This window comes from Rhinatrema bivittatum, chromosome 12 (genome assembly GCF_901001135.1).
Source record: "Rhinatrema bivittatum chromosome 12, aRhiBiv1.1, whole genome shotgun sequence".
NCBI classification, from domain to species: Eukaryota; Metazoa; Chordata; class Amphibia; order Gymnophiona; family Rhinatrematidae; genus Rhinatrema; species Rhinatrema bivittatum.
Window position 1 is genome coordinate 4,787,736 of NC_042626.1, and position 542,693 is coordinate 5,330,428.

The 542,693-nt window shown below is 49.8% G+C and overlaps 12 protein-coding genes and 1 long non-coding RNA gene across 22 annotated transcripts; 6 read left to right on the forward strand and 7 right to left on the reverse strand.

Moving 5' to 3' along the window:
• Window positions 1–618: 618 nt before the first annotated feature.
• LOC115073935 (N-fatty-acyl-amino acid synthase/hydrolase PM20D1-like) lies at window positions 619–25,744 on the reverse strand. Its single transcript, XM_029572926.1, has 13 exons — window positions 25,524–25,744; window positions 12,222–12,308; window positions 11,848–12,080; window positions 11,646–11,732; window positions 6,496–6,629; window positions 5,952–6,071; window positions 5,803–5,878; window positions 5,330–5,391; window positions 5,143–5,221; window positions 3,699–3,770; window positions 1,638–1,806; window positions 1,419–1,518; window positions 619–1,327 (listed from the first exon to the last, which is right to left on the reverse strand). The coding sequence occupies exons 1-13, from the start codon at window positions 25,702–25,704 to the stop codon at window positions 1,198–1,200; spliced, it is 1,530 nt and encodes a 509-aa protein (XP_029428786.1). The 5' UTR covers window positions 25,705–25,744; the 3' UTR covers window positions 619–1,197.
• A 1,018-nt stretch (window positions 25,745–26,762) lies between these two features.
• On the reverse strand, window positions 26,763–66,613 carry LOC115073934 (solute carrier family 26 member 9-like). The gene is made up of 21 exons (XM_029572925.1): window positions 66,463–66,613; window positions 51,779–51,922; window positions 50,869–51,008; window positions 47,477–47,587; window positions 46,820–46,995; window positions 40,917–41,081; window positions 40,473–40,625; window positions 37,325–37,407; window positions 36,804–36,951; window positions 36,364–36,477; window positions 35,802–35,879; window positions 35,556–35,651; window positions 34,216–34,322; window positions 33,833–33,902; window positions 33,328–33,420; window positions 32,738–32,848; window positions 30,995–31,264; window positions 30,841–30,895; window positions 30,428–30,573; window positions 30,169–30,228; window positions 26,763–29,453 (listed from the first exon to the last, which is right to left on the reverse strand). Exons 2-21 carry the CDS (start codon window positions 51,901–51,903, stop codon window positions 29,406–29,408), a joined length of 2,349 nt encoding a protein of 782 aa, XP_029428785.1. The 5' UTR covers window positions 51,904–51,922; window positions 66,463–66,613; the 3' UTR covers window positions 26,763–29,405.
• Window positions 66,614–97,602: 30,989 nt separating this feature from the next.
• On the reverse strand, window positions 97,603–113,069 carry LOC115074308 (ras-related protein Rab-7b-like). 3 transcript variants are annotated; one of them, XM_029573631.1, is made up of 6 exons: window positions 112,766–113,063; window positions 105,294–105,355; window positions 104,954–105,080; window positions 103,697–103,912; window positions 100,183–100,308; window positions 97,603–98,464 (listed from the first exon to the last, which is right to left on the reverse strand). In XM_029573631.1, the coding sequence occupies exons 2-6, from the start codon at window positions 105,344–105,346 to the stop codon at window positions 98,384–98,386; spliced, it is 603 nt and encodes a 200-aa protein (XP_029429491.1). In that variant the 5' UTR covers window positions 105,347–105,355; window positions 112,766–113,063; the 3' UTR covers window positions 97,603–98,383. The 3 variants fall into 3 exon arrangements, with proteins under 3 accessions (XP_029429491.1, XP_029429490.1, XP_029429492.1); XM_029573630.1 differs by having other exon boundaries at window positions 112,610–113,061; XM_029573632.1 differs by lacking the exon at window positions 97,603–98,464 and adding an exon at window positions 98,489–98,697 and having other exon boundaries at window positions 112,610–113,069.
• Window positions 113,070–119,968: 6,899 nt separating this feature from the next.
• On the reverse strand, window positions 119,969–135,952 carry LOC115074378 (cathepsin E-A-like). 2 transcript variants are annotated; one of them, XM_029573778.1, is made up of 9 exons: window positions 135,893–135,952; window positions 135,565–135,655; window positions 132,792–132,909; window positions 131,762–131,880; window positions 129,414–129,613; window positions 128,801–128,923; window positions 127,145–127,286; window positions 120,841–120,939; window positions 119,969–120,571 (listed from the first exon to the last, which is right to left on the reverse strand). In XM_029573778.1, the coding sequence occupies exons 1-9, from the start codon at window positions 135,946–135,948 to the stop codon at window positions 120,407–120,409; spliced, it is 1,113 nt and encodes a 370-aa protein (XP_029429638.1). In that variant the 5' UTR covers window positions 135,949–135,952; the 3' UTR covers window positions 119,969–120,406. The 2 variants fall into 2 exon arrangements, with proteins under 2 accessions (XP_029429638.1, XP_029429637.1); XM_029573777.1 differs by having other exon boundaries at window positions 135,499–135,655.
• A 14,545-nt stretch (window positions 135,953–150,497) lies between these two features.
• LOC115074550 lies at window positions 150,498–151,520 on the forward strand. The gene is made up of 3 exons (XR_003852270.1): window positions 150,498–150,546; window positions 150,643–150,764; window positions 150,845–151,520. It is a non-coding gene; the product is annotated as an uncharacterized LOC115074550 (long non-coding RNA).
• Window positions 151,521–162,298: 10,778 nt separating this feature from the next.
• On the reverse strand, window positions 162,299–164,349 carry LOC115074240 (vasopressin V1b receptor-like). The gene is made up of 2 exons (XM_029573536.1): window positions 163,467–164,349; window positions 162,299–162,662 (listed from the first exon to the last, which is right to left on the reverse strand). Exons 1-2 carry the CDS (start codon window positions 164,347–164,349, stop codon window positions 162,364–162,366), a joined length of 1,182 nt encoding a protein of 393 aa, XP_029429396.1. The 3' UTR covers window positions 162,299–162,363.
• Window positions 164,350–189,188: 24,839 nt separating this feature from the next.
• LOC115074418 (protein FAM72A-like) lies at window positions 189,189–196,092 on the reverse strand. The gene is made up of 5 exons (XM_029573840.1): window positions 196,008–196,092; window positions 193,980–194,176; window positions 192,437–192,514; window positions 192,044–192,168; window positions 189,189–190,427 (listed from the first exon to the last, which is right to left on the reverse strand). The coding sequence occupies exons 2-5, from the start codon at window positions 194,129–194,131 to the stop codon at window positions 190,333–190,335; spliced, it is 450 nt and encodes a 149-aa protein (XP_029429700.1). The 5' UTR covers window positions 194,132–194,176; window positions 196,008–196,092; the 3' UTR covers window positions 189,189–190,332.
• A 272-nt stretch (window positions 196,093–196,364) lies between these two features.
• On the forward strand, window positions 196,365–307,100 carry SRGAP2 (SLIT-ROBO Rho GTPase activating protein 2). Of its 3 annotated transcripts, none has more exons than XM_029573836.1 (23): window positions 196,365–196,519; window positions 197,136–197,243; window positions 242,675–242,867; window positions 246,382–246,544; window positions 255,061–255,123; window positions 258,970–259,185; window positions 259,534–259,662; window positions 263,349–263,570; window positions 264,257–264,358; window positions 264,892–265,089; window positions 276,710–276,794; window positions 277,836–277,863; window positions 278,456–278,480; window positions 286,974–287,034; window positions 288,441–288,518; window positions 289,019–289,153; window positions 292,335–292,440; window positions 293,325–293,549; window positions 295,393–295,472; window positions 295,588–295,768; window positions 296,015–296,167; window positions 296,652–296,940; window positions 304,236–307,100. In XM_029573836.1, the coding sequence occupies exons 2-23, from the start codon at window positions 197,177–197,179 to the stop codon at window positions 304,581–304,583; spliced, it is 3,147 nt and encodes a 1,048-aa protein (XP_029429696.1). In that variant the 5' UTR covers window positions 196,365–196,519; window positions 197,136–197,176; the 3' UTR covers window positions 304,584–307,100. The 3 variants fall into 3 exon arrangements, with proteins under 3 accessions (XP_029429696.1, XP_029429697.1, XP_029429699.1); XM_029573837.1 differs by having other exon boundaries at window positions 258,970–259,173; XM_029573839.1 differs by lacking the exons at window positions 196,365–196,519; window positions 197,136–197,243 and adding an exon at window positions 235,258–235,360.
• Window positions 307,101–322,212: 15,112 nt separating this feature from the next.
• IKBKE (inhibitor of nuclear factor kappa B kinase subunit epsilon) lies at window positions 322,213–346,180 on the forward strand. Of its 4 annotated transcripts, XM_029572431.1 has the most exons (23): window positions 322,214–322,332; window positions 322,501–322,749; window positions 323,866–323,916; window positions 324,895–325,013; window positions 325,436–325,576; window positions 326,337–326,466; window positions 327,124–327,305; window positions 327,899–328,059; window positions 330,307–330,417; window positions 330,948–331,127; window positions 332,409–332,605; window positions 333,515–333,579; window positions 334,093–334,184; window positions 336,590–336,664; window positions 337,292–337,355; window positions 337,788–337,900; window positions 338,274–338,350; window positions 338,729–338,768; window positions 340,629–340,730; window positions 342,912–343,008; window positions 343,479–343,570; window positions 343,844–343,915; window positions 344,097–346,180. In XM_029572431.1, exons 4-23 carry the CDS (start codon window positions 324,927–324,929, stop codon window positions 344,128–344,130), a joined length of 2,112 nt encoding a protein of 703 aa, XP_029428291.1. In that variant the 5' UTR covers window positions 322,214–322,332; window positions 322,501–322,749; window positions 323,866–323,916; window positions 324,895–324,926; the 3' UTR covers window positions 344,131–346,180. The 4 variants fall into 4 exon arrangements, with proteins under 4 accessions (XP_029428292.1, XP_029428291.1, XP_029428294.1 ...); XM_029572432.1 differs by lacking the exon at window positions 322,501–322,749 and having other exon boundaries at window positions 322,213–322,332; XM_029572434.1 differs by lacking the exon at window positions 330,948–331,127.
• A 4,839-nt stretch (window positions 346,181–351,019) lies between these two features.
• RASSF5 (Ras association domain family member 5) lies at window positions 351,020–410,864 on the forward strand. 2 transcript variants are annotated; one of them, XM_029572724.1, is made up of 6 exons: window positions 351,020–351,324; window positions 373,747–373,868; window positions 403,476–403,592; window positions 409,494–409,791; window positions 410,253–410,368; window positions 410,687–410,864. In XM_029572724.1, the coding sequence occupies exons 1-6, from the start codon at window positions 351,078–351,080 to the stop codon at window positions 410,837–410,839; spliced, it is 1,053 nt and encodes a 350-aa protein (XP_029428584.1). In that variant the 5' UTR covers window positions 351,020–351,077; the 3' UTR covers window positions 410,840–410,864. The 2 variants fall into 2 exon arrangements, with proteins under 2 accessions (XP_029428584.1, XP_029428585.1); XM_029572725.1 differs by lacking the exons at window positions 351,020–351,324; window positions 373,747–373,868 and adding an exon at window positions 391,887–392,078.
• Window positions 410,865–414,314: 3,450 nt separating this feature from the next.
• EIF2D (eukaryotic translation initiation factor 2D) lies at window positions 414,315–430,403 on the reverse strand. Its single transcript, XM_029572959.1, has 15 exons — window positions 430,154–430,403; window positions 429,220–429,410; window positions 427,675–427,758; window positions 427,017–427,107; window positions 426,270–426,377; window positions 424,738–425,033; window positions 423,966–424,083; window positions 423,623–423,668; window positions 423,441–423,544; window positions 422,702–422,860; window positions 422,444–422,533; window positions 422,151–422,246; window positions 421,238–421,358; window positions 420,977–421,151; window positions 414,315–414,500 (listed from the first exon to the last, which is right to left on the reverse strand). The coding sequence occupies exons 1-15, from the start codon at window positions 430,207–430,209 to the stop codon at window positions 414,430–414,432; spliced, it is 1,806 nt and encodes a 601-aa protein (XP_029428819.1). The 5' UTR covers window positions 430,210–430,403; the 3' UTR covers window positions 414,315–414,429.
• DYRK3 (dual specificity tyrosine phosphorylation regulated kinase 3) lies at window positions 430,365–449,998 on the forward strand. Its single transcript, XM_029572961.1, has 3 exons — window positions 430,365–430,736; window positions 431,149–431,258; window positions 448,415–449,998. Exons 1-3 carry the CDS (start codon window positions 430,694–430,696, stop codon window positions 449,996–449,998), a joined length of 1,737 nt encoding a protein of 578 aa, XP_029428821.1. The 5' UTR covers window positions 430,365–430,693.
• A 40,352-nt stretch (window positions 449,999–490,350) lies between these two features.
• MAPKAPK2 (MAPK activated protein kinase 2) lies at window positions 490,351–525,107 on the forward strand. The gene is made up of 10 exons (XM_029572962.1): window positions 490,351–490,754; window positions 510,338–510,477; window positions 510,601–510,665; window positions 511,193–511,272; window positions 517,960–518,086; window positions 518,180–518,255; window positions 518,364–518,488; window positions 521,061–521,146; window positions 521,397–521,477; window positions 521,965–525,107. Exons 1-10 carry the CDS (start codon window positions 490,590–490,592, stop codon window positions 522,103–522,105), a joined length of 1,086 nt encoding a protein of 361 aa, XP_029428822.1. The 5' UTR covers window positions 490,351–490,589; the 3' UTR covers window positions 522,106–525,107.
• The last annotated feature ends 17,586 nt before the right edge of the window (window positions 525,108–542,693 follow it).

Below are 542,693 nucleotides of genomic sequence, written 5' to 3' on the forward strand. Positions count from 1 at the left end.
CTCTGTGCTTATCCCAGGCTTTACCCCTCACTCCCTCACAGCTAAGGATCCTCTGTGCTTATCCCAGGCTTTACCCCTCACTCCCTCACAGCTAAGGATCCTCTGTGCTTATCCCAGGCTTTACCCCTCACTCCCCCACAGCTAAGGATCCTCTGTGCTTATCCCAGGCTTTACCCCTCACTCCCTCACAGCTAAGGATCCTCTGTGCTTATCCCAGGCTTTACCCCTCACTCCCCCACAGCTAAGGATCCTCTGTGCCCGTCCCAGGCTTTACCCCTCGCTCCCTCACCCAGGGATTCTGTGCCCGTCCCAGGCTTTACCCCTCACTCCCTCACCCAGGGATTCTGTGCCTGTCCCAGGCTTTACCCCTCACTGCTGAGGATCCTCTGTGCCCCTCTCAGGCTTTACCCCTCACTGCTGAGGATCCTCTGTGCCACTCTCAGGCATCCTTGATTTCTGGCTGTAACGCACAGTCAGACTATGACAAAACCTGAATTCAGGAAACAACCCAGTAAACATCCTGACAGTTCCCAAAGGTGGCTGAACCACCACCACACAGTGCCAGGCAGCTTCTTTCAGCAAAACGTCTTCTAAAATAAAGCACTCCAGAGCCAGGACTCAACCGTTCCCTGCCATGACTTTAATTAATCCTTCCCTGCAATTCATATTAACATTAAATCTTCTCTTTCCTGGCACTGTCCTCACAATCAATTGCTCTGCATATAAAGGAGCTGGAGGCACATCCAAACCCTGTGCCCCTTCAGCCTTGCAGGGGGGGCTTTGATGTTAAATACCTAACTACTTGGGTAGGTTGTTGCCCTGCCGGATGAGTGCTGTCCCCTCCCCTTGCCAAGGAAACCCTGCTGCCCTTCCCTAGTGGAGGAGCAGCAGCCACCTCCAGGAAAGGGTATGGTGACCCCTGACTAGCAGCCAGCGAGGAGGGGAGGGGGCAGTATTGGTCTTCCGGAAGCCCCTAGGGCAGGGCACAGCCCTGCACACAATCAGCAGCAGCTCATCCGGCGACAGAGTCTGAAAACTGAACAAAACAGATCAAAAGGCAAACTCCATCAGTGCCCTATCTGCGCTGTTTCTTTCTAAAGATCTCTTTCTGGTCCCGAGGGTGGGGGATAGGGCAGAGAGGGGGAACGTTTGCTCCAGGTTTGGCTCCAGGTTTCTTCTTCAGCAGAGCTCGCCCGGTTAGAGCTCGTGAGCGCTTTTGTGGGGCTTTGGCAGCTGGGCGATGTCGGAGTTTTCCATGAGGTGAAAGTAAAACTGCACCCCTCTCTCATACATCTCTAGCGAAATCCGTTCATTCAGGCCATGAATCCTGTTTGAAAAACCACAAATGCACACTTTTTATTTCTTTCACGCAACGCCTGGTGCCAGACATTTCAGCCCGCTGAGGGGAGCGCCATTACCTGCCCAGATCCTCGCGTTTCAGCCAGATTGGGGAAAAGCGATAGATGCTGTCAGTGAGATTGACAAAGTGCCGGCTGTCCGTGTTCCCGATGCAAACGCCTGGGAAGCAAGAAACAAAACGCAACAGTGTCCAAGATGCAGCGTGCACTGCAGCCAACGGTCTCTGCCCATGCCCAGCCCAGCCTGGCATCAAGGACCCGGTCAACGTCCTCTCTTACCGGGAGCCACCATGCTAACTTCGGAGAAAACCTCATGGATGGTGCGTCTGATGATCTGGAATCCGAAGGAGTCCTCATCGTAGGGGCTGACAGGGAGCGGGTCAAAGGCATCCTGCACGTTTAGCTTTACTCTCTCATCAGCAACAGTGGCTCTCACCAGCTCTAGGACCTGCAGGAGAAGAACAGGGAGAGAATTCAGAGCTGGAGAATCACACGGAGCCAGTCCAGAACCATTAATCCCCAGAGTAAGAGAATCACAGAGAGCCAGATCCAGAACCATTAATCCCCAGAGTAAGAGAATCACAGAGAGCCAGATCCAGAACCATTAATCCCCAGAGTAAGGGAATCACAGAGAGCCAAATCCAGAACCATTAATCCCCAGAGCAGGAGAATCACAGAGAGCCAGAACCAGAACCATTAATCCCCAGAGTAAGAGAATCACAGAGAGCCAGATCCAGAACCATTAATCCCCAGAGTAAGGGAATCACAGAGAGCCAAATCCAGAACCATTAATCCCCAGAGCAGGAGAATCACAGAGAGCCAGATCCAGAACCATTAATCTCCAGAGTAGGAGAATCACAGAGAGCCAGAACCAGAACCATTAATCCCCAGAGTAAGGGAATCACAGAGAGCCAGATCCAGAACCATTAATCCCCAGAGTAGGAGAATCACAGAGAGCCAGAACCAGAACCATTAATCCCCAGAGTAAGGGAATCACAGAGAGCCAGATCCAGAACCATTAATCCCCAGAGCAGGAGAATCACAGAGAGCCAGATCCAGAACCATTAATCCCCAGAGTAAGAGGATCACAGAGAGCCAGATCCAAAACCATTAATCCCCAGAGTAAGAGAATCACAGAGAGCCAGATCCAGAACCATTAATCCCCAGAGTAAGAGATTCACAGAGAGCCAGAACCAGAACCATTAATCCCCAGAGTAAGGGAATCACAGAGAGCCAGATCCAGAACCATTAATCCCCAGAGTAAGAGATTCACAGAGAGCCAGAACCAGAACCATTAATCCCCAGAGTAAGGGAATCACAGAGAGCCAGATCCAGAACCATTTATCCCCAGAGTAAGAGAATCACAGAGAGCCAGAACCAGAACCATTAATCCCCAGAGTAAGAGAATCACAGAGAGCCAGATCCAGAACCATTAATCCCCAGAGTAAGAGAATCACAGAGAGCCAGAACCAGAACCATTAATCCCCAGAGTAAGAGAATCACAGAGAGCCAGAACCATTAATCCCCAGAGCAGGAGAATCACAGAGAGCCAGAACCATTAATCCCCAGAGTAAGAGAATCACAGAGAGCCAGAACCATTAATCCCCAGAGCAGGAGAATCACAGAGAGCCAGATCCAGAACCATTAATCCCCAGAGTAAGAGAATAACAGAGAGCCAGATCCAGAACCATTAATCCCCAGAGCAGGAGAATCAAAGGGAGCCAGAACCAGAACAGTGAATCTCCATAGTAGTAGCATCATGGAGATCTAGAACCATTAAACCCTAGAGCAGGAGAATCACGTGGAACCAGAACTATTACATTTTTAGAGCAGAATAATTAAAGAGGGCAAAAGTGGTATTTCTAAAGCAAAACAAAATGCTGGCTGCTGTTTTTCCGGCATTTCAGCTCACCAATGAGCAAACTCACTCAGCTCTAACTCCTGGGAAGTAACTTCCTGTGCTGGGCTCTGCCCTACACCTTTTGACTCCTGTTGAAATATTCTCTTCTGGGGGCTCAGACTGTTCTCTATGTAATCCTCATCCTACCTTAAACAGTGGTATTAGGAAGCTAATCAAGGCTTTGTTATTCAGGCAGCCTTTACAAATGTTAAGTTATCGGTTTAATGCTTTTTGATTTGCTTTTACTGTTATGTACGTAAAAACTTGTAATGGGCACTGGCCGTGACTTTGGGGAATGTAAGCATGGAAAATAAATATCTGCCTGACTCAGGTCATTATCCCCAAGGAGGCAGTGCTCCTGGAAAGCCACCGGCCCCAGCCATGCCAAACTCATCAGAGACTAAATAAAGGTGACGTGGAGTAGGCAGATGCTATAGAACCTCTTCCACTGTCTGGGCCGGGTGGATCCGGAAGTTGACTGTTGCGTTTGCAAAAGGCGGGATGACATTAGCCTGCGAATGTAAGAGACAAAGAAAGAAAAGGACAAATAAAGAATCTATTGCCAGGAAAACTGAAATGTCAAAAATACAATGTGATAAAACAGGAGGTAGAGCAGTGCCCCTTGCCCTCAGTTACTGGGATTTCAGCAGCCCCTGTATAAACTGGCTCGGAGGCATTCTAGTTTGGACACGTCCTCGACAGCCATTCCCATCACTCTGAATCTAACTAAACCAGCAGTGCCACTGCACGCAGATGTCACACTCAGAACGTGAAACATGAACACAGGAAGGCTAAAGAGCGTTACACTCATATACATGAAGCACAAACACAGCACGGACAGCTGAAGAGTGAATCTATCAGAGCCACACACAGGCGTCACAATTTATACATATAAAACACGAACACAGCACGGACAGCTGAAGAGTGAATCTTTATCAGAGCCCCATGCAGACATCACAGTTTATACATATAAAACACGAACACAGCACGGACAGCTGAAGAGTGAATCTTTATCAGAGCCCCATGCAGACGTCACAGTTTATACATATAAAACACGAACACAGCACGGACAGCTGAAGAGTGAATCTTTATCAGAGCCACACACAGGCGTCACAATTTATACATATAAAGCATGAACACAGCACGGACAGCTGAAGAGTGAATCTTTATCAGAGCCCCATGCAGACATCACAATTTATACATATAAAACATGAACACAGCACGGACAGCTGAAGAGTGAATCTTTATCAGAGCCCCATGCAGGCGTCACAATTTATACATATAAAGCATGAACACAGCACGGACAGCTGAAGAGTGAATCTTTATCAGAGCCCCATGCAGACGTACAATGATACATATAAAGCACGAACACAGCACGGACAGCTGAAGAGTGAATCTTTATCAGAGCCCCATGCAGACGTACAATGATACATATAAAGCACGAACACAGCACGGACAGCTGAAGAGTGAATCTTTATCAGAGCCCCATGCAGACGTACAATGATACATATAAAGCATGAACACAGCACGGACAGCTGAAGATCTGGATTCAGGGAAGCTGGTTTTTAAAAATGGATGTGGCCCTGCTATATTGTACTGTACGGTTTTATTATTTTATATTTTGTGTGTTACTTTGTTGTGTGTATTTGTAACAATTGTATTTCTTTCTATCTCTGTTTTGATTTATTTGTTAAAGGTGTGACAGATAAGTAAGAGCAAATAAACTAAAACTGTACCAAAGGTTCCGCCCTTTGAGTAAAAAAATGTGTAGAAATCTAAGAGATACAAACTATTACGACAAAAAAAAGAACAGTAAGACGGGAATAAGCTGTAAAGATGAAGTGAGGGACAGAGGGAGGAGGGAAGCGGCACTTGCCCCAGTACCTTCACGCCTGCGTGAAACAGCGTCAGGGCGGTGGTGGTTCGCACCAGTGCGCTGGTGGACGGCTCGCGCTCCAGCACTCTGTGTAGAAACAGGGGAAACAGAAGGCTTGTTTAACCACCTGCAGGCAAGCCGGCCTAGGAAGGAGGGCTAGCGAGCACCTTGCGCACGACGCCGTGGGCCACTCACCTGCCAACCACGGGAGCAAACAGCCACAGGTTGCCCATGACGACATTCAGAGGGAAGGCGAACTGGGAGGAAAAAAACCAGAGGTCACCTGAAGCCTCTGCTTCTCCGTCTGGGCCCCTGGTTCCAGACCTCACCCCCGCCTGCGCCCACTCACTGCCAACCTGTAAAGGGGGCCCCGGCTACGCGAGTAGCACAGCCTTTTCAGGGGTGGGGGAGGAGAGGCGAGGGATCCTGCTTTCATATCCCCCCAGCCTTGTCTCATGAGGCTTTACTGTTCAGGTCTCATTCATAACTCACATTTCTTGCTTGCTGGAACTCTAGGTGGGATTTCACACGCAAGAGCAAGAAAGTCTTCTGTACTGCAACCGGCGAGAGCTTCTGTCCGGCTGACTTTATTCCCCGGTTAGCCACGTGGCGCTGACTTGCTATAACCACCCCATTCTGGCAGCCAAGTACCCCTGCTTCAGCTTTACCTGTGTGGCCAGCTGTTCAAAGGTCACCAGCTCCGGCCCTTTCCCAAATAAGCTGGGCATGGGGTTCTGCTCCAGCCTGCAATAAAAAGATGGCGTTAAACAGCTGGAAGGACTCTGCGCTGGGCAGTGCTGGTCTCTGGGGGACTCACCTGGACACAGCTGCGGCTAGGATCCCAATACTCGTCTCCTTGGGAGGGAAGGAGGAGTGGCCGGGCTCACTGTGCACTGTCAGGGTTAGCGTAATTGCGCCCTTCTCCGTGGTCCCCACCCTAGAGAGCAACAACCAGACTCCACATGTTATAGCTGGCATTTCCCCTCTACAGCATCTGCAGCTTTAACCTTTTACAAGAGAAGACTGGACACTGTCCGGCAGACCTTCCGGTCACTCTTTGAGCAGCCCTCGTTCTGCGACAGCAACACAAACAACGCGGCACAAAATGTCTGCAGCGACTGGTCCCCGAGGGACCTGCGAATCCACATCTGTGTCGCCCACATGGCAGGACGTGCGGAAGCACTGGAGAGTCCCTGCCCATGAAGGCCCAGGGCACTGCTTAATGAAGCAATTATGAATGCGATACCTCCCGGTGAGCGTCAGCCACACCAATAACTGCAGCCGCACAAAGCAGGGAACAGCTGGGCTCACGGGGCGAGAACACGGCAGAACCTCTTCATCCACACTCCCTTTGGACTTACAGGGCCACAGGTTCGCTGATGCCTTTCACCACTCCCTCCAGCACCGCCAGCCCCTCATCAGACACGAAGGAGAGTCTCACACCCGCTCGCTCCAGTTTCGCAGCAATTTTCCTTGCTCCGTCATTCCCAGACACCTACAGGATCCCCCCCCAAAAAAAAACAACACCCCGTTTAAATCCTCGGCAAATCTGTCTCTGGCATGAAACACAGAGGGTTAGTTTTCACTACCTTTTATACTCGATGGTAAAAAGAAGCACAGAAAAGAGCCTCAGTAAGAGAATAGAGGGGCGGCCTTTACTGGTAACAGCGCACCACACACACAAAGATTTTGGAACTGCATTCCTTTGATTTCTGAATATTATCTTCTTCCAATGAAAGTGAGACTGTGTTCCTCCTGTGTGATGAACGCTGAAATCTTTTTTCCCTGAGGGAGCTCTAATTAGCAAAGCATGTTGAGATGCTACGTGATTATGAGATGATGACAGGGAATGTGTTATATGCTGGGATGCTATGTGATTATGAGATGACGACAGGAGATGCGTTGTGTGTTATATGCTGGGATGCTATGTGATTATGAGATGACAGGGGATGCGTTATGTGTGTTATATGCTGGGATGCTACGTGATTATGAGATGACGACAGGAGATGCGTTATATGTGTTATATGCTGGGATGCTACGTGATTATGAGATGACGACAGGAGATGCGTTATATGTGTTATATGCTGGGATGCTACGTAATTATGAGATGACGACAGGAGATGCATTATGGGGTAGATTTTAAAAGAAGCGCGATCAGCCTACTTTTGCTTGCGCATCAGACTCAAGCAAAAGTACGCTGGATTTTAGTAGATACGCGCGGAGCCGCGCGTATCCACTAAAATCCTGGATCGGCGCGCGCAAGGCTATCGATTTTGTATAGCCTGCGCGCGCCGAGCCACGCTGCCTCCCCCCGTTCCCTCCAAGGCCGCTCCGAAATCGGAGCGGCCTCGGAGGGAACTTTCCTTTGCCCTCCCCTCACCTTACCCTCCCTTCCCCTACCTAACCCACCCACCCGGCGTACACCCCCCCCTTACCTTTGTCGGGGGATTTACGCCTCCCGGAGGGAGACGTAAATCCCCGCGCGCCAGCGGGCCTGCTGCGCGCCGGGCCGCGACCTGGGGGCGGGTACGGAGGGCGCGGCCGCGCCCCCGGACCGCCCCGGGCCGTAGCCACGCCCCCGTACCCGCCCCCAAAACGCTGCCGACACGCCCCCGAAACGCTGCGACGACCGGGCCCGCCCCCCGACACGCCCCCGACACGCCCCCCTCCGAAAACCCCGGGACGTACGCGAGTCCCGGGGTCTGCGCGCGCCGGTAGGCCTATGTAAAATAGGCTTACCGGCGCGCAGGGCCCTGCTCGCGTAAATCCGCCCGGTTTTGGGCGGATTTACGCGAGCAGGGCTCTGAAAATCCGCCCCTATATGTGTGATATGCTGGGATGCTACGTGATTATGAGATGACGACAGGAGATGCGTTATATGTGTTATATGCTGGGATGCTACGTGATTATGAGATGACGACAGGAGATGCGTTATGTGTGTTATATGCTGGGATGCTACGTGTTTATGAGATGACGACAGGGGATGCGTTATGTGTGTTATATGCTGGGATGCTACGTGATTATGAGATGACGACAGGGTATGCGTTATGTGTGTTATATGCTGGGATGCTACGTGATTATGAGATGACGACAGGGGATGCGTTGTGTGTTTTATATGCTGGGATGCTACGTGATTATGAGATGACGACAGGGGATGCGTTATGTGTGTTATATGCTGGGATGCTACGTGATTATGAGATGACGACAGGAGATGCGTTATATGTGTTATATGCTGGGATGCTACGTGATTATGAGATGACGACAGGAGATGCGTTATGTGTGTTATATGCTGGGATGCTACGTGTTTATGAGATGACGACAGGGGATGCGTTATGTGTGTTATATGCTGGGATGCTACGTGATTATGAGATGACGACAGGAGATGCGTTATATGCTGGGATGCTATGTGATTATGAGATGATGACAGGGAATGTGTTATATGCTGGGATGCTATGTGATTATGAGATGACGACAGGAGATGCGTTGTGTGTTATATGCTGGGATGCTACGTGATTATGAGATGACAGGGGATGCGTTATGTGTGTTATATGCTGGGATGCTACGTGATTATGAGATGACGACAGGAGATGCGTTATATGTGTTATATGCTGGGATGCTACGTAATTATGAGATGACGACAGGAGATGCGTTATATGTGTGATATGCTGGGATGCTACGTGATTATGAGATGACGACAGGAGATGCGTTATGTGTGTTATATGCTGGGATGCTACGTGATTATGAGATGACGACAGGAGATGCGTTAATATGTGTTATATGCTGGGATGCTACGTGATTATGAGATGACGACAGGGGATGCGTTGTGTGTGTTATATGCTGGGATGCTACGTGATTATGAGATGACGACAGGAGATGCATTATATGTGTTATATGCTGGGATGCTATGTGATTATGAGATGACGACAGGGGATGCGTTGTGTGTGTTATATGCTGGGATGCTATGTGATTATGAGATGACGACAGGGGATGCGTTATGTGTGTTATATGCTGGGATGCTACGTGATTATGAGATGACGACAGGGGATGCGTTATGTGTGTTATATGCTGGGATGCTACGTGATTATGAGATGACGACAGGGTATGCGTTATGTGTGTTATATGCTGGGATGCTACGTGATTATGAGATGACGACAGGAGATGCGTTATGTGTGTTATATGCTGGGATGCTACGTGATTATGAGATGACGACAGGGGATGCGTTGTGTGTGTTATATGCTGGGATGCTACGTGATTATGAGATGACGACAGGAGATGCGTTATATGTGTTATATGCTGGGATGCTATGTGATTATGAGATGACGACAGGAGATGCGTTGTGTGTGTTATATGCTGGGATGCTATGTGATTATGAGATGACGACAGGGGATGCGTTATGTGTGTTATATGCTGGGATGCTATGTGATTATGAGATGATGACAGGAGATGCGTTATATGTTGGGATGCTATGTGATTATAAGATGACGACAGGAGATGCATTGTGTGTGTTATATGCTGGGATGCTATGTGATTATAAGATGACGACAGGAGATGTGTTATGTGTGTTATATGTTGGGATGCTATGTGATTATGAGATGACGACAGGAGATGCGTTATGTGTGTTATATGCTGGGATGCTATGTGATTATAAGATGACAGGAGATGCGTTATATGTGTTATATGGAGGGGCTGCTATGTGATTATAAGATGACGACAGGAGATGTGTTATGTGTGTTATATGTTGGGATGCTACGTGATTATAAGATGACGACAGGAGATGTGTTATGTGTGTTATATGTTGGGATGCTACGTGATTATGAGATGACGACAGGAGATGCGTTATGTGTGTTATATGCTGGGATGCTATGTGATTATGAGATGACGACAGGAGATGCGTTATATGTGTTATATGCTGGTATGCTATGTGATTATGAGATGATAGGGGATGCATTATATGTCAGGATGATATGTGGGGATGCTTTAATTTGGGAGCACAGTTGTTTGATGTAATTTGGGTTTGCTTTTGTATATACTTTTTTTTTTACATTTATTAACATTTGTGAATCACCTAACACTTAAAAGGTCTAGGCGATGAACAAGAGTACAATCATAAAAAACATATACAATACAACCCCTGTTTTTTGTAATTTCTGCTCTTTAGTTCAATGTAAACCGATATGATGTCTGCTCTAATATTGGTATAGAAGACTCTTTAAATAAATAATTGTTCATCCGTAATTATATGAGGGGTGCCTATATGGGGTTTTGTATTGCTGTATTTTGTATTTTTTCATTAAAAACTGAAATACTGTATTTGTGATCTCTCATCAGTTGTACATTGGTATTTTTGGATGATATACAGTATCTGAGCATCATCAGAGTACAGAGGGAACAGACAGTACCAAAGAAGAGAAAAAAAAAGTTGTGGAACTGTAGATGCACATAATGAAAGGAGAAGCAGAGGAGGAGCACAGGCACATGCAGTGTAACAGCAGCACAGGCGCATGCAATAACAGCAGGAGAAGCACAGGCACATACAAAAATAGCAGGAGGAGCACAGGTGCATGCAATAACAGCAGGAGAAGCACAGGAGCGTATAGTGTAACAGGAGCACAGGCGAGTTCAATAGCATCAGAAAGAGAACACGCATGTACAGTGACAACAGAAGAAACACAGGCATATACAGTGTAGTCTGAGGTTCACAGCTCTTTAGTGACAGTGAGAGGAGAATGAGGCATGTTCGGTGACAGAATAGGAGCACAGGTATGTACAATGGCAGCAGAAAGAGCACAGTCATGTACAGTGACAACAGAATACAGGCACACACAGTGTAGCATGAGGTTCACATATATATATATATATATATATATATATAGTGACAGTGAGAGGAACATAAGGCATGTATGGTAACAGAACTGGAGCACAGGCATGCACAGTGACAACAGGAGGAGCACAGGTGCATACAGTGTAGCCTGAATTTCACAGGTATATAGTGACAGCAAGAGGAGCACAAATGCACACAGTGACAGGAGAAGGAACGAGCATGTATGGTGACAACAGGAGCACAGGTGCGTACAGTGACAGGAGAAGGAACGAGCATGTATGGTGACAACAGGAGCACAGGTGCGTACAGGGGAAGCAGAAAGAGCACAGGTGCGTACAGGGGAAGCAGGAAGAGCACAGGTGCGTACAGGGGAAGCAGAAAGAGCACAGGTACGTAGAGGGGTAGCAGGGAGAGCACAGGTGCGTACAGGGGAAGCAGAAAGAGCACAGGTACGTAGAGGGGTAGCAGGGAGAGCACAGGTGCGTACAGGGGAAGCAGGAACAGCACAGGTGCGTACAGGGGAAGCAGAAAGAGCACAGGTACGTAGAGGGGTAGCAGGAAGAGCACAGGTGCGTACAGGGGTAGCAGGAAGAGCAGAGGTACGTACAGGGGAAGCAGAAAGAGCACAGGTACGTACAGGGGAAGCAGGAAGAGCACAGGTGCATACGATAGCAGATGGCAGCTCCCTACCTCTTCATCATGCCCGATGCCGATGTAGAAAGACCGGACTGGCCTGTACTGTCTCTTCAGCAGGAACTCCAGAGCTTGAAGAATGCCCTGTTGTTGCGGGAGAGACGCATGTTACTGATGTCCTCAAAGCTCCCAGCACACGGCTGCCGGCTGCTGCACCCGTCATGCCCTTTCCTACCCGCTCTGCTTTCCCTGCACTTACAATTGCTGCGTTCTTGTCATCCAGAGTCCCCCGGCCGTAGAGGAATCCATCTCGCTCCTGAGCGGAGAAAGGCGGCACCTCCCAGCCCTCGTCGGAGGCTGGGACCACGTCCAGGTGAGCAAGCAGCACGTAAGGCTGGAGGTGGGGGTCGGAGCCCTGCACCGTGAAGAGGTGGCTGTACCCCCCAATCACCTCATGCTGAACGAAGCTGGAGGAGAAGACCCCAGGGAAGACTGCGGGGGAGAGAAGCAAATAAGGGAGACCACATCAGCAAAGGGGCCCCCATCCACTACTGCCTGCAAGCCCAGAGGTTCCCGTCACAGCGGGAAGAGGATGGGGCATGTCTCAGGCCCCGGGACAGGAGAGCACCGTACCTTTCCGAATGTAAGCACTGAATTCCTCCATTGCCGAGGTAGCCACTTTGCCGGGAGAGAAGGAGACAGTGGGGATCCTGATGGCACCTAACGAATGAAAGACAAGAAACCAGGAGGGGGTGAGACAGGACTGCCGGGCCTCAGCTAGGGTCACAGCTGGATAACCCCCCCCCCCCAACCCCCTCAGGGGGACCAAAGAGGGCCACCTCTTCCTCTCACAGGTTCACATTGACTTTTTCCCTGGAATTTCTCAGCTGACTGCATCCTTTCCTTCTGGTCATCCTAAAGGGGTCTGCACAGGGCCAGTGCTTCCTTTAGGCAAACTGGGCGGTCGCCTAGCGTGGCAAAAGTTTGGGGGGGGGGGGGCAGCAAAATCCCTCTGGCATGAGGCCCAGAAGGGCTACCTCAGAGCCAATACCAGCAAAGAAGAGGTGGGGGTGCCAGACTCTCCCGCGCCAGCCTTGGGTCTGCTTCTGCTTTCCTGGATAAAGCTCCCGAGGTCTCGCTTCCCTTCCCCTCCCTGTTCTCAGACTTTGAAAAAGGATTTCGCTGCTCTGCTCACAAACACTTCTGCTGCTGAACAGCACAGTATCAAGGCCTAATATTCAGATTTGTAATGTCCTCAATGGATAATCCGGAAAAGCATTAAAATATTCAACATTTAGCCTCAGGAATGGAATAGCAACTAGTAAAAAAAGGTTGTAGTAAAGTTATTCTTTGTTTTCTCTGCTGATATTATTTTAAGACGGGGGTTTTTTTTCCAGAGCTCATGCACGGTGCAGAAAGCGTCATCACTGCATCAATACAGAGCAACCCACAGTGATGGGGAAATCACCGCTGGCCAATCAGATCACTCCTTTTGTTCCCAGCATTCTCATCTCATAATCATTCTGGTTAATAATTAAGATGTTTCATAACGCTGACAGTTAATTTTCACTTATTTTCTGTGCCAGATGAGCGTATGTTACACTAAAACTCCTCCTGCAGCTCCGTCTGTGCTCAGCTGATGTAATTAATACCTCCATGCAGCTATAGCAAAACACAGAAACTCCTTGTAAGCAAAGATCCCAAGACTCATCCATTCTCTTGCCATTTTCCCTTCCTGTTACAGTTCAGAAGACCCTACTTCATCTCCATTTACACCCATCACTTCCGACAGCTAAGGATCCTCTGTGCTTATCCCAGGCTTTACCCCTCACTCCCCCACAGCTAAGGATCCTCTGTGCTTATCCCAGGCTTTACCCCTCACTCCCTCACAGCTAAGGATCCTCTGTGCTTATCCCAGGCTTTACCCCTCACTCCCTCACAGCTAAGGATCCTCTGTGCTTATCCCAGGCTTTACCCCTCACTCCCCCACAGCTAAGGATCCTCTGTGCTTATCCCAGGCTTTACCCCTCACTCCCCACAGCTAAGGATCCTCTGTGCTTATCCCAGGCTTTACCCCTCACTCCCCCCACAGCTAAGGATCCTCTGTGCTTATCCCAGGCTTTACCCCTCACTCCCCCACAGCTAAGGATCCTCTGTGCTTATCCCAGGCTTTACCCCTCACTCCCTCACAGCTAAGGATCCTCTGTGCTTATCCCAGGCTTTACCCCTCAATAAGAAAATTATTACTTACCTGCTAATTTTCGTTCCTGTAGTACCATGGATCAGTCCAGACCGTGGGTTATGTCCCCATTCCAGCAGATGGAGTCAGCAAAAACCTCGAGGGGGCGTCACCATAAGTACTACTACCCCCTCTGCAGGAGTTCAGTATCGAGTATATCAAAGCCCGAGTAGAAAAACAGAACCCCCGAATTGAATCAAGTTTATACAACACGGCCAACAATAGCCGTCAACCATAGCAACGAAAAACTGGAGCGTCCTAGCAACGTGTAGGAGGCTGCACAAACAGTAAGGCAACTTGTGAGGAGCTGTGAACACAGAGAACATGGAAAATGGTAAAGCTGTGCACACAGTGAACGGTGACAATGGTAAAGGACAGATACCAGTACAGTCCCGTCGCGGAAACGGAGCAGGCTGAGCACCCAGATGTGGTGGGCGTCTGGACTGATCCATGGTACTACAGGAACGAAAATTAGCAGGTAAGTAATAATTTTCTTTTCCCTGTACGTACCTGGATCAGTCCAGACCGTGGGATGTACCCAAGCGTCCCTAAATCGGGTGGGGTCCTGCGAGGCCTGCTCGGAGAACCTGCTCACCAAAATGTCCCGAGACGGGAGAGGCGAGATGCAAACGATAGTGCCTCGCGAAGGTGTGTAACGACTTCCAGGTGGCCGCTCTGCAGATCTCTTGAGAAGAGACCGAACGGACCTCCGCCCAGGAAGCCGCCTGAGAGCGTGTGGAATGCGCTACGATGCCGGGCGGGGGAGTCCGCCCCGCCCCGACGTAGGAAGCGGCAATCCCCGCTTTCAACCACCTAGCAATGGTAGTCTTGGAGGCCTGGGAACCCTTCTTAGGCCCGGACCAAAGGACAAACAGATGGTCAGACGTCCGGAACTCGTTTGTAACCTCCAGATAGATGCGCAGCGTGCGTTGAACGTCCAGGAGTCGGAGAGACCTCGGCTCGGAGGAAGCGAAGGACGGCAACTCCACCGTCTGGTTCACATGAAACGCAGAGACCACCTTCGGGAGGAAGGAAGGTACGGTGCGGATCGAAACTCCGGAATCGGAAAACCGAAGATAGGGTTCCCTGCACGACAGAGCCTGCAGCTCCGAATGCGACGAGCGGAACAGATGGCCACCAAAAAGACCGTCTTGAGGGTAAGGTCCTTAAGTGTCGAACTGCGCAGTGGCTCGAACGGAGGCCCCGACAGGGCGCGAAGCACCAGGTTGAGACTCCAGGATGGACAAGGATCCCGTAGCGGAGGCCGCAGATGCTTGACACCCTTGAGGAAACGAGCAATGTCCGGATGTTGTAGGAGGGAGCCCTCCGCCCGCAACAGCGACCCAAGGGCGGACACCTGAACCCTCAAAGAGTTATAGGCTAGCCCCTTCTCCACCCCGGCTTGTAAGAACTGGAGAATCTGAGAAATCGAAGCCGTAGTAGGACTCGTGTCCTGACTGGTACACCACAGCTCGAACACCTTCCAGACTCGGACGTAGGCTACCGAAGTGGACGTCTTACGCGCCCGTAGCAACGTGGACACTACCGCCTCCGGGTACCCTCGGCGCCGGAGGCGACGCCTCTCAAAAGCCAGGCCGCAAGACAGAAGAGTTCTGCCTGCTCGAAAAATACTGGGCCCTGATGCAAGAGGAGGGGGAGGTGTCCCAGCCGGACCGGTCCGTCGACTACCAGCTGTAGCAGGTCTGCAAACCAAGGTCGGCGTGGCCATTCCGGGGCGACGAAAATCACCGTCCCCTGGTGTCCTTCTATCCTGCGGATCATCCTGCCTACGAGGGGCCACGGGGGAAACGCGTAGAGCAGAAGATGGGTCGGCCATGGGAGCGCCAGCGCGTCCACCCCTTCCGCGCCGCGTTCCCTTCGCCGACTGAAGAAGCGGGGGGCCTTGGCGTTGAGCGCTGATGCCATCAGATCTAGGTGGGGAGCCCCCCACTGATGGACGAGGAGCTGCATCGCCTCTTCGGACAGGGACCACTCTCCTGGGTCCAGCAGTTGACGACTGAGGAAGTCCGCCTGCACATTGTCCACTCCGGCTATGTGAGACGCCGCTAGCCGCACGAGATGGCGCTCCGCCCATTGCATGGGCAGCGCCGCCTCTAGAGCGACCTGCGGGCTGCGCGTGCCTCCTTGGCGATTGATGTAGGCCACGGTGGTAGCGTTGTCCGAAAGTATCCTGACCTCCCGGTTCCGAAGAAGCGGGAGAAAATGTCGCAGAGCGAGCCTGACCGCTCTGGTCTCCAGACGATTGATGGACCATGTCGCCTCCACCGCGGACCATGTCCCTTGCGTGGCGCTGCGATCGCAGACCGCGCCCCAACCCACCAGACTGGCGTCGGTGGTGACCACCACCCAATCCGGTACGGCGAGGGACACCCCTCGAGCTAGGTTGGACGGCTCCAGCCACCAGCCCAGACTGTCCCTGGCCTTCTGAGGGAGCGGGAGGACCACCTGGTAATCCTGCGAGAGTGGCTTCCAACGGGAGAGGAGCGCCCACTGTAAGGGCCGGAGGCGCGCAAATGCCCAAGGGACCATGTCGATTGTGGATCCCATCACTCCCAGGAGTTGCAGGTAATCCCAGGAAGTGGGATCTGGCAACGCAGAGAATCGCAGTATGTGATCCCGCAAAGAGTGCGCCTTGTCCTGTCGCAGGAAGACCATGCCCAGTCGGGTGTCGAAGGTCGCCCCCAAGAAATCCAAGCGCTGAGAGGGCACGAGGGAGCTTTTGGAAAAATTCACTACCCAGCCCAGGGAATGCAGGAACCGTAGCACCCGGGACACCGCTGCTTGGCCGTGGGTGAAAGACTTCGCCCGTATGAGCCAATCGTCGAGATAGGGGTGGACTAGGATACCCTCCTTCCGAAGGGCCGCAGCCACGACTACCATGATCTTGGTGAAGGTGCGCGGTGCCGTTGCCAGCCCAAACGGGAGAGCGACGAACTGGAAGTGCTGGTCCAGAATCTTGAACCGGAGAAGATGATGATGATCCGGACGGATGGGAATATGTAAGTAAGCCTCCGTGAGGTCCAGGGAGGCGAGGAACTCCCCCGGATGGACCGCCGCAATCACCGACCGCAGCGTCTCCATGCGAAAGCGGACCACTTGGAGGGACTTGTTGACTTCCTTGAGGTCCAGGATGGGCCGAGACGATCCGTCCTTCTTTGGGACTACGAAGTAGATGGAATAGTGGCCCAAGCCCACCTCTCCGAAGGGCACGGGCGCAATAGCGCCTATCTCCTGAAGCCTGTCCAGCGTTGACTGCACCGCTCGTCTCTTGAGAGCCGAGCCACACGGGGAGAAAATGAAACGACCCTTTGGTGGGCGGACAAATTCCAATGCGTAGCCGTGCTTTACGGTGTCCAGAACCCACTGGTCTAAGGTAATCCGCGCCCACTCCTGGTAGAACAACGTCAGCCGTCCCCCGATCCTGGGTACGGCGGAGTGGGCGAGCCTGGCATCATTGCGAGGACTTGGGTGAGGGATTACCTGCCCCTGGAGAGGCGCGGGCGAAAGGAACGCGTCCAGGGCTGAGACCTGGGCGCGGCAGGCCGGGAGCCCCCCGGCCTGTAACTCCGGTAACGTTGCTGCGCCCTGGCCCTAGTCCGGGAAGAAGCAAACGCACGAGAAGGACGATATCTATCCTCCGGAAGGCGGTGAACCGCGTTCTCTCCCAGGGACTTGATGAGCTGGTCCAGATCTTCTCCAAAGAGGAACTTACCCCTGAAAGGCAGGGAGCCCAGACTTGACTTGGAGGACGTATCCGCTGCCCAGTTGCGGAGCCAAAGCAGGCGTCTGGCCACCACCACCGAAACCATGGACCTAGCTAGGACTCGGAACAGGTCATACGAGGCATCCGCCCCGTATGCTACCGCAGCTTCTAACCGATCCGCCTGGGCGGCCTCTGCAGCAGGCAGATCCTGGGAGGTGAGGAGTTGCTGTACCCACAGGAGGCTCGCACGCTGGGCGAGGGAACTGCACATCGCTGCCCTCATCCCCAGGGCGGAGACCTCGAAGACCCTCTTCAGGAAAATCTCCAACTTGCGATCTTGCGTGTCCCGCAAGGCCGCCCCTCCCGTCACCGGAATTGTCGTCCTCTTAGTGACCGCTGAAACTGCGGAGTCCACTCTCGGTACCTTGATGAGATCCAGGAAATCCTGTGGTAGTGGATACAGCCTTTCCATGGCGCGACCTACCTTTAGAGAAGCCTCAGGGGTATCCCATTCCCTCGTGAGAAGCTGCAGGAACGATTCGTGAATGGGAAATGCCCGGGCCCTCGGCCGCAGGGCAGCAAGGACCGGGTCCCCCTTCTTCGAAGATGTGACAACCGCAGGCGCTACTGGAGCGGGCGGCTCTGGCGGCGGGTCCAGATCCAATTCCTGAATAATTCGTGGGATGAGTTCCTCCAGTTCTTCCCTCTGGAAGAGCCGCAGCGTACGCGGATCGTCTCCTTCCGGCGTGGGGTCCCCTTGGCCCAAGTCTGGGAAATCGGGATCAAGGGCCCCTGGGTCTGGCCCCGCACCCACCGGTCCTGGAACCGTCCGGACGCGGGAGGGAGGACGGGGGGCCCCCACTCCCGCCGAGACGGGGGGGGCCGGAGCCGCGGGCGAGGTCCGACACAGTTTGGCAGGGGGGGGTCCCACCGGGTCATCCAATCCCTGCAGGTAAGCCGTGTGCATAAGGAGTATAAACTCCGGGGAAAACCCTGGTCTGGCCGAGGGGGCTCCGGTAGGTGGTGGCTCCGCGCTGGCTTGCCCCTGCGAGCCTTCCTCAGGCAGCAAGGCCGGGGGCGAATCCGCTGCCGAATCCCTGTCATCCGGCGTGTCCTGTGATCCCTCCGGACGCTGAGTGCTCAAAATGGCCGCCGTTCCCGCCAGGAATGGGGGAGGGGCCGGCCGACGGCGTCCAGGCAAAGGCGCAAGAAATGAAAAATCCGCGGCGGGCTGAGAGGTGCCTTCTCCCCCGGGAAGGCACCGTGCACAGATGCCCTCCTGGGAGATGCGGGACCCCGGTTCGCCGCAGGCCGCGCAGCGCGTTGGTCGCGGCATCAGTGTCGCGGCGAAAAACCCGCGAAAACTAAAGTAAAAAAAAAATAAAAAAAAAATCGAGGCCCGGGGTTCCGCGGGGAAGCGCGCCGCCGCCGCGGGGGGGCCCGATGGCCTGCACTGCCCGCCGGCGGAGAAGAGGACAAGTGTCGCGGGGGGGCCCTCCCGGCCGCACGGCCCGCCGAAGACGCAGAGACCTGCCTGCCTGCACCAGCAGCCCACGAGGAGCTGCAAAATGGCCGCTTTCAGGCTGGCCCGCGCGGAGAGGCCGGTACAAACAGCATCCACGAGGCAGGGCAGTTTGGGGAGCTGCAAGAAAATAACAGGAAAAAAAAAAACAACGCTACCACTTACCCCGTACGGTCCGAAGAAACGGAAAGGACACACAGGACAAGGGGTAAGCCACGCCTCCCCAAAAATTGAACCCTTTCAATTAACTTCTTTTTTTTTTTTTTTTTTTTTTTTAACAAGAAAACTTGATTCAATAGAAATAGGCAAAAGCCCAAGAGAAAGGAGCAGAGGTAAAAGTCAAAAACCTAGACCAAGTTGGGAGAAACCCAAGTACCCTACTCGCATCTGCTGGAGTCAGAAGATACTGAACTCCTGCAGAGGGGGTAGTAGTACTTATGGTGACGCCCCCTCGAGGTTTTTGCTGACTCCATCTGCTGGAATGGGGACATAACCCACGGTCTGGACTGATCCAGGTACGTACAGGGAACCCCCCACCTCTAAGGATCCTCTGTGCTTATCCCAGGCTTTACTCCTCACTCCCCCACAGCTAAGGATCCTCTGTGCTTATCCCAGGCTTTACCCCTCACTCCCCCACAGCTAAGGATCCTCTGTGTTTATCCCAGGCTTTACCCCTCACTCCCTCACAGCTAAGGATCCTCTGTGCTTATCCCAGGCTTTACCCCTCACTCCCCCACAGCTAAGGATACTCTGTGCTTATCCCAGGCTTTACCCCTCACTCCCCCACAGCTAAGGATCCTCTGTGCTTATCCCAGGGTTTACCTCTCACTCCCTCACAGCTAAGGATCCTCTGTGCTTATCCCAGGCTTTACCTCTCACTCCCTCACAGCTAAGGATCCTCTGTGCTTATCCCAGGCTTTACCCCTCACTCCCCCACAGCTAAGGATCCTCTGTGCTTATCCCAGGCTTTACCTCTCACTCCCTCACAGCTAAGGATCCTCTGTGCTTATCCCAGGCTTTACCTCTCACTCCCCCACAGCTAAGGATCCTCTGTGCTTATCCCAGGCTTTACCCCTCACTCCCCCACAGCTAAGGATCCTCTGTGCTTATCCCAGGCTTTACCCCTCACTCCCCCTACAGCTAAGGATCCTCTGTGTATGTCACAAGCATCCACCCTTTCTTTGAATCAAATGCATGAGGGGTGCAGAGCAGGGACAGCGCTGCTTATTTTAGTCAGTGCCTTTCTGTCATTGTTAATGGTGTGGGAGCAAAAGACAGTGCATCCTATATGAAATAGTATGAAAGAAGAACTGGAGGGCTCTGTGCTTTATATGCTCCCTGTCACTGCAGATGCCTGTTCTTCAGCATCCTAAGCAGCAGATGGCGCTGCACCCTAAGCCATGCATCTGTTTATCAAGGACTAGAAAAACCATTCCGTTTGCCCAAACTCACTAGCGGGCCGATTCAGTAAAGGCCGCGGGAGAGTGGGCAAACGCCCACTCACCTGTGCGCGTGATTCAGTATTTAAATTAGGTCCGGCGGTAGAAACGGGCAAAAGGAGGCGCTAGGGACACTCCTTTTGCCCCGGAGCGGCGGCTGTCAGCGGGTTTGACAGCCGATGCTCAATTTTGCCGGCGTCGGTTCTCGAGCCCACTGATAGCCATGGGCTCGGAAACCGGACGGCGGCAAAAATTGAGCGTCCGGTTTTCGACCCGACAGCCACCGGCCGACTTCAAAATTTTTTTTTTTACTTTTTTTACACTTCGGGACCTCCAACTTAATATCGTCATGATATTAAGTCAGAGGGTGCACAGAAAAGCAGTTTTTACTGCTTTTCTGAGCACTTTCCTGGTGCCTGGAGAAATTAGCGCCTGCCTTTGGATATGCACTAATTTCTGAAAGTAAAATGTGTGGCTTGGCTGCACATTTTACTTACTGAATCGCGAGGGGAATACCTAATAGGGTCATCAACATGCATTTGCATGTTGAGGGCGCTATTAGGTTTGGCGGGTTGGACGTGTGTTTTCCGCTCCTTACTGAATAAGGGGTAAGGGAAAATGCGCGTCCACTCGCGGGTTAACAGTGCACTCCGCCGGAGCGCACTGTACTGTATCGGCCTGTAGGGTAGATGGTCAGTGGCAGAAGGAAGATTTAAACTTATGTCCCTGGTCTTCCCTGATGCAAAATCCAGTATTCTGGCTATCAGGCCACACGCACCTTGATAATCCCTCCCAACTAATTGCTTTACAGTAAGATCAGGGAATTATATCAAGGATGAGCACTTGATGTGATTTATCTGGACATCAGCAAAGCTCTGTCCTGCATAGGAGTGTCATGAGTTAAATTAAACGCCTGGGAGTGGATCCCAAGGTAAAGGATTACAGAGTGGCTGACGGACAGACGACAGCGAGTGGTGGAAAATGGAACCTACTCTGAGGAGGGAAGAGTGATAAGGGGAGTGCCTCAGCAATTGGTTTAGGAGCCGGATCCATTCAATATCTTTGTGAGCGATTTAATGGAAGGATTAGAAGAAAAAGTTTGTCTTTTTGTGAATGACTAAGATCTGCAGCAGCATGGAAAACCTGAAGGAGAATGAAAAGTGAACTGAAAAAGCTTGAGCAGCGGCCGAAGAGATTCAAAGCCTAGAAGTGCAGAATTGTGCATTTGGGAAGCAAAAATTCAAAGATGCTGTACAGGATGGGGCACGGACTGGGGAGAAACGACCTGAAGGCAGTAAAGCAATGTAACAAGGCAATGCTAAGGCCAGAAGATCGCTGGGCTGCACTGAGAGAGAAATAACCAATAAGAAAAAGGAGGTGATGATGCCCCTGTACAGGTCCTCGGTGAGGCCTTACCTGGATTCAATATCCCAAAAAGGATAGGGATAGGATGAAGGCGGTCCAGAAAAGGGCGAGCAAACTTGTGGGGGAGTCTGTATCAGAAGATCTACGAGGAGAGATTGAAGGATCTAAATATGTACACCCTGGACGAGAGGAGGTGCAGGGGAGATACCTGAAAGGTTTTAATCAGGCATAAACATCTAACTTTTTCAAATGGAAAAGATGTTGAAGAACACGGAGGTCAAGCTATGAAACTGCAAAGGACGAGACTCAGGAATGTCAGAAAATATTCCTTCACATGGAATAACTCCTGAAAAAAGAGGTGAAGACAAGAACAGCGATGGAATTCAATAGGGCATGGGGATCCCCAGAGGATAGAGCACAGCTTTCCAAACTGTGTGTCGCCTGCAGAGTGAAGGTGTCACCCGGTCCACATAGCAGCAGGACCAGGGGAAGCAGGGAACTACAGCAGGAAGATTGGCGGGGTCCTGGTGGAGCTTTACCTCACCACGGCCCGAAGAAAAGGGTCACGTTCACTCCTCCTCCTTCCTGCATGCGCAGCCCCGGAAGAAAAACGTTGCTGGAGCCGCGTGGGCAGGAAGGAGGAGGAGCATCTGCCGTGTACAGAAGAAGAGCAGCATTAATGGGCCGCCGCGGATCCCACGTCGCGGTGATCCAAGAAGAGGAGGAAACCCGGTAGTAGGGCCACTGTGAGAATGAAAACCTGACTGTGTGTTTGAGGGAAGAAGACAGATGGAGAGATGATACAAAATTATTCAGAGTAGTTAAATCACAAATGGATTGTGATACATTACAGGAGGACCTTGCAAGACTGGAAGATTGGGCATCCAAATGGCAGATGAAATTTAATGTGGACAAGTGCAAGGTGATGCATATAGGGAAAAATAACCCTTGCTGTAGTTACATGATGTTAGGTTCCATATTAGGAGCTACCCCCCAGGAAAGAGATCTAGGCATCATAGTGGATAATACTTTAAAATTGTCGGCTCAGTGTGCTGCAGCAGTCAAAAAAGCAAACAGAATGTTGGGAATTATTAGGAAGGGAATGGTTAATACGGAAAATGTCATAATGCCTCTGTATCGCTCCATGGTGAGACCGCATCTTGAATACTGTGTACAATTCTGGTCGCCGCATCTCACAAAGAATATAGTTGCGATGGAGAAGGTACAGAGAAGGGCAACCAAAATGATAAAGGGGATGGAACAGCTCTACTATGAGGAAAGGCTGAAGAAGTTAGGGCTGTTCAGCTTGGAGAAGAGACGGCTGAGGGAGGATATGATAGAGGTGTTTAAAATTATGAGAGGTCTAGAATGGGTAAATGTGAATTAGTTATTTACACTTTTGAACAATAGAAGGACTAGGGGGCATTCCATGAAGTTAGCAAGTAGCACATTTAAAACTAATCAGAGAAAATTCTTTTTCACTCAACGCACAATAAAGCTCTGGAATTTGTTGCCAGAGGATGTGGTTAGTGCAGTTAGTGTAGCTGTGTTTAAAAAAGGTTTGGATAAGTTCTTGGAGGAGAAGTCCATTAACGGCTATTAATCAAGTTTACTTAGGGAATAGCCACTGCTATTAATTGCATCAGGAGCATGGGATCTTCTTAGTGTTTGGGTACTTGCCAGGTTCTTGTGGTCTGGTTTGGCCTCTGTTGGAAACAGGATGCTGGGCTTGTTGGACCCTTGGTCTGACCCAGCATGGCAATTTCTTATGTTCTTAAGACCCCGTAAAAGGAATTGGCAAAAAAACAAGAAAGGGAAGGTGGAAAAAAAAAGCCTGTGACCAGCTGATTAGAAAACTAAGATCAGACAGCAAAGGTAAAAAAAAATTACTTTTTAGTGCTTGGCATATGTTATCTTTGGGAATGTGCAAGAGTAGCACTTTCTCTCTGCTGATCTTGCAATGTACGAAATCGGCATGGAGGAAGTGGAAGCCTGCAAATATTTAATACTGCGGTGCCTGCACAGAGGAGGCACCAGAATGGGCTTCAGTGCCAGTAGCAGCAATCAGCACCTCCCCAAATATCCACATGGCATCAGTGACAGCAGCAGCAGAGGCCTTCAGTGTGTGCAAGTGTATGAATGGGAGTCTGCCTGGGGGTCAGTGTATGTGAATGTATGGGTGCCTGCCTGAGGCTGTATCTGTGTATGAGAATGAATGGGTGTCTTCCTGGGGTTTGTATGTGTGAGAATAGGTGCCTGCATGTGTGTGTGTGTGAATAAATTGGTGCCTGCCTGGGGGTCTGTGTGTGTGAGAATGAATGTGTGCATACCTGGGGGATGGGGAGGGAGCGGTGTGAGAATGAATGGGGAGCTGCCTGGGGGTCTGTGTGTGTGTTTGTGTGAGAATTAATGTGTGCATGCCTGGGCGGGGGAGGGAGCGGTGTGTGAATGTATGGGTGCCTGCCTGAGGCTGTATCTGTGTATGAGAATGAATGGGTGTCTTCCTGGGGCTGTCTGTGTGAGAACAGGTGCCTGCCTGTGTGTGGTGTATGTGAGTGTGTGAGAATAAATTGGTGCCTGCCTGGGGGTTTCTGTGTGTGTGTGAGAATGAATGTGTGCATGCCTGGGGGATGGGGAGGGAGCGGTGTGAGAATGAATGGGGAGCTGCCTGGGGGTCAGTGTGGGTATAACCTTATGTAATCCACAAAAATGTATGTATATATTTAAGGAAACGTACATAAATTGTTCAATACGTTTTGTTCGTTTAACCTTTAACCTCTGGTTTGCTAGTAGACTGAATTTCTGTGTCCAAAAGGATGGGCTTCACCTTAACCAGAGTGCAACCAAGCTGCTGGCACTAACTTTCAAAAAGGAGATAGAGCAGCTTTTAAACGAGAACAAGGGGGAAAGCCGACAGTCGCTCAGAGGTGCATGGGTAGGAGAAATGTATCCTTGAAGGATACTAATGAAACAGGAGAGTTAGGGCATCCCAACAATAAAAGCAAACATAGCCCATGTGCCTATATGTAAAAAATCACCGAAGCTAATGATTTCCGAATTATCCCTAACAACTGAAAAGCAGGTTGTTAAAACAAACAAAAACCACACTTTGTTATGTGGGTACTTAAGATGATGGGAAGTGAAGGGACTTGGCCAAGGTCATGAGTGTCAGTGGCAGAAACGAGGAAAGATCTGAACTCGAGCCTCCTGTGTCTATCTAGGATTTTGTATTAAATATCCTCACCTGGCCAGACAGATGACACAGTATTAGGGGGACCTATAATCTTAAGTCCATAAACCCCACTCAAGGACACAAGTGGAGTCCATGATGCTGAATTTTCTGTTCACATGTGAAGTTCTTTTTACAGCAGAAGGTTTCTTCGGTTTTAGACAGTTCAGGTAGCATTTAAACAAAAAGATTACATAAAGTGGGCAATTTCTGTTTTACTTCTGCGCGTTAAACACTGCCCTATTTTGTGTCCCACACTGACACAAGCAAAGCAGGAATACAGCGAAGAGGGGCCCCTAAAGGAAGCCGCACCCCCCTCCCCTTCATACGTGCGCAGTTTACAAACGGGGAAGGAGGACGCAGCAGCAGCAGCAGCAGGAAGGACGTGCGCCTGCGCCCGCGCCCCGGCTCGGTCACCTCGCAGCGCCTCGCGCAGCTGCTCCTTCTCCTGGGCGCTGAATCCCACCGGCCGGCGCCGGGCCCCCTCCGCCTGCGGCTCGGAAAAGCGGCAGCTCCTCAGCAGCAGCGGCACCGTGAACACGAACAAGGCGAGCCCGAGGCCGAAGCCGGCCAGCCCGGCCGCCCCACCGCGAGCCATCTGCACTGGCAGCGGGAGCGCCTTCCACCAATCCCTGGCCTCACCGCCCCGCAGCCAGCCAATCACCGCAGCACCCTCTGCGAACGGCCTGCTGGGGCTTGTAGTTTCTCGGACGTGTCGGTGCAGCGCAGAAAGGTGTCCTTGCCAATCTGAGCTGCGGGGTACAAGGTCCAGCCTGAGGACTGCTAGGCCTTGTTTGTTTTCCCAGTGCAATCTGCTCCTTCTCCCCATGACTGTATTGTACCGAAAAGGCAGAACAGGTGATGACTATGAATCTGAAAAGAATTTGGTATCAACACTACAGCTCTTTCCTGATGGCGTCCAGGCATCGGGTTCGTCCCCCACCTCTCACCCCGAATCTTGGCTTCGTTTGTAAGTAGGAACCCTCCTGTACGGTTTGTAGTTTATTTTCCCTAACAATGTATCGGGGTTTATTAAACCTGATCAAACGGCAGAAAATTAGTTGACAGATAAGGCTCCTTTTTTCTGCCAATGATTTTTCTTGGTTATAATAAAAACCGATAAATTATCGGGGAAAATAAAATAAAAACTGAAAAGGAAGCTCCCTATTTGCAAGCAGAGCTCCTGCCTTTGCAGAAAATTGCCATGCGTTTGTATCACACGTCTAGAGAACCTCCTTTTCAGATTCTATATTCCCCGCGAATTTATCAGTGTTTATAACCAAGAAAAACCGGAGAAAATCATTGGCAGAAAAAAGGAGCCTTATTTTTCAACTAATTTTCTGCCTTTTGGTCGCTTATAATAAAACCCAATACATTCTCAGGGAAAATTAATCTGAAAACTGAACTGGAAAGTGCCTACACATCACATGTGTTTAAACCCGGCTGTATATGTGCTGCCGGGCTGTGACTTTCATGCATTTCTGTAGGGAAGCAGGCACTTTGGTCTGTTGATACTTTCGGCTGGACTAGTGCTCCTAAGGTCCCACAGCCATCCTCTTGAAATCTGTATTTTATAAACTGAGTTCAGCAGCCCTGGCATTGTGTACCCCTAAACCTCTTGCTTCCTCTCTCACCCATGAAACAAAACAATGTTCATCTTGGATACATAATTTATTTCCAGCAGTTGCACAAAATATTACAATAAATAAATTACACAAATTCCAATTGATTGCATTTTCTGCAGTTGCAACATAGAACATTCAAACATGGCATGGTGATACCAGCACTGTGTGCGATTGACATACGCACATACTCGGTCTGGGCTTCTTTCCAGCTGTGCACTGAGAAGCAGACTGCGTGGACATGGAGTGCCAGAGATACCATGCTTCCTTTGCAATCTGTTCATAAGGTCAGAGAGCATTTCAAGGGTCAGTCCCAGGGCCTTCCTAGAGTCTCTCTTTGGGGGGGAGAAGTCCATCAAACAATGGTCGAGATATCCTATCCACCTTTGGAATATGGGGGACCGTAGTTGTCACTGATGGGCCGTTAAACTGGGATCCAAATGCATCACTGTGCTAAATTATTGGTGAACAAGGTGGTCTGGAAAGACTGTGTAACTCCTCAGCTCCAGATCATGCTTCCTTTCATCCAATTGGTATCACGGCCTGCAAGCAATGCTGTCCGCTTTCTCCAGCAGCAGTACAGCCACTAACATTTGGCACATCAAACGGTGTAATGCAATGTGTGCAAATAGGAGCTCAGCAGATACCCGCCTCACCCCAGTGTACTCGGAACATTAAAATGACAAAGCACCTCCCTGCGTCAGGGTACAAACTGCTCTCAGTTTCTGCTGCACTGAAGCCAGATCTGTGTTTCATCTGTCAGAAAGATTCAGCCCTGGTGACGGTGACTTTCATAGAAATCAAGTGCCAGAGTACGTGTGCTTTCCTCCTTATCTGAGGGTGGCAGCTGGGCATCACACCCGGGTCCTGCCCTGGGGCTTAATGCCTTAGTACTTCAGTGGGTGGCAGGTTCCGTTCACCTGCTACTCAACGGGGAAGGGGGACACAGGCTCTGTACATTTTCTTTCAGAGCGAAGAAAAAATAAACGCAGAAAGAGAGAGAACACAGGAAACTAAGAGGAAAAACCAAACAGGAGAAGGATCTAAAACAATAAATTCAAATTGTAAACTTTCTTATCTCACACTATAAGCATTTCTTTTCTTGTGATGTTTTATGCTACTTTGCTCTGAAATCTTTCTGCATGAAATAATCTCCCTTTAATATTTGGAACAACATGACATCTCTGTGTCCTGGTAACACCGGCAGCTCCCTTCTGTGACTAAAATATCTGTGCTGAGAGGGTGCAGGGCCAGGGAAGAGGAGCGGGGCCAGCAAGCCATGCACAAGCATTTCATGGTGAGTTCCCCATCTGTGCTTTATTTATGCTGAGGATGTTGTGCCTGCCAGCCCCTGAATTGTTTTAAAGGAAGCAATGCTGGGATTTAAAAAATTGCCCACTGGAAGACCAATTTATAGGACCAGCAAGAAAGCTGTTATAGTCCAGGAGCTTCCTGCTTCAGATGTCAAAAGGCAGCGAAATTCTCAAAACTGCGGTGGTTCTGGATTAAAGACCTCTGCATTTTTTCAAGGTGCCAGTAAAATCATGGAGCTGCTTCTCCCCATTAAATGTTCCTGATGCTGCCACCCTAACTCTGTGCCAGCAGTAAGTGATCTGCATTCAGTCCTGGTTTTCACAGACTCCAATATGGACTGCAGTTTTCTCTTTGCTGCAGTCATCTGGGAGTTAGACATGCAGGACTGGTGCAAAGTCCTATCATGACCCAGAGTTAGCCCAGTGGTGGTTGCTGGCTGCCCGGGGTGTCAAAAGGTACACAACAGAGCAAGCAAGGCTTGGACCAGAGGGAATGCACTCATAGCATCTGCTGCCTGCTACCAGCTTTCACCTTCTCAGCAGCACAGCAGGAGCTGAGCTCAGATTGTACAACAGGTGACCTGGGCATGTGTGTACAGAAGGAGGCAGCTTTGCAGATAAAGCAATCCGTACTCTGTGTTAAGCCATCACATGACTAATTATTATTATGGCAAGAGAGAAATGACTTTATTGCCCTGGTTGATGAAAGGAGCAGTCTGATTGGCTAAGGCTAATCACACTGGGGAATCACTTCTCCCTCTTTGTGATGCTGTGTCTGAAGATGTAGTATGGCACTGCTGTGGCAAATGAACTCTGCCGTCCCTGCTCTCCGAAGGAGCCGAACACTAGCAGTCTGAGGGCCTGCTGCCCCATCTCACAGCTTGGTCACTTTCTTGGACATTACCCCAGTGCTCTGACCTGGTTGCAGGGATGCTAAACTACCCCTGTGGTCTGTGCATGCTTTCACCCAGTACGGATTGTGAGGCAGTGGTCCAGGCGTGTGTGAAGGATGGGGGAGGTAAACAGGGCGCATTGTCAGGATTTACCCTCCCTCAGCCACTCAGTGTGAACCTGCACACTCCACACTACCCGGGCAGTTTCCCTTTCTGGACGATGCTACTCTATGGGCCACTCAAAACTGCTTCACCAAACTAACCCTCAGCCAATCACACTGCAGCTTTTTAGCAGCATCAGTCCTGGTTCCTGCAGGAGCCTCTCCTGGAGGTCCTTCAGCCGGCGAGGCATGCTTTACGCCTGGTGTGCTCCTTGGCTGGACATCGTGGGGTGCAAAGGTCGAGGTCTCTGTTCCAGCTACCCTAGCTCATGTGCACCTCCTCCCTGTGGATGCTGTGGGGTTCCTCAAGTCATAGAGCCGTCAGTGTTTCCGTCTGGAACATGCTTCCGAACATTGCCTAAGTAGAAGAAGAGATGGGAAGGATTAGTGCCACATCCTCCCCCGCAGCTGGACAGAGGGGACCAGAATGTGCTTGATCTCGGGATACTGCTGGGGCTCAGATTGTGGCCAGTAGAGAAGATACAGAGAAAACGGCTCAGGATCTGAGATTCACGGAGGAGCCTGGACAGGGCTTTAATGAATAAGGATTGGGAGAAAGCTTTTAAGGATACAGCAACAAGGAACAACAAAAAATTGTCAGCTGGAGGCCAGTGTACCAGGATGCCATAGGCATACGTTGTCTGCAGAGTTTGGGGAGAGTAGGAAGGTCATATTGGCAGTAGTGATGGTGGCGATTTAGGGGTTCCCCCTACCCCATGTTCTCCCCATCTACGCCAATGCATGGTGCAGTCATAGTTCTGGGGAGGGGAGGGAGCAAAAAATGAAGCACTGTAAGCAGGACCAGACAAGAAGCAGCTGAGCTGTGCGTGGAGCCCAGTGCAAGAGTCTCTGACAAGAGCCAGAGGTTACAGCTCAGGTGACAGAGCAGGCTGCAGCAGAGAGCCACATTTTCCACAGAAAACTCATTTAGGAAGCCTAACGCAATGCCTGAGGTTTCCTGTGATGTCTGGGTGACAGCAGGAAGGCAATGGAGAGAGTGCTGATATTCACTGGGTTGTCCTCACATTCCTTAGGACCTGCTAACGTTCTCATCACTTGCAGCTCTCTCTCACCTCTTCCAGGTTCTGATAGTCTCCGCTGTCTCCCTCCAGGGACTCCATATCTGCCAGGCCCTACAATCAAAAAGCAGGAGCTCATCAACAGCTGGATGAATGAATGTGGATCCAGCTGGCGCCAGTGTACTGGTTGGGGAGATGCCCTGTGTCTTCCATGGACCTCGCAGAGCAGAAAACCGTTTGGCCCGCTCAGAGGAGGACAGAGTGCATGTGTGGCTGTTGGTGAGCTCTGGCAGATGTGGGGTGGGACCCTTACCTTCTCCGCTCCAGACCACTGCATTGTCCTTTTGGCATTTCCCAATGCAAATAACACAGCATCATGGACAGTGAGGAAGAGGTCACTTCTATCTAGCCCTCCATCCGCAAAGACCCCTCCAGCCTCAATATCGTGGTAGACCTGAGCTGTGGGGGGAGAAGAAAGAAAAGAAGAGATAAGACTAAAACAGAACATCAGGCATCCCAGTAACATCCACATCCTCCTCCCACAGACTCTGATACAACCAGTGCGGGTTTTAATGGTTTATGTTTGATTGTGTTGTAGATTGCCTTGGGTATTTTATGATGTGCGGTTTAGAAAGGGTAGGATCAGCCCCGGTGCAATGTGTTGGAAGGAGCACCATTGCACCACAGGATTGTGCCAGTCACATGCTGAGCCCTGGCTCACCTTACCTTGTACATTGGCAAGGAAGAAATTCACCCCAATCTTCTGGTAACTGGAGCTCAGCTAGAGAAAGAGAGGAAAGCATTACCACTGATGCGTCCAGCTTAGGAGGAGGGATTCTGTAAAGTCCACATATGTGCAGATGGTGCTGTAGCTGCCTACCTTGCTCAGGGCTTTGATACCCATCAGATCCACAAAGCACACTCCACTCATGTCTAAGATAATACTGTGAACATCAATGAGAGGTGGAGCAGTAAGGATGGGGTCCATTGGCTCAGTAGTGACTGTGCTGGATGTGCCGTCCTGCCTGGGACTTCCAGTGGGTGGGCTCACCGTGATGTAGGACACGCTAGCAGGGCCAGTGGTATTATTGTTTGAGTCTGTCGCTGCTGCGCCTTCAAAATCCTGCTGCAGTTCTTGTAAGGACACAGTCTGCCAAACAAAGCACAGCACAAGATCAGCACTGCCGTGCATCTCACTCCTGCCCTGCAGCACCCCCTGCTATTCCACACTGAGACCCTCACACAGCTCTGCCAATGCACCTCACTCCTGCCCTGCAGCACCCGCTGCTATTCCACACTGAGACCCTCACACACAGCTCTGCCCATGCACCTCACTCCTGCCCTGCAGCACCTCCTGCTATTCCAGTACTGAGACCCTCACACACAGCTCTGCCAATGCACCTCCCTCCTGCCCTGCAGCACCTCCTGCTATTCCAGTACTGAGACCCTCACACACAGCTCTGCCCATGCACCTCACTCCTGCCCTGCAGCACCCCCTGCTATTCCACACTGAGACCCTCACACACAGCTCTGCCCATGCACCTCACTCCTGCCCTGCAGCACCTCCTGCTATTCCAGTACTGAGACCCTCACACACAGCTCTGCCAATGCACCTCACTCCTGCCCTGCAGCACCCTCTGCTATTCCAGTACTGAGACCCTCACACACAGCTCTGCCCATGCACCTCACTCCTGCCCTGCAGCACCCCCTGCTATTCCAGTACTGAGACCCTCACACACAGCTCTGCCAATGCTCCTCACTCCTGCCCTGCAGCACCTCCTGCTATTCCAGTACTGAGACCCTCACACACAGCTCTGCCCATGCACCTCACTCCTGCCCTGCAGCACCCCCTGCTATTCCAGTACTGAGACTCACACACAGCTCTGCCAATGCACCTCACTCCTGCAGCACCTCCTGCTATTCCAGTACTGAGACCCTCACACACAGCTCTGCCAATGCACCTCACTCCTGCCCTGCAGCACCCTCTGCTATTCCAGTACTGAGACCCTCACACACAGCTCTGCCCATGCACCTCACTCCTGCCCTGCAGCACCCCCTGCTATTCCAGTACTGAGACCCTCACACACAGCTCTGCCAATGCTCCTCACTCCTGCCCTGCAGCACCTCCTGCTATTCCAGTACTGAGACCCTCACACACAGCTCTGCCCATGCACCTCACTCCTGCCCTGCAGCACCCCCTGCTATTCCAGTACTGAGACCCACACACAGCTCTGCCAATGCACCTCACTCCTGCCCTGCAGCACCCCCTGCTATTCCAGTACTGAGACCCCCCATATACAGTTCTCCAATGCTCCTCATTTCTGCCTTGCAGCACTCCCTGTACTTAGAGCTTCACCCGCACAGCTTTGCCATTGCACCTCAGTTTTGGCTCTAAGAATAAGAAATGATACTACTACTTATCATATCTATAGCACTACTTTATGTATCCATCGCAGTACAAAAACATATACGAGACAGTCCCTGCTCAGTAGAGTCTTAATTAGGACAAACATACAGTAGAAAAGAGACTTTATGAATTTCATTTATTAAGGAAATAGTTAAAATCAGTAAGGCTGCCCCATCACACAGCTCTTGCATGAGTATGAAATCAGTTTCTTGTTACCTTGTTTTTCAGGAAGAGGGATCCCCGCTGCTTCTGGACAGGCTCGCCTTTATCCTGTTTCTTCAGGTACTTTCTTTTTGCTAAGTAGATTTTGCTGGGATCCAGTCCTGTCTGGGAAGGAGAGAGGAGGGAGGACTCGTGGGAGCATCCTCATAGCACCAGCTTTAAACTGTGCTTAGCACAGAGGATCTCTTCAGCCTGTAACCTTACAGGACTTATTACCATTCTGCAATCTTTCCTGTCTGTTTTCCCCTTTTATTTTAATCACTCTGTATGTTACTCAGGCAATGCATGTAAACTTGCCCTGGCAATGCACTTATCTGAATCTAAAGCTGATGGCAGAGCTGAGCACTTGGTGAGGATGGCAGACTAGACAGGACAACTGGTCTTTTTCTGCCATCTCGTTTCTATAGTTCTACTCCTGGTCCATCCTGGTGCTTCAGAATCATTCCAAAGTTGGAAGCAACACCATGGAAACCAGAGGTACCCTTCTTCCTGGAGCTCTGATCTCGTTCTTTGCACCTATGAGGGGATGAAGTGCAATGTGACTGGGCCTTGACTTCTCTCCTGCACTGAGGGCGAGGTTTTACCTTCTGAATGACCTTCTGGCAGAATATCTCCGAGTTGGCGAAGTAGAGAGGAGAGCAGTAAGTGACAATCTTTATACCCTCGATGTCTTGGGTCTGAAACAGACAAAAGGGATGTGGGGTAGACATGGGAGGTCACTAACTTGGAACAATGTAAGGGGAGATCAATGCCCTCCATCTCCGCCAAAACCGCTGCTGGAACCCAAACTGGCATCCTGTTCCTAGACACCAGAGCTCCTGGAGCAGTGCGGAAGTGCACACTTAAGCAGTGAGCAGGCTCTACGGCAGGGCTTCAAATCAGACAGACAGACAGATAGAAAGCTGGAAGAGAAGATCCGGATCACAGAACGTAGTACAGTAAAATAACTTAGAGGTGCATGGAAGAAACGAGTGAAGATTAGATTCAGACTATTGAGCACTGCATCGAGGAGTGAAGGAGAACGTGAAGCTCTAGTGCAAAGCCTGGTTTAGAGTATGAGGACCAGAGTCCACGGCACTGGGCACATACCTTGCTGTAGACTTTAGGATTCTTGTAAATGTCCGTGGAAGCGACCTGTGCCAGGGCAGAGCCATTCCGACTAAGAAACAAAAGGGAGACATTGGTATTTGAGTTAAGACATCCTGCTTTTCAGTTTGTAGTCGGGACAGTCCCGCTAAATTCCTCTCCAAAGCCAATGCTCTCTACCAATGACCTTACTGCAGATCCTGTCCTCATTTAAAAAGGAGCAGTTAAAGGTTCTTTTGCTATGGTCCTGCATTCTCTGTGGGACACGGATCAGCATCAGACACCTCACCTGAGAGCTTCTCACCTGGCGGGGGCAGGGAAGTGAAGGTAGAGGACCCTGTCTAGTAACATTCAGCACACAGAGGAACCAACTGCACTTTACTTACAACTGGGTATGGAAGACCACGACCAGGACGGAGAATCCCACGCCAACGGCCAGTCCGTAGGGCAGTCCCAGAATAAAGGCAGACAAGAAGCTTACCAGCCAGACACACTGCAAGGAAGGATCAGAGAGCACAGGATCAGAAGGGGCTGATGGCTGCCCCAGGTCTAACACCTGCTGGAGAGGATCAGACTGATACCACTGAAGTCTCTGGAGGCAAGTGATGATGTAGTCAGGAGGGAGACTGTCTCTGTCACCAGAGACAATAGCAGCACTGCCCCTTTTAAGTATTTTGCCCTTTGTCTGTCTCCAGGAAGAGGGCACAGGTTCCATCAGCGAGCATATTAACAGTAATCACTTTGCTGATTTACAAGTCCCAGCTAATAATGGGAGCTTTGAGATCCTGACACAAGGCAAAGGGTCAGGTGGTGGAGAATTACACTCAGACCCTGCCAGGTACGGCTTTCCTGCAGACACTGTGCTTCTCCCCCAGCACCCGTGTGCCTCAGGGCCCCAACGTGGGAGCACTTAGCCAAGAGGATCCACTTGGACTGCCATTAGCAGCCTCCTCGGGCATGCGGGAAAGGAGCAGGCCCTCTACCATCATCCTGAGGAAGGGCTGCAAGGGCAGTAAAGCCCCCTGCATGATGGGAGCAGAGAGATTACTTTCTATCAGGCCAAGCACACCGTTAGCCCCCGTTTGGACGCGCGTTTTTGATGCGCTATTATCACCCCTTATACAGTAATAGCGCGTGGAAAACGCGCGGCCAACCCCCCCGAAACTAACAGCGCTCATCACATGCAAATGCACGTTAATGAGCCTATTAGGTATTCACCCGCAATACAGAAAGCAAAATGTGCGGCAGGAGTTAATTTCAGACGGCACCGGGCTAGTGCACAGAAAAGCAGAAAAAACTGCTTTTCTGTGCAACCTCATAGCGATATTAAGTCAGAGGACCCAAAAATAAAAAGAATGAAAATCTTATTTAAAAAAAACACGGACGATCAATTTTGCCGGCGTCCGTGTTCCGAACCCGTGGCTGTCAGCGGGTTCGACAACCGACGTGGGTAAAATTAAGCGTCGGCTGTCAGACCTGCTGACAGTCACCGCTTCCGCCAATAAGGAGGCGCTAGGGACGCGCTAGTGTCCCTTGCGCCTCCTTATTAGCGTGGGCCCTCATTTAAATAGTGAATGGGGAGCTCCGGCCTCGGCGCGCCGCCTCTCCCGCGCAGTTTACTGTAGTGGCCTGTATGTGTGGTGCCATCGCTCTGAGACCTAACAGCGCTCCTATTGGCCATCAGGGCCACCTCTGTAGCCAATCAGACTGCAGCACTGGAACTCACACAGTCCAGCTTGCTTTTCCTCCACAAATAGAAGGGGTCCGAGAGCTGCTTCAGTGAATTCTTCAGGTTCACAGCAATCAGTGCCCCCAGGACTGACTACAACAGATACAAAGGGGAAACAATTAGGTAACGGTGCAGTGCGCGACCGCTGTGCACAGAGCTGAGCTGCTGCAGGTATGGCACTGTATGCAGTCTTCGTGAACTAATTGTGTCTTGTTTGAGGACTGCTTTATTAAAATAAGTTACCTTTGGGAGAGGATTGAGGTACGTTCCCAGCGCCAGCATAGTGACCATCACCACCATCATCACAAAGAAACTGGCAATCTGAAAAGGTAGAAGCTTCTAATTAATGCTCTTGCAGATCGAGCAGCACATAGGAGTGTGCTGTAGAGGCTCGGGTACTGGGAGACAAAGTGAAGACACCTAACGGGACAAACCGTCACCATGGACAAAAGTAGCTCATCATGGGCCTGGCCTTGCATCGGCCAGTAGCAGGCAGAATTAGCCAGAGCAGCTTGTTGAGCATTATTAATAAATACAGTTCTATTTTAATTTATCCGCCGGTCTGGTGCTCATCAGAGTCCCTTCATTGTAACTCATTCATGAGATGGCTCTGCAGACTCTCTCCATATTGAAATCCTTATTAACTGTGACCAGGATCAACACCAGAGACGCATCTGATGTTCAGTCTCCCTCATCTACTCTCTCTCCCTGAGCCAAATTTTCAGCAGGAATAGAAACAAGCGGTCAGGCTGGAGGACAAGGTGTCAGGATGCAAACAGGAGTTCCCCCAGGCCCCGTCACTCACCTGAGATTTCCCCCCGGCTCCGTCCACGGCCAGAGTGACAGACAGAGCACAGCAGATGACGTGGATGCAGAAGAAGGAACCAAAGAAATTACTGCAACCCAAGGCCAACATTTCCTGCAAGCAGAGAAAGAGCTTCAGCGAGAGCAAACCCTGCCCAGGTCAGCAACCAGGCTGGCAGTAAGGCCATTAGCCCTCCTTACTTACAAAAGGCACTGCTGCTCTGCCCAGCCCACCATGTTTCGCTCAAGGCAAGGCAACAAGACGCCAGGTGCCACGTTGCTAACTGTGTTCACTGAGTGCCCAAAGCAGTACCAGGGTGTTCTCCTGCCTTTTCTTTCTTAATGTGCACGGAGCTCTTGCAGCTCAATAGGGTCCCATGAACTCTGCTTTTGGGAAAGCTACCTGATACCTTTTTCCTGTCCATCCCAGGGATATATTACCTGGTTGGCATCCACATCGTAACCGTGTTTGGCCCCAAGAGTTCTGCCCATGGCGAGGTTGATCACATAGCCAACAATGGCCAGGGAAAAAGCAGTGCCCACCATGTGCGACCACTGGTTCACCTCTGGAAGAGTGGGAGCAGGAAAGCTGTAACCAAGAGACAGGCATGAGGAAGAAAAGCACAGATGGCCACTTCGCAAAGACCAGTCCCAACACTACTGAGAGAGCAGCCTCCCCTGGGGTGCAACAAGGCAGCAATTACTGCTGTGCCAGCTCTCAGCAGCACAGCGATGGTCGTGGCTTCCATACTGCTATCAGTGCCTCTAGAGTCAAGAGATAGGACCTGCATTCTGCACCTTAACCAGTCAACTGGGCACAGGTGAGCTGCAAGCCACCGATAAGTCTAACACAGTCAACCCTAGGAGGGTCTCATTTTCAGGACAAGTCCCTTCAACAAGGGACTTGTTGATTGATTTTGCACCCCTGCTATTCCTCTTACCCCAGTGCTGGGAGTACTTACCCCAGTGGAATCTGTCCCACAACATCCATATGGAAGCTTTCCGGCATGTTCAGACTACCAGAAATAGCTGTGGCAATAATGACCTGAAAGGAGAAAGCCCAGACCTAGTTCATTTGAGAAGCAAAACCCTCCATCCATGGCAGGTACTTTAGAATAGAGTGGAGGCTGACGTAGCCAGGATTTATTTATTTAATATCTTTTATATACCGACGAACGTTGGGAACATCTCGTCGGTTTACAGAGAACAGAGCAGTTCAGGATTTGAACTGCTCTAAGGTACCACTGCATAATGCTTCACCACACAAAAACCCCACAGCAGGGATAGATCAGCTCTGCCGGACGTTGGCAGGCTTCATGTGTCCACAGGGGTGGGAGGGCTGTTTCCCCTGTAAAAGCTGGACCAGCATGATGCTGCCTTGTAACTTACCATGAAAAATGGGCACAGTGACTCACTACGAGTGGTGGGCAGCCTAACTCATCTCAAGCGACTGGCACCCTGACTCACTATGAGCGATGGGCACCTTGATTCACTAGGATCGGTGAGCACCCTGACTCACTATGAGCGATGGGCACCTTGATTCACTAGGATCGGTGAGCACCCTGACTCACTATGAGCGATGGGCACCCAAACGCACTACAAGTGACTGGCACCCTGACTCACTATGAGCGATGGGCACCTTGATTCACTAGGATCGGTGAGCACCCTGACTCACTATGAGCGATGGGCACCCAAACGCACTACAAGTGACTGGCACCCTGACTCACTATGAGCGATGGGCACCTTGATTCACTAGGATCGGTGAGCACCCTGACTCACTATGAGCGATGGGCACCCAAACGCACTACAAGTGACTGGCACCCTGACTCACTAGGAGCACTGGGCACCCAAACGCACTACAAGCGACTGGCACCCTGACTCACCATGAGGGATGGGCACCTTGATTCACTAGGAGTGGTGAGCACCCTGACTCACTATGAGCGATGGGCACCCAAACGCACTACAAGTGACTGGCACCCTGACTCACTATGAGCGATGGGCACCTTGATTCACTAGGATTGGTGAGCACCCTGACTCACTAGGAGCACTGGGCACCCAAACGCACTACAAGCGACTGGCACCCTGACTCACTATGAGCGATGGGCACCTTGATTCACTAGGAGTGGTGAGCACCCTGACTCACTAGGAGCACTGGGCACCCAAACGCACTACAAGCGACTGGCACCCTGACTCACTATGAGCGATGGGCACCCTGACTCACTATGAGGGATGGGCACCGAAACGCACTACAAGTGACTGGCACCCTGACTCACTATGAGCGATGGGCACCTTGATTCACTAGGAGCGGTGAGCACCCTGACTCACTAGGAGCACTGGGCACCCAAACGCACTACAAGCGACTGGCACCCTGACTCACTATGAGCGATGGGCACCTTGATTCACTAGGAGTGGTGAGCACCCTGACTCACTAGGAGCACTGGGCACCCAAACGCACTACAAGCAACTGGCACCCTGACTCACTATGAGCGATGGGCACCTTGATTCACTAGGATCGGTGAGCACCCTGACTCACTAGGAGCACTGGGCACCCAAACGCACTACAAGTGACTGGCACCCTGACTCACTATGAGCGATGGGCACCTTGATTCACTAGGATCGGTGAGCACCCTGACTCACTAGGAGCACTGGGCACCCAAACGCACTACAAGCGACTGGCACCCTGACTCACTATGAGCGATGGGCACCTTGATTCACTAGGAGTGGTGAGCACCCTGACTCACTAGGAGCACTGGGCACCCAAACGCACTACAAGCGACTGGCACCCTGACTCACTATGAGCGATAGGCACCCTGACTCACTATGAGGGATGGGCACCGAAACGCACTACAAGTGACTGGCACCCTGACTCACTATGAGCGAAGGGGCACCTTGATTCACTAGGATCGGTGAGCACCCTGACTCACTAGGAGCACTGGGCACCCAAACGCACTACAAGCGACTGGCACCCTGACTCACTAGGAGCGATGGGCACCTTGATTCACTAGGAGTGGTGAGCACCCTGACTCACTAGGAGCACTGGGCACCCAAACGCACTACAAGCGACTGGCACCCTGACTCACTATGAGCGATGGGCACCTTGATTCACTAGGAGCGGTGAGCACCCTGACTCACTATGAGCGATGGGCACCCAAACGCACTACAAGCGACTGGCACCCTGACTCACTATAAGCGATGGGCACCCTGACTCACTATGAGCGATGGGCACCTTGATTCACTAGGAGCGGTGAGCACCCTGACTCACTATGAGCGATGGGCACCCAAATGCACTACAAGTGACTGGCACCCTGACTCACTATGAGCGATGGGCACCTTGATTCACTAGGATCGGTGAGCACCCTGACTCACTAGGAGCACTGGGCACCCAAATGCACTACAAGCGACTGGCACCCTGACTCACTAGGAGCGATGGGCACCTTGATTCACTAGGAGTGGTGAGCACCCTGACTCACTAGGAGCACTGGGCACCCAAACGCACTACAAGCGACTGGCACCCTGACTCACTATGAGCGATGGGCACCTTGATTCACTAGGATCGGTGAGCACCCTGACTCACTAGGAGCACTGGGCACCCAAACGCACTACAAGCGACTGGCACCCTGACTCACTAGGAGCGATGGGCACCTTGATTCACTAGGAGCGGTGAGCACCCTGACTCACTAGGAGCACTGGGCACCCAAACGCACTACAAGTGACTGGCACCCTGACTCACTATGAGCGATGGGCACCTTGATTCACTAGGAGTGGTGAGCACCCTGACTCACTAGGAGCACTGGGCACCCAAACGCACTACAAGTGACTGGCACCCTGACTCACTATGAGCGATGGGCACCTTGATTCACTAGGAGCGGTGAGCACCCTGACTCACTATGAGCGATGGGCACCCAAATGCACTACAAGCGACTGGCACCCTGACTCACTATGAGCGATGGGCACCTTGATTCACTAGGATCGGTGAGCACCCTGACTCACTAGGAGCACTGGGCACCCAAACGCACTACAAGTGACTGGCACCCTGACTCACTATGAGCGATGGGCACCTTGATTCACTAGGAGCAGAGGTCAGGCACCCCGACTGGAACCGGGACTTACTATGATGATCTCCATGGGGATCGGGAAGCGGATCTTGTGCATGTATCTTGCGTTGAGCTCCTTCACCACAATCAGCAGCACACAGCTGACCAGGGCATACACCAGAGAGGCAATGTTGGTCTTGGGAAGATTTTTACAGATGTCTATAAATGTCTGAAAACAAGAAGGAAGAGCAAAGCAGTGAACTGTCAGTGAGGGAGAATATTCTGAGTGTCGGTGATGTTGGTTGCACATGTGCCTGGATCTGCTGTTCCTCCACTGGAAACATTTGGAAATGATAACGGGACGGTCCCTATCTAGGTCACAGCTGCATGGCTGCCACCACAGTGTGGCTTGTCCATAATCTTCCATTTCTGGAGGAGATGTGCACATTGACCAGTGTCAGTGATGACACGGATAACGACAGGTACGTTACACGGCAGTCACTGTGTGATGCTCACTTACATAGATGATGGCCAGTGGCCCGCTGTAGGGTGGGATGGCCAGGCCAAAGATGTACTTCAGTACCGATATGAGGATCTGCAGCCCTGCCGCTGTCATAAAGCCACGGATAAAGGACTCCGATAGGTAAATGGCTACAAAGCCAAACTGCACAAATCCCAGTGCTATCTGGTGGTGGGAGAGAGCGAGAGAAAGAGAGAGAGAGAGAGAGAGAGAGAGAGTATTATTGCTCTTAATGTCTTTGTTCAGAAATTAAGGCGGGATAGACCCAGGAAATGAAGGTTTCTGAGCTCATGTAGGGTCCTTCCATCCCTACCCTGGCGAAAGCCCTAGGATCTGCTGCTACTGATATTACATCAGTTTCTCACTTCTGTAGGCTGTCTGTACACAGCACTGTACAAAGACACGCCAGAGAGAGCAGAACCATTGCCCTCGCAGAGTGTCCTTAATACCTTTACTGGCGGAGAGATCTGCAGGACCCAAAAGCTTGTCAAGCTGAGCTCCATATTCAGAAGCTTTTAGCCATATAACTCAGAAATTAGCCAGCTAAATTAATGTTTGCGCTCTTATCCAGCTAAATACCAAAATGTATCTTAACTAAGTAGGCGCTGTAGCAAAGTAAGTAATGACCCAAGGATAAATGATCTTCTCTTGGAACGATGGTATATAACATAACTAACTAGCTAAATCCTAGCCACATAACTCAGAAATTAGCCAGCTCAATTAATGTTTGGGAACTTATCCAGCTACAATGTGGCAGAATAAGTAAGGGGCATTCCAGGGGTGTAACTGCGAGGAGCTGAGCTAGCCAGATATGTATCCGGCTAGCTCCAGTTCTGCTAAATATATGCCCTGAAGTTATCCAGTTAACTGTAGAAGAGCTGGTATATTCAGCACCAAGCTGAGCTGCACAGTGGCTGAATATGGACCTCAAAACCTATTAACAATAAAAAAGTCTCATCTTACAAATTTTTTACTTTTTGGATTTTTTTTTTATTTGCTAACCTTTCTGTGCATTCAAGTGGATTAACAGGGTAGCCACAATATGTCATCCAGGATTGTCCAAGAAACCTGCATAAGATACAGGGGAGGACGCTGTATCCTGTGCTATGAGATCCAGCAGGAACTCCTAGAAACCTGCATTAGATATACAGGGGAGGACATGGTCTCCTGTGCTGTGAGATCCTGCAGGAACTCCCAGAAACCTGCATTAGATACAGGGGAGGATGTTGTCTCCTGTGCTGTGAGATCCTGCAGGAATCCCCCAGAAACCTGCATTAGATACAGGGAAGGATGCTGTCTCCTGCGCTGTGAGATCCTGCAGGAACTCCCAGAAACCTGCATTAGATACAGGGGAGGATGCTGTCTCCTGTGCTGTGAGATCCTGCAGGAACTCCCAGAAACCTGCATTAGATACAGGGGAGGATGCTGTCTCCTATTCTGTGAGATCCTGCAGGAACTCCCAGAAACCTGCATTAGATACAGGGGAGGATGCTGTCTCTTGTGCTGTGAGATCCTGCAGGAACTACCAGAAACCTGCATTAGATACAGGGGAGGATGCTGTCTCTTGTGCTGTGAGATCCTGCAGGAACTCCCAGAAACCTGCATTAGATACAGGGGAGGATGCTGTCTCTTGTGCTGTGAGATCCTGCAGGAACTCCCAGAAACCTGCATTAGATATGGGGGAGGATGCTGTCTCCTGTGCTATGAGATCCTGCAGGAACTCCCAGAAACCTGCATTAGATACGGGGGAGGATGCTGTCTCCTGTGCTGTGAGATCCTGCAGGAATCCCCCAGAAACCTGCATTAGATATGGGGGAGGATGCTGTCTCCTATTCTGTGAGATCCTGCAGGAATCCCCCAGAAACCTGCATTAGATACGGGGAGGATGCTGTCTCCTATTCTGTGAGATCCTGCAGGAACTCCCAGAAACCTGCATTAGATACAGGGGAGGATGCTGTCTCTTGTGCTGTGAGATCCTGCAGGAACTCCCAGAAACCTGCATTAGATACAGGGGAGGATGTTGTCTCTTGTGCTGTGAGATCCTGCAGGAACTCCCAGAAACCTGCATTAGATATGGGGGATGTTGTCTCCTGTGCTGTGAGATCCTGCAGGAATCCCCCAGAAACCTGCATTAGATACGGGGAGGATGCTGTCTCCTATTCTGTGAGATCCTGCAGGAACTCCCAGAAACCTGCATTAGATACAGGGGAGGATGCTGTCTCCTATTCTGTGAGATCCTGCAGGAACTCCCAGAAACCTGCATTAGATACAGGGGAGGATGCTGTCTCCTGTGCTGTGAGATCCTGCAGGAACTCCCAGAAACCTGCATTAGATACGGGGAGGATGCTGTCTCCTGTGCTATGAGATCCTGCAGGAACTCCCAGAAACCTGCATTAGATACGGGGGAGGATGCTGTCTCCTGTGCTATGAGATCCTGCAGGAACTCCCAGAAACCTGCATTAGATACGGGGAGGATGCTGTCTCCTGTGCTATGAGATCCTGCAGGAACTCCCAGAAACCTGCATTAGATACGGGGGAGGATGCTGTCTCCTGTGCTGTGAGATCCTGCAGGAATCCCCCAGAAACCTGCATTAGATATGGGGGAGGATGCTGTCTCCTATTCTGTGAGATCCTGCAGGAATCCCCCAGAAACCTGCATTAGATACGGGGAGGATGCTGTCTCCTATTCTGTGAGATCCTGCAGGAACTCCCAGAAACCTGCATTAGATACAGGGGAGGATGCTGTCTCTTGTGCTGTGAGATCCTGCAGGAACTCCCAGAAACCTGCATTAGATACAGGGGAGGATGTTGTCTCTTGTGCTGTGAGATCCTGCAGGAACTCCCAGAAACCTGCATTAGATATGGGGGATGTTGTCTCCTGTGCTGTGAGATCCTGCAGGAATCCCCCAGAAACCTGCATTAGATACGGGGAGGATGCTGTCTCCTATTCTGTGAGATCCTGCAGGAACTCCCAGAAACCTGCATTAGATACAGGGGAGGATGCTGTCTCCTATTCTGTGAGATCCTGCAGGAACTCCCAGAAACCTGCATTAGATACAGGGGAGGATGCTGTCTCCTGTGCTGTGAGATCCTGCAGGAACTCCCAGAAACCTGCATTAGATACGGGGAGGATGCTGTCTCCTGTGCTATGAGATCCTGCAGGAACTCCCAGAAACCTGCATTAGATACGGGGGAGGATGCTGTCTCCTGTGCTATGAGATCCTGCAGGAACTCCCAGAAACCTGCATTAGATACGGGGAGGATGCTGTCTCCTGTGCTATGAGATCCTGCAGGAACTCCCAGAAACCTGCATTAGATACGGGGGAGGATGCTGTCTCCTGTGCTGTGAGATCCTGCAGGAATCCCCCAGAAACCTGCATTAGATATGGGGGAGGATGCTGTCTCCTATTCTGTGAGATCCTGCAGGAATCCCCCAGAAACCTGCATTAGATACGGGGAGGATGCTGTCTCCTATTCTGTGAGATCCTGCAGGAATCCCCCAGAAACCTGCATTAGATACGGGGAGGATGCTGTCTCCTATTCTGTGAGATCCTGCAGGAATCCCCCAGAAACCTGCATTAGATACGGGGAGGATGCTGTCTCCTATTCTGTGAGATCCTGCAGGAATCCCCCCTGAAACCTGCATTAGATACGGGGAGGATGCTGTCTCCTATTCTGTGAGATCCTGCAGGAACTCCCAGAAACCTGCATTAGATACAGGGGAGGATGCTGTCTCTTATTCTGTGAGATCCTGCAGGAACTCCCAGAAACCTGCATTAGATACGGGGAGGATGCTGTCTCCTGTGCTATGAGATCCTGCAGGAACTCCCAGAAACCTGCATTAGATACGGGGGAGGATGCTGTCTCCTGTGCTATGAGATCCTGCAGGAACTCCCAGAAACCTGCATTAGATACGGGGAGGATGCTGTCTCCTATTCTGTGAGATCCTGCAGGAATCCCCCAGAAACCTGCATTAGATACGGGGAGGATGCTGTCTCCTATTCTGTGAGATCCTGCAGGAATCCCCCCTGAAACCTGCATTAGATACGGGGAGGATGCTGTCTCCTGTGCTATGAGATCCTGCAGGAACTCCCAGAAACCTGCATTAGATACGGGGGAGGATGCTGTCTCCTGTGCTATGAGATCCTGCAGGAACTCCCAGAAACCTGCATTAGATACGGGGGAGGATGCTGTCTCCTGTGCTATGAGATCCTGCAGGAACTCCCAGAAACCTGCATTAGATACGGGGAGGATGCTGTCTCCTATTCTGTGAGATCCTGCAGGAATCCCCCAGAAACCTGCATTAGATACGGGGAGGATGCTGTCTCCTATTCTGTGAGATCCTGCAGGAATCCCCCAGAAACCTGCATTAGATACGGGGAGGATGCTGTCTCCTATTCTGTGAGATCCTGCAGGAATCCCCCCTGAAACCTGCATTAGATACGGGGAGGATGCTGTCTCCTATTCTGTGAGATCCTGCAGGAACTCCCAGAAACCTGCATTAGATACAGGGGAGGATGCTGTCTCTTATTCTGTGAGATCCTGCAGGAACTCCCAGAAACCTGCATTAGATACGGGGAGGATGCTGTCTCCTGTGCTAAGAGATCCTGCAGGAACTCCCAGAAACCTGCATTAGATACGGGGGAGGATGCTGTCTCCTGTGCTATGAGATCCTGCAGGAACTCCCAGAAACCTGCATTAGATACGGGGAGGATGCTGTCTCCTATTCTGTGAGATCCTGCAGGAATCCCCCCAGAAACCTGCATTAGATACGGGGAGGATGCTGTCTCCTATTCTGTGAGATCCTGCAGGAATCCCCCAGAAACCTGCATTAGATACGGGGAGGATGCTGTCTCCTATTCTGTGAGATCCTGCAGGAATCCCCCCTGAAACTTGCATTAGATACGGGGAGGATGCTGTCTCCTGTGCTATGAGATCCTGCAGGAACTCCCAGAAACCTGCATTAGATACGGGGGAGGATGCTGTCTCCTGTGCTATGAGATCCTGCAGGAACTCCCAGAAACCTGCATTAGATACGGGGAAGGATGCTGTCTCCTGTGCTATGAGATCCTGCAGGAACTCCCAGAAACCTGCATTAGATACGGGGAGGATGCTGTCTCCTATTCTGTGAGATCCTGCAGGAATCCCCCAGAAACCTGCATTAGATACGGGGAGGATGCTGTCTCCTATTCTGTGAGATCCTGCAGGAATCCCCCCAGAAACCTGCATTAGATACGGGGAGGATGCTGTCTCCTATTCTGTGAGATCCTGCAGGAATCCCCCAGAAAGCTGCATTAGATACGGGGAGGATGCTGTCTCCTATTCTGTGAGATCCTGCAGGAATCCCCCCGAAACCTGCATTAGATACGGGGAGGATGCTGTCTCCTATTCTGTGAGATCCTGCAGGAATCCCCCAGAAACCTGCATTAGATACGGGGAGGATGCTGTCTCCTATTCTGTGAGATCCTGCAGGAACTCCCAGAAACCTGCATTAGATACGGGGAGGATGCTGTCTCCTATTCTGTGAGATCCTGCAGGAACTCCCAGAAACCTGCATTAGATACGGGGGAGGATGCTGTCTCCTGTGCTATGAGATCCTGCAGGAACTCCCAGAAACCTGCATTAGATACGGGGAGGATGCTGTCTCCTATTCTGTGAGATCCTGCAGGAATCCCCCAGAAACCTGCATTAGATACGGGGAGGATGCTGTCTCCTATTCTGTGAGATCCTGCAGGAATCCCCCAGAAACCTGCATTAGATACGGGGAGGATGCTGTCTCCTATTCTGTGAGATCCTGCAGGAATCCCCCCTGAAACCTGCATTAGATAGAAGGGTCAGTGTTAAAGAAGGACCCTCCTGTAGTTAGGGCCCAAGAGCATGCAAGGTGCGTGACTCTCCTTTACCTGTATGATGGCGGTGAGGCAGGCCAGCGTTGCCGAGACTTTCAGCCTGGCTAAGTTCATGGCTTCAGTGTTGGTGATTGTGGCATTGGTCGTATCATTTATTGTCTGAAATTTTACTTCTGGTTCCAGCTCCAGGCACACATTGCCAACAATAATACTGATGACGGCGAAGGTACCTTGCAAACACAAAGACATGCTCATGGTAAAGTCAGATGTAAACTGGCCACCGCCAGGCCTACTGGGACCATGTCCTACCTTGGGCAGGTGATTCAGAAATCGACAAACTCTTCCATTTATCCTCAAAATCTTCTTCCCTATGCTCTCCTCCCATATCTAAATCAAATATTTCTGTGTCTGGCTGTAGCCAAGACAACTAGATGCAAGTCTATCCATGTTACTCCCTATCTGACATTCTGGCTTTGCTCTGTCCAGAGGCTGTGAGTGGTCCCTGACTCCTGCGAAAAGCAGAAGCCCAGGCCAAGAAGAGAAGCTGATCTTTCCCCTCTCCTCAGAGCAGAAATGATTTCTGTAGGGAAGTGAGCATTCGGGATCCGAGAGCTCAGTCTGTTTAACAGACAAGGTGAAGAGCTTCATCATCCCCCAGGGATTCACTAATGACCTCCCATAGCCCCGAGCAGAAAACATAGGGGAACATACCTGGTACCATCTGGTGAATTCCACCAAGGAAGAAATAGGTCACCAGTGGGAAGAAGGAAGAGTAGAGCCCATTAACTGGGGGGAGGTTGGCCAGCAGGGCAAAAGCCATCCCTGCAAAAGACAAAGAGACGTGTTCAAGGCAGAAGAACTCACAGCAGCCTCTGGCTATGTGCCACGCTACAGGTTATTATCTCAGGACGTGTTCAAGGCAACCCGCACCTTCAGAAGAACTCACAGCAGCCTCTGGCTATGTGCCACGCTACAGGTTATTATCTCAGGACGTGTTCAAGGCAGAAGAACACACAGCAGCCTCTGGCTATGTGCCACGCTACAGGTTATTATCTCAGGACGTGTTCAAGGCAGAAGAACACACAGCAGCCTCTGGCTATATGCCACGCTACAGGTTATTATCTCAGGACGTGTTCAAGGCAGAAGAACACACAGCAGCCTCTGGCTATGTGCCACGCTACAGGTTATTATCTCAGGACATGTTCAAGGCAGAAGAACTCACAGCAGCCTCTGGCTATGTGCCACGCTACAGGTTATTATCTCAGGACGTGTTCAAGGCAGAAGAACTCACAGCAGCCTCTGGCTATGTGCCACGCTACAGGTTATTATCTCAGGACGTGTTCAAGGCAGAAGAACACACAGCAGCCTCTGGCTATGTGCCACGCTACAGGTTATTATCTCAGGACGTGTTCAAGGCAGAAGAACTCACAGCAGCCTCTGGCTATATGCCACGCTACAGGTTATTATCTCAGGACGTGTTCAAGGCAGAAGAACACACAGCAGCCTCTGGCTATATGCCACGCTACAGGTTATTATCTCAGGACGTGTTCAAGGCAGAAGAACACACAGCAGCCTCTGGCTATGTGCCACGCTACAGGTTATTATCTCAGGACGAGTTCAAGGCAACCCGCACCTTCAGAAGAACACACAGCAGCCTCTGGCTATGTGCCACGCTACAGGTTATTATCTCAGGACGTGTTCAAGGCAGAAGAACTCACAGCAGCCTCTGGCTATGTGCCACGCTACAGGTTATTATCTCAGGACGTGTTCAAGGCAGAAGAACACACAGCAGCCTCTGGCTATGTGCCACGCTACAGGTTATTATCTCAGGACGTGTTCAAGGCAGAAGAACACACAGCAGCCTCTGGCTATGTGCCACGCTACAGGTTATTATCTCAGGACGTGTTCAAGGCAACCCGCACCTTCAGAAGAACACACAGCAGCCTCTGGCTATGTGCCACGCTACAGGTTATTATCTCAGGACGTGTTCAAGGCAACCCGCACCTTCAGAAGAACACACAGCAGCCTCTGGCTATGTGCCACGCTACAGGTTATTATCTCAGGACGTGTTCAAGGCAGAAGAACTCACAGCAGCCTCTGGCTATGTGCCACGCTACAGGTTATTATCTCAGGATGTGTTCAAGGCAGAAGAACACACAGCATCCTCTGGCTATGTGCCACGCTACAGGTTATTATCTCAGGATGTGTTCAAGGCAACCCGCACCTTCAGAAGAACACACAGCAGCCTCTGGCTATGTGCCACGCTACAGGTTATTATCTCAGGACGTGTTCAAGGCAACCTGCACCTTCAGAAGAACTCACAGCAGCCTCTGGCTATGTGCCACGCTACAGGTTATTATCTCAGGACGTCTTCAAGGCAGAAGAACACACAGCAGCCTCTGGCTATGTGCCACGCTACAGGTTATTATCTCAGGACGTGTTCAAGGCAACCCGCACCTTCAGAAGAACACACAGCAGCCTCTGGCTATGTGCCACGCTACAGGTTATTATCTCAGGACGTGTTCAAGGCAGAAGAACACACAGCAGCCTCTGGCTATGTGCCACGCTACAGGTTATTATCTCAGGACGTGTTCAAGGCAACCCGCACCTTCAGAAGAACACACAGCAGCCTCTGGCTATGTGCCACGCTACAGGTTATTATCTCAGGACGTGTTCAAGGCAGAAGAACACACAGCAGCCTCTGGCTATGTGCCACGCTACCGGTTATTATCTCAGGACGTGTTCAAGGCAACCCGCACCTTCAGAACAACACACAGCAGCCTCTGGCTATGTGCCACGCTACAGGTTATTATCTCAGGACGTGTTAAAGGCAACCCGCACCTTCAGAAGAACACACAGCAGCCTCTGGCTATGTGCCACGCTACAGGTTATTATCTCAGGACGTGTTCAAGGCAACCCGCACCTTCAGAAGAACACACAGCAGCCTCTGGCTATGTGCCACGCTACAGGTTATTATCTCAGGACGTGTTCAAGGCAACCCGCACCTTCAGAAGAACTCACAGCAGCCTCTGGCTATGTGCCACGCTACAGGTTATTATCTCAGGACGTGTTCAAGGCAGAAGAACTCACAGCAGCCTCTGGCTATGTGCCACGCTACAGGTTATTATCTCAGGACGTGTTCAAGGCAGCCCGCACCTTCAGAAGGATTCACAGCAGCCTCTGGCTATGTGCCACGCTACAGGTTATTATCTCAGGACGTGTTCAAGGCAGCCCGCACCTTCAGAAGGATTCACAGCAGCCTCTGGCTATGTGCCACGCTACAGGTTATTATCTCAGGACGTGTTCAAGGCAGAAGAACACACAGCAGCCTCTGGCTATGTGCCACGCTACCGGTTATTATCTCAGGACGTGTTCAAGGCAACCCGCACCTTCAGAAGAACACACAGCAGCCTCTGGCTATGTGCCACGCTACAGGTTATTATCTCAGGACGTGTTCAAGGCAGCCCGCACCTTCAGAAGAACACACAGCAGCCTCTGGCTATGTGCCACGCTACAGGTTATTATCTCAGGACGTGTTCAAGGCAACCCGCACCTTCAGAAGAACACACAGCAGCCTCTGGCTATGTGCCACGCTACAGGTTATTATCTCAGGACGTGTTCAAGGCAACCCGCACCTTCAGAAGAACTCACAGCAGCCTCTGGCTATGTGCCACGCTACAGGTTATTATCTCAGGACGTGTTCAAGGCAGAAGAACTCACAGCAGCCTCTGGCTATGTGCCACGCTACAGGTTATTATCTCAGGACGTGTTCAAGGCAGCCCGCACCTTCAGAAGGATTCACAGCAGCCTCTGGCTATGTGCCACGCTACAGGTTATTATCTCAGGACGTGTTCAAGGCAGCCCGCACCTTTAGAAGGATTCACAGCAGCCTCTGGCTATGTGCCACGCTACAGGTTATTATCTCAGGACGTGTTCAAGGCAGAAGAACTCACAGCAGCCTCTGGCTATGTGCCACGCTACCGGTTATTATCTCAGGATCTGCTTAGGTCTTGGAGATGCAAATTTAGTGAAGTTAGCAGGGAGGGGTGTGCTCCAGATGTTGCAGCAGTTCTGTCACTGGGCACGGATGCAGGAAGGCTCACCTTGTGGCACCTGAATAGTGCCAGCGCTGATCCCGCCCAGCACATCTGGCAGGGCGTAGTCCTTCAGTTTATACTTTGGCAGCCAGGTGAGGATGGGGAAGAGTCCCAAGACCAGGGCTTTCAGCTTGGACGCTGAGCAACTGAAAGTGATAAAACCAAGAAAGAGGACATTTAGCAGGAGCAGGACTTAATCTACCACTTGTAAAAATACATTTATCCAGGTGTTATACCCCTTCTCTGATTCCACCAGACTGGATCAGCTGGTCAGGCAGAAGAAACATTGAGAACCAGTGAGAAGAGAGAGGGAAGAGTGGAGCCATCCGCTCTTCCTCTCTGCTTCTCTGTTACTTGGGGTAGATGAGCGAATATATTACATTCCCACACTCAAAGGAACAGCAGCAGCCCTCCCTCCCCCAACCTCTACCACTGCCTTCTGCCCACTATACCTCTCCCAAGCACCATTCAGTTCTGTTACAGTGCTGGTCTCTCCTGGTTCTTATAGGATTGATATGTAATCAAAACCCAAGTCTTCGTACAGACAGTGCAACTGTTGTCTTAAACGTCCAGTCCCAAAGAATGCCACCCTCTCATATAGCAGTGATCCCCAAACTCGGTCCTCAAGGGCTGCAACCCAGTTCAGTCGTCAGGATTTCCACTATGAATATGCATAAGATCATTTGTATGCATTGCCCCTATTGTATTCAAATATACTTCATGCATATTCATTGTGGAAATCCTACAAACCTACCCGTGTGGTGACCCCTGAGGGACCCCTAAATAATATATGGTGAACCACACCCAGAGTGTTTCCGAAGGCTCAGTCATTGGAAACAGTACCCCGAGCACTATGCCTGCAGCATCATTACTCGCTCAGAGCTGGGAGCGTTGACTGGAGAATGTTCTCTTTTACCTGAATACTTCTCTGGCTTTGCCGCCAACAGGATAACTCCGGGACTTCTTCTCATATTCCTCATCAAAGAGCCCAATAGAGTAGGCGGGACGGTCAATAACATATCGCGGCCTGGGCAGGTTCATTCTCCTTTCAAGCCTGGCTCTAAGTTAGAGGAGACAGTACTGAGAATTTGTGCTGGCACCGTGCGGTAGAAGAGCTCCTGGACAGGGTTATTAGCGCCAGGGAGAGATTCATGGAGGTTAGAGCACTGGGCTAACATTCAGGATATGTCTCTTTTTATTAATTTTAACTATCTCTTTTATGATATTATTGTATTTCTCTATTTTAATGTAATTGTAAACCGTTGTGATGGCATTGCCAATGTGAAAATAGAAAAACCAATAAACTAAATTAAACTTCTTAAGGATCCAGGCTCATCACTGTTGGAGACAGAAGGCCGGGCTCGCTGCACCTTTGCTTTGATCCAGCGTGGTAATTCTTATGTCCCTATCAGAGTTGGCCTGGGTGAGGTGGCAGTGCTATGGAAAACTAAAGCCCAGACTCAGCCCTCGACATGGAGTTTCCTTTCGGACTGAGGCTGCCACAGTAGGGAAGGAGGTCTGTGTTTGTTCTGCACTCAGACTGTGGAAAGCTTGCGGAGACTCTTATCTATCACCACTGAGATAAAGGAGCACACATCAAAAACAGCTCCTGCACCTCAACCCACTCATTCCTGCTGAAGACTAGCATCTGGTTCTGCATTTCTGTGTCCCCTCCCAGTGCATTCTGGTCCCTATAGTCCTGCTGTTCTGTGACCAGAATGTACTGGGAGGAGAAAAGCAAGATGGGACACTAATCTCGGTACTGTTCTGCCTGACCTAATCAGCACTTCTTAGAAAGCTTGGAAAAGGCCAGATAAATAAGCTCCATCCCACAGAAATATTTTACTAAAGTGTATCTGAACATGAGTGCTGCCAAAATATAATTTAAGAAACAAACAGCCAAATGAAAGAGGGAAATAAAAGTTCCTGTTAAACAAAGAGAGTGCATGGGACATCAGCCTCGGCGACCCAGCAGGGGGAGCCCTGGAGCTGGCGTAGTGAGCAGGACTGATTCTGGCGGTGTGAGAAGTCATGTGCGGGCACACAGGCTTGGTGACTTTGAGGAGCAGAGGAGTGGCCTAGTGATTAAAGCAGCAGGCTGCGACATAGGGTTCAAATCCTGCTGCCATTCCTTGTAACCTTGAGCAAACCACTTCATCCTCTGTTACCTCAGGTACAAACTTAGATGGTGAGCCCTCTGGGGACAGGGAAGTAGCTACAGTACCTGAATGTAATCTGCTTTGAAGTGGCTGAAAGGTGGAATATTAATCAACTAAATAAATAGATAAGGAAGATGACGGGAGCTGTGGGTAATGTAGGCTGTTTTCAAGGGTCGAAGGCAGCTAAAGCAATGCATTCCCAAACTTGGCTGGGATGAGATGGATGAAAGCCATAAGTGGCAGGACACAAACTCTAAGGTGATTCAAGTCCCCCTCTTGTCTAGAATCAGCGGCTGCCCAAATTACTCATGCACAGCCCGGTGGCCCCTTCGGCCTGCTGGTTATCCAGAGCAGAAGCCCATGCCCTAAGGTAAAGGGCTGAACTACACCTGGAGGGAGGCAAGGCATCTTCACTAGGGTTGGGGAACTCTTTGAGAGTGATTTTGAAGAATCTCCTTCCTGCAGCTGTTTGCCTCAGCAGGCCTGGCTCCTTCCCAGGTTCTACATGGAAGGCAAATCACAGTGCTAAAGCAGCAGAATCTGTCCTCCACAAAGCCTATCCCAGGTTGGGATGAGTAGGAGTGGCTTACGGGGTGGGGGGAGGGCAAGCAGAGAAGCTGCCTGAGGCCCCTGCACAACAGGGGAAGCCCTTGGCAAAGCTGAGTGAGCTGGGCTCCCTGGGTCTGGCTCTCAACGTGACGTGATGTCGCTCTTACCTGCCGAGTGCTGGCAGGGGGCTGGGGAGACTTTGCTTGGGCCCTGCTGTTTGTAATACCAGGCCATTTTGGGATTTGTGGAGCTGCTCTTCCCTGTCTATGTATGAATACAGAGCTCTGTGATGCTTTTATAAATCAGGCCTGCCTTCGAAGGCCACAGGTGTGCTGGGCAGTAAGAGCCCCATGTGGCTAGCTGTGGGGGTATTGGCTACAGGAGGTTCCTCGTGCTAATGGGATGTGGCAGGTAGTGTAAACATTTAATGAGTGTGACAGGAAGGTCTCTGTGGCCTCACTGCATGCGACTGCACTTCAAGCACTCGGCACAAACTGAGTGTAAATAGGGGAGGGATGGAGGGGTTAAGGCCTCTGAAACAAGTTCAGCCAAGCTGTCTAGCAGCAGCTGAACCCTTTGCAGCCTAGGGGACACCGAAAATCACTGATGTGTTAGAACTGAGGTGCTGAGAGATAGCTTCACCTCAAGAATCAGTGACAGGGCTGGGATTGGAACCTAGGTGGTAAGCATCAGATTGCAGGCTGTGGAAGGGCCCTGAGCTGCGAGCTGACCTTGCAGAGGACCAGCCCTGGAAGGAGGCTGAATGCTGGGATTTGTTTGCTAGTGCAAAGGAAGCCTTATCTCTGGCTCCTGCCTGAAGGCTATCTCTTCTGCCCAAAGTCACTTTGACTCTTTCAGGTGCCCTGATATCGCCTGATTGCCAGGGACGCCTTTCCTGTTTGTACTGTTTGAGCATGAAAGAAAATAGAAAAGCGTTCGCAGGTCCCAGGTACAGGGACTTCCATGGCGGGAAATGTCCAGAACACAACAATTCCAGTAGGATAATTGCTGGCCTGGTCACAGTGAAACCCCAAGGAAGCCCCAGAAGTGTCCAGATGCTGTTTCTCCTCCAAACGCCGATGTGAAATTACCCAGCGTGAGTCTTCTCCCTAGAACCTGACTATTGAGTCAGGGGGCCATGAGCACACTCACCTCCTCTGCTTACAAAGAGGGCCGGTCCGGCAGCAGTAAAATGGGGGTTAGGCTGGTCGGGGGTGATGTGTGCAGACAGTGTTTACAGCTCCTGGACACCCAGGGACCAGACTTATGGGCCACATTAGAAGGAGCCCTGGTGCATGACCCCAGCGAGGAATGTAACTGGAAGGACTGGGATAAAAGAACTGGGACGAGAGATTACCCTGCCCTGGTTCTGACTCAGCTGGCAGCCCAAAGAAGCAGAAGGAAAGTGCCGAGTTGATGAAGAGGTTTGGGTTTCTGCATTTACTGGTGATGGTCATGCAGACCCAGATCTGTTTCTGAAGGCTGTCTAACCTGCTGCAAGCTCAGGCCTCTGCGCTAGTCCAGGACCGACAGGTTATTGTCGTTAAACCAGAAAATTGTCTTACAACACCCCTTGTGCCCACCCTTGGGGATGGTGAATCTCCAGGACTCCCTCAGCCCTTGATCCTTCGCTCCATGCACAGCTAAGCTAAGGTTAAATTAAAAGGCGAAGGGTCAATGTAAGAAGGCAAACTCAGCCAAGGGCATAGTTTTATCTGCAGCTGGGTGCATATTTTATGTTCACCCGATGCAGCAACTTTTGCACACATAAAACGGTGCCTGCTCCATAGCGCCCTCGCATGGAGATCCCATGCAAATGATGGCATTAACAATTACCCCCAGCACCACCCCATGCAGAGAGGAGCGTTCCCTCAGAGGTGGAGACGTTTCCAGGGCTAGTGTCAGTCTGCAGACTGTAATAAGTAGCATCTCATCTAACACAGGAAGAGAGCCTTCTTTTATAATTAAAACATACAGTCTTGCCGAAACTTCCAGAAAGGTGTAACCGCCCACAAACACATGATACTGTTGTCATGATAACCTAGTATGCATAGGAAATGCTTGTGAGGACCTCCCTCAACTAAGAATTCTTCTAACCCTGTTCCTCCTCCCATGATAAAAGTTCCTTTATCAATGACTTTGCTGGCTTTGTTCTTCTGTTCTTCTCTTGATATTCTTTGTTGTATAAACAGGTAACAAGTCTGGTGTTTGAATAGAAGCTCAGCATGAAAGAAGCCGGACTTCCATGCCAGGGCTTGTGCAGAAATATGGTTTACGTGTACATAAATCATGTTTTGTACGGATAAAAGGCTTTTGTGCACACTAAACATGCAGTGTGCTTGTTTTAATTTTAAATTTGTGTGCATTGCAGAGACCTTTAGCGTAGGCTGCGTGCACTTTTTAACTCCCGTGGATTTGCACACCGTCAGCTTACTGCATCGGGAGTGCATTAATAAACCGTGCGCTGCATTTCAGCTCAGAGTCCTAAAGCTTCCTGAGGCAGGAGGAAGGCTCTTGGTGGCTGGGACAGAGCTGGCACCGAAGTCAGGGGGCTCCAGACAGGAGAGTGAGGTGGCATTAAAATGGGAAAAACTCAGCAAAATCAATCAACCTTTCTGATAAGTTTCTGAGAGTTTAGGGCAAAAAATGAAGGTAGAATGGAGATGTTTTGAGAATGAATTCCCAAAAGATGACAGCTCTGTCAGGAAGAGTTTTAAAAACATAGCAAAAATGCACACTTTAATAAAGAATTAAAAATAAAGCAAACTACATTAAAACAAGAAGAAAGAGGAGCTGTGAAGGAGCTGGACAGAGAGGTAAAGCAGCGGTGACACAGGGAAGCAAATGTCAAAGAATGCCGCCAGCGTTGCTGTGGTAAAAGCCAAGCAGCTCTGCACCTTTAATTCATTTCACACAGGCTTCAGCCACTCAGATGCCTTCCTGAGAGAAGGCCCTGGCGCTTTAGCAGTGAGTAATGTGAATTCTGTTAGCTTCCTTATCTACCCCTTAGAAGGAAGACCTTTTCAGTGAATCCTGGGGGGAGAGGGAGGGTCAGCAGGTCAGATTATTGGCCCCTGCTCCTGAGTTGACTCTGAAGGGGTCTGCAGGCAGCCACGTTGCACGGTGAATATGCACGAGAGAAGTTTGCATGCTCTGCTGCTCTGTTCATTTAGGTCAGCAGATATATGGCTGCTGAGCAGTTTAGGAGTGACCTTGGGGAGTGCTCCCAGCAATGCAATCCCCCTCAGTCTAGAACCCATAATCTCTCTAAAGGAGACTAATGATGCCTACAGCTGGTGGCAAAGTGTAATGGCGCTTTCTCAGCTTGCTTTCGCTTGGCTTAATATTCTGGTAATTGTTGTTAAGCCCTGATGTCATACACAGCCTGCTTCTTTCCTGCACAAGCAAAATATAGGTCTATGTATTTTAGGAAACCCAAAATATTCTAGGGACAAAAGTCATTAGGTTGTATCAAAGCAGCAGCCAGGCCCAGTGCCTGCCAAGCAAATGCATGGCCAGAGTTGGGGATCCTCTTCCCGTCTGCATGAACATGTACTGTCCCCCCTCCAAAGCAGCTAACAGCCTGCCCGAGTTCTGTCAGCCCCACCGAACAGGACCCGGGAGGAGAAACACCAGGGGTGCCTTGGATTTCTCCTCTTCCTCGCCACGGGTGCAAAGTGTTTAGCTTTTCCCCGGCCAGGCTGCCGGGGACGTCACACACACACACACACAGGCATCTGACTGGCCCAGTGCAGTGTAATGTCACTGGGGACTCTCTCAGCTGCTAAAGACAAAGGCCCAGGTGTCCTCAGAGACACCACAATGGCACTGCTTAATGCCCTGTTAGAGCCCTTGAGTATTCATTTCATTGGCAGCTCATTTTGAATGTGTACTTATGAAATATTTGTTCAAAAAGCCATTACAAGGGGGAGACTGGAAGCTGGGAAGATGCCAGCTTTTGATGGCCCATTTAGGAAGCCTTTCAGCAGAGAGTAAACACCAAGCCTGGAGTGTGAGCCCGCGCCGGGCCCCTGCCTGCCTGTTTTCTGTTCCCAGGCATGGCCCGATACAAGCAGGGCCGGTGGGCGCCAACCATTAGGGGGTGCGCGCGGCGCTGGCAAAGAGGCAAGGAAATTCGAATCTCCACTCCTCTTTGCCACCACCAATCACGGCCCAAAAAACCGAGAGGAAGGAGTCAGGGCCGTGAGCGGGGGGCGGGGGGCAGCGCAAGACAGAAGGTGCCTTGGACGCCTAATCCCCTTATACCGGCCCCAGATACAGGACAACATAGTAGGGGGTGGGAGGAGAAAGCGTTGCACATTTACTGTGTATAAACTGCAGGACATAAGAACATAAGAACCTGCCAGGCTGGGTCAGACCAAGGGTCCATCAAGCCCAGCATCCTGTGTCCAACAGAGGCCAAAACCAGGCCACAAGGACCTGGCAAGTACCCAAAAACTAAGTCTATTCCATGTAACCATTGCTAATGGCAGTGGCTATTCTCTAAGTGAACTTAATAGCAGGTAATGGACTTCTCCTCCAAGAACTTATCCAAACCTTTTTTGAACCCAGCTACACTAACTAGTTCTAGTTCTATTAGATCTCTCCGCAGCATTCGACACAGTAAATCACAAAACACTACTCAATAGACTGAAAGAAATAGGTCTCACTAATAAAACAATAAAATGGTTTGAGTCATACCTTAAAAACAGATGTTTCCAAGTACAAATTAAAAATACACTTTCGGAGAAAGTCACACTGCTAACCGGTGTCCCACAGGGATCGGCCCTGTCGGCCACACTCTTTAACATTTATCTCCTCCCGGTATGTCACCTACTAGCAGGACTCGGAATCATACACTACTTATACGCAGACGATATGCAGCTACTGCTACCAATTGTAAACACCATTGAAGAAACTATGAAACTTGCTAATATGTATCTTGAGATAATTAAACAGCTCTTAAATCAGATGGAACTGGTAATAAACATCGACAAAACGGAATTCCTACACCTTGAACGTAAAAACATACACCACATCCAACCAACACTCACAACTAAAAATAACCAAACCGCTGAGCTAGCAACTAAGGTACAAAATCTAAGAGTAATAATCGACCCTGAGCTAAACCTGAAACAACACATCTCCTTGAAAATAAAGGAAGGATATGCGAAACTAATGATCCTAAGACGACTTAAACCTCTACTAACACTAAACAATTTCCGCACAGTTTTGCAGGCAATGATATTCGCAAGTTAGACTACTGCAACTCCCTACTTTTAGGACTACCACAATCCACAATTCGGCCACTACAAATATTACAAAATTCAGCTGCTAGAATTTTGACTGGCAAAAAAAAAGAATGATCACATTACAGGAACGCTTGCCGATCTACACTGGCTCCCAATTGAACAAAGGATTCAATATAAGGCCTTATGAATAATACACAAACTAATCCATGATGAAAAAGCTGACTGGCTTAACACAGCACTGCGCGTACATGTCCCACAAAGAAACCTAAGATCTGCTAATAAGGCTCTACTAAGTGTTCCCTCTGTCAAAACAGCACGCCTCACGCAAGTAAGGGAGAGAGCACTGTCACTGGTTGGCCCCGTGCTATGGAACACCATGCCACTCGAAATAAGGCTGCAGAGAAACTTCAAAATATTCAAATCCAATCTGAAAACCTGGCTCTTTAAACAAGCTTTTTATAAAGATAAAGAGAAGGAGAAAAGCAGTTGACTGATAAGGACGCACCAAACTAGAAATTGTTATTTGTAACCTACAAATGCACATTAAAGTTAAATTCTTTCCGTCTACTATGCTCCCTACAGACAAACTTAATGTACTCACATATTTTATTGAAGTGAATTGTTACCTCACTATGATGGCACATGATTAATTGTAATCTATACCACTTACTTTATTCATTATCGTGCCTTGCTGTAAACCGTTGTGATGGTTATCTAACTTAACGACGGTATAGAAGAGCTTTTAAATAAAATAAATAAATAACTGCACTAACCACATCCTCTGGCAACAAATTCCAGAGTTTAATTGTGCGTTGAGTGAAAAAGAACTTTCTCCAATTAGTCTTAAATGTGCTACTTGCTAACTTCATGGAATGCCCCCTAGTCCTTGTATTATTCAAAAGAGTAAATAACTGATTCATATTTACCCGTTCTAGACCTCTCATAATTTTAAACACCTCTATCATATCCCCCCTCAGCCGTCTCTTCTCCAAGCTCAACAGCCCTAACCTCTTCAGCCTTTCCTCATAGGGAAGCTGTTCCATCCCCTTTATCATTTTGGTTGCCCTTCTCTGTACCTTCTCCATCGCAATTATATCTTTTTTGAGATGCGGTGACCAGAATTGTACACAGTATTCAAGGTGCGGTCTCACCATGGAGCGATATAGAGGCATTATGACATTTTCCGTTTTATTCACCATTCCCTTCCTAATAATTCCTAACATTCTGTTTGCTTTTTTGACTGCTGCAGCACACTGAGCCGACGGTTTTAAAGTATTATCCATTATGATGCCTAGATCTCTTTTCCTGGGTGGTAGCTCCTAAGATAGACCCTAACATCATGAAATTACAGCAAAGGGTTATTTTTCCCTACATGCATCACCTTGCACTTGTCCACAATAAATTTCATCTGCCATTTGGATGCCCAATCTTCCAGTCTTCCTGTAGTTACACAATGTTAGGTTCCATATTAGGAGCTACCACCCAGGAAAGATATCTAGGCATCATAGTGGATAATACTTTAAAATCGTCGACTCAGTGTGCTGCAGCAGTCAAAAAAGCAAACAGAATATGAGGAATTATTAGGAAGGGAATGGTTAATAAAACGGAAAATGTCATAATGCCTCTATATCACTCCATGGTGAGACCGCACCTTGAATACTGTGTACAATTCTGGTCGCAGCATCTCAAAAAAGATATAGTTGTGATGGAGAAGGTACAGAGAAGGGCAACCAAAATGATAAAGGGGATGGAACAGCTCCCATATGAGGAAAGGCTGAAGAGGTTAGGACTGTTCAGCTTGGAGAAGAGAGGGCTGAGGGGGGATATGATAGAGATGTTTAAAATTATGAGAGGTCTAGAACGGGTAGATGTGAATCGGTTATTTACTCTTTCGGATAATAGAAGGACTAGGGGGCACTCCATGAAGTTAGCATGGGGCACATTTAAAACTAATCATAGAAAGTTCTTTTTCACTCAACGCACAATTAAACTCTGGAATTTGTTGCCAGAGGATGTGGTTAGTGCAGTTAGTGTAGCTGGGTTTAAAAAAGTTTTGGATAAGTTCTTGGAGGATAAGTCCATTACCTGCTATTAATTAAGTTGACTTAGGGAATGGCCTCTGCTATTACTGGCATCAGTAGATTGGGATCTTATTGGTGTTTGGGTACTTGCCAGGTTCTTGTAGCCTGGTTTGGCCTCTGTTGGAAACAGGATGCTGGGCTTGATGGACCCTTGCTCTGACCCAGTATGGCAATGTCTTATGTTCTCCTATGGCTTTTGATGTAGACCCTGCCTTTCTCTGGACCATTCCAACCCTGTCTATGGCTTTCAGAAATGTTGAGATCTCTGCATTATCACCTCCTTTGCGGGTTCTGTCTCTTCCTGTGCAGTCCAGCATCCTTCTGTGTCTCGCCACTCCAGGGCTGTATTGGAGATTATAGCCCCCATAGGCAGAAGATTGGGGGTGGGGGTAGGGGTAGGGAAGTCCCGGGTTTTGGTGCCTCTGCCTAAATCCAGCCCTGGGATTCATCACCTGAGATCACCAGACAGGTTCACCCTACGTTTTTCTCCTGGTTGGTGCACATCACTCCCCACCTCTCATGCATTATTCCCTTCCATTTTCGTATGCCAAATGCAGGATTCCGCACTTGTTTGCACTGAATCTTCGATCTCTTCTTATCCTGTTCCTGCCTCAGAACTGTCATCTGGAAATAGGTAAACGTTTCCTTCTGACACGCGACTTTCCACCTGCCTGGATGCTCCCAGAAGTTGTGGGGGATTGCAGAGTATACAGCTTACAGCATTCAAGTAACGACTGCAGACGCAGTGCTTCAGTGGTGCCCGAGGCTGGCTCTTCCGGAGTCTGAGATGTGCATTCAGTGCAGGCACAGGTCACATCCACACCAGCAGTTAGAATGGACTTTTATAAGCAAACCTCTCCCTGTCTGGCAGGAAGATATGTTTCTTTCCTTGCTTCTGCACATGCAGTGAGATCTTCAGCAGATTAAACGTGACCTGCCAAAGCCCGACCAACGGGGATGTGGAGATGCTGGATCCGTCCTCATTCACTGGGGGACCCTCAGCAAACTACACTTGGATAGCAAACTCTCTGGACCAGGGAAAGTCTAAGCGGGTGTGCATGTGGATGGCTTGTTTTTAATAAGAACAGGCAGTGCAGCTCTAATAATCGTATTTAAGCTGCGGAAACGGTGAGAGACATAAACAGGAAACCTTTGTGATCTGGAAAGATTTTCTCATGCACCCTACAAATATCCCAATAACAATTCTTGAAAAGCAAATGTCATTGTGATCCCTAATTTGAAAGAAAAGTGAATCATGTTTAGAAATCAATGAGTTTGCAGTTCCCTGATTGGAAACAAGGATTTTGCATTAATTTTCATTTGATTTGGCCAGTTCCACGAGTTCTCTATAAACAGAACCTCCTAATGATGGGATTCAGTTTGAAAGAGTCAAAGTGCAGACAGAGGATGCACTGAGACCCCATGCAAAGCACAGGGTTGGCTGCCACCTCTGCCCCATCCCCATTCTGTTACAGGTGAGGCACAGTCCAGTTCTATCTTAAAAAAAACCCTCCTTGGATGACCCTTACAAGAGGTGTGCAGATTCTTTCAAATACCAATACTTAGAGAGCTGAGGAAGAATGTGGAATAAGACCTAAAGTAGACATTCTACACAAACACACACACACACACCCCTCTATACAGACCTACAGATATAACTATTATACACACACACCCCTCTATACAGACTTACAGATATAACTATTATACACACATACACCCCTCTATACAGACCTACAGACATAATTATTATACACACACCCCCCCCTCTATACAGACCTACAGACATAACTATTATACACACACACACCCCTCTAACAGACCTACAGACATAATTATTATACACACACACACCCCTCTATACAGACTTACAGACATAACTATTATACACACACACACACCCCTCTATACAGACTTACAGACATAACTGTTATACACACACACACCCCTCTATACAGACTTACAGACATAACTATTATACACACACACCCCTCTATACAGACTTACAGACATAACTGTTATACACACACACACCCCTCTATACAGACTTACAGACATAACTATTATACACACACACCCCTCTATACAGACTTACAGACATAACTATTATACACACACACCCCTCTATACAGACTTACAGATATAACTATTATACACACATACACCCCTCTATACAGACTTACAGGCATAACTATTATACACATACACACCCCTCTATACAGACCTACAGATATAACTAATATACACAAACACCCCTCTATACAGACTTACAGATATAACTATTATACACACACACCCCTCTATACAGACTTACAGGCATAACTATTATACACACACACCCCTCTATACAGACTTACAGATATAACTATTATACACACATACACCCCTCTATACAGACTTACAGACATTATACACACATACACCCCTCTATACAGACTTACAGGCATAACTATTATACACATACACACCCCTCTATACAGACCTACAGATATAACTAATATACACAAACACCCCTCTATACAGACTTACAGATATAACTATTATACACACACACCCCTCTATACAGACTTACAGGCATAACTATTATACACACATACACCCCTCTATACAGACTTACAGGCATAACTATTATACACACACACCCCTCTATACAGACCTACAGACATAACTATTATACACACACACACCCCTCTATACAGACCTACAGACATAATTATTATACACACACCCCCCCCCTCTATACAGACCTACAGACATAACTATTATACACATACACACCCCTCTATACAGACCTACAGACATAACTATTATACACATACACACCCCTCTATACAGACCTACAGACATAACTATTATACACACACACACCCCTCTATACAGACCTACAGACATAACTATTATACACACACACACCCCTCTATACAGACCTACAGACATAATTATTATACACACACACACCCCTCTATACAGACTTACAGACATAACTATTATACACACACACACCCCTCTATACAGACTTACAGACATAACTATTATACACACACACACCCCTCTATACAGACTTACACACACACACCCCTCTATACAGACTTACAGATATAACTATTATACACAAATACACCCCTCTATACAGACTTACAGGCATAACTATTATACACACACACCCCTCTATACAGACTTACAGACATAATTATTATACACACATACACCCCTCTATACAGACTTACAGACATAACTATTATACACACACACACCCCTCTATACAGACTTACACACACACACCCCTCTATACAGACTTACAGATATAACTATTATACACACACACCCCTCTATACAGACTTACAGATATAACTATTATACACACACACACCCCTCTATACAGACTTACAGACATAATTATTATACACACATACACCCCTCTATACAGACTTACAGATATAACTATTATACACACACACCCCTCTATACAGACTTACAGACATAACTATTATACACACACACCCCTCTATACAGACTTACAGACATAATTATTATACACACACACACCCCTCTATACAGACTTACAGATATAACTACTATACACACACACCCACACCCCTCTATACAGACTTACAGACATAATTATTATACACACATACACCCCTCTATACAGATTTACAGACATAATTATTATACACACACACCCCCCTCTCTATACAGACTTACAGATATAACTATTATACACACATACACCCCTCTATACAGACTTACAGACATAATTATTATACACACACACACCCCTCTATACAGATTTACAGACATAATTATTATACACACATACACCCCTCTATACAGACTTACAGATATAACTACTATACACACACACACACACACCCCCCTCTATACAGACTTACAGACATAACTATTATACACACATATACCCCTTTATACAGACTTATAGACATAACTATTATACACACATATACCCCTTTATACAGACTTATAGACATAACTATTATACACACATATACCCCTCTATACAGACTTACAGATATAACTATTATACACACACACACACCCCTCTATACAGACTTACAGACATAACTATTATACACACTCATCCCTCTATACAGACTTACAGACTTAATTATTATACACACATACACCCCTCTATACAGACTTACATACATAACTATTATACACACATACACCCCTCTATACAGACTTACAGATATAACTATTATACACAGACACACATCCCTCTATACAGACCTACAGATATAACTATTATACACACACACCCCTCTATACAGACCTACAGATATAACTATTATACACACATACACCCCTCTATACAGACTTATAGACATAACTATTTTACACACACAAACATCCCTCTATACAGACCTACAGATATAACTATTATACACACACACACCCCTCTATACAGACCTACAGATATAACTATTATACACACACACCCCTCTATACAGACTTACCGACATAACTATTATACACATATACACCCGTCTATACAGACTTACAGATATAACTATTATACACACATACACCCCTCTGTACAGACTTACAGATATAACTATTATACACAGACACACACCCCTCTATACAGACTTACAGACATAACTGTTATACACATATACACCCGTCTATACAGACTTACAGATATAACTATTATACACACATACACCCCTCTATACAGACTTACAGGCATAACTATTATACACACACACACACACCCCTCTATACAGTTCTACAGATATAACTATTATATACACACACACCCCTCTATACAGACTTACAGACATAACTATTATACACACACACCCCCCTCTATACAGACCTACAGATATAACTATTATACACACATACACCCCTCTATACAGACTTACAGACATAACTATTATACACTCACACACACCCCTCTATACAGACCTACAGATATAACTATTATACACACACACACCCCTCTAAACAGACTTACAGGCATAACTATTATACACACACACACCCCTCTATACAGACTTACAGACATAACTATTATACACACCCCCCCTCTATACAGATCTACAGATATAACTATTATATACACACACACCCCTCTATACAGACCTACAGATATAACTATTATACACATACCTCCTCTATATAGACCTACAGATATAACTATTATACACACATACACCCCTCTATACAGACTTACAGACATTATACACACATACACCCCTCTATACAGACTTACAGACATAACTATTATACATACACACACCCCTCTATACAGACTTACAGATATAACTATTATACACACACACACCCCTCTATACAGACTTACAGGCATAACTATTATACACACACACACCCCTCTATACAGACCTACAGACATAACTACTATACACAGACACACACACACCCCTCTATACAGACCTACAGACATAACTACTATACACAGACACACACACACCCCTCTATACAGGATGACAGACAGACAGACATACACACACGAGGAAGAAGGAGGCATCCATTTGGTTGCAGAGCTGGGTCCCAGCTGTATACAGGGCTTACCTCCACTCTGGAGGAAGGGACTGGATATGCAGGCAGCTTCTTCTGCAGTTTGAGTGGGGCACTGCAGGTGTCCAAGTCCCTTTATAACAGCCTCAGCCAGGGCAGTGAGGGCTGAGCTGAGCCTGTGATTGGCGTCTTGGAAAGTGATTACGAAAGGTGCACTGGGCCCAGTCCTGCAGATAGGAGAGGCAGATAAGAAGGATTTACAAGAACAGCCGTTTTTTGTTCTACCTCTTCCTCTCCTTGCTTGATCTGATTCTGAAATTTCCTTCACACGCTGAGCCAGAGGGACAATACCTTACATTCACCGCTCCCCTGAGGTTTCCCATAGCAGGGGCTTTGATTTTCATGGCCTGGAAGGAGCTACAGCTTCCTGACCGCTTCCTCACTGTCTGCAATCAGCTTTTCTTCCATTTTTTTGACTCTCTCAGCAGAAGACAAGACAATAAGGTGCATTGTGGACCAGGGGCTACTTAATTCCACCCTAACATTGAGGAGGGGGCTTTCTTTTCCCCGGTGAAAAGCGAGTGATATTGAGGACAGAGGCAGACAGCTCTTCACATTTATCAGCATTTGAGGGAGCTTGTGGTGGCACTGGTGGTGATGATGGTGGCAGTGGGACAGATGATGGTGGCACTGGTTGACGTGATGATGGTGAGAGTGGGACAGATAGTGGTGGCATCAGTGGTGGTGATGATGGTGACAGTGGGACAGATGATGGTGGCACTGGTTGACGTGATGATGGTGAGGGTGGGACAGATAGTGGTGGCATCAGTGGTGGTGATGATGGTGACAGTGGGACAGATGATGGTGGCACTGGTTGACGTGATGATGGTGAGAGTGGGACAGATAGTGGTGGCATCAGTGGTGGTGATGATGGTGACAGTGGGACAGATGATGGTGGCACTGGTTGACGTGATGATGGTGAGAGTGGGACAGATAGTGGTGGCATCAGTGGTGGTGATGATGGGGACAGTGGGACAGATGATGGTGGCACTGGTTGACGTGATGATGGTGAGAGTGGGACAGATAGTGGTGGCATCAGTGGTGGTGATGATGATGACAGTGGGACAGATGATGGTGGCACTGGTTGACGTGATGATGGTGAGAGTGGGACAGATAGTGGTGGCATCAGTGGTGGTGATGATGGGGACAGTGGGACAGATGATGGTGGCACTGGTTGACGTGATGATGGTGAGAGTGGGACAGATAGTGGTAGCATCAGTGGTGGTGATGATGGTGACAGTGGGACAGATGATGGTGGCACTGTTGGAGGTAATGATGGTGACATTGGGAGAAATGGCGGTGGCACTGGTGGATGTGATGATGGTGAGAGTGGGAAAGATAGTGGTGGCATCAGTGGAGGTGATGATGGTGATGACAGTGGGACAGATGATGGTGACACTGTTGGAGGCAATGATGGTGACATTGGGAGAAATGGCGGTGGCACTGGTGGATGTGATGATGGTGAGAGTGGGACAGATAGTGGTGGCATCAGTAGTGGTGATGATGGGGACAGTGGGACAGATGATGGTGGCACTGGTTGACGTGATGATGGTGAGAGTGGGACAGATAGTGGTAGCATCAGTGGTGGTGATGATGGTGACAGTGGGACAGATGATGGTGGCACTGTTGGAGGTAATGATGGTGACATTGGGAGAAATGGCGGTGGCACTGGTGGATGTGATGATGGTGAGAGTGGGAAAGATAGTGGTGGCATCAGTGGAGGTGATGATGGTGATGACAGTGGGACAGATGATGGTGACACTGGTGGAGGCAATGATGGTGACATTGGGAGAAATGGCGGTGGCACTGGTGGATGTGATGATGGTGAGAGTGGGACAGATAGTGGTGGCATCAGTAGTGGTGATGATGGGGACAGTGGGACAGATGATGGTGGCACTGGTTGACGTGCTGATGGTGAGAGTGGGACAGATAGTGGTAGCATCAGTGGTGGTGATGATGGTGACAGTGGGACAGATGATGGTGGCACTGCTGGAGGTAATGATAGTGACATTGGGAGAAATGGCGGTGGCACTGGTGGATGTGATGATGGTGAGAGTGGGACACATAGTGGTGGCATCAGTAAGAACATAAGAACATAAGAAAATGCCATACTGGGTCAGACCAAGGGTCCATCAAGCCCAGCATCCTGTTTCCAACAGTGGCCAATCCAGGCCATAAGAACCTGGCAAGTACCCAAAAACTAAGTCTATTCCATGTTACCATTGCTAATGGCAGTGGCTATTCTCTAAGTGAACTTAATAGCAGGTAATGGACTTCTCCTCCAAGAACTTATCCAATCCTTTTTTAAACACAGCTATACTAACTGCACTAACCACATCCTCTGGCAACAAATTCCAGAGTTTAATTGTGCGTTGAGTAAAAAAGAACTTTCTCTGATTAGTTTTAAATGTGCCCATGCTAACTTCATGGAGTGCCCCCTAGTCTTTCTACTATCTGAAAGAGTAAATAACCGATTCACATCTACCCGTTCTAGACCTCTCATGATTTTAAACACCTCTATCATATCCCCCCTCAGTCGTCTTTTCTCCAAGCTGAAAAGTCCTAACCTCTTTAGTCTTTCCTCATAGGGGAGCTGTTCCATTCCCCTTATCATTTTGGTAGCCCTTCTCTGTACCTTCTCTATCGCAATTATATCTTTTTTGAGATGCGGCGACCAGAATTGTACACAGTATTCCAGGTGCGGTCTCACCATGGAGCGATACAGAGGCATTATGACATTTTCCGTTTTATTCACCATTCCCTTTCTAATAATTCCCAACATTCTGTTTGCTTTTTTGACTGCCGCAGCACACTGAACCGACGATTTCAATGTGTTATCCACTATGACACCTAGATCTCTTTCGTGGGTTGTAGCACCTAATATGGAACCCAACATTGTGTAATTATAGCATGTGTTATTTTTCCCTATATGCATCACCTTGTACTTATCCACATTAAATTTCATCTGCCATTTGGATGCCCAATTTTCCAGTCTCACAAGGTCTTCCTGCAATTTATCACAATCTGCTTGTGATTTAACTACTCTGAACAATTTTGTGTCATCTGCAAATTTGATTATCTCACTCGTCGTATTTCTTTCCAGATCATTTATAAATATATTAAAAAGTAAGGGTCCCAATACAGATCCCTGAGGCACTCCACTGTCCACTCCCTTCCACTGAGAAAAATTGCCTATTTAATCCTACTCTCTGTTTCCTGTCTTTTAGCCAGTTTGCAATCCACGAAAGGACATCGCCACCTATCCCATGACTTTTTACTTTTCCTAGAAGCCTCTCATGAGGAACTTTGTCAAACGCCTTCTGAAAATCCAAGTATACTATATCTACCGGTTCACCTTTATCCACATGTTTATTAACCCCTTCAAAAAAGTAAAGCAGATTTGTGAGGCAAGACTTGCCCTGGGTAAAGCCATGCTGACTTTGTTCCATTAAACCATGTCTTTCTATATGTTCTGTGATTTTGATGTTTAGAACACTTTCCACTATTTTTCCTGGCACTGAAGTCAGGCTAACCGGTCTGTAGTTTCTGTAGTGGTGGTGATGATGGTGAATCAGTGGGACAGATGATGGTGGCACTGGTGGACATGATGATGGTGAGAGTGGGACAGTTAGTGGTGGCATCAGTGGAGGTGATGATGGTGATGACAGTGGGACAGATGTTGGTGACACTGTTGGAGGTAATGATGGTGACAGTGGGAGAGATGGCGGTGGCACTGCTAGAGGTGATGGTGGCACTGGTAGAAGTGAAGATGGTGACAGTTGGGGAGCTGATGACGGCACTGGTAGAAGCAATGGTGATGCTGACAGTTGGGAGCTTGCTGATGGTGGTACTGGTATTTGTGGTGATATTGACAGGGGATTGTGGTACTATTGTTGGATCCAGTGGCTTTATGATGGTTGTGGCTGAAAGGATCCAGATGTAACAGGATGTCCTTCATTAGCTGAAAATAAGCCAGGGTCTGTGTCAAATGGATTACAGCAAGCGATGATCAGGACTCTTGGAGGGACCATTATAGAAGTATGTTCACCAAATTGGCACATCTGTTAGCAAACAGTCATAATGTCATTCCTCTGCTATTCTAGATGTTACCCTTCTGGTTGCAAGGTGGCATGGAAAAACCTAATATCACTATGTAGTTCTAGTGCCTAAAATGCCATCTCTCTACTTCAAATCTTGTAGTACTGGCAGTCCATAGTGCCACTCCTTTGTGATGTAGCAATGTAGCAGATGTCAGAAGATAAGGGATCTTTGTCCCACCCAGTCTGCCCAATTGCCCCTGCTTACACTAATCTAGCTAAAACTATTTCCCAGCTGACAACCATACAAGACTGAGTGCCTGCAAGATATCATTCCTTTCTTCCTGCTAGCTGGGGAATATAGCAATCCCATGCTAGGAAACGTGCCACTTCTCTCAGATTATACCAATGTCCTGCTCCTGCTGCATGTTGCTTGACCTTCCCTCATCTTCTGTGGACTTGATTCAGCCTCTCTGCTGGGTACAAGGTGGATTGATCCTCTCTCCTTTTGGCCCACTAGCATTCTAGGCAGATGGAGATCCCTCGTCCATCACTCAAGGCCCCAAATCTGTTCTCTGCTGTTCCCTACAGTCGCCTCTTACCATCGCCCCTGTGGGTCGCGTCTGGCACTTTCTCGGAGAGCCGAACCTGACTGCCTCCTCTTCTCCTTGAATGCAATGCTTAGGATGCACTTTATTGAAGGCGCTGATCATATCCCCTCTTTCACTTCTCTTCTCCATTTAAGCCTTCTCCAAATGAGTTTGTTTTGTGCACACCTTGACAGGAATGATCTCCGTCTCTCCCATTCACGCTGGGAGCGCCTCCCTCTGGAGTTCATGGGATGTAATAAGTGCACCTGGATGTTCTTTTTAATCAGGCTGGTGGCTCTCAGTACAACTGGGACAATTTTTGTCCCTGTCTGCCACATTTTCTTGGTCCCTAAGTGCGCATCTTGCAGTGCACGGAGTCGTCACTTGCATGAGCAGTGCCAAGCCTGTGCATTTCTCCTTTGCCTCAGTGTCTGCGTTTCCAGCTGGAATGGGGAAGTGCTAGGTGCCGCTCCGATATAGTGCTTACACAGTTTGCAGTGGATGAGCCAGCACGACACACTCACAGGCGAGATGTGGCACCGTTTCCATTCTGCTTTGCCATTCTTTTCTATGCTGGCTGGTCGTCTTCTTATCCGTAGTCCACTGATCTGCATTGTAATTCTCAATCTCTCGTCTTTAGGTCTAAGGCCACCTCTCCTTAGCCATTCTTGTGTCAGGTTTTGATCTACGTAGAGTTTCTGAAATAACTCTTGGTATTTCCTATTGCTTTTGCCAATTGGTTTTCCTTGTTTGTTCATCTGATTCTTTAAATAGTTTTTTTTTTTTGTGAATGGTTTGCATTGTAATCCTTGCATCATTGTGGTAGCTCTTTTCAGAATATATGACCTCCACAATTGCACATAGTTTAATGGGACAAAGCCAACATAGACTTAGCCAAGGGAAGTCTTGTCTCACAATTTTGCTACATTGTTTTTTAGAGGGCGTAAACAAACATGTGCATGAAGGTGAGCCAGTTGATAGAGTGTATCAGGATTTCCAGAAGGCATTTGACAAAGTGCCCTGTGAGACATTTGTTAGGAAATTAAAAAGTCATGGGATAGGGGGCAGTGTCCTACTGTGAATTGGGAACTGGTTAAAAGATAGAAAACAAAGCGAAGGGCTAAATGGTAAATGTTCCCAATGGAGAAAGGGGAATAGTGGAGCCCCCGGGATCTGTTCTGGGATCACTGCTTTTTAATATATTTATAAACGACCTGCAAATGGGAACAACAAGTGAGGTGATCAAATTTGCTGATGACACAATATTATTCAAAGTTGCTAAATCACAAGGGGATTGTGAGAAATTGCAAGAGGACCTTGCAAAACTGGGAGCCTGGGCATGCAAATGAAATCTAATATGGACAAGTGCAAAGTGATGCACGTAGGGAAGAGAAACCCAAATTATACCTACAAAATGCAAGGTTCACATTAGGAGTCAGTACTCAGGAAAAGGATCGAGGTGTCAGCGTTGAAAATACTTTGAAATCTTCTGCTCAGTGTGCAGCAGCAGCAGCCAAGAAAGCAAACAGAATGCTAGGGATTATTAGGAAAGGAATGGAGAATAAAACAGAGAATATCCTAACGCCTCTGTATCACTGCATGGTGAGACCTCATCTTGAGTATTGTGTGCAGTTCTGGTCACCTCAGCTCAAGAAAGATATAGCAGAATTAGAAAAGGTACAGAGAAGGGCGACCAAGATGATAAAGGGGATGAAACGATTCCCCTATGAGGAAAGACTAAAGAGGTTAGGGATCTTCAGCTTGGAGAAGAGACGGCTGAGGGGAGATAGGATAGAGGTCTATAAAATAATGAGTGGAATGGAATGAGTAAATGTTAATCAGTTGTTTACTCTTTTGAAAAGCAGAAACACCAGGGGACACACAATTAAGTTACATGGTGATACATTTAAAACTAATAAGAGAAAATATTTTTTTACTCAACACATAATTAAGCTCTGGAATTCATTGCCAGAGGATGTGGTGAAAGCTATTAGTGGAGCTGTGTTTAAAAAAGGTTTGGACAAGTTCCTGGAGAAAAAGTCCATAAATCATTATTACTGTGGAGTTGCAGAAATCCACGGCTTATTCTTGGGATAAGCAGTGTGAAATCTATCTTGCCCTTGGGATCCTGCCAGGTACTTATGATCTGGATAGGAAAGAGGATACTTGATGGACCCTTGGTCTGACCCAGTATGGCAAGTCTTATGTTCTTAAAGTAGGGCCTCATAAATGAACGTCAGAAGGACATATTAAGAACATAAGAATATAACAAATTGCCATACTGGGTCAGACCAAGGGTCCATCAAGCCCAGCATCCTGTTTCCAACAGAGGCCAATCCAGGCCACAAGTACCTGGGAATTACCCAAACACCAAGAAGATCCCATGCTACTGATGCCAGTAATAGCAGTGGCTATTCCCTAAGTCAACTTAATTAATAGCAGGTAATGGACTTCTCCTCCAAGAACTTATCCAATCCTTTTTTAAACACAGCTATACTAATTGCACTAACCACATCCTCTGGCAACAAATTCCAGAGTTTAATTGTGCATTGAGTAAAAAAGAACTTTCTCCAATTAGTTTTAAATGTGCCCCATGCTAACTTCATGGAGTGCCCCCTAGTCCTTCTATTATTCAAAAGAGTAAATAACTGATTCATATTTACCCGTTCTAGACCTCTCATGATTTTAAACACCTCTATCATATCCCCCCTCAGCCGTCTCTTCTCCAAGCTGAACAACCCTAACCTCTTCAGCCTTTCCTCATAGGGGAGTTGTTCCATTCCCCTTATCATTTTGGTCGCCCTTCTCTGTACCTTCTCCACTGTACCTCCTTTTTCTGCTGGTGATCTCCTCTCATGCAACCGTGAGTACCGTGAACTTTCCCAGCTAACTCTATTACATTGACTGGCAACCTTCAGGTCATCTGAGATAACTCCAGCGTCTCCAGATGTCAGGCTCCGGCCCTGACTGCTGTCCATTTGCGCATCAGAATTCAATCGTCCTGATACCGGTTTTGGATATTTTTCCCTCAGATCCCTCTGCATTGTTGCTAATAATAATAATGTATTGGCTGTTTGTCCCACCTTTTCCGGTGGATTATGGCATTATTAAATATATTTAGGTACAATAAAGCTATTGAAGAGATTCCAGAGGACGCGCCCTGGACTCCGTTACTCCTGTGGCAGCTTTCTGCCCTAATCCCAGGCTGTCGGGTTTATTAAGCAGTCCTGTGCACAGAAGGCTGTCAGCGGCTGTATTAATCCACAGAGGCCTCCCTCGGCACCAGGGATGCTTGGTGCCTTCTTATCCACTGCCTTTTCCAGAACTTTCCCTCCTTCTTGCCACTGGTGTGAGATGTGGGAATCCCTCTGGCTCTTTCCCAATCCTTGGGTGGACTCCATCAGCTCTCGTGGCCTTGTTCTTTCTCTCTGGGTTTGTCTGTTCCTCTCCCAGTCATTTGTGCCCATGATTAAGATTTCTGCCGCCTGGTGGTCGCCCTCTTTGCTAACGCCGTGTTCTCCCTGTATGTTTTTATCAGCTTTCCCTTCTATAGCAGAGAGCGTTGCAGCTCCTTTTCTCTTTGAGCCTTTGCTCTTCTAAGCCTCCTCTTGGGGTTTTTTCTGATCATTCTGTCTGTCTTCCAGGCTCCATCTCTGCCTTTGGCTGTGCTCTTACCATGTCTTCCACCTCCTGTAATTCCAGCTCTGGCCCCCTGTGTCCCATCATTTCCCTGTAGCCTTAGGACTTTAAATGTCATAGAAATCATCTGCCCCGTCAGGCAGTGAGCCCTCACACTAAGAGATAAAATACAGCAGGAATCAAGGACACACATTCATGTCAGAAGTTTCCAGGTAAGAAGCACTGATATTAAGACAATCAAGAAATAAAACAGAACTGATAAGTGAATAATCAGCAATTCTTTCTCCATTAAGTCTGTTGTTCATATTTTAGAAGGGGCACCTGATACTAGATCTGAAAGCAGACCTGGGTCGGAGGGAGGCTGTGGGATATCACTGCGCCATTAGACAGATAGGCCCTAGGAGCATTGACGTGAAACCTGCTATCACAGTCATTTACCAAAGGTAAATGCTGCTAATGAGGTCCTCTGGCTTCAGGAGTCTGCCAAGAGTGCCACAGTTTTGGGGGCAGCGGGACTGGACTGGACTGGGCTGTGCTGCAGTGGTGTCGCTCTGCCAGCGCTCTCCTGCAGTTCTGGCTCTCAGCGGCGCCGGGACCCGACTCCACTTCCAGGGTTGTGGCAGAACTGACACCACCAGCCATGCTGGCAGGAGCCTGCAAAAACGCTCCCTGCCACTTTTTCAGCACATCCTAGGTCCTGGGACTGGGTGGGTGCACAGCAGCAGTTTCACCCAGAGCATGCAATACCCTTGCACTGGCCCTCTCTGGTTTAATAAGAGAGCACAGGAGCCCTCTTCTGTGCCAAAGAGAGGTGAGGTGAGGACGTGTCAGTCTTTGCATCCAGTGTGGGTTAATTTATCTTAATAAAATGTAATTCGGGAAATTCAGACCCCCACAGCCTCTGCTTCAGTTTCTCAGCTTCCTCCGAGCGGTGCGTTCTGGTGGACAAAGAGGGGGCATGACTGTCGGCAGCACACATTCACGCACAGCTCCCGCTACTTGTGATGCCATTCTGCCTCGTAATCATCTTTTTCCCTGGACTCAGATACAATTCAAGTTTTCCATTTTAGAACTAAGGCCCAGATGTATCAAAATCTTGCTTCACTGCACACCTGACGGTTTCCCCCTGGATAATGCCAGGATGAATTCTCTTTAAAATTTGGAGCAAACATCTGTTCCAGAGGAGCTGCACCCTCAAAGCTGCTGAATGTGGGCACTGGGATATGCTGGCAACTCCTTCACAAACTAATTCATCTTGCCTAGAGCGTGCGGGTACTTTCGAGGAGCCCTAAGAAATAAACGGACAGGCTACAACAAGATCGTCACATGACTGACAAACAGCTCTGGGGAATCACTGGGATTTCAAGCCCTTCTCATACCTGTTGACCTGTACTTTACTCCGAAACGCTGCAAAGCAAGGGTTCAGCTCAGAAGGAGAGGGTTCATGCTCCCCTCACGAGAAACTCCTCCTGAACTCTCGTAGGAAGCAATCCGGACTCAGAGTCCTCTTTCTGTGCACGGTCTGTGTGGTAGTTATGAAAAAGGAAGCCTCAGGTGAGAAAATCTTCCTGCTTCTAGTTTTCAGACATTAACTTACCTGCAATCCAAAGAAACGTACATTGTATTGCAGGTCCTTTCTTATAAGGAAGAGGATCCAATCCCCTAGGTTTGCTCCAGCTGTCAGGGGGCTGGAGATTGAGGGTTTTGCTTCTCGGGGCTGGGAACTGGCCGGGTCATCAGAATTCAGGCCATGATCTCTTTAGCAGCCACACTGCTTCCAGGTCAGCTCATTACCTGTGGGACGTCACTTTTCGCTTCCTCATGATTGTACTATGGTGCGGTATAGGCTGCTCCGCTCAGAGCCGAACTCAGTGGCTTTATGAATGTATTTTATCATTCATGATTATTTTGTGTTATTTTAATGTAAATCAACCAAGAAAACCCTAACCTTCCCCCTGCAGAGCTAAGACACCCTTTAATCTGAGCTGCAACAAGGCCTGGGATGTTCGTAGGGTCCAGGCTCAAGAACATGCCATACTGGGTCAGAACAAGGGTCCATCAAGCCCAGCATCCTGTTTCCAACAGAGGCCAATCCAGGCCATAAGAACCTGGCAAGTACCCAAAAACTAAGTCTATTCCATGTAACCATTGCTAATGGCAGTGGCTATTCTCTAAGTGAACTTAATAGCAGGTAATGGACTTCTCCAAGAACTTATCCAATCCTTTTTTAAACACAGCTACACTAACTGCACTAACCACCTCCTCTGGCAACAAATTCCAGAGTTTAATTGTGCGTTGAGTAAAAAAGAACTTTCTCCGATTAGTTTTAAATGTGCCCCATGCTAACTTCATGGAGTGCCCCCTAGTCTTTCTATTATCTGAAAGAGTAAATAACCGATTCACATCTACCCGTTCTAGACCTCTCATGATTTTAAACACCTCTATCATATCCCCCCTCAGTCGTCTCTTCTCCAAACTGAAAAGTCCTAACCTCTTCAGCCTTTCCTCATAGGGGAGCTGTTCCATCCCCTTTATCATTTTGGTGCCCTTCTCTGTACCTTCTGCATCGCAACTATATCTTTTTTTAGATGCGGCGACCAGAATTGTGCACAGTATTCAAGATGCGGTCTCACCATGGAGCGATACAGAGGCATTATGACATTTTCCGTTTTATTCACCATTCCCTTCCTAATAATTTTTTGACTGCTGCAGCACACTGAGCTGACGATTTCAATGTGTTATCCACTATGACACCTAGATCTCTTTCTTGGGTTGTAGCACCTAATATGGAACCTAACATTGTGTAACTATAGCAAGGGTTATTTTTCCCTATATGCATCACCTTGCACTTATCCACATTAAATTTCATCTGCCATTTCGATGCCCGATTTTCCAGTCTCACAAGTTCTTCCTGCAATTTAATCAGAATCCGTTTGTGATTTAACTACTCTGAATAATTTTGTGTCATCTGCAAATTTGATTATCTCACTCGTTGTATTTCTTTCCAGATCATTTATAAATATATTGAAAAGTAAGGGTCCCAATACAGATCCCTGAGTTTGCAATCCATGAAAGGACATCGTCACCTATCCCATGAGTTTTTACTTTCCTAGAAGCCTCTCATGAGGAACTTTGTCAAATGCCTTCTGAAAATCCAAGTATACTATATCTACCGGTTCACCTTTATCCACATGTTTATTAACCCCTTCAAAAAAGTGAAGCAGATTTGTGAGGCAAGACTTGCCCTGGGTAAAGCCATGCTGACTTTGTTCCATTAAACCATGTCTTTCTATATGTTCTGTGATTTTGATGTTTAGAACACTTTCCACTATTTTTCCTGGCACTGAAGTCAGGCTAACCGGTCTGTAGTTTCCCGGATCACACCTGGAGCCCTTTTTAAATCTTAGGGTTACATTGGCCACCCTCCAGTCTTCGGGTACAATGGATGATTTTAATGACAGGTTACAAATTTTTACTAATAGGTCTGAAATTTCATTTTTGAGTTCCTAAGAGTGGAGCTGACCCCTTTCCTTGGGAAGAGATGACTGACATTCAGTCCGATACAGTACAGTGCGCTCCGGCAGAGCTCCCTGTTAGCCCATGTTTGGATGCACGTTTTTGATGCGCTAGCTTTACCCCTTATTTAGTAAGGGGTCAAAAATGTGCATCCAACCCCCCCGAAACTGATAGCGCCCGCAACATGCAAATGCATATTGATGGCCCTATTAGGTATTCCCGCGCGATTCAGTAAGTAAAATGTGCAGCCAAGCCACACATTTTACTTTCAGAAATCAGCGCCTACCCAAAGGTCGGCGTTAATTTCTGCCGGCACCGGGGAAGTGCACAGAAAAGCAGTAAAACCTGCTTTTCTGTGCACCCTCCGACTTAATATCATGGCGATATTAAGTCGGAGGTCCCGAAAGTTAAAAATAATTTAAAAAATAAAAAATTTAAAATCGGCCCGCAGCTCGCGGGTTGAAAACCGGACGCTCAATTTTGCCGGCGTCCAGTTTCCGAACCTGTGGCTGTCAGCGGGCTCGAGAACCGACGCTGACAAAATTGAGCGTCGACTGTCAAACCCGCTGACAGCCGCCGCTCCTGTCCAAAAAGAGGCACTAGGGACGCGCTAGTGTCCCTAGCGCCTCATTTTACCGCTGGCCCTAATTTAAATACTGAATCGCGCGCACACTCTCCCGCGACTTTTACTGAATCGGCCTGTAAGTAAGTAAATGCTGAATTTCGGATCGCCAAGGCCTTTCCTCAGGCATCTTATAGAAGTGATTTCTTTAAAGCAGTGCTGAGTCACCAGGCTGGGCGAGCCAGGTCTCATTTATAAGTCATTAACTTGTCCACAGCACAGATATAGCGTCTAATTAATTTATTGCCCAAGGGTTGTATAAATACCAGCTACTGCTAGCAATATGTGACTGATAATAATTAGCAATTAGTGGCAGAATGAGGCAAATGAGATTTCAGGCGAGCAGGATGGGTAAGCGGAGCTCCTCATTTGACCGTTCATGGGTCCTCCCTCTGCTGGTTTTCCGGCTCACACCCCCTCCTAATTTCATGAGAAAATGCAGCTCACTGCAGACACAGCCTGGGTGTCAGAAGCCAGTTCTCCTCTGGGTGAGGGAGCATAGATCCTAGTCGTGTTTATCCTGTTACTTGGCACCTGCTATTTACTGGCTCGGCCGTTATAGCCGTCTAACCTCCATCCCATTGAAATGTTTCTAGAAGCCTGCACCGAGGGTAGGTTATTGCTGAGTATTGTGTATGGTCTGTTTTTATGTATTTTATTATTTTTATGTTGTAAAGCGCTTAGCATGTCTCGCCAGTATATTTTTAAATAAATAAATCCTGTTGGTTAGGAAAACTGTGACGCTACGCACTGTAAGACTGTAGGACCGCTCTTAGAACCATAAGAGTGCCTCCCTCAGCACCATTAATACGTTCTGCAGTCGGAGGAGGAGAACAGAGAATGGGAAAAAAAAATCAAAAGTCTTTTAACGTCCTCCTGCTCATTTATATATATTGCGCTGTTTCAGCCCAGGAGGTCAAAGTGCATTACGAAACAGGGCCACATCAATAATGTGGTCTTTACAGGGAATAGGCTACTGCTAACTAAAAAAAAGCAAATGCTACAGTACAAGAGCAAGCTGGCACAGGCCTGATTGCAGCTCAGCATAAAATAAGTCTGGGATGCATCCATAGGAGGGAACTTGGCAGATAAACAAAGGGTCCTTGGAGCCTGAGATGCTCACGAGTGACAAACAGCCAGGGGTTGAGTCGTTTCCTATAGGTGAGCCTGACCTAGAGCAAGTGGCAGGAAGTTGCAGAGAGTGGGGATCAGCCCCAAGCAGGTTCTCTTCTGGGTGCACTCTCTGGGCTTGCTGGAGCCTCCTGGGGTGGGGTCCATCCCGTGCCCTGCAGTGTGAGGCTCTGGGTGTGAGCCTCGGCCAAGCGCACACGCACCAGGAATGTGTCACCCGTCTCAGGCATCAGCTCCTGTAAACGCTTCCAAGATTTTTCGCAAGATGTGACTGACAAATGTGCTTTGTTTTTCCGCTGCTTTCTCTGCCAGGTTGCTCTGAACCTTGCCAGCACCTTGGCTGCTCTCCCCTCTACGTTCTTCTTCAGAAAGGTGACGACAACCCCCACCCCTCAAAAATACAGAGGAGAAAAGTCATTAGATGAAAGGAGTGACTGTTCCCTGCAGCCTTTGTTCATGGCCTCATGCAGGCAGCCACCTCCCGGGTGGAGACTCTGTCCCCTGCGCACACCTTGGCTGAGCACGGCAGGGCCAGTGCAAGAGAATTAGGCAGCCTGGGGGACCCTTCCAGCTCACGTCCTCTGCCGTACACAGCAACTCTCCCTCTCCTCATTCCTGCAGGGCCCGGCATCCTCTCTCTCTTTCTCTGTAGGTGGCACCTCCAGGTTTTGCCCCTTGCCCCAAGTTTTGGCTCCCTGGTGACCGCATAGTTTTCCTAAGGGTAGAATGGGCCCTGGAGCAAGGTGGATGCAGTGGGACCTGGGATCGGGAGTTCATGCCCTGCATTAAAAACGCCCCCCCCCCCCCCAGTGGGAATCGATCATGTGTGGCAGCAGGGATGTGAGAGCTGACCAGTAACGCAGCCGCGTGCACGCAGAGAACGGTGAGGATACAGTCTGCACCCTCGCAGGAATTGTTTCAGCTTGGTTTCATATTCCGGTTGCTGTTAGAAAGGCACCCGCCTATTTTTCTGTATTTGCCTGGCTGCCATGCTGCACGACACAACAGTCATCACAAGAGGAAGGGAAAGCTGCAGCCGCACAGCAGCTGAGCATACAAGGTCCGGTTACTGGGGGAACCCTGGGGAAGAGCTCATTAGGAGAGACAACGCTGCAGCTCCTCCAGACTCTTATGCAAACCGGCTGGTAAGAGGTTCCCATGGTCAACCCTAATGTTTGGCTTCTCTTCTGCATGGAAAAACACCAGAAAGTTTTCCAGCTTGCACCCAGTCTGCCACGTGTTGATGCCATGAATGGAGAGAAGGAGCAGCTGTAAAAGAGAAATGACTGCAGTCCCGCCAAGCTGTTCAGTTTGCTTTCCCATCCTGAACAGAACGCAATCTCGCACGACACAGTAAGGAAAGTGTTCCACCTTTTCCAGGCCATTCAGTATAAATAGCGGCTGAAGCCTTACGACTTGTAGTTAATTTTACTGAAAAACCATTAAAGAAGAGCAAGGCATTACCATGATAGCCCTGCTTACCATGGGCAGAGTTTCTTTACTATGTGGGCACTTACTGGCCTTGGCCTTGCACAGACTCAGTCTCCATCCAGAGGCCCAAGGCCTCGGGCAGCCCAGACTTGAACGAATTGCAACAGATCTGCATCCTTCACCGATTCCGACGCTCTAATGAGACGAAGATTGTTGGTCTGCCTTCTCTTGAGTTGCACAGCAAAGGAGTCCGTTGCCGTCTCCTGAGTCAAGATGCGGCTTTCCAGCTCTTGTAAGTTCCTAGTGCTTGTTCAGACTCTCCCGACTATCATCCACAGAGCTCTTCCGACTCTCATCCACAGAGCTCTTCCGACTCTCATCCACAGAGCTCTCCCGACTCTCATTCACAGAGCTCTCCCGACTCTCATCCACAGAGCTCTCCAGACTCTCATTCACAGAGCTCTCCCGACTCTCATCCACAGAGCTCTCAGAGCTCTTCCGACTCTCATCCACAGAGCTCTTCCGACTCTCATCCACAGAGCTCTCCCGACTCTCATTCACAGAGCTCTCCCGACTCTCATTCACAGAGCTCTCCCGACTCTCATCCACAGAGCTCTCCAGACTCTCATTCACAGAGCTCTCCCGACTCTCATCCACAGAGCTCTCCCGACTCTCATTCACAGAGCTCTCCCGACTCTCATCCACAGAGCTCTCCAGACTCTCATTCACAGAGCTCTCCCGACTCTCATCCACAGAGCTCTCAGAGCTCTCCCGACTCTCATCCACAGAGCTCTCCTTGACCAAATCATCTTTTAGTTCTCTGCATCAGATGCCTTTTTGTGATTTGTGAGCCAAAGTTTTCTTTAACCATTCTTAATGATCTTGTGGACATACTACTCCAACTGCATAAAAGTTGCTCTCAGACCTTTAAGGTAAGTTATCAGCTCAAAACCTGCCAACCTGATAGCAAAATTAATGCAGATTTGGCGAGATCCCTGTGAAGCGCAGCTGCATTGCGACTTCTCAGCTGCCCAGCACAACCGGAAGTCTGTTTTATAGTTTTGGATTATATTATTTTAAAAAGTCTCAGAAGACAGTATGAAGGGGTACATAAGTAAAGCAGGGGTAATCCTGGGGGATTAATGATCAGGGCCCTAGTCAAACTGGTTCTCTTCCATCCTGCAATGTCCCACATTGATCCCCCCCTCTGTGAGCTTCTGTCCAGGGTCTGCACATATCCTGCTCCACACAGATCCCTCCAGCATAGCTCAGATAATTGGGAAACAGTTTCCTGCTCAGTGGGTGAAAGGAGCAAGGTGGGGGGGTGTTACTGCAGAGCTTCACTTCCAGCGAGCAAACAGAGAACCCGGCTCCCGGGTGGGCGCTGCCTCTTCCAACAGCTTGCGCCAGGCAATATCAGAGTCTTCTAGAGAGAAAGGACAGTGGTAGCCTGGCAGTGCCCTGCAAAGGGTTCAAGCTAAAATAACTTTATGATAAATATTATTGACCAATGGTTACAACACTATAAATAGATCCTCCATTTAGTCACAGAATAGACACAGTGCTGACTTATAGTAGCACTATGGAAATGCGCACAGACACTGCCAGCACTGCAGGCTCTCTCTTCTCTAGTGCACACACAACACACGCACACACTGCCAGCACTGCAGGCTCTCTCTTCTCTAGTGCACACACAACGCACGCACTGCCAGCACGTTCTCTCTCCACACACATGCACACACACACACTGCCAGCAGTGCAAGCTCTCTCTCCTCCCATACACAATCACATAGGCATACACACACACACTGCCCTGAGCTCTCTCTCCACAAACACAAACTGCCAGCACTGCGAGTTCTCTCTCCACACAAATGCACACACACACTGCCAGCAGTGCGAGTTCTCTCTCCACACTAATGCACACAAACACTGCCAGCAGTGCGAGCTCTCTCTCTTCACACACGCACACACACACTGCCAGCAGTGTGAGCTCTCTCTCCACACACACGCACATACACACTGCCAGCAATGTGAGCTCTCTCTCCACACACACGCACATACACTCTGCCAGCAGTGCGAGCTCTCTCTCTTCACACACGCACACACACACACTGCCAGCAGTGTGAGCTCTCTCTCCACACACATGCACATACAACTGCCAGCAATGTGAGCTCTCTCTCCACACACACGCACATACACTCTGCCAGCAGTGCGAGCTCTCTCTCTTCACACACGCACACACACACACACTGCCAGCAGTGTGAGCTCTCTCTCCACACACACGCACATACACTCTGCCAGCAGTGCGAGCTCTCTCTCTTCACACACGCAAACACACACTGCCAGCAGTGTGAGCTCTCTCTCCACACACGCACGCACACACTGCCAGCAGTGCGAGCTCTCTCTCTTCACACACGCACACACACACACTGCCAGCAGTGTGAGCTCTCTCTCTTCACACACGCAAACACACACTGCCAGCAATGTGAGCTCTCTCTCCACACACACGCACATACACTCTGCCAGCAGTGCGAGCTCTCTCTCTTCACACACGCAAACACACACTGCCAGCAGTGTGAGCTCTCTCTCCACACACACACACATACACTCTGCCAGCAGTCGGGCCGATACAGTAAAATGCGCAGGAGAGCCGGCACTCCGAGGCGAGCGCCTGCTCTCCCGATGTGTGCCCAGGCCACTCTCCTGGGCGCACGATTTTGTATTCAAATGGGGGCCTGCGGTAATAAGGAGGCGCTAGGGACACTAACGCATCCCTAGTGCCTCCTTATTGGCAGAAGCGGCGGCTGTCAGCGGGTTTGACAGCCGACGCTTAATTTTACCAGCGTCGGTTGTCGAACCCGCTGACAGCCATGGGTTCGGAAAACGGACGCTGGCAAAATTGAGCGTCCGTCTTTCGACCCTCGAGCCGCGGGCTGGTTTTTAAAAATTTTTTTTACTTTTGGGGCCTCCGACTTAATATTACTATGATATTAAGTCGGAGGGTGTACAGAAAAGCAGTTTTTTTCTGCTTTTCTGTACACTTCCCCGGTGCTGGCCTTTGGGCAGGCGTTAATTTCTGAGAGTAAAATGTGCGGCTCGGCTGCACATTTTATTTTCTTTTTGGCGCGGGAATGACTAATAGGCCCATCAACAATGCATTTGCATGTTGCGGGCACTATTAGTTTTTGGGGGGTTGGACGCGCATTTTCCTCGCGCTATTACTCCTTACTGTATAAGGGGTGATAATAGCGCATCAAAAACGCGCGTCCAGACGGGGGCTAACGGTGCACTCGGCCGAGCGCACCCTTCTGTATTGACCTGAAGAGCTCCGTCCCCTCGCAGATATCCCCCCCCCCCATACACACGTGTGCAATGCAGGAAGTGCTTCCCTTACAGAAAACATAGAACTAAAGGTTGAGCTCTTGTATTGACCCAGCTTAATGCAGATAGGAGGAGCTTTCCAGGACTCCACTGTTTTCAAAGCTGTAAAGAGTTATAAAGTAAAGGGATGGGGGGGGGAGGGAGGGCTTGATGTGTTTGCAGAGGATTAGAAATCTAAAGGAGATAAAGAGCTGGGTATTAATTAGAAGGTGGAACCCCACAAGGGATTGGGAATTGGCTTAGCAAGCACTGGGGCAAGTCACAGCTCCCATTATATAGACTATTAATAGCTTTATTTGCCTTTGATTGTGGAATTAGAAAGAGTTGCAGATAAGATAAGTGAGATTGGAATGACAGTGGGGAATAGTCTGTTCCTGGATGAGGCCAACCTCCCACAGGTTTTGCTCTCTCAGTAGGTTACTTGATCTCCTGTGGCATTGATTTGATTTCCAAGTTAAGTGTTCAGAGCCACCAAGAAAGGAGAGGTTATGAAAGTCAGTCAGCACCGCCCAGGACCTGATGGCATCAGCACCGACCAGGACCTGATGGCATCAGCACCGACCAGGACCTGATGGCAGTCAGCACCGCCCAGGACGGTGCTGACTGCCATCATGATGCGCCATGGCATCAGCACCACCCAGGACCTGATGCCATCAGCACCGACCAGGACCTGATGGCATCAGCACCGACCAGGACCTGATGGCAGTCAGCACCGACCAGGACCTGATGGCATCAGCACCGACCAGGACCTGATGGCAGCCTCTGCTAATGAAATGCTGCCAGTACTGGGGTCACAAATGATCCTACTCCATCTGGGTCAGATCAGAGGAACCCCAGTCAGACAAGGACACCAAAGGGTCTGAGACCGCCACATGACAAGAGGCAGGCACCCCAGCAAGTTATTTGGATGCACCATAATGCGGACTAAGAGTCACTTTGTAGATTAATAGGTCTGAGGGCTTTCTGCCTTCTTTTCAGTAAACCCCATGCTGTTGATTATAAAGTTGAGACTGCAAGGTCCAGCTGATCTGCCCAACAGCTCCCAGAAACCAGAAAGATGGAGGGTCTTGCTGGGTGAGGGGAGAGAACTGGGAGAAGGTAAACCTTTCCTCTCTCTGCTCCCCCTGAGGAGGCAAGGCTGGGGGAGTCAGACAGACAGACAGCTGGGGAGGTCTTAGAGGAGAGAGCTGGGGAGGAGTTCCAGCCTGCTGAGTCAGTGAGAGAAAGCTGGGGGTCCCACCCTAGAGGAGAGGCAGAGAGTGAGCTGAGGGTTTTCCTGGGTGGGGGGGGGGGGGGGAGAGTTGGAAGACAGAGCAGAGGGTGGAAGTTTGAGTCTGGTGGGAAGGGGAAGAGATGGCAGAAGGAAGGGAGAAGTAGCGAGTGAACTGGGGAATTGAACTGAAGGGAAGGAGAGATCAAGCATAGGGAAGGTGTTCAAGCCTGGGAGAGGACAGGAGCAATCCAGAGCTGCAGGAAGGTTATTACTCAAAGGCTGGGATGGGGACTTGCCAGGTTCTTGTGGCCTGGATTGGCCACTGTTGGAAACAGGATGCTGGGCTCGATGGACCCTTGGTCTGACCCAGCATGACATGTTCTTATGTTCTTATGATTTAGTGTTATCTGAACAAATAAAGTCTGCTGAAGTTTGCAGAAGTTTAAACTGTTGTGTGCAGAATTTCTAATTTTTTTTGCATAGAATAATTCCCCCCGGGGTAGAGGAGAGATAGAAAGCTCGTCCTTCCCCCAGGGTTGTGAGCTCTACTTCAGCAGCTCCAGCAAAAGCTACAACTTATGGAATACTTTACCACCGCAGTGGAGGATGGAAACGGATATCAGAGTTTTTAAAAAAGGAGTCAAACCTGGCTTTTTAACCAAGCTTTTAACAACAAGGATTGACTCTGTTGTATTTATCTCTTTTATCATAATTATTAGTGGTACACTTTGTATATTTTTTAGAATGTGTTTTGATCCATAGTTTTAGTTTTATTTTTAGCTTTTAGTGAGACAGATATGTTGTAGATTTTATATTTTAAATGAATTTGTTTTAGATGCTATTCCCCTTTTTATGCAAATGTAATAACCCACATTTGACTTATGATGTAAACCGACGTGATATGTACTGACATGAATGCCGGTATACAAAAATCATTAAATAAAAACAAATAAATAAATAAAATACAGCAAGGAAGGAACCCGCAAGATCAACGGAAATAAAGTTCAGGAAATGAGCGAAGCGTTGAAAAGCTTGGAGCCACCCTAGCATCCACGGCGCAGGCAGGTGAGAGAAAGTCCCAGGCGCCTTCAAAGGGCTTCACCAATATTTACTGCAAACATTTGGACAAAGGAGAGTGGAAAGGTCCAGAATGAGTGCTGGATGCAGGGATTATTTAGCCTGCGCTGCAGCCCTCACAACTGCACTCTCAGCAAGCCCAGGGGAGGGCAAAGTGTTATGTCCTGTGGAAAGGCCTGGGGTCTTGGACTGGGGGCAGTGGGCAGGGCACCTTTAGTGCTGCATGCAGGCTCCTCCTGTTAGCTGATCGCGTTGGTAGCCAGCGATTCCATCCCAGAAGTGGCTGCATGGCTCGGAATGATGGTCAGGAAGTGCCCTTGAATGAAAGACGTTCTGTGCATGCAGGTTCCTATCAGCTAGGAATGGTTTAACAGTGCAAAGGGAAAGCTGTCCTGGCTGTGCCAGCTCAGCCCCTCCCTTTCTGGGCACCGCGCTGCTAGCTCCCTCTTCCCTGCCCTGGGAAAGATGATTGTTAGAGGTCCCTGGGCAGAGCCCCCACAGCGAGACCTCCAAATGACTCAGACCCCTTCATATGAAAAGCAGGCATGCAAAGCCCAGAAAATGTTGTCTGTAAGTTAGAAAAAAACAGGAATGAACAACAGCACCTGATGAAAACCAGGAGCCCTGGAGCAGCGTGCTGAGGCCTGGGACCTGTCTTGCAGGGTCCCGACCCTCCAAATCCCTGCTCCAAGGTTGAAAACCCCCTCCCCACAGGTCACAGATCTGTCCTCTCACTGCCAGAAATTCTGTTCTGCTGCAAGAAGATTTTACAATAGAAAAAAGAAAGCACAGCTGACCCAGAAAATGTGTTTGATCAGAACGAGACCAGTGGGGCGTGGAAGCCAACGGCAAGCCCCGAAGAATTCCCCCCCCCCCCCCCCCAATAAGCTGGGGCGCCATGCCTCCTGCACGCAGGGCTGCGGCTAGGGTTTTCTTGCCCCCTCCTCGTTCTGTTTTAATTAACGTTTAATTCGTATTGTCTTTCCAGTCAGGGCCAGTGCAAGGGTAGCAGGCAGCCTAAGTGAACCTTACAGCTTTGTGCCCTGCCCTCTCCACGCACAATTAAAAATACGTTTTTAATAAGACTTTTACATAAAAAGGACATTCAAAGTGTGCAGTCTTTTGAGGTAAAAATATCACGACCACCATGAATATTATATTTACGTGCACTGCTGCGATGCCAACCAGAAACCCCTGCAAAAAAAAAGCAAGAGACCCCCGTGGATCCCATATGGTGCATTGTAAAAGACATGCTGGGTGTGGGCGTGTTCCTCGGAAAGCCATGAATACATTTAGTTACAATCACAATACAGTAAACCTCCTGTACCAAAACAGCACTAACTGCCAGCACTCAAACAGTAACAACCCCACCTAGGAAAAGTGGATAATGCAAATATTACGCCAGGGTCTAAAACACCACATACACCCCCTATTAGGAAAACAGAACAAGCCAGGCTGTTTTAGATCCCAGAGGCCACACGCTAGCAGAATATCTCACCTCGGTCACAGATGGACTCTCACCAAATACAGAATAAAGTGACCATAAAGTATAAACAGAAATGTGCAGACAAACACTGAACTGGAAACTGCATAATAGCAAGCAGAAATAAAATAAACTGTGTTTGTAAAAGCAGTATAGAAACATTTTTAAATAAAATAAATAATAGAAAAGCCATACTAATAAAAAGAATAAATATTTGAAAGCATCTGGTGAATAGAACGTCCAATAATTGAAACATATAAAATGGGTTGTTTTTTTTAATTTCCCAAACACCTATAAAATATTTCAAAACAGCAGACACATCAGATAACTTTAACCAATAAGAATACAAAATTCCCTAAACTTTGTGTACCTGGGAACTTTTGATTTCTGGTCACCCTGAGATTGTTGTGGATTAGTGGGAGGGGGAGGGATGGGCACACATATTCTCCTCTCTCATATATACACACACAAGCTTTCCCTCTCTCACACTCACACGCTCCCTGACACACATTCAGATTCTCCCGCTCTCACACACATTCTCCCACACGCTCCCTCACTCACAAGCAGACATGCTCACTCTCTCACATTCACATGCTCCTTCACATACATTCTCTCTGACACTCCCTCACTCTCATTCACACATGCTCACTCTCACACGTCCCCTCACTCACATTCACACATGCTCGCTCTCACACGTTCCGTCATTCACATATGTTCATTCTCCCACATGTTCCCTCACTCACATGTACACATGCTTACTTTCCCACACACTACCTCACTTACATGCACATATTCTCACACACTCCCTCATGTGCACGCACATGCTCCCTCTCACACTCATGGTCCCTCACACACATTCTCTAATTCTCCTTCATTCACATGAACACATGCTCCCTCTCACACACTCCCTCACTCACATGCATGCACATGCTCCTTCTATCACCTTCACATTCCCTCACACACATTCTCTCAGACACTCCCTTACTCACATGCACACATGCTCACTCTCTCGCACACTCTTTCACTCACATGCATGCACATACTCTCTCTCTCACACTTACACTCACACACTCCCTCACATACATTCTCTCAGATGCTCCCTCACTCACAAGCACAAATGCTCACTCTCTCACATTCACACGTGTGCTCCCTCTTACACTTACATACACACACTCACGCCCTCTTTCTAAGATACAGACATGCTCAAACAGGCTCCCTCTCTTGCACATACACATAGGCCCTCATTTAGGGTCTCTCACTGTCTACTTTGGCCATTGGATCTTCCTCTTCATTTGGTCACCAGGCCTCTTCTTCAGTTGAGCCACTGGGCAGGATGGAATCCCTCGATGGTCTCGGGGCCTCCTCTTTGGTCAGGATGGGATCTCTCAGTGGCTGTGGGATCTCCTCTTCACTTTTCTGCTGGGCATTTCCTTCAGTTGGGCAGCTGGATGGGATGCGAGCCCCCTCTGGTTGGGCTGCCAGGTGAGATGGGGTTCCCCTAGTGGCCACAGGATCTTGTCTCTTCAGCTTCTTCTCTGTGGCCTCTAGTGGGATGGGTTCAGTCAGTGGCCCTCAAACCACTGCCCCTTCAGAGTCACTGCCCTGTGCAACTGCATGGCTTGCACAGTGGTTCGCGCCGGCCCTGCCTAAAACCATGGTGAGCTCCAGATTTCAGTGATTGACCCTGGCTAGTGGCTACCAAAAGAGCCCAAAACAAGGACTAGGTCCTAAACACCTTCAGGGTCCTAAACACCTTCAGGGTCAAGCCTTTTTATTCCTCCTAATTTGTCAGGTGGCAAGTCTTTAAATTTCACCCTCCTGCCACATTTTTAGGTTCTCAATCTCAACCCAAGGTCAAGAAGGGACCATCTTCAGCTTGAAGTTCAGGCCCTGTGCTTGGATCTCAGCCAGAAATGATCCAAGAAGGGATCTGATTTAAAGCCCAAGGGAGAGGAATGCTCTTCCAACCTTCGCCCGAGCCTGGCAGCATCCTGCCCCCGTCGTTGCTGAAGCTGCCATCCTGTAAGTAAATGTGCAGCCTTTGTAACTTTGTATAATAAAGGTGCCCCCGAGGTTTATTTCATAAAGTGGGATTCTTTCTGTTCATGGTGCTTTCCTGTCACGTCAGAGGCTTCCTTTCTACTGGCTGTACCTAGGGCATAAGACAATGCAGAGAGCACAAATAAGGCAGGCACTCATGTCTGGTCTTTTACTAACATCTGGAAGAACCGAAGAAATGATAAAAAACCAAGCCTCTATGGTGAATCCCCCTGTAGACAATATAAACAAACAATTGGGATTCAATATTTTATGCCGAAATCTGTTGTCTGGTACTTCTTTAAATGGGTAATAACTGCTTTTGGTTAGAACTCGGCATCCTGTTGTAGGATCTGTTGTATATTTCTTCCAAATGGCCACTATGAAGTCACTTGAAAGAAATGATCAAGGGATGCTAAAACGTGAGCTCATTCCCTCCCAGCAATAAGAGGAGACATTCCCCAAGCCCAGCATCTTGCACAGAAGCTGCACTGCCAGCCTTAAGGGCATCCTTCAGCCACAAACTGCACAGCTTAACTGTGCACTGACTGGAAAAAAAGTGATTTAAATCTGCAAAGGAAATGAAATCAGGTAAGTAAGAGAAGGAATCTCCGTGAATCCAAAGTGTCTCCAAATCAGATGAGGCAACGTTTTCTCTGGCTGTGAAATTCAGCCCAGATTCATCAGGGAACAATGGAAATAAAAAATATCAGAGCAGAACATTACTCCAGCTGCCCCTCTGCTGCCCCCTACCCAGCACCAGTTGGCTCTTTCCTCCCTCGGGAGCTGGCTGAAGAGGTTCACGTCAGAAACCTAAGGCCAGGATTACACAGAGGTTTTCTGGGGATCCTTGGCAGAGGCCTCAGGGTAGAGGGGGGCTCCGGATCGCAGTTGGCCGGAGAGTGGCAGAAGCAGAGCTGCTTTGCCCGATTCTATGGTCCTCTGCTGCCCTCCTGTGGCTGGACACTAGAATTTCTCCAAGACAAGTGCAGCAGAAAGGACCCAAACAATGAACAAAGTTCAAAGCTTTTCACCTCTAATTCCCTTTTCATGCTATCTTAAACCTTTTTTTTTTACCAGAAAACTTAGAAATCTTTGAAGTTTCTGAAACTAGTAATTGGATGGGCCTGGTAGCTCAGGTGGTAAGTGCGGTGTACAATCGCACAGAAGGTCCCAGTTTCATCCCTTGGTTGGATCACGGGGACCGGGGATGCTGCAGGAGGTGGTGTCACTGACTCTGGGGGTGGAGAGAGGCCTGGTTAATGCTGAAGGGTGACACCTTGTGGCCAGATTCAGGACCCATGACTGCAGGAAGAAGCCTGGGACACGGCCCCCAGCTGAAGAGGGTTGGTCACTGCCATGAGCAGATGAGGTAGACCGGGAGAGGAGGGGAGGTATTAAGCAGAGGAAAAAGCCCTGGGCATCAGTTCCAGCCCTGTACAGACTGAGCTGAAAGTACAAAGGAACAGGATGAAAATAACTGCTCATAGTGGGAGAATGTGTACATCAAGAAAGCCCAAGGGTCAGGCAGGTCTCCTTTAACACTAGCACACTGATTCCAGCCTGAGGAGAGGGCAGGTCTCCTTTAACACTAGCACACTGATTCCAGCCTGAGGAGAGGGCAGGTCTCCTTTAACACTAGCACACTGATTCCAGCCTGAGGAGAGGACAGGTCTCCTTTAACACTAGCACACTGATTCCAGCCTGAGGAGAGGACAGGTCTCCTTTAACACTAGCACACTGATTCCAGCCTGAGGAGAGGGCAGGTCTCCTTTAACACTAGCACACTGATTCCAGCCTGAGGAGAGGACAGGTCTCCTTTAACACTAGCCCACTGATTCCTGCCTGAGGAGAGGGCAGGTCTCCTTTAACACTAGCCCACTGATTCCTGCCTGAGGAGAGGGCAGGTCTCCTTTAACACAGCACACTGATTCCAGCCTGAGAGAGCAGGTCTCCTTTAACACTATCCCACTGATTCCAGCCTGAGGAGAGGGCAGGTCTCCTTTAACACTAGCACACTGATTCCAGCCTGAGAGAGCAGGTCTCCTTTAACACTAGCACACTGATTCCAGCCTGAGGAGAGGACAGGTCTCCTTTAACACTAGCCCACTGATTCCTGCCTGAGGAGAGGGCAGGTCTCCTTTAACACTAGCCCACTGATTCCAGCCTGAGGAGAGGACAGGTCTCCTTTAACACTAGCCCACTGATTCCTGCCTGAGGAGAGGACAGGTCTCCTTTAACACTAGCACACTGATTCCAGCCTGAGGAGAGGACAGGTCTCCTTTAACACTAGCACACTGATTCCTGCCTGAGGAGAGGGCAGGTCTCCTTTAACACAGCACACTGATTCCAGCCTGAGAGAGCAGGTCTCCTTTAACACTAGCCCACTGATTCCAGCCTGAGGAGAGGACAGGTCTCCTTTAACACTATCCCACTGATTCCAGCCTGAGGAGAGGACAGGTCTCCTTTAACACTATCCCACTGATTCCAGCCTGAGGAGAGGGCAGGTCTCCTTTAACACTAGCCCACTGATTCCTGCCTGAGGAGAGGACAGGTCTCCTTTAACACTAGCACACTGATTCCAGCCTGAGGAGAGGACAGGTCTCCTTTAACACTAGCCCACTGATTCCAGCCTGAGGAGAGGACAGGTCTCCTTTAACACTAGCACACTGATTCCAGCCTGAGGAGAGGACAGGTCTCCTTTAACACTAGCCCACTGATTCCTGCCTGAGGAGAGGACAGGTCTCCTTTAACACTAGCACACTGATTCCAGCCTGAGGAGAGGGCAGGTCTCCTTTAACACTAGCCCACTGATTCCAGCCTGAGAGAGCAGGTCTCCTTTAACACTAGCACACTGATTCCTGCCTGAGGAGAGGACAGGTCTCCTTTAACACTAGCACACTGATTCCAGCCTGAGGAGAGGGCAGGTCTCCTTTAACACTAGCACACTGATTCCAGCCTGAGGAGAGGGCAGGTCTCCTTTAACACTAGCACACTGATTCCAGCCTGAGGAGAGGGCAGGTCTCCTTTAACACAGCACACTGATTCCAGCCTGAGAGAGCAGGTCTCCTTTAACACTAGCACACTGATTCCAGCCTGAGGAGAGGACAGGTCTCCTTTAACACTAGCCCACTGATTCCAGCCTGAGGAGAGGACAGGTCTCCTTTAACACTAGCACACTGATTCCAGCCTGAGAGAGCAGGTCTCCTTTAACACTAGCACACTGATTCCAGCCTGAGGAGAGGGCAGGTCTCCTTTAACACTAGCACACTGATTCCAGCCTGAGAGAGCAGGTCTCCTTTAACACTAGCACACTGATTCCAGCCTGAGGAGAGGACAGGTCTCCTTTAACACTAGCCCACTGATTCCAGCCTGAGGAGAGGACAGGTCTCCTTTAACACTAGCCCACTGATTCCAGCCTGAGAGAGCAGGTCTCCTTTAACACTAGCACACTGATTCCAGCCTGAGAGAGCAGGTCTCCTTTAACACTAGCACACTGATTCCAGCCTGAGGAGAGGACAGGTCTCCTTTAACACTAGCCCACTGATTCCAGCCTGAGAGAGCAGGTCTCCTTTAACACTAGCACACTGATTCCAGCCTGAGGAGAGGACAGGTCTCCTTTAACACTAGCACACTGATTCCAGCCTGAGAGAGCAGGTCTCCTTTAACACTAGCACACTGATTCCAGCCTGAGGAGAGGGCAGGTCTCCTTTAACACTAGCACACTGATTCCAGCCTGAGAGAGCAGGTCTCCTTTAACACTAGCCCACTGATTCCTGCCTGAGGAGAGGACAGGTCTCCTTTAACACTAGCCCACTGATTCCTGCCTGAGGAGAGGACAGGTCTCCTTTAACACTAGCCCACTGATTCCTGCCTGAGGAGAGGGCAGGTCTCCTTTAACACTAGCACACTGATTCCTGCCTGAGGAGAGGGCAGGTCTCCTTTAACACTAGCCCACTGATTCCTGCCTGAGGAGAGGACAGGTCTCCTTTAACACTAGCCCACTGATTCCTGCCTGAGGAGAGGGCAGGTCTCCTTTAACACTAGCACACTGATTCCAGCCTGAGGAGAGGGCAGGTCTCCTTTAACACTAGCCCACTGATTCCAGCCTGAGAGAGCAGGTCTCCTTTAACACTAGCCCACTGATTCCTGCCTGAGAGAGCAGGTCTCCTTTAACACTAGCCCACTGATTCCTGCCTGAGGAGAGGACAGGTCTCCTTTAACACTAGCCCACTGATTCCAGCCTGAGGAGAGGACAGGTCTCCTTTAACACAGCACACTGATTCCAGCCTGAGGAGAGGACAGGTCTCCTTTAACACTAGCCCACTGATTCCAGCCTGAGGAGAGGACAGGTCTCCTTTAACACTAGCCCACTGATTCCTGCCTGAGGAGAGGACAGGTCTCCTTTAACACTAGCCCACTGATTCCAGCCTGAGGAGAGGACAGGTCTCCTTTAACACTAGCCCACTGATTCCTGCCTGAGGAGAGGACAGGTCTCCTTTAACACTAGCCCACTGATTCCTGCCTGAGGAGAGGACAGGTCTCCTTTAACACTAGCCCACTGATTCCAGCCTGAGGAGAGGACAGGTCTCCTTTAACACTAGCCCACTGATTCCTGCCTGAGGAGAGGACAGGTCTCCTTTAACACTAGCACACTGATTCCAGCCTGAGGAGAGGACAGGTCTCCTTTAACACTAGCACATTAATTCCAGCCTGAGGAGAGGACTGGTCTCCTTTAACACTAGCCCACTGATTCCTGCCTGAGGAGAGGACAGGTCTCCTTTAACACTAGCCCACTGATTCCTGCCTGAGGAGAGGACAGGTCTCCTTTAACACTAGCACATTAATTCCAGCCTGAGGAGAGGACAGGTCTCCTTTAACACAACACAGTTTCCTGCCTGAGGAGAGGGCAGGTCTCCTTTAAGTAGCACACACTGCACACTGACTATAGTCCTGGGAAGCTACTTTCACAGCCCACAGTGCATCTGACTGATTTCTCAGGGTTGTCAACTCCACTGCTGCCGGAAGAGGTAGGCAAGAGAGGCCATAGGGCACCAATGCATTCTGCTACGGTACTACTGTCGGGTGGCCATGGAGATAGCTGTCATGTAGCTGCTGTAATCATCGAAGCAGAAACACCCTCTACACCACCCTCCCCAAAGTCACATCATCAGCCATCCTCCCATCAGAGACCGGACATTCTCCATCGCTTGCCCCTCCATCTGGAACGCCATGCCTCCGGACCTCAGGCAGGAAACCTGTCTACTAACTTTTAAAAAGAAACTAAAGACATGGCTGTTCTGTCGAGCCTTCCCCACTACAAGCCCCACAGCCTGACTTAGAACTGTTCCATCACCTATGTAAATAAATTAATGCTAAATCACGCTTGCAAGCTACCTTGAGGTAGGCTCCTTGCCTCCATCCCATGCATATAGTTCTTTATCCTCGTTCTCCATTTCTTTACTTCCTACTCCCAGTTAAGGCTTCCTTGTTACAATGTAACTTTATGTTCCGTTTAATATGTCTCTTGTTGATTGGTTGGTTATAGTTACTTAGTTTGATGTAAACCGAGTTGATTTGATTTGTATCAAGAAAGTCGGTATATAAAAGCCTCTAATAAATAAATAAATAAATCTCCCTTCTTTTCCTCAATAATGGTCCTAGTGATCTCATCTTTGCTAACCAGAACAGGGGCAAAGCCACAACTGGATCAGCACATTTGAGTTGACCTGAGTGAGATGGGAGCCATGACTGATGGTGTGTTTATCCCACACTATGACTTCAAAGAGTGCAGAACGTGCCTGTATTCAGATCAGAAACATTTTGATTGTATTTGTGTTTTAATCTTTATTGAAAACTTGTTGCATTCAGGGCCAATGTGAAAGTAAATCAGGCCTACGGTAAGATTACACTGTAGTCTCTGTGGCTGAGGCCCTGTAAGTGGTATCCATTTGGGTGTGTTCTGTACTCTGTAGCCCAGCAGTACCAGTTCCAGCTGGGCGAAGGCCTTAATAGCAGAGATTATATCTTACAGCCAGGGCTGCAGCAAATCCTCCCTCAGGAAAGAAAGGTGCAAAATTAAGATGGATGAAGAATCAGGGCAGAGGAAGGACCAGGATGGAGGTGCAGAATCGGGATGGTGGAAGGAGCAGGATGGAGGTGCAGAATCAGGATGGTGGAAGGAGCAGGATGAAGGTACAGAATCGGGATGGTGGGAGGATCAGGATGGAGGTGCAGAATCGGGATGGTGGGAGGATCAGGATGGAGGTGCAGAATCGGGATGGTGGAAGGAGCAGGATGGAGGTGCAGAATCGGGATGGTGGAAGGAGCAGGATGGAGGTGCAGAATCGGGATGGTGGAAGGAGCAGGATGGAGGTGCAGAATCGGGATGGTGGGAGGAGCAGGATGGAGGTGCAGAATCGGGATGGTGGGAGGATCAGGATGGAGGAGCAGAATCGGGATGGTGGGAGGATCAGGATGGTGGAAGGAGCAGGATGGAGGTGCAGAATCGGGATGGTGGAAGGACCAGGATGGAGATGCAGAATCGGGATGGTGGAAGGATCAGGATGGTGGAAGGAGCAGGATGGAGGTGCAGAATTGGGATGGTGGAAGGACCAGGATGGAGGTGCAGAATCGGGATGGTGGAAGGATCAGGATGATAGAAGGAGCAGGATGGAGATGCAGAATTGGGATGGTGGAAGGACCAGGATGGAGGTGCAGAATTGGGATGGTGGAAGGACCAGGATGGAGGTGCAGAATCGGGATGGTGGAAGGATCAGGATGATAGAAGGAGCAGGATGGAGATGCAGAATCAAGATGGTGGAAGGAGCAGGATGGAGGTGCAGAATTGGGATGGTGGAAGGATCAGGATGGAGGTGCCTTCTGAAGAAAGTGGAGTCTTTCTTTCTTTGAATGCCTGGATTCGAGGGTCTTGCTGAGTTTGAGAGCATGTTGGAATGTCTTTTGGAAGTCCCCAGAAAGAGGAAACAGAAATTATCTCTAGGTGAAAACTTGCCATGGAAAGATTTAAAAGCTGGGAGATGTAAGTGCACAGAAAGCAGCGGCAGCGACTTCCTCAGTCTGGGCTTATGCTGAACATGTTACACATCCCTCTCTTGTCATTCTCTCTGACTGATTTCTGAATCCTCTGCAAGGCCAACAGGTCCCTCCCTTCATTCTCCTGACGTGGAATAGCGAAGAACTGGTCCCTGAAATCTCACTAAACCAGCATTCCTGAGGGAAAGGAGCATTGCCCTCAAATTGCTGTACATTCAAATGGGTCTCGTCTTGCACTCTCATCTCTGTCATTTGCACACTTATTTTTTGCTAGAGAACGTTTGTTAGTGTTAGTGCACGGGTGCTGCTCAAGCATTGGTTTGTCTCCTCCATGAGACAGAGCCAGGAATATGGACATTATATGGCTAAGGAGCCACGCTGGAGTCACTTTTGGCAGGCCCTCAGCTGTGTGTGTGTGTGTGTGTGTGTGATCAGAGGTCCTGGGAGCCTTGCCTCTGTGTCCTTCAGGTGTTTCTTAGTGCTGGAAGTCACTTTCACCCTCCTCCACCCTGGCAGGACTCTCGCTGCTCAGTGAGGGAACAATCTTCGGGACTCAGACCTCATAACCCAGACTGTGAGGGCTTGGGTTCAGTGCAGAGAAGATTTGTCGCAGCCTCAAACCAGGGACCACGGGTGGAGTCAGGCCAGGCAGAGTGAGTGAGACCGGCCGTGTGCCACGTGTCCGATTGTCTGTCCCAGCTTTCAGCAGCATCTCTTCTTGGGGGGATCTAATGACGTCAGCTTAATAGAATCTGTCAGGTAGCTCTCGATGGACTGCAGGTACTGGAAGACAGAAGACACCAGCAGACAGATAAATGCTTGGGGACCCACATGCTAGGTTTTGCCTCCTCCTGCCTCGACAGACTCAGGGCTTGATGTGTAAAGATTAGTGCAGCAGAGCCTGAGAGCTGCTCCATTCCCACACGGCCCCGCGTTCTCAGCAGAAGCCTCTGCTCTCTCTGTAGTGGGCTGCCTTGACTGAAAGAAGGGCTTTTATAAGGGGATTTTTCTCAGCACTGGAATAAATTAGAAAAGACAGTGATAAGTGGTACCCAGGAGCAGGATGCACAAACCTAAGAGGCTGCAAGTAATCAGATTTGCTACCGATTCCCCCTGTACCTTGCAGTCCCAGGTACAGCCAGACTCAGGGGTCAGTAACCTGCAAAGGGATACGAGGGTAACATTCCTTCCAAACGCAGGTCATAAGAACATAAGAACCTGCCATACCGGGTCAGACCAAGGGTCCATCAAGCCCAGCATCCTGTGTCCAACAGAGGCCAAACCAGGCCACAAGAACCTGGCAATTACCCAAACACTAAGAAGATCCCAAGCTACTGATGCAATTAATAGCAGTGGCTATTCCCTAAGTAAACTTGATTAATAGCCATTAATGGATTTCTCCTCCAAGAACTTATCCAAACCTTTTTTAAACCCAGCTACACTAACTGCACTAACCACATCCTCTGGCAACAAATTCCAGAGCTTAATTGTGCGTTGAGTAAAAAAGAACTTTCTCCGATTAGTTTTAAATGTGCCCCATGCTAACTTCATGGAGTGCCCCCTAGTCTTTCTATTATCCGAAAGAGTAAATAACCGATTCACATCTACCCGTTCTAGACCTCTCATGATCATATCCCCCCTCAGCCGTCTCTTCTCCAAGCTGAACAGCCCTAACTTCTTCAGCCTTTCCTCATAGGAGAGCTGTTCCATCCCCTTTATCATTTTGGTCGCCCTTCTCTGTACCTTCTCCATCGCAACTATATCCTTTTTGAGATGCGGTGACCAGAATTGCACACAGTATTCAAGGTGCGGTCTCACCATGGAGCGATACAGAGGCATTATGACATTTTCCGTTTTATTCACCATTCCCTTCCTAATAATTCCCAACATTCTGTTTGCTTTTTTGACTGCTGCAGCACACTGAGCCGACGATTTTAATGTTTTATCCACTATGAAGCTTAGATCTCTTTCCTGGGTGGTAAGTCCTAAGATAGTGACATGATGTTAAGTTCTATAGCAAGGATTATTTTTCCCTATATGCATCACCTTGCACTTGTACACATTACATTTCATCTGCCATTTGGATGCCCAATCTGCCAGTCTTGCAAGGTCTAGTTTAAAAGCTGCTCTGTCTCCTTTTTAAAGGTTAGCGCCAGCAGTCTGGTTCCACCCTGGTTAAGGTGGAGCCCAACCTTTCGGAAGAGACTCCCCCTTCCCCAAAAGGTTCCCCAGTTCCTTACAAAACTGAATCCCTCTTCCTTGCACCATCGTCTCATCCACGCATTGAGACTCTGGAGCTCTGCCTGCCTCTGGTGACCTGCGCGTGGAACAGGGAGCATTTCAGAGAATGCTACCCTGGAGGGTCTGGATTTCAGCTTCCTACCTAAGGGCCTAAATTTGGCTTCCAGAGCCTGTCTCCCACATTTTCCTATGCCGTTGGTGTCATTGCAGTATGAGCCAGGCTGGGATTTGCCGGGATAGTTGCAGAGGGAGATACTCACATGCTGAAGAGCTTTCCTTGCCAGTGCTTCGAAGGCTTGCTGGACATTCACGTCATTTTTAGCACTGACTTCAAAGTAAGGAAGGTCTCTTTCTTTGCACCAGGCTGCAGCTTTGTCCTTTGACACCTGTGAGATGGAAGCACACTGTCAGGTAACTGTGTTCATCACACCATGGGGGGATAAAGTTGCATGAGAAGGGACCGGCTAGTTGCCAACTCCTCTTTCGTTTGCCCTCTGCACAGCCAAGACAGAAGCCAAAGTATGCAAAGGCCATGCTGGGTCATTGAACCCAGAATGCAGTCCCCAACAATGGCTAGGCTGGGTCACAAGAATCCAGGAGATCCCAACAAATAGATCCATTTCATTCCTTAAATACTTATCGTCAATACACTTGTTTTATGTAACTCGTTTACTGTTATCACTGTCCTATTTAAATGTTTTCAAATGGTCAGCTCATTGCGTTCAATTTAGTTATTAAATTACCTTTAATGCCTTAATTCCTTGTTACAAATTCCCTTGTTCTATTTGTTTCTGTTAACTTTGTTCTGTGTAAACCAGCATGATGTATCTACGAATGCCCATAGATAAAAAAAAACTTTAAATAAATAAATACATTTCTTGTTAGGCAGCCCTTATCCCTGGGAGAGGACAAGTGGTGGCTTTCTCCAAATCTACCCGACTAATAAATATTTATGGACTTTTCTTCCAGGAACTTTTCCAAACCCTTTTTAAACCCAGCTGTGCTAGATGCTTTAACCACATCCTCTGGCAACAAATTCCACAGCTTAATTGTGTGTTGAGTGAAAAAAATACTTTCACCCATTTGTTTTATGTTTGCAGCCATTCATTTCAAGGAGAATGTTCTAGTTCTTGTACTGTTTGAAAGAATAAATAACCATTTTCTATGTATCTGTTCCTTCCCACTCATGATATGATAAATCTCTATCATATTCCCTCTCCTTTGTCTCTTCTCCAAGCTGAATGGCCCTGGAATTCATTTGGAAGGAACAGAATATAAAAGTGATTAAATAAAACTTCTTTAGCCCTTCTTCCTAGGGGAGCTGTTGCATCCCCTTTCTCATTTTTATCACCTTTTACTCTAGTTCTGCTCCGTCTTTCTTGAGCTGGGGCGACCAGAATTGCAGACAGTACTCAAGGTGAGGCTGCAGCATGGCTTGACACAGAGGCAACAGGATATTCTATGGCGTCCTCACATTTATTCTCCAAGGTCCTTTCCTAATGATTCTGTTTGCCCTGCGCCGCACACCGAGCTGAGGATTTTAACATTTTGTCCACAAGGACTCCAAGGTCCTTTTCCTGGCTGCTGACTCCTAATACAGAATCCAGCATTGCCTACCTGTAGCTGAGAATATTTTTCCCTGCGTGCATCACTTTGCAGTGTCTAAATTAAATTATAACTGCCATTTAGTTGCCCAGATTGCTCCTTCTGCAATTCCCCATAGATTGCTAACTACCTTGACTAATTTAGTATCATCTGCAACTCTGATCACCTCATTCGGTGCTCCCGTAGCCAGGACATTACTGAGCAAGTTAAACAAGGCTGGTCCCACTACAGACCCCCGAGACACTCTGACCACACGGCCCCGCGCTTTGCATCCTATCTTCTAACCAATCACCTGTTAGGGAGGTGCAACCCGGAAGCACACGGGGGAAACGGCGCGCACGTGTGCATCTCATTATTAAAACCACAGGCTCGCGCGCCCTGTTCTTGCGTGCACGCGCGCACTGCTGAATCGGAGGAAACAAATGCACGTCCCTGGTTCCTGTCTCCGCCCATCCTGGGACTTTTTCGTTTCCTGAGAAACTCCACCTACATTACCTTGACTCCCAGGCTTGTAACAGATTAATAAGGCACAGCCTTCCTCGTTAAACCATCTTTATCCATATGTTCAGTGGTTTTGTTCTAAGCAGTAACATGCACCATTTTAGCTGGGACTAACGGGAGGCTCACTGGTCTGAGGCTGCTCGGGTCGTCTTTTGAAACCTGGGGATAAATTGGCTTCCCTGCAGTCCTCAGGCTGGAGAGATTGCATCTCAGCTCCTTCATAGCATCAGATCCTGGTGACTGGTTTCTAGTTTATCCGTTTATCTTTCAGATTCACCTGACCTGTTTCAGTTTCTTCAGCATCTACAAACAGTGGTTCCCTCCTTACTAAAGACCAAAGAATTAATTTCGTTTTTCTGCTATGGCCTTAGGCTCCCTCACTTCCCCTCTTACCCCCTGGTCATCTAACGGCCCAAACGATTCCCTTGCAGGTTTCCTGTTTTTTAATCTTGCATTACCAGTGTTTGCTCCTGGCCAAGTCTCTGCTCAGCCTGCATCACCAGTATTTGTCATCCAACTTCCCAGTGCTAATGCTATCTCTCACCAAAGATACTTCTTGACCGCCTGACCGATCCCCGACCTCTCCCCTCCTTCCCTACCCCCCACCCCTGTAGGTATTCTCCTCCTCCTCCCCTCCCTCCATTACTTTCCCCCCAAATACCGTCACTGCCTTATTTAACTCATTTGTTAAAATTAACATGTACATTTGTATATTATTCCTGTATATAATTCATGTATTGTCCCCTGTTAACCCTCTCCCTGTTAATGTTAATATTGTAAAGCTGGTTGCTAAGTTATGTTATATTGTGAACCGAGGTGATGTTTTTTTTCAAACGTGCCTCAGTATATAAGGAACCTCAAATAAATAAATAAATAAATGCGCCTTCTTAGGTCCTGCTTTCCATTTCTAAAGGATTATTGCAATTCACTTTACACTGGATTATCTAAAACGGTTTTGAAAGCCTTGTAGACAATTCAAAATGTGACTGCAAGGATTCACGTGCATTTATTTAGATTTTTTATATCTGCTTGAAAGCAGCTTACATTCAGGTCTTGTAGGTATTTCCCTATCCCCAGAGAGTTTGCAATAATCTCAGTTTGTACCTGAGGCAATGGAGGGTAAAGTGACTCGCCCAAGGTCACAAGGGGCAACAGTGGGACTTGACCCCCTAGTCTCCTGGCTCGTAGGCTACTCCTCCACTCCACTCCCTTGCTTCTGTACTGGGATCACGTCATTGACTTCCCTTACATTGGATCCATGAGGGCCTTAGCAAGGGGTCAGCTCACTATTAAAGGCCTAAAAACCTCGCCAACCACTGACGGCCACAGAGCGAAATCTTCCTGATGTGACTTTGATTACTGTTTTCTTGCTTGGTCCCCTAACATCGAGTAATATTTGATAATGTATACATTTTCCCAGCTGCCTGCTCAGTTCTTTTCACTTCTTTGCTTGGGCTCCGGTTGATGTCTTGCAGGTTTTATGTGTCTGTATTGGTTTGGTTTATATTATGTATGCACAACTGTAACCTGACTGGCTCACTGGATTGTGCGGGACAGACATTAAAAAAAAATGAATCAATCAAAGCCTTTTAGGCTTTAACAGCCTCATTCATAGCCCCATTCAGCCACTGTGAGGGAAGCCTCCTGCTCAGAGCCCACCTTCATTACCTGCCGGGCGCTGATATCCACTTTATTCCCCATTATCACCATGGGGAAGGTGCCCACCGAGGGACGGATCCTTTGCAGAAAGTCCTGCCTCCAGTCCTCCACAGAGTCAAAGGACTCCTGATCGGTCACATCGAAGGCCAGGATACAGCCGTCTGAGCCCTTGTAGAAACTGGACACTACTGAGCGGAAGCGCTCTTGACCCCCTGTGTCCCAGATCTGGGAGAGAGGGAAGATCACACCATTAGACAGAAACCCCCCATCCCTTCCTGCTACACCTCTCCCTAAATTTTGTATTAATCAGGTTTGTTCTTACTTCTAGCAAAATGTCTCAAACCTTCAGGCAGAGCACGAGACTTCAGTCCCCAGGCAGAACTGGGGATAAGTGCTCGCTTCCCTCACACACTGCCCCATCCGCACAGCAGAAGCAGTGCAAGCTTCCCTCACACACTGCCCCATCGCACTGCAGGCACAGCAGAAGCAGTGCACGCTTCCCTCACACACTGCCCCATCGCACTGCAGGGTCAGCAGAAGCAGTGCTCGCTTCCCTCACACACTGCCCCATCCGCACAGCAGAAGCAGTGCAAGCTTCCCTCACACACTGCCCCATCGCACTGCAGGCACAGCAGAAGCAGTGCAAGCTTCCCTCACACACTGCCCCATCGCACTGCAGGCACAGCAGAAGCAGTGCAAGCTTCCCTCACACACTGCCCCATCACACTGCAGGCACAGCAGAAGCAGTGCAAGCTTCCCTCACACACTGCCCCATTGCAATGCAGGGACAGCAGAAGCAGTGCAAGCTTCCCTCACACACTGCCCCATCGCACTGCAGGCACAGCAGAAGCAGTGCAAGCTTCCCTCACACACTGCCCCATCACACTGCAGGCACAGCAGAAGCAGTGCAAGCTTCCCTCACACAATGCCCCATTGCAATGCAGGGACAGCAGAAGCAGTGCACGCTTCCCTCACACACTGCCCCATCGCACTGCAGCGACAGCAGAAGCAGTGCAAGCTTCCCTCACACACTGCCCCATCCCACTGCCACTGTGGAGTTATGGCATTTATGGATTGTGAGGGAAATTTTGTCTCTGCGCTCATTCAGTCTCGATATTGCTCATTTGTGCTAATTATGGTGGTTTTATGTTACTGCGTTTTATAGCTAGGCCTACCTGACCCTTGGGAGCTAGAATGAGACTCTATCTGATGTCACCAAGAGTCCTGAAGCTCCTCCCACTTCCCAGGTGTGACTCAAGAGCTTACCTGGAGTTTTATGCTGGTGTTGTCAATATTGATGACCTTTGTAAGGACGCTGGCTCCAAGGGTGGTCCGATAATCCTCATAAAACCTCTTATTCACATACTGCTGCAGAAGTGAGGTTTTCCCTACCCTTGTGAAAAGAAACAAAGCAATCATTTCTTGCATCCTGAAGCTTTGGTGTTTGGGCTGAGGGACTACAGCCTCAATCTACCTTATCTGCTTGTTTGATAACAAGTTTCTGTAGGAGCAGTGAATGCATCCTGAAAGCTGCACCTTGGAAGCCTAAAGATTACAGGCCTTGGAGAAAAAGTCGGCAGCAAAGTTTGCACAGGGAGTTTCTTACCCCAGTGAGCCCAGAATAATAATCTTCAAGTCCACTTTCTTATTAGAATTCATGAAGAGAAACTAGAGGGGAAGAAAAGGAGAAAAAATGCTGAGAGAATGTACAGTGGTGAACCCAGCACTCACTATCTGCTCACTCACTTACTCCTGCCCCACCGCCAACTCACCACCTCTCCCACCTCTCTACCATCTCCTGACTCACCACCCCTCCCACCTAGAACCCCCTAACCCATCACCTAACCCACCTATCCACCACCCCTCGATTCTCAACCTCACTCACCCACCACCATCTCCTGACTCACCACCTCTCTCATCTATCCACCACCCCTCGACTCTCAACCTCACTCACTCATCACCATCTCCTGACTCACCACCTCTCCCACCTATCCACCATCTCCTGACTCACCACCTCTCTCACCTAGAACCCCCTAACCCATCACCTAACCCACCTATCCACCACCCCTCGATTCTCAACCTCACTCACCCACCACCATCTCCTGACTCACTACCTCTCTCATCTATCCACCACCCCTCGACTCTCAACCTCACTCACTCATCACCATCTCCTGACTCACCACCTCTCCCACCTATCCACCATCTCCTGACTCACCACCTCTCTCACCTAGAACCCCCTAACCCATCACCTCACGCACCTATCCACCACCCCTCGACTCTCAACCTCACTCACCCACCATCTCCTGACTCACCACCTCTCTCACCTAGAACCCCTAACTGATCACCTCACGCACCTATCCACCACCCCTCAACTCTCAACCTCACTCACTCACCACCATCTCCTGACTCACCACCTCTCTCACCTAGAACCCCCTAACCCATCACCTCACGCACCTATCCACCACCCCTTGACTCTCAACCTCACACACCCACCATCTCCTGACTCACCACCTCTCTCACCTAGAACCCCCTAACCCATCACCTCACGCACCTATCCACCACCCCTTGACTCTCAACCTCACACACCCACCATCTCCTGACTCACCACCTCTCTCACCTAGAACCCCCTAACCCATCACCTCACGCACCTATCCACCACCCCTCAACTCTCAACCAGAAGAAAATAGGATAATGCATAAGAGTTGGCAAGTTAAATCTAAGACATTGATAAGACAGGCTAAGAGAATTTGAAAAGAAGTTGGCCATAGAGGCAAAAACTCACAAAAACTTTAAAAAATATCTTCGAAGCAGAAAACCTGCAAGGGAGTCGGTTGGACCGTTGGGTGATCATGGAGTTAAAGGGGCACTTAGAGAAGATAAGGCCATTGTGGAAAGATTAAATTATTTCTTTGCTTCAGTGTTTACTGAAGAGGATGTTGGGGAGATACCCGTACTGGAGAAGGTTTTAAAGGGTAATGATAGAGATGGACTGAACCAAATCACGGTGAACCTGGAAGATGTGGTAGGCCTGGTTGACAAAATGAAGAACAGTAAATCACCTGGACTGGATGGTATACACCGCAGGGTTCTGAAAGAACTAGAAAAAGAAAATTCAGACCTATTAGTAAATATTTGTAACATATCATTAAAATCATCCATTGTACCTGAAGGCTGGAAGATGGCCAATGTAACCCCAATATTTAAAAAAGGATCCAGCAAACTATAGACTGGTGAGCCTGACTTCAGTGCTGGGAAAAATCGTAGAAACTGTTATAAGGAATAAAATCACAAAACATGTATATAAACATGGTTTGATGGGCCACAAATCTCCTACATTTTTCTGAAGGGATTAATAAACATGTGGACAAAGGTGAACCGATAGATGTGGTGTATTTGGATTTTCAGAAGGCATTCAACAAAGTCCCTCATGAGAGGATTCTAAGAAAACTAAAAATTCAAGGGATAGGAGGTAATGTCCTTTTGTGGATTGCCAGTTGGTTAAAAGAAAGGCCTGGACTAGGGGGCATTCCATGAAGTTAGCAAGTAGCACATTTAAGACTAATCGGAGAAAATTCTTTTTCACTCAACGCACAATAAAGCTCTGGAATTTGCTGCCAGAGGATGTGGTTAGTGCAGTTAGTGTAGCTGGGTTCAAAAAAGGTTTGGATAAGTTCTTGGAGGAGAAGTCCATTAACGGCTATTAATCAATTTTACTTAGAGAATAGCCACTGCTATTAATTGCATCAGTTCATCAACCAACCTCTTCCCTTCAATAATAATTCTATAACATATACCAATACAAGGGATGCTTGTGTCCTGGTATTACTTATGTACGGTGGCTATTGTTCAAGGACAGACAATTTTATGGGTGTCCTTCTTTTTAGCCCCGTCTATTAATCTTTATTATCCAAAATTCAATGTAGATTTTCTATTTTGTCTTTTACTTTTTTATCTAAAAAGATCCCCTTATCTCCCCGTTTTATGAGGCGACCCGCTACTTGTTTGTCAATACTTATCAGGACATCCGTCTCAATTGCTTCTCGCAGGGATCAAAATTCAATGTAGATTTTCTATTTTGTCTTTTACTTTTTTATCTAAAAAGATCCCCTTATCTCCCCGTTTTATGAGGCGACCCGCTACTTGTTTGTCAATACTTATCAGGACATCCGTCTCAATTGCTTCTTGCGGGGATCGCGTCTGCCTGCGAGAAGCAATTGAGACGGATGTCCTGATAAGTATTGACAAACAAGTAGCGGGTCGCCTCATAAAACGGGGAGATAAGGGGATCTTTTTAGATAAAAAAGTAAAAGACAAAATAGAAAATCTACATTGAATTTTGGATAATAAAGATTAATAGACGGGGCTAAAAGAAGGACACCCATAAAATTGTCTGTCCTTGAACAATAGCCACCGTACATAAGTAATACCAGGACACAAGCATCCCTTGTATTGGTATATGTTATAGAATTAATTGCATCAGTAGCATGGGTCTTCTTGGTGTTTGGGTAATTGCCAGGTTCTTGTGGCCTGGTTTGGCCTCTGTTGGAAACAGGATGCTGGGCTTGATGGACCCTTGGTCTGACCCAGCATGGCAATTTCTTATGTTCTTATGTTCTTAACTCTTGAAGAAAATATTAAACACAAATAATTGAGTTTGATCTTGATAATACCACCTCATCTTTTGACTCCTGGGATAAAATTATCAATGAAATAGCAGATACCCTATGCCCAATCCAGATAAAAATGTTCCAAAATAAAGGAAACATAACTAAACAAAAAAAACCTTGGAACAGTGAAGAACTAAGGCACACTAAATAGACCCTGAGGAAATCTGAAAAGCAATGGAGAAAATGCCAATCTACGAATCCCTAGAAAATACAAACCCTATTAACAAAATACCGAGAACAAATCAACAAAGAAAAAAATGACTACTACGCTAAACAACTTCATGGTGTTAAATTTAACTCCAAATTACTCTTTGAAACAGTCAAAAACCTAATCAAGAACCCATCCTCCTGCACATCAAACAACCACAACTTTTCTAAAACTCACCTAACGAATAAGCTACCTCGCAGTTAAAACAAAAAATCAATGCACTAAAATCACAAATCTCTACCCACTCAGCAACCAAAGAACCTGAGGAAAAACCTGGACAAGTAAAAAGGAGCTCATTCGACCCAGTATCTAAACTCGAAATAAACCAAATCATCTCTAAAATGAAGCCTGCTACCCACCCACTGGACCCTATCCCTGCAAGTGCACTGAAAACAGTAAACAGTGTAATAACGCCGATTATTCACAACCATAATAAACCACTCACTAGCAGAAGGTTTGCTCCCCGAAAGGGCAAAACAAGCTGTGATTAAACCAATCCTAAAAAATAAAACTGGCAGAATCAAGGATTGGGACAATTACTGACCAACATCCAACCTGCCTTTCATCACTAAGGTCCTAGAAAAAGCAGTCGGGCGGATTTTAAAAGCCCTGCTCGCGTAAATCCGCCCGGATTTACGCGAGCAGGGCCTTGCGTGCCGGCGCGCCTATTTTCCATAGGCCGCCGGCGCGCGCAGAACCCCGGGACGCGCGTAGGTCCCGGGGTTTTTGGAAGGGGGCGTGTCGGGGCGTGTCGGGGGTGGGGCCGAACGTTGCGGCATTTTGGGGGCAGGGCGTGGCGTTTCGGGGGCGTGGCCGCGCCCTCCGGAACCGTCCCCGAGTCGGGTCTCGGCGCGCCAGCGGGCTGCTGGCGCGCGCGGATTTACGTCTCCCTCCGGGAGGCGTAAATCCATGGATAAAGGTAGGGGGGGGGGTTAGATAGTGCCGGGGGGGTGGGTTAGGTAGAGGAAGGGAGGGGAAGGTGAGGGGAGGGTGAAAGAGAGTTCCCTCCGAGGCCGCTCCGATTTCGGAGCGGCCTCGGAGGGAATGGAGGCAGGCTGCAGGGGAAGTGCATGAGGGCGTCAGATACCCCATCCTGCCGCGGCCGGAAGATCCATGTGCTGCAGGGGAAGTGCATGAGGGCGTCAGATACCCCATCCTGCCGCGGCCGGAAGATCCATGTGCTGCAGGGGAAGTGCATGAGGGCGTCAGATACCCCATCCTGCCGCGGCTGGAAGACCCATGTGCTGCAGGGGAAGTGCATGAGGGCGTCAGATACCCCATTCTGCCGCGGACAGAAGATCCATGTGCTGCAGGGGAAGTGCATGAGGGCATCAGATATCCTGTGGACCAGTTTTGAAAAAATCCCCATGGCCGATATTTTCCTGCAATCTGCCCCTAGTCCTCTGGCAACAGAGTCCACGGCTTGATAGTACCTCCTATGATTTATGTTAAATCTGCTGATTTTCGTTTCATGGAGTTTCCCCTTGTTGAAGTATTATTTGACAGGGTAAAGAACCGTCCCACCCCACTCCTGATTTTATAAACCTCAGCCGTCTCTTTTCCGAGCCGCACAGCCTCCCATCATAGGACAGCCGCTCCATCCCCTTTATTACTGATTTATATTCCACCTTTCAGGCACATTCAGGTACTGGAGGGATTTCCCTGTGCCCAGAGAGTTTGTACCTCTGAGGCACTGAGGGGTACAAGGAGCAGCAGTGGGATTTGAACTCTGGTTTCCTTGCTTCACAGCCCCACTGCTCTAATACTAAACTATTCCTCTACTTTATCCCTACTGTTGTCCTTCTCTGCCCCTTTTCCAGGTCTGCTCTGTCTTCTTTGAGATGGGACAACTGGAACAGCACACAACACTCAAGGTGCAGTCACTCTGTGATCTTTCTATTTTATTCTCCATTCCTTCTTAGATCATTCCTAATAACCTATTTGCTTTTTTTGACTGCTGCTGTGCACTGAGCCAAGGATCTTAATGCATTATTCCTGGGTACTGACTCCCGAAACAAAACCCAGCATTAAAAACCTGTCGTTGGGGTGATTTTTCCCTTATGTGCATCACGTTGCACTTTTCCACATTAAATTTCATTTGTCATTCAGTCGCCCACTCCCACGGTTCCTCCTGCAGCTCCTCACATCCCCTGCTGTTTTAACAGTGTTGAATAATTTTGTGTCATCTGCAAATTTGATCTCCTTACTGGTCGTTCCTTTTCCAGGTCATAGTAACATAGCAGTGATAGCAGATAAAGACCAAATGGGCCATCCAGTCTGACCGTAAGTGGCTTATGGTGGTAACTGCCGCTCCTTGCAGGTCTCCCCCATGTGTCCCGATAAAGGCAGTAACTACCGCCCTGTTCAGATCATTTATGAATCTGGTAAACAGCACAAATCCCAATACCGATCCCTGGGACATTCCACCAATGCTGGAAAACTGATCATTTAGTCCCACTCTCTGTTACACATTCACCAGAGGACACTGACTCCTAGCCCACGGCTTTGCAATTTCCTCAGGAATCTCTCGTGGGCAACCTTGGCAAATGCCTTCTCAAAATCCAAAAATGCAGTACCCACCTGCGCGCCTTTATTTACACCTTAAAAAAATCTGAAAGATTGATCAGGCAAGACTTCCCTTTCCTGAAACCACGTTGACGCTTCCCCATTGAGCCAGGCCGCTCTATGTGGCCAGTGATTTTGTTTTTAAGAATGCCTTCTATCATTTTGCTTGGCATCGATGTCAGACTCACCAGTCTATACTTTTCTGGATCACCCTTGGAACCCTTTTTAAAAATTGGTGTCGTATTGCTAGGGACCTTTGTTTTCAGTTTACATTTTATTTCTCCTGGGAATTTATCAGTGTTTATTACAAAAAGAACAAAAAAAGATATTTATCTGGAAAAATAGCAAGTCATTATTTCTGCTGTTTTCTCCTGTGTCTGTGGAATTGATAAATTCCCAGGAAAAATAAAATACAAACTGAAAATGAAGATCCCTGCATATTGGCCAATTTCCAGTCTTCAGGTATTGTGACTGTTTTAAATGACAGGTTACAAATTACTAGCAACAAGTTTGCAATTTCATATTTGAGTTCTTTGGAGTGGATGCCATCCGGTCCTGGTGACTTGTTACTCTTCAGTTTGTCAATTTGAACTATTACATCCTCCATTTTCACAGAGATTTGTTTTAGTTGCTCAGGATTATCACTATTAAAGAATGTTTCTAGTGTAGGTATACTCTCAACATCCTTCCCAGTAAAGACCGAGGCAAATAATTAATTCAGTTTTCAGCTATTTCCATGTCCTTCCTAAGCACCCCTTTTACCCTTCAGGTATCTAGAGATCCAACTGACTCCCTCACAGGCTTTTTCCTTCAAATGCATTTGAAAACATTGTTATTATTAGTTTTTGCCTCTCTGGCAAGCTTCTTTTCAAATTCTGTCTTACTAATGTTTTACATCTATCTTGCCAATGCTTATGCTCTTGCCTATTTTTCTTTGGGTCTGTTTTTCATTTTGTGAAAGATACTCTTGACTTTAACTGCCTCTTTTACTTCACCATTAAACCATGCTGGCAGTCATTTGATATTCCTTCCACTTTTTTTTAATGCATGAAATACATTTTGTCTGGGCTTCCAAGATGGTATTTTTAGACAATGTTCATGCGTTATGAAAAACTAGCATTTGTGTGTGTGTGTGTGTGTTTGCATGTGTGGGGAAATGCATTTAATATTACAGTTACAGCCTTCCCCTGTTTGTTTGCTTATTTATTTATGAGAGCTTATTACTCATCAAATGACAACAAGGCCCTCTAGGGGAGGTGGAACAGCTACAAAAAGTACAACAGTTCAGCATAATACTGACTCATCATACAAGACAAGCAGCAGATAAAACCAAAAGGAATACGGAAATCAAGTAAAAGCTTCCAAAAACAAATGAATCAATTCACTTCCTAAAGTGGAGGTATTGAAACTTCTGAAGCAAGCAACATGTCCTGTTCTGTGCAGAATGCTAAACGGTGTAGATAGGAGAGGCAGGTTACTCACAGGCTGAGGCCACAGTTTGCCCCCTGCAGAAGCGAGCCCTCCCTGCTCATGCTGGCTGCCTTCTCCGTCCTGTCCAGCTGGAGTCTCCTCAAAGTCAAGACCTTAAAGCAAAGAACCAAACCACCCACATTCTTCTGGGGAGTTTCTTCCTCTTACTTTGCTCCTTCGGATGGTTTCTTTGTGTCTGTCTCCTTCTCTTGGTCTGGAGTTTTTTTCTTCCTGTTTCCGCCTTTTTCTATTTCCCTCTCTCTTCTGTATCTCCCTCGCCCCGTGTCTTTCTGTCCCTCCTCCTCCCTGTGTGTATCTCACTCTCTGGTTCTCCTTCTCCCACGCCCCACTTGTATGTATGTGTCTTTCCCTCTCCCTGTGTGTGTGTGTGTGTGCGTCTTTCCCTCTCCCTGTGTGTGTGTGTGTGCGTCTTTCCCTCTCCCTGTGTGTGTGTGTGTGTGTCTTTCCCTCTCCCTGTGTGTGTGTGTGTGTGTCTTTCCCTCTCCCTGTGTGTATGTGTGTGTGTGTGTGCGTCTTTCCCTCTCCCTGTGTGTGTGTGTGTGTGTGTCTTTCCCTCTCCCTGTGTGTGTGTGTGTGTGTGTGTGGGTCTTTCCCTCTCCTTGTGTGTCTTTCGCTCTCCCTGTGTGTGTGTGTGTGTGTGTGCGTCTTTCCCTCTCCCTGTGTGTGCGCGTCTTTCTCGCTCGGTCTTCTCTTGCCGCTCTGTCTGACACTGTTTTTCCTTTGCTGGGAGTAGGAGGGATTACCAGTGGCAGTCCAGCGATGACATCATTACCAGCTGTTTCACTGCACCAGAACCCAGGACAATTCAGGCTTTAATGAGAAAGCAAGAGGCTTAGGAGAAGCCCTGAGATAGCTCTTCCTTATACTCATCTACAAACTATTTATTCTCCTTCACACTTCCTGTAAAACATGACAGCTTCCCTCTCCCCGGCTGCTCTCTCTCATTCCTGCTCTTTTATCTTCTCGGGGAGAATTGCACAGGGATATCTGCGAGAGCCTCTCCCTCTCTGCTCCCCACCTGGATTCCATTAAAGATTTTGCTGAAAATTCATAACTTCAGAAACTCTGCCTGTAATTCTCCAGAACCTCATCCAATACTGTTAAGAATCCCAGCCTCAGGAAAAGGCACTTCTCCCTTAACCGTATACAGCAAAGCTTGCCCAAGGAAAGAGCAGGGCACACACTGATCACTTGCTAACATCTGTTCCCCTGTGATAATAAGACCAGAGATTTTGCTAATCTATGATAAACAGTTATTAGATACTTAGCTCTTAACAGGGCCAGACTGAGGATTAGGGGTCCATAGACAAAGCCTGGGGGGGTGGAGAGATTTGGCTCCCAGAAATCAGACAACAGTACAGGGAGTCCCCATTTTTGGGCACTGACAAGGCAGATTCGTAGGTTGCCTGTGCCTAAATCCAGCCCTGGTTCTTAAGCAGCGGAAGCAAAATCTCGCATGACCCTGGCAGGGCAAAAGGGCAGGCGCTGGATGGGAGTTACTGGGATTTCAGCAAAGCTTTTCATGCTGTCCCTACCTAGGAGGCTCAAGAATGGGACAGATGGACATCGCAAGTAGTAAACGGAGCTCACTCTGAGGACAGAACGGTGGTCACTGAAGTGCCTCAGGGTTCACCTCAATAGTGCAGAGGACTAAGAAGATTTGAAAAAGAGTGGACACCCCTGAAGGAGTAGAGAGAAGGAGAAGCTTGCAGGCTGCACCTCAAGCAAGAATGGCAGGGAAGGGGGAGGGGGAAGAGAATCTGGCTATCACAGTGGTCCCAACCCTGTCCTGGGGACCCCCCAGCCAGGATATCCACAATGAATATGCATGAGAGAAAATTTGCATGTTATGGAGGCAATGCAATGCAAATTTTCTCTCATGCATATTCATTGTGGATATCCTGGCTGGAGGGTCCCCAGGACAGGGTTGGGAACCACTGGGCTATAGCCTGCTCAAATGGGGCTTCCTTACGCTCAGTTACAACCCTGAACAGCTTGCTGGATGATTTTGGTCTTTATCTGCAGTCATTTACTGTGTTGCTCTGTTAAAATGTGCTTTGGCCAACCTCAAACAGGCCGATGCAATATTCGTGTGGGAAAAATGGACGCTCGAGGGCTCCCTTTCCTAACGCGCGCCCGTCCACCTCTCCCGGCACGCGATGTAGTAGACAAATGATCCGCTGCGTAAAAAGGAGGCGCTAGGGGAAATTGTGCGTCCCTAGTGCCTCCTCGCATCGGGCACCCGGGAGACGTGGCGAAGCTCGGGTGAGGAAAATGGACGCTCGTAAATTGAACATCCATTTTCCTAACCTGGCTGCCTTCAAGACTTTTTTTAAAACATTTTTTCACGTTGCTGCTTTCTGTGGTTCCTTAGAAAAGTAGTATTTTCTGCTCTTCAGTTAAACTTTTGGGGCTCCTCTAGACTTAATGCCAGCTCCAGGGCTGGTGTTAATTTTTGAGGGTTAAAATGTGCGCATCAGCGCTCATTTATTTTTCACATAAGGGGGTACTAACTAATAGCCTCATCAACATGGCATTTACATGTGATAAGCGCTATTAGGCATGCACTGGTTTGGATGCACGTTTTCAATGCACTAATCCCCTTATTGCATCAGGGGCTATGGATGTGCGTCCAAAACGCATCTCCATCCACAGGTTAACCTGTGCGCTAGCCTGAGCGAGAGGTCAGTCTGGGATGGGGGTCATGTGATGCAGCCTTAGGAAGAAGGAAAGTGGGAGCTCTTCAGATATTTGCCTCTTAATCTTCTTACTTCACTTCCAGTAATGGCAAAAATTGCTCTTAAAGATGGTGCAAATAATTCATTGCCGGCCATGTGTTCTGAACAATCTGGCAAAACCAAAACTAGTGAATAAAGGTGCAGGTCCAGGACACTGAGATTTCCTATGCTGCACTTCCTGCAGAAAAGATTTTGGCCAGGCCAGGCCAGGACTGCTGCAGGATTTATTCCTGCACTAGCATGGATGCTGGATTTATCTCTGCACTAGCATGGATGCTGGATTTATCCTTGCACTAGCATGGACGCTGAATTTATCCTTGCACTAGCATGGACGCTGGATTTATCCTTGCACTAGCATGGACGCTGGATTTATCCCTGCACTAGCATGGATGCTGGATTTATCCTTGCACTAGCATGGACGCTGGATTTATCCCTGCACTAGCATGGATGCTGGATTTATCCTTGCACTAGCATGGACACTGGATTTATCCCTGCACTAGCATGGACGCTGGATTTATCCTTGCACTAGCATGGACGCTGGATTTATCCCTGCACTAGCATGGATGCTGGATTTATCCTTGCACTAGCATGGACACTGGATTTATCCCTGCACTAGCATGGACGCTGGATTTATCCCTGCACTAGCATGGATGCTGGATTTATCCCTGCACTAGCATGGACACCGGCCTGACAACAATAGTCAACAAGGAAGCTCAACTTGTGTCCAGTGGAAAAGAAACAAGCAACAGGTGGATGACATGGGTGAGAAGGTAGAAGAGATGGGAGCTCACTTGAAAATTCAAGCAGTCTCATACATTTTTTATGGAGCCATTACAATAATCTCAGGTTTATTGAGTTGCCAGAAGATGCACAGGTGTCTAATCCAACAGAATTATTTTCAGACTGGTTGCCTAGCTTGCTGCAACTCACTCCAGTCACAGGAAGTCTCATTATTACTAGAGCTCATCGTGCTCCAGTGCCGAGTCCAAAGGATATAAGGGCCCTTAGGAAGGAATTTTGCAGCTATGTTACTTTGGGGACAAAAATCATTTAATGTTAGGAGCCCTAAAAGTGGGAACCATATATCATCAGGAATCACAAAGAGTGCTGCAGGGAAGAAGTAAGGTGCATTGTCAGAGCTGTGTGTGAGGGTCTCAGTACTGGAATAGCAGGGGGTGCTGCAGGGCAGGAGTGAGGTGCATTGTCAGAGCTGTGTGTGAGGGTCTCAGTACTGGAATAGCAGGGGGTGCTGCAGGGCAGGAGTGAGGTGCATTGTCAGAGCTGTGTGTGAGGGTCTCAGTACTGGAATAGCAGGGGGTGCTGCAGGGAAGGAGTAAGGTGCATTGTCAGAGCTGTGTGTGAGGGTCTCAGTAGTAAGTACTGGAATAGCAGGGGGAGCTGCAGGGAAGGAGTGAGGTGCATTGGCAGAGCTTGTGTGAGGGTCTCAGTACTGGAATAGCAGGGGGTGCTGCAGGGCAGGAGTGAGGTGCATTGGCAGAGCTGTGTGTGAGGTCTCAGTACTGGAATAGAAGGGGGTGCTGCAGGGCAGGAGTGAGGTGCATTGGCAGAGCTGTGTGTGAGGGTCTCAGTACTAGAATAGCAGGGGGTGCTGCAGGGCAGGAGTGAGGTGCATTGGCAGAGCTGTGTGTGTGAGGGTCTCAGTACTGGAATAGCAGGGGGTGCTGCAGGGCAGGAGTGAGGTGCATTGGCAGAGCTGTGTGTGAGGGTCTCAGTACTGGAATAGCAGGGGGTGCTGCAGGGCAGGAGGGAGGTGCATTGGCAGAGCTGTGTATGAGGGTCTCAGTACTGGAATAGCAGGAGGTGCTGCAGGGCAGGCGTGAGGTGCATTGGCAGAGCTGTGTGTGAGGGTCTCAGTACTGGAATAGCAGGGGGTGCTGCAGGGCAGGAGTGAGGTGCATTGGCAGAGCTGTGTGTGAGGGTCTCAGTACTGGAATAGCAGGGGGTGCTGCAGGGCAGGAGTGAGGTGCATGGGCAGAGCTGCGTGTGAGGGTATCAGTACTGGAATAGAAGGGGGTGCTGCAGGGCAGGAGTGAGGTGCATTGGCAGAGCTGTGTGTGAGGTCTCAGTACTGGAATAGAAGGGGGTGCTGCAGGGCAGGAGTGAGGAGCATTGGCAGAGCTGTGTGTGAGGGTCTCAGTACTGGAATAGCAGGAGGAGCTGCAGGGCAGGAGTGAGGTGCATTGGCAGAGCTGTGATTGGGGGTCTCAGTACTGGAATAGCAGGGGGTGCTGCAGGGCAGGAGTGAGGTGCATTGGCAGAGCTGTGTGTGAGGGTCTCAGTACTGGAATAGCAGGAGGTGCTGCAGGGCAGGAGTGAGGTGCATGGGCAGAGCTGTGTGTGAGGGTCTCAGTACTGGAATAGCAGGAGGTGCTGCAGGGCAGGAGTGAGGTGCATGGGCAGAGCTGTGTGTGAGGGTCTCAGTACTGGAATAGCAGGGGCTGCTGCAGGGCAGGAGTGAGGTGCATTGGCAGAGCTGTGTGTGAGGGTCTCAGTACTGGAATAGCAGGAGGTGCTGCAGGGCAGGAGTGAGGAGCATTGGCAGAGCTGTGTGTGAGGGTCTCAGTATTGGAATAGCAGGGGATGCTGCAGGGCAGGAGTGAGGTGCATTGGCAGAGCTGTGTGTGAGGGTCTCAGTATTGGAATAGCAGGGGATGCTGCAGGGCAGGAGTGAGGTGCATTGGCAGAGCTGTGTGTGAGGGTCTCAGTATTGGAATAGCAGGGGATGCTGCAGGGCAGGAGTGAGGTGCATTGGCAGAGCTGTGTGTGAGGGTCTCAGTACTGGAATAGCAGGGGGTGCTGCAGGGCAGGAGGGAGGTGCATGGGCAGAGCTGTGTGTGAGGGTCTCAGTACTGGAATAGCAGGAGGTGCTGCAGGGCAGGAGTGAGGAGCATTGGCAGAGCTGTGTGTGAGGGTCTCAGTACTGGAATAGCAGGGGGTGCTGCAGGGCAGGAGGGAGGTGCATTGGCAGAGCTGTGTGTGAGGGTCTCAGTACTGGAATAGCAGGGGGTGCTGCAGGGCAGGATAAAGGCACACAGACCATGTGGCAGAAGCTTTACTGCCTTGTGAATTTGTTTTCCCTTTGCTAAGCACGTTCTTGTAAACAGAGAAACCTGAAAATCCACAAAAGGGAGTGCCTCATCCTGCCAGCTCTGGCCACGAAGCCTTGTTTGCTGTTTTTCATGTCTTGCTGACAGCTGCCACTTTTGGTGGGAGTCAGATGGCTGATCTGTCATGTGCTGGTGATGGGGGTTACAGTGAGGCCTATCCTGAAGTCAGTGCCTGGGAGCCTTACAGCAGGATTGGGGTAACTTCTAAAACGAGCCTAGAGCTATGTTTTCCAGGCTTTACTGTTTGGCTGCGCTTCTTCATTGCTCTGAGTGGCTCAGTGGCCTTCTGGGTTCATTTACAGCAGCAGTGGGAATAAGAGATGGGAGGGAGAGATGGAAGCTGCGGAGTGGGGAAGGAGGGAAATGAGAGTAACCTGAAGGAAGGTGAGGGGTGAGGGAGCGTTGGAGGTGGGGATGGGAGATGGGAGCTGAACGGTGAGGAAGGGGAGGGATGTGGGCCAGGGATGGCAGGGAAGCTCCTTTTCTCATCACTGCCTCTCATTTCTTCATCTTTGAGGGAAACTGAATCAGCAGGGTTGGGTGAAGCACAGCAAACGGACAAACTTCTGCTTTTCTGAAGTGCTGGGCTGCTTGCGAAAGTCTCCCTGGACACCGAAACCAGAGAACTTTCTGCCACATTTCCCTCTGTCATGAGTTTCCTCCTCAGCTCTTACTGTTAGGTTTTGGCTGAGAAGGAGCTTGAAAGTTGGGGTCACTCCTACCCTCTGCACATTGGATAAGGTTACGCGGCTTCTGCTCCGCATTCATTTATTTGGGAGGGTTGTGGTGTGAGGACTGAGGAGGTCCTCTGCATGGGGTGGAGTGAAACACCGCTGGACACCTGGCTGTGGACACTCACTGACCCCCCTCCAGGGGATGGGGCTTCCCTTGGGCAAACGAGGCGGTCGCCTAGAATGCCAAGATTTGGGGGCAACAAACTCCTGAAAGTGCGAGGTCTAGAGGTGAACTGTACCCGAGCCACTGCCGTCAAGGAACAGAGCCGCTGTGCTGGAGCCAGGAGGCGAATGGCCAAAGGTGCCTGCAGCCCCTCCTCCTCCTCGAGCATCATTTATCTATTTATTTAGTACACACCACTTCGGGGAGGGGGGGGGGGTGTAGAACGCCGCTCGGGGGGGGGGGGGGGGGGGGGGGGGGGGGGGGAGTGCAGTGCTGCACAGTCGGCGTGCTGCTGCTGCTGCGAGGCACACACTATGGGCTTTGTGACATGACCGACAGGGCCGATGCTGCACCCCGCATGTTTTGATATTATGTTCTGTTCTTTATTGTGCAGCGCCGAGGATTTTACATTGTGCGGTAAATACCTGGCTGCTCCCATTGGCATTAGAGGGTCCCCTCCGAAAGCATCCAGCGTGCAGATATCCAGGGCCCGCACTGCACTGCTTCCATGAATGCCATGAATGTAAGGGAAAGAAGCTTGCAGAGCTTGGTTACAGGGCTCGGCTGAAGCAGCACACACACAGGGCTTTTGCAAAATGTCTTTATTTCTGCCACAATGCACAGAGTGCTGCAACCTGACGGGGTCTCACTCTTTGCCAGCAATCGGGAAGCAGCTAATGCCAGAGCTGACTTCTGTTTGCTCCGTAGCCCAAGTCTCCTTCCAGAACTGTGAATACAATTAAGGAAGTCCAGGCCCGTTCTACACCACTGACCCCAAATCCTTCACTGGCCATAACCTGCCCGTGGTGGGAGAGAGGATTTGTGACTGCTTGACCAGATATTGTCTACAAATTGCCAGGGGGGAGGAAGAGTTGTAATTATTATTATTATTATTATTATTTCAGGTTCCCATTCTTATTGTAATTAGGTAGATTCTTGCACCAATAACCCAAATCCCATCCAGTGAGGACAGAGCAGCTCTTCAGCTGCAGGCGGCCTCTCGCTTCTCTCGCCACTCCTTCCACTTAAGGAACAGCTGGAGCCAGCCCAACCCGGTTATTTCCACGGTCGAAGACGGAGTAAAACTGGCCGATGAAGACATCCCCCAGAATCCAGAGGGGCCCGGCAGGGGGCTGGAGGTCCAGGCCCTGGAAGCCACTGCTGCAAAAGTCCATCCCCTCGGACTGTTGCTGGTGTTGGAGAGAGAGAGGGAGAGAGAGGCTCAGGTTAGTGCTGCAGACACCACTCATTCCTTCTCCCACCAGGGACTTCCCAATCCCTGCCCCCAGTAAGGCCAGGAAGGATGAGCTCTGAAGACCGAGGGGGATCCATCTGCACACACTGGATCTCGGAGCCGGGGGTCTTTGCCTGTTGTAGCTTCCTGCTTGGGAGCCACGAGGCCCAGGTTAGAGGGCAGCCACCCCCCCCCCCCCCCCCCCCCCACGTGTGGCGAGCTTACCGACAGGGTGTACTGCTGGGGGGTGAGCGTGTATGCAATCCCAGCGATGGTGAAGGTCACGTCTGGCATGGCGTTCAGGTTGTCGCATTCCAGGGCGTACTGCGAGAAGAGAGGCAGGTTACAACGCGCCCAGAGCAGAGAAAGCACCCACATGCAACGGGTTTCTGAAACAAGTCTCAGCCAGGAAGCAGCGCATGCATTTGGGTTTCATTTTCTTCATAAAAATCTGAAACTTCCTCATTTAGAAATTCTTCTCTCTGATTTAAATTACAATTAGAGCTGACAACCATTTGCAAACTATCAGGATGGTCATCATCCAGGCCTGCCTTGTCCCCAGGATCCACCTCAAGGCTTTGAGGCTGCATTTTGTTTTGGGAAATGCTTAGGGACTGGCTCAGTGCAAACCACTGGGCCGGAGTCGCTTAGTCTGTTTCACAGGAGCTCAAACCGCTCCTACGGGCCCCCACAGCCAGACGGGTTTTCAGGATATCCCTAATGAATATGCAAGACAAATATTTGCATACACAGGAGGTAGTGTATGCAGATGAATCCATGCATATTCATTAAGGTTATCCTGAAACCCGACTGGCTGTGGGGCCCGTAGGAGCGGTTTGAGCTCCCCTGCTCCATTTCATAGGCCATTGTAACACTGTAAGATACTAAATGACAGCAGTTACCCAAAAAGGGCGAGGCCTTCCTGGAGGAGGTGACTCAGGAAAGCCACTACTTGTTGTTGGGAGCGAGGAAGAAGGGATTGGATCTCCTTGTAGTGAGAGAGCACTGTCTCAGACAGGACGCTGGCCTTGATGGAACTTTAGTTTCTGCTCTTCTTATGTTCTTATAAAGACTAAATGCTGTTTAGAGTTGTAAAATTTCTCTGTGCAGGTTACCCCCCAAGCCTTCTTATTCAGGGTTGTAACTGCCGCTCCGTGCAGGTTACCCCCAAAGCCTTCTTATTCAGGGTTGTAACTGCCGCCCCATGCAGATTACCCCCTATGCCTTCTGTTAAGAGCAGTAACTGCCGCTCCGTGCAGGTCCCCCCCGTGTTTCTGTTAAGGGCAGTAACTGCCGCTCCATGCAGGTTACCCCCATGTTTCTGTTAAGGGTAGTAACTGCCGCTCCGTGCAGGTTACCCCCATGTTTCTGTTAAGGGTAGTAACTGCCGCTCCATGCAGGTTACCCCCGTGTTTCTGTTAAGGGCAGTAACTGCCGCTCCGTGCAGGTTACCCCCATGTTTCTGTTAAGGGCAGTAACTGCCGCTCCATGCAGGTTACCCCCATGTTTCTGTTAAGGGCAGTAACTGCCGCTCCATGCAGGTTACCCCCATGTTTCTGTTAAGGGTAGTAACTGCCGCTCCATGCAGGTTACCCCCATGTTTCTGTTAAGGGTAGTAACTGCCGCTCCGTGCAGGTTACCCCCATGTTTCTGTTAAGGGTAGTAACTGCCGCTCCATGCAGGTTACCCCCGTGTTTCTGTTAAGGGCAGTAACTGCCGCTCCGTGCAGGTTACCCCCATGTTTCTGTTAAGGGTAGTAACTGCCGCTCCATGCAGGTTACCCCCGTGTTTCTGTTAAGGGCAGTAACTGCCGCTCCGTGCAGGTTACCCCCATGTTTCTGTTAAGGGCAGTAACTGCCGCTCCATGCAGGTTACCCCCATGTTTCTGTTAAGGGCAGTAACTGCCGCTCCATGCAGGTTACCCCCATGTTTCTGTTAAGGGCAGTAACTGCCGCTCCGTGCAGGTTACCCCCGTGCCTTCTGTTAAGAGCAGTAACTGCCGCTCCGTGCAGGTCCCCCCCGTGTTTCTGTTAAGGGCAGTAACTGCCGCTCCATGCAGGTTACCCCCATGTTTCTGTTAAGGGTAGTAACTGCCGCTCCGTGCAGGTTACCCCCATGTTTCTGTTAAGGGTAGTAACTGCCGCTCCATGCAGGTTACCCCCGTGTTTCTGTTAAGGGCAGTAACTGCCGCTCCGTGCAGGTTACCCCCATGTTTCTGTTAAGGGCAGTAACTGCCGCTCCATGCAGGTTACCCCCATGTTTCTGTTAAGGGCAGTAACTGCCGCTCCATGCAGGTTACCCCCCATGTTTCTGTTAAGGGTAGTAACTGCCGCTCCATGCAGGTTACCCCCATGTTTCTGTTAAGGGTAGTAACTGCCGCTCCGTGCAGGTTACCCCCATGTTTCTGTTAAGGGTAGTAACTGCCGCTCCATGCAGGTTACCCCCGTGTTTCTGTTAAGGGCAGTAACTGCCGCTCCGTGCAGGTTACCCCCGTGTTTCTGTTAAGGGTAGTAACTGCCGCTCCATGCAGGTTACCCCCGTGTTTCTGTTAAGGGCAGTAACTGCCGCTCCGTGCAGGTTACCCCCATGTTTCTGTTAAGGGTAGTAACTGCCGCTCCGTGCAGGTTACCCCCATGTTTCTGTTAAGGGTAGTAACTGCCGCTCCATGCAGGTTACCCCCGTGTTTCTGTTAAGGGTAGTAACTGCCGCTCCATGCAGGTTACCCCCGTGTTTCTGTTAAGGGTAGTAACTGCCGCTCCATGCAGGTTACCCCCGTGTTTCTGTTAAGGGTAGTAACTGCCGCTCCGTGCAGGTTACCCCCATGTTTCTGTTAAGGGTAGTAACTGCCGCTCCATGCAGGTTACCCCCGTGTTTCTGTTAAGGGCAGTAACTGCCGCTCCGTGCAGGTTACCCCCATGTTTCTGTTAAGGGCAGTAACTGCCGCTCCATGCAGGTTACCCCCATGTTTCTGTTAAGGGCAGTAACTGCCGCTCCATGCAGGTTACCCCCATGTTTCTGTTAAGGGTAGTAACTGCCGCTCCATGCAGGTTACCCCCGTGTTTCTGTTAAGGGCAGTAACTGCCGCTCCATGCAGGTTACCCCCATGTTTCTGTTAAGGGCAGTAACTGCCGCTCCATGCAGGTTACCCCCGTGTTTCTGTTAAGGGCAGTAACTGCCGCTCCATGCAGGTTACCCCCGTGTTTCTGTTAAGGGTAGTAACTGCCGCTCCATGCAGGTTACCCCCATGTTTCTGTTAAGGGCAGTAACTGCCGCTCCATGCAGGTTTACCCCCATGTTTCTGTTAAGGGTAGTAACTGCCGCTCCATGCAGGTTACCCCCATGTTTCTGTTAAGGGTAGTAACTGCCGCTCCGTGCAGGTTACCCCCATGTTTCTGTTAAGGGTAGTAACTGCCGCTCCATGCAGGTTACCCCCGTGTTTCTGTTAAGGGCAGTAACTGCCGCTCCGTGCAGGTTACCCCCATGTTTCTGTTAAGGGTAGTAACTGCCGCTCCATGCAGGTTACCCCCGTGTTTCTGTTAAGGGCAGTAACTGCCGCTCCGTGCAGGTTACCCCCATGTTTCTGTTAAGGGTAGTAACTGCCGCTCCGTGCAGGTTACCCCCATGTTTCTGTTAAGGGTAGTAACTGCCGCTCCATGCAGGTTACCCCCGTGTTTCTGTTAAGGGTAGTAACTGCCGCTCCATGCAGGTTACCCCCGTGTTTCTGTTAAGGGTAGTAACTGCCGCTCCATGCAGGTTACCCCCGTGTTTCTGTTAAGGGTAGTAACTGCCGCTCCATGCAGGTTACCCCCGTGTTTCTGTTAAGGGTAGTAACTGCCGCTCCATGCAGGTTACCCCCATGTTTCTGTTAAGGGTAGTAACTGCCGCTCCGTGCAGGTTACCCCCATGTTTCTGTTAAGGGTAGTAACTGCCGCTCCATGCAGGTTACCCCCGTGTTTCTGTTAAGGGCAGTAACTGCCGCTCCGTGCAGGTTACCCCCGTGTTTCTGTTAAGGGCAGTAACTGCCGCTCCATGCAGGTTACCCCCGTGTTTCTGTTAAGGGCAGTAACTGCCGCTCCATGCAGGTTACCCCCCATGTTTCTGTTAAGGGTAGTAACTGCCGCTCCATGCAGGTTACCCCCGTGTTTCTGTTAAGGGCAGTAACTGCCGCTCCATGCAGGTTACCCCCATGTTTCTGTTAAGGGCAGTAACTGCCGCTCCATGCAGGTTACCCCCGTGTTTCTGTTAAGGGCAGTAACTGCCGCTCCATGCAGGTTACCCCCGTGTTTCTGTTAAGGGTAGTAACTGCCGCTCCGTGCAGGTTACCCCCGTGTTTCTGTTAAGGGCAGTAACTGCCGCTCCGTGCAGGTTACCCCCATGTTTCTGTTAAGGGCAGTAACTGCCGCTCCGTGCAGGTTACCCCCATGTTTCTGTTAAGGGCAGTAACTGCCGCTCCGTGCAGGTTACCCCCATGTTTCTGTTAAGGGCAGTAACTGCCGCTCCGTGCAGGTTTCCCCCATGTTTCTGTTAAGGGCAGTAACTGCCGCTCCGTGCAGGTTTCCCCCATGTTTCTGTTAAGGGCAGTAACTGCCGCTCCGTGCAGGTTACCCCCATGTTTCTGTTAAGGGCAGTAACTGCCGCTCCGTGCAGGTTTCCCCCATGTTTCTGTTAAGGGCAGTAACTGCCGCTCCGTGCAGGTTACCCCCATGTTTCTGTTAAGGGCAGTAACTGCCGCTCCATGCAGGTTACCCCCACGCCTTCTGTTTCAGGTTATATCTGTCGTTCCTGGCTCCATGCAGAAATGTTAAACCAAAAGTTACCATAGGTGACTGATGTGGGTGCACAGGGTCCAATTGCAGACATGACTTGTGAGAAAGAGCAGTGAAGAGGCAGTAAAACAATTTTTGACATGTCACACAAGAAGTTATTATTCTTCTTCCACGTTTTTTGATCTTAAGTAGCTTTATAATTACTAAGTATTCTATGGCATTTTGCTTCGGTTTGTCCCTTGCTTTTGCCAGACAGGCAGATGCCACAGAAGGGGAGATGTTAGATAGATGTGCTGTACAGGGCCGGTCGCTCCAGTCACGTGGTCTGCCGTGCACGGCCGTGAGAGAGCCGCACTCGGCCGACCACGTGATGTGTCCTGGGCGGCGAATACCCGGGCCGGTCCGACATCGTGAATCTGCCGCTGGTGCTGTACAAACTGAAAAGTTACTGAGCCACAGGATTATAGAATTATGTTTAGAAACACACCAAGGTCATTTGGCAATGTAGCTTAGTGCAGGCCCACAGATATCTGCATACAAAGGGAGAGTGAATTTACATTCAGCCATTTGAATTAATTGTTTATAATGAAAGGCCATGACAACAAATATTTTGACAACTGTGTAACCCAGTTATTGGTTTAGGAATTGCAGATGTGAATGCCTTATTAGTAAAATGATTTGAGAGAGTGTTTTCTGCTGGTGTCCTGGGTGGCACTGTCTGCCTTTCGGGCATTTAATAAATAAGATGGTTTTCTCCACAGCTGCCTCTGGGGAACATCTGTAGTTTTGCATTCCCTTTTGAATTCTGTGACCGTCCTCATCTTCACCACCTCTTCCAGGAGGGCAGTCCAGGCATCCACCGCCCTTTCTGTGAAAAACCATTTCCTGATGTTGGCCCTGGAGTTTCACATCATGACCCCTAGTTCTGTGGCTTCCTTTCCATTGGGGAATGTTTTTTAAACTCCCGATGCAGTAAGCTAATGCTACGCAAATGCAACAGGAGCTTTAAAAAGTGTGTTTAGGGTAAAATGCGCGTTTGGCACAGGACCAATGCACATTTTGACTCGGAAGGGCGGGGGCGGTGCATGCAGACCATAAGTGACAGCAGCCGCCACCACTTAGCTGGAAAAAATACGGATTTATCCAGCCTTCTCGCAGCAGGAACCGCTGACAGATAGCCGGGTGGACATTTTTAAACTTTTTAAAATTATTTTTCCCCTTTGTAGGGGTTGTAAGTGCCAGTGCAGTAGCTCTGGAAACTTAACTCCAGCTCGGACGCAGAGACGTTTGCAGAGCTTAAGGAAGGTGCTTTTTGCATTGGGGCCTGCTGCTAATGCCCCTTCAGAAACGCCATTGTCTGAGCGCGCAACCTCTTGCTGCATTGGCAGTAAAGTTCTGCGCACAGAAAATGTGCGTTCACGTGCAGGCAGAAAGGTTTGGCTGACCGCACCCTTCTGCACTGGCCAGTTTGGGTGAAAAACCTTTCCTTACATCGGAGCTGCACATCGAGATCCCCTGTTCTACAGCTTCCTTTCCAGGGGAAAAGGTTTGCGCATTTTTAAAACTCTGTGTCCTATCTCCCCCCCCCCGTCTCTTCTCCTCTAGGGTGCAGACATTTATAGGTCCTTCTGTCTCCTGTTTTTGTTGCCTTTCTCTGGGTCTCCTCCAGACATTATTTTGTGCTGCTTATCCTCCTCAGAGCAGACCTCTCCCAGCTCCTCGCTTTGTGTCTAGAGCTGCAGACGGCCGGGGCTAGAACTCACCTCTCCATCCACAGCGGTGGCGCCAATGTCGTTCTGCAGTTGGATGATGGATTTTGGTGGCCCGGTTATTAACGACGTGCCAGTGTCTACGATGGCCTGGCAGCCCCCTTCACAGAATGCAACCTGCCCACCGACCATGACACTGCAGGGGAGAAGAGAGGGCAGAGGGGCAGCGCGGTTAGAGGCACAGAACGCACCCACTCCTCCGTGTCACCTTCTGCCACAGCAGCCGCTGTCCTGCAGAGCGCAGAACGGCCGCCCCGTGAGGGGAAGGGGAGCACTGGTGGGCACTGGAGGTGCACTGCTTTACCCTACCACCTCTCCTGCCATGCTCGTGAGGGGAAGGGGAGCACTGGTGGGCACTGGAGGTGCACTGCTTTACCCTACCACCTCTCCTGCCATGCTCGTGAGGGGAAGGGGAGCCCTGGTGGGTACTGGAGGTGCACTGCTTTACCCTACCACCTCTCCTGCCATGCCCGTGAGGGGAAGGGGAGCACTGGTGGGTACTGGAGGTGCACTGCTTTACCCTACTACCTCTCCTGCCATGCCCGTGAGGGGAAGGGGAGCACTGGTGGGCACTGGAGGTGCACTGCTTTACCCTACCACCTCTCCTGCCATGCCCGTGAGGGGAAGGGGAGCACTGGTGGGTACTGGAGGTGCACTGCTTTACCCTACTACCTCTCCTGCCATGCCCGTGAGGGGAAGGGGAGCACTGGTGGGCACTGGAGGTGCACTGCTTTACCCTACCACCTCTCCTGCCATGCCCGTGAGGGGAAGGGGAGCACTGGTGGGTACTGGAGGTGCACTGCTTTACCCTACTACCTCTCCTGCCATGCCCGTGAGGGGAAGGGGAGCACTGGTGGGCACTGGAGGTGCACTGCTTTACCCTACCACCTCTCCTGCCATGCCCGTGAGGGGAAGGGGAGCACTGGTGGGCACTGGAGGTGCACTGCTTTACCCTACTACCTCTCCTGCCATGCCCGTGAGGGGAAGGGGAGCACTGGTGGGCACTGGAGGTGCACTGCTTTACCCTACCACCTCTCCTGCCATGCTCGTGAGGGGAAGGGGAGCACTGGTGGGCACTGGAGGTGCACTGCTTTACCCTACCACCTCTCCTGCCATGCTCGTGAGGGGAAGGGGAGCACTGGTGGGTACTGGAGGTGCACTGCTTTACCCTACCACCTCTCCTGCCATGCCCGTGAGGGGAAGGGGAGCACTGGTGGTCACTGGAGGTGCACTGCTTTACCCTACCACCTCTCCTGCCATGCTCGTGAGGGGAAGGGGAGCACTGGTGGGCACTGGAGGTGCACTGCTTTACCCTACCACCTCTCCTGCCATGCCCGTGAGGGGAAGGGGAGAATGGGCATTCAGTGCCAAAAGACCCATTCTGCTCTCCCTTCCCCTTCAATAACCCCAGGAGGTGTTTCCAGAGGCCTCTCTGAAGCCGTTCTGGACGCAGCGTTCCTGAGGCTTTGTACCCACTCTATGAGTGCATCTGAGATAAAGCAAGGCAGGGAGGTCCCGTCGCATGCATTAATGCCCTATAGAAGTCGTTCAGACACAAAGCACAGCGCTCCACGCAGACGGGCATTTGATCACCCAGGCAGTGTGCACACACACGCCATCGGGTGTACATTCAATGTACATGAAGCTTACTTGTCCAGCTGGATTTGCCAATATCCCTGAGCAGTGACAGGGACCCAGTTGAGATCCCCACGGAAACGTGAAGGGTCAAAGCCACCAAAAATGAGCTCCCCACCCACGGAGGAGTCTGGGTTCCTGCCAAGAGGAGAAAAATGGTAGAAAGGGCTGGGTTACTTCCAGCAATCTGTGCACACTTCCCCGACCTCATGGGTGCCGCAGTTTCATGGCTGCACAGGAGACCCCGCAACACCCTGCCATGATGCCAGAGTCTTCAACCCAGAGTCAAATCACATTTACCATAAGTGGAAGACACTGAAAATCTGGCCAAGCTTTAATTTCATGAAACAATCTTCGTTTTACCAAAATAATAATAATAATAACCCCCCAAAACACAATGCACAATTACAGCAGACTTGCAAGAAACCCCTCCTTCTCATTTTCTCCCGCTCAAGGGCACTGAGCTGACGGCCAGGGGCAGGAGAAGCCAGCGATGGGGTCAGCCGTCATCTAACCAGGGCCGAGCGGATACGCTGGCTCACAAGACTTCCTTACTAAACCCATCGTGGGTTCATCTGAGGTGAAAGAGCTGCCGAGGCACCCCCGGGCCTCTCTGCCGTGGTCCTACCTGCTCATGTAGACGGAGAATATGGGCAGCGCCACCAGGTTCTGCGCCATCATGTTATCGAACACAGGGGTGCAGCCCCCCACAGCCAATGACGGGTAAGCCAGTCCCAGGATGCCATCAAATCCCGCGTCTGCAAAGGTGCTCCCCGGCTCAGTCACGCTCTCGCCAAACTGCTGGTTCCTGACGGTGATGCCCTCCACCTACAGACAGAGGAAGCCCAATTTATTCCCGGGTCGCTCGCTCTCCCAGAGGCTTCTGCAGCGAATCTCGGGGGATTTTTTCTTCGCATGGTCGCTATCATCATCCTATGCCCTCTGGGGCTGAGTGGCAGGGCAGTAAAATCACCACCCCCTTCCCCCATATCGTACACGTTCTCATGCTCAACTCAAAGGCCAAGCCGGGACCCTGCTCTCCTCATGCCTCGGACCTCGGACCTGTGCAGGCTGAAGTCAGGGCTCTAATAACTGAAAGTGCTGGAAACCTGAGGGGACGCTAAACCTTTTCTGCAATTCTGATGATGTCACCGGAGACTTTAAATTGATGTTTAAGTGCTGAGACTTCTCAGGTCCATCCTGGTGGCCACCCAGCCATCCGCAATGAATATGCATGAGATAAATTTACATGTACCTGAGCCCCACGTCGTGCAGATTCATCACAGATATCCCGAAAACTCAAGTGGCTTTGCGTTTACCAGGACAGGATTCAGAGGCCCAGTGCAGGGATCTGAGTCTTTGGCCTCCCCGGTCAGGCAGGGCTGGGAATGCTGTGGTCCCGGCGGGGGAGGGGGCGCGTCATGGTCATTGCACAATGGGGACACCTGTGACTGCAGGGGTCTGGAAGCTGCACAAGTCCCCAGAGAGCGGGGAATGAAGACTCCTGCTGCCAGAACCGGGCCCTGGTTATGACTGAGCCTAGGCAGCAGGATCCGGTGCCAGCCCCACGGCAGCAGTAACTTCAGTGCCCGTGCGCAGGTTTCCATGGTAACAGGAAGCCATGCGGGCGGACCTGCAGGTCCCTCAGGAGATTGCAGGTCCCGTTCTGAATTTCCTTCCCAAAGTTGCTGCTACAATTGGGCCGGCACCACTATAGGTGTCAAAGTGAGGGGGCAGATATGGATAAGGATGATTGGAGGGTGGGGGAGTTATCCAGTCGCCCATGGGTGCCCACATATTAAAGCCAGCCCTGGTCAAATTAAAAAAAGGGAAAACTTTGTGAGCAGCCATCTCTCTCTATAAAGGACTACACGTGAGCGGCCATCTCTCTCTATAAAGGACTACACGTGAGCAACCATCTCTCTCTATAAAGGACTACACGTGAGCAACCATCTCTCTCTATAAAGGACTACACGTGAGCGGCCATCTCTCTCTATAAAGGACTACACGTGAGCAGCCATCTCTCTCTTTAAAGGACTACACGTGAGCAACCATCTCTCTCTATAAAGGACTACACGTGAGCAACCATCTCTCTCTATAAAGGACTACACGTGAGCGGCCATCTCTCTCTATAAAGGACTACACGTGAGCAACCATCTCTCTCTATAAAGGACTACACGTGAGCAGCCATCTCTCTCTTTAAAGGACTACACGTGAGTGGCCATCTCTCTCTGTAAAGGACTACACGTGAGCAGCCATCTCTCTCTGTAAAGGACTACACGTGAGCAGCCATCTCTCTCTTTAAAGGACTACACGTGAGCAACCATCTCTCTCTATAAAGGACTACACGTGAGCAACCATCTCTCTCTATAAAGGACTACACGTGAGTGGCCATCTCTCTCTATAAAGGACTACACGTGAGCAACCATCTCTCTCTATAAAGGACTACACGTGAGCAGCCATCTCTCTCTTTAAAGGACTACACGTGAGTGGCCATCTCTCTCTGTAAAGGACTACACGTGAGCAGCCATCTCTCTCTGTAAAGGACTACACGTGAGCGGCCATCTCTCTCTGTAAAGGACTACACGTGAGCAACCATCTCTCTCTATAAAGGACTACACGTGAGCAGCCATCTCTCTCTTTAAAGGACTACACGTGAGCAGCCATCTCTCTCTTTAAAGGACTACACGTGAGTGGCCATCTCTCTCTGTAAAGGACATGTGAGTCACCATGTTTCTCTCTATAAAGGACATGTGAGTCACCATGTTTTTCTATAAAGGACTACACGTGAGTGGCCATCTCTCTCTGTAAAGGACATGTGAGTCACCATGTTTCTCTATATAAAGGACATGTGAGTCACCAAGTTTCTCTATAAAGGCACCCTCTCCCACATTAGATATATTTTCAAGAGAAGGGCAAATGTCTTAGTAGGCATTAGTTTGGGTAGAGGTTGGGGCTGTTAATCCAAACACTTACAGTAACTTGATCGGTTCCAATGATCCCTGAAAGGCTGCCCGTGCCATAATGAATGGAGAAAGGTCGGCCATCTGCACTGTATGTGTCAGACGCTGAAGGCTGATATAGTTTATGCTGCTCTGTTAAGAGATGAGAAATGAGGCATGAGCTGGTAGCACCCCTGTAACACTGCCCAGCTACACAGCAGGTAAGAAATGCCATACTGGGCCGGCCCAGCATCCTGTCTGACAGTGACCAGTCCTGACCACACCTACCCAGCAGGATCCCGGTACTTCCTGCTCCTAACCAGGGATAAGCAGTGCCTTCCCCCAGTCTCATGGACTTTTCCTGCAGGAACTTGTCTAAACCCTTTTTAAACCCAGCCATGCTAAGGGCTTTCACCACATCCTCTGGCAACAACTTCCAGAGTTTAATTATGATGGCTTTGCCCAAAGACACTGGAAGCCCCCACCCATAGGCAGTGCAGCAAAGTCAGGAACGGCTCCGACTGTACCTGATGATCTGAAAACAAAAAAAGATGGAACCCGCAAACAATTATAAATCAATACGGTCAGCAGTGCAAACTGGAACGGAAGGTGTCAGGAAGGCTGTCCAGCAAAACTGAAGCGCCCGGTCACTTCCATCATTCACCTCATCCAGTGATAATATTTCTGCAGATTGTTTTCAAGATTTGATATCAGGATTGTTTGAATTATGCTTTAAACAAAACAATCTGCAGAAATATTATCACTGGATGAGGTGAATGATGGAAGTGACCGGGCGCTTCAGTTTTGCTGGACACACCGACAGCTTCCTGACCCCTTCCGTTCCAGTTTGCACTGCTCACCATATTGATTTATAATTGTTTGTGGGTTCCATCTTTTTTTGTTTTTGTTTTTACTTCTCATTTGGGTTAATTACCTCTGGCTCTTTTTGGTTGTGATTTGTCTCTTGAGGACCTGAACCCATCTGGCAGCACTGGGTGAACATAACTAAGCTGCACAGGGGGCTCCCGTACCCACAGCGGTCCTTAGCTCCAGCTGCTACTTACTGCAGGCACTGCTGGTGCAGTATACTGAGGGCACCCAGAGGTTGGAAGAGCCTGTGTCAAATATCACAGTGAAATTCTGAGGCGGGGACCCGATGGAGATCTCCCCAAAATATTCCACCTGAAGACAGAGACAGAAAGAAAGAGTCAGGGAATGGCTGGGCTCAGCTTCTTGCAGGGGTTGTAGAGTTGCCCCAGAAACTGTGGCCCAAGGCACAGACGCAGCACGCAGCCTGCCAGCCTGCGCCGCGTCTCTGCACCCAGGCCTGGGTGCAGAGACGCAGCACGCAGCCTGCCAGCCTGCGCCGCGTCTCTGCACCCAGGCCTGGGTGCAGAGACGCAGCACGCAGCCTGCCAGCCTGCGCCGCGTCTCTGCACCCAGGCCTGGGTGCAGAGACGCAGCACGCAGCCTGCCAGCCTGCGCCGCGTCTCTGCACCCAGGCCTGGGTGCAGAGACGCAGCACGCAGCCTGCCAGCCTGCGCCGCGTGACGCAGCACGCAGCCTGCCAGCCTGCGCCGCGTGACGCAGCACGCAGCCTGCCAGCCTGCGCCGCGTGACGCAGCACGCAGCCTGCCAGCCTGCGCCGCGTCTCTGCACCCAGGCCTGGGTTTGCTCCCTTCCATGCAAGAATTGTTTACTTCTGATCCTCCCACCAGCTTCATCCATCTCCAGCTCATGATCCTCCGTCACGTCTTCAATTACATCAATCTCCATCCCACTCACTAATGACGCGCCTTCAGCTTCCTGCCCCCACACACCCCCACGCACCCCTGCCGGTCCCACTGATCCCACCACCTCTCCCTCCCGTCCCTCCTTAGCTCTTCCCTATTGCCCGGTACCAGCAGTCTGTCTCACCCTTAACAAAGGTCTCTCTTACCTCATGCTTGTCTCCTCACCACTAAGGTCACAGGATCCCTCCATCTCTTGAATCATTTCCCCTTCTCCACATCTCACCTTGTCCTATGGGATGTCAGTATATCCGTCTTCATTCTCTGCTGACCTCACATCTTTCACATCTCTCTCACTATTTCCACTCTGCTTTCTTCCTGCCTCTTTGCCGTCACCACTTGGATGCACTCAACTCAAATAAAATGGAAGTTTTCTTATTTTTGGCTTCATCACAAGTCCCCTGCCTTCCTATCTATTGGCTTGGCTCCCCTCCCTACTTCTGACTCTACAAAAAGGTCTTGGCATTACAACAGAGTCCTCGCTATCTCTCCTCTCCTATGTTGTTCTCTTCACTTTTCCTGCTGAAACCTTTTCACTGGCACCATCCTGAAACTCTCACTCTCACATACAAATGCACTCAGGGCCACCACAGACCTTCGCTCTGTCTTTGTTCACAGTTGGGGACTCCGCTCCATGTCCTCTCACCACTCCTTTCTGAGCACTGTCCTTACTCTCTCACTCCTGGTGTCCAAGATGTCACACCTGTCTCGCTCTCTGTCTTCAAAGCATGCCAGCTCCAGCTTGCCTTCCCTGATACTCGCCTGCATTTTATATGGGTTTACAGCTTACCATGCTCTGAGTCCTCTCTCACAAAATGGCTTCATCAGGATGCCATGCGAAAAACTCATATAGAAAAATAAATAAATGTATATAAGCAATGGGAGTCAAACCAGGAACTGGCAGCACAAACAGAATCTGTCAGCAACCCTACAAACTCCTTACAGAATAAGACAGCACAGCGAAACTGGAAAAATGCAGAATACAACACCGCGGTTTTCACACACAGACCGATGGCACAGAAGTCCAGAAGAGTGAGGCTGGAAAAATGCAGAATAAGACAGCGCAGCAGTCCAGAAAAATGCACAATAAGACACCACGGCTTTCACATACAGACCTATAGTGCAGAATTCCAGAACAGCAAGGCTGGAAAAATGCAGAATAAGACACCGCGGCTTTCACATACAGACCAATGGCGCAGAATTCCAGAACAGTGAGGCTGTAAAAATGCAGAATAAGACACTGCGGCTTTCACACACAGACCGATAGCAATGAGTTCCAGAACAGTGAGGCTGTAAAAATGCAGAATAAGGCACTGCGGCTTTCACATACGGACCGATGGCGCAGAAGTCCAGAACAGCAAAGCTGGAAAAATGCAGAATAAGATAGCACGGCTTTCACATACAGACCTATAGTGCAGAATTCCAGAACAGCAAGGCTGGAAAAATGCAGAATAAGACACTGTGGCTTTCACACACAGACCAATGGCGCAGAATTCCAGAACAGTGTGGCGGGAAAAATGCAGAATAAGACACCGCGGCTTTCACACACGGACCGATAGCAAGGAGTTCCAGAACAGTGAGGCTGTAAAAATGCAGAATAAGACACCACAGCTTTCACACACAGACCTATAGTGCAGAATTCCAGAACAGTGAGGCTGTAAAAATGCAGAATAAGACACCACGGCTTTCACACACAGACCGATAGCAAGGAGTTCCAGAACAGTGAGGCTGGAAAAATGCAGAATAAGACACCACGGCTTTCAGACACAAACCGATAGCAACGAGTTCCAGAACAGCAAGTTTGGAAAAATGCAGAATAAGACACCGCGGCTTTCACACATGGACCGATGGTGCAGAATTCCAGAACAGCGGGGCTGGAAAAATGCAGAGGAGCTTATGTGTGCGGAGGGGAAGTGTCTACTTGGGATAATACTGTAAGTGGAGATTGTAGGAATGTTACTCTGGGACAGCACACGCTTACATCCATGTAGTTGACGAGTGGTTCGTTTGTGCTCTGGATAGTAGGGCAGGTCTCACTGTACTGTACCATGTCTAGTTGCTGGGACTTCCAGAAGTCAGACAACTTGCCTCGCTCCTGAAGAACTTTTCGTATAGACTTCTGTCTCTTCAGTAGCACTCTGGAACAAGAAAGCAATGTGGGAAATCAGTCACTTCCTATAATGCCAGCCCTGTATCTCACTGGGTACACTGCACCTCCTATAATCCTAGCGCATCCTTGAAATGAACATCAGATTCTCCTCTGCCTTTAATCACAAGCTTTTGTCTTGTAGGAGGTAGCCAGAGACCCAAACGGAGATGGTGAAGGGCATGGAGCACACTTGACCGAGGAGAAAGGGATCTAGTCCTGCACTCACCTTTTCAGTCCATGAACACCCCAGATGCAGAACACTAACAGGAGAACCCACTTCATTTTACTCCCGCTGATTCTGACTCTCTCCCCCTTCTCGTTGACTCCTGCATTGTTGGCAATCTATTTTCCTGCTTTATATAAAGGAGTGCCACCCTGTCGGGAATCTTGATAAATCTATTGTAATCAACAAGCAGAAAGTAAATACATCATACAGTGCAAACAGCAAGTAATTAATTAGTCACTGGATGGGGTCTGTTACACTGGAGATACGGAGTCACACCTGTGTGCTCACACCAGTACCAGGCTCTGCTGGGCAGGAGAAGATAAATAGCTTTAGACTGAATCATTCCTCATAATATTTGGATCCTGAGACCCTGCTCTAAAACAAATGCGGTTCTCCCAGACTTCCAGTCCACCTGCTTGGAGTGTCACATTGGGGTGCTGCAAAGAACCTGGTCTGTGTCAGAAGTGCAGTGCCAGACCCTGGTTGGACCCCTTCAGGGCCTCGTTGCGTCTGAACCGCTCTCTGCTGGACCTTAGACAAGTCAATGAAACACCTTCCTCTCGCCAGCGCTTTCTATAATCTTTGTTCATTATCCGGACACTGAAAGCCTGCATCTTCTGGTTCTGAGGATGGGACATGCCTTGAGCTGCAGATGAAGATCATTTCTCTATGAATACAGACGTGTTTCTAACTTGCACTGTTGATTAAAGACAGAAAGAGCATTTTTGTAAAAGGCTTGAGATGCGGCTGCTGCAGTGCCACATGAGGTCAGATGCCCACGTCTCTCCCAGTGGTCTCAGCTGGCCATGACGTGCCACATGAGATGCTTTTCTCTCCTCCCTCAGGGGGACTGTAGTGCTGGTAAGTCAAAAAGAGATGGGTTGATGCTGCAGACCTGCCATCTCCTGGCCAAATGCAGAAATCCATAACAGAGGAAGCCTGAGCCCCTGAGGCCTCAAAAGCAAACAGTGTTACAGGGCAGAGACTAGGATATTGCCTTTGCACAGACCGCTCCTTAAGCATTGCGTGCAGTTCTGGTCGCCCCACCTCAAAAAGGATAAAGCAGAACTGGAAAAGCACAGAGAAGGGACAGCAAAATGCGGACCGGCTCTCCTGTGATGAGGGCTCTTCAGCTGGGACATGAGAGGTTTCCAGAATCCTGAGTGGGGTCAATAAAGGAGGTTCTTTACCCTCCAAGAGATGTAGAAAGTAGTGTGGCACTCAGCGCACCTGCGAGCTCTGGGATCTGCTGCCAGAGGACGTGGTCGAAGGGTTTGAAAGAGATTTGCACAAACTCCTGGAGGAAAAGCCAATAAACAATTGTTAACCAGGTAGACTTGGGGAAAGCCATCGCGTATCCCTGGGAGCTTAGATCTACTTTATGGGATCTGCTGGGTACTTTCTAATGATGTGGCCTGGTCACTGTGGGAGACAGGATGCTGGGCTGGATGGACCTTTGGCATTTCTTTTGTAGGATTATCACATTACATTGTATTTTCATGCAGAACAGCTCATAACATAGAGGCAATAACACACTCAAGCAAAACATCAAAAAATATACAATAACAAATTCAATCAGCATCAAAATGCAAACAAAGCAGTAACTATTCCTCTGCCACACCCACCCCTCTTCCTTTGACAAGTAAACCCCACACTGACCCGAGGTGGGTGGCCCCTCCCAGACTAAGCAATTTATTGAGGCAGGGGCTTTCCAGGACAGAGTCTGTAAGGTGCCACCCACCTCGGGTCATTTTTGCCTCTGAAGATTAAAACCCACATTCTCACCAACCTCCAGAAATGCTCCTGGTCATTCCCGAAGGAGCTCCCACTGTTATAGTTAGAGAGGTTTTGGGTGGACCCTTGCACACTGTGGCAGCTGACCACGCCCACGGGGGGGAAATCCCGTGAGGGGCCACAGGTCAGGCTCAGCTCTTGGACACACAAACACAGATTTATCTTTATTTAGACAGTTTGAGAAGCCACCAGAGGTGGCGGTAGTGAGTAGCAGATGTAGCCCGGCTGGGCTAGTATTCCCCAGGGCGCTGGAACAGCGGTTCCTCCGGTAGCAGTGCTGTAGTGGAGAGAACTGAGAAAGTGAGTACAAAAGAACAGTCACAGAGTCCCCAATATGGAGAAGCCCCGAGATAGGGAGAGCTGGCCCTCGAGGAGCGAGTAACAGATCCCTGGGAGCAGAGAGACTAGTTGGCAATGAACTCACACAGCGGTTCCACGTAGGAGATGGCACTGGCGCTGGAACGGAGGCAGGGCCTCGAGGAGCGAGTACCTGGTTCCAGGGAGACAGCTCTGAGGAGTGGATGATAGTGGTACTCACTGATGGTGTCTGTAGCGAATTCTTCCAAGTAGAAGAGGAGATAGATGCAGGCAGCGAGTCAGGGAACATGGGCCCTCAAGGAGCGAGTACCGGTTACCTGATAGCGACCTGAAAGAAGCAAAAGAGGCCCCCAAGGAGCTGGTACCCCGTTAGCAGAAAGAGTCCAATGGAAGTTGTAAAGGCACAGTAGCTGGGTACGGAGAGAGAATCCCATCCGTAAGATCACCCTTGCTAACTCAACGGCTAGCAATAAACTGTAGGCACGCGCCCTAAGGTACATGTAGTACCTAGCAATAAACTGTAGGCGAGTGCCCTAAGGTACCTGTAGTACCTAGCAATAAACTGTAGGCACGAGCCCTAAGGTACCTGTAGTACCTAGCAATAAACTGTAGGCACGGGCCCTAAGGTACCTGTAGTACCTAGCAATAAACTGTAGGCACGAGCCCTAAGGTACCTGTAGTACCTAGCAATAAACTGTAGGCACGGGCCCTAAGGTACCTGTAGTACCTAGCAATAAACTGTAGGCGCGTGCCCTAAGGTACCTGTAGTACCTAGCAATAAACTGTAGGCACGGGCCCTAAGGTACCTGTAGTACCTAGCAATAAACCGTAGGCACGAGCCCTAAGGTACCTGTAGTACCTAGCAATAAACCGTAGGCGCGCGCCCTAAGGTACCTGTAGTACCTAGCAATAAACTGTAGGCACGGGCCCTAAGGTACCTGTAGTACCTAGCAATAAACCGTAGGCACGAGCCCTAAGGTACCTGTAGTACCTAGCAATAAACTGTAGGCACGGGCCCTAAGGTACATGTAGTACCTAGCAATAAACTGTAGGCGCGTGCCCTAAGGTACCTGTAGTACCTAGCAATAAACTGTAGGCACGAGCCCTAAGGTACCTGTAGTACCTAGCAATAAACTGTAGGCACGGGCCCTAAGGTACCTGTAGTACCTAGCAATAAACCGTAGGCACGAGCCCTAAGGTACCTGTAGTACCTAGCAATAAACTGTAGGCACGGGCCCTAAGGTACCTGTAGTACCTAGCAATAAACTGTAGGCGCGTGCCCTAAGGTACCTGTAGTACCTAGCAATAAACTGTAGGTGCGGGCCCTAAGGTACCTGTAGTACCTAGCAATAAACTGTAGGCGCGGGCCCTAAGGTACCTGTAGTACCTAGCAATAAACTGTAGGCACGGGCCCTAAGGTACATGTAGTACCTAGCAATAAACTGTAGGCGCGTGCCCTAAGGTACCTGTAGTACCTAGCAATAAACTGTAGGCACGAGCCCTAAGGTACCTGTAGTACCTAGCAATAAACTGTAGGCACGGGCCCTAAGGTACCTGTAGTACCTAGCAATAAACTGTAGGCGCGGGCCCTAAGGTACATGTAGTACCTAGCAATAAACTGTAGGCGCGTGCCCTAAGGTACCTGTAGTACCTAGCAATAAACTGTAGGCACGAGCCCTAAGGTACCTGTAGTACCTAGCAATAAACTGTAGGCACGGGCCCTAAGGTACCTGTAGTACCTAGCAATAAACCGTAGGCACGGGCCCTAAGGTACCTGTAGTACCTAGCAATAAACTGTAGGCACGGGCCCTAAGGTACCTGTAGTACCTAGCAATAAACCGTAGGCACGGGCCCTAAGGTACCTGTAGTACCTAGCAATAAACCGTAGGCGCGTGCCCTAAGGTACATGTAGTACCTAGCAATAAACCGTAGGCGCGGGCCCTAAGGTACATGTAGTACCTTGCAATAAACCGTAGGCAAGGGCCCTAAGGTACCTGTAGTACCTAGCAATAAACCGTAGGCACGAGCCCTAAGGTACCTGTAGTACCTAGCAATAAACCGTAGGCGCGAGCCCTAAGGTACCTGTAGTACCTAGCAATAAACTGTAGGCGCGTGCCCTAAGGTACATGTAGTACCTAGCAATAAACCGTAGGCACGAGCCCTAAGGTACCTGTAGTACCTAGCAATAAACCGTAGGCACGGGCCCTAAGGTACCTGTAGTACCTAGCAATAAACCGTAGGCACGGGCCCTAAGGTACCTGTAGTACCTAGCAATAAACTGTAGGCACGGGCCCTAAGGTACCTGTAGTACCTAGCAATAAACTGTAGGCACGGGCCCTAAGGTACCTGTAGTACCTAGCAATAAACTGTAGGCACGGGCCCTAAGGTACCTGTAGTACCTAGCAATAAACTGTAGGCACGGGCCCTAAGGTACCTGTAGTACCTAGCAATAAACTGTAGGCACGGGCCCTAAGGTACCTGTAGTACCTAGCAATAAACTGTAGGCACGGGCCCTAAGGTACCTGTAGTACCTAGCAATAAACTGTAGGCACGGGCCCTAAGGTACCTGTAGTACCTAGCAATAAACTGTAGGCACGGGCCCTAAGGTACCTGTAGTACCTAGCAATAAACTGTAGGCACGGGCCCTAAGGTACCTGTAGTACCTAGCAATAAAGCTCTGTGCAGCTTCAGTTTAGGGCTGTAACTGCTGCTCTGTGCAGCTTCAGTTTAGGGCTGTAACTGCTGCTCTGTGCAGGTTCCCCCATGCAGCTTCAGTTTAGGGCTGTAACTGCTGCTCTGTGCAGGTTCCCCCATGCAGGTTCAGTTTAGGGCTGCAGCCTGCCTAGATGCAAGTACTCAGCTACTTTAATTCTTCCTTTTTTGAGGACTGAATACAAGGCAGCTGAGTAGAAAAGTATCAGCGAACCTTGCATCTGCCAGAAGAGGAGAAAGGCAAAATTACAAAGCTAGATTTTAAACTTCAGTTCTCTACCTGTAGAGTTTACTCTCTGATCCTAAACATGCTCTGGGGAACACCTCTTGTAATCCAGGCAAAATCACACAGGTTATGAGAGTCTGCACCGATGTTGAAAATTTTAATTACCCGGCTAATCTCCTCGATGTGGTAAACGAATGTAAAACATCAGTAAACAATCAGAATTGCTGCCCTGGGAGCTCTCTAATCATTTCTTTGTACCATGTGTGTCCTTTATTGATGCCTATTAATCACTTTTCTTGTCTTTCCATTAAACCTCAAGATCAATAACAGACAGGCAGGTCAGGTGTTTTCTTTTGAGTTTCCGGAATATCTTCAGATTTTTTTCAGCAAAGCCTCCAGGTGAGCCAAACATTCAATCTCTGGTTTAGGACTCTGAGGGTTCCCTGCTCCCATGCCAGGATCTCAGTTCAAAGCAGGCACCCTCCCCTGCGATCAGAGCTGGGCAGCTGGCATTAGACCCAGCCTGATGGAGTCCCCGCAGCCCCGATGGAAGGACAGCAGCACCTGCGGGGGGATGGGAGCAGAGGTGGGGGTAAAGGGGTCTCCCCTCCTTCCCAGAAGAGGGAGAGCACTGCCTCCCTCCTGCTCAGCTCACATCTTGTTTGGGCTGTGCTAAGAATGAGTCCATGCCGGGGCTGGTACCTACCACTAGCAGTGGTACCTACCTCCAGCAGTGGTGAGAGAGAGGTCCCGAGCACAGGACACCAGCACAGGATTCTTTCACTGCAAGAGGCACCTGCCCCAGCTCTTGTAATGCCGGTGTTATAAGAGAGGCTCTGCCCATAGAAAAGGCTCTCGGGGAAATATTTCCCACTGCCTGCACTGAAATGCATCCCAACTTTGTAACTTGATTTTTGTATATATTCTGCCTCTGGGCACTTCAAAGTGAATTACGTTCAGGTACTGTGGGTATTTCCCTATCCCCAGAGGCAACGGAGGGTAAAGTGACTTGCCTATTGTGTTCTATACCATCTCAATAGCTCACATATAGTTTTGGGCATTACACAGTCCTATAAATGCTATCTCAGCCTGCCAAGAATACCGTTTACCCCAAGAGCCAAATCTGTCATTTCAACACAACACTAACTCCCAGGACTCAACTGCAAGAACCCTATCCAGGAAAGAGCAGCACTGCAAATATTACATCAATACAAATATTTAAAAACTGCAGACCTATCAAATAATATCCAACAATTAAAAACTAATAGGGATAAAAAGAATCCTCTGCTTTTGATTTCCAGTCACCCTGAGATTGTCTTGGATTAGTGTGTGGGGGGGTGGAAGATGCACAAACTTTATCCTCTTTCTCTCCCTCATATACACCAACACACGTGTTCATTCTCTTTCACACATTCACGCTCACACTCAGTGGCTCTCTCCCCCTCACTCACACACACACTGGCTCATTCCTCCCCACTCACTGACTCTCACAGGCTCTCTCTACCTCACTCACTCACACACTGGCTCTTTCCCCCCCTCTCACTGACTCTCACAGGCTCTCTCCCCCTCACTCACTCACACACTGGCTCTTTCCCCCCCTCTCACTGACTCTCACAGGCTCTCTCCCCCTCACTCACTCACACACTGGCTCATTCCTCCCCCCCCCCCCCCCCCCCCCTCACTGAACACAGGTACTCTCACATACCCACAGCCTTTCACCCCCTCTCTCTTGCATACACAGACTCTCTCCACCTCACTCACACACTGGCTCATTCCCCCCCCCCCTCACTGATTCTCACAGGCTCTCTCCACCTCACTCACTCACTCCCACACTGGCTCATTCCCCCCCTCTCACTGACTCTCACAGGCTCTCGCCACCTCACTCACACACTGGCTCATTCCCCCCCCCCTCACTGATTCTCACAGGCTCTCTCCACCTCACTCACTCACTCCCACACTGGCTCATTCCCCCCCTCTCACTGACTCTCACAGGCTCTCGCCACCTCACTCACACACTGGCTCATTCCCCCCCCCCCCTCACTGATTCTCACAGGCTCTCTCCACCTCACTCACACACTGGCTCATTCCCCCCTCTCACAGACTCCCTCACAGGCTCTCTCCACCTCACTTATAGGCACACAGGTACTCTCTCACATACCCACAGCCTTTCATCCCCTCTCTCGCATACACAGACTCTCCCCCTCACTCAGTCGCTCAGGGTCTCCGTTTCTTCGTCATGCCATCAGGTTACAGGTCCTCTCTGGCCGGATCGCGTTCATGTAACGTCATCGCCTGCGGCCGCGGGGCCAATCTTGCCGTAAGAGCTGGGAGTTTGGCCCCGCGGCTGCAGGCGATGACGTTCACATAGGACGACTCCTGCCGGGGCCAGGAAGAGGACGGTGCGGTGCCTGAGTTTGGTTTATTCCTGCCCGATTTGAGAAAAAGACAGAAAGGAAATGGGTTAGGGCCGGGGATTCACAGAGTCCCTGCAAGGCTCTCGCCGCAGGAAATTGGGCATCGCGCTCTGCAGGTTCTCTGCAGCCGGCGGGGTGCACGAGTTCTCCGAATAAACTCGGAGGGCCCCGCAAATGTCTCTGAGTTCTGTGGCCCGTGTAGGCGAGTTAGGAAAGAAATGCACTGGAAGGGGCGCCTGGTGCAGAGCTGTGGGATTGTCTGCCTGCGTCTGTCTGTCAGCTCTTCTGCACCTCCACCTGAACTGGGCTTGTGCGAGGTAGGGCTCCTCGCCTGCATCTGAGACCTGGCAGGTTTTTCTCATTTCCTCTCCAGTTGACAAGATCTCCTCGGAGATCCTTATCTCACCTCCAGGGCAGGCTGGGAAGTGACAAATGTAAATGCAGCAGCTCTGGAAGGAGAGCAAACGTCAAAGCCCTGTGAGAGGGGTCCCTGCTGGCGCCAGGGTGAGTGAACCTCCAGTCCTGCCTGAGGGTGCAGGGGATTTGGCCAGGACCTGTTAAAAGATGTAAGGCAGGAGGTCCAAACGTTAATATCCAGAGGGTGTTGGGGAGGGGGCAGTGGAAACCTGCGGGGGTCTCCGCACTCAGTAAGCTCCTGCTCCAGAGCCGCTGTGTGGTGCCTGCCAGCTCGGACAAGGCCCTGCCAGTGTCCTTTATTCACTTATTCCCCTGTGGACTGCAGAGGCCTGGGCTAAAACTCAGGAAAGCCCCCATAATAAACCTCTAGATGAAGGTTCTCAATGGAGAAAAATGGGTTTAGGACGATTTGGATTAAGTACTAAATAAATTGAGGGGCAGGGGAACAAGAGAGTCCGCCGGAGTGCATAGAATACGATGGGAAATTCTATAATTTGGGGCAAATTGCAAAAGAAAAGCAGGCAGGGAATTTGCTTCTGCACCAAATATGAAGCCCAGAGAACAGATTCAACGCTTTCTACCACTGTCAGAATATTACAAACCATAAACCCTTCTTCTCCCCACAAAAAAATGCACCAACTCATTCTCCCATGCAATTTTGAAAGCAAAGGTTTTGGCTTAAGGAGTAAATTTGGAGCTAAGTTGCAATTTATTCCTAAAAGAGAAAAGCCTCAGGTCCATTCACCCGATCCCTAAATCCAGCCTGATGCAGCCGTGCACGGCGCTTCAAAGGAGCTTTCTTTTCAGCCTTGTTTTATTTTTCCCAGAGTTTATTATAATGAACAATTTATTTTCCCCACAGATTTCCAGTTCATTGTTATGAAGCTTGATGCTGAAAAGAAAGGCGCCCAAGTGTTTCTGGAGGACGGACGGTCCCGAGGGCCTTCTCTGATGCTGCAGCCTGGTCTCCCCGGAGCGGGGGCTGGAAAAGAGAGAATTCCAGCAAAGAACAAACCCAAGAAATTCTGCTCCGTGAGGAAGCCCTTCCTGCCTTTGTTCCTGAAGGCCCCAGGCAGCCTCTGCAAAGCTAAGCAGAGAAGGCAAAAATCTTTAAAAGCCTTTTTCTTAAACTGCGGCTGCGTGCAGGTCATCCCCCTGCAGCCTTCTCCTCGTTTCCAGCCTCTGCCCTTTAGGGATCTGCAGTGCTTATCCCATGCCCTATTAAATTCATTTACTATTCCCATCCTCTCCACCTTTTCCGGGAGGGCATTGCCCTCTCCCTGAAGAAATATCTCCTGACGTTGGTTCTGCATCGTCCCCCCCCCGAAGATTCATTTCATGACCCCTAGTTCTGCTGTTTCCTTTCTGACGGAAAAGGTTTGAAGTTCGTGCACCATTAGAACCTCTCAGGAAGAAGTAAAACACGTGTCTGATATCCGAAGTCGGCGAGGCGATGTGACCAGCGGCGGATTCACGATGTCGGACCGGCCCGGGTATTCGCTGCCCAGGACACGTCACGTGGTCTGCCGAGCGCGGCTCTGTCACGGCCACGCACGGCAGACCACGTGACTGGAGCAGTCGGCCCACCGGGGGATGCCCGATCCCCCCATAGGCCAATCCGCCCCTGAATGTGACAAGGCGATAGCTAAAGCCAGAAGAACGCTGGGCTGCATAGAGAGAGGAATATCCAGTAAGAAAAAGGAGGTGATAATCCCCCTGTACAGGTCCTTGGTGAGGCCTCACCTGGAGTATTCTGTTCAGTTCTGGAGACTGAATCTCAAAAAGGATTCAGACAGGATGGAGGCGGTCCAGAGAAGGGCAACCAAAATGGTGGGGGGTCTGTATTGGAAGATATATGAGGAGAGGCTAAAGGATAGGATACGATTAATAAAAAGCGGTTTTTAAAACTGCATTATTTGTGTTATAAAAGATAATATTGACTCAAGAAAAACCCCTAAATCTTGCACTTTAACCCAAAAAGGATGCATCTCTCCAGTATAGCAGCTACATCGTTTTTATATACCATTATTTCAAAACCCCCAACAGTGAAAGCAAACATTAATAATACAATGAGAAATTCATATTACGTCGCACCCCTTCGCCCAAATTCTCAAACTCCCAAACCTGTCTTAGGCAGCGGAAGAACAAACACCAGGAAAGAGACAAGGACTGACATTCAACCTTTATTAATTAGGAATCTCCACAGAATTAAATGCCAGCAGAATTCATTAAGGTAACAAAACCAACACAGAGAGCCTTTGTCTGGATGCAGCCCTCAGTGGGACTTAACAAACCAGGCTCATAGTGGCCTCTCCTCACAGACGCCAAGATGAAATAAGCCAGTGAATGGTCGCGACAAGGTCTACTCTCGACCCTTTAAAAGAGAGAGAGAGCGAGCTTATTTTTAAATAAAGGTTTGATCATTTGGGTCTGGTCTTGCACATCTGTCTGCTCTGAAACTCTCAAGGTATACAATAACTGAGGGAAAATAATCAAATATTGGTTCCCCAATATACACAATTACCCAAATAAGGAGAACCTTATATCATATAACATAAATCATTTAAAACACACATTTATTTAAGAAGAAAGACACAACTTAATATAAACCCACATGTACAGTCATACATTTAAAAACATCACAAACATGAACGTCATATAGGCAGAGAATATTTATAAACAATATAACATTCAAATGAATCTTCCCATATATTGTATTAAAGTGCTTCTGAGTGCAAATTCTCGTAGCTTTCAGCTTCACAGCTCTCCTCCATTAAATTCTCATGATTTTGAGCTTCACAGTTCTCCTTCAGTAATCACTGCCATAATGCAATTCACTCGAGTACTACCCGTCACTACTCCCGATACTACTCCCGACGAAGATCTCCGTTTCACCTGACAAGCAGGCTTCCTCAGGGGAAACGTCTAATATCCCCTGCAACAATCAAACATAACCATTTACCTCATCCACATAAAACAAATAACACCACATCATTTTTAACTATAAATCCTTACCATGTGCGTCCAACCACGGGACACACCAAAATTGTTATCCAAGACACGAATTTCTTCAAAAATCTTTAATTCACTTGAACTTCATCAAAGCTTCATATCACTTCTTCAAATAGGTCACAAAACTGCAAACCACAAGCATGATTTTCAATCATCAAAATTTAAGAAATGTAAGAAATGAGAGACAGCATACAACCTGAACAAACGCTACCACCACATACCTTCAAAAAGTGGAAGTGACATCATCACTTCCTTTCTGCAAGAATCTCCATTCTACACACCCAGTACTTTGCCTGCTCTATATATAGTCCTCAACCGCCGCAACTACCAATTAAAGAACTTTAATGAATTCACTCATCAACCCTAATCCGATGCTACAGATACCAGAGGGAACCACACAATCAACCTATCGCAACAAATCAACACCAAAGCCCTCCAATAGGATCACCAATAGACTGCAACAAAAAGTAACTTCCAACCCTACAATTATTTAATAAAAGCCCCCCACTCGATTGGACCATTGAGTCCATGTGGACTCACAGTCCCCAATTGAAAATATAACGTTGTTCAACCCGTCTTAGAATAGCTGATAAATCACCCCCAAACTGAAGTTTGATCTTTTTAATAATAAAGAATTTTAATTCCTCTATCGAGTGACTATTATCACTCCAGTGTTTGACTAATGGAGCATTCTCAACACAAGACCTAATCCTGCTTCTATGTTCCCCAATACGTAATTTGATAGCTCTGGTAGTTTGCCCAATATAAATGAGCTGACATGGACAGATGATTGCATAAATCACGCCATTGGAAGTGCAAGTAAACCTTTCAGGAATCACATAAGGCTGACACAAATTCGGATGATGAAACACTTTCAAAGGTAACACATGCTCACAAACAGAACAAGAACCACAAGCAAATTGACCCCATTCAGAATCTGCTCCACTATCCAGACTGCCACCGAGCTTTAAATTGTCCCATAAGTTTTTCCGTTTTTTCAAAGAGAAAATAGGTTCCTCAACAAAAATGTTCAATGGAGATAATACATGCCAATATTTCTTAACAATGTCTTTAATCTGAGCAGCCTTTGTTGAATAAGGAATGGTACAAACTAATCGGGAAAGAGGCTCCTTCTGCGAATTAATCAACAAATTATCCCTGTTAGAAAACAAAGCACGTTTATATGCTCTTTTTAAAACAGAGTTTGAGTAACCACGGTTCTTAAATCTAGTCTTCAATTTTTCAGATTGCATTTTAAATTCGTTGGTGGAGGTACATAAACGCCTGTATCTAAGGAACTGTCCCACTGGTATATTATTTTTCAATTGCAGCGGATGAAAGCTACGAGAATGCAAAAGTGTGTTTTTATCCGTGGGTTTCCTGTATACAGTAGTCATTATCTGAAAATCCTGTAAAAATACCTTCATGTCTAAAAAAGAAACAACATATTTATCCATAGTAACTGAAAATTTCAAATTTGGATCACCACAATTAATAACATGAAAAAATTTTTCAGATCCTCAACTTCCCCTCTCCAAACCATAAAAACGTCATCTATATACCTCCCCCACCAAAGAACCTGTGTATACCAGTTAGACGAGTAAACTACTCGTTGTTCGAATGCTGCCACATAAAGACATGCTAAAGTGGGCGCAATAGGTGAACCCATAGGGATTCCTTTGACTTGCAGAAAAAATCGAGATTTATATGAGAAATAACTATTGAATAATGTAATCTCTGCTATAGTCAACAAAAATTGTAATTTTTTCTCCGAAAAATCCATAGCCCCAAGTAGATCTTTAATAATATCAAGGGCAGCGGACTGTGGAACGTTAGTATAAAGGGCAGTGATATCTGCTGTAACCAAAAGCCAATCTGATTCAACCTTGGGCAATAACTTTAATTGGTTATCTTGCCAAAAATTCATAAGTCCCTTGAGTCCCCGCCGGGTCGACCTATAGTGTCTGGCATAGGTTCAATTTTTGAGCCACTGTCAAAATATCTAGATAAGATCTTACAGCCTCTAGCACTTCTTATTCCTTCCTATATAAAGGATTCGATTCATTTTCTTAACCAATTAAAGTTATTGCCCAAGGTTGAATCAGATTGGCTTTTGGTTACAGCAGATATCACTGCCCTTTATACTAACGTTCCACAGTCCGCTGCCCTTGATATTATTAAAGATCTACTTGGGGCTATGGATTTTTCGGAGAAAAAATTACAATTTTTGTTGACTATAGCAGAGATTACATTATTCAATAGTTATTTCTCATATAAATCTCGATTTTTTCTGCAAGTCAAAGGAATCCCTATGGGTTCACCTATTGCGCCCACTTTAGCATGTCTTTATGTGGCAGCATTCGAACAACGAGTAGTTTACTCGTCTAACTGGTATACACAGGTTCTTTGGTGGGGGAGGTATATAGATGACGTTTTTATGGTTTGGAGAGGGGAAGTTGAGGATCTGAAAAATTTTTTTCATGTTATTAATTGTGGTGATCCAAATTTGAAATTTTCAGTTACTATGGATAAATATGTTGTTTCTTTTTTAGACATGAAGGTATTTTTACAGGATTTTCAGATAATGACTACTGTATACAGGAAACCCACGGATAAAAACACACTTTTGCATTCTCGTAGCTTTCATCCGCTGCAATTGAAAAATAATATACCAGTGGGACAGTTCCTTAGATACAGGCGTTTATGTACCTCCACCAACGAATTTAAAATGCAATCTGAAAAATTGAAGACTAGATTTAAGAACCGTGGTTACTCAAACTCTGTTTTAAAAAGAGCATATAAACGTGCTTTGTTTTCTAACAGGGATAATTTGTTGATTAATTCGCAGAAGGAGCCTCTTTCCCGATTAGTTTGTACCATTCCTTATTCAACAAAGGCTGCTCAGATTAAAGACATTGTTAAGAAATATTGGCATGTATTATCTCCATTGAACATTTTTGTTGAGGAACCTATTTTCTCTTTGAAAAAACGGAAAAACTTATGGGACAATTTAAAGCTCGGTGGCAGTCTGGATAGTGGAGCAGATTCTGAATGGGGTCAATTTGCTTGTGGTTCTTGTTCTGTTTGTGAGCATGTGTTACCTTTGAAAGTGTTTCATCATCCGAATTTGTGTCAGCCTTATGTGATTCCTGAAAGGTTTACTTGCACTTCCAATGGCGTGATTTATGCAATCATCTGTCCATGTCAGCTCATTTATATTGGGCAAACTACCAGAGCTATCAAATTACGTATTGGGGAACATAGAAGCAGGATTAGGTCTTGTGTTGAGAATGCTCCATTAGTCAAACACTGGAGTGATAATAGTCACTCGATAGAGGAATTAAAATTCTTTATTATTAAAAAGATCAAACTTCAGTTTGGGGGTGATTTATCAGCTATTCTAAGACGGGTTGAACAACGTTATATTTTCAATTGGGGGACTGTGAGTCCACATGGACTCAATGGTCCAATCGAGTGGGGGGCTTTTATTAAATAATTGTAGGGTTGGAAGTTACTTTTTGTTGCAGTCTATTGGTGATCCTATTGGAGGGCTTTGGTGTTGATTTGTTGCGATAGGTTGATTGTGTGGTTCCCTCTGGTATCTGTAGCATCGGATTAGGGTTGATGAGTGAATTCATTAAAGTTCTTTAATTGGTAGTTGCGGCGGTTGAGGACTATATATAGAGCAGGCAAAGTACTGGGTGTGTAGAATGGAGATCCTTGCAGAAAGGAAGTGATGATGTCACTTCCACTTTTTGAAGGTATGTGGTGGTAGCGTTTGTTCAGGTTGTATGCTGTCTCTCATTTCTTACATTTCTTAAATTTTGATGATTGAAAATCATGCTTGTGGTTTGCAGTTTTGTGACCTATTTGAAGAAGTGATATGAAGCTTTGATGAAGTTCAAGTGAATTAAAGATTTTTGAAGAAATTCGTGTCTTGGATAACAATTTTGGTGTGTCCCGTGGTTGGACGCACATGGTAAGGATTTATAGTTAAAAATGATGTGGTGTTATTTGTTTTATGTGGATGAGGTAAATGGTTATGTTTGATTGTTGCAGGGATATTAGACGTTTCCCCTGAGGAAGCCTGCTTGTCAGGTGAAACGGAGATCTTCGTCGGGAGTAGTATCGGGAGTAGTGACGGGTAGTACTCGAGTGAATTGCATTATGGCAGTGATTACTGAAGGAGAACTGTGAAGCTCAAAATCATGAGAATTTAATGGAGGAGAGCTGTGAAGCTGAAAGCTACGAGAATTTGCACTCAGAAGCACTTTAATACAATATATGGGAAGATTCATTTGAATGTTATATTGTTTATAAATATTCTCTGCCTATATGACGTTCATGTTTGTGATGTTTTTAAATGTATGACTGTACATGTGGGTTTATATTAAGTTGTGTCTTTCTTCTTAAATAAATGTGTGTTTTAAATGATTTATGTTATATGATATAAGGTTCTCCTTATTTGGGTAATTGCTCTGAAACTCTGGCAGGAGTCTGTCAGGAGGCAGTTCCTCCAGGGAAGATGCAAAGCCCAGTAGCATGAACGAACGAAGAACGAGATTTCTCCTTTCAGGAGTCTCCAGCCCTGGGTTCAAAGGAAGCTCATAAGAAGAGGAGACCCTGCACCACTGGTGCAGAGCAAAGATTTTGTTTTGAACAAAATAAGCTTTCTATATAGCAGCTTAGCTCCATAGAAATTGATGCTATAGCATCAGAAAAACTTTGCAATTAAAAAAAGATCAATTATATGAGTAGTTGTGTGTCAGATTATGTGTGGTGTTTACATATTGAAAGAGTGGGCTTCAGTCACTCCTCACGGTACAGTGCAACTGTGATAAAACCCAGAAACACATCCCTGACTGCTGCGAAGAGAAACAACTTTTTAAAACGAACCTTTTAAGGAAAGAATTGTGCCATTTTCTCAGGTTTAAACATTTTTATTTGAGAGTTGAATCATCGTATATGCAGGGCTGGTGGAAGGGTATTAGGTGCCCTCACCCTCTCTCAAGCCTTGCAGTGCCCTCCCAGTGCCCAGCATCCCTTCCTTCTATCTCCCTGTCTGCTTTCTCTCCTCTCATCATCTCCCGTTCACATCAGCATCTGCCCGCCTCCTGGCCAGAATCCAATCTCCCTCTCTCTGCTCCATCCTCACCTGCCCAACACCGTCTCTCTCTCTCTCTGTCCGCTCCATCCTCACCTGCCCAACACCGTCTCTCTCTCTCTCTGTGTCCGCTCCATCCTCACCTGCCCAACACCGTCTCTCTCTCTCTCTCTGTCCGCTCCATCCTCACCTGCCCAACACTGTCTCTCTCTCTCTCTCTGCTCCATCCTCACCTGCCCAACACTGTCTCTCTCTCTCTCTCTCCGCTCCATCCTCACCTGCCCAACACCGTCTCTCTCTCTCTCTGTCCGCTCCATCCTCACCTGCCTAACACCGTCTCTCTCTCTCTCTCTGTCCACTCCATCCTCACCTGCCCAACACCGTCTCTCTCTCTCTGTCCACTCCATCCTCACCTGCCCAACACCGTCTCTCTCTCTCTCTCTCTGCTCCATCCTCACCTGCCCAACACTGTCTCTCTCTCTCTCTGCTCCATCCTCACCTGCCCAACACTGTCTCTCTCTCTCTCTCTGCTCCATTCTCACCTGCCCAACACCGTCTCTCTCTCTCTCTCTGCTCCATTCTCACCTGCCCAACACCGTCTCTCTCTCTCTCTCTGCTTCATCCTCACCTGCCCAACACCATCTCTCTCTCTCTCTGTCTGCTCCATCCTCACTTGCCCAACACTGTCTCTCTCTCTCTTTGTCTCTCCGCTCCATCTTCACCTGCCTAACACCGTCTCGCTCTCTCTCTCTCTCCGCTCCATCCTCACCTGCCCAACACTCTCTCTCTCTCTCCGCTCCATCCTCACCTGCCCAACACTGTCTCTCTCTCTCTCTCTGTCTGCTCCATCCTCACCTGCCCAACACCATCTCTCTCTCTCTCTCTCTCCATCCTCACCTGCCCAACACCGTCTCTCTCTCTCTCTCTTTCTCCGCTCCATCCTCACCTGCCCAACACCGTCTCTCTCTCTCTCTACAAATCCCCCATCCATCCTCTTTCATTACTCACATCCACCCAACGTCCAGCCCCTTCTCGCTTGTGGCACCTGCAGGTTTCTGGGGATTTTGCTGGTCCCCCCAAAAAACAAAACATGGTGCTGGTTTACACAACCACTGCAGAGGGGCTGGGCATCGTGCCAGTAAGGACCAGTAAAGGAAGTCTCCCATCTGGCTGTCCCAGTGCTGCTGACCTTGGAGAAGAGAGTCTCTGATCATTGCCTGAAAGAGGAGAGCAAATGTAAAAAAGGACTGAAGAGATTTCCAGGGCAACGACAAAATGCAATGGCACTGACCCCAAATTTCATTTCAGCAGGAAAAAGCCCAAAGCTAAAATTCCGAGCGGGAATTCCAAGCAGTCTTGGTGTTGTGTGCTGAAAGCTGGTTCCTGCTCCCTCTGGAGCCTTTGTATGAGCTCGGGAGAGAGTTTTATTCCTCAGAGGCCCTGAAAGCTGTGCGTTATGTGTTTGTATATTTTTCACACTTCATTTTGTGCTGAAATTAAACTAAGGCAATAATTTTAGAATTAAGCCATTTTTCCGAAGCTGATAAGAGCTGGAAGATTTCTTTAACTTCAAAAGCCCTGCCACTGGGCTGGCTGCTTTCCCCTCTGGCCCACCCCCGGCCCGGACGGCCGAGCAGATAAGTTTTCACCTCTGAACTAACAGCCAGGTTCTGTATGTAAGTCTGCTGCAGTTCTGCCACAGGTTTGCTCCTCCTCCAGGCATCAGTTTGCAGTTGTCATTATCAGATGTGAGGCATTAGATCAGAAATGAAACATAGCACAAAGAACGCAGAGAAGAGGAAACAGATCGGGAGAAATCCGAATGGGAAGCTGCCTCTTGTTAGCACTGGGGATGCTGATGCAGGAAAGCCCGTCGGGAGGGCTCTGCCAGTAATTCACCGTTCTGGGCTGCAGAGTCCTTAGCACATCCCCACATGACGAACCTTTACAGGAGCGGGCATGAACCCCATGCAAGCAGACCCCAGCCTGTACATGTGGGTAAGGCCCTGCCAGGAGGCAGAAGACTCATCCCAGGATTGTCTTTATCTTAAAGAGTGAAATAGCAAGAATGGCCTCTGGGCAGGAAGGAGAAGGACTGAGCTGTATGAGGCTGCTTTTACATTTTAACCTCTTGTAATAAGTGCATTTCCCTTAGACTCTGGTTTTGTTTGCCTGGAGGAGGCTGCGGGCTCCAGGGAGCAGGGAGGGACGGTCTCTTGTGTGTTTCTGTGCAGCACCGCAGAACTGCATAATATGTAGGGGCCACATATGGGAAATGTTTCTTCTCAAATAAAAATGGGACAATCCCATCCTTGCCACATCTGGGCCTGGTGCAAGGCTGAGCTAATGTCTGCAGAGCTCCACAGGGCAGGCGTTTTCTTGCTGTGTGCCCCCCAGGTAAGCTCATCGGGCAGGCACCTGCTGCAGCAGTGACTAAGGCACTGGCCAGGTTTCGCACTAAACTGTTAGTGAGAAGGGAAACACTACAGAGGAGCGTTCCCATCCTTTTCCAGTTATTTATTTTGCAGGGGTGGGGCAGTGTGCATTACTGGATCGTGTTTCCACTCCCTAGAAATGAACCTGGCAGGGCACGATGGACAGAAAGCTGGATTCCTCTGTATGGATTTTAGATTTATTTACTTGCTTTTCCAAATCCAAGCACAAGGCAAGTTACAATCGGGTGCATTTGGTAGGTCCCTGCCCCGGAGGGCTTACAGTCTGATGCAATAGAGAGTGATGTCACAAGGAGCGTCAGTGGGACTCGTCCTGCTTTCCCAGTTCTCCACCGGACATCTCATGGGGCTGTCGGGCGGGTGTATGTTTGTGTGTTGTGGGGGTGAGGGCACAGACTGTGGCTGATGGTGCATCACTAACTGCTGCCGCTATGGACACTTTCAGGCTGTCGGCTCCTTCTCCCGGGATGTGTGCGTACTGGTGGGACTGTGCAGGAACCCTGCTGGTCATGGCAGCTGCCTCCTGCTGGTGCTAATCCTCAGCATTTTCCACATCAGACTCAGCAGGAGAAGAGGTGCAGTGTCCCGCTGTCATGGGAAACGCACTTCATTCCAGCTTTGGAGGAGAAGTGCGAGTCGTGCAAATTAGAATTCCTTTTCCTTCTGTGCCTTTGGGTGCGCTCTGCAATGTTTTGCCTTTCCTTGACAGAGACTCACTCCTGCAGCGGGAATAAAGGCCAGGACCCAGCCCGAATGCCAGAGAAGGCCTCCTGCTATCCCGGACGAGCAGCAGACCAGTGAGTCCCAGCCCTCAGTACTCATCTGGCGCTTAATGAAGGAGGAAAGGGCGTCCTTCTGTCCCCCAGAGATAAAGACATGGTGAGCCCCCCACATGTTCCAAGCAGCCTCCCTGGCAAGGTGTGCAGGTTACCCCCTTCCTTCACTTCCATCCTCTGGCTCTGCGCCTAAATGGTCTTTCAGGGTCTCTCACACTCTGCCGCTCCTTCTCTCTTTTCCCCCTCACCCTCTCCTACACATTCTTGCTTCCTTTATCAACCCTCGGGGTGACAAACAAACAGCCCCTGTCTTTCTGCAAGTGACAGTGACCCATCCTCCGAGAGCTCGGACAGTTCAGGGAGCAGCTGTGAACCTTCGGGCCAGGTGGGTAAGAGCCTGAAGCTAAGACTGCAGGAAGAGTGAGTGATGGGAGCGGAGACCCCCAGCAGAAGGACTGATGAGGTCCGGCTTTCTCCCCCAACTAGGCCCGGCCCACAGAAGACGTCACCTACACCGGCATCGTCCTTGCAGCTGAGAGGCGGAAGGCAGCCTATGTCTCAGACTACGTGAATGTAAATCCCCAGCAAGAGAGGGGCAAGCTCAGTACCTGCCTGAGTCCTCTTAACCCTTCCGATGAGATTGTCCAAAACAAGCCCAGCCCTAAGAACTGATCCAGCAGGAGGAGGCATTTACCGCAAGGTTATTGGATTGGAAATAACTGTGAGGGGATGGATTTAGTGCTATTACCAGCTGAATGTTTGCTTATGGGTGGGGCGGGAGCAGGGTTAAATTTTACAGGACATTTGACAAAGAAATGGGAGACAGAAACGGTTATGATGTCACCTGCTACGCAGCCTCATCGTACCCTGACTTTGACATCTCCCCGCCAGCAGAGGTCTTCTCACAGCTCACCCAACAGCCTGTGGTGCAGCCTCCTCACCCCCAGGAATCCTCAGCGAACCTCGTCTCCTCCTCCTCACCTGCACCACAACCAAGCCTCAGCCTTGCCAAACCCTCCTCACTTCCACATCAAGTTGCTCTTGGCTCCATGCCCTAGCCACTATTGCCTTGCTTCTCGGGGCCTTGCCTTGCCTAGTCCCTAACTTCCTGTATCGCTGCCTTCGAGCCTTTATGTTCCTTGTTGTCTGGCCCTGTCCTGTCTTGTTTTCATCCAGTCTTTGTCTGCACTCAGGCCTCAGTTCCAGTCCTCGCCGGCATTCTCTTCCTGTCCATGCCTTGCCCCAGTCTTCCCAGCCTGTCCATGCCTTGCCCCAGTCTTCCCAGCCTGTCCATGCCTTGCTCCAGCCTTAGCCTGTCCATGCCTTGCCCCAGTCTTCCCAGCCTGTCCATGCCTTGCTCCAGCCTTAGCCTGTCCATGCCTTGCCCCAGTCTTCCCAGCCTGTCCAAGCCTTGCTCCAGTCTTCCCAGCCTGTCCATGCCTTGCCCCGGTCTTCCCAGCCTGTCCATGCCTTGCCCCGGTCTTCCCAGCCTGTCCATGCCTTGCCCCAGTCTTCCCAGCCTGTCCAAGCCTTGCCCCGGTCTTCCCAGCCTGTCCATGCCTTGCCCCGGTCTTCCCAGCCTGTCCATGCCTTGCCCCGGTCTTCCCAGCCTGTCCAAGCCTTGCCCCGGTCTTCCCAGCCTGTCCATGCCTTGCCCCGGTCTTCCCAGCCTGTCCATGCCTTGCCCCGGTCTTCCCAGCCTGTCCATGCCTTGCTCCGGTCTTCCCAGCCTGTCCATGCCTTGCCCCGGTCTTCCCAGCCTGTCCAAGCCTTGCTCCAGTCTTCCCAGCCTGTCCATGCATTGCCCCAGTCTTTCCAGCTTGTCCAAGCCTTGCCCCAGTCTTCCCAGCCTGTCCATGCCTTGCCCCAGTCTTCCCAGCCTGTCCATGCCTTGCCCCAGTCTTCCCAGCCTGTCCAAGCCTTGCCCCAGTCTTCCCAGCCTGTCCAAGCCTTGCCCCAGTCTTCCCAGCCTGTCCATGCCTTGCCCCAGTCTTCCCAGCCTGTCCAAGCCTTGCCCCAGTCTTCCCAGCCTGTCCATGCCTTGCCCCAGTCTTCCCAGTCTGTCCAAGCCTTGCCCCAGTCTTCCCAGCCTGTCCAAGCCTTGCCCCAGTCTTCCCAGCCTGTCCATGCCTTGCCCCAGTCTTCCCAGCCTGTCCAAGCCTTGCCCCAGTCTTCCCAGCCTGTCCATGCCTTGCCCCAGTCTTCCCAGCCTGTCCAAGCCTTGCTCCAGTCTTCCCAGCCTGTCCAAGCCTTGCCCCGGTCTTGCCAGCCTGTCCATGCCTTGCCCCGGTCTTCCCAGCCTGTCCAAGCCTTGCTCCGGTCTTCCCAGCCTGTCCATGCCTTGCCCCGGTCTTCCCAGCCTGTCCAAGCCTTGCCCCAGTCTTCCCAGCCTGTCCAAGCCTTGCTCCAGTCTTCCCAGCCTGTCCAAGCCTTGCCCCAGTCTTCCCAGCCTGTCCATGCCTTGCCCCAGTCTTCCCAGCCTGTCCATGCCTTGCCCCAGTCTTCCCAGCCTGTCCAAGCCTTGCTCCAGCCTTAGCCTGTCCATGCCTTGCCCCAGTCTTCCCAGCCTGTCCAAGCCTTGCCCCAGTCTTCCCAGCCTGTCCAAGCCTTGCTCCAGCCTTAGCCTGTCCATGCCTTGCCCCAGTCTTCCCAGCCTGTCCAAGCCTTGCCCCAGTCTTCCCAGCCTGTCCAAGCCTTGCTCCAGTCTTCCCAGCCTGTCCATGCCTTGCCCCAGTCTTCCCAGCCTGTCCAAGCCTTGCCCCAGTCTTCCCAGCCTGTCCAAGCCTTGCCCCAGTCTTCCCAGCCTGTCCAAGCCTTGCCCCAGTCTTCCCAGCCTGTCCATGCCTTGCCCCAGTCTTCCCAGCCTGTCCATGCCTTGCCCCAGTCTTCCCAGCCTGTCCAAGCCTTGCCCCAGTCTTCCCAGCCTGTCCAAGCCTTGCTCCAGTCTTCCCAGCCTGTCCATGCCTTGCCCCAGTCTTCCCAGCCTGTCCATGCCTTGCCCCAGTCTTCCCAGCCTGTCCAAGCCTTGCCCCAGTCTTCCCAGCCTGTCCAAGCCTTGCTCCAGCCTTAGCCTGTCCATGCCTTGCCCCGGTCTTCCCAGCCTGTCCAAGCCTTGCCCCGGTCTTCCGAGCCTGTCCAAGCCCTGTCCCGGTCTTCCCAGCCTGTCCAAGCCCCTGCCCCAGTCTTCCCAGCCTGTCCAAGCCTTGCCCCGGTCTTCCCAGCCTGTCCAAGCCTTGCCCCGGTCTTCTCAGCCTGTCCAAGCCTTGCCCCGGTCTTCCCAGCCTGTCCAAGCCTTGCCCCGGTCTTCCCAGCCTGTCCAAGCCTTGCCCCGGTCTTCCCAGCCTGTCCATGCCTTGCCCCGGTCTTCCCAGCCTGTCCAAGCCTTGCCCCAGTCTTCCCAGCCTGTCCATGCCTTGCCCCAGTCTTCCCAGCCTGTCCAAGCCTTGCCCCAGTCTTCCCAGCCTGTCCAAGCCTTGCCCCAGTCTTCCCAGCCTGTCCATGCCTTGCCCCAGTCTTCCCAGCCTGTCCAAGCCTTGCCCCGGTCTTCCCAGCCTGTCCAAGCCTTGCCCCGGTCTTCTCAGCCTGTCCAAGCCTTGCCCCGGTCTTCCCAGCCTGTCCAAGCCTTGCCCCGGTCTTCCCAGCCTGTCCATGCCTTGCCCCAGTCTTCCCAGCCTGTCCAAGCCTTGCCCCAGTCTTCCCAGCCTGTCCATGCCTTGCTCCAGACTCGCCATGATGTTCTGCTGCCGCAGAGTCCTGCTGGCCACCAAACTCCTAGGGCTCAAGCTGCGGGGGAGGAGGCTGGTTAGGCAGACTTGCCCTGCAGCCCTGTGCCACTCCGAGGTTGGTGTTCCCTACATCCAGCCAGGAAACATTCTGAACAAGGAAAAGGACATTTTGGGGTGTTGACGCCCTGATTGTAGCAGTCATCCCACTGTTTTCCCAAGGAGGTCTCAAGTCCCAAAACAAACGCACACCAAGTGGCTCTCTAGAAAGCTTGGAAGAGGGTTTATAGGAATTCATTGCGAGAGGATGGCGGAGAATATTTATTCTGTCAAAACGATGATGGAAAGAATGCACAAGAAAATTGTAGGAGGATTTATAGCGAAGCATTATCCGCAGTATAAAATGGCTTTGGCCTTCACTGGGGCAAATTTACGGAGCTTTTCAAGAACCAGGTGGGCACAAGCTTAAAAGAAAATGTGTAAAGAGAAAAAGAAAGGAAGTGAATGGCGATGCTCCCTTTATTAAACTTCTAGCTTTGTCAGAAAATGAGAAGCAGGCACGACCTCCCCAGTCCTAGGTCGGGGCCTTGACCCCGGTGCAGAGAGAGGGAAGGGTCAGTAGGTTCCCAGGAAGGGCCACCCCGGGATTATTACGCACACAGCGAGGAAGCTAGAGGAAGAGGCAGGGAGCGCGCATTAGCAAAATCGGGCCCCAATCCCAGCCCAGCCCCGTCCTGCTGTTGCTGCTCCCGAAACTGTAGAAATGTGTAACAAATGCGACTATAAGTGGATGAGATAAACTTTCCTCATTCCTCTAGCCCTTACTTTCACCGTCATAGAGATCTGCCAGTTTTTAATTATAATCATCGATGTTATCCATGAAGAAACCTGTTTTGAAAATTTTTCAAATTGCAAATAAAAATTACTTAAGCTTTCATTAAGAATGTGCTCATCTTCAAGACAGGACTGTGGCAGCGTTTCGTGTGCTCAAATGGCCATGTCCCCCGTGCTTGTCGGCGTCCCCATCCAGGTAAGACCTCTGCCCTCTGCCAGACGGCATCGCTACATGAAGGTGAAAGTAAGGGCCAGAGGTCTGGGGATGCCTTGATAGTTTACCTCCTGCCTTTACAGATGCAGCGTCACATATCTGGAGTATTTCTTTTTCACCTTTTCAGGGTCACTTGATTTGGGTAGGCTCCCAAAATTGTGCCACTCTAGCTGGGCTGGCCTTGCCGTCCTAGTGCTTCCAGCAGCCCTGGCGTGAGGGTCGCACAGGGCACACGTCCCGCCAGCAGAGAGCTGCTTTAAGGCTTAGTAATAAAGGTGAGCCCCCAAAACTGCAGCTGACAAAGCAATTAAATAAATGTATGGGGAGTGGCCATCAAATCCTATCCAGCAGTGAATGCACATATGTTATGTCTCTCAAATCGGTTATAGTCATAGGTCACCATCATTAGCTGCAAGAGCGGGAGATAATGCAGTTAAAAAAACCCCAAAACCTGTAGAAAAGCAAATTTAGAGATCTTCTGGACTTTTGGGGGATTATCCTTATTACTGATTCAGTTGTCCCTGTTTTAAGACTTAAAACATTTGTGGCTACTAATATCCCATCCTTTGGTTTAGAAGGGTTACTTCCTTCTTAAACATAACTGGATGCAGAGGTGGATAAACAGCAAAATCAAAAGGAAAGTTACATGAAGGAGGGTGCGAGCCCCAGATCTCATGGGACAGAGACCCTGAAATATTCTGCCACAGCTTTAGGCTGAGGTCTGTCAGTTTGTGTCTGGTGGCAAATTGATGATTTCTCTGAGGCTAAGAGAAAGCTGGCTGCTCACATAATCCTCTCATTAGTGTTGGACAGCTCGTTAAGGGGTAAGAGTGGACTTTAATCTCTCCGCTCTTTAAACGGAGTTCATTAATCATGATCAGACCGACTGCTGAGGGGGTCATTGTAAGCCTGGCTACTCCCCACCGCCAAGACTACTCAAAATTCTTCTTGTAATAACGAGCGCTGGGGGGATCCTAATAAAAGCATTTTTAATAGCAGTGGTCCTGGGGTGTCAGCCAGAGCCACTCATGAACTTCTCAGCTTTCAGGTAGATGTGGAAATGCCACCTGGCTTGTTGTCATGTCTGGGTCATTGTGAACAGCTGGAGAGCTCTGGAGAACCTGTGATTTTCAGAAGGTGTTCGACAAAGTCCCACACGAGAGGCTTCTAAGAAAACCAAGAAGTCATGGGATAGGAGGCGATGTCCTTTCGTGGATTGCAAACTGGCTAAAAAAAAACAGGAAACAGAGAGTAGGATTAAATGGTCTGTTTTCACAGTGGAAAAAAGGTAAACAGGGATCTGTACTTGGACCAGTGCTTTTTAATATATTTATAAATGATTTGGAAAAGGGTACAAGTGAGGTGATCAAATTTGCAGATGACATAAAATGAATTTAATGTGGACAAGTGCAAGGTGAGCATATAGGGAAAAATAACCCTTGCTGTAGTTACACGATGTTAGGTTCCATATTAGGAGCTACCACCCAGGAAAAAGATCTAGGTGTCATAGTGGATAACACATTGAAATTGTCGGCTCAGTGTGCTGCAGCAGTCAAAAAAGCAAACAGAATGTTAGGAATTACTAGGAAGGGAATGGTGAATAAAACGGAAAATGTCATAATGCCTCTGTATCGCTCCATGGTGAGACCGCACCTTGAATACTGTGTACAATTCTGGTCGCCGCATCTCAAAAAAGATAGAGTTGCGATGGAGAAGGTACAGAGAAAGGTGACCAAAATAAAGGGGATGGAACAGCTCCCCTATGAGGAAAGACTAAAGAGGTTAGGGCTGCTCAGTTTGGAGAAGAGACGGTTGAGGGGGAGATATGATAGGGGTCTATAAAATCATGAAAGGACTTGGTTAATGTAAATTGGTTATTTGATCTCTCAGCACTCCATGAAGTTAGCAAGTAGCTCATTTAAAATAAATCAAAGAAAATTCTTTTTCACTCATAGCATAGTTAAGCTCTGGAATTCATTGCCAGAGGATGTGGTTACTGCAGTTAGTGTAAGGGGGTTTAAAAAAGGTTTGGATAAGTTCCTAGAGGAAAAATCCATAAACTGCTATTAATTAATAAGCAATGGTAGCTTGAGATCTATTTAATGTTTGGGTACTTGCCAGGTTCTTATGTCCTGGATTGGCCACTGTTGGATATAGGATGCTGGGCTTGATGGACCCTCGGTCTGACCCAGTATGGCAGGTTCTTATGTTCTCATTAGAGTATGTGGCATCTCCAAGCCGGCCTCTCTATCAGCAGGGAGCACATTCTTAGAAAGAGAGGGATGCAGAAATGGCCGGAGTGTCCTAGGTTTGGGTTTTTTTTTTTGTGTGCAGACAAGCAATGAAAGGGAGACACGACAGGGACTGGAGCAGAGAGTCAGGGTTTAGGGATCAAACCTTGGGTCAGAAATGATGAAGTTCTGGGTCCTCCTGGCGATTGCCTCGTGTCTGGGAGATGCAGCCTGGGCAGCCCCATTAAAGAAGCCCTGACTCGGTAATGGGGTCGTCGTAAGGGGGGCTTTCCGTCTTTCTTTCGGGCTCCTGGCTGGTGATGGGCCGGTGTGGGAGGTGGGTCAGGATGGTGTTCCTGCGGCTGGACAGGCTCCCGTTGGAGCCCTGCCTCTTCAGCTTGGACTGGAAGGTCCGGCAGCAGGGAAGGTGCCTCAGACTGCCCTGCAGGAGGTGTCCATTGAAGAGCAGGTAAATCCAGGGGTTGCAGCAGCTGCTTAAACTGGCCAGCAGCATGGTGATGGTGAAGGCAGTGTCCGAGGACTCTGGAGAGAGAAGAAGATAGCACCTTTTACAGAAAGTCAGCTCACAGTCTGCCTGGCAAGTGAGGGCAGAAGCTTTACCCAACCATTTCTCTCCTGCTCAGAGGAGGAGCTGATTTCTCTTTAAAATGTTATAGATATTTATATAATGTTCGCTAAGCAGACCTGACTGATTTCATGCCATGGATTACTTGCCCGTCAAGAAAATAATAACCAAGAAAAGAGAGAGAGAGAGGGAGTTCACCTCTCTCTCTCTCTGCAGATTTCATGCCTGTAATGTTTCTTGTAAACGCAGCCAGGCCCCCCCTAGCCAGATCCTCCCGACAAGACTGCACGGCAGGGTAATATCTGACTGACACCTCTGCTGTGCAATGCATCCATTTCTATCTCTTCCCATCTATAATCAAATCACCTGGGAAACGAGAGGAAATGAACAGATTGGAACCTGCAAGTTTTCTTTTAAAAGACAAAGGACCCTGCTTGCTTCGGGGTAACTGCACTGCTTGAGGATGAGCTGAATGCAGAATGGAGCTCCCGCCGGCACCAGCACGAGGTGCTGCTCTCTGGTCCTACCCCTGACTCCAGAGATCCCCGGGGTGCCCCGGGATGCTGGGACCAGTTTGTCCCCAGTTTCCCATCTGTTTTCTTGCATAAATTACTGGCACCGAGAAACAGCCGTATCAGAAAGCAAAGACTTCCCGGAGCACGAGGAGCTGCCCTGGTGCTGGTTCTCCTCGCCGTGCCCGGAGCGAGAGCTGTGCTCCTTATTCAATGTAAACGCACCCGGGTCACTCGTGCCAGTCTTACCTTCATTGGGCGCCTTCTCATCCCAGACCGACCACATCTGGACGCAGAAGAAGGGCGACCAGCACAGGATGTAGGCCAGGACAATGACAAAGGTCATCTTCGCCGTCCGGATCTTGGCCCTGGAGATGGTCCTGACACTGCTGACCCTGGAAGGCAGTGCCTGGCTACTTTGCCTCCCCTTCTCAGCCCCACAAGCCTGGGTCTTGCCTTTCAGGTTCCTGCAGATCTCCCAGCAGATCAGGCTATAGCAGGCCAGGAGGGTGGCGACGGGGATGATGAAGATGGAGAAGGTGGTCCAGGTGATGTAGGCCCTGGCTCCCCAGGGAAACCTGAAATCGGCCCAGCAGTCGGTGACCCCAGAGCCTTTCTTGACTTCTCTCAAGGAAAAGATGAAGACCTGGGGCGTGCTGAGGAGGCCGCTGACGAGCCAGGTGCCTGCGATCATGAGGTGGGCCTGCCTGCTGGGCTGCTGGAGGGTCCTCAGAGGGTGGCACACGGCCAGGTAGCGGTCCACGCTCATCACCACCAGCATGTAGGTGGAGGCGAACATGCTCAGCACCTGCAGGTATTTGACTGCCCTGCAGAGGAAGTCGGAGCCCACAAATCGGAAAGTGATGTCCCAGATCAGCTGGGGGAGGACCTGGAAGACGGCCACCCCGAGGTCTGTCACGGCCAGGTGCAGGATGAACAGGTGCATCCGCGTCATTTTCTTCCCCAGCCTGTGCATGACTCGGAGGACCCCCAGGTTGCCCACTGTGGTCACTGCCAGGATGGTGGCCAGGACTGCGACCTCCGCCTTGGCCAGCTCTTCATCCCGAGGGTCACCTGGGTTCTGGGACGACTGGTTCCTCTGGAAGGTGAGGTTTGGCACTGGGGTCCCCATGCTCCCCAGGCTCTCTTGCGACAGGGTTAGATATGCTTGGAGCTAAGAAGTGGCCTCGAGCTGTTGCTCCTTTGTAGGTCGAGGCTGAGTCCGATCGCTGCTTCCCACACCGAGACGGGAGCGTTTGCTTTCCCCAACCCTGAGTGCCCTGCTAAGCCAGAACTGAGGACGATTCCCCTCCTCCTCGGTGCAGCTTTATAAGGGGGGAGCTGAGCCCTGGGAGCTGGTTGGTTGCTTCATCCATCAGTGCTTGCCAGGGCTTCTCCCGCCCACCGTCTCTCTCGGAAACTTTCCCGGCTTCCTCGGCACTTCTCCTCCGTTCTCGGAGGAAACGCAGCCTCTTTCTCTTTCGGGTTGCACTGCATGCATTTTGCGCTTTCCAGCTCATTTTTCTGGTTCTAATTTTGGGTGGCTTATTCTGTGCCTGCCACTGTGCTGCAGTATTCTGCTTGCATATGGTTCTCTGGGGCTCTTTCTCCAGTTTTCTCAGAAGGAGATGCATTGGGGTTCTAGGGCCCATTAGGTAGGTAGGGTTGCTGCTGGTAGTTACAGCTGTTTTGATAGGGTAGCTTTGTGAGATAGGTTCTGAGTGTTTCTGTTACCTCTAATGTTATAGAGGGGACACCAGAATTTAAATATTCCTTTTTGAATGCAGGCAGTGTTGTAGTTTACCTCATCTATAGGGTCCTTTGTTTTCAAATTTTCCTGGGGATGATTAATCTGTGTTTATTATCACAAGAACAAAAACGGGAGAAACCAGTGGAAAAATGACTTCTTGTTGATCATTTTCGTTCTTGTAGTAATAAACACCGAGACCTTCCTGGGGAAAAGTAAAATAAAAGTTGAAAATGGAGCTCCCTATCCAGCTGATGCACTAACAGTTTTCTCCCGTTATGGAAAAAAATATTTAATATGTGGAACTGTAAGACCCAAGTTATGGAGAATCCCTGCAGTTTATGTTCCCAGGTTCTTCTCACTAGAAATTATTTTTCATATTCAGATCTGCTCATAAGTTTACAGACCCCTGGCAGAATTTGCAAGCTGTGTAGCATCTTAAGAAGCATGAGTGATCAGACAAAACACGCCTGCTATTTTTAATGTGTTTCAGATTCAACTATTATGCATCACAGAATTGCACAATCATTAAACCATAAGAATAAGGGAAATAATGAAAAGTTTGCATACCCTTAGTTCTTAATATCGTGTATTGCCCCCATTTTACAACTTCTGAATGAGGTCCTTTATTTTCTCATAGGGGCTGCCCATTCCTCTTGACAAAAAGCCTCAGATCCTGTAAATTCTTTGCTTGTGTAGCTTGACCTGCATGTTCGAGGTCTCCCCACAGTGGCTCAGTGATGCTGAGTCAGGAGACTGAAGGCTACGACAGACCCTTCACTTTCTTCTGCTGCAGCCACCAAAGGGTGGGAACATTCTCATGTTGGAAAGTCCAAGTGTGCCCCATGCGCAGCTTCCTGGCTGATGAATGCAGATTCTCCTCCAATGTTTTCTGATAAGATGCTGCATTCATCTGACAAGTTCCCTCTGCCACTGTAGCTCACCACCTCCATGCTTCGTGGGAGGGATGTGTGCTTTTCTTCATTGGCCTTGTTGACTCCTCTCCCAACATGGAGTTTATGGTTGCTACCATAAAGTTCAATTTTGATCTCATCACTCCAAATTATTTTGTTCCGGAAATGATGAGGCTTCTCTAGCTGCTGTTTGGCGCATTGTAAGCAGGGTGTTTTGTGGCGTTGGTGCAGCAATGGCTTTTTTCTGGCGGCTCTACCTTATTGCCACACCACTTTGTTTCAGAGAAGCCTGTATTTCAGTACAAGTTGCTTGTGGGTTTTTCTTTGCATCCCAACAAATTTTCCTGATAGTTGTGTCTGAAATTTTTCTCGGTCTGGCCCATAATTTCCCACTTCTTAATCAGAGTTTGAACAGCAATGATTGGCATTTTCAAATCTTTGGATTTTTTAAATATTTGTTTCCTGATTTATAAAGTTGAACTACTTTTGCTCACAGATCCTGACAGTTCTTTTGCTTTTCCCATGCTTCAGTAATCACCAAACTCACTGCAGCACTGGATGAAATGCAGGAGGGTTTCTCAAGAGCTAAGACACTCATTGGCTGTTTATACACAGACACCAATTACAAACAAACAAGGCAGAAGTGTGGATGCCTACCCTTCACTGCCTTCTCAACCTGTATGGGTCAGCTTGAGTTGATATTATCAGCCCAAACATTCAAAGGTATGTAAACTTTTCCACAGGACCATTTTTATTATTTCCTTTATTGCTATGGTTTGTTTAATGATTGTGCTATTCTGTGATGCATAAAATAGTTTAATTTGAAATACATAAAAAATAGCAGATGTGTTTTGTCTGAACACTCATGTTTTCTTAAAATGCTACACATCTTGCAAATTCTGCTGGGGTGTGTAAACTTATGAGCAGAACTGTATATATACAGTACATATAATATGTGCATGTGCATTTTATATTTGTACATATGTTAAGGGTATTGTGAGGAATTTTTGTTAATATGTACATTATCCACTGGAGGTTTCAGTTAATGGTTTCTGTAAACAATGAGTTTTGTGTATGAGAAATAAATTGTGAAATGCAAATTGCACAGCCTTCTACCAATGCAGAAGTCTTTTCTTTCCTAAACTAAATATCTCCCACCCCTCCCTAAAAAAAATCTCTGTTTTTGAAAGACTTGTGTCAGTCACACTGTTGTGTCTGCCTGTGCTCACCAGGTGGTTTCCTGAACAGTGGAAGGTGGATTGTGCAAAGAATATGCTCTATCTGCAAAGCCCTGACTCTCAAGCGTGCATGGACAGGCGTGTAAATACACACACATACACGCACACTCACACATACATGCACACTCATACACACATACATGCACACTCACACACGCACACTCAGTGTCCTGCCAGACCTTCAGCTGCCATCAGATGGGGTCCATGGCTGCCGCGGGATGGGGACTGTGATGGCTTCTTCTTCTGGTGTTAGGCAGCCCTGATATGCATGAGCCTGAGCTCTAAGTGAGTGGGCCAGGCCCACCCATGGCTATGTTCTCTCTATGGAGGATGAGAAATAGTGCCCCAGGGATCTGTACTGGAACTAATGCTTTTTAATCTTTTTCTATCACAATTACCAGTTAGATCTTTCTAGAGTTGGGCAATGAGAGATGAATAATATACTATCAGTGTAGTTTAAAGACAGGTTCCCTAAGTTCTATATGACTGCTGTTAATTACTTAAAATAAAACAGTGTTTATTGTTTTCACTTCTGTTAAATTTAAACATTTTTAGCTGTTATGGATTGGACTACCTGAGCAATGCATCAATTTTTGCTAGTATATATATTAATATAGTTCTCTGCCGTGCAAATGACATATTTTAATTTGAGGCAATGAAGGGAAGTGCAGGTATAGGACTGGGAATCCTTTTCTTGTTCTTTTTAGGTAAACATTAGCCAAGGTTTTTTTCAAAATATCTCGGTATACCAGTTGCAAAACTATTTGGGATGGGGGTCTCAAGGATGGAATAGCAGGGGGTGCTGCAGGGCAGGAGTGAGGTGCATGGGCAGAGCTGTGTGTGAGGGTCTCAGTACTGGAATAGCAGGGGGTGCTGCAGGGCAGGAGTGAGGTGCATGCGCAGAGCTGTGTGTGTGAGGTCTCAGTACTGGAATAGCAGGAGGTGCTGCAGAGCAGGAGTGAGGTACATTGGCAGAGCTGTGTGTGAGGGTCTCAGTACTGGAATAGCAGGGGGTGCTGCAGGGCAGGAGGGAGGAGCATTGATAGAGCTGTGTGTGAGGGTCTCAGTACAGGAATAGCAGGGGGTGCTGCAGGGCAGGAGTGAGGTGCATGGGCAGAGCTGTACTGGAATAGCAGGGGGTGCTGCAGGGCAGGAGTGAGGTGCATTGGCAGAGCTGTGTGTGGGGGTCTCAGTACTGGAATAGCAGGGGGTGCTGCAGGGCAGGAGTGAGGAGCATTGGCAGAGCTGTGTGTGAGGGTCTCAGTACTGGAATAGCAGGGGGTGCTGCAGGGCAGGAGTGAGGTGCATGGGCAGAGCTGTGTGTGAGGGTCTCAGTACTGGAATAGCAGGGGGTGCTGCAGGGCAGGAGTGAGGTGCATGGGCAGAGCTGTGTGTGAGGGTCTCAGTACTGGAATAGCAGGGGGTGCTGCAGGGCAGGAGTGAGGAGCATTGGCAGAGCTGTGTGTGAGGGTCTCAGTACTGGAATAGCAGGGGGTGCTGCAGGGCAGGAGTGAGGTGCATGGGCAGAGCTGTGTGTGAGGGTCTCAGTACTGGAATAGCAGGGGGTGCTGCAGGACAGGAGTGAGGTGCATGGGCAGAGCTGTGTGTGAGGGTCTCAGTACTGGAATAGCAGGGGGTGCTGCAGGGCAGGAGTGAGGTGCATGGGCAGAGCTGTGTGTGAGGGTCTCAGTACTGGAATAGCAGGGGGTGCTGCAGGGCAGGAGTGAGGTGCATTGGCAGAGCTGTGTGTGAGGGTCTCAGTACTGGAATAGCAGGGGGTGCTGCAGGGCAGGAGTGAGGAGCATTGGCAGAGCTGTGTGTGTGAGGGTCTCAGTACTGGAATAACAGGGGGTGCTGGCATGAGGTGTATTGCTAGTATTATAAAAGCTTCTAAAGCATCTACTATTAATTTACCTAAAGCAATTGTAACTGAGGTTGTTATTTTCACAAACACTAAAACAGAACAAAGCTCAGAAGAAGAAACCCCAGAGACAAACCTACCTATGAAAATCAACAAGAATGTATTCATGAGTGCGCTTTTGTCAGGATGCTGTAAACAAAGAGTTATCAGCAGCACAAAACTGCTCTCTGCGCTGCAACACTGATCAGATCCTGTGCATTATGAATATTAAAAAGGGGATGATTTCTACATAAATGCACTGCCATTCTTTGAATAAATGAACCGGGCTCTTTGATAATAAGCTCGTATGGAGTTTATGCCCTCATTTAAGCAGGTATGAAACATTTATTCTGTACATTAATGCACTGCAGGGAAGATGCCAGGGAGGGATCGCGCTTTTGTTCTTGTGGGGAGTCTGGAAGGAAGCAAACGTTTGGGAGCGAGGAAAGATTACAAAGATTCATTTCTTACAGAAGTTGATTAACAAATCCTTTGTTAAAGTTGATTAACAAATCCTTATCGTTCCTGTTTTGAATGCAGGGTCCTTTCCTAGCAGGGCATGGTGCGAGTTTGGCAGAGGTGGTGCTGGCTGGCAGGCAGGTGGTCCATCAGATTCTTAGGTTGTAAGAGGAAAGTGAGTGTGAAGGACAAAGCAGAACTGAGAACCAGGCTGAAAGCAAGTCTGCCTTTCTGCGCCGGATTACAGGGGGAAAGCTGCTGCCCGTGGTAGTTTAAGTGCAGGTCTCTGAGTGTTTTACCAAGGAAAAGCCATGGCTGGTCGGAGCAAGAGTCTAAGATCTCTGGAGGGAAACACAGAGAATGCACTGGGACTTAGCTCAGTTTGCTCATATTCCAGGCAAGAATGAGCAATACTTTATTTGGGGGGCAATGATGCAGGGAGAACGGAAGCTATAGAACTGATTCCAACAACCCAATACTGCTCAATGGTTGCATCCGAGCTCTTTCTGGCCTTTTCGGCTGCCTTTTGGAGCATTTCTTGGGTACCCACCCAGAATTCCTGAAGCTCCTGGGCTCTCACCTGGGCTGCAGACAAGGGATCAGGCAGCAGGATAGGGAATGGAAGTGACGGTTATCTCCCATGTCCAGTCTGAAAGGGGACGCCCCAGTGGTGGTGCTGAAATGGGAGCTGTGGGAAAAACTCCATCCACGGCAGGAGGGAGAGCCAGTTCATTTTGTCGGTCATTTGCATAGGCCTGAGGAAACTTTTCAGCGGGCGGATGGTCCATTCGGACTGGGTATTAGCGTGGGAGTGGTACTTTTTGTATAATCTAAAGAGATGGCAGTACTTGGCCGTAAACTGGGCCCCACAGTCAGAGCCGTGCAGGCAGACGATGTGATGCGTGAATAGTGGGGCCAGATCCGGGGCCGTGGGAATGAAATGAGCCGGCCTTGAAAAACGGCCGATGACAACCCAAAGGATTGTGCAGTCGTTTGAGAGAGGGAGGTCCACTACAAAATCAGTGGACAAGTGGGTCCAGGGTTCCCTGGGAGCTGGCAACGGATGTAACAGACCCTAGGGTCGTCCAGACAAGGGTTTCTGCTGAGAGCAGGTGGGACAAGAGTTCACATAGGCTCGAACATCCCTTTGCATCTGGGGCCCCCAGAAATATTGCTGGAGCATCACGAGCGTTCGGGCCCGTGCAGGGTGACCTGCAACACGTGAGTCATGGGACCATCTTAGTACCTTTTCTCAGTTTGCATGGAACAATCATCTTCCCTGGAGGGCGATCATAGTGGCAGCTAGAAGGATCCGGGCTGCATGAATAATGTGCCCGTCCAGTCTCATCACCTCCTTGTCAGCTGTATCGCTATCGTTTTATATGCAAGAACCTCAGATTGGGAGGTGGGGTAAGGGAATGGACAGAGTGCAGCCCGAGCCCCTGGGGCAGCCACAAAGGGAAATCAGCCCAGTCTGGTGGCAGCAGTCGCTGACCGGCCCCTGCGCTTCTCCCAGGCTTTCTTCAGTTCGGATCCTGTCCTGGCTGCTCCGTGCATTCACCACCCTCTCCGCAAAGAAATATTTCCTTAGATTGATCCCAAGTCTGCCCCTTCAGCCTCAAGGCATGACCCAGAGTCTCCTTTCCACTGAAAGAGGCTTCTGGAGGGATTTAACCTCTCGCTCACATCTCCCCTAGCTCACCTTTCCTCCAGGCTGTAAACCTGTTTAGACCTTTGGCTCTGTCCCCAAACATTTTATGGGGAAGCCCCTTGTAAGGCACCACAGAAATCCCAAATACGCGATCCAATGTCCCGTCCCCCATCTCGTTCCTTGCAATGCATTATTTACTTAGGAACTGGCGGAATATCAGATGCTTATAAATACATAAAATAAATAAAGTCGGGCTGCCCCCGAACTCCAGAGCAGCAGGGACAGCCTCAGCCAGCGCAGGGTTTTACCTCATCGGCTCCAACTTCTCTACGAAAAGCAGGAACCGAGAAGTGCAATGCAAGGGGTAAAGCCAGGGCTGGTCCCACCTGTCCCCAGTGGCCTGAAGCTTTTTGGCAGCCCTCATTGTAAGGCACTCTCTGACTGCCCATTTCTTAACTAAACTGGAACTAGGGATCAGGAGACCCAGGCTGGGTTTTGCAACCATCGTAAACTGGCAGAGGCATGAAGAGTCACGTGAGAGGGAGGGAGGGAGGGAACTCAAATCTCATCCCAGTCCTCAGGGCTCACCCAGCCAGTCAGGTTTTCAGGATATCCACCTGCCTGCAGTGTAACCTGACTGGGCTGAGAGCTGCTGCTTTGGGGATGTTCACCAGCTGTTCTGGATCCCTGAAGTGATCCACCGTCATGAGATGGACAAGCGAGGGTCCTTTCACCCACAGCTCTGCTTTTCAGGATATCCACTATACATATGTCTGGGATAGAGCTGCGTTCACTGCCTCCATTGTATGCAAATATACCTCATGCATATTCATTATGGAAATCTGGAAATGCAGACCTGTTTGTGGCTTCTGAGGAGCGGAGTTGGCCACCCCTGCTTTCAATGTTCGGTTGCTTTCCCTATTGCTTTGTGCCAGTTCTGGGTGCTGGAGCCACACTAGCCCTCATCTTTGGTCACAAATGCTCCTCCAGACTACAAGAACTAATAAAAATAAAATAAATCTTCTGAGAATTCAATAGCAATCATCGCAGGGATTACAAAGCGGAATAAATAACAGGCACCATTTCCAGTGTCTTTAATCTTCTCTCTGGGGCTTTTTGCCTTTTTTAAGTAATGGACAATTTTGGTTGTAATCATCGGGCACAGAGAGCCAAGACTAAAGTCCCTGCGTTGGGGACTGGATTGATGACTTCGGCTTTAAAGCTGCTGCTGCTGCTGCTGAAGTCTTGCTGGGATGCAAAGAAGGAATAAAGCAGCAGAAAGGGTGGCAGTGGCTGGGCCCTGAAACCTTAGGCCACTGCCATGTCTCACCTCTTCATTCCCCAAGAGCTGTCAACTGCTCACACTTTGATCAGGTTTTTTAACTTATTTATTTTAAACATGCATAATCCACATGGTCGCCTGCTCTCAGGGGTTTGCATCCTTACACCCAGAAATCAAAGGCAATGTAATACAATACAATAAAGTGTCTGGATGATGACGAGGGTCCCAAAGCCAGCTGTCTCGCACACGGATATCAATGCCTGCGAGCCGGTTTAGCTTTTTCCAGCAGGGCAGGGCAGAGATCTCAGTAGGGATGCACAACCTGGGAAGAGGATCTCAGTTAGGGGGATACATCTTTAATACTGGATTGAAACGAGGTGCAGCACAGCCATTAATTGCTTTGAAGATCAATGCCATTCCAGGAGCAAAATGTACAACTTCTCAAGAATAAGAGGGACAGGAGCCCTATGGTCAGGCCCGGAAATCACAGGAGAGGCCGCACTGTGAGCAAGCTGAAGCTTGCTATTCCCTCTGCGCCCAGAAGGTGGCGCCCTCGAGGAGAAGCCAGCCCTATGCACAGCAGTCGTGCAGCAGTGTCACAGGTGCCTCACTCCGGCCTTATCTTATGGGACAGCAGCCCGGCTTCCTCACAGTGAACTGTATGGACACTGCACTAAAAAAAACAAACTTGCTCTCTCTCCACTAAATATTAACAGGAAAATGCTGCGTTCAAAGACCTGGTTCTGCTAGTCTTGCCTTCTCCAGGGCAGGTGACTGATTTCACCTGGAGGTGATGGTGCTTCTCCGTTAAGGGTCAGAGCGCTGTACTGTACAGCACCATCTGCACTGACGTGCAGCTTCCCCTAGTGGTAACTGACCAGCCACTAATGACACTGACATCTGCTTGATTCCAGCCAAATACTGCTGTTTTAGATTCCCAGCACCCCTGTGAAATGTGGCTGTACTGAGACTCTGATCTTTTAAGTTTGCAAATGCAATACATGAGTTTGCCTTCAACTAGAAAAGAAATGTGCACGCTGTCCGATTTCTGATCTCACAGCTCCCAGCTCTCTTCTGAATGGGGTCATTGGCTGTGCATTTCCCGTCTGCTGTTCCCACCAATCCTTCAGGTATTCAGTTACATCCAAGGGCTTAATTCGAGGATTTCACCTGGTGAGCAGGGAATGAGCCACTGAGCTTCTAACAAAGCAGAAAGCTTTGCAGATACCTGTCAGATGAGAGGGAACATTGTGGGTCCCTGCACGTCCAGGATTGAGAGAAATGTGCTAAAATGGTTCTCCTCTTTCCTCGCTGACAGATCATTCCAAGTAAAACTTGACAATTACTTGTCTGACACCTTCCAATGCACAACTGGCGTCCCAGGAGGATCAGCCCTATCAGCAACATTTATTTAATATCTACACAAATTACTAAATGACCTGGGTTTAAACGTCTTCCTGTATGCAGATGACCTGCAATTCTATATCCCTCTAACAAAATCATTTGCACTTACAGCATCTCTAATTTCTGAATATATGATTAAAAGAAAAGAAAAACTAGCTCAGTGGAAACTCTCAATGAACCCTCATAAAACTGAAATAATTTGGTTAAGCCGCAACCCACAAAAAACTGTACTCCCAGGGATAGAACCCCTGCAACCCGAGGGGCGGATTTTAAACCCCCTGCTTGCGTAAATCCGGCTGGATTTACGCGAGCAGGGCCCTCCCGCGCCGGCGCGCACAGAGCCCCGGGACTCGCATAAGTCCCGGGGTTTTTGAAAAGGGGCGTGTTGAGGGCGTGTCGGGGGCGGGGCCTAATGATGTGCTGTTTCGGGGGCGGGATGCGGCATTTCAGGGGCGGGGCCAGGGGCGTGGTGCAGGCCCGGGGGCGTGGTCGAGGCCTCCGGACCAGCCCCCAGGTTGGATGATGGCGCGCCAGCAGTCCGCTGGCGCGCGTTGATTTACGTCTGCTTTGGGCAGGCGTAAATCACGAAATAAAGGTAAGGGGGGGTTTAGATAGGGCCGGGAGTGGGGGGGGGGCGGCAGGGGAAGGGAGGGGAAGGGGAGGGCAGGCGAAAAGAAAGTTCCCTCCGAGGCCGCTCCGATTTTGGAGCGGCCTCGGAGGGAACGGAGGTAGGTTGTGCAGCTCGGCGCGCGCAGGCTGCCCAAAATCGGCAGCCTTGCGCACGCCGATCCCGGATTTTATAGGATACGCGCGGCTACACGCGTATCTTATAAAATCCAGCGTTTTTTTGTTTGCGCCTGGTGCGCCAACAAAAGTACGCGATCGCGTATTGTTTAAAGATCTACCTCCAAGTGAGAGACCTAGGGATCCAAATCGATGAAAGTTTAACAATGAAAGCCCACATAAGCAAACTGATGAGATCCGGTTTCACAAGCTGCGGAGTTTGAGACAATTAAAACCTGTGCTAAGCACAACAGATTTCAGAACATTTTCTCAAACCTTCATTACTGTAATTCCTTACTTCTAGGTCTTCCTGCATGTCACGTCTGCAAAATGTCGCAGCTAGACTATTGTCTGGACCAAATCACCCCAATACTGATGGCTCTGCATTGGCTTCCTATACAGTCAAGAATTCATTATAAAAGTTCTAACATTAATGTGCAACAACATTAACCGAACAACAGTGATCTGCTGGGAATAACATTTAAACCTCACAACCCACTGCGAACCCTCAGATCACAGAATAAAGGCCTCCTCCAAATCCCACACTTAAGAGACTCTCATCTAATGCTAACTAGAGATAGAATGATTGCAATTGCTGCCCTAAACTTTGGAATTCCCTGCCAGAAGATCTTCAAAACTGTCTTAAAAACCTGGCACTTGATAGAAACGCCCACTTCCCCATGAATCAGATATCCATATATTTATTGTACAATAACCCCTATGATCCAGCCTCGTCTTCTACCATTGTATTTCCTCTGTCTCTTTGAATGTTTATCCACCTTGTTATACACATTATATTTATATGTTTTAATGATCTAGTGATTCTGACATGGAATGATGGTATATAAAACATTTACATAAATAAAAAGTGAGCTGGTACCAACAGCCTTATGGTGGCCACACCCTGTCTGTATTACCATGCTATGCTGTTAATGTACATTGTGTGAATGCTTTCTCTAACCTGCAGACAAAACAGATCTGGAATATCTGATTCTGAGATACTGAAGGCTACTTGGAGCTTCAACCATTTAATTATGGAAATGCTTCATGTAATCTGCCGGTCATCTAATTGCTAACTGCACTGTATCCAATGCTACGTTGATGATCTCTCTTATAAACTTTATTCTTTTATCAATAAAAATTATTTTGTTAAAAATACAACATTGGCTTTGACCCTGGCAATGGCGTTCACCCTCACGGAAGTCTCAGGTGAACACAGAGGAAAGTAAGAAATCACTGTCTAAGATGTTTAGGGAGGTCCTTCTGTGACTCGATTTTACTGAGACTGTGGAATATAAGTCTGTGAAATAAATAAATCAGTGCATGGTGGGGTTAGCAGCTGGTTTTGTCCTCTTGCTTTCTGGACCCTGTTCCGATCTCCCATGGGAAGGCCGGCCTGCGACGCTCATCCTGCAGACCTTTGCTGAGAACGGGCCCCGATTCCTGGCTGAAACGCTGCAAGCGTCCATGGTCACCCACGCCACGGTGGAGTCAGGAAAACGCGCCCATTTGTCACCATCCCCTGAGCTGCTCCTGCTTTCAGGCTGGAAGACGCAACGAGGAAGGAAACATCTTTACCTCAACTATCCCAGCCCTAATTAAAGCAGGGCAGGCGGAGGGTGGCAGTGCAGGAGGCGTAGATGGCAGAGTAATATCCTGCCTGGCTGCGCCGTGTGCTTCGTGCATGAATCTCTTTCCTTACAAAATGTTCTCGCAGCATTTCTCATCGGGTGAGACACAGGCCTGAAATTCCCATCTCCTGGACATGACTTCTGCTTCTTGGCAGTCGAGAGAAAGATTCTTTGGAGACCCTTGACCTCTTCACTTTCTTTAAACCTTGGCCCTGAATAAGTGGAAGGCTTTAAAGGACCGAGATGAGGACTTTGGGAGGTTTTGTGTCTGCATTGTTGTTAACCCCTGAGAACTTGTGATCCAGAGGGAGAGGAGCCTCTTAATTAATTCAATAAAATGAGCTTTCATTCAGTAAGGGCAGGGCAAAGATGGCCGGAAGCGTTCGGTCAGTAGAAGGCTGGCCACTCCCAGATGTGCGCATTAATTAGGGGATGTGCAAACTCGTCAGGCTTGTGTGCACTGAGCCAAGGCGGAGCACGCACATCTCGGATGCTCTCCAACAGGGGCGTCCTGGGCGGGCCAAGAGATGACTGCGTATGTGTTCACACGCCTGCCTGGGTGCAAGCCCAGGTGCAGCCCCTCGTAGCTTTACTTCTGCTAGGACCAGGTATAAGTTCAAAAAAATAAAAAAATGGCAAGATCTGAGGTCTGGCCCAAGTGGGGAGTGTGCAGGGGGTTGGAAGGACCTAGCTGGTTAACTGGGCAAACTGGTGAATGAACTGGTAAAACTGACCATAGCCTGGGCGCACGCTCCCTTTAAAATTCCCCCATTTATGCAGTAGGATCAGGATTTGGGCTCCCATGCCCACACCCACTTAAATTGGGCGCACATGGGCGCGCGGTCAGCCTATTTTATAACACAAATGAATGAAGACGTGTGCGTTTCTTGTAAAATCGCCTGAGTGCACGATGTAAATATGAACGTCAAATCCCAACAAACAAATCAATTTACCCAACAGGTATAAAAACAAAACGAAAAAGGATGGTGACAATGTGGACCCCTGTGGAACAGCAGACTGAATGGAGAACGGCCCTGAAAATTCATCTCTGACGTTCACCCTCAGAAAGAAATGATTTTATCCGCTTCAGTCTAACAGCAGGCAGGGTCCACCAGGTCAGCAAGATCAAAGGAGCTGATTCAGCTTGATCCCTGGTCCATTGCAACAAATCACTTACAGGTACTGCTACTGTCTCCGGACCATAACCGACCCCCACACCGCTTATAGAAAAGATGTCAATTGTTTGCACACTGTCTTCTCCACAGCTTTAGCCAGAAAAGGGCTATTAGCCACTGGCCTCTGACTAGTCCGCTTCTCATGATCTAGAAAGGGTTTCTTCAGGAGAGGAGAAATAAGCACTGGTACACAGCCCCACAACAAAGATGATTCAACAATTTGCAGAACCCCCCTTTGTAGAATGAAGGGCAGGGATCAAACCTACAGCGGTTCCATTACATGAAGACAACGTCTCTTGTAATTCTGACAAACCCAGAGAATGAAATCTTCCAAAGCGAGATTATCCAGACCTCCCACATCAACTACTGAATGTTCTGCCACCTCCGGGGACCCTACAGATAGAGAACGAGCAGCGGCTACTTCCTTCTTATAGCCCTCAGTCTTATGGTGCCAGAAATGGACAAATCCTTCGCCATTCGTGGAGCAAGATTTCTCCACCATCACCTACAAAATCCAAAAGATTTCTCGAGGCTTATTATCTGCTCGCTCAATGGAACTTTCCCCAAAACCTTTTTCACACTGACGAATCTTGCCATAACTGGCACTCACCACCTTCTACCAGTTCAATGAATCCACTTTCTTTCTAACCTCCTCACCTCTACCCAAATCTTCCCCATATCACTAGGACATGCTCTCTTCCTGCTCCTTCTCATTTAAAAAACACCCTAACTGCTGATTCCAGTTATGTACCAAACGTTCCCTGTATCCGAGCTTCTCCATTCATTGTAAAAGTTTTCCAAATTGATCCTGCCGCTCCTCCCAACCTCCTTTCCCAGAAAAATCCCAAAGGAAATGACTTTATGATCTGAGCAGATAACCAAGCCTCCGCCCTTTACTAATTTAGGAGACCCCACAAGCTCCTGCCTCTTTTGTGCACTTAGTGGGTGTCTGGCGCTCCCTGCATTGTGAGACACCTGACAGCACCCTGGACTCCTTGTACTGATTCCATTGTCGCTCTCACACTCTCGAGGGGCATAAACTGGGGTGGGAAGGCACCAGATGCAGCTTTGTAACTAATAAACTGAGCACAGAGCTGAGATACCCAGGCAGTGCAAAGCGAATGCTTAGTCCTCTCTCTTCTTTCCATCCACGTGATCACTAACTAAACTAATATTTCCGTTGTAAACTGTCCGAGTTCCACACACACCCCCAGCACAATCCGTGCTGGCCCATGGAAGAAAGGTGTCTAATGGAGGTCTTCCCAAACCTGGCGCAGGCATCCAAAAGCCAGACAGGTTTCCAGGATATCAACAATGCATGTGCATGAGATAGCTGCACATTTCTTCTTGACCAATGCCTCTGACTGTATGTGCATGAGATAGCTGCACATTTCTTCTTGATCAATGCCTCTGACAGTATGAGCATGAGATAGCTGCATGTTTCTTCTTGATCAATGCCTCTGACTGTATGAACATGAGATAGTTGCACATTTCTTCTTGATCAATGCCTCTGACTGTATGAGCATGAGATAGCTGCACGTTTCTTCTTGATCAATACCTCTGGCTGTATGAGCATGAGATAGCTGCATGTTTCTTCTTGATCAATGCCTCTGACTGTATGAGCATGAGATAGTTGCACGTTTCTTCTTGATCAATACCTCTGGCTGTATGAGCATGAGATAGCTGCACATTTCTCTTGATCAATACCTCTGACTGTATGAGCATGAGATAGCTGCACATTTCTCTTGATCAATGCCTCTGACTGTATGAGCATGAGATAGCTGCACATTTCTTCTTGATCAATGCCTCTGACTGTATGTGCATGAGATAGTTGCACATTTCTTCTTGATCAATGCCTCTGACTGTATGAGCATGAGATAGCTGCACATTTCTTCTTGATCAATGCCTCTGACTGTATGTGCATGAGATAGTTGCACATTTCTTCTTGATCAATGCCTCTGACTGTATGAGCATGAGATAGCTGCATGTTTCTTCTTGATCAATACCTCTGACTGTATGAGCATGAGATAGTTGCACATTTCTTCTTGATCAATACCTCTGACTGTATGAGCATGAGATAGCTACATGTTTCTTCTTGATCAATACCTCTGACTGTATGAGCATGAGATAGCTACATGTTTCTTCTTGATCAATGCCTCTGACTGTATGAACATGAGATAGTTGCACATTTCTTCTTGATCAATGCCTCTGACTGTATGAGCATGAGATAGTTGCATGTTTCTTCTTGATCAATGCCTCTGACTGTATGAACATGAGATAGTTGCACATTTCTTCTTGCTCAATGCCTCTGACTGTATGAGCATGAGATAGTTGCACATTTCTTCTTGATCAATGCCTCTGACTGTATGAGCATGAGATAGTTGCACGTTTCTTCTTGATCAATACCTCTGACTGTATGAGCATGAGATAGTTGCACATTTCTTCTTGATCAATGCCTCTGACTGTATGAACATGAGATAGTTGCACATTTCTTCTTGATCAATGCCTCTGACTGTATGAACATGAGATAGTTGCACATTTCTTCTTGCTCAATGCCTCTGACTGTATGAGCATGAGATAGTTGCACGTTTCTTCTTGATCAATACCTCTGACTGTATGAGCATGAGATAGTTGCACGTTTCTTCTTGATCAATACCTCTGACTGTATGAGCATGAGATAGTTGCATGTTTCTTCTTGATCAATGCCTCTGACTGTAGTATGTGTTTCTAACAGCAGGTGGCGCTGACGCTACATGTTGAGCAGGCAGCCAGAAGCCCAGGTGCCAGGCCCGCCGGCTGACCCACTGAGCACTGCTAAGCTAAGCCATAGCCACTGGGCTGATAGTTGCCTTTGCAATGACTGCAATAAATACTTGCACATGCGCTGGGCACAAGGTAACAGAGAGGTTGGCAGGAGTCGGAAACCTGTAAGAAGGAGTGGCTGTGATCTCAGAGCTGTGGTTTATGGGGCGGGGGCATCTTTCAATTCCTGTTTTGGGGAGCATTTTGGAATGTGTGGTGGGAAGGAAAGGGCGGGCGCTAAACCTCACTGAAATGGATTTTGATTTGCATGAATTTTGCTGGGCAGACAAAGTTTAAGGTTCTTCTCTCTAACTCTATTTATTTCAGCTTAGTTTGTGTCTGCAAAATTAGTCGCATTAATAATGATTTAAAGTTCATTGCATTGCTGTGCCCCTTACTCTGTATCAAGCAGCTACTAATTCCCCATTAGTTCTACCCTGCCTTGCATGGTTAAATAAATGCAAATAATAACTAACTCAAGACGCTGCAGAAAATCTCCCTCCTAACTCCAGGAACCTCGCTCCGGCTTTTTCCTAAGTTTATTTTTGTATGTTAAACACTAATGGATGGTCCATGGTCTGTACAGCCTGTTTTTCCATCAATCCTGTTATCTGTAATTAATTCTAATTAATACTTATTAATAATGTCAATTGTAAAGCCTGTTGCTAAGTTATTGTTAAATGTAAACCACGGTGATGTATATCCTTACGTACTGCGGTATATAAAAATCTCTAAATAAATCTCTAAATAAATCTCTAAATAAATAAATAAATAAATAAATAAATGAATGAATGAATGAATGCATGCATGCATGCATGCTCAGCATCGAGAGATTCATGGAAGCTGGCAACATCTGCCTGCCCAGACTGCCCTCTCTCCTGGTTTCTACCTCCTCCCAGTTACTCCAGGGCATTCTCCTAGCCCCTTGGCTACCAGCCAAAACTCACAAAGGCAAACTTCTCCAGCACTGCTCCTAGCAGGCACTGAGGTGGCAGGACTGGGGGCAAGGCCCAGCGGGATCAGGGGCTGAACTGTGAAATATTTGGAAGAAGGGGTGCCCATGGGTGGGCTGCAGGAGGCTGCTCCACAGCTCATGTAATCAAACCGTCCCACTGTGGACAGGGTGGACGAGCCCTCGCCTTCTAGCACAATTTGACTTGGAACAAGAGATGCTTCTCCTTGCTGAATATTTCAATCCAGAACCAAGCGGAGGCAATGAATGTTGGATCCTGGACAAGGCTGTGCAAGTTCAGATCAGTCCTTCTCCTGTCTGGGAAACTGCTCTAGATCAGGCACCCCAGAGATGCATTCGGGTACCTTCTCTCTGGAAAGCCACTTGGCGTTAGGCGAGTGCAGGTGGGCATTGCTGCTTTCTCTGGGAGGGGACTTAGCTGTGGAGATCCAGTCTCTCCCCAGGTCAACGAAGGGGCGTCTGCAGCCTGTGTGTACTTTGCGGTACATTTAGGTGTTACAGATAAAACCTGATTTCTTTACTTAGAGATAAAGCAGAAGAGTTGCCTCCTTTCTTCCCTCTTTCCTTGCTCAGTTAATACGTGGGTGGGGGACAGACCTGTGTCTGACTGGTACAGACATCAGACACTGCCCTGGCTGGGAATGGACTGCTGTAGCTGCCAGCTCTGCCTTAACTTCATCCATGTGAAGGGTCCGGCACTGGTCCGAAAAGCTGCCAGTGAAATGGCGCTTAATGAGAGGCTGCCAAGGCCTAAGCCATCACTCATTCAGCTGCTGAAGGCAGGACCCGTCCTGGCACTGAGAGATCCTCCCTATACATTCAGCACAGGCAGAGCAGGCAGTGGTTACAGTGCCAAATTCTGAAGGCACCCAAAACAGCTGGGATTGCTCTGCTGCAGAAACCCCTACTCCCAGGCCCTCTGCCTGTCCCTGAGCTCTGATACAAGGCAGGCCCTTGCCAGAGATGGACATGGTCCAGGGGTTTCCCAGGCTGCACCAGTAGCAGTGAACAGAGGGGCAGGTTACAGCTGCAGCTCCCTCTCTGGCCTCAGAGCAGGGATATAAAACCAGAGCTGCTGCTGCTCTGCCCTGCCCTATCTCATCCTGTGGTGCTGGCAGAAACACCAAATAGTTTTTTTATTGCTATTAATACAGACTGCTGCGGTTTCTCTCTATCTGGATTTCTCTCACGTTATTGACTGCCATTAAGCATGCAAATCAATTTTTTGGATTACTGATGTCACCATAGAGAGGCAGAAAACTGCAGACTAACATTTTCTGTGTTTCTATAAATAGATTGGTTGTGCCTCTGCACCCCTTTATCCTCCCCTCCCTAAATTCTTGATCATAACCAAAAGGAAGAACATTTGTAGCAGTGTGCATGGAGGTCTCAGTCCTGGAATAGCAGGAGTACGGCAGGACAGAGCTGTGCGCCATGTGTGGGGGGAGGGGGATCCTCGTTGCTGGACCAGCAGGGCCACTGCACGGCGGGTGAGAGGTGCATTAGCAGGGCCACTGCACGGCAGGTGAGAGGTGCATTAGCAGGGCCAGTGCACGGCAGGTGAGAGGTGCATTAGCAGGGCCAGTGCACGGCGGGTGAGAGGTGCATTAGCAGGGCCAGTGCACGGCGGGTGAGAGGTGCATTAGCAGGGCCAGTACACGGCGGGTGAGAGGTGCATTAGCAGGGCCAGTGCACGGCAGGTGAGAGGTGCATTAGCAGGGTCAGTGCACGGCAGGTGAGAGGTGCATTAGCAGGGCCAGTGCACGGCAGGTGAGAGGTGCATTAGCAGGGCCAGTGCACGGCAGGTGAGAGGTGCATTAGCAGGGCCAGTGCACGGCAGGTGAGAGGTGCATTAGCAGGGCCAGTGCACGGCAGGTGAGAGGTGCATTAGCAGGGCCAGTGCACGGCAGGTGAGAGGTGCATTAGCAGGGCTGTGTGTGTGCATGGGGAGTGGGGCAGGTCTCAGTACTGGCAGAGGAACGGGGGGACATGGGGAGTGGAAGAGTAGGTTGCACATTTGCCAGATCTGTGTAATGAAATGCAGTACAAGCCCAAGGCAGAATGCAGCTGTGGTCCAGTGGTTAGAGCAGCAGGCTGAGAACCAGGGAAGCTAAGGATGGAAATTCTGCTTCTCCCAATGATATTTTTTTGTGATCTTGGGCAAGTCACTTCACCAAAAACTCTCTGGATACAAGGAAATACTACAGTATCTGAATAAAACTTGCATTATGCTACTTATGAAAAGCTGTGAGCTAAATAAAAGGTTTATAGCCTTTGCCAGTGCTGTTTGATGTTCACAGCAAGCGTACAAATGACACATTATTTTTTTTAACTCTGAAGTGAAAAAACAAAACCCCAGAAACCATGAAACCTTGGAGGTGAAATCAGCCAGGCAGACAGTTTTCCTCCATTTAAGTACAGCTCATGAGAAAGATCAGAAGGGAGAGCCGAATGCCTGGAGAGGGACATGCATTACCTCATAGCAATGGGAAATACATTAACATTACAGCAACCCAAAGATTGTAAAAGCCATCACTGCCAGACAAAGTGTATTAGGAAGCCCCATAAATCTTGGAAGCAGTGGGATCATCCCCTCCCTCTGACTGAACATGCGGAAAGCAAAGGCAGAACCACCTCCAGCAAAGTCCAGAACTCTTCTAACCGGTACCTTTCCCAAGCAGAACTCCAGACCCGGGACTGATACACAAAGTCCAGAGCTCTTCTAACCGGTACCTTTCCCAAGCAGAACTCCAGACCCGGGACTGATACACAAAGTCCAGAGCTCTTCTAACCGGTACCTTTCCCAAGCAGAACTCCGGACCCGGGACTGATACACAAAGTCCAGAACTCTTCTAACCGGTTCCTTTCCCAAGCAGAACTCCGGACCCGGGACTGATACACAAAGTCCAGAACTCTTCTAACCGGTACCTTTCCCAAGCAGAACTCCGGGCCCAGGATTAGTATGCAAATGACCTGCCGGCGCAGAAGTGACTTTTCCCGTGGTCTCCATGAATGCAGCAGTAAATTGCTTCCTGATCTCTTCCTTTCCACCTTGCTTTTGGTGCTAAAGTCAGAAATGTGTAGGCAGAGCATCAATTCCAAAGTTTGAAGGCACCAAATACCAACTGTGCCAAGGAGGAGCCTGCTCCAGCGGCCACTTCAAAGGGGCACTGCTGTTGCTCGCTGGGATTTTGGGAGGGGGTGATCCCTAGCTATGGATGCCAAACTTCCACATACTGCACACAGGCCCTCTCAGGAGCCCATTAAGAGGCTTCCTTCTGCCTGTAATCAGACAGGATCCCAGCCTCAACGATTACCTTTAGCATTAACCTGTACAGGATGTCTCCTCAGACTGACTGGCAGAATGAGGATTAGGGAACTGGTTTTGTCCTCTCGCACCGAGTTTCACGGTCTGGGCAATGCTGTAAAACAATACTTTAGCTCAGCGTTCTTCAAACCTCTAGTGCATTAGATGAGATTGGCTGCCGACTAACCCCGCTTCTTAGGATGCTTGCTCTCTGCAAGGTCTCTGGGTAACATCACGGAGAGGAGAGGACAGGACATGTTCTTGGCCTCATGGTGCTGAGATGGGGTCCAGCCACTGACAGGGGTAAACAGCTCCTTCTAGGACCTGTAGTCCGTGCAAGTCTCAGGCAAGATGCAGTGGGCGCTGCTTTGGGAAGGAAGCTCCTGCAGGTGCTGCCCTCCTCTGTATGACCTGTAAGTAAAAAACCCAAAAAGTCCTCACTGCCAGTGACTGCTCACGCACACCAATTCACAGAGGAGAAAGGTTCATTACAAAACAACTGCACCGGGCAGTGGAAGCGCCTGATTTGGATATCTGGGGGAGATGGGTAAAGGAACGGAAGCAGAGGAATTGGATCAGATAACTGAGGGTATATGAACAAGCTCTCGCTCAGTAGATATAATAGAACAGCAGTACAGAGGGCTAATGAGGGCTTATTTGACTCCAGTTTAGAAATCGTATCGGAAGGTTGCTGGAGATTGTGGGGAAAATGGGAGCCTCATCTCATATTCTTGCAATGTGCCCGTTATTCAGGGTTTGTGGACCAGTGTCAAAGAATATATCAAAGGTATGGTGAGGATTACGATGGGCCCAGGACGCTGGAGGTGTCCTGCTAGACAGGAGGCAATTCTTCATGGCATTGGAAACATTAATAGCAAAATGTAGGGGAAATATAAAAAAAGATGAAGGAGTGGAAGGAAATTATTCAGGTTTTGGAGGAACCATAAGAGAAAGGGCTGAGAAGGCTATGGGGCAAAATATAATCGGGGGATGGGGAAATCATGTGACAAAGGGGAGGCGAGGGTGAAGAGACAGGATGGGACATTCAGGGGCAGAGAGAACATTGTATGTCCTTAAATCTCTGCCTACTGGGTGATATGCAAAAACCAGCAGTGTTCCAGGTGTTTTGTGCAATGAACTTCAGTGAAATGTCTGCGGGGAAATCCGTTTGCAGCTCAGGAGATGTTCTGGATTCAGAGGGCCACTGCAGGAGGTCCTCAAACTGGGGGTTTTATCCTGATGATGAACATTTAACTGGACTGAAACAGTGGGGAACCTCTTCTATTGCTACATTACAAGTGAGGGATGACGCTAATAAGGGAGATTTTGTGACACAACGAGAGGCTTGAGAAGAGAAGCTACTGAGGTCTATTCGGACAAAAAACTGAGGGCAAGGAGGCTGAGTGAGCAATTAGGGAAACTGGAAGGTGCGAGAGGATAAAGGGTCTTTGACTTCTTTTGCTGGTGGCTTGGAGTCAGCTCACCTCTCCTGGTTGGACCCTCACCCCTGTGCTGAGCAGAGATTGCCCTTCTGCACAGGCATGGCAGGCAGTGATGCCTCTAGCTGCCGGTGGTACCTGCAGGGCCCACTCCCATCCTGTGCACAGAAGGAAGAGGGCTGAGGGCTGGCACCAAGCTGAAGGCAGCTTCCTGTGCACTCTTGGCCCGGGGGTTCTTGCTACAGATTCTCTGCATAGATTAATCATTACTGTCCTACTAACTCAGCCAGCTGGCAAATAGCTGCTGTGTGAAGTGCACGTCCTCTGCCAACAGTGCCTCTGGCATATAAAACAGTGCTAACATTTCTTATTTAAAAAGAAGAAATATTTAGAGGAGCCTGTCTAGTGCAGAATCTATGCACTAAAACACCTCTTTATTAGCAGGACACAGAGCTGCTGCTTTAATGTAACACGTTGCCGGGGAGGTGTGGCAGAGCGCTCAGATTTGCTGTGCAGAAGTGCCCGATATACTTATAGTGCTGTCAGGCACTTTTCATTTTGCTCCTCTGTATACGGCACTGATCAGGCCTGATTGCACTGATTCATAAATGGGGGTTGATTAGAGTGCCTTTTGGCTACAGCTAAATATTAAACTGAGTTTTGTTTAACTATACAAATTAAGCATTAAGTATCCTAACTGTGCTACATTTAGGGATTGGCACTAATAGCCTAGAGATCGGAGCACAAAGCAGTGAAAGTGATCACGCTGGGTGACCATGAATAAGACACTTAACCCTGACCATCCATCATTAGAACAGGATTTTGGCTCTGCCCTTCATTGCTAAACTTGCTGTTTCACGTAGAATGGAGCTACAGCAGCTGAGGGCGAGGTGTGGAGGCTGACGGCAATGCCAAGACACTGAATCTGTGAGCCAGGCAGGGCTGTGCAAGATGCTGCACAATAACAGGGCTTTCTCCCCTTCTGCAATGAGAGAGAAAGCAGACAAGGACTCAGCCCACCTCCTCGCGCAGAGACAAATGACAGCTGCAGTTTGCTTCCAGCCCCCCGGAAGAGTTTAGTTATTTATTTGGTGTTGGAAGCCGAGCCATACAGATGAGCGATCATAGCACTAGGGAGAGATTGGGATAGCACTGAATTACTCCTGTTTCCAACCCCGAGCTCGAGGTGGGCTACAAGCTAATGGCCTGGTTTAATAAACATTTTCCCCACAGATCCAGACTGGGAGAAAAGCCCTAGTAAGTCAGGCCTTAAGTTTGTAACCGAGGGAATGGAAGGTGCAGTGACTTCCCAAGCTCACACGCAGCATCGGGGGGAGAAGCAGGATCTGAGCTTCCTGCTCCCTAATTCTCCAGCTGCCCCTCCTGACCTGACATCCAGAGCTGTTACACCTTCCATGTGGAAACCTGGACAGGGTCAGAGGGCCTGAGAGCTGCAATCGGTCACTCATTTCCTTTACAGTAACTGCAACAGAGGTAGCAGGGGGAACCATAGGCCCTGTCCATTCTCCCTTACCTGCTCAACAGCTGTTGGTTTCACCTTGCTAAAACTGTGCAATTGATTGGGGCTTCATCATTCATATCCATTATGTATTTTATTACATTTTTACTGCATGCTACTTGGTTTAGCTACGGTGCATTTATTTTGAATTTATCTTTTCTGGTAACTTCTTGAAATGCTGGAGCTTGGCTTGGGTGTTTGAGTGATAAGGCAAGTAAAAAGTACCCAAACAGAATAAAGCCAAGGCAGATAGCCAGCGCCCCCTCTGCTGCCCTCCTCGTGCCTCGGCTCCCTGGCTGCACTGCTTTATTTTGGATGCCGAGATGCACCCTCACCCTGCACACAAGCCCTCACTGGAGCCTGTATTACCGCACAAGCAGCTTTCCACCCAGCGCTGAAAAGGTGCCCCACTTCAGTTTCTTTCTCAAGCCTCCACTTGCCTTGCCAGAATAAATCAGGGCCAAAAATAAAAGGAAGCCCGGGCAGGCAAAGGTGGTTTAAAACCCTCTGAAGCAACGCCCGCAAAGCATTCAGAGAATTACTGCACTCAGGATCCTGGAGTTCAAAGGACTCGGGTTGCTTTGCCTGCATTTGTAAGCACGGTGCATGCACGGCTCCTGTGCAGAGCAATTAACACCCAAATGGATGAGGCTCCTCCCCCTTACACGTCTGAGTTTGCCCGGGTAATTTAAAGACAGGCCCCGATAAAGAATCATTTTCTTATGTCAGACAAGATGAGAGAATGATGTAACACTGGAAAACAACTAGAAAATTGTAATTTCCATCCTGGGTGTAGCTCAAGAAGATCCTGATGGCATGGCTCCACCATTTACTAGCAGCACGACCCAGCACCTCACAGTCAGGCCAATGCCATACAGACGCAGTAAACCGTGCATCCAGACTGGGCACAGCTTTCCTAAGCACGCTCACCCACCTGCCCTGGACATAGCACCTCACAGTCAGGCCAATGCCATACAGACACACTAAACCGTGCATCCAGACTGGGCACAGCTTTGCTAACGTGCACTCACCCACCTGTCCTGGGCACACAATGCAGTAGGCAAATGAGCTGCTGCATGAAAGAGAAAAGTGGTATTAAACAAGCAGCAGGCCTACAGCAGGACCAGCCTGCTCTGTGCTCTGGCGACCCCTGCACCGCTAGTGGGTTTTTTTTTATTTTAATCCAAACCAGTTTAGGTTACATGCATGTTTATACCAAGAAAGAACTTGTTTTGTTAACTGTTATATTTGTGCTTTTGAGAATTTACATTGCAATATTTCAAAAGGCAGAAGTAAAATTCTAGATAAAAAAAAAATCTAAAGAATTGTTAAATTAAAAAAAAAAAAATTAGACCGAGATTTTTTCAGCCGCCCCCCCCCCCCCCCCCCTTCAATCGCGCCAGAATGCGGAAGCTTTGTGAATGAGAGGGTCGGCCCCAGCCCGGCTCGCTTTCTACTCTGCTCCCAGCGAGCCCGTGGCATGCAGGATGGGGCACAGAGGGAGGGAAGGCTACTTAGTCCCAACACGGGTCTGCATTTTGCTGGCCGGGTTTTTAAGAAGCCCTGTTCAGTGAAGAGGACGCTCCCGTGCCACTGCTTTTAGTGCAAGGCTATAACAGCAGCTTTGGGACTTAACCAGCAATCAATCCAATTACTTCATTTTAAAATAGCATCGATTGAAGCAAATGACTGGGAGATTTAATAAAAGCATTTTCCCTGCCCCTGTGGATACTGCACACTCAGCATAAGCAGCATCCAAGTTGCCTCCTGTAGTGGAGGTAGAAGAGGGCAAGACTTCCTTGAGAAGAGAGAGATGCGAGTGCTGAAGGAGAGAAGTTACAGTCCTAAGGAAGGCAGACATAAGTGCTGTTCTCCCACCCGCCAGGAATTAACTATCGGAGAAGAGAAGATCACTCACATTACAAACCCGTGGTTCACAGCGAGCTTGGGCAGATCCTTCTTAAGTTACATTTCATTTATCATTCTCCACATTTCCACACCTAATTTGGGATTTAAAAACCTAACTTTCCATCCCTCCCTCAAGTCATAATTCAGGGACACAAGGTAAGTCCCTGCTCCAGCACCAGTGGGATTTGAACTCTGGCTGCCCTCGTTCCCATCCCACTGCTCGGCCTCCCCATGACACCTACAGGATAAGTCAGCAGTGTCGTACTCTCTTCCTTAAAAGTCCAGCTCAGCTTAAGACTTGTTAACCCAGATAACGTCTGCAAAGCAAGGAAAAAACCCCCCTCCTCACTGTGACTGTCTGCAGGGGCTTAGGGGACCCAGCTCCTGAAAGCCCCTCTCATGTCCTCCCTCTCTGCTTTATCCCAGAGAGGCAAGTGAAATGCGATGGAGATTGCGTGCATCACATCTGGGGGGGGTGTCCTGTGCTGCAAGTGTAATTCCACCTTCTCTTTCAAACTGCAATGCATAAATCACACTTTGGGAGGTGTAGCACTGTACAATGCTGTTTATGTGAAAAGCATTACAGCAAACTGCAAGGAATGTAACACAGGCACAATACTGCTAGAATAATGCCAACAAGGACAGCATCCAAAGAGGAGTTTGCTTGTTTTAAGAGATGCATGCAAATGTTTTCAGGACCAGAGATAATGCAGGTGGCAGCACCCTGCCTGCAGCTCAGACGCAATGTAAGACAGGCGGAGGAAGTCCAACCACAGGCGAGCCTTGAGGAGAAGCGGAGTTCAGAAGCCGCGCCGGAAGGCAGAGAAGCTCTGGATTAGGACTGGATACAGTGATCTCTCTGCAGCACTGAGGATCACGAGTTGGCAGTTAGGATCCAGCTTTCTTCTGGTTCCTTTAGCTGCAAGTTTTTTCAGGCTCCAAGCTCAGATGAGCTTTCTACAGAAGTCACTGAATCTGGGCATTTATCTGATACACTCTTCCTCTGCAAAGCTGAATATTTCATCCGATTCCTTTTCCTCTGTGGCCGGCAGGTTTCCCCACAGAAGCAAGTCCACACCTGAAATGGAAGTAGTTTTTATTCCCATACCAGAGAGGCTCGCTCAGTAGACTTAGAAAAGGATGTCTGTCTTTCTCCTGCCATGCTTAACAATTTCTAAACATTTTCAGTGAAAGGATCTCTTGCACTGGTCCTCCCCAATCTTACACTTAAAAGGAAGTTAAGAAATCCATTCCTAACCTGACAGGATGCAGGAAAAGCATGACCACAAGTTTTATGCATAGAACATAAGAACATAAGAAATTGCCATGCTGGGTCAGACCAAGGGTCCATCAAGCCCAGCATCCTGTTTCCAACAGAGGCCAAACCAGGCCACAAGAACCTGGCAATTACCCAAACACCTAGAAGATCCCATGCTACTGATGCAATTAATAGCAGTGACTATTCCCTAAGTAAACTTGATTAATAGCAGTTAATGGACTTCTCTTCCAAGAACTTATCCAAACCTTTTTTGAACCCAGCTACACTAACTGCACTGACCACATCCTCTGGCAACAAATTCCAGAGATTTATTGTGCATTGAGTGAAAAAGAATTTTCTCCGATTAGTCTTAAATGTGCTACTTGCTAACTTCATGGAATGCCCCCTAGTCCTTCTATTATTCGAAAGTGTAAATAACCGAGTCACATCTACTCGTTCAAGACCTCTCATGATCTTAAAGACCTCTATGATATCTCCCCTCAGCCGTCTCTTCTCCAAGCTGAACAGCCCTAACCTCTTCAGCCTTTCCTCATAGGGGAGCTGTTCCATCCCCTTTATCATTTTGGTTGCCCTTCTCTGTACCTTCTCCATTGCAACTATATCTTTTTTGAGATACGGCGACCAGAATTGTACACAGTATTCAGGTGCGGTCTCACCATGGAGCGATATAGAGGCATTATGACATTTTCCGTTTTATTAACCATTCCCTTCCTAATAATTCCTAACATTTTATTTGCTTTTTTGACTGCTGCAGCACACTGAGCTGACGATTTCAATGTATTATCTACTATGACGCCTAGATCTCTTTCTTGGGTGGTAGCTCCTAATATGGAACCTAACATCGTGTAACTACAGCTAGGGTTATTTTTCCCTATATGCAACACCTTGCACTTGTCCACATTACATTTCATCTGCTGGAAACCTGAGACTTGCCAGAGCTATGTTCTAGTACAAGTAGATTAGTGCTTTGAAATCTGCTCTCTGGTTTGGGTTAGTCCCTGCCTCTTACTTTTAATGGAAGGCAAGTCTGCTCGCTACCTGCATGAAATATTACTAAATATTCTTGATCTCACTCATCAGGACCTCGTGGTGCATGTGTGGCTTTAAAAATAAACCCTATTCTTGCTTCCCTGAGCTCAGCAAAGGGTCTCGCCAGCTGCATTTCTCTTTTCAGTTAAGGCCCTAGCTGTGCCATACCACACATCTCGGGCAGGAGCACAGATAGACAGCGACCCAACTGAACAGCACAGATGGCAATGCCTTGGGTACTGACAAATCGGCAACTGAAGATAAGAACTTTTTTTGGACTGAAGCTGCACAGAGCCAAAGGGGGTTCTGAATAACGCACAGCTATAAGGCCCATTCATACACGGCTGCTCCGGGCTCGTTTTAAGAGTTATTGTAGGGTTTCTTACCAGAGGGATCCAGTCTGTTGACACCGAAAACAGCCTTGCCGTGAAACATCCAGAAATGGCCATTATTACATGAAAGAAGGCAGGATTTGCATGGGGCAATCACGTGATAACCTACAACATTGCCACTAGTACAGCAAAACCAAGCACAAAAAGAGAAGTCAGCAGTGAACACAGCTTGAAAGTCAAGTGTACAGTAAGCTATAAGGTGCCCCTCTAGTCATCCAGGAAGAATCTATTTCAATACGCAAAATAAGCTGGGTTGTCTTCGTTCAGAAAATACAAGTGTGAAAAACCTTACTCGGGGGATTGTGTTTCTGGTGTGTGTATATGGAGCTCACTACAGTACTTCATGAACTGGTGACCCATGGGATACAAATGAGATCCTTTACTTACCATTTCAAACATGCCACATCTTTCAGTTTACATCTGCAAATGTCTGTGAAATAGCAGCTCCCAACAAAGTCCACAGCACTGGAAGCAAAGTGTAATACAAGAGGGTTACAGCTCAGCAGAAGCTGGATTCTGTTGTTCTGTCCAGGAAAAACCCTTCATTTTCAACTAATATATTAACAATTTATCCTCCAAATACTAAGTGGATGGATAGCTGGATACCCTCATCCTACTTAGCTCCTCTCTCTCACTTCACCCCACTGGGTACTCCAACAGCCAGATACAGCCTTCAGACACCTCTTTCTCCTCATGAATGAAAACAAATCCAGGCAAAAAATCTTAAACAAAATTAGTCAACTGCTGCAGATTGAGGTGTCTTATCTTACCACAGGGATGTGAAGCAACAGGACAACTAGTCAAGGGTTATCTTCAAGCATTTTTGCATGAGATGGCTGGGCAGATATTCCCCTGAAATCTCACTAAGGACGGGTAAATGTGATAGTATGACAATATCCACACAATGGGGCTGATGCAGTAAGACACACACTGAAAATGGGCACTAGCAGTGAGCGCCTGTTGTCATAACACACGTGCAGCCACATCTCCTGGGCACCCGATGCAAGCGGTAAAAGGGCACACTAACTGAGAACCGAGCATCCCTAGCCCTCAATAGTTTATTGCATTGAGCACCCAATATCAGTGTTTTCATCCCACTTTATTTTTTGTTATAATTTAGCTCAGCAAAATATTAGGCACCCCTTGCTATGGGCATCTGAATTGTGTGGCCATAAGAAAATTGGGTTTCTTTTAATCAAAGTCAAAATAGCCAATTATTTTTCTCCACCACAAGCAGTACAGTGACACATTTATCACAACACAGAGAACCTATTTTTTCATGAGCGCTTGACTGCAAGCTGACTTTACGCCACCTCTGAGCCTGGAGTTAAATTAGCCGCGTTAAAGAGTAGGCATTGGGTACCTAGCACTTAAATGCATTGGGAGTAATATCTAATGTCCTCATCTACCGGGCACTATCGGGTACACATTTCTTTGGGTGCACATTTTGGACTCGCTAATCTTATTTTATCAGGCAGTAGTCTAGCGCATCCAAACCTATGCACTACGCTGAGTGTACTTCGTTGCATCAGCCCCAATATATGAAGATGTGTGCTGCATTTTGTAAACAAGATAAGTATACCATCCTCCTTTTGGGATTCAGGAGTAAGAACAGAAATCTGGGAATTAGAAGAGGTATGCAGGTACTTGGACAGATCCTTCTGAGCCTCTGAATGTCTGGTCACCACTTAACCAAGATTTCCAAAGTGTCAAAGCTCATTTTTAAGACTGCATTTGAACCATTAGAATATTTACCTCCTTACCACCCCCCCCCCCAATAAATCTGTTTTTTGGGGAGGGTGAAAAAAAAAAACCAGACAACTCCCTCCATCTAACATCTGTCTCCCTAAAGTTCATTTTAAGTTTAAAAGGCCTTCAGAGATCTGAGGACTTACTGCGGAGGCACCCGAGGTGCATGCAGGTGACTTACCTGGATGGGGGAATATCAGTTGAATAGAGCTCTGTCTCACTATCAGCCAGCAGCACAGCTTTCATACCCCTGGAGCTGAGAACATGCTGGCAAAACGTACAGCACAAGACGGAGACGCATCGATTCTTAAAACTACAAGGGCTGCTAGACATGACTCCAAGTCTCTTTCAGCTCAAAAATGCAGTCGGCCCTTTATCCTGAAGGTTAGAGGTGGAATTAGAAACCACTATAAATAAGGAACAAGCTCCTTATATTCCACCCTAACTGCTCCAGTACTGACAGTTTAGCACCTCCCAGCAAGAGGCATTGGCGAGGCAGAGTTTGTCATCTCATCTAAAAATCTCTCTGCTCAAAGGAAGCCAGAGTGGAGTTTCTCCAATTGATAGATACATATATAGATGGAGTTTATGTTTGCCTGGTGCAGAAAACAAGGAGCAGGACAGGCCTCAACGCCTGGGAACCTACAATTACTGTAAATCCGTCCAGCTCTGACCCCCAGCCAGCAAAGCCCCCAGACCCATAAACGAGGCAGCAGCAGCTCCCTACCTCTAAATCTCTACACGAATGAGAAATGCCCTCACTGACCCCCAGGCCCCCCCTCTCTGCACCTCCCTGCCCCTAAATCATCTCAGCTTGAATGAGAGGCACTGCCCCCAAGTCCCCCCTGCTCCTCTCTGCCCCTAGGACCCCTCAGTCACCACCAGATCCCACTCTCTGCCCCTAGATCCCAGGATGAAAGAGAAGCACTGCCCCAGGTCCTTCTGCCCCTAGATCTCAGGATAAATGAAAGGCACTGCCCCCAGGTCCTTCTGCCCCTAGATCTCAGGATAAATGAAAGGCACTGCCCCCAGGTCCTTCTGCCCCTAGATCTCAGGATAAATGAAAGGCACTGCCCCCAGGTCCTTCTGCCCCTAGATCTCAGGATAAACGAAAGGCACTGCCCCAGGTCCTTCTGCCCCTAGATCTCAGGATAAACGAAAGGCACTGCCCCAGGTCCTTCTGCCCCTAGATCTCAGGATAAATGAAAGGCACTGCCCCAGGTCCTTCTGCCCCTAGATCTCAGGATAAATGAAAGGCACTGCCCCAGGTCCTTCTGCCCCTAGATCTCAGGATAAATGAAAGGCATTGCCCCCAGGTCCTTCTGCCCCTAGATCTCAGGATAAATGAAAGGCACTGCCCCCAGGTCCTTCTGCCCCTAGATCTCAGGATAAATGAAAGGCACTGCCCCCAGGTCCTTCTGCCCCTAGATCTCAGGATAAACGAAAGGCACTGCCCCAGGTCCTTCTGCCCCTAGATCTCAGGATAAACGAAAGGCACTGCCCCAGGTCCTTCTGCCCCTAGATCTCAGGATAAATGAAAGGCACTGCCCCAGGTCCTTCTGCCCCTAGATCTCAGGATAAATGAAAGGCACTGCCCCAGGTCCTTCTGCCCCTAGATCTCAGGATAAATGAAAGGCACTGCCCCAGCTCCTTCTGCCCCTAGATCTCAGGATAAACGAAAGGCACTGCCCCCAGGTCCTTCTGCCCCTAGATCTCAGGATAAACGAAAGGCACTGCCCCCAGGTCCTTCTGCCCCTAGATCTCAGGATAAACGAAAGGCACTGCCCCCAGGTCCTTCTGCCCCTAGATCTCAGGATAAACGAAAGGCACTGCCCCCAGGTCCTTCTGCCCCTAGATCTCAGGATAAACGAAAGGCACTGCCCCAGCTCCTTCTGCCCCTAGATCTCAGGATAAATGAAAGGCACTGCCCCCAGGTCCTCCCTGCTCCTAGGACTCCTCAATCTCTGCCCCTAGATCTCAGGGTGAACGAGAGATACTGCCCCCAGGGACCCCCGACCTCTAGACCCTGTGCCACCGTCAGCCTTTGGGAGCCCTCACCAAGCCCTGCTCGCTGCCCCTAAATAACCTCAGCACTAACGAGAGGCACCGCCCCAGGGCATTCTCACTGAGCACCCCCCTCCCCGACCCTCTGTCCCCAGCCTCCCTCTCTATGACCCGCAGACCCCACACCGACTCCTCTCACACCAACCCTAACAACACTGGGGTCCGACTGTTTTAAAAAGTCCACGCCCGCACTCTTATTGGCTGAGCGGAACCCAGCCTCGCTTTCTGGTTGGTTCTTCCTGCGCTGGAACGTGCGCGTCAGAACGGCCAAATAGCTATAATCGCGATTTCCGCCGTCAGGCGGCACCTTCCTTCGTTGGGCTCTGATTGGCCAATTAATCCGGAGGCGTGCCCCGCCGGCCTGTCCCCTTTCCATCTCAAACGTCTGATTGGAGGAGAGGATCATCAGTCAAAGACAGAGTTGTCGTCCTTGAGAAAAACGCCCCTCGGAGCAACGCCTATTTCCTATTGGCTCTGAGCGTCGTCGCTCAGCCCCTCCGCTGGCCGCTATTGAAGTAAAGGGCTGGGGGGCGGGATTAGCTGCTCCCTAGGCTTTGGAGTTTTGGGGGAAAGCGAAAAAGTTCTGCCTTTGGCTTTTTGGGGCTGGAAAACGTGGAGGGATGAGGCGCCCTGGCGCGTGAGGGTGCGCGGGGCGAGGTAAAGCGCGGGGCTGGCGCTGCGCTGGAATCTTGCATGCGGTTCCCTGGGGCAGGGGGGAGGTGACGGTCCCCGCGGTCTCCGCTGGCGCGGAGAGGGAAAGGGAGTGGAGCCTGTGGGGCAGGGGCGGGCAGTGAGAGCCGAGTTCCAGTCTCACCCCGCCTGCTCGTGGAAGGGTTCCTTGCCCCTCGCGGAGGAGCGGAGCCGACTCGGGCCCCTGCGGGACAGCGCCGCAGAGGGATGGGGCGCAGTGCGGCTCGTCAGGCTCTGCGGATGCACTGATTTGCAGCCTTGGGTTTTTCCGCCTTTGCAATGTTGGCTTTCCCCGTGTGCCAGGGCACGGCTCGGTCCCCCCGCGGGCGATCGGTGGCGCAGGTCGCTCGGACTCCGCTCCGCCTTCCGTCCTCGCCGTTTTTTTGCGGGATTTAGCAGGCGAGAAGCGGAAGGACTCGTTGGCCGCCTCTGAGGGCTGCAGGGTTTCCCCTCCCCATGGATTGAGCCATCCCTTCCGGGGCCACATTGAAACCAGGAAAGACAAGGGACGGACTGCAGTCTTTTTTTTTTTTTTTTTTTTTTTGTTTTCGTTGCTGTAATTGTGATTATTTTTTGTTTGGAGGATCCAATCCAAGCGATCGCTTTTTTTGGGGGAAGGAAAACATGACGTCGCCTGCGAAATTCAAAAAGGAGAAAGAAATCCTGGCTGAATATGACACCCAAGTGAAAGGTAGGCGAGCACGAGCTTTGTGGGGGAGGGAGCCTGCAGGATCTGCAGCCTGTGGAAAGCATTCCCGGTAAGCCCGGAGCCTCCCTGGATGTGTCCGGAAATCGCACAGCATGTCTCCCCCACAATACCGCTTCACTTCGCCATCCAGCGCGAGAGAGCCTGCACGCTGCAGCTCCTCTCCTCCCAGCAAGGTTTAGCAGACCCTTTCCCCGGGGGCTGCTGGGTGGCACTGCCTCCCGAAGGCGGAGGTTAGACGGGGCATGGAGGTGAGTGCATTGGCATCCGATGACCCCCTTCCCCCCAGGAAAGGGAGGAGACCGGATTTATTTAACCATTGATGGCCTGGGGCCGTCGGGTTAAGCCTGCGGACCTTCCCGTCTGAAAGGGTTTTTGAGGGAGTGGGGTGAGGCTGGCTGAATTCACTTTGGTCTTAAATCCCTTTTTCTGAGGGAGAGCCATTGGTAATCCCTGACTTGGGGAGAGGTGGACGAGTATATTTCTGCCTTTAGGCATTCCTAGTGGGGTGGGATGGTGGATGGTGAGGATGGGGCATGTAAAGATGACATTCCCCCTCTTTCCCTCAGCAGCCTGTGGATGGTGCGGTGCCCTGGAGCAGGTTTAGCTCGTCTCTTGCATGGGTGGTTTCTTTGCTGGGTGACTGTGATTGTGATGTGTGTGGGGAGATGGGGATCCTGATGAGTTCAGGGCGACCTCAGCTTGTGTTTCTGTCCCGAAATAGGTAGGATAAAGGCAGATTTGAGAAGTAATCTCAAAGATGATAGGCCCATGTATTTTCCATCCCACTTCCAGTCCCTCAGGAGAGCCACAGTATATGAAGAAAGCAATGAATAACTGGTATTCTTGGGGCTTTATTCCAAAAGCTTTTCCCATGCTGTGGCTAAGACCCCCCCCCACCCAGCCACTCTGTAACAGTAACACCACAGAGATGATAAACTGCAGAGCCAGGTTCCAGTCCCACCACCACTTGCTGTGTGACTCTGAGCAAGCCACATAACATCCTGCTACTGAAGCCTTCATGGGGGATTTACCTCCTACATACAAAGTTCAGAGTCCAACATCGCAAACTACCAATCCTAATATGTTCTCCATGTACCGAGACTTTGTCACAACAATATACACCTAGATCTTTAACAATATTAATGTAATCTCTACACAGACTACCATTACTTGTCTATTTATTCGTTGCACGTTACTCCCCAGTTACTTTGATCCTAGTTTATCTCCCTTGTTCTATATAATTGCATTCTTACATGCCTGTTCAATGTTCTAATGTAAACCGAAATGATATGTAACTCTGCTACATGAATTGTGGTATATAAACATGTTGTTTCTATATGTAAACCAGAGTGAAGGCAACTCTGCTATACCTTGGTATATAAAAAATGCTAAATAAATAAATAAATGTTAAATACATAAATAAACAATACAAACATTAAATAAGGCTATTTATATCCCACTGTTAGTGAGGACAACGGCGTGAAGACTATGGGGTCCTTGCCCCAAAGAGCACTGAATTATATACAGATCAGGCCACAAGGGCTGGGTGCCGCCTTCTGCCAGAGAAGATATGGAAATATTATGTTAATAGTTCCTTTTGAAAAGATATTTATCACTTACAGCTAAAAGTGATGCTGTTAGGACCTGTAAGCAAGTTGGTCGACAGCCCCTGGATGAGTTTGGCTGGACTCAGTGAGGCTTACACTCACCTTTGCCCCTCAGTCACAGCTGTGTTCATGTGCTCCGCGACAAAGCAGAGAGTGATGTTCGATCAGCTCTTCCTGATTGATCTCTGGCGGTTCTCTCATTTCTCTCTTGCTCAGGATCCTCTGTCCTTTATCCCAGGGTTTCTTGAGATTGGTCACTGTGAAGAAATAGTTTCTAATGTTATTCATGAATCTTTTCTTGCATGCTACTCTAGAACCTAGCCTCGTGTACATTGGTTGCCTTGTGTGCTACTCTAGAACCTAGCCTCGTGTACATTGGTTGCCTTGCGTGCTAATCTAGAACCTAGCCTCGTGTACATTGGTTGCCTTGCGTGCTAATCTAGAACCTAGCCTCTTGTGCACATTGGTTGCCTTGCGTGCTAATCTAGAACCTAGCCTCTTGTGCACATTGGTTGCCTTGCGTGCTAATCTAGAACATAGCCTCTTGTACACTGGTTGCCTTGCGTGCTAATCTAGAACATAGCCTCTTGTACATTTGTTGCCTTGCGTGCATTGTTTGCCTCGCGTGCCAATCTAGAACATAGCCTCACGTGCCAATCTAGAACTTGAGCCTCTTGTGCATTTGTACCTTTTGAAGTATTTGAGTGTCTCCTCCAGGGAATGCAGATTTAGGTCCACAGGGTTGTCTATTGCCTTTGCTTTAATGTTTAATGCTGAACGGCAGCGACAGGCAGTTTTTTTTTTTGTAAATGATATTTTATTAACAATCCAACATTTTCCCCAAGTACTGCTGTCAGCTCAGGCTTTCAGGATCTCCACGAGGAATATGCATGCGATAGATTTGCAGGTACTACCTCCATTGTATGCAAATCTATCTCCTGCATATTCATTGTAGATATTCTGAAATCTAGACCTGTGTGCCCAGTTCCTGCTACACGCCTACTGGAGCGAAACAATTGGCCCCAAATACTCTTTCTACAAGACAGAGTCTTTTCTTTGTGGTTTTCCCTTTCACCTTGTTCTGAGTGATTTTCCCCCTTCCTGCTGGACCTGAAGAGAGGGGATCACCTGTGCCCTGATGAGAGAGGACTGGGGGAGGGGAGGGGCTGGGAAGTATGGAGGAGATGTTTCTGGTATTTTTGTGCCTGGGGTCGATGAAGGCTCTAACACACAGCAAAGATCAGATGTGTTTCTGGTGCATGTTTGGCTGGGCAGATCATAGCTGTGGGGGGTGGGGAAGTGCGTGCCTGAGGGTGCAGTATTCTCTTGTCTGGATGGTTGTTTAGTAACGTATTGTTTTGCTCAGCCTGTGCGTGCTCGTACACTGCTCTGGACGGTTTTGCAACAGAGAACGTGATAATATTTTTTCAATTGCTAGAGTGGGGTGTGTTGCTCTGTGAGCCCAGCGTGCAGCCTTGGCTCAGCGTTTCCCCAGACTGTGCCCACCCTGTGCAAGAATGCAGCGGCTTCACAAGCCTCCAGCAGCGGGGGAGCTTGGTGACCCCCTGAACGTATGAAGGACTCTGCTGGAGGCTGGGCAGGGGAGGGCACCATGCAGGGCTGTCTGCAGGTAAGGAAATTCTCCTCCTTGCAATAAGCACAGAGAAGCCGGATTTCCCCTTCCCTGGCTTCCTGTAGGGCTGGAGAAGGTCCCTCTTTACACAGATGGCAGGAGAAGGATCTGAAACGGAAGAACAGAGGGAAATTAAGCAGCGTCTCCACAAAATAGTTTGGGCCACGTAGAGAGGAGAGTCCAGGTGAGCACAGGAGCTCTAGCTGAGACCTTTTTATTAGAGGCTATCGCGTTATTTCCCTGCTCTTTTATGAATAAAAAGATGTCGGCACTCCTTTTTACCTAAAGTGGATAATGCAGCAGCCCTCCGCGTCATGCCAGCTGCTGCGTGTGGTAAACGTGGCGCTTCTCTGCAGCCCAGCAAGGACTTGGCTCGGCGGGGCTCGTGCAGGTCCTGCTGTATTCAGCCCGCCCATCCCCCAGAGGCAACCTTTAGGCTTCCTGAGCACCAGATAAGTTCCTGGAGGTGCACTTCCACATCCTGTGGTCGGGCAGAACTTTGCAATTATAAGAACATAAAAACATGCCATGCTGGGTCAGACCAAGGGTCCATCAAGCCCAGCATCCTGTTTCCAACAGAGGCCAAACCAGGCCATAAGAACCTGGCAATTACCCAAACACTAAGAAGATCCCATGTTACTGATGCAATTAATAGCAGAGGCTGTTCCCTAAGTAAATTTGATTAATAGCCGTTAATGGACTTCTCCTCCAAGATCTTATCCAAACCTTTTTAAACCCAGCTACACTAACTGCACTAACCACATTCTCTGGCAACAAATTTCAGAGCTTTATTGTGCATTGAGTGAAAAAGAATTTTCTCCGATTAGTTTTAAATGTGCTACTTGCTAACTTCATGGAATGCCCCCTAGTCCTTCTCTTATTCGAAAGTGAAAATAACCGATTCACATCTACCCATTCTAGACCTCTCATGATTTTAAACATCTCTATCATATCCCCCCTCAGCCGTCTCTTCTCCAAGCTGAACAGCCCTAACCTTTTAGTCTTTCCTCATAGGGGAGCTGTTCCATCCCCTTTATCATTTTGGTTGCTCTTCTCTGTACCTTCTCCATCGCAATTATATCTTTTTTGAGATGCGACGACCAGAATTGTACACAGTATTCAAGGCGTGATATCACCATGGAGCGATATAGAGGCATTATGACATTTTCCGTTCTATTAACCATTCCCTTCCTAATAATTCCTAACATTGTTTGCTTTTTTGACTGCTGCAGCACACTGAGCTGATGATTTCAAAGTATTATCCACTATGATGCCTAGATCTTTTTCCTGGGTGGTAGCACCTAATATGGAACCTAACATCGTCTAACTACAGCATGAATTATATTTCCCTATATGCAATACCTTGCACTTGTCCACGTTAAATTTCATCTGCCATTTGGATGCCCAATCTTCCAGTCTTGGAAGGTCCTCCTGTAATGTATCACAATCCGCTTGTGATTTAACTACTCTGAATAATTTTGTGTCAAATGCAAATTTGATCACCTTGCTCGTTGTAACCCTTTCCAGATCTTTTATAAATATATTGAAAAGCACTGGGCCAAGTACAGATCCCTGAGGCACTCCACTGTTTACCCTTTTCCACTGAGAAAATTGACCATTTAATCCTTCTCTCTGTTTCCTATCTTTTAGCCAGTTTGTAATCCACGAAAGGACATCGCCTCCTATCCCATGACTTTTTAGTTTTCGTAGAAGCCTCTCATGAGGGACTTTGTCAAACGCCTTCTGAAAATCCAAATACACTACATCTACTGGTTCACCTTTATCCACATGTTTATTAACCCCTTCAAAAAAAATGAAGCAGATTTGTGAGGCAAGACTTCCCTTGGGTAAATCCATGTTGACTATGTTCCATTAAATCATGTCTTTCTATATGCTCTACGATTTTGGTCTTGAGAATAGTTTCCACTATTTTTCCCAGCACTGAAGTCAGGCTCACTGGTCTATAGTTACCCGGATCACCCCTGGAGCCTTTTTTTTAAATATTGGGGTTACATTGTGCACTTTTCCCCGTGGGATTATGTTCTGTATCACCCCCTGGCGGGGAGGGGGCGGGTTTCTGCGTGGGAGTTGCGAGGATCTCTCCACCAGCAGGGAACATTCACGATTCCTGCTGGGTTACACTTTGAGTCTTGCAGGCCGCACGTGTGAGCTCGGCATCGGTGGGTGAAACTCGTTAAGCTCACGGTAAAAGCTGGAGTGGATCAAACTGTTGTATGGTAGGAGCCTTGAAATGTTCGCTGCCCAGCGCATGGCGTTGACCCCCCTTCTGTGGCGAGAGCTGCTGAAAGCTCCGATCGGGCAGGTGCGATGCCTTCAGACCTTTTCTAAGAGATGCCCAGTCGGGCGTAAATCCTGTGAAAGTATTCCCTGAAGTGGGATCACCCCAGAAAGCCAAGAGCTGGGCACAGAGATTCTTACATATTTCTTAAATGAGGAAGGGGTATCATATCATGTCTGCCCTCTCCAAGTGCTGGGGCAGTGACTGAGGGAGGGCAGGTAATGAGGAGAAGGACTCTCCATGCTGGTTCAGACCGGGATCCATCCGGCCCAGCATCCTCTCTCCAACCGTGGCCAGTCCAGGCCGCAAGGACCTGCAGATCCCGTAAAGTAGATCTGATTCCTGTTGCTCCCAGGGAGATCAGGAGCCGCCTTTAGTCTTCCTGACTAGTCATGTCTCATGGACTTTTCTTCCAGGAACTTGTGCAAACCTCTTTTAAACCTCCCTGCGCTCGTTGCCTTGACCACGTCCTCCGGCAAGAGATTCCACAGGCTGAGAAAGTGCCTTCCACGATCTGAATCTGCTGATGTAGTCTCACGGAGCGTCCCCTTGTTTTTGCATTAATTGAAAGGATAAATAACCATTCCTTATTTACCCGCTCCACCCGCCTCGTACATTTATAAACCTCTATCAAGCTGAAGAGCCCTAAAAAGCTAAGAATTATTCCGTGGTTTTTACTTCCCACTGCCAGCTGACCTGGCATTTAACCTCTGCCCGCCAGGCCCAGCAGCAGCTTTACAGGAAGACTCGAGCCCTGTTTCCAGGCTCTGATTGAAACAGACAGGCTCGCTCTTTGTGTTTGCCAGAGAGGGCACGGAAGCAGAGCGGGAGGGAACAGATTCAGCAGCAAAAGGCAGGCCTGGGAGTGGGGAGAAGGGAAGTAACCAGCACCTGAAGGCTTGCACCAGGCCTCTGGCTTTCTTCTTCTGTCTCGTGCTGACGCCACGGCCCCTGTCCTCTGAATCCCTCCAGTCCCGTAAACGCATCGATCTGGCTTTTCTTTTTCCCCAGATGAATAGCTCTGCTTCCCATCCATCAAAATGTTTCTGCAGCGTGTAATGGAAGTGAAGTCCCCGCTGGCTTAAATTAATCGGCTCTCCTTCCGATCGATTGGGTCGTTAATAAGGGGATCTGAGGAGGGGGGGGGGGGGTCCGCTGCTGTCCCCTGCTGCCCTGACGTTAATCTCGCAGCTCTCTAAGTGTAGGCTGACAGGTCTGGGCAGTCTCTTGGGTTATCCTGGTCCCCCATCCCCCGCAATAAGGAACAGACAAAACGTGCGTCCAGTAACGTCAGCTGGAAGGGAGGTGAATGTGGGTAGAGGTTTATTAGACAAAGCAACTCTCTCTTCATTGATCGCTCTCAAAAGGCAATCATAAATGTGGTGTTAGCCCCGTACCACTATACGCAGCCCTGTTGTAGCACTACGAGCCGGAGGCAGCACTGTCACAGGCGTCCCCTGCAGCTTTCCTGATTTTATATTTCTAAGTGGACTCACAGCGTGGTCCTGCCACATTAATGAATGAGGCTCAGGTCCACTCTCTCCCCTAGGGACCAATGTGTGCGGTTCTGCTCGCTGGAGTGAGTGCAGAGGAGGGCGACCGAAATGACAAAGGGGATGGAGAAGAGACGGCTGAGAGGGGAAACGATAGAAGTTTACAAAGTCCTGAAGGGGGTAAATACAGGACGGGCATTTATCTTTTCAGATGCTAAAACAAGGGGACGCTCAGCAGATTGGAACATAAAACGTTTAAATAAATCAAAGTTTGCAGCAGAGGACAAGCTAAAAGCTTCCTAAAATCAAGAGCAAGAAGCATTAATAATAAGGCAGGCAGCGCATGACTGAGAGAGAGAGGGCTTCAGTGCCTCTCTGAGTGTCTGTGTGTCAGCCAAAGCCTGGAGCCGCGCAGCAATGCAAAATGTTCTCCAGCGGCCGCTCTCAAGGCCCGAGCGGGACCCACGTTTACAGCTCGCGGGCAGAGGTGAGCCTCCCTTGTACAGTAAGCCAGGGGAGACGTGATCTCTTTCACGCTGCTCCTACTCAAGCTGTGGAATCTGCTGTCACGGGACGTGGTCAGGGCGAGGCGCAGAGCGAGGTTTAAAAGAGGATTGTCCAGCTCCTGGAGGAAACGTGGTAACCCCTGATCAGCCATCGCTATCCCTGGCAGTGAGTTACAGGAATCGGATCTACTTCTTGGGAGCTGCCGGGTTCTTGTGACCCAGACTGGCCGCTGTCAGAGACGGGATGTGGGGCTGGATGGGCCGTGGTCTGACCCAGTGTGGCGCTTATGTTCTTAAACTGGATATGCCGACTGCTGCTGTGTAGGTGACTGGAGTATTCCTATAGTAAGCAAGTCGCGTGCAGCTATTACCCAAGGTACTGCCGTAAAGATGCTTAATTTTGTCTAAATGTGCCATGGGATCCCGGATTAATGGCCCCCTCAGGTGACCTGCCCCGAAGCAGTGATCCTTAGGCTGGGGCTGAGTGATTCAGGCAGCCTGGGAGGGTTTCCTGGGAGCCCAGAAGCCTTGCAAGGTCGGGATCCTAAAACTCCCGGATTCTCTTACAGGACTGGAAATGCGAGGCTCCATGGAAACGGAGGCTGAGCAGCTGCCCGGGCACTGTGCTGCGCCCTAGCTTGGCTGTACGGGTGGCTATTATTACAGTTTATTTGACTCTGGAGCATCTGCAGAGCTTGGGTTCCAGCTGTTATCGAGCTGGTATCTGTCTTTGGTGATCAGAGCGATGGGCCTGGGTCCTGACGGACGGCTCCACCGTTCTGTCCGTCTCTCATTCACTGCGGGGATTGCCTGGAGGATTCCCGGTGTGGTGGTTGGCCTGAGGAGGAGGGGGTCAGAGGCCAAGAAGTGAAGTCTGCACAAGAGGGTGGAATTGTGAATTTTGAAGCTGTCTTGTGGCAGTTCCGGACTGGGCAGGTGAGGGGTTCTTGCGTGGTCTCGCTCCTGGCCGCACCTTCCCGGGGTTTCTGAATGCTCAGCTCTGCTGAGAGGGCAGGCAGGCTTCAGCTCTTCAGGTATTGTTAGTCTCTCCCGTTTCCTCTGTTGGACGGGACTTGTTTTTTGGGAGCAGAGGTTACATTTGGACTCGTTGCACCTCTTCTCTCCATCTGGCTCTCATCGGAGAGTCCTGCCATTAGAAGAAAAGCCGGGTCGTGCGTCCTGCCCTGGGGCTGCTTCAGCATTACCCTTTCCTCCCCAACTGCTTCTCTGCTTTTGGGCTCCCAAATCCGGGCTCTCCTGCCCCAGAGGTTCGGCCACTGCTGCTCTGGTCACCTGCTGGGATTCCCTCCCTCAGAAGCCGGGCCCAGGAGCTTCAGCCAGGAATGGAACTGGAGCTGCGCTGGGCCGTCAGGCTGGCTGCTTGGTTTCCTTCGTCCCTCTAAGAGGACTCCAGCTCTGTCCTTGTAAGACATTTGTGCCCCCGTCCACCTTCTGGATGCTCTCCCCCTGGCCTTTCAGCGGTTAACGGGAGAGACTCCACCCCCCTCCCCCAGCGCTGCCGTCCTATGTGTGTGCGGGGGTCTGGGCTCGCTGGAGTCCAAGCGATGCCTCAGCAGCGAGACGCCAACACAGGACTCTTCCCATCGCAGCCCTGCCAGAACTGCATGAAGACCCTTATTTGTCAGACGAGGAACGCCCCAGAGGCCGGCGGCTGACCTCTCACCCCTCGTGTCCTGCTTTGCAGATTTGGTGGGGCTGGGCCTAGATCCTGCTTAGCGGAGGTGGCTCGGGCTATGTCAGGCGGTGCGGTGAAGTCTGGAAGGCAAATTGTTAACGTCACTCGTCCTGGATGCAATATCGGGACTCTAAGGACCTCCGCTCATTGCGCTAGGACTTACTAAACCAGGCTCGGAGGGCAGCAAGGCTGGAGACCTCCAGCTCTGTACGTTGCTATTGTTGAATTTTCCAGAAACAAAATCCCCTCCTGTCGGGCCGTGCGCCGGCAGCGCTGCGAGAAGCTAATGGCGTACGGGTGAAGCATTTCCTGCTTGGCCTCAGCAGATTCCCCTCTCCCTCTCTAACTTTAATCTCACTTATTGCAGGGCCTTGCACCAGGGCTGCTCCTGGTCCCTTCTCTGCATCCCCAGCCCCGGCCGATCTGTGGAGCAGTGGAAGGCCTGCACTGGGTCCTGCACATGGAGCCGCTGGGCTGGTCCTGGCACCCAGAGAGGAACCCGCACAGGCGCGTGGACCTGCATTCATTGCCCAGGGTTTCCCTGGTTACCGGGGAACGAGCCGGACCCTGGAGCACACGTCTGCCACCACCTCTTCTGTCACACACAGACCGTTCTCGGAGTGGCACCAGCTCGGGCCAGGTTGCCCCTGGCTATGTGGCTGGCCCGTGCTCGCTGGTGTGATCAGCCTTTGCCATTTTCTGCAAGCAGTGCAGCTTTTCCTCTCCTGTGTTGCAGCGTCCAAGTCCCTCCTCCGTAATTCTTATCACGGATTGCTGGTAACAAGCCGCTCGCCGCTTCCCTCGCACACGTTTTGTCTGTGCCACTCGTGGATCCTGAAACTTGTGAGCGCGGCCAGCGTTTTTCCCCAGCGTGCAAAAGCCGCCTGCAGAGGTAAAATCCCCCACATCTCCGTGTCCATTGCCCTGCACCCTGGCATTGCCCTCATCTCTACCCAGGTTAGTGGACCTGCTGGGGCCCCTCCTCGCTGGACCCGCTCCCCTCTCTTCTCTGCAGGGAGGGACACGGGGGCGGTGGCCTGAGGAACTGCAGTGACATCCGCTTGTCTGAGAATCCTCCTCTTTTTTTTGTGTTTGCTTTTCTGAGGGCAGGGCCCCAGCTGCTGCTTCCCGAATGCTTCTGGGCGCGCAGATCCTGCGAGCAGACAAAGCTCTCCCCTCCCGGAGAGCTGGGGGGTGGGGTGCGGAGGGAGGGCTCTGTGTGTTTCTGGCTCTCTGCCGTCTCACAAGCCTTGCCCAGCTCTTTGCCCCCTACAACATTTCCAGCAGGGCTGGGCGGGGCCCCCTCCTCTCCTCTCCTGTCCTGGCTGTGTAGGAAAGGGAGACCGAGGTGAACGAGAGGGGCCTGCGGCGCCCACCAGCGCGGTATCGCAGAAGCCCGGGGTGCACATCTGTCTGGCGGCAGAGCGGCTGCAGACCTGCTCCTTGCTTCTGCCGTGGCTCGGAGCAGCCTTGGCCCGGCTGCCGCATGCAGGGTCAGTTCTGGAGAAGCGCTCGAGTCCCTGAGGATGGGGCAGGGAGCTGCTATCTCCCCTATAGGAGCAGTCCCTGGCGGGTCCGGGCTGGCTTCGTTTTGGGGCACGTAACAGAGTTAATAGGAAGGCTGTAATTTGTTGCTGGTGACCTGGCTCCCTCCGCTCTCGGCGCTCTCTGACCTCGCACCATGGAAGCAGCTGGGAGAGGATAAAGGAACTGAAGTGGGCGAGAACCTGATATGAGGGGGGCCGATGTCTGTCTGGTGCCCCCGGACCAGGGGCTGAGTCCAAGCAGGCGTGGCAGAGGGAGCTGACCGAGTGGGGTCTGCGAGGAGCCGGCCAGACTACGTGGGCCCCGCTGTGTGAAGCAGGCCTGGCTCCTTCCTTTCCCAAGCTCCCGTCTGTCCCTAGCAGGAAACTCTTGGGGGGGGGGGACGTGGCGGAGTGGCTCGCAGGATGGGGGAGGGGCCGCTGGGCTGGCTTACAATCCGGGTTTTGTTTTGCCATCTTTGATTTTCGGGAAGAAGGCCTCCTCCTGGGAACTGGGGACAGGCTGCTGACTTTCATTAAGTTGTCGGCAAATCCAGGCTTGCCTTCTGCTGAAACTTGTGCAATCCCTGCAGCATCCTGTCCTGCTAAGATTTTATTCTGTCCCCCGCCCATAATCCGTCGGCAGCTGTAAAATAAAGCAAAAGCACTGGCACAAAACCCAAGCGAGGAATCCTCCCTGACTCGCTGGGTCTTTCTCTTGATTTGGAAACGGCCTGGGGTTGATGCAGATTATTGGGGAATTTCACGGCCGAGCCTCTGGGTCAGATTTCTGTTCTCAGCTCTTTGGGGCAGGGTCCACCTCCTCCTCCCTTCCCGGTGTGCCTTGGCTCCCTCTGTGTAGCTGGGCTGCTGCGTCCCTCGCCGCGCGCTCACATCTATCCTGTGCTCGCCAGCAGGCCTGGGAATCTCCTTACGGCCCTGCTCCGATGGAATTGGCGCCGGGTACAAATTCTCTCGCTGTAATCTGGCTGGGAGCCAGGGCGTGCGGCCAATCTGGGAAGGGTCTGGCACGTGTTGGGAGGCAGGAGCGGCCTTGTCAGCTGGAGAGCACTTGTCAGGATGTGAGTGAGCAGGGCCTGCTTTCAGGGGAATGTAAACAGGAGCGAGGGGCCTGGAGGGCTCCCCTCACGCTTGTCACACTCTGCTGGCTTTGACCTGCTGCTGATCCCAGCAGATTTGCCTCCTTTGCTGCCAGGGTGACGGGGGGGCGCTCTGTGCCAGGCCAGGGACGTGCATGCCAAGACGCCCGAGGCTTTCGTTGCAGATAATTAGTGCAGGAGCTTCGGGGCAGTGCGCGCTGGTTTCTGCTATTATTTCCTTTCACTTGAGATCTTGATTTCTCTTTCTCCTGATTTAATTTTATCCTGTCCCCATTGCTACAAAGACTCCTCTTGTGCATTCAGCGCTTCCTGCGGTGCATGGATGGGTCTGGGCCCTTCGCGCACATTGGGCCGGAGTCTGCGAGGGAGCTGGCTCCGAGCCAGGGAGCGTCGAACCTGTGTCTGGGACGCTCGTGAGGCCGGCAGCGTGCGGCTTGAAAATATGGAAGAGGGACGGACGTAAAAACCACTCTGAACTCTGCTTACACCTCAGAATAAATGGCCCGACTGAAAGAAGGGTGACGTCCAGACGAGTGGGTTACAGAACGTTCCCCTGATGTGGGGACTGGATCTTGAGTATTCATTAAGTGCATTTACCGGGACCGATGCGGGTGAATGATCGACGGTTGTTGTTTTTATGATCACAAGGGTTTACCGACTTGCTGAGGGCCTTCTGTAATTAAACGTTTAGACGGAGCTTGGATGCTCTCGTTTAGAATGGTTTTTACGTCTGTCTGTCTGTCTGTCTCTTTTTCATATTTTGGTTGTAGTCCTTGAAATGACCCATGGCTTCTGCTCTTCACTTGAGAGTCCAGGTGGGACTGGGCTTGGAGAAACGGTAACTCGGCCTGCGGAAGGGGTCACCAGGCCCGTCCACTCTTACTGTAACCTCCTTATTCCATGGCTGCCTTACTGTTTTTAGATTCTAAGATTAAAACTCTTTGCCCCCTCGTTTTCCCTTCGAGACCAGACTTCTAGTTTTAACAATCTCCATAAATTCAAGAATTGGCAACCTGGGTCAGACAAAAGGGTGATCTCGCCCAGAGTTCTGTGTAAGACGCGGCCCCTGTTGCTGCCTCTCAGTGACGAGGTTGCTCGCGCTCTCTAGCTGTCTCCTGCTTTCCTGGGATAAGACGGTGGTGCTCACAGGCTGCATAAGACGCGGCCCCTGTTACTGCCTCCCAGTGACGAGGTTGCTCGCGCTCTCTAGCTGTCTCCTGCTTTCCTGGGATAAGACGGTGGTGCTCACAGGCTGCATAAGACGCGGCCCTGTTACTGCCTCCCAGTGACGAGGTTGCTCGCGCTCTCTAGCTGTCTCCTGCTTTCCTGGATAAGCCGGTGCTGCTCACAGGCTGCATAAGACGCGGCCCCTGTTACTGCCTCCCAGTGACGAGGTTGCTCGCGCTCTCTAGCTGTCTCCTGCTTTCCTGGGATAAGACGGTGGTGCTCACAGGCTGCATAAGACGCGGCCCCTGTTACTGCCTCCCAGTGACGAGGTTGCTCGCGCTCTCTAGCTGTCTCCTGCTTTCCTGGGATAAGCCGGTGCTGCTCACAGGCTGCATAAGACGCGGCCCCTGTTGCTGCCTCTCGGTGACGAGGTTGCTCTCGCTCTCTAGCTGTCTCCTGCTTTCCTGGGATAAGACGGTGGTGCTCACAGGCTGCATAAGACGCGGCCCCTGTTACTGCCTCCCAGTGACGAGGTTGCTCGCGCTCTCTAGCTGTCTCCTGCTTTCCTGGGATAAGCCGGTGCTGCTCACAGGCTGCATAAGACGCGGCCCCTGTTACTGCCTCCCAGTGACGAGGTTGCTCTCGCTCTCGCTCTCTAGCTGTCTCCTGCTTTCCTGGGATAAGACGGTGATGCTCACAGGCTGCATAAGACGCGGCCCCTGTTACTGCCTCTCAGTGACGAGGTTGCTCTCGCTCTCTAGCTGTCTCCTGCTTTCCTGGGATAAGACGGTGGTGCTCACAGGCTGCATAAGACGCGGCCCCTGTTACTGCCTCCCAGTGACGAGGTTGCTCGCGCTCTCTAGCTGTCTCCTGCTTTCCTGGAATAAGCCGGTGGTGCTCACAGGCTGCATAAGACGCGGCCCCTGTTACTGCCTCCCAGTGACGAGGTTGCTCTCGCTCTCTAGCTGTCTCCTGCTTTCCTGGGATAAGACGGTGGTGCTCACAGGCTGCATAAGACGCGGGCCCCTGTTACTCCCTCCCAGTGACGAGGTTGCTCGCGCTCTCTAGCTGTCTCCTGCTTTCCTGGGATAAGACGGTAGTGCTCACAGGCTGCATAAGACGCGGCCCCTGATACTGCCTCCCAGTGATGAGGCTGCTCTCGCTCTCTAGCTGTCTCCTGCTTTCCTGGGATAAGACGGTGGTGCTCACAGGCTGCATAAGACGCTGCCCCTGTTACTGCCTCCCAGTGACGAGGTTGCTCGCGCTCTCTAGCTGTCTCCTGCTTTCCTGGGATAAGACGGTGGTGCTCACAGGCTGCATAAGACGCGGCCCCTGTTACTGCCTCCCAGTGACGAGGTTGCTCTCGCTCTCGCTCTCTAGCTGTCTCCTGCTTTCCTGGGATAAGACGGTGGTGCTCACAGGCTGCATAAGACGCTGCCCCTGTTACTGCCTCCCAGTGACGAGGTTGCTCTCGCTCTCTAGCTGTCTCCTGCTTTCCTGGGATAAGACGGTGGTGCTCACAGGCTGCATAAGACGCGGCCCCTGTTACTGCCTCCCAGTGACGAGGTTGCTCGCGCTCTCTAGCTGTCTCCTGCTTTCCTGGGATAAGACGGTGGTGCTCACAGGCTGCATAAGACGCGGCCCCTGTTACTGCCTCCCAGTGACGAGGTTGCTCTCGCTCTCGCTCTCTAGCTGTCTCCTGCTTTCCTGGGATAAGACGGTGGTGCTCACAGGCTGCATAAGACGCTGCCCCTGTTACTGCCTCCCAGTGACGAGGTTGGCTCTCGCTCTCTAGCTGTCTCCTGCTTTCCTGGGATAAGACGGTGGTGCTCACAGGCTGCATAAGACGCGGCCCCTGTTACTGCCCTCCCAGTGACGAGGTTGCTCGCGCTCTCTAGCTGCCTCCTGCTTTCCTGGGATAAGACGGTGGTGCTCACAGGCTGCATAAGACGCGGCCCCTGTTACTGCCTCCCAGTGACGAGGTTGCTCGCGCTCTCTAGCTGTCTCCTGCTTTCCTGGGATAAGACGGTGGTGCTCACAGGCTGCATAAGACGCGGCCCCTGTTACTGCCTCCCAGTGACGAGGTTGCTCTCGCTCTCGCTCTCTAGCTGTCTCCTGCTTTCCTGGGATAAGACGGTGGTGCTCACAGGCTGCATAAGACGCGGCCCCTGTTACTGCCTCCCAGTGACGAGGTTGCTCGCGCTCTCTAGCTGTCTCCTGCTTTCCTGGGATAAGACGGTGGTGCTCACAGGCTGCATAAGACGCGGCCCCTGTTACTGCCTCCCAGTGACGAGGTCGCTCTCGCTCTCTAGCTGTCTCCTGCTTTCCTGGGATAAGACGGTGGTGCTCACAGGCTGCATAAGACGCGGCCCCTGTTACTGCCTCCCAGTGACGAGGTTGCTCGCGCTCTCTAGCTGTCTCCTGCTTTCCTGGGATAAGACGGTGGTGCTCACAGGCTGCATAAGACGCGGCCCCTGTTACTGCCTCCCAGTGACGAGGTTGCTCGCGCTCTCTAGCTGTCTCCTGCTTTCCTGGGATAAGACGGTGGTGCTCACAGGCTGCATAAGACGCTGGTCCTGTTACTGCCTCCCAGTGACGAGGTTGCTCGCGCTCTCTAGCTGTCTCCTGCTTTCCTGGGATAATAACACGGTTTGACGTGTTATTGATATCTATTTAATAAGTTACGTTCTTATGTTCAAAAAACTCTGTTCAATGTAACGCCTTAACAGCGACTGTTTTGTTCAATAGAAACCGACCTGATTTGATTTGTGTATCGAGAATGTCGGTATATAAAAATTCTAAATAAATAAATAAGATGTTCTATGGATGTATGGTCTGCATTTAGAGGATGCGCTCCTGGGGACATTTAGGTGTAGAACTGCGCACAAATAAAACGTCCCGGCCCAGCCATTGGGTGGCTATGTCCGTGGGCACTTTGTAGCTGCGGCGCATTTCAGAGGGAAACCACCCGGGCTGCAGACTTTCAGAATTGCCTCTTTAATGTGGAAAAGTGCAAAGTGATGCACACAGGGAAAAATCATCCCAACGACATGTACCCGATGCCGGGTTCTGTATCGGGAGTCGCCTAACCCAGGAAGAGGAGCTCGGCGTCCCTGCGAACAATCCTCAGCTCCGTGTGCGCCGGCAGTCAGAAAAGCAAACCGAATAGCAGGAATGATCCGAGAATAAATTGGAAAATATCAGATTGCCTCTATTGTTTTTCCTGGGGCTGACAATCTATTGGGGGTCACCATCACTGTACCCGTTGCACCCAATAACCAGCAGCGCCCCCGCAGACTCAGAACAAGGCTGGGGGCCAGACCAGCAAAATCCTTTGAAGCCGTGGTGCGACTGCATCTTGAATGTTGTGCGCAGTTCTGCTCGCGTGGTCTCAGAAGACGGCGCAGAGGAGGGCGACCAAGATGATGGAGCGGGTGAACCATCGCTCCCGTGGTGAGAGGCTACGCAGGCGAGATCTGCTGCGTGGGGTGGAATGGGTATTTACCCTTTCAGATTGTCCTAACATGAAACGAAGAGCCTGCAGATTGAAAGCTTGATTTAATTAAGCTTTGGAGCTACGGAGGATGCGCGGGAGCTAGGCAGATGTGGGGATCAGCAGCGCTTTCCATGGGGCCGGTGCCTCCTAGAGACCCAGCCTGGCACCTCTTATGACCTTGGCTTGTGTGAAGAACTGAATTTCTCGTGTCCTCGGCATGGTTTTGCTCCGTTGCACGAGGAGGTGACGTGCTGGGGTAGGAGGTGAGTTCTTTGCACCTCTTATGTCCTTGGCTTGTGTGAAGAACTGAATTTCTCGTGTCCTCGGCATGGTTTTGCTCCGTTGCACGAGGAGGTGACGTGCTGGGGTAGGAGGTGAGTTCTTTGCACCTCTTATGTCCTTGGCTTGTGTGAAGAACTGAATTTCTCGTGTCCTCGGCATGGTTTTGCTCCGTTGCACGAGGAGGTGACGTGCTGGGGTAGGAGGTGAGTTCTTTGCACCTCTTATGTCCTTGGCTTGTGTGAAGAACTGAATTTCTCGTGTCCTCGGCATGGTTTTGCTCCGCTGCACGAGGAGGTGACGTGCTGGGGTAGGAGGTGAGTTCTTTGCACCTCTTATGTCCTTGGCTTGTGTGAAGAACTGAATTTCTCGTGTCCTCGGCATGGTTTTGCTCCGTTGCACGAGGAGGTGACGTGCTGGGGTAGGAGGTGAGTTCTTTGCACCTCTTATGTCCTTGTCTTGTGTGAAGAACTGAATTTCTCGTGTCCTCGGCATGGTTTTGCTCCGTTGCACGAGGAGGTGACGTGCTGGGGTAGGAGGTGAGTTCTTTGCACCTCTTATGTCCTTGGCTTGTGTGAAGAACTGAATTTCTCGTGTCCTCGGCATGGTTTTGCTCCGTTGCACGAGGAGGTGACGTGCTGGGGTAGGAGGTGAGTTCTTTGCACCTCTTATGACCTTGGCTTGTGTGAAGAACTGAATTTCTCGTGTCCTCGGCATGGTTTTGCTCCGTTGCACGAGGAGGTGACGTGCTGGGGTAGGAGGTGAGTTCTTTGCACCTCTTATGTCCTTGGCTTGTGTGAAGAACTGAATTTCTCGTGTCCTCGGCATGGTTTTGCTCCGTTGCACGAGGAGGTGACGTGCTGGGGTAGGAGGTGAGTTCTTTGCACCTCTTATGTCCTTGGCTTGTGTGAAGAACTGAATTTCTCGTGTCCTCGGCATGGTTTTGCTCCGCTGCACGAGGAGGTGACGTGCTGGGGTAGGAGGTGAGTTCTTTGCACCTCTTATGTCCTTGGCTTGTGTGAAGAACTGAATTTCTCGTGTCCTCGGCATGGTTTTGCTCCGTTGCACGAGGAGGTGACGTGCTGGGGTAGGAGGTGAGTTCTTTGCACCTCTTATGTCCTTGGCTTGTGTGAAGAACTGAATTTCTCGTGTCCTCGGCATGGTTTTGCTCCGTTGCACGAGGAGGTGACGTGCTGGGGTAGGAGGTGAGTTCTTTGCACCTCTTATGTCCTTGGCTTGTGTGAAGAACTGAATTTCTCGTGTCCTCGGCATGGTTTTGCTCCGCTGCACGAGGAGGTGACGTGCTGGGGTAGGAGGTGAGTTCTTTGCACCTCTTATGTCCTTGGCTTGTGTGAAGAACTGAATTTCTCGTGTCCTCGGCATGGTTTTGCTCCGTTGCACGAGGAGGTGACGTGCTGGGGTAGGAGGTGAGTTCTTTGCACCTCTTATGTCCTTGGCTTGTGTGAAGAACTGAATTTCTCGTGTCCTCGGCATGGTTTTGCTCCGCTGCACGAGGAGGTGACGTGCTGGGGTAGGAGGTGAGTTCTTTGCATCCTCGCAGGGGTACGGGCTGGGGGTATTCCCATACTTGCAGGCTTTTCTCTCTGCAGGTTATCCTGAGTCTCGCTTTATTATGTGACGAGCATGCAGAGCCTGAACAAAAGTTCTCACTAAGCCTATAAAGCTGGGTTTTAGGACCTTGGTGCCAATTAAGTGCTTCCCCGCAAATCCCCTCGTCAGCCTTTGGAGACCATGGAGTGCACGGCAGCAGCCAGAAGGCCAAGCTGCTCCTGCCCCCAGCCTTGTTCCGAGCCTGCGGGGTGCTGCCGATTATTGGGTGCAACGGGTAAAGCGATGGTGACCCCCAATGGAAAATGAGTGTGAGGGGAGCCCCAGATGTTTGCTGATGTGAACCTGTGTGGAAAATCTCTTGCTGGCCTGGCTGTCCCTTGTATTGGGCTCCTGCTGTACAACTTAATGTTATTTCATTTTCATTGTGCATTGCTGGAGTTTTAACTCCATTGTTTTCCTTGGTTTTCTTGGAGTTCTTTTATGTTATCTGAAGTTTGCTTGGGTGACCTGTTCTGCGAGCGGGTTTTGTGTTAGCTGAAGTTTGATTGCTTGGGTGACCTGTTCTGCGAACGGGTTTTGTGTTCGCTGAAGTTTGATTGCTTGGGTGACCTGTTCTGCGAGCGGGTTTTGTGTTCGCTGAAGTTTGATTGCTTGGGTGACCTGTTCTGTGAGCGGGTTTTGTGTTCGCTGAAGTTTGATTGCTTGGGTGACCTGTTCTGCGAGCGGGTTTTGTGTTCGCTGAAGTTTGATTGCTTGGGTGACCTGTTCTGCGAGCGGGTTTCGTGTTCGCTGAAGTTTGATTGCTTGGGTGACCTGTTCTGCGAGCGGGTTTTGTGTTCGCTGAAGTTTGATTGCTTGGGTGACCTGTTCTGCGAGCGGGTTTTGTGTTCGCTGAAGTTTGATTGCTTGGGTGACCTGTTCTGCGAGCGGGTTTCGTGTTCGCTGAAGTTTGATTGCTTGGGTGACCTGTTCTGCGAGCGGGTTTTGTGTTACCTGAAGTTTGATTGCTTGGGTGACCTGTTCTGCGAGCGGGTTTTGTGTTCGCTGAAGTTTGATTGCTTGGGTGACCTGTTCTGTGAGCGGGTTTTGTGTTCGCTGAAGTTTGATTGCTTGGGTGACCTGTTCTGCGAGCGGGTTTTGTGTTCGCTGAAGTTTGATTGCTTGGGTGACCTGTTCTGTGAGCGGGTTTTGTGTTCGCTGAAGTTTGATTGCTTGGGTGACCTGTTCTGTGAGCGGGTTTTGTGTTCGCTGAAGTTTGATTGCTTGGGTGACCTGTTCTGCGAGCGGGTTTTGTGTTAGCTGAAGTTTGATTGCTTGGGTGACCTGTTCTGCGAGCGGGTTTTGTGTTCGCTGAAGTTGATTGCTTGGGTGACCTGTTCTGCGAGCGGGTTTTGTGTTCGCTGAAGTTTGATTGCTTGGGTGACCTGTTCTGCGAGCGGGTTTTGTGTTCGCTGAAGTTTGATTGCTTGGGTGACCTGTTCTGCGAGCGGGTTTTGTGTTCGCTGAAGTTTGATTGCTTGGGTGACCTGTTCTGCGAACGGGTTTTGTGTTCGCTGAAGTTTCATTGCTTGGGTGACCTGTTCTGCGAGCGGGTTTTGTGTTCGCTGAAGTTTGATTGCTTGGGTGACCTGTTCTGCGAGCGGGTTTTGTGTTCGCTGAAGTTTGATTGCTTGGGTGACCTGTTCTGTGAGCGGGTTTTGTGTTAGCTGAAGTTTGATTGCTTGGGTGACCTGTTCTGCGAGCGGGTTTTGTGTTACCTGAAGTTTGATTGCTTGGGTGACCTGTTCTGCGAGCGGGTTTTGTGTTCGCTGAAGTTTGATTGCTTGGGTGACCTGTTCTGCGAGCGGGTTTTGTGTTCGCTGAAGTTTGATTGCTTGGGTGACCTGTTCTGCGAGCGGGTTTTGTGTTCGCTGAAGTTTGATTGCTTGGGTGACCTGTTCTGTGAGCGGGTTTTGTGTTCGCTGAAGTTTGATTGCTTGGGTGACCTGTTCTGTGAGCGGGTTTTGTGTTCGCTGAAGTTTGATTGCTTGGGTGACCTGTTCTACGAGCGGGTTTTTTGTTCGCTGAAGTTTGATTGCTTGGGTGACCTGTTCTGCGAGCGGGTTTCGTGTTAGCTGAAGTTTGATTGCTTGGGTGACCTGTTCTGCGAGTGGGTTTTGTGTTACCTGAAGTTTGATTGCTTGGGTGACCTGTTCTGCGAGCGGGTTTTGTGTTCGCTGAAGTTTGATTGCTTGGGTGACCTGTTCTGCGAGCGGGTTTTGTGTTCGCTGAAGTTTGATTGCTTGGGTGACCTGTTCTGCGAGCGGGTTTTGTGTTAGCTGAAGTTTGATTGCTTGGGTGACCTGTTCTGCGAGCGGGTTTTGTGTTCGCTGAAGTTTGATTGCTTGGGTGACCTGTTCTGCGAGCGGGTTTTGTGTTCGCTGAAGTTTGATTGCTTGGGTGACCTGTTCTGCGAGCGGGTTTTGTGTTACCTGAAGTTTGATTGCTTGGGTGACCTGTTCTGCGAGCGGGTTTTGTGTTCGCTGAAGTTTGATTGCTTGGGTGACCTGTTCTGCGAGCGGGTTTTGTGTTCGCTGAAGTTTGATTGCTTGGGTGACCTGTTCTGCGAGCGGGTTTTGTGTTCGCTGAAGTTTGATTGCTTGGGTGACCTGTTCTGCGAACGGGTTTTGTGTTCGCTGAAGTTTGATTGCTTGGGTGACCTGTTCTGCGAGCGGGTTTTGTGTTAGCTGAAGTTTGATTGCTTGGGTGACCTGTTCTGCGAGCGGGTTTTGTGTTCGCTGAAGTTTGATTGCTTGGGTGACCTGTTCTGCGAGCGGGTTTTGTGTTCGCTGAAGTTTGATTGCTTGGGTGACCTGTTCTGCGAGCGGGTTTTGTGTTCGCTGAAGTTTGATTGCTTGGGTGACCTGTTCTGCGAGCGGGTTTTGTGTTCGCTGAAGTTTGATTGCTTGGGTGACCTGTTCTGCGAGCGGGTTTTGTGTTCGCTGAAGTTTGATTGCTTGGGTGACCTGTTCTGCGAGCGGGTTTTGTGTTCGCTGAAGTTTGATTGCTTGGGTGACCTGTTCTGCGAGCGGGTTTTGTGTTCGCTGAAGTTTGATTGCTTGGGTGACCTGTTCTGCGAGCGGGTTTTGTGTTCGCTGAAGTTTGATTGCTTGGGTGACCTGTTCTGCGAGCGGGTTTTGTGTTAGCTGAAGTTTGATTGCTTGGGTGACCTGTTCTGCGAGCGGGTTTTGTGTTCGCTGAAGTTTGATTGCTTGGGTGACCTGTTCTGCGAGCGGGTTTTGTGTTCGCTGAAGTTTGATTGCTTGGGTGACCTGTTCTGCGAGCGGGTTTTGTGTTCGCTGAAGTTTGATTGCTTGGGTGACCTGTTCTGCGAGCGGGTTTTGTGTTAGCTGAAGTTTGATTGCTTGGGTGACCTGTTCGGTTTTAATTGGTGGGATCTAGTTTGGGATAGATTTTGAGATTTTTTGTCTTACCTGAAGTGGAGATTTACATATACGGTTTTAATGAATGACAGGAAGCCATCACAGAAGGGCAATGTGCAGGCAGGTCCCAAAGATCAGACCTGCTGCTTTTGGTTTGGATTTTATACTTCCCCTCCTTAACCGTATCCAGTGAAATGAAGAGCCTGAGCTCAAACTGTAAAGCAGGACCACAGCACGGACAAGTGAAGCATGGCTGTCAGGAAAGAGTCTGAAAGAATACGATGAAGGGGGACTTTTCAAAGGCCCTTGCATGGAACATGATTTTGGGGATCTGGATTTGTCCACGCACTTTGCAGGTTGGAAATTCTGTGCAGTGTCCCCCCCTGTCCCCGCTTCTTTCTGCTCAGGCTACTGAAGGGCAGCGTAGATAAGCAGGACTATTTTGGATGCTTTAAGAACAATTATTTAAAAAGCAACCAAACAACGCCCAACCCAATTCTGCGCTTGCTTGAGGAAGAACTGATGGCTGTTTCTAAGCAGGACCAGTCCTGCTTGCTGTGCCCTGAAGGCTGGAAGCACCCCCAGAGGTTTGGAGGTTGCTTGCTAAAATGTAAAGGACCCACACTACGCAGCGGGGGCAAATTCTAATGCCTGCTGCCTGTGCTTTATAATTGCCCCTCCATGTCCATGATACTCCCCTTACAGTCCCTGGCTCCCAGGTGATATCGCAGCCTCTGTCTGGTGCTCGGATCGTACAATCGCAGGCAGGCCGAGGACATCGCTGTGCAGCCAGCCCAGCTGCTTTATTCTCCTTCAGTCCCACAAGTGCATTTCCCCAGGCAACCAGGGCAAAGTTTCCAGCACAACAGCTATCAAGCTGCGGCAAACAGGCCTCAAAGGACTCCCCAGCTCCACTGGCCTACCCAGGCTACCTCTGTTAGCAACTTCCTGATGCTCAGTTGCACCACAAGAAATTAGATTATCCAGGACGCGCGTGCCAAACCCTCCAGGGAGGTCACAGTCCAGCCTTGGAGACAACAGCCCTTTCCATGTCAGTGACCCTAGAGACCGTGACACCACAGAAGAACTGGGACATTAACCTGTGAGCAGCTGTAATGGGTGTGAGAGGGGAGGCCCTGCAGGTAACACAGGGACAGGTGTATCTGTCTATAGAGAGACACTAATCTGGGGCAGTGACCCAGGGTGTGAGAGGGAGGCTGTGCAGGTAACACAGGGACAGGTGTATCTGTCTATAGAGAGACACTAATCTGGGGCAGTGACCCAGGATGTGAGAGGGAGGCTGTGCAGGTAACACAGGGACAGGTGTATCTGTCTATAGAGCGACACTAATCTGAGGCAGTGACCCAGGGTGTGAGAGGGAGGCTGTGCAGGTAACACAGGGACAGGTGTATCTGTCTATAGAGCGACACTAATCTGGGGCAGTGACCCAGGATGTGAGAGGGAGGCTGTGCAGGTAACACAGGGACAGGTGTATCTGTCTATAGAGCGACACTAATCTGAGGCAGTGACCCAGGGTGTGAGAGGGAGGTTGTGCAGGTAACACAGGGACAGGTGTATCTGTCTATAGAGCGACACTAATCTGAGGCAGTGACCCAGGATGTGAGAGGGAGGCTGTGCAGGTAACATAGGGACAGGTGTATCTGTCTATAGAGTGACTCTAATCTGAGGCAGTGACCCAAGGTGTGAGAGGGAGGCTGTGCAGGTAACACAGGGACAGGTGTATCTGTCTATAGAGCGACACTAATCTGAGGCAGTGACCCAGGATGTGAGAGGGAGGCTGTGCAGGTAACACAGGGACAGGTGTATCTGTCTATTGAGTGACACTAATCTGAGGCAGTGACCCAGGATGTGAGAGGGAGGCCCTGCAGGTAACACAGGGACAGGTGTATCTGTCTATAGAGCGACACTAATCTGAGGCAGTGACCCAGGGTGTGAGAGGGGAGGCCCTGCAGGTAACACAGGGACAGGTGTATCTGTCTATAGAGCGACACTAATCTGAGGCAGTGACCCAGGGTGTGAGAGGGAGGCTGTGCAGGTAACACAGGGACAGGTGTATCTGTCTATAGAGCGACACTAATCTGGGGCAGTGACCCAGGGTGTGAGAGGGGGGCTGTGCAGGTAACACAGGGACAGGTGTATCTGTCTATAGAGCGACTCTAATCTGAGGCAGTGACCCAGGGTGTGAGAGGGAGGCCCTGCAGGTAACACAGGGACAGGTGTATCTGTCTATAGAGTGACTCTAATCTGAGGAAGTGACCCAGGGTGTGAGAGGGGGGCTGTGCAGGTAACACAGGGACAGGTGTATCTGTCTATAGAGCGACACTAATCTGAGGCAGTGACCCAGGGTGTGAGAGGGAGGCTGTGCAGGTAACACAGAGACAGGTGTATCTGTCTATAGAGCGACACTAATCTGAGGCAGTGACCCAGGGTGTGAGAGGGAGGCTGTGCAGGTAACACAGAGACAGGTGTATCTGTCTATAGAGCGACTCTAATCTGGGGCAGTGACCCAGGGTGTGAGAGGGAGGCTGTGCAGGTAACACAGGGACAGGTGTATCTGTCTATAGAGCGACACTAATCTGAGGCAGTGACCCAGGGTGTGAGAGGGAGGCTGTGCAGGTAACACAGGGACAGGTGTATCTGTCTATAGAGCGACTCTAATCTGGGGCAGTGACCCAGGGTGTGAGAGGGAGGCTGTGCAGGTAACACAGGGACAGGTGTATCTGTCTATAGAGCGACACTAATCTGAGGCAGTGACCCAGGATGTGAGAGGGGGGGCTGTGCAGGTAACACAGGGACAGGTGTATCTGTCTATAGAGCGACACTAATCTGAGGCAGTGACCCAGGGTGTGAGAGGGAGGCTGTGCAGGTAACACAGGGACAGGTGTATCTGTCTATAGAGTCACTCTAATCTGAGGCAGTGACCCAGGGTGTGAGAGGGAGGCTGTGCAGGTAACACAGGGACAGGTGTATCTGTCTATAGAGCGACACTAATCTGGGGCAGTGACCCAAGGTGTGAGAGGGGGGCTGTGCAGGTAACACAGGGACAGGTGTATCTGTCTATAGAGCGACACTAATCTGGGGCAGTGACCCAAGGTGTGAGAGGGGGGCTGTGCAGGTAACACAGGGACAGGTGTATCTGTCTATAGAGCGACACTAATCTGAGGCAGTGACCCAGGGTGTGAGAGGGAGGCTGTGCAGGTAACACAGGGACAGGTGTATCTGTCTATAGAGCGACACTAATCTGAGGCAGTGACCCAGGGTGTGAGAGGGAGGCTGTGCAGGTAACACAGGGACAGGTGTATCTGTCTATAGAGCGACACTAATCTGGGGCAGTGACCCAGGGTGTGAGAGGGAGGCTGTGCAGGTAACACAGGGACAGGTGTATCTGTCTATAGAGCGACACTAATCTGGGGCAGTGACCCAGGGTGTGAGAGGGAGGCTGTGCAGGTAACACAGGGACAGGTGTATTGGTCTATAGAGCGACACTAATCTGGGGGCAGACTAATCCGCTGCTCGCAGATAAATGTGCCAGTTCTTCCTGGCTGTATAAGAGGCAACAAAGGGTAGTGTTGCCTTCGAGGAGAGTGATGTTACCAGTGGAGTGCCACAGGCATCAGTTCTTAGTCTGATTCTTTACAACATTTTGTAAGTGATATTCTCTGTGCATTATTAGAAAGTTTATTTTTGTAGGTACAAACCTGATGCCCTGGAAGGTGTAGAAAAGATGAGGGGGAATCTAGTGGCTTAGTTATGATAGATTCTGGCAGCAGAGATTGAAGTACATAAGTTGCCTTACTGCGTCAGCCCAAGGGTTCATCAAGGCCAGCATCCTGTTTCCACAGCGGCCAATCCAGGTTACAAGTACGTGGCCAGATCCCATGCTACGAATGCTGGCAACAAGCCGTGGCTATTCCCTATTGATTAATAGCAGTTTATGGATTTCTCCTCCAGAAAGTTATGCAAACCTTTTTTAAACCCAGGTACACCAACTGCCTTAACCACATCCTCTGGCAATGAATTCCAGAGCTTGTGCACTAAGTGAGAGGATGTTCTTTTAAATGTGCTACTTGCTAACTTCATGGGGTGCTCCCTAGTTCTTGTATTATCGGGAAGCGTGAAGAAACCAATTTACATTTATGACTCTACTAAAATTGCAGAGTTGTATATTTGGGAGGTTGTACATTTATAGGGAATGAAATTCTGTGTACGAAACAAGCGCATGCTGTGTGTGTGATAATATTTTATGATCATATGGTAGCCAGATAGGTGATAAGGCAACAGTAAAAGCCAGAAAGCTGCGTGGCTGCATAGGGAGAGGAAGGGTCAGCAGAAAAGGGAGGTGACATTGCCCCTGTACAGGTCCCTGGTGAGACCTCACTGGGAATACTGAGTACAATTCTGGAGACCCCCCACCTTCAAAAGGACAGAAACAGGATGGAGCCGGTCCAGAGGATGGTCAGTGGTCTTTGTTCTAAAGCATATGGGGAAGGACTTAAAGATCATAACATGTACTCCCTAGAGGAAAGGAGAGATATGAGAGACACCTTCCATGCACAGGAGCTGAGCCTCTTTCAAGGATAGGAGGCTGTGGAATGAGGGGTCATGGAATGAGGGTGAAAGGGGGCAGATTCAGGAGTAATCTTAGGACATCTTTCTTTACAGAGAGGGTGGTGGGTGCATGGAAGTGGTAGAGACAATGACAGTATCTGAATGTAAGAGAGCATGAAATAAGTGCAGGGATTTCTGAGGGAGTGGTAGGGACTGCAGAGCTGAGCAATGCTGGCAGATGAAATGGGCTCATTCTGCCGTCACATTTCTAGATGTCTTTGGACATTCATTCATTCTGTCATTGTAACTCCCTCTTTATTTGCATAGATCCAGTCTAAGTGCCAGATGTACTGGGGGGGGGGGGGGGGGTTCCCGTTTTGTGTCTATGAGAAAAATGCTTCTCACATTGGCCCCCGAGTCTTTGAACATTCACCTTGGTGGGCATTACTGAAACAAATGGATGTCTTTCTTTAGCGGTTCGTTACAGCTTATTGGAAATTGATTAATCCGAGCTGGACCGATATGATGCCTGCCAGAGCAGATTGGATGCTTCCAGAAGCACGGGGGGGGGGGGGGGGGGGGGAGTGCCTTGTAGGGTGCCTGGGAGAGGAGAAGACAGCTCGCTGCCGGTGCGCGCTGACGAGGGCGATGCGGTTGCCATAGAGATGTGGGGATGTGGGGAGCGCTGCCATAGCCTTTAGCTTCTCTCTTACTGCTGCAATTTCCCTGTGAGGTGGGGGAGCATCTTAGCCTGGATATGGGGCCCTTGGGGGCCTGCAGTTGCACAGCAGTGGAGAGGATGAGAGCAGAGTCTGCTTCCTGCGGCTCCTGTGTATTTTTCTCTGCCTGGCAGAGGGCGGCTTTGGGCTTGTAATATCTCTTTCTTTCCTAGGGGTGAGCAGGGTGGGGGGTGGGGATCTCTGGGCCAAAGTCAGTTTCACTTTGAGATCCAGATAATGACGCCCAGGTGGGGTTACCAGGTCACCGCAGATGAGCTGAGCTCGTCTGCAGACCCTGGCACTCGGGTAACCCGTGCAGGTGCAGCTGCGAGTTTCGGAAAGGGCTGGGGGTTCAGCACATGTCGGCGCTTACATTGCTAACAGTACAGCCGGCTTCTGCCACGGGAAGGAGGGCGTGGCAGGAGCTCGGCCTTAGCTGAAGCAGTGCATTCAGGCCTCCGTGAGGCTGATAATCTCTCACAGCTCAGGGCGGTTCTGAGCGAATCGTAAAACAGCTGCATATCCGGTTACTGAGCCCCCAGTGAGATGTGGGATTCAGAGACCTTCCTGTTTGCTGACAAAATGTAAAGAAAGTGTGGCCATTAATCCACAGGTCACTTCAGACAAAGGCCAGGGCTGTCCAGTAACACAGGGACATCAGGCATGGGAGAGAGAGAAGGATGGTGCAGGTAACACAGGGACAGGTGTATCTGTCTATAGAGCGACACTAATCTGGGGCAGTGACCCAAGGTGTGAGAGGGAGGCTGTGCAGGTAACACAGGGACAGGTGTATCTGTCTATAGAGGGGCAGTGACCTAGGATATAGGAGAGGGGCCGTGCGGGTCACACAGGGACAGGTGTATCTGTCTATAGAGCGACACTAATCTGGGGCAGTGACCCAGGGTGTGAGAGGGAGGCCCTGCAGGTAACACAGGGACAGGTGTATCTGTCTATAGAGCGACACTAATCTGAGGCAGTGACCCAGGGTGTGAGAGGGGGGCTGTGCAGGTAACACAGGGACAGGTGTATCTGTCTATAGAGCGACACTAATCTGGGGCAGTGACCCAGGGTGTGAGAGGGAGGCTGTGCAGGTAACACAGGGACAGGTGTATCTGTCTATAGAGCGACACTAATCTGAGGCAGTGACCCAGGGTGTGAGAGGGAGGCTGTGCAGGTAACATAGGGACAGGTGTATCTGTCTATAGAGCGACACTAATCTGAGGCAGTGACCCAGGGTGTGAGAGGGAGGCTGTGCAGGTAACACAGGGACAGGTGTATCTGTCTATAGAGAGACACTAATCTGGGGCAGTGACCCAGGATGTGAGAGGGAGGCTGTGCAGGTAACACAGGGACAGGTGTATCTGTCTATACAGTGACTCTAATCTGAGGCAGTGACCCAAGGTGTGAGAGGGAGGCTGTGCAGGTAACACAGGGACAGGTGTATCTGTCTATAGAGCGACACTAATCTGAGGCAGTGACCCAGGGTGTGAGAGGGAGGCTGTGCAGGTAACACAGGGACAGGTGTATCTGTCTATAGAGCGACACTAATCTGAGGCAGTGACCCAGGGTGTGAGAGGGGGGCTGTGCAGGTAACACAGGGACAGGTGTATCTGTCTATAGAGCGACACTAATCTGGGGCAGTGACCCAAGGTGTGAGAGGGGGGCTGTGCAGGTAACACAGGGACAGGTGTATCTGTCTATAGAGCGACACTAATCTGGGGCAGTGACCCAAGGTGTGAGAGGGAGGCTGTGCAGGTAACACAGGGACAGGTGTATCTGTCTATAGAGCGACACTAATCTGGGGCAATGACCCAAGGTGTGAGAGGGAGGTTGTGCAGGTAACACAGGGACAGGTGTATCTGTCTATAGAGCGACACTAATCTGAGGCAGTGACCCAGGGTGTGAGAGGGAGGCTGTGCAGGTAACACAGGGACAGGTGTATCTGTCTATAGAGCGACACTAATCTGAGGCAGTGACCCAGGGTGTGAGAGGGGAGGCCCTGCAGGTAACACAGGGACAGGTGTATCTGTCTATAGAGTGACTCTAATCTGAGGCAGTGACCCAGGGTGTGAGAGGGGAGGCTGTGCAGGTAACACAGGGACAGGTGTATCTGTCTATAGAGCGACACTAATCTGAGGCAGTGACCCAGGATGTGAGAGGGAGGCCCTGCAGGTAACACAGGGACAGGTGTATCTGTCTATAGAGCGACACTAATCTGAGGCAGTGACCCAGGATGTGAGAGGGAGGCTGTGCAGGTAACACAGGGACAGGTGTATCTGTCTATAGAGCGACACTAATCTGAGGCAGTGACCCAGGATGTGAGAGGGAGGCCCTGCAGGTAACACAGGGACAGGTGTATCTGTCTATAGAGCGACACTAATCTGAGGCAGTGACCCAGGGTGTGAGAGGGAGGCTGTGCAGGTAACACAGGGACAGGTGTATCTGTCTATAGAGCGACACTAATCTGAGGCAGTGACCCAGGATGTGAGAGGGAGGCCCTGCAGGTAACACAGGGACAGGTGTATCTGTCTATAGAGCGACACTAATCTGAGGCAGTGACCCAGGGTGTGAGAGGGAGGCTGTGCAGGTAACACAGGGACAGGTGTATCTGTCTATAGAGCGACACTAATCTGAGGCAGTGACCCAGGATGTGAGAGGGAGGCCCTGCAGGTAACACAGGGACAGGTGTATCTGTCTATAGAGCGACACTAATCTGAGGCAGTGACCCAGGGTGTGAGAGGGAGGCTGTGCAGGTAACACAGGGACAGGTGTATCTGTCTATAGAGCGACACTAATCTGAGGCAGTGACCCAGGGTGTGAGAGGGAGGCCCTGCAGGTAACACAGGGACAGGTGTATCTGTCTATAGAGTGACTCTAATCTGAGGCAGTGACCCAGGGTGTGAGAGGGGAGGCTGTGCAGGTAACACAGGGACAGGTGTATCTGTCTATAGAGTGACACTAATCTGAGGCAGTGACCCAGGATGTGAGAGGGAGGCCCTGCAGGTAACACAGGGACAGGTGTATCTGTCTATAGAGCGACACTAATCTGAGGCAGTGACCCAGGGTGTGAGAGGGAGGCTGTGCAGGTAACACAGGGACAGGTGTATCTGTCTATACAGTGACACTAATCTGGGGCAGTGACCCAGGATGTGAGAGGGAGGCCCTGCAGGTAACACAGGGACAGGTGTATCTGTCTATAGAGCGACACTAATCTGAGGCAGTGACCCAGGGTGTGAGAGGGAGGCTGTGCAGGTAACACAGGGACAGGTGTATCTGTCTATAGAGCGACACTAATCTGAGGCAGTGACCCAGGGTGTGAGAGGGAGGCTGTGCAGGTAACACAGGGACAGGTGTATCTGTCTATAGAGTGACTCTAATCTGAGGCAGTGACCCAGGGTGTGAGAGGGAGGCTGTGCAGGTAACACAGGGACAGGTGTATCTGTCTATAGAGCGACACTAATCTGAGGCAGTGACCCAGGGTGTGAGAGGGAGGCTGTGCAGGTAGAGAAGATAAGGCCATCACAGAAAGATTAAGTGTTCTAAGCATCAAAATCACAGAACATATAGAAAGACATGGTTTAATGGAACAAAGTCAGCATGGCTTTACCCAGGGCAAGTCTTGCCTCACAAATCTGCTTCACTTTTTTGAAGGAGTTAATAAACATGTGGATAAAGGTGAACCGGTAGATGTAGTATACTTGGATTTTCAGAAGGCGTTTGACAGAGTCCCTCATGAGAGGCTTCTAGGAAAAGTAAAAAGTCATGGGATAGGTGGCGATGTCCTTTCGTGGATTGCAAACTGACAGGAAACAGAGAGTAGGATTAAATGGGCAATTTTCTCAGTGGAAGGGAGTGGGCAGTGGAGTGCCTCAGGGATCTGTATTGGGACCCTTACTGTTCAATATATTTATAAATGTTCTGGAAAGAAATACGACGAGTGAGATAATCAAATTTGCAGATGACACAAAATTGTTCAGAGTAGTTAAATCACAAGCAGATTGTGATAAATTGCAGGAAGACCTTGTGAGACTGGAAAATTGGGCATCAAAATGGCAGATTAAATTTAATGTGGATAAGTGTAAGGTGATGCATATAGGGAAAAATAACCCATGCTATAGTTACACAATGTTAGGTTCCATATTAGGTGCTACAACCCAAGAAAGAGATCTAGGTGTCATAGTGGATAACACATTGAAATCGTCGGCTCAGTGTGCTGCGGCAGTCAAAAAAATTATTAGGAAGGGAATGGTGAATAAAACGGAAAATGTCATAATGTCTCTATATCGCTCCATGGTGTGAGAGACCGTAGCTTGAGTACTGTGTACAGTTCTGGTCACTGCATCTCAAAAAAGAAGGTACAGAGAAGAGCAACCAAAATGATAAAGGGGATGGAACAGCTCCCCTATAAGGAAAGGCTGAAGAAGTTAGGGCTGTTCAACCTGGAGAAGAGACGGCTGAGGGGGGATATGATAGAGGTCTTTAAGATCATGAGAGGTCTTAAGCAAGTAGATGTGAATCAGTTATCTACTCTTTCAGATAATAGACTAGGGGGCACTCCATGAAGTTAGCAAGTAGCACATTTAAAATTAATCGGAGAAAGTTCTTTTTCACTCAACGCACAATTAAACTCTGGAATTTGTTGCCAGAGGATGTGGTTAGTGCAGTTAGTGTAGCTGGGTTTAAAAAAGATTGGATAAGTTCTTGGAGGAGAAGTCCATTACCTGCTATTAATTAAGTTGACTTAGAAAATAACCACTGCTATTACTAGCAATGGTAACATGGAATAGACTTAGTTTTTGGGTACTTGCCACGTTCTTGTGGCCTGGATTGGCCTCTGTTGGAAACAGGATGCTGGGCTTGATGGACCCTTGGTCTGACCCAGCATGGCATGTTCTTATCTAACTCAGAGACAGGTGTATCTGTCTATAGAGCGACACTAATCTGAGGCAGTGACCCAGGGTGTGAGAGGGGGGCTGTGCAGGTAAGACAGGGACAGGTGTATCTGTCTATAGAGCGACACTAATCTGGGGCAGTGACCCAGGATGTGAGAGGGAGGCTGTGCAGGTAACACAGGGACAGGTGTATCTGTCTATAGAGCGACACTAATCTGAGGCAGTGACCCAGGGTGTGAGAGGGAGGTTGTGCAGGTAACACAGGGACAGGTGTATCTGTCTATAGAGCGACACTAATCTGAGGCAGTGACCCAGGGTGTGAGAGGGGGGCTGTGCAGGTAACACAGGGACAGGTGTATCTGTCTATAGGGCGACTCTAATCTGAGGCAGTGACCCAAGGTATGAGAGGGGGGCTGTGCAGGTAAGACAGGGACAGGTGTATCTGTCTATAGGGCGACTCTAATCTGAGGCAGTGACCCAAGGTATGAGAGGGGGGCTGTGCAGGTAAGACAGGGACAGGTGTATCTGTCTATAGAGGGGCAGTGATACTGAGTGCAGGAGGTTGTCGGGACTCCGAGGCTCTCTGAGAATGGTCCTTTGCCAGATGTTCTTAAGAGGAAGGTCCCCTCCTCTGATAATAACTTGCATTTTCTGCCTGCGGCCAGGATTGAATTGGATGCTTTTGGAGAGGCCATGGAGCAGCTGGGCAGGGAGTGGGGGAGGCGATGCAAGGTCTGTGCTGGATTGTAAAACAGGAGGAGATTGATGGCAGGTTCAGAGATTTTATGCTCCGTTGTTTTTCTTTTAATGACCTCTGCGTTCTGCAGCAGTGCAGCTTTATTTACCTTGGTGCAGGCCCAGTAATCTTCTTAACTTCAGTACTGGAAGGGGGAAAAAAGCCGATGTTTTCTCCCTCAGCTGGATGGAGCCTGTTCTGCATTTCTGATTTGGGCACGGCCAGATTCCTGGCTTCCCTCTGTCTCCGAGGACCCTGCTGTGAGGAATTCCCCCTGGTACCTAGTGCTGCTCTGGGTGACTTGTTGCTCTTCTGTTTCCTGGGAGGCTGTAGTGGGACATCTGTCAGTAAGACAGCGGGGATCTCGGAGCGAGTCTGCGCCTGCCCTTCAGGATCTCCACAGTGAATGTGCCGCAGAGAGATTTGTATGCAAATCTCTCTGCTGCATTTGTATGCAAATCTCTCTGCTGCATATTCATTGTGGAGATCCTGAAAGGCAGGCGTGGCGGGGCCCCTCACGTGCACACTGGGGAAGCGAGGGTCCGTGGAGCGCCCACCTATCTGGGAGCTTCCTTGCCAGGCGCTGCCTGCATGAAAGACGACCGTGGATATGACCCTCATTTGTATTTTTGGTACCCACCCCTTCCTGGGCATGGGATAGGTCTGGAAGCCCAAGCTTGTTGACGTGGTGCTCGGCAGAGGGGGCTGATGGGGTTGGAGAGGGGCCGCCTTTGACCCCATGCTTGACCTTTTGACGTTGGGAAGAAATGTTCTTGGCTGTGACCTTTGCCCAGGTTTCTGTTTGTGGTTCGGTTCTGCCCCATTGCTTGCTGGGAGAGAGTGGGGAGGGTCTTCCTGGGGGGTGGGAGGCCCTGCATGGGGCACGCCTGTGATTCCAGAGCTGCCTCTTCTCCCTTCCCGTGCAAGGCAGGAACCTCCCCCTGCACTGCGGGAAACGCTCTGCCAGCCCCCCCAGCGGGTAAGACTTGCTGCCTCTCGCAGAGCCCAGGCCTCAGCCTGGGGGTGAATTTACGTTCTGCGACCTTTCAGCCTCTACCCCAGACTGCACTGTTCTCTCTGTCCTGGCAGGAGATTCCTGGCTTGTAGGAGGCTTCTTTCTGACCTGCTGGGGTTTTACCCTGCTTTTTGTTTCTCTTTGGTTTTCTTTTTTGTGATTTTATGTAACATTTGTTACGTTGTGTTTGCTTTGATTATGGGTGTAAAATTGTAATCCGCACCGAACAGGAATGGTTGGGAAGAGCACAGTAGAATCGAACCCGTCCACTGCAGCGATAATCCTTGGCCTGGGTCCCTGCCAGAGCCCTGGCCCTTAGGTGGTGCTGAGTACAGGGCAGGACTCCCACACCCATCTCGCTGGTGGTCTGTGGAGCCCTTGCACCAGCAGTTTGACGAGCGATCTTGTGACAGGATAAACCAATCGGCTGTGACAGAGGGCTCCCCCTCTCCTCCCTTGGCACAGAGCTGGGGCCACGTAGTGCACATCACCCACAGTGGTGATCGTGGGAGGCATCCCTAGGCCCATGGAGACCACTCATAAGAGTGGGCATTGGCCCATCTGGTGACCAAAGGACAGGACGTGCCCATCGCAGGACTCGGCATCAGGCGCCAGTTGTTCTGCCAGGGCCTGGATTACTGATGTTACCTCGGCATTCTTCTCCAGGCAAGGACCAGTCAGAATAACCAGGAAGTGAGGCAGTGGGCCAGGAAATACTGGTGCAGGAGTGTGGGGTCTGTGTGTTCCCACTGTGCCACTAACAAACACGAAACTCGGAGGCTGCGACTGTGATTCGCGTTCGGCTGGTTGGGCGCAGAACGTGACTCATGGACACAGTAAAACGTTTTGGTTATCAGCAGATACTTCTCGGCCCACTCGGTGGCCCCCTGCCCTCTGTCACCATGGGAATGAAGGGATGTTTTTCCATCTCTTGAGTTTTCTTACTCCGTCTTGATCGAAAGTTAATTATCGGATTCTGGCAGGCTCATAAAATCCCTGAGATCAGAAATTCATTGCTTCAGTGTCAGATGTGGTAGAATCAGGATTTAAATAGCGTTCAGCGCAGTCTTTCCAGTCCCAATAGAAATGTATTTATTTATCTTATGTAGGCATCTTCCAGGACAAGATCACAACAGTTTACAAATTCATCGTTCAATCACATTCTGAGTCAATATTCATAAATTAGATCAAAACCAAAGCAGATATCTGTTCTTATTCCTGATTACACTCTTAAGATATCTTTGACAGGCCTTTCATGCCATTGTAAGTCTTTTCTGTATGTATAATGCTCCCTGCCTCTCTCTCCCCCCTGACTGATGTGGGACTGAGTGCACTGTGAGTAAGCTGGGAAACAATTGATGACTGAAATTGTGTGCTCTGCTGGCTGACCCTGCTGTGCCTGCCTCCTTCCTCCAGTAATCCCAGATTTTGGTCTGCTCTTTGTATTTGTTGTAGTATTGATGGTGTTTGCTCTTTCTTGCTGGTACCTTTGGGGGAGTTGATGATGCACTTTTCTGCTCTGTTGGAGAGTTAGTGTTTGCTGTTTGATGCTGAGGTGCTGTTTGAGTTGATGATGCACTTTCCTTCTGCTGCTGTTGGGAGAGTTAGTGTTTGCTGTTTGATGCTGAGGTGCTCTTGAGGTTGTTGACTGCCGATTGTTGGAGTTGATGATGCACTTTCCTGCTCTGTTGGAGAGTTAGTGTTTGCTGTTTGATGAGGTGCTCTTGAGGTTGTTGACTGCCGATTGTTGGAGTTGATGATGCACTTTCCTGCTCTGTTGGAGAGTTAGTGTTTGCTGTTTGATGCTGAGGTGCTCTTGATGTTGTTGACTTGCTTTGTTGGGGAGTTGATGATGCACTTTCCTGCTGCTGTTGGAGTTCATATGCTGATGGTGCTATTTGCAGTTGTTCTAAAGTTGATATTTGCTGTTGGGGATTTGGTGCCATTGTACTGTTGTGGAGTTGATGATATTTGCTGTTGGCTGTTAGTACTGCTGTTTGCAATTGTTGGAGAGTGGTTGTTTATTTGATGATGCCAGTAGTGCTATTTGGAGTTTAGTTTATTTGCAGTCTTGATTTACTGCCAGTTACCTTTCAAATATTAAAGCAGTTTATATAGAAACAGAGAAGTGTGATGGCAGGAAACATAGTAACATAGTGATGATAGCAGCAAAGGACTCAATGCTCCATCCAGTCTGCCCAGCCAGCTTCTTATGGTAGTTTCTGCCGTGCTGTGCAGGTTTCTCTTGAAGGTAGCAACTGCTGCTCCATGCACTTATCCCCAAGCTTTATGATAACCCATAAATTTCCTGCTAACAACATTTTTACTGGGCCAGGAGCCTTCTTGAGAATTCAGACAGTGCTGCGTGTTTTGCTTTTGGACTTGGCCTTAGAAGCAGTCCTGTGCTTTTTCCCTTATGTCTGGGTCTGTGGTGGTTCTCAGAAGCCAATTCCCCCTGCCACCAGCCCCCCCCCCCCCCCCCCCCAGACCATATGGTCCATCTAGCCTGCCTATCCATCCAATTTCTATAGCCCTTACAATTCCTCCAAGCTTTCTTGAATTCAGACACTGGCCTTATCTCCACCACCTCCACTGGGAGGGCGTTTCATGCATCCACCACCCTCTCTGGAAAGAAATATTTCCTTAAATTACTCCTGAGTCTGCCCCCTTTCATCCTAATCTCATGATCCCCTCGTTCTAGAGCCTCCTTTCCATTGAAAGAGGCTCAGCTCCTGTGCATGGAAACCTTTGAGATATTTGAATGTCTCTATCATATCTCTCCTTTCCTCTAGGGAGTACATGTTATGATCTTTAAGTCCTTCCCCATATGCTTTAGAACAAAGACCACTGGCCATTTTAGTGACCTCCCGCTGGACCGGCTCCGTCCTGTTTCTATCCTTTTGCAGGTGGGGTCTCCAGAATTGTACTCAGTATTCCCAGTGAGGTCTCACCAGGGACCTGTACAGGGGCAATGTCACCTCCCTTTTCTGCTGACCCTTCCTCTCCCTATGCAGCCAAGCAGCTTTCTGGCTTTTACCATCGCTTTAGCCACCTGAAGTTCATCAGACGCGATCACCCCCAGATCCGGCTCAGAAGAATTTCACCTCCAATACTGCACCTTTCCCATGACTCTGCATTTTTTAGCACTAAATCTTAGCTGCTGGACCTTAGACCATTACTAAGCTTCGCCAGATCCTTCCTCATGTTTTCCACATCTTTCTGGCTGGCTGTCTATCCTGTTGCAGATTTTGGTATCACCGTCAAAAACAAAACAAAACCCTTTCCTGACCATCCTTCTGCTATGTTGGGCATGAAAATTTAATAATGGTAAAAAGTTATCCATGTTATAAAATAAAATTGACAGCAAAGCCCAGTAAAATGGGTTCTAAGTATCAGTGAAAGCTTCATGAAACCACCAGGCCTTCACTACCAAAATTTGTGATAGTTTTTCTCTAAACGGTGATGATGTTTGTTGATTGTTGTTTGAGTGCTGTTTGCTACTGATGTTACTGATGGTGGTGTTGTGATATTGATGCTGATTGTTTTGGAATAGTTGATGATGCTGATTTATTGTTTAGTGTCTCAGAGAGAGACTCTTGTAGGACTTCATATGATGAACTTAACAGATGTGAAGGAGTTCGGTTTCGGGATGCCTTTCATAAAGGCTGCATCACTTTGCAAAGACAGGGTCGTGCTGCACTGCTGGGATATAAATGAATCCGTATTAGTTAATGCCATCATGTGAGGGGGCAGAGATGAAAAGCGAACATGGAGGTGATGTCCAGATCCTCCATCCTGTGAGCGCGTGGTGGACATGGAGGGCCTCCGATGGGGCTCCCTAAGGCTTTTCTAGGGAGGGTGTGAGGCGATGGGAAGGTGAATATGGCACCAGATCTCAGCTCTGGTGACAGACAGGATTTAACCCCCACCTCCTGGGGACCTGTTGCCTGCCCAGGGCAGTCCTGTGCTGGGGCTGGGGGTCATTGTCTGGGCGGGAACAGGCTCCAGGCGAGCCCATGGCAGAGGCTCTAGATTCAGTCACAAAAAGTCTATTTTGGTCCCTGTCAGAACTTTTATCAGCTGATGATGTTAGCAGAGTGTTGTGCAAATAATTCTGCAACTCTCTCCTCCTGTGCTTTCTGGGGAATTGTTTTCTAAGCCTGGGTTGCTGCTGGCTCTCCTGCTGATGTCAGAGCGAAACCCGAAGTAGCAGAAAGTTTTGTCTGCTGAGGAGCCTGGGAAGGAGGAAGCCAGGGCTGCTCAGTCTGAGGAAAGTTAAATTTGAGATTTGGGCTCTCTGAAGACATGAGGAGAAGCACAGCCCTCGCCTTCCGCCATAACAGGAAGATGAAAGGTATTCTGGATATAGCCTTAGGCTAATGACATGATGGGCTAGACGGGAGCCAGCCTGCGGCCACAAAGCGCAGATGTGGGAGAGGGAACGTGAAGGGAGCCCGCTCGTTTCTGGTGGCTCCTGGAACGTGAGATCAGCGTGGTCAGGGCGGGGGATGAATGTCTTTTAACAGGACCTGTATCTTATTATCGCCCCCAGCCTGCTCCCAAAGTATTGTGGGATTGTACGCCGGAGTGGAAATATGAACAGCAGGGCTCTCCGCTGGCTTTAGATTGATGTAGCAGAGCAGTGGGGGAGGATCACCCACAAGAGTGGAGAGGAAATGAACGTGAATGGGACTGTGTCAGTGCGGTCCCTGCCGGCATTACTCCTCGATTCCCCCGGCTGGCATTTCAGGCTGCCCGGCTCCATTCTGTGGGGGCTCTCGGACCACCTTGGACGCAGGTCTTCCTCTGGGCTACGCCGGCGCAGGGGTGACCTGGGTTCAGGATTCCTCGCAGCTGTATTTTCGGTTCAGCGAGTTGAAGGGCGCATTCATTCCCAGGACGACGATGCCGTCGCAGGTGCCTCCATCAGGAGGTTTCATGCAGACAAGTTCCCACGCACCCTCCAAAAAATGGAGGTCCATATTCAGTAGGGTGCTTAATGGACAGGTTATGTGGCTAAAGTTAGCAGGATAAGTGTACGTGCCTAGTGTTATCTGGCTACATGTATAGCTGAACATAGCCCTTTATGCTTTTAAGTTACCAGGCCTGGGGGGGAGGGGTGGTTAGAAGGGGGAGGCCTGGGGGGGGGGGGGGCGGTTAGAAGGGTGAGGCCTGGGGGGGGGGGGGGCGGTTAGAAGGGGGAGGCCTGGGGGGGGAGGGGCGGTTAGAAGGGGGAGGCCTGGGGGGGAGGGGCGGTTAGAAGGGGGAGGCCGGGGGGGGGGGGGTTAGAAGGGTGCGGCCTGGGGGGGGGGCGGTTAGAAGAGTGAGGCCTGGGGGGGGGTGGTTAGAAGGGTGAGGCCTGGGGGGGAGAAGAGTGAGGACTTAGCATTAGCTTTGTGGAGGAGGAAGGGGTCTGGGACTGGATATCTTTCAAAGGTCTGCGGATAAGTAGCCACAAGATCTGCCCAGCAGCAGGGCTCACCTAGCGAGATCTGCCCGATATGTAACGAGCTTAGCTGGACAGCTCAGCCCCTCCCCCAGCGCACATGATGTGCCCCTTTATTTACAGCCACATTCTGGCTGGGTGGCGAGTTGCACTGCTTGATTTTACTCAGTTAAGGACCGGACCTTTAGAAACAAAACCCAAGCCGCCTAGCTGCCGCGTGGATGAGAGGGGGGCACTGAGGCGGGCATCCTGAGCGCAGGTCGGGCAGGAAACGCGTGCCCTGCCGTGGGATAATGGTAGGAAATCGGTAGCGTCTGTCCTGAAGGAAAATCTCTGCTTGATGGGATCCCCCGAGCATGCACCCCCCCCCCCCCCGCCACAAGGCTGCATCACTGCTCTCAGACTCGCACGGCTATCGTGGACCCGGGCGGTGAGGATATTAACAGGAAACCCATGTCTAACGGTGGGGGGGAGCTTCTGGACAGTGACAGGACAGCACGAGGAAGGGGCTCCCAGATCTGCCTGGTGACAGAGCACGAGAGCATTGCTTTATTTTCTGCATTACTCACATTTATAAACTGCTGGGTAAGGAGATAAAATCCAGGGTATTCAGGTAACTTACAGTCACAATAAAAGACAGAGAAGCACCAAAAGCCGTGGTGGGCAGGTTTGTCTGTCCAGCCAGAGCCCGGGATGGGATTGCGTCAGACAGGAAGTGGGCGGGATCGGGGCCAGGGCTGGGTGTGAACTTGCTCAGGACCACACTGGCAAGATCAGCGGGGTAAAGAGGAGAAGGTGGTCAGAGAGGCACTCACCCCGCCTCTCTCTAACTTACCTCTTCTCCCTTATAGCAAACAAAGCCAGGGCTCTGCCCTTTCTCTCGGGGAAGGCACCTCCCACGCTCTCTGTCCTTCAGGGCTGGGGCTCATGAGTGATCCATGCGGAGGAGCCAGGACTGACCTAACCCGCCCCCTCTGCCAGGGAAAAGGCGGCAGAAGGCTGCTCTGGGTTGCTCTGCTGGAGGTTGTGGACAGCAGAAGGGGTTGAGCTGGCAGACGTTTGAAGGCTGTGAGCAGTCGTGCCGGTCATCCGGGCCAGGGGTGGCTCTGCTGCTCATAAACTTCAAACTTGTAGCAAGTCAAATCCTTTTTTCTGTCTGTGGTGTCTGCTTCAGTATCACCCCTTCCCCTTCAGTTCCCTGCAGTACAGGAGGAGAAGTGGGGAGGGGCTGGATTAGGGAGCAGTGTCTGTGCTTCAGGCTCTCCCCCTCCTCTTCTCTTCCCTGCAGGTCGCCTGCAGGGGAGGGGCTGGATTAGGGAGCAGTGTCTGTTCTCTTCTCTGTAAGTCAGGCTCTCCCCCTCCTCTTCTCTTCCCTGCGGGCTGCCTGGAGGGGAGGGGCTGGATTAGGGAGCAGTGTCTGTTCTCTTCTCTGTGTGCTTCAGTATCACCCCTTCCCCTTCAGTTCCCTGCAGTACAGGAGGAGAAGTGGGGAGGGGCTGGATTAGGGAGCAGTGTCTGTTCTCTTCTCTGTGTGCTTCAGGCTCTCCCCCTCCTCTTCTCTTCCCTGCAGGTCGCCTGCAGGGGAGGGGCTGGATTAGGGAGCAGGGTCTGTGCTTCAGGCTCTCCCCCTCCTCTTCTCTTCCCTGCAGGCTCCCTGGAGGGGAGGGGCTGGATTAGGGAGCAGTGTCTGTTCTCTTCTCTGTGCTTCAGGCTCTCCCCCTCCTCTTCTCTGCAGGCTCCCTGGAGGGGAGGGGCTGGATTAGGGAGCAGGGTCTGTTCTCTTCTCTGTGTGCTTCAGGCTCTCCCCCTCCTCTTCTCTTCCCTGCAGGCTCCCTGGAGGGGAGGGGCTGGATTAGGGAGCAGTGTCTGTTCTCTTCTCTATGCTTCAGGCTCTCCCCCTCCTCTTCTCTTCCCTGCAGGCTCCCTGGAGGGGAGGGGCTGGATTAGGGAGCAGTGTCTGTTCTCTTCTCTGTGCTTCAGGCTCTCCCCCTCCTCTTCTCTTCCCTGCAGGCTGCCTGGAGGGGAGGGGCTGGATTAGGGAGCAGCGTCTGTTCTCTTCTCTGTGTGCTTCAGGCTCTCCCCCTCCTCTTCTCTTCCCTGCAGGCTGCCTGGAGGGGAGGGGCTGGATTAGGGAGCAGTGTCTGTTCTCTTCTCTGTGTGCTTCAGGCTCTCCCCCTCCTCTTCTCTTCCCTGCAGGCTGCCTGGAGGGGAGGGGCTGGATTAGGGAGCAGTGTCTCTTCTCTTCTCTGTGTGCTTCAGGCTCTCCCCCTCCTCTTCTCTTCCCTGCAGGCTGCCTGGAGGGGAGGTGCTGGATTAGGGAGCAGTGTCTGTTCTCTTCTCTGTAAGTCAGGCTCTCCCCCTCCTCTTCTCTTCCCTGCGGGCTGCCTGGAGGGGAGGGGCTGGATTAGGGAGCAGTGTCTGTTCTCTTCTCTGTGAGTCAGGCTCTCCCCCTCCTCTTCTCTTCCCTGCAGGCTGCCTGGAGGGGAGGGGCTGGATTAGGGAGCAGTGTCTCTTCTCTTCTCTGTGTGCTTCAGGCTCTCCCCCTCCTCTTCTCTTCCCTGCAGGCTGCCTGGAGGGGAGGGGCTGGATTAGGGAGCAGTGTCTGTTCTCTTCTCTGTGTGCTTCAGGCTCTCCCCCTCCTCTTCTCTTCCCTGCAGGCTGCCTGGAGGGGAGGGGCTGGATTAGGGAGCAGTGTCTCTTCTCTTCTCTGTGTGCTTCAGGCTCTCCCCCTCCTCTTCTCTTCCCTGCAGGCTGCCTGGAGGGGAGGTGCTGGATTAGGGAGCAGTGTCTGTTCTCTTCTCTGTAAGTCAGGCTCTCCCCCTCCTCTTCTCTTCCCTGCGGGCTGCCTGGAGGGGAGGGGCTGGATTAGGGAGCAGTGTCTGTTCTCTTCTCTGTGAGTCAGGCTCTCCCCCTCCTCTTCTCTTCCCTGCAGGCTGCCTGGAGGGGAGGGGCTGGATTAGGGAGCAGTGTCTCTTCTCTTCTCTGTGTGCTTCAGGCTCTCCCCCTCCTCTTCTCTTCCCTGCAGGCTGCCTGGAGGGGAGGGGCTGGATTAGGAAGCAGTGTCTGTTCTCTTCTCTGTGTGCTTCAGGTTCTCCCCCTCCTCTTCTCTTCCCTGCAGGCTGCCTGGAGGGGAGGGGCTGGATTAGGGAGCAGTGTCTCTTCTCTTCTCTGTGTGCTTCAGGCTCTCCCCCTCCTCTTCTCTTCCCCGCTGGCTGCCTGGAGGGGAGGGGCTGGATTAGGGAGCAGCGTCTCTTCTCTTCTCTGTCTGCTCTGGAAACAAGTGGCAGTCCCATCCCGACTCTTTGGCGGATCAGGGAGCAGCGGGAAGGGTTAGGACGGCCGTTGCTGGCGTTTCGGGCTTTATAGGAATGTAGATAGCTGGGTGGCTGCTCTCGCTCTCTCTCTCTCCTACTGTGGATTGATGAGAAGCAGAGTTTTCCCAGTGGATAAAGGTAAATGGTGCAGGATCCCGGGGCTGTGTACGGGGAGCAGCGAGTGAAGCCATGGCATCTTGCATGAGAGAGACGTGTTTGGGCGACTGTGAGGACGTGCAGAGGGCATGTGAGTGGCAGCTGAAATGTGATCTTTAAGATCTCCTCCTTACTGAGCCCCGATGAAGGGGGGGCAGAGAGAGAGGAGAGCTGCTGCTTCGCCTATGGAAAGGTGAGCCGGCCTGCGTTTGCCACTTTCCCTTGTGGCAGGGCTGGGAAGATGATTTAATCCGCGGTGCTGCCCTCTGAATCCTGCTTGAAGCCCGCTGAGGCGGTGGATTATGTCTGCTCAGCAGTGATTGCATTCCTGCTGCCCCTTCCAGAATAAACTAACCTCCGAGTGGTTCAGCATTTTATTTGGTTATTTGCACCTCTGTTGGAGGCGTTGGCTAACAAAAATAATCCTAACTGCAGGTACAGGATGCCGGGTTCCACCTCGGGAGTCGCCACCCAGGAAAAGGACCTTGGGGTCCTTATGGACGATGCCTTGAAATCTTAGGCAATCAAGACGGCAAATACGCTGCTTGGAATTATCTGGAAAGGAGCTGAGTCTGTCCTATTGCCTTTCTCTAGCTCCATGGCGCGACCGCCCCCGGGGTATCGCGTGCGGTTCTGGTAACCCGCGTGTCGAGAGAGAGAGAGAGAGCAGATATAGAAAAGGTACAGAGAAGGGGCTGGCAGAGCTCCCTCATGGAGAAAGCTAAACAGATCAGGAAAAGAAATGACTGAGGGGGGGTGATTATATCTGCCCCCGCCCTCACTGGGGGGAAATGGGACACAGATAGGAAATCTGGCACCCAAAAAGATAAAAGGTAGAGCCAGGTGAGAGCAGCACAAGTCGTGCCGGTGCTGGAGGCGCGGCAGGTCCCTGCCCCAGAGAGCTCGGGTGTGTGCCACACCCGGCCTGTTTGCTTCCAGGAGCTGTGCAGAAAGGGTGGGACCCGCTCCAGCCTTTCCCAAAGAAATAACAGCATAAAGGTAGAGCCTGTGATCTGTGTTTGGGTCGTGTGCTCACTTGCACCTGAATCCTGAGACGTGCTCTGAATGTTTGCCAGGGGCAGCCCAGGAGGGACTCGTATGGAAAGTCTGGAGGTGGGGAGGGGAGGGAGAGCAGGGAGGAGAGCTGCGCGTGGGGCTGGGTACAGCGAGTGCTGCGCTGGCGGGGGGCTTGCTAGGGGCTTTACCCTTCAGCGCTGACCAGCTAAGTTTGCCAAGTTCAGCCACTCGGCTTTTCCAGCTGAAAGTCCCTCTGATCCAGCTCTTTGCTGTGTGGAGGACTCGGCTGCTGGTCCTGCCTCTCCCCCCTCCCCATTCCACAAGGGCCTGGGTGAGGAGCCCCCTCCTCCAGCGCTGGCAGTGCCATCCTTGGACTCTAATCCTTCGGGGTGGTAAAGCCTGCCTGGTTCAGTAGAGGGAGGGGTGACGCTGGGATCCAGGCTGAAAAAGAGGGGCACGGATGAAGCCCCTCCCCTCCGTCTGCCGCAGGCTGGAAACGTCTCCAGGCCCTAGCTCGCACTTCCTAGATACGAAGAGGCTAGGCCAGGTTATTTCTAGGGGCATGGAGAGTGTCAGGGGGAAACATGCAAACTGAGCACAAGCTAAGTGAGCAGCAGCTTCACGCACTGAGTGGTGGAATTGGAACTCGGGTCTCCAGCTTGCACATGTTAAAAGCTTTGCAGGTTCCTAGTAATTTGGTTCCTTATATTAGGCGGCAGGAACAGTTGGCACGGTGGTCACAGACATGAGGAGGGGGCCTGTCTCAGGTATGCAGCAAGAGCCTAGCAGGGCGCAGGAAATCCTAGCGATCTCTGCGTTGTGTGCTCTGAGTTAAACAAATGCGGGTGAGCGTGGCCAACCGCGTGGATCCCGCGGCCACTGTCTTTGGCTCACAGCAGCCCAGTGTCCGTGGTCGCGCAGAGAAGCTCCTCAGCTGTAATGACTCCCAGCCCAGAGAACTGGCTAACATCCCTCTGTTGGCCACGCGCTGCGTGGGGCCAGTGGCGTGCAGTGCACGCTGGCTTGTGTTCTGCAGGTAGGAAACCTGATCACATTACCCCCTCGCTGATTTCACTGCATCGGCTGCCGGTACAGGCCTGAATATGTTATAAAGTATTAACAATAGTATTCCTACTCATTCACTCCGGTCTGCCAGGCGCGACACTGCACCCGCACCCACCGCAGCGAACACTAAGATCGCAGAATGCAGGACTGGTGCCTGTGCACGCCAGACGTATGTAAGGCATCGCGTGTTTTCCATAGCGAGCCCAGAGCGTGGCATGCTCTACCCGAGACGTTAGGTTTGATACCAGAAAGAAGGAGATGTAAACGCGGCGATTCAAAAACGCATACGACCTAACGTAAAAACGTCAGAACGAGGAGAACTAATAACGAGGAATAAAATGAACAGGATAATGTAAGAATCTCAGCCCAATGTACTGACCAAGATGTGAAACTTGTTCTGCCATTTTATTTTATGTCCTAGATCTTTAGTTAACTGTTGGATCGAGGTTGATGCCTGTTCATGAATACGACCTCTGTAACCCCTCGTTATCTGTGGATTTCTAGCTGTGAATGTTACTTCTGTAAACCGTTGTGATCTTCACCTGCAGCCACGGTGCATAAAATGTCTGAATGAATGAATGAATAAACGCGTTTTGAGCGTGACTTGCTCTCGGAGGGGTTGTGCTTCTCTCGTCCGACCACCCTGACTCTGCTCGCTCCTCTTCCCCAGAGATCCGGGTGCAGCTGACGGAGCAGTTCAAATGCCTGGACCAGCAGTGCGAGCTGCGCGTGCAGCTGCTGCAGGACCTGCAGGACTTCTTTCGGAAGAAGGCGGAGGTGGAGATGGATTACTCGCGAAACCTGGAGAAGCTGGCGGAGAGGTTCCTGACCAAAACCCGCAGCACCAAAGACCAGCAGTTCAAGTAGGTTCTGGTAGTGGGTTTCCTGGGCTCCTCCTTGCTCGTGACAGATTAGGTAAATGCTGGAGAACTGGGCAGCGTAATTACTAGATCATGCCTGTTGGCGTGTTTGGCAGGGCAGCTGTCCTGGAGGAGGCTCATCCCGCACAGACCTGCCACCCTAGCATCTCTGCAGCCTTGTGCCCAGCTCCCGCCCAGGAGGATTAATTTCAGTTTTTACAAAAGGGTTTTTCCTGTACAAGATGTATTTGTGTCATTTGCTCCGCCCCTGGATAAAATGGCTCTGCGGGGACCAGGCTTGGAGAATTGTAATTGATGCATTTCATGTATTCAGCTTGACGTTGGTTGTCGAGCTCCGTAGACGTGCTTTGTGAATACGGAAGAGCGGGGTATGAGGCTGCGGTGTGGCTGTGCATGACTGGGATTCTCCGAGGAATTGCTGGGAGGAGGAGGAGCAGAATCCTCAAGGGTTGGAAGCAGGGACGTTCCTGCACAGGTGTCCTGAGGGCCGCTGTGTGTTAGCGTCTCCCATGCTGCTGGAATCTCTGCTGCCCGCAGGTCCTGATGGACATTTGTACACTCGATATCCTGGTGCCCTGTGCTGCGGGGTTCTGGCTGGCCCCATGCCACGTGGGCTGTCGCTTGTGTGGAGGAGGCTGCCTGTCAGCTAGGGATGTGGGAACTGGTGAATATTAGGGGTAACCATCCTGGTGCCCTGTGCTGCAGGGTCAATGCCACATGGGCTGTCGCTTGTGTGGAGGAGGCTGCCTGTCAGCTAGGGATGTGGGAGCTGGTGAGTATTAGGGGTAACCATCCTGGTGCCCTGTGCTGCAGGGTCAATGCCACGTGGGCTGTCACTTGTGTGGAGGAGGCTGCCTGTCAGCTAGGGATGTGGGAGCTGGTGAATATTAGGGGTAACCATCCTGGTGCCCTGTGCTGCAGGGTCAATGCCACGTGGGCTGTCGCTTGTGTGGAGGAGGCTGCCTGTCAGCTAGGGATGTGGGAGCTGGTGAATATTAGGGGTAACCATCCTGGTGCCCTGTGCTGCAGGGTCAATGCCACGTGGGCTGTCGCTTGTGTGGAGGAGGCTGCCTGTCAGCTAGGGATGTGGGAACTGGTGAATATTAGGGGTAACCATCCTGGTGCCCTGTGCTGCAGGGTCAATGCCACATGGGCTGTCGCTTGTGTGGAGGAGGCTGCCTGTCAGCTAGGGATGTGGGAGCTGGTGAGTATTAGGGGTAACCATCCTGGTGCCCTGTGCTGCAGGGTCAATGCCACGTGGGCTGTCACTTGTGTGGAGGAGGCTGCCTGTCAGCTAGGGATGTGGGAGCTGGTGAATATTAGGGGTAACCATCCTGGTGCCCTGTGCTGCAGGGTCAATGCCACGTGGGCTGTCGCTTGTGTGGAGGAGGCTGCCTGTCAGCTAGGGATGTGGGAGCTGGTGAATATTAGGGGTAACCATCCTGGTGCCCTGTGCTGCAGGGTCAATGCCACGTGGGCTGTCGCTTGTGTGGAGGAGGCTGCCTGTCAGCTAGGGATGTGGGAGCTGGTGAATATTAGGGGTAACCATCCTGGTGCCCTGTGCTGCAGGGTCAATGCCACGTGGGCTGTCGCTTGTGTGGAGGAGGCTGCCTGTCAGCTAGGGATGTGGGAGCTGGTGAATATTAGGGGTAACCATCCTGGTGCCCTGTGCTGCAGGGTCAATGCCACGTGGGCTGTCGCTTGTGTGGAGGAGGCTGCCTGTCAGCTAGGGATGTGGGAGCTGGTGAATATTAGGGGTAACCATCCTGGTGCCCTGTGCTGCAGGGTCAATGCCACGTGGGCTGTCGCTTGTGTGGAGGAGGCTGCCTGTCAGCTAGGGATGTGGGAGCTGGTGAATATTAGGGGTAACCATCCTGGTGCCCTGTGCTGCAGGGTCAATGCCACGTGGGCTGTCGCTTGTGTGGAGGAGGCTGCCTGTCAGCTAGGGATGTGGGAGCTGGTGAATATTAGGGGTAACCATCCTGGTGCCCTGTGCTGCGGGGTTCTGACTGGCCCCATGCCACGTGGGCTGTCGCTTGTGTGGAGGAGGCTTCCTGTCAGCTAGGGATGTGGGAGCTGGTGAGTATTAGGGGTAACCATCCTGGTGCCCTGTGCTGCAGGGTCAATGCCACGTGGGCTGTCGCTTGTGTGGAGGAGGCTGCCTGTCAGCTAGGGATGTGGGAGCTGGTGAGTATTAGGGGTAACCATCCTGGTGCCCTGTGCTGCAGGGTCAATGCCACGTGGGCTGTCACTTGTGTGGAGGAGGCTGCCTGTCAGCTAGGGATGTGGGAGCTGGTGAATATTAGGGGTAACCATCCTGGTGCCCTGTGCTGCAGGGTCAATGCCACGTGGGCTGTCGCTTGTGTGGAGGAGGCTGCCTGTCAGCTAGGGATGTGGGAGCTGGTGAGTATTAGGGGTAACCATCCTGGTGCCCTGTGCTGCAGGGTCAATGCCACGTGGGCTGTCACTTGTGTGGAGGAGGCTGCCTGTCAGCTAGGGATGTGGGAGCTGGTGAATATTAGGGGTAACCATCCTGGTGCCCTGTGCTGCGGGGTTCTGACTGGCCCCATGCCACGTGGGCTGTCGCTTGTGTGGAGGAGGCTGCCTGTCAGCTAGGGATGTGAGAGCTGGTGAGTATTAGGGGTAACCAAGTACATTTCAGAAGCAAGGTGAGCCGGGTGTGGGTGCATGCCTGGCACCGCGTGTCTGTCTGCGTTAATTCAGCTTGTGTTCTCTCTCTGGATTTTTATTTTACTGGTAAGTTTAAAACCTAGATGTTCCTTAATAGCCCAGTCACTTCTATTAGGTTCCTATTTCTATATTATGGGCCCAGTATTCAGACGTCCTACTTATCTGGCTATCTAGCGGCCGCTGAATTTCTGGTTATTTCAGTGGCCACTAGGTAGCTGGATAAGTGACTTATTTGGCTAGCTGGCTAACTTGGGGGTAGGCTGTGGGTGGATCTGGGCTTATCCCGCTGAGTAGTGCTTTTAACGGGGATGTCCCGCCGCATGCCGTGTAAGTTAGTCGGACATAGCTAGCTTAGATGCACACTTACCTTTCAGTATTGACCCCATAAGACTTGCAGAATCTGTTCCTCGTCGCCATTTCATTCTTTTGACCTGTAATCCTTGTTTCCATATTGTGCCTGCTTGTAGCTTTTAATCTGAAAGCTAATGACGTGCTACCTTTATTACCAGACGCTTTGGAGCGTAAACTCTTGCTCATCCGCATACTCTCCCCTTACCGTCTCTGAGTTTCCAGGCATAGGAGGGGTGTGAGCCCACCAGGACACGAGTGCCACGTGTTATGAAGCCTTTGCTTTCTGTTTTTCCACAAAGGGAGTGTCGTGCGTTTCTTGAGTGAGTCCGTGGGACAGGAGAGGCCAGGGCGGCTTTGTAACGCGTCCTCTGATGGCAGGCAGGGGTTTGTTACTCATGTGCCTGGTGAAAGATGCGGCAGAGCTTCACTTCTGTTCTGTTCTCCCCCCGCCCAGGAAGGAGCAGAACGTCCTCTCTCCAGTCAACTGCTGGAACATTCTCCTGAGCCAGGTAAAGCGGGAGAGCCGAGACCACGCCACGCTGAGCGATATCTACCTGAATAACATCATCCCTCGCTTCGGCCAGGTCAGCGAGGACTCGGGCAGGCTCTTTAAGAAGGTGAGTGCTCGAAAGCGTGCTCTGTACATGTGTGCGTGCTCCGTCATCTTGGCTGGGATATAGGGAGGCTCTCTAGTACCCTGACACGTACCTGCACTGCTCAGGCACCAGGTGCACATAGCTGCACGCGTGCGGGTGAAGCTGCCAGAGGTAGAACTCAGCTCTCTGCTGGCATCCTGTTGGGTTGTTGTACAGCTCCACGATGGTCCTGCACGTGTGTGCGCGTGCGTGTGTGTGCGCGTGCGTGTGTGCGCGCGCGCGTGTGTGTGCGTGTCTGTGTGTGTGTGTGCATGCGTGTGCGCGTGGGCCTTTCTCTGCATGCCTGCAGAAGCCACTTGGAAACCTGCCAGGTACTTATGACCTGAACTGACTCGATGGACGCTGCTCTGACTCACCCAGGCACTTCTTATGTTCTTTTACCAGTAATTAGCTTGGACTTGATTGTCGGTTTTCGTGGGCTTATAGGATAGCAGCTTCTTTCTACTCCTCGTCTTCTGCAGAGGGGACAGCAGTGAGGACCTCTCGGCAAACAGATTGCAGGAAGTGGGTGGATAAGGGAAGCGCCGTAGCAGATCGGCTGTAATTTCACCTGGAAATGGATGTTTTCACTTTCTGCCTGGCAGTACCAGCTCTGTGAGGTCTCCCCATACAAACCCTTCCTGTCTCTCCTGCTGACCCCTTAAGTGCCAGGATGGGTCAGACCAAGGTCCATCGAGCCCCGCATCCTGTACATAAGAACATAAGAAGGGCCAGGCTGGGTCAGACCAAGGTCCATCGAGCCCAGCATCCTGTACATAAGAACATAAGAAGGGCCAGGCTGGGTCAGACCAAGGTCCATCGAGCCCAGCGTCCTGTACATAAGAACATAAGAAGTGCCAGGCTGGGTCAGACCAAGGTCCATCGAGCCCTGCATCCTGTACATAAGAACATAAGAAGTGCCAGGCTGGGTCAGACCAAGGTCCATCGAGCCCAGCGTCCTGTACATAAGAACATAAGAAGGGCCAGGCTGGGTCAGACCAAGGTCCATCGAGCCCAGCATCCTGTACATAAGAACATAAGAAGCGCCAGGCTGGGTCAGTCCAAGGTCCATCGAGCCCAGCGTCCTGTACATAAGAACATAAGCAGTGCCAGGCTGGGTCAGTCCAAGGTCCATCGAGCCCTGCATCCTGTACATAAGAACATAAGAAGTGCCAGGCTGGGTCAGAGCAAGGTCCATCGAGCCCAGCGTCCTGTACATAAGAACATAAGAAGTGCCAGGCTGGGTCACAGCCAGGTCCATCGAGCCCAGCGTCCTGTACATAAGAACATAAGAAGGGCCAGGCTGGGTCAGAGCAAGGTCCATCGAGCCCTGCACCCTGTACATAAGAACATAAGAAGTGCCAGGCTGGGTCAGAGCAAGGTCCATCGAGCCCAGCGTCCTGTACATAAGAACATAAGAAGTGCCAGGCTGGGTCAGAGCAAGGTCCATCGAGCCCAGCATCCTGTACATAAGAACATAAGAAGGGCCAGGCTGGGTCAGACCAAGGTCCATCGAGCCCAGCGTCCTGTACATAAGAACATAAGAAGTGCCAGGCTGGGTCAGACCAAGGTCCATCGAGCCCAGCGTCCTGTACATAAGAACATAAGAAGGGCCAGGCTGGGTCAGACCAAGGTCCATCGAGCCCTGCATCCTGTACATAAGAACATAAGCAGTGCCAGGCTGGGTCAGAGCAAGGTCCATCGAGCCCAGCGTCCTGTACATAAGAACATAAGAAGTGCCAGGCTGGGTCACACCAAGGTCCATCGAGCCCAGCGTCCTGTACATAAGAACATAAGAAGTGCCAGGCTGGGTCAGAGCAAGGTCCATCGAGCCCTGCATCCTGTACATAAGAACATAAGAAGTGCCAGGCTGGGTCAGACCAAGGTCCATCGAGCCCTGCATCCTGTACATAAGAACATAAGAAGTGCCAGGCTGGGTCAGACCAGGGTCCCTCGAGCCCAGCGTCCTGTACATAAGAACATAAGAAGTGCCAGGCTGGGTCAGACCAAGGTCCATCGAGCCCAGCGTCCTGTACATAAGAACATAAGAAGCGCCAGGCTGGGTCAGACCAAGGACTATCGAGCCCAGCGTCCTGTACATAAGAACATAAGAAGTGCCAGGCTGGGTCAGACCAAGGTCCATCGAGCCCAGCGTCCTGTACATAAGAACATAAGAAGTGCCAGGCTGGGTCACACCAAGGTCCATCGAGCCCTGCATCCTGTACATAAGAACATAAGAAGTGCCAGGCTGGGTCAGACCAAGGTCCATCGAGCCCTGCATCCTGTACATAAGAACATAAGAAGTGCCAGGCTGGGTCAGAGCAAGGTCCATCGAGCCCAGCGTCCTGTACATAAGAACATAAGAAGCGCCAGGCTGGGTCAGACCAAGGACCATCGAGCCCAGCGTCCTGTACATAAGAACATAAGAAGTGCCAGGCTGGGTCAGACCAAGGTCCATCGAGCCCTGCATCCTGTACATAAGAACATAAGAAGTGCCAGGCTGGGTCACACCAAGGTCCATCGAGCCCAGCATCCTGTACATAAGAACATAAGAAGTGCCAGGCTGGGTCAGACCAGGGTCCATCGAGCCCAGCGTCCTGTACATAAGAACATAAGAAGTGCCAGGCTGGGTCAGACCAGGGTCCATCGAGCCCAGCGTCCTGTACATAAGAACATAAGAAGTGCCAGGCTGGGTCAGACCAAGGTCCATCGAGCCCAGCGTCCTGTGCATAAGAACATAAGAAGTGCCAGGCTGGGTCAGACCATGGCCCATCCAGCCCCCAGTCTGGATCACAAGAACCTGGCAGCTCCCATAAAGTAGATCTGATTCCTGTTACTCACTGCCAGGGATAGCGATGGCTTTCTATAGTCTCCCTGGCTAATCAGGTGTTACCACGTTTCCTCTCGCTGTGACCTCATGCAGACACCGAGGGGCAGCCCAGCAGCTGCAGGACCTCTCCCCAGCTGTTTTCTCTCCAATCTAGGTCCCCGGTTTAAGTTTGAGATGGGAGGAGCTGGAGGATCCAGTCCAGCTCTCTTGGGATTAGGGCAGCAGGCTGCCAGCCTGGTGCTCCTCATCGCTGAGCATCCTGAGGAGCGTGGACAGGGATGGGAGGCTCTCAGCTGCTTCCTGCCCCTCCCCAGGGTGTATGTCTGTGTTTCAGGGCACCGCGCCCCAAGCTCTGCCACTGAGAAGTACTTTTAGGTAAATAAATGCTCCCCGCACGCTGTCTCCTCTGCAGGGCGCATGTCCCTTTGTAGCGGAGCCTGGCTTTTGGGATTTTAATGTTTCAGGGTCCTCCTCCCTCTCACCGTGTTCAGGGTGTGCAAGAGCTCTGAGCGTCTCGTTGCTGATGAAGCGTTGGGCCCGCGGGTACCACCTCGGGTGTGCAGAGGGCTTGGTAAATGCTTCTCTCACCACCTCCGGGGATCCAGCGCCAGCTTCAGAAGTGGCCCAGGCCTCTCTCAAAATGCACCCTCCCCATCCACCTCCCGCCCACCAGGGACTTGGTGCATATTTCCTGTGAATTTGTCATCGGTGAAGGAGGTCGGAGCAGCAGCCCTGCCGGGAGCCCGGAGAGATTCTTCTCCATTTCCAACCAGGAAGCACTGAAAGGGGTTGGCATGGGGGGAGGGGGACACTGGAACTGAGACTGAAATTGTAACTCATTTCACAGAGCTTATTAAGTAACTGGTAGGAGCCCAGTTTGAACTGGGAGCAGAGTCCCTAAGTCATCAGACAGGATAAGGACACAATAAGGTCAGAGGATCCCAGAAGACTGGCACAAGAATCTCTCTCACCTCTTCTGGGATCCTCTGACCTTATCCAGGCTTTACCCCTCACTCCCCCCACAGCTAAGGATCCTCCGTGCTTATCCCAGGCTTTACCTCTCACTCCCCCACAGCTAAGGATCTATTGTGCTTATCCCAGACTTTACCCCTCACTCCCCCACAGCTAAGGATCCTCCGTGCTTATCCCAGGCTTTACCTCTCACTCCCCCACAGCTAAGGATCTATTGTGCTTATCCCAGGCTTTACCCCTCACTCCCCCACAGCTAAGGATCCTCTGTGCTTATCCCAGGCTTTACCCCTCACTCCCCCACAGCTAAGGATCCTCTGTGCTTATCCCAGGCTTTACCCCTCACTCCCCCACAGCTAAGGATCCTCCGTGCTTATCCCAGGCTTTACCTCTCACTCCCCCACAGCTAAGGATCCTCTGTGCTTATCCCAGTCTTTACCCCTCACTCCCCCACAGCTAAGGATCCTCTGTGCTTATCCCAGGCTTTACCCCTCACTCCCTCCCACAGCTAAGGATCCTCTGTGCTTATCCCAGGCTTTACCCCTCACTCCCTCCCACAGCTAAGGATCCTCTGTGCTTATCCCAGGCTTTACCCCTCACTCCCTCACAGCTAAGGATCCTCTGTGCTTATCCCAGGCTTTACCCCTCACTCCCTCACAGCTAAGGATCCTCTGTGCTTATCCCAGGCTTTACCCCTCACTCCCCCACAGCTAAGGATCCTCTGTGCTTATCCCAGGCTTTACCCCTCACTCCCTCCCACAGCTAAGGATCCTCTGTGCTTATCCCAGGCTTTACCCCTCACTCCCTCCCACAGCTAAGGATCCTCTGTGCTTATCCCAGGCTTTAACCCTCACTCCCTCCCACAGCTAAGGATCCTCTGTGCTTATCCCAGGCTTTAACCCTCACTCCCTCCCACAGCTAAGGATCCTCTGTGCTTATCCCAGGCTTTAACCCTCACTCCCTCGCAGCTAAGGATCCTCTGTGCTTATCCCAGGCTTTAACCCTCACTCCCTCACAGCTAAGGATCCTCTGTGCTTATCCCAGGATTTACCCCTCACTTCCCCACAGCTAAGGATCCTCTGTGCTTATCCCAGGCTTTACCCCTCACTCCCCCACAGCTAAGGATCCTCTGTGCTTATCCCAGGCTTTACCTCTCACTCCCCCACAGCTAAGGATCCTCTGTGCTTATCCCAGGCTTTACCCCTCACTCCCTCACAGCTAAGGATCCTCTGTGCTTATCCCAGGCTTTACCCCTCACTCCCCCACAGCTAAGGATCCTCTGTGCTTATCCCAGGCTTTACCCCTCACTCCCCCACAGCTAAGGATCCTCTGTGCTTATCCCAGGCTTTACCCCTCACTCCTTCACAGCTAAGGATCCTCTGTGCTTATCCCAGGCTTTACCCCTCACTCCTTCACAGCTAAGGATCCTCTGTGCTTATCCCAGGCTTTACCTCTCACTTCCTCACAGCTAAGGATCCTCTGTGCTTATCCCAGGCTTTACCTCTCACTCCCTCACAGCTAAGGATCCTCTGTGCTTATCCCAGGCTTTACCTCTCACTCCCTCACAGCTAAGGATCCTCTGTGCTTATCCCAGGCTTTACCTCTCACTCCCTCACAGCTAAGGATCCTCTGTGCTTATCCCAGGCTTTACCCCTCACTCCCTCACAGCTAAGGATCCTCTGTGCTTATCCCAGGCTTTACCCCTCACTCCCTCACAGCTAAGGATCCTCTGTGCTTATCCCAGGCTTTACTCCTCACTCCCCTACAGCTAAGGATCCTCTGTGCTTATCCCAGGCTTTATCCCTCACTCCCTCACAGCTAAGGATCCTCTGTGCTTATCCCAGGCTTTACCTCTCACTTCCTCACAGCTAAGGATCCTCTGTGCTTATCCCAGGCTTTACCCCTCACTCCCCCACAGCTAAGGATCCTCTGTGCTTATCCCAGGATTTACCCCTCACTCCCCCACAGCTAAGGATCCTCTGTGCTTATCTCTGGACTTTTTAAATTTGTGTTACTGCTTTTCTGTGAAGAAATGTTTCTGTGACAGTGTTGGTTGGGATCAGCACTGGGAGTTTATTAATATTTGGTAATAATAATTATCGTAAAGGGTCAGGAAGCGTGATACAGCTTGGGTTTCTCCTAGAGATGGATTGGGCCACTCAGGGAGGGGAAAATGGGAGATTTGTAGACCCAGCCATTGGGCTGCCTTCTCTCCTGATTCCCAAGCGCCTTCTGCTTATATAAAGGATGGTAGCTGTGTCAGAGAGAGGCCTGAGAGCTTGTGCACCCTGTGCGGGAGGCAGTGCTGAGGATGAACTTGCGGTTTTACAGCTGCTAAGGGGGGTCTGGCAGGTGGGCCACATCTTCTGGTCCACGTGGCCCTGTGAGGGTGAATTACCATCTTGGCATTGTGGTCCACCTTCAGGATTACAGCTCAGCACCCTGTGGCACAGGGAAGGGATGGAGATGGATCGGCTGCCGAGGACTGGCCCTGTAAAATGTGTGGTGTGGGGGAGGTGGTGCCAGCGGATTAGAGAGAGGCTGATGAGAGGTGATCTGCAGGTGCATAGAAGAGTGAGGAATGTGTGCAAGGCTGTGCAGTGGGGCTGCGCGAGTGTGACCTGACGTGGCTGTGCAATGGGGCTGCGCGAGTGTGACCTGACGTGGCTGTGCAATGGGGCTGCGCGAGTGTGACCTGACGTGGCTGTGCATGGGGCTGCGCGAGTGTGACCTGACGTGGCTGTGCAATGGGGCTGCGAGAGTGTGACCTGACGTGGCTGTGCATGGGGCTGCGAGAGTGTGACCTGACGTGGCTGTGCATGGGGCTGCGAGAGTGTGAACTGACGTGGCTGTGCAATGGGGCTGCGAGAGTGTGACCTGACGTGGCTGTGCAGTGGGGCTGCGCGAGTGTGACCTGACGTGGCTGTGCAGTGGGGCTGCGCGAGTGTGACCTGACGTGGCTGGCAGTGGGGCTGCGCGAGTGTGACCTGACGTGGCTGCGCGAGTGTGACCTGACGTGGCTGGCAGTGGGGCTGCGCGAGTGTGACCTGACGTGGCTGCGCGAGTGTGACCTGACGTGGCTGGCAGTGGGGCTGCGCGAGTGTGACCTGACGTGGCTGGCAGTGGGCTTGCAAGGATTCTCCCTTCTGACGCTGCTGACGGCTGCTGCTGTTTGCTTAGAAATTCCTGGCGGCACAGCTGTTTGCAGTTTGGAAACAGAGCCGTACTGGGATTTCTCTCCACTCTGAATGGGGCCCCGCACTGCTGCAAACAGCCCTTTGTGTGTTGTGCGCTCACTTCCCCATCATGTGATGTGCGCTTCTAAATTTAGGCCTTTGAATGAGCAGTTCAGGGAGGGAGCCTGCCTTGCGTTCTGCAGAATATTTTGATGACGGGTTGAGAAACGGAGGGCTGCACGTACGTGTGTGTGTGTGTGTGTGTGCGAGCGGCAGGCATGCAGACTCATTTCATGCCTGTGGTGTCTGCGTATATACTCCAGATGTGGGGTACCAGTTCCTCGTGACTGTGGAGGAGTAACGTGGGTCTCCTGCATGAGTCCTTTACGCTGTGCTGCCGGCGTTTTTGCCCCTCTGGATACAGGAGGCAGGACCAGGAACAATTAAGATGCAAATATTCGGGGGCAAGCCAAGTTCCTAAACTAACAGCTGGAAAGCAGACGCGCCCCGTCGCTTGCAGATCATTCACACGCGCATGAAGTCCTGAGGTTCTGTTTGCAGCAGGACTTGTGCAAGAGATGGACGGAGAGAACCTTTTCTGTGCAGTGCCAGCAGCTCCGGGGACCTCCGATGTGGATTTGGTGTCTCTTCAAAGACAGAAGAGCGAATCCTTCACCGCAGCAGCTTCTCCTCCCGCTTACCGACTGATGGATGAAAGTCGCTCAGACAAGCAGATCTACTATTGACGTGCCTGCAGTAGGAAGAGGAGGAGCTTCGTAAGTGATTTACCAGGAGCAGCAGCTGTGGCAGGATGTCCTTAATACACAGGAGTCCCATCCATTTAGGACCTTCTGTGCCCGCAGGAAAAGCTTTAACAGTTCAGACTGTCTTCTGCCTTGAGTAACGTCTCCCACACTGTCTATAATTTTAGACAGTGAGTGTTTGTTTCTCACTGTAGGTAAGTGCCGAAACGCACGCCCTTATGTCTAATTATTTAAAGCCTTCAGTTAGTCTACAAATGTCAGACTCTGTATCTCTCTTTAGTATTCTCACTGAGCTGGGGATACTGCACAGTCAACCTGTCTGAGGAAACCCAAGCTGTGTAGCTCCTCCTCGCCAGTGAGAGCCGTGTTTCACGTGTGACGGCAGAGGAGCAGCGCTTGCTTTTCCTCAGCCAGAGTTACTCTGCAGTATCTGAGGCTAACAGACGACCTCCATGCGACTTGTGAGCTGAGCTGAGCCGATGAGCTCTGGAAGACGTTTTATCTGCTCGCATCTTACCTTGACCTGGGCTTCCTTAAGTGGTAACAGAACAGCCTTCCTACCTCCCCGACCCGCTTCTCCGGCTCCGTAAAATGGTTGGGCGTCGATTTGGCCGGAGAGGAAATGTGGAATTGAGTCTTGATATCTTGCGGGTCTGCTCGTCGCCCCATTTTCGCGACCCCTCCACGTGCATCGTCGCTCGCACGCTCGCCGTACTTCCGCCCTCGCTCACGAGTGCGCACTTCTCTCTTTCCTTGCAGAGTAAAGAGGTGGGCGTCCAGCTTCAGGAGGATTTGATGAAAGTGTTGAATGAGCTCTACTCGGTAAGTGAGGGGAGAAGAGGGGGCCATGGAGGGAGGGGGGACGTGAGCTTGTCTCGTGCTGCTGTGCACAGCAGCCGGCCCACGCGTCTGCCGCCCCCGCCCCAGATTCCAGCCTTTCTGATTCAGGAATAGTTTGGAGAAATCGGGTTTCGGCCTGCGGAGGATGAATCTGTTTTATGCTGTAATTTACACTTAGGAGCTCACTGCAGCGCCCGGGCTGCCAGCTCTGCTGACACCAAGCACGTCCGTGACCTGACCACAAGGGGTGCTAGTGAGCAACATCTGGCTGCTGTTCCAGCCCTCAACATCTGGAGCTAATAGCAGATCTGTGTGTAAAAGCACCCCAGACCCTGGGTCTGGTGCACCCCTGCTCTGAAAGTGGCCGGCTTTTCCGATTTCTGGCCGATGGTGGGATGTGCTGGGGCACAGGGAGAGTTTCTGTACCTTCGTAGGCTTCCTGCTGATGCAGGAGTGGAGGGAGTAAGGGACACTTTATCAGCCAGGGAGAGAACTTGTTTGGCCAAACTTAGAAGCAGCGCTGGAATGTTCTGGATTCAATTTCTGGCAAAACAAACAATTTTGGCCTTCCCATGTGGTTAAGAGCAGCAGGACAAAAAGGTGACTGCTGTGCCCTGCACCCCCTGCAGCCCAGGACTAGGAAGAAACTCCCAGTCCATGCTTCAGGCACTAGGGGAGGGGGCACGGAGGCTGCTGTGGGAGACGCAGGATTACTGATGGGGGGGGGAGGGGGCACTGAGGCTGCTGTGGGAGACGCAGGATTACTGATGGGGGGGGAGGGGGCACGGAGGCTGCTGTGCGAGACGCAGGATTACTGATGGGGGGGGGGAGGGGGCACGGAGGCTGCTGTGGGAGACGCAGGATTACTGATGGGGGGGAGGGGGCACGGAGGCTGCTGTGGGAGACGCAGGATTACTGATGGGGGGGGGGGGGGCACGGAGGCTGCCGTGGGAGACGCAGGATTACTGATGGGGGGGGAGGGGGCACGGAGGCTGCTGTGGGAGACGCAGGATTACTGATTGGGGGGGGGGGGGGGCACGGAGGCTGCTGTGGGAGACGCAGGATTACTGATGGGGGGGGGAGGGGGCACGGAGGCTGCTGTGGGAGACGCAGGATTACTGATGGGGGGGGGGGGGGGCACGGAGGCTGCTGTGGAGACGCAGGATTACTGATGGGGGGGGGAGGGGGCACGGAGGCTGCTGTGGGAGACGCAGGATTACTGATGGGGGGGGGGGGGGCACGGAGGCTGCTGTGGGAGACGCAGGATTACTGATGGGGGGGGGAGGGGGCACGGAGGCTGCTGTGGGAGACGCAGGATTACTGATGGGGGGGGGGGGGGCACGGAGGCTGCTGTGGGAGACGCAGGATTACTGATGGGGGGGGAGGGGGCACGGAGGCTGCTGTGGGAGACGCAGGATTACTGATGGGGGGGAGGGGGCACGGAGGCTGCTGTGGGAGACGCAGGATTACTGATGGGGGGGGAGGGGGCACGGAGGCTGCTGTGGGAGACGCAGGATTACTGATGGGGGGGGAGGGGGCACGGAGGCTGCTGTGGGAGACGCAGGAGTACTGATGGGGGGGGAGGGGCACGGAGGCTGCTGTGGGAGACGCAGGATTACTGATGGGGGGGAGGGGCACGGAGGCTGCTGTGGGAGACGCAGGATTACTGATGGGGGGGGGAGGGGGCACGGAGGCTGCTGTGGGAGACGCAGGATTACTGATGGGGGGGGGGGGGGCACGGAGGCTGCTGTGGGAGACGCAGGATTACTGATGGGGGGGGAGGGGGCACGGAGGCTGCCGTGGGAGACGCAGGATTACTGATGGGGGGGGAGGGGGCACGGAGGCTGCTGTGGGAGACGCAGGATTACTGATGGGGGGGAGGGGGCACGGAGGCTGCTGTGGGAGACGCAGGATTACTGATGGGGGGGAGGGGGCACGGAGGCTGCTGTGGGAGACGCAGGATTACTGATGGGGGGGAGGGGGCACGGAGGCTGCTGTGGGAGACGCAGGATTACTGATGGGGGGGGAGGGGGCACGGAGGCTGCTGTGGGAGACGCAGGATTACTGATGGGGGGGAGGGGGCACGGAGGCTGCTGTGGGAGACGCAGGATTACTGATGGGGGGGAGGGGGCACGGAGGCTGCTGTGGGAGACGCAGGATTACTGATGGGGGGGAGGGGGCACGGAGGCTGCTGTGGGAGACGCAGGATTACTGATGGGGGGGGGGGGGCACGGAGGCTGCTGTGGGAGACGCAGGATTACTGATGGGGGGGGGGGGAGGGGGCACGGAGGCTGCTGTGGGAGACGCAGGATTACTGATGGGGGGGGGGGCACGGAGGCTGCTGTGGGAGACGCAGGATTACTGATGGGGGGGGAGGGGGCACGGAGGCTGCTGTGGGAGACGCAGGATTACTGATGGGGGGGGAGGGGGCACGGAGGCTGCTGTGGGAGACGCAGGATTACTGATGGGGGGGAGGGGGCACGGAGGCTGCTGTGGGAGACGCAGGATTACTGATGGGGGGGAGGGGGCACGGAGGCTGCTTTGGGAGACGCAGGATTACTGATGGGGGGGGGAGGGGGGCACGGAGGCTGCGTGGAGACGCAGGATTACTGATGGGGGGGGAGGGGGCACGGAGGCTGCGTGGGAGACGCAGGATTACTGATGGGGGGAGGGGGCACGGAGGCTGCCGTGGGAGACGCAGGATTACTGATGGGGGGGGAGGGGGCACGGAGGCTGCCGTGGGAGACGCAGGATTACTGATGGGGGGGGGAGGGGCACGGAGGCTGCCGTGGGAGACGCAGGATTACTGATGGGGGGGGGAGGGGGCACTGGAGGCTGCCGGGGAAGACGCAGGATTACTGATGGGGGGGAGGGGGCACGGAGGCTGCCGTGGGAGACGCAGGATTACTGATGGGGGGGAGGGGGCACGGAGGCTGCTGTGGGAGACGCAGGATTGCTGATGGGGGGGGGGGGGGGGGGGAGGAGATGTGAGGTTACTGATGATGGGAGGGGGAGGAGGCATGAGGTTACCCATGATGGAGGGGTAGAAGATGTGGGATTACTGATGGGAGGGGAGAGCAGCTCCCCCCTGCTGCTTGTCAGTTCAGTGGCTTTCTTGATGCTTTTTTTCTGCCTGTGGTGGGGTTTCTGCTCAGGTTTCTTGGGGGAGCGAGGGCTGGTGCGCCTGTCTCTTTCCCAGAGATGTGGGAGGAGAGAGGGGAATGTACCGGGGCAGGAAATGGGGGGAGCTAGGGGCAGCCTCGTGGTGAGAGACCCCTGCTGCCAGCACATTCTGGGCAGAGGCCCCTGGCTTGCTCTTTTCCTAAAGGGTGGCCTGGTTAAGCCCTGGTTTTAGAAGCTCCCCGGGGTTGGGTGTGATTGTGCGCCCAGGCGGGGACTTGGATTTTCAGAAGTAATTAATAGGGCACAGTTACTGCTCTTCTGGGGGCGTTGGTTTCCATGCAGGTTTCTTTTATTTAAAGAAGTGTGAACCGCCCAGAGCAGCTGCGTTGTGCAAGGCGCCGTACAGTGCGGGGAAAGCACAGCCGCAGCCTCTCGTCTGTGCCCAACCAGCCGCCCCTCCAAGGTTACAGTAGCACATTCGGATGTAAGTCGTAGGGTTGTCTGCTGGAAAGGCGCATTTCTTGCTCTTCGGGTTAATTCCATGTTATATCATAAGAGAGCTGAGCCCCTTCGTGCTCGTACATCACTGGGAAGGGACCCCCAGGGACACTTGGCCCCTCTGCTCCTGGGCATGCAGGGGCCTTCCAGATGTTTCCCTTTGTGTCTTGGCTGGAAATGGAAGTGTTAACCCTTGCTTCTCCATAGGTGATGAAGACGTACCACATGTACAATGCAGAGAGCATCAGCGCGCAGAGCAAGCTGAAGGAGGCGGAGAAGCAGGAGGAGAAGCAGATCGGCAGGTCGGTGAAGCAGGAGGAGCGGCAGACACCGCGCTCACCGGATGCCACCGCCGGCACCCGGTTCGAGGAGAAGCATGCCCGGCGCAGCTCCGTGAAAAAGATTGAAAAGGTGAAGGAAAAGGTGTGTGCGGGTGTCCAGCCTCGTGCCTGATTCTTCCCAGCAGGAGGCACCTGCTGCCGTGGAGTTTAGAGGAAATTTGCAATTCTTGGGCAGGGATTGCTCTCCTAGCCCGATCCTGTCGCTTGGCCTTGCACTAGAGGTCTGGGCTGACCCGGGCTGCGCGTTGGCTGCTTACCACCCGTACTTCTGAAATGGCTTCCTAACCCTGTGCGGGTTTCTCTCTCTGCATAGTTGTGGATTGGCTAATTTTTGCAGTTATAATTAATTTTGGCACAGTGTCTGAATCTCTCCCCACTCCCCCATCCAAGTGAAATTTATTTAAATGACATTTTGTGTTTTCTTTTTCAGCGGCAAGCAAAATACACGGAGAATAAGTTAAAAGCCATCAAGGCTAGGAATGAGTATGTGCTAGCCCTGGAGGCAACCAATTCGTGTGTCTTTAAATATTACATCCATGACCTGGCGGATCTGATTGATGTAAGTACCGGGAGCAGGCGGGGGAGGGGGGCTTGCAGCAGGGACTTTGCCCCCTGTATCTGAGCGGGAAGCTGCGATGACTCTGTGCCAGAGGCCACCCCCAGCGGAGGGTTCCCTCTGCATCTGAGGAGTAATTAATGTGTCCCAGAGACGGAAATTATAATATTGGTTCCCTGTACGTACCCGGATCAGTCCAGAGAGTGGGTCGTGTCCCCCTTCCAGCGGATGGAGTCAGAGCAAAAATCTGTAAGGACGGCCCCTGATAGGTTGGAGCGCCCTCTGGGTCCCTTCGGTATTTTCTCTGACTCCAGCAGATCATAACTTGGACAGTCAGTGGCCTTGCCCCAGAGAGCTCACTCCCCACTGGAAGGTTAAGTGACGTGGCCAGGTTAGCACATGTGGTGGGCAGAGATCTCCGGGGTCACGGTTCTGTGAGGGCAGCACAAAGTGAATCCTTGCTTAGGGCAACGTGTGGCCTCCATGCATGAAGACAGGCTTACGTTAGGAGACCAGGGGCTGACGTGGGGAATTGACAAATTCTAGACCTATACCCAATCTGCTTGGCCTGGCTAAAATTACAGAAAGCCGTGCCTTATGTCAGCTGGATAACTTTACAAGGGACGGTGGTGTTAGAAGTTAAGCAGTGTGGATTGCAGTCCTGCCATGGTCCTGCAGCGCTGCTGGACAGGAGGAGGTCTGCTATGGTAACGTTCCTGGATGTATTCTGCGCACTGGGATACGGGCGCTGTGCACAAATGGGGTTGCTTTACTGTTAGTCTGCCCGTTCATGTCAGGTAAAGGTGAACGGAAAGACATGGAGGATCCGCAGGGTTTGGCCTTGTCAGTTTGTATTTGGATGATCTTTCCTGTCAGTGGTTCAGTTCAGGCACTGTTTGCACAGATGAGCAATTGTCTGCAGCCTGTGGAAACTCTGCACAACGAGGAATGAATTAGTGATAAATCCAGCTAAGACAGGACTATTGTGTGCGAGCAGACGATATCCCTCCGTTTGTGATTAATGATGGTCTGTCCCGTTTTGTCAGACTTTTGGGATCTGGGAGTGATTCCAGAGTCAGATGTTGTTCAGGTCCCAGATTAGGAATGTTCTAGAGACTGCAGTCTTTAAGATGAGGGGGATTAGGCACCTTAGGTATATTTTGTGCCAAAATGATTTTCAAGTGGCAGTGCAAGGCCTGGTCTTCTACTCTGGATTATTGTAAGAGCATTTGTGTTGGACTTCCTAAAAATCAGCTCAAAGTGCTTCAGATAGGCTCTGGTGGAGAGGGTGCATCCCTTGTACAAACACGATGACAGAAAAAGGCTGTAGCCCTATCTAGCCTGCCCTATCTCTGCCAGCTCCATTAGGTACCAGTTGCTGACGGAGCAAAGTTTAAATTCATAGTGTTGCTTATTGAAAACGCTCCAGGAATATTTGAGAAATGTTGGCTCCAGATGTGCCCAGGCCATTCTCCAATCAGGGGAAATTGAGTGCCAAATGCAAATGGCAAGATCTGGAGCATTTTCACTTGCTGGGCCTATCCCGTGGCGCGGCCTGCCAGTGGCCTTTAGGTTAGAATCTATCCCGTGGCCCTTAGGTTAGAATCTATCCCGTGGCGCAGCCTGCCAGCGGCCCTTAGGTTAGAATCTATCCCGTGGCCCTTAGGTTAGAATCTATCCCGTGGCGCGGCCTGCCAGCGGCCCTTAGGTTAGAATCTATCCCGTGGCGCGGCCTGCCAGCGGCCCTTAGGTTAGAATCTATCCTGTGGCCCTTAGGTTAGAATCTATCCCGGGGCATGGCCTGCCAGCGGCCCTTAGGTTAGAATCTATCCTGTGGCCCTTAGGTTAGAATCTATCCCGTGGTGCGGCCTGCCAGCGGCCCTTAGGTTAGAATCTATCCCGTGGTGCGGCCTGCCAGTGGCCCTTAGGTTAGAATGTATCCAGTGGCCCTTAGGTTAGAATCTATCCCGTGGCGTGGCCTGCCAGCGGCCCTTAGGTTAGAATCTATCCCGTGGCCCTTAGGTTAGAATCTATCCCGTGGTGCGGCCTGCCAGCGGCCCTTAGGTTAGAATCTATCCCGTGGCCCTTAGGTTAGAATCTATCCCGTGGCGCAGCGTGCCAGCGGCCCTTAGGTTAGAATCTATCCCGTGGCGCGGCCTGCCAGTGGCCCTTAGGTTAGAATGTATCCCGTGGCCCTTAGGTTAGAATGTATCCCGTGGCCCTTAGGTTAGAATCTATCCCGTGGCGCGGCCTGCCAGTGGCCCTTAGGTTAGAATGTATCCCGTGGCCCTTAGGTTAGAATCTATCCCGTGGCGCGGCCTGCCAGTGGCCCTTAGGTTAGAATGTATCCCGTGGCCCTTAGGTTAGAATCTATCCCGTGGCGCAGCCTGCCAGCGGCCCTTAGGTTAGAATCTATCCCGTGGCGCGGCCTGCCAGTGGCCCTTAGGTTAGAATGTATCCTGTGGCCCTTAGGTTAGAATCTATCCCGTGGCGCGGCCTGCCAGTGGCCCTTAGGTTAGAATGTATCCCGTGGCCCTTAGGTTAGAATCTATCCCGTGGCGCAGCCTGCCAGCGGCCCTTAGGTTAGAATCTATCCCGTGGCCCTTAGGTTAGAATCTATCCCGTGGCGCAGCCTGCCAGCGGCCCTTAGGTTAGAATCTATCCTGTGGCCCTTAGGTTAGAATCTATCCTGTGGCCCTTAGGTTAGAATCTATCCCGTGGCCCTTAGGTTAGAATCTGTCCCGTGGCCCTTAGGTTAGAATCTGAAATCAAGAAATTCCCCAGAGGTTGGAAGGTAAGTGCAGGTATCAGGAAGTGAGGGGATAAATCTGGATGTGTGTTTTGGTTGAGTGCCAGGGATTCCCCATTCCTTCCCTTCTGACCTCTCTTGTAGTTTCTCTCTTGACCGGTGTTTTGACCCCTTATTGACCGCTTTGCACTTTGCCTCAGTGCGTTGTGCCTACGACTCCGGCTGAATTGCAGGATTGTTACCTTCGGATAAGAAACTGAATTCCCCGGAGACTCCTTTGTAGTAAAAATGTCTGTAACCTGCCGGGCCTGGCCCAGACCGTGTGACGGTGGGAGCTAGAAATACAGTGTTTGACTCTGCCTAAGGCCCAGCTGCTCTTTCCACTGTTTTATAAATGCTTTGCTGTATTTGTGTAGTGAAATCCTCTGTTACCATGAATACAAACAAATCACTTATCAGGCAGGCATTAAAAAACAAACAAAGCATTAGCAGAGGACACAGAGCGGACTGCAGCCCTCGGAGGCCCCGTCTAAATCCCAGATTATTTCCCGGGAATGCACGAGGCGCTGCGCATCTGCCGCCTTCCAGATGTTCGCCTGCCTCCTTTCCCTTCTCTTACTGACTAAGGATTTTGTGGTCTCGCTGCAGCTGCCCGGGCTGCATTTGTACTTGGGGGGGGGGGGGTATCTCGGGACATTCCCGCCTCCTCCCCCGAGGATGCCGAGGAGTAGCAATGAGAATCCAGCACATGCTGTCTGAATTTGTCGAATAATTCCTTTCTGACTTGTTGTTCGCTTCCTTGGTCAGAGGTGGAGAGAGCCACGTATGAGATTCATTTTCTGGGTTAGGGGGTTATAAGGCGTTGTGAGCCACCTGTACCCAGCCCTGCCAGGGTTAATGCCTGGTGCATATCTTCCTCTTTTTTTTTTTTTTTCTGCAGTGCTGTGACCTGGGCTACCATGCCAGCCTGAACCGGGCCCTGCGCACCTTCCTGTCAGCAGAGTTTAACCTCCAGCAGTCCAAGCATGAGGGCCTGGAGGCCATCGAGAGCACGGTGGAGAACCTGGACGCCAGCAGTGACAAGCAGCGCCTGATGGAGAGCTACAACACTGTCTTCTGTCCCCCCATGAAGTTTGACTTCCAGTCACACATGGGCGATGCTGTGAGTCCCTCTGCCTGCATCTCGCTCGCTCTCCCTGCCTCCCGCCCTGTTTTCTTTTTGTGTGTAACGCTGGATGCGCTTGTGCTGTGCTCCCTCCTTTTTCATCTTGTCCCTTGATCAAACGCCTGCTGCCCGGCAGAGATTCCTCAGGTGGCGGGTTTGTACGCCGTCCTGTGCACTGCTGCACGCAATGCAGGTGCCAGGAAGCTTGGAGGCGTAGCCTGGCCGCTCTCTCCTTGGACTGTGTGGCTTTGTGGCACGCGCTCTCTCTGACGCTGGCCGCCTCCTTTGGGTAGAAAGCTGAACGCACGGACACACAACGCATCGGAGCAGAGCACCTTGGAAAGAATCGTGCAGGTAACGTTACGGGCACTGAAGCAGGCTGATGCCGCTTCGTGGTCCAGCCAAGTCTTTGGCAGCTGCCAAAAGAATCCACGAAAGCGTGAAAAAGTCAAGATTTCCAACTTGGTGCCGTGTTGATGTCTCCCGCAGCCATCCACCCTCTCGGTGCAGATCCGGCATGCGCGGAAAGCAGCGAGGGTGCCTGGCTGCAGGCCACATTGCTAGGCGAGACGGTTGGGTGCCTGGGAACAGTTTGCTTGGCTTGGCGAGGCTTTTGCTCTTCCAGGCAGGTCTTGGAGACTGCCTTTGAAGGCTCTTCTGAGTCGCTCTCCTGTCTCTGGTAGGTGTCGCAGCTTTGTGTCCAGCCGCCTGTCCAGGCAGAGCTAATGCAGAGGTTCCAGCAGCTGGACTCCCGGCTCACCACGCTGCAGATTGAAGACGAGGAGGTAAGAGCTGCGGGGTCGGGAAGTGAAAGGAACAAATCCCTGAGCTGTGTTAGAGGTTGCCAGCCTTCGGGGGGGGGGGAGTTGTGCCCAGAGCAGTGCCGGCTGGGCCTGTCGCCCTCTCCGATGCCCAGCGTCCCGCTCTCCTTCCCGCTTCAGAAGTACTTTACCTTCCCACGGCTGGGCTTATGAGTTGGGGAGGCCGAAACCACGTGCTAAGTCTGGTCCATAGTGCTTCCCGGTTCTGTCCTGAATGTCTTGCAAACTTGGGTTTTACTGTGAGCCTCACACATCAGCTCGTGCCACGAAGCTTTGACCCTTTTACGATATGTGCTAGTGTTGCTCATTTCTCTGTGGTACGAGGAGAACCAGAATGCACTGGGCCTGAGACTTTGAAGGCTAGGTCTGAGCTCCAGGCTCCAGAAGGTTTGGCGTTTAGTGTGGCAGCTGTAGGCTGGGCCACAGGGCCTGCAGCCAGTGGTGCTGCTTCTGTACGGAGCAGCTCTGACTCACCCCCTCGTGTCGCCCAAATGCAGGTGAAGAAGACGTTGGAAGCCACGCTCCAGACTATCCAGGACATGGTGACCGTGGAGGACTTTGATGTCTCCGACTGTTTCCAGTACAGCAACTCGATGGAGTCCGTCAAGTCCACCGTCTCGGAGACCTTCCTGAGCAAGCCGAGCATTGCCAAGAGACGAGCCAACCAGCAGGAGACGGAGCAGTTCTACTTCACGGTGAGATCGGCCGTTTTTTTGTTGGGTTTTTTAAATACCAAATTCCATATATTTTTATTATTGTGTGTTTGCAAAGGGACTAAGAAGAAGAACCCAATTGTAAAGGGCAAGGAAGGCACCTGCCAGTCCTTGTTCTCGCCATCTGTGGGCTTGGAGGTTTTACCCGTTTCCTGGTACTTAGCAATGTCCAGCGTGAAGGTCTGGACTGCCGATCCAGGAGCAGATCCCAATCCCTGCGCTGGATCCCAATCCCTGCGATGTGGGAATGAATGAGTCCAAATCCTTCAGTTCCCTGTACGCACCCGGATCAGTCCAGACTCCCCTCCAGCAGATGGAGACAGAGAAGTTTAAACGGGCTCCGTCCTATACCCCTCAGGTGCCACCTAGAGTCTGTCAGTAAAAGCTGGGAGCGCCATATTCAGACGCAGTCCGGATAGCACAGTTAGCCGCATAAAATGTGCAGGTACATTCAATAATGCAGTTGCGTTGTTAAATCTAGTGGCTATCTTAGAACATAAGACTTGCCAAAGTGGGTCAGACCGAGGGTCCACCAAGTCCAGAATCCTGTTTCCAACAGTGGCCAAGCCAGGTCACAAGTACCTGGCAGGATCCCAAACCCTAGACAGAGCCCATGCTGCTTATCCCAGGGATAAGCCGTGGATTTCTGCAACTCCACCTTAATAATGGTTAATGGACTTTTCCTCCAGGAATTTGTCCAAACCTTTTTTAAACACAGCTACACTAAAAGCTTTCATCACATCCTCTAGCAATGAATTCCACAGCTTAATTATGTTTTCCTAGCGTGCAGCCAGATGGACTCGGGACCAATGGGTTATGCTCCCCTGCCAGCAGATGGAGACTGAGTCAGGTTTCAAAGCTGACGTCACCCTAGATCCCCCCCCCCTGCAGTGACCTCAGCCCTTCAGTATTTCTCCAACTCCAGCAGATGGCGGATGTACCTCTCCCTATGGGGATTGCTGTACTTCTTGGAAAGAGAAATTCTACATTTAAATGAGAGAAAAGATTGAGCCCCGCTCTCCTGCGGTGAAACCTAAAAGTCTCTCCCCCAGTGGAGAATTCCTGAGGCGATTTCCCGGATCCCTCCCCGGTGAGCCTTGGTCCGGGAGCCGGTTCCCGGTGCAGACCTTGCTGCCTAAGCAGCTGAAAGGCAGCGAGTGCAGGAAGCCGAGGGTGGCGGTGACGTCCAAAGCCCCCCTCCCCCCACAGCGGGAGACTCTCTGTGCTGAGCCCAGGTAAGTTTAAAAAAAAAAAAGATTTACCTCCTGATTGAGAGACATTTGGAGGGGTTTCGGTAGGACATCCTCCGGTCTCCGTACCGACGTCGTTCCCGATCCCGTTGGGGTAAGGGGAAATGGGCTTCCGAGTGGGTTGAGCGGCCCCCCCCGGTGGTCTGCACACTGCATGGAAGGCTGCGGCGGCGCCATCTTGCACGCGTCCTTGTGCGAGCCGTATCGCCCTGCATGGAACGTCAGTACACGCAGTGCATCGGTTCCTGGGCTATGCACGCGCCTCGCTGTGTTCCCCGTAGGTGCCCAAAATCTGTGCGCATAAAATTTTAAGCACGAGCCGTCTATAAACGCGGTTACCTCCGCCAATGGCCCCGGCAGCCAAGAAACCTAAGCGCCTTTCTCTCTGCGCTGCTCGTCATATTAGGGCTGCAGAGTCTGACCTGGATTCTTACTTATGTCAGCACCGTGAGGAAGCCCAGGGAGAATTGGCCTCCCCGGACTTTGCTAAGCCCGGCTCCTCCCATTCAGAGGATAGGTCAGCCACAGCCTTAACCGAAAGTACCCCAGATCTGAGTACCCCCGGGACATGGGAGAGGGAAATCCAGTGGCGCCTACCCCAGTACCTCCTGGGCTAGGCATGGACCTGGCCGCCTTCTCTTGGGTGGAATTCTTACAGGGCCTTCAAGCCATCGTACAGGTGCAGTCTGCTACCTCACTTGCACCTGGCCGGACAGAACCTCAGCCAGTAGGGCCTCTCTCTCCCTGTCCTATCGGCAGACCTCAAGGCAAGACTCAACTCACCAAGGGTATCCCTGGCAGGGACCTGGACGGCATGGACGAAGAAGAGGATCCAGATTCATTGGAAGATGGGGGAATCCCCCCTTTGGTTTAGAACCGTATCAGACCATGTTACGGTTTTTCCATAGAGACGAATTGCCAGCCCTGGTTTCCCAGACCCTGAAGATGCTGGGAGTTCCTGGGGCGGACTCTGACAGAACCAGTGAAGAATCCCATTCAGATTTCCCTACCCAGAGCCTCTTGCTACTTTCCAGTACTGGAAGCCATCCGGGAGTGATTGACCTGGAATGGGATGCCCCAGAAGGAAGTTTTAAAGGTGGACGAGCATTAGAAGCTTCTATACCCACTGATCCGGCAGCGAGAGAACGTTTGTGTTTCCCTAAAGTGGCTGCACCGGTCTGTGCCGTCTCTAAGCAAACAACTATCCCAGTGGAGGGAGGAGCGGCCTTAAAGGATGCGCACAATAGACGGATGGCGTCCATCCTTAAACAGGCCTTCGATACAGTAGCAATGACCTTACAGATTGCTTCTTGTTGTGCCCTGGTAGATCATTCGTGCCTGCTCCTCTTTCAGGAGGTGGATGACTGAATTCCAGAGCAGTTATGGAACCTGCCGCTGCCTTTTTAGCTGACGCAGGCTCAGACCTAGTCCGTACCTCGGCCAGAGGAGTGGCCAGAAGACAGCTATTGCTGCAGAATTGGTCAGCAGACGCAACCTCCAAGGCAAATCTTTAAAGGATTACTCCTGGAAAAGCTGGCCAGTAAATGAGGCTACCAGAAGATAAGAGAAAGCAGTTACAGCACCCCTCGTCTTGAGGGGTCGATCCAGGGGCTCCCAATGCTTTCGCCCCTACAGAAACTCAACATTTCAGAGGTCTCGGCCCTTTGGGAGGTCTCAGTCCTTTCATAGTCGACAGCCCAAGAGAGGGGCAAGCTTGGGATCAGGTTTGTCCCAAACCCCCCAATGAAAATTTGCTGACCCACCCTTAGAACAAGGAGATAGGGGGTCGACTGTCCCTCTTTTACCAGAGGTGGGTCGAGATCACTTCAGACAAATGGGTACTGGAAGTCATATGAGAAGGATATGCGCTGGACTTATTCATGATGTCTCCTTGCCTCTCCCTGCTCAAGAAGCTGGCAGGGGAGACTACTCTTAAGACTCCTCAGGATGAGGGCTACAAATCCGGTACCTGCGCCCCAGGAAAATACTGGGCATTTGTCCATCTATTTCATTCGACCCAAGAAGGAAGGTTCCTTTTGCCCCATCCTGGAACTCAAGAGCATCAACTGACATCTACGAGTGAATCATTTCCGCATGGAAACCCTACGCTCTGTGACAATGACCTTACAATCAGGAGAGTTCTCAGCCTTCCTACACCTATCCGTGGCCTTCCTACATATTCCAATCCGTCAAGACATCATTTCCTATGCTTTGCATTACTGGGTCGCCATTAACGGTTCCGGGCATTGCCCTTTGGCCTAGCTACCGCCCCCCAGTACATCTTCAAAGATTATGGTGGTTGTAGCAGCAGCATTGAGAAAAGAGGGAATCCTGGGGCACCTGTACTTGGACAACTGGTTAATCCAGGCCAAGTCCGTGGAAGAGAGTCTCTGGGCGACCAACAGGGTGACCACCTTGTTTCAGAAACTCGGTTAGGTCGTAAACCTGGACAAAAGCAGTCTCAAGCCCTCCCAGACCTTGGACTATCTGGGAGTCCAGTTCGACACCAAGCAGGGCAGGTCTTCCTTCTGACTACATGGATAAGGAAGTTGATGTCCCAAGTGTGTCAGTTGATGAGCACGATACGACGATACGCCAGACGGTGTGGAGCTATCTCAAAGTTCTCCGTTTGATGACAGCAACCCTGGAGGAGTGCCGTGGGTGAGGGTACATGTGTGACTACTTCAGCGCTCACTATTGTCACATTGGAACCTGCAGTCTCAAGACTATTTGGTTGGCCTCCACTTACCGATGGGAGTATGCTCTCAGCTCCAGAGGTGGCAACAGGAAGCTCATCTGAGCAGGGGTGTACCCCTGTCCTCTCCGAACTGGCTGGTCCTCACAACAAATGGGAGCCTCTGGGGCTGGGGAGCTCGCTGTCAGGAACTGACTTCCCAGGGGTGTTGAACCGAGGAAGAGGCTCTCTGGAACATCAACAGCCTGGAAGCCTTGAAGGTGCAGGTATTTATTTATTTATTTATTTAACATTTTTATATACCGACCTTCATGAAAGAAATTCATATCAGATCGGTTTACAAATAACATGAGGGAAATAACAAAGTCAACCATATAACAAGAAATGAAAGTTACATATAACAAGGGGTATTAACCTGGAGGGCTAGGATAGCCGGAGCGATAGAAGGCATAACTGGAGAAATTAGATAATACAATAATATGAAGAGAAGAGGCATAAGTGTATAGGCTACACAGGTAGCCGCGCTCTCCTGTTTCAGGGGTGAGGTGAACAGAACCCGCCTGTCGGCTTATCCGGACGTGGCCCAGTTTTGTGTTTGTTTTTTTTTTTGAAAGGGCCCGTTTTTTCCTTGTGGAATCTTAATCTAGTATTGGAGTTTTTGGCAGGGCCTTCCTTTCGGCCACAGCAGTCTTTCCTTGCATTTATTAACCCTGAAAACGGGGTTCCCTGTGGCTATGTGCTCGGCACGTCTCATCTCTGAACTTCAGGCATTGTCGTGTCAGGAACTGTTCCTCTGGATGACTCCAGGAGCGTTACAGCTTTGTACTGTTCCATCCTCCTTGCCCAAGCTAGTTTTGGGTTTCATTTTAATCTGTCCATTTCATTGCCATCCCTAGATAAGCACAAGGACATGGAAGGATACCACCACCTCCGTCATTTGAATGTCAATAGACTTTGGTGCAGTATCTGGAAGTTTCAGAACCGGTCCTAAAGACGGACCGCCTGTTTGTCCTTCACAGTGGAAGGAAGTGGGGCGAACCAGCTTCTTGGGCTACCATAGTTCGCTGGATTAAGGAGGAGGTCACGGGAGCCTGTGTGGAGGCAGGAAAGCCATTACCTCTCAGGTTAAAGCTCATTCCACTAGGGCTCAGGCAGTCTCATGGGCGGAAGTTAGACTGCTGTCTCCTATTGACATCTGCCGAGTGGCGATGTGGTGGTCCTTGCACACCTTCCCCAGGTTCTATCACCTGGACATTCAGGCCCAGGAGGACGCAGCCTTTGCAAGGGCAGTGTTAACCGGACCACGGGCAGCCTCCTGCCCTGATCGGGAGAAGCTTTTGTACATCTCATTGGTCCTGAGTCCATCTGGCTGCACACTAGGAAATGGAGAAATTACTTACCTGATAATTTCATTTTCCTTAGTATAGACAGAGGGACTCAGCATCCCGCCCACGGCTGCCCAAGAACGGCGCTAAGGATTCACCCGTGGAGTGGATATCGATTCCAAGAGATTACGGATAAGCTCTCATCCAGTCCCTAGATCAGGGCATCTATAATCTTACTGGGGCTCAGTGTTTGAGTACAGTTACGGTTATCTGTTTTTAATCGTTTTTTTCGGTAGTAGGTCCACAGTGGCCTTTGAAGAGAATACTGAGGGGCCGAGGTCACTGCAGGGGGGGATCTAGGGTGACTTCAGCTTTGAAACCTGACTCTGTCTCCATCTGCTGGCAGGGGAGCGCATAACCCATTGGTCCTGAGTCCATCTGTCTACACTAAGGAGAACAAAATTATCAGGTAAGTAATTTCTCTCTCCAGTTGAATTAAGTTAGCCGGATCACTATAGCTGGCCAACTTTACGACACTTCTGTATCACTAACTCCCTCAGGATGCCTCTAACTCATTAGCCGGCTAGATATGTACCCAGATATTCAGTTAGCCCATTAAGAGTTTTGAAAATGGACCTCTAAGAGTCGTCGCCCATCCCTTTTCAATGCCTCTCTATTATTTTATTTCTTGCGATCGCTCACTGTATTAAAAGCAGGGATTTGCCACCGCCCTTCCTATACTGACCCCATGCAGGCGGAGCAGAGCTCTCTGTTCTGGAGGAGGTGGGGTCGGGAAACGATTCTGACAGGAAGAGAGAGGGGGTTCCCCTCCCCATGCCCCATTCCTAGAGGATAAATATAGGAGGAATGCGAGAGGTGGCCTTCCGGGGGGGCTAGCGCCGGCCTGGCGGGAAAAGGCACAGGGTGCAGACAGCGCGAGTCCTGCTGCTGGCACTGGATGGGGGACGGCAGGCTCTTCCCGGCTAGGCCTTGGGTTCAGGGTTCAAGTCCTACCCTTTCACCCTTGGGAAACTGAGAGGAGGAGGAGGAGCAGAGCTGTGCCCGTGCAGCTGTCACAGAGGTGGCTCTGGTATTGGGGGGTGCGAGTGGCACTGGGTGCCTTCTGCTGATTCTGGGATCATGAGGTATTTGGGGAGTCACAGAGGTGGCTCTGGTATTGGGGGTGCGAGTGGCACTGGGTGCCTTCTGCTGATTCTGGGATCATGAGGTATTTGGGGAGTCACAGAGGTGGCTCTGGTATTGGGGGGTGCGAGTGGCACTGGGTGCCTTCTGCTGATTCTGGGATCATGAGGTATTTGGGGAGTCACAGGGGTGGCTCTGGTATTGGGGGGTGCGAGTGGCACTGGGTGCCTTCTGCTGATTCTGGGATCATGAGGTATTTGGGGAGTGTCAGAGGTGGCTCTGGTATTGGGGGGTGCGAGTGGCACTGGGTGCCTTCTGCTGATTCTGCGATCATGAGGAATTTGGGGAGTCACAGAGGTGGCTCTGGTATTGGGGGGGGTGCGAGTGGCACTGGGTGCCTTCTGCTGATTCTGGGATCATGAGGAATTTGGGGAGTCACAGAGGTGGCTCTGATATTGGGGGGGGTGCGAGTGGCACTGGGTGCCTTCTGCTGATTCTGGGATCATGAGGTATTTGGGGAGTCACAGAGGTGGCTCTGGTATTGGGGGGTGTGAGTGGCACTGGGTGCCTTCTGCTGATTCTGGGATAATGAGGTATTTGGGGAGTCACAGAGGTGGCTCTGGTATTGGGGGGTGCGAGTGGCACTGGGTGCCTTCTGCTGATTCTGGGATAATGAGGAATTTGGGGAGTCACAGAGGTGGCTCTGGTATTGGGGGGGGTGCGAGTGGCACTGGGTGCCTTCTGCTGATTCTGGGATAATGAGGTATTTGGGGAGTCACAGAGGTGGCTCTGTTATTGGGGGGGGTGCGAGTGGCACTGGGTGCCTTCTGCTGATTCTGGGATAATGAGGTATTTGGGGAGTCACAGAGGTGGCTCTGTTATTGGGGGGGGTGCGAGTGGCACTGGGTGCCTTCTGCTGATTCTGGGATAATGAGGTATTTGGGGAGTCACAGAGGTGGCTCTGGTATTGGGGGGTGTGAGTGGCACTGGGTGCCTTCTGCTGATTCTGGGATCATGAGGTATTTGGGGAGTCACAGAGGTGGCTCTGGTATTGGGGGGGGTGCGAGTGGCACTGGGTGCCTTCTGCTGATTCTGGGATCATGAGGTATTTGGGGAGTCACAGAGGTGGCTCTGGTATTGGGGGGTGTGAGTGGCACTGGGTGCCTTCTGCTGATTCTGGGATCATGAGGTATTTGGGGAGTCACAGAGGTGGCTCTGGTATTGGGGGGTGTGAGTGGCACTGGGTGCCTTCTGCTGATTCTGGGATCATGAGGTATTTGGGGAGTCACAGAGGTGGCTCTGGGTATGGGGGGGGGGGGCGAGTGGCACTGGGTGCCTTCTGCTGATTCTGGGATCATGAGGTATTTGGGGAGTCACAGAGGTGGCTCTGGTATTGGGGGGGGGTGCGAGTGGCACTGGGTGCCTTCTGCTGATTCTGGGATAATGAGGTATTTGGGGAGTCACAGAGGTGGCTCTGGTATTGGGGGGTGTGAGTGGCACTGGGTGCCTTCTGCTGATTCTGGGATCATGAGGTATTTGGGGAGTCACAGAGGTGGCTCTGGTATTGGGGGGGGGTGCGAGTGGCACTGGGTGCCTTCTGCTGATTCTGGGATCATGAGGTATTTGGGGAGTCACAGAGGTGGCTCTGGTATTGGGGGGGGTGCGAGTGGCACTGGGTGCCTTCTGCTGATTCTGGGATCATGAGGTATTTGGGGAGTCACAGAGGTGGCTCTGGTATTGGGGGGTGTGAGTGGCACTGGGTGCCTTCTGCTGATTCTGGGATAATGAGGTATTTGGGGAGTCACAGAGGTGGCTCTGATATTGGGGGGTGCGAGTGGCACTGGGTGCCTTCTGCTGATTCTGGGATAATGAGGAATTTGGGGAGTCACAGAGGTGGCTCTGGTATTGGGGGGGGGTGCGAGTGGCACTGGGTGCCTTCTGCTGATTCTGGGATAATGAGGAATTTGGGGAGTCACAGAGGTGGCTCTGGTATTGGGGGGGGTGCGAGTGGCACTGGGTGCCTTCTGCTGATTCTGGGATAATGAGGTATTTGGGGAGTCACAGGGGTGGCTCTGGTATTGGGGGGGGTGCGAGTGGCACTGGGTGCCTTCTGCTGATTCTGGGATAATGGGGTATTTGGGGAGTTTCTGGGGTTGCTCTGTTATTGGGGGGTGTGAATGGCACTGAGTGCCTTCTGCTGATTCTGGGATAATGAGGTATTTGGGGAGTCACAGAGGTGGCTCTGGTATTGGGGGGGGTGCGAGTGCACTGGGTGCCTTCTGCTGATTCTGGGATAATGAGGTATTTGGGGAGTCACAGAGGTGGCTCTGTTATTGGGGGGGGGGTGCGAGTGGCACTGGGTGCCTTCTGCTGATTCTGGGATAATGAGGGTATTTGGGGAGTCACAGAGGTGGCTCTGTTATTGGGGGGGGTGCGAGTGGCACTGGGTGCCTTCTGCTGATTCTGGGATAATGAGGTATTTGGGGAGTCACAGAGGTGGCTCTGTTATTGGGGGGGGTGCGAGTGGCACTGGGTGCCTTCTGCTGATTCTGGGATAATGAGGTATTTGGGGAGTCACAGAGGTGGCTCTGGTATTGGGGGGTGTGAGTGGCACTGGGTGCCTTCTGCTGATTCTGGGATAATGAGGAATTTGGGGAGTTTCTGGGGTTGCTCTGTTATTGGGGGGGTGCGAGTGGCACTGGGTGCCTTCTGCTGATTCTGGGATCATGAGGTATTTGGAGAGTCACAGGGGTGGCTCTGGTATTGGGGGGTGCGAGTGGCACTGGGTGCCTTCTGCTGATTCTGGGATCATGAGGTATTTGGGGAGTCACAGAGGTGGCTCTGGTATTGGGGGGGGTGCGAGTGGCACTGGGTGCCTTCTGCTGATTCTGGGATCATGAGGAATTTGGGGAGTCACAGAGGTGGCTCTGATATTGGGGGGGGTGCGAGTGGCACTGGGTGCCTTCTGCTGATTCTGGGATAATGAGGTATTTGGGGAGTCACAGAGGTGGCTCTGGTATTGGGGGGGTGCGAGTGGCACTGGGTGCCTTCTGCTGATTCTGGGATAATGAGGAATTTGGGGAGTCACAGAGGTGGCTCTGGTATTGGGGGGGGGTGCGAGTGGCACTGGGTGCCTTCTGCTGATTCTGGGATAATGAGGTATTTGGGGAGTCACAGAGGTGGCTCTGTTATTGGGGGGGGTGCGAGTGGCACTGGGTGCCTTCTGCTGATTCTGGGATAATGAGGTATTTGGGGAGTCACAGAGGTGGCTCTGTTATTGGGGGGGGTGCGAGTGGCACTGGGTGCCTTCTGCTGATTCTGGGATAATGAGGTATTTGGGGAGTCACAGAGGTGGCTCTGGTATTGGGGGGTGCGAGTGGCACTGGGTGCCTTCTGCTGATTCTGGGATAATGAGGTATTTGGGGAGTCACAGGGGTGGCTCTGGTATTGGGGGGGGTGCGAGTGGCACTGGGTGCCTTCTGCTGATTCTGGGATAATGGGGTATTTGGGGAGTTTCTGGGGTTGCTCTGTTATTGGGGGGTGTGAATGGCACTGAGTGCCTTCTGCTGATTCTGGGATAATGAGGTATTTGGGGAGTCACAGAGGTGGCTCTGTTATTGGGGGGGGTGCGAGTGGCACTGGGTGCCTTCTGCTGATTCTGGGATAATGAGGTATTTGGGGAGTCACAGAGGTGGCTCTGGTATTGGGGGGTGCGAGTGGCACTGGGTGCCTTCTGCTGATTCTGGGATCATGAGGTATTTGGGGAGTCACAGAGGTGGCTCTGGTATTGGGGGGTGCGAGTGGCACTGGGTGCCTTCTGCTGATTCTGGGATAATGAGGTATTTGGGGAGTCACAGAGGTGGCTCTGGTATTGGGGGGTGCGAGTGGCACTGGGTGCCTTCTGCTGATTCTGGGATAATGAGGTATTTGGGGAGTCACAGGGGTGGCTCTGGTATTGGGGGGTGCGAGTGGCACTGGGTGCCTTCTGCTGATTCTGGGATCATGAGGTATTTGGGGAGTCACAGGGGTGGCTCTGGTATTGGGGGGTATGAGTGGCACTGGGTGCCTTCTGCTGATTCTGGGATCATGAGGTATTTGGAGAGTCACAGGGGTGGCTCTGGTATTGGGGGGTGCGAGTGGCACTGGGTGCCTTCTGCTGATTCTGGGATCATGAGGTATTTGGGGAGTCACAGAGGTGGCTCTGGTATTGGGGGGGTGCGAGTGGCACTGGGTGCCTTCTGCTGATTCTGGGATCATGAGGTATTTGGGGAGTCACAGAGGTGGCTCTGGTATTGGGGGGTGCGAGTGGCACTGGGTGCCTTCTGCTGATTCTGGGATAATGAGGAATTTGGGGAGTCACAGGGGTGGCTCTGGTATTGGGGGGTGCGAGTGGCACTGGGTGCCTTCTGCTGATTCTGGGATCATGAGGTATTTGGGGAGTCACAGGGGTGGCTCTGGTATTGGGGGGTATGAGTGGCACTGGGTGCCTTCTGCTGATTCTGGGATCATGAGGTATTTGGGGAGTCACAGGGGTGGCTCTGGTATTGGGGGGTGCGAGTGGCACTGGGTGCCTTCTGCTGATTCTGGGATCATGAGGTATTTGGGGAGTTTCTGGGGCTGTCCTGCCTCTCGCTCTGAGTGCAGAAGCGTGGGCTGGGGATAAGGGGGGGTGCTTGGTGCTTGAATTTTTTGTGACTTTTTTTTTTTCTTTTTTTGCTCATTTGCTTGTGTACAAAGGTGGGTTCAGGATAGCTCTGCCCTTTCTTCCCTCTTCCTTGCTGAGGTCTTCAGCCTACTCCTGCCTAAAATCCCTTTTCCAGCACTAGCGATGCTGTCCAGGATGTGTGGGGGTGGGGTTTTTGTTTCCCTAATTTTAATTGTTGTTGTTGAGCAGCCACCAGTCCTTCTATTTTCCATTCACAAATATAACCTTGCAAAGTGCTGAGCTTGAACTCTAGAAGAGCACAATTTACCTTGCGCAGTATTGTGAAGCGCTGAACCCAATGATGTCCGCACCTGCCAATCGCACGCTGACCGTTCACCCCACACGCGGTGCTTTCACGCTGGGGCCGGTGGTGAGGAAATGCTTAGGCAGAGGAGGAGAGGCGCAGTGCAGTGCATTTGCACTGATAAGAGCAGAATTCAGTGTCTGAGGACCTAACCACCTGCTTCTCTCTCTCCCCACACAGAAAGTGAAGGAGCACCTGGAGGGCAGGACCCTTATCACCAAGCTCCAGGCCAAGCGGGACCTTCTGCAGAAGATGCTGGGAGAAAGTGAGTGTCTGTCTGTCTGTCCGGGGCCGGGCGCGATGCAGGGGAGGTGCCCCACGAGGGCCGGGCGTGGCCTGAGGGGCGTCATACACCGGCCCAGTTTATGGTCGGGCTTGGGAACGTGGGGGCAGGGTGGAGAGGGAAGCTCCTGCTACTCTGCCTTCCGGATGGGGATTCAAATCCAGCCCACACTGATGAGTAGCTGGGAGGAGGTGACTTAATCCCAGATTGTGGCCGGGGCAGGGGCTTTCTGTCGGTCAGCGATTGGCCTTGTGCCTCTCCCACCCTGATGTGGGAGAACCAGATTGCTGCATGAACTGTATGGAAGGCGACAGATGGCCGGGATAATTTTGTAAATGTACTCGTGGTGCCAGTTTTGGAAGATAAATGGGCACTTTTTTCCTGGGTGGGTGACTGGATTTTGCGCTCTCTTGTGCGTTCTGAGGAGGCTGGCGGATCCTGGAAGCAGGACTTGGCGGGAGAAGGTCCCGGGCGGTCTCCAGGTTGCCTGCGTGCACGCGTGGGCGAGCCCTTTTCGCAGGATGGCTGCAGCTTTTTGTGGGCCGTCAGACTGTGCTGCTCGAGCATGATGCAGAGGACCTGCAGCGAGCCTTTTAATTAGGAGCAAAGCCAGTTCCATGACTGTGCTTCCCTCCTGCCCGCCGTCTAGTCCCAAAGTGCACTGAGGTTTCTCCTTCCAGCTCGGGGAAGAGGCGGACAGGCAGCTTCTGTTCTGGCCCTGGAAGGTGGTAATTACGCTGCCGCGGCTGCCAGGCTGTGTGTAAATACGCGTTGGTCAGAATAAATCGCCCTCTGCTGCTGGCTGCTCGACGTCCGTGCCTGACCCCGGTTCTTGCTCGAGGTTGCTGTGAAACTCGCCACCGTTTTTCCGTGAGAGAGATTCGCCCTGTCCTGCTAGGGCGCCCCGCAGCCGGGGCAGGCGAGAGGGGGACCTGCGGAGCTGGGGTTCACCTTCACCTGCTTCCCTTTCCTCTTTCAAAGTATTTAACTTATTTTTTTTTGTATCCTGTGTCCCGGTGACAGGTCAGAGGACAGACTGCTCCCCTGCCAGGTGGGTGTAAGGAAAGGAAATGTGTGATGTTCCCTGCCCAGCCTGGGGGGGTGGGGGGAGGGGCGACGAGCTGCACGAGGGCCCTGGGATGTACGGCTTGGTCCGTTGGCTGATCTGCTTTACTTTATAGGCAGTTCTGGATGGTTTCCTATCTACGCCGCCTTGAGCTCTGGTTGTAGGCGGCCTGGGAACGTTATTCATAAAATACGGGACCCAAAGTGGTACCGAAGCAGAGAGAGAGGGTCTCTGCTGTCCTCTGTTTCTGAGTAGAAGGCAGGCAGGGTGGGGATTGGGGCTCTGGGTCCAGGATCAGCCTGGCGCTGCAGGACAGGACGCCCGGTCCTTTTCCTCTCAGTGCTTTGCACGTCGCTCGCTAGCACTGGACTCTTAGCTGGGGGGGGGGGGGGGTCGCGTTGGCACTTGCTTTTCTGACCCAGAACGCAGCAGAGGCGATGGCTGGGGGCTGGGGGCTTTGACAGCCGACTTTTTGTGGTGCTAGAGATTTGCTAGGAAGGTTTGTAAATCTTTTTTTTTCTCTTTCTGTCCCATCACTGTCCGTGGCGTATCCTGCACATCCCTGTCCGTGGCGCAGGAGGAGTTCTGCCGTAAGAAAGCAGGTAATTCAAACAGGCTGAGAAATTCCCCTGCTCTGGGTGAGCATTGAACTCCCCGGGGGGTGGTAAATGTCCCGTTCTGCTCCTTTCTCTGCCCTCGAGTGGAGGCCGGGCCAGGGTTGGGCAGCCACGGCGTCACCGCACCTGCCTCATTCTTCAGGACATCTAGGAAGCTCCTCTGTCTCCGTTGCGCTGTCGGGGAGAGAGGAATAGAGCAAGCTGGGGGTGACTCCTTCATATGGGGCCAGCTTAGGTCATTTCCGACTGCCTTCGTGAGGCCCTGCAAAATCGGCAAAAGATCTTTGCTTCCTGAGAGTGCAGATAAAGTGCAGCTCGGGTTTCATCGTTAAACGACTCCCGTGCAGAGGTCTCGCCCACGGCTCGCTCCGCGTGCGCGGTAATGGCCACGGCCGGCCCCCTTTCCTTTGCTGCCGCAGTTCCAGCCGACTGCCTGCAGACACTGCGCTCTGTGTGCAGGCCCTGCTGCCGCCGCCGCCGGGATGATGCATGCCAGGTGCTCGCTGCCCGCCGGGCACACACTCTGCCTCGTTTCGCCAGGCCAGGGGGTGGGGGGTTAATGGGCAGCTCTGTGGCTGTAATCTGAACTGGGGAGGGAGGGACACTGCCCACTGGAACCCGTTCAACAGAGGTGGTGGGGGGGGGGGGGGCTGCGCCGCGATGAGTGCTCTCTCTCCCCTCCCCCGCATGCTTCGTCCTCAGCAGTCTCTGACCACACGTTTGGATGGCACCGTGCATGCCCTGCCCTGTAATTTTGCTACAGAAAAATTCAACCTAGGGCCAAAAAAGGAAGCCACTCTGTGCTTGTGTTAAACTCCGCGTAAGTTATTTCAAACCCTCGGTCGTGCAGGAGTAGTCGGGAGGGAAAGGAGATGGGGTTAGGGAGTATTTTCTTTCTGTTCCCTGCTCAGGCTGTGCGAGGGTCCGCGCAGCCCCCATGGTGCAGTTTAGCATTGCAGTTACTATGGCAGGCAGAGAGCTGTGAGAGGGTGGAGGGTGTGGGGTGCTCTGGACCCCCCTGTACGCTGTGGGAGGCGCCAGTGCAGGGGCAGGAACTTGGATGACACCAGGTTACCAGTCCAGCTCCTGGCACTGAGGCGTCCCCGTTCTGCTGAATGCTGCTTCGTGTCCCTGCTCCTGCCTCTGACCTTTCACACACGCGGGGAGCAGGGTTCGGATGTCTCCCTCCCTTCCCAAGGTTGCCGCTGCCTCACTTTGAGGAAGTCCTTGCTTATCTGAGATTTCCTGCCTGTGGAGGAAGTGTGTGTTACTGGTGAGAGAGAGGGGAGCTGGAGCCTGCACAGATGCAGCCACATGTACACCCCCAGAGCTGTGTGCACATATAGTCGTGCATGGCCACATACATGAACACCCCCCTCTCACAGGTACACCCCCAGAGCTGTGTGCACATATAGTCGTGCATGGCCACGTACATGAACACCCCCCTCTCACAGGTACAGACACAGAGCTGTGTGCACATATAGTCGTGCATGGCCACGTACATGAACACCCCCCTCTCACAGGTACACCCCCAGAGCTGTGTGCACATATAGTCGTGCATGGCCACATACATGAACACCCCCCTCTCACAGGTACAGACACAGAGCTGTGTGCACATATAGTCGTGCATGGCCACGTACATGAACACCCCCCTCTCACAGGTACACCCCCAGAGCTGTGTGCACATATAGTCGTGCATGGCCACGTACATGAACACCCCCCTCTCACAGGTACAGACACAGAGCTGTGTGCACATATAGTCGTGCATGGCCACATACATGAACACCCCCCTCTCACAGGTACAGACTCAGAGCTGTGTGCACATATAGTCGTGCATGGCCACATACATGAACACCCCCCTCTCACAGGTACAGACACAGAGCTGTGTGCACATATAGTCGTGCATGGCCACGTACATGAACACCCCCTCTCGCAGGTACACCCTCAGAGCTGTGTGCACATATAGTCGTGCATGGCCACATACATGAACACCCCCCTCTCACAGGTACAGACACAGAGCTGTGTGCACATATAGTCGTGCATGGCCACGTACATGAACACCCCCCTCTCGCAGGTACAGACACAGAGCTGTGTGCACATATAGTCGTGCATGGCCACGTACATGAACACCCCCCTCTCACAGGTACACCCTCAGAGCTGTGTGCACATATAGTCGTGCATGGCCACGTACATGAACACCCCCTCTCGCAGGTACAGACACAGAGCTGTGTGCACATATAGTCGTGCATGGCCACGTACATGAACACCCCCCCTCTCACAGGTACAGACACAGAGCTGTGTGCACATATAGTCGTGCATGGCCACGTACATGAACACCCCCTCTCACAGGTACAGACACAGAGCTGTGTGCACATATAGTCGTGCATGGCCACGTACATGAACACCCCCTCTCACAGGTACAGACACAGAGCTGTGTGCACATATAGTCGTGCCTGGCCACATACATGAACACCCCCTCTCACAGGTACACCCTCAGAGCTGTGTGCACATATAGTCGTGCATGGCCACGTACATGAACACCCCCCCTCTCGCAGGTACAGACACAGAGCTGTGTGCACATATAGTCGTGCATGGCCACGTACATGAACACCCCCCTCTCGCAGGTACAGAGACAGAGCTGTGTGCACATATAGTCGTGCATGGCCACGTACATGAACACCCCCCTCTCACAGGTACACCCTCAGAGCTGTGTGCACATATAGTCGTGCATGGCCACGTACATGAACACCCCCCTCTCACAGGTACACCCTCAGAGCTGTGTGCACATATAGTCGTGCATGGCCACGTACATGAACACCCCCTCTCACAGGTACAGACTCAGAGCTGTGTGCACATATAGTCGTGCATGGCCACGTACATGAACACCCCCCTCTCACAGGTACACCCTCAGAGCTGTGTGCACATATAGTCGTGCATGGCCACGTACATGAACACCCCCTCTCACAGGTACAGACACAGAGCTGTGTGCACATATAGTCGTGCATGGCCACGTACATGAACACCCCCCTCTCACAGGTACACCCCCAGAGCTGTGTGCACATATAGTCGTGCATGGCCACGTACATGAACACCCCCCTCTCACAGGTACAGACACAGAGCTGTGTGCACATATAGTCGTGCATGGCCACATACATGAACACCCCCCTCTCACAGGTACAGACTCAGAGCTGTGTGCACATATAGTCGTGCATGGCCACATACATGAACACCCCCCTCTCACAGGTACAGACACAGAGCTGTGTGCACATATAGTCGTGCATGGCCACGTACATGAACACCCCCTCTCGCAGGTACACCCTCAGAGCTGTGTGCACATATAGTCGTGCATGGCCACATACATGAACACCCCCCTCTCACAGGTACAGACACAGAGCTGTGTGCACATATAGTCGTGCATGGCCACGTACATGAACACCCCCCTCTCGCAGGTACAGACACAGAGCTGTGTGCACATATAGTCGTGCATGGCCACGTACATGAACACCCCCCTCTCACAGGTACACCCTCAGAGCTGTGTGCACATATAGTCGTGCATGGCCACGTACATGAACACCCCCTCTCGCAGGTACAGACACAGAGCTGTGTGCACATATAGTCGTGCATGGCCACGTACATGAACACCCCCCTCTCACAGGTACAGACACAGAGCTGTGTGCACATATAGTCGTGCATGGCCACGTACATGAACACCCCCTCTCACAGGTACAGACCCAGAGCTGTGTGCACATATAGTCGTGCATGGCCACGTACATGAACACCCCCTCTCACAGGTACAGACACAGAGCTGTGTGCACATATAGTCGTGCCTGGCCACATACATGAACACCCCCCTCTCACAGGTACACCCTCAGAGCTGTGTGCACATATAGTCGTGCATGGCCACGTACATGAACACCCCCCTCTCGCAGGTACAGACACAGAGCTGTGTGCACATATAGTCGTGCATGGCCACGTACATGAACACCCCCCCTCTCGCAGGTACAGAGACAGAGCTGTGTGCACATATAGTCGTGCATGGCCACGTACATGAACACCCCCCTCTCACAGGTACACCCTCAGAGCTGTGTGCACATATAGTCGTGCATGGCCACGTACATGAACACCCCCCTCTCACAGGTACACCCTCAGAGCTGTGTGCACATATAGTCGTGCATGGCCACGTACATGAACACCCCCTCTCACAGGTACAGACTCAGAGCTGTGTGCACATATAGTCGTGCATGGCCACGTACATGAACACCCCCCTCTCACAGGTACACCCTCAGAGCTGTGTGCACATATAGTCGTGCATGGCCACGTACATGAACACCCCCTCTCACAGGTACAGACACAGAGCTGTGTGCACATATAGTCGTGCATGGCCACGTACATGAACACCCCCTCTCGCAGGTACAGACACAGAGCTGTGTGCACATATAGTCGTGCATGGCCACGTACATGAACACCCCCCTCTCGAAGGTACAGACACAGAGCTGTGTGCACATATAGTCGTGCATGGCCACGTACATGAACACCCCCCTCTCGCAGGTACAGACACAGAGCTGTGTGCACATATAGTCATGCATGGCCACGTACATGAACACCCCCTCTCGCAGGTACAGACACAGAGCTGTGTGCACATATAGTCGTGCATGGCCACGTACATGAACACCCCCTCTCGCAGGTACAGACACAGAGCTGTGTGCACATATAGTCGTGCATGGCCACGTACATGAACACCCCCTCTCACAGGTACACCCTCAGAGCTGTGTGCACATATAGTCGTGCATGGCCACGTACATGAACACCCCCCTCTCGCAGGTACAGAGACAGAGCTGTGTGCACATATAGTCGTGCATGGCCACGTACATGAACAGCCCCCTCTCGCAGGTACACCCCCAGAGCTGTGTGCACATATAGTCATGCATGGCCACATACATGAACACCCCCCTCTCACAGGTACAGACACAGAGCTGTGTGCACATATAGTCGTGCATGGCCACGAACATGAACAGCCCCCTCTCGCAGGTACACCCTCAGAGCTGTGTGCACATATAGTCGTGCATGGCCACGTACATGAACACCCCCCTCTCGCAGGTACAGACACAGAGCTGTGTGCACATATAGTCGTGCATGGCCACGTACATGAACACCCCCCTCTCGCAGGTACAGACACAGAGCTGTGTGCACATATAGTCGTGCATGGCCACGTACATGAACACCCCCTCTCACAGGTACACCCTCAGAGCTGTGTGCACATATAGTCGTGCATGGCCACGTACATGAACACCCCCCTCTCGCAGGTACAGACACAGAGCTGTGTGCACAAATAGTCGTGCATGGCCACGTACATGAACAGCCCCCTCTCGCAGGTACACCCCCAGAGCTGTGTGCACATATAGTCGTGCATGGCCACATACATGAACACCCCCCTCTCACAGGTACAGACACAGAGCTGTGTGCACATATAGTCGTGCATGGCCACGTACATGAACACCCCCCTCTCGCAGGTACAGACACAGAGCTGTGTGCACATATAGTCGTGCATGGCCACGTACATGAACACCCCCCTCTCGCAGGTACAGACACAGCTGTGTGCACATATAGTCGTGCATGGCCACGTACATGAACACCCCCCTCTCGCAGGTACACCCTCAGAGCTGTGTGCACATATAGTCGTGCATGGCCACGTAGATGAACACCCCCCTCTCGCAGGTACAGAGACAGAGCTGTGTGCACATATAGTCGTGCATGGCCACGTACATGAACAGCCCCCTCTCGCAGGTACACCCCCAGAGCTGTGTGCACATATAGTCATGCATGGCCACATACATGAACACCCCCCTCTCACAGGTACAGACACAGAGCTGTGTGCACATATAGTCGTGCATGGCCACGTACATGAACAGCCCCCTCTCGCAGGTACACCCTCAGAGCTGTGTGCACATATAGTCGTGCATGGCCACGTACATGAACACCCCCCTCTCGCAGGTACAGACACAGAGCTGTGTGCACATATAGTCGTGCATGGCCACGTACATGAACACCCCCCTCTCGCAGGTACAGACACAGAGCTGTGTGCACATATAGTCGTGCATGGCCACGTACATGAACACCCCCTCTCACAGGTACACCCTCAGAGCTGTGTGCACATATAGTCGTGCATGGCCACATACATGAACACCCCCCTCTCGCAGGTACAGACACAGAGCTGTGTGCACATATAGTCGTGCATGGCCACGTACATGAACAGCCCCCTCTCGCAGGTACACCCTCAGAGCTGTGTGCACATATAGTCGTGCATGGCCACGTACATGAACACCCCCCTCTCGCAGGTACAGACACAGAGCTGTGTGCACATATAGTCGTGCATGGCCACGTACATGAACACCCCCCTCTCGCAGGTACAGACACAGAGCTGTGTGCACATATAGTCGTGCATGGCCACGTACATGAACACCCCCTCTCACAGGTACACCCTCAGAGCTGTGTGCACATATAGTCGTGCATGGCCACGTACATGAACACCCCCCCTCTCGCAGGTACAGACACAGAGCTGTGTGCACATATAGTCGTGCATGGCCACGTACATGAACACCCCCTCTCACAGGTACACCCTCAGAGCTGTGTGCACATATAGTCGTGCATGGCCACGTACATGAACACCCCCCTCTCGCAGGTACAGACACAGAGCTGTGTGCACATATAGTCGTGCATGGCCACGTACATGAACACCCCCCTCTCGCAGGTACAGACACAGAGCTGTGTGCACATATAGTCGTGCATGGCCACGTACATGAACACCCCCTCTCACAGGTACACCCTCAGAGCTGTGTGCACATATAGTCGTGCATGGCCACGTACATGAACACCCCCTCTCACAGGTACAGACACAGAGCTGTGTGCACATATAGTCGTGCCTGGCCACGTACATGAACACCCCCTCTCACAGGTACAGACACATAGCTGTGTGCACATATAGTCGTGCATGGCCACGTACATGAACACCCCCTCTCACAGGTACAGACACAGAGCTGTGTGCACATATAGTCGTGCCTGGCCACGTACATGAACAGCCCCCTCTCACAGGTACACCCTCAGAGCTGTGTGCACATATAGTCGTGCCTGGCCACGTACATGAACAGCCCCCTCTCACAGGTACACCCTCAGAGCTGTGTGCACATATAGTCGTGCCTGGCCACGTACATGAACAGCCCCCTCTCACAGGTACACCCTCAGAGCTGTGTGCACATATAGTCGTGCCTGGCCATGTACATGAACACCCCCTCTCACAGGTACAGACATAGAGCTGTGTGCACATATAGTCGTGCATGGCCACGTACATGAACTCCCCCTCTCACAGGTACAGACACAGAGCTGTGTGCACATATAGTCGTGCATGGCCACGTACATGAACACCCCCTCTCACAGGTACAGACACAGAGCTGTGTGCACATATAGTCGTGCATGGCCACGTACATGAACACCCCCTCTCGCAGGTACAGACACAGAGCTGTGTGCACATATAGTCGTGCATGGCCACGTACATGAACACCCCCCTCTCGCAGGTACAGACTCAGAGCTGTGTGCACATATAGTCGTGCATGGCCACGTACATGAACACCCCCTCTCACAGGTACAGACACAGAGCTGTGTGCACATATAGTCGTGCATGGCCACGTACATGAACACCCCCTCTCACAGGTACAGACACAGAGCTGTGTGCACATATAGTCGTGCATGGCCACGTACATGAACACCCCCTCTCACAGGTACAGACACAGAGCTGTGTGCACATATAGTCGTGCATGGCCACGTACATGAACACCCCCCCTCTCGCAGGTACAGACTCAGAGCTGTGTGCACATATAGTCGTGCATGGCCACGTACATGAACACCCCCCTCTCGCAGGTACAGACACAGAGCTGTGTGCACATATAGTCGTGCATGGCCACGTACATGAACACCCCCCTCTCGCAGGTACAGACTCAGAGCTGTGTGCACATATAGTCGTGCATGGCCACGTACATGAACACCCCCCTCTCGCAGGTACAGACTCAGAGCTGTGTGCACATATAGTCGTGCATGGCCACGTACATGAACACCCCCCTCTCGCAGGTACAGACTCAGAGCTGTGTGCACATATAGTCGTGCATGGCCACGTACATGAACACCCCCTCTCACAGGTACACCCTCAGAGCTGTGTGCACATATAGTCGTGCATGGCCACGTACATGAACACCCCCTCTCACAGGTACAGACACAGAGCTGTGTGCACATATAGTCGTGCATGGCCACGTACATGAACACCCCCCTCTCGTAGGTACAGACACAGAGCTGTAGAGCCACACACGTACGCAGCCCATCCACAATAGCAGGATGCCCTTGCGCTCTCTTAACGCTGGGACTCTCCCTTCCCAAATAGTGGGCTGCTGCACAGGACCCTCTGAATTCTCACTGCATTCTTCTGCTCCGCAGGACTCCAGCCAGTCGCTTCCTCTGGTGGTGGAAAGCTGCATCCGGTTCATCAGCAGGCACGGTAAGTAGTGAGCAACGAGCCCCTCTTCCTGACGCCAGGGATGCATCAGGGCAGAATAGGAGGCTGCTGGTGTGACTTCTGCTCCCGCACTTAGTCACAGGGGGAAGGTGACTGATGCTGTCAGAGAAATGGGGTCACTTTTTTCTGTTGGGGGGGTGGCTTGCACGGAGCAGCAGTTACTCCTGCCCCAAAGAGCTTGCTGGGCAGACTGGATGCACCATTTTGGTCTTTACCTGCCTCTATCAGAGCAGAACCAAACGGCCTGACCCCAGGGCTGCTCATACACAGCCGGTAGGATGAGAGAGTGAGCTGGAACTGCGTCAAGGGAAGGAGAGGATGCCAGGCCGAGGAGGACCCTTTCCCTGCTCCCAGACACTAAGGTTTCTCCCCTGCTCTGTAATCAGGCAGGGAGCTGCAGGTGACCTCTTCCTGGCTTAGTACGGCGTGCGGAGGACCCCAGGCTCCAGAGGTGCCGCGCCGTCTCGCCAGCTGAGGTTTGCTTTTGTGGCGTTGCTTTGATATTTCATTTAATTGTGAGCTCATCTGCCGTATTTCCAAAGACTGAAAAAGCCTATTCAACACTGATTACAGTAACCAAAATCCAAAGGTTCTGTCCCCCCAAATCTGTTAAATCCCCCCCCCCACCAAACCCACTCTCTGCGAATAACGTGCCGCCCCCATTAGAGGGGTCCATATTCAAAGCAGTTTCAGTGGCCAAGCCTGGATTTTACCCGCTGCTGACCTGTCCTTGTACGATTTTAACCTGATAAACTGTGCAGGTGTCCTAGGCCGCCATTCAGCGTTGTGGCGCAGAGCACGGGTAACTCTGGGACCGCAATTCATAAGCAGCTGCTCCCCCCACGGCTGAACACAAGGCCTTCCAGCCCCTCTTCCTCTCTGTGCGCCTCCAAGCCGTTTCGGTGTTAACGGCGTGACGCGGTGCCGCAGATCTCTGCGCGCCTCCAAGCCGTTTCGGTGTTAACGGCGTGACGCGGTGCCGCAGATCTCTGCGCGCCTCCAAGCCGTTTCGGTGTTAACGGCGTGACGCGGTGCCGCAGCAGGAACGATTTATTGATGATTAGGAGCTGGGGGGAAGGGAAGGGGAGTGTTTTTTTTTTTTCTTTTTCAAATCTGGAACAGTGTTAGTTGTCCCATTGCTCTTTCCTGATGTTCCCGCATCATCGGTTTTGTGCACGTGACAGTGTCCTGGACGACCCCGGGATGGATTGGCTGATGCACCACAGGTCGGATCATGTCCTAACGAGAATCCGCTGACAGATCCTCAGTCTGTTTTTCTGCTTCTACAAGTTCAAACAAGTTTTCAGACAGCAGAACATTCTCTTGGTGGTTGTGTTTTTAGGACGGCCTAAATAAATGACCTTTCTAAAAATGAATTACCTCTACAGGACTGCAGCACGAGGGCATTTTCCGCGTGTCGGGATCCCAGGTGGAGGTGAATGATATCCGGAACGCTTTTGAGAGAGGTGAGTCGCTCCCTTGCACGTGTCCCACCAGTGTTTAATCTTCAGCCGTGCCGGGCTGGCCCGGTTCCATGTGCCCTGCTGCTGTGCAGCTGCTCTGGTTTTTAGGAGCTGAACGGAGGGAGCCTTGGAAGCGGTGCCTGCCCCCTGATTACAGGAGGTACCTGTGCAGCCGCTCCTGGAGAGGCCGGGGTACCATTCCCCGGTGATTGATGCTCTGCGGGGATTTCCTGAAATTGTTCAGGTTCTCTGTGTTTAGCCGGCGTCAATCTGTGTGCTCGAGAGAGGATTTTAGGAATGTCGGTCCTTTTGTATGTTAGAAATCCTTTCAAAGGACATTTCACGTCTTATCCAGTTTTTATTATGTTTCTTTACTTTTTTTTATTTTTAAATAAAAGCTTATTGGCCTGGTTTTTTTGGTCTCACTCCTGCGTATTTAAAACATTCATAACCTGTTAATCTGAATAATTTGTTATTCTCGCCCTTTCTTGGGGTCTCTGCAGGGGAGGATCCACTGGTTGGCGACCAGAATGATCATGATATGGACTCCATAGCGGGCGTCCTAAAACTGTACTTCCGAGGCCTGGAGCATCCCCTGTTCCCAAAAGAAATCTTCCCGGACCTGGTTGCCTGTGTCAGTAAGTGATTGAAAGAGTATTGGGCACCGTGGGGAAGGGATGTTCACTTGGCACGGTTTCTTTGTAGCAAGTTGGTTTATGTTGTAGTCCTGCTGCATTGTGATGTCGCCCACTATTGTTACGGTCTGGCAGCGCAGCGGCGTGACGTCGTCCACTATTGTTACGGTCTGGCAGCGCAGCGGCGTGACATCGCCCACTATTGTTACGGTCTGGCAGCGCAGCAGCGTGACGTCGCCCACTATTGTTACGGTCTGGCAGCGCAGCAGCGTGACGTCGCCCACTATTGTTACGGTCTGGCAGCGCTGCGGTGTGACATCGTCCACTATTGTTACGGTCTGGCAGCGCAGCGGCGTGACGTCATCCACTGTTGTTACGGTGTGGCAGCGCAGCATCGTGACGTCGTCCCCTATTGTTACGGTCTGGCAGTGCTGCGGCGTGACGTCGTCCACTATTGTTAAAACTGCCTTGCCATTAAGTATTTACTGGTTTTGTCTCGGTAGCTTACTGCAGGTTCTTCTCAAGGACATTTTATTTTTACATAAAGTCCCACAAGATTTGTTGTGCCTGGAATTTAATGCGAAAGGGGAAATGAATCCCTACCGAGCACAAATGTTTTCACATGATAGCACAAATGGGCATGTGTACGTCTGATAGCGGGCGATTTGCCCTGATGATTTCTCCTGCCTGGGTTTATACTTCCTTTGCTCTCTAAGTCAGCTCTGATCCACTTAATGAGAACCAGGGAGCTCGTCAGAAAGAGGTTAAGAATATCTGACCCAATGTAATTACCCGGGAACACAGTACAGCTTCCTCCTGCCCTGTCTTCTGAGAGGTTGCAAAAGATGAAAGGTGCAGATGCTGCTGTGGAATGGAACATCTGGATGGCTGCTGCTGTACAGCTGTGGACGGGACACAGTCTTGTCAGTTGGTTGCTGTGTTGGCCGCCACCGGCCGCGGGGAGAGGTTTTGCAGGCTGGATGTCCCTGGGGCGCACCTTGGGCCGGTGTCCTGTAAGCTGAGCGGCCCGGCAGTGCTCCGCCAGCCTTTGCCCTCAGGCTTTCATCAGCTCTCCTTCTTCCTTTCTTGCCTCTGAATAGGACTCATTATCTGAGGAAGAGAGAATGGCTCCTTTGTGAGGACCACGAGCCCCTTCTGAAGTGTGGGAGGCAAAAACGTTCCCATGTAGCTGGTCACCAGGCCCAGCGTATCATGTGCATCCTGGGGGAGATCCAAATAACTCTCTCCTGTCGTCATCATCATCATCATCCCCGAGCAGAACGCCCTCCCCCACCAGCCCCAAATTGAGATCGTTCATTTGACAATTTAAAATAGTCCCATTTATTTAATTTGTCTTTAATTCCATGCATAAATTGCTTTCCTAATACAACTCAAATCTATAAAATGCCAACCAAACGCATCATAAACCACCTGAAATGACATCAGATTCCAAAAAACACAAATCCTTCATTAAAATCCTTCATTTTCCCTCAACGCACAATTAAACTCTGGAATTTGTTAGCGCAGGTTTTATGGTTTAATGTAAACCGAATTGATTTGTAACTTGTTGCAAGAATATTGGTATATAAGAGCCCTAAATTAATAAATAAATAAATTTGTTGCCAGAGGATGTGGTTAGTGCAGTTAGTGTAGCTGGGTTTAAAAAAGGTTTGGATAAGTTCTTGGAGGAGAAGTCCATTAACTGCTATTAATCAAGTTTACTTAGGGAATAGCCACTGCTATTAATTGCATCAGTAGCATGGGATCTTCTTAGTGTTTGGGTAATTGCCAGGTTCTTGTGGCCTGGTTTTGGCCTCTGTTGGAGACAGGATGCTGGGCTTGATGGACCCTTGGTCTGACCCAGCATGGCATGTTCTTATGTTCTTTTCTTAAAATATCAAACACAAAACTATGAATTAAATAAAAATGAAATTGGAATAATACCATGGGGGATAACCGCTCCTGGGATAATTAATTCCTGGGAAGACACTGAAATTTAGGTTAAAAATAATTTTCAGTCCTGCTCCCCTGGGGGCCGCTGCGCTTCAGAGCTGTTTGGCTCTCTGTGTCACGTGGACTGAAAAATAAGCTGAAAGGTTTTGTAAGAACTGAAATTTGATTGATGTCTGTAGTAGCTTAGACCATGAAAGAATGTGGAGTCGCTGCTCAGAAGATTTATCTGCCCCAAATGGGGTTTAGCTGGGTACATCTGGCTTCTTTTAGCTGACTGAATTTTAATTGTACAAAGTTAGCCAGGCTGGAGCTGTTCCTGGCACGGGCTTTCAGATTTAGCCGGTTAACACCATCTAAATCTAACTGCAAACGCTGGCTGCACAAATAGAAAACCTAAATCTCCCCGTTTACATTTTGAGTGCGTAGATTTAACCAGATAGTTAATCCGGGTAAATGTGCCCAGCAACGTCTGGGATATCTTCCCTGGGATATAACCTCCGCCCATTCTCAGGAATCTGAACAACTTAGGGGCGCTGCTGTGCTGATCCACGTGAAGCATGAATACAGCTTGGACGGCTGAAGATGGGACAGGGAAAGGATAATTTTAACAGGGGGAGTGGCCTCGAGAAATTGTACAACACCATTTAGTTAAAAAAAAAAAATGTTAAATTTGTGAGAGAAAATCCCTTGGGACAGAAGAGAGAGGAGACATAGGAATAAGATCAAATGAGAAGGCACTTGAGCTGAGAAATGGGAAGGTTGATATCTTGACGATTTGAGTTGGCATGCCTGCTTTACGCTTCCGGAAAGAGAGCTGATCGATCCATTAAAGCCGCCAGCTTGTCAAATATCCACGGAACGTCAGCTGTACCTGGTTTTTATGGCAACGTGTCCAGGTGGGTTATGAAAACGTGAAAGGGAAAGCCAGAGATCAGCTGGGGCATTTCATCAGGAACAAACTTGGGCAGTCTGTTCCTACCTGCCATCAGATTCTGTGTTTCTCTGGTATCATAGCGGTCTTCTCTGCGGTCATTATTAAACTGTTTCTTTTCTTGTTCTTTACAAAAGCCAGAGGGCTGAATTAACTTTCTGATAGCAAACAGACCAGTAGCACCCTGCAGACTCTCATTCGTTCTCCACTGGTGTTGGATGTCAGCAAAACGCGGGCTGGCTTGAAACGGCAGTGTCTGTTTGCTTGTGAGAAGAAACGTGTTTCTGTTTTTGCTTTCAGCCATGGACAACATGCAGGAGCGAGCCCTGCACATCCGGAAGGTGCTGCTGAAGCTGCCAGAAGCCACCCTGATAGTCACACGATACCTATTCGCCTTCCTCAGCCAGTGAGTGTTCAGCGGCCTTGCAAACTTCAGAGAAGGGGAGGGGGGGTGAGGAGGGGAACCTGACATGTCCAGCAGAGACGCTTGCTTGCACGGCTGCTGATCTGAATAAGACTCGAGCTTTTCCTGATGATTAAGGCAGTCCCAGTGAGTGGAACGCCCTGGGAACAGGTCGATTCTGGAAGAAGCAGATCTTGGGTTTCTTTGCATATTCTTGGCTGATTAGGTAGTGTTTGCCAGACAAAAAAATGCAGACGTGACATCCGTAGTCCGGAGCTGAGCTACAAGACGACACCTAAAGCGAACGCTGGGCTGTGCAGGAGGGAGAGAGCCTGATGCAGTGATGAGCCTGGGTGACGTCTGACCCCTCTCACAGAGCTGCTCAGGATGAGCAGCAGGAGAAGGGGCACCGCGGCCCCTCATGAGCGGACGCCGTCTAAGGGAGTGGCCCTGGAGGTGCTTTGCTGGTGGGTGGTCTTCACGTAAAGCTAAGGATATTCCCTTACTGCAGAGGGCCTGGGCGCGGGGTTGCTCTGGGAGAGGGCCCGGGTGCGTTGCTGGCTGAGAGCCCGTGTCTTGGAGCACAAGAATTATCCGGTGGTAGGGTAGCGCAGTCCGGGGATCACGCAGAAACGCCCTGACATCTCGCAGCTCACTTTTACCCGGCCTCTCCTTGGAGGTGTCAGCCGAGCTCCAGTCCGCTGCGCGCCACCCGTTCTGTGGCGGGGGATTTGCAGGGGATGCGGCATTGCTGTGGCCATTGGGCTGCTGCAGGGGGCAGGGCCAGCCGTGCTGCCAGCATGATGTGACTGGGGAGGGGGGCAGGAAGGCTGGAGAGCCCCCCCCCCCGTCGCCCGCACTTCACGCTCTTACCTTGTCTTCCACAGCTTGTCTCAGTTCAGTGAGGAGAACAAGATGGATCCCTATAACCTGGCCATCTGTTTCGGGCCCACCCTGATGGCGGTCCCTGAGGGCCACGACCAGGTCTCCTGCCAGGCGCATGTGAACGAGCTGATCAAGACCATCATTCTCCACCACGAGAGCGTCTTCCCGGGAGCCAAGGAGCTGGTGGGCCCAGTGTACAGCAGGGGTGGGAGCACCGAGGATTACTGGTGCGTACCATGAGGGGGGCGGGGCCATGGCGTGGGAACGCTGCCCGGGACGCTCCACGAGCAGGGGAATGCAGGGAAGGTCTGGGGTGGGGGGGAGGGTCCCCTTTCATCTCTGGATGGCTTTAGACGTGAGCCGGGGGAGCTGTACAGGGGAGCTGGTGTGGGCAGGTGAGTGGGCTCCCCTCGGGCAGGGGTGCGCGGGAACCCCAGGGCCTCGTGGAGGTGCGGGCTGCAGGGCCGCAGCAGAGCGCTCAGCTCATGAGGCAGGGCTGGCAGGGCACGGGCTTGGGTGTAAGTGCCACAGACTTCTCTTGGGAAAGCTTTGCCACCCTGACGTAGGACGCAGATGCTTCTGTGTGCCAGGACCCCTGCAGGTGAGGCTTTCCTCGTTAATCACGAGCAGGCAGGGAGGTGATTCCTGCGTATTTTTCAGTTTGCGTGGACAATCAGATGGAGAGACATGAAGTTGTTGAGGCAGAAAGTGAGGATAAATCTGTCTGCAGAGGGCTGTCAGGGAGCTCCTCGCTTGCTGCTCTGATCTGCATGAGGCCAGGAAACGCTGGAGAGGGGTCATCTTTCTGCAGCAGGTGGAGGGGGCTCCCTGTGGCTGCTGTAGATTTGTAATGTAACATGGGTGTCACAAGGACAGACAGTTCAGAATAAAATCCCAAAACTGATCTCCCACCATATATCACCTGTGAACCCAGTGGGTCGCATATGGGTCACAACTCCCTGTATGTACCCAGATCAGTCCAGACTCCTGGGTTTTGCCTCCCTGCCAGCAGATGGAGACAGAGAGAGTCTCACTGACACTGTACATAACCCAGTGAGCCACCTGCAGTCCCTCAGTATTTCTCTGTCTCCAGTAGTTCCCTGTATGTACCCAGATCAGTCCAGACTCCTGGGTTTTGCCTCCCTGCCAGCAGATGGAGACAGAGAGAGTCTCACTGACACTGTACATAACCCAGTGAGTCACCTGCAGTCCCTCAGTATTTCTCTGTCTCCAGCAGTTCCCTGTATGTACCCAGATCAGTCCAGACTCCTGGGTTTTGCCTCCCTGCCAGCAGATGGAGACAGAGAGAGTCTCACTGACACTGTACATAACCCAGTGAGTCACCTGCAGTCCCTCAGTATTTCTCTGTCTCCAGTAGTTCCCTGTATGTACCCAGATCAGTCCAGACTCCTGGGTTTTGCCTCCCTGCCAGCAGATGGAGACAGAGTCTCACTGACACTGTACATTACCCAGTGAGTCACCTGCAGTCCCTCAGTATTTCTTGGTCTCCAGTAAATGGTAGATGGTGTAAAACCTGCAGTCTGCAGTGTATATAAAAAAAAAAAAAGAAAGAGAGAATACAGGAAAGAAAATTAGCAGATAAGAACCAATTTTCTTATCCTCCATCCCTTGGGAAGAAAAGGAATAATGATGCGACCTCGTCACCACGGCTGTCTCTCAATTAGCAAACATAATCCAGTCCTACACCTCGCCCGCAAGTCTCTTATTTCAGTAAGAGGATCTGGTGCATTCTTATGACATTGCAGGTGTACAGCGTGAGCATGGAGGGAAAGGCCCTAAGGCGTAAAGTTAATGGGCGTGTTTGTCAGCAGCAGGCCGAGCCTGAGGATGGCACCCGAACTCTCAGATCAGCATCTGCCTTCCCCTGGCCTAAGGCTTTTGTGAGATTCTCACCTGCCTTCATGGCGCTTCTGTCCTGTGGGATTGTGGGAGCCACGGACGCCCTGTGGCAGGTGTCAGATCCCTGGCTCTTGGTGGCGCCGTTGCAGACTCTCTCTTCCTGTGCAGGGTCCTTGATTTTTGTTTCTCGCCCTCCTGTGTTTTTGGCAGTGACAGTGCTCACGGAGAGTCGGTGTCGGTGGAGGACTCCTCTCAGGATATTGCGGCAGAGCCTCACACCAGCGAGGATGGTAAGGTATCTTGTGTGCGTGCGGGAGGGGGAAACGCGCTCTCTCTCTCTCTCTCTCTCTTTTTTCTAGCTTAAACCGATCAGCCGAGGGCTCTTCCTTCTCCCCTCCCATGCAGAGTGCGACCCCGTCGAAGCCATCGCCAGGTTCGACTACACCGGCCGCTCAGCCCGGGAACTCTCCTTCAAGAAAGGGGCTTCTCTGCTGCTCTGCCACAGGGCCTCGAGCGAGTGGTGGGAAGGCCGGCACAACGGCGTGGATGGGCTGATCCCACACCAGTACATCGTGGTCCAGGACATGTGAGTTACTGCTGAGCCCACGTGGGCAGATCTTCCTCACCTTGGGGAGGGAGCGGAACCAGCTTGCGGTCCAACTCCTTCGCCTTTTGTTAGAGGTTATTCCAGTTTCCGGGCCTTGCTGGTGCCAGGGGGCGGCGTGGCCTTGTGGAGCGGGCCCCTGCTTTTCCGGATCTGCGTGTAGGGAGCGTGCGTTCTGGCGTGCAGGGCTTGGGGGGGACTGTAACGCCGCCTTCTGCTTCTCCGCAGGGAGGACGGCTTCCTGGAGCGCTCGAGCCCCAAGTCTGAGCTGGAGGTCCCTCTGGAGCCGCCGCCACCCGAAGCCAAGGTGACCAGCAGGCTGAGCACGAGCTGTCCAGGCGGGGGTCACGTGGCGGACATTTACCTGGCAAACATTAACAAGTAAGGAACCCAAGCTGCTCGGCCTCCCTTCCTCCCCCTGCTGACCCTCGGGCCTGATCTGAGCCCGGCCCTTCCCCTGCAGTCTGCCTGCTGCATCGAGACTACCGACAGCTTTTAACTTAAAAAAAAAAACCCCAAAAATGTCCTTTAGTGACGTCAAACCCCCTGCACCCTGCAGCTATTCAGTTTCCATCGAAGCTTCTCTCCTCCAAAGCTTAGCACTTGGCCCATTACCCATTGAGACCTTTGGCCAAGGTGATAACCTCCTGCCGAGCTGCCCTTCTGCTGCCCCTCTGTGGGGCTGAAGGCACAGAAGTGTGAAGCCTTGCCCCACCGCGTCTCTCCACCAGTCTCGGCATTTTCCGTTGTGCAGAGCTGACGCCAAAAGAAAGTACTTGCGAGAGTCCCCTGCCAATCCCCGATTTCTCGCAGCGTTTCCCCATCGCCCGGCAGCACGGCTCAGCTTTCTTTTCTGCTTTCAAAGGCAGCGGAAGAAGCCAGAGTCGGGCAGCATCAGAAGACCCCTGCGGCAGAGCGAGGGCCAGTGCGGCGAGGCAGGGTCACCGGCGGCAGAGGCCTGTCCCCGGCCCTCGTCTCAGCCGAACACGAGCCACGCCGGACCCAAGGACGGGCACGGGGCTCCCAGCGCCATCACCAGACACTCCTCCATGAAGAGCCGGGTGGAGAGCGCGCAGATGCGGAGGACGATGGCAGCTGGAAGGTCAAAGAGCTTCAATAGCCATCGGCCCATGGAGGCACAGGACATCGTACAGGTATCCCTCCCCCTCCCCCAGAGAATTTCAGCTTCCTGCACAGCCTGCGCTGCTCTTGTACATAAAAAAAAAAAAAAGATCGTCCTCCTGGTTTTTTAAAATATAGGTTCCTCCCTCCCCCACCTTCGAATCCGTCCCGTGTCCCCCTCGGGTCACTCCTTCCGTCCCTGGCCAGAGCGTGCCACCTCTGTGGTGTCCTTTACTCTCATCGACCCGGCACTCGCAGGCCACACTGCCTCACCCTTTCTGCAAATTGCTGGGCCGACCGGAGGGACGTTTGCGCCTCATCTGCCGCCATTACTACCTCGTCCCTCTCTTCAGTAGGGGGGTGCCCTCCCCCCACCCCCCGGAGCTGGGCTCCCAGTGCATCCGAGCTGATCTGTGGTGCCCTCTTCCCTTCCCCAGGTCCTGTCCAGCTCGCTGTGTCAGCTCATGAGCCTTGGGGGGGGAGCCCCTGTCGGCCTTTCCCGCAGGACGCTGGGATCGTGGCAGCAGCTGCCCTGCTTTTGTACGTTGTACCTGTTCTGGGTTTTAGGATATCCACAGTGAATAAATGTCCATATATTGAGTCTCCATGGCATGCAGATTTGTCATGGGTCAAGGTCAGCAGCTGTTTCCACAATCCCAGCCTCTTAGAGAATAATGGGATAACGGGACTTGTTTAAATGCATTGGCCTCACCACACAGGAGGCCCCCTCAGCCCCTCGTACACACTGAGGGGAAATCCAGCAGCACGGGTTAAGGATGACAATCACTTTTTCTGTATTTCCAGTTAATTCAAGGCCTTTTAGTGCAAGCTGCATTGAAATATCCTCTGACTAAACTCACTCCCTAATCCTGCTGAGGCAGGGCGGTGATTCTCTGAATGTCCCCAGGTATGGGAAAATTGGTTCTTACCTGCTGATTTCAGTTTCCTAGCGTGCAGACAGATGGACTCAGGACCAGTGGTTTATGCTCCCCTGCCAGCAGATGGAGACAGAGCAAGCTGACGTCACAGAATACATAACCCTGCAGTGACCCCGGCCTGCCAGTATTCTCCGTCTCCAGCAGATGGTGGGCTTGTATCTCCCTATGGGGATTGCTTTGAGCTTTTTGAAAGGAGAAATTTGAAATTCTAAATTCAGGAAAATAAAGCCCCTCTCTCCTGCGATGATACCTAAAGGTCCCTCCCCCCAGTTGAGATATTGCTGAGGTGATTTCCGTGGACCTCAGAGGTCCAGTAGCTGGATTTCCTGGGTGGCAGTGACGGCAGATGCCCTCTCCCTCCGCAGCCAGAGACCGTCTCAGTAAGTGCTGAGCTCGGGTAAGGTTTAAAATTTTAAAAAAAAGGAGAAAGTTTTACCTGAGTGGGAGATGGTTAGCGGGGTTTCAGGGCTTCCTCCGGGCTCTGTTCTCGGCGCACCTCACCGACATTCGTTCCCACTCCCTTTGGGGTTGGGGAACTGGGCAGCCTGGCGGGCTGAGCGGCCGCTGGTGAGCTGGGCCCCGCCCTTGGGATTTTTTCTTGCACTCCGTCAGTGTGCGCAGTGTGTTGGCTGCGAGCACGCGTTGTGCGCTCTGTTTTTTGAGCGTGATTTTTAGGCGCTTAACTTGGCACACGGGTGGTGCATGCGCCTTGCCACGGTCTCGTCCAGGTGCTTCTGTTTTGGGCGCATTTCATTTTTGGGCACGAGCTGCTCCGACGCACGTTTTACCGCAGCGATGGTGCTGATGAGCGAGAAGCTTAAGCGTCTTCCCATTTGTGTTGCCGGTCGTATTAGGGCTTCCCTCTTGAGATCCAGGGTGGGACAAAAGGAGCCCCCCTCCTCCTTCTTGGGCACAACAGAATAAATGGGATATCGGCCCGCGCTTTGCGACGTGGGCCCCGGAACCACAGCCCTCGGTCTCAGGAGCCTTTGAAGCCTGCATCTTCTAAGGGGAACACGTCCCGAGGAATACCGCGAAATTCCTGTATCGCCCGTCTCGTACCACGTCCAGGAGCCACCGGTCTAACGTGATCTCGAGACGGCCCCCCTATTTCCGGCAAACCTTCATTGGGCAATTGGGGATGATCCGCCACCTGAGCCCGCTCCTCTCTTGGGCTGTGAGGGATGAAAGGGTCGAGTCCGCCGAAAGGTCGTCCCTCTGTAGGGACAAAAATGCCTGGAACCCCGGAGACGACCCCTCGTACCAAAGGGGCGCTGTAACTGCTTCTTATCCTCCGGAGACTCGCCCCACTTACCGGCCAGGTCCTCCATCTCACCCCCAAACAAGGTCGAGCCTTTGAAAGGCATTTTTGTAAGATTAGCTTTGGAGGCTGCCTCAGCCGACCAATTTCACCACCAGAGTTGATGCCTGGCTGCTACCACCGAAGCCGCTCTTGTGGCCGAGGCGCGGACCAAGTCACAGCCTGCGTCTGCTAAAAAGGCGGCCGCAGGTTCCATAACCGCTCTGGGGTTCCCTCTGGACTCGTCAACTTCCTGAGAGAGAAGCAGACCAGATCTCGCCACTCGGGTGATAGCCCCCGTCCTTCTATCGCGTACATCGGACTCCATCGGGAGGGGAGAGCCCTCTGAAGAGGTTGCAAATCCCAAGGAACTAACTCCAGAGTCTACGCCATGTATCCTAGTCCCACACCCTGGGCACTGCGAGCCCTTACAGGTGACGAACCTGACCCTGTAACTTCACAGTCCTCTCCTCCGTGAGAAACTCTCTTCCCTCCTTTGTGTCGAACTGCGCCCCTACATACTCCAGGGGCTGCGCGGGAACGAGATGATTCTTTGTGGCATTCACCACCCCAGCCCAGTGACTGCAAGCGACGCAGCACCACCTGCACTGACCGTTGACAAAGAACTTCTGACCTCACCCGTATAAGCCAGCTGTCCAGGTAGGGATGCACCTTGGCGAACGTACGCAGCCCCATTGCCAGGCCGAAGGGAAGGGCACAAAAGTGCAGCTGTTCCCCCGAGAACAGTGAAGCGGAGGAACCTCGGATGCTCTTGCACCGCTGCACTGACTGCCCTTAGGGTCTCCATGCGAAAACGGGGAACTCTTTAGATGCAAAATGGGACAAAAGGACCATGAAGTAAATGAAATATCTCCCCATCGCTGCTGTTCTAGTGGTACTGGCACTATAGCTCCCAGTTGCTTCAAGCGATCCGTTGGTCCTCGAAACGCCGCCTGCTTCCCAAGAAGACCGCAAGGGGAGACGGCAAAGGCGTCTCTGACTGGGCGAGAAAATTCTAAAGCGTTGCCGTCTTATCACCTTGAAGACCCACTGGTAATCTTAACCAACTCCTCGAAAAAGAGCTCCAACTGCCTTCCGACTGCCGGAAGTGAAGAGTGGGCCAACCTCGCTTCATCGCAAGGTCTTAGTGCCTGCACTAGCCCCCAGTTTGTCCCAGGAGAAGGCCTCCTGGCCCCACAAAAGGACTGAGGCCAGGAAGATGTCCTGGCAGGGACTTGCCGCTGTGGACCTGTTGAACTCTTGGACTGGCGAAACCTCCGATTGTCCTAGAACCTAGCCCTCGCAGGCCCACATTTTCTGCCCTTAGACTTGTCCTCCAGTAACTTGAGCACCTTGGACTCACCTAGCTGCCTCGTTATCTGCCCCAGGTCATCACCAAACAAAAGCTTCCCCGCGCTCCCACTTGTGACTTGGAGCACACGTCTGCCGACCAGTTACATAACCACAGCAAACGTCTAGCACAGTGGTTCTCAACCTTTTTTCTGTCGGGACACACCTGACAGATGGTTCTCACATGCGTGACACACTGACCCATGATCGTCACGGGGCTAGATGTAAAAGTACAGTTTGCATCCATGGGAACTCCCCTGACCCACAATAATGGATGTAAAGCAGAATTATGACATTCCCCATTCAACTCACCCTACAAAAAAGATATTCTGGTTCTGGTGTCATCTCAGTAACAGCAACTCAAACTCCTTCTACTTTCAGGCTCAATAGCCCTACTTATGAAAAGACAGCAGTTTACCACCAATGCATGTCCTCTTGAGAAAATACAACAAATAAGACTGATACAGTAAAATACCTCATCTCGGTCACATACACAGAACCGACCTAACATACTCCCAGGATCTGTAGTAATGCACATAAACTAATCCGCACACAGTTACACCTGTATTATGGAATACACTCAAACAGTAACAACCCTACCTATGAAAAGGCAACACTACAAATATTAAATCAGGCCCTAAACACCAATACACCTCCAATTAGGAAAACAGAACTAGCCAAGCAGCTATAGATCCCAACACAGAAATAATTGTATAACTATACTAATAAGCAGAATAAATGTTGCACAACAACTATGATCAGAATAATATCCAACAATTAAAAACTCATAAAAATTATTTAACATTCTCCAAACACCAATAAAATATTTCAAAACAGCAGACACATCACATAATATTCAGTAATTAAAATGGCAGTCAATCAAGAAAAATAAACTTAAAAAGCCACCTTTATTAACTCAGGCCAGTAGCGCACGCCAGAAGCAGCAGTAGTGGCTGAAGCTCTGTACTCATGGACCTCTTCCTTAGTGCCCACGACCAGTCTCTCTGTCTCTCACACACACGCAGACCAGTTACACCCCCATGACCAGTTTCTGTCTTTCACACACCAATCATCTCCCGACCAGTCTCTTTCTCTCATGCGCGCACACACACACGCTTCTCACTCCCATGCTGTGTCTCACACACACCCTGGTTTCTTACTTCTATGCTAGCTCTCTCCACATGCACAGGCTTCTCATTCCCACAATCACTTTCTCACACTCACACACACACTCACACACACTCATACACTCCAGTCATCTCCCTCACCAGTCACTTCCATTGTCTCTCCTATACACACACATCACCTCTCTGACCAGTTTCTCTCAATCACACACCTGATCTCTCACACACTTACATAGATGATCTCAATCAAATGCTCTGTCACAGTTACACATGCACACTCTCATTACACATACATTCTCTCACACACAGGCTATCAATCAGTTACACATGCACACTGTCAGTCACACATACATTCTCTCACTTACACACACAGGCTCTCAGTCACAGTTATACATGCACACTCTCACTTACACACACAGGTTCTCAGTCACACACACACACACACACACTCCAGTCATCTCCCTGACCAGTCACTTCCATTGTCTCTCCTATACACACACATCACCTCTCTGACCAGTTTCTCTCAATCACACACATGCTCTCTCTCACACACTTACATAGATGATCTCAATCAAATGCTCTGTCACAGTTACACATGCACACTCTCATCACACATACATTCTCTCACTTACACACACAGGCTCTCAGTCACAGTTACACGTGCACACTCTCATCACACATACATTCTCTCACATACAGGCTTGCTGGCTGTCTCTCTCACTCACTCACTTCCTCCAGCCCCCACAGGCCAAGAAAGAAGAATCCCATCGGCCACGGGAGGCTAATTCTGCTGTCTCCTTTGCCGATTGCCGGCTGCTTCTGATTTTGCTTGGGGCCGATGTTGCCACCGCTACTTTTCCATGCAGCATGGCTCTTTCTTCTTCCCGCACACCCCACTGCGCATCACTTCCTGTTCCGGGCCAGGGGGCAGCTGCAAGAAGAAGAAAAGGCCCAGCCGCAGTTGCCAGCTTCCAATGACACTGCTGCCGTTCCCATGGTGTGTGCTGATAGCCCGGGCGGCAACGGCGGCAGAGGACGATTGTCCCTCGCGCTCGGTGAGGGAAGAGCAGCGGGAGAGCGGTAGCGCGCGACACACCGCTGGTCTAGCAGACACAGACACGACGATCCGGGAAGAGGTCCTGCCTCCGGATGGTCATCTTGCTGTTACGCAGCTCCCCCGAGGCTTGGAAATGCTGGGCTCAGCGCAGCCACGCTCCCTGTCCCAGATTACTGCATGCCGCCGCCGCACACGTGGCTAGAGCCGACACCTCGAAGATCCTCTTGAATCCTGTGCATCATCACGTGCCAAAGAGGAAGTCAAGCGAACCCGGCGGGAGGGCCCTGCCCACGTGCCCTCCCCACCTGAAGCGCAGCCGAGCAAAGGTCGCACCTGTTAAGGCAAAAACGCGACCTGGCAAATGGGAGCGCGAGGAATGGCACCAACCACACGGTCTCGCTGCCGCAGTCCCTACCTCCAGCGCGCGCCTAAGAACAGCTCGACTTACTGGTCACCCCCTCTGGAAAGGGACCCTGGCCATCCCGAGAAACACCAAGCAACAGCAGTAAAGGGACTCGGCTTCTAAAAAAACAAAAACTTTAACAAGGATCACCAGGCACAGCCCAAGTAAACCCAGGAATAAAAGAGAAATTTAAAATCTCCTGGGTACTTTCCTGCTCCTTCCAGCAGGACACCAGGCTGTCTCGTGTGGGCTGAGGGGTCTGGACCACCCGATGTCCACCCCACTGATTCTCAGACAGAGCTAAAAAGGGTCCCCTTAGCGCAGCAGGACCGGACACTCCTAAGGATCAGGACATCTGCCTGGAAATCAGTGCGCTCTCTCTCTTTTCTTTTCTTTTTTTTAAAGACTGCAGGTTTTGCGCCATCTGCTGGCGACAGAAATATACTGCGGGGACTGCAGGTGACTCACTTAGTTTATAGCAGTTTCAGTAAAACTTTATCTGTCTCCATCTGCCGGCAGGGCTACCGAACCCAGGAGTCTGGGCTGATCTGGGTACGGACAGGGAGCTTCCCAATTTAATACTAACAGAGCAGCACATCCTGACTGGTGGGCTCTATCGTCCTCCCCGGAGCTTACAAGACTGTGACTATTCACTTAGCTCACAACGACTCCAGCTAAGGAGGCTGAGGCCCCTGCAGGACTGTACAGGAAAAACAGTTCAGTTCTGTAAACAAAGCGGATCTGGCTGTCTGGGTACAGCAGATCTGACGTACACGAGGAGAGCCCTTAGAATTATCCAGATATAAGCACTCGGGGTCCCTTCTTGATGTGACATCTGAGGTCAGCGTGGCCACTACAGCCAGAAGAGGAGGGGCTCGGGGGGTGGGTGGGAAGGGAGCATTAGAGCCCCCAGCATGCATCTGTCCTCTTCTCTTCACATGTAGTGACCTCGATGTACCTGTGCCTCACAAACTTCCGTAAACTCTATCCATGTGCATACAGACGGTGACTTCTGGTTAAATCCAGACAGATTTCCTGTTAAGCATTTTGCTGATGTAAGACTGACACCACCCACAGCGCTTCCAGGAATGTGCGTAAACCCGTTGCATAAGCAGCAGCTCCATGGATGTGACCTTTGTACCCTCTCTGTTTCAGGACAGTGATACGGCCGTGAACTCTACTCTAAGCGAACTGCGACAACTTGAAAGACAGAGCAACGTCAAGCACACCCCTGACGTGGTCCTCGATACCCTGGAACCCTTGAAAACCTCACCGGTTCTGGCCCCCGGTCCAGAACCCTCCAGCCCTCTCCACTCCCAGGTATCCAGGGACTCGGAATCTGCTTGTACTTTCAGGCCTGCCAAAGCTGTCAAGATGGCCGTCCAGGTCCGTCCCCCAGCCACTCGGCCAAAGCCGGCTCTTTTCCCCAAGACGAACACCTCTGGCTCTGGGGTGAGCTCTCCGGCACCCCCGCCAGCACCTGACAAGTCCTGCCCTGTCTGATGGAAAGGACTTGGTTCGGGATTTACACTGGTTGGGCCCCGTGGGAGGTTGTGGACTAAGGAATACTAAAAAAACAAAAAAAAAAAAAAAAGACCACGTTATTTAATTTGGGATCTCTGCAGAAGGTGGGCTGGGACGGTTTGGTACTCGGAGCGCTGGAGCTGAGACCCCTGCGATAGCGGGGGGGCAGTCACAGGTGCAGGGCCCGGCCCCGCTGGTCTGCTTCCACGGCGTCCGGAGGGGAAGCCACTGGGAGCCACTTTTGTGACGTCTGCATTCCTCGATTAAAAAAAAAGGAAACCGAAAATAACTGTTACCAGTAAGCAGCCGCGACTGGTTCTCCGGAGCATTTTATTTTTATTTTTGGAAAAGGAATTGCGTAATCTTGTGTTTTATTTCATGAGTGCGCGCAGCCTTAAGAAGATTAAGCTGAAGGGGACCAGGAGGACGATCGGTGTGTGTGAGGGGGGGTCTTGCACTGCCCCGTCCCGTGCTGTCTCTGTGAACAGACACCTCCCAGTGCTGCCAGTCGGGTGCTTTCCTAAGCACTAGCGTTGTTTTACACTTACAAAGTTGGCCTTAAATAACCTAATTTAACAGCTCCCATGGGGCCGTTCCGTGTGTGTGCTGCTGGAACAGCTGGAAGGGGAGCACTCAGCCTGGTAAGCAAGGACATGGCAGGAGACTCTGAGCTGCTGCTGGGAGCCAGGCCCGCGGCACCAGGCAAGCTGGCTTGAGGGGGAAGGGTAGGTGGACAGTGGTCGGCTGGGAAACTTTGCACTGTGTACTAAATGTGTAATGTGTGCTGCAAGCCTGTCCAAGTCCAAGGGCCGGCAGAGCTGATCTCTTTCGTGTAGGGTGGAGGAAATTCAGGGGAGGCAGTCATGCGGCTTTGAAATTGCCTTGGAGCCAGTGACCGAGGGTCTACGGTACCTGTGCACCCTCCTTGTTTGGACTCTGGAACAGAGCTGGAATGAGAGGGTCCTGGTGGTCTCTGTCTGCAGGAGCGGTTTCTCTCTTGGTGCAGAGGGGGAGGGAGCAGATGGGACCCCATGCCAACGACCAGGGTGACCAGCAAGCCTCAGTCGGGTCACCAGTTTTCAACAGCAGGGCGCCCATTTGACTCCACTAAGCCTTGGTGACATTGTGGCAGGAAATTAGGGGCCAGCAGCCCCCAGTTTTCATTGGCCAGTGACCAGATGACCGCCAGCTTTCAGCAGACTGCTTACGGTTGGTTGCAGGGTGAGCGAGAAGCAAAGGAAGCCACTTAATTAAAACAAAAAACCACAGACTTAAAATGGCACTGGGGAGGAAAGTATTAAGATAGTTGGGCCACTGGCGTGAGCGAGAGTCGGCCCTGCTGGAAATGATCAGTTATCTGCCTTCCATCCTCCCACCCCCACGCAGAGCTGATACAGCTGGGCCTTCAGGCTCTGCCCCACTCAAGGTGCTTTCCTCTGTTTACGTTTTCTTGGGGGGTTTTTTGTTTTTTTTCCTGACGCCCTGTTCCCTGGGCAGCCTCCCTCCTGCCCCCAAGCATCCTGGGACAGATGTTGCCCCTTTTCCAGTACTTTTTTTTTTGGATGCTTTAGGAACTGGATCTCCCCTCTGTTTCAGAGGTGGGGAGCAGAGACTCTTGGGGTGCACCAAGCCCCCTGCCCCCCCCCCAGGGCAGGATGTACACTGAGGTTGTCTATAGCTGTTACCTGCTTGGCCAAAGGCCTGGGAGTATTCTGCCCCCCCCCCCCAGTGTGGTGAAGGAGGTATCAGGGGCGCCCATTCAACCCCCGTAGCAGAAGGCATCGCGTCTGTGGCCGACCCTTGCTGCCCTGGCTTTGACTGCATTCGTCGCCCCTACAGACGGGCCCTGCCCACGGAACTGAACTCTGCCGCTGGCGTCCCCTGGCTCTGCTGGACTCCCTGCTCGGCTGAACGCTTTCTCGGGGGGGGGGATGTTTTGAGATTCCCGTCGCACGGCAGTTTGGACCGGTGCGGGTTTTGCTATTGTCTGAACCTCAAATGTTTGGGCCTGGTTCTACTGCAAGAAAAAGCCGGCGGGCTTCAGCCACCCACCCACCCAGTGCGGCCTCTGTGGCTCCCGGCCAGTCGGCTTTTCAGGACGTCCACGGTGATCACCCATGAGATGAATTCCTCTGCAGATCTTGTGCACATCCAGAAAACCCAACTGGCTGGGAGGTCCCTCAGGACGCATCTGGCAAGCACTGCTTCAGCACATGAATTTGTAATAGAATTAACTTCCAGCTATCCAGGACAGCGGTTCCCAGATAACGGTGCTTTTCTGCCACACAATGGGACCAGGCAAAAACATTTTTTTTTATATAAAAGTAGCACAAAGATCTTGAGTGGAAATCATTTATAAGGAAAACCATTGGATCTTCCAGTGAGAGTGCAGCTCTGAATTTTAAATCTTCATGATGTATGTAATGTGTAACGTATGTGTAAAGTTTAATGGTATATTCTTTAAAAAAAAAAAAAGTGTCAACAACTGGAATAACGTGTGTACGTCTGAAAATGCGTTGTGGGGTCTGAAGCTGGACAGGTGTTGAATCGGCAGATTATAGCTTGCAAAATAAAATGAATTTTAAGTTTATCTGATTCATTGATAAAGTGACTGCATGTACACAGCCAGGCTTGTCGTGTTTCGTGAGGTCAAACAGCAAAATTTGGAGCCACCTTTCCCTGTACGTACCCGGATCAGTCCAGGCCGTGGGTTATGTCCCCCCGTGCAGCAGATGGAGTCAGAGCAAAAACGGAGAGGGCGCCCTCTGCATCCCTTCAGTATTTCTCTGACTCCAGCAGATGGAGTCAGAGCAAAAACGGAGAGGGCGCCCTCTGCATCCCTTCAGTATTTCTCTGACTCCAGCAGATGGAGTCAGAGCAAAAACGGAGAGGGCCCCCTTTCTTAAGCTGGTGCGCCCTCTGCATCCCTTCAGTATTTCCTCTGACTCCAGCAGATGGAGGGTCTCGCCTGCGGTTCTCCCTTCTGTTTGAGAAATTGGGCTTTCTTTCTTATTTTCTCTTTTTCTTTGGATGGATCAATTAAAAATAAATAAATAAAGTTAGAGACCGCTTTAAGTCTCTTAAGTTTGCTTCTCAGCCGTCCCCCGCGGCTTGCAGTTTCATCGGTTAGTGCTGGTAGCTGTTGATCTTCCCAGTCCCTTTTCCTGGCACCGGGGGTACGTTTGGATGTGATTTTCCTTTATTCACAGGCTTCTCTACTTCATTCTGCAATGGGTGAAAGTTGGTGGTCCAACCTCTCCCCCGCTCGCACAGCCCGCTGCCCTGAGAAGCCGTTTCCCTCGGAGCGGCACTGACTGAGACGCGGCATTCCTCGCTCATATAAAAAAAAAAAAAGAATTAAAACAGGGCCAGTGCTGGGTGACAAGACACAGAGCCTGCGGTTTTCGCTTACGGCGATAAATTCGGGGGTGATTGGCGCGCTTTGGGCTGACTGACCTGCCTTCCCCCCCCATGCTGCGACCGACGCGATGTGGAGTGTGCGGAGAGCCCGGATCGCGGCTCTCCCGCTCCGGGCCCTGTACGAGGTGCCTCCCCGGCGGGGAAGGGCCCTCGTCTTCGGGCGCACATTTTTCTGCTCGCAGCCAGGTGCGCCTGGCTTCAGGGAGGCCGGCCCCGTTCCCGAGCAACGCGGGAACGGCGGCCATTTTGTCTTTGGGATCAGCACAAGCAGAAAACGTGGCAGACCTAATCCGGTCACCCCCCCCCCCCCCGGTTCTAACTCCGGCGCATCTCCCGGATACGGAGCCGCCCTTGGGGGACCCTCCTAAAGCGCCTCCCCCAGCCGTGCCTCCCCCGGGGTCCCAGCTTGCACCTTTCTCGGCGGAATTTATCCTTTTGATGCACAATGCCTACCTGGCCAGGCAGGACCCAGCGTTCGCCCCCTCCTCCGCCAAAGGCCCCTAGGCTAGGGGACCCCTTCAGGTGACCCAGCCCCAGGAGCTTCACTGGGTGCTACGGGTACTTCTATCCCCCAGGGCCTGGGGAGACTGCTGCCTCTAGAGACTGGAGCCTCTCGGGGGTCCTCCCAGGTAAGGATGGTCTCCACTCCCATCCACCTGGACCTTGATCCAGATCTGGATGATTCGACGTCTTATTCACAACTTGAAGGAGATGACCCTCGGGTCCTGCGGCTTTTTCAGAGGGAGGAATTGGACCCTCTGATCCCGTTTGTCCTTTCAGAGTTGGAGATTGACCCTGTTCCTGGGTCCCAGCTGGTGAACAGGAAGGGAGATCCTGTCATGGCGGGTCTCCGCCCCCCGGCCAGAACCTTCCCGTCTCATCACATGATACTGGAATTACTCTCCCAGGAGTGGGACACTCCTGACGCTTCTCTTCGGGTTGGCAGAGCGATGAACAAACTTTACCCATTCCCAGAGGATCTACTAGACCTCCTCAAGGTCCCGAGGGTGGATGCATCCATGTCTGCGGTTACAAAGAGGACTACCATCCCGGTCACCGGGGGTGCTGCCCTGCGCGATGTACAGGATAGGAAGTTCTTTTGAAGAGAATTTTTGAGGTTTCTGCTTTGGGCGTCAGAGCTGAGGCTTGCAGCGCCTTCATGCAGTGAGTGGCCCTCAGATGGGTTCAACAGCTCCTCGGGACTCAAGAACTCCCTCCAGAGGAGGCGCAACAAGCGGAACGCCTGGAGGCGGTGATCGCTTATGGTGTGGATGCACTGTATGATCTCCTCCGAGTTCTGGCCAGATCCATGGTTTCCGCAGTGTCGGTCAGACATCTTCTCTGGCTACGCAATTGGGCGGCAGATTCTTCCTCCAAGTCCCAGCTTGGGTCCTTGCCTTTCAAAGGTAAACTACTCTTTGGAGATGAACTGGAGCAGATGATCAAATCCTTGGGAGAGAATAAAGTGCATAAGTTACCAGAGGATCGTCCTCGGAGTACTAGACCGTTCACCTCCACCAGGTCTCGGTTCCGGGGACAGCGCAGGTTCCGGCAGTCCAGGCTGGGGAACCAAAGACCTCCTTCCAGATCACAGTCTTGGTCTCATTCCTTTCGAGGCAGAAGGCTGTCTAGGGATGCCCTCTCCCCAGGGGTCTGCCCCTAAACCTTCCCAATGAAGTCTTGCCGGGCCCACTCGTCAATCCCCAGAATAGGAGGACAGCTGTCACTATTCCTCGAAGAGTGGGTCAAGATTATGTCTGACCAGTGGGTCCTGGATATTCTAAGAAACGGTTATGCATTAGATTTTGTTCGAACCCCCCCCCCCCCCAAGGGACAGATTCCTCTTCTCGCCCTGCGGTCCTCAAAAGAAACAGGAGATCGTGTGCCAGGCGCTCGACCGCCTCATTGGCCTGGGAGCTGCTATTCCAGTTCGGGTGTCGGAGCAAGGGTACGGCCATTATTCCGTCTACTTTATAGTACCCCAGAAGGAAGGCTCCTTCCGCCCTATCTTGGATCTCAAGACGGTCAATAAGGCTCTCAAGATCCCACACTTCCGATGGAAACCTTGCACTCTGTGATAGCGGCGGTACACCGGGGGGAATTCCTCACCTCCCTGGATTTGACGGAGGCCTATCTTCATATTCCCATTGGGAAGGAGCATCAACAGTTTCTTCGTTTCAAGATCCTCAGTCAACATTACCAGTTTCAAGCCCTGCCATTCGGATTGGTGACCGCTCCCCGAACCTTCACCAAGATAATAGTCATGGTGGTAGCGGCACTACGGAGAGAGGGGACCCTTGTGCACCCTATTTGGACGATTGGCTCATATGAGCGAAGTCCGAAGCCCAGTGCTGCCAGGCGGTGGGCAGGGTCCTGCACCTTCTTCACTCCCTTGGCTGGGTAGTCAGTTTTGCCAAGAGCAATCTGATCCCCTCTCAGGCGCTCGACTTCCTGGGGGCGCATTTCGACACCAAAGTCGGCAAGGTGTTTCTTCCTCAGGAATGAGCGCGGTCCCTTCTACAGATACGTTTTCGGGACCTCCCGCTCTCGACAGCTTGGGACTACCTTCATGTTCTTGGCTCTATGGCTTCAACTGTTGATGTGGTACTATGGGCTTTTGCGCATATGCGGTCGTTGCAGAGGGCGTTACTCTCCCATTGGAAGCCAGTGTCCCAGGATTTTCAGGCACCTCTGCCACTCACGGAGGCTGCCTTGAACAGCCTTTCCTGGTGGCTCCATCCACACCACCTGTTCCACGGGATGGATCTGGAGATCCCGCAGTGGGCCGTCGTTACCTCAGATGCCAGTCTCTCTGGGTGGGGAGCTGTGTGCGGCAGGCACTCGACACAGGGGAAATGGACTGTGTCGCAGGTGGCGTGGCCGATCAATCGCCTGGAAACCAGAGCAGTCCGCCTTGCTCTGAAGCGCTTCCTCTCCTTGATGCAGGGCAGAGCCGTACGAGTGCTTTCAGACAACGCAATCACGATGGTGTACATAAACCACCAGGGAGGAACAAGAAGCCATCAGGTCTCGCTGGAGGCGGACAGGTTGATGGAATGGGCGGAGCTCCACCTCGCTCGTCTGGTGACCTCGCATATAGCTGGGGTGGACAATATCCAAGCGGCTTTCTTGAGCCGTCAACGCATCGATCCAGGAGTGTGGGAGCTCTCCACGGACGCCGTGAATCTCATTGTTGCCAAATGGGGTCCCCCACACCTGGACCTAATGGCCACTCGGAAGAATGCGAAGGCCCCGCGATTCTTCAGTCACAGGAGAGAGCATGGGGCGGAAGGCGTGGACGCTCTGGTCCTTCCGTGCCCAAGAGAAATTCTACTCTGTTCCCTCCGTGGCCCCTAGTAAGCAGAGTGCTTGGGAGGATAGAGTATCATCCAGGGCCGGTGATCTTGATAGCCCCAGACTGGCCTCGATGTCCATGGTTCGCAGACCTGGTCGATCTGGCGGTGGACGGACCTCTTCGTCTCTGACATCTTCGGAACCTCCTGCATCAAGGTCCCGTATTTTTCGACCGGGCAGATCACTTCTGTCTTGCGGCCTGGCTTTTGAAAGGCACAGGCTGAGGAAGAAAGGTTATCCTGAGGATATTATTTACACCTTGCTTCAGGCTCGGAAGACCTCCACGTCTGTCTCATATGTCCGGGTCTGGAAAGTATTTGAGGCCTGGTGTTTCTCGCTTCATATTTTCCCGCATCGGGCAACAGTACAACAGATACTTTCTTGCAGCGCGGCCTGGAGAAAGGTCTAGCTTACAATTCTCTGCAAGTCCAGGTGTCCGTCCTCGGATGGGGCATCTTTTTCATCCCGTCCCAACATAGTGCGTTTCCTGAAGGGTATGAAGCATGTCAAGCCTCCAGTCCATGCGGGGTCTCCTTCCTGAAATTTAAATCTGGTCCTTTGAATTCTCGGGGGTCCCCCCTTTGAACCTCTGAAAAAGGCTTCTATCAAGGATCTCACTCTCAAGACTGTTTTTCTTGTCTCTATTTGCTCGGCGCGGAGGAGCTCGGAGATCCAAGCCTTGTCATGCCCGGAGCCATATCTTCATTTCACCGACTCAGGGGTTTCCTTGACCACTGTGCCTTCTTTTTTACCGAAGGTGGTGTCGGACTTCCACCTGAATCAGTCAGTGGAGCTGCCCTCCTTCGCGGACGACGAACCCAGAGAACTGCGTCTGTTGGATGTTAAGCGTGTCCTCCTTCGCTACCTGGAGGTCACGAATTATTTTTGCCTTTCAGATCATCTGTTTGTGTTATGGGGTGGACCCAACAAGGGCCGTAAAGCATCTAAGACCACCATTGCATGTTGGCTAAAGGATTCCATCTTATCGGCGTGCATTGGAGTGGGCCGTCCTCCACCGGACGGTATCCAAGCTCATTCACTTTGGGCCCAGGCGGCCTCCTGGGCAGAGTCGAGCGGTGTCTCCACAAGAGATCTGTCGCGCAGTGACTTGGAAGTCTCTGCATTCTTTCACACGTCACTACCGGCTGAATCTCCAGGCACCGGTTTTTGGCTCCTTCGGGGCGCAGGTCATTCGAGCAGTTCTCTCGGGGGCCCGCCCTACGTAGGGAAGCTTTGGGGCATCCCACGGTGTGGACTGATCCAGGTATGTACAGGGAAAAGAAAATTATTCCTTACCTGCTAATTTTCGTTCCTGTAGTACCACGGATCATTCCAGACGCCCTCCCTACTTTTTCTGGGGGTTGAAGGTCTTCCTGCTCGAATGCTCAGTTTCCACCTATTCAGTGTATATTGTAAAGGATTAATGGTTCTTTCTGCAAGTTGTTATTGTTAATGTTCTCACACGTTCATTACTTTGTGTTCCATACAACTCGACAATTGTTGATCCTGACGACTGATCCATCTAAGTGGGGGGTTTTCTCTCTGCTTTGCTATACTTTATACTGAAGGAATACAGAGGGCGCACCAGTTTAAGAGAGGGGGCCCTTTCAGTTTTTGCTCTGACTCCATCTGCTGGACGGGGGACATAACCCATGGTCTGGAGTGATCCGTGGTACTACAGGAACGAAAATTAGCAGGTAAGGAATAATTTTCTTTTTCCCATTATGAGTTTAAGAAAATGTGGAGGGGAGAGCGGCTGGAGGAAGAAACCCCATGAATACAGCACAGACAGATGAAGAACAGATCTGCATCAGAGCCTCATGTAGGCAGACTTACTGACATGCATAAGGCATGATACAGCACAGATGACCAAATGGGGGCTCCAAAAAGAAGGTATTTAAAGAGATGGTGATGGCACTACAATAGGAAGAGTGCAGGGGACTCCTGCATTAGCCATAGACCCCCGTCTCCTCGCCTGCAGTTGCAGTAAGCAAAGCCGCTCACCTGTAAAAAGTGTTTTCCATGAACTCCAGGCCAGTCGCTCACACTGATGGGTTACGTCATCCGACAGCGTTGGTCGGGCCTGATCTGTAGCTGAATCTTCCCGCACAGGCGCAGTAAGTTGGTGCCTATAGCCATTGCATGTTCTGCTACTCCCACCTCAGTCACTGGAATATCTGAGAAGTACCAAGCAACCAAACCAAACAGGCAACAAGCCTAACTAGGTATGGGATGTTGCAGGGGAGGAGGGTGGGAGCATGTGACTAATTGTCCTGCTAGCCACGGAAAACACCTGTTACAGGTGAGCAACTTCACTTTTTCCATAGACAAGTGGGACATCAGTCATACTGATGGGATGCCCTAGCTGAGGAACAAATCCAAAGGGAGAAGTGCCAGATAACAAGAGTCATGAGAGAAGGTGAAGGACGGCACAGCCGAAATGGGAATTAGAGGCAGCGTCCATGTCAAGGCAGTAGTAGTGGCGGGCAAAGGTGTGGACTAATGATCATGTAGCTGCCTTACAAATGTCAAAGAGAGGAGCAGAGTTCAGGAAAGCAGCAGTAGTAGTCCAAGCACAGACTTTGTGTTCCATGACACGGCCAGGAGAAGAGGCAGCAGAAGCGCATACAAGAAGTAATCCACACGGTCTGCTTGAGGACTGGTGAACCAGCCCTGGTAAGGCCATAAGCCACAAAGAGCTGAAAGTATTGGCGAGTGGCCTGGGTATGCTGGAGCTAGATGCCAAGGGCACGAACACAGTCCAAGGTATGCGTCCTCTCTTCCTTTGTCCTATGAGGAGGGGTGAGCAGGTAGGTAGTGTAATGGATTCCTGCAGGTGAAACTGAGAAACCACTTTAGGCAGGAACTTGAGATGAGTCCAAAGGACAACCTCGTCTAGAAAAAAATGGAGGCACAGGAGGGTAGACCACCAAAGCATGAAGTTTACTAATTCCATGGACTGAAGTCACCGCAGTGAGAAAAGCAACCTTCCATGCTAGGAGATGGGGTGCAGTTAATTTCAAAGGCTCAAATGGAGAGTGATGATGAAAACAAAAGTGAGGAGCCAAAGGCCGAAGACGAGGAAGTTTAAGATTGAACAAGTCTTTCAAGAACTGTGAGACAATTGGTGGTTGAGACATAGGTCAGCCTTTAACATAAGCATGAGATGCTACAATGGCTGCCAGATGGACACGTACAGAAGAAGGTTGCAGTCCAGCATTGGAAAAGTGACGGAGATAGAGGAGAAGGTAAGATGCGGAGCGGTCTGCTGGTTGGAGACCTAGAAATGCATCCATTTAAGTGCAAAGGAACATCTAGTAGAAGGCTTGCGAGCCGCCTGAAGAATATCTCAAATAGGTCGAGGCAGTGGTGAAGACCAACTCATCTGCTGTGAAGAAGCCATGCCATGAGGGCTAGGTGATCCAGGTCTGGATAGAGAAGAACACAGTTGTGCTGAATGAGAAGGTCCGACTGAAGCAGTAGAGGAACCAGCGGAGCCATGGCCAGATGTCGCAGCCAGGGAAACCGAAGTTGACAAGGCCAAGCCAGAGTGAATGATATGATCCATGCCTCGTTGCTGCAGACTTTCAGAAGAGCTCTGTCACCAGTTCTAGGCGAGGATCGCAGGGCCCACGATGGAGGACACAGATCAGTGCAGTTGTGATAGGCCAGGGCCTAACCGGTGTGGGGAGCTGCACTCGCTTCTGGCTATTGCCCATAGACATTCCAGCTGTGGGGCAGTGTGGCTTGGTCTGTCTTGCTGTTCAGTGTATGGACAGAGGGACAGACACCTCTCCCCCTGCTGAATTCTCTCACAGAGCATGCATACAAATGCAGGATTATTCCTGTGGCTGCAGCTGGGAGGAGCCTCATTCGAGCAGCAGAGGGAGTTGGTGCCCTTAACAAAACGTTTAGTGTCTGTTCGGTCCGGCTTTAGTGAACTGATGTGTTTTGTGGGGTGAGGTTTAGTGTAGTGGATATGGACCCAGGTTTTATGTTGCTGATATTAATGTGTAAGAGGAGGGTGATAGGTGATCATACACAGTGTTGATTTCATTAATCGTCCTTCTGCCCTTTCTTAGAGAAGCGTTTAAAAACGTAGCATCACTTACTTTTGTTACCTTTGTAAAATGGTTGTGCCACGAGAATAGATGGGTGGTGTGAACGCGCCTTCTACTTCATCTGCCGCACTGCACATTTGGGATCGACCAATCGATCGCAGGCTGTGTCACAAGACTCGGCAGTCTCCCCCTAACACAGGCCTGGTCGAGCCCCTGCTCAGCGTACTCTCACTCAGGGGCCTATTTAATTCAGCCCGATATAGAAAATTAACAATTATGCTAACTAGGACGGGCGTTTGGGAGAAATGAAATAGGAAATGAGACAAAATTTCCTATTTCGTTTCACTTCGTTCTCAAAATGAAATGATTAAAGATCTGATGAAATTGTGAAGTGATCCATTGGGCTCAGGCTCGAGGCCAGGGCCTCACCTAGGGAATAGGCCTAGGCCCCTATGCAATGCCAAGACCCCAAAAATTGTCCCCACTTACCTGTTCCGTTGTGGATCCAAAGTCTAGGCCCAGGTGCAGACCCGACGCCAGGGCCCGGTCCAGAGGACGGGGCTGGGTCCTGATGCCTGGGCCCAGACTGGAGATTGTGTCTTGAAGCCTTGCTCCTGACTCGGGCCTGATGCTGGGTCCCGTCGGGTTTAAATAAACCGCCGTTCACCAAAACTGCGACCTCCGCTGAAGAGGGGAGGGGTCAGAGCTAATAAACTCCAGTGCGTCCCCGGCAGATGCTGATATTTCAACTGTGAAGAAAGAAGAGGACTTTCGTGGCGTGGGGTCTGGGTCTGGGCCCCATCCTCTGTGTTGTACCTGGGTCCAGGCCTTCAAGCCCTGGGACTTGTGTAGGGCTTAGGCCGAAGACGCGTGGCCTAGGCCTCATCGTCAGATCCTCCCCCCCCCCCCCCCCCCCCCGGACCATTTGTTTTCAGTTGGGAGGAGTGGGGGGGGGGGGGGTGGAGACAGGAGCTCTGTTTCTTTTTTTTGGGGGGGAGGGGGGAGAGGGGTTAATTTTTTTTTAACAAAATATGACCTGCAACTACATTCATGGGAACCCCCCTCCCCCCCCCCCCCAAAAAAATACATTTTTACTATTTCCCACCCCTAATGCTAATGCATTGGGAGTCTAAAAAAAATGTGCAGAAGAGTGACCTGTGTGCAGAGAAATGACCCTGTGTGCAGAAGAGTGACCTGTGTGAGAGAAGTGACCTGTGTGCAGAAGAGTGACCTGTGTGCAGAGAAATGACCCTGTGTGCAGAAGAGTGACCTGTGTGAGAGAAGTGACCTGTGTGCAGAAGAGTGACCTGTGTGCAGAGAAGTGACCTGTGTGAGAGAAATGACCTGTGTGCAGAAGAGTGACCTGTGTGCAGAGAAGTGACCTGTAGGAGAGAAATGACCTGGGTGCAGAAGAGTGACCTGTGTGCAGAGAAGTGACCTGTGTGCAGAGAAATGACCTAGCAAGTGCACAGCTGCGACCCTCTCTGTGCTGAAATGAACCAAAATCAGCTGAACGGGGCAGCAACGACGTCCAAGGAGAGAAGCTGGAAAGCTCTGGGCCCTGAAATCCCAGCCCTGCAGGCCCTGATGGTGGAAGGGGACGTGGACGTCGTTGCTGCCACGGAGACGTGGATCAGGGATTCTGCTGATCGGGACACGGCCACACCGGGTAGAACTTGTTAAGGAAGGTCAGAGAGGCCAGGAACGGGGGAGGAGCGGCTCTCTGTGTCAGAAACAATGTCCATTTTTGAAGAAGGACTCGTGCAGCGCCGAGCGGGTGCTTTGAAATTAAGGAAGGAACAAGATCTGTGAATAACAACTTTGAGGTGAGACTTTCCCCCGATGAAGAATTTCTTCGCACCCTGGCCGTGTGGGGCTGGCGCGCTGCCCTGGACTGGTGCCTCAGCGTTAATAACCTGGGTGGAGTTCAGCCACGTACCCTTGGGGTTTATGGTGGAGAACCTGTATCATGGAGGGAACTCTTCAGATCTTAGTTTAAGAAGAACGAAGATTTCTTTTCGGTAGCGGCGGACACTTCCATCTGTTTTTGACCAAAATTCAGTTTTGACAAAATTTAATGAATTTAAAAAAAAAAAAAAGTTATAAAAAAATGTTTTTGAATAAATAGCAAACAAAATACAGGGGGATGGTGGCTGTTTGTGATCAAAAACAGGAATAAAGTTAACCTGGATGGTAACTTTAAAAGTTTATGAAACAACCGCTTTCCTCTTTAAAAAATGTTTTGCAGAAAGGAATTTTTGTCTGGAAGGAAGAATTGGAAAAACGGTTGTGATCCGGGTTTGGGACTTGTAAAGAAGAAAAAAATATAGAAAAAAAGATGACTGTGGGTTGTTGGATTTGTTATTCTTGGGGTTGCTGAGACACAATATCCGAGCAAGTGAAGTGCAAGGGACATGGGGTAGGGAGGAAGCACTTATGGGGCTTCCGTTTGCATTGCTGGGGTCAAACCGCAGGACTGAGTGAGGACAAGCAAAAGGTGGGAAGGAAGGCAGAAGACTTTAATCTGTAAAACCCTGCATTTGCTGGAGGTTCAGCTCGTCTATGAGAAGAAGTGGGTGCAGTCTTTAGCTCTGGGTGTGTGAGGGGTACAGGAGGCTGGGATAGCTGGAGGGGGGAGCAGGTCCTGTATAATCCTGCATTGATAGCACAGGCTGTGTGTGCAGCCAGCTCCAGGATGTGTCTGTGCAGGGGGGTTCCAGCTACCTGGGCAGGCAGCAGCGCTTGGCTGCCACCTAATGGTGGTTCTGGTGAATCGCCGGGCACCTCTGAATCAGCGCCAGGGCTCATCCAAAGACCCAGAACTGGCATAACCCCCCCTCCCCAAGCAAAGAAACCTGGTAAATGTGGGGGGAACGAGACCCGAGTGCGCCATGCCGTCTGCCCAGCAAGCTTTTGGGGGGTTGTGTTTTCTTTTTAGGGGTTAATTGTTTCTTTGTGCAGATGACTCTTCATCTCCATCACTTAAGCCATTGGGAATCTTCTGGGTTTATCCGTGACTGTTCCTGTCCTCCGTTCCATGTATCCGTCGGCCTTTCCGTGGGGAAATCCTTCTCGACATTGGAACTTCGTATTGTGACCCCTTGTTCTACAACTTTCTTTCCCATCACTTGGGTTTGCTTCTTGTGCATTGCCGATGTTTAAAAGTCTGCCTGCTATCGCCCCCGCCTCGCTCTCCTCCAGGCGGACGCCCGACACGTTTCAGCCAGCACCGGTGCTGACCATCGGCCCAATCTCTGTCCGAGTCTCAGGCCTGTAGGACACCCAGCGCCCCCCCTGCATTTCAGTTACCTTTTCCGCCCTCTCTGTCCATCCTCTACAGCTTGTGGCCCGAGATGGCCGTGACCCCTTCAGGAGACTCTTTTTGAGAGCCACAATCTCCTTCGCCGTCAGGGCCTGCAGCTCTGCCAGCGTTTTATCCCTGCTGCTCTTCCCAGCCACCGTTTCTGCGCTCTTGCCTGAAAGTGGACTAATTTAGCTCTCATCTCCGACCACCATCGACCTTCAGCTACCTCCCTCCTGATTGTGTTTGCAGTTTCTCCCTTGGGCTCCTTTTTGCTGCCGCAGACAGACTTCTCTTATTCCATATCCTGACCCCTGCTTTGCAGTAGGTTTTCAGCCACATATTGACGTTCTCTCCGACCTAAGCTTTCCCCGCCCTTTCCGTGTCGTGTGGGCAGGTTGGACAGACAACCTGTTTTACAGCCCAAGCTCCTGGGCTCCCATATTATCCTAACTCTGAACCTCACCTCTGCCTCTTCCTCCTCATCTCCTGTACAGAAGGGGTAAGCGTCTCCATGAGATACATTTGCATGCACTGCTTCCCTGGTATATTCGTTGTGGATATCCTGATAGCCAGCCTTGTTCATGGCACTTGAGTTGCCTCCCCTTGCTATATAATCTGCAGAGTCAGTCAGGCTTTGTTTGCCCCCACTGTGCTATATAAAACACACCTCAATAGCAACAGAAGTTGTGAATAGGGGTGCAGGCTGGGGTGCTCCTGCCATCATCTCTCCCAAGAATGAATATGCATGAGAGGTTTGCATACACTGCCTCCATGGCATGTAGATCTGTGTGATGCATATTCATACTGGAGCTTGGGATCTCCGGTGAAGCAACGCTGTGGGAATCCCCTGGTCGCAGGCACAGAAGCCAGGGTTAAGGAATGGGCTACCTATAGCCTTGAATCAAGCTTGTAAAATGATGATCTACAGGATTTTGTTCCAAGTATAGAGGATGATGTGATAGGAACAGCAACAGTCCAGGACACTTTGAATGTGATTCGGGGCTGACTCTTAGTAATGGATTGTTTTTTTAAAAGTTGTAAAAACCAAGATTTTGTGGGTAGGTAAACAATCGTCATTAAATGGGGTTTTAAATGTGCAGCATGATGGAAAAGTAATACCTTTATTATTTCAGGGTCGAAGTTTGGGGGTTTAAGTAGACTCAGTGCATTTGGTACGAGTCTCTTTTTATAAATTAAAAATGTTGCCACTACTCTGAAGGCAGATTTATTTAGGACTGTTGCCCAAGCACTGGTCCTAAGTCATTTTAGACTATTGTAGTATCTTGTTGGTTGGCTCACTACGGGCCTCGCAGTTAATGCAACCTGCAACTGCCAGTCTATTACTGGAATAAAATATTTTCAGCATATTTTTGCCAGTTATGAAGTCATTGCATTGGCTCCCAGGTAAATGGAGACTCCAATTTAGAATTGTAATAGAGGCTCCTAAATTCAGATACTAATTGTACTGTGGCAAAGATAGTTACTTGGTATGATTGAGCTCCCTTACCCGCTACCTGCAAGTGTAGATTACAGAGAACACGAGACCGAGCTTTTCCTTGTACTGAACTCTTCCTCTGAATCTCGGGCAGGAGAAAGAGAGATTCAACTCTTCAGAAAAGAAACAAAAGCCTGGCTTTTTGTGAAGGCTTCTGTGTAATTTTAAGATGCTGCTTTATAATTGTTTTAATTAGTTGTGATGTTTTATGATTAATCGGTGCTGAATACGTGCCATGGAAATTGTGGAATATGAGTACATGTAAATTAATAAAAGTATGAAAGCTTTTTTCAGAGATTTATGACTGTTTGGGGGTTTTTTTGTTTTTTTTTTAATTTAAACAAGGGAGGAAGTAAAAACCTTGCATTTGTATGGATTTTCTACTGCTTTCTCACCTTGTGCTACTGAAAGTGAGAAGACCCTAATCAGGCTCTGCTCATCGTCAATAGTGTGCTGCCCCCTGGACAAATTGAACTAGAGCAAAGATGCAAAACAATTCTGCAGAGAATGTTTCAGCCATGGGGAGCGGGGATACCCAGGGTGCCAGTGCCTCACCCACCCGGGGGTACTGCTTAGCAGAATCTCCACAACCACTGGGCAGGAGGGTTTGTACTTGCATATGGGGGAGACATCAGGTTTTAGTCTGCAAGGGCCGCAACCCGACTGACAGGCCGATGCAATAAAGTGCACAGGTTAGACCGCGGTTGGCCTTGCATTTCGGATGCACCAGACTAACACCCGATGCAATAAGGGGATTAGCGTGTCCAAAACACGTGATGAGGCATTTACTTGAGATGAGCTAATAGTGCTCATCACAAGTAAATGCCATTTAAATGAGGCTATTGGCTATTAATTCACGTGCGAAAAATCGCCGTGCACCCAGTGTGCACTTTTTATCATGGCAAATATAACGCCGGCCGCAGAGCTGTTCTGAAATCAAGGGCTCAACTAAAAAACAAAAAATACTGCTTTTCTGAGGTTCCTCCAACTTAGTAATGTCTCCATCTGCTCCTTGCAATGACCAAAAATTATTAAAAAAAAAAAAAAGGCTTGATAAAAATAACTTTTTGGGGCGCACAGTATCCACACTCCAGGCTGTGTATTTTGTGTGGGTAAATTATCTGGGTGGGATAAAACGGATGCTCGTATTGAGCGTCCATTTTCCTAACCCTCTCACAGGCACATCTCCTGGGCGCCCGATGCTTTTGAGCACTAGGGGCGCACAATGTATCCCCCGTAGCGTGGCAGCTCATTAGAGCATTGCATCGCACGCCCAGGAGCAGTGGATGTGCGTGCATTGAAAAACAGGCCCCCAGTTTTTATGCATGTGAGATTGCATCGGCCCCTGTGTTTTCAGAATCTCCACCATGAATTCAGTGTCTGGTTTTCAACCCGGGGGCTGATTTAAAATTTTTTTTTATTTTTAACTTTTTGTATCTCAGATTTAATATCGCCATGATATTAAGTCGGAGGATGCACAGAAAAGCAATTTTTACTGCTTTTCTGTGCACTTTCCCGGTGCCGGCAGAAATTAACGCCGTCAACATGCATGTGCATGTTGACGGCGCTATTAGTCTCGGGGGGTTGGACGCGCTTCTTCGACCCGCATTTATCCCTTACCGAATAAGGGGTAAAGCTAGCGCATCGAAAACGCACATCCAAATGCCGGCTGTATCGGCCTGTAGGTCAGGAGAGGGACTATGTCCTGCTGCTCCAGGATTTTCCAGGATAGGCAGTGCCAGAGCTGCAAATAAAGCTCCTGCATATTCATTGAGGTCCAGGCCTCTTGCACCGCAGCTAGGTCTGGGTTTTCGGGTTTGCACAGTAAATCTACAGGGATAGAGCAGGTCTGCAGCAGGGTGCGGGGGCGTCAGGGCACGATTTTAAAAGCGTTTGATAACTTAAGCGCGGGGTGGAAAGGCAAAAACAAATCTCCCCCCACCCCGAGCCTTACGAGAAACTTAACAAAGAGGGGTTGGTGTCCCTTTAAGAGGAGGAGCCGCCCACGACGGGGAAGGAGGAAGTAGAAGAGAAGAGAGCAAGAGGGGGGCGGAGCTCCAGCTTTTGACGCTTTCGGGTCGCTGCTACCCCCGGGTGAGTCTCTAACCCTCTGCGGTCCTGCACCCACTCATGGGGATGGGGGCATCCACACCCCCCCCCCCTCCTCCTCCAAATGCCTGCCTGCTTCCTTCTTGATTCTCTGCTTCCCCTTCTGCTCTGCTTTCTAACTCGCCTTTCCTTGCATTTTCTTTTTTAAAACAGATTATAGGTTTCACATTTTCAAGATTTTCCACGGGAGGGAGTGAATCTACGTACAGCCAAAGTCGTTGCTCCTTCCCTGAGCTCCCTTGTCAGCTGTCCGTGCTGTATTCCTGATTTATGCGTAGCAGTGTGACGCCTGCATGGGGCTCTGATGAAGAGCTGTTTTTCAGCTGTCGGTGCTGTATTCCTCATTTATGCATAGCTGTGTGACGCCTGCATGGGACTTTGATGAAGATCTGTTCCTCAGCTGTCAGTGCTGTATTCCTCATTTATGCATAGCTGTGTGACGCCTGCATGGGGCTTTGATGAAGATCTGTTCTTCAGCTGTCTGTGCTGTATTCCTCATTTATGCCTAGCAGTGTGACGCTTGCATGGGGCTCTGATGAGCTGTTCTTCAGCTGTCCGTGCTGTATTCCTCATTTATGCGTAGCAGTGTGACGCCTGCATGGGGCTCTGATGAAGATCTGCTCCTCAGCTGTCAGTGCTGTATTCCTCGTTTATGCATAGCTGTGTGACGCCTGCATAGGGCTCTGATGAGCTGTTTTTCAGCTGTCCGTGCTGTATTCCTGATTTATGCATAGCTGTGTGACGCCTGCATGGGGCTCTGATGAGCTGTTTTTCAGCTGTCCGTGCTGTATTCCTGATTTATGCGTAGCTGTGTGACGCCTGCATGGGGCTCTGATGAGCTGCTCTTCAGCTGTCTGTGCTGTATTCCTGATTTATGCGTATCAGAGTGACACTTGCATGGGGCTCGGAAGATCTGCCGTTCAGCTGTCTGTGCTGTATTCTTTCTTCACATCTACCAGTGTGATGCCCGTGCAGGATTCAGAATATAATTTGATTCACAGCAAATGTTTCTCTGAGTACTGAGCTGTTCAGTGATAAATATTACAGAAATATATTTTCCCTCACTTGAGCTGAGTCGAGACAGAACCTAACACGGAAGGATTAAGCTGCTGTTTTTATCAGCTAAGAAAAATATCTGGCAAGTTAAATATCTTCCTTTTGTTGAATGGAGGAGTAATTATAACAGGGTGCAGGAAACCAGATACAGCTCTCTTATGCAAGAATAAACATCTGTACCATTGCACAACAGATGTTGAAAGAATCAGTAACAGGTTAGAGAGGAAACACTTCACTTCCTGCAACAACTGAGAGAAAAATTCCAGAGTTACAGACCTGCACATATTAATCAAATGACAGCACAGGCAGTGGTGATAACTGCTGGTCTTCTGCAGCCTCCTTCTTAGAAAGAAGGTTTGGACCAATAGTTTGCTTCGGCTACAGTTTGTGGAACATTATCTGTGGCAAGGCGACTTTCAAAAAATGTAAAACATCCCATTTTTTTTTCTATTTGACATTAAGCTTTCTGGATTTTAAGAGCCTGTGGAAATAAGGAAGGCTTAATTTGAACAGGCAAGTATAGAAACGCTCTGCTAGTGCACCTAACTCCTGCAATTCCAGTACCGAGCCCCTCCACGACCCTCACACACAGCTCTGCCAATGCTCCTCACTCCTGCCCTGCAGCACCCCCTGCTATTCCAGTACTGAGACTCTCACACACAGCTCTGCCAATGCTCCTCACTCCTGCCCTGCAGCACCCACTGCTATTCCAGTACTGAGACCCTCACACACAGCTCTGCCAATGCTCCTCACTCCTGCCCTGCAGCACCCACTGCTATTCCAGTACTGAGACTCTCACACACAGCTCTGCCAATGCTCCTCACTCCTGCCCTGCAGCACCCCCTGCTATTCCAGTACTGAGACCCTCACACACAGCTCTGCCCATGCTCCTCACTCCTGCCCTGCAGCTCCCCCTGCTATTCCAGTACTGAGACCCTCACACACAGCTCTGCCTGCGCATCTCACTCCTGCCCTGCAGCATCCCCTGCTATGGCTGTATAAGGGGTAATAATAGCGCGTCGAAACGGGGGCTAACTGTGCGCACCATTCTGTACTGGCCTGCCAGATTGTCCCTGAGGCAATGGAGGGTAAAGTGACTTGCCCAAGATCACAAGGAGCGACAGAGGGACTCGAACCCTGGTCTCCTGGTCCATAGCCCACTGCTCTGACCACTAGGCTACTCCTCTTTGCCTCTCCATGTTAATGGTCTTGTGTTCAGACTCTAATTTAGGTGTAGGCAACACAGGCACAGCCAACTGCCTAGGTTGGCAAATTTTGAAGGCACCAAATATGCAGGCCAAAGAGGACCCTGCTTCAGCTTGCTTTAGGAGCATGTGCTGGCACAGCTTGGCAGGGCGCTACCATGGCACTCTGCCTATGGGGCCAGAGTCTTACATCTGGCCCTGCTCATACACTGCAGCACTTTTCAGGCTTTGGTGAGCAGAAAGCAGATGTTTAGGGGTGACTGTTTCTCGTTCTTCTTGCTGGTAGGTTGGGGATGACAGTGCAGCCTGAGCTTGGAAATGCAGAGTACCCCAAACTACCTGTGGCAGCCGGAGGACATCCTGGGTCAAGGAGCGACAGCCAACGTGTACAGAGCTCGGAACAAGGTACGGCCCTGGGACACTGCAAGCGGAGTCTCTGCGATTCCTTGAAGCTGTGTGGGCGCCCGCTGGCAGCCTTGCTAAGCGTTGGCCACCTTCTGGCCATCCTGCAGGTTGAACCGCGCAGGGCATGGCGACTCGTGAGACTGCAAGGCCCGGCACGCTTTAAACTTCGTGACAGCTGGGGTTTGCCCTGTGGCGGTCTCTGTGGTCCCTCACGTAGTTTAGAGAGAGCTTTGCTGCAGTCTCGCGTGACCTGGGAATGCCTGCTCTGGATGCCTTGCCCTGTGGAAAATCTTCATTTGTAACGCAGGTGCCCTGAAACCACGAGCCCGATGCTTTTACAGATCAGTATCGTGGGCAGATAAATAAGTATGGTTTCCTCTGTTTAAGCAGCATCGTGTAACAGAAACTGTGTGATCTTGCAGATGACGGGTGAGCTGGTCGCAGTCAAGGTGTTTAATAACGTTAGCTACCTCCGGCCCTACGAGGTGCAGATGAGAGAATTCGATATGCTGAGAAAGCTGAATCATAAGAACATTGTCCGCCTGTTTGCGGTGGAAGAATGTGTAAGTATGGGACGGCTGGGTTACCCCTGATGGCACCAGCAAATACCTTCCTAGCTGCCCGCAGGTTGTTAGGAGTCTGTCAGTCCGTGCCCGGCAGTGGAAACCTGAACCCTCCCATGATGTGCAGCCAGTAAGAGGTGATGTGGAGGATACTGGGGTGCAGATGAGGGCAGTAAGGACCGGTCTTCTGCCCTCAGGTTGTAGGAGTCTGTCAGTCCGTGCCTGGCGTGGTGGCAGTGGAAACCTGAACCCTCCCATGATCTGCAGCCAGTAAGAGGTGATGTGGAGGATACTGGGGTGCAGATGAGGGCAGTAAGGACCGGTCTTCTGCCCTCAGGTTGTTAGGAGTCTGTCAGTCCGTGCCCGGCGTGGTGGCAGTGGAAACCTGAACCCTCCCATGATCTGCAGCCAGTAAGAGGTGATGTGGAGGATACTGGGGTGCAGATGAGGGCAGTAAGGACCGGTCTTCTGCCCTCAGGTTGTTAGGAGTCTGTCAGTCCGTGCCCGGCGTGGTGGCAGTGGAAACCTGAACCCTCCCATGATCTGCAGCCAGTAAGAGGTGATGTGGAGGATACTGGGGTGCAGATGAGGGCAGTAAGGACCGGTCTTCTGCCCTCAGGTTGTTAGGAGTCTGTCACTCCGTGCCCGGCGTGGTGGCAGTGGAAACCTGAACCCTCCCATGATCTGCAGCCAGTAAGAGGTGATGTGGAGGATACTGGGCTGCAGATGAGGGCAGTAAGGACCGGTCTTCTGCCCGCAGGGAAGCAGTAAGCAGAAGGTCCTGGTGATGGAGTACTGCTCCAGCGGCAGCCTGCTGACGGTCTTAGAGGAACCGGAAAATGCCTTTGGATTGTCGGAGCCCGAATTCCTCATTGTGCTACAGAGTGTGGGTGAGTGGGGAGTGGATTATTCTTTGTGCTACAGGAGAGAGGGGGAGAAGAGGGGTGAATTCCACTTTGTGGTATTCAAAGAGGGGGTGGATTCCCTGTTGTGGGTATGGGGAGGGGGGAGTAGGGGGTGGGTGAATTCCACTTTGTTGGTATTCAAGGAGGGGGTGGATTCCCTGTTGTGGGTATGGGGAGGGGGGAGTAGGGGGTGGGTGAATTCCACTTTGTTGGTATTCAAGGAGGGGGTGGATTCCCTGTTGTGGGTATGGGGAGGGGGTGGATTCCCCTTTGTGGTAAGGAAGGTAAGTTCATTGCTTGTAAACAGTTCAGTCAGGTTACTCAGCTACTCCCATCCCCTGCACCCTCAGAAGTTTGCTAAATGAACATCCATGGATAGTTTTAGCACACTTTTCCTTCCCCTGCCACTCGCATCCCTGGGAGTTTCTGAATGTAAACTTCCTTCCCTCCAGTAACTCGTACTAATTACCAGATCAGAACTGGGAAGTAACCCAGTTCCTGGAGGGAGATTTGGCAGGACTACGAATCCCATGGTGCACTGGGAACTTACTTTTGGGATCAGCCAGTGGTTCTGAGCAGGTCACTGCCAGGTGTGGTAAGTTGGCTGTGACAGGAGCCGTATCTGACTCTTCTCCCCCACAGTGGCCGGCATGAATCACCTTCGGGAGAACGGGGTGGTCCACAGAGATATTAAACCCGGGAACATCATGCGACTGATGGGGGAAGAGGGGCAGAGCATTTACAAACTGACGGATTTTGGAGCAGCCCGGGAACTGGACGATGATGAGAAGTTTGTGTCCGTGTATGGGACGGAGGAATATCTGGTGAGGAGAGTTCAGTGCTGTGCAGGTGGAGGGCACCACCTTCCGTCAGAGCGTGACGTCCACTCTTCGGGTGCTGTAAAGTCAGGGAAATTCTTCCTTTCTGTTGGAATATCTACCCCCGGGAATGCCCTGAGCCCGTCCCCTCGCTCCCCACCACTCAGGATACCCTGTGCTAGCCCTTTGTGCCTTTGAAGTCAGAGTGTGAAAAGATTTTGGAAGGAAATGGCTTCATCTCCCTTTCTTAGTGTGTGGTGCATCTGACAATATGAGTTATTTATTCTGATCCGCCCGTCTCTTCTCTTTTCAGTTCTTATTACACTTTTATTATTTTCACTGTACAGAGATGTCAGCACATGCAGTTCTGAGAGAGAAAAACAGCCCAACCAGGGGTAGAAATTCCCACTCCTTGCCCCTCCCTGACTCACCAGTGAGCTCTGCTCCATCGGGGAATCCTTGAGCTGATCCTGCAATCTAAGCTCATCTCCGAGGATTCTGGGAAGTGTAGTTCTGTGTACCTAGTGATGGCAGTGGGTTGGGTGGCAGACGTGCAGGAGGACATTCTCTCAAGCTCTCTTCTGTCCTTCCATTTCCAGCACCCGGATATGTACGAGCGCGCGGTGCTAAAGAAACCCCAGCAGAAGGCTTACGGGGTGACTGTGGATCTCTGGAGCATCGGCGTGACGTTCTACCATGCAGCCACCGGCAGTCTCCCGTTTCTTCCCTTCGGAGGACCCCGCAGGAACAAGGAAATGATGTAAGGCCGTCCCGTTAATGCTGCTTTGGTTCCCCAGCTGTCTCCACACAGAGCTCTGCCAATGCTCCTCACTGCTGCCCTGCAACCCTCTCTGATGGGACACAGCCAGCAGGGATTTACCCAGGGCAAGGCTTGCCTCACCAATCTCCTACATTTTTTGAAGGGGTGAATAAACGTGGACAAAGGGGAACCGGTAGATGTGGTGTATTTGGATTTTCAGAAGGCGTTTGAGAAAGTCCCGCATGAGAGGCTTTTAAGAAAACCAAGAAGTCATGGGATAGGAGGCGATGTCCTTTCGTGGATTGCAAACTGGTTAAAAGATAGGAAACAGAGAGTAGGATTAAATGGGCAATTTTCTCAGTGGAAAAGGGTAAACAGTGGAGTGCCTCAGGGATCTGAACTTGGACCGGTGCTTTTTTATATATTTATAAATGATCTGGAAAGGAATACGATGAGTGAGGTTATCAAATTTGCAGATGACACAAAATTATCAGAGTAGTTAAATCTCAAGCGGATTGTGATACATTACAGGAGGACCTTGCAAGACTGGAAGATTGGGCATCCAAATGGCAGATGAAATTTAATGTGGATAAGTGCAAGGTGATGCATATAGGGAAAAATAACCCTTTGCTATAATTACACAATGTTGGGTTTATTTATTTATTTATTTTTAGGTTTTTATATACCGGAAGTTCCTGTATACAATACATATCACTCCGGTTCACAATTAACAGAGAAAACTATCGCCGGGAAGGCGGTTTACATGGAACATATCGAATAAACTATAATAAAGTACAATCTAATTTAAATTTAAAACAACTGAAAATAAACTTAGGAAATAACTTGGTACATAACTTGGTTCCATATTAGCAGCTTCCACTCAGGAAAGAGATCTAGGCATCATAGTGGATAATACTTTAAAATCGTCGGCTCAGTGTGCTGCGGCAGTCAAAAAAGCAAATAGAATGTTAGGAATTATTAGGAAGGGAATGGTTAATAGAACGGAAAATGTCATAATGCCTCTGTATCGCTCCATGGTGAGACCGCACCTTGAATACTGTGTACAATTCTGGTCACCGCATCTCAAAAAAGATATAGTTGCGATGGAGAAGGTACAGAGAAGGGCAACCAAAATGATAAAGGGGATGGAACAGCTCCCCTATGAGGAAAGACTAAAGAGGTTAGGACTTTTCAACTTGGAGAAGAGATGACTGAGGGGGGATATGATAGAGGTCTGCAAAATCATGAAAGAACGTGAACAAGTTATTATAAAACAGTTATTTACTTTCTCAGATAATAGAAGGGGCACTCCATGAAGTTAGCAAGTAGCTCATTTAAAACAAATTGAAGAAAATTCTTTTTCACTCAGCACATAGTTAAGCTCTGGAATTCATTGCCAGAGGATGTGGTTATGGCAGTTAGTGTAACTGGGTTTAAAAAAGGTTTGGATAAGTTCCTAGAGGATAAATCCATAAACTGTTATGATGGTAATTAATAAGCAATAGTAGCTTGATATTTATTTAATATTTGGGTATTTGTCAGGTTCTTGTGGCCTGGATTGGCCACTGTTGGAAACAGGATGCTGGGCTTGATGGACCCTTGGTCTGACCCAGTATGGCAGGTTCTTATGTTCCTACTTCCAGTACTGAGACCCCCATCCACAGCCCTGCCAGTGCTTCTCACCCCTGCTGTTTCAGTACTGAGTCTCCACGCACAGCCCTGCCAGTGCCAGATTGCAGCGGCGTTCACCCATTGGCAGCGGGGGAGGGAAGGGGACAATTCCAGCTACGCTTCCCGAATCCTCACCTCTCAGGGCATCCCTCCCCGCTCATGCCACCTCACGCCAGCTCCACGGCGGCACAAGCAACAGGAAGTAATAAAATGAAAATTCAGTGCGGGCCTCCTGCTGCCCTGCAGTGCCCCAGGAAGCCACGGGCATGAGGAGGAGGGGGCAGGGAACCGTAACGGCAGCAGCGGGAGGCCTCAGGCTTCCAGCGGCTGCCGCTGGAAGAGACGAGTGGAGCGCCGGCCGCCAGTCTGTATGAAGGCAGGGTAGTGCTGGCCATGTTCTGCCACTTACAAAACGGCAGTGCTGGGGGTAGTGGCCTGAATCTGGACCCCCCCCCCTCTGCTATTCCAGTTCTGAGACCACATTCCCCTCACTTCCACCAATACATCTCGGTCCTGCCCTGTGGAAACCACTGAAAGATTTTAGCAATTAACCCAACTCTCTCTGCTTCGGGCCAGGCATAAAATAACAACGGAGAAGCCCCGCGGAGCCATCGCTGGAGTCCAGAGGAAGGAGAACGGCAGCATCGAGTGGATGTACGAGCTCCCCATCACCTGCCGTCTTTCAGCGTGAGTCTGCCCCCCTCGCAGGTCGGCCGCGTTAGTTGCTCCGGTCAGTCGTTAGCTAACTGCACAGTGCAAGAAGCCGACGCCATGTGGCCGGGCCTGGGTGGTTCGTGGCAACTTCTCACGCTGCACTTATGAATGCGGGATGCAGAACATGCAAAGGTTCTGATGGCACTGGTCCGGATGGCACTGCTGGCTAGTAAGTGAGACCCAGAGCAAGAAAGCAAAGCTGCCAGCAGGGGCTGGACAGGAAGGTCTCTGCGTTTTCCCCACTCAGAACCCTTTTGAAGGGAGAAATTTGAGGTAGAAAATGAAGAAATAGCGATTTTCTTTTGGTAAATGAAGTGGCAGTTTCTAACGGGAGGGTGGAGGTTGGGCTGTTTCCTTCAGTCAGAGGGATGAGTCGCTTGTGAGCTTGAGCTTCACCAGTGCAAGTCCAGGACTGGCTTACCCAGACCTGTTGACCTTTCTGAGCTGAGCCCACTGGGTTCTGTCTTAGCCTGACCCCAGTCTCCTGTGTTCCTCTCTTTCAGAGGGCTGAAGAGCCAGCTGGTGGCCATCCTGCCCAATATTCTGGAGGTGGATCAGCAGAAGTGCTGGGGCTTCGACCAGTTCTTTGCTGAGACCAGTGACATCCTTCATAGAATAGTCTTTTATGTCTTCTCGCTGCAGCAAGCAAGCATGCATACAATCTACATCCACTCCTACAACACGTAACTACACCCTTAGTGTCCACTGCTACAACTCCAACATACAATGTGTACCCACTCCTACAACACGTAACTACACCCTTAGTGTCCACTGCTACAACTGCTACATACAATGTGTACCCACTCCTACAACACGTAACTACACCCTTAGTGTCCACTGCTACAACTCCAACATACAACGTGTACCCACTCCTACAACACGTAACTACACCCTTAGTGTCCACTGCTACAACTCCAACATACAATCTACATCCACTCCTACAACACGTAACTACACCCTTAGTGTCCACTGCTACAACTCCAACATACAATGTGTACCCACTCCTACAACACGTAACTACACCCTTAGTGTCCACTGCTACAACTCCTACATACGTGTACCCATTCCTACAACACATAACTACACCCCCAGCAACCACTGCTACAACTCCTACATACGTGTACCCACTCCTACAACACGTAACTACACCCTTAGTGTCCACTGCTACAACTCCAACATACAACGTGTACCCACTCCTACAACACGTAACTACACCCTTAGTGTCCACTGCTACAACTCCAACATACAATGTGTACCCACTCCTACAACACATAACTACACCCTTAGTGTCCACTGCTACGACTCCAACATACAACGTGTACCCATTCCTACAACACATAACTACACCCTTAGTGTCCACTGCTACAACTCCAACATACAACGTGTACCCATTCCTACAACACGTAACTACACCCTTAGTGTCCACTGCTACAACTCCAACATACAATGTGTACCCACTCCTACAACACATAACTACACCCTCATGTCCACTGCTACGACTCCTACATACACCTTACATCAGTTCCTACAATACTTAACTACACCCTCATGTCCACTGCTACGACTCCTATATACACCTTACATCAGTTCCTACAATACTTAACTACACCCTCATGTCCACTGCTACGACTCCTATATACAATGTACATCAGTTCCTACAACACGTAACTACACACCCAGTGTTCACTGCTACGACTCCTACATACAACGTACATCAGTTTCTACAACACTTAACTGTAGCCTACATTTGTGAGCACATGAGCAGTTTAAGTGTCTTCTTTAAGGCCACATAATAAGTGAGGGGGTGGGACTGGAGTCTGGGTTTGCAGATTTCTGGCTCAGTGCTTCCTGCCAGCCTCCTGGCTTAAGTGTGTGTCTCTATCTGTGTAAAAAGCAGACAGAAGCCAGGTGACATCAGGTTTCTCTTCTCCGTGGCTCATTTTCCTGCCTCCTTTCTGTTCCAGTACTGCCATATTTTTGGATGCGGTATTTAAGCAGACAAGAATCGCTCCTCAGCACCAGCTGTACTTCCAGGATGGGCACTTGTGTGTGCTGGAGCAGAGCCTCCCAGCCCAGCAGTTCTGCCACACCTCGGAGCAGAACCCCCTCGTCCTGGTGAGCACCGAGATGGAGGCTGCCATCGGAGTGATCTACAGGGACCGTAAGTACAGCTCGACTCATCCTCTCAGCAGGAGGTGGCTGGGGGGGTTCTCAGCAAATCCCCTGAGCTCTAATGCCCTGCACCTCCAGTTAGCGATGATTTGTGTTCCTAGGTAGATGTTGCAGGCTGAGTGGAGCTGCACAGTAACCCGTAGTAGCACAGTTATCTGATGGCAGTAAAAGACAAATTGACCATCTAGTCCACCCTGCCAAGGATGTGCCCCAGCTGCCCGCCACAGAGTAGGCGCATTTGTGTTTAAGTTGATTGATAAATGTTGATAAAGATGTCGCTCCTTAAGCAGGCCAGTTTGGGTCCTCATTCTCCTCCCTCCTGGGTAGCTGAGCCTGCTCAGATCAGTGCGCATAAGAGGGCCTCTTCCTTTAGCTGAATGTACACTGGAGCAGGGCAGCCTGGGGAGTGCACCGGAGCAGGGCAACTTCTAACCTACCCCCTTCAAAAGCACCACCCCGTCCCCATACAGTGCCGCCTTTGTACACAGCACTGTGCTGGGCATGTCAGGTAGCTGATGGTCTGGCGAATTGATAAGGAGAGAGGTCATTAAACCCTCAGCCACCTCCTTTCTCACGGCCAACTTAATCTCACTCCGACCTCTGCCCCTGAGCTGCTGTTTAGCCGCAGGATCGATCCTTGGGGCGAGGGGCGTGCACGTCCCGGGCGTTCCCTCTGCTGAGGGCAGGGGGCACTGATGTGGTATTGGGTTGTGTTTTGCACCTCTGCCCCTCACCCAGGGAGGCAGAGAGAACCTCTCCCCGGGTGTTCATGGTGGGGGAGGTCAGGACATCCCAGGGCAGAGAGAAGGTCTCTGGTGAAACGCAGGAAATAACCGCGCTGTCCCTCCGCTCACACCGCCCTCTGGGGTGATTTCCTCTTTTTTTTTCTTGCTTGCAGCTGCCTTGGACTTTCCGAAGTTTATCCCCAGCATTGACACTGTGGCCGACTGCAGCACAGCAAAGGTACCGAGTGATTTATGGATTGCCCGGAGCATCGTGTGATGCGACGAGCGACCCCTGGCGGCGGCGGTGATTTATGGATTGCCCAGAGCATCGTGTGATGCGACGCGCAGGCACAGCGACCCCTGGCGGCGGCGGTGGGGGGGAGAGTCACAGGGGGGGGGGCGGGGCTGCAGCTCTCATGCCTCTTCCTTGCTGCTGTTCGTAGCCAGGGGGGTTGGTTTTCTTGTTCAGTGCTTGCCACTGTCACAGATTGTTCAGTTAGGACCCTGGGAGCCGAGGCCCCGCGCCGCCAACGTTTGGGTGAAGGAAGGTGTGAGAACTTGTTTTGCCTCGGCGAGGCCCCAGCAGCCCCGTAGCGAGGTTTAGACGGCAAATAAAAAGGTAGCTACATCTGCCCGGCCACTGGCTACACTGGGCCTCTGACGTCTGCACGTCCGTCTTGCACAGCTAAATAACGCAGAAGGGCCCCTGCAGTGACCTCTCTTTCAGTCCTGGTGCGCTTCTCTTTTCCAGAATGTTCTGAGCGCCGGGCACCAGACCCTGCGAATAACTCAGTCCCTCTTACGCTGTCGGGAGCTGCTCCTGAAAGGGGCTTACTGGATGATGTAAGTGCAAGAGGCAACAGAAGCATCTCTAAGGGCCAGGCGTGGGGATTTGTATTGCACGTTTAAAGCAGTAGGAGACCTTCTTTTAATGCTGGGCTCATTCGGGGGACGCTAGACGCTCTCCCGGGAGCCAGCAGGTATTAATGGGGAGGGGGGAGCGGCAGCCACAGAGCCCATAATATTAGGAGAGAGGTCCAGCGGTGCCCGAGTGTCGGCGATCCCGTCTTTATAAACTTTCGATTGATAATTCTGCCTTTTGTGACTGCTCGGCCACTTCAGAGCAGGTAACCCAAAGGGCCCTCAATCTAACTTTGTACTCGAGGCAGTGGAGGGGGAAGGTCACAAGGAGAGTCAGTGGGGTTTGAACCCTGGCTTCTCTGGTTCTCAGCCTGCAGTATGCACTAGGCTGATCAGAACATAAGAACCTGCCATACTGGGTCAGGCCAAGGGTCCATCCAGCCCAGCATCCTGTTTCCAACAGAGGCCAAACCAGGCCACAAGAACCTGGCAAGTACCCAAACATTAGATAAATCTCAAGCTACTATTGCTTATTAATTAATAGCAGTTTATGGATTCCCCTCTAGGAACTTATCCAAACCTTTTTTAAACCCAGTTACACTAACTGCCATAACCACATCCTCTGGCAATGAATTTCAGAGCTTAATTATGCGATGAGTGAAAAAGAATGTTCTTTGATTTGTTTTAAATGAGCTACTTGCTAACTTCATGGCGTGCCCCCTGGTCCTTCTATTATCTGAGAGAGTAAATAACTGATTTATATTAACTTGTTCAAGTCCTTTCATGATTTTGTAGACCTCCTATCATATCCCCCCTCAGTCGTCTCTTCTCCAAGCTGAACAGCCCTAACCTCTTCAGCCTTTCCTCATAGGGGAGTTGTTCCATTCCCCTTTATCATTTTGGTTGCCCTTCTCTGTGCCTTCTCCATCGCAACTATATCTTTTTTGAGATTCGGCGACCAGAATTGTACACAGTATTCCAGGTGTGGTCTCACCATGGAGCGATACAGAGGCATTATGACATTTTCCGTTTTATTCACCATTCCCTTCCTAATAATTCCCAACATTCTGTTTGCTTTTTTGACTGCTGCAGCACACTGAACCGACGATTTCAATGTGTTATCCACTAGGATGCCTAGATCTTTTTCCTGGGTGGTAGCTCCTAATATGGAACCTAACATCGTGTAACTACAGCAAGGGTTATTTTTCCCTATATGCATCACCTTGCACTTATCCACATTAAATTTAATCTGCTATTTGGATGCCCAATCTTCCAGTCTTGCAAGGTCCTCCTGTAATGTATCACAGTCTGCTTGTGATTTAACTACTTTGAATAATTTTGTGTCATCCGCAAATTTGATTATCTCACTCGTCATATTCCTTTCCAGATCATTTATAAATATATAGAAAAGCACCGGTCCAAGTACAGACCCCTGAGGCACTCCACTGTTTACCCTTTTCCACATCTATATCTAGATGTGGCGAGTGCAGGGTCAGAGCCCTTGGGAAGTGTCGGTTTTGGGCTGTTTCCAGCCCAGTCGGCCCACGGCTCTGAAAGGCAGAGTAGATTGCTGGGATGGTTATTTTCTTCCTATCTTGTAACACAGAAACAACCTTGAATCACACAGGGGCTGCTTTTACTTACTGGGAGTCCATCACATGGGGGCTGACTACAACTATGAGCCTCCGAGGGCTATCAGCTCCTCTCCCTCCTCACTGCTCACTTTCACCATCTCTCCTGCCTCTCCTCCCTTCATTTTGTTCTTCCCTTTTCCAAGTATTAGCTTTCCACTTGGCTCCTACACTCTGGACCGTCCCATCCGTGCGCCCCTCTGCTCGTTCCTGTCCTTGTTTTCGGAGTGGCTCAGGGCAGTGTGCAGAGGCTGAAACAGGACCGCAGGGCAGTCCTGTTTACAGGAGACCCGGAAGGACCTGAAGCCCCTTTGCTTCCCTCAGATTAGTTTAGCTCCTGCTTGTTCTCCGCCAGACCCTGCAGGGAGGTGGCTTCCCGAAGCCCAAACTTGCACATGCAAATGGCGCCCCGGGCGAAAATCAGCTCCTCCACGGCTCTGTGACATAAGGGGCGATGCTGGCAGTGTCCAGGGTGCCCCTACCCAAAGGCTGGCACCGTGCAAAGGGAAGGGAGCGACAGAGCCAAACAAGGGTCTCCTTTCCCAGAGACGCAGACTGGGAGGGAAGCCTCAGTAAAGCCGGCCCCTTCCCAGGGTAGCTCCTTATACAGCTGAGTTGGCACCGTGCCAGACCAGACTGCATGCTTTTCCCCTTCGGAAAGTGATTGCTGTGGGGTTTTTTTTTTTTACTGTATTCTTCGGGGAGGCCTTCCTTGGGATGTTTGTAACTTCCTCTGTGTATTTGCCCTGTCTTCAGCGAGTACTTGAAGGCTGCGTGTGAGAGAAAGCACGAGGTGTCCCTGCTCCTGGCTGAGATGAAGGCTCTTGCACTGTAAGTCCTACGCTGGTGGGGTGAATGGCGGCACTGGTGCATGTTTGTTTCCCCACTTCTGGCTGAGATTCTGCCCCCGTCCTGGCTTCCTCTCTCTGACCCCGGTGTAGTCCCACTTTTCCTTGGATACACCCGGAATACTCTGGGATAAAGGCAGGACTGGAGCAGGGCCTCACCGTCACAGGACACGGCCCTGCCGGCTCTCTCGCGCTGTCCTAAGGAATCCCCTCTGCGTTCTGACACCGCTCGGCAGGGTCCGCCTGGGCAACGGCTTCTGGCCCGGACTTAAGCTAACCCAAGGTGCTGTGCAGCAGCGCACGGCAGTCCCTGCCCGCGGGCAGCTCTGCGCGACTCCAGAGCCAGTATCCTAGGGCCGTAGAGGTACGAGCCACAAGGACGGTCTCGTTGAACTAAAGAGCAACTCCAACCTTTGTGCAGGTGGTTTGGAGGCTGAATGTCTGCCTGAGCGTGGAGCAGCCCCTGTGCACGCTGGGTCCAGGGGGTGCATTTTGTCTGCTTGGGATGAGTGAACGGCAGGGGCCAGAACAGACGTTTGACCAATAAGTGGAGCCGATGTGTGCTTGAGCCTGTGTCACTAGTGACCGTGCCTTTGGGTCTGTGCCACAGGTATGGAAACGTCGCCAGTCCAGAACTGAAGGATGAATCGGACTTGAAAAGCAATCTGCAGACGGTGAGTGGAGCAGCAGGGCTGGGGTGCAGACGAATTACTTCCTTCTCTGAAGTCCAAGGCTCCCTGCAGAGAGGGGGAATTCTACCTTCCAAAATATATTGTTTGGTAAAATTTGGGGTCTTATTATGAGACTGGAAGTGTTCTAGGTTTTGGAAATCGGATGTAGATGCAGGAAAGTGTTTTTGTGGGTGACTTAACGTTTGCATGACCTGCATTCTCTGTCACCCGAGTCCCTTACATAACCTGGGCAGTCAGAATAGCTTTCGACTCCTGTTTCCTGCCTGCTGAATGGCTTTCCCCTGCGTGGCGATGTTAGCAGTGGGCTGGGACAATCGATGTCACGAGCTGGCGAGTTGGCGTGTGGATGCAGACCCTGCCTGCATTGTGCTGGCTGCGCGCTGTGCTTAATGCCCACGTCTCTTCCGGCTCCAGATCAGCGGGCTGCTGTCCAGCTCTTCCCAGAGCATGGCTGAGAAGCAGAGTGAGCTGGGGAGCCTCCGAGCAGATTGGCTGCAGCACCAGCAGGAGGTGCACGAGGACAGAAGGTTGGTAATGCTCATCTCCCTGCCACAGGATGCAAGTGCAGGGTCTGAAGTGTGAGTACAATAGTGGGGGAGGAGGACTAACTCCCTGCCACTGACGGGCACATGATTCTATTTCAACCATGGCCAAAGCAGGAGGGTGAAATGTATACAAATAAGAGAATCTGTGTTTAAGAGGCACTGGATACAGGTATTAGATGTGCTGAGCTGACAGCAGCCGATGAGACTCCCATGAGTTTACCCTGAGAGCACCCGTGAATCAGGAAGGGGGCAGAGAAGGAGATGTGACTGGGCAGACTCATACTGACCAAAGATCCCTCACTAGGCCCATTGCCTCTTTGTAAAGTGAGTGCTCATCCTTCCTTCTGTCTGACAGCTTTCAGAGGATTGAGAACTGCCTGGAGAAGATGCAACAGATCTACAAACAGTTCAGGAAGAGCCGGATGCAGCCCAGTGAGTACCCGAGACGGGGGTTATGGGTGGCTGTGGCACGTCACTGGGGCATCCTGGCCTGGCCCTGGTTTTGCCCCAAGGGGTGAAAGTTCACTGTCAGTGAAGCCAGGACCAGGTCCAGCTCCTCCCAATGACTCTTGCCTGTACCGAACGAGCTGGGATGTGACCTGCTGTGTGTCTGGGCCACTGCTCCTGACTCTCACTGCTGCCCCCTTTCTGTAAGGGCAGGGCAGGGCGTCTGCATTTTTTCTTCTGTAAAGCCCTCTGATTTGGGGCCCATTTTCTGGACGTCTCATTGGGGGAGGGGATCGGGGTCGGGCTGAGGGGGAGAGGCACTGGGGACCCGAAAGCCACTCTCACATGTCTTTTCTTTCTTAGGGTTACCGTACAACGACGAGCAGATCCATAAACTGGACAAGTGAGTAACCCACGAGCTGGGCATCCTGGCCGCATAATTTAGGATTTGCTCCTTTATTTCACTGCTAGCAAGGCTCCTAGGGGCTGTTCGGCACCTCTCATTCTCTCTTCTTTTTGTAGGTTTCCTTTAAAGTGATAACAGATTTTATTTCTTACATTATTTGCCTTTTTTGAATGAAAAGTGTCCGAGTGTATGCGTCTGATTAGAGCCATAATGCCTCTCTTTAAAAATCTCCTTTACTATCCGTGCTGTAGTCATGTTTTGTCTATCAATGTGTGACACCTGCATAGACCAATATTAAAGATCCTCTCTTCAGCTGTCTGTGCTGTATTCATGCATTATGTGTGCGAGTAGGGCTCTGGTGAAGATCCCCTCTTCAGCTGTCTGTGCTGTATTCATGCATTATGTGTGCGAGTGGGGCTCTGGTGAAGATCCTCTCTTCAGCTGTCTGTGCTGTATTCATGCTTTACGTGTGCGAGTGGGGCTCTGGTGAAGATCCTCTCTTCAGCTGTCTGTGCTGTATTCATGCTTTATGTGTGCGAGTGGGGCTCTGGTGAAGATCCTCTCTTCAGCTGTCTGTGCTGTATTCATGCTTTATGTGTGCGAGTGGGGCTCTGGTGAAGATCCCCTCTTCAGCTGTCTGTGCTGTATTCATGCTTTACGTGTGCGAGTGGGGCTCTGGTGAAGATCCTCTCTTCAGCTGTCTGTGCTGTATTCATGCTTTACGTGTGTGAGTGGGGCTCTGGTGAAGATCCTCTCTTCAGCTGTCTGTGCTGTATTCATGCTTTATGTGTGCGAGTGGGGCTCTGGTGAAGATCCTCTCTTCAGCTGTCTGTGCTGTATTCATGCTTTACGTGTGCGAGTGGGGCTCTGGTGAAGATCCTCTCTTCAGCTGTCTGTGCTGTATTCATGCTTTACGTGTGCGAGTGGGGCTCTGGTGAAGATCCTCTCTTCAGCTGTCTGTGCTGTATTCATGCTTTACGTGTGCGAGTGGGGCTCTGGTGAAGATCCTCTCTTCAGCTGTCTGTGCTGTATTCATGCTTTACGTGTGCGAGTGGGGCTCTGGTGAAGATCCTCTCTTCAGCTGTCTGTGCTGTATTCATGCTTTATGTGTGCGAGTGGGGCTCTGGTGAAGATCCTCTCTTCAGCTGTCTGTGCTGTATTCATGCTTTATGTGTGCGAGTGGGGCGCTGGTGAAGATCCTCTCTTCAGCTGTCTGTGCTGTATTCATGCTTTATGTGTGCGAGTGGGGCGCTGGTGAAGATCCTCTCTTCAGCTGTCTGTGCTGTATTCATGCTTTATGTGTGCTAGTGGGGCTCTGGTGAAGATCCCCTCTTCAGCTGTCTGTGCTGTATTCATGCTTTATGTCTGCTGGTGCAGTGCCTGCCTGGTTCTGAAGAATCCTAGCATTCTCTTTGCATTTTTGACCGCTTCAGCACACTGAGCTGAATTTGCCAATGTGATGAGGTTCAGCACAACAGTGACCGTGATTTCTGCAGTTCATAAGGGTGGGGTGGGTTAATAGGAGGAGCTCTCAAATTCTTTAAACAGCAAGCTCTTTTCCGGATAAAATACAAATAATGTAAGTGCTGACTGCAGTGCCTCCGATGTTCCTGCTGGATGCAGGGTGTCTCAGTGACCTCGCTGGTGGATGGACGTTCTGTGGTCCTTCCATAATAGATTTAAATTTTCCATGAATAAAACCAGAAACAATAATAAGTGGGACATGGGTACCAGCTGAGGATCTTCTGGTCTCTGCAGAATTGTGCAGCCCACCCACCCTGCTCCGCAGTTATCAGAAGCCAAGCCGCGCTTTCTCTGCATTCTCTAGCCAGCTCTTGTTTCTGCTCCCATTGCCAGGGTGAATTTGGGGACCCTGGCAAAGAAGGTTTTGTCGGTGTTTCAAGACGAATGTGTTCAGAAGTATCGCACAGCGTTGGCAGCGCACAGCATCAGGATGAGGTAATGGCTGCACTCTAATGATTATCTGACCCGTGAAGAGTTACCTACTGGCTCCCAGTCATTCGGGTCAGGTGCTGGCACCAACGTTAGGCTTACTGGGTTCTAGTTTCTCAAATCACCACAGAGCCCAGTTTTAAAAGAGGTCGTTACAATAAGAACATAAGATCTGTACCAAGGGTCCATCAAGCCCAGTATCCTGTTCCCAACAGTGGCCAATCCAAGTCACAAGTACCTGGCAAGTACCTAAATTTCAAATAGATCCCATGCTACTGATGCCAGCAACAAGCAGTGGTTATTCCCTATTGATTAATAGCAGTTTATGGACTTCTCAGGAACATATCCAAACCTTTTTTTAAACCCAGTTACACTAACTGCCTTAACCATATCCTCTGGCAACGAATTCCAGAGCTTAATTGTGCATTGAGAGAAAAAGAATTTCTCCGATTAGTTTTAAATGAGCTACTTGCTAACTTCATGCAGTGCCCCTTAGTCTTTTATTATCAAAAAGAGTAAATAATCAATTCACATTTACTTGTTCCAGTCTTCTCGTGATTTTATAGACCTCATAGAGGAGGAAAGGCTGAGGTTAGGGCTGTTCAGCTACGAGCAGAGACGGCTGAGGGGGATATGATAGAGGTCTACAAAATCATGAAAGGACTTGAATGGATAAATGTGAAAGGGGCACAAGTGAGGTGATCAGATTTGCAGAAGACAAAAATTATTCAGAATAGCTAAATCACAAGCAAATATTGATAAATTGCAGGAGGACCTTGCGAGACTGGCAGATTGGGTGTCCATGTGACAAATGAAATTTAATGTGGATAAGTGCAAGGTGATGCATGTAGGGAAAAATAAGCTCATTATCCTTTACCAGGACAGGCTAAAGAGGTTGGGGCAGTTCAGCCTGGAGAAGAGACAGCTGAGGGGGGATATGATAGAGGTCGCCCTTCTCTCTACCTTCTCCATCGCAACTATATCTTTTTTGAGATGCGGCGACCAGAATTGTACACGTTATTCAAGGTGCGGTCTCACCATGGAGCGATACAGAGGCATTATGACATTTTCTGTTTTATTAACCATTCCCTTCCTAATAATTCCTAACATTGTTTGCTTTTTTGACTGCCGCAGCACACTGAACCGACGATTTCAATGTGTTATCCACTATGACGCCTAGATCTCTTTCTTGGGTTGTAGCACCTAATATGGAACCCAACATTGTGTAATTATAGCATGGGTTATTTTTCCCTATATGCATCACCTTGCACTTATCCACATTAAATTTCATCTGCCATTTGGATGCCCAATTTTCCAGTCTCACAAGGTCTTCCTGCAATTTATCACAATCTGCTTGTGATTTAACTACTCTGAACAATTTTGTGTCATCGCACATTTGATCACTTCTCTCATCATTCCCCTTTCCAGATCATTTATAAATATATTAAAAGGCACCGGTCCAAGTACAGATCCCTGAGGCACTCCACTGTTTACCCCTTTTCCACTGAGAAAATTGACCATTTAATCCTACTCTCTGTTTCCTGTCTTTTAACCAGAAAAGGACATTGCCTCCTATCCCATGACTTGTTAGTTTTCTTAGAAGCTTCTGAAAATCCAAATACACTACATCTACCGGTTCACCTTTATGCACACGCTTATTCATACCTTCAAAAAAAATGAAGCAGATTTGTGAGGCAAGCCATGCTGACTGTGTCCCATTAAACCATGTCTGTCTGTGTTCAATGTGATTTGCTTCAGTTCATGTGAATTATCACCCTTGAAAGCAGTCTCTGGAACGTGCATCTCCCTAACATCCTTATTAGTAAACCTCGAAACAAAGAATTAATTTAGTCTCTGGATGGTGCTACTTAGCCAGCTAAGTAGAGATATTCAAACCTATCCGGATAAGTTACCATCTTGAGTTTAGACTCGCTCAATAGCAGGCCTAAACGTGGACGGATAACACTTTTCTGGCTGAGTAGTGATTTACCCAGGGACATTCAGCTGCATCTATCCGGCTACGTTTTGAATACTTATCCCTTCGTTTTCGTGCTGTGACCTTCTCTGCCCTGAGCGCCCTGTTTACCCCTCAGTCATGTAGTGCTCCAATTGTCTCCCTCACAGGATTCCTGTGTCAAATATATTTGCAAAGGTTTTTATTTTGCCTCCTGCCTGCTTTGTCTCCAGGACAATGTGGGAGATCAGCAACGATCTGAAGCTGCTGAGCAGCTCCATCGCAGCCTGTCGCCTGGATCTAGAAGAATGCCATGGCTGTCTTGAAAATGTAAAGTTTGGGATCTTTTAAATTTTCAAAGCATGGATGTAGAGAGTGCATGGCAGAGCTGGGATTAGGACTGAGGCTCAGAACGATAGTAACTCGCGGCAGGGCTGGGAGTGGAGCCCACGCATAGGGAGGCAGTGACTAAGAGTTTTCCCTTTCAGATTTCACCTTCTCCCTCTTGTTCCTGGGGAAGGGGCGAGAAAGGCACCACTGACTCGTACTCATGTGCCATGAACTCCGGGGTCCTGTTAAGCACTGAGGGCTCTTCTAGGGTGGATCTGTTCTTATGGTTTCTGAAGGGATTCAAATTGATTACAAGGCACTTCTTCCTGATAAAAGGGGGGTAATTAGTTGGTTTAATTAGTAAGGAGAAGGACATGGGTGGGAGGGGACTGTACATGGAGAAGGTGGTGAAGTGTCGTCCGGCTGCGCAGCGCCTGCAAACCTTCCTCCCGTTGTGTTTGCCTCCGCAGGTCCTGGCCAGGCTGCCTGACAGGCTCCAGCGGGTCCCCGTGCCTCAGGCCCCCGCAGGCCTCTGCCAGACTCCAAAGGACGTAGTGCTGGGGTAAGGCCGGCGCGCTCGCCACACGCTGCTGCCTCATTCCCCTTTAACCTGCTGTGGGCAAGAGCAAATGGCAGAAGGCTTTGGAAAGGATTTTTGAAAATTGCCCGACCCCCGCCTGCTCCCTCCCCCTCTCCCTCTCCCTGTGAAAGAAGAGTTTAGGAAGGTTGTTAATTGTAATTGTCTTTGAAGCAAAGAAATCTCTAAATGCGGGAGAGTTGGTTTAGCTGCTCATGGGCTGTTGCACTCTTTCTCTCTTCCTCCCGTCTGGACCAGGATGCAGCAGCTTCTCCATGAGATAAAGGCGGTGGCCCGTGACCTCCAGCAGAATAACAGCATTATTGAGAGGTAAGGGTGGGAGAGAGAGGAAATGTTAACCTCCCTCAGGAGAGGCCGCTGGGTAAACTCCCAGGCTTAAACGTGGGGGACAATCTCTGCTAAACCCAGGGGGAAACGTACCTGCCCTGCAGAGGGACCTGCAAAGGCTTTGCAGCAAAGGAGAAAAGCATTTTGCATTCTGTTCTGACAGGTTGGACGCGGTGCCACCTACGCCAGGCATGTGAGATGGACTACGGCAGTTCCCTGCACGAGAAATACCCCGCAGCGGCAGCAGAGAAGCGGTGAAGCCGCCAAGCACTTTCCGGCAATGGAATTTGGGCAGCCTCCAGGATCCAGGGCCTAATGCACGTTACACCCTCCCGCTGGAGGGGAAAAGACGTCTCTTTCTCATCTTGAGCCTCCCTTCCCCCCCCCCAGAGCAAAGAGCCGCTGCCTGTGACGTGTGCCACGCGGACATAAAATCCCCAGCCCAGTGCCAAAAGTCCTAGATGGGAATAAAGGTTGATGGGCCAGAGGTGAGTGTGGCCCAGACCGCCGGGCACGGCGGCTTCTGCAGCAGCGGTGGGGGTAGGGCCGCAGAATGTTGCAGAACGAGAATCACCAGATATTCACCTGCCGACGTCATGCAAGAGTTTTGCAGGTTAGAGGCAGGTGCGACTCTGCAAAGCTTCCAGTCGCTGCGGCTCGTGGGCCTTTCAAAGCAGGAACCTGGCATGCAGGTGACCTCACAGGGCCCAGCGCTGCCTGGATCAGGCGCTGCAAGCATGGCAGGGTCCTCTTCAGGAGAGGAGCAAGGAGCGCCCCGGAGCTCCTACCAGGACAAAAAGGTTTCTTAAAAAAAAAATGCAGCGTCTCCTGGCCAGGGTGGGGGAATCTGTGTCTTAAGCACTTTGCAAAGAACATAAAAATGTTGCTTAGCCGGAGGTGTGTGGCATCCGTTTTTAAATGGCAGGGATGCTTTTTACCCACGAATTTCAAAGGGAAAGTAAGGCCCAGACCTCCCCTGTGAGAACAGCAGCTGCACGCTGAAGCTCTGAGCCAGAACGGCCTCCGTGCTGCGGGATTCACTGGAAATGCATTTTACATTAATAATCAGCCCACGTCCGATTTAAACAAAAAAAAAAAAAACCCAACGCAGTGTTTCAAAGGTAGAAATGACCTTCCTCATCGTTCTCCTCCGCTGGGAGAGAGTTCCCCAGAACCGGACTGGTAGAACAAAGCACAGCACAGCCCTGGCCCTCCAGGCTGATGCCCGAAGGAGGTGGCGGGACCAGCACGTCCCCGAGCGACCAGGTCCACCTGCTGCCCATTGTGGGTGCCCTGTATTCAGAGATTTAAAAGCGCCCAGCGGTTAGGACTGCTCCAGGGGTGCGGTGCAGCCTTGCTGTAAGGAGCTGCAGTGATCGCTGCGTGAACAGCACGCTCCCCTCTCGTTCCTTCCCAGGGCGCTCCGAAATGATGGCGAGCACGCAGATAGGAGGAGGATCAGCCCTGGTAAAATTATTTCCGTGCAGCTTCAGTCCCAGCGTTTTTAACGGTAATTCCAAGCCCAGCAATAGACGGCTCTCGGTAAAGCCGCAGGTCAAGGACGCCTCCCTCCACGCAGCGCGACCTTGCAGCCAGATCACGGGCGGGGGGGGGGGGGGCCTCTGTGTGCGTGTTCTTATAACGCTGCGCAGAAAAGAAGGCGGCGCTTTCTAAGAGACAGAAAATTTAGGAGAATGGACACAGCCTCCGGCTGAAGGGTTTCCAGTAAGGACAGGCTTTTGTTTTTTTTCTCTTGCCAAGGAGCCAGGGGTGTCTATTGCAGGTCAGCCCAGAAGCTGAGGAGAGGGGAAGCCCACGGCCTGCAAACAGGTGCTCTCAGTATAGGCAGTAAAAAGAGGAAAAGTACGACTCCGGGTACATTTCTGCTAATTTGTTGTAAGGGGCAGATGTAGGGGAGGCAATGTATTCGGAGAGAAATCCTGCAGAGCTTTCCTGTTTCTTGGGGTGAGATTAATGCCAGCAGTAAACAGCTCCTGCTACTGGACCCGAGGGCGATGGGAAAATCTCGTTTCACAATAGCACACGGTGCCTGGCAAAGTTAGCCAGATAAACGTCTCCGGGATAGTCAGTGGGGCACCTGCACCATCCAGGGGTTTCCAGTTTTTATTTTATCTTGCACTGATGGGTTTTTTTCTCCTGTTTGTTGTAACCTATCATTTCCCTTTGATTTGTGTTGCTTATAACATTGAAATTGCCAGAAAAAATAAAATACAAACGGAAAATGAAGGTCCCTGACTATAGCTGCCTATCTTGCCGTTAGCTGGATCAGGTTTGCTGCTGCGGCACCGCCAGAGTTAGCTGGATCCCTAATCTGGCAAGCTCTGGATGCTGGAGTTAGCAATGCCCTGGGAACACATCCTCCTTATCCGGCCTCCTACTTTCCTGCATAACTCTGAGCTGGTCAGCCAGGTGCCCTTTTCTAATCCCACTTGTCCAGCCGAGTCCAAACTTAGCTGGACAAACGGTGCTGACTCAGGTCCTCCCTCTGTTTAAGCTCTCGTGGGCCTGATCTTGCTGTGTTTTGAGCTCTCATCGGGCTGCAGCACACATTTTGCCGGGATGAGGTCTGGGCGTAGGTGTTTTTCCTTACTGTGGTGATGTGGGTGCTGCTCCCATAGGAATTTGGTAATTGAACCGGCCGCACTGCTGTTGGATTATAGACACAAGGGCATTCAGCATAGTCATTAATTCCCTGCCACAGCTCTTCAGTGTACGGCTGTAAAGAGCTCATCTGAACTGTCAGCACTTTTACCCGTTCTTCCTGATCCGTGTGGTGCTGCCCATTATGAACCTACAGGATTAGCCACAGGCCCTGGCTCCACGTGCTTTCTCTCCGCTGCTATGAGTCCGCCAGGGACTTGTCCACTTCAAGCAGGAAGGAGAAATGCATTGGAAGATTCTGGGGCTGATGTGAAGGTCACAGCCTCCCAGGCCTGACGACAGAGGAAATCCCCCTGTGGGCAGGGAAGTTCTCAGCTTTTAAAGCTCGTAAAGCCCCCTCGGCTCGGTGATAATGAGAGGAAAACCGAAAGTGAAAAATAAACAGGAAGGCAAACTGCCCACAGCCCTTCGATGCAGATTCATGTGCCTACGTCTGCTATGTCCTCCGTATACCGGCCCACATCTGTCCCACATCTGTGCACGAGCAGGTGTAACATGGACAGTTAGGGCTCCCTGCGAATGCCTGAGTGTGCATAAGTGAGTTCCCTGTCTTATTTTATTTTTATTTATTTAAAATATTTGTAGTCTACCTATAATAAGAAGAATTAGGCTAGGCGGCTTCCATATTCAACATAAAACAATCCTAAAACCCACTAAACACACTATTAAAAAACCTTCAAAAAAGAAGTAAAAACTTGGATGTTTTCCAATGCCTAGCAAAGCACCCAATGACTCGCAGATATTACTTCCCTCCCTACAGGCCCTATGCAAACGTGGAACCAATGCAAGCACGTAATAGAACCTGCGTCGTTAATCCTACTGGCCCTATGCAAACGTGGAACCAATGCAACCACGTAATAGAACCCGTATCATTAATCCTACTGGCCCTAGGCAAACGTGGAACCAATGCAAGCACGTAATAGAACCTATATCGTTAATCCTACTGACCCTATGCAAATGTGGAACCAATGCAAGCACGTAATAGAACCTGCGTCGTTAATCCTACTTGGCCCTATGCAAACGTGGAACCAATGCAAGCACTTAATAGAACCCGTATCGTTAATCCTACTGACCCTATGCAAACGTGGAACCAATGCAAGCACGTAATAGAACCTGTATCGTTAATCCTACTGGCCCTATGCAAACGTGGAACCAATGCAAGCACGTAATAGAACCTGCGTCGTTAATCCTACTGGCCCTATGCAAACGTGGAACCAATGCAAGCACGTAATAGAACCTATATCGTTAATCCTACTGACCCTATGCAAATGTGGAACCAATGCAAGCACGTAATAGAACCTGCGTCGTTAATCCTACTTGGCCCTATGCAAACGTGGAACCAATGCAAGCACTTAATAGAACCCGTATCGTTAATCCTACTGGCCCTATGCAAACGTGGAACCAATGCAAGCACGTAATAGAACCTGTATCGTTAATCCTACTGGCCCTATGCAAACATGGAACCAATGCAAGCACATAATAGAACCTGCGTCGTTAATCCTACTGGCCCTATGCAAACGTGGAACCAATGCAACCACGTAATAGAACCTGTATCGTTAATCCTACTTGGCCCTATGCAAACGTGGAACCAATGCAAGCACGTAATAGAACCTGCGTCGTTAATCCTACTGGCCCTATGCAAATGTGGAACCAATGCAAGCACGTAATAGAACCTGTCTAGTTTGACATCCGAACTACGTTTATAAAGCCTACAATATCTTTGTTAACAATCGCATGAATCTTTTGGAAACTCTGTTAAACATCGAAACTTTGTAAACCATTGTGATGGCGAAACCGAATGATGGTATATAAACTCAATAAATAAATAAATTAAAATCACAGTAGCAAAACCTAAGCTCTAGCTAATAGGAACTGCTTCCCTAAATAAAAATGCCTCGTGCATTTTCTGGAAGATTTTCAAATCCCGCCAGTAACTCAATCCACAGTCTCGGTCCAATAACAAATAAAACTCTGTTTCATGTCTCGTGAAGTTGAGCTTCTCGTTCTGTCACTACCTCCACTTAAAAGGTGATTTACATGCTTAATCTGGGTTTTACGTGCAGAAATCCCTGTGAAGATGAACTCCCCGATGTCGGTGAGGAAAATAGTCCTCAGAGCACCGTGTGGGAAAGGTGAGCAGAAGGGGCAGGGAGCGGAGCTGCCTCTGTCTCAGGTGCTTGAGTCATGACCTTTTCATGCTGCTGTCTCATCCCTGTGGCAATTCCCCATCATCTGAGATCAGACAGCTAAGGAAATGGTGGAAATATTAATACTTTCTTTGGTGTTCACTAAGGAAGACCCCGGGGAAGGACCAGTGAAGGTTGACAAGACTGTACATGGAGATGAGAGTAGATGAAACCCCGTTTACAGAAGAGAATGTAGGGGAAGAGCTAGGAAGACTGAAAGTGGACAAGGCCACGGGGTCGGATGAGGTTCATCCCAGGATACTGAGGGAGCTGAGATGTGCTGGTGGGTTCAATAGATCCCTGGAAACGGGAGCGGTGCCGCAGGATTGGAGGAGAGCGGTGGTGGTCCCGCTTCACATGAGTGGGAGCAGAGAGGGGGCTGGAAACTACAGGCAGGTTAGCCTCACCTCGGTGGTGGGAAAAGTAATGGAGACTCTGCTGAAGGAAAGGAGAGTGAACTATCTACAGTCAGGAGGATTGCTGGACCTGAGGCAGCATGGAGTCACCAGGGGAAGGTCCTGCCAGACACATCTGATTGCTTTTTTTGAGTGACTTAAAAATTGGATCAGGGAAGAGCACTCGATGTGATCTACTTGGATTTCAGCAAAGCTTTTAATACGGTCCCAAACAGGAGGCTTGTGAATAAAATGAGAAGCTTGGGAGTGAGTGCCGAGCTGGTGGCCTGGATTACAAACTGGTTAATGGATAAAAGACAGCGCCTGATGGTGAATGGAACCTGCTCTGACGAGAGAGCGGTGTTAAGTGGAGCGGCACAGGGAGCGGTGTTGGGACCGGTTCTGTTCATTGTCTTTGTGCGCAACTTTGCGGAAGGGATAGAAGGCAAAGTTTGTCTGCAAGTGCTACCAGGATTATGCAAAATAATTGATGCGCCTGAAGGAGCAGAGAGAATGAAAAGAGATTTAAGAAAGTGTGAAGAGTGGTCAAAGATTTGGCAGCTGGGATTCAATGCCAAGAAGTGCAGAGTCGTGCAGCTGGGGTGCAGTAATCCAAAAGAGCTGTATGTGATGGGGTGAAAGACTGATGTGTATGGACCAAGAGAGCGACATTGGGGTGACAGTGTCTGGCGATCTGAAGATGGTGAAGCAATGTGACAAGGCGATAGCTAAAGCCAGAAGAATGCTGGGCTGCATAGAGAGAGGAATAACCAGTAAGAAAAAAAGGAGGTGATAATCCCTCTGTACAGGTCCTTGGAGCTCTTATCTCAGACAGGATGGAGGTGGGCCAGAGCAGGGCTACCAAAATGGGGTAGGGTCAGTATTAGAAAACCTATGGGGAGAGACTGAAGGATCTGAATATGTTCACCCTGGAGGTGTAGGCAGGGGGATAGGATACAGACCTGTAGATACCTGAAAGGTTTTAACGATGCACAAACTTTGAACCTTTTCTGTTGGAAAGAAATCAGTAGAACTAGGGGTCACAAAATGAAACTCCAGCGAAGATGACTCAGAACCAACATCAGGAAATGTTTCTTCAGGGAGAGGGTGGTGGATGCCTGAATGCCCTCCTGGAGAAGGTGGTGAAGACTAAATCAGTGAAAGAATTCAAAGGGGCATGGGATAAACACTGAGGATCCCTAAAGGCTGGAGGATGGGAATGAGGAAAAGAGTGCATGGGGGTTACTGCCCTTAACCAATGAGCCTGACCCTTTGATACACCTCCACCATTGCTCTCTGCCTCAGTGGCAGGGCTTAATGTGAACTTCGATTCAAACAGCAAGAAATGAGGGCCCTGATTTTTAAAGTGTGGGAAAGTGACAAGCATGGGGGTGACCTGCACGGTCCGGCGGGTGCTACCAGAAGCTTGCGGGCCAGACTGCATGGACCATCTGCTCCTTTGCTGCTGTCATTTTAATGTTTCTTTCTATTTAACGAAAGCAGAAGAGGAAGCTCACTAATTACATCCAGAACAGGAGTTCTCCTGAAATCCTCCATTGTGCTCTTGTTTTTGCTATGTGCCCTGTCTCTCTCTGGCCTAGAGGGTAAGCTCTAGGGAACAGGAACCTACAAAAAGAGTGACGCACAGAGCCCGTCTTTTGGGCAGGTCAATGGCCTTTTCCCCAGGGGATGTGCGTCTTGGGGTGGTGGGGGGAGCCCGTTCTGCCCCCGCTTGCTCTGTGCGGTCCGAGCTCTGCCTTCCTGCAGCGGGAGGGGCGGGGCGCCCGAGGCTCCGCCCCCGGGGGCGGGGCCGGCGCCCTGCGGGCCCTTTAAGAGCGGGGGTGGGGGGCGGCGGCGGGTCCGGGCTGCCCCGGCCCGATCATGGCGTCCCTGGCCGTGCAGCAGCGGCGGCTCTCGCTGCGGATGCTGCGGCCCCGGCGCCTCCGGCTCCGGTCCAGCGGGGCCTCGTCGCGCCTCCCCGACGTGCGGACCATCTTCGAGCAGCCGCGGGACCCGCGGGTACCGGAGGAGACGGGCCAGGGCCACCGGTTCGGCCGCTGCCCGGGCTGGCGCGGCTGGTGCGACCTGTGCGGGACCCCGGTGCACGGGCAGGCGCTGCGCTGCGAGCGTGAGTAGAACCGGACCGGACCGATCCCTTTCCTTCTGCTTTGGCTGGGCTGGGCTGGGAGCGGGGGCGGGGGGGACGTTGCTTCTCAGTGCTGCATAGACCCTGCCCGCAGGAGAACCGGACCCGGTCCGGCGCGTGTCCTTGCCCCGTGATATGCGAAGCCATTAAGAGAAAAACGGAGCCAGGAGAGAGAAGCGAAGGGAATTGAAGGAGCCGTGGAAAACGTCCCCTGCTCTGTGTAATGGGATCCGATCTCGGCACCGGTTCCGCTGCCCTGCCTGACGCCAGCTCTTTAATGTCCTCGATCCCCCCCCCCCCCCCCTCCCTACAGCAGCGCCTATGGATCCCCTCGGCTCCAGTACCCAGGGCGCCGCTCCCGGGCCCATGGCCCTGACGGTCAGTTTAGACTTCAAGACGGGGTGACCCTCTAGCCCTATGTCCAGAGGCACAAGCTGAGCTGCCTGCAGGGAAGGAAAACCAGGACTGGCTCAGCTGCGAGCCCTGGCGGGGGAGGGATGCAGCCGGTCGGGATCTGGAGGATATTTCCATGAAGGATCCTGATGCTGCTTCAGACGTTGCAGGGAAAGGAATTGCTGAATCTGCCTGAGACTGGTGCCCATTCTCCTTTCTCCTTCTGCAGATTTTATTTTATTGCATAGGCAGTGGTTGGGGGTGGGACTGCCAGGGTACAAAGGCAGGAGAGGTGGGTTAGGAGCAGGGAGGCAGAAGGCAAGCTCCCCCCCCCCCCCCCCCGGGTAATGGTCTCAGAAGGGCGAGGGCTGCTGACCTCAGCAGGAGCCGGTGGCATCCTGGGGCTTTCCCCTGTCCTGCCTGACTGTGGAGGTGGGTTCACAGGCCCTCGGGTAAGGGGCTGACAGTTCTAGGGCCACGCCTAATAGCTGGATTTAAAGGCCATGAATGCAGGAGCCTGGAAGGAGGCCCCAGCACTTATCCCAGCCACCTAAAGAGGCCGGGATACCTGCAGACTGGAGGTGACCAATGGAATGACAATTAATCCTTTAAAAAAAAAAAAAAGGGCTCCAGAGGTGATCTGGGAAACTATAGACCGGTGAGCCTGACATTGGTGCTGGGTAAAATGGTAGCAGTCACTCCTAAAAACAAAATTACTGACCCAAACAACTTGACTCCGAGAAGACCTCGTAGCAGGGACCGGTATGAGCCCAGAACAGTTTGTAGGCACTGTAAGGACCCCACCTGTTTTTCTTAACAGTTTCACTCCCTATACATAGACATGGGAAGAGTCAATATGGTTTTAGCAAAGGGAAATCTTATCTTACAAATCAGACTCTTTTTTTTGAAGGTGTACATAAACACGTGGTTAAAGGTGAGCAGGTCAATACGCTGTGTCTGGACTTTCAGAAGGCATTACACAAAGTCCCCCAAGAGAAACTGCTCAGGAAATTAACAAGTTGTGGGATAGGAGGCAGGGTCCTGTTCTGGACTGAGACCTGCTTAAAAGGCCAGAAACAGAAGGTGAGACTGAATGGTCAGGTTTCCAAATGGAGAAGGGTCATAAGTGGAGTGCCCCAGGGATCGGTACTGGGACCTGTGCTGTTTAACAGATTCATCAGTGATCTGGAAAGGGAAGGACTGTGAGGTGATCAGATTTGCAGATGACACAAAGGGGCCGATGCAGGATTGGGCGCTGAGCTCAGCACACCGCTAAACGTCCGGTTGGACGCACTAGACTGCGCTCAATGTAATATCGGGATTAGCGCGTCCAAAACTTGCATCCATACCGTTGCGTAGCTAATAGCGCTCCTCGTACGCAAATGCCATGTTGATGAGGCAGTTACTATTAGTTAGTGCTCCCGATTTAAAAAAAAAAAAAAAAAATGTGCGGCTGACGCACATTTTAACGTTCAAAAACTAACGCCGGCTCGGAGCTGGTGTTGAGGCGCCCCAAGCCATGCACAGAGGAGCAAAAAAAGCATTTTGGGTTTTTTTTGTGGTTCCCCCTGCTTAATATTGTTGCGGTATTAAGCAGGAGAAACCACAGAAAGCTGCAACATGGAAAAAGGAAAAAAAATTGACAGAGCAGGTTAGAAAAAGCGACATTCAATTTACAAGTGTCCGTCTTCCTAACCCGCTGACAGCCACTTCTCCTGGGCGCTCGATGGCATGGACGCGCTGGGGACCTGCAGATTATCCATTCATTGTACGTCCCTTTTAGCGCACCAGCTCGATAGAATACGAGTTTGAGCACCCAAAAGAGGGGATGTGTGGGTGTTAAAAAAACGCGCGCATAATACTGCATTGGCACCTTTATTATTCAAAGTTGCTAAAACAGCAGGGGACATGAGGAGCTGCAGGAGGGACCTTGTGATACTGGGAGAGGTGGATGCCTGAAATGCCCTTCCGGAGGAAGTGGTGAAGACCAGAACTGTGAAGGACTTCAAAGGGGCGTGGGATAAACACTGTGGATCCATAAAGTCCAGAGGGTGGCTCGTGGGAATGACGGCTAATACCTGGAGATAATACCCTTATTCAATAAACAAACACATGGTTAATGCAACTCCAACATTCCTCTATGCTTCAACAGCAAGAGGAAATGTGGAAAAAAGGATTTGCATTCACAAAAAAGCGGGGAGTAGCTTGCTTGTTACAGCAGTTACTACCCCAAACCAATTAATTTCAATGCATATCCAGCTTAGCTCTCTGCTTCAATGGCAGGGGGAATGAAGAAAAGTGGATTTATATATACAAACAACAAGGACTGAATTTCATAGTCTGGGTAAACAAATAAGCATGGGAGTAGCTTGCTTATTGCAGCAGTTATGAAATGCTTAATTAGTTAGGGGTAGTAACTGCTTCCTGAAATGCTTCCTGTTCCACATGCAGGTCCCCAGAGGCAGGCAGAGCTCCAGAGTTTCAATGCGTGGATGAGACGACGGTGCAGGGAAGAGGGATTCAGCTTTATTAGGAACTGGGGAAACTTTTGGGGAAAGGTGAGACTTTTCCAAAAGGATGGACTCCACCTTAACCAGAGTGGAACCAAGCTACTGGCACTAACTTTCAAAAAGGAGATAAAGCAGCTTTTAAACGAGAACAAGGGGGAAAGCAGACAGTCACTCAGCAGTGCATGGTTCAGAGGAATGTATCCTTGAAGGATATTAATGAAACAGGAGAGTTTAGGGCATCCCAACAGAGAGGTTCCAATAAAAGCAAACGTAGTCCATGTGCCTATATGTAAAAAATCACCGAAGCTAATGATTTCCAAATTATCCCAAACAACTGAAAAGCAGGTTGTTAATACAAACAAAAACCACACTTTGAAATGTCTGTATGCCAATGCCAGAAGTCTAAGAAGTAAGATGGGAGAGTTAGTGTATAGCAGCAAATGATTGACATGATTGGCATCACAGAGACTTGGTGGAAGGAGGATAACCAATAGGACAGTGCTATATCAGGGTACAAATTATATCGCAATGATAGGGAGGATCAGCTTGGTGGGGGTGTGACACTTTATCTCCGGGAGGGTATAGAGTCTAACAGGATAAAGATCATACAAGAGAGTAAATGCTCAGTAGAATCTATATGGGTAGAAATCCCATGTGTGTTGGGTAAGAGTATAGTAATAGGAGTATACTACATCCATCTGGACAAAATGGTCAGACAGGTGATGAAATGCTAAGAGAAATCAGGGAAGCAAACCAATTTGGCAGTGCAATAATAATGGGAGATTTCAATTAGCCCAATATTGACTGGGTAAATGTAACATCAGGACTTGCTAGAGACATAAAGTTCATGGATGTAATAAATGACTGCTTCATGGAACATTTGGTTCAGGAACCAATAAGAGAGGGAGCTATTTTAGATCTAATTCTTAGTGGAATGTATGATTTGGTGAGAGAGGTAACGGTGGTGGGGCCCACTTGGCAACAGTGATCATAACGTGATCAAATTTAAACTAATAACTGGAAGGGGGACAATAAGTAAATCTGCAGCTCTAACACTAAACTTTCAAAAGGAAAATGTTGATAAAATGAGGAAAATAGTTAGAAAAAAACTGAAAGGTGCAGCTGCAAAGGTTAAGTGTTCAAAAGGCTTGGACATTGTTTAAAAATACAACCCTAGAAGCGCAGTCCATATGTATTCCACACATTAAGAAAGGTGGAAGGAAGGCAAAACGATTACAGTCATGGTTAAAAGGTGAGGTGAAAGAGGCTATTTTAGCCCAAAAAACATCCTTCAAAAATTGGAAGAAGGATCCATCTGAAGAAAATAGGATAAAACATAAGCATTGTCAAGCTAAGTGTAAAACATTGATAAGACAGGCAAAGAGAGAATTTGAATTGAAGTTGGCCATAGAGGCAAAATCTCATTAAAAAAACACCCCTTTTTTTAAATATATCCAAAGCAAGAAACCTGTGAGGGAGTCAGTTGGACCATTAGATGACCGCGGGGTTAAAGGGGCTCATTTTATTTATTTATTGATTGATTGATTGATTCTTTTATACCGCGGTACGTATAGTTATACATCACCTCGGTTTACAGTTAAACAATAATTTAGCAACAGGCTTTACATATAACAGTTTAAAAAGTAAAACATTTAACAGCAACAGGCTTTACAGATACATTGGATTTCAATGTATCTGTAATACATTGAAATACATTGTAATACATTGAAATGGCTCTTAGGGAAGATAAGGCCATTGCAGAAAGACTAAATGAATTCTTTGCTTCCATGTTTACTAATGAGGATGTTGGGGAGATACCAGTTCCGGAGATGGGTTTCAGGGGTGATGAGTCAGACGAACTGAATGGAAATCACTGTGAACCTGGAAGATGTAGTAGGCCAAATTGACAAACTAAAGAGTAGCAAATCACTTGGACCAGATGGTATGCATCCTAGGGTACTGAAGGAACTAAAAAATGAAATTTCTGATCTATTAGTTAAAATTTGTAACCTATCATTAAAATCATCCATTGTACCTGAAGACTAGAGGGTGGCCAATGTAACCCCAATATTTAAAAAAGGCTCCAGGGGCGATTGAGGTAACTATAGACCAGTGAGCCTGACTTCAGTGCTGGGAAAAATAGTGGAAACTATTCTCAAGATCAAAATCGTAGAGCATATAGAAAGACATGATTTAATGGAACATGGTCAACATGGATTTACCCAAGGGAAGTCTTGCCTAACAAATCTGCTTCTTTTTTTTGAAGGGGTTAATAAACATGTGGATAAAGGTGAACCGGTAGATGTAGTGTATTTAGATTTTCAGAAGGCGTTTGACAAAGTCCCTCATGAGAGGCTTCTACGAAAACTAAAAAGTCATGGGATAGGAGGCGATGTCCTTTCGTGGATTACAAACTGGTTAAAAGATAGGATTTTAGACAGTGCTGGGGAGGAGCCGGCTGTCGTGGTACACGTGGGCACCAACGACATAGGAAAATGTGGGAGGGAGGTTCTGGAAGCCAAATTTAGGCTCTTAGGTAGAAAGATTAAATCCAGAACCTCCAGGGTAGCATTCTCTGAAATGCTCCCTGTTCCACGCGCAGGTCACCAGAGGCAGGCAGAGCTCCGGAGTCTCAATGCGTGGATGAGACGATGGTGCAAGGAAGAGGGATTCAGTTTTGTTAGGAACTGGGGAACCTTTTGGGGAAGGGGGAGTCTCTTCCGAAGGGATGGGCTCCACCTTAACCAGGATGGAACCAGACTGCTGGCGCTAACCCTTAAAAAGGAGATAGAGCAGCTTTTAAACTAGAACAAAGGGGAAAGCCGACAGTCGCTCAGCAGCGCATGGTTCGGAGAGATGTATCTTTAAAGGATACTAATGATGCACTAGAATTAGGGCATCCCGACAGTGAGGTTCCAATAATTAGAAAAGTAGTCCAAATGCCTGTAACTAAAAACTCACCTGAGCTAAAAAATTCTAACTTATCCCTATCAATTAAAAAGCAGAATAAAAATACAATCAAAAAACAAACTTTGAAATGTTTGTATGCTAATGCCAGAAGTCTAAGAAGTAAGATGGGAGAATTAGAATGTATAGCAGTAAATGATGACATAGACTTAATTGGCATCTCAGAGACATGGTGGAAAGAGGATAACCAATGGGACAGTGCTATACCGGGGTACAAATTATATCGCAATGACAGAGAGGAGCAGTCGGGAGGAGGTGTGGCGCTTTATGTCCGGGATGGCATAGAGTCCAACAGGATAAACATCCTGCATGAGACTAAATACAAAATTGAATCTTTATGGTTAGAAATCCCTTGTGTATCAGGGAAGACTACAGTGATAGGGGTATACTACCGTCCACCTGGTCAAGATGGTGAGATGGACAGTGAAATGCTAAGAGAAATTAGGGAAGCCAACCAAATTGGTAGTGCAGTAATAATGGGAGACTTCAATTACCCCAATATAGACTGGGTAAATGTATCATCGGGTCACGCTAGAGAGATAACGTTCCTGGATGGAATAAATGATAGCTTTATGGAGCAAATGGTTCAGGAACCGACGAGAGAGGGAGCAATTTTAGATCTAATTCTCAGTGGAGCACAGGACTTGGTGAGAGAGGTAACGGTGGTGGGGCCGCTTGGCAATAGTGATCATAATATGATCAGATTTGATTTAATGACTGGAAAAGGAACAGTGTGCAAATCCAAGGCTCTCGTGCTAAACTTTCAAAAGGGAAACTTTGATAAAATGAGAAAAATTGTTAGAAAAAAACTGAAAGGAGCAGCTACAAAAGTAAAAAATGTCCAAGAGGCGTGGTCATTGTTAAAAAATACCATTCTAGAAGCACAGTCCAGATGTATTACACACATTAAGAAAGGTGGAAAGAAGGCAAAACGATTACCGGCATGGTTAAAAGGGGAGGTGAAAGAAGCTATTTTAGCCAAAAGATCTTCATTCAAAAATTGGAAGAAGGATCCAACAGAAGAAAATAGGATAAAGCATAAACATTGGCAAGTTAAATGTAAGACATTGATAAGACAGGCTAAGAGAGAATTTGAAAAGAAGTTGGCTGTAGAGGCAAAAACTCACAGTAAAAACTTTTTTAAATATATCCGAAGCAGAAAGCCTGTGAGGGAGTCAGTTGGACCGTTAGATGATCGAGGGGTTTAAAGGGGCACTTAGAGAAGATAAGGCCATCGTGGAAAGATTAAATGATTTCTTTGCTTCGGTGTTTACTGAAGAGGATGTTGGGGAGGTACCCGTAATGGAGAAGGTTTTCATGGGTAATGATTCAGATGGACTGAATCAAATCACGGTGAACCTAGAAGATGTGGTAGGCCTGATTGACAAACTGAAGAGTAGTAAATCACCTGGACCGGATGGTATACACCCCAGAGTTCTGAAGGAACTAAAAAATGAAATTTCAGACCTATTAGTAAAAATTTGTAACTTATCATTAAAATCATCCATTGTACCTGAAGACTGGAGGATAGCAAATGTAACCCCAATATTTAAAAAGGGCTCCAGGGGCGATCCGGGAAACTACAGACCGGTTAGCCTGACTTCAGTGCCAGGAAAAATAGTGGAAAGTGTTCTAAACATCAAAATCACAGAACATATAGAAAAACATGGTTTAATGGAACAAAGTCAGCATGGCTTTACCCAGGGCAAGTCTTGCCTCACAAATCTGCTTCACTTTTTTGAAGGAGTTAATAAACATGTGGATAAAGGTGAACCGGTAGATATAGTATACTTGGATTTTCAGAAGGCGTTTGACAAAGTTCCTCATGAGAGGCTTCTAGGAAAAGTAAAAAGTCATGGGATAGGTGGCGATGTCCTTTCGTGGATTGCAAACTGGCTAAAAGACAGGAAACAGAGAGTAGGATTAAATGGGCAATTTTCTCAGTGGAAGGGAGTGGACAGTGGAGTGCCTCAGGGATCTGTATTGGGACCCTTACTGTTCAATATATTTATAAATGATCTGGAAAGAAATACGACGAGTGAGATAATCAAATTTGCAGATGACACAAAATTGTGCAGAGTAGTTAAATCACAAGCAGATTGTGATAAATTGCAGGAAGACCTTGTGAGACTGGAAAATTGGGCATCCAAATGGCAGATGAAATTTAATGTGGAAAAGTGCAAGGTGATGCATATAGGGAAAAATAACCCATGCTATAATTACACGATGTTGGGTTCCATATTAGGTGCTACAACCCAAGAAAGAGATCTAGGTGTCATAGTGGATAACACATTGAAATCGTCGGTTCAGTGTGCTGCGGCAGTCAAAAAAGCAAACAGAATGTTGGGAATTATTAGAAAAGGAATGATGAATAAAACGGAAAATGTCATAATGCCTCTGTATCGCTCCATGGTGAGACCGCACCTTGAATACTGTGTACAATTCTGGTCGCCGCATCTCAAAAAAGATATAATTGCGATGGAGAAGGTACAGAGAAGGGCTACCAAAATGATAAGGGGAATGGAACAACTCCCCTATGAGGAAAGACTAAAGAGATTAGGACTTTTCAGCTTGGAGAAGAGACGACTGAGGGGGGATATGATAGAGGTGTTTAAAATCATGAGAGGTCTAGAACGGGTAGATGTGAATCGGTTATTTACTCTTTCAGATAGTAGAAGGACTAGGGGACACTCCATGAAGTTAGCATGGGGCACATTTAAAACTAATCGGAGAAAGTTCTTTTTTACTCAACGCACAATTAAACTCTGGAATTTGTTGCCAGAGAATGTGGTTCGTGCAGGTAGTATAGCTGTGTTTAAAAAAGGATTGGATAAGTTCTTGGAGGAGAAGTCCATTACCTGCTATTAGGTTCACTTAGAGAATAGCCACTGCCATTAGCAATGGTTACATGGAATAGACTTAGTTTTTGGGTACTTGCCAGGTTCTTATGGCCTGGATTGGCCACTGTTGGAAACAGGATGCTGGGCTTGATGGACCCTTGGTCTGACCCAGTATGGCATTTTCTTATGTTCTTATGTAAACAGAGAGTAGGATTAAATGGTCAATTTTCTCAGTGGAAAAGGGTAAACAGTGGAGTGCCTCAGGGATCTGTACTTGGACCGGTACTTTTCAGTTTATATATAAAAGATCTGGAAAGGAATACGACCAGTGAAGTTATCAAATTTGTGGACAATACAAAATTATTCAGAGTAGTTAAATCACAAGTGGATTGTGATACATTACAGGAGGACTTTGCAAGACTGGAAGATTGGGCATCCAAATGGCAGATGAAATTTATTGTGGACAAGTGCAAGGTGTTGCATATAGGGAAAAATAACCCTTGCTGTAGTTACACGATGTTAGGTTCCATTTTAGGAGCTACTACCCAGGAAAAAGATCTAGGCATCATAATGGATAATACTTTAAAATCGTCGGCTCAGTGTGCTGCGGAATTCAAAAAAGCAAATAGAATGTTAGGAATTATTAGGAAGGGAATGGAGAATAAAACGGAAAATGTCATAATGCCTCTATATCGCTCCATGGTGATATCACGCCTTGAATACTGTGTACAATTCTGGTCGCCGCATCTCAAAAAAGATATAGTTGCGATGGAGAAGGTACAGAGAAGGGCAACCAAAATGATAAAGGGGATGGAACAGCTCCCCTATGAGGATAGGCTGAAGAGATTAGGGCTGTTCAGCTTGGAGAAGAGATGGCTGAGGGGGGATATGATAGAGGTGTTTAAAATCATGAGAGGTCTTGAACGAGTAGATGTGAATTGGTTATTTACACTTTCGAATAATAGAAGGACTAGGGGGCATTCCATGAAGTTAGCAAGTAGCACATTTAAGACTAATCAGAGAAAATTATTTTTCACTCAATGCACAATTAAGCTCTGGAATTTGTTGCCAGAGGATGTGGTTAGTGCAGTTAGTGTAGCTGGGTTCAAAAAAGGTTTGGATAAGTTCTTGGAGGAGAAGTCCATTAACTGCTATTAATCAAGTTTACTTAGGGAATAGCCACTGCTATTAATTGCATCAGTAGCATGGGATCTTCTTAGTGTTTGGGTACTTGCCAGGTTCTTATGGCCTGGATTGGCCACTGTTGGACACAGGATGCTGGGCTTGATGGACCCTTGGTCTGACCCAGTATGGCAATTTCTTATGTTCTTATGTTCTTAAGCCTGATACGTCACTTGGATGCAGCTCCAGCACTGCTCTCTGCATCAATGGCGGGGGTGGAAGGGAATTAGAACCAAAAAGTTACTAATAAAGGCCAAGAGTAACAGAAAAGTATGAGGGGAAAAAAAGTGTGAAGCTTGCTGGGCAGATTGGATGGGCCGTTTGGTCTTTTTCTGCCGTCATTTCTATGAGTGGGCAACTGAATGGCAGATGAAATTTAATGTGGAAACGTGCAAAGTGATGCACCTAGGGGGAAAATCACCCCAACGACAGGTACCCGATGCTGGGTTGGGATTGTTTGGAAGTCACTATTCAGGAAAAGGAGCTTGGAGGCCCTCTGGATGGAAAATTGAAATCCTCAGCTCAGTGGGCAGCTCTGGTCAGAAAAGCAGATAAAATGTTAAGAATACCTGAAAGGGAAGTGAGAATAGAACAGAAAGTATATTGCCCCTGTATCAGGGCAGGGTGTGACGGAACCGGGAGTGTTGTGTGCACGTCTGGGCGCCTGCTCTCAAAGCTGGAGAGGGGACGGACCGGCTCTCCTGTGATGAGGGCTCTTCAGCTGGGACATGAGAGGCTTCCAGAATCCTGAGTGGGGTCAATAAAGGAGGTTCTTTACCCTCCATGAGATGTAGAAAGTAGTGTGGCACTCAGCGCACCTGCGAGCTCTGGGATCTGCTGGCAGAGGACGTGGTCGAGGGGTTTGGAAGAGGTTTGCACAAGCTCCTGTACCACCAGGCTACTTGCACCCTCATTGTTGGAATCAAAAGGCCACAGCTTTATTCATTATCTATATCTGTACCCCGGTATAACAATGTCAGATCTAACTCTCTGCCCAGCCTGCAGGCATCCAGCAGCACCATAGCTGCTACCACGTGAGGTGCCCACACCTACCCTGCCGATCCATCGAAGGAACTCTGGTAACGCTGCCCGTGCCCTGAAGAAAGAAGTGCAAACACCAGAGGGAAAAGATACAGGTCCGCTAGGCCCATCCTAATCTGAGCTTCCCAGTGAAGCCAATCCTGCATAGTTTGATTCCCAACCATGTGACCCCCTGTCCCATCCCATCCCTGCCTGGCCACCAACTGACTCAGTTACATGCAGCTAAGCCAGGAGCCCACATTGTCACGGGCAAAGCAGGACCTGTCCTGACCCGCCCAGTCATTATTGATCAGGGAACCTAAGGTAAGCCACTGCTATCCCTGGGAGTGAGTGACAGGAATTGGATCTACGGGCTGGGATCTGCCCGGTATTTGTGACCCGGACTGGCCGCTGTCAGAGACAGGATGCGGGGCTGGATGGACCTTGGTCTGACCCGGCCTGGCCCTTCTTATGTTCTTATGTACAGGACGCTGGGCTCGATGGACCTTGGTCTGACCCGGCCTGGCCCTTCTTATGTTCTTATGTACAGGACGCTGGGCTGGATGGACCTTGGTCTGACCCAGCCTGGCACTTCTTATGTTCTTATGTACAGGACGCTGGGCTCGATGGACCTTGGTCTGACCCAGCCTGGCACTTCTTATGTTCTTATGTACAGGACGCTGGGCTCGATGGACCTTGGTCTGACCCAGCCTGGCACTTCTTATGTTCTTATGTACAGGACGCTGGGCTCGATGGACCCTGGTGTGACCCAGCCTGGCACTGCTTATGTTCTTATGTACAGGATGCTGGGCTCGATGGACCTTGGTCTGACCCAGCCTGGCACTTCTTATGTTCTTATGTACAGGACGCTGGGCTCGATGGACCTTGCTCTGACCCAGCCTGGCACTGCTTATGTTCTTATGTACAGGACGCTGGGCTCGATGGACCTTGCTCTGACCCAGCCTGGCACTTCTTATGTTCTTATGTACAGGACGCTGGGCTCGATGGACCTTGGTCTGACCCGGCCTGGCACTTCTTATGTTCTTATGTACAGGACGCTGGGCTCGATGGACCTTGGTCTGACCCGGCCTGGCACTTCTTATGTTCTTATGTGCAGGATGCTGGGCTCGATGGACCTTGGTCTGACCCAGCCTGGCACTTCTTATGTTCTTATGTACAGGACGCTGGGCTCGATGGACCTTGGTCTGACCCAGCCTGGCACTACTTACGTTCTTTGCTGGAGACTATAAAATAGGGGGAATCCCCAGGAAGTTCAGAATGAGGGCTCCTGCAGCAGCTCGCAGCCCTGGTTCTGATTGACCTGGGAGCCCAGCAGACGAGTCGTGTTGTGCTGATGGGCGAGGGGGCTGTACTGTGAGGACTTTCCGTTTTGATGGCCTGGGACTATCGCATGGCTCACTTTCTGCATGATCCGTTCTCTCTCCCTTCCTTACAGGCGCTAAAGGAGTGACTTCCGTGGGGGCCTTGCTCTGGGGGCCCACTCTGGCCATCTGGTCCATATCTTATCACTTCATGGTTACATGTTTTTGTGGCTGTTCTGGTTTAGATGGCTCTTCTCCTGGGGCTTTGGTCTCATTGATAAATGGGGACTCATAGAAATGTGACCATAGGGGTCCATCCATCCAACTAATTCAGCTTCACAGTCCTTGTCTGCATGTGGAGGCCGTGCCATCCATCCCCTACTCTCTCTGTAAAGAAACGTTTCCTTGGATTCATCCTGGGTCTACCCTCCTTCCGTGACCCCTTGTGCTAGAGCCTTCTGTACACAGAAACGTTTGAGAGATGTAGGTGTCCCTTTAAACGAGCCCTGCCCTCTTCTTGGGCTGCAGTCCAGTGCGTCTTGGGAGTCAGCAGCAGGGCAGCCGCCCAATAAAACCAAGCACGTTTTTCAGGTTCTTGGCACTCGGCGTCAGCTGATGCGCCCAAAGTTATTTTGCTGACTTTGGTGCCTGTCCTTGGAGCATCGGAAGAAAGCAAGGCAAAGCGCAATTCCAGAGAGGAGAGCACGGTCTAGAGAGATTTACAATGGGGAAGTGATCATATGATCAGTTCATGGAATGAGTCTCCAGAGAGGGCAGGTCTCTGTTTAAACCCTCGCCATCGGCTCCAGGTCTCCCCAGTAGTGTTTCAAGGAGCCCTTGCTGGGGAAGAATCTGCGTGAAGACCCCGTGAAGTAACGCACTGGGGACAAAACGGCCAATAGGGAGAGTCTGCTGTTTCCCTTTATTCTAGGGGCGAGGGGATCACTACAGCTACACTCGCTAATTTATTTATTTAGATTTATATTCCACTTTTCACAGACTTCAGAGTGGATTACATTCAGGTACTGTAGGTATTCCCCTATCCCCAGAGGGCTCACAATCTAAGTTTGTACCTGAGGCAACGGAGGGTGAAGTGACTTGCCCAAGGACACAAGGAGTGACAGCAGGACTCGAACCCTGGTCTCCTGGTTCATAGCCACTGCTCTAACCCCTAGGCTACTCCTCCTCCACTATTTGCTGAGTCTCGAGGTTTGTTTTCCGAGGTTCTCCTTCTCTGGGGCAGCCGTGGGTGGGATGCCGAGTCCATCTTGTCTACACCAAGGAAAACAAAGTTATCAGGCAAGTAATTCCTCCTGCTGAATTCTGTGGACTTGGTAGATTAGAAAGGAGTCGGCAAAAATGATGGAGTTAGGCCCAGTAAATTCAGAATGGTAGAAAGGCCTTCTCCCTCTAAACATGTCCTTAATAGAGAGGTGAAGAAATCCTGAGATCTGCAGGCCTACATTCATAGTAACTATTTTTATTTTTCCTGATTCTAAAGATCTTCTTAATAGTGAAGAGGCAATGAGTGCAGTCTTGCATCTAATTTAGAGGCGTCCTTAATACACAAGTGTTTGACCACAACAGAACTGCTCATAACCCTTGTTTGTCTCTCAATCTGCTCTGAAATGTCTTCTTGTTAGACCATCTTGTAGTCTTTGGAGTGCAGGTGTTGTATGAGGCAGAAAACCTCATTTGTCTTTCGATGACTTTCGTCAGAGCGTGAAATTTTCTGATTAAAGTTGTCTCCGATCTGTGGTGCAAAGTCCAGTGATTGATGTCCGGATTTTCTTGGCATGATGACTTTCTTGCTAATGAGTCTATTTGGTGTTTCCTGATTGTCAGAACAAATTGAAATGAATCTCTTTTTTTTTTTTTCTTCAGCTTGGGTATCATAAAAATTGAATCCCATCTGTGCTTCTGAAAGTTGTTAACCAAATACTGCCCCAGTGCTGGGCTCTGGTAGGAGAGGACCTGGCTACCATGAGCCGTCAAGCTAAATTGCAATCCGGATCTGCTTAGAAATTCTCTGCTTTACTGCCTTTACCTATTCCTGCCAACTGCTACATTAACCAGAGATCCTGGAAGGGAAAGCTCCTAAGAAGTGCATTTTAATCTGACGAGACCTTTATAACTGCTGGAGCATTGAACTCGGAATGGCAGAGGTGCTTGTGATTCTGGTTTTTGGGTGCTCGTAGCCTCTCTACAGTTTGTATAACAGAATTTCCGCCAAAGCTGGAAAATCCACATTTCACTGGATTTGTTTTAATTTCAGAGAAAAGCCACTGACTTGGCAGGCTCGTGGGTTTTTCCTTTGGCTTAAATAATGTCTGTGAAGCTGCTACCAGGAAAAGGCCGCTGAGCCAGGCCACGTTAGGAATTAAATTGTTACTGGCTTTGCCTGGGACGCTATATTTAACAATCCCTTCTTGGCTGGCTTTCTTTTTTTTTTTTTTTAATGCAAAACTTGATGGAAATACATTTTGGCACACATTTTTAATAAGACAAGAATTTATAATAAAAACAGAGGAGATCCCTGCTGAATCTTGGGTTGGTTTTCTGCGTGTTAATGACGTTCGGACGGATCCTTGTGGGCCATCTTTGGCCTACGTCTGAGAGAGGGAGTCCAGCCCTGGTCTTGCCTTCGGACCATTGATTCAGGCAGACTGTGCTTCTCCTTAGTGCATTATTGTACTATAATGGGGCCCTGGCGGAGTCCTGGTGCAGGACGTGAGCTTTACTGTGAGGCTGCGAGATGTGTGCAGAGCGTGCAATACTGAGAGCAGATGTGTGCAAGGGCATGTTCGATCGAATTTCTGGCCAGCCGTGCTGGAAATAGCGCAAACTAGAGGGGGAGAGGATGAGAGCCTCCTGCAGCGAGCTTGCCTTCCGCCTGTAACCCTGCTTTCTAGTGCCACCCCCAGCAGGCGCTGCACACTGAGCACTCGGTGTGATTTATTAAAATCACCCGAAGGGCTGCCGTCCCCCTCTTAAAAAGGGGGAGCAGCTGTAGCTGGCGGATTGCAGAGCCTCGGACGGTAAGATTTATCTTTTTATGGAGAAGGGTCAAACTAGCTTGTGCCTGATGAAACTTGAAGGATTGACCCACGTGCCAGAGCAGTCCCAAAATAGGACGGGCATGAAACGCCACCATTTGTAAGCTGGAGGAGAGAGAACCTGGGGGGGAAACGCGTTTCGTACTGCAGAGTAATCTGAGTGGGTTTCATTCCAGAAAATCTGATCCTCTCTTTGTTTCACCTTTAAATCCGTTCCTCGCCTTTACTTACTTTTCTCTTCTTTCCTGAACCACTGTTTGCAATTCTGGGAGAAAAGCCCGGTGCTCCCTGTTGTAGGTGGTGGGCGCTGCAGGTTCGGACGTCCACCTCCCCACGAGAATAGAAAGTTTTCCAGCTGGGATGTGAGGTGCTTCAGGGCGGTCACAGCGAGGCGCGAGTGCGAGGCCCGGGGGGTCGGTGCCACTCTTGGGTGCCCCTTGCAGTTGGTGGTGGGGGGGCAGGAGGATGAGATGGGCTGGGCCGTGCTTGTACACGTGGGCTTCTCCTGCTCTGGATCTGCTTCAGGTACCTGGCCTTTTGTGTCCTTGCCTAAAACCTTTTTTAATTAACAGCTGCCCTTTTGCCTGTTTGCTTATTGTCCCAATGCTCTTGAAGTGTGTGGCAGGGTTGTGTCTGGCTTGAACGTCCTCACCGGTTACTCTGCTCCAGGGCAGAGGGTGGAGGAACGGAGACAGCGTCACAGGGAAAAAACGGATTGAGCTGGCACAGATCTGCCCCATCCTCACCCCCCAGACAAAGAGCTTTGGGCCGTGTTGCTGATTTCTGAAATAATTGGGAGCTGAGCCTGCTTCAAAGGCGATCTTGCATTCAGGGGAGGAGGGTGCATGCTGCACTGCAGTGAAATCCATGTGAGGAGCTTCCTTGGCAGGTTAGGAGCTTGGCTGTAAAAGTTTTTCTTAAATACATTAACTCCTCCTCCACCTTATATTTTATAAGCATTGCTGGTCACTTCCTCCTTCTTAAAACGCTTTTCCTGATTCTGTCAATGTAAAGTTGTAGTAGGGCCCTATTTGTCCTAGAAACGTGTTGGATCCTTTTCTGGTTCTTCGTTACTGGACCGCACGCTGCTTCTTCCGAGCTTTGGAGATCTGCAGAGCTGGCAGTGCATCCTCCTCCAGCCCTGCACTCGCTCTTGGGGCATTTCTTACATCGATGCAATAAACGGAATTAAATTTGCATTTAGGTTCCCAGGACTGCTGGCTACATTTCCCTTGCTGACCTGATTCTGTCCTTTACTAGTTTGCTAAGGAGCTGGGAATACGGATCAGCTGAATGTGAAATAGCAGGAAGTCGGACAGCAGGCAAGGTGACTGGCGGAAGATTCCCCCAGTGCACGTTCCAGGGCGAGTTGTGTCACAAACCTTTCCTTTGGAGTCCAAGCATAAATCGATCTGTTGTGAGATGTGGTCCTGCGGAACGGCGTGCTTCTGCTAACCAGCCTTCAGAAGCTAGACATATTTGTTTATTAGTGACTAGCCAAATTTAGCTTTAGCTTTTCAATCTAGCAGGTGAAATGGTTTTGGGGTGGGTTTTTTTTGCCTGAAAAGCTGATCAGCTGGCCTCCTGAGGGGGTATAATATAGTTATTTCAATCTTTTACCCAGAACAGTTTACAATCTTGCATTCATAATGGCATGACACCAGACCTCAGATGTACTACCGTGCTGTGGTGGCAGAGTTGGTTGCAAGAGTACTCCAGATGTGAACTGAAGGCGTCTCTGACCCTGCCCGTCATTCTTCCAGCTCCAGGTCCTGTTCTCGGCTTGAACTGAAGTGTTTGTGGCAGGTTACAGGTGCCAGTGTCAGAGTAGCTGTCATGACCTGTCTGTATGAATGGTATTGGTGATGTGTCGTCTTAGTGTGACCCTAGCAGAACAGTGCCAGGGGAAGGGACGTGTGGCATCGTACACTGGAAGGACCTATCCCAGCTGCTATTCATGCCGGCCTTTGCTCTCTACCCTCTTGACTTGTTTTATTTCTCTGTGTGCACTGAGTGGAAGGAATGCATCTTAATCTCATCTCTCAGCATTGGCCCAGTCCTACATAGCCTCTCTGCTCGCAGTCTGGTGGAGGGAAGGGGCATTCAGCTGAGGAAACGCAGAAGGAAGGGTCCAAGGTGCTGGCAAGCTTGTCATTCATGGTACCCACTTGTCTTCCTCCACAAAAGCTAAGCTGGACAGTGATGGGGATGGGTGTATGAGAGTCACCTGATGGGTGTAGCAGTGTGTACAGTATACACGGGTGTGTATGTGAGATGCAGCCACTTTTTTTTTTTTTAAGAAATTCATTTGGTGCTCTTCCTGATTGCTCTATGGCTTTTAGTTTTTCCGGTCCCTAGGCTGTGGAGTTCAGTGGAGCTGTCTGAACCTGCAGAAGGGGAAAGTTTCAGAATGCGATATGGAGCCCCTGCAGGCTGCTCTTCCAGAGGGAGGCCGGCAGTGTAGGTGTTGAATGACTTCTACATTTTCCTTCAGCTGACGAGCCGTGCGTGGTTTCAGAGCTGCAGAGTCCCAGGGAGTTTTCCATTTCTTTTCCCTCTTGTGTAGGCGTTCGGTAAGGTTTTTTCTCTCTAAGCCGTCCTGTTTGTTTGAGTTGCAGTGTAGACCAGTTTTTGAATTTGCACATCCTCTGGTGCAGAATAGAAGGCAGCTAGGACTTTGCATGTGATAAGAGACCCTCTTTTAAGTAAGAAGCTTCAGTACGCTTTGGCAATAGTTATAACCTTGCATCCCCAGTAGGGCGTTAACTCTTTACCTCCTTATTGTAATAGTTTTCCATCTTAGCCTAAAGAGAAAACCATGAGATGAGCTGAAATGAAGTCAAACATTTTGTAATAGTGACCCCCAAGCTAGGGGCTGAGCAAAGCTGCTAGAGTTCAGTGCCCGCCGCCCATCGTGCCAGGATCACTCTCTCCAGATAGGACAGGGTGACTCCCTGCTGTAGGGTTCTCCTTCTCCCCCTCCATGACCTTAAAATGAGGGGTGACTCAGTCTGATGACCTTTCTCCAATGTGTCTTGCTGCTTTAGAAATTCTGTGGGCGAAGCGGAACCAAATGGAAGAGCCACAGACCCGGTCACTCAACTGCAAGCCGGCTTCAGGCAGAGGCAACATAAGCAAGTGCCTAGGGTGCCCAATTCTGAAGGCCCCCAAAAATCTGGGACTGCCCTGCTGCTGCTGTCCTGGGGGTGAAAGCTCCCACCCCCCAATATTCTGCCTGTGGGCATCGTAAGCTTAAGTCTGGCCCTGACCCCTCTTTGAACATGCGCTGATTAAAAACAAAACAAGTTAACGAATATTTTTCAGCGTTTCCATGTGAGCTAATGATCCATTGAGTGGGAGGCTGAAAAAGCTTAATTAGTGATTGGGAAGCTGTTCTGAGCAAGACGGGAGAATATGGGATTATTCCAGTGAATGGCCTAGGAATGCGACTCTTTGTCTTCAAAATAAAATCGCTGCCAGGTTTAAAGCAAGTTTAATCATGAGCTAGTAGCTTTTTCTAAGAACCAAATATATTCGCAGCAATGCACAGGATTTTATTTTCAAAAATGAAAGCTGGCAGCAGGTCCTGGCAGGTCCTCGGGAGGCAGCAGGATTTCTTTTACGAGTAAGCTGGCAGCTCTCGGCTTCCTCTCCTGTTTGTCCTTGACTCAGCCCCTGACGATATTAATACACTTTTTTTTTTTATTTATAGACCACCTTTTGTACCACTTCAGAGCGGATTCCGTTCAGGTACCCCAGAGGGCTTGGGTGACGTGACCTGCCCGAGGGGGATTGGAGCCCTGGCTTCCCGCTGCTCCTCCGTGCCCAGAGCCAGCATGTTCCGACCCGTCAGGTTTTCCACACTTGAGCTGCCCTGCACGCCCTCACCGAGGTGGTTCCTCGCCACAGCCAGACCCAGTCTGCTCCCCTCTGTAGCGCGGCTGGCACTGCCCTGGGTTTCCAGGCCTCTCGACCTGTCCCCTGCAGCAGGGCAGGGCTGGATCAATGCACTTGCCACTCACTGGAGCCCTGCCAGGAAAATCTCTTCTAACCCTGAACCCATGGAGATGGACTTTTATTTTATAAGACTGAACGTGATAGAATGTTCGCTTGTTTTATTTGGGTCTTTTTGGAGCTGATCGGGTAGATGTGGGAAATCAGCATTTTTCTGATTATGGGGATTTAAAGTCCCGATTCTACATAGAACCCCCCCGCCCCCCAATAGCCTGACAGCAGCGCTGCCCAAGTGCTTCCGGACTCCTAAAGCATCCCTGCCATCTCACGTTTGGTGAGAAATGGGGCTGATGCCATGAAGAGATGGAAATGTAGGGGGGTAGGGATCCAGAGAGTGGTTTTAGGCTGGTGGGGAATGGGGAGGAAGGGTGCAAGACCGTAAAAGATGTGAAGAGTTGACAAGGAGAAAGTGGGAAAGAGCTTGGACGGGATGAGAGGGAGAGGGTAAGAAAGGGGTGAAATCGGAGTGGCACAGAAGAGGGGAATTAGGAGAAAACAGAGTTAGAGATGAATGTAAGGCGATTAGAAAACTAAAATGTCCAGATAAGGTAGAGGGAAGCATCTGATTGGGGCTGCTCCCGAGCTAGGCCTTCTGTTAGCGTTGCCCATGGAGGATGCTAAGCTCGTCCTACAAGCAGAGTAAACCCTAATCTGCATATCGTGCTTATTTACTGCAAACATTTTTTACATTTCTTGCTCATTTGACATCAGGTTTTCTGAGAGGAATAATGGAGCATAGAATGTCTATATGGTGTGTGCCAAGCTCGCTGACCCCTTGAGAAATTGTCTTAATGTGCCCAGCGAATGCGTGTGCTCTTAGCATGCACAAGAGGACCTTAAATTATTGCATAGCCCCCCCTTTTCTTTCAGCCCATACAAAATTGGCAATCAATGAGTTGTATAAGCCATAATTGTTCATTCATTTCTAACTATTGCAATCCTCGTGCTTCTTGTACATCTGTGTAGATTTGTTGTACTGTCTGCTTCATTTCAGTTTTTGTCTGCATGTTTTCTGTACGTGGCGAAGGTCTGTCTGGGTTCAGAGTGTGCAACCGAGGTAAGAAATCTTGCGAGTGTGTAGCTGCTGTGTAGATACCAGTAGCAGTTCAACTTGTTCCTTTTTCTCAATAGGAGGTGTATTGGTGTTCTAGGACCTGGTCTAGTATTTGCAGTGCTACCTTTTTGTAAGTAGGCTTGTTACTGTTTGAGTGCTGCAGTTAATGCTGTTATGGTATGGCAGCTTAGATATATAGGTGCTAAGTGTCTTTTTGCATGTATTTGTGTTGCCTCATGGTGTTCTGGTAGTGGCGATACTTTGTGTCCCTGTAACTGAAGTGACAGCAGAAGTTGACTATTCTCTTATGTATGGTGAGTAAAGGGAAATCATTCTAATTCTGTGGCTGCATAGCACTAGAGGTGTAGTGTTTTTTATATTGGGATCTTGACCCAGGCTTCAGTGGATGCACGGAACACCCTTCCGGAAGAGGTGGTGAAGACTATAGAACGGTGATGGGCTTCAAACACAGAGGATCCCTGCTGGCTAGAGAATGGAAATAAAGAAATGAGGCAACTTTTCTATGACTCCTAAAGTTTACATTTCTGCTTGGGTGTGGCCTGCACGGAGCGGCATTTATATTACCCTAAAAAACCCCTTTCTGGGCAGACTAGGTGGGCCATTTGGTCGTTGTCTGCCATCATTCACAATGTTGCTAAATTGGTGGTTTCCAGCCTTGCTGGGGAATGTGGGAGCTTTGACATCACCAGCTGTGCCTAGGGGCATGAAAAGCCTAAGCCCGTCACTGAGAAGGTGGTCTGTCTATCTGAAATGAGTCGATGGTTTCAGTCCAGTTCCAGGAACGATAGCCGAAGTAATCACAGTGGGACCAGCTGAGCAGAGAGAGGTGCTGGTCTCCAAATAAAACTGCTCATTTCGTGTTCCCAGGCTCGGCCTGCTGGGCTGGTAACAGGAGTCTGTGCAGTACTGACAGCTCCCTGTAGGTGTGGCTCTTACCGCATTTGAGCAGCAGAGGGATCCTGGACTTCAGCCCTTCCTCTGTCTCATGAGCAACTCCCAATCTCCATCTGATTAAACCTGTGCACAAACGATGCCTCTTCCCCCTTCCCTTTTACTGGCTTGTCAGAACAGGGTCGGCTATTCGGAACCACAGGGAGCAAACAAGCTAGCCAGGTAACTTGCCATGCACATTCAGGAGTGCCGCCACTCAGGCTGGATAAAGTCCCAGTTAGCCGAATATCTCGCTGACTTCAGGACTGTTCTCCAGCACAGCCAGGCTTAATAGAATATCTTAACCTGCTAAGGTAAGCAGCCCCAGACTGCCTCAGAGTTCGATGTGGCTAACTGCGGTCAGAGTGCGGGAATTCTAAAACCTGTGGCTTTCCTGTTTAAACTGGACAAACCATGTGAATAATAACCTCCTTTATTTGTATTAATTTTTTATAATGGCCAGACAGGGGAGATCGGTAGAAATTCAAATAGTTATGTGGAAAGCGAAAAAGTCTCCTTACAATCACCAATATGAGCAGGGCGTTAGTCAGTAATAAATGCATCACGCCGGCCTTTACCAGGTCAGTCGTGTGGGCAGCATTGCACTCTCACTCTGGCATTAGGGCACGCTTCTTGGGAGGTTTATCATTTTCTAATTTAAAATGTAATTTGATGTCTGCATGTGGCATGTTGGACGTCTGTGCCCTGCACGGTAAGTGGTGCATTTTTGCACTGCAGGGGGAGTGTGTAACGTGGGAGGTTAACGGTGGCTGCTGGGGGAGAAGATAAGAGGGGGACGGGCCGTGGGCTTGGGTGCAGCTTTCATATTTTTGGAGGGGGGAGGAAGGGGGCATTCCATAAGAGGGCATCCCAAGACAGAAGCTGAGAAGTGCATGCACTCAGGACATCCAAGCCTCAATTCTCGAAATTGAGGTAACAGGAAATAGCACTCAGTCAGACTCTCATGGACCTGAGAAAAGTCTGCAAGAGGCTGAATGTCCCCAGGGAGTTTGACTCTTACCTGGCTCAGTGTGGCGAGGGGCACAGGGCTCACTGCAATCCCAAAATCATTGGCTTCTCTCTCTCTCTCTGCAGACTGCGAGTACACCTGCCATCCCCAGTGCAAAAGCCTCATCCAGCTGGACTGCAGCCGGCAGGAAGGATGGGTGGGGGGCAGACCCTCCCCAGAAGGTATCCTCATGCCTCCTGGCAGCCAGGTAGGTGCCACCAATTCTGCTGGATTAAGAGGGTGTGGGGCAGGTTGGGAAGGCCACGAAGACTGTCTTGTGCTTTTGCAGAAACCAGAAATCAGGTGGTACTTGGGGAGAAGCTCACACACTCTTTTTTTTTCTTCATGGATACCAATAATTTCAAGGTTGAACAATTAATAAAGGAAACCCTGCCCCAGCCTGTATGTTCCTGGCTGTGAGGGCATCCAGAAAATGAAACGCACTGAGAAATGAGCAAAAGAAAAGCTGAACTTGGAACGTATCAGCTGAGACGCCTTGAAAAATCAGGGAATCTTGGGTAAGGAAAGAAACGTGTGGCAGAGGCAGACTAAATATTTGGAGATAAGTTACTTAGATCAGGGTTTCCCGATCAGAAAACCCACCCTGCCTGATGCTCAGATCCAGGCCAGCAGCTGGGATCTGCTCTTAGCCCCGTGCGTGGACCAGAGACACTGGTGGTGGCATTTAAAGACCTAGGAGCTTCCTTGTGAGAACGTGTGGGATGGTGCCCTGCCTCTTTCTAGCCTCGGCATGAGCCCAGTGTCCCTGCTCTGGGCATCTCCTCATCTTGAGTCCTTCCTGGGATGTTGGGAATGGCAGCCACAAGTGGCGGCAGCTGCCTGCACCGCACTCATTCTGCCCCCTTGTCCTGCTCTTGTATATTAAAGGGATCTGCTCCAGTGCGATGCATTTTTTGCTTCCTCTCTTCCTTTGTTATAAAATTTGGCAGGAGGACTGGTGGGGGCTTTTAGTGCTTCCCTGGGTCATCTTTTGGCACTACAAGTCCTCACTACCTACTCCATGCCACATGACGCTTTGCCGTGGGCTTGAAAAGACTGGGACATACTGGTTAATGCAGAGGTCCCCAGACTTCCTCGGCGAGGATCACAACCCAGTTGGATTTTTGGGATTTCTGCAGTGAATATGCATTACTTCTATTGCATGCAAATACATCTCATGCATATTCATTGTGGAAATCCCAAGAACCCAACTAGGCTGTGGCCCCTCAAGGACAGAGTTAAATGTATACCACAGGCTTCCCAGGATCAACCACAATAAATATGCATGAGAAATTTGCAGAGTTCCCTTGTATATTCAGTGTGGGTTCTCCTTGTGGAGTCGCCAGGATAGGTTTGTGAAGCTCTGATCTAGAGAGCAATGTGCGCATTTTTCTGGACTCTTTCCCCCATTGCTATAGGACCCCTCAAAGCTTCCGGAGACTTAAAAGTTGTGAGGATGCCTGAGTCTTCCATTCCCACTCTGCTGGGAAACATAAATAATATAACTGGTGTTCGAAAGATGGGTCACTTGGGATCTGTTTAATATTCCATGGGCAGTGCATCCATAAACCAGGAGTGTGTGACTGGAAGGACACCTCCACAGCCTGTCACTTCTTATACACATCCTTTAAGCAGCCACTGCCTGCTGCTGTTGGACAGACGGTACTGGATGAAACAGACTTTGGGTCTGACCCAGTCTGGTGGAAGTTATGAAAAGTAGGACAGAAGTTATTGGTCAGTTACCAGAAATTCATGCGTGATGGTTTTTTTTGAGGCATCAAAACCTCTGAATGTGTCTGAGAGGAACTCTGGGTTGGCCAGGGCATGACAGAAGACCTGAAAATGAATAAATAACGCATTGGGAAGGGTTAGGCCGGCCGTCATAGTTGGTGATTCGATTACTAGAAATGTAGATAGCAGGGTGGCTGGTGGACGTGAGGACCGCCTGGTAACTTGCCTACCTGGTGCGAAGGTGGCGGACCTCACGCGTCACCTAGATAGGATTTTAGACAGTGCTGGGGAGGAGCCGGCTGTTGTGGTACATGTGGGCACCAACGACATAGGAAAATGTGGGAGGGAGGTTCTGGAATCCAAATTTAGGCCCTTAGGTAGGAAGCTGAAATCCAGAACCTCCAGGGTAGCATTCTCTGAAATGCTCCCTGTTCCACGCGCAGGTCACCAGAGGCAGGCAGAGCTCCGGAGTCTCAATGCGTGGATGAGACGATGGTGCAAGGAAGAGGGATTCAGTTTTGTTAGGAACTGGGGAACCTTTTGGGGAAGGGGGAGTCTCTTCCGAAGGGATGGGCTGCACCTTAACCAGGGTGGAACCAGACTGCTGGCGCTAACCTTTAAAAAGGAGATAGAGCAGCTTTTAAACTAGAACAAAGGGGAAAGCCGACAGTCGCTCAGCAGCACATGGTTCGGAGAGAGGTATCTTTAAAGGATACTAATGATGCATTAGAATTAGGGCATCCCGACAGTGAGGTTCCAATAATTAGAAAAGTAGTCCAAGTGCCTGTAACTAAAAACTCACCTGAGTTAAAAAATTCTAACTTATCCCTGTCAATTAAAAAGCAGAATAAAAATACAAACAAAAAACAAACTTTGAAGTGTTTGTATGCTAATGCCAGAAGTCTAAGAAGTAAGATGAGAGAATTAGAATGTGTAGCAGTGAATGATGACATAGACTTAATTGGCATCTCAGAGACATGGTGGAAAGAGGATAACCAATGGGACAGTGCTATACCGGGGTACAAATTATATCGCAATGACAGAGAGGAGCAGTCGGGAGGAGGTGTGGTGCTTTATGTCCGGGATGGCATAGAGTCCAACAGGATAAACATCCTGCATGAGACTAAATACAAAATTGAATCTTTATGGGTAGAAATCCCTTGTGTATCAGGGAAGACTACAGTGATAGGGGTATACTACCGTCCACCTGGTCAAGATGGTGAGACAGACAGTGAAATGCTAAGAGAAATTAGGGAAGCTAACCAAATTGGTAGTGCAGTAAGAATGGGAGAATTCAATTACCCCAATATAGACTGGGTAAATGTATCAACGGGACATGCTAGAGAGATAACGTTCCTGGATGGAATAAATGATAGCTTCATGGAGCAATTGGTTCAGGAACCGATGAGAGAGGGAGCAATTTTAGATCTAATTCTCAGTGGAACACAGGATTTGGTGAGAGGTAACAGTGATGGGGCCGCTTGGAAATAGTGATCATAATATGATCAAGTTTGAATTAATGACTGGAAGGGGGACAATAAGCAAATCCATTGCTCTCGAGCTAATCTTTCAAAAGAGAAACTTTGATATAATGAGAAAAATAGTTAGCCAAAAATCTTCATTCATAAATTGGAAGAAGGATCCAACAGAAAAAAATAGGATAATGCATAAGCTTTGGCAAGTTAAATGTAAGACATTGATAAGACAGGCTAAGAGAGAATTTGAAAATAAGTTGGCCATAGAGGCAAAAACTCAGAAAGCCTGTGAGGGAGTCAGTTGGACCATTAGATGATTGAGGGGTTAAAGGGACACTTAGAGAAGATAAGGCCATCGCAGAAAGATTAAAATTATTTCTTTGCTTCTGTGTTTACTGAAGAGGATTTTGGGGAGGTACCCGTACTGGAGAAGGTTTTCATGGGTAATGATTCAGATGAACTGAACCAAATAACAGTGAACCTAGAAGATGTGGTAGGCCTGATTGACAAACTGAAGAGTAGTAAATCACCTGGACCAGATGGTATACACCCCAGGGTTCTGAAGGAACTAAAAAAATTTCAGACCTAATAGTAAAAATTTGTAACCTGTCATTAAAATCATCCATTGTACCTGAACACTGGAGGGTGGCTAATGTAACCCCGAGATTTAAAAAGGGCTCCAGGGGCGATCGAGAAACTACAGACCGGTTAGCCTGACTTTAGTGCCAGGAAAAATAGTGGAAAGTGTTCTAAATATCAAAATCACAGAACATATAGAAAGACATGGTTTAATGGAACAAAGTCAGCATGGCTTTATCCAGAGCAAGTCTTGCCTCACAAATCTGCTTCACTTTTTTGAAGGAGTTAATAAACATGTGGATAAAGGTGAACCGGCAGATGTAGTGTACTTGGATTTTCAGAAGGCATTTGACAAAGTTCCTCATGAGAGGCTTCTAGGAAAAGTAAAAAGTCATGGGATAGGTGGCGATGTCCTTTCGTGGATTGCAAACTGGCTAAAAGACAGGAAACAGAGAGTAGGATTAAATGGACAATTTTCTCAGTGGAAGGGAGTGGACAGTGGAGTGCCTCAGGGATCTGTATTGGGACCCTTACTTTCAATATATTTATAAATGATCTGGAAAGAAATATGACGAGTGAGGAAATCAAATTTGCAGATATAAAATTGTTCAGAGTAGTTAAATCACAAGCAGATTGTGATAAATTGCAGGAAGATCTTGTGAGACTGGAAAATTGGGCATCGAAATGGCAGATGAAATTTAATGTGGATAAGTGCAAGGTGATGCATATAGGGAAAAATAACCCATGCTATAATTACACAATGTTGGGTTCCATATTAGGTGCCACAACCCAAGAAAGAGATCTAGGTGTCATAGTGGATAACACATTGAAATTGTCGGCTCAGTGTGCTGCGGCAGTCAAAAAAGCAAACAGAATGTTGGGAATTATTAGGAAGGGAATGATGAATAAAACGGAAAATGTCATAATGCCTCTGTATCGCTCCATGGTGAGACCGCACCTTGAATACTGTGTACAATTCTGGTCACCGCATCTCAAAAAAGATATAGTTGCGATGGAGAAGGTACAGAGAAGGGCTACCAAAATGATAAAGGGGATGGAACAGCTCCCCTATGAGGAAAGACTAAAGAGGTTAGGACTTTTCAGCTTGGAGAAGAGACGGCTGAGGGGGGATATGATAGAGGTGTTTAAAATCATGAGAGGTCTAGGGAGAGGACTCAAGATGGCCGCCAGGTAAAGACGCGGGGAGAAACAACCTCTTACGGCATTTTTCTTGAAACTTTTGAATTTCTTCCAAACCATGCCTCACACGAAACGCAAAGCTGAGAGGGGTAATGACGAGTTCACCCCCCAGTGACCATCTACAGCCACGTATTGAAGGCTTCTTCACAGCAGACACAACCATAACGCCGAGAAGTGCAGTCGCTGAAGGGAGACCAGTGGAGCGGGACCTCTCCCTTTTGACTATGGACAGTACTCTAAGCCCCGGCACTCCGGACAGGCCCGTTCCCATAGGCCAAATGATGCTGAGGGTCGAGGAAGTGACTGCACCTTCCCCTGTTGATACACAGGGGACAACAGAAGAACTGCAGCAAAATCGGGAGACCCTGGGAGTGAACCCAGGGATCCAAATTGCCCTCGAACGACAACAACATATCAGCGCAAAGATTGGGTTAGATACCCCAGGAACATCAACACAAGGTAGGGGAACGGGCACAAGTGGGCACTGGGTAGCCAGAGATGTTGGAAACTGATCTGGTGAAATTTACAGCACTACCCATAACAATGGAAGGTATTTGTGGTGCACTCTCTGACTAAGCTGTCGCAGGTTACAACAGATACAAAAAACCAAGTGTTAATAAATACCAATCTATTATCTACCTATAATCAAAAGTTGGAAGAAATGGACAAGAGACTTATAGATACAGAAACAATTACTCAAAATTTAATTAAGTCAGACCAAATGGTAAACAGAAGACTGGAACGTCTTGTGAATGCTTCAAGAATGTGTAATTTAAGGGTATTAAATTTCCCTGTGATCAGGTTTTATTTATTTATTTATTTTTATTTATTTAACTTTTTTATATACCAACATTCAAGACGGTGGTCCCATCATGCTGGTTCACAAGAACAGGGGTGTAATTATAATAAACTTTACCATTTAAACATTTAAACAATTACCATTTAAACAATAGTGCAGAAAAGCAGTTACATATAACAAGGAAAACAATAACTTGGAATGAGAAGGGAAATGAAGATCAGATAGTTATATATAAGTATAAATAACATTGTAAGAGGTGGCTATTAACGCTAATGCTAGCGGAGCGTGTTGAAAGAAGGAAGTTAGATGGAATTGGAGTTAGGAAAGGCCTGCGTGAACAGCCACGTCTTGAGTCTTTTCTTGAATGTTGAGATGTTGGGTTCCATTCTAAGATCCGGGGGAATGGAGTTCCATAATGTTGGACCGGCTGTGGAGAATGCCCGATCTCTGAGCGTGATGGAATTATTCAAGACCTATATGTTAAGACCTATATTCAAGACCTATATTCAAGACCTATATGTTAAAAGTATTAAATATTCCTGAGTCTGCACTTCCTCTGATAATGAAGATTTATTACCGGGGAAAATGAAGAAAGAGAACAACCTGCTCAATTGGATATTTCCGAAATCTTGGAACTTTCTAATGAAACAGAAATTATTCAGAGGAGACCGGTCTTAGTGACGTTTGCATTTATATCAGAGCGTAATAACGTCCTAAAAATGTTCTTTCATAATAGGCAACATCTGTTTTATGGTCAAAAGGTCTGGGTTGAGACAAAAAAGTTTTCTTGGGTTAAGATCTGATGTATTAAAATTAGGAGCGAAATTTGCTTTACGATATCCATGCAAATGTGCTATATATTACAATGATGTTAACTATGCCTTCTTTGAAATAGATCAGTTGAGAGCATTTCTGGAAGCTCACACCCAGAGATAGTACACATGTGAGTTTGTATATATAGTAGGTTATGCCAATTACCTGGTGACCTGAATTATGCTAAAATATATCATTCTTTGATTTTGCTCCTGTATTACTAGTCCTCCCCATATTTCCTATATTTTTGGTACAAAGAGTAAATTGTTATACTTTATTTCTTATTTTTGGATTTACATTCAGAATTGTACTGTATTTCCATAGCAAGTTGTATGCTTGTTATATTATGTTAAAAATTTGGAAAAGAAAAAAAAAAATCATGAGAGGTCTAGAACGGGTAGATGTGAATCAGTTATTTACTCTTTCGGATAGTAGAAAGACTAGGGGGCACTCCATGAAGTTAGCATGGGGCACATTTAAAACTAATCGGAGAAAGTTCTTTTTTACTCAACGCACAATTAAACTCTGGAATTTGTTGCCAGAGGATGTGGTTAGTGCAGTTAGTGTAGCCGTGTTTAAAAAAGGATTGGATAAGTTCTTGGAGAAGTCCATTACCTGCTATTAAGTTCACTTAGAGAATAGCCACTGCCATTAGCAATGGTAACATGGAATAGACTTAGTTTTTGGGTACTTGCCAGGTTCTTGTGGCCTGGATTGGCCTCTGTTGGAAACAGGATGCTGGGCTTGATGGACCCTTGGTCTGACCCAGTATGGCATCTTCTGTTCTTATTGTTTGGGTTTCCTTTGATTTTTGTCTTCATATTCTGGGGTCAGTCATTGAGAGGTAAAGATGTACAGTCGGATGATTCTGCTGTGAAATTTGGTCTGCATTATCCTATTAAAGTCTGTGGGGGAAGCAAAGTCCAACAGAGCAAAGCAATTTAGGAATGGGACAAGGAAGGAGCAGAATCGATTGTTTCAGCACTTTGATTCCAGTCTGCTTAGGCATGAGTTGCATGGATTGACTTCATCATATTTAGGGTAAAAGTAAAACGAAGAGCACTTTGAACAGATGGTGACAACCCCTTTGGAAAAAAGTTAGAGTAAAAAATATTGTATTATTGAAAACGAATGACCCAAATGAAACGAATGAGCAGCTGGTCCAAGTAGGGCAAAACAGGAAACTGAACCAAACCGAACATTTTTTTCTGTGGGCGCCTCTCTTGAACGGTGATGAATTGCAGATAGCAATGTCAGGTATCTATGATGGCCCCTACTCAAAATTAAGCTGAAGCTTTATATAAGGGCTGTTTATAGGCCAAATCTACATTCCTACTTTACATGATCCATTAACCAGTAAATCTCAAAGCATAAGCTCAAGAAAGAGGCTGAAGCACGTGCTTGGCTACCACCTTGCCGATTTTTCTTCCAGGTCACGGACCTGGAATCTTTTTTTCACCATTGCAGCTGGAGTGGAAGGTGGAGGCCACCACTGACCCTGACCTGGTTCCCTTTTATTTAGAAAATTATTACTGGACTTCTGTCACACCAGACTGCATATACGGGAGCTGAGAGGAATTTCCTAGCTTATAGGATTGAGTCTGTTTTGGTTTTTTTTTTTGCTATTAAAAACCTGAGCAGGGCCGATATGGGTTGGTGGTCACTAGGCACTTGTAACAGGTATGGCATGAGAGTACATCCATCCTCTGTGGGGTGCCTCCCCTTCCGGGCATGCAACCATCGCCACCTGAATATAGAATCTTGGTGCGGGGTAACGCTAAAGGGATCCCAGCGGTGAAGCCAAGAAATGGTGTTTGGTGTCTCTCCGACACTGCAGGCTCCTGATAACCTGGCACAAAGCCCGTGATTTTGTATGCAGGCAAGAACGTAGCATCAGTCTTCTGGAGGGCATTTAAATATAACTAGTCATTGCTAATAAAAGTCTTGTGTGCTTGCTGCAAGGTCCTGCGGTTTATAGAGGCATGCGCTGCTCCCCTTACATGGGAGTCACACGGGTGCATGTTTCATGCTTTTCATATCTCGTCTCTCTTACAATCTGTAATTGGGAGCTCCCCGCTTGTTTTTAGAAATGGACGTTAATTTCCATATTATGATCTGAATTCTTGCTGGTGATCCTGGTTTCAGCTTGGGCTGTTAGAGGATCCTATGTGCTGAAAGGCAGAAATAATGCAGACATGCGGAAGAAAGTCGGGTGATGGCCGGAGTCCTGCCGGCCATCCTGGCACCAGCACTGCTCACCACCCCCAACCCCCCTTCCTAGCTCCTACCCGTGTGACGTGGGGAGGAGGAAGCGAGGCTGACGTCTCTTCACCACAGAGCACAAACGGAGGGAGGGGCTGACCTTCCCTTGTGAGTTACTAATTTAAATAATCACTCCATGATTAGTGACTTGCTACCCAAAAAATACCCTGATCTTTCCATCACTGCTCCCACGCACTGCAGTGAAAAAGCAGAAATATTAAAGGGCTGCTTTTTCATGATGCAACTTTGGATTGTAACCAAATGCAAATGACTTCCTCTTCCAAGCGGCTGACGTGTGCCACGTTGCACGGACATGTGGCTGTGCATGTGTGCCGCTATTCGGCCCGTTTCTTCAGCAGCACACATGGAAGACCGCCGTTTACATACGTGACATGCTGCAAATGTAAATTATGCATGCCGTTCCCGAGCTGGATCCCCAGGATGCCCTTCCTTGTGCACAGCTGTGTGCTTTCTCGTGGGGCATGGGATTCTGGCGCTTCTGAAGCTGCTCTCCCACCCTGGCACCAAGGAGGCTGACATGAAGCAGCTTCCCCAGGGCCCTAGCCTGCGGACTCCGGCCTGCATTTAGGAATAGCCGGAGCGGCTGAAGGGAAACCCTGCTCTTCCGTGCTTTAGGGGGCTGTTTGTCAATGCCACCTCCAAAAAGGGCACTGCAGTGGCACGCTGGACCCCAGCCCCACACGCTGACCTCCAGTCCGCCCTTCCACCCCCTTCAAATCTTCTATCTTCAAGATATTTTGCTGTACACCGCTTAGACGGGCAGCGCTCTGCCCAAAATAAAATAAATAAGATGCTCCTTAGCTCTGTCTTGTCCTTCTTCCTCCCTCCCAATCCTATGTTTTAGTGGCATTTGGTCTTTTTGCTTGTCTTAAGGTCGGGGTGATAACGTTTTGGCACAGACAGCAGATTTTATCCAGAGAGGGGTAGTCGGCACAACCCTATGCTCGTCGTCTTTACAATGTTTAGTGATCCCCTTCTAGAAGCATCTTGATTGCCTTTAGGGAGGGATGCCCTGTACAACCAGTGCCTCGGCCATGCTGGGAGGAAGAATTCCTCGTGTATGGAGTGGGATTTTCAGAAATGCAGTTGGGGGGGGGTTTCCGTATCTTCAAAGTGAACCTGCAGAGGATCGGCTGCTGGTGGAGACGGGATGCTGGACTTGCTGGGCCACGGCTCTGACCCACGTGGCACTTTGAGCAGTAAGAGTAATGCTGGAGTAGCTCCTGGCTGTCCTGAGGGCCGCCTGGTGGGTGTTCTGCAGGCATTTGGGGGGATTTTCCTTCTTCTGCCACTTAGAGCTGGTGCCGTTTTGCTAACTTGATTTCCGACTGCCTGGATCCTGTCTTTATAGTTAATTATTTACAAGGCAAATCGACGTTTGTCGCGTTAGAGGTGTCTGTGTGAAGGGGAAACTTAAGCCGGGACCAGCTCCCTTGCTGGAGACCTGGCGTTTAATTTTTAATTCTGCTTTTATTTTCTGTAGTAAGGGACTTGGTGTGGGCTGGGTTACACAGCTTGTGCATAGGCTACAATCTGTTTCTTACAGGGGCGAATTTGATTCTATTTTTGATCTGTCCTAATTTATTCAATAAGTCATTTTTAAGAGCAGGGATAGGAGACTATAAGATTGCAAAATTGTCATCTGTGCCGTTGGTCGAGAATTCGCTGACCCGAACCCCAACCCTTCACTAACTGAGCAGACAATAAGCATTCTGCTACTGCCCCTGCAGCCACCCCCGCTAAGCTCCATCATACCCAGTATCCGGTCTCTGATGGTGACCAGTGCGACTCGCAGCTACCCAGAAGATCCCAAAATGTAGGTCTACAGCTGTAGGCATAGGTTTAGGCACCGCTGGACTCTCTAAGTGACCAGAAGCTGTGAAACACACTCCACTTTGGCAACTCTCACCCGGTGTGTCACCATCTTTCCTGGCCGCCTGCTGCTCCTCCATGTCCTCCGCCTGGGCTTGAAAACGCTGCTAGCCCGAGCAGCATGGAAAGGGGGCCTGCATGTGCGCAGGAATGAGGAGAGCCCATACCTCAGTCAGAAGGTACCAGCAGTATCGCTCCCAGAGTAAGAGGGGGAACCTCTGGAGATCTGCATCAGCCCCTGCAGTTAATGGCGCCTTTCTTTCTTGGGGCCACAGAGGCTGGAGGAGGCGTGGCGGCAGCAGCAGCCTCCTGCTTTGATGGGGGTGGGGAGGGAAAGATTGCAAGCGGAAAGCTCCTGCTAATTCACTACAATCTCGGGGCACCTGGCAATCAAAAGCTTCCAAGTACAGAAAGCAGAGAATATTTTTGTATCCTTTTCAGGTTTAATTATTGGGTCTGTGTGTCTGCTGTTTTTGAATTATTTTATTGGTACCCAAAATGTTTTTGTGATTTTTAATTATTGGATGTTTTATTCATCAGCTGTTTTGAAGTGTATCTTTATTAGTACGGTTGTACTACTATTTTTTTTTTAATTCTTTTTTTTTTTTATAGGCCTAGTGATGTTTGTTTTTCCATTGTTGTACTGCATACAGAGTCCAGCTTGTTTCCAGTTCAGTTTTTGTCTGCATGTTTCTATTTATACTTTATTCTGTGTTAGGTGAGGATCTGTCTGTGTTCTGCATGTCTCCAAGGCAAGGTATTCTGCTAGCATGTAGAGATTCTAGCAGCCTGGCTTGTTGTGTTTTCCTAATAGGTGTTTTGGTATTTAGAACTTGTATAATATTTTCAGTGTTGCCTTTCATAGTTGGGGTTGTTACTGTTTTGAGTGCTAGCAGTTAGTGCTGTTCTGGTATGGGAGGTTTACTATTTATTTGATTTATATTCCACCTAATTTCTGTTCAGAGAGTACTTTTATCTTTCCCCTGTGTCAGGCTTTTTTTTTTTTTTTTTTAAGAATAAGTGATTTTGTTATTTCCACCGTAGATTGTAATGAGCAGTATGTCACAGGTACGTCACAATGGAGGGGAAAGGTTGAGAACCACTGTTCTACGTGGTACAAATTTGACATCTTTCTGCTATTTGTAATGCAAAATTACTGTTTTGTAATTTTAACAGATTGAATATGGCATGTGCAAATGTTTGGACACTGTTCTAGCTGGTTCATTACTTTTTTTTTTTTTAATGATTTTAAGTTAAGGCCCAGAAGATTGATGGCCTTCAGTTAGATGAAGACAATTTCACTGTTGAACAAATACTTTGACCTCTCTAACCTCTCAGGTTGTAATTGTGTTCTGGTTTACTTTCAACAACCATGGACTCATCTAAGCAGCAGCAAATGAAGATAATTCACTCTTACAAAGCAGGGGAAGACTATATATCCCTCTAAACTCTTCCAGCTAGAAATTTCAACTGTCAGATGTTAGAAATGGAAGGTACACGGAATTGTGGAAGTTGAGGAAAGATCCACGAAAATCTCAGCTAGAACCGCCCTAAAGATAGTCAGATCTGGAAAGCAGAAACCGCAAATCTCTGCAAATGACCTGCTGAAAAGCTTAGCTGACACTGGACTAGTTGTGCACTGTACGGCACTGCTTACATAACCATGATCTGCATGGGAGAGCTGTCAGAAGCAAACCCCTCTACAACCTCATCACAAAAGTCCTTGAGTAAAGAAAGCACAACAAAACCTTGATCAGTCTGAATCTTTTTAGAACAAACTGCTTTGGACTCATGCAACAGATCGGCTACAATCACACCAGATACAGTCGGGTTTAGAGAGAAGAGAGTGAAGCGTTAGGGGGTGGTAGCTCTGTTGTGTTTTTGGGGTTCTGTGGCAGCCAGTCAGTGGCACAGGAAACAATGTGCGGGTGGAAAGAAGAATGGATTCTGCCATATCCTGGAAGCTAATGTCCGGCAGTCTGTGGAAAAAGCTGAAAAGAGGTTGGATACGTCGGCAAGTCAACGATTTGAAACGCACCTCAAAAGCGACTGTGAAAAACTTACAGGAAAGAAAGATGAAGGTTTCGGAATGGCCTTCAGAGCCCCAAGAGCTGAATATTACTGACAAGCTAAGTGGAGATCTCAAACACACAGTGAATGCAGAGAGAGCTAAGAGTTATTTCTGAGCTAGACATGATCTGCAAGGCAGAATGAGAGAAACCTTCCAAAACCAAGAACAGAGACTCTTAGCTGGCCGCAGGCTGTGTTTTGGAAGCTGGAAAGGAGGTGCCACAAAGGACCAAGGCTGCAGAAATGTTTGCAGGTGCCATGTTCACGGTTTTTATTATTTTTCAGCCTGCTAAAATAGGTAAATGGTAATCTTTTGTATCATGTAGAAGTTGTAAGCTTGTTCACTTACAGTCATTGAAATGTACAATGTAACCAGCGTGCCTAACCTTTTGCATACAACTACATTTCTTGTTAATCCCTTCAGGACTAGGGATGACTGTCCCCTAATCTACCATCGGGAACTTGTGCAAATCTCTTTAAACCCCACTATGCTAGTCACCTTCACCACGTCCTCGGGCAACAGATTCCACAGCTTGATAGTGTACTTGGGGGGGGGGGGGGGGGGAAGTACTTCCTCTGATTTTGTTTTGTTTTAAATCTGCTGGTTGTTAGTATCATGGGCTGTCCTCTTGTTTTAGTATTATTTGAAAGGGTAAACAACCCAGTCATGTCCCCTCTCTTTTCTGAGCTGAAGAGCCCTCACCTGCGTAGCCTCTCATCAGAGGAGAGCCCTTCCATCTACTTTATCATTTTCGTTGCCATTCTCTGCTCCTTTTCCAGTTCTGCTCTGTCTATTTTGAGATGAGACAACCAGAATATGATATGCACGGTGTGGTTGCACCATCAATTTGATCGCCACAGGGCGATATATCATCTTCCCTTGTATTCTCCATCCCTTTTCAGATGATTCCCAGCATTTTGTGTAGGGTGTGCTAAGAACAGATGATGTGAGTGGTGTCTGGAAGTTCTAGGTGTTATCTAAGTGTAACGGGGATTGTATGTGCATAGAGCACTATCTGCCTGCATTGAGAAACGTGTTGTAGGCCTTGCTATAGCCAGGGATTGGCACCGGAGAGTATCGGGCCCTTTGTATGTGGAAGAATAATTACGGAGTACTGCTGTGTGCCTGCCCGTTCAGCAGCTGCATGCTGAAATAAGAAACACGTCGACATCTTAATAGAGCACTCCCTGAGATGTAAAGGATTTGAATAACCCAGAGCAGCCCTATTTATAGATTGATGAGCATGGCAGATGTATCGGGGGGGTTGCATGGCATGCTGCTCAATGCATTATTAACAAGCCTAATAATAAAGGTGGGGGTGGAGCTCGTCCCTGCATCAATCACTGACCTCCCAGCCAGGCCCCCTTCTGCCCTGAGCTCCGGGAAGGGTTATCAGCGCTGGGCAGAAGCTGATGGAAAGGTTGCGTTAATCTTCTCCCACCATGCTCCCAAGCTTCAGCTTCTCATCATGCTTAAACCTCCCCAATCTCTTGGGGATCACTGAGGTGATTGTCTGCATCTCAGGAGCTCGTATCACAGCAGCCAGCATGAGCTGTGCGTAATGATGGAGCACCGGCTGTGAACACAGCACTGTACTAGATAAAGCCCATGATCATGATGGGTGGGTTTAGTGCTAACAGAATAAATAACAGTAGAAAGAGCCCATCCAGTCTGCCTAGATGAGATTCTTGCACGCTGGTTGCATCTGGATACCGTATCTACCCAAGCACCAGTTCTCCTTCCCCTGTCCCAGTGCTGACCTCCGCTTTCTCATTCACTTCATCCAAAACCCAGATCCCCCATCCATGTGTTAGCATCAAGCTTTCTAACAACCCTGGTCTAAAACATCTGACCTCCCCATGCCATTGAAGTATGGGGGTTAACCATGGTCACTTCATGCAGATTAAAAGCTCCCTCCCAGAGGGTCCTAACCACCGCCCCATGGCCCGTGTTGCCCTCAGTGGTTGCTTCTGCTCTCCCTTTGCTTTGTGAAAGGAAGATCCTTGGTCTTCATCCCAGACCTTCAAGTTTTACTGTTTTGGCTTCCACCAACTTTGGGATGGGGGAGGCATTCCAGGTACCTACCATCTTTTCCATGAAAAAATATTTCCAGACATGGGTTGAGTCCTAGCCCCTGACCCCTAGTCTTTCCAGCAAAAGGTTTATTTCTGGAGACCCCACCTGCAAAAGGATAGAAACAGGATGGAGCCGGTCCAGCGGGAGGTCACTAAAATGGCCAGTGGTCTTTGTTCTAAAGCATATGGGGAAGGACTTAAAGATCTAATCATGTACTCCCTAGAGGAAAGGCGAGATCGTGGAGCTATGACAGAGACCTTCCATGCACAGGAGCTGAGCCTCTTTCAATGGAAAGCAGGATCTAGAACGAGGATAAAAGGAGGTAGGCTCAGGAGTAATCTTAGGCAATATTTCTTTAGAGAGGGTGGTGGGTGCATGAAACGGCCTCCCAGTGGCGGTGGTGGAGACAAGGACAGGCTCTGAATTCAAGACCGCAGGGGATCTCTAAGGAAGTGATGGGAATTGTAAAGCTAAATGAATTGGGCAGATTGGATGGGCCATGTGGTCTTTTTCTGCTGTCATATTTCTATTAATAGCTTTTTAGAAATAAACTGTTAAGGGCTTGAAAGCTAAAATTGGTATTGGCTGGCCAGTGTTACAGGAGACTGCCTCGTTCTCCCTAGAGCCAGAGAGGAGAACAGAGCAGATCCTGTTAGTCTGCTCCCCATTCACTGCGCCCCAGAAGCTTTGTCGAGGGGCAGCCAGAGGTCACTTTACAAAAGTCATTTAGAGAGATAACTTACCAGTTATTCTGTAAATAAAGTCCAAAGGTGGGGAAAATGATAAATCTAAAGCAAACCAACCTCCCAAGAAATAAATACTCAGTGGGAATAATTAAAAAAAACCAAAAAAACATTTGGGAGCGAGATATTTGTTGCAGTAAGCTTGGCTGCAACTGCTGTTACTTGTCCATTTGTGTATAATCCTAGCTCTATCTGCAAGTGCTCAGAAATGTTTACTTCACAGTTTAACTTTTTAAATATGTAAATAAGTGCACCTTTTTCTTTCAAGCTCTCCTAGGCTTGCAGTGAAGACCTCCTGTCCATTGAAATGCCAGCACATTCAGCGAGGTCGCAGGGTGCCCCATGTGGTCTGCGTTTTGGAAGTCGATGCTTCCTGCTTCAAAGTCGCATTTGTAATGCAGCATAATCGGCCAACTTGAGGCTCGTGAGCTTCCCGATATGGCTCTCTTCACGGTGCTCGCAAAGTCTTGTGTCGCTGGCAGGCCAAAGCTTATACAGCAATGGACCAGCAGCTGAGCTTCCGCCAATGCATAGCTTGCTCCCAAATATTGAATTTTGCATCAACCACTATTTTTGGTATTTTCTGTAACTATTCCTGCTGAATATTTATTTCTTGGATTGTTTTTTTTTTTGGAGGGTTTGTTTAACTTTGGATTTAACTAATAAGTTATCCATCTAAAGGGCAAGTTTTGCAATATTTGGCTATTTATCTGGCTAAATGTTAGCTAGTTAAGTCATTTTCTGGCTATAATTTAGCTGGGCATTCCGGAGGCGTTTCTAGGAGAGGGTTAAGTTATCCAGCTTTAGAGCAGGTCAGTTGTTCTGGCATTGTCTAGATGTCTTCAAAGATATCTGGGTAAGCACCACCTGTCAATTCGTTTTTAAAAAGTCAGTTGCAGGCCAGCAGCCTGATTCACCCCCTCCCCCTTCAGTTTGTCCAAATTGGCGTCAAGGGCTCCCACAGCCCCACTGGCTCCGGGAGAGAGGAGGGATAAGTGGAGCACCTCGGATTGGGTCTGCTCGGCTTTTTTGTGGAGGAGCTAGAAGGAAAAGTTTGCCTCTTTGTGAGTGACGCTAAGATCTGCCACTCATTGGAGCAAGTAGAGAGAATGAGACGAGGTCTAGGAAAACTCAAGCAGTAGTTAAAGACTTAGCAACTAGGATTGAATGTGAACAGCCATGCATCGGAGGTAAAGCAATCCCAAGGCTGGTGGGTGAGAGAGTGATGTGCATGGACCAGGAGCGAGAACGCCGGATGATGCCTTGTACCTACCCCCAGCCCAGCTGCAACATGAAAGGGAGCCTTGTACCACTGCCCCGCACTGCAGCTCAATGTCAACGTGGAGCCTGTGCCACGTCCCTCAAGCTCTTTACAGCTGTTGCTGCCCATTCGTGGGTGGGTGGGTGGTCTTTAACCAAAGAGAGCCTGGAAGGGTCACCCTGTGTCAGTGTTGGGTGTATGGTGTAAACCTTGATGTGGCTGAAAGGTACAAAATGCAGCCACGAGTCTTTCAAGGTGACTATTCCATGGTCTAAGTGTCTGAGAGGGATCTGGAGAAAAGATTCAGTTCTGCTAATGGCTTATTCCTGTTTTCTGGACTGTGGCTGTTCGTATCCTTTTATGGAAGCCTGGGGCTGCCTGGTTGTTTCTGACTCTGGCTCCATTGGGCTCCTGTTAGCATTGTTTAGCTTAGGTCCACCTGGATCCTGCATTGTTCCTAGTGCAGTGCAAGATAACTGTGTTCGTTTTTAATTCAGCCCAGATGTTGCACACAGATGCTGAAATTTCAAGGCTACAGCAGGCCCTTCTGAAAGTTTATGGCCCAGTGGATGCCTCCACCTGCCAGGAACCCCTAAGGTTGTTAGTGCCTGGACAGAATGGCAGCCTTCAGGCAAGGCTTGCTTTCAGTGGCCACCTTCTCTTTTGGGCTTGCCTGCTTGCTAGGGCGTGCAGTAAGATTGATTGATTGATTGATTTATTATTTTTATATACTGACATTCGATCTCAATCGAGATTTCACACGGGTTTACATTCAGGTACTGTAGGTATTTCTCTATCCCCAGAGGGCTTACAAACCTGAGGCAATGGAGGGTAAAGTGACTTGCGCAAGGTCACAAGGAGCCACAGCGGGACTCGAACCCTGGTCTCCTGGTTCATAGCCACTGCTCTAACCACTAGGCTATATTGCCCTCTTATTTTTTTTTTTCCCTATTTCGTCATGTTTTAGTGCTTGCTAAACCATGGAAGTAACACCAAATGCAGACTCTTTTGGTTTTATTAATTTGAAAGTAACTCCAGCGCCAGCGGTGCTGCTCTTCTCGTGTGGAAGTGACTGCAGCAGGTTCCCAGTGCTCACAGCCTGGCTCAGAGGGCACTGGTGGCCAGGGCAGTCGCCCCTTTGCGGCAGCCCAGGAGTGTGAAGCAGGTGCTGCCGGCTGGGGCTCAGCACAGGGAGCCCTTGCACACGGTCCTGCCTGGGAGCCGCAGTCTTTGCTGAGAAACCTTGCAGGAGGAAGTGGCTTCAAGGGGGGGGGAGAGGAGGAGGTGCTGAGCGCTCTCCACGCTGCCGGGAGATGAAACCGCAGATGGGGGGAGAGAGAGAGGTGCACGGTTCAAGACCTGCTCTGCCCATCCGCTTTTCAGCAGCGGGGAGGAAGAACCGGCGGGCGAGCACATGGGGCTCCGCTGAAGCCCCTCAGCATGAGCAGCGGCTACGGCAGCCTGGAGGACGAGCTGGGCGACTGCTTCTTCACAGCCAAGGCCACCTTCTTCAAGGTACGAGGCGGCTTCCTCCCATGTCAGAAAGGGCCCAGGCTCTGCTCATCTCTGCACCGTGAACTGGCCCAGAGCTTTGCTGAAGACAAAACAAAACAGGTTTCCCAAGTTGAGGAAGAGCTCGGTCGCTTGGTTGTTTCCTTCTTCATTTCTAGCACAAACAGAGAAACAGAGGCGAGCGCCTCATCTCTTGCACTCCCCAGTTAGTGCAGCTTAAAATCTTCCATTTAGGGGGGAAACTCCTTTAAGGACAGGCTCACAAGCTCTGGGACAAGAAATGCTATCGAAACACATCTTACACCCCCCTGTGGGGGACTGGCCAGGCTCAGATGAAATACTGGAGCTAAAAATCTACGGGCCCTAACGGGTTAAACATTATTTAAACAATTAAAATTCCCTCCTAGTCATTTGTAAAGAGTGATTTAGAAAGATTCCTAAGCCTCTCTCCCCTCAGCCCCTTGCCTGTTTTGTAGGCTGAGTTTAAAAAGAATTGCACGGAGAGAGTGCGGCAGGCAGGGGCAGGCGCTTTGCAGTAAGTCCTGGGGCCAGGGCTTGTGCTGTGCGCAGGAGGCTGCTGCCTGGACAGGTGAAAGCAGCTGTGCTGCTGCCTGGACAGGTGAATGCAGCTGTGCTGCTGCCTGGACAGGTGAATGCAGCTGTGCTGCTGCCTGGACTGCATGGAGCGCTGTTGTGTGCACCAGGAGCAGTTTGCACCAGTGCTGCTGACGCACACACCACTTTCCGCTGCCTCCGACCCACGAGCTCTGAGCTCCCAAATAGCAGAAGCAGCAGGGGCACAGTTTGGTTTTTGCACAGGGAGTTAGTGCTATCTTACAAAAACTTTTTTTTTTTTTTAAACTAAATTTCAGGGTTTGTTTCGGACTCTTCAGTGATGAATAGGATACCCGACGTGGGGTATTGCTATGGCTTACGCTCCAAGGGCTTATTTTAAGCAATTGGGTGTATTTGGCGAGTACTAAACTATGTGGGTTTCTGTGAGTTCTCAGTCTGCACTGTAGTTTTAAGCACCTGTTAGGGTGGTTTAGTTTAATAAGGCATAAATCACTTTGTTCAGCCTTTTGGTGTTTTTCACAGTTGCTGAGTGCACGACGACATTTTAGGGTGAGGATGCTGTAGCTTGTGGAAGATGCTGAACACCAGCGTCTTGCACTGATCCACCGATCAGGTGCAACGCCAGCAGCCATGCAAGCTGCACACAAGTCCCAGCTCTCATGCGTTGAGGACGTGTAAGTGGCCGGCACATCCCAGAAGAGCCGGTGGCGGGTGGCTCTGACCTGCTGGCGGTGACCGAGAGCCTTGGCTTCTTGTAGCCGAAGGGACGCCTTCTTGGCTCAGAAGAGCAGGTCCATGTTACAAGCAGATGCCGCCTTTTCGTGTGAGACTAGATGTGACCACTTCTCAAGCAGTGGCTCAGGGCCTGCAGCTCCAGCTCTAACCAGGTGGCGGGGGCTCTGGCGTTACTGTGTCGTGGGATGGAGCCTGCACAGAGGATTTCCGTGGCATTAGCGTGTCCTCGCTCTGGGACGCCACAGATCGGATCCATCCTAGTCTGCTTTTCCTGTGGGAACGGGGATTTTTACATTTTGGCCTGGGTGTAAGCTAGGGCAGTGCTTCTCGACCCACTCTTGGGGCCCACCGATGCAGGATATCCATGCGAGAAACTTGTAGGCAAATCCATCTCCTGCATATTCATGGGGGATAGCCTGAAACCCTGCCAGGCTAGGTGTGCCCCGAGGTAGTGCTACAGGTGGGCTGGCCATCCCCTTCTTGTTCTGGTGACAGATGGTAGTGGGTCTGTGGATCGCCACATGGGTGAGCACTCATCGTCTGCTTTCAGCCCCTCACTGTTTCTCTTGTGTTTGGAAACCTGACACTGGATCACCTCCGTCTGAAAGCGCGGATCATTTTACTGTGGCACATAAGACTGCATGATCCTGCTTCCCTTAGCGCAGTCCTGTGGGCCTGCAAGCCACATTTCTTTCTAGGGCAGGACTGGCTCAGGACAGTTCTGTTTGCTCTGCTCAGGTGTTGACAGGTAATCCCATGCCGGTAGTGGCTGCACGGTGGGGGGTTCTGTAAGGTGAAGGGCAGTACCGACATTGCCTTAAATCTTCTGCTAAGGGTTGACCGCACTTGCACTGAGTGATATTCGGTCTGATTTGCTCATTGCAGAATTTGTCATTAAACCTACCCTGGACGTTTTCTCCATGAAGGCGTCAGCACGCTGACAGCTTTGATGTGTGCGCCGGCCAGAGCCAGGCCAGCCCATCCTTGCCCTCTGGTACTCCTGGACCGGAACACAGATGGACCCAGAAACGCACTGCACATCTGCTTGAGACATTCGCCCTGTCTTTCAGTGCAGACCCAGCATTTTATACCCAGCTCCAGCACTCCCGGACCATCCTAGTCCCTTTGGGTTGAGACTGAGCTCTGGGAGCATGAAAGTGTTATAATCATGGCCGAAGCAGAAGAATTAAAACTCCTGTTAAAAAGGGTCTGTTCCCTGTGCCAGCTCCCAGTCCCGGGAGCAGTTTCCCATTGCTGCGGTGCTGGACCTGTCCTGCCTCTCTGCCAGGCACCTAGAACCTCTGCTGCTTCTGCCTGCCAGGTCTGAATGTGCAGATCTCCCATCCCCCAGGAAGCCGCACTCAGGCCTGCTGCCTCCCATTCTGCGGTACAACTTTCTATCATTAACCTCGCCATTGGCAGAGTTTCCAGCGGCTGGGGTGACCCCCCCCCCCTTTCCTCCTGGCACCAGGGTCTCGCCCCTTGGCGACTCTTCTGCAGGAGTCGGATCGGCACCAGCCTTGCACCCTTCAGTGCTGGCTTTACTCGGGGCATTCTGACACTCAGCAGCCTGTAAGTGAGACTCTCAAATGGGTCATGGAGGGAGGGGGTTACCTGCCAGCCTCGCCCCCCCCCCCCCCCTCATCCATTTGTAAATTGCAGCTGAGCGATCGCGCCATCCTTTCGTGGTCACTCGGGTCAGTCCGCTCGAAATTTCACCTTGTGTCCACCTCCCAGAAGAAAAACGTTTCCCAGGTGGGGTGGAGACTGTGAGGAGGGGGCACAGAGGACCTGCTTCACTTTGTGCTCTGGCGCTCGGTGAGGCCTGGGGAGTTCAAAGCTTGGGCTTCCCTGCTTCCTCCACTCTCAGGCCTCGGCCTCTCTCCTATTCTCCAGCGAGCCTGAGGACCTGCAGGAGATTATTGGGGGGGATAATGAAAAGGAGGCAGGTAGGAAACCCAAATGGTTGTACTAGTGAGGGGGTGAGGAAGTGGCCGCCCCTGCGCTTCCCTGGAGCGCGAGCCTGTTGCTCCGCTTTCTTGCCGCACGTGCTGCTGTCTGTACAAGGCTGGACTTCATTTTAAAGGGGATATAAGCCCCGCTCCTGTAACCTGCACTCAGGAAGTGTGCACGGCTCCACTTCCCTGCTGCTTTACACTTTGCTCACGGCTGTGTCTCTGCACCAAGAGGAAATGGAGCAATGACTGAGGGGGTAGCGGTGATGGTTACCAACTTCCGCTTTTCTGATCACATTCTGGCTGCCTGAGGCTCCTCAGCGGCACCAGCACAGGCCCCGGGCCGATTCCAGGAAGCAGCGCCCCTGCCCTCCGTGTTAAAACCGAAAGTTCACCTGCTCCAGCCTTCTCCTCCTTGGCCTCTTTTTATGGTAACACTGAGCCCAAAACAAGTTGGTGCCCCTTTAAGTCCTGGTGTCTTCACCCTGCTTGCTTGAGCCATCATTTCCCGAGCAAAAATTAAATTACAAAAGAGTGAGGCGAGCTGATGTGGGCTGCAGATTAGCCTGCCCCAGTGACTTCTCTTTTCCGAGTGCGCTCTGGGGCCAGGGCATCTTCCTGCTGTCAGACGTCCGCTCAGTCCAATCCACTGCCCTGCTTCCCAAAGGTAACCCTGTGCAGCCACCTCCCTCCACTTCTATCCCATCTGCTATTAACAAGCAGCGTGCTTTTTGGATTAGTTATTTACAGTAGCTATAGCACCCGTGCTGGTCGTTTTGTGTCCATAAAACATTAGCTGGGTATCCCAGGGCAAGCCATTGCTATTGCTGGGCGTAAGGAACAGGAATTAGATCCTTCTTTATGGGATCTGCACTGACCACTGTCAGAGATGGGATGCTGGGCTCGATGGACCTTGGTCTGACCCAGCCTGGCACTTCTTATGTTCTTATGTACAGGATGCTGGGCTCGATGGACCTTGGTCTGACCCAGCCTGGCACTTCTTATGTTCTTATGTACAGGACGCTGGGCTCGAGGGACCTTGGTCTGACCCAGCCTGGCACTGCTTATGTTCTTATGTACAGGACGCTGGGCTCGATGGACCTTGCCCTGACCCAGCCTGGCACTTCTTATGTTCTTATGTACAGGACGCTGGGCTCGATGGACCTTGCTCTGACCCAGCCTGGCACTTCTTATGTTCTTATGTACAGGACGCTGGGCTCGATGGACCTTGCTCTGACCCAGCCTGGCACTTCTTATGTTCTTATGTACAGGACGCTGGGCTCGATGGACCTTGGTCTGACCCAGCCTGGCACTTCTTATGTTCTTATGTACAGGACGCTGGGCTCGATGGACCTTGGTCTGACCCAGCCTGGCACTTCTTATGTTCTTATGTACAGGATGCAGGGCTCGATGGACCTTGGTCTGACCCAGCCTGGCACTTCTTATGTTCTTATGTACAGGATGCTGGGCTCGATGGACCTTGGTCTGACCCAGCCTGGCACTTCTTATGTTCTTATGTACAGGACGCTGGGCTCGATGGACCTTGGTCTGACCCAGCCTGGCACTTCTTATGTTCTTATGTACAGGACGCTGGGCTCGATGGACCTTGGTCTGACCCAGCCTGGCACTTCTTATGTTCTTATGTGCAGGATGCTGGGCTCGATGGACCCTGGTCTGACCCAGCCTGGCATTTCTTATGTTCTTATGTACAGGACGCTGGGTTCGATGGACCTTGGTCTGACCCAGCCTGGCACTTCTTATGTTCTTATGTGCAGGATGCTGGGCTCGATGGACCCTGGTCTGACCCAGCCTGGCCCTTCTTATGTTCTTATGTACAGGACGCTGGGTTCGATGGACCTTGGTCTGACCCAGCCTGGCACTTCTTATGTTCTTATGTACAGGACGCTGGGCTCGATGGACCTTGGTCTGACCCAGCCTGGCACTGCTTATGTTCTTATGTACAGGATGCTGGGCTCGATGGACCTTGGACTGACCCAGCCTGGCCCTTCTTATGTTCTTATGTACAGGACGCTGGGCTCGATGGACCCTGGTCTGACCCAGCCTGGCCCTTCTTATGTTCTTATGTACAGGACGCTGGGTTCGATGGACCTTGGTCTGACCCAGCCTGGCCCTTCTTATGTTCTTATGTACAGGACGCTGGGCTCGATGGACCCTGGTCTGACCCAGCCTGGCCCTTCTTATGTTCTTATGTACAGGACGCTGGGTTCGATGGACCTTGGTCTGACCCAGCCTGGCACTTCTTATGTTCTTATGTACAGGACGCTGGGCTCGATGGACCTGGGTCTGACCCAGCCTGGCACTTCTTATGTTCTTATGTTCAGGACGCTGGGCTCGATGGACCTTGGTCTGACCCAGCCCGACCCTTCTTATGTTCAGGACGCTGGGCTCGATGGACCTTGGTCTGACCCAGCATGGCAAGACCTTAAGTTCCGGCTGAGAAGTTCTGTGAGAGTGAGTGTCAGATTATAATTTTATGCTCAGCCCCTGAGGAAGCGTTTCTAGGTGAAACCACGGCTGTTTTCGGGCCTTTAGAAGTGGATTACATATAATCTGGGATCCTTTTATACCTTTTACAGACTGTTGTTCTTTTAAATGCTAACTATGTATTTTTTCTAAACGGGTGACTGATTGATAAGCGATCGGACACATTGACTGGTTTGCTGATGCTTCTTCACCTTTAATTTCTTATACTTTATACTACAAAACCAGTTTCTGCTTCTCATATATTTGTCTATGTTAGGCTTTGACTACTTTTGTTCTAATTTTTGTTGTCACTTTAAGTGAGAATAGGAATTTGCCGAGTCTCTCCTGGTCACAGCGCTCACAGGTAGTGAGCAGCCAGAAGACAGAATAAGCATTTTATAGTCAGATTCTGTCCTTAAGCGACTTCAGGTTATGACCTTAACCTAGAAGAGGGAAGTGTGTTACTTGCTGCAGTGAGGACTTCAGTTATATTCACTTCAATCGGTCTGGCTGGAGGCTCAAGAACTCAAAGTGGAGCTATCAAGCAAGGGGCAGCCGTGCTCCTGGAAGTAGCCCTATCTGCAATTCACCAGAGCGTGCCTGGCAGCCATCGCAATGGCCCATTCTTCACCCCTTTCCTAACCTGCCTTGTTAGAGATGAAGGTGACAAGTAGAAAAGTGCTGCACAATTTCAGGCCTAGGCCTGTGTATCACTGCCTTGTGTGTGTGTTTGTGTGATAACCAGTCATTGTGCCATAATCATCTCTCTCTGGTCCAGTACAAGCTTGTCCCATTGGTTACCTATACAATCACAGGTGAAAGCAAATCAGCTGCCCGAATTCCTTGTCACCAGCAGGCACTTATAGATGTCCTAGGCCACTGCTCCTGTTTTCATAAATCTAACAATCCTTCTCCCCCCTGCACCCTGGCTTCAGCTGTGATTTCTTTGCTCGATGCACATATTCTGTTCAGTGCGTGGACCTTATCTTTCATCCAAGGTTGGAACAGGATACCTGCAGGGATGAGGCGCCACTACACAGGAGGGCCTTAACGTAAATTAATTTCAGAGCTGGGCCACGCCCCAGAATAAAACTTGGGGCAGGTTGTGGCTGCAGGGATGGCCAGGGGCCTGGACAGTTTGTTGCCATGGCTTTGTCTTCTCCTCATACAACGCTGGCTCTGGGGATTCTCGGCTTTGGTGTTTGCCCGGTTCTGCAGACTAACAGCTGCGAGAGAGTCTAGTTTATTAGAGGACTGGGATGTTAGTGACTTCCAGCATTAAGAGGAAAAGGGACTCAATTATCCATTGGTTCCTAATGGCTTTCATGCACTGCTCTTTCCTTCTGCAAACCTCCTGAGGAATGGGTGCAGCCTTTGAAAGTAGGTAGGGGTTTCATGAGCCACGGCTGGAAGCTCCTTCAGCTTGCATGGGCAGGTGGAGCCAGTCCCGCTTTTTACCTTGCGGGATCTGTGGGCTTGTTTCAGGTTCCCAACGATAGCAAAGCGACTGAGCTGGTAGGGTTGAAAGCGATCAATCAATAGATAGGGGGCTACTTGCTATCGGTTAGAAGGTGATAATACAAAATACTTTAAAATTGGAAGGTGAGCATCTTATAAAGTCATAGGATGGTCACCTTTCACTTTATGAAGTATTTTGCATTCTGCACTTTTAACAGATGTGGGTTGAAAGAAAACCAGATGTTTGACTCAAACTGATTTTATGTATTTTACTTGTTCTTTAATTCTGCTATTTGTTATTGTTCAAAGCAGATAACAAAACATTAATGCAATAAGTTAAAACTATAGAAGACATAAAAGTCACAGAATGCATTCTACTCAGCCTGCGTATTAGCCCCATGATTATGCTGCTTAGCCCTGTACCTGAAGTAGCAGCTGCCAAGAAACAGCCTGCCCAGGTAAGCCAGCCTTCAGGTCCGTTTATTCCTTGAAGCGCTATTTGGACCGAACCAAGGGCCTGCAGTAGAAAAGGCCCCATTATCTCGATTCATGAAGTAAATTTCGATGACTGAACGAAGCGAATGAGAAGGGGTGGAACGGGGCTGGGGCATGAGCCACTGGAGTCACAGCTTGACTTGCATGAATTAATGTTAAAACTTTAACCAATACACAATCCTTTCATTGCCTTTAGCGCCAGTTATAACTCTTCCACCAGCACTGTTGTGACTTCTTTGGTAAAGCAAGATCCAACTTTACTCAGAATGAGAGCTTGAACGAGATTCTGCTTAAAACGGGAATAGAAACTCCCAATATCCTCTCATGGATGCTCGTAACCAAGACGAGCGCAGCCGGAGGTCAGAGGGAGGTGTACACCCAGCTCTTTGTATGGCCCGACGACCTTTTTCTAGTCCACTGAAAGGGAAGTGGCACCGCTAGCTATAAACAATTAATACAATGCTTTTATTCCACAAAATCTCCCAAATTTTTGATCATTGCAGATTACAAAATTATTAACATAGGAGGATGAATGACAAACCAGACTGAAGTATCTGAAAGCAAGGTTATATCTAAGGCAAGGGTGAGCAAACTTTTTTTTTTTAAACAGGGCCTCATTAGTGGCTCTGGTCTGTATCAGGCCCCCCCCCCCCCCCCTTGGAAGTCCTTGAGCGTGGAGGGGGGGGGGGGGTAGGAGTGAGAGGTAGGGGTCATTGTCTGAGTGACAGAGCAAGTGCGGACCTCTCCCAAAAACTACCCAGCACCGCTATCCACCCCCTCTTACAACTTTCTCTTCCTGACACTTCCCCCTGCATCAAGCAAAAATAAAAACCTTCCTCGCATGGTCCAGCCTGGTCTGTCCCTGGCGGCATTCACCTGTCTTCAGAAGTGAGGTGGGGGTGTGGAGTTCAGGAAAAGGCCGACTGCGACACATCAGCAACTCCTGCCGCCTCTGACGTCCAGCTGCAGAAAAGATGCTGCCGCTCTGCTCCACCTGCCTAACGTCCTCCGCGCAGACCTGAACCCTTGACCTGCTGCGTGGGCTGTCAGACAGGCATGACGCAGCAGCTGAATGGGCTCTGCCCATCTCTGATCTAAGGCCTTGGGTCAGACAGCAAGTAACGAGCCCGGCTGCTTGCTACAGTCGGGTTATGAGTTGGGTAACGAGCCCGGCTGCTTGCCTCAGTCGGGTTATGAGTTGGGGGAACGAGCCCGGCTGCTTGCTACAGTCGGGTTATGAGTTGGGTAACGAGCCTGGGTGCTTGCTACAGTCGGGTTATGAGTTGGGTAATGAGCCCGGGTGCTTGCTACAGTCGGGTTATGAGTTGGGGGAACGAGCCCGGCTGCTTGCTACAGTCGGGTTATGAGTTGGGGAACGAGCCCGGGTGCTTGCTACAGTCGGGTTATGAGTTGGGTAACGAGCCCGGGTGCTTGCTACAGTCGGGTTATGAGTTGGGTACAGATTGGATGCAAAAGCTTAGAAGTTCTGGTTTGACCCAGTTCATCAGGACTTTTAGGTAAGCAAGTCCAGTGTGAGAATCTGTCAAAGTAATTGGGTCTGACAGTTGGCTAGGGCAGTAACTGTAGTGTGACAGCAGCAGACAAGAGAAACTGGGGCCATTATTAAACTTATTTTAAGGAACCTTAGAAGAATTTACAGATGATGATGCAGGTTTTCAGGTCTGTGGGGTGCACTTTTCAAATAATTGATTACTGGAAATTGAAGACTATAGACAGGTCTTGCTCTGTCTCCATCTGCTGGTGCGGAGTCACAACCCAGGTGTCTGGACTGATCCGGGTACGTACAGGTAAATAAACATTCAATGCGGATAACAAACCAATAACTATCATCTCAGTAAGTGAAAACAGTGCAATTAAAACAAAAAAACAAATAGGAACCTCACCCAGAAACCATTGTTCTAGCAGAGGCCTTATTTCAGTGTGCGAAACACTAGGGCTTTAATATTTTCTAACACACAAATGACCTCTTCTCCACTCTTCCATGGTAGCTGAGGAGCTGGGGAAAAGGACCAAGACCTTATCTCTTGTTGGTTTGTTTTAAATCTTTTAAGCCAGGTCCTAGCCTCACAGCAGCCAATTACTGCATAACAGCAATTGCTTATAATGATTAGGAAATGGATCGTGGATGGAGAGGGTGGTGGAGGCCTGGAATGCCCTTCCGGAGGAGGTGCTGAAGACGAAAACAGTGAAAGGTTTCAAAAGGGGCATGGGATAAACACCGAGGATCCCTAAAGGCTGGAGGATGGGAATGAGGAAATGAGTGCATGGGGGTAACTGCCCTTGATACTATTAATTAGGGATGTGAATCGGTACCGGACTCGTTTCTGGTATCGAGTTTGAGTAAAAGCTGCGGGAAATCTTCGTTCCTGTGATTCTTACCCGTTTTAATTGGCTGTGTTGTGCCAAAAAAAACCCCCCAAAACACCCTGACCCTTTAAATTTAATTCTTTCGCATCCCCCACCCCCCCTCAAAATTTTTAAAGTACCTGGTGGTCCAGAGGGGTCCTGGGAGCGATCTCCTGCTCTCGGCTGCCACTAATCAAAATGGCGCCACGGATCCCCTATCACATTCTAAGGGCAAAGGGCCATGGGCGCCATTTTGATTAGTGGCAGCCGAGAGCAGGAGATCGCTCCCAGGACCCCTCTGGACCACCAGGTACTTTAAAAATTTTGAAGGGGGTAGGGAGGGTGGGGGATGCGAAAGAATTAAATTTAAAGGGTCGGGGTGGGTTTGGGGTTTATTTTGAAGTGCCCTTTCTCCCCCCCCCCCCCCAACGATAAGAGAACCCTACAAAAAAGTTTGTGGGGTTTTCCTATCAGGTTTGGGCCCCCCCGAATTCTGATGAGATTCACATCCCTACTATTAATGCAACTCCATCATTGCTCTCTGCTTCCACAGCGAGGGTTAAGGGGAATTGGATTCAAACAGCATCCGAGGGCCCCTGACCTTTACAGTCTGGGGAACTGATAAGCCTGGGGGTGACCTGCACAGTGCAGCAGATCTGGCATAAGCTTGCTGGGAAGACTGGTGGCTCATTTGCTCCTTTTCTGCTGCTGTTTCTATGTTCATTTCATTTCTCAATCCGCTGTGTAATAATGTTGATTAGGCGGGATCTGGGCACGGTGCCAGCAGTGGTGAATCCCGGCCTTTTCCATCAGGGTGACTGGAAGAGCTGACTGCTTCCTTTCCATGCAGAGAGGAGCTGTGGTGTAGTCAGTAAGGAGCCGTTAGAGGGGAAGGGCTGTGCCAATGACCCCGCTTCATGAAGCCAGCGGACTAGTGGTTGCGATGACGCGCTGGGTCTCAGCTAGGAGAAGGAATAAGTAGTCATCTTGCAGAACTGTCCGACTCCCCCCACCCCCACAGTATCTATGATGTTTTCAGAGTCCCCGAGGAAAAATCATTACAGAAATGCTAGAAAACAGATTGGACTTGAGAATTTGTAACGGGTGCCTTCAAGCCCACTCCATTGCACATTTGGCAGTGAGAATATAACTTGTAGGGAACCTGAACCCTGCTGGTGAATGTCCCCTCCTGTAAGGTTTAGAAGTGTGGCATCAATTTCAGAGCGGACTCGAGCATTGGATGCAGCTTGATAGGTGCTAAGGTCACTGTCTATCGGCCGTCGTTCCTGTGCCACTTGCCCACGGTCTCTCTAATGCTTTCTCTTCACAGAATGTAAAAAGAGAAACCGTGGTGGAGGAAGTCCCCACAGCCCTCACCTCGCAGGAGATTCTACGGAAAATCCAGCGCTACAACGCCAAGGTCCGAAATGGTTTGCTGATGAAACAGGTAGGATTGCCTTCCCTTCTTAAAATCTTGGCCTGCTGGTTTTTCTCCTGCCCCTTAGGGCCACAGCTTCCTGCAGGGTCCCCGGTCTGTCATGCCCACCAGTAGCTGGTGCACGCCCCTAGCGTGATGGTAGGAACAAGTGGATTATGCAGGCAGTATTCCCTTCGTGCCCCTACAACAGGAACATGGCTGGGCAGGGATGCTGAAGCCTTTAGGAAAATTAGTTCTTACCTGTTGATTTTCGTTCCTGTAGTACCACAGATCAGTCCACACCGTGGGTTGAGCCTCCTGTCCAGCAGATGGAGACAGACCAAAAAACTGAAAGGGTATCCTATATCAGGACCGAGCCTACCCTGCAGCCCTTCAGTATAACCATTGTCAAAGCAGATAAGAACAAAGATAACCAGTAAAAAGATCAAGCAAGTAACCAGAGAACTCAAGTGAGTAACGAAAGAACTCCCAAAACTAAACAATTACCAACATTGAATGGACGCTGTAGAAGAACGCTCTCGCATATCCTTTGTCATCAAAATAGATGCTTCCAGTGTCCTTAAGATAATGATAGGTGACTTTCATCCAGAGACTTGTAAAAAGAGCTTCGAGCAGACGGCAGAAAAAGACGGGGAAGGGCGTCTGGACTGATCCATGGTACTACAGGAACGAAAATTAACAGGTAAGAACTAATTTTTCCTTTCCCTGTACGTACCTGGATCAGTCCAGCCCGTGGGACGTACCAAAGCTTCCCTAAACCGGGTGGGACCGAGACAGTCCCGCTCAAAGCACCTGCCGACCGAAAGAATCAAAAACCGGTGCTTGCACATCAAGATGGTAATGTCGAGCAAAGGTATGCATGGATTTCCATGTAACGGCCCTGCAGATTTCCTGCGGAGAGACCGATTGACTCTCCACCCATTAAGTAGCCCGAGAATGCAAAGAATGAGCTTTTAAGCCCTCAGGAACTGCCCGGCCTTGGCAGATACAGGCCAACGAAATCGCCTCCTTCAACCACTGAGCAATAGTAGTCTTAGAAGCCTGTTTGCCCCATTTGGACCACTCCACAGGACAAAGAGATGATCGGAGACCCGAAACTCATTGGTGACCTGGAGGAGGCACAGTAAAACGCGTTTCACATCAAGCCAGTGAAGATCGCCCCCGACTGAACTCGCGATGTCCTCAGGAGAGAACGCGGGAAGCTCCACCTACTGGTTGACATGAAAGATGAAACAACCTTTGGCAAGAAGGAAGGAACAGTTTTGAGAGAAACCCCCGAATCAGAAAACCGCAGGAAGGGCTCCCGACAGGACAACGCTTGGATCTCAAGACACCCGTCGGGCGGAACAGATAGACACCAGAAAAACTGCCTTAAGCATAAGATCCTTGAGAGTAGCCTGATGGAGAGGTTTGAACGGAGCCACACAGAGGCCGAAGGACTAAATTGAGAATCCAGAATGGACAAGTGGACCGGACGGGAGGCTTCAAATGCTTGGCGCCCTTCAGGAACCGAACATCATCCAGGTAAGAAGCCAATGCGTGACCTTCCACTCGACCTAAAAGAGAGCCGAGAGCGGACACTTGATCGCGTAACTAGCTGAAGGAAAGACCCCTGGAGAGGCCCTTCTGAAGGAAGGAAAGAATCACCGAAACCGGAGCTGAGCATGCCGAAACACCCGATTCAGCACATTCTTAAAAACTTTCCAAACGTGTACATAAGCCAAAGAAGTAGACGAAGAAGAGCCCGAAGAAGGGTGGAGATAACTTCCTCTTTATATCCTTTCCATCTATCTTCTCCATTCAAAAGCCAGGCCACTAGACAAAAGCGATCCGCCTGGTCGAAAAATACGGGACCCTGCCGTAGCAGGCGCGGGAGATGGCCGAGACGAAGAGGCCCGTCCGTCGCCAGGTTTACCAGATCCACGAACCACGGTCTGCGGGGCCATTCGGGTGCCACAAGGACAACCGGCCCCTTGTGAAGTTCTATTCTTCGGAGAATTTTGCCTACGAGAGGCCAAGGAGGAAACACATACAGGACGACGTTGTGGGGCCAGGGGAGAGCCCAAGCATCCACTCCCTCCGAACAGTGCTCCCTCCAGCGGCTGAAGAATCTGTTGGCTTTGGCATTGCTCAAGGTTGCCATGAGGTCCAGGTGAGGGGGACCCCACCTGCTGATGATCAGATCCATTGCTCTCTGAGAGCTCCCATTCGCCCGGATCGAGATACTGGCAACTCAGAAAATCGGCTTGCACATTCTCCTTGCCCACTATATGGGAGGCTGCGAGGCACTCCAGGTGACGCTCCGCCCAGGCAAGGAGCCAGCTGGCTTCCAGGGCCCCCCTGTCGATTGATATAAGCTACCGTGGTGGAGTTGTCGGAGAGGACTCGCACCGCCTTGCCACGGAGCAGAGGGAGAAAAACTTGGAGAGCCAGATGGACCGCCAGGGCCTCCAGGCAATTGATGTGCCAGCGGGATTGGATTGGGGACCAGTATCCCTGCGTGGCCTGCAACTGGCAGACTGCTCCCCAGCCGGAGAGATTGGCATCCACCGTGACTACAATCCACTGCGGAGTCTGAAGGGGCAGCCCCCTCAGAAGGTGCGGCAGCAATAGCCACCACTGTATGTCGGAGATGCTAGAGTCTGAAAGCGGGAGAATCATTTGAAACTGTTCCGACACCAGCTGCCAGCGGGATAGCAAAGCTTTCTGTAATGGTCGCATATGCTTAAAAGCCCAGGGAACCAGGTCGATGGTGGAAGCCATGGTCCCCAGGACCTGGAGGTAGTCCCAGGCCATAGGGAGCGGGAGTGAGAGAAGATTGCGCACTTGATCCATAAGCTTGAGTGCCCGAGCGTGTGGCAGGGACACCCTGCCGAGCATCGAAATGCGCCCCCAGAAATTCCAACACCTGGGAAGGCTGTAGGTTGCTTTTGGGGAAATTGACTATCCACCCGAGAGAGGTAAGGAGAGCAAGGACCTGGGCAACTGCCTGCCGACAGAGAATCTCTGACTTGGTCCGCACTAGCCAGTCATCCAGGTAAGGATGGACCAGGACTCCTTCTCGTCTGAGGGCAGCTGCCACCACCAGCATTACCTTGGTGAAAGTGCGCGGCACGGTGGCTAGGCCGAAGGGCAGCGCTCAGAACTGAAAATGCTGGTCCAGGGTGTGGAAGCACAGGTACTTCTAATGCTCGTGACGAATCTGAATGTGAAAGTAAGCCTCCATCAAGTAGAGAGAGGCTAGATATTCGCTGGAGTGAACAGCCGCTATGACCGCCCTCAGGGTCTCCATCCGAAAATGTGGTACCTTGAGGGCCCGGTTGACTCTCTTGAGGTCCAAGATTGGATGGAAGAAACAGTCCTTTATCGGTACTACGAAGTAGATGGAATACTGGCCGGCGCCAAGGTCTTCCGCTGGGACTGGGGCAATGGCCCCCAGCCCCTGGAGCCTGGCAAGAGTTTGACTCACGGCAGGCCGCTTCAGACGTCCACAAGGAGAGACTACTTGCAGATCTCGAGCAAATTCTAAAGCGTAACTGTTTCTTATTATCTTGAGGACCCACTGCTCTGACGTAATTTTGGCCCAATCCTTGTAAAACAGGGAGAGACTACCACCGATGTTGGGAACGGAGGAATGGGCTAGCTGAATCTCATTGGGAGGCTGGCTTGGGCGTGGGATGCTGAGGGGCACCATCTCGGAAGGACCGGCGGCCTCGGAAGGACTGAGACCAAGATTGTGATCTGGAGGAATAAGCTCTGGAGGAGGCACCTCGTGCCGGAGCATTATATCCACGCTGACCCCTGAAACGGGAACGAGAAGGGACAAAGGCTCTTGACTGCTTCGGACGGTCCTCGGGCAGCTTATGAACCTTGTTCTCCCCCAAGGAATTAATAAGCTGCTCAAGGTCTTCGCCGAAGAGCAACTTACCCTTAAAAGGTAGAGTGCCCAACCGTGACTTGGAAGACGGATCCACCGACCAATTGCACAGCCAGGCGATGGTTTCGGCAGTCTCAGCCAGATGGCTGAGACTGCCGAAACCATCGCCTTTGCCTGGATGCAGAGGAGGTCATACAGAGTATCCGCCCCCTATGCTATAGCGCCTTCCAACCGTTCAGCCTGCTCCGCCTCTGCAGATGGGAGGTCCTGGGGGCCGAGCAATTGTTGGACCCACCTAAGACTTGCTCTAAGGCTTGCCAGCTGCATGAGACTGCTGCAGATCGTCGCCCGAACTCCCAAGGCCAGAACCTCTAAAATACGTTTGAGATGGAGTTCGAGCTTGCGCTCCTGCACATCCTTCAGGGCCGTGGCTCCCACCACTGGGATGGAGGTGTGCTTGGTAATAGCGGAGACTGAAGATTCCACCGTGGGAATTTTCAGCATTTCCAGGCAATCCTCAGGGAGAGGATAGAGCTTGTCCATGGCTCTCCCTACGCGAAGCCCCGCCTCGGGAGCTTCCCATTCCCAGAGGAGCAGCAACTTGTGAATAGGATGTAAGGGAAAAGCGCAGGAGGGAGCCCTAAGTCCTGCCAGGACCTGGTCCATATGTGCCTGCAACGTGGCAGTGAGAGCATCCACCGGGGGCCCCTCAATCCCTAACTCCTGAAGAACAAAGAGAATGAGAGGCTCCAGTTCTTCCTTCTGAAATAAATGGAGCACCTGGGGGTCATCCCCTTCTAGAGGGGGGGTCCCCTGCCAAATCCGGATCCTGGTCCGGAGCTACCGGAGGAGCCGCACCCTGACTGACCCGGTGCCGCGGGAACAAGCGGAGGAGGCATCCGCGGAATCTTGGCAGGGAGAGGACCTGAGGGAGGGTCCTTCTCCTCCTCCTGCAAGCTGGCCAAATAAGATTTGTGCATCAAGAGCACAAACTCAGAGGAAAAACGTGGCCTGGACTTGCTGGAGGGGAGGGAGGGGTCAGGGACCACGTCCTGAGGCCGCATGGGGCTCAAATCGGGCGGAGAACCCAAAAATAATCGACTCTTCTCCCTCCTGCAGCCCCGAATCGGGACCGGGGAGGGACCTTCCCCACCCAGCAGACACCCCGAACAAAGTCCCTTGCGAGAAAGGCGCGACGAGGGCTCCCCACAAGCGAGGCAGCAATGAGAACACGGCATGCTCACTGAAGAGGAGCCGCGAGCAGGGAGGAAATCGGCTGAGCTGTGCTGCCGAGAGGAGCGGGTGCAGAAGAACGAACCCTGCTCGCTCCTCAGCTGCCGACGTAAATAAGAGGAATAAAGTGCCCTGAAAATTAGAGACAAACTTTCCTTTATTTTTTTACACAGGGGAATGGCAGATCCCTGAAGGCACTGCCGGGGAATGAGGCGTCCCGGAGCAAAGGCAGCCAGGTGGGGGGAGTGACTGGACCACCAGTTTCACCCCACACTAGGATCACCGGGAAAGGGGCCTAGGCTGCGTAACACAAGGGGCAAGGCCCCGCAAGAGCGAGGAGACCGCGCTGGCTCCTGACAAGAAAAAAAATCAGAGCCAAATCAAAGGGGAATAAAATTTCCACTTTTTTTTTTTTAAACAGAGACAAATTATGAATACTTGCTTGATCCTGAGAAAAAGAGTAGAAAGGTACCCCCGCAGGGAAAGGGCTAACAAAGATCAGGGAACCGCAGGGTGAGCTGTCGCACCTGCTGGAGCCAGACACATACTGAAGGGCTGGCAGGGTAGGCTCGGTCCTGATACAGGACACCCTTTCAGTTTCGGTCTGTCTCCACCTGCTGGGCAGGAGGCTCAACCCACGGTCTGGACTGATCCTGGTACGTACAGGGAAATCCGTTTTAGTTAAAGTCCCCTGCGCCTGTGGGAATGCTGTTGATCTGGCCTGTTGTACTGGAGTAGTCCTGGGGTGCCGTGGCCATGGTAAGGGAGCCATGTATTGACCCAGCCTTTTCTTCCCGCAGGGGGGTGATGGCCTGTACACTGGCTTCATTAAGGTGCACCTGAAGCTGCGCCGGCCAGTGACCGTCCCCTCGGGCATCCCACCACAGTCCATCTACGACGCCCTGAAAGAGGTGAACCTGGCGGACAGGACAGACAGGAGGACGTCCTTTTACCTGCCGCTGGATGCCGTAAAGCAGCTGCACATCAGCAGCACAACCACTGTGGGCGAGGTCATCCAGGGGCTCCTGAAGAAGTTCATGGTGCTGGACAACCCGCAGAAGTTTGCACTCTTTAAGCAGCTGAAAAAAGATGGACAAGGTGGGTCTCTGCCACCGGGCCTCTGGCCAGTGTTTACCATGAGGGCACTTCTACATTACTTAGCTATTTGTGTGGAGCAGGGATGGGCAGGTGGCTCTCTGCTGCGTTTTCGGGTGCTGGAATGAGCATTTGCGAGGTCTCTGCGGTTTCTTGCATGTCATAACACAGATATAAAGCACAACCATCCCCAGTTCCTCCTGAAGAGCAAGATATGTTTTATTATTATAATTCCCCTACCCTCCAAACAGGACCACGTGGGCCACAGCATGGGGGTTAGAAACCGCTGCCAGGCACTCCCTTCCCTTGCCCTGGTGCTGAGGAGGGCTCTCTGTCCCCAGTGCGGTCTTGGGAAGGCTTCCCCTCCCCCTGAGGAGTAAGGGGCCCTGCCTATCCCAGGATCGTGTGCCATGCACTGGATGCAGCCTTAACCTGGCGCTCTCTCTCTCTCTCTCTGCACGCAGTGTTCCTGCAGAAGCTGCTCACAACGGATCACCCTTTGCACCTTCGTCTGCTGGCAGGACCCGACACGGATATCCTTACCTTTGTCTTGAAGGAGAATGAAACGGGAGAAGTTGAGGTACGGCCGGGAGCAACACAGACTAAAAAAAATGAATAAACCTTTCCCCTGCAGAAACCTCAGCTGGTACTTTTAGTTGCCTTGTGTTCCACTGATTGTATTCTGGGGCAGACGGGAGTGATGATCTCTCATTTCTCTTGCAACGGGAGCACCTCCCTATTCCACACTAGCGCTAGTGGAGGGGAGGAAGAGATTGACTCCTAGTTCCAGCCTTTAGTTGCTCTCTGAGATGAATGGTCAGAGCAGGTGGGTAATCATTACTTTGGCTGTAAAATCATTTGAATCTGATGTTGGTTTGTCCCTCTCTTTCGTTGGCAGTGGGATGCCTTCTCTGTGCCTGAACTGCAAAACTTCCTAATGATCCTGGACAGAGAAGAGAGAGAGAAAATCCAGCAAGTGCAAAAGAAATACGAGTCCTTTCGGCAGAGGCTGCAAGAAGCTCTAAAAGAGATGGACAGTAAGCTTGGCTAGCCCGAATCCTGGTTACAAGAGAAGCGTGGGCGCTGCCCATGGCATCTCTGCAGCCCTGGGAGCAACGGCTCTGGATTGGCTGCTGGGTCACTGCCTGCACACAAGGAAGTGGAAGCCTCGTCCCCACCGCTGCCGCTGGCTTGACCTGTACAGCTCTGCATCCCAGGACGTAGCCAGGCTTCCTGTCGCCCCACCCTCCAACAAGTCCCTTGCTGGGTTGAGAATTTTTTTTTCCCTAAGGACCAATGCTTTATTTCACAACTTTGGAATTATCCAAATTAAGAGGTTTGCATTCCATCCAAGCTTTTCTGGCAGAGGTTGGGTAGAATGAACAACTTTGCCAACAAGAAAAAAGGTGCTGTGGAGGAATGAGAAGTAAGAAGGGAACGGGTGGGTGGGGGAAGGCCAGCGCCAGGCCCTGCAGGGACGAGGAGGCTGGAGTCACGGGCTAGGAACCGTGCTGGCTTTGGGCTGACCTTCTCCAGCCCCGAATGTCAGGTGTGGATTACAGAGCCATTGTTTCTGCACTCACTGTGAATACTGCTCCCTCCTTCCCCTGCCATCTCCTCACCCTGTCACCAAGGCGAACATTTCAAGTAAAGAAAGGTGCTTTGCATGTACAGTACACATCCATGTGCTTTGCAAAGGAGATGTTGTCTGTCAGAGCCAGAGCAACTCTGCATGGACTACGGAAAAAGCAGCCCCTTGTGTCCCTGCCCCACTTCACAGGTGGCGTGGCAGCAGCTATAATCCCTCACCCACAGCATGGTGGCTTTAACTCCTAGTGAGGGGCAAGTGTTCAACATCCAGGCACCCATAACACTAGCCGTCCATATCTGCACAGCCTGATTCACAGATAGATCGATCCTGGGCCATGCTCTGAGCGACCTGGCCACCGGGTTAGCTAGGACAGTCTTGTAATCCACGGCTTACAGAGACCTCAGCTGTAGTGTGCAGGGCACTCAACGAACGGTTCACCATGCGACCCTGCCACTGTAATCCACGGCTTACAGAGACCCCGGCTGTAGTGTGCAGGGCACTCAACGAATGGTTCACCATGCGACCTGGCCACTGTAATCCACGGTTTACAGAGACCTCGGCTGTAGTGTGCAGGGCACTCAATTAACGGTTCACCATGCGACCTGGCCACTGTAATCCACGGCTTACAGAGACCTCAGCTGTAGTGTGCAGGGCACTCAACGAACGGTTCACCATGCGACCTGGCCACTGTAATCCACGGCTTACAGAGACCCCGGCTGTAGTGTGCAGGGCACTCAACGAACGGTTCACCATGCAACCTGGCCACTGTAATCCACGGCTTACAGAGACCCCGGCTGTAGTGTGCAGGGCACTCAACGAACGGTTCACCATGCGACCTGGCCACTGTAATCCACGGCTTACAGAGACCTCAGCTGTAGTGTGCAGGGCACTCAACGAACGGTTCACCATGCGACCTGGCCACTGTAATCCACGGCTTACAGAGACCTCGGCTGTAGTGTGCAGGGCACTCAACGAACGGTTCACCATGCGACCTGGCCACTGTAATCCACGGCTTACAGAGACCTCGGCTGTAGTGTGCAGGGCACTCAACGAACGGTTCACCATGCGACCTGGCCACTGTAATCCACGGCTTACAGAGACCTTGGCTGTAGTGTGCAGGGCACTCAACGAACGGTTCACCATGCGACCTGGCCACTGTAATCCACGGCTTACAGAGACCTCGGCTGTAGTGTGCAGGGTTCACCATTGCCGGTTTCTTCCTCTTTATCCTCAAGTCACTGGAGCCTGAGGGACCAGTACAGATGGAGCTGGGGGCTCATAGCTGCCATTGCCCTGCAATAACTGAACCCGCACAGCCCCAGGAATGCCCGTGTCATCGTCCTAGGGTTTAAACCCCTGGCTATCCTGGCTGGAGTGCCGCTCCAGGGGCAGTTGGGGTAATGCGTTGTTTTTTACATGAACTGTGGAAAGGTACAGAGGGGGATGAAGGCAAAAGGCTTCCATCACAAAGAAAAAAAATGCATTTTTGTAACCTGCTTTTTAATTTATTTTTACAACCGGCTAGAATTGTATTTAATTATATATATATATATATATATATATATATATATATATATATATATATATATATATATATATATATATATATATATATATATATATATATATATATAAAGTGTATCTGAAAGATTTTTGGTTCAAAGGAAAACTGTACTTTTTTTTTTTTTATGGTGTTAAAATGAAAAATAAACCCCTCTCCCACAGCCGCTCTCTCTTCCTTGTATGATTCAGCCCAGCCAGTTCACCACTGCACCTGACTGGCCCCGGGCAATGCTGCTTCGCTCTTAGCTTTGGACTGCTGCAGGTTTCTTAAGGTAGTGGCTTTCATCCAGAGCCGAGCCTGGCCTGCTCTGTCATTATCCCAGGCAAGCTCTGGCAGTGGCAGGAAGGCCGGCAAACACGGTGCAGGGCAGGGTAAAAAAATCCAGCACCCGTATTCAGAGAAGATCCTTTGCTTGACTCCTACAAGCTTTCAGCCAGGCCAATACAGTAAAAGTCGCAGGAGAGCGGGCGAGCGATTCAGGAAAAAAAAATATTCAAATTAGGGCCCGCAGTAAAAAGAGGCGCTAGGGCCACTAGTGCATCCCTAGCAACTCTTTTTGGACAGGAGCGGCGGCTGTCAGCGGGTTTGACAGCCACGGGTTCGGAAACCGGATGCTGGCAAAATTGAGCGTCCGGTTTTCAAGCTGCAGGTCGATTTTACATTTATTTTTTTTTAATTATTTTTAACTTAATCTCGCCATGATATTAAGTCGGAGGGTGCACAGAAAAGCAGTTTTTACTGCTTTTCTGTGCACTTTCCCGGTGCCGGCAGAAATTAGCGCCTACCTTTAGGTAGGCGCTGATTTCTGAAAGTAAAATGTGCGGCTTGGCTGCACATTTTACTTACTGAATCGCGCGGGAATACCTAATAGGGTCATCAATATGCATTTGCATGATGCGGGCGCTATTAGTTTCAGGGAGGGAGGGGGGTTGGACGTGCGTTTGACGCGCTATTACCTCTTACTGAATAAGGGGTAAAGCTAGCGCGTCCAAATGCAGGTTAACAGTGCGGAGCGCACTGCACTGTATCAGCCTGAGAGTTACTAAAGGCCCTTTCTCAGACAAAGTCTGAAGCAATCTGCAAAATCCCAAAAGCCTAGGCTAACTTTGTTGGGTTTTTCTTATAAATTACATTTTTGGGGGGTTAATGGACTACTCTAGCAAAAACCAGACAAACTAGTGTGACTAGCGGGTAAGAACCTCAAATCCTGTCCATGGACTGATCAGACTAATCTTCAAAGAGCAGCTGAAAGGACAATTTCAAACTGAAACACGTCCTAAATCTGTTTGGTTAATCCCATAAAAGCATCAGCTGCAGCCGGTTTGACTTTACTTTCTTACAGACAGAGCGACATTCATCTGGCAGAGAGGGGAAATCTTAAATAAAACCTTTATTCTATTTTATACTCAAAGTAACTGAGAAGCTGCACCACGCTCCCTCCCCTCCGGTGCTGAGATGCAGGCTGGGGAGGTCCATCCCAGAAGTTTCACTTCTTTTTGCTGGACTTTGCTGCCATCTCAAGGCCCTGGATGTATTTCCGGGGCAGGTGATATTGCTCTGCAAGAAAACCACAAGGTTTGTGACATTGCAAGGACGCTTCCCAATTTTACAGCTAAGATGGGGATGGTGGGACGTGACGGCCAAACCGCATGCAGGCTTCTCAGGAATGCGCACGTAACTACAGAATTTGTGATCTTACGGTTTTCAGGAGGGGGAATATTTGTTGTTAAGCCTCACTCTTTAACAGGAAAGTCCTGCCCATCTCTACCCTTCTAATCCACCACCAACTCCGGACTGTACTTTCCACCAGGGGGCGCTGGGGGCCTGGACTGGAGCTGCTGTGTCCGTGGGTCGTGCTCCCCTCACTACCCTTATTCAAAGCCACTCTCACAAAGGAAAATTAGTTTCTTACCTGATAATTTTCGTTCCTGTAGTACCAAGGATCAGTCCAGGACACCTGGGTTGTGACTCCGCACCAGTAGATGGAGACAGACTAAAACTTGTGGGCGGAGCCATATATGCCCCTGTGCCAGTCACAGCCCCTCAGTCATACGGAATGTCAAAGTAGAACACAACCAGAATGTCAAAGTAGAACACAACCAGAACTAAACTCGCTATAAACCGCTTAAAAACCGGGGAAAGAAAAACACTCCTCCTGGAAACGGACTCTCCAACCGAGAGAGCTAAACAAGCGGAACAGAATAATCCAGAACAAAGAGCGGACTCTCCATTACTTCAGCGCAGCACTGCGGGCGGGATCCTGGACTGATCCTTGGTACTACAGGAACGAAAATTATCAGGTAAGAAACTAATTTTCCTTTCCCTGTACGTACCAGGATCAGTCCAGGACACCTGGGATGTACCAGAGCAAACCTACCGAGGGTGGGAAGCAGAGAGTCCCGCTCGGAGTACCCTCTCTCCAAAACCCCCGGAACCGGTAGCCCGGACATCCAACCGGTAATGCCTGATAAAGGTATGCAACGTCTGCCAGGTAGCCGCCCTGCAAATTTCCTGAGGCGACACCTGCGAAGCTTCCGCCCAGGACGCCGCTTGAGAACGAGTCGAGAACGAGTCGAGTGAGCCTTCAGGCCCACGGGAAGTGGTTTTCCCCGCATCAAGTAAGCCGAACCAATGGCCTCCTTGAGCCAACGGGCGATTGTTGTGCGTGACACTGCTGCCCCTGTCTTTGGACCAGAGAACAGGACAAACAGATGATCTGTGACCCGAAAAGAATTAGTAACCTCCAGATAGCGAAGGAGGGATCTCCGCATGTCAAGCTTCCGTAATTCCCTTTCTTCTGGAACGGAGGACTCCCTTCCCACAAAAGCTGGCAACTCCAACGATTGATTCACGTGAAAAGACGACACAACTTTCGGAAGAAAGGAGGGAACCGTCCGCAAAGAAACTCCGGAATCCGAAATACGCAAGAAAAGTTCTCTACAGGACAGGGCCTGTAACTCGGAAACACGCCGTGCCGAGGCAATCGCCACCAAGAACGCCGTGTTTAAAGTGAGATCCTTAAGAGTTGCGCGTTTCAAGGGCTCAAACGGCGCCGTGCAGAGAGCGGAGAGAACCCAATTGAGGTTCCAAGCCGGACAAGGGAGACGCAATGGAGGACGAAGGTGCTTAGCACCCCGAAGGAAACGAGAAATGTCCGGATGAAGTGCCAGGGACGTACCACGGACCTTACCTCGCAAACAACCAAGCGCCGCCACTGGGGACCCGTAGCGAACTGCACGCCAGACCCTTGGCCAAACCTGCCTGGAGGAACGCCAGAATGTTGGAGACGGAAGCCGAAGTGGGGTCCACCCCACGCTGCACGCACCATTCCTCAAAGACCACACATACACGGACATACGCCAGAGACGTTGACTGCTTCCTGGAACGCAGCAGCATGGCTACCACCGCATCTGAGTAACCTTTCCACTTCAGCCGACTCCTCGCAAAAGCCATGCCGCGAGATAGAAGTGATCCGTATCCTCCAAACAGACGGGGCCCTGATGAGCAGGCCCGCCATTCCTTGGAGCCGAAAGGGCGCCGATACCGCCAGCTGGGCGAGGTCTGCGAACCACGGCCGGCGCGGCCACTCCGGTGCCACCAAGATCACCTTGGCTGGGTGCAATTCTATGCGCCGTAGAATCTTGCCGAACATCGGCCACGGGGGAAACACGTAGAGCAGCACATCCGTCGGCCAGGGAAGCACCACCGCATCGACGCCTTCTGCCCCCCGTCCTCGAAGTCGACTGTAAAATTGCGGGGCCTTCGCGTCGTGCCACGTGGCCATGAGATCCATGTGGGGCACCCCCCCACGTTTTGCAAATGAGCAGAAATGCTTCGGCCACAACTCCCACTCACCGGAATCCAGGCGATGATGGCCGAGAAAAATCCGCCTGCACTTTGTCAACTCCCGCAATGTGAGACGCTGCTATGTTGCTGAGATGTAGCTCCGACCAGGCCATCAAGCACTGAGCTTCCTCCGCCACCTGGGGGCTCCTTGTCCCGCCCTGGCGGTTGATGTATGCCACAGTGGTCGCAGTGTCCGACAACACTCGAACTGCCTTCCCCCGCAGCAACGGCAGGAAGGCTTGCAGGCAGGGCCAGACGGACCGCTTCGGTCTCTAGGCGATGGCCAGACCCCTGGGCTGGCGACACGGACCATAGGTCTTGGACTGCGCTCCCCACGCAGACCGCTCCCCAACCGGAAAGGCTGGCATCCGTGGTCACCACTGTCCAGTTGGGCACCTGAAAGAGACCCCAGACGACAGATGCTTGGGATCCAGCCACCAGAGCAGGCTGGACCTCGCGTGTTCCGTGATCGGAAGCGGTAGATGGAATTCCTCCGAGACCGGCTTCCAGCAGGATAGGCTTCCAGCGGGATAGAAAGTAGGACTGTAATGGTCGCAGATGAGCGAATGCCCAGGGAATCAGCGCCAGCATTGAAGCCATAGGCCCTAGGACCATAAAGTGATCGCAGACCCGCGGTTGGCGGAGAGACAATAGGCGTCGTACTTGAGCTTGCAGTTTGCACACCCGTTCGTGCACCTTGCCCAGCTTTGTGTCGAAAAGAGCTCCCAGATATTCCAAGGTCTGCGCGGGGTCAGATGACTCTTGCTGCAGTTTATCACCCATCCTAGGGACTGCAGAAGGTGGAGGACCCTGGCTACCGCCATCCGACCCAAGCCTCGGACGTCGCCCGAATCAACCAATCGTCCAGGTAAGGATGGACCAAGAGACCTTCTCGGCGCAGCTACGCCGCCACCACTACCGTCAGCTTTGTGCATGTACGTGGGGCCGTCGCGAGCCCGAAGGGGAGCGCTCGGAACTGGTACTGCCGCCCTAGTATGCAGAACCTGAGGACGCGTTGGAATGACGGATGAATGCCGATGTGAAGATATGCCTCCGTGAGATCCAGGGAGGCCAGGAACTTGGAGGCCAGGAACTCGCCGGGCCTTACCGCAGCGATGACTGAACGAATCCATTTTGAAGTGAGGAATGCGAAGGCATCGACTTATCCCTTTGAGATCCAGAATCAGTGTGGACGTGCCGTCTTTCTTCGGGACGATGAAGTAGATGGAGTAACGGCCCTTGCCGTGTTGGCTGACCGGGACTGGGGAAAAAAACCTCCCAAGCCGTCTAAGTGTCGGATGGTGCCGAGCAGAGCAGCAGTCTTCTCGGGGCCTTGCAGGGCGAGATAAGGAACTTGTCCGCTGAAGTACGAGCACAATCTAACGCGTAGCCGTGTCCTATCACGTTGAGGACCGACTGGTCTGACGTTATGCCGGCCCAGTCCTCGAAAAATGACAACAACAGCGCCCTGACGTTAGGAACGGCGTGTTGAGGCTGCGGCAAGAGATGGACCGACCACATTTCGCTGCGAAGCCTTGGCCCCTGTGATCGCCAGGGCTCCCCTCAGTGGCCAGAAGCTGATGGGCTCATCCCAAGCCAGCCCGAAGTGCAAAATCACTCCAGACTGCGGCCCAAGCCCCGGGCGGAAGCCCCGAAGGCCTTCTTCAATTGCACCTCCAAATGTCAATCCTAGAGATCCCATAAGACCGCGGTATCCCGCATCGGGATGGGAGTGCGCTTCGGGACTGCTGACGTGGAAGAGTCCACCTTAGGGACCCGCAACATCTCCAAGGCCTCCTCGTGCAGAGGGTGAAACTTGTCCATTGCCGGGGGAACCTTCAGCCCCAAGTCCAGGATGTCCCTGTCCCAATGCCGCAGGTCCATAGTCAAGAGCGGGACCAGGAAGGTGGTAGAGGGCCACGCAGACCTGACCCACCCTGAATCCACGGAGCCTCCTCTAGCCTCCCCCGGAGGCGCGAGATCCCTAACTTTTCCAGAATGACGGGGAGGAGAACAGCTGGACAACCCTGGGAACTGGTAACTGCCCCTTCGGACATCCGGTGCTAATGCCTGGCTCTGGGCGAAGGGTGCCTGTCACTCTCTGCCCCCCTCGGGTGCGGGGACGAGTTTTCCGAGCCCTCCTGAGCCGAGGACGAGACCGAGGACTCCCAATCGTCCCGAGGTGGAATGGTCCTCAAAACCTTTTAACTCGCGGCCCCTCCGGCCGGGGCCCACCGATTGCCGTTCCTGAGGCCTAGAAAACGGCGCTACGAGACCCCCAGCCGTTAAACCGCTGAACGTTTGCGCGCCCTATGGGCCCCAAGGCCCCGCGCATGCCCAACGACTCCTGCCCCCTTTCCCGAGGGACCCGCGGGAACTGAGGGACGCAGAGGGAACCGTTGAGGAGAAGTGGAGGCGACGATTTCTGCCCCCCCCCCCCCCCGAAGGTTCTCGCCGCTATCGGGACCGCTGCCTACCGGGGCGACAAAACGACTGCCCCTGCCGCGATCGGGATGCTGCCGCCGCGATTTGGAACGCTGTAGACCGTGGCGGCAAGATGGCTGCCCGAGCCGCGATTGGGACCGCTGCCGACTGCAGCGGCAAAATGGCTACTCTTACCGCCTCAGGGTCCCTGCGTGTCGCGATCGGGACCGCTGCCAACTGCAGCAGCAACAAATGCCGGTCTAGCCGTCCCAGTTCCACAGCACCAGGCGAATGACCCGCCGAGCCGACCGCCGAAGGAGGGGCCACCCGCCGCTCAGGCGCCCGCCGTGTCCCGCGCCATTTCGCGGCCGCCGAAGGGGGCCCCCCCGCTTCTCAGGCGCCAGCCTCTCAGGCGCCAGCCGCGGCCAAAATGGCCGCCACTGCCGCACGGAGCGGGAAGAGCTCTTGAGGCCTTTCTTTCGCGCCCCCTCCCCCGCGCGGCGGCGATCGCGCAGGTTACGAACGAGCCCCCCCCCCGAGGCGCCACGGATGATCCCTCACCGTCTGGGAAGCAGCGCGCGCGCCGAACTGCCGGCCCGGCAACCGAGCCACAAGTCAAGCCGGCGAAAGAAAAGGCGCGAAACGGGGACCAAGGACCGTCGTAGGGAAGAGACACCTCCAATAAAATGCAGCGAATGGCCGGCCCCCCCCCCCCCACCAGCGGCGCCCCCACCGAAGAGCGGCGACGCTACGAGAGAGAGAGAGAGAGAGAGCCGGCACAAATAAAACAAACCTCTTTTTTTTTTTTTTTACAAACAAACCTGTCGCTGTCCACAGTCCTGGAGCCCTAATCCAACAGGGGGAGTGAACCGGGCTCCCCGGTGTCACCCCTGACGCTGCTACTAAGAAAGTCGGGTCCTCGACCCTAGCAGCGGCCTCAACCAGGGGGGGGTAGTCCCCTCAGGACCTCTCAACCCCCCCGGGAGGTAGGGCAGACGGACGTCAGCGACAATTTGGCAAAAATTCCAATTAAAAGACACTAAAGCCTAAACTGGCCTAAACCAAAAAGAAAACCAACCCTGACGGAGTACCAGAATCAGGGCAGGGAGGAGCTGTGACCGGACCTGCACCATCTACTGGAGACAGAGTAAGACTGAGGGGCTGTGACTGGCACAGGGGCATATATGGCTCCGCCCACAAGTTTTAGTCTGTCTCCATCTACTGGTGCGGAGTCACAACCCAGGTGTCCTGGACTGATCCTGGTACGTACAGGGAACCCATCTTTTTTAGGCTGCTTCTAAATCTTAACTGTAACCTTGCTGTGGTTGAGAATTTAATTTAGTAAGAAAAGGGTTCGTCATGGTCCTGTCTGTCTTGAGCGTATGCGCTATGAAGCAAGACTGGCTCAAGTGCACTGGTGCAGCACTATGTACATCTCGCACAGTGACTTGCCTATGTCTCTCCCCTATCACAAGGTCACAGGTACGGAGAAGTCATTTTATAACCAACAGAGCTAAATTCTAATCCTACCGCCACCAGTCAATCTGAGCGCCAAGCAACTCGTGTCACCTTCCAGTTTCATCAGCGTGCACCTCCCCCCAGCCGTATGCAGGGCACTCTACCAATTACTCTGAGACAGAATGAGCTGTAATTTCAGCATGCAACGTTTTATCATATTGAACATAGAACGGGTGAAATAAAAAGCCCAGGGCGCCCCACCTGATTCACATCTCCAGACAACACTTGACACAACCACGACTCACCTAGCAGGAGTCTGCCCAGAGCGCTGACCTGGTTGCCTTGGATCTGGACCTGTGCTCTATCCTTTGACCCAGGAAGTGCAGTGACCATGGCACTGGCTTGGACTCGTTGCTGTAGTACTGTGGCAACAGCATGGGGGTCAAGTCCATACAGCTCAAGGTTTCTAATCAGCGTCACCTGCAGAGCAGAAGGAAAAAGCAGGGGTGCAGACTAATTCCAGATCTGATGCCTGTATCACGCCGCCGGCTGGAACAGAGTTTTACCTTTTTATTGGATGCTCTCTGTGCCACCGAGATATCGATGGGCTCCAGGCTTCCTTTTCTTACTAGGGGCTTCTGACCATGAAAGGTGACCTGGTGGAAGGGCTGAAGTCTCTCCATGCACCTGAAACGAGCCTTAATGTTTACAAGCTGCTTTGGGGTTTCAGACAGAGAGAGCTGGTGCAATGTCATAAGATCCGCAGCTCCAATGCTGTCTGCATGGCAACATTTTACCCTTCGTTCTCAAAATGGAAAGGAGGAGACAAGGATTCTTATTTTTGAGTGTCACTTTTAGATTTTTAAAAACAGACAGAGAATCAAACAAGAAAACGTGGCCTGCCAAATACTGAATGGCACAGTAGAAAACAGCAAGGGGGCGAGAAAGCTTAGCCACAAGAATGAATAACACGCAGAAGCTTCCGGGAACGCCTGAGGATTATTGCTAAGATATCAGAACCAGGGGCCTTCGCTCTTGGGGGCAATTCAGGGCCAGCACTACGGATACTTCCTACCTGCACCGCAGCTCGCGTAAATTTGAAGCAATAAAATTAAAGAAATACACCACGGGATGGGAGGTTACCCAGGGAAGATCAGAGGTGCGGTAGAAAGGGAAGAAACGTCCCTAACACGTAGGAAAGGAGGAAAAAAGATCCAGTACAGCCCCGGTTCGATGAACTGCAGTGGCAGATCTCATGTCGGCCTGAGGGGAAGGTTACATGAAAGCTTCCTCTCGCTCTATCCAGTCCACAGGGAGCGCATGCCCTGCCAGATCCTCCCTCTTGGTGGATTAAGTTTTTGGAATTGCACTTTTTTTATTTTTTAATTAGTTAGGGAAAGTAATGTATAACTCCTACCCTAAGTGTTTCTGTTATTAAAGCTGGGTTACCCCCTTATAAAAGGACCTGGTGCATGTTACCTGCTCAGCAGATCCTCCCACTTCAGCCGCGTGGTGTCGCTCTGCTCCGATTTCTCCAGCACGCAGTCACACAGAATGGGATCGATGGACACAAAACTAAAGACAGAGAGAGGAAAGGTCAATACTGAACTGCCCCCAGCAGGAAGAATGCAGCGAGGCTCCCTGTGCTACACCCATCGTCTGCCCCCCTTCTGTGGCGGGGCTGAGGCCCGATGAGCGGCGAAGCAGCAGTTCCTGCCGTGCGTGGCCCAGTCATCCACACCCAGAATGTGCTTCCAAGCCCAGCTACTTACTTTTTGTTTTCTTCATCGACAAGTTCATTGGTTTTTACGTAGTTAATGACAACGCTCCGGACGTCACTGCTGGAGAGGACATCCCCTTTCCTGGAAAAAGAAGACACTTCCTGCATTAGGACATAGCCTTATTCTGGGATCAAAGATCTCTCAGATCCGTACGGGGGCAGGTGCTATGCGGTGGGATCCAGAGCAGGCAGTCTGAGGTCTGACCTGGGCTGGGAGGGGAGTGGGAGCTCGATTCCCCTGCAAGCTCACCTCCGGCCTGTCTCCTGAAAGAGGGGCAGCATCTTGGCAGAGATGCCATACAGTGGGACAATGTCAGGGGGGTGGTACAGGTGCCCCCCTGACCCCTCCTTGCTCTTCTCTATAGCCGGAGCTCCACAGGCTGCATCCAAAGCAACAAAGCCTCGGATCCTGAAATGTAAATCGGAGAAGAAATCATTCTCTGGTTGTTAGAGAATACTAATGTTGTCTGAACAAGGGACACCTCCAAAGCCCCTAGTTTTCAATTTAGAACCCTTTCTTGCTCACAGTTTAAGCTAAATGATGACGCACGGCCAAACTGCACCCCGCCCTGCATTTTGTGCACAAGGCTCCGGGAAGCACTGCAGGGGACCAGCTGAATCCTTATGGGGCTGTTTCACTGCTGTAATTCTACTTTACGTTTGTAGCAATACAGACACAACCCTGCCTTAGGCGTTCCCCAGCATCTGGCACGTGCACAGAGAGCCCGCACTGAACCCAGAAAAAAGGGGTCCTGAGGACACACAAGTGACGCCCAGAGAAGCTACTGGGACATCGCCCATTCAAGTCTGTGCACTAGCTGAGCCCTGCTGTCTGGGGAAAGCACAAGTGAGAAGGTAGGTGGGGTACAGGGGTTGCAGGGGAACCCCCATATGGAAACTAACCTAGTTTGTGGAATAAATGCAGAAAGACTGCAGGAATATTCAGCGAGGAGCACATAAGAAAAATATAAAAAACTGTTTTGGCTTACTCTGGACATTTCCAGTCTACATCCACAATGCTCTCCACCCCTTTGCTCAGCTCCCTCACCTGCAGGATCTTCCTCTGCTGCATGCACTGCAGAAACTTGGAGAGCTGTGGGGACAATGACCACATCAGAGGAAGGAGCAGCAGGCAAGGAAACACCTGGGGCTCACGGACATCAGCTCTTACCTTCTTGTAACTTGACTTCTTAATGTCCATTTGTTTTCCCTCAGGGCTGTTGTGTTGAAAGAGAGTATGAGTTCAAAACACAGAGACAGCGAGCACGTGGGATTTCTACACAGCACCTGCCACCCCCCATGCACCAAGAGGAGCAGCTTTCTAGGCTGTCGCTACTTTTGCCAAAATTAGGCCTTCAAACCTCCCTTAATGCGCCCCCCTTTCCCTCCTGCTACAGGAACAAATCAGACCTTCTGGATTCCCAACAGCCATCTCCCATGGACTGAGCTCCTTCCTTCCTCGGCCACCCCGCGCTCTCTACGGCCACGGCTATGTTAACCCCGCCCTCACCTACCAGCAGGAGAACATGTGATTGCGCAGGAAGGTGCTGGTGAGAAGAGGCAGATCAGACTTCTTCACTTTGCTTTTCAAAGCCTGGAAAAAGCACTGAAGCAGCAGTTCATCCATGAGTTCTGGAGAGGGGAAAAGCAGAAGCTGAAGAGCACCCACGTGGAACCGAGCTCACTCCTACCCCGAGGATGTTGGGCTGCTCCTCACCCAGCTGTCGTCTTTTTTATTGCCTCATCTCCCCTGTGTAATCAAGAAGTCCATGGACGACAGCCAAGGCTGCATATAACTGACTGGATAAAGGGTCTCCCACTTCTGTAGCTGCGCCTAGGGTCTACTACCCAGCCCGTGAGCACCCCAGAAGCAGTCTGGTTACTAAGATATCCATAGTCAATAGTCAAGAGACATTTCCAGACACAGGCAGTACATGCAGAGCTCTCTCATGCATATTCATTTTGGATAGCCTGTAAAATCAGACTGGGTCGGAAAGCCCTAAGCAAGGCTGTCTGCAGCCTCTGTGGTGATAGGGGATCATTTATTTGGAAAGGACCCCGCCTGTCACCATTCACTCATTCAAACCAGCATTAATAATCCATTGCATTCCCAGCTTTGGCCACAATGGGGATCAGGCTTACGGGGAGGAGTCTGCTATTATCTAAACCAAAAAATAACAGCAAAAGAATTATCCCCACTGTATAGAGACGGTTTCTTTCGGCCCTGATTCAGCATTTACAGTATTTCCTTTCCTGTTGCCAAGTGCCTGGGCTGACGGCAGATACCTTGGGCGGTTCGGTGCTCCTCCGCTTCTCCTGGCTTTTCACTCGGTGCTGCGTCCTTCGGGTCTTCTTGCACTGACTGCTTACTACTCTCATCTCCCTTCACGTCATCTTGCACCAGCAGCACCACTCCGTTCTCTACTGCCTTCAGGCCTAAGCTCTCGGTGGCAGCCTGCGGACAAGGGTCTGTGGACAAGGGGTCCAAAAGAACCGTTTGTCCCTCCTCCTCGTCGTCTGCCTCTGTGGGCTCCAGCTCAAGAGAAGAAATGACAGGTGGAGGAGACTTCTCTCCCAATGCCCTTCAAATGCAATTCCCAAAAAGTTAATTCATATTAGATAGTGATTTTACAAACTCAACATCGCCTTTTGTCCCAGTGCAATGTCCTTGTTGTCCCAAAAAGAACCAAAACAGCAGCAGTATTGCTACTGCATCTTGAGTGACGATCCCCTCCCCAGCAGCCTTAAGGCAAGAGCCAGCATGCACCCCCTGCCCTGGAGCCTTCTCGCCACACAGGGCTCAGGTGCTGCTTTGCAAGCAGGCATAGTACAGCCTCGGAGTTCACTGCAGTTATTTTTGTACTTTTTCTTAGTGCAAACCAAATGTTCTTTTTTTTTTTTTTTTAGAAACTACAAATCATGTGTTTAAAATTCTGAGGACGTACAATGAACAAACTCAGCCCTTCCTGCATGTGAGAAATCTCAAATATCCAGTTGCATTTTGTAGGTGATGAACTGTATGCAACTGCTAGTAAAAAAAAAAAAAAATGAAAATACAAATCTCTAAGCAAAAGAAGCTTTTAGTCTGCAAAAGCAGCCGTGGTTGACTAGTAGGGCCCTATCCTGCCTTCATGTAAGAAACCCAAAATACTCCGGCTTCTTAAGCAAGGCCGCCCAGGGTTCACACATAAGCATCAATAAATGGAAGTGGTATGCATTATTGCATTGTCTGCAGCTGAGTTAAGGTGTCTGCTCTGAATTCCTGCCTTTTCTAGAGCGACCCCTACACTGAGGAACTGACTTCCTCTCGAGATGAGGCAGGAGGTGAGTTATCTGTCATTCCAGAGGTTCTTTCCCACTGCCGAGAAGGCTGGGGGGCTTCAGCTTCTGTGGATGGCTCTCTCTGCATATTAAATTTTTTGGTAAGTGGGCGATGACCATGTTGGGGATCAGATCTGTGGGTTTTGTGTTTCTTTCTGGTTTGTAATTAATTTTGCTTTGTATATATGTTTTAATACTTGTTGCACACCTCCTTGGGTGATCTTTCAAGTTTGGGAAGATAGTTTAGAAAAACTTTTTAAAATAAAGAAAACATTCCGCTCACCAGCCCAACATAATTGGGTGCAATTTTATTCCATGGCTTGGCTCTCATGTTTAAATGGCATTTAAAAGTTAAAGAAAGGAAAGAGAATCTAGAACACAAGGGCCAGTCTTGGGATGGCTGCAGCCACTCCAGAACAGAGAGCATGGACAGACACAGACATGCTTTAGTAATGGAGCAGCTGCTTCTGGAGGACAGCAAGGCTCTGTATACGCACCATAGCTGGTCAGTGTATGTATGCAGCACTGTGACACCTTTCCCCTTCATTCCTGCACCAAGCATCTCCGCCGTGGACATGGTGGCAACCCCTACAGCAATGGGAGCTCTGCAGAAAGGTTTCAACAGGGAGTAGATATGGGTTGGGTACAACAATATCAAAAAAGCACAAACCAAAAGCTTCAGGAGCGGACAAGCTGCTTGTGTGTCCGTATGGCCGTACCATTAAGGAATGAAGTGCCTCCTCTTTCTCCACGGCACTGCGTTCTGTCACACAGACCAACAGTGGACTCCTTCACTGGTGAACAGGGAAAGGCTCTGTGCAGGAATTTCAACAATAAGGCCAAATACCCAGAAACAGCTCCCAAGATGGCCTTTGCATCCACCCCCATGCTAGGAAACCCCAATGCTGTAACCCGACAGAACTAATGCTTGTTTACCTCAGATGAGACAAAGACCCCCTCCCACAACAACTTTAAAATGAGGCACAATACAGAAAATTACTGGCAATCAAATCACTGAATCATATGTTGTAGCAACTGTACAAAGCTGTCACAGTCCACTCCCTTTCAGTGCTGGGGGTTCCAGTAGGAATACCAATGTATAACACCGCTACAGAGCTCCCAACAGACTCCTCTCCACCCTCACAGCTATAAAAGTCTGAAGTCTAATCTATATTTTTTTAATACAGTTTCCAATGTTTGATATGTAATTTTAATTTTGGAGAGATAAAAGCTTTAGTTTGTACCTGTTTCCCACTAAGGTAATAGCACAGATATTACCCTGCTGTACCTGAGGGAGACCAGAAGATGGCAGAAGAACACCAGGCAACATCAGATCTGCAGCCAAATAAAAGCACAAGAGAAAGCTCCTGGTAGTCTTTATGCAAATTGATGTTAAACATACAAGATCTGATGTAATAAAAAAAATGAGTAAAAGACCCCCACTCCTACCACCCCAAGGCATATTGAACATGAAGACCCTCTTCTCGATGATCAGCATCCTCAGGGAATATTTCCCAGGTTTGTTTCACACTTAATAATGCTGGAGAGCCTTCTGCAGGACCCTGCGCTATCACGTCTCATTCAGACTCTCATTGCCCTGTGGCATACTCTGGATTTCTTCCATTCAGCACTGAGGCCTGAAAAAATGTTGTAAACCACCTTGAAGTAAGATTGGAAGGCGGTGCAAAAATATAATACACATAACACCTTTTAGCCACCAGAGTGAATCTGAGGTCTGGAGCCCCAGAACTTGTATGCACCGAAGAAGCTTCACGTTTTCAGGTGGTGTACGTGCAGCTAGTGACCCATTTCTATTTTTAACATAACTGTAATCTTTACATTTGAGAAGTAATTCCACTACTGAAAAGGACAGCCAGAAAACAAACATTGCCTCTTTCTTACCTGCTCCTCCAGCAAGCTTCTGCAGCACTGGGGGCCATGTCGCAAAAGCTGGGAGAAGATCTGGATAGGACCAAAGGGTGTACACTGGCCAGAAAGTGAAATATACATATATCAGTATTATATATGACCCCTCCCACTCTCCCTAATCCTCCATAAAGTGCTTAGAGTAACAAGCCAGATGAGGGGTAATTAGAACATTTCCTGCAGAGCTCCTAGATTCTGGATGAGGGTGTGTATTACCACCCACATTTACAGGCCGATGCAATAGAAACGTGCTAAACGCGGGCACTCGTATTCAGCACCCATTTCCCTAATGCGAGCCCATCCACCTCTCCTGGGCATGTGATGCAATACGCTATTGAACTGCCGCATTAAAAAGCACGCACTAAGGGAAATTGTGCATCCTCAGCGTGTCCTTGGCATCAGGCGCCCTGGAGTCGTGTCTGTGTGTGGGTTAGGAAAATAGATGCTCAATACTAATGTCTGTTTTATCCTGTGGCAGCTAATTGACAGACACAATATACAAGCACAATACACACGTTTCAGAGCATGTATATTGTGCACCTAGGAATTTTTGTTTTTCAGGCAAGCCTTTTTAATTTTGCATGGTGTTATTTTCTGCGGTTCCTCCTACTTAGTATCGCCCAATACTAAAGAGGAGGAACCACAGAAAAGCAGTATTGTTTGCTCTTAAGTTGAGCACTTGACATACGGCGGGATTTTAGCCTGCTCCGGGGTAGGTGTTTAATTTTCCATGTTAAAAAATGTGCATCAGGCACACAGCAATTTTTGGTATCAGGGATAATAGCTAATAGCCTTGTCTACATGGCATTCACATGTGATGAGTGCTATTAGCTACGCACTTGTTTGGATGTACATTGTGGACGCGCTAATCTCTTTACTGCATTGTTTGTTTTTCTAGCACATCCAACTGCACGTCAAGCTGGGCGCACTATATTGCATCGGCCCCTCTGACCCTTCTAAACTGCGATAGCTCTGCTGTCAAACCAAAAATGTATCCACATAACAGGTATGTAAGGAGTGGTGGCAGTACAAGTTTTTCCCACCGCTATGGTTCTGTCTTGTGCTCAGATTCAGTTATGATCTCCCATCAGCTTCTGTTTTTTCACTGTTTAGTTTGTTCACCTTAAAGATACTACAAAGACTTCTCAGCTGTTTTGGTCCTGAACTGGACACTTTGCAAATCATGATACCTATTTCTAGTGCAACACATAGATCAACCAAATGTATTTAATTTAATAATATTTATATAATCGCTTCACTCATTAAAAATCAATATACAACATAATACATATAAATATAAGTGAGCTTTCCAGACCACAAACAGGTTCTTTCTTCATAACATGTGAAAAAGGGAACAAATGGTCCCAGAAACTCCTGTATATCAACTCTGGAGAATTCTTATATCGGCTTAATAAAAAGTTCTTACAGCTGAATTCATCTCTTTGACAGCACTTCAGACTCAGTAGATATTACCTACGTAATTACAGGCGTGAAATTTTGAATTAACTTAATGGCAAACACCTGTTGGATAGAGGCTTCTTTCCACTTCAAACAAGATAGGATTCCTGTTCTGGACATATACAGTCACAGCTTCTCCCTTATGGGTGTACAGTTTCACCACATTCAATTCTTCTTTGCTTCGCATCAGCTCAGACAGTATCTCAGCGCTGAGTGCTGGGAATGCAGTTAACACATCTGCATGCAACTTTCTCCTGAGAAACATTAAATAAAATGAAATTATTCAGCTGTAGAAATTTCAAAAGTGTTTTTTACCTGATTAGGTCATTCACTGAATCATAGAAATACAGGGTTCAAGGGATCTCAGGAGATCATCTGGTCCATCCTCTATCTCTAGGCACAATCTGCTGTGTCAAAACCAACCTGGATAGATGTGTCTATAGTGTTTCTTAAATCTTCCAACAACAGAGATTCAACCACCTCCTTAGGTAACCCATTCCAGCGCTTACCTGCCTTCCCTGGGAGTTCATCCTAATATTTAATCTAAATTTCTCCTGCTGTAATTTAAGTTAGATGTTTCCTATCCTATCCCCAGTGGTACTGGAAAACAACTGACTGCATCCTTGTAACTCCCTTTAGGGCCTGAAGTACTAAAGGATTTTCCTCATTTTGGGTTCTGTGGAGGAAATGCTTAGTACAGCTGACCATTAGTGTATTTGAACTCTACTGATAAGTTATTCTCGTCTTCCCCTTTTCCAGATTTAAATAAACCCAAGTCCTCCACCCTTTCCTCATTGATCAGATTATCCAGACGGCTCATCTTCGTTGTTCTGCTCTGGATTTTCGCCAGTTTCTTCGTGCGTTGCTTGAGGGGTGAGGTCCTAAACTGGTTGCACTCCTCCAACAATGGCCTTATCGAGGTTTAGAGGAGGTGGGTAGTGGCGATACAAGGACAGCATTAAGGGCTGGGGAGGAGCAGCGCCGTGCGGCCTCTCACCTGTCCGACCCTTTCATGGTGGTGTTGGACTTTACTCTGAAAGCTTTGCAGAACATGTCTGCAGATCCCGTGCCGGGACTGGGTTATCTCTCCCGGGAAACTTAGCGAAGGACCCACTCCAGCTTCACTGCCCGGGAGCCGCCATCTTGGTTCCGTCCCTGAAAGAACCCTCCCCCGGAAACACGTACTCGGCATGCGCGGGCCGCGCAGCCAATGGCAGAGCAGAGCGTGAGCACGTGCCCGCAGGTCGGCTCTTCGGCAGAGAGAACCTTGCGTTTGTTCCCTGCCAAGCCGGAGGTTTCCTCCCTGGGTGACGTCAAGTGGGTGTGGCCTGTGTGATGTCAGGACGCTGACGGGAGCCGCGTTCAGTGCTTAGCAACCGGGGCTCGGCGGCTGTTAGTGCGGGGCCCGGCGGCGGGACTGACGGTGCGGCGGGAGGTCGGGGAGAGCTCGGGAAGCCGCGTCCCGCCCTCCTACACCTATGCGGGGCCCCCCTCGGGGCATGGCTGCGGGGCCCAGCCGTCCCGTCCCGTTCCAGCCATGATGCTATTGACCCGAAAAGCGGACGGCCCCATCGCGGCAGGTAGGGAGCGACCCCTCCCCGGGGCCTCGCAGGGTTCGCCGGCGGGTGAAGCCTTGGAAAGCCGCCGGCTGCTCCTTGGCACGCGTTAGTGTACAGAGGCCCCCGTTCCCCACCCCTGCTCCACAACTCCCGCCTCTCTGCATCTCGGGACTGGCTTGTGTCTTTCTGAGTGAAGCAAAGGCTGCTTCACTCGGGAATCTGCAGCCCCCCCACGAGATGAGGTGGGACCGATTGCAGCAGACTTGTTTTGTAGCACTGCAGCCATCTGCATCCGAGGGGGGAAAACAACTTTTAGGGAGGTTTGAAGTCACAGCGAGTAACTTTGTTAAAAGGCAATGCTGGTAGGGTTTCTGGCTGTCTGAGCTGCTGTTCATGCCACTGATTAATGCTTGCATACGTGTAATGTTTACAGTCCGATTTGGGGATGGCTTATACGATTCCTACATGAGAATAGATGACATCGGGACTCAGGATACTGAAAATGAAGAAAGAACTTCTCTGCCTTTGCTTGGCAAACTTACGGTAAGTACAGCAAGATTTCTGCCTTACAATTTCACATTGTTCTGATACCCCTGCCATTCCGGTATGTAGCATGCTAGACAGCTTTGCGGCTCATTGATATAGGACCACATGTGCAGCAGTGACTTTCTGCTAATCTAATTTCACTATTTATAACCTAGTGTGTATGTGTGCTGCTAAGAACAGTTTATTCACATAAAATCATCTGCTGAAATCTGTCACACAGAAAACTAGAAAACAGTGGTTTAGTAACTCCACTGTTTGAATGCTAATGTCTCTGCATGCGCTGGAGTTTTGCTTGGCTTGTTTGTCTGGAATGTGTAAACATTGGCTTATTTGCCTATTTGTGCTAAATTTGGGGTGTTACTATTTAATTAGCCATGGTAAAAGTTTACTAAATATGTAACATTACTCAGCATGTAATTAGTAATAATATATGTGTGTCTTAAAAAGGTGATTTACTATTGTTCATTCTGATGCATATAGTAAAAAATAATAGGACATTTTTTGTGAATTTCAAAGCTAAAAATAGTGGCATTTTTCATTTTCTTAATATCAATGTATGCATCTTACTATTCTGAGAAACAAAATCAAACTATTGATACAAATTGAAGTCACAGCCCTATCTTACAAGCATCTTAGAATATCAAAGCCATGAATTATACAGGGTTTGCATTGGTCTCCCTGGGAAATTGGGTGTCTGTGTTTTTGTATGTCTAGTTTGATCTTCTCCCCTTCTTGGCTTGTGTGTTGGATTTCAGAACCTGAGTGGTATGGTTATTGAATATGTGAACTCGCCCCTAAGTAGGCCCAGATGTATCACTACATAAGTGATCTTCATTCTTTTTCAAGCGGGGGCAACTTTGGTAAAAAGAACTTCAATGTGGGGGGGTGGGTGGAATTTCCCTTCCAATGATGCAGCTAGCTTGCTCCCCCTACTCACTCTCTCCCCCACACCCTTTGTTCCACAGTGCCATCTCAGTCAGTCTTAATCTCGACTTGCCTCTCCACCATCCTGACTCATAGCTTCCAAGCTGGCTCTCTCCTTAGTTAGCTTCTCCAGATGCTTGCTGACGGTACCATCTCCAGAAAAGCCCATCTGTTGGCTTCCAATACTGGGGCTGATGCAGTACAGTGCGCTCAGCCGAGCGCACTGTTAACCTGTAGTCAGACGCGGGTAGAAAAGGCGCTAATCAATTCCCTAATGCAATATGGGGATTAGCGCATATTCAACGGACATCCAATGCAGAGTGAATCTAATAGCACTCATCACATGCAAATGCATACGAATGAGGCTATTAGGCATTCACTCCCGATGCAAAAAAAAAAAAATGTGTGTCTCGGACGCATATTTAACTGTTATCTATTAACGCCTGCCTGGAGTAAGCGTTAATAGCTGAGCGCATCTAAAACATGTACAGAAAAGCAGAAAAAACTGCTCTTCTGTACTGCCTCCTACTTAATATCATTGTGATATTAATATCATTGTGATATTAAGTAGGATGAGAAATTCAAGAAAAAAAAATAGACAGTCAGGTTCAGGAAACGGACGCTCGACTGACAAGCCTTCGCTTCCTGAACCTCAGCGTCTCTTTTCCTTACCAGCGGATAGCCATTACGAAACAGACGCAGAGAAACCCGTGACTGCCGTCCGCCGGTCAGGAAAATCGACGCCGATAAACTCGGCATAGGTTTTCGTGATTCTGCCGTCCGCCGGTAAGCAACCCTAGTGCCTCCTTGCTAACGCAACCCCCTAATTTAAATATTGCATGGCGCCCTAAGAAAGCGGGCGCTGACCAGTGCTTGCTTTCTACGCATATTTATTGCATCGGCACCACTGTGTGGATCATGGTAAGTTCAGGCACCACACAGCTCAGACTCGGCACAATACAGGTAGAAACATAACAGCTGTCTCAAAGGCAACATCAGCAGCAAGCGTCCAGAGAACATGAAGGGAGAGTGTATTAGGGGAAGAGAGTCGGGGTTAATGGGAGCTGCCAGTGGCTCTTGGGCCTCTGTCGTAAGCACCCCCCTTAAAGGTGCAGAGGTGAGCTGGCGGCATTCAGAACACTGTAAAATTACCACTGGCCTGCTCCTTCTTGGGGGTAGGCCCGACAGAATCGTGATGCTTATACTGACTATCATTTGAGAGGGAGTAATAGGAGGTGGTGCCTTTCACAGTGGGGTATCAGTGGTAGGAACCTCTCTCCAGGCCTAGCACCCTGATCAGACATGGAAATTAGCACCCCTCCCAACCTCCCTCTCTCTCTCTCTCCTTATGCCACCCCCCATCTTCCACAATGCTCAGCAGCTGCAATAGTTGCTCTCTTCCTCCTGCCCCTCGCCTGTGTTTTTCACCTGCTTCTCCCGTAGACTGCCACATTCCCTTTAGGGGGTTGTCAATGGAAGACTGCTTTGGCAGGCATGGTGATGCAGCGGGATGGGTTTGGTGCAGCTGTCTCCTATCTGAGCCTCTTTCTTTCTTCAGCAGGTACCATATGTGTTTGACCGAAGTTTGGAGTTATTTCTTCTGTTTTTATTTTTCTATATAACTTGTCATTTCCTCAGCAGATCTCCCTATTCCGTTTATAACATATGCTCCGTGACCTTCCTTTTTTATGTGCATTTAGCTCGGTACAGCTGATAGCAAATGCACAGGGAGGGATGCACAACTCTAAAAATACATATCTAAACAGCCATGTGTTAGAGACATGGCTCAGTTTCAAACAGGTGAGGTACTTTTTGTGCAAAAACAGATGGTACAGCACGACCAGTGGATCAGGAAACAAAATCTTTCCTTGTGTTGTCACTTTTTTTTTTTTTTTTTTTTTTAGATTACTTCTTGGTCCCTATGGATTGTTTTTACAATGCAAATAACTTCATCTGTTAGTCCTTTGTGAATAAAAGTAACCTGAGTAGGTTCCCTACTTTGCTTTGTGAACCTTTCACCTCAAGGACGTTTGTAGTAGCTTCTTCTGATTACAGGTCCTGGGTATATGTGGGCATTGCAGAGTTAATGGGAGCTGTATACCATGTGCTCTTCTAGGTATGGAAGGCAGGGTAATTCTTTTTTGCCTTGGATGTAGAGGAGGAGACTCCCTGGTTTGTACCATTTCTTATCAATCATGTCTCTAAGCACGGTCTAAGAGCAAGACCAATTAAACAGTAGTTCTTGATAAAGCACGTGCCATATTACCCAGGAGCAGTTACTTGAGTGCTAATGCAGCAGCTATTGGGGTTTACAGAAAAGACCTGCACTCTTTGAGCTGACTTATGGCAGTTTGCCAGAACCAAGCCTTATCAACAGCTGTTGGGCACATTGTCATTTTGCTTGTGATCTCTGTTGACTGACACATCACAGGTGACAAGTTCTTCTATAAACACATACCAAACCCTGGCTGTAACTTAGCATGCTAAACCCTGTTGGACAGTCTCTTACAGCATACAAATGCTATCCCATGTGGTTAGGCTGAATGGATGAACAAGTGGTTCCAGCTAAACTGAAATGTCTTATACCATAATAGTCATCACTTATGATTTCCTGATTTGGCATAACATGAGTTTCTCGTATTCCAAAGAGGACTACAGACATTCTTCCTAATGCACACAGGCTTATTCTTCTGTCGGCCTCAGTAAGAATTGTCCCCTGTACATACCCAGATCAGTCCAGACTCCTGGGTTTTGCCTCTCTGCCAGCAGATGGAGACAGAGAGAGTCTCACTGAAGCAGATGGTAGATGGTGCAAAACCTGCAGTTCTGCAGTCAAGAGACTGTTTTGGATTTATGAGCCTTCCTCCAGGGGTGTTTTTGGGTCCTAGTGGGTCAAGGTGGACGAGTTGGGGGGTTGGCGACCCTTTTGTATGCTCGCTCCTTTCTTCCATGGGCTGTAAATCTGGTGGTCCAGATCCCTCCCCTTCACGAGGCTGCTCAGGGCGGCTGTTTTCTTTTAGTCTGTCCCTTTTTTAATTTGACTGATTTTCTTTTTTTCTGCTGGCAGCTCTGTGTTCCATTCTAGGGAGCAGGTATTGTAAGTCTGGCTTTTTTCTGATCTGCCATGTGGCCTGAGCTCCTGGAACCTGAACCTTTGTGCCAAGGGAAAGGATTGGTTTCAGAGAGTTAAAAAAAAAAAAAAAAAAAAAAAAGAGAGAACAAGGAACGAGTTAAAGGTTCCGGGGGGAAGCTACCTCAGCAATGAAGTTTTCAGCAGCTTCTCTGCCTGCGGAGGACTCCGGGTGTTAGCTTTGTGGTGCTGAGGGACTGTTTCGTGCTGGTGGTGCCGTGGGCGCGGGGAAGAACAGCGTGTGCATGCAGAAAAAGCATTCAGGGGTCTGTGTTAAGCATGGCTGCACTGGTAGAACAAGCCTCATGGATGACGGGGTCTAGCATTGAGGCTTTCCCCATCAGCACGGAAACGGCAGCCATTTTCAATTACTTAGCAACGCCTGCGGGAGAGGCAGGGGAATCCCCTCCAACTATCACCAGCAGTTCCCTGCCCCACAGGGGTGCAGAGAGGCCTTTGCACTGAGGAAGAGTAGAAGGTCTTCTGCCAGTTTCAATTTGCCTTTGCGCAAAGCGTGTTTAGCGAGATCACGGCTCTTGGCTCCAGTCTCCATGGATTCTTGGCCAGTCAAGAGGCCAAGCTGTTGAGAAGCTCTTCAGGCCAGTGATTTTCTGTGCCGGATATTAAACTGATCCAGGCCTAAATGCGCTGAAGGTGCAGGCAGGCTTTACTTAGCCTGTGTAGGCATGTGCGCATTCTCACCGCGTGGCAGTTGTTATGGTTATGAGGTGTTGGGTACTGCGGTGATGGTCACTCCCACGGGGAGGAGTCCCATGAGGAACCGCAGTACTAGGCTAGACTCTATACACGCAGACACAGAAGTTGTATTTATTGTACTGCCCGGGGCGGGCAGCAGTGAGGTAACTCAGTGAAGTAGTCCAGGGTCCTCAGAAGAGGAGACCAGTCTCACACTCGAGTAGGTGATAGGCAGCACGACATAGCAGGGACAGGTCCCGGATGTAGACACAGAGCGCTGAAGCTGAGACAGACTGAAAGGGTTAGTACTCGCTGAAGTAGAAGCTGTATTGTTGAAGGTCCTGGCAGGCAGAAGTTGTTCAGTGGCAGGCACCAGATTAGGGAGAGCAGGCCCTCGAGGAGCGAGTACCCGGAATCCCAAGATAGGTACCTGAGAGAGAGCAGAAGGGCCCCCGAGGAGCGGGTAGCCAGGTTAGTGAGAATTACCCCGAAGGACAGAGAGAGCTTCCTGCGGCAGCTGGGAAGCGGCAGAGCAGCGTAGACTGGAGGCAATCCAATCCTTGCTAACGAAGGGCAGGCTAAATACCAGGATGTGATGACGTCACTCGGAGGGGACGCCCCCGAGGTTCCTGCCATGACGTGCGCACGCGCACCCTAGGAGGCCCTCAGGAAAATCATGGCGAACACCGTCACTGTTGCTGATCCAGGGACACCGGAGAGAGCAGCATGAAGACTCGGCAGCAGCCATCTTCCCAAGGCTTGAGGAGAGAGAAGGAAGAAAGGTGAGGCACAGAGGTCGAAGCCATCTGAGACCGGACGCAACAGCAGTTGCATGTCCTGGGACCTGTGTGCGTACAACCTCGGTGTAGACTGGAACGGGTACTTGTGCGTGTAAGACGTAACCTAGACGGGAGCGCGTATTTGCATGTGTCCTGGAGGGGTGTGCGTGTGGTGTGCGCACAGGAGGCCACCTCCAGCCGAAGTTCAAGAAAGCTAGGCGCCAGGGACGAACAGGTCCAAGCGCCTTGCTATCTCTGAGGCTTCCCGTCTGATAGCAATTCAGTCCTCACCCTCTCTCTGTTTGTGTCAGTGCTGTTTGGATGCTCAAAGCAATTTGACTACTACAGCTTTTGGCCGTGTTGGGACATCCCCTCGGCCTATGGGGGAGTGAAGTGGGAGGTGAGGCAATGGTCAGTTCTCCCTTGTTCCTGAGGGCAGAAGCTTCCCAGAGAGAGGTTGGAGAGAGCAAGGCTGAGCCTAGGGACTGCGGTATAGATCCATCCTCCTCCTGGGTGGAATCTTTCCAGGCCCTGCAGACCTTTCTGCAGGGGTGTCCAGTGAAGGCGAAGCAACCTATTACATAGGGATCATGTGCTTGGGCCGCTCATTTGTCAGTCACGGCAGGCAAATGCCACAAGGAGGCTGCCCCTGGTAATGTTCAAGGAGGTGTGGATCACGAGATGGGGAATCTGGCTTTCTAACTTCTAGAAGAGGGAGAAATTGCATCTGATTGGGAGCCGCTTTGGACTCTGCTCAGATTTTTCCTTTTTTTTCACAGAGATGTCTTGTTGAGTTTGGCTCAGACCCTGAACACGCTTAGTGTGGCCAGAAGTCAATTTTAAGTTAGGCAACCTGTTTCTTTTACCTCCTGTATCCAGTTTAAGAGAGATTGGATTTAAGGAAGGTAAATGCAGTTTTCAAGGTTTCCCGTTTCCACATGGAACTCTGAGGTCCCTCACAGCGGCGGTGCGCAAGGGAGAGTTCTTGGCATCTCTCGCCTTGACAGAGGCATATCTGCACATAACCATCAGGCCAGAGCACCAGAGATTCCTGAGGTTCATAGTCCTAAGGGAACATTTTCTGTTTCGAGCCCTTTGCCTGTCTCAGTGCAACAGGAGATGCTGGTGACATCTGAGATAGTTCTGGTCTCACGGTACCGCAGCTAACCATTCAGCTTGCCCTCTCTTATGCCAATCTACATCTCCTGCTCACGTATGTACCTTCACCAAAGTGATGATGGTGGGGGCAGCCGCATTGTAAAAGGAGGGTGTGTTGGTGTACCCGTATCTGGATGACTGGCTTATTCATGTGAAATCAAATGACCTCTGTCAACAATCAGTACAAAAGGTACCGATGCGCTTGAAGTCTCTAGGATGGGTGGTGAACCTAGGAACGAGCCATTTAGTTCTCTTACAAACTCTGGAGTATCTGGGAGCTCAGTTCCACACTAGGAGAGAGAGAGTGCTGAAAGTGCAGAATCAGATTAGGCTTCTGCTAGAGCTTTCGGTGCCCCAAGGTCTGGGACTATTTACAGGTCTGGGTTCTATGGCATTGACATTAGAATTAATGTATTGGGTGTTCACAAATGTGGTCTCTGCAGGGGGCTCTTCTCCTGCTGGAATCCGTTATTTGAAGAGTTTCATCTTCCTCGTCCATTAGAGGGGGAAGCCAGGGACAGTCTTGTGGTGCAGAATTGGAGATTCTGAATTGGATAATAGGCTTCTCTGGATGGAGGGTGGTGTGGCAGGATCAGCCGGCGTAGAGCCAGGTCGAAACAGGAGGCCTCCTGGCCTAACAATCGGTTAGAGATGAGAGCGGTGTGTTGCACGTTGCTTGCCTGTCTGCCAAGGTTATGTGCCCTTCCAGTATGGTTCCTATTAGACAATGTGATGATGGTGGGGACTACATTAACCATCAAGGCAGAACCAAAAGTCAGGCAGTGGCTTGAGAGGCCCGGAAATTGATTCTCTGGGCACAACAGCACTTGGAGCGGCTGGTAGTGTCTCACATCACTGAAGTGAAAGCAGATTTTATCAGTCGGAGAAAGTTAGACCCTGGGGAATGGGTGCTGTCAGAGGCAGCAATGTATCTCATTCATGGAAGATGGGGGATATCCCGACCAAAGAGAACACAAAGGTGTTGCGTTTTACAGCCACTGAATACAACACGGTATAAAGGAATCTGAGTTCTGGTGCTGCTGTGGACTCAAGGGATTCTTCTTTGTCTTCCCTCCCGCAGCCTCTGGTGGACGAGGGATTGTAGCAGATAGAGAAACATCCAGATAACGTGATCCTGGTAGCTCCAAAGTGGCCACATCATCTATGCTTCCCAGATCTGATCAACATGGCCATAGATGGACCCCTGAGGTTCAGACATCAGTTGACTGTCAGGGGGCTCACTTCTGTCTCGTGGCTTTGCTTCTGGGAGGAGACAACTGAGGTAGAGGGGATATTCCAAAGCGGTTATTTCCACCTTCTACATCCTTGACTTATGTGTGAATTTGGAGGATCTTCGAGTCCTGGACTGCTGTTGACAGAGTGCAGCCTCAGTCTATTCAGGCTACGGTGCCGTATATTTTGGCTTTTCTACAGAAAGGTCTGGTCAAGGGACTGGCTTTTAACTCTGACTGTCCAGGTAGCGACATTGGGTTGTCTCCGGGTTAAGGTGCACATCTGGATGTTCTTTGGTTCCTTAAGGGAGCTAAGAACTTGTGTCCTCAAGTGTGGAACATTTGTCCATCTTGGAATCTGAATCTAGTCCTTAGAGGATTGTGTGAGGCTCGGTTTGAACCACTAAAGAGAGAGATACAGTTAAAGACTTGACTCTTAAAGTAGTTTTCTTGGTTGTTATTTGTTCAGCCAGGAGAATTTCAGAGCTCCAGGTGCTGTCGTATTAAGATCTCTTCCTACAGATGTCTGATTTATGTATGGTGCCTTTTCTGCCTGAGGTAGTCTTGGAATTCCATCTTAATTAGACAGAGCTTCCAGCTTTTTATGGGTTTGGATTCCTCTACACCTCATGTGGGGGAGCTTTAGGCTCTTAGATTAGAGGCATGCATTATTGAGGTATCTAAAGGTCACTTACGATTTCCATAGATCGTATCAACACTTTGTATTGTTGAGTGGTCCATAGAAGGGAAATAAGTCGTCTAGGACTACAATTGTGCGGTGGCTGAAGGAAGCGGTTAAGTCGACTTACATTTAAGAACATAAGAAAATGCCATACTGGGTCAGACCAAGGGTCCATCAAGCCCAGCATCCTGTTTCCAACAGTGGCCAATCCAGGCCATAAGAACCTGGCAAGTACCCAAAAACTAAGTCTATTCCATGTTACCATTGCTAATGTCAGTGGCTATTCGCTAAGTGAACTTAATAGCAGGTAATGGACTTCTCCTCCAAGAACTTATCCAATCCTTTTTTAAACACAGCTATACTAACTGCACTGACATCATCCGCTGGTAACAAATTCCAGAGTTTAATTGTGCGTTGAGTAAAAAAGAACTTTCTCCGATTAGTTTTAAATGTGCCCCATGCTAACTTCATGGAGTGCCCCCTAGTCTTTCTACTATTTGAAAGAGTAAATAACCGATTCACATCTACCCGTTCTAGACCTCTCATGATTTTAAACACCTCTATCATATCCCCCCTCAGTCGTCTCTTCTCCAAGCTGAAAAGTCCTAACCTCTTTAGCCTTTCCTCGTAGGGAAGTTGTTCCATTCCCCTTATCATTTTGGTAGCCCTTCTCTGTACCTTCTCCATCGCAATTATATCTTTTTTGAGATGCGGCAACCAGAATTGTACACAGTATTCAAGGTGCGGTCTCACCATGGAGCGATACAGAGGCATTATGACATTTTCCGTTTTATTCACATTCCCTTTCTAATAATTCCCAACATTCTGTTTGCTTTTTTGACTGCCGCAGCACACTGAGCCGACGATTTCAATGTGTTATCCACTATGACACCTAGATCTCTTTCTTGGGTTGTAGCACCTAATATGGAACCCAACATTGTGTAATTATAGCAAGGGTTATTATTCCCTGTATGCATCACCTTGCACTTATCCACATTAAATTTCATCTGCCATTTGGATGCCCAATTTTCCAGTCTCACAAGGTCTTCCTGCAATTTATCACAATCTGCTTGTGATTTAACTACTCTGAACAATTTTGTATCATCTGCAAATTTGATTATCTCACTCGTCGTATTTCTTTCCAGATCATTTATAAATATATTGAAAAGTAAGGGTCCCAATACAGATCCCTGAGGCACTCCACTGTCCACTCCCTTCCACTGAGAAAATTGCCCATTTAATCCTACTCTCTGTTTCCTGTCTTTTAGCCAGTTTGCAATCCACGAAAGAACATCGCCACCTATCCCATGACTTTTTACTTTTCCTAGAAGCCTCTCATGAGGAACTTTGTCAAATGCCTTCTGAAAATCCAAGTATACTATATCTACCGGTTCACCTTTATCCACATGTTTATTAACTCCTTCAAAAAAGTGAAGCAGATTTGTGAGGCAAGACTTGCCCTGGATAAAGCCATGCTGACTTTGTTCCATTAAACCATGTCTTTCTATATGTTCTGTGATTTTGATGTTTAGAACACTTTCCACTATTTTTCCTGGCACTGAAGTCAGGCTAACCGGTCTGTAGTTTCCCGGATCGCCCCTGGAGCCCTTTTTAAATCTTAGGGTTACATTAGCCACCCTCCAGTCTTCGGGTACAATGGATGATTTTAATGATAGGTTACAAATTTTTACTAATAGGCCTGAAATTTCATTTTTTAGTTCCTTCAGAACTCTGGGGTGTATACCATCCGGTCCAGGTGATTTACTACTCTTCAGTTTGTCAATCAGGCCTACCACATCTTCTAGGTTCACCGTGATTTGATTCAGTCCATCTGAATCATTACCCATGAAAACCTTCTCCATTACGGGTACCTCCCCAACATCCTCTTCAGTAAACACCGAAGCAAAGAAATCATTTAATCTTTCCGCGATGGCCTTATCTTCTCTAAGTGCCCCTTTAACCCCTCGATCATCTAAAGGGTGCCCATTGCCAGGGGGTTTAGGAGTGCACTTGACGCATTCTCAGGCGACTTCCTATGCTGAGTCACATCAGGTGCCTCCACATGAAATTTGCTGGGCAGTTACTGGGAAGTCGTTGCACACTTTTGCTAGGCATTATTGCTTGGATGTGGGGAATCTGGCTTCCATGTGCTTTAGTTAGTTTTCTACGCGTGGAGCTCTCTACGTCCCACCCGAGTTAAGGGGAGTTTAGGTACATCCCACGAGTCTGGACTGATCTGGGTACGTACAGGGAAAGAAAAATCAGTCCAGAGACCCATCCATTTACTGGGGGAAGAGTCTGCCGCTCGTACCTTGGCTTTGTATATAGTGTGGAGTTGTTGGAGGTTTTCAATGCTGATCACTTATGTTAAACTTGGGAAATGAGTTTTCCATTGTCGTTTTCACCTTCTTCTGGCTTGTTGGAGAGGAGGGAGTTTGCTTAGAAATGTATGCTTGTTGCTCAAATCTTGACTTGGGTCCAGATCAATACTGAGAGACTGCAGGTGGCTCACTGGGTTATGTACAGTGTGAGTGAAACTTTCCCTGTCTCCATCTGCTGGAAGGGAGGCAAAACCCAGGAGTCTGGACAGATCTGTGGTACTACAGGAACAAAAATTAGCAGGTAAGAGCCACGTTTCCTAAAGGAAAGCTACTTCTGGGGTGGAATCTAAGCCCCAGGCATGTTTTGCAAACAAGCTAATTTGTTTTTGGGATGCCCAATACATTGAGGTAGTAGCAGTGATTCACTTCCTGTGAGGGAGAGGAAGGGAGGGTAATGCTGAGCAGGAGACGTAGATTGGCATAAGAGAGGGCAAGCTGAATGGTTCGCTGGGGTCCCGTGAGACCAGAACTATCTCAGACGTCACCAGCATCTCCTGTTCCATGCTGCCCCTGCCATATTCCCAGTTAAAGTGCACATTGGCTCCCTCAGCTACATGTGGCAAGTTTGGCAGTGTGAGCCTCAAAAGCCCCTGAGACTGGCATTGCGCAGTAACACAAGTAAGCTCCACTTCTGCCAGCCATGGTGCGGGGGGGCCCAAAGAAGAGCTAGGAATATGGCAATCAGGAGGAAAAAGGAGAAGTTAGACAATCGCAGAAAGCAAGGGAGAGGGAGACCTAAATAAGATGATGTTTGGAGCGCAGGGAAAGGAAGACTGTATATGGGGAGGTGGAGAGAGGAGAGTCCAGAAGAGAAGACGGCAGGTAGCAGCAGAGGAGAGAGGGCCACATTTTGGCTGGAGGGAAGACGGGATCAGAACTGTGGCATGGGGATTCGGGATGAAGAGTAGAGGGACCTGGGTTGTCAGGGGAGGAGAGGATTAGTGACAGAGAAGGAGCTTGAATTGGTGAAGGGATGAAAGGCAGAAGTAGATGAGGGCTGAGGAACCTGGAACTCTGGAACTAGGGAGCGGGGGAAAGAGGAAGTTGGGGGAGGATTGGGGAGGAGGTGTGAGAGCAGAATAAGCCCTGGGAAGGGAAGTGAGTTAGAGGGGGAGGGATGGGCATTTGTCACAGCTTTTTCAGTGGGTACGCGCGCACCTTGTCGACTTTCTAGTGTGTGTGTGTGTATCTCATTATTAAAAGTACACGCATATTCTCCATTTTTCGCATGTGCTAGAAGGTCGGCGAGCTATGCGCGTATTTACCAAAACAAATGTGACAAATGCACATCTGTGGAGGCTGCAAGACAAAAAGACAGAGAGAAGTGGCAAGGGGGGAGGGTAAAGCGATGGGGATGGGATTGCTTGGAGGGTTAGAGGCAGCGGCTGGGGAATAAGGACAAAGGAGACCAGTGAAACACAGAAAGTATCTACAGGTTACATCCGTTATTATGCTAAAGCCATGAGTTTGTAATAATAAGCATTTAATAATAAAAGAAACATATCTACAGTACTCGAATGTAATCCGCTTTGACATGGCTGAAAGGAGGAATATAAATCAGAGAGAAAGACACGAGAGACAGAGACTGCATGGCCAATCCCATCCACCCACTCCCTCAGAGACCCCTGGGTTTGTCCCAGGCTTTCTGGGAGGTGAAAAATCTAGCTACGAGGGAACCGGGGCAGAGAAATGCTCAATGTCTGAAACAGATGTAGGGGAGAGGGAGAAAAAACGCCCTGACAACAGAGAGAAAAGGATTAAGTTTCAGTTTAGTGACTGGAGTGTCGGCGTTGGGGATGGGCTTCTCTGAGGGGCTTTGTATTTGCCACTTCTCTTTCTCCAGGTTTTGTCTACATCCTTCTAACTTGTGGGGCCTTATTCTTTACTGGTTCTGCATATGTGACAGAGTTTGGTTTCTCTGTAGGAATCTTCTCTCTTCCCAGCAGGTGACGTATTGGTGTTCTCCAGCCCGGTGTAATAATCGCAGTCTGCCTTTTACTGTTTGAGCCCTGGCAGTTAGTTGTGTTGGGGTCCAGCTTCAGAATGTGTTTTCTTGGAGATTGCATTATTTCCAAAGTGCCTAGCAGTAGAGTTTGGATTGCTATTACTGAGGTGACGCCAGAATGTTTGTATTATGTATCTGAATTCTCTATTAATGTAAATTATGTAAAACTTTGTGAAATAATAGGCCTAAATGGGATGCTGGTCGGGTGGGAATAAGAGAAGATGTGCATGAGAAGGAGGAGAGAGGAAGGGGGGGAGAGAGGAAGGATGGAGCTGGGGGGAGAGAAGAAGGATAGGAGAGAGGAAGGATGGAGCTGGGGGGAGAGAGGAAGGATGGGAGAGAGGAAGGAATGGAGCTGGGGGGAGAGAGGAAGGAATGGAGCTGGGGGGAGAGAGGAAGGAATGGAGCTGGGGGGAGAGAGGAAGGAATGGAGCTGGGGGGAGAGAGGAAGGATGGAGCTGGGGGGAGAGAGGAAGGATGGCAGAGAATGCCTGGAGTGGGTACCATAGACAATTTTCACCCAGGGCACCATATGCCCCAGAGTCAGCTCTGAGCAGGCAGAATGGGCCAAATGGTCTCTTCCTGTTTCTGGCAGCCCTCAAACAAGTTTGGAGCATAGGAGCAAGTTCTCTCCGTGTCTTATTGCTGTGATTATCTGCAGCCGTTCTAAGACACATCTGTTAAACATTTGATTTTTCACCTTTACTCTCTTTTTCCTAAAAGCAATATGGCGTTCCCTGGTAGTGCCATAGAATATAATCTGTACTCTCTCCCTCATTTATTTAATTGATTTAGATTCTGCCTTTCATCACAAAGTGCCTCCTGATCAGGTACTGCAGGTATTTTCCTGTCCCCAGAGGGCTCGCGATCTAAGCTTAGGCAATAGAGGATCACCGCACCCACTCAGTCTGGTTCATGCAGCCCATTGGGCCTTGTTGCTATACTGGGATCTGGAAAGGGCTAGCAGAGGGCTGATGATGCTTTTGAAACAGTCTGCAACCCCTGTAGATCTCTAAATGGACAACCCATTTCTAAATAAAACAGAACTGATCAGAAATTTGGGCCCTAAGCAGAAAAGTAACTGCTCATATAATGGCATAATGCAATGTCTGTGTACTGGACAGCAGTAACTCAGGACACGATGGTGGCTAGAATTTGGCTACACGGTTAATAGCCAGGGGAAACCTTACCACATTTCATACATTGTATTATGCAGCCCTCCTATTGTTGAAGTCCGTATTTTGTGGGTCCATCCAGAGATACAGTCTCGCTCGCCTTAGGGTGCATGTGATGAGTGGAGCTAGGCCCTTGAGTTGTGGGTGTGGGGCACTTGGCTGTGCACAGTTTCTCTGCTCAGTCTCTTTCTGTAGCTGCAGTGCTGCTGCTCTGATTTGCCTTCCTGAGGGGTTGGCCCGTGCTTCAAACGTTGTTTTCACATTGGAGACCAAAATGGGGAGCAGATGTGGCATCTGCTTTGGAGAGGATGGAGTAGTTCAGACTTTTCTCACAAGTGAAAGCAGACATCATTTTAAGTAGGAGGCCCTGGGAAAAGGGCTTCCTCGCCAGCTTTCCAAAATGTTTTCTGACAATTGATGGATGGACGGTTACAGGCAGAGAAATGTCTGTTATCAAGTACAAAAAAATCCCATCCTACTTCCTTGTTGTTTTAGAGTTTGCTAAAAGCGAATGCTCTTTGCCATAGTAAAGGAGCAAACTCTGGCAGTGTAGATGAGGCCCGAGTTATTTCTTTTGGCTCTGGGAGGTTACAGGTATGTGGGAGTGAGTTTTGAAAGGTCTAAGAATTCTCTTTAAAGCTGAGGGAGAACTCCTGATGTTTGAATAAAGTAAGAGAGAGAGCATTGTCATTGGCTGAACCAAAATTGTGCAATACACTCCTGCTTGAGGTGAATTTCCAAACTTTTAAGAAGAACTCGAAAATTTGGTTATTTAAACAGGCATTTGGAGACTAAGCATGCATTTTTTTTTTTTAACTTTATGCATTTTTAATTTGAAATCAAGAAATACAATCTTGAAATAGTAAAGGAAGAAGGAAAGAAAATCCATATCCCATGACAAACAAGGAAATACAAAATACATTCCTATGCCCATAAGTCCACTATAGGGGATCCAATTACAAAACATGAATATTAGAAAAAGATGCTAGAGAGCATTTATAAATACAGCGGGTAATATATTCATTAAACAAAGGAGGACAGGACCGAGCATGGCATTTTTATCATTTTGATTTTAGCGGGAGCAACTCTATAATTTATATTGGCCATAAAGGAGAGAGCTTCGCTATTACTTTTTTTTTTTTTTTTTTTTTTAGTAGTATGATAATTCTAGATAATTTTCTTTTATGGTGGTGTTTTCATTTTTCTTGTATGTACTTTGTTTTATTATCAGTGTTATTTATGTATTTTTAATAATGCTCATCACGCTCTTGTGAACCGGTATGATTGCATCAGAATATCGGTATATAAAACAAATGTTTGCGTGGCTTCATTCTGCATAAAGTTTCACTCGGGCATCAGTGGAAATAAAGATCAATGAATCTAATTCTATAAGATGAGCCAATAAAAAGAAGTCCCCTTTTTATATAATTTTTCTGAATTTATTTTCATGCATTCAAGTGGAATAATATAGCAAGCACTCGACCTTATTCAGCCATCAGGTCAGGATGAATGTTGCTCTGGGGCAGAAATTGAACTATTGCAGGCATGATTGGGATGCTAAATGCAACAAAAATCACAGTGAAAGCGTTTGCTCCGTATTGAGGGTGCTCAAACCCCCACCGAGCTGGTACCTATGCATAGGAACGATATAAAATGCACATGTAAATGCATTGAGTTACGGTTCTTTGATTTTCCAAATAAAAACCTATTGTCTTGTGTCCCAGTAGTGCACGAACAGTCCCATTTCAAAGTAATAAGATAAAAGAAATATACTTTGTAACATAATAATTGGATATTGCGGAGTATAATATGAAGAATAATGAAATGGAAATCATAGGACATGATTGTGCATCAAAGTGCCCTAACTACCTTGATGTAGCGACTCAGAATGAGACAAATTAGATTATGCATAAATATGACCTAGAAAATGTATTTGCTGTAATATTGACCTAGAATATGAACATTGAAACAGAACAGGATTGTTGACCCAGTAACTGAACTCATTTTGTAAACTGTTGCGATCTTATTTTGGAATGGTGCTATGTAAAATTATTTATTTATTTATTTTTAATTTTTATAGACCGAAGTTCTTGTAGGAACTACAAATCAATCCGGTTTACATACAACTTTTAAATGCCCAAAAAGAGTAGTGGGCTTTACATAGAACAGTTGAACAATAAAACAGGTAACAATAGAACTAACAATAAATTATGGAACAAATAGAATAGATAACCAATTAAACATAGTAATGTAGTAATAAATATTATATAGAAAAAAAATATAAAAGAGATAGAGTAAATGGAGTGTGAGTAAAGTATAAATACAAAGATGAAAGAGCTCAAAAATTAAGGTACAGTTGAAAAAAATTGTAATAGGAAAAAACAGTGAGATAACCCATGATTTGGGTTAAAAGACTTGATTAGGTAGCATTAGATATCTGGGAAGGCTTGACGGAAAAGCCATGTTTTTAGCTTTTTTTTGAACTCCTGATGACTTGGTTCTAGTCTTAGATCTGGGGGGAGCGCATTCCATTGGTGGGGGCCTCCTGAAGATAGTGCTCTTTTGCTCAGTGATGATTTTACCTGAGGGGCTTGCAATGTGCCTTTGTATGCGCTTCTAATTGGTCTGGATGAAGTATGAGGTTGGAGTTGGGTGCTTAATATGATCGGAGCAAGATTGTATGTTGCTTTGTGAATAATTGTGAGCACTTTATAGAGGATCCTGTGGTTAATAGGAAGCCAATGTAGGTTATACCTAAATAAATACTTTCTGGCCTCCATGCAGGAGTAGAAATCCTCTGAGACCATGATTTCTGCTCCTAGGGATTATGTAGCATTGGCAAGTTAAAGCTGAGCCTTTTCCTAAGAAAGGGACGGGAGCCTCATGGCAGTCATTTCTAGAACATTATTGTATATTCATTGGAGCGTTTCTCAATGTGTATCTCTTGTTTTCCCAGTCGACTGAAACCCTTTTTATTCTCAATCTATACAGATGAATAGCAGTAAATTGATAATGAAGGAGCAGCCACTGCTGGTGGGAAGCCAAAGTCAAGTCAAGTTGCAGCAGTTGTTTGAAGACTCTGGCAACAGGAGAACTAACCCTGGACTGCAGTCCACAGGAGGCCAGGGTTCAGAGAGATCATTCCCCCCCCTGGTGAAAGACAAAAGCATGGACAGCTCGAGCACCATCAAATCTGGTGATGGTTCCAACAGATCCACCAGGACTCTTCCTCTGACTTCAGAGCAGGCACTGAAACAGTACAAGCACCAGCTGAGTGCCTTTGAGCAGCAGGAAATTGGTAGCTTTTCTGAAATCTACTTTGTGGGACCAAATGCAAAGAAGAGACCTGGTGGTGTTGGGGGCTCCAACAATGGTGGTTATGATGATGACCAAGGAGGCTATGTTCTTGTGCCCCATGATCACCTGGCTTATCGCTATGAGGTTATCAAGGTCATTGGTAAAGGTAGTTTTGGCCAAGTCGCCAAGGTGTACGACCACAAGCTCCACCAGCACTGTGCCCTGAAGATAGTGCGCAATGAGAAGAGGTTCCATCGTCAGGCAGCAGAGGAGATCCGTATCCTAGAGCACCTCAAAAAACAGGACAAAATGGGAGCGATGAATGTAATTCACATGCTGGAGAGCTTCACCTTCCGCAGCCACATTTGCATGACTTTTGAACTGTTGAGTATAAACCTCTATGAGCTGATCAAGAGGAACAAGTTCCAGGGTTTTAGTCTACAGCTCGTACGTAAATTTGCCCACACCATCCTACAGTGCCTAGAGGCGCTCCACAAAAGCAAAATAATCCACTGTGACCTAAAGCCAGAAAACATCCTTCTGAAACAGCAAGGCCGCAGTGGCATCAAGGTGATTGATTTTGGCTCTAGTTGTTTTGAGCACCAAAGGGTCTACACTTACATCCAGTCCCGGTTTTATCGGGCACCAGAAGTCATCTTAGGGAGTCGTTATGGCATGCCCATAGACATGTGGAGTTTGGGATGCATTCTAGTGGAGTTGCTCACTGGGTACCCCCTTTTCCCTGGGGAAGATGAAGGAGACCAACTGGCTTGCATGATGGAGCTCCTAGGAATGCCACCTACAAAACTACTGGAGCAATCCAAGCGGGCCAAGAATTTTGTCAACTCCAAAGGTTACCCCCGTTACTGCACTGTTACCACACTCCCAGATGGGACGGTGACCCTCACCGGGAACAGATCCCGCAGGGGCAAAATGCGGGGCTCGCCTGGAAGCAAAGACTGGGTAGCAGCCTTAAAAGGTTGTGACGACCCTTTGTTTATTGGCTTCCTAAAGGAATGTCTTAAGTGGGAGCCATCTGCTCGAATGACTCCCAGTCAAGCACTAAGGCACCCTTGGATCTGCAAACGTGTACCCAAAATTCCTAGTTTAGACAAGGCCTCAGCAAAACGGATTTCAAGTCATAGTGGCTCCTTCCCAGGAATAGGATCAAAATTACCTCCTGTAGCTGGTTTGGCCAGCAAACTGAGAGCAAACTTGATGAACGACTCAGTTGGAAGCCTCCCCTTACGGACTGTTCTGCCCAAACTGGTTAGTTAATATACGTCAGAAGAATATTTTTCTACCAGTAACTAAATTCTTACTTTCAATCCGACTGACTTTTTACTGAAAAGAAAGTAGACCATGTATATAGGAAACTGAAATGAATGTCAACATTTCAAGGGCTGTTTTAACCAGGTTGGTTCCACTTACGCTGGGCTTCATTTTAAAATATTTTTAATGGGTCAGCATGTAATTGTTACATTTAAATGAAGCTACTGCTCTAATATTTATCAGTTTGTAGCAGTGCAGAATGTGGACACTTAATCATATGGGTTGCCAAGTCCTCTGGCTTATATTTCTACAAGAAATCATTTTTACATTTTCTACTTTTACTAGTTTTAAATGAGGACCTGAATGCAAATGTTTAGTGGGTTTTGGTGTTCTATGTCGCAGTCGGGGCTCCCAGTGAAGGGAGGGATAGTTGGGCTGGGCTTTGTACAGATTTGGCAGTTTGTACATGGCAGGACCAGCCACATGGGTAAGATGGTACTAGTAAGGTCTGTTTATCAGCTTGTTTGCTAAAACCATGAGGCTTTGGATCAGAAGTGGGTGTTTCAATTATAGGAGAGGGAGCCTAAAGATAGCTTAGAAGAAAAGCAGTTCCCCACTTCTCCTAAAAGCAGATACCTTGGCATAATACTTTGAGCCTTAACACTTTGGTGCCTATAGTTTCTTGCTGTGTAAACTCTCAGCCTGCAGGCTGCAAAGGGTTAAAGAGGTTTTATAACACATGAAATCCCAGGGCTTGTTCCTTGCACTCAGGGGTCTCAAAGTGCTGCACACTAATATCCAAAACGAATATGCATGAGGTACTTGCATGGATGGAGAACCAGTGAATACAGGGTTCAAATCCTGCTTCTCCCACGGACATTCCTTGTGACTTTGCCCTCTGTAGCCCAGGTAGGGACCTACTTAAGTGTAGCTGCATTGTAACTTGCCTTGAGCACTGGTTTGGAAAGGTGAGTAAATACATTCATTAGGCATATTCTGAAAACCAGCCTTATTTGTGGCTCTCCACCCCTGCTTCACCTCGCTGACTAGAACATTCTTGTAACTTGTACAGATGTGCTCCTAAGGCAACGATTTAAAGGGACAGCTAAAGCAAATTCTTTCGGAGGTGAATGTACATTTTACATTGGGGATTAAAAAGCTCTTCCAAGTAATGTCCCTCAGCAGTACTGCTACAAGTAAATTAGTATGGGTGGCTAGCTGTGCTGATCACCATCAGAACTCTATGCAGGCATCGTGCTTCCCAAATCAGGCCTGGTTCTCAGAAGATCCATGGTGCATATGCAGGAGAAATGTACATACATTGGAGATTGTTTATGCAAATGTTACCGACTGGTTTGGGAAGCCCTGCTGTAGGATCAGACAGCTGACGGGAGACGGTGTTTTAAAATGAGCATGGGGAGGAGGTATGGATAGAGAAAAAATCAGACTTCCTATTTCCCTCATCCATCATCCCAACAAATTAAAAAAAAAATGCAACCCTTAAGCAATAAAATATATTTGAATAAAGAGGAGACCTAGAAATAAGGCCTGTTAGACAAAGCAACAGGGCCGAGAAGCAGGGACTCTGCTGTTTGCAGGCTTTGCACAGTGCTTGGGCTCAGATGCACTAAAGGCTTTTCCCCATATTTTTGTCTATAGTAAATATGCTGAGTACATCTGGCTGTTGTTAATCCTCTGAACTCCCTAGCTTGCCAAGTGTTTGTGTGGTGACTCTTTTACTTTTATTGAAAAATGAAAACATGTAAAATATTTTCTGGCAACAGAATGTAGGTTTTGTAATAAAATAAAGTCAAAGTGTCTGACTTTTGCAATCAAAGGAGTTAGCAATTCTCTTTGCAAATCATGATGGAGAGACGTAGAGGAAGTGACAGGTAGGCGCCAGGAAATAAGAGGGGACGGCTGGACAACATTCCACTATTGCACAGCTCCAGTCGCCGTCAGGGCTGTGTGGGGCTTACAGATACCGAGGGTTTCACTGGGCTCCTTCAATTCCTGACTAGTTCCATTCCTTTTTTTATGGAAAACGGGGCTGCTGCTATTAGTAGAGGCGAATGAACAGGAAAATGCCTCATGAGCCACAGGCATATTTCAGTGGGAAGGAAGGTCTAGAACAAGGGCTTAAAACGGCCAGCCTTAGGAGGAAGATCTGGAAATGGTGGCTGCTGAATAGAAATACTTCCCGTCAGACAGCCAGCCTTAGGAGGAAGATCCGGAAATGGTGGCTGCTGAATAGAAATACTTTGCTTTGTCATGGTAGAAGGCTGAGAGAGGCTTTGAGCGCAGGACCAGATTTGGTGTCCTTACTCCATGGGACTCTGCAAGGCGTGCCGAGATGCTGTAAGAGTGCCTCATTATTTTCCCTAATAACAGGAAGCTTCCCACCCTTTCCTTGCTCAACAGCCATGTACAAGGTTTCTAAAACAAACTTGTGGGAAATGAGACGAGTTACAGAGAAAACAGAGGAGAACCATTTAAACTATCAACAAAGCAGAACACGAAATGAGAAGGCGGGAGCCTTGCCTGCCTGCATTCTGCAGCAGGGCAGCTCTTCCCTGTCCTGTGACAGCTGGAGCACAAGCGATGCAAGCCATAGCATGGGACCAGTCGCAGAAAGCAGACTGTGTCATGGAAGAGAATCAGTGACCTGCAGACAAGAACCCTAGCCATGCAGGAAGAGGCCACGTCCTGCTCGGCCACGCAGCAGCTTCAGGTCCTATTGGACAAAGGGCCTGGGCACGCTGAACCTTTTGGGTGGAAATGGGCAACATCAGTAGCACAATTTGGTGATCGTTTTAGGAGGGTCATTTTGTAAGCCGCTTAGAAATTCTTATTTGCAGTCCAGGCATTTTTACATAAATACATTTATCAAGCAGTTGAGTGTAAAGTTGGGGAAAAAACCTTTGCCCTGGAGACCCACATTCATGAAGCACTGCTCAGCCTCGTGGAATCTTCAGCAGATCTGCATTTTCCTTCTACTTCTTTTTATAATTATTGTGTGGTACTTAGGGGAATCTATACAGTTATCCACATCCAGATTAAGCAACTGTGCTATGTAAAACTTGTGTAGTAGTGGAGCCTTCAGATATGCAAACAGGCCAACAGTGCAGCAGTCTGTCGCAGTGTTTGTGAAAGAGACAATAAGCAGCTGTAAGTGAGGCAAGTGTCACTCCAAAATGTGCTCGTGGGAGCCCTGCCATGGCTTACTGTCCTTACAAGATGGGTTTCCATTTGTAATTAAGAACATGCCATGCTGGGTCAGACCAAGGGTCCATCAAGCCCAGCATCCTGTTTCCAACAGTGGCCAATCCAGGCCATAAGAACCTGGCAAGTACCCAAAAACTAAGTCTATTCCATGCTAACCATTGCAAATGGCAGTGGCTATTCGCTAAGTGAACTTAATAGCAGGTAATGGACTTCTCCTCCAAGAACTTATCCAATCCTTTTTTAAACACAGCTATACTAACTGCACTAACCACATCCTCTGGCAACAAATTCCAGAGTTTAATTGTGCGTTGAGTGAAAAAGAACTTTCTCCGATTAGTTTTAAATGTGCCACATGCTAACTTCATGGAGTGCCCCCTAGTCTTTCTATTATCTGAAAGAGTAAATAACCGATTCACATTTGCCTGTTCTAGACCTCTCATGATTTTAAACACCTCTATCATATCCCCCCTCAGCCGTCTCTTCTCCAAGCTGAACAGTCCTAACCTCTTCAGCCTTTCCTCATAGGGGAGCTGTTCCATCCCCTTTATCATTTTGGTAGCCCTTCTCTGTACCTTCTCCATTGCAACTATATCTTTTTTGAGATGCCGCAACCAGAATTGCACACAGTATTCAAGGTGCGGTCTCACCATGGAGCGATACAGAGGCATTATGACATTCTCTGTTCTATTAGCCATTCCCTTTCTAGTAATTCCTAACATTCTATTTGCTTTTTTGACTGCTGCAGCACACTGAGCCGACGATTTCAATGTGTTATCCACTATGATGCCTAGATCTTTTTCCTGGGTGGTAGCTCCTAATATGGAACCTAACATTGTGTAACTACAGCAAGGGTTATTTTTCCCTATATGCAACACCTTGCACTTATCCACATTAAATTTCATCTGCCATTTGGATGCCCAATTTTCCAGTCTCACAAGGTCTTCCTGCAGTTTATCACAATCTGCTTGTGATTTAACTATGAACAATTGTCCCACTACGTTCCACTACTGTTTACACAGGTATTAATAAGGTTAGCCAAGGTGGATCTGGGCAGTTGTAGTCCAGCAGTTGGCCATCACTTGTACCAAACTCAAAAATTCTTTTTTATCCTACAGCTATTTATAAGTGGCACGACAAAAGTAAAGTGAGAATACTTCCTTGGATGATTCTTGGCGGCAGCTACCTCGTCCCAGTGGAACAGGTTTCCTACACATAGTGTGAATTATATACTGTACATACCAAGCACTTCGCACTATGGCGTTTTAATTCTACTTTGTTTTTCTATAGTGTGAATTTTAATAAGTTGGGTCTAGCAGTATTTATGGGATTTTAAGCAGATAATAGAACAGTGTGTCAAAGATGAACGTGGATCTTGTGTAGCTGGGTCCAACCCAGAAACAGTTTCTTCACATGAGCTCTTTCGTTAATGAGAAATCGTTGCAGATTGCTAAACTAACCCAACAGGAGTCCCTTGGCATGGCTTCTCCCAGTGATGCTGAAATCTCTAGGGTGTGCCTTCTGCTGCTGTACTGCTTGCTTTCTTTACCTGTAGAGGATGGAAATGAGTTTTGTATGGTGCTTCTCATGACTGTTTCTGGTAGAAGAGAAGAAAGCTGCCCACGGCCCTAGATTTATGGAGCTGCTTGGGACTCTGCACTAAAAGATTTCTTTTGCAAGATGTTAACTGGGATGTAGATCACGGCTCAGTTGCCAAGGTACCTAGCAGACTGGTCTAGAGCCCTTAAAAAAAAAAACAAAACAGACTAATGTTGTGGTCTTCTGTTTCTACAGTAGGCCCAGTCTGCTGGGCCCCAATCACCCCATCCTCTGGTTTTCCATTCATTAGCTTAGATCTTAAAACCTGCGCTTGCTCAGCCTCCTTAAGGAAGCATTGTAATGGACCAATGTTGGAAGTGAAAAATAGGACTACAAATCCAAGGTTGCTCCCTTGCAAAGTAGAACCAATGCCTGCTGATCCAGCATCCGGGCTAGATCTGCAGCCAAGGGAGCATTCTCCCCTGGGGACTGCAAATTTCAGAGGAAGAAGGACCATGACTGGGCCTGAGAGCCAGGACAGCACTTTTACCAGCTTCCTTCTTTTCCAGGGATCTTTGCCTTTGATTTTTCAGTCCCTAGAGCCAGCTCCTACCATAAGTCATACCTGATTTATTATCTGACTTTGGATGGAGCTCCATGACCCCCTCTGACCTTTCGAGGTCAGGAGCAAGGCAGTCGCCTTTGGGTTCCCTTATTGAACCCCTGTGTGTTTTGGGTTTCTATGAGGCCTCTCTTGGCTATACAAATCATCTTGCAAGACATTTCTGATGTAAGAACTGCAACAAGTGGCCTAGCCCAGTGGCTTCTTGGCTTCAATTCCTGGTTCTGCTCTTGGGTTTGGGCGGTGCCAGTGATGCTGCAGAGGTGTCATTTACAGCCCCTCTCACAACAGCAACACCTAGTGGTCAGATTTAGAGCGAATGAGCCTGGCTGTAGTGACTGAGGCTGAGGCACTATCCCAGAGTGACTGAATGAAGGCTCGGGGTGCTGGGGGCTCCCAGAGCACTAAATGTGCTTCGGCTAAGTGGGGGAACGTTGCTTGCTGATCAGCTTTTGCTGCCTGTAATGCTGTGCCTTAATTTCTATATTTTGGAGTGGCAGGTTTCTCACAGAGTTTTAATGCAGTGCTGTGAAAAGACTTCCAGTTTTATTTTCCTGACAGTTAATGCTTTAACATAATTTGTTTCCACTGCACCTTTTTCTACAGACTCTTGAGGTTTTGCTTTGTCCTGTCTAAAGGACCTTTTCTGATAAATCAAAGTACGTAACTATGTTTTCTAAAATTGTAGGCTGTGTCATAATTTTTTTAATAAAGATTTTTTTCTTATCTGCAAGCTGTGTTAATTCTTTCCGGCACTGTTACTAAGCCGAATTACTGGAAGCAGTGCTTCTGCTGGCCAGAGCCTGCAGCGAGGCGCTTATCCTAAGGACCCACCACATGGCTCTCCTCTTCCTGCAAACTGGAGCTGGATCCTTGGACAAAATCCAAGCTAAAGGCAGTGGTCTGGTAGGAGCCATGCTGGAGAAGCCCTTGTCCATCCCTCCAAGCCTAATCTCCACCTTTCTCTCCTTGTGTTTCACTTCTAATCCCCTGGGTCTGCTTCTATTCTGTGTCTATCTCACGGACCTTGAGGAGCCAGCTGAAAGCAAGGTGTTTGACTTAATCTGCCTTTCCCAACTAGCGCTGTTTTTAAGCAGGATGCTTAATCTTTCTGCTTTGGCAATGTTTCGTACATCATTGTATCCCCCTCCCTCAGTGGGGTCAGGGGCGAGGGTGTTAATCCCTCCATATTTTACAGCTTAATCTCGGCCTTGTGTACCCAATGAAAAGGCCACTTTGCTGTTAATTCACCAGTGCCTCCTACTCAACATAGTTTACCATAAGGTTTTCTTCATTCTTCCTGCCGTACTTACAGTAAAACAGATCATGGAGAAGCTCCCTACAGCATTGAAAAGGACACATTTCCAGCAGAGGCCAATTATAAAGCAGCGAGCTTTACCCCTTTAATTTCTTCACAAAAGCATCAAAGGAAGGAAGTGAAAGAAAATTAGCATGCAACTTGCGAATATTTGTGCTGTTTAAATCCAGAACAAAAAAATGCATGCGAGCATCAAAGACAGCTTTGAAGTGGATGAGCAGAGAGCCATGAGCTCAGCATTGATGCATTAAGGACAGGTGCAGGGCTGGCCTTAGGGTAGGGGGAGTCGAGTGGTTGCCCAGGGTGGCTTGAGAGAGAGGCTTCCATGGACACCATTGGCATTGCCCATTGGACTGGTCAGCAATGAACCTGGTGCAGAAGAGGCAAATACTAACTGTAGAGAGTCTGGTCCCTTAAAGGTGCAGATGTTTCCAACTGAGCAGCATTGAAATTGTCCCCAGCCTATTGCCCCTGCAGCTTTAAGGTAGATTCAGAGAAAAGACACCTTTTAATCTGGTTCCTTTACTTTATCCATGGCTGGGTTGTTCGCTATGATCTGTGTGAGCCGTATAGAAGCAGAATGAAGCCAATGGGGTGCTACCACCACAGTGCAAGGAGCATTAAAAGCCATGGCACAGTGTTTTCCAAATTGGCCTGTGGGTCCTGTAGGGCACATTATTTATTTATTTAGCATTTTTCTATACCGACTTTCCAATAACAGAATTATTGATCAATTCGGTTTACATTCTAAACAATAACAATGACAAGTAAATGTCTTACAATGAACAGGTCGAATTAACTTGGATTAAGATATATGGGGTTAATAACATTATTATTACTTGCTCTCATCGGTGCCTCTACCAGAACTTAATTTGTGGGGGAATGGGTAGGAATGCAGTTCTGACATTCAGGTATAAGAGGCAGAGCAGCAAGGGTGTTCTGCTCCAGCTTTTCCCCTCCAGGCAGCCTTCAGGGAAGAGAAGAGGAGGGGGAGAGCCTGAAGCACACAGAGAAGAGAACAGACACTGCTCCCTAATCCAGCCCCTCTCCTCCAGGAAGCCTGCAGGGAAGAGAAGAGGAGGGGAGAGCCTGAAGCACACAGAGAAGAGAACAGACACTGCTCCCTAATCCAGCCCCTCCCCTCCAGGCAGCCTGCAGGGAAGAGAAGAGGAGGGGGGGAGAGCCTGAAGCACACAGAGAAGAGAACAGACACTGCTCCTTAATCCAGCCCCTCCCCTCCAGGCAGCCTGCAGGGAAGAGAAGAGGAGGGGGAGAGCCTGAAGCACACAGAGAAGAGAAGAGACACTGCTCCCTAATCCAGCCCCTCCCCTCCAGGCAGCCTGCAGGGAAGAGAAGAGGAGGGGGGGAGAGCCTGAAGCACACAGAGAAGAGAACAGACACTGCTCCCTAATCCAGCCCCTCCCCTCCAGGCAGCCTGCAGGGAAGAGAAGAGGAGGGGGAGAGCCTGAAGCACACAGAGAAGAGAACAGACACTGCTCCCTAATCCAGCCCCTCTCCTCCAGGAAGCCTGCAGGGAAGAGAAGAGGAGGGGAGAGCCTGAAGCACACAGAGAAGAGAACAGACACTGCTCCCTAATCCAGCCCCTCCCCTCCAGGCAGCCTGCAGGGAAGAGAAGAGGAGGGGGGGAGAGCCTGAAGCACACAGAGAAGAGAACAGACACTGCTCCTTAATCCAGCCCCTCCCCTCCAGGCAGCCTGCAGGGAAGAGAAGAGGAGGGGGAGAGCCTGAAGCACACAGAGAAGAGAAGAGACACTGCTCCCTAATCCAGCCCCTCCCCTCCAGGCAGCCTGCAGGGAAGAGAAGAGGAGGGGGGGAGAGCCTGAAGCACACAGAGAAGAGAACAGACACTGCTCCCTAATCCAGCCCCTCCCCTCCAGGCAGCCTGCAGGGAAGAGAAGAGGAGGGGGAGAGCCTGAAGCACACAGAGAAGAGAACAGACACTGCTCCCTAATCCAGCCCCTCCCCTCCAGGCAGCCTGCAGGGAAAAGGAGAGGGGGAGAGCCTGAAGCACAGAGAGAAGAGAACAGACACTGCTCCCTAATCCAGCCCCTCCCCTCCAGGCAGCCTGCAGGGAAGAGAAGAGGAGGGGGAGAGCCTGAAGCACACAGAGAAGAGAAGAGACACTGCTCCCTAATCCAGCCCCTCCCCTCCAGGCAGCCTGCAGGGAAAAGAAGGAGAGGGGGAGAGCCTGAAGCACAGAGAGAAGAGAACAGACACTGCTCCCTAATCCAGCCCCTCCCCTCCAGGCAGCCTGCAGAGAAGAGGAGGGGGAGAGCCTGAAGCACACAGAGAAGAGAACAGCCGCTGCTCCCTAATCCAGCCCCTCCCCTCCAGGCAGCCTGCAGAGAAGAGGAGGGGGAGAGCCTGAAGCACACAGAGAAGAGAACAGACGCTGCTCCCTAATCCAGCCCCTCCCCTCCAGGCAGCCTGCAGAGAAGAGGAGGGGGAGAGCCTGAAGCACACAGAGAAGAGAACAGACACTGCTCCCTAATCCAGTGCCCCCTCTCTTTTTCCCCTCACCCTCCACCTCTCCTCTTGTATTGCAGAGAACGGGTGATATTGAAGCAGAAAGCAGATGCTGTGGAACAAAGACAAAACAAGGTTTGAATTAGCACAAATTTTTAAGTTGTGACTCGTATTGTAAAGGCTTCAACCCCAGACTTGATGAATGGCCCTACTGCTCACAACTTTCACATTGGAGCTAAATTAAGCCATTACCGAGGGTTTACTTTCTGGCAGAACAACCCAGACGGATGTTCTGACACCTTTTACTGAGACCCAAGAAATCGGAGCAGAGCCAGCAGCGTAGATCAATTCTGGCTCCCCTGAGGAAACAGAACAGACCCATGGATCACTTCTGGCCCCCGGGCCCTTGGAGAAAGCAGAGCTGCTTACCCTGAGACAAGGGCAGTCACATCATGCGGGGCGGGTGTGTGTGTGTGTGTGAGTGAGAGTTCACACCTGGCCCCGCCCCTTTGCACAGGTTAAACCTGGCCCTGCCCATCTCACCCCCTCCGCATTTCCCCTTCCTTTCTGTCTACAAGTTAAGCTCTGGGCACTACATAAGGGTGCTGAGCAGCAGGACAGGTGTTAGCCTTTAAACAACACTGTGCTAAAAGGCTTTGAAAAAGGCCACAGCTACCTTCTGGTCCTACTAGACCTATCAGCACCTTCGACACAGTAAACCACTCAATCATGATTGAATGTCTCTCTGATGTTGGTGCAAAAGATAAAACCCTACAATGGTTCTCATCCTATCTGTCACAAAGAACATACCAAGTGTCGATCAATGACACCCTCTCAAACAAGGCCGATACAGTAAGAACGCGTAAGAAAGAGAGCAGCAGTGCCGGGCGCACCCGCATTTGCCGCACGCACAGTTTACATCACATACCACTCGATACAGTATTTAAATGACGCAAATCCAAAGCGCGTCCATGAAACGCAATCCACTTTACTGTATAGAGCGCTATACAGCGCCTATACAGTATCCTGGGTGCGCTGGTACCTGTCATTTCAAATGACAGGTACCAGGAAGTGGATGGTTCACCTGTGCGCGCAGCTCCGATTTTCCGCCTCCTTCAGACGGGCAAGAGACGAAATTTCACGGGCAAACTTTCCCCCAGCCCCGCTCACCTGCCCTGGCCACAGCCATGCAAGCCCCCAGCAGCAGAAGGGCGTCCATGGATGCCGGTCTCCCGTGCGGGCGCGCTGACAGCTCCGGAGCAGCCCCAGTCCTCTCTCTCCTCCTCCCGAGGTGCGCACCGTGGCTCCTCTGCCTCCCGGGGGCAGCCGGCGGCGAGAGCGGCTTCAGCAGCCCGAGGCGGATCGGGCGCTCCCCATGCGAGGCGCGGCTTCCAGCAGCCCCCGCCGGCGAAGGTGCATGAACGCCCGCCTGTACGTGCATGAGCGCATGCCGTGACCTCTGACGTCCAGCCGGGCGCTCAGGTCACGGCGTGCGCTCATGCACCTTCGCCGGCGGGGGCTGCTGGAAGCCGCGCCTCGCATGGGGAGCGCCCGATCCGCCCCGGGCTGCTGAAGCTGCTCTCGCCGCCGGCTGCCCCCGGGAGGCAGAGGAGCCACGGTGTGCGCCTCGGGAGGAGGAGAGAGAGGACTGGGGCTGCTCCGGAGCAGTTCTTGTTTCTGCTGGCGACGTATCTGTTTGTCATTCAAAAGAAAATTCACATGCAGTGAGTTTGTTACAATTTGTTCACTATTTGCTTTAATAACATGTCGAGTCGTCTTCTCTCTTTTGTTCCTGGCTGACAGCTTAATAGCATCATTTCAGCTTTAGTATTGCTGCCACTTCAGTAATTATTTCTCCTTTGCAGTGAGCTTTAACACTGTTCATTTTTGAATTTCGTCTCTCTGCTAAGTTCACCACACTAACGCCAGGGTAAGGGTAGGCGGTAAATTAGCAGGTTAAAGACGCGGCAAAACAGTGGGTTAAAAAGGCGATAATCGGGCCGCACGTTACTGTATCGGAGGGAATAGCTAATCCGATCGTTTACATATTATATACATGCTGCGGGTGGAAAGGGATACGCGTCGGTTTCAGGACGCGGTAAGGATTGGTAAAAACGGATAGTGAATCGCGGGTTAGACTTACGTGGTCAAATTGTGGGTACAAAGCGGGTTAGAAACAGGGTAACCGCGGCCGCGCTTTACTGTATTGGCCTGAAAGAAAATAAACCTTGACACCGGAATGCCTCAAGGATCTGCCCTATCAGCAATACTCTTCAACATTTATCTGCTCCTGATATGCCACTTCCTCTCAAACCTTAAACTGACCCACTTCGTAGATGTGGATGATATACAAATATTAATCCCAATACACAACTCTCTGGAAGAAACCTACAAAAAAACAGCCACTTACCTCACCAAAATAAAGCAAATACTAACAAACATGAAACTCATCCTAAACTTCGATAAGACAGAAATAATCTGCAGCTACCACCTCTCAACCTAATGAACCAAAAAGCTGCAATCTCACCTGTCACCCATGCCTGCAACCTAGGAGTCATAATTGACAATGAACTATCCTTCAAGAACCACATCATATCTAAAATCAAAGACGGATATCACAAACTCCTTACCCTATGCCGTCTAAAACCTTTCCTATCCCCCAACGACTTCAGAACAGTCCTCCAACTACTCATCTTCTCCAACCTGGACTACTGCAACTCCCTGCTATTCAACTTACCTCTCACCACCATCGACCACTACAAATCCTCCAAAACACAGCCGCCAGAATACTTGCTGGAACTAAAAAACATGATCACATTACTCCTACACTGATATCACTACACTGGCTCCCAATAAAATTCAGGATAGAATACAAAATACTTTCCATACTACACAAAATAATATATGAAAAACAAACAAACTGGCTAAGTACATCTATAAACCTGCACTCCCCAAAAAGAAATCTCCGCTCAGCTAACAACGGTCTACACGTCCCAAAGAGCCATCTCCCTAGGAAGCCCCGAACTCTGGAACTCCCTCCCAACCGAACTTAGAACACAGCAAAATCTAAAAACCTTCAAAAAAGAACTAAAAGCCTGGATGTTTATCAAAGCCTAGCAAAGCACCCAATGACTCGCAGATATGACTTCAACCCTACTGGACCTATGCAAACTGGTGGAACCAACGCAAGCACGTAATACAGCACATAACTGAAACTATAGAGTTTGTCATCCAAACTACGTTTATAAAGCCTACACTATGTTATGCTGACAATCACATGAATCTCTAGAAAATCTGTTAAACATCGAAACTTTGTAAACCGTTGTGATGGCGAAACCAAACGAAGGTATATAAAACTCGATAAATAAATAAATAGCCAATGGACAGTCTGCTGGGTGTATGTTAGTGCCTGTGTAAGTATCCATCCAATATTCAGCCTGAAAGCGTGCTGTCTGAACATCTGATCTAACGTAGCCGGGACAAAGTCATCCGGGTAACTTTGGGACTGCTGTTTACCTGGACAGAGTTACTCGGAGAAAGTGAAACTGTGTTCGGGGAATGCCCTTAGTGCCCTGCTGCCCTGTTTTGTGCGGGTAAATTTTGTCTGAGCACAGATCAAGCTTTGTACACAGGTTCGTATGCACGCAGAATGCATGAAGCAGCCCCGGAGTAAGGAGTAAGCCCTGGGGTGAGTAAGCCCATGCACCTCTAGGCACAATTCCTTCCTTAGCATGGAATTTACTGTAAATGGAGGCGCGCTAGTTCCTGTGCAAACACCCCGGATCTCCGAGGGGCTGGGCCATGTCATCCTTTTCTGCAGTCACATTTCTAAAGACTGCGCACAGCCCAACACAGCTTTTAATATTTGAGTTTTATTTCACATTTGATTTTCTATTGTATTGGGTAACACTGGTTGACTATGTAAACCGTTCTGATGGTGAAACTGAATGACGCTATACAAAACAGGTTAATTAAATAAAATAAATAAATATGCTCCACAATGAATTAAGTAAATGAAATATTGCTTTAGGCCTAAGTTGGATATCGGTTAATAGAGCAATCCTTTGCTGCCTGAGCAGAGGGGAGGGTTGATTTTTTTTTGCAGTGTGACATTGAACCATGCCTGGTTGTTTTTCATGCTTGTTATTCTGTTGAAAGATGATGTGTGCATAGCATTTTCTATTTTTATGGTTTATGCGTAAATAAAGAAAACTTAAATGGAAAAAAAAAATCTTCTTAGGTATTGTCTGCATTAGTTCCTGAACTGCTCAGCCACACGCCTACATCCCAGAGTATCCCCCTGCCGAGAAAAGAGACAAAAGGACAAGGACAAAGGCCGGCCACCAAAATCAGCTCTCCTTGCGGTTTGCATATTGTACTGACTTTAGCTCAAAACACCACCATGACCGCTTTTGGCAGTTCAGCTAGACCCCTGATTTATGAAGCAAAATCTGGGAGGCAGGGGACCCTGCCTCAGTGGGGCTGGAAACCCCACTCTCATGCCACCACTTTTCTATTTCAGCTTGATGATGCTTTATCCTAAATATGCAGAAGGAACGGACTGGCCAGTGTTTGCAACATCGCAGGCCTGTAGTGCTACAGGATAGTGTTACAAAAGGTTTATACTGCAGGGTGCTTAGGTGGTATCCAAAGCTGAACTCACTGGAAAGCAATACAATCTGTTAAAGCACGAGTACCAATTAAATAGCAGAAAAACTATCCACTCTGCCTTTGTATCTTCCATGGAGAATGTTTAACTTGGGCCAGCCATGTGCCTCACTGGAATTAGAAGAGAGAGAGATTACACATACTTGTATACACAAGTTTATACCATTCTTGGATGCAGAATGGTACTTGGCATTCATGGGCACTCTTCTACATAAATATCCTGTCCCCAGAAGATAAATTGTGTTGCGATTCTTTTAAACATTCTTATTTCTAGTCTGAACGCAGATGTTCCTGTCACAGTAACCGAATATGGATAGAAAAGGGAGCGTCCAGCACATAAAGCTGGGCTCTGGTTTCCTGCATCCCTTCTGTTTGCTGAGCAGGGTGCACTCAGTTACCACTAGAACAATGCAAAATCTATTGTCTGAAGAGTGAAGAAGGAGGCCTTGGAGACGGCGGTGGCTTGGACATGTGTGCTGAATGCCACCTCTCACACTGCCCAGGACAGACGTCTGCGGGCTGACACGGGACAACACCACAGACTGGCAGCAGTGGTGCTCTCTCCTGGATCACAGAGGAGGGACTGAATGACTGAGTGCTGTCAGGCATCTTTAGAGAGCCTGCATGCATACAATGTGCCAGTACTCAGCATCCAGGGATAGAGACATTAAAAGCAGACAGACAAGCTCCCGTTCTGTGCCTCTGGGAAAAAGGAGAATGACACAGGGGGAAAGAAATGGCGAGCTGTGCTCCACGCATGAAATCCAGGTGCTAGGACAGCGCTGAACCTGTGCGTGCAGCTCGGCATCCCTGGACCACAGTTACCATGGAGCTATTCTGAACGGGGCCTTCACAGGCTTTCCGCAGGGACAGCAGAGCAGCTGAATAGAGGGAGGATAGGGAGGAATCGGTTACAGGCCACTCATCTGTCTTCTCTCCGGCTGAGCACCTGCCAGAGGAGAGACTTTTGGCACCTCCCCTCCTCTGGGAGGTCTGATGAAAAGAGAGGCAGGCCGAGGGCTACTGATTAATCTTCAGCACAAGGTCTACCGAGGTTTCTATTGAGAACCCCAGAGCATGTGTGGCCAATTTTCAAAGGGTTTAGGATCCTATTGTTTGGACTTTGGTTCCTAAATTGGCCCATTTGAAAATTTACTATGGCTGAGATCCTACATTTAGGTTTCTCGTTTCATTAGAAGCCTAAATATTGGGTGGCTACAGGGACAGAGTTTTTTTTCAGCTGAAATATTAGGCCCCTAACTTCAACTGAAAATTAGGCACCTAATTTAGGGAGCCTAAATTTAGAAGGTCGTCTTTTTTTAATATTGGCCCTAGTGTGCTCATCTTGAGCTAAATTGGACTTCAGGTACCACCAAGCCAGCCCCAGGGCTCCTGCAAGCTAGGATTCCTTCACAAGCCCAGCTTACACTTTACAAGCGGGGAACAGAATGGCTGGCAGCAGGTTGTGATGAGCAAGAAGTGAGAAGCTCCCTGCTTGAAAGCCAGGTCCCCAAAAAGCTGCTTGCTGCTAAATGGCCGTGAATAGCCAGCTCCTCTGCTCCTGGGCTGTGGGCAGCCATCTTGTGCTGAGCAGCATGGTCAGTCTGTGACATCAGCTCATCCCGCTGAAGGAGGCCAATGCGCCCTGCAGTTAGTCTGAGACTTTTACACGCTGCTGACCAGGGCTGCCCACTGAAAAGACAAGGACAGGAGAGCTGAGCCTGCTGCTTCCCTTCGCCCCGGGCATGACCCTGATGATAGTGCAATCCGTCCTAGCACACAACAGAATAATCTGATCGGAATCCAGCAGCTGTCAGGCTCGGGGATACTGCCCTGTGCGGGCATGCTTAGGGTAGGGCAGGATTACTCGTGGCTGTCACGGGCACTGGAAGATTTTAGTCCAGGCCTCCGTCCCATGTGCCACTCTCCTTCCTTATTTCTGGGAGCCACGATACTGCAGTGCTTCCACCTTACTTTTAATGCCAGCACACCAGCTGTCCTCGGTACCTGACTGCCCCACAAAAACCCCATGCACACTGGAGCTCTCGCAAAGGGACTTTTCTAGTTCTAGAGGGCCTGCATGCTGCCCAGTATCAGGCATCACCATGCAAAGTCTCCAAATCAGGAAAGCAATCGCATAAAGCTTTTGCACCCACTGCTATTTCTGACTTGCCCTAGCCATCATGCGATCGATCGGATCACAGCGTTAATTAGGGAGGGAAGCCTGACTACGGGGTCATTAGCCGGATCCTCCCCAGTGTTTCTCAAGCACTGCAGAAAGTAGCTGAAACCCATCAGAGGCTCAGGGAAGCAGAGCTCCCTCCCCTGGGGGCTGCCAGATGCCCCAGTGCACCGTGGGATTTGTAGTCCTGCTTTTTCCAGCTGAATGCACTGGGAGTGACATGGAAAGGCTGGAATTGACCTGAATGGGTTGGCTCGCTCTGCATCAGCAGGGCTACGGTTCCCTTGTGATGTCCTTTTCTATGCAGCCTACAGTCTGCTTTCCATGGCGTGAGCCACCGCTTTCTGCTCTCCTGCTCTGAACGTTTAAGGAACATTCTGGGCTGCAAAGGAGATCCATTTTTTCACTGCTTGCATTTTCTTTAGGAGGTTTCTCACCTTGGATCCCTTTCAGGTAATGCAGAGGGAAACTGGACCCTGACATCATCCAATGGCAAAAGGATGGGTTGGGGTGAGGGTCCGAGATGTTTGCTTCTTCCTTGGCACTGCAGCGCACAGTGCAGGCCCTGACCCGTAGTGACCCACGGATTCCCCCGTCCTTATGGAACTGTAAGTGAGGCTCCTGCCACCCAGGGAGGAACCACCTTCCAACTGAGGGGAGGGCCAGACCCCACCAGACATGGGGCTTGCCTCCCACCCAGTCTGACTGCTTGGAGGGAGAGGCATTTGCCCACCCTGAAATTCACTGGGCCCTGTTTATGCCTCCCCCATACAAACATTTCCTCAAGCCCATCTCAGCCCAGGGTTAGGAGCGACTCCTCCCCAACTCCCTGATCCTAAATCTCCTTGATTTACTCACATGCTGGCGTGCAATATTTGACCTCACCCAAAAGACTCGGAGAAAAGGTCACAGACAGGGACCCAGGGCAAAACTGTGCAAAACAACTATCAGGTGAGTTCCTTGCAATTTTTCCTGCAACTCCTGGAAGGGAAAAACCAGTGCACAGAACCAGTGGTGTGATAGCCGTGCCAGTCCACTTGAATGCACAGAAATAAAGGTGCTCCCTTTTTAGTCAACTTGAATCCATCTCACCGAGCTTTCAGGGGAAGAGAGGTCAATCCCTGAAAGTTCATCAAGAAATGTATTCGTATGCCTCAAGGAGGAACCTTTAGTTCAATGCACTGTGGGACTTTTGTGCATGCCTTGAAATTAGTCTTTGGGGCTAAACTGCCCGAGGGGCTCACACAGTGAATTGAAACTTGGGGCTGGGTGTGCGAACTATTGCACTATCCAGCCTAGAAGGCCCGTTCTTGTACAATGTTTAACAAAAGGGGGTAAAATGCAGGCACCTCCCAGTGCTGACCACAGCATTATGTCCCAGGCCTGATCAGAAGTCACAGCTTTCAGGGATGCGTGTGTAATGCCTTTGGTGTGGCCTAACAATCTCGCACCAAGGGAGGCACCTTAATAGGAAGGAAACCACCTCATTAGCTACATTAGTCACGGTCAGAGGCTGCAGTGGCAGCACCATGCACATAACTAAAATCGCAAAAGTCTAAATCATTATTAGCTCAGTAGGTTGCAAGATATTTAGCAGCCTGATCTCCACTCCTGAAACCATGGATAGGTCTGGCAGAGGCATGAATTGCACATCCTTGGGGAACTGGAAACAGGCCACTCACGGGTCCATTCATGCCACACGGGCCTCCAGATCCTGCTCGTCCTGTTTAACCCAGCTGGCACGGGACAGGGAGGGGCCTTACTTACAGGATGTGGTTACGCAGGGTGGACGGAGAGACATTGGGAGGTGCTGCTTTTGGCCTTGCGCCAAGTAACATGAAACACATGCTACAGTGAAATGCGCCGGGAATCAGGCTGGCACGCAAACATCTCTCCAAGAACCAAGCAGGAGTGAAGGGCAGCAAGGACCCGGCTGTCAGGAAGGTTACCGGAGAGTGATTGCTCCCATGCCGCTAGTACCGAGGAAATCAGAGCCCTCCGCTGAAAGTGGCGCCGAGCAAACTACCTCATATCTTAAGATCGTACAAGAGAAAACGTATTAGGATGGTTCACAGAAGGCAACTTACAGCACAAGGAAAGGAAGTTACCCAGGGGTGGGTTGACAAGAAGTGATTAACATGTCCCAGGAAGCCCTCCCCCTCCCCCTATAATGCTGATAATCTACAAAGGTAAAAGGTCAACCATTTATTGTCTGAGGAGAAATAATCTTCCGTGGTTATTTTTTCCAAGTTTAGAAGAGTTTTCCACAGCCGGCTACAGGCGGTGATGGGAAAGGAGAGTTAAGTGGAGCCTTTCAGAGCCCACCGATGGATATTTAAGAGAACTTGTGTCATTGCTGGTGGATTGAGAGAAGAGCGATTCTCCTAGGTGGTTAATGATCACAGAAAAGGTTACAGGAACCAGGCGCAGTCAAGTCTCCTTCCCAGAGGGGAATAATGCTATTATAAACCTGTGACAACGCCTCGCCTCGTTGTTTACATTAACAGCCATCTCTTGTGCTATTATTACTCACTCTGTGGTGCTACAAATAGCTGCCACCATTCCATATACCCTGGTTTCACCCATCCCTACCCTGTATCATCTGCCCACAGGGAGGGGAGCTGGGGCTGAGTGAAGAGGGCACGGCCGGTGCTGACACTGCCCAGCTCCATATCACTGGGCATGCAATGCCTAGGCCTCCTGAGATGAAGCTCGATCAGTGCCCTGCTGCTTATTTACTGCTCAGTAGATAAGAGTTTAGGGAGTGGCAGGTGGTGGTGGTAGTGGGAGGGAAAATTCTCACGTTTTGTGCCCAAGAGGAAAATGTGAGTTTATCTGTTCCATGACTTACGTCTGCAGGAGCTCTCAGTCCAGCTCTGCTCTCCTAACTGTGAGCTCTCAGTCCAGCTCTGCTCTCCTAACTGTGAGCTCTCAGTCCAGCTCTGCTCTCCTGTGAGCTCTCAGTCCAGCTCTGCTCTCCTAACTGTGAGCTCTCAGTCCAGCTCTGCTCTCCTGTGAGCTCTCAGTCCAGCTCTGCTCTCCTAACTGTGAGCTCTCAGTCCAGCTCTGCTCTCATAACTGTGAGCTCTCAGTCCAGCTCTGCTCTCCTAACTGTGAGCTCTCAGTCCAGCTCTGCTCTCCTGTGAGCTCTCAGTCCAGCTCTGCTCTCATAACTGTGAGCTCTCAGTCCAGCTCTGCTCTCCTGTGAGCTCTCAGTCCAGCTCTGCTCTCATAACTGTGAGCTCTCAGTCCAGCTCTGCTCTCCTAACTGCCTTCTTGGCAAAGCTTGGCATCTGTTACAGGGGCTCAGGAAGGCATTGGAATAGAACATTAAAAAAAAACAGGACTGGATTGAGAACGATGACAGAACAGGGGTAGGCAACCGTGGTCCAAGTGCTGCAAAGACGTCTGATTTTCAGGACATCCACAGCTCTGGAGAGCGCACATCAAAAGGGATACAGACAGGGTGGAAGCAATCCAGAGAAAGACATAGGCGATGACACTGAAGGACCTGTGCATACTCTGGAGAAGAGGGCAGGAGAGATTGGATACAGATTTTTAAACACCTGAAAGGGATAAATGAAGCACAAGAATCGAATGTTATCCAATGGAAAAAAAGCTGTAGAACTAGAGGAAGCTCCAAGGGGATAGAGTCCTAGTTGCAGTGATATTTGTTTTTGGACAGCACGCTGTTTGAAAGTTTTATTGCAACAATCAATTTACAGATTGGTATATTGACTCTTACTGTGGTGAGAGTATGTTTACAACATAAAGCCCCTGATGCAGCCTTGTTGGCGAAACTCAGTTCGAGTCGGGCATCTCTAATAAAATCTTCCACGGTGTAAGGTAGTCCCTTTGTTGTTTTTTGCGTTGGCTACGTGGGACCGCCTTCCGATTTGTTTTATTGGACCAGCAGTGACCAATGCAGGCCACAAGTAGGTAGCGGTTAAAGCAGCAGCAGGGTTCAATCCCGCTGCCACCCTCCATTCCTAAGGGCCCCATTTCCTGAGCATCTTCCCGATAGACACAAAACGGGTGAAAAGATTGTAACTCGCCTTGGCTCCCATTGAAAAGGGCGTGCACTAAATACACCATCAAGTACCTGGCAGGAGTCAGGAGGGGGCCTGACTGCAAGCGTCTTTCTGCCCCGCGGAGGCCTCCATTTGCTTATTATCCCTCAGAGCCCTCTCTTTCATGGGGTCCTCACCATTCCACGTTTGCGCCCCTTTCTGCAAGGGGCTTTGGTTCCAGTTGCAGAGCTTACATTGCTCGGCCCCTTAGATGGGAGGGCGCTATGGCGGTTGTAGCCTCTGCGCCATGGCGCCCGGCCTTCCTGGAGCGTAGGGACGAGACACGGCTTCATCCCTGTCTGAGGAGGAGGGTTTTGCATTTCTGCATTCCAGCGGGGTTTTCGCTTCTCCAGTGAAACCGGCAGTCGTCACGTTAGACGCTGTGGGATCTCATGGTTCATTTTGGGAAAGCTCTCACTTCTTGTGATCTGTTCTCTCTCATCAAGTTGAAGCGATTTCTCAGAATCGCAGCTCTCAACATCACGAGTTGTCTGAGAAAATTAAAGGGGAAGTTGTCTCTTATTTTCTTTCTTTCTTTATTTTTATTTGTGTGTGTTTTATAAACTGAGGTTTGGCGCAAGCCTTCACTCCGGTTTACAGGTATAACAACTTCTCACATTAAAGGTCATAACATTAATATTGTGCATTAACAGATACAGTTTGTTAACGTTTAACTTTACTAACAGTAACACGGTAACTAGTAATATCACGTTTAACATTGTTAACATTTTCTGGTCAGCATTTTAAGTGCAAATAGTTTCTTATCTTCGAGTGTATAGTTAGAAGAATACACGGGTTCTGGGAGGGGGGTGTATTGAAGTGAATAGTTTGGGGGATTCAGGGGGTCTGGAGGGTGTGTGTGGATGTGTCTTCGGTTGGGAGGGAGGATTTTGTGAATTAGAAGTCTCGATTGTTTGCAAGGAGTTTGCTAACCAATGCCATCTTTGTAAGTTTGTTGAAATAGCCATGTTTTGAGTTGTTTTTTGAATAGTTTATTGTCATTTTGAAACCTTAAGTATTCAGGTAATGAGTTCCATAGACGAGGTCCAGCTATTGAAGTTGCTCTTTCTCTATTTGTTGTGAGGTTAACAGTTGTGACTGATGGGATTGCTAGAAGGGCTTTGTTGGCTGATCTTGTAGTAGCTGCAGTGGGTGTGTGGATGATTTGGGTAGTTCTAGTAGTCCTAGAGTTGCAGTAGTCAAAGCTTGTGAATATTAGGGATTGAAGTATGGTTCTGAATTCAGGTTGGTTTAGAAGTGGTTTTAGTCTCTTAAGTATTAAAAGCTTGTAGAATCCTTTTTTGGTTTTCATGGCTATATGTTCTTTGAAGCTCAATTCTGGGTCAAGCCAAATACCAAGATCTTTTACATTTTCACTTAGTTTGATCATTGTATTATCTATTTGAATTGTGTTTGTTGGGTGGTTTGGTTGGCTTTTTCTTTCAAGTAGTATATATTTGTTTTTGTCCATGTTAAGGCAAAGTTTCATTTGATTTAGAGTATTTTTTATGGTGTTGAGATAGGTGGCTGCTAGTTTGAGAGCATTCTCTACAGTATTTGTTACAGGGATGATAAGTTGTATGTCGTCTGCATACATAAAGTAAGTGATGCTGAGGCTTGTTAGCAGTTGGCATAATGGAAGGATGTAGATGTTGAACAGAGTGGCAGATAGGGCAGACCCCTGTGTGACTCCAGTTTCTAGAGGAATTAGTTCTGAAAGGGAGTTGTTGTTTACCTGAAATGATCTGTTTAGAAGGAAAGATGTGAACCAGTTTATAGTTTTTCCAGTTAGACCAATTTCTGATGGCCTGTGGAGTAGTGTTTGATATCGAACGTGTCAAAGGCTGCGGATAGGTCTAGTAGTATGAGAATGTATCGTTGGCCTTTGTTGAAACCTCTTAGTATTGTGTTGGCTAGGTTGAGAAGTAATGTTTCTGTGCTGTGATATTTCCGGAATCCATGTTGTGTGGGATAAAGGATGTTGCAGAGTGCAGCAAGGATTGGTGTTGGGACCGATCCTGTTCAATATCTATGTGAACAACATAGTGGACAAGATAGAAGGTAAGGTTTGTCTGTTTGCGGATGACACTAAGATCTGCAACAGAGTGGACACGCCAGAAAGAGTGGAGAGAATGAGACGGGATTTAAGGAAGCTGGAAGAGTGGTCGAAGATATGGCAACTGGGATTCAATGCCAAGAAGTGCAGAGTCATGCATATGGGGAGTGGAAATCCGAATGAACTGTATTCGATGGGGGGGTGAAGGGCTGATGTGCACGGAGCAGGAGAGAGACCTTGGGGTGATGGTGTCTAATGATCTGAAGTCGGAGAAACAATGTGACAAGGCGATAGATAAAGCCAGAAGAATGCTGGGCTGCATAGAGAGAGGAATATCGAGTAAGAAAAGGGAAGTGATTATCCCCTTGTACAGATCCTTGGTGAGGCCTCACCTGGAGTACTGTGCTCAGTTCTGGAGCCCATATCTCAAAAGGGACTGAGACAGGATGGAGGCGGTCCAGAGAAGGGTGACCAAAAAGGTGGAGGGTCTTCATCGAATGACTTATAAGAAGAGATTAAAGAATCTAAATATGTACACCCTGGAGGAAAGGAGGAGCAGAGGTGATATGATACAGATTTTCAGATACTTGAAAGGTTTTAATGATCCAAAGACAACGACAAACCTTTTCCGCTGGAAAAAAAATCAGCAGAACCAGGGGTCACGATTTGAACCTCCAAGGAGGAAGATACAGAACCAATGTCAGGAAGTATTTTTTCACAGAGAGGGTGGTGGATGCCTGGAACCCCCTTCCGGAGGAAGTGGTGAAGACCAAAACTGTGAAGAACTTCAAAGGGGCGTGGGATAAAACACTGTGGATCCATAAAGTCTAGAGGATGTGAATGAAGAGAGGGTGGCTTGCGGGAAAGACAGCTAATACCTGGAGATAATACCCTTATCAATACGGTTAATGCGACTCCGACAGTGCTCTATGCTTCAATGGCAAGAGGAAATGTGGAAAGAAAGATTTAGACAATTCACAAAAAACTGGGGAGTAGCTTGCTTGTTACAGCGGTTACTATCCCAAACCAAACAAGCCTGATACTTCACTTTCAATGCATATCCATATCCAGTGTAGCTCTCTGCTTCAACGGCAGAGGGGGGGGGGAATGAAGAAAAGATGATTTTATATTCAGACAACAACCAACAAGGACTGAATTACACAGTCTGGGTAAACAAATAAGCATGGGAGTAGCTTGCTTGTTACGGCGATTACTACCCCGAATCAATTAAGCCTGATACTTCACTTTCAATACATCTCCAGAGTAGCTCTCTGCTTCATCAGCAGGGGGAATGAAGAAAAGTGGATTTATATTCAGATAACAACCAACAAGGACTGAATTGCACAGGCTGGGTAAACAAATAAGCATGGGAGTAGCTTGCTTATTGCGGTGGTTACTACCCCTAACCAATTAAGCTAGATACTTCACTTAGAAGCAGTTCCAGCTCTGCTCTCTACATTAATGGCAGGGGTGGAAGGGAAATAGAACCGAAGGTTACATTAAGGGCAGGGGTGGAAGGGAAATAGAACCAAAAGGGTACTAAAGGCCACGAGTAACAGGTAAGTATGAGAAAAAAAAAAGTGTGAAAGCTTGCTGAGCAGACTTGATGGGCCATTTAGTCTTTTTCTGCCATCATTGAATTGTTTTAGGCCCACATTTTCTGTTAATTTAGCGAGGAATGATAAGTTTGAGATGGGGTGGAGTTATTGAGCTCAGTGGGGTCAAGGTTCTTCTTTTTAATAATGGGTTTAATTGTTGCCATTTTCAGGGTGTCTGGTAGCTCACCTTCTTCAAGTGATTTGTTAATGATTGATGTGATGATTGGGGAGATGGTGTAGGATAACTCTTTTAGGGTTCGAGTGGGTATTTTATTGAGTTCGTGGCATGCCGGGTTAAGGGTTTTGATTAGATTCTCAGTTTCAATGGATGATATGGATTCAAATGAGGACCATGGAGTTATGTCCTTGTTGTTTAGTTGTATGTTTTGTGTGGGGGGTTTTGATTATATTTTCAGTAATTTTGCTAATTTTGTTTTGAAAAAAATTGCTAGCTTTGGCTTATATTTTGTTTGAGGGTGTGTTAGTGTTATTGTTGTCTGGTGTTTTGGGGTTGTTTGAGTAGTTTTGGATTTTTTTGCTATAGTAATCTCTTTTAGTGTTGTTTATCGCGTTTTTGTAGAATGCTAAGTATGTTCGGTATCTGGCTAGCGTTAGGGGGCATTTGTTTTTGCGCCATTCTTTTTCTTTTTTCCTTAGAGTTGCTTTGGTGTCTCTTAGATGCTTATTGAACCATGGGTTATTATTTTTTCTTTTATCTATCTCTTTTGTTCTTTCTGGGTTTATATTATTGGCGACTTCCGTAGTTATTTGTTGCCATGAGTGTGTGGCATTGTTTATGTTGGATAGGTCTATGTTCTTTAATTGCTTTCCAAGTTCTTGTTGTAGTGGTTCTAGAGGGAATGGAGGTCTTTATTTGAAGGAGTATGGCTTGTTTGATTCTGGGTTGATGCTAGGTTCAATTGTTGTTTTGCAGTTTATGAGATAATGGAACTGGTGAGCAGGTTACTGTGGGATTTGTGATGAATTTATCATTAGTGAATATCAGGTCTATCGTGTGGCCTGCTTTATGCGTGGGTTTGTTTAATAGTTGAGTGAAGTTGAGGGCAGATAGGACACCAATCAGGGTTTGGGTGGCGTGTGATAGTGGGGTTTCATCAGCGTGGAGATAAAGTCTCCGAGTATGATTGTGGGTTTTTTGTGATTGATGGTTGAAATGAGGAACTCAATTAGTGGGGAGATGTCATTATCAAGTAGTTTGGGGGGGCAGTAGACCAGGCATATTTGGAGATTGTTTGAATCGAAAAGGGCTATTTCGTATTATTTAGGAAGTGAGTTAGGTATTAGTTTCATAGCAAGGCGTTTTTTAACTAGTAGCATTATTCCGCCGCCTCTGTGTGTTTTCCTGGGAATTGAGAATATGTTATATGCGTTATTGGCTTATTGGTTTCTTAGTACATTGTCTGTATTTTTTAGCCAGGTTTCAGTGATCGCAATGAAATCTGGTTTTAGATCTTGCAGCATGTCCGTGATTAGCATGATTATTTTAGTGAGGGATTGAGCGTTTATGAGGAGGAAAGCGAGGCATATCAAGTATTTTACAGAGTCATTGATGGTTATATTCACTAGGTTTCGATGTCTCATTAATGGGGAGTTTTGGGGTATTGGGGGTCGTCATTAGCTTGTTGTATAGATGCATGATGTCGGTTTTAGATCTTTTGGGTCGGCATCACTTAAGTTGAAGGTTTAGACTCAAAGGTTCGATTCAAAGGGGTACTCTAAGTGGCAGGCCCCTTTTGTTATTCCCCTTCTATGTGCTGTGCCTGGCTTTAGGCTATTCCTTCATGAGAGGGAGATGGACTGAAAGGTGAGCAGGTCATAGGTGGGTGAGGGTTGCAGAGCTGTTAGAGAGGGCCAGGCTTCTATTACTCAGGATTGCACTGTTTTGAATAGAAGATATGAATATATGAAAACAAGTTGCGCCATTTGAATTTGCGCCTGTTAAATTTTCCTCACGCTCTACATGTAAACGTTATCTTCGGGATATATGGCTTTTTTCCCACATTCTACCCGCACCCTGGACAGAATTTATGTTTTGCCATCTCGTTCTGCTAATTCAAATCGAGCTCTGGATGTATCCTCAGGTTATGAAATCTCTGAGAGAGCCAATTTTACTAGTTTCTTTTTTTTACTGACTATGACCCGAGTTCAGTTATGAAAGTTATTTCAAAGAACTCTAATGCTTCCGGATCTTTCCAAGATGACCCAGGAAAGACGACCTGGGAGAGGCTGCGGTGCCCTTATAAATGTAGTGTGAGATATAACAAAGATTGTTTTATTTTTTATGCACCAGAACAGCTAAAAGCCTTTGGAGATTCTAAGAAGCTGACGATTCCCACTGGAGTTTCTAATTAGTCACCTATTTTTATATTGGTTTGGGATTTAGCAGGTTAAGTCATTATCCAATAGCCGCATAGTTGCAGATTTATATTTCCTAAATGTATTCTCCAATGTTTCTTTCTCCTCCCCTATGTTTTTTGCTTGGGATCTAAAAGAAGATGTATTATTTCCTATATTTTATTGTTTCTGTATTTTTTTTACTCTTTCTACATCTGTTTCTTTCACAAAGTGGATGCTTTGTTATGATTTAAGTTTAATAAATAAAGAATTAAAAAAAAAAAAGTACGTGGCAGGATCCCAAATAATAGATAGATCCCATGATAATACCCAGGGATAAGTAGTAGCTTTACCCAAGTCTACCTGGTTAATAATGGTTTATGGACTTTTCCTCCAGGAACCTGTCCAAACCTTTCTTAAATCCAGCTGGGCTAACTACCCTTACTACATCCTCTAGCAAATAAAATCTAGAGCTTAATCGTGCGTTGAGTGAAAAAATAATTTTCTGATTTGTTTTAAATGTGCTACTTGCTAACTTCATGGAGTGCCCCCCTAGACGTTCTATTATCTGAAAGAGTAAATAACCATTTCACTTACCCGTTCAAGCCCTCTTATGAATTTACAGACCTCTATCATATCCTCCCTCAGCCGTCTCTTCTCCAAGCTGAAGAGTCCTAACCTCTTCAGCCTTTCCTCATAGGGGAGCTGTTCCATCCCCTTTATCATTTTGGTTGAATGTTTGCCTTTCTCTGTACTTTTTCCAAGCAGAGAGGGGCTGTTGTGGGTGGGTAAACGATCACCTCCTGATGATTGTAAATACTTTATGATTAATAATGTGTAACTACAATTAGTGTCTGAAGCCTGAAAATTGGGAGTCATTATAGAATCACAATTAACTTTCAAGCCACATTTGAAGAAAGTTGTAAGAAAACTTAAAAGGCCATTGGAGAACCTGCTGTCTGTAGAGAGTTTTAGAACAGTACTTGCAGGTCCTGGGTTTTGGGTACACTGACTTTGTAGTAGTTTGTATTTTGGTTTAGTTCAGCTTATTCAGAATTTAGCTGCCAGATTGCTGATTGGGGAAATATTACTCTGACCCTAAAAATATTGTGTTGGCTACCAATGAAATGGCCATGCCCTTGCAGAAGCGTAATAGTTATGCACAAACCTTTATATGCTGAAAGCCAAATGCATTGTTATCAGCCAGTTGGAGTGCTATGATCCTCCGATGTTGGACTGCTAGACTCTGCGATTCTGGGTTGGTTCTGTGCTTTGGAGCTATAAGCAGAAAAGCCATTAAGCAGTTTAGAGAATTAGCTCAGACTTGGTTGTTTGTAGCAGCTTATAATTAGTTCAGGCTTTAATGGGGTTTCAAAGATATTTTTAAATATGAAATATTGGTCATTTTAAGGAATGTAACTTATCTTTGTTTTATGTTTAGTATCCTGATGTTATTTATAAATGAATTGCTGTAATCCACAAATTATTTGTAGGAGATTGTGGAATGTAAGACTGATTGTCAATAAACACATTTTGCAGACAACATTCAGTCTATACATTTTTGTAAATAAATAAATAAAAGACTCAAGTCCTGTGCAGACAGCAAATAATTAATGCTGATTAAATTAAATTGGTGTTGGGGCAGAGTATAAATGTGTTTAATGCTCGCTAAGTGAGTGAAAATGGGGAGATTTTTTTGGGGGGGGGGGGAACAGCCAGATATGGCACTGTCACAAGGACAGGACCCCTTACCCCCTCAGTGCATTAGAAATACTAAGCTTTTATTTGAAAAGGAAAGCACGTTCCGAAGTGCTCATTATCCCAAGAATATCTACTCACAGACCCAGGCCAGGGAAAAGCTTGCTAGTTTGTAAAGCAGAGACCAGCAGCTGCCTCGGTGAGAGTTAAAAATAGGAGGTGGCCTGCTGCTGCCAGGCTGGAGCAGGCCACCTCCTGCTCCAGCCTGACTCAGGCTCTGAACTTGTGCAAAGCTGCTGCTAAAAGGCCTTCACTCAAGGGCACAGCTAAAAGCCTTTTCCCTCGGTGCTGCCAGGCATAGCACTGGAGTGAAATGGAATATTTTGGCACAGTCCTGGCAGCAGAATGCAGGGGCCGCTCTTTCCAATACTTGGAACAAGGGCCAAGCAACTCAAAGTCAACGCAATAAGGCAAAGCTCGCCCAAGCGTTTCTGTCCTCTGGCGCCCGTTTCAGTGCATCTGCATTTTCAGCCCAACCCATCAACGAGGTGATGGCAGCCTCCGATCTCCTCATCGCTGCTAGAGGGGCATGCACGGAGCGACTCTCATGCTGCTGAGGTCAGAGGTCAGACAGCCCTCTCAATGCACTGGAAGTGGCATGACCGGATCCACGGGGCAATAAATAACTACAGTGACAAGGCAGAGCACCAGAATCCTCAGAGCCAGAACTGGAGCAACAGCGGCCCCTGGTGGGGGCTTAAGGGCAAGAACATTACAAGTCATTCACGCTTTAAGGAAACCTCCGCCTTGTGATTAACATCAATTTCTGCAAGCGGCCTTGCTAGGAGATGAGCAGGATGCAAAATTCTGTTTTATCCCCTACGCCTGTGTTTCTGGCTGACACAGGGTCACCCACCCTGGGTGGGATTAGTAGCCCTGCTCTCCTTTAGACAAAAAACAGAACTAAATGGATTCCTTGCATGAAAACGCAGGTGCAAGGAGACGTCGGCTCAGGAAAGAAGGCAGATAAAAGAGCAGCCCATGCCACGCCAGAAGAAGTTTTATTATTGCTAAACTAAAGCGGGCTTGCTATGCTGGGAGCAGAAACGGACACGGACAAAATCTGAGCATGCACTGCCGTCCGAATCGATGACTGCCCAATGGTCCCCACTGGAAGGTTCAAATTCCTCTGAGTAAAGAGAAAACGCCAACATGTGGTAGGGGGTCATCCCCTGAGCTGAGAGCGGGACCCTCCCAAAGCAATAGTTCCCACTGCAGAGAAACAGGGCAGCTTCGGGAACAGATTGGCGCCATCTGCTGGACAGTCCGGGACCTTCAGATAATTTATTTATTTATTTAGCATTTTTTATATACCGAGGTACAGCAGAGTTGCCTTCACTCCGGTTTACATACAGAAACAACATGTTACATAGAACGATGTATGAAGATTACAATTTAAAATTAACGATAGTAAATACAACAGGAGAATGTATAACGAGATAACACAGGATAGAACCCTGAATAGATGTACATATATCTCATGAAGCATTGAAGGGCATCTGTATCATTGTAACAGGGAGATTGAAGATTGAAAATGGCAGAATATATAAAAGAATTTTAAAGTCATTGAGTGCTATCTTTAAAAGATTGGCTGAGAAGCCAGGGTTTTAAGTCTTTTTTGAAGGATTTTAAGTTATCTTGATTGGTGAGGCAATGAGGAAGCGAGTTCCAGAGCTTAGGGCCGATGATGGAAAAGGCTCTGTTTCTGGTGGAGGATAATTTAGCCTGTGGTAGTGTGGTAGATAATACAATTGTGTTTTAGGCAGGAGTATCCTACAAGTCATTCTGATAAGGCTTTGGCACCAGAGCCAAACTAGAGGGGGGCAGGGGATCTGTCAGCTCTGTACCCCGAGCAGCAACACATTCTGCACCAATGAGGCTCCCCAAAATGCTGGATTCACACAACTGAAATAGAAAAACCCATCTCTACACTTGCTACCCCATCCCAAAATAAGTGTGACCTTGGCTGGTTGCCTGAGAAGGTAATTGCTAGGGAATATGCTAAGTGCTCTGCTAATACTGTTTTAAGACTGTCGAGGCACGTGGTTTTCAAATATTATTTATTTATTTATTTAGAATTTTTGTATACCGACATTCTTGAAAGAAGATATCAAATCATATCGGTTTCCATTGAAACTGAACAATCGCAGCTGTGGCGTTACATTGAAACAAATTCGTCCGATAACAAATAACATTGTAAGTGGAACACGTCTTATACGTGGAAACAATCGCTGTAGTGGCGTTACATTGAGAACAAGAAGTTAGATGACAGGTAACAAATAACCAAAAACCAATAACCAAATATGGTTACCAGATTTCACTAACACTACCACAGTAATTTTCAGAAAAGTTATCAGTGTGGCCACCAGCAAGAGTTAGTAGCTGCACTCCAAGGCCACCCAAAATGATGTTGAGACTGCCTGCTTATGACTAAAATGGGGGCTGGACTTACCTACAATCAGACATGGATAGTCCAGCAAGCTTTTATCAATTCTTAATGCCAGGCAGGCCAAGACTGATAGCCCTAAATTTTGCACTGATAAATCAGGTGACCGGTTCCAGAATGTTTCAGGCTAGGACCTCCAGCAGGGTCAATGAGCCACGTCTGTAGGAGACTGCTAGTCAGAATGATTAAAATGGGAGGCCCCTGTTAGTCCCTAGCAGCAAAAACGACAGAGGTCAGTGGCTCCTCATAGCTTCAAGCCCTTCATAAGGAGGTCCTTCAGTTCTGGCTTTTTAATTCTCCCCAGTGCACTCTGGGATCTGTAGTGCAATAGGGACTACAACCACATAATCCACAGGAATGAAAGCTTCCCTTTAGAAACCAGGCTGCTTGACAGCTCTGATAAAAACTTGTACTGCTTCCAAACAACAGTTTGGAAGTAGCCGAGAAGTATGACTGAACCCCGGCGGGCGTACCCCTATTTCCCCTGTCATTAGCTGCCCATGAGGTCAAGGTAAAAAAGTGTGCTAGGGTGGCTGAGCACACACATGTACTCCTGTTTGTATGCACACAAATGTGTTCATGATATTAAGAATTTTAGCACACAGATACCAGGCTATTACTCCCCAGTGCAGAGAGGTCTGTTACAGCCTTGTGTCAGTAATTTATTTATTTATTTAACATTTTTCTATACCGACCTTCATGGTTAAATACCATATCAGGACGGTTTACATCGAACAGGGGTAAAAATAACTAGGTAAAGGAAGAAACAAGTTACATTAAACGAGGACCGTGAACTTGGAAGCTTAGGTAGCTGGAAGAAAAAAGATAAAGTTAAGTTAAAAGGAGAAATAACAAATTCCGGACTAGAGATAGTTCGGATTAGAGTTAGTCCACATGTTAGAGTTGGTATCCATGCTGTCCAGGTAATCAGAGGAGTAGATAACGTCTAATGTGTATCCCAGGGTTCTGAGAAGGCTTGGCGGAACAGCCACGTTTTGAGTTTTTTCTTAAAAGTTAGCAGGCAAGGTTCCAGCCTGAGTTCAGCAGGGAGGTTGTTCCAGATGGCTGGGCCTGCTGTCGAAAATGCTCGGTCCCTGGATGCAATGAGTCGCGTGGCTTTGGTTGGAGGGGCTTGTAGCGTTCCTTTGGATATTTCTCTCATTGGCCTATTAGAAGTATGGAGTTTTAATGGAATTTCAAGGTCGAGATAAAGGAGATCGTAGATGGATTTGTGTATTAATGATAAAGATTTGTGAAGGACTCTGTGGTTGACTGGTAACCAGTGTAGATTTCGGAGGATGGGTGTAATATGATCACTCCAGTTGGTGCTTGTTAGGATTCTGGCAGCAGCATTTTGTATCATCTGAAGTGGCTTAATGGTTGAACTGGGTAGTCCTGTGAGGAGCGCGCTGCAGTAGTCTATTTTGGCAAATATCAAGGATTGAAGAACTGTCCTAAAGTCGTGGAAATATAAGAGAGGTTTGAGTCTTTTTAATACCTGTAGTCTGAAGAAGCAGTCTTTGGTAATAGTGTTAATCATACTCTTTAGGTTAAGACGGTTATCAAGTATTACCCCAAGGTCTCTAACCTGAGTATGAGTGAGGGCGTGGTTATGTTGGGTCTGTGACTGGTAGTTGTCTTGGTTGGCGGAAATGAGGAGGAGTTCAGTCTTGTTAGCATTGAGGACCAAATTTAAACTGTTGAGGAGACTAGTGATAGATTGTAGGCAGTTGTTCCAGATTGAGAGTGATTTGTTAATGGATTCCGTTATGGGGATCAGGATCTGCACATCATCTGCGTAAATGTAGTGAATAAGGTTGAGACTTGTTAACAGTTGGCACAGGGGGCGGAGGTAGATATTGAAAAGGGTGGGGGACAGGGAGGATCCTTGAGGTACTCCTAGTGATGAATTTGTTGGTGGTGATTCTTTATTATTTATTCTGACCTTGAAGCTTCTATCGCTAAGGAAAGACTTGAACCAGTTGTAGACTTGTCCTGAGATGCCTATGTCTAATAGACGATTCAGGAGAATGGCGTGGTTGACAGTATTGAACGCCGCTGATATGTCTAAGAGGATTAGCAGAAAAGAGTGTCCTTTGTCCAGTCCCATAATAATATGGTCAGTTAGGGAGATGAGCAGGGTTTCTGTGCTGCGTGATTTGCGGAAACCATATTGTGAAGGATATAGTATATTGTAATCTTCTAAATACTCTGAGAGCTGGGTGTTAACCACCTTTTCTGTGATTTTGGCTAAGAATGGAAGATTCGATATAGGGCGAAAATTAGCTAGTTCACTAGGGTCTAAGTTGTGTTTCTTAAGGAGGGGTTTGAGAGAGGCGTTTTTTAGGATGTTTGGGTACAAACCTTGGGTTAAGCAGCAGTTGGTCCGGAGATTGTGTTTGGTATGAGTAGGAGTAGCTTGGTTGGTAGGTTGTCTGTGGGGTGGCTGGATGGTTTTCTGTAATAAAGTTAGCTCACATTTTTGGGGCTAGTCTCAGATCTGGGGTTTCTGGGTATAAGGGGAATCCTGAACTCAGGTCTCCTGCGTGCAGGATAGACCCACCCCCCCTGGACATCTCAGGTCTGACAGAGCTCCATAGACTGACACTAGCTCCAGGAATGTGTTTAGCTTTAATCCACCTCTGACCCAAGCTAGAAACTCACTGATTGTTATAGGTGCAACATTATATAAGGTCTTTGGGGAAAGCACTTACAGTGGCACAGATGGCCCTATCATGCAGCATTCGCTGTATCTATAACCATCTGTTGCTGTCGCTTCATGTTTCTCCAGATTTGTGTAAGACCTGAAAAGAGCTTCATGACAGCAGCATGATGGGGGTGGGGGATGGGAATCGGAGAAGCATGAGGTGACAGTAACAGTTGTACATATTGTATAGTGAGCACTGCAGGATGGTAACAATTGTGCTACGCTACCTGTCTTCCCCAAAGAACTTACATAGCAATGGCATCATCCATCTAACAAATCTGCTGCAAGAAGTGCCTTCTCCAAAGAGCTTACATAACGAGAGATTTTTGCACAAGACAATTGTGCTGTGCTCCAAAGAGAAGCACTTGTTAACCTTACACCTCTCTCTAGTGCATCTTTTCAGTTTGTATGTGCAGAAATCATGTTTTCTGCACAACTCCTGATTTATGCACCAGTCTATGTGCAAAGCACCACGATTCGTTCACGTTTTATGCATGCTCTGCAGATTTTTGTGCACACGTTTGTTGTTTTTTTAACTCTTGCTGCATGTGTGTGCCAATCAGCACCAGACTGTGGCCAATGTACACTAAACTTTCACTCGCATCTTATTTGGTCAGAGCCAATGTAAAGTAATAAATTCTCTCTCTGCTACTCATCCTTAATCTTCTCACGTTCAGAATCGGACAGAAGGCCACTGCCCACTCCCTCTGTGAGGATCTCTCCCTCCGCTCTCCATGTCACAGTCCATCTGGCCGGTCCTGTACCATTCATCGCCGTCTCTTTCATCTGTTATTTATTCCCCAGACACATTCAGCACAAACCCTAGAGTAAACTGAGTAAAGGATCCAAGCCTTCAGGCGATGCTGTGGGACTGCCTTTGGTAGGTCTTTGCTACGTCTGCTTTTCTCATGCCTCTAGGGTCCTTAGGCCTGTAGGGAGAATCAAAACAGGGTGCGGCAGGGAAAGTAAAGCTGAACCCATAAATCTGCCCATTCAGCACAGCTGGGCCCCCCGTTCTTTAGAAGCCTGGTAGGAAAGGGAGCATCCTCAGTATAAGGATGGCCTAAGCTAGGACATTTCCATTCTATCAGAGCCAACCGAGAAGCTAAATATCTCTCGCTCAGAAAATATCAGAGCCACCCTGGGTAGGCCTAACCCCATGCCAGTGGCTGTTTCACAGTCCTTACATGTGCTAGCGTAGTGTTTGCAGTGCGACCAGAGGAAGAGGAGCAGATCCACAAAGCTAGTCAAGAAATGCATTACGTCAGCCCAACAAAAAAGTTATCGCCTCTCAAGTTTCTGATTTATTTAGCAGTTCCTTACACACATTGCTGTTGGGACCTATGGATTACTCGTGCATTACAGCTAGTGCAGTATTAGTGTGCGGGATCACGTGGCTCCACGTAAAATGGTGAGCCCCATTTAACATCCTTGTCATCGTATTCACAAAGGAAGTGTACTACAGCCGAAAAACCACAGGGCTATCCACTGGTTCCTTCTGCAAGGTCCTCAGGAGCACGATGGCCATCAGAGCCAGCATCGCACAACTTTACATTAAAGCGGTCCCGTGATGGAGGCTTTTCATATGGCAGCCCGTCCCCTGTGGACATGAGGGCTGACCAAGATTTGAGGACGTTTAGAAAAAGATAAAAAGCATTTTATTTAAACCAAGCTTTTTGTTTATCATCTTGATTTTTTTTTTTTTTTTTAAGGATTCAAGGTCTTTACTGTTTTGTTTAAAGCTGTTCTAGTCTTGCTTTTGTGTTTTTAATGTTAAATACAGTAGGTAGTAAATGTATTATCAGCTCTGGGCAAGATTCTTGGAACTAGCGGAGAACAGGACTTTTGAAATAAATCAATAGATAAATACATGCGGATGTTTCTGTTTTTATTTCCATTCATTTCAGAGTTTCATTGTGAATGACAAATATTGCAATATAAGAATGTGAATCTAATTCACAGGCAGGAAATGTAGCTAAATGGCTTAACACATTCCCAAGTGGCCCCCAGAAACCTTCCTCCACACCGAGCTTCACCCCCCCTCCCCTCCCGCATTCCACCTCCTTTCGTTTCGACTCGAAAGCTCTTATAGGGGCAAATCTCTTAATGGGGTTTTCCTGCTCTGTGTTTAAGAGAAAACGTTTCTGATAGTGGGCCCCAGTGTCTATGCCTAAGATAGGATAGGGACTTCCTGCACATGCTCAGTCAGACCTTTTCCATTTGCATTTTTAAATCTTATATTGAAAAAAAGGCTCTCCACTCCCAGACAGACATTGCCTGTATAATTAATATATATTTATTTATTTGTATTTATTTATTATTTTTATTATACCGAGTTTCATGATAGGAATCACATCAACCCGGTTTACAATTAACAATGTGAGTAAAGGCAGAGAGTAACATAGTAAAACATTTCCCAATTCAACGTCATATTTATTCTGCTGTTGTGTTGATCTAAAATATGAATGTTGACCCAGAATGTGAATGTTGTTCAAGACTAAGAGTGTTGAGTTTGTAAACTGTTGTGATCTTCTTTTGGAATGACGGTATATAAAATGCCTAAATAAATAAAATAAATAAAGATCAGGATTTAAAATCAACACTTAGTCCTTCCCTTTCAAACAAGTTACAGGTTAAATTCACCACTCATATCCATAATCTTATGAAAAGCTGAACCCGTTTTCTCTACGAAGAAACATCTAAGCTTTAAGAAAATAGCAGAAGAACCTGCCATACTGGGTCAGAGCAAGGTCCATCAAGCCCAGCATCCCGTTTCCAACAGCGGCCAATTCTGCTCACAAGTCCCTGGCTGAGTCTCCCTTGGATAAGTGCATGGAATCTGTGGATTTCCCCAAGCCCATTTTAGTAATGGTTTATGGACTTTTCCTCCAGAAACTTAGCCAAACATTTTAAACCCAGCTACATTCATAAAATTTCTGTGGAATCTATTTTGTCTACACAATCTCAGAAACAGAGCTGAAACTCAGTCAGGAAGGGCCTGTGAAACGAATCGGATTTTTTTGATTGGATCAGGGAAGAGTTTTAAACGTGGTTTACGTGGATTTCAGCAAGGCTTTTGATTCGGTCCCGGGACCTGTGACTGACAGGTGCCAGTGAGGAGGGCTAAAGAAAGACGAGCGGTAAGTGGCGCTCCTGGGATAGGTTCTGATACCCGTTCTGCTCAGTATCTTGGTGAGGGATTAGGTGTATTTGTCTCTTTGCAGACGACACAAAGATCTTCAACAGAGAGAACGAGAAATGACCTAGGCCAATGGTTATTGCAGCTGGGATTCAATGCCCAGAAATGCTTTTGGAGGTGCAGAAATCCAAGGCCGTTGTAAGTGTTGGGGGGCACCTCGGGGTGATGGTGTCTGATGACCTGAAGGTGGGGAAGCAGTGAGACAAGGCAGTGCCTAAAGCCGGAGGGACAAAGGAGGTGATGATGCCCTGGTGAGGCCTCACCTGGAGTACTGTGTTCAGTTCTGGAGCCCTCATCTCAAAAAAAGATAAGGACAGAATGGAAGTGATCCAGAGAAAGGCAGCCAAAATGGTGTGAGCTCTTTACAGAAAGCCATAGGAGATGACACTGAAGGACCCTGGAAGAGAGAAGAGAGGGGAGGTATGCTACAGACCTTCACATACCTGAAAGGAATTAATGAGGTGCAAAAATCAAATCTTTTCTGATGGAAAGGAAGCTGAGGAACTTGGGGTCATGATAGGAAACATCGAGGGGAAGACTCAAGAACAATGCCAGCAAATATTTCTTCATGGAAAGGGTGGTGGATGCAAGGAACGCCCTCCTGGAAAAATGGTGAAGATGAGAACGGTGATGGAATTCAAAAGGATGTGGGACAAGCACAGAGAATGGAAATGAAGAGATCAGGCAACTTTCATATTACATCATAGGGATGGCTTGCACGGAGGGGCAGCTTCTATCGCTCTTAACGGAAGGCTTGGGGGTGGCCTGCACGGAGCGGCAGCTTCTATCGCTCTTAATGGAAGGCTTGGGGGTGGCCTGCACGGAGGGGCAGCTTCTATCGCTCTTAACGGAAGGCTTGGGGGTGGCCTGCACGGAGCGGCAGCTTCTATCGCTCTTAACGGAATGTTTGGGGGTGGCCTGCACGGAGCGGCAGCTTCTATCGCTCTTAACGGAAGGCTTGGGGGTGGCCTGCACGGAGCGGCAGCTTCTATCGCTCTTAACGGAATGCTTGGGGGTGGCCTGCACGGAGCGGCAGCTTCTATCGCTCTTAACGGAATGCTTGGGGGTGGCCTGCACGGAGCGGCAGCTTCTATCGCTCTTAACGGAAGGCTTGGGGGTGGCCTGCACGGAGCGGCAGCTTCTATCGCTCTTAACGGAAGGCTTGGGGGTGGCCTGCACGGAGCGGCAGCTTCTATCGCTCTTAACGGAAGGCTTGGGGGTGGCCTGCACGGAGGGGCAGCTTCTATCGCTCTTAACAGAAGGCATGGGGGTAACCTGCAGGGAGCGGCAGTCACTGCCCTTAAGAGAAAGCATGGGGGGTAACCTGCTCGGAGTGGCAGTCTCTATCCTTAACAGAAGGCATGGGGTTACTACCCCTAACCAATAAGCCTTGGTGCTTTTGATGTGGGGGGGGGGGGGGGGGTGGAAGAGGAATTAGATTCAGATAAGAACCAACATGGGCCCTGACTTTTACGGTCTGCGGGGCTGATACACAGACATAAGGGAAAAAGCACAGGACTGCTTCTAAGGCCAAGTCCAAAAGCAAAACACGCAGCACTGTCTGAATTCTCAAGAACGCTCATCGAATAACTGCACGGAGCGGCAGTTGCTACCCTTGAGAGAAACACAGGGTAACCTGGATGGACCATAAGGTCTTTTTCTGCTGTCATTAGTAGGTTATTATCAGGCTGATACAGAAAGAAACGCGGGAGAGCGGGCAAGCACACAGGCCAGTGTCCTGTGCGCGCAATACAGTAAATAAAAATATTCTAATTAGGGCCCGTGGTAAAAGGAGGCGCTAGGGACACTAGCGCGTCCCTAGCGCCTTTTTGACAGGAGCGGCGCTGTCAGCGGGTTCGACAGCAGACGCTCAATTTTGCCGGCGTCGGTTCTCAAACCCGCTGACAGCCACGGGTTCGGAAACCGGACGCCGGCAAAATTGAGTGTCCGGTTTTCAACCCGGGGGCTGATTTTAAATTTTTTTATTTTAACTATTTTTTTTACTTTTGGGACCTCCGACTTAATATTGCTATTATATTAAGTTGGAGGGTGCACAGAAAAGCAGTTTTTACTGCTTTTCTGTGCACTTTCCCGGTGCCACGGGAATAACTAATAGCGCCCGCAACATGCATTTGCATGTTGCGGGCGCTATTAGTCTCGGGGGGGTTTGGACGCACGTTTTCGACGCGCTATTACCCCTTACTAAATAAGGGATAAAGCTAGCGTGTCAAAAACTGTACCGGCCTGTATGAGAGAGATGCCAACTTCAGTTTTTGCACAGGGCACAGTTAGCCTAGAGCTGGCCCTGACTGGCCAGGGTGGGGTTAGTTCTTTCTTTAGCAGACTGCTTCACCTCTAGCCTGGGGGATGGGGTTAGTATCTCTGACTCCTTAAATGACTCGGATGCTAGGAGGCAGAGCTCAAGGGCTGGCATCTTCCCAAGCACCAAGGAACCAGCCTGCCAAGACACCCAGGTTCTGGAGACTCTGGGCCAGTCCTGGTTTTTGAACCCCCAAATCTGATTGTATTGTGCACACCATAATGCATCACAGAGGTGAAAAAAACAAACCACACCAGGCCTGGCCTACAATCTTCCATTAGGGAGGGGAGTGGTGGGCAGTTCGGGTTTCCTGCATGTTCCTTATTTATCTGGATTCAGAAGGGGCAGGCTGCACTGGCATGCCAGACAGAAAACCAGATTTGAGGTGAGGTCCCTGGATGATCCAGCGTTAAGCTGGTAATGCAGTCGGCCTAATTAAAAAAAAAAAGGAAAGCAGCATTCTTTCTGGATGAAGAATTACAGCATTTTGGAATAGACAGAATACCAAGCAGGTTTCGCATGTTTTAGTCATTAAGACAATGGCAGCTAATTACTAAAGGCCTTGGCAGGCTCAGGATTTATTCCGTAGCAGACCTGAAGCGCTGATGATTTTGGATATACATAAGCGACTCCTGCTCCCATTGCCTTAACTTCGCAGTTAAAATCTCCTTCTGGCTAAGTGCAGAGTAAGGAAGGCTGACAAAGCTCCAGCTGATAATATCCAATACTTTCCTTTCCTGCTATTTTCGCTGGGGGGGATGCATTTCATCCCTGATCATGATGAAGAAAATGCTGATTAATGCCACAAGCTGGGGTATTAAAGGTCGCACTTTTTTTTTTTGTATTTAAGCTGACAAAGGTGATAGAGGTAGGAGCCCCTGAGCCAGGCAGCTTCCAGTCCAATCGGAGATAACGTGACCTGCCCATCGGCAGAGGGGATATCATGATCGGTTGCCTCCTGGTTGCAGGCATTCCAGGGCACCACTCCCTCCCCCGAATGTGACGCCACCCCACCCTACTCTGGCTCCGGTCATCACAAGCCTGACCGCCCTCACTGAGCATCGCGCTTCTCCCCGGTCTAGCCCTCTACTGTTTATTTATTGCAATTTTTATTATTGCCTTTCCCTCACTCCAGGCGACGTAAACGGTTTACTGAAAGTTGAAACGACTCCTCCAAATCTCAAAGATAATAACAGAACAAAACCCATATACATTAAAGATAAACTAAAGTACACAATAAGGACTATAATGCAGCACAGCACAACAGCAACCTGTGCCAGTGCACCCGGATCCTCACCAGGAAAAGGCGGTCGGATAAACATCTTTACAAAAACGGGATTCAGAAGGCATCTGAACTTCCTTTGGAAGAGTTCTAGAGAATCGGAACCACACGCGTATAAACTCTCGAGCTGGTTCTGCTCAGTCCATATTTATCTGCACGACCGAGCAGCGCCACACTTCACACCTTTACTTCCCTCGCATCCCATTCAGATCATCTTAAATTGTGGCTGGATTTGAACCGGGAGCAGCGATCAGACGGGCAGCCCCGCAAACAAGAAGGTGCAGTAACCTAGGACTCGGACTGCCCCACCTGACCAGGAATCCCGGTGGCAATGAAGAGCGAGGACACGACCGAGCGGCGGCTGAGCTGCCCCACGAAGCGGCAACCAATCAACGCGCGGCCCGAAAATGGAGCCTTCGGGAAAAGCAGCGGCGTCGGCGCCCTCCCTGCCCGGGTCACGCGGACGGGGGCGGGGCCTCACGCTGAGGCGCTCATCCGGCTTCCTCCCCTTTAAAGACGGCCGACACTTCCCCTTTAAGAGCGGCTGCCGGTGACGTCACGCGGAGCGGGTCGGAGGGGAAAGGAAGCGGCGCCGCTCTCGTCTCTTTCACCCTTAAAGGTTCCCGGAGCGCGGCGGGACGAGGCCTAGAGCGGAGGCCGGGAGAGGAGGGGGGTGCGGCGGAAGGGCCGCAGGAGAAACTGAGGGGAGAGAAGCGGCGGCGGAAGGACGAGACCCGCAGGAAAGCCGGAGCGCGGCCTGGAGCTCCCATGTCGCACCCACCCCCGGTCCCCCCGGGACCCCCCGGGCTCCTGATCCGCAAAAACGCCATCACGGACGATTACAAAGTGACGAGTCAAGTGCTGGGCCTGGGGATCAACGGGAGGGTCCTGGAGATCTACAGCAAGAGCAGCGGGAGCAAGTACGCGCTGAAGGTGAGGGGCAGGAGGGGAGGGGAGGGGTGAGTGCTGGAGATCCCCATGGGGGGCAGGAGGGGAGGGGTGAGTGCTGGAGATCCCCATGGGGGGCAGGAGGGGAGGGGTGAGTGCTGGAGATCCCCATGGGGGGCAGGAGGGGAGGGGAGGGGTGAGTGCTGGAGATCCCCATGGGGGGCAAGTACGAGCGGGAGGGGAGGGGTGAGTGCTGGCGATCCCCAGTGTGGGCAAGTACGCGCTGAAGGTGAGGGGCAGGAGGGGAGGGGTGAGTGCTGGAGATCCCCATGGGGGGCAGGAGGGGAGGGGTGAGTGCTGGAGATCCCCATGGGGGGCAAGTACGAGCGGGAGGGGAGGGGCAGGAGGGGAGTGGGCGAGTGCTGGCGATCCCCAGTGTGGGCAAGTACGTGCTGAAGGTGAGGGGCAGGAGGGGAGGGGGCGAGTGCTAGAGATCCCCAGCGGGGGCAAGTACGTGCTGCAGGTGAGGGGCAGGAGGGGAGGGGCGAGTGCTGGAGATCCCCAGAGGGGGCAAGTACGCACTGAAGGTGAGGAGCAGACGGGGAGGGGGTGAGTACTGGAGATCCCCAGAGGGGGCAAGTACGCACTGAAGGTGAGGAGCAGACGGGGAGGGGGTGAGTGCTGGAGATCCCCATGGGGGGCAAGTACGAGCTGGAGGGGCGGGAGGGGCAAGTGCTGGAGATCCCCAGCGGGGGCAAGTACGTGCTGGAGGGGAGGGGGCGAGTGCTGGAGATCCCCAGCGGGGGCAAGTACGTGCTGGAGGGGAGGGGCAGGAGGGGAGGGGGCGAGTGCTGGAGATCCCCAGTGGGGGCAAGTACGTACTGGAGGGGAGGGGGCGAGTGCTGGAGATTCCCAGGGGGGGCAAGTAAGCGCTGAAGGAGAGGGGGCGAGTGCTGGAGATCCCCAGGGGGGGCAAGTAGGTGCTGAAGAGGAGGGGGCGAGTGCTGGAGGTCCCCAGTAGGGGCAAGTATGCGTGGGAGAAGGTGAGTGCTGGAGATTAGGAAGTGCAGCAGGGGCAAGTATGCACTGAAGATGCAGGGGAGAGGGGTAACTGGAGATGTATAGCAAAGGAAGTGGGGGCAAGAACGCGCTGAAAGTGAGGGGGCTGGGGGCAGTGGGGTGGAGATAGTTAAGTATCTCTGCTCAGGGTGAGGGAAGCTCTGCCCGTTCACTCCCATACCCTACTTTTGGGGAGGTTTGGATGTCTTGCTTTGCTTTGCTATTGGTGCTGGGAGTAGGGCTTCCCTTTTTTTTTTTGGACAGGTTGATCCAGTCCTGGTTTTCCCTCTTTTCATGCATAGAATTGCAGTTCTGCTTTTTCTTAGCAAGCTGGGGGAATCAAGACTGGCCAGATAAAGAGAGAAAAGCAAGACTGAAGGTTGTGGTATGAATTTTAGTGCCAGAGAGGCTCATTGCCTATGGGTTAGGCCTGCAGACAGCCCTTGGATGCGGCTAGGTAAGTGGTACCAGATAAGTCCATCGTGGTCAGGGATAAAGCCTTGCTGTGAAGCTTTGGCGGACATTTCAGTGTTTTCTGCACGTCTTCTCCTTTTCCCTAGTAAAAGAACTTATCCAGCATGTTTGTGAGCAGAACTGGATGAACGTCTGCTGCCAGGACAATATTAACGAATGGAGGAGGCAGTTCCTGGAAGGAAAATTAGAAAAATGATACTTAGCTGTGGCTTGGTTATTAAGCCGCTGTGTGATTATGTGCGTCTGATTACATGGCAGGGACGTGATCCCGATGGGTTTGCAGAACAGTCAGGCAGCATTGAACTTTCTCATACAGCGCTGTGTATGGCCTCTTTAGTGTCTGCCATTCAGAATACTGGGTATGCAGAGCAGAAGATAATTACAAGTAATTGATTTGTAGGTGTAGTGAGAGAGTCTAGTTATGAAACGAATGTCTGATCTGTCAGCCAGCATAATGTGACACACAAAAACCTGCTTTGATGGAAGGAGGTGGAGTGAGCTCCTCCCTGAGCAGTCTTCTCGGGGCTAGAGGAGAGCAGTCTCTTTGCTTTGAGTGGGACCCTGCTTCACACTGCCCCTATGGTTTCAGAGAGAGCCAGTGGCTGGATTCAGTCCTCGTGCACTGTAGAACGTAACCTCTCTGGCAGGTTTGGCTTTTCTCTTGCAAACGTTTTTCATGGTTATGTGCCCTTCATGAGTAGTGGTCAGGGCTGACCTTATTGGCAATGGCCGTATCTGTCTGACAGTGATGAGTTTCCAAATGAAGGCTCGGATCCACCTTCCACTGTTTCCGGGCTGGTGACCTGGCAGAAAGTCGCTGCTGCCGCCTTGCTATTTTGTCACATGTAAATATTGACTTGGAACCAACGCTTCGGGCCTAGTGTGCAATGAGTGAGCCTGTGCCTTGGTGATGTCATCATCATGCTTCCGTGACATCAGCAAGAGCTGATTGGCTGAAGAGCGCCTGCTGCGTCATTCCTGCATTCCAGGCCCAGAGCGTGGCGCCAGGCTCCGAAAACAGCCGTGCGTGTAATGCTGAAAGCTTCCTGCCAATTGGTTTAATAGCTGCTTACATGCAGCTTTTTGTATGGTTAGTGAGCCCATCTAGCTGGAATTCTACCATATAATTTCCTGCTGGTTTTCATATTTTGGAGGAATTGTGGGGTTTGTGTTTGGGAGCTGTAGTGAGCTTTGTACATGGCTGCTCGGAAATTGTCAGAAGGCTGTGAAACAAATCCTCTCTGGAGGTGTCCCAACACTTTATGGGAAGGGAGGAGTAGGGGTGCTGATCTCTCTGTACTAAGACAGACTTGCCCTATCCGTGTGGATGCAGACAGGAATAAAAGCCATAGTATTACTGAACAAGGAAAGGTGTTCTCCATTGCGGGAGTCCCTAGACCCTCTGCCTGCAGCTGAATCGGCTTCCTTGCTCATCAGCGGTGCTGGTAAAGGCTTAAGAACATAAGAAAATGCCATACTGGGTCAGACCAAGGGTCCATCAAGCCCAGCATCCTGTTTCCAACAGTGGCCAATCCAGGCCATAAGAACCTGGCAAGTACCCAAAACTAAGTCTATCCCATGTTACCGTCGCTAGTAATAGCAGTGGCTATTTTCTAAGTCAACTTAATTAATAGCAGGTAATGGACTTCTCCTCCAAGAACTTATCCAATCCTTTTTTAAACACAGCTACACTAACTGCACTAACCACATCCTCTGGCAACAAATTCCAGAGTTTAATTGTGCGTTGAGTAAAAAAGAACTTTCTCCGATTAGTTTTAAATGTGCCCCATGCTAACTTCATGGAGTGCCCCCTAGTCTGTTATCCGAAAGAGTAAATAACCGATTCACATCTACCCGTACTAGACCTCTCATGATCTTAAAGACCTCTATCATATCCCCCCCTCAGCCGTCTCTTCTCCAAGCTGAACAGCCCTAACCTCTTCAGCCTTTCCTCATAGGGAAGCAGTTCCATCCTCTTTATCATTTTGGTTGCCCTTCTCTGTACCTTCTCCATCGCAACTATATCTTTTTTGAGATGCGGCGACCAGAATTGTACACAGTATTCAAGGTGTGGTCTCACCATGGAGCGATACAGAGGCATTATGACATTTTCTGTTTTATTCACCATTCCCTTTCTAATAATTCCCAGCCTTGTTGCTGGTGTGTCCCAAAGGCCCGAATGTTGGCGGGGTCCCAACCCGCCTCCATTTATTTAGAATTTCTTATACCGTACGCTGCTTATTTGTAGCCCTAAGCAGAAGGTCAGAACAGTGGAGAGGCGACGGATGGAGAGGTGGGTGAGGTGAGGAGGAGGCAGTAGTGCAAGGAAGTTGAGGTTGGGAGGGAAGTAGAGAGCAAGAGTGTGTGAAAGGGATAGAGTGCGCCATAACCCCCACTGCCCTGGGGCAAAGGCCGGGGTAGGAGGTAGGGTTGCCGCCATCCTATCTGCCGTGCTTGTGTGGGAATCCTCTCTGAAAGACCAAGGTGGAATCCCTTACGCCCCGTCCTGTCAGGGATGTGAAACCTTGTATGTGGCCCTTTCCTTAGTTTGGGATCGAGAATCCTTTCTCTCTCTCTCTCTGTCACACACAGTGCCAGCCCTGATTTCCCTCCCACTGATCAGGCCACAGAAGGAGGAGTAAAACGGAAGCGCCAGGCTGCTTCCTCTGCGTGCAGCTTGGGGACTGACTTGCATTTTAACCCAAATGGACTCTGTACTGCCATTTGATTCACAGTGCCAGCTGGGCTACCAGAGGAGGAAGTGGCGGATGTGCTCCTGCTCGTCTCCTTCTGCCGGCCCAGTCAGCAGCGGGGATTCCCCGGGGGGGGGGGCGCCTCAGGATGCAGCCTGCTCCTAAGGGGACACAGATTTGGCTGCCTCCCGCAGGCTCCCATGGTGCATATACTTTTATAACTCTGTTTATTGACAGACACTAAAGCATAGAGGACATGTATGCAGCTGGGAAAAGGATGACTGTGATGTGTAGCCTGGGGAATATTTTGTGCCTGGTGCAAATGCACCTGAAGCTGCCATGCATAGACCTGGTCGAGCACATGAGGCTTTCCAAGATGTGCAGGGGTTCCCTCAGGACACACCTAGCCAGTCAGGTATCCACAAGGAGACTGCACGAGAGAAACTTGTATCCGTGTCTCAGACTTATTTGTGGAAATAGATTCTCTTTTGAAGGGAAAGCTTTAATACGAACGGGACCGTGCCATATACTCTGGTAATAGTGCAGCTTGGCCTCTGATATTTCCTGGGAGAATATCTGCAGGGTTGCAGGGAGAGGGTGTAAGAGGATTTTATCCTCTTACACCCTCTCCATCCGCATGTTGGTCGGATGGAGACTCTGACGCCTCCTGTACTTGTTCCTGTTGTTTATTTGTTTGATCATACGCAGAATTTCCACTTTCAGCAGTGCCTGCCTGATTCAGGAACACGGATAGCCCTCATAGGGTCAGTTTGATGTTATTTCTTCCATCGTGCACAATGAGATTCGCTGCCAGGGTCTGCCGCCGTCGAAAAGAACCAAATAGCTTTTGTGCCCTGTGCGGGCGACTGTGCGCCTCCTGCCCAGGTGCATGCATCGGGCATTGATTTTACCGTTGTGTTAGGGAAGGCCAGTAACGAGGAATAGATCTGCTGGGCACCTGAAGGCAGGGCCTGGAGCTGAGTTAGCGGGGGAAACCCTTTGCATCCTGCTTAAAATCTCTGTGAGGCCAGAAGTCCTCTTGCACTAATCTTCTTCCTTGCGTGATTCCCAGCTTGTGGTGAATGGAGCAGACCTGTTTGATAAATGGTTTGTCAGCCTTTGTGTGTGTGTTAGAGTTGCTAATGCCTCCAGATAAAACACAATACTAGACACTCCTCGCTTGGATGTGACACAGCTTGATAGTCTGGCCCTGATGAAATAAGATGGGTGCATTTCTTTACTTGCAGGCTAAAACAGTGCATGGGGATTTAAAGCAAGCACCCAGACGTGCTTAGCATGCTTTACGGCCCCGCGCGCCAGGTTCACCCCCTGGACCCCATTCCTCCGCCTCTGAGCAGCGTTAAAGCTCCCTGCACTGGGGAGACTCCTAGCGTTACCTTGTGTGCAGGTTTGTACATCGGGCGTGTAAAGGAGAGCTCAGCTGCGAGTGCACCTTGTTACACCGGGGGCTGTTGGCTGCCCCAGAACTGCGGAGCTTAGTGGTTACAGAACACACGCGAAAAGTACCTGAAAGGCTGCCTTCATGTGGAAGGTGAATTGGAGATGCTGAGCAGGCCCGCACTCTCCTCTCTGTGACATGGAGGCTTGCTGTTAATTCCTGGCGACAGGAAGATGGCCATGGGGCCCCCTCCCTGCTAGCTCTCTTTCCACTGTGACCGGAATCGTCCTGCGTTCACTGGCGCTGCTGTCAGCTTAGGTTATTTTTAAGGCCTATGACGGCAGAGGCAGAAAACAGCACCTCGGCACGGCGGATCTGACAGCTGGCTGGGTGCAGTCCAAATGTTACATAAGGCTGGGCGCCCGCGGCAGGTTAACCCAGTGTCTGTCTGAGCAGGGGCAACGCGTTGGATCCTAAGCTGCCGCCTCCTGAATGTCCCAGACCTCCTTCCACCCTCCTCTTGGGAGGCTCTGGAAGTCCCTAGTACTGCATTTGAATCCTTCTGGCTGCCCAGCTGTGTCCCCAGGGTCAGAAATTCCCACCCTCTTTGGGAAGCTATCCTGCTGAGATTGTGTGGGATGATGGCACAGGGGACATCTGGTTTTCAGGTGCTGACCCTGGCATTCTCCTTTTAGGGTGGGGGAGGGAGAAGCTCGCAGTTGAAAGCCTCTTTCATGTCTTTGGATGATGCTGAGCTGCGAGCTCTGCAAGGCATTGTCCGCTCACAAACCCATAACCCATGAAGCATTAGTGGAGCTGCTGGAAGGGATTTGTGGTTTTCCAGGCTTGTCTTCCCCAGCCAGCGGAGTAAGCTGTTCAGTACTGGGCCCGTCGTGTCCTGCTGCCAAGCATTTTTTTCCTTTAAAGCTCAGAATTAGTTTAGCAGAAGTCAGCTCTGTCCCTTGCATGTCTGGGATTCATTTCTCTGATGTGCCTGAGAACGTCTCCAGGAAACTGGTTCTGGGTTAAGCAGGTCTGGGATGGCCGTGTTTCCTCGGCACTTCTCAGCTGAGCAGAACGGTTGGGAGAATTTGCCATCTCGTGTCACTTACTGGATCACTGTCCTACCCCCAGAAGATCCAGGAGACTGTTCCAGGATGCTCATGTCTGGGCCCACAGCTGTCTGTTCCGTGCAGGTCCAGGAAGGGGGAACTTCTGTTGAACTAAGTACCCTCAGTTGTTTAAAGAAGGCTCCTGAGCTGGGGTCTGTGGGGGAAAGCGTTTGGCTTTTTTCTGTCCCTGGCAGTTTCACCCAAGTTACGTAGAGCGATGGCCAATGACTGAGTTATATCCACTTATAAACCCCAGAGGACTTTCAGCTTTTCCTGGTTTAGGTTCAGTCTGGGATTTTAGGCCTTGTTGTACAGATAAAGGGACATCAGGACTCTGAGCTCGGGCGGGGTCTGTGTGCGCTTCCCTCGCTGTCGTGAGTTGCTGCACCGCGCTCTCCTTCTCTGGCCTTGTCCGGTCCAGTTTAAGATCCTAAATCTGCTTCCAGACTGTGTGAAGCAGAGCACCTGTACGGTGCTGTGTGTCTGTAATCTGCACCACCTCTAGAGCTTATTGGGGAAATTTCCAGGTAAACCCTCGGAATGAGGCTGTAACTGCGGGTGAGATGAGTGGTGGGATCCCTCATTAGTGGCACAGCTCAAGCTTAGGACCAGGGCTAACTGAACTTCAGTCTCTGGAGTCTGAGAGCTGGGACAGTGCTTCTGCACAGCGTGGTGAAACTTGTGTACGGGGGGGGGGGGGGGGGGAGGGGGACCCTGCTGATGGCTGAGGCGTGCATGGATGCTTGGCACTGATGAAGGGGTTTGTATGGGGGGGGGGGGGGGGGATTCTAGACCCGCTCTGCTCATATGAATCTGTCCTGATGCTCTTTGTAGGGAAACACCGAGTAAGGTCCCAGGTGTCCTTGGCGTCTGTTTCTTCCCCTGTTGCAGTATGGCTGTGCTTCTAAAACCTGTCATCCATCTCCTTACCCAGTTAATTAATTCTGACCAACTTCTGATGCCCCTTGTTACATCAAGGTGACCCTGCACACCTTGCAGCGTGACCTGCCTCTTTCGGGGGCCCTCTGTAGCTCTTACCGTTGCACAAAACATCTGCTTCTCTAGTTGTGGTGGTGACTGCCCTTCACCGTGAAGCAACAGGGGGCGAGCAGTAATGGGCTACAGAGTATGTAGGGGAGTTCTGGGGGAGAGAGAGCTGTGGAAAGCTAGAATCGGCATTGTGAAGTGGATGGCATCCCTCTGGGATGACTCCTGCCTTGAGGCTGGGGATGGTCTGCCCAGCCCTCTTTCCAGTCCCTCCTCGAGTTTGTCTGGATAAGTGCTCTCTCCTACCTTTACTTATGAGAGAGATGTATTCCTGACTCACTCCAGAAAGAATCTTTCTTCACCAAAGAAATATTTAGATGTTCCATGTCTCTCCCTCTCCTCCTTGCCTTTCCTGTTTTTCATCCCCGATTTGTCTCTTTCTCTGCCCTGGCATGTGGTAGTTCCTCATTCCTTGGCAGGAGCATCTACTTCACGTGTTCCTAGCATGCGGGCCTGTGCAGGAGATGTGGGGCCATTGCTGTCCCCAGTCATTTCGAGGGTTGCTTGCTACTGACCAAGTGACCATTGACTTTTTCTCTTACTTCCTGCCCCCCCCCCCTCCCAATGTCTTCTCTTTAAATCTCCTTTAAAAGGGAAAGAATGGATGCAGCCTAAATTTAACAAACAGCAAAGGGACTACCTTACACCGTGGAAGTATTTTATTAAGAGTGCCCGACTCAAGCTGAGTTTCGCCAAAAAGGCTGCATCAGGGGCTTCGTATTGTGAAATACTCTCAACGTTGCAAAAGTCAGTCTATCAATCTGAGTATTGGTCTTTTGTTTCCTGACACACCACTGCGTTGTAAGCTCTATTTTGAAAACCAATACTCAGATTGATAGACTGACTTTTGCAACGTTGAGAGTATTTCACAATACGAAGCCCCTGATGCAGCCTTTTTGGCGAAACTCAGCTTGAGTCGGGCACGCTTAATAAAATACTTCCACGGTGTAAGGTAGTCCCTTTGTTGTTTGTTGCCTTAGCTACGTGGGACCGCCTTCAGATTTGTTTTATTGCAGCCTAAATTTGACTTCAGCAAAGGTAGATGTTTTGACGAGCTAAGCGGGGGGAATGAGAATGATGGGATTTCAATTACCCCAATATCAGGTTGGGTTCAGGTGCTGTGTAAGGCAGCCATTCCATGGTGAGGCAATTGGCTTGAGGCCTAGTGATGGGAGCTGAGGGAGGGTCACCTGGGGGTATTGGATTTGGGATGGGGTCCGAGTACAATGGTGGTGTTTGAAATCTCTTAACTGTTTTTTTTTTGCCTTGTTTGCTGGGGGGGGAGGGGGAGTGGCAGAGAGTTTGTTGTTTGGGTCTGACCCTCTTGTGTAGTGGTTGTTGGGGTACGGTACGGGAATCCTGCCTTGTGTGGGTGCATGTTTTTCTTTCTGGAGAGCACCTCCTCCTGGTTTTGATGAAAGGGATTGGTGGGGGAGGTTGGCCATGGTTGGCTGCCAGAGCAGGGATATTTCAAGTTATTCCAGTTTGCTCACAAGCTCCATGGAGCTTCTGCCAAGGAGGGCATTTTGGGGAAAAGGCGGGGATGGCTGTCGAAGCGTGTGTGTACATCGAGGCACTGGAAACTGAAATTCCTTCTCTGTGACTGTGAGCTCACAGCTTGGCACTCGTAGCTGTCTTGGAAGCAGTGAATATGGGACATGGGGGGGATCTTTGTTATCCTTTTGACTGTAGGTCACACAGGCACAACCTGGGTCCTCTTCCAATGCTAATTAACCTGGTTTTCAGAGCAGATGTGTGGGATCAATATTCATTATGAAGACCCAGGCCGTGCACCTCCTGCTTTGTGTCACACGGAACAAATATGAGCCTCTTGTCTTGTTGCATTTTTTTGGACTCTGCCGTTTCTTCCTCCTTTTTGTACTTCCAGCTTAGTTGGCACCAGGGCCAGGATCTGGTGGCTCATTTACTGCTTCTGGTGATTTTTCCCCTAATGTATATCCCTTCCCAACGTCCTCTACAGTCATTGCAGGTAGCAGTGCACGAGAACCCTAACTCCAGCTGCTGTCTCCCCTCACTCCAGCTTGCTGTGAACACTGCCTCTGGAGCGTTCCTAGCCCAGGCTTACCCGGAGACCACCTGCATGGCAGTCCACGGCACTTGCTAACTAGGGTTGCCAACTGGCTCCAGATTTTCAGGACAGATTGATCCAGCCCTGGTTTTACCCCATTGCATGTCTCAACTTATTCTGATATCCATTTTGCATTCCCTAAGAAAATGAAGACTAAGTACCTGCATGCAGGACTAGATCAACTTGTCCTTGCCAGCTGAGCCACAGGGACGACGGTGTTGCTGCATATAGGCAGTTCCAGTTCTCTAGAGAAGGTATCCGAAAGGTGGGACTTTGAAAGTGGATTCATTTGACTGATTTTTTGCTTCACGTGGATCTCTGTCCCCTTTTTGATTCAGCACGCTGCCCTAGATCAGAGGCTAATAGTACTGTGTGCAGTACTGATGCCTTTCTCAGGGAGGAGCGTCTTGGGCAGAAGTACACAAGGTGTCACAACGTATGTGCCTTTGGCAGTCTCTTTTCTCTTTGTGGAGAATCTTGGAAGCTTATTTTGAATGAGAGCCTGGAAGAAGTAGGCTGGGGCCGCTGTCTGGCCCAGCATGTGGAGGTACAGTCAGGACACTTGAGTCCTGCTTGGGGTGAATGGGAAGGTGAAAGCCTTGTGCACTTTGGGTATTTTTTCTTATTGTGAGCTCTGTGGAGAAAGAGGAAGCGACAGGATGTGAGTCAGCTTGCCCCATGCAGGGAGCTGGGAAAGTTTTGTTCTGAAACTGCAAAATATTGATAGTAATTCAGTGTTTTGTTCTTCAGCGGTCAGCTCTTCCCCTCTCTGTCCTGGCCGGTGGATACGTTTAACTTCAGGGAGATGTGTCCAGCTCTGAATTATGGAGAATAATTGGAAGCAACTTATTAAAAGCTAACAATGAACAACTTTTCAAGACTTTTTATAGCATTTCAGGGCTCTCCAGCTCACATGGAGAGAGCCATTTAAATGTTGGTTTAGCTGCGTTTCAGGCGTTTGCTGTAGTACCAGTAAACAGCAGATAAAAACCAAAATGGACCGCGCAGGCTACCCCAGAGCTTCACTTCCATTCCCTGTTTCAGTGGCTGTGGACTGCCTCCAGCACAGTGCTGCGACGTCACTCACCCTGCATCCGGGGACTCTGATTTTTGTTCCGATGCTGGGACTTTGAGTATTGCATCGCATGCAGACCGGATCCCATCGGCCCATACGTGCTGCAGATAGCAGGAACCGTGCATGTAATACGGGCAAGGCAGATTAAATGTAGGATGAATGGCCGCAAGGTCTTCTCAGCGTGCGCTCATCTTCCTGTACACGCAGCCTGGTGCTGACTGTGACTGACATGGAGGAAGTCGGATCTTAAACTCCCCCAGAGCAGACGTGGCAGTGGCACTGTGGAGATGGGGGGATGCTTTTTTCCTGCACCCGCTGTCTGGCATGATCTTCCTCGTGTTGGGGGAAGTGGATTCCTGACTGCAGGCTGACGCCGGTGGCCTTTCTGTTTTGCTGTGGCAATGGTTGCTGCTGTCTGGCCCCATTAGGGATTGTGGATAACTGGAGCAGCAAGTTATTGTGACTTGGAGACTCTTTTTTGTTTCCTGTGCTTTGTGTGCAGGTAGAAGACAACTTTGTTTGCACTGTTAATGATAATTTTATTTATTTATTTTATTTAACAGTTTTTTATACCGACCTTCATAGTAAATAACCATATCGGATTGGTTTACATTTAACAAAGGAAAAACTGGGGTAACAGATTCTGGTAAACAAAAGAAAGGAATAAGTCAAAGTTACAATCAACAAGGAATAGAAACTTGGAGGCTTAAAACAAGCTGGAAGAAAGATAAAGGCAGTTGAATACTTATAAAGAGATACGACTGAGTATCGGGTTAAAGCTTAAGGTGCTTTAACATGGAAGCCAGTGTCCGTTGTTCAAGAAGCTGAGTGTCAAAAAATCTGGTAGGAAGTGAGGCTCATACTAGTGATTGTCTGGTGGATCAGGGAAGGCTTGGTGAAAGAGCCAGGTTTTAAGTCTTTTTCTGAAAGTTAAGAGGCAGGGTTCCAATCTGAGATTTGATGGGATGTTATTCCAGATAGATGGGCCCGCTATCGAAAAAGCTCTGTCTTTGGTCGTAGAGAGGCGTGTGGCTTTGGTAGGGGGAAATTTCAGGGTGCCTTTGTGAATATCTCTGGTAGGTCTGTTAGAAGAGTGGAGTTTGAATGGGATTTCCAGGTCGAGTTGGAGTTGCTGATGGATGGTTTTGTGTATTAGGGTAATAGATTTGTACAGTATTCTGAAATTCACTGGTAGCCAATGAAGAGTGGGTGACTCGCCAGAATGATGGCTACTGCCTGGAGTCAATACCCTTATTCAATAAACATACACATGGTTACTGTGACTCCAACATCGCTCTAAGCTTCAACCGCAAGAGGAAACGTGGAAAAAAGGATTTGCACTCACAAAGAGGGGAGTAGCTGGCTTGTTACGGCGGTTACTACCCCAAACCAAATAAGCCTGATACTTCACTTTCAATGCATATACAGCATAGCTCTCTGCTTCAACGGCAGGGGAGAAGAAAAAACTGATACTTCACACATCCAGCAGAGCTCTCTGCTTCAACGGCAGGGGAGAAGAAAAAAGGGTTCACACTCACAAAGCGGGGAGTAGCTGGCTTGTTACGGCGGTTACTACCCCAAACCAAATGTGCCTGATACTTCACTTTCAATGCATGGGAGAAGACTGATACTTCACGCATATCCAGCATAGCTCTCTGCTTCAACGGCAGGGGAGAAGAAAAACTGATACTTCACGCATATCCAGCATAGCTCTCTGCTTCAACGGCAGGGGAGAAGAAAAACTGATACTTCACGCATATCCAGCATAGCTCTCTGCTTCAACGGCAGGGGGAAAGAAAAACTGATACTTCACGCATATCCAGCATAGCTTCAACGGCAGGGGAGAAGAAAAAAGGATTCGCACTCACAAAGCAGGGAGTAGCTGGCTTGTTACGGCGGTTACTACCCCAAACCAAATAAGCCTGATACTTCACTTTCGATGCATGGGAGAAGACTGATACTTCACGCATATCCAGCATAGCTCTCTGCTTCAACGGCAGGGGAGAAGAAAAACTGATACTTCACGCATATCCAGCATAGCTCTCTGCTTCAACGGCAGGGGAGAAGAAAAACAACCAATAAGGGCTGAATAACATAGTCTGGGTAAAACAAATAAGCATGGGTGTAGCTTGCTTATCGCGGCGGTTACTACCCCTACTACCCCTAACTAATCAATCTTGATATTTCACTTGGATGCAGCTCCATCACTGCTCTCTACATTAATGGTGGGGTGGAAGGGAAATAGAACCAAGAGCTAAGAGAAACAGATAAGTATGAGAGAAAAAATGTGTGAAGCTTGCTGGGCAGACTGGATGGGCCATTTGGTCTTCTTCTGCCGTCATTTCTATGTTTCTAGGTTTCTGAGGATGGGAGAGATGTGTTCACTGCGGCTGGTGCTGGTCAGCAATCTCGCTGCCGCGTTTTGGCTTGGGTACATCCCACTTCTCTGGACTGATCTGGGTATGTTCAGGAAATGAAAACTGGTTCTTACCTTCTCATTTTCGTTCCTGTAATACCACAGATCAGTCCGGAAGCCCACCCTTTTCTTCAGATACCGAAAGACTGTCTTGCTCAAAACTTGGCTGTGTTTTTTTTCAGGAAGCTCCTTTTTGCAGATATGATCCCTGGAGCAATTGTTAGCAGTCTGGTTTGGTTTGGGTTTTTTAAAGTGCGACGTGGTAGTCGGGGGTTTTGGTTGGTTGCTACCCTTCGTTCCTTTGTTTTGTTGTTCTGTTAGCATGGGCTTGGGTACAGGACAATACTGAGGGACTGCATGTGGCACTCTAGTATATATGGCAGTGCCCAAAGGTTTTGCTCTCTGACTCCATCTGCTGGCGGGGATGCATAACCCACTTTTCTGGACTGATCTGTGGTATTACAGGAACGAAAATTAGCAGGTAAGAACCAATTTTCATGTATGCTGACAGTCCAGTCCGCTGCACACATGCTCTTCCTGTCGAGGGGAGGTGTAGACCTGGAGGACTGGGGCAGACAGTACAGCAGTTCCACCTCTGCTCCGGCAGGAACTGATGCTGTAGCTGGGTCCTGCCCCCCAGGTAGTGGCGAGCTCTCGCACAGATGATGCACTGTCAGGGGTGTGGGTTTGGGAAGGTAGGGATAGGACTGCCATTGTTGGTAACTCGATCATTAGGATTGTAAGTAGCTGGGTGACTGGCTGACTGGCTGTGAGGATCGTTTGAATGCAGCGGGCCTCGCGTACTGCCTATATAGGATTTTAGAGTGCTAGGGAGGAGCAGCTGTCGTGGTTCCTGTGGGTTCCCATCACGGGAAGATGCCAGAGGTAAGAAACTAAAATCCAGAGCCTCGGGAGTGTCTGAGCTCTTGCAGTCAGGCTGCACGGATGAGAGAGCGGTGCGGAGGGCGGTTCAGATTCATTGCCTCAGGTACAAAACTTAGATTGTAAGCCCTCTGGGGATAGGGAAATACCTACAGTACCTGAATGTAAACAGATGTGATATCTCGGATCGAATGTCAGTATATAAAAATAATAAATAAATTAGCAATGGGGGACCTTTCTGATGGGATGCTGGTGCAGATTTGGGGGGAAGTAGACAGTTGCTCAGGACATTTGTCATCTGCAAAGGAAAGCATTGAAAAAGGGAAGAGATTTTTCTGGCAGTGCAGATCTGGAGCAAGCGGATTCCAAATTACCAGAATTCAGGTTAAGACCTAGAATAACAATTTGTGTAGGTGTCTGGATGCAAATGCCAGAAGTATAAAAATAAGACTGGAGGGCTACTGTGGGAAGATATTGGCATAAGCCATCTCTGAGACCCGCTGGGAAAGGACAACCAATGGATGTGGTGATACCAGGGTAGGAAATATTTGGGAATGACTGAGCAGACAGCTCCTGCCACCACCACTTCTATGCGATCTCTAGGGATAGAAATTCCCTATGGCACGGGAGGATCCACTGTCCACCCGGCCAGGGTGGTAAATGCTAACGGAGATTATACAGCCTGCAAACGTGGAAGCTCAGTGATGGGGTTGATACCCCAATATCAGCTGGGTCAAGGCAAGTCAAACAGGTTAAGTTCTAGATGCCAGAAATGGCTCCTGCATGGAAGAAATGGCCCTAGGATCAATGAACTGGCCACAGGGAGTTTTGAAGTCCAGCAGCACCTTCTCTGCGTTCCTTGGTGTCTGATGCTTACGCCTAGAGGACAAGGTTAATTTACCTTTTGTTCCCGAATAGGATGAAGGGTGTCTCAGGCCAGTGTACTATTGGATGCAGAAGTGGCGTAGTTGCAGCTTCTGTAGTAACGTTAGAAGCCAGGTATCTGCTATGCCAGTAGCACGTTAAAGCGATAGTTTCTGGGCCAGCTCAGCACCAGTGCTGCCCACTTCTCTGTAAGACTTAGGCTCGATTTCCCATCCAGGCTTGTGCTCCCTGGGTGGGCTGGAGATGCAGAGTGGCCTGTGATTACAGGATCGCAGCGGGGAAAATCCCCAGGCAGCTGTGATTGAAGGCTCCCATCTGGGAGAGCAGATTTCTCTGCTGGAGTTGGGCAGTGCCGATGGCCACGTTTCTCCCAACTACAGTCACATTCTGCGGACTTGATTTAGATAACATCTGTTTATGGATTTGTGTGGCTTCGCCAGGCTGGGACTATTCCTCACTGGATCTGGAAGGCATTGCCCCCTGTGGTGTCCTTCAGCTGAAGACTCTTTTCAGGGCTTGCATATGGCCGGTCAGCTACTTAATTGCTTCTTGCCACATCTGCCTGCAAGGGGTTAACGCGTGCAGCTTAAAGTAACCAGGCAGCCAGGGCAGAACGCAGGCCTAGGCTGTGGACCTTAATCCTGGCACTGCCAGGCTAGCACACGGAAACCCATAGTCCTTGAGGAGAGGGGATCAGTGGCAGGACACCGGGCTGGCCTTACGTGGCACGTCACGTAGTCCTTGGGGAGAGGGGATCAGTGGCAGGACACCGGGCTGGCCTTACGTGGCACTTCACGTAGTCCTTGGAAGAGGGGATCAGTGGCAGGACACCGGGCTGGCCTTACGTGGCACGTCACGTAGTCCTTGGGAAGAGGGGATCAGTGGCAGGACACCGGGCTGGCCTTACGTGGCACGTCACGTAGTCCTTGGGGAGAGGGGATCAGTGGCAGGACACCGGGCTGGCCTTACGTGGCACGTCACGTAGTCCTTGGGGAGAGGGGATCAGTGGCAGGACACCGGGCTGGCCTTACGTGGCACGTCACGTAGTCCTTGGGGAGAGGGGATCAGTGGCAGGACACCGGGCTGGCCTTACGTGGCACTTCACGTAGTCCTTGGGGAGAGGGGATCAGTGGCAGGACACCGGGCTGGCCTTACGTGGCACGTCACGTAGTCCTTGGGAAGAGGGGATCAGTGGTAGGACACCGGGCTGGCCTTACGTGGCACTTCAGAAGAGTGTCTGTCTGGGTGGGTTGGGTGCATGCGTTAGCTGCTGTAAGGGAATATTCTCAGTGAAAGGCTCTGCAGAGATCTGTGCAACATAACATTTAGTTAGCAAGATCTTGGTGCACGTGTGATATCCGTTGCCATTTGATACATGCACGGTACATCTGTGTCTGGGGAGAGTCCCATGCAGCAGGGAAATCCAGTTTATTTGAGTGAAGTGCTCTCTGCAGTGCCCTGAGGGACAGAACTGCCCGGTGACTGAACTGGTTCTGTGGCCTGTAGAGTAATAGGCAGCTTGCACACGCCGTGGCTCTGAGCTCTTGTGAAGGGCTTTTTAATAAAGGTTGACTAAAGCTGCAGTTTGGAAATGTGATGGTAAAACCCTTTCTGGCTCCTGCTGCCGTTCTCTGCACAACAGGAGCATTTGGCAGAGCTCTAGCTTTGCTTGCTGTCGTCCTCGTGTGTGTGGTGACGCTCTTAGGTAGTAAGAGGTACCCAGTGCAGACCTGCTTGAACGGGAAGTGGAGGAGGTGACCACGTGCGTCATCACTCGTATTAAACTGGCCCCTCCGCGTGGGGGCAGCTCCTGCCCTACGTGACTTCAGTTTCCCTGTGATCCTTAGCCCCTCAGCCTTCCAGAAGCTGGTCCTGACCTGCCTTGCTTGTGAGAGGATGCAGACTTCGATAAAATGTGGTGGAGTGAGAGATGCAGTTCCCTTCCCAGGGTTTGCTGGCAGTGGAGGAGGATTCAGAGTGGCCCCAGGCCTCGATTACCCAGTAACTTTGAGCAAAATCTTATTATAGTGAACTCTCAATTCTGGCTCTGATAAGGCGAGAGAGAACATCCCGAGTTCCCCTTCTGATCTTCTGGCTACTTCTTAATCTTTCCCCCTTTCCGCTGCCTGATATTCTGCTTCTAACTTGGGGTCAGAGGGATTCCACTTACCTCCGGGGCCGGGGCCCGAGCTTGTCCCCTAGGACACCCCTGCTGCGTGAGATTTCCTTGCCCTCTCTGGTCCCTTCCCCGCAGGCTGCAGTATTTAGTGCAGGGAGGGAGCCGTTTCTGTAGCTCTGCTCGCTGTACACAGAGCTGTACACTGCTTATTCTGCGATCCTCCTCTGTCCACCTGCCACGCTCCATAGCGTGGGGCTGTGACCCAGGCGGGATGCTGGGTTGGGTGGCCTGGCATTTTTTTGTTTTCCTGGTGCGCCTGCCGTAGGAGTTGTATCTTTCTGTAGCGGGATAACAGCTAGAAAATGAAGGCTCCTTTCCTTCCCACGCGCCGCGTGTTGGGCGTCCTTAAATCAGGTGCTCTGCGTGCACCCCAGCAGCTCGAGGGGAGGAGGAGGAGGGAGATGGGCAGTGAATTCTCGGTCAGTGCTGAGCAGCTGTACCAGGGGGATTAGACATGGGGTGGGGGGAATCGCCAGTGCAAGACGGGAGGACGTGCGACCCCAGAGGTCGTTACAGGACCCATGCGGAGAGGGCAAGCGGAAGCACTGAAAGTGTCCCCGCCGGTTTCCGGAGGCCTCTTGTGGCCCCAAGCATCTCCTTCACTCCCCCACCCCATCACCTGCGGGAGGGGGAAGATCTGGCAAGGGTTCTTAATATCCTGCGGTGTCACATGGAAGCTTTTTGTTTCTTTAGACCCAAAATGTGCTCTGAGAGGTTGCAGGAGAGGAGGTTAAGCCGCAGCTTGTACTGAGCTGCTGAGAGCACGCAGGGGTCCCTTCAGGTGGGACTGCGGCGCCTGTATCCCGACGGAGTGGGGATTCTGGCTAAAAGCCACTGTAAGGTTCAGGGGAGTGCGGGTGGCTACCTGAGGTGTCCTGATTACCGCACCACTGGTGAGCTGTGAGCAGGGGGGGGTCTGGCTTTAGATAGCGAGCGGCGCTGCAGCATTTCAGTTCTAAAGGGCCTTCCAGCTGCAGCAGAGCTAGCAAGGGCTTGCTCTGCTGCTCCCTTCTTGAACAAACGTGGCGTCCTGTGCCCGCTCAGTCGTATCCAGATTCAGAAGGACAGGATGGGAGCTGAAGCTTTGTGCTGGCCGGGAGGTGCCTGCCCTGTGACGGGGCACAAGATCGTGGCTGGGCTCCCTTCCTGGGCAGTCCCTGCTGCTGCTGCTGCTGTTCCTCAGGGACTTCTCTCCCCTCCCGGTCCTTGCAGCGATGCAGTTACGAGCCCTGAATTCAGGCACCAGGTTTTGCCAACCCTGCCTCACCCTCCCCACCCAGGAGCTGTGAGTGCTACCTCTGCAGCATTCCTAGCTTATCTGAGGCAAGGGTTGAACCCAGGGCCGTCCTTAATGAGGGGAACTACCTTGTTCTCCCTCATAGTCCCCAACCTTTGACTGCAGCTAGAACCCCGGACAGTGCCTGCAGCGTCGGCCTCCCCCCAGGCACCAGATGCTGAAGATGAGGTATAAAGCATGAGCCATGCTTACTGGGTGCTTGGGTGGTAAAGCCAAGGTGCTAGTGACGGGACTAGGAGAGAGATCGCAAGGGATAGGGCAGGAGGATGCTTGAGTGATAGGGAGAGGTGGTGACGTTTCTGGACTCGTATGGGGGGGAGAGGCAGCCAGCGTGGTGTGGGAGAAGTGGGGAAGCTGCTGGGTGCCTGGAAATGGAAAATGCATGGCATGAGGGGCAACTTCAGCTGATGGATAGAGCCATGTTCTGGGCTCGGCTGGAAGATCCAGGGGAGAAGTTGTATTTTGGGGAATTTTAGAAGTACATTTTCCAAAAGGAAGACAAATCGCAGCTGGGCAGTTTGGTCTTTATCTGCCGACATTTGCTGTGTTAACATCTCCTCCTATTTTCTCTCTCCGACCCTCCCCATCAAGCTAATTACCATTATTGGAGTAGTGGTGCCATCTAGCGCCCAAACGCCATGCTGTCACTTTGACATGGAAGCTTTCCAGTCATCCCCAGCAATAATAATTTGATGTTTATCTGATTTAGATCTAGGCAGGCGTTCAATCCCTGCCAATCCCCAATTGTGGATCTGCCTTCGTGCTCCCTCCTGGTTGCTCTTTGCCATGCTTTCTCCATGCAAGCAGCTTAGCCTCTCCAAGCCACCGAGTCCTCATGAATTGTAGCACAACGCTGCTCTCTTCTCCCTCGCTTTGAGACAGGTGATGATGGGAGAGAATTCTTTCTGAAACGTTGTTGTTAGAACATCCTTTTAGAGCGGGTGAAAGGGCTCCAGCCTTTTCTCTCCTTAGCTTGCAGCTGGATTGTGTCTCTGATGCAGTTGTGTTGATCTCGTCTCAGATGCTGCAGGACTGCGCCAAAGCTCGCAGGGAGGTGGAGCTGCACTGGAGAGCGTCGCATTGCGCTCACATCGTGAAGATCATAGACGTGTATGAGAACCTGTACCAGGGGCGGAAGTGTCTCCTTATCGTCATGGAATGGTGAGTGAGTGAGCGCCGACAGGGCACATGAGATGGGCATCCCCTCGGCTCGCGGCTGGATATAGGGTGGGGGGTAGAGAGTCCTAGTTTTCTGGGGAGCTCTAAACTTGAGTTTTCTTTCAGTTTGGATGGGGGAGAACTCTTCAGCAGAATCCAGGACCGAGCAGACCAGGCATTCACAGAACGAGGTAACAGTCCTCTTGCTCTCATGGCTTCACGAGTTTCTGTATCCCTCACAGCTTGGGGATCCTCTTCCATAAGGGTTACTGCACTAAGAAAATAAGTCTCTGTTCCCTGTGTCCACATCTGCCTCCTGCCCTCCTGTCCCCCACGTCTTGGTGTCAGACAACAAATCTATCCATTTATCAAAATACTTGTGGGGATTGGCCTGGTCACCGGTTCCGTCCCTGGGTTGGCAGCAGCCAGAGCCTCCTGGGGGCGGAGGGAGCTGTGACACCTGGTGGCCTGATTCAGGGCTCATAGTAGTAGGGTTCTGCAGAGACCCCCAGCCCAATGACCAGACTAGGTACAGGGTGGAGAGGCTGGATTCTGAAACAGGGGCAGAAGCCCCAGTTAAGTGCAGAAATGAGTCTCCTGGCACCAGGATCTCTGAGCAGGAGAAACTACTGAAGTCTGCCAAACTGAAAGTCCCCTCGCACTTCCTTCTGCTGAGACCTGCTTAGAGCGCTCGGTGACTTTTTCTTCCATTTTGCAGAGGCTTCAGATATCATGAAGAGCATTGGAGAAGCCATTCTGTATTTACATTCAATCAACATTGCACATCGAGATGTCAAGGTACCTCTTCAGTGACCTCCTGTATTCCCACATGTAATGGGGAGGGGAGACCACCAGCAAGCTTGCAAAATAAGTGGCTGCTTAAATCCTGTAATCCAGTGACAGAACATCATTCTTAAAGGGTCTCTGGCAATTTGATGTTGCTTAAGGTCTTCGGGTGCACTCTGACCTTTTTGGTTGCTGCTTAAAATTCATTTTCCCAGTGTGTAGCCAGATGGACTCAGGACCAATGGGTTTATGCTCCCCTGCCAGCAGATGGAGACTGAGTCAGGTTTCAAAGCTTTTGTCACCCTACATTCACCCCTGCAGTAACCTCGGCCCTCCAGTATTTCTCCGTCTCCAGCAGATGCGAACATGCTTTCCCCATGGGGATCGCCTTACCCTTTAGAAGAAGAAATTCTAGCTTTAAATTGGAGAAAAGATTGAGCCCTGCTCTCCTGCGGTGATACGTAAAGGTCCTTCCTCCAGGACTGGATAAGTTCTTGGAGGAGAAGTCCATTACCTGCTATTAAGTTCACTTAGGGAATAGCCACTGCCATTAGCATCAGTAGCATGGGATCTTATTAGTGTTTGGGTAATTGCCAGGTTCTTATGGCCTGGATTGGCCTCTGTTGGAAACAGGAGGCTGGGCTTGATGGACCCTTGATCTGACCCAGCATGGCATCTTCTTATGAGAATTCCTGAGGTGATTTCGGAGATCCCTCAGAGGGGCACCATGGTCCGGTAGTCGGTTACCAGTGTGGACTTTGCCGCTGAAGCAGGTGCAGGAAGCCAGACGCGGCGGTGACTGCCTAAGCCCTCTCCCTCCACAGCCGGGAACCGTCTCTGTACTCAGCCGGTAAGTGCTGAGCCCTGGTAAGTTTAAGGGGTTTGGTAAGACTTCCTCCGGTCTCCTTGCTCGGCGCGTCGTACTGATGACATTCTCGATCCCGTTGGAGTAAGGGGAAATGGGCTTCCGAGCGGGTTGAGCGCTCCCACCCCACCCCCGGTGGGCTAGGCCCCGCTTTAGGCTCAGTAGGGACACCACGTGGTAGGCCGCGGCGGCGCCATCTTGTGCGCGTTTTTGTGCGTCTTCTATTGCCCACCATAGTGTGTCTACGTGCGGTGCGTGCCGGCGCTGCGCACACATCTCTATGCGCAGAATTTAGGTAAAGCTTGGGCGCACGGGCTGTAGACGCGCCTCGCCGCAGCCCGTGTAGGTGCCTGAAATCTGTACGCGCCAGCTGGCTGAACACTGTTACCATCCAAATAGCTCCAGCAGCCAAACATAAGCGCCATTCTCTCTGCTCGTCATATTAGGGCTACACAGTCTGACCTGGATTCTTACTTACGTCAGCACCGAGAGGAGGCCCAGGGAGAGTTGGCCTCCCCAGACTTTACTAAGCCCGGATCCTCCCACTCTGAGGATGGGCCAGCCACGACCTTAGCCGGAAGTACCCCGGGTTTATTTATTTATTAGCTTTTATATATATCGAGATTCGTGGGTCCATCATGCAGGTTTACAATGTAACTGAAGGAGGAAATTACAAAAAACCAGGGTGGGGGGAGAGGGAGCAGATAGGAAGAGAGAAGGGGCGAGAGAAGAGAGGGAAAAACAGGAAGAGGAGAAAAGGAACAGCACCTGATGGGAAAGAGAAGAACAAAATAAGTAGCATTGCAAATTATACACTCAGTAAGGGACTGTGGATAACCTTATATAAATTATACACTCCAAAAAGTATTATATAGAACAATATACATTATCTTTAACGAGACACTATATATATGACATTACAAATTATACATTCAGAAAGGCAACTATATATAGACTAGCAGGGTTGGTATAGGGAAAAGTAAGGATTAAAGGATAGCGGAGGGGGGTAAATAGAAGGGTATAAAAGGGTTGCTATAGAGAGAAGGTAGGGTTTAAGGACAGGGGAAGGGGGTATATAAGGAGGTGCAGAGAAATGGGAGACAGAACAGAGTATAAATAAAGGAGAAGGCTAGGAGTACGTTAATGAGAGGGGCTCTTTCTCTGAAGGAGTAGAGGGAACAGGGGGACTACGTAGGATCCGATTCAGGGTAGGCCATTTTAAAGAGCCATGTTTTAACCCAGCCCCGGGGGATCTGAGTAATCCCCCGGGGCTGGATCTTCCATGGGAGAGGAAAATCCAGTGGTGCCTACCCCAATACTTCTTCTTGGGCTAGGCATGGACCCGGCTGCCTTCTCTTGGGTGGAATTCTTTCAAGGCCTTCAAGCCGTCGTACAGGTGCAGTCTGCTATCTCACTTGGCCGGACGGAACCTCAGCCAGTAAGCCCTCCCTCTCCCAGTCCTATCGGCAGACCTCAAGGCATGACTCAACTCACCAAGGGTATCCCTGGCAGGGACCTGGACGGCATGGACAAAGAAGAGGATCCAGATTCCTTGGAAGATGGGGGAATTCCCTCTGGTTTAGAACCGTATCAGACCATATTACGTTTTTCTCCATAGCAATGAATTGCTGGCCCTGGTTTCCCAGACCCTGAAGACACTGGGAGTTCCTGGAGCAGACTCTGTGATGGAACCAAAGAAGAATCCTATTCTGGTGTCTCTATGGAAAGCCTCTTGCTATTTTCTGGTGCTGGAAGCCATCCAGGAGTGATTGACCTGGAATGGAACGCTCCTAAAGCGAGTTTTAAAGATGGTTGATCATTTAGAAGCTCTATACCCACTGGATCCGGCAGTGAGAGAACACCTGCGTTTCCCTAAAGTGGATGCGCTGGTCTGCACCATTTCGAAGCGAACAACTATCCAAATGGAAGGAGAGTGGCCTTAAAGGATGTGCATGATAAGTGGTTTGAGTCCATCCTTAAGCAAGCCTTCTGACACAGCAGGAATGACTTTACAGATTGCTTCCTGTTGTGCCCTGGTAGCTCGCTTGTGCGTGCTCTTCTCTAGAGAGGTGGATGACTCTGGCATATTCCAGAGAAGCTATGGAGCCTTCCGCTGTCTTTTTAGCTGATGCAGGCTCTGACTTAGTCCATACCTCCGGCCAGAGGAGTGGCCTCAGTGGTAGCAGCCAGAAGACAGCTATGGCTGCAAAATTGGTCAGCAGACGCAACCTCTAAGGCAAACCTCTCAAAGATGCCCTTTAAGGAATCACTCCTCTTCAGAAGTGAATTGGCTGACCAGCAAGTGGAGTTAATCTCCAGTGCCCCAGCTACCAGAAGAGAAGAGAAAGCAGTTACCGTGCCCCTCACCTATGAGGGGTCTATTCAGGGGCTCCTAACACTTTTGGCCCTACAGAAACTTGAATTTTCAGAGGTCTTGGTCCTCGGGGGAGATCTCAGTCCTTTTGGAGTCGACAGCCCAAGAGAGGGGCAGGATCAGGTTCGGCCCGAACTCCCCAATGATGTTTTGCCGACCCATCCACGGAACGAGGAGATAGGGAGTTGACTATCCCTCTTCTACCAGTGGTGGGTCGAGATCATGTCTGACAAATGGTTACTGGATGTCATACGAGAAGGATACACACTGGAGTTTCGCAGCACTCCTTGGGATATATTCCTGATGTCTCCTTGCCACTCCCAGCACAAGAAGCAGGCAGTGGAGTCTACCTTGATAAGGGTCCTCAAATTGAGGACTATAATTCCAGTACCTGTGCCCCAGAAAATACGGAGCGTTATCAATCTATTTCATCATACCCAAGAAGAAGGGTTCCTTTCACCCCATCCTGGACCTCAAGAGGGTCAACCACCACCTATGAGTAATCCATTTCTGCATAGAAACTCTGCGCGCCATGATAATCGCCGTACAACTGGGAGAGTTCTTAACCTCCCTGGACCTTTCCGCCTACCTTCATATTCCAATCTGGCAAGAACATCAGCGTTTCCTATGCTTTGCAGTATTGGGCCACCATTACCACTTCCAGGCAATGCCCTTCAGCCTGGCCACCAGCCCCAGAACATTTTCCAAGATTATGATGGTCGTGGCGGTGGCACTGAGGAAAGAGGAAATCCTGGTGCACCTGTACTTGGACGACTGATTAGTCTGGGCAAAGTCAGTGGAAGAGAGTCCCGGGATATCCAGCAGTGTGACGTCCCTGCTTCAGGAGCTTGGTTGGGTCGTAAACATGGACAAACGCAGTCTCAAGCCCTCCCAGTCTTTGGAATATCTGAGAGTCTGGTTCGACAACAAGCATGACAAGGTCTTCCTCCCGCTCTCACAGATAAGGAAGTTGATGTCCCAAGTGTGTCGGTTGATGAACACAATACACCACAACTGAGGACCTGACGATAACTCCACAAGGTGTCATCAACCCTGGAGGTAGTATCGTGAGCGAGGGCACATGTGCGACCACTTCAATGCTCCCTGCTGTCACGTTGGAACCTGCTGTCTCAAGACTTTTCAATTCGCCTCCACCTACCGATGGAACTATGTTCTCAGCTCCAGTGGTGGCTACAGGAAGCTCATCTGGGCAAGGGTGTAAGCCTGTCCCCGTTGACCTGGCTGATTCTCATGACAGATGTGACCCTCCAGGGCTGGGGAGCTCACTGTCCAGAACTGATGGCCCAGGGGCATTGGACCGAGGAAGAGGCAGTCTGGAACATAAACCACCTGGAAGCCAGAGCAGTCAGATTGGTGTGTCTACAATTCAGCCACATACTCCAGGGTCAGGTGGTCCAGTTAATGCCAGATAACGCAACAATGGTAGCCTACATTAAGAGCCAGCAAGTGTCACATGAGAGAGATCTTCTTATGGAATGGGTGGAAATAAATCTGCAGATCTCAGCCTCCCAAATCGCAGGAAAAGACAACGTCAGAGCACACTTTCTAAGCAGGGAGAGTCTGGATCCAGGAGAATGGGCATCGTCGACCAAAGCCTTTCAGCTGATAGTAGATTGCTGGGGTCTCCCGTCCATCGACCTGCTGGCTGCATCTCACAATGCGAAGGTTCCCCAACTTTTCAGTCGCAGAAGAGATCAGTGGTCCCTGGGGATCGACGCCCTCATTCAGACCTGGCCGGAAGAGGACTTGCTATAGCCTTCCCTCCGTGGCCCCTGCTGGGCAGGGTCATTTGCAGGATCGAGCACCACGGGATTAGTCCTACTAGTAGTTTCGGATTGGCCCAGGTGTCCGTGGTATGCAGACATACGGAGACTCCTGGTGGTGAACCCCCCCCGTGCCTCCCACCTCACAGGGACCTGCTTCAGCAAGGACAGGTCCTTCATGAGAATCCAACTCTATTCTGTCTTACGGTTTGGCCTGGAGAGGATTCTCCTGATGAAGTGTGGATATTCGGCATCAGTAATTACCACCATGCTCTGCGTGCGGAGGCTCTCTATGTCCTTAACGCATGTGTGGGTCTGGAGAGTATTTGAGGCCTGGTGCAAGGAACATGGTGTCTCACCTTGAGGAGTCAAAATCTCATTAATTCTGGAATTTTTGCAAGATGGCTTGAATAAAGGTTTGACTTTTTTTTTTTATCTCCTTGAAGGTGCAGGTAGCAGTGCGCTCCTGTTTCAGGGGCGAGGTGAATGGAACCTGCCTGTGGGCTCATCCAGACATGGCCTGTTTTCTGAAAGGGATGAAGCACCTACAGTGGCCGTTCCCTTGTGGAATCTTAATCTAGTATTAGAATTTTTGGCAGGGCCTTCCTTTCGGCCACTGCAGTCTTTCCTTGTGTTTATTAACCTTGAAAACTGTGTTCCTGGTGGCTATGTGCTCGGCATGTCGTATCTCTGAACTACAGGCATTGTCGTGTCAGGAACCGTTCCTCTGGATGACTCCAGGAGCGTTACAGCTTTGTACTGTTCCATCCTCCTTGCCCAAGCTAGTTTGGGTTTCATTTGAATCTGTCCATTTCCTTGCCATTCCTAGATAAGCACAAGGACACAGAAGGATACTGCCTCCGTCATTTGAATGTCAATAGACTTTTGGTGCAGTATCTGCCGAGTGGCGACGTGGTGGTCCTTGCACACCTTCCCCAGGTTCTATCACCTGGACATTCAGGCCCGGGAGGACGCAGTCTTTGCAAGGGCAGTGTTAACCGGACCACGGGCAGCCTCCCGCCCTGATCGGGAGTAGCTTTTGTACATCTCATTGGTCCTGAGTCCATCTGGCTGCACACTAGGAAATGGAGAAATTACTTACCTGATAATTTCATTTTCCTTAGTATAGACAGAGGGACTCAGCATCCCGCCCACGGCTGCCCAAGAACGGTGCAAAGGATTCACCTGTAGAGTGGATATCGATTCCAAGAGATTACGGATAAGCTCTCATCCAGTCCCTAGATCGGGGCATCTATAATCTTACTGGGGCTCAGTGTTTGAGTACAGTTACGGTTATCCGTTTTTAATCAAGTTTTTTTCGGTAGTAGGTCCACAGTGGTCTTTGAAGAGAATACTGAGGGGCCGAGGTCACTTCAGCTTTGAAACCTGACTCTGTCTCCATCTGCTGGCAGGGGAGCACATAACCCATTGGTCCTGAGTCCCTCTGTCTACACTAAGGAAAATGAAAATTATCAGGTAAGTAATTTGTCCATTAGGAAGCTCGGAGTAATTCTTAAAGGATCTTTAGAACAAGTGTGACTTCTGCAGTACCTCCTGCTATCCCAGTACAAGGTCCTCCCGACACACACAGCGGTGCCCTGCAGCGAGACCTGCCCACCCACAGCTTTCTGTGTTCCCTTGTGTGGACAAATTTTAATATTTTTGTATTTTCACAGCCAGAAAACCTTCTATACACCTCAAAGAGGCCCAGTGCAGTGTTAAAGCTGACAGACTTCGGCTTTGCTAAGGAGACGACCTCCCATAATTCCCTGGCCACCCCCTGTTACACGCCTTACTACGTGGGTAAGTGAGCTAACCGTGGCCGCGGCTCCCTCCTGCCACCCCTTCTCCCTGCTGCAGAACTCACCTAAGCTCTGCTTGGCTTCTTTGTTTCAGCCCCAGAAGTGCTCGGGCCAGAGAAATATGACAAGTCGTGTGACATGTGGTCACTGGGGGTGATCATGTACATACTGTAAGTAACGGTGCTGACTCGTCATTCACAGACAGGGGGCAGGGGTTTGGTTTTCTGTTCTCACAAAGGCCCTCGTAGGCATCTAAAGTGGTTTGTGTCTGTGTGCAGGCTCTGTGGTTATCCCCCGTTCTACTCCAACCACGGCTTGGCTATATCCCCAGGGATGAAGAAAAGGATCCGCATGGGACAGTATGAGTTTCCCAACCCAGAGTGGTCCGAGATGTCCGAAGAAGGTACGGAGAGAGCAGGGATTGGGATGGGGGTGCAGTAAAGTCGGTGACTGGGGAAAGGGATGTAAAGCATGGAGAACATGATCATGGCGGGGGGGGGGGGGCAGAGTGGGTAAGATTTTATGCCTGTAAAATTTAATCTTGTTAATACAAAATCATTCTAGCATAAAATATATATATTCATCCTTTTTCAAGCCGCTTTGAATTAATTATCAATTCTGTAAAGGCAGCATATCAGTTAATAAGGAAGCACGGGGAGGGAGTCTCAGTACTGGAATAGCAGGGGGTGCTGCAGGGCAGGAGTGAGGTGCATTGGCAGAGCTGTGTGTGAGGGTCTCAGTACTGGAATAGCAGGGGGTGCTGCAGGGCAGGAGTGAGGTGCATTGGCAGAGCTGTGTGTGAGGGTCTCAGTACTGGAATAGCAGGGGGTGCTGCAGGGCAGGAGTGAGGTGCATTGGCAGAGCTGTGTGTGGGGTCTCAGTACTGGAATAGCAGGGGGTGCTGCAGGGTAGGAGTGAGGTGCATTGGCAGAGCTGTGTGTGAGGGTCTCAGTACTGGAATAGCAGGGGGTGCTGCGGGGCAGGAGTGAGGTGCATTGGCAGAGCTGTGTGTGAGGGTCTCAGTACTGGAATAGCAGGGGGTGCTGCGGGGCAGGAGTGAGGTGCATGGGCAGAGCTGTGTGTGAGGGTCTCAGTACTGGAATAGCAGGGGGTGCTGCGGGGCAGGAGTGAGGTGCATTGGCAGAGCTGTGTGTGAGGGTCTCAGTACTGGAATAGCAGGGGGTGCTGCGGGGCAGGAGTGAGGTGCATGGGCAGAGCTGTGTGTGAGGGTCTCAGTACTGGAATAGCAGGGGGTGCTGCAGGGCAGGAGTGAGGTGCATTGGCAGAGCTGTGTGTGAGGGTCTCAGTACTGGAACAGCAGGGGGTGCTGCAGGGCAGGAGTGAGGTGCATTGGCAGAGCTGTGTGTGAGGGTCTCAGTACTGGAATAGCAGGGGGTGCTGCAGGGTAGGAGTGAGGTGCATTGGCAGAGCTGTGTGTGAGGGTCTCAGTACTGGAATAGCAGGGGGTGCTGCAGGGCAGGAGTGAGGTGCATGGGCAGAGCTGTGTGTGAGGGTCTCAGTACTGGAATAGCAGGGGGTGCTGCAGGGCAGGAGTGAGGTGCATTGGCAGAGCTGTGTGTGAGGGTCTCAGTACTGGAATAGCAGGGGATGCTGCAGGGCAGGAGTGAGGTGCATGGGCAGAGCTGTGTGTGAGGGTCTCAGTACTGGAATAGCAGGGGGTGCTGCAGGGCAGGAGTGAGGTGCATTGGCAGAGCTGTGTGTGAGGGTCTCAGTACTGGAACAGCAGGGGGTGCTGCAGGGCAGGAGTGAGGTGCATGGGCAGAGCTGTGTGTGAGGGTCTCAGTACTGGAACAGCAGGGGGTGCTGCAGGGCAGGAGTGAGGTGCATAGGCAGAGCTGTGTGTGAGGGTCTCAGTACTGGAATAGCAGCAGGTGCTGCAGGGCAGGAGTGAGGTGCATAGGCAGAGCTGTGTGTGAGAGTCTCAGTACTGGAATAGCAGGGGGTGCTGCAGGGCAGGAGTGAGGTGCATTGGCAGAGCTGTGTGTGTGAGGGTCTCAGTATTGGAATAGCAGGGGGTGCTGCAGGGCAGGAGTGAGGTGCATTGGCAGAGCTGTGTGTGTGAGGGTCTCAGTACTGGAATAGCAGGGGGTGCTGCAGGGCAGGAGTGAGGTGCATGGGCAGAGCTGTGTCTCAGTACTGGAATAGCAGGGGGTGCTGCAGGGCAGGAGTGAGGTGCATTGGCAGAGCTGTGTGTGAGAGTCTCAGTACTGGAATAGCAGGAGGTGCTGCAGGGCAGGAGTGAGGTGCATGGGCAGAGCTGTGTGTGAGGGTCTCAGTACTGGAATAGCAGGGGGTGCTGCAGGGCAGGAGTGAGGTGCATGGGCAGAGCTGTGTGTGTGAGGGTCTCAGTACTGGAATAGCAGGGGGTGCTGCAGGGCAGGAGTGAGGTGCATGGGCAGAGCTGTGTGTGTGAGGGTCTCAGTACTGGAATAGCAGGGGGTGCTGCAGGGCAGGAGTGAGGTGCATTGGCAGAGCTGTGTGTGAGAGTCTCAGTACTGGAATAGCAGGGGGTGCTGCAGGGCAGGAGTGAGGTGCATCGGCAGAGCTGTGTGTGAGGGTCTCAGTACTGGAACAGCAGGGGGTGCTGCAGGGCAGGAGTGAGGTGCATCGGCAGAGCTGTGTGTGAGGGTCTCAGTACTGGAATAGCAGGGGGTGCTGGAGGGCAGGAGTGAGGTGCATGGGCAGAGCTGTGTGTGAGGGTCTCAGTACTGGAACAGCAGGGGGTGCTGCAGGGCAGGAGTGAGGTGCATTGGCAGAGCTGTGTGTATGGAATAGGTTGTGCAGTGAGAACCATGACGGGGGAGAGGAAGTGGCGTGGAAGAGATGCCATGAGCCGCTGAACTAATGGTCTTGAGTGAGTAAAGTGCTTCAGTGATAGGGGAGGAGGGTGAAGCCCCCTTATCGTCCTGTTACATGTACTGGGATTGAGCCCCACTCTCCCCCTCCTGCTCCAGTGAAGCAGCTGATCCGGAATCTCCTGAAGACGGACCCCACGCAGCGAATGACCATCACAGAGTTCATGAACCACCCTTGGATTATGGTGAGACCGGGCTTCCTTGTAAAACCTGCCAAACCACCTGGTACCGCTGTCTCCATACTCACAGCGAGCGAGACGCGATTCCTGTTTTCTGTAATTGAATGCACGTGAGCACAGTCCTCCTTCACTTTCCTTCAAAGCAAGGAATTAATGCTCCAGTGCAGCTGGAAGTGCTGAGCTGAGAAGCTGCTTCCTGTGACGTTTTGCTTTTAATGCAAATGATCTCTTTTTTTTTTCCCTTGTCTTTCTGAAGCAATCCATGCAAGTCCCTCAGACGCCGCTGCACACCAGCCGGGTGCTGAAAGAGGAGAAGGACCTGTGGGAAGATGTCAAGGTAGCTGGGTTCGGGAGTTGATCTGCTTTCACAGCTGTGCAGATGCAGCACACGGCCTTGACGTTAGGAGCCCTTGTGCTTTTGTTCAGAGTTGGGTGCAGACAGGACAGTATGTGGTAGGCATGTGCAGTCGTTACGTCTATTTCGGCAGGTACGCCTGGACCTTGCTGACCCTGTAGTACACGCGGGAAACGGAGAGTATGCGTGTATTTTTAATAACGATACACGCACACGCTCCGGTTCCTGCGTGTACCAGATATAACGCATGCACATCTCCGTTTAGAGAGAGGTGGGGGTATTGAGGGGGCTCACTTCATCCCCTCCCCCACCTGCATACCAGCATAGGAAAGAGAAGAGAATACAGGCTGAGGGTCCCCCGGTGCATGGGACCCGGGGGGGGGGGGGGGGGGGGATAGGCAAGGGTAGGTCTCTGAGAGCGGCTGCAGCCTGCCTGTAATTGGCCCCTCTCTTCTCTCTCGCCCCTCAGGAGGAGATGACCAGTGCATTAGCAACCATGAGAGTCGACTACGAACAAATAAAGATTAAAAAGATTGAGGACTCCTCGAACCCGCTCCTAATGAAGAGACGGAAGAAAGGGACCCTTCCCAGCCAGGCCGTCAACCACTGAACCCACTCCCACACCCCTTCCCTCGCCAAACCTTTCCCCTGCATTTTACGGAAGCAATAACCATGACCTGTTTTTAATTTTATTTCTGGGATAAACTGTGGTAACTGAGGCCTGGAGCGGAGCCTGTCCCGGCGGGCTTGCTCTCCTGGCTCCCCCTGAGCCTGCAGCCTTACAAAATTTAAGTATTTTATTTTCGTTTTGGTTCGGCCTCCGAGCGAATGGGACCGAAATATGAAATCGCAGCTCTCGGGCCCTGCGTGTGCCTGCGCTGATTTTAAGGTGTAACTTTTTATATATATAGTAGACATATTTTTTTAAGCTACTCCTCAGAAACAGAAACACTGTTAATATCTGAAAGTGCCCCTCAAATACGTGATCTGCTGAGAAGGAGACCTGCAAGCTACACCTGGGTTGCTGCTCAGGATTCTGGGGAAAAGTTTCCCATAAAAAAAGCAACACCCAAGCCTGCTTCCTGCGCTCTGCTCAGCAGATGCAACTGGCATCCTTTGTATGGGGGAGCCGTGGTTTCTCCGCGCGTGGACGCCAGGGCTTGTGAGCAGACTGGCAGGGGCAGCTGAGCGGTCTCGTTGCCATGCTGGAGGGGGCACTTTCAGTGCGACTGAACCTATGCAGACCTCTAACATTATGCATGTAATATTACGTCCATGGGCACCGCGTGTGTGTGACAGTCTGCTCGTGTCTCGGAGGTCCTGCACACTTAATGCTGGGGTAGGCAGGGCAGTTGCTCAGTATTATCCATTAGCCTGAAGACAAATGTTAGACCCCCAGGGGCGCAGGGTGGGGTGGGCTACCTGCAGCGGGAACCCACGCGCCACTGTTAGCTGCGAGGCGCACGCCTGCCTGCATCGCTGCATTAATGTCGCAGTGCACGTTCCCCTCCCCCGTCCTCCTGGGCCTTTTTCTCAGTTTGCTGTCTTGCCTGCTACCCTGGAGCAGGGGGAGCGGCACGTTTTTGCCTTTGTGGAGAGCTGTCCATGTACTCTCCCACCCTCGCTTCCTGAACACTAAATGCCCCGCAGAGAAATGGATCCTTTTCAGTCTGAGCAGCTTAATGCACTGCAGCCCACCCTGTGTGAGCCAAGGAGCGGGGCAGGGAAGCCTCACTTCTCACCCACCTGGGGGTGACCCGTGCCCCTGCGCTGAATGGCAGCTGTGGGGCACCTTTCCTGCTGCTTTAGCACCAGTAAAGTGCAGAAGGCGGGGGCCTCTGGACCTTCCTACGGGTGTGCGCGTTCCTCCTCTTACAACTGAATTACCTTTCTGCTTTCACAAGATGCCAGAGCTGAGCGCGAGTGTCTTGCAGGGGCGATGCCCTTCCCTTGTTCAGGAAGGCGACGGCCTCACCCACCACTGACACGGGTAAGGCTGCCGGCGCTTCCTTGCCTGCTTCCAGGTGGCTGCTCTCCCGCTCGTGTTTCAGAACCGATGCCAGGTACGGCGGGGGCTGTCACTGAGACATCCCGGACGTCGCCTGCTGGCGTTTGTACGTCAGAGTCCTTTTACCAGTTATCCCTGCAAGGCGGACGCTCACACATCTGCAAAGGACAGAACGTGGCGCAGTCTGAAGCCTTTCCTCGTGGTTTAATGTGCTCAAACGATTGTAAGTGTGGTTTTTTTTTAAGTTGTAAGGTTTTTAGCTCGTCTTCTGAAACGGTGTCTGTGTCTGTAACTTCTCTTTTCACCTTTCTGTGTGTGCCCAATCATGAACTCATGCCTTTTGGTGTTAAATTCTCTGTGTTTGGCCAGAACGTTCACTGAATAGAAACGGCTGCTCTTGTACCATGCGTGTGTTATATTTGCCAAAGATAGATTGATCTGGATAGAAGGTTTTGTGTCTGGGGGTGATTTTTAGATGTACTTAGCTGTAGCAGTTTCCTGTTTCTCGCTGTCTGACCTCACACTCTTGCCTTTTTGATGCCAGAGACCAGGGATTACTGTGTTAAACTCGCAGCCCGAGCAGTTTGCTTGTATTAAGTTTCCCAGCAAGGCAGGTGTTCTTACAAAGGTAAGAGTGGTCTCCTTCTGATGATGTCAGGAAAGTGGAGGGGGGGGGGGGGGAGAGCTCACTTTTTATTTTAGTGCGTAAAACTGTTCTTCCTCCCCTGTTCCTGTCTGCAGTTTTAACGGGGGGGGGATGGGGGACGTTTCATTTACTAATGCGAGAAACCTTGCTAAACACAACTTGGGGCCAGCCTGGCAGGCCCTGGGCTTGATTCCCAGATCCGCTCCCCGCAGGCCCCTGGGGGGGGGGGGGGGGGGGCGGGTCAGTCATGGCGGGATTCAGGGTTTTGGGAGGAGCCTTGGTGGGTGGCCCCCGGCCCAAGGCTGTCCCTGCAGTGACTTGTGTGAAGGAAGCTGGGAGGGGAAAGATCCCTGGGTCGTTGTGAACCCGTCCCTGGTTCTGCTGGGCCCTCCCCTCGATGCCGCGGAGACGTTCAGAGGGGACCTTTTAATGGGCTTTTTTGTTTTTCTTTTAATATTAGGGCTGGGATTTCTCCTTCTCCTTCACAATGGTCGTCTGGTTGTAGGTCAGGGCTGTGGCTTTTTAGAAATATCCACACTAAATGTGCTTGAGAGAGAAAGTTTGCATATTCATTGTGGATATCCTCTGGGTGATCCCGGGAGCAGGTGCTTGGCCGTCCACCCATGGAGCTCGGGATACCGGGAATGGCTTTCGGCATTTGGCGGGTTGGCTGGAATTACTACTTGTGCTCTTGCCAGCAGGAGACCTTGCTGCTGTTTAATTGTGTAGGTGCTGTTTTATTTGGGTGGGTAGCGAGAACCGATCGTCTGATGGGACACAGGATACCTGGGAGCACTGGTGCCTGAGTATTGCAACGTGGTACTGATCGTGTGTGAAACTTTCTGCCCAGCTGAACCCAAATAAGGTCATACTACATCATGCATTTTCCAATCAAATTGTTGTAAAAATATAATTTTGTATGATCAAATTGTTTTACTAAAACAGTTTTAATACTGGACATGCTTGTTTTATTATTTTCTTTAAATGGCTCTTTACTTGGTGGGAGGTGGTGAATGCCCTAAGGATGAGTCTGAGATGGGGTGCGGTGGATGACCTGCATCGGGTACCAGCTGTGGGGGGGGGGGGGGGGGGCGAGGCTCTCTGTGCCTTGTCCCATGTCTGCGAGGAAGGTGGGCAGCAGAGCTCGCAGGTGTCACTACTCAAGCATAAAGGGTTAACAAAGTGAAGTCTACTGTACCGGCCTAACTGAATAGCTTTCTGGCCTAGTCTTTGGCAGTTGAACTCCGTCAGCTCAGAACACGCCACGGTCGTCTTATAAGAAGCCGACAGCAGAAGTGCATTCATATGGACCACGCTGACAAGCGCACTGCGTTATTCATAGGCTTTGGACTGGAGCTGTGATGTGAACACTTTGTTGTGGACCAAGACCACTATCGCATTGCACATAGGCCAACTGGTTGTCCAGAGTGGATAGGATCTAAGCCCTTCTCAACCCAGTCCTGTAGCCACACCTAGCCAGTCAGGTTTTCAGGATATCCACAATGAGTAGGGATGTGATTTTTGCATAGTGTAGGCAAATCTCTCGGTGGTATAGCCATGGGTGGGCTGCTCAGGCCCACCCACTTAGCATTATCTGTGGGCTGGAGAAGAGAGGCCCTGTCGCAGGGCCCCCATGAATAGGCCCAGCACTGCCAGAAATGCACACCCAGCAGAGCAGGGTCCAAAGAGGGGAGGTGGCTCCTGTCTGTGGCCAGGAAGAGAATGAGGCCCGGTAGGCTGCTGCTGGACCCCCATCCCATCAGAAATTGAAGAAAGAGGCCGTCGGACCCCATCCCACTGGTGACGGAGAAGAGAGCCAGTTTGAAAGCTGCTCCTCCTGTGCCAGCCCTATGGAGCTCTGTGCTAGCCGTAAGAGTGCCGGTACATGAGGAGGAGCAGCAGCCATTCTGTTCCTGATGTGGAAAGTAACCTGGATTTTGTTTGTGAGTAAATGGGAGCCTGCCTGGGTGTGTGGTTGTGAGTGAATGAGAGGCTACCATGGAGGGGATGTTGGTGTGAATGGGAGGCTGCATGGGGGAGGGGGGGGGGGTGTAGGTATGAATGGGAGGCTGTCTGGGGGTGTTGGGTGGGAGCCTGTGTAAGAGAGAGAGAGAAAGATAATGTTTGAAAACGTGTGGGAGGAAACCCTGTGTGTCTGTGAGGGAGCATGCGTGTAGAAGTGAGCCTCTGTGTGTGTGAGAGTGGCAGCTTGCTTGTGAGAGAACCTTTGTGTGTGGACCTGCATGTGAGAGAGCCTGTGTTTCTGTGGGGGATTGTGAACCTGTGTGTGAAACAATGTAAGAGTGAGAGCTTGTGTGTCAGGGGGAGTGGGAGCCTGGTGAGCACGTGTGTGAGTGCATTTGAGAGAGAGTGTGTGTGTGTATATGAAGGGGGAAGTAATAGAAGGAATAAGACCCTGAAAAAGACAAGGGGAACAAAGACTGGGACCACCCGACTGGGAAAATAACAGATCAGATAAAGGATGATAAAAAATTTGCCTTTCAGTTACTGAAATATGCCAGCTTTGGGAATGTGCATTTTGCTCATTCTTCAGAGTCTGGTTTCTCAGCCTTTCCATTTGGTTTTGTCTGCATGTTTGTTTCTAATTTTGTAGTCCCTTATTCTGTATTGGGTAAGGCTGGCTGGCTGCGCAGGTGTGACAGATACAGGATTTTGGGTGGCACAGAAACACAAGCATTCCTTGTACCAGAAAATGTGCAATATTAAGTAATACAAAAAGCAAACAAGATAAATTAGAAAAATTGACCTTTAAGACATTCCTCAATTTAATAAAGAAAAAGGGGGCGTCCAAGGCAAAAGACGCAATGAGAACCAGGAAGGTATGAGAGAGAATGACAAGAAGCCCGATCCCAATCGGGGCCGAGTACGATGGAGTAGTCTTTCAGATTAGTTTAATTTTATCATTTTTGCATTGTTGACGATGTCTCACTCTTTTTATGAATTGTTTTATGAACATATTATGAATGTTTGTTAAACTGCAGAGGAATTTTGAGATGGGGTATATAAATTTTAAATAAAAATAAATCTAATTTGGCCCATTCTACAAACGAGCACCTTCTGAGCGTGTGAATCCAGGAATGGCCGCAGGTGAGAGGATAAAAAAAACCCAAACCGTAATTAACATTCTGATGCTTCACCAAGCACTGCCAGGGATCTCGGAAAATAAATTGCTCCCCCACTGACAAAATCTCAGCTCTCATAGAAACCTTTTCCTACGCTCTTAAGTTATTCTAGTAACATCCAGGTACATCCATATTTTCTGGCCATAAAACACAAGTAACCTATTGCCAAAGAAAAATCTAAGAACCGTATTTCTGTCGCTCCAAAAGGCAAGAGATACCAACCATGTCCCTCTTGGAAATCTGAATCTCTTGTGATGGCCATGAAATGCGGGGGCGTTTCTGGAGGTTGACTTTCCATTAGCTCTGGTAATAGCAGGCAGAGCAGCCGATGGAATATAAGTCTTAAAAAGAGCTGGAGGTGAAGTCCGTTTCATAAGGGGAACATTTAGAAGCCTTCTCAGAGAATTCTCAAGGTGCTGGAGTTTCTTAGAATGAGCCACTTCGGACGGAACCAAGCCATGGTGAATTTTCTCAGCTGCAGCAACCGGTGAGTCCAAAACCTGCATTTTTGCACCATGAGAGAGAACCAATTATTCAGTTGCCAATGCTTGATCAGTGTCCAAAGTTACATTAGTTAGAGAAGAGAGAGAGGCTTCAAGTGAAGCCCTTGCGTTCCTAATAGGGATGTGAATCGTTTTTATAATGAATTAAAATATGGTACGCTATTTCTTAATTCGTTATATATCTGTAAAATCGAAAAATGATCACATTTTCCCAGATTGTTTTCATGAAAACTCGTTTTTCAGCTTAGTGCACGCTAACAAAAAACTGTTTATTTTTGTTAGTGCGCGAAGGGGAGTTAGCAAGCACTAAGCCGAAAAACGATTTTTTACTTAAAAAAAAAAAAAAAGCCTCCCCCCCCCCCCCCCCCCCCCCCCCCCCTGCGGCCACACAAACCCGAAAGCACAAACAATCGGGCACCCAATGCACGTCCCTGGTTCCTAGCAGCATCCAGCGAAATCGCAGCTGCTTTCAGGGCTGGGCAGACCTTCGCTCAATGTCGGCGCCTAAATCCCCAAGGGGAGCCACTGTTGAGGCCCCCACCGCTCCTAATGCCGCAGTAGACAAACCTCTCCAGCAGGGATTAAATCCATGTTCCCAGCAGGGACATCTGGGCCCCTGGCCTCCTCCGCAGCTGCTCCTTCTAAAGCCTGCATCCCTCGACCAGCCTTGAGGGCAACCGGTGCCCGTTCTGAACACACAAATATCGCGCGGTAAGGGGGGGTGGCATTATTGGGGCTCTGGGACTTGGTGAGATCTCCTCGGCCGTCGGATCCCGCTGTGGCCATCGCTCCCCAAATAAGTGTCTGCATGGCAGCCAAAAAGCCCTCAATCTGTCGTTGGTTTAACTCCAGCGAGGGGGAGCTGTTGATATTCTCCCTTAGCTTGGCGGTCGGTTTGGGGTATGCGGCATATTAGATGCCAATAAGCAAAGCGGAGAGAGAGCTCTAGCTATGCTTCTTGCCCTAGCATCTGGTTTCTGCGTAGGGATTTGAGGCAGTTTGGCTTGTTCTGTTTGCCCACTAAGGGGGTCATTTTTAAAGGAGTTACGCATGTAAATGTGACATACTATCGTAGCAATTTTCAAAAGCTATTTACTCGAGTAAAGTGCACTTACTTGAGTAAATCCTATGGACAATTCAATGGCATTTATTGTAGCAATTTGAAAAGCCCACTTACTTGAGTAAAGTGTATTTCCTCGAGTAAAAACCAGTTTTGCTCGAGTAAATGCTTTTTAAAATCTACCCCTAAGTGGTGTATTAGTGTTCTAGGGCTTGGTGTAATGCTTGCTTTTGCTGGCTTTTTGGAGATAAGGTTGCAGCTGTTTGAGTCCTGAGAGTTACTGCTGTTTTGGATGGCTTGAGAAGGTTCTAGGTGTGTTGTTTTTTTTTTTGTAGGGATTTGTCTTACTTCACAAAGTGTTTGACATTGGAGGGAATTTGTTTTGCTGTCACTGAGGTGGTACCAGAATTTGAATCTTTTTTTTTTTTTTTTTTTTTACATGTGCTAGTCCTGTTCTGCACCTGTTGCAGATCTCAAGTTCTTATGATGATTATTGCTGTTTTAGTGCAGTTATGCTATTCTCTGCATTTTTGGAATGATTCATTAACAATACATAGATATTTGTTTTATTATGTGATTGAATATGATGTTTCTGGTAAATGTTTTCTTTTTACATGACACATTTATAAACTATAACCAATATCCCCCGGTCATCGACCACTGAATTTTCTTATGAGATGGGGATCAATATATTAGCTACAAAATATCCAAAAAATCCCCAACTACAAATATTAAATATTTAATAGCGCATCGGTTGTATGACCTTCATAATAGGCGTCACAGCGTGGTAATCCTTACCATTTTGTCACTCTGCCTTATGCATAATCATTGGTCAGTCCATTTTTTGTAATTTTTCATGTGCTGGTGCTCCGTGTGTTAAAACATTTTCTCAATTACTACAAAACTTGCAGTTTTTATTTCACGATACTTATCTTGACATGATGTTACTTCTTTGCATGTTGTTAGCCCGAGACTCTCCTCACAGATGGTCCATAGCAATGTGACCAATCTCACATCGCTTCTCCGTGTCTGTGCCCAAAGATTCATATCAGGCTCATCATGGCTCTCAGCGGTTTTTTGTACGTCTTTTTTTTTTTTTTTTATGCTGAGAGCCATGATGAGCCTGATATGAATCTTTGGGCACAGACACGGAGAAGCGATGTGAGATTGGTCACATTGCTATGGACCATCTGTGAGGAAAGTCTCGGGCTAACAACATGCAAAGAAGTAACATCATGTCAAGATAAGTATCGTGAAATAAAAACTGCAAGTTTTGTAGTAATTGAGAAAATGTTTTAACACACGGAGCACCAGCACATGAAAAATTACAAAAAATGGACTGACCAATGATTATGCATAAGGCAGAGTGACAAAATGGTAAGGATTACCACGCTGTGACGCCTATTATGAAGGTCATACAACCGATGCGCTATTAAATATTTAATATTTGTAGTTGGGGATTTTTTGGATATTTTGTAACATTTATAAACTGCCATAACTATAAAACATTAAAACAGTTTAATAAGGTATTTTTAATGCTGCTAAGTGTTTGAAATAGAATTAAAATCATTTCAGCATGAGTGATGCTTTAAAACATTTAGAAAGTCATTGGCAGGTGCACTCTAAGGCATTATTGATTGATAAGAGTACAACGGGTCAGGCCCAGCCTGTAAGTTAACGGTGGGGGCTCCCCCAACCCTACAGCAGTGGTGTAGCCAGAAATGAATGGCCTGCGTTTTCATTGACAGGCTCGGTGAGCCCCCAGAGCTGAGCTGACCGAAGCAGTGCTCCAAGCTAAGGATGCTTGTATGGCACAGCTTTCTGACCCTGGCCTGGGCCCACAATGAATTTGCAGATCATGGAGACTTGGTCTATGCAAATCTTGTCTCATGCACATGCACTGGATCGCCTGAGAGCCTGATGGGTGCTGAAGTTCCCCTGATTCTGCATTTGCTGCTGTTAGGACTGCGGCAGAGTCATAAATCAGAGGAGCTGGAGTGAGGGTGCAAACCTCACTTAAAAGCTGGGGAAGGAGGCAGAGGAGGTACCAAGGCTTGAGCTGTGCGGTGGATCTCTGCCTTGAAAATGGACAGCACAGCACAAACTGATACTGGGCTATGCTTTTCTCCCTCCCCTAGACGCTGACCACCTAGATTTTCTCTATCCACCTGGCCCATATCTCTGGTGCTGATGTTCATCTCTGCTCTTCCCATCACTAGATTAGTGCATTAATGCACAGCAGGGCACAGACAGCAGCAAGCAGTAGCAGGGTTGCACTGCTGTGGTGCAGAAATTCAGGGCCCGATCCACGAGAGGCGGGTGTGATTCTTCTGGGTCATGCATGGCAGTGAGACCATGGGGATGAGCAGATCTAAAAATCTCCCAGTAGCAAAACCGTGCAGTCCGGTGGTGGTCAGAGCCAGCCAGGATGCTGGGGTGTACAGGAAGAGAGACAGGTCCTAGATAAAGGTGAGAGAGCCTCTGCCCAGGGCAGGGCTGAGACCGCCTCTGTACTATCCCAAAACTGCGAGTGGAATTAGCAGGTATGAAGAGGGGTCCCAGGCTGCGGTGGAGCCTGCACCAAATGCCTTATCCTGGCAGACTTAAGGAACTAAATGTGTATAGCGGGGGTATGAGAGAGGCTCGTACAGAAGAAACAAGCAGCAGCGGCCATGAAGGGCTGGAAGTAGTCAGGGTGAGACTTCAACGAGAGAGAGATCCACCAGTAACATCCAGCATCTCTTCACAGAAAGGGTGGTGGCGTCAAAAACAGCACGAAAGGCTGGGCCCAGCACAGGATCAACAGCCACACTGACGGGCAAGCCCGATGGCAACTGGGAGGTAAGTTAGGCAGGTTCCATGCCCTGGCTCTAGCTTTCGGCTGCCGCCAGACCACTGAACATAACCCCATGCTAATGCTGGGAGTCTTGGGGGGGGGGGTGTGTGGCTCCCACATCTGAGGTCTTGATGCTTTATTCAGTCTTTGTATCTCCTGCTGCTCCATCCCCTCCTGAGCGCTGTCACCTCCCAGCAGACGTTGCATTGCTGCAAGGATTGAAGAAACCTGGATCCAAACTCCTGTAATTGTCCCAAGGCTTTGTAGAGGGAGAGGAGCAGTGCACCCCCTCCAACTCACCCTGAGCAGGGCCTGCAGGGTCTGTGCTCCTCCCACTCTGAGTGCAAAGTTAGTACAGGCTGACCCATCTGCTGGTCAGAGGAGGAGGTGTAGGGGTCAAGCCTGAGAGCTAGCCCAGTGCAGACAACCAATGCTGCTCTTCTACATGAAGGCCAGTGTGGCCTCTAAGATTTTGGGGGCTGCGTGTGCCCTGTTCTTTACTGTTTTTGTTTCCCTTTTCTTGTGGGTGCTGCGTCTCCCTCTGTGCATATTACCCAGCGTACAGGGAGCAGTCCTGGTCTGGGAACAATTTCCTAGCGCAGGGCTATAAGTTGGACGCTATGTGAGCTTGCAGTCAGTAGATGGCAGCACATGCCAAGGATTTAAATGACTGCCTGTAACCAAGCAATATTAGATCGATGTGGTGATGTCACAGGCGAGAGCAGTATTTCATCTGCGACGTTCCCGCAGTCTAGGGAAACGTAAAATAATGAGTTCATCACACAGGGTCGTTGAGCGAGACCTCGCAGATGCGCAGGGATTTACAGCGGCTGTGCACGGCGTCTTCGGGGGGTGAGCGAGACCTCGCAGGGATTTACAGCGGCTGTGCACGGCGTCTTCGGGGGGTGAGCGAGACCTCGCAGGGATTGACAGCGGCTGTGCACGGCGTCTTCGGGGGGTGAGCGAGACCTCGCAGAGGCGCAGGGATTTACAGCGGCTGTGCACGGCGTCTTCAGGGGGTGAGCGAGACCTCGCAGGGATTTACAGCGGCTGTGCATGGCGTCTTCGGGGGGTGAGCGAGACCTCGCAGGGATTGACAGCGGCTGTGCACGGCGTCTTCGGGGGGTGAGCGAGACCTCGCAGAGGCGCAGGGATTTACAGCGGCTGTGCACGGCGTCTTCAGGGGGTGAGCGAGACCTCGCAGGGATTTACAGCGGCTGTGCACGGCGTCTTCGGGGGTGAGCGAGACCTCACAGGCGAGGGCAGAGGCGCAGGGATTGACAGCGGCTGTGCACGGTGCCTTCGGGGGGTGAGTGAGACCTCGCAGGCGCGGGCAGAGGCGCAGGGATTGACAGCGGCTGTGCACGGCGTCTTCGGGGGTGAGCGAGACCTCACAGGCGAGGGCAGAGGCGCAGGGATTGACAGCGGCTGTGCACGGTGCCTTCGGGGGGTGAGTGAGACCTCGCAGGCGCGGGCAGAGGCGCAGGGATTGACAGCGGCTGTGCACGGCGTCTTCGGGGGGTGAGTGAGACCTCGCAGGCGCGGGCAGAGGCGCAGGGATTGACAGCGGCTGTGCACGGCGTCTTCGGGGGGTGAGCGAGACCTCACAGAGGCGCAGGGATTTACAGCGGCTGTGCACGGCGTCTTCGGGGGTGAGAGAGACCTCACAGGGATTGACAGCGGCTGTGCACGGCGTCTTCGGGGGTGAGAGAGACCTCGCAGAGGCGCAGGGATTTACAGCGGCTGTGCACGGCGTCTTCGGGGGGTGAGCGAGACCTCGCAGAGGCGCAGGGATTCTGACAATAAAGAAAGTTTGGGGTGGGTGGGTTGTGCTTTGATTTTTAGCAGCAAGGTTGTTTGGGGGCTTGGTGGTTGCTGCTCCTCGGGGCCAGTCCTTCCTCCCCGTGAAGCTTTCCTCCATCTTTTTTCCCCCTCCTGCACACAATGGCCCGAGGAGGCTGGATGAGCAGTTGCCTGACTGCGGCGCGCGAGGCCGGTATACAGCAACGTCCACCATCTTCTCAGCAGCTCCAGCCGTCCCACAGTCAGGTGTGTGCATGGACGATGCCATCGATTTGATATGAATAATGTGAGGTCTTGCCCTCGTTCTTACGAGGCGCTTTACCTTCTCACCCCTGTCTTATGCTCTCTGCGTTACCTTATTCCTGCCTTTCCGTGGCACCGTTACCAGGCCTGTGGGGAAGGCAGTATCCCTCTGCTTTCCTGCCGTGGGACTTCCAGGTTGCATCACACAGCGCTGCCAGCCTACTTCCTCTCTGGTTTGGGTGTCTGCCGGTGGAACGTGACTCATCGCAAGACTAAAATAAAAAAGCTCACGAGCCAGCGCTTTTCTTTCATGGTTAAGAGGCAGCATTGGTGCTCGGCCGTCTCCATGAGGCCTTAGACACTGCAGGAGTGGATTTGGGTGTAAATTTTAAATGTAATTCCTCATCTTTCCAATGCCAATGCTGCTACAGTCAGGTACTGCAGCTTTTCCCCTACCCCAGTGAGCTTACAAGCTCACACTAAAAATCCTTTTATGAATACAAAACTATTTTTGTACATAAAGTAAACTTCCAACTCCAGGTCCACCTTCTCCCTCTAGTCCCTGGAACGTTTACTCCATCTTGGACTAGGCCTTACGTGTTTTCTTAGTGCTGGGAAGCCAGCGCAGGCCGCAGGATGGAGGGAATGTTATAGCTAACGCCTTCGTTAGCAGGCACAGGCGCTCGCTTAATAAGACGCACGCTGTTGGACACAGGACCTCTTACTGCTGCAGCCAAAGTAGTATTTGCACACAAAAAGAGTGCAGACAACCGCGAGTTAAACTGCGTGCTCTGCCACGGGCTCTCGGTGCAGAAATCATATCTGGTGTGGGAAAATGAATGTTTGTGTATAAAACCTGAGTGCTGTGCTTAAAAGGGTTTTGTCTGCTAAGCATTTCCATGCGCACATGGTTCCGGTTTGTGTGCATTTTTAACTTCTGATAACTTACCACACCATTAGCTTACTATATCTGTAATTAAAAACAAACAAACAAACTGGTTTTCAGCTCCCAGTTTTAACACTCAGCTTTCTGCATCAACCCCTCTGTTTTGCCCCGGATAATACAGAGTGACGGGCTTTGCCCAGGATCACAAGGCGTATTAGGGTAGAAGGAGGATGGTGAACCCTGCTACTGCCTTAAAATGCAACATTAAACTAAACCATGCAGGGCTGCCAGAACAGCTGAGGCAGCAGGAATGGGAACAGACTTCCCGCTGGGCAGAATAGGCAGTGGCTTGGACTGCCTCCTGCCTGGTGGGGGCTCTGAGGTGAGGATTGCCCAGCGGAAGGACGTGAGAGCCTCTATTAATTGTAGGATATCTCGGGTGGGGATTTTCCCCTCTCACCCAGTGCCTAGTAACTGTCAGCAGCAGCCGCCGCCATCCCCTGCCTCTGCAATTTCAGAGGCTTATCCTCCCCTGCCTGATGGAGGTGCCAGAAAGCAGTAATGCTGCTGTCGAGAGACGTGGTTCTGTTTCCTGAGGCTGGTGGCGCTGGTGCCTGTGTCAGCTGGACTTTTATGGGTCCTGGTTTGTGATAAATTGAATTCCGTGCAGGCTGCTCCAATGCCTGGACCAGCCCCACTGCTTCCGCTCCCACCTGTCTCATTGCCCTGGTTGGGGGAAGATTTATTTTCAGGGGGTGGGAGTGACTGCCTCCCCTCTGCCCATATTCACATCCATCCTGTTTAAGCCTGGCTCTTGCTGTTATTTGTTTCAGAACTTGTATATTCTGCAGATTATAATTAAAACACAATTGATACAAAGAATGAAAATACCTTTCATTTTCATGTGCTATGTAACATAAAACACTCAATACTAAAACAGTTTGTCTCATTTTATGAAGCAACTATCAGCCCAGATAAAATGCCATAAATCAATAAGGCTTGCTGATAGTGCATCTTATAAAGTTAAAGCAGAACCCAATCTTACTCGTTTCTACACCGAAAAAAAGTTTTCAAATAGTCTTTACCGAAAGCACTCGAATAAAAGTGTTTTGAGTGCTTTCTTAAAGAAAGCCTTCTCTGTTATGTGCACGTTTGGTACGTCCGAGAAGCTTTTTAAAGAGGACCGTAGAGCACGAGCAGGGCCATCTCTATGTAAAATTGCACTTATCCGGGGAGTGAAATCATTATTCAATATCAATTTAAGTACCAAAAAGGTGGCCTTGTATTTTATGTGCCGTTCAAGTGGAAGCTAATGTAAGCTTTTCAATACAAGTGTAAAGTGATGAAAGCAGCGGGACCAGTAAGCAGTCTGGCACCTGCGTTCTGCACACATTGAAGGACCTTCAGTCCAAGAAAAGGAGAATTACAGTAGTCAATGTTTGTTAAAATCATTGCTTGTAAGACACAAAAGCAATAGCATGGAGCAGGGGCTTGAGTCCGTGGAGTCTTTAATTTTGAAAAAAAAAGATGTAATTATTGACTGACAGGGCGGGGGTCACTGAAAGCTCGCTCTCACTAACATCCCCTATGTTTCACACTTGAGAAGAGACTGCAGCAGTTACATCTCCAAAACCAAACTTCAGTGGTGCATCAGCCACAGGAACCAATGCAATGAGAACTTCAGTTTCTCCTTAGATGTAAAAGTAATTGATGATGTGACAACGCAGGCAGAGAGAAACAAATCTTCTGGGGTTTGCCATGTGGTGTATTTGGGGGAACACAAACTTTATATCATCTGCATACAGTTTGTAGTTTAAAGCAAGGGTGGACCATACCATGCAAAGTGATGCTAATCAAAATTAAATAGGGTGGCCAATAAAGCCGACCTGTGAGGGACCCCAGTTACGCTCTTTCGACAGGATGATTGTCGGGAGGTGATCAGAACACATCGGCAAAGAAACCAATCAAGGATTTAAAAGCAAGAATTTAAGATTTGAAATGTATACTGTTCATTCACTGGAAGCCGATGCCGGCCTAATAAGAGCAGCCTAGGGCTTCCAGTTGTTATGCGTGCCATAGTATTTTGAATTTCCTGTAGCTTACGCAGTTTCAAATGCTGCAGAGCTAGCGAGCGGCGTTAACATCACACAATTTCCCAGTTTCTTCTAATAAAATCAGTACTAAAAACCTTCCTACAACCCATTGGTATTGGTCTAAAAATGCCATTGATAGGAGGCGAAGTCCAAGATGGCGGCCGAATGAGAAGTGGGAGAAGGTTGCTCCTCTTGAAATTTATACTCCTCGTAAAAACAGTAAGGAAACTTACAGACGCCGCACGCTAAACGAAAGGCACGGCTCCGTGAGAGTCGGGCTGCTATGGAGACACCCGAAGCACGACAAAGCGTTATTACAACCTTCTTGTCCTCAACGCCGAATCAGCCGGGAGCGAGCGCCGCATTGGAAGGGAACGTGGAGCGAGCGTCCCTCTCTATGGCAGAAGAAATCTCGCTTAGTCCCGGAGCACCTGAGACGCCCCCCCCCCCCCCCCCCCAACGAGATGGTGAGAAAAGGGCGTTAACAACAAAAAGGTGGTTGGAGGTTCGAAAATGGCTGAAGTGGGAGGGAACGGCTCAGCTGGGAGCATATTTACCCCCGATGCTGAGAGACAACAACCCCGAGACACCAAAGCTGGGAAGTGAAAGGGACACTGTGACTGGAGCCGCAGAAGGGGGTGAGTGGATGCAAGCATTGAATCCCTTTCTTGTAAAACCTGCGCTGATAACGATGGAAGCCTTATGGGAAGCAATGGCGTAAATTTATCAAAAGTGTGTATTGGAGCAAATAAACGAAGTACAGAGAAACAGAAAGGGCTGGATGCTCAGCATGAAAAACTGTGTGAGACGGGAGAGAAAATTTAAAATTGTTGAGAGTCATCATCAACAAGTTAGTCAGCAAGAGACCGGGTTAAATAAAGAAGTGGAAAATATGGAGAACAATCTTTGCAGTTTAAGGGTTCTTAATTTCCTGGTCCTTCCCCAAATGCCTGCGATCGATTTATTTAAGAAATATTAAAAATGCCTTTGTAATATATTTGTTGTAATATATTACAACAACTAACTCCAGCAATGGAGCAATTGAGGAAATTTGAGCAAAAGTTGGAGGTGTATGAAAAATCTAATATGGAGACAGATCAACAATCAGTGACTATCAGGACTGAGATAAAAACGATTCAACAAGTGCAAGCAATGATTATAAAAGATAACAAAATGATCGGACAAAAGATCGAGAGTCTAGAGAACTGTGCTAAAAGTAGGAATGTCAGATATATAAATTTCCCACAGCTACCAGTGAGGTCTTCAAGGGAAGTTTTCAACAGATATATGCTTGAAATACTAAAAATTCCATCCGATCAGAGTCCAACGATTTTGAAATCCTTTTACTTACCAAAGCCTAGAACATCGGCAGAAAATCAAGGAAACGGATTAGAGATGGAAACACCAGTGACTGACTAGCCACTGAATATAACAGCATTGCTGGAAACATCGGATACTGAAATGGTGGTACCTGCAACCCTGATTGTGATTTTTGCCTCTGATACAGATAGAGACAGACTTTTGAGACTGAGTATAAAACATAGAAATGAGAGATTTCTTGGTTTAATGGTCTGAGCCTTTCCTGATTTGTCTCGCGAGACACAGAAGAAAAGGAAGGCCTTTCTTCTTTTGCGACCTCAGGTCTTGTTAATTGGGGCTAGATATTTCCTCAAATTTCCATGCAAATGTGTGGTTAAATACTTGCAAAATACTTATGTTTTTTTCGATCCGCCCCAACTAACACAGTTCTTGGTTGGTAAGACCCCAGCGGCCATAGATGATGTACCCTGAAGGACCCTCCATAATATCTCACAATAGTGTGGGGTGCTGTATTAATCCGGAATTATCCTTATTTTGGTATGATCCTGTTGTGTTAGATAGGTTTGGTAAAGATCCGCCCTCCTATTAGAGGATCTCTTCAGTGGAACAATAAGTAGAGATAATGTCTCTTTACCTTTGTCTATTTTATTTTCTTGGTTAAAATTAGACGATACTGATGTTATAAGTACCGCCTAAGATTATTGTTTTCCCTGATTCTGTACAAGATTTTCTTGAATAATTGTAAAATTGCATAAATAAATAATAAAAAAAAAAAAAAAAAAAAATGCCTTTGGAAGCTTTGCCTTTAATCTTAAAGGCTTATTACCTACCACAAAAGAAACGGGGAGAAGGTGGAACCCCAAGTACGGATGAATATCCCCGATCTGTGAGAATTATCAATTCAGGACACAGTCTCAACAAGAGGAATTGTATTTGTATCTTTTGCTTTTGTTACAGAGAAAAACACCATGATGAGATTGTTTATTTGTTTGTTTGTGAAAGAACTGAAAAATATTATGGTCACAATATGAGGTTATTTCCCGATATTACCCGGCCAACACAGGAAAGGAGGGAAAGGTTTATTGAGACGAGGATGGAAGCTTTAGCTATTTGTTCTAAATTTGTACTCCGCTACCCATGTAACTGTGGAGTAAAATACCTTGATTCTGTTTTGTTTTTTCTGAACCGTCCCAACTCCACGTTTTCATTGACTCTCACTCAAATGCGGCGCAAACAGTACAGTAGGCTTAATGTAGGCAGTCTCTCGGCCGCTGTCGTTTCTTTTTCCATTTTTCCTCAAAATTTGTTCAGTATCCGCCCCCTTAAATTCTTATTATAAAGATGGAATTCACAAGGTACTAAATACCTGATTGAATGTTATGTTGAGATTATTTGTATGTAAATGTGATACATCTGTTTTTTTCATTCACAAATATTTTGTGTAATTACATTTAAAATACAATAAAGAAAAAATTAAAAAAAAAACATTGATAAAATCATTCAATTGTGCTAAAACACGATTTTCAAGAATTTTAGCTAAAGATGGCAAGGAAGCAGTCCTGGCAGGCTTCTTAAGCAGGGGCTTCACTGTAGCTTTGCTGAGGTCGGGTGGCACAGAGCCTTCACTCAAGGAGAGATTCACAACTTTGGCAGTAGGCTCACCTAAGGCTTGTCGTAAAGTTTTGAAAAGCGAGGGTGGGTAACTATTCAATGGACAAAAGAAGGGCTAGAAAAGTGGACATTGTGCTAAAGGAGAAGAGCTCCGGTGCGAGAGGGGCCCATACCAAGTGCCTATTGTGTGCACTACAAGCAGAGCGAGAGCTCAGGTCCTACTGGGTGCCAGAGGCCTGCCTGCACCTGCAGCTTTCACAGCCAGGGGGCGCTCGTGCCTGTCAGGGGCTGCGCGCTCTCGCCCCCTCCCCAGAGAGAAAGCACTGAAGCATTTGAACCTTTCACTATGAGAGTTTGGCTGCTGCTTCTCGTTAACTTTACGGGCAAATCATTGCAAGTGTTAATGAATTCATGTGTGGCCGAGCACCCAGAGCAGGGCTGTCATTTTACATTTTCAGTCAGGAGTTCCTCATTTTTTTTTTTTTTTTACCACAAGAATCATAAAGCAGGAGGAGAAGGAAAGATGAATTTGTGAAAAAAAAAAAGTACCTAATTTAATAAGAAAATGAATGCATCTAATTACCCAATGCCTCTATAAAAACCCAATCTTTTCCCTTCTGCACCCCTGCTCGCTCTTTCCCACCCTCCAGCTCTTCTTGGCCTTCAATCGCAGCTCCCCACCCTCCGCCATTCACCGAGCAACCCTAGACGGGAGGTCCATGGGCAGAAGCTGGAGCCAAACCCGCAGCATGTGCTGCTCATGTCCCTACTCTTTCCTTCATTAAAAGAACCTCAGAACTCTTTCACCATTTTACATCATATTTCTTGCCTTTTTTTAAAAATGTTTATTTCATTTTAATTTATTCTTTTGTAGGACCTTCAAGTATTCAGAATGATTAATTCACATCCTGTCTTTACTCATAAGCTGATAGACCCCTCTGTTACTCTGTAACCCGGTGTGATATGTACCATGAACATTGGTATAGAAAAGCAAATAAATATTTCATATTTACTCATGGGTTTTTTTTTTTAATTGTTTCATAGAGAGCTTAACCCAATGCTAGGGAGCTCACAATCGCTTTTGAAATTGCAACCGGTGCACTTTAATTCATTTGACAGGATGTTCATCGAAGGGCCTTATTATTAGAGCAGTCTGTGCCCACGCTGCAAATTTTACATAGAAGGTCGCCAGTAAAAAACTTCTCTGCACATCATCTTTAATGCCCCAACATGGATCCACGTTTCGATATCTGCATCAGGGGCTCTCTCGTCTTTCAAAACTCTTCTCAGATTCAGACCAAAAGCCCGCTCTCTAGCCAAGTCAATAAACCCTTACATCTGTGCCTCTCACGGCCTTTAACTTCCTTTATCAAAAAATGGCGCCGGCCCCAGCTCTTTAACATTTTCAAACCGGAAATGACGTCAACTTTGAAAACGCAGGGAATCCCCATCAGATGTCATTCATCGCAAACCATTCGGCAGTAAAAAATCAAACTCTAAATTATTAGAAAAGGGAAAAAACATCCTTATGTATTTTTTCACAACTCTCAATATTTGCTGAAAAGATACAGAACAAAGATCACGGCCAAGATCTTATTCAGACTTGATGTTAATGAAAGAGTACCAGTTAATTAACTCATTCAAGCTCTTTGGTTGTACAGTGTCCAGTTTAAAAATCCAAAAATGTTCGCGGCGATTCAACATAGACTGGATATCACCCCCCTGTGGTGGAGGTGATAGAGTTTCCAAAATCGTCCATCTCAAATCTTTAAATTGATGTTGTTTTTCCAGACAATGAGCTACGATTGGAGCTGTTGGCTTAGATGTTTTGATGCAACTTTTATGTTCAACCAACTGGGTCCTCGTTTTTCTTTTGGTGTGGCCCACGTACACCAGATCACATGCACATTGCAAGATATAAACAACTGAACTGGAAATGCAATTCGTGCTTCCATTCAAAAAGACTGCGCTAATAATAAGGTCCTTCAATTAAAGTCCACTGGTGGCAATTTCAAAAGGGATTGTGAGCGCCCTAGCGTTGGGTTAAGCTCTCTAGGAAACAATAAAAAAAAACCCATGAGTAAATATGAAATAAAATTGGACTTATGAGTAAAGACAGGATGGGAATTAATCAATCATTCCGAATATTTGAAGGCCCTACAAAAGAATAAATTAAAATGAAATAAAAATTTAAAAAAAGCCAAGAAATATGATGTAAAATGGTGAAAGAGTTTTGAGGTTCCCTTAATGAATGAAATTTCTACTGGGGTTTTTGTGGTATGTTGATGATTGGCTAATCCCCAGACTACATTGGGGATTTGGGCTATGCTAAGTGCACAGCCCTGCCCTACAGCTGCTGAAATCGTCTGCGATTTGTAAATTCAGTAGTAAGGTGACAGTTACAGGGGACTCTCTGGGGCAGTGAAGTGCTGATCTGTTCTGGGAATCGGCCAAGCCTTTTTTTTTTTTTGCTTTTCTTTGGCTATGAGAGGGTACATTTGCATGCCTTACCCACTTAGTCTTAGTGAGTCTTCTCCTGAGTGCTTCTCTCACGCATTTCTTAAGAAAGGGAAAGAGGCAAAGCTCACTTTCAGCCACCAGCCAGTAATTACAGCCATTAGAAATTGCAGACAGGGGCCACCAGCTTGCCTGAGGAAGGCACCCTTAATCCTCTCCACCCAACCACTTTACCTAATCTAATTATTCTTTTGTATTCTGGTAGGGCCAGCAGTACTGCTGTGACTTCCATCCGGAAAGGATAAGTGACACTGTGTGGCAATGACTTATTGATTTGTCAAGCCATGAAATGACATCATTGGTTTCTACCATTCACTTTCTACATTTCCTTTTCTTAAGAAAAAAAAAAGGTATAAGCACTGCATTTCAAAACAGAATACTTCCCTTCCAAATAGCATTAAAAAAAAAAGAGATCCTGGGGAATGGTGACAGCTGGAGGGGCTTGCGTAAGTTGTGTCATCCATTCCACTCGTAAGCACAGTAATAATGCAGCAAGTGCACCTGCTGATGGGTTTATCTCACTGCGGAA

What these genes read in the sequence shown, in the direction of transcription:
- IKBKE (XM_029572432.1), top strand. Translation starts at nt 324,927, where the DNA reads ATGCAGAGTACCCCAAACTACCTGTGGCAGCCGGAGGACATCCTGGGT. An exon ending in GAGGTGCACGAGGACAGAAG is followed by an intron (nt 337,901 to 338,273) that starts GTTGGTAATGCT and finishes TCTGTCTGACAG; the next exon opens with CTTTCAGAGGATTGAGAACT. An exon ending in GCCATGGCTGTCTTGAAAAT is followed by an intron (nt 343,009 to 343,478) that starts GTAAAGTTTGGG and finishes TTGCCTCCGCAG; the next exon opens with GTCCTGGCCAGGCTGCCTGA.
- MAPKAPK2 (XM_029572962.1), top strand. Translation starts at nt 490,590, where the DNA reads ATGTCGCACCCACCCCCGGTCCCCCCGGGACCCCCCGGGCTCCTGATC. An exon ending in GGAGCAAGTACGCGCTGAAG is followed by an intron (nt 490,755 to 510,337) that starts GTGAGGGGCAGG and finishes ATCTCGTCTCAG; the next exon opens with ATGCTGCAGGACTGCGCCAA. An exon ending in ACCTGTGGGAAGATGTCAAG is followed by an intron (nt 521,478 to 521,964) that starts GTAGCTGGGTTC and finishes CTCGCCCCTCAG; the next exon opens with GAGGAGATGACCAGTGCATT.
- RASSF5 (XM_029572724.1), top strand. Translation starts at nt 351,078, where the DNA reads ATGGCGTCCCTGGCCGTGCAGCAGCGGCGGCTCTCGCTGCGGATGCTG. An exon ending in GCAGGCGCTGCGCTGCGAGC is followed by an intron (nt 351,325 to 373,746) that starts GTGAGTAGAACC and finishes CTCTCTCTGCAG; the next exon opens with ACTGCGAGTACACCTGCCAT. An exon ending in ATGGTTTGCTGATGAAACAG is followed by an intron (nt 403,593 to 409,493) that starts GTAGGATTGCCT and finishes TTCTTCCCGCAG; the next exon opens with GGGGGTGATGGCCTGTACAC.
- EIF2D (XM_029572959.1), bottom strand. Translation starts at nt 430,209, where the DNA reads ATGTTCTGCAAAGCTTTCAGAGTAAAGTCCAACACCACCATGAAAGGG. An exon ending in AAGAAGCCTCTATCCAACAG is followed by an intron (nt 427,759 to 429,219) that starts GTGTTTGCCATT and finishes CTTTCTGGCCAG; the next exon opens with TGTACACCCTTTGGTCCTAT. An exon ending in AGAAGTCAAGTTACAAGAAG is followed by an intron (nt 423,545 to 423,622) that starts GTAAGAGCTGAT and finishes TTGTCCCCACAG; the next exon opens with CTCTCCAAGTTTCTGCAGTG.
- LOC115074418 (XM_029573840.1), bottom strand. Translation starts at nt 194,131, where the DNA reads ATGTCTAGCAGCCCTTGTAGTTTTAAGAATCGATGCGTCTCCGTCTTG. An exon ending in ACTGATATTCCCCCATCCAG is followed by an intron (nt 192,515 to 193,979) that starts GTAAGTCACCTG and finishes CTTTGCTTCCAG; the next exon opens with TGCTGTGGACTTTGTTGGGA. An exon ending in CAACAGACTGGATCCCTCTG is followed by an intron (nt 190,428 to 192,043) that starts GTAAGAAACCCT and finishes CTTCCATTTCAG; the next exon opens with GTGTGGACTTGCTTCTGTGG.
- LOC115074308 (XM_029573631.1), bottom strand. Translation starts at nt 105,346, where the DNA reads ATGAATTCTAATAAGAAAGTGGACTTGAAGATTATTATTCTGGGCTCA. An exon ending in ACACCAGCATAAAACTCCAG is followed by an intron (nt 103,913 to 104,953) that starts GTAAGCTCTTGA and finishes CCTCTCTCCCAG; the next exon opens with ATCTGGGACACAGGGGGTCA. An exon ending in TGGATATCAGCGCCCGGCAG is followed by an intron (nt 100,309 to 103,696) that starts GTAATGAAGGTG and finishes TCCATCTCACAG; the next exon opens with GTGTCAAAGGACAAAGCTGC.
- DYRK3 (XM_029572961.1), top strand. Translation starts at nt 430,694, where the DNA reads ATGATGCTATTGACCCGAAAAGCGGACGGCCCCATCGCGGCAG. An exon ending in GGACGGCCCCATCGCGGCAG is followed by an intron (nt 430,737 to 431,148) that starts GTAGGGAGCGAC and finishes TAATGTTTACAG; the next exon opens with TCCGATTTGGGGATGGCTTA. An exon ending in CTTTGCTTGGCAAACTTACG is followed by an intron (nt 431,259 to 448,414) that starts GTAAGTACAGCA and finishes CAATCTATACAG; the next exon opens with ATGAATAGCAGTAAATTGAT.
- SRGAP2 (XM_029573836.1), top strand. Translation starts at nt 197,177, where the DNA reads ATGACGTCGCCTGCGAAATTCAAAAAGGAGAAAGAAATCCTGGCTGAA. An exon ending in TTGAAAAGGTGAAGGAAAAG is followed by an intron (nt 259,186 to 259,533) that starts GTGTGTGCGGGT and finishes TTTCTTTTTCAG; the next exon opens with CGGCAAGCAAAATACACGGA. An exon ending in ACAGACTGCTCCCCTGCCAG is followed by an intron (nt 277,864 to 278,455) that starts GTGGGTGTAAGG and finishes TCCGTGGCGCAG; the next exon opens with GAGGAGTTCTGCCGTAAGAA.
- LOC115074378 (XM_029573777.1), bottom strand. Translation starts at nt 135,948, where the DNA reads ATGAAGTGGGTTCTCCTGTTAGTGTTCTGCATCTGGGGTGTTCATGGA. An exon ending in CTGCACCAGCAGTGCCTGCA is followed by an intron (nt 131,881 to 132,791) that starts GTAAGTAGCAGC and finishes ATCTCTTAACAG; the next exon opens with AGCAGCATAAACTATATCAG. An exon ending in CCCAGCAGTACACCCTGTCG is followed by an intron (nt 120,572 to 120,840) that starts GTAAGCTCGCCA and finishes CTCCAACACCAG; the next exon opens with CAACAGTCCGAGGGGATGGA.
- LOC115073934 (XM_029572925.1), bottom strand. Translation starts at nt 51,903, where the DNA reads ATGAACCTGCCCAGGCCGCGATATGTTATTGACCGTCCCGCCTACTCT. An exon ending in GAGCCGGGGGGAAATCTCAG is followed by an intron (nt 35,880 to 36,363) that starts GTGAGTGACGGG and finishes CTACCTTTTCAG; the next exon opens with ATTGCCAGTTTCTTTGTGAT. An exon ending in ACTATCAGAACCTGGAAGAG is followed by an intron (nt 29,454 to 30,168) that starts GTGAGAGAGAGC and finishes TCTTCTACTTAG; the next exon opens with GCAATGTTCGGAAGCATGTT.
- LOC115074240 (XM_029573536.1), bottom strand. Translation starts at nt 164,349, where the DNA reads ATGGGGACCCCAGTGCCAAACCTCACCTTCCAGAGGAACCAGTCGTCC. An exon ending in TGAGAAGGCGCCCAATGAAG is followed by an intron (nt 162,663 to 163,466) that starts GTAAGACTGGCA and finishes TTCTCTCTCCAG; the next exon opens with AGTCCTCGGACACTGCCTTC.
- LOC115073935 (XM_029572926.1), bottom strand. Translation starts at nt 25,704, where the DNA reads ATGGCTCGCGGTGGGGCGGCCGGGCTGGCCGGCTTCGGCCTCGGGCTC. An exon ending in GCTGCGCGAGGCGCTGCGAG is followed by an intron (nt 12,309 to 25,523) that starts GTGACCGAGCCG and finishes TTCATTCGTTAG; the next exon opens with GTGCCATCAGGATCCCCACT. An exon ending in ATCAGCGAACCTGTGGCCCT is followed by an intron (nt 6,072 to 6,495) that starts GTAAGTCCAAAG and finishes GTTGCTCTCTAG; the next exon opens with GGTGGGGACCACGGAGAAGG.